General features: G+C 36.3%; 11 protein-coding genes and 1 pseudogene across 22 annotated transcripts in view; 5 read left to right on the forward strand and 7 right to left on the reverse strand.

The window, feature by feature from the left end:
• Positions 1-22354: 22354 nt before the first annotated feature.
• Positions 22355-28553, forward strand: LOC113066019 (polycomb complex protein BMI-1-A-like). The gene is made up of 10 exons (XM_026237582.1): positions 22355-22754; positions 25365-25497; positions 25598-25694; positions 25931-25986; positions 26072-26122; positions 26246-26351; positions 26574-26616; positions 26751-26849; positions 27068-27148; positions 27366-28553. Exons 2-10 carry the CDS (start codon positions 25380-25382, stop codon positions 27684-27686), a joined length of 972 nt encoding a protein of 323 aa, XP_026093367.1. The 5' UTR covers positions 22355-22754; positions 25365-25379; the 3' UTR covers positions 27687-28553.
• A 1428-nt stretch (positions 28554-29981) lies between these two features.
• LOC113066018 (sperm-associated antigen 6) lies at positions 29982-36532 on the forward strand. 2 transcript variants are annotated; one of them, XM_026237579.1, is made up of 11 exons: positions 29982-30435; positions 30637-30732; positions 31315-31481; positions 32589-32778; positions 32865-33070; positions 33136-33309; positions 33634-33786; positions 35599-35790; positions 35924-36040; positions 36147-36292; positions 36406-36532. In XM_026237579.1, the coding sequence occupies exons 1-11, from the start codon at positions 30411-30413 to the stop codon at positions 36467-36469; spliced, it is 1530 nt and encodes a 509-aa protein (XP_026093364.1). In that variant the 5' UTR covers positions 29982-30410; the 3' UTR covers positions 36470-36532. The 2 variants fall into 2 exon arrangements, with proteins under 2 accessions (XP_026093364.1, XP_026093365.1); XM_026237580.1 differs by having other exon boundaries at positions 29988-30435; positions 32595-32778.
• A 13379-nt stretch (positions 36533-49911) lies between these two features.
• LOC113066020 (protein disulfide-isomerase A4-like) lies at positions 49912-54550 on the forward strand. The gene is made up of 10 exons (XM_026237583.1): positions 49912-50242; positions 50449-50599; positions 50683-50888; positions 51025-51163; positions 51282-51487; positions 51582-51740; positions 51827-51978; positions 53187-53343; positions 53471-53704; positions 53921-54550. The coding sequence occupies exons 1-10, from the start codon at positions 50152-50154 to the stop codon at positions 54334-54336; spliced, it is 1911 nt and encodes a 636-aa protein (XP_026093368.1). The 5' UTR covers positions 49912-50151; the 3' UTR covers positions 54337-54550.
• Positions 54551-57322: 2772 nt separating this feature from the next.
• Positions 57323-72619, forward strand: LOC113066022 (histone-lysine N-methyltransferase EZH2-like). 2 transcript variants are annotated; one of them, XM_026237585.1, is made up of 20 exons: positions 57323-57689; positions 63509-63632; positions 63851-63979; positions 64139-64258; positions 64334-64454; positions 64689-64871; positions 65191-65293; positions 65430-65593; positions 65689-65786; positions 66010-66247; positions 67371-67540; positions 67719-67813; positions 70394-70434; positions 70546-70671; positions 71013-71191; positions 71339-71434; positions 71525-71606; positions 71687-71767; positions 71849-71933; positions 72062-72619. In XM_026237585.1, the coding sequence occupies exons 2-20, from the start codon at positions 63516-63518 to the stop codon at positions 72120-72122; spliced, it is 2289 nt and encodes a 762-aa protein (XP_026093370.1). In that variant the 5' UTR covers positions 57323-57689; positions 63509-63515; the 3' UTR covers positions 72123-72619. The 2 variants fall into 2 exon arrangements, with proteins under 2 accessions (XP_026093370.1, XP_026093371.1); XM_026237586.1 differs by having other exon boundaries at positions 63509-63626.
• Positions 72620-73344: 725 nt separating this feature from the next.
• Positions 73345-88641, reverse strand: LOC113066021 (cullin-1-like). The gene is made up of 22 exons (XM_026237584.1): positions 88542-88641; positions 84117-84427; positions 81908-82085; positions 81325-81492; positions 80637-80687; positions 80431-80521; positions 80144-80307; positions 79886-80048; positions 79659-79789; positions 79107-79214; positions 78917-79023; positions 78494-78542; positions 76204-76335; positions 75999-76116; positions 75832-75908; positions 75576-75707; positions 75177-75269; positions 74688-74735; positions 74461-74543; positions 74195-74300; positions 73997-74110; positions 73345-73912 (listed from the first exon to the last, which is right to left on the reverse strand). The coding sequence occupies exons 2-22, from the start codon at positions 84254-84256 to the stop codon at positions 73832-73834; spliced, it is 2334 nt and encodes a 777-aa protein (XP_026093369.1). The 5' UTR covers positions 84257-84427; positions 88542-88641; the 3' UTR covers positions 73345-73831.
• An 8712-nt stretch (positions 88642-97353) lies between these two features.
• On the reverse strand, positions 97354-412275 carry LOC113066023 (contactin-associated protein-like 2). The gene is made up of 24 exons (XM_026237587.1): positions 411866-412275; positions 286833-286943; positions 279902-280095; positions 264993-265140; positions 259029-259232; positions 257050-257234; positions 255207-255350; positions 253553-253811; positions 236985-237134; positions 229758-229920; positions 219253-219359; positions 216982-217101; positions 216183-216383; positions 168320-168476; positions 165332-165459; positions 146934-147104; positions 131542-131760; positions 128032-128268; positions 125951-126184; positions 122553-122686; positions 114575-114668; positions 99727-99957; positions 99010-99081; positions 97354-98175 (listed from the first exon to the last, which is right to left on the reverse strand). The coding sequence occupies exons 1-24, from the start codon at positions 411951-411953 to the stop codon at positions 97976-97978; spliced, it is 3951 nt and encodes a 1316-aa protein (XP_026093372.1). The 5' UTR covers positions 411954-412275; the 3' UTR covers positions 97354-97975.
• A 33200-nt stretch (positions 412276-445475) lies between these two features.
• On the forward strand, positions 445476-506175 carry LOC113066024 (thiamin pyrophosphokinase 1). 4 transcript variants are annotated; one of them, XM_026237589.1, is made up of 9 exons: positions 445476-445555; positions 455953-456023; positions 459426-459500; positions 466122-466191; positions 474751-474823; positions 477922-478017; positions 482079-482225; positions 483403-483514; positions 506005-506175. In XM_026237589.1, exons 2-9 carry the CDS (start codon positions 455984-455986, stop codon positions 506142-506144), a joined length of 753 nt encoding a protein of 250 aa, XP_026093374.1. In that variant the 5' UTR covers positions 445476-445555; positions 455953-455983; the 3' UTR covers positions 506145-506175. The 4 variants fall into 4 exon arrangements, with proteins under 4 accessions (XP_026093374.1, XP_026093376.1, XP_026093377.1 ...); XM_026237588.1 differs by lacking the exon at positions 445476-445555 and adding an exon at positions 455574-455706; XM_026237591.1 differs by lacking the exon at positions 459426-459500.
• Positions 506176-506223: 48 nt separating this feature from the next.
• LOC113066025 (protein transport protein Sec61 subunit gamma) lies at positions 506224-508042 on the reverse strand. The gene is made up of 4 exons (XM_026237593.1): positions 507886-508042; positions 507184-507289; positions 506582-506684; positions 506224-506380 (listed from the first exon to the last, which is right to left on the reverse strand). Exons 2-4 carry the CDS (start codon positions 507275-507277, stop codon positions 506371-506373), a joined length of 207 nt encoding a protein of 68 aa, XP_026093378.1. The 5' UTR covers positions 507278-507289; positions 507886-508042; the 3' UTR covers positions 506224-506370.
• Positions 508043-508889: 847 nt separating this feature from the next.
• LOC113066026 (retinol dehydrogenase 12) lies at positions 508890-514720 on the reverse strand. Its single transcript, XM_026237594.1, has 7 exons — positions 514476-514720; positions 512866-512981; positions 512021-512176; positions 511779-511883; positions 510586-510795; positions 509422-509614; positions 508890-509231 (listed from the first exon to the last, which is right to left on the reverse strand). Exons 1-7 carry the CDS (start codon positions 514487-514489, stop codon positions 509129-509131), a joined length of 897 nt encoding a protein of 298 aa, XP_026093379.1. The 5' UTR covers positions 514490-514720; the 3' UTR covers positions 508890-509128.
• A 136-nt stretch (positions 514721-514856) lies between these two features.
• LOC113065895 (retinol dehydrogenase 12-like) lies at positions 514857-519297 on the reverse strand (annotated as a pseudogene).
• A 643-nt stretch (positions 519298-519940) lies between these two features.
• LOC113066028 (tumor necrosis factor receptor superfamily member 11A) lies at positions 519941-532798 on the reverse strand. The gene is made up of 10 exons (XM_026237595.1): positions 532519-532798; positions 529441-529513; positions 528978-529103; positions 528745-528891; positions 526842-526926; positions 526364-526440; positions 526078-526182; positions 525953-526002; positions 524401-525121; positions 519941-521435 (listed from the first exon to the last, which is right to left on the reverse strand). Exons 1-10 carry the CDS (start codon positions 532591-532593, stop codon positions 521149-521151), a joined length of 1746 nt encoding a protein of 581 aa, XP_026093380.1. The 5' UTR covers positions 532594-532798; the 3' UTR covers positions 519941-521148.
• A 4902-nt stretch (positions 532799-537700) lies between these two features.
• LOC113066029 (lisH domain and HEAT repeat-containing protein KIAA1468 homolog) overlaps positions 537701-576716 on the reverse strand; it is a 40272-nt gene continuing 1256 nt past the window's right edge. The window contains exons 2-30 of one of the 7 annotated variants that reach the window (XM_026237597.1): positions 569507-569596; positions 566217-566288; positions 565978-566033; positions 565736-565849; positions 565445-565636; positions 564967-565058; positions 563003-563308; positions 562208-562283; positions 560681-560776; positions 560403-560426; positions 556180-556292; positions 555990-556080; positions 554514-554585; positions 552728-552868; positions 552488-552652; positions 551094-551241; positions 550657-550813; positions 549966-550089; positions 549713-549761; positions 549255-549334; positions 549065-549171; positions 547820-547919; positions 544660-544742; positions 544284-544347; positions 542639-542777; positions 542315-542431; positions 539944-540032; positions 539603-539673; positions 538125-538330 (exon numbers count right to left, since the gene is read on the reverse strand). In XM_026237597.1, coding sequence (XP_026093382.1) covers positions 538210-538330; positions 539603-539673; positions 539944-540032; positions 542315-542431; positions 542639-542777; positions 544284-544347; positions 544660-544742; positions 547820-547919; positions 549065-549171; positions 549255-549334; positions 549713-549761; positions 549966-550089; positions 550657-550813; positions 551094-551241; positions 552488-552652; positions 552728-552868; positions 554514-554585; positions 555990-556080; positions 556180-556292; positions 560403-560426; positions 560681-560776; positions 562208-562283; positions 563003-563308; positions 564967-565058; positions 565445-565636; positions 565736-565849; positions 565978-566033; positions 566217-566288; positions 569507-569596 — 3149 coding nt within the window. In that variant the 3' untranslated portion in view covers positions 538125-538209. Of the gene's footprint in view, positions 538331-539602; positions 539674-539943; positions 540033-542314; positions 542432-542638; positions 542778-544283; positions 544348-544659; positions 544743-547029; positions 547113-547819; positions 547920-549064; positions 549172-549254; positions 549335-549712; positions 549762-549965; positions 550090-550656; positions 550814-551093; positions 551242-552487; positions 552653-552727; positions 552869-554513; positions 554586-555989; positions 556081-556179; positions 556293-560402; positions 560427-560680; positions 560777-562207; positions 562284-563002; positions 563309-564966; positions 565059-565444; positions 565637-565735; positions 565850-565977; positions 566034-566216; positions 566289-569506; positions 569597-576716 lie in introns of all 7 variants that reach the window. The other 6 variants (XM_026237598.1, XM_026237596.1, XR_003279112.1 and 3 more) reach the window with 6 other exon arrangements.

Raw genomic sequence — 576716 nt, forward strand, 5'->3', positions numbered from 1 at the left:
CTCTCCCCTCAGCTTCATCAAGCTGTCCACACTACTGACCGGCCTCTGACCCCTGACCCCTCCACCCCAGCCTGATACGCTCGCAGCGGCACGCACACAATGGGGCCGGTGACAGCATTCACACATCTGAAAAATCTTCGCTTTATTTTAATAAGCCTTCTTGGAAATTAGTAAAACGTCACATTCTGTGGGGCGCCGTCGCGTTATTCCCATGATTAAATAAGGAACTCTTTTATGACCTAAATCTGAGTTCTTCAATAAGCCTCTAATAATATTTTTATTCCAGACAGTGATAAATCAAATATTTCGTTATTTAGTCCTTCCCCACACAGTTAGTGATGGCTTTGTGTTAATGCCCGCTCAGAGAGCAGATGGGGTGATAGGAGCCACAGAAGCCCGTGCGTCCCTCGCTCGCTCTCTACCAGGTGCACTGGAGGGGGTGAGCCAGGTTTAAAAAAAAAAAAAACCCACTCAAGATCCTTAGGGACGATTCATTTTCCCCTCTGCTGCCTGTAAGGAATGGATTCAGCTTACAGGTAACTAAAGCTGCTAACTGAGAACTGGAAAGGGAGGTGACTGATTTATAGTCCTTTTCTTTCTCATTCTCTCCAGAACTGTAACCCCCGAATGACCACGTCAAATTGAAATTTAGGAATATTATTAGACCACAATGTGAATGTGTGTTTTGGGCTCCAGCCTGCTAATTAATTATGTCATTAAAGACACCATGTCTTTAAAAATGTGGGGGAGGCGGAGACAAGTTTTATGATGTTAAGGTTTAATTGACTGATAATTGCTCAGAGGATGAGACGAATGTTTGAGGTGAATAACTGGAGCACACTTTTGTAAACAGAAATATTACACTATTTCTCTTTATTTTTTTTCCTATTCTTTCTGTTCCTGTACTCATCTGTATCTAGATGTTAATGTTATTTAAAGTTATTATATGTTGTTGTAACTAATTTAATAATGTATGATATGTGTGTGTGTATAGTGTGTATTTTTGTATTATTACTCAAAATGTGTAATTATAAGTGATAAATGACAACTATGTGACTACATACTGTGGAAAAATAGAGTTTAGTGTTTAAAAAATACATAAATAATTTTGTGGGTTTATTAGCAGGACTTGTGGGCTTATTCATTTTTTGTTTGTTTGTTGTTGTTGTTATTGTTGTTGTTGTTTTTTGCATGATTTTCTAGCTTGTAGTTTATTTGATTTAGAGGGTAGATCTCAAACAGCAGATGACAAAAAAGCAATCATTAGGAAAAGACTGAAAACAGAGAGTAAAAGCATACAATTGTAAATACAATTGCAGTTTATAAAATATATCTATATATGATAATAGCAATAACAATTTCTATGTCGCATTCTTGTTTTTGGTTCTTCATCAAAATCCAGTTGTCATTTAATCTGTTTTTATGCTGACAATCTGAACAGGATTAAAAGCCAATCAAACATCCTTCCAGATGATTGTTATATTACTACTATTAAATCAAACCCAAATATCCCACTCTCTGCTTTTACAATCTGCATCTAATGCATCCCACTATTAATTTTTCTTTCTTTCTTTTTCTTTATCTCTTTATTTCTTTCTTTTCTTTCTTTCTTTCTTTCTTTCTTTCTTTCTTTCTTTCTTTCTTTCTTTCTTTCCCTCTTCTCCCCACCCACTTTTATTTCTCCTCTTGTTTGGTTCATGCTGATGATTTCCAGCTGTTCAGGCACCATTCTGTTACATCTGCTTCTGCTCTAGTAATTAATGGCTCACTTTCCTCTCTCCCAGTCAGATTGGGAGACCCCCCCCCCCCCACACACACACCTCTCACATACACCCTCCTATGTCCTGCCCTATCAGACATGTCAATCACATCCAGGCTGTTTAAACATGCCGCTGTCCCCTTTGCTTTCTTTCTCACTCGCTCTCTTTTTTTCTCCACCGCTTGCTTTCTCTCTACCTTACTTTCTCTCTCTCTTGAATTTTATAGGCTCTATCTTTCTCAGCTGCACCCAAGAGACTGGGTTAATTCATTCACATCTTGGGAGTTTGGACACACCCCCTCTTCAGTCCCATCCCCCTTGTTTTCCAGCTGAACTCCTGTCCAACATCAGTCCGCCAGAGGCCTGACGGGACACCAGCTCCGGCTCTCCTCGGTAGCCAATCAAAATATTTGTTTGTTTGTTTATATTTAAATAATCGTTTAGAGTCTTCCCATATTTAATATTTAAAAAAATACGATAAATATTACGTGCTGTGTGTTCAGTGTTTAAAATAAAACATCCATTAATAATTTGGGGGGATTATTAGCAGATTTGTTTGCTTGATTAATTGTTCACATGTTTATTAATTTTCTAATTTGGTTAACTGTTTGTTTGATTTACAGGGTTGATCTCAAACAATAAACAACAAAAGCACTTATCATAGGATTAGAAAAATTATTATTATTTTAATAGTGTGTTACTAAAAACGTTGTTACAAAAATAAACAACATTTTACTTCTACTACTGATAATAATAATATGGACAAAAAGTTTAAATTTAATTGTGATCTATTAAATCACAAAGCTTGAAGGAGAGAAATCTTGATCAAATATTTGATTCATAGATTATTAAAAAAAAGTGAGTTACTAAAACATTTTATACAGCTTTCAGAGTCTGTAAAAACTATAAATATTTTTTTAATAGAAAAAAAATATGAGCACAACTGTGATTTATTAAATCACAAAGTTTAGAGGAGAAAAAAAAACTTGATCATGTCTTTGATTCATAAATTATTTTCAAATACTTTTTTCAGTGTTACAACATTTTTTATACATGTTTCAGTGTTTGTAAAAAGTACAAATAATAATATTATAGATTTAAAAACAAAGAATACAACTTAGATTTTTTTTAATCACAAAGCTTAAAGGAGAACATTTTTCATCATATATTTGATTCGTAAATTATTTTCAATTAATTTATTATTATTACCAGTAAGGCTTTGGAGTTGCTCAGGGCCTGAACTGTGTTTGACCGTGTCTCAGGCTCTTCGGCCGGCTCGAGGGGCCCCATCTGACACTCTCCACCTCCTCTCCATCTTTACAGTATGTGTCCTCCCCCGCCATTGAGAGAGATTAGCAGGGACTACAGTCCTGAGCCTCCCCCAAACTCATCACTGCCTCCCTCCCACGGATCCTGCCATGGACCCCCACAGGTTTCACTCCTGTTGGATAATGGTCCCAGTGTGGCCCAGTGGGTCTCAGACACATCTTTTTTCGTACACAGACAAGCTTATTCTTCTTCCGAAATAACACCACCCCCACCACTAAACCCCAAAACCGACGGGTCCAAGAAAAACACACTGAAGTTTAGAGCAAAATATAAGAATCAATACTGAAGAAGACATGCCAACTTATTTGCTGTCATACAGGCATACAATAATTTCAGACAAAATAAAGGGGACATTTGTCCAGCTGTTACACATTTTGTTGAGTGTTTGTAACAAAGGCAGTTTGTTGTGTAGCACAAAAGAAATGCTGCTGTTACATACTTGACTATGAGTGGTCTGTAACTTTATTAGAAAACAGATATTTGTATTTTTGGCAAAGATTTAGCCTATTGTGGTAAAGAAATTGTTCAAATTAATTATGCTTTTTCATAAACAACCCCACTACCACCACATTTGAATTATTTTTATCCATAAATGCAAACAATCAGGAAACATTTCCATGAAAAATTTAAATAAAGCAAAACATGAAATATAACAACATTTAAAAGAGAATGTAGAATAGGCTATGTGTTGATTTCAAAAATGTAAATTGTCATAAATAGGCCTATACACTGCTATTTTGTACACTGGACAGTTTTACAACCCTCGCAGTCTGGTCAGACATTATTTAACATGTAATCAGATACATAAAACAAAAAACTAACCCTCTATGAAACTGATTTTACCTCTGTAGCTAATTTACAATTGGTAGCCTATGGCGTCTCACGAAAAAAAATTATCTGTTCGTTTAAATAATACATAAACAACAGCAGTAGGCCTATTTCTTATAAAAAAAATACAAGATCAATGCGAATAGAGTAAAACAATTATTAAATAAATAAATAAATAAAATTAGAATACAAATATAATTTTCTCCGTAGTGTAGCCTAGTGATCGTGTGAATCTTCGCGGTTGGAGGCAGCTTGAGTGCGGAGGGAAGTGACCTCTTCATGGGGCAGGGGGGGGGGTGGGGGACTGAGCCCCTGCGTGACATTAATCTGCCCTGTCACCCTGTCTCTGGGATCTGCACAGGAGCATACGGCACAGGAAGCATCGCTATAATCAATAATGTCACGTAACTACTGCTTTTTCATTTTGTGGAGGCTGCACATAAACAGATTTCCATCATATCCATAAATAACGCGTAGCCTATATAAACGCAAACGTGTATTTTCAGTAACAATTCGCCTATTTCTCTCGATTTTCATTCTGTCGGGGTCTGCACGCTCGCGTCGCGGCACACACACTCTCTCTGTGTACTCCTGCGGTCGAGCTCGGTAACAGCAGGCCTCTCAGCGGTGTGTGCTGGTTTTCCCTGCCGCCTCTGACCGTCGCCGCCGCCGGAGCCGAACAGCAGCGAGGAACATGAGCTCCGTGAGCGCGCTATACACTCCTCGCGCACGCTCATACACTGATAATTATCCATAAATGTAGACAATAATGAATATTAAATATTAAATTAATCGGTAAGGTCTTATTAAAAAATACACGTGCATTTTGTTATGTAAGTAGGCTATTACAACAGACAAATAAATATAGGCTGTAGTAGAAATGTTTGTGTTATTTTTGCTAAACATTAAAGCTCTTAAGAAAACTCTAGAATTGTTAAAAATTTTAACTGGAAAGGCACGCAAAAATTTTACAGTAAAACATGTTAATTTATGGTAAAATGAATGAATGCTATTTTAACAGACGTGTGCTTTTAGCTACTGTAAAAATGTGTAAATACGTACTATGTTTGAATTGGGCTATTAACATTTATGGGGAAGTTGGAGGTTGATTTGTTTTCCTTTTCTATCATTATTTAGTGTGTTGCTGATGGTGATTTGTGTTTATGGGGGTCTTTGCTTTGCATTCGTGTTGTTATTAGGTAACAATGTGCAGTTCCATTGTGCACATGAGATATTTCCACCACATTTTATGCAGATTTTAATAAGCTGCAATATGACAACACGATTGAACGATGTCAGGCCTACAGTAGGAACACGCAGTCAACAAAAATGCCTTGCTACAATGTTTGTTACATTGTAACACTATTATTTTACAGTAACGTCAAGAACCACAGTTGACCGTTTTTATATCAAATGTAACAACAATAACATTAAAATGAAAGTAGGTTTGCTCTTCAAACAAACAAATCAAATACTGTAGACATACGAGGTGATGAATACAAAATATTCTTGTTTTGTTGTATTCTAATTTTATTTAAATAAAGTGTGTAATATATGTTGGCCTTATAGAAAAACTAATTTTAAAAACAACCAACCACTTTAGCACAGATAAATTATCAATTTATGTTTAAATTATCTAATTAACTTAATTAATGTGACAGACTGTAGTGGTGAAATGTCATGTATTTATCGGGTTAAAAATAGATATCAGTTCATTATCTGAGCAGCCCCCATCATAATTAATAAAATAGTCAGAAGGGGGTGTGGTGCAGGCTACTTTAAATCTTATTCCCCATAATGTCCCAGAGAAGGAGTCAATTGCATATAATTTTTTGATACAAGAAAAGCTATTCATTTTGTGATCAGGAGAGGCATGCAGTCATAGGCGCACATGCTGCAAGCTTGTTAATTATGGAAATGTGAGTTAAAATCAGCTGTCACCATTATATGGTGAAGCCACTGTCTTGAGGGAGAGGTGTTTTTTTGTTCTGGCGTTTTATGAGAAGCATAAATAGACCACAGATGGTTGCATTAACAAACAGTTCAACTACTATAAACTCAGAACTTTCCTATGTTACATAATCAGACGTGACAACAGAGGAATCTGTTTCAAGTTAAATATCTATCTTTTCTATCCTGCCTCTTACAGTTTGGATCAGTTGGTACTACATATTTGCAACATAACTTTAAAGTGTTGAAAAAATATTTTTTAGTCAGATATCAGAAAATGTATCTTGTATGACACATACTCTGTTATTGAAAACCTGTGTAAATTCCTCAGCATTTTCCATTTAAAACATGGTCAACCTAAGGCTGACATGTGAAAAGGATGAGGTCATCGAATGCCAAGTGTGTGTTTATCAATGAGTGCAGAGACCTCCCACAAACTCACTGGCAAATAACAGCACATCGAGGAAGCAAGGAAATCCATTTTTCTTTTAGAAAAGTATGACATAAATAAATATGAAAATATGCACACAAATCAGAATCTAAACCATGAAGCCTCCAGAGTCCACATCTTTTCTCAATCATATGATAAAAAAGGAGTGTGGTTGCCTTTTAGTTCTTAGACATTCTTAGAGTGGAGGACACTTGTTTTGAAGGATTAGCTGACTAAGACATTCTGTATGTCTTCCCTGGCTTCCCATGTTTTATTGTTACTCGTTTTGTGCATGATATCAAAGTTTGTAATACAGGTGTTGGACACATGAGAGACAGGGACCAAATCAAGTCCGAGACCAAAGATAACAAAATGTGAATGTGAATGTGATTTATCAAGCTGCAGCATCAAGCTGGTTCAGGCCGGGGAGAGGGATCGAGAGAAAGAACTGCTGCTTTTCAGTTCAGAAACAATGAGGCCCAGGCTGGAATAGCCTTTCCCCACAATATGAGAAAGGCCCGTCTAAGATTTGATTGCATAACTTGTAATAGAAAATGACCAAATTATTACTTAAGTGACAATGACATGACATTCAGCCAAGTATGGTGACCCATACTCAGAATTCATGCTCTGCATTTAACCCATCCGAAGTGCACACACACAGAGCAGTGAACACACACACACACTGTGAACACACACCCGGAGCAGTGGGCAGCTGTTTATGCTACAGCACCCAGGGAGGGGTTCAGTGCCTCACTCAGGGGCACCTAAGTCGTAGTATTGCCACCCTGAGACTCAAACCCATAACCCTTGGATAAAGAGTCAAACTCTCTAACCACTAGGCTACAACTTCCCCAATTTAATTTAATTTACTTTACTTTAATGAACTAGGTTCAGTGTGTCTGTTTAGAAACTATTGCGATTGCCTAGTTACAGTCATGGTGGGACAATTTTTACATGGATTAGCACTGAGGTTAATTTGAAATAACTGCTTTACAATGACAGTCTTCTTGGAGAGTGGTAATGGGTCCTTTGAAAATGGATGTTTTGATTGGATAAATTCCAAAGCTCAAACAAAATAAATGATACTACTCAGGTTTCTTAAATAATTCAAACATTCTCTAAAATTAAATTATGTGCACACCTAAAAACTGCTTTCCCCCGTTTTTTTTATACATAATTTTAATTAAATCTGTAAATAATCATAAGACATTAATATGAATACATGAATACCTAAACCACTGGACAGAAGGTTCAAATCTCTTTAAAGTCATAAAAACAATTTAATAAAAACTTATAAAGCAGAAATGCGAATCTTATAGACACCTTCAATCAAGTCACCTTTATTTATATAGCGCTTTTAACAACACAGAAGCAACTGTACAGTGATAATTTGGAAAATAGTGTGTGAAAAATGCTAAATGACAATAGTAAACACTCATTTTTCAGTTAAAGGCAGTTCATGATTGAATTCAGTGATGTCATCATCCAGCTCAGTTCAGTTTAAATAGTATCTGTGCAATCAAGTCAACAAAATCAGTAAAATTTTATAAAAGCACTTTCATTAACTATTAAATCATTAATTTTACAGTTGCTTTATGGTTATTATTGTTACATTGTTATGGTAACTAACTAAGTGGCTCTACATATTTTAATATTTGGATTAACCCATTCAGTTCCATTTAAGTGCTTTACTGTAACTGATTGTTGCTTTTGTTTAGGAAAAGGAGAGATAAATGGAAATGACCTTTTGCAGTTATTAACATTATACCACAACTGCTGCCGATCTTGTTCAATCAGAACCCTCCTTTAATTTCTCTACTTGCCTTTAAAATTGTTTGATAATTTTCCCCAAACTAACAGCACCTAACGGGACATTTGGAATGAGGAGTTAGTGCACTGTGGACTATGGCTGCCTTTGTGGTCACTGGAGAGAGAGGGCCCTCTTTGTTATGTCAAGGACTTATCACAATCGGAATGTACAGTGTGTCAGACACACACCGGCATATATCAACTTCAATCTCTTTTTAATGAGAAATTCTGCCCTCTTTAATATGTGCAAATTAACCTTCCCCCCTCCGCTCCTGAAACCTCTGTAGATGCACACCCTTCTCTCTATATCTGTCCCTCTCTTTTTCCCTCTCCACCTCCCTCGCTGCTTTCCCCCCGGGGCAGAACCCTACGATGGACATAGTGCTAGATTAACCATCAGGCTGAGCAGAGAATGAGAAGCTTTAGCTATGAAGCCAACTCTTCAGACCCTGCATGGCCCTTATATGATTACCATCATTACTCTTACTATTATCAATTTTATATTCAAGCCATGTTGATTATAATTTTTGAACTACAGCTAACAAGGATTTTTTAAAGCAGAGAGTGGTTCCAAGCCTGGCACGGTGGTGTCATAATTTAATAGATTTAAGGGATTTATTTCCCTAAAGTGTACCCAGTGTGAGGTCCAGGCAGCTGCCAGCATCCTACTATTTTTTTTTTTTTCCATAAGCAAATTTATTGACTGTCTCTGTAAAATAGTCAGTAGCAAAAATATACAGCAATAAACAAATAAATAATATAATAAATAAAAAAAACTGGCAAAATACTTGATTTGGTGGTATATATCACCAATTAAGTGAACACTTTAGTATTTAGAATAATGACTCTCTGCATCTCAAAATAAACTCACTGGTTTCATCAAACATGGACAAGAATATTTTGCTGTACCTATGCTGTTCTTATTATCTCACTTTAATTGCCAGTGCAGGACATAGACCCTTTCCTCTCTTCAGAGAATCTCTATATTTCTTTCATGCTTGTAAAAAATGTAGATGTATATTGAAGCCATCAACAGTCAGAGACGAAGTGAGAGTACATATTGAAAACAGTGTGTGCCGTTGCTATGGTATCCATTTTCACTACAGAATTGGGGAGGGAGCGAGTGTGCGGCGGGGAGACTATCCATGCGTCGCCATGGTGATCAAGATGCCACGCAATCCTGCTATTCTCCACAGCAACTTCTGTGTGTTCGTGTCACACTGACAGAGAAACTTTATATAGGGAATGTGCAAATATAAAGACATTAGAAATAATAAATCTGAAAAATTACGTATTAGAGTGATTTTTTATAAATTTTATAGTAAATACTGATTTCTACAAACGTTTTTCCTTCAAATCCAATGTCTGTAATAAGATTGAACTGCATTACAGAATATATTCCACCAATTAATTGAAATGGTCAGTTGACCCAGTAGCGTAAGCACAGAACTGCATGTTCAGGGAACAGGCAATTAGGAGAAAAATGTAAACTTCACCAGATCATCATTAGGCCATTCAGTCTCAGAGGAAATTGATATTTTTTTTTCTTATTCGACCTTTCCTCCTTTCAAATTCCATTTAAAGCCTCTCTCCATCTCAATCCATAGGGTTTCTGCACAAGTTGCCGCCAGGTCCGAATTTACTGTGCCAGAAAGAGTGTAAAGTTTCTCTCTTTTTCTTTCTCTAGTGTTTTAAAACGAGATTCACCTTCAACTATTTTCCTGATAACTCATTCACCACCTCTTTTTAATTGTTTTTCTTTACTTCCATTCTTTCTTTTACTTCCACTTCCATAACTCTCTGAACACTAGGCTGGGAATCAATGCCACATTGATTTTCCTATCAGTGGACATTATCATAGATCAGGCATCTGCTAGCACTGGCCTCAATCCACGTGCTGCCTGCATTGCCACGGGGACAGAGAGATTTCATCACACCTCGCTCTCTGACAGACAGACAGAGAGAGATGGCTTACAAACAAGGGATGGCAGGGAAATGCATGCACACGTGCAGGGTACAGGATCAATACCTGAAGTGCAAAGGATATTGAGTCAGAGGGGATGTTGGATTTGACTACCGGAGAAATAAAAAGGGCAGCTTTTGTCACAGAGCAAGCAGGTTTCAGAGATCTCCTGGAGTTCGCACCTAAACTGCACCGAAATAAAAAAACAGACATCCCTGATTGTGTGACAGCTCCATGACAAAAAATACAAATCTGGCAAAAGAATATGATTAGCCAAAAAACAAACTGACTCTAAGAGCTTTTGCACATTTAAATTCATAAACATACATAAACGTCGAATACCAACGTCTGAGAGATTTAAGCTGTAGATCAATACCTTGTTGGAGACCGCTGACAATAAACTCATGTGACAATGACAAAATACGAAAATCAGCTCATATTTGCAAAACATGGAATGCTTCCCAGCAAATCTTCATATAATGGTTAGAGAACATCATTTGCCTCATATGTGTGTTTCTGAATGTTTGATTTCCTCTATCCCGGGTGGAAGCTGTGAAGCCTAAGGCATAATGACCATTTCAGAGCTCTCTCCCTTAAACATGACATCCACTTTCCTCTGCCTCACACCCACCTGTGCTTGAATTTGTGTGGTATGGCTCATGGACATACAAGTGACACCTTGTGGATTGTGTGGACTACTGTAAGTCCAAGCACACAGACAGAAGCTCTGAACATCTGAGGCGTGCAGGTGACCCACAGAGGGCACGGGAGAGGATCAGTCCAGTGGAGGAGGAGGGGAACCACTGCTGCACCATTGCACAAAATTATGTAGTGCATGCACAAACATTTGCTTCATTTGTTTTAAATAGAGTGCTGCAGTGATGATGTATTTTTGAAGGCCATATTAGTAGTTAGCATCATCCTGATTGCCTTAACAGAAATCAAATAGAGTTTTTCCATGGACATTTGAGTATTGCAGAAAATAAGCTGTATGATCAACAAGTTACATTATATTATTTTGTTAATCACGCTAATCTTCACAAATGAACACTTAAACACATTCACCAAAAGTAAAAAGCTAATAGCTATAAATACATGACACCATGTCACCACTATGTTTCTGACAACCCTTTCAGTCTTGCAAGAGTGGGATTTTAAACACAACGAGGCTGTAGATGCAAACTAGTGCGTAGATTAGTTTCAGGGTGATGGTGTTTAACTGTTGTCCCATTTAGCCACTTGTTATTGACTGCATTAAGTAAAAGATATTAAAAAAGGGGCTATTACAGATGCATTTTAATGTTGTTGAGTAAAACATATAAATATGAGCTTGTGTTAGCCACAAACGGTATTTATTACAGAAAAATCTTATCAGTCAATCAATGAAAATTCCAATGGCTGATAGAACTCAAGGTGCTAAAATGCTTGTTTCTGGGCTAGGAACTGCAGCACTAGCCTGACCTGTATTAGTTGTATATATGAGAAAAATCATTTCTTGATATTTGCCTATACATTATCTAATTATCCATCTTATTCATTTGTAATTTTCTAGTACTTTTTAAAGGTTGATATTAAAATCACAACATCCATACAGTGTTTTATAGGTGATATTTAGCATTTTCTTGTATGTTAAAGTTATGTTAGAACTATTCAAATATTAAGAGTCAAGTCTAGTTGTGGTCTGGCAATAACTACATTTTTGACATTTTCAAAAGAATCAACAATTCAAAAAGAATTTAATAACATAGAGCTTGAAAAGAATGCTTTTTAATCTATTTTGGCTAAAACAAAATAAAAGAATAAAAGACAAACCAAACATGCAGCATTATGTGTTATGGGTAGCTTGCTCATTCTTGTTTTGTTTAACAGGAGGTTGTCAGGTCAGGGGCATGCATGCAGTGGGCCATCCGTCTGTTTGCAGCAGAGTACTTCTAAAGACTGATAGAAACACAAAGCATGGCCTGTCAATCAGAGCACCCTGGTCCCCTGGCTTAGCATTGGAGAGGCCTACTGAGAGAAAAGAAAGGAGGGCAGCCACTCCACTTTATCTTTGGTAATGGGTGTTGTAAGATGGGGATTGAAATAATTGTAGAGAGAGATCACATCATCATCTTTGTGGTGTAATTCAGTTGTAATTTTGTTGTCAATTTGTTTTCATGTTAAACAAATCTGTTAGGTACAAATTGACAACAAAATTAAAACTAACAAAACCTACAAAATCTAAAATCTAACATTTTTCGAAGAGAAGCTCGTGCACATATATTTGTTTTAAGCAGGAGTAGGGGAACAAAGAGAACGTTTTGCGTTAAAGCGCGCATATGAAAGCCGATCCCTCACTCACCGCAGAGCTGCTCGGACCTCCGGCACTGGGAACTTGAGAGCTCGTGGTCCGCGTGAGCCTGATTGTAAAATGCTTTCATTTGTGCCGCATTAGTGGGGATTGCACAGAACTCCCCCTCAGAGCTTCAATAGAGAAGGAAACTTTGTCATTTTAGTTTAATTTGACTTGTTGAGAACATGATAAAACCCACTGATTGATGTGAATGTGTGTGTGTGTGCGCGCGCGTGTGATGAGTGCTGTAAAGAGAGGGTGAAAAACAAAGAAAACCCACATTAACATCTGACCAGACGAAGTTTCTATCATTTGTATCAGCACCTCTGAATACCGTGTTTCAGTGGTCTTTTATATGCATTGTTGTTTTCAGAGCCTAAAATTTTAATTATTTAAACCCAAGCTGACAATCTTTCACGACCACCTATAAACACAGGCAAAAACTCAGTGAACTATAGGCATAAATAAATATAAGAAGGTCGAAGAAAACACGCAAAATGTTTTTTTTAAAGCAATAAGAAAAAGGCTAGGCCTACTTCAAATTTGGGTTAGCTATATTCGTAAATTCAAATTCATTAACGTAGTCAATTTAATAATGCTTAATTAATTAACTTTTATTATTTACATCGTCTTAAGTTTTTTCGTTTTGGTTTGCCTAGCCTACCAAATCAATTATTCAACTGACATAATACAAAGTAGCATTCTAAATAAAGTATTGAGGCAGCGTAGGCGACTAAGCAAATATGTCGGTAATAAACGGTAGTACTGGTGTCAAAAAAATTAACAATACAGTAGCAAAGCAGGACTGTCTGAAGTTTAGATTGTGCAACACCATTCTTCGCTGGTTGTGAATTCCAACCATATTTCAGTTCTCCACTGTCCAGCCGTTTGGTCATTGTCCCTCATCACTGGCTTAGTATATGGCCATTACGGTCAAAAACACGACGTCTTTTCTGACTCAACGCCCACACTTATATCCCAGCACTGCCATCAAGCGGCCACTGCTGCTTATTCTATCACGAGTATGTTAGTCTGCGCGCGGGTCTGCGGCCTACGTGTGATATCCGCGCGAAAAATGGAATTTAATGATTTTTGGAAAGTGGTTTCGTGATGCAACGAGGAAACATAATTTTAATCCCTTACATAGAATGAGGTTAAAATTAAGGGAAACAATGGACAGTTATTTTAAAAACGTTTCAGAATAACCCACTCTTTGACAAAATAGCCCTAAATGAGCGATAATTCAAAATATATAGGCTATATATATGATTTTTTTTTTTGCCTGGTCAAATTTCACAACTCATTTTATCTTTACAAACTGTTGTTTTGATTGATAGAGGGCAAAACATTTTATAATTAAATATTTATGATCGATAACATACTAGGCTCACTCACTCTCTGAAAACGAAACCACGTCCAGACACAAACACAGTTAGGCTGTTTAAACCACACCGTACCATGTTGTTGTTGTTTTTTTTCTGCATCCAGAATGTTGCTATCTCTACCAATCAAAAGTCAACAGCTTGAAGGTCAGCTACATTTCCGGAATCACAAGAGGCCTCCCCTCCTTAAGGTTAAAACTGACAGCTAGCCTAATTGAGTAGTGTATACTGTGTATTATAAGTTGTGCATTCGGCCCATTGTTACCCAACCGTTTTAATACGGAGATAGAAAGCAACCTGCTCGAGAACTGTTGACTGGAGGGGAAGGGCTCGCGACACTAACTTTTGGCACTGTGCCCACACTGAAGGAGCTAGAGCAAGGGGTTGGCACGAAGAGCAATAGGATTTCCCAAAACTCACTAATAAACTGCCACAATTCACAGGATGAAGCAACACAACTGCTTGTCAAACGGAGGGGGCAAACTCATTATAGTACCAGTGGGAGAAGAGCAAACGTGTATTTTATTATACGTTCAGTCTTGGAAGTGGTAAGTGAACAAATAACCCTCACGAGCCGGAGTTAAACGCTCTGCCAAAGCAAACAGGATTATTGTGGGTTAAGCCTATAGGCATCATTCTTCGAAGATTCACATAGGTCTTCACAAAATCTAGCTTCTTAGATCGTGAAAATTGCGTTTTCGACGACGGGATCACATACTTATTTAAATAAGCCTGTGGTTTGAAAGCAAAGTTCTTATCTCGAAAAAATTACTCGAGGAAATGAAAATGTGTAGGCTACATACCGACAGAGGCAACAATTAACGTTTCTTCATATCCATTTTCAGTTTTAAGCCTATAGGCCTACTTTTATTTCCAAAACAATTGGAATTAGCGAGGTAGCCTACATTGAAGATTCAGAGAACATTGTGAAGAACAAGACGTCTCCTCATTTCATCCTTATATTTAATATAACATGATGCTCATGTTTAGTGGTCGCTTATGAACTGACATAATTTCCATGAAACCAATAACTAAACTTCCCTCTCGTGTCTTAAAGGAGACGTAACGAACGATTCTACCTCACAATGCAGCCAACTCTCTGTCTTTACACCGAAGATCCAGATTGTTCGACGCTTTTGTTCTCACGAGACATGTCCTGACAGATATTCTGACATAACTGAAAAGTATAAATAAAATAAAAATCATAAAAAAAAGTTTTGCAGTTTGTTTTATTTATACAGAATTCATTAATTTATTGTACAACATTGACAAACTGTAAAACTTCCTTTAAACTTTTTTAGTATTCTTATATCTCACTGAAAATTGTTTCTGATATGTATTTTCTTCTTCTTCCTGGATTATTTTTTTTTAGCCTATCTTATAACTATTATCTATTTTCTTATTTATCATTATCTTAAACAATTAACATTTATTCTATAGGTTAAATATTGTCTTCCCCGAATGCTAAGATTCTCTTAATAAGAGTCACTTCAAGATTAGTTAAATTGTCAAGGTTGTTATAAAAAAGTGTATTTTATCAGAAGCCCAGCAAGTTCAAAAAGGAAAGAAAAACGTTTAAAAGTTAATCTGGACTGTGAATACGTGGCCTAACACACGATTTCTTTATTATAAAACATGTGTCACGCGAAAATCATGTTAGAAAAGCAAAATAAATCAATCATTTATTTATTTGATTTAATAAAAAAAAATGCAAAAATGGCTTTTACATTTTTTGTTTAGCATATTTTTGTTTATTTATATGGGATCTCGTATATTGTTGAATATTATTGTTTTTCTCTTTAAATGAGAGACTTAAGAGCAGCGTTGTCAAAACATAAATTTCATTCAGGGATTTAACGATTTTTATATTAAACTAAATATTTGTTGACTTCAAATTGTGGTTTAAGACTTTAATTTTCATTTACGAAATTTCTCAAATAAAAAGGAGCAGTACATAAATATGTAACCTCAATAAACAATGTCTTTTCATTTCAAAGAAACCCTGCAGTACCAAGCGAAATAAAATTGCTTGGACTAGGATATTTGATCTTTCGTTTTAACATTTTTACACTTACCTTGTTCACTGCCAATTTTCTCTCAACTTTATAGAGTATATATTACAGTTACATCATAGTAATTTTAAAGCATTGCTATGTTTAATAATTTGCTATAGGCTCTTCTATTGACACTAGAGCTTTTGCTGTATGCTGTGAAAATCAATACAATTGTTATTTTTAAAACAGTCCATAGGCTAATAGCTAGGCTATTAAATATCTCCTCCCCCTAATAAAAAGCACCAGTGGCGCAAATGGTTAATTTAAACATACCCCAATTAGCATGAACTTTCTCTTAAACATTTGCTGCTAAAGAACCTATAACAGCTGGTTGTTTGGTATCTGATTTTATTTCTATGAAACATTTAATAAGTGCACGTCACATCCATTTTGTTGCACAATCTCTGGTCTGGGCTTTATCCAAGATGGCCGCTGTTCTGTTTGAGGGTTCGAAATATATATATATATATATATATATATATATATATATATATATATATATATATATATATATATATATATATATATAATCTACAGTTAGCTGAATTGCATATTGAAATTCTTTTAGAACCACTTTACTGGTACTTTCCCTGTTGTATTCTTCTATGAGAAGTGACTGGAAGCGTTTGACATGCTGTCTTGAAGTGACTGTGAGCAGCTTCCTCTGAAATCACAAGGTCGATAGACAGATAGACAGATGATGTTTTATTTTTCTTCTACAGTTAGGTTGCTTCTTTTACTAAAACAAACTGGTTAATATGGGCCATTATGCATATTCTATAACCTAAGCCATTTGACCTCGGGGTGATAAAGCAAATAGCCTGCACCTATACTCTTCTACGTATTATAAAATCTTTATTTTTTTCCTTTTTCTAAGGCTTTTATCAAATATCATAAAGTTGCAAAGGTTTCCCGATTAATTAAAATGTTTTTATCCGAGTACATGCATGGTCCGATGTTAAAAAATATTAATTTATATATATATATATATATATATATATATATATATATATATATATATATATATATATATATATATATATATATAAAATAACACAATGTATTGATATCGCATGATCAGTTTAAGAAAATGGTTGACCAGACATATATCAATAAAAATACATTAAAATGTAATATTATTAAACTATAAATTGTGAATTAAATAATAAGTAATAAATATTTTGTAGGCTATATAATAAATATATTCATAAATAATTATTACAAATAAATATAATATAATATAATATAATAAATAAATATATATATCATTAAGGGTTACATAAAGGAATATTTTATGTAAATTAATAAAAAAAAAATTAACGAAATAAATACAAATAAACCTTTAGGACGTCGTCATTCATTCAGTATTTTCTTTTTAAAAGATTAAACATAATCTTTAAACAACTACTAATCTGATGAACATATATTCTCTCCACATTATGGAGAGAAGATCATCTGCAAACTTTTGTCTAACCTTGTCTTTTTTCTTTTCTTTTTTTTAATTGTAAGGCTTCGAAAATCTTGAACGAGACAAAAGAATCGTATTTATATACACAGTAAAATAGTTAGCACTTGTCTATTATATCTAAAAATCTAAGGTTATTCTTAAATAAGGAATAATAATTTAGTGCAACATTTATATTAATTAATATTTTAAAGCTGATTTTTAATTAACCACTACACAAATTATAAGTTCGATTTAGAGCCAAAATATAATAACAACGGGATGTCGCACGAGAAATTTGAGTTTTTAGAGTTTCTTGTGTTTTAAAGAACGTATAAACCTCTAATCTGAACAACAATCTGAAATTTCTTTTATCTTTTTAAAGGATATAAATGGTAAAGAGAGTGACAGCTGTTAAACAATTGAAGAAGTTTGCGCTTTGCAAAATTTCAGTTCTTCCATTATTGCTTTTGGAAACTACCAGCTAGAGTAAAAGTAGATTTTTCTATATGTTGTAAAACAATATATATATATATATATATATATATATATATATATATATATATATATATATATATATAAATAATTTGTAGTAAAATAAAAAGGTAGTGTTTAAGAGGAACTTAAGGTTTATCTTCCAAAGGAGACTTGGGCAGCTGCCAGAGATCGTCAGAATTGAGCATGTCAAGTGTTTTAACATGTTTTAACACTTAATTCGTTGAATCAGAAATCAGTAAGGAAGCTGCTCAAGAAGCTTTCTAATATAATGTCGAATTTAAACACGGATGCGCCGCGTCTGCCGCCAGACAAACGTCTACCAGCGGGCAGTAGGCTACTGGAAGCGCGGAATCTCGCTAGAGTCGCGTTGACAAGCATTTATATGCAAGAGCTTCTATCCTGGTTATAGCTATGTAAATAATATAACGCAAAACCGCCAGTATAGGCTTTTGCCCCGTGAATCAGTGTCTCCGTTCTCCGACAGTTCCAGTCCTCCTGAGATCAGCTGACGCGCTCATGTGACCGAGGCTCGCGAGACTGCTCAAAATGGAGTTTTCAGTGAATCAGTGATGAAAGGGCTTCAAACCCTGGTCGATCCAACTGTGTTCGACCTGACATCATTTACGGTATTCAAGGAGGTCGCATTCGACAGTCTGGTCTCCCCTCGAGGCAAAAGCGTTCTAGGTGAAATGGTTGAGGTTTTTTTTTCTTTGTGCTGCATTGCTTCCGGTGCTTTGCAGACAAGAAGGAAGTCGCACTGCGCGGAGTCCGTTGCTGATGCTATTTTCCAAGGCTTCACATCTTCTATGTCACGTAACCACAAAGCTGTGCAAAGGCTGACAGACTGTGCTCGACATACTTGCCTGTGGCTTGCATACTGCGTTTACAGTGTAAAGATTCCTCCGCTTAGCTGAATTAGCTATGGTGTGATAACCCGCATTCTTTTTTAAGAACTGAAATTTTATAAGGTTTCGTTCATATTTACTTGGTTATGGTCAAACCCTTTCATGTGGTAGCCTGCATGTCTTTCATCAACAGTATTTACTCATCTGCTCTAGTAATCCGCTAATTTTTTGTCTCTTATTTTTTCGCTTATACTTTTTTTCTTCTCCTTTTGTATATAGGCCTACGCTTACTACGTTTGTATTGTCAAAGCACTGTTAGATTAATTTGGTCAGATCAAAACAACGCTGTCTCTTGTAAGCCTTCTCTCTCTCTCTCTATCTCTCCCATGTTAAAACTGCCTCTCTCTCTCTCTCTCTCGTCTCACTAACCTACAAAAGCTTCTATTGAGAGCAATTTTTAATCTTTTTCAGGTCACCCAGAATTGAAGCACATTGATCAGACTATACCTTGAAACACTGTCATGTTAAGAAGAATCCAGATAAATCAACAATTGGGTTACATGATCAATGGTATTTTTAAGATCATATAAAACTGTTAAGCACTTTATTTTACTCTTTTATTCTAAAATATCGTGTGCTGTTTTAGCTCGTTTCTTGAGGAAGTCAGGTTCTTGTATGAGAGAGTCGACACATTTTATATTTTATTCCAGGTTGATCAATGTTTTGTATGCCACTGTTCCGTTTCCTCTGAATAAAATTACAGTTGCATAAGCTATATTAAATATTTATTTTCTTTTAGAAAAGCAAAAGACCATTTGAAATCTTTCTCATCAAGGTGAGAAATTGTATTTATATATATATTTTGTAAAATACGTCTGTTACATAAGTAGCCTGTTTATTTGCTGGAATTTTAGCCTACTAGTTTGTTTACCACAACCAATTCAGTAGTGACCTTTTCCTGTTTGCAGAGTGTAAAATCTAAATGTGTGTAACTTTAAGTAGCCTATGTCTGCAGCGATAGGCTTTGTTTATATAACATTTATTTATTTATTTATTATTTTTTTTACTATAATCCTTTATGGTCCTTAGCATTGATACATGTCCTCCCCATATAACTGATGCTGAATGGCGTCTTAAGTGTTGTATAAAGGTACGAGGTTTCTAGCCTATTAATTAGTTAGTGTTTCTAATACTTCATTATCTCATAACCGTTGTTTTCTCGGCAGAATAGTCAATCAGCCGTCCTACCTGATTTCCTTAAATACCGAGGAATGTAATTATACATAGGCCTAGGCTAATATATGTCCAGTAATTGTTGTTGTTTTCTTCACTTTGAATAAATGTTGGTTACTTCTGCAGACGGCTGGCGCTTCTTCTGTAATTGATTTTAGTTGCACCATGGAGCAACTTCAGGTATTTACTGAAAACAACAAAGTTGCATTATCATTAGTTTGCATTATCCTCAAGTAATTATTAAGGAAAATTTAACAGGACATGGTTTATGCTACTTCGTTGATTAAGTTTTTTTTTTTTTTTAAGCCTGGGTAATCTAGGCCTTACACGGTTTTATTGTTTGAGTAATGTTATTTTATAAGCAGCAGAGCCTCCATATAGAGGCTATTTTATCTTCCTACAGTTACATTTTGTAGGCCATCTTCATTTTACAAGAAGTCCTGTCAAAAGAAACATAGGCTACAGACAGATGCAATTGAAATAAATAATTAAACAGTTAACCATTTTTTTTATTATTAGGGTACTGCCCATTAATTGATATAACCCATTAATTTTATTTTAAGATAGCTGAAACTGAAATGTCAGCTTTGGCTTTCTGCCTCTGGAAAAGGCTGCTTAGCAATTTTATTATCTTAGTCATTACACAGATGCTTGTGTTTGTCGTAGGGGTGACACAAAGGTGAATTGTTCGAAAGATAGTCATAAAATTCTCATGCACTCAATCATGGTCACATCACATATGCCAATAGCTTACTTTTTTAATCGTCCCAAAAGTTTTAACAGACTTGAAACCGGAAGGATGTCACTGCGTAAAAATAAAATGATGACCGAAATTTTAATTTTTACAATTTTCATTTTATGATCAAGGTTGACTGATTGACTGTTAAATGCAATAATAATAATAATAAACGGCCTATTAAAAAATAAATAAAATAAAAGAGCTGTTTTCTCATGTGAGGGTGTTAATCCATAATGTTATTAACTTGTTTGCATAAAACTTAAAGCTTGTGAGGGGTAGCCTACGATGAAAACCAACTGAGCATCTTTAAAAGAAATAATTATTTTTTGTGTGCTTTATTTCCAATTGGCATGAGACAACCGCATAAACTACATATACGACTATATTACATTAACAGTGTTGCAGTATAATTGTAATTGTATGTGTCCCCTTGACTTTGTGAAATACTAAAGGTGGGAATTAACATGTACACGTGTTTACTGGTGGATAATCTGGAATGTTTCAACTGTGTAAGGATTTGATTGGAAAAATGAAGGACGCAGCAAAAAGTCTCGAGAGGGCAACCCAGCCTTGATTCCTGGATCAATACATTTCGAATATCGAAAATGAACACGTCAAGCGTGGCTTTTTTCCTTCAGGACGCAGTGCCACATAAAAAAAAAGAAAAAAGAAAAAGGATTCTTCTTGCAGACATACTATTCTGTAGCTTCTTTTCATAAATTTTACAATAAAAAATCAGTTTGATATAGGCTACGCAAACCTGTTTTGGGGTAATTATGTTTTAAAGCTCAGTCTGTCTTTGTTGATAAACGCATGTTTCCGAAGAAATCGACATTTGCCACAACTATGCGACAATATATAGTGTCTGACACCTGGATCCCCTGAAAACAATGCATTGTGTCTATATATGCTATAGAAAGAAGAAATTCTTTAAGTTGAGAGCCAGGACAGGCTTTTATATCATTTGTTGAAGTTGATGAGAATATGCGGAATGTTCCGCACGTCCTGATTTTGCTGAGTTACTCCAAAAATGTATTCTTGAACATATCCCTACACCTAAACCTAACCTTAACCATGAGTAATCCCTAAAATCAGAGGAAATTATAGATTAATGACACTGGTGTACAAGCACCAAACAGTTATTTTAAGCATAAACTTCACAAAATCTATAAATTGGTTCTTCAAATCTGATTGGTTAATCAAAACATGTCTCACTTGGTAAAATCAGGTTCTGCGTTATGTTCCCCTGCGAAACTATTGAGTCATATTTGTAGAAGCAAAATAGCACTTATTTTCTTTAGGGAACTCCCGGCCATAAGTGGAACGTGCGCAGACTTCTTATTGTACTGCCCTGTGCGTTACATTCACCACCATGAATCAATTTAGAGCAGACTATATGGTAGTAAATAGCTTAGCCTACTATGTCTGAACATGTGATTGGCTAATCTACGAACTGCTTACTCAACGCATTCGCGCTATTTAGTTTAACCTATTGTCTGAATAGATGTGACTCGGGTATTATGGTAAGTTGATAATGTCTCAGTTATGAGTTACATTCTTCAAAGCTATTGAGGGATATTTTTGCAGAGAAACGTTGCAAACGGTTCAAAACTGACCTATAAGAACCTGTCCAGTTGTGTAACCCTTACAAGCTGGGCTGCGGTCAAAAAGACTTTGACACACATTTCTTTGTTATTTGCTGAACGCGATCAGCGCTGAATACACCGACACATATTCCCAGGCCACCCTTAAGGAATGAGATCACGTGACGCACTGGGCGGTCGAACTACAAGCCATTTTGGGGACGGTGTCAGTTTCCACTGAACCATCAGCGCAGCGTTTTTCGAAGAGAAGACTGAAGGCGCTAGCCTAGAGAAAACGCACATCAGCCTGGCCGTTTTATTGGCGGGAGGTCTACATTCAAGAGCGCTTACAAATCTGCAACTGAGCACAGCACACACATCGACAAGCGGACCATTTCGATTTTTTTGTATTACTGAAATGCGCCCTGCTCCGCTGTTCTCTTATTGCAATTGACAGCGTCTGCAGCACTTTTCAAGATGGCCGCTTGGCTCGTATTCATTTTCTACTGATCGACTCCTAACTTTCATTGTCTAACCACCTCCAGGCTCGACTCTTCGGTCCAGCTCAGTAAGGTATGTGTCGTTCGATATCTTCCCTTACAAATGTCTAATTTCACACCCTGTGCTCTACATGAATCTGTGTTTTTGTGAGAGTAAAATGGAGACGTGTGTTAAAGTGGATGCGGGAACTGACAGGCTCGCGGACACAGCACTGGCTCCGTCTCTCCGCGTGCTTTTAGATTTGAGTTATTTTATATAGTAATATCGTATCCTGTCTGTGAGAATGATTCCTGGTTTGTTGTATGATATTCAGTTATTGGCATCATTATGTTTACTTGGGGTTTCTGGCTGTATGAAACGGTTTAGTTTGTAATGAATCCTGATGTTCACGCGAAAACGGGTAGAAACGGGTCGACTGTTCATGTAAGGCGGGTTTCTAAAGGATTTTTTGTTTATTGTCCCACTGAGCAGTTATCCGATTTTATAGATATGGAATGTGTATGATGTTTACGACCGGGTAAACTCATTGTTTTGTTGAATTGTACCTATTTGTGCGTTTTCTTAACTTAAATTTACACTGTAACCTAAACGTGTCCTGTTGTCGGACAGGACAAAGGTTTCAGCTGTTGACTGCAAACATTCACGACACCGATGATGTGTGGTTGACAAAACAACACGTATTTATGATCTCAGGTACTTATTTAACGTATTGAATATGGTTTTTAGTAGCTTCTTTCATTTGTCCGACTGACCTGAAGAATGCTTCTCTAGACAGTGGCTCACACGAGCTTTGAATGGTTCTTATAGGCTATCAGTTCTTTAGACTTCGACAAACACATTTGTCGAAGTACTGTACTTTACCATTCAGATAAAAATAATAATCTCAAAAAATAAGGCTAATCGCGTATTTAGCTATTTATCTAATGTAATGTAAGGTAAGCTAAGCCTTCCTGTGGTTTGTCATGTCAAGAAGAAAATAAAAATTAGTATTAAACTTGGTCGGCGTCTTGTTTTAGAATCCTTTATAAGACTATTTTTAAGAATAACAAGGTTTTTTATTTGCGCATATGTGTCTTAATTTAGAAACCGCAATGTGTATAGCCTACCTGAGACTTGGGTGAATAATTTTGTTTAAAATAGAATGTCTCTGACTCCCTGTGGTTGTAATGTCACAGCTAAATACAAAGTGACGTGTTATTTCTAATACTGATGGCTTTAGCACGGTCTGTCAACATTTCGAGTCTTCTGTCATCTGCTTAATCAGGTGGATTTTTCGTTGTGGTAACGTAACCTGTATTAATCGAAATAGGCCAGACGGTGCTTTGTAAACTCGCCCTTTCTCACGTGGCACAATTCATATATAAGGGCAATTTCCTCCTTTTAACTGTTATTTATTATAACCTATAGCCTACAGCACCACAATCACCAGAATGCTTGTCTAGTTCAAAAAGTTTGTGGTTTTGTTTTCATAACCAACCGAAAGGCTTTTGGCAGTGGTGAGAACAAACAGCACTGTCAGTTCTATTTGGCTGGTGGATGTTTTACTTAATAAATGTTAAATCATGAACGTCTTATTTAATAAGCAATGGCCCAGGCTGACTTAGCCTAGCCTATTTTTCATCTGTATGGTGGTTAGAAAGTTGTCTTGAAGGCTTTATATTCATCATGTTTGTTTTCCACTCACGTGAAGAAATCAGAATTAGTGTCGGTTTTCTGGTGTGTTCTTAAAATCGTTTTGTGTATGGCTTTATTTCCAATTGCCATACCTAGATGACATCACCATTTAATACATGATTATCTCACAACAATAATCATCAAAACGCATAAAATGCGATAACCATCTGTTGGTATGCTTCATCCAGTTTCAGAAGTCTACACGTAGTCGCTAGCCTCCTTGAAAGTTAGCTTAGGCTAATCGTTTTCACATTGTAGTGAGCTCCTTCAGTGCTTCATAACACTTGTCTTCGGCTCTCAGCGAATGCCCCGACGTAATAAGGTGCTTCAAAAACAGGATTTGTGACAAACGGAAATTAACCTCATACATAGCAACGTATGACGATAGTCATGATGTCAAATGGGTAGCCTATCAGTTTAATGCAAGGTGCATTCATGGGCAATGAACGACTGCGACAACATTAGTGATCCAGGAGGGAGAGACTGCCAAAGAAAAGCGGAGATCAGCATCATCAATAACATTGTCTTTTATTTCAGATCTTTATGCGAGGTTTTAAGATCCTCTGTAATTTTAAAAGAACGCTTTAACATAGAATGGGCGAGATTTTTGTCTTAACTAGAAATTTGCGCGTTCACGCTATTCTACGTGGAACGTTCAATTACAGCTGCTTGGTACGTTGCCATGTTACGCTGCTTTAGTTGCTATAGAAACCGTCAGAAGTGTTCGTCACATAGTTCATGTACGTAGACTGTCCTCAGGACCGATACGTTGTGCAGTGTTACGTCTGTTTTGTCGTGTTGTGTCTGTTAACTGGCTTTGCTGCGATATGAAGATCGTTTCACAGCACAGAAGCCCCGTGTGTAAGAGATGACTTAAAAATTGCGCCAGTTCACGCAACAGCCCATAAATACTAACTTAAGTCTTAATTATTATTTTCACTATGGCCGTTGTTTGTAGTTGCAAAACGTATTTTGATAAATTGTCATCATATTTCGATGCACCTGCAGGGTCGTTTCCATCCCATGACGATGCATCGTACAACAAGGATCAAGATCACGGAGCTCAATCCCCATTTGATGTGTGTCTTGTGTGGTGGATATTTCATAGATGCAACAACAATCATAGAATGCTTGCACTCATGTGAGTATATGAGATGTGCTGCTCTATTTTCTGTAGGTTTATTTGAATATGTGCAACACATCCTGACAATTTGTCTGATCCACATTTCTCTGATCTTCAGTTTGTAAAATGTGCATTGTCCGGTACCTGGAAACCAGTAAATACTGTCCAATATGTGATGTGCAGGTCCACAAGACAAAGCCACTTCTCAATATTCGGTAACCTTTTAAAATCACTGTCTGTTCCATCTTTCCAAAGAGTTATTTATAGTAGCGATCATCTAAAAATCAAGACATCTTGTTTGTTCCTATCTCAAATTCTGTATATTGTGTTTTCTGTTAGTGCCCTTTAATATAAGAATTAGGAAATAACATGAATTTGAGTGGGTTGCAGCAGCATTGTTTGAAATGATTAGATTAAAAAAAAGGTTTGACCCCCCCCCCTCCCCCCACAGGTCTGACAAAACTCTACAGGACATTGTATACAAGTTAGTTCCTGGTCTTTTCAAAAGTAAGTCAGTCACTGTAAAAGATTGGATTTATTATTTGTAATTAATTACACATGCTTTGAACTGGAAATGTATTTTTCTTTGCAGATGAAATGAAACGTAGGAGAGATTTTTATGCTGAACACCCGTCTGTTGATGGTAAGTAAATGAATGCACTCAAGTAAATAAGTTAGGCTAACTGTTTGAACAGGCTCTTATGTAACCGTTTTATTCTAATTTTAAGCTGTGATTTCATCATTTGATTTTTTTTTTTTTTCAAAGTTGCAAATGGATCAAATGAGGATCGAGGAGAAGTTGCTGATGAAGACAAGCGAATCATCACAGATGATGAAATTATCAGTCTGTCAATTGAGTTTTTTGTTCAAAGGTACGTGATTGCCTATGTTTGTACAAGTGATTATTATTTTTTTCTGCCAGTTTATCTGTCTGGGCTGCTACAAGAGTTTTAAAAATGTGTAAATAAATACACTACATACATTTGAAGTGGCCATTCTTTAGTGTAATCTTAATGTTAAGGCATTTTTATTTGAATCCTGAAAAGTTATCATTTAGTGTTTCAATTACATCAATTATACTATTTATTGTTCAGGGCCCAACAGCAAGGCAGTGCAGATGATAAGCAAAAAGAAGAGGTAATTAAGTAGTGCTTGCTGTTGCTGAAAGCCTTTTTTTCCTCTTGTTATGATGGTGATACAAATTATACCAATAGTAAAGCTTATCGGCAAAATGTATTTGTGTATAATTTATTTTATTATTAACCACATAGGTTCATAATAAAAGATACTTACAGTGCCCTGCTGCCATGACTGTGATGCATTTGAGGAAATTTCTGAGAAGCAAAATGGATATACCTCCTACTTTTCAGGTAATTTGATCTATTGTAGATTTAGTTTCCATTTCTGGCCTTTTTTAAATCCCTTTGTTTCAGTCGAAGTTTAGTATGTTCAGTGTTTCATCAAATAATACTTTTATAGGAGGAGGGTGCTGTTATTTATTTGCTGATCCGCATAATCCATTATGGTGTGATATTGATTGATTGGTGCTTGGTTTTATTATTTATGTTATTGTTCTTTGCACTAATAGATTGAAGTTATGTATGAGGATGAGCCTTTGAAGGATTACTACACATTAATGGACATTGCCTACATCTACACTTGGAGAAGAGTAAGTTCTCAAATGTTTTTCTGACTCTCAAATCTGACTGCTGAATCTTTACTTTACACACTTGGTCTTAAATCTCAAGGTAAGTGTTTTATTCAAGCAGGTAATTTATTTATCTCTTTTTTTTTTTTTTGGTTCATTTGTGGAATGAGGATTTTCGTTGCTCAGCATCCACCGTTCAATAACAAGGTGCCTTCTGTTATTTTCGCACATTACATAGAATGGACCGCTGCCTCTGAAGTACCGCGTGCGGCCCAGCTGTAAAAAAATGAAGATTTCCCATCCACAAGATGGCGTGAACAATACAAACCGCTCTGAAAGCGACTCAGCCAGCGAGAAAGCTAGCAGTCCCGCTGGAGTTCCATCCACCTCCTCACCACTACCGAGTCCAAGCACACTGGTTCAGCCTTCACAACCTCATTTCACCCATATCTCCAATCCTATTAACGGCACGACGATGACGAGCCCAAATCGTCAGTTCAGCTTTGGTAACAAAGTGCGAAAGACAGCGCTCAACGGATCTTCCACATCGTCAGGATGATGAGGGACTACACGATGAAGCCAACGCCAGATATAATCCAGCTAATTCCATGCCAACGTAGTGTCATGTAGTTCCATTTCTTTCCGCATTATTATCGTTATATTCTACATGTAACTTTAACGTAGTGAAAATGCCGCGCTTCATTCAACACATTGCTGGAATATCGGTTTGCCTGAGAACGTTAGAGGCCCATTTGATTGCAAAGTGGAGCGCAGAGCGACGGTTGAGGCATGTTAAGAATGCAGAAATTACTGAATTATACCTACCTTTTTATATGTTTTTACTTTCGCTCTACAGTTTTCCTAAACGAGTTACGTTATCTGTTGCTTGTATTTTACATGTGTATTATAATTTTCTAAAAATCATGATTAAAAAAAGCATTTACTTTTCTGGGGTAGTAAACGTTCCTGGTATATTCTGGCCTTTGATAATGTATCAAAAAATGCATATATATAATAGTTCAAAATTAAAGGACAAAATACTATATTAGGACAGTGTGTTAAAAGGGATGAAGAGATGCAACGCTAAGTTGTAGTCTGCGTATTAATTTTTATTACTCAAAGTTCTTGGAAATTCAAGTGATTTGCTCCTCTTTGCCGGTTCAGGTTCCTCAGTTTGGTCTCGAGGTCATGCTCCAGTCCTGTATAGCATGCACATAGCCTATATTTCTCAGACTGCTTGCAAGCTACATAAACGAATTTGTCAGAAGACAAACAGCACTGTTATACCCCCAACCTCTCATTCTGGACAATATTTTGATGTCTTCAGTGTTCATTGTCTTATTGGTCGATTGTAGACTATTGACATCTATTGTATTGTGACTGTTGCACAGTAAAACATCTAAATAAAACATTTTACACTTTCAAATCGCCTTCTTGCGTTTCAATGCTGCTTCGAATCATAGCCTACAAAGAGAGAGAAATCTATATAAACCAAAAAATCTTCATGGATTTGCACAATATCCGAATATATTTATTTTATAGCTACAATGGCTATTATGGTGCAAAAGGTTGACGTTTTAGTATTCAATGGTACCTTTTTCCTTTCCAGTATTTGCTCATCTCTCAGCAGAATAAACCTAAAGAAATAATCATGAAAGTGTGGTGCATTACAGAATAGCAGTTTTTTTTATATTGACAAATAAAGACAGCCTACATACGTTATCGCGGATGGCAGTGTATTAAATGCTTGCGCGATAAACTGATAAGTCGCCTAGTTGATCTGGTTTGTTCACGGTCTAATACATTTAACCTGTTGTCATTTGTTGTGAAGAAGGTATTGTGAGGCAGGTGCTACAGACTTGACGAATTGTATCTCAAACAGATGACAAGTTTATAACCTATAGCCTGTGCAAAGTACCCAGTCAGACCTTTTTTTGTGCAAAGTACCCAGTCAGTCGTTAGAAACGGAGAATTTGCCGGTGATTTTCTCATTGAGGCGAGGAAAGTTTGACTTAATATGTAGCCACACTGATGCAATGACAACTTTATTTTTACGGGGTATGTAGTTTATCTGTTACAGATTTACTATAGGTTAGTAGACAGTTTCAGCATTAAACTGTTACGACGAGATGGTCTTTAGAAGACATTAGAAATGTTGTAGAAAAAGGCATAGGCAATATCTCAGTGGGCACATTTAGCCGGTGTCGGGACTTCCATGAGTATAGTCCGAATGAATTTTTAGCAAGGTTTTTTTTTTTTTGCCCACTCAGAGTTACAGATAATAATAATAATAAAAATAATAGCTAATAGCTAAAAATATGTTGGACCTTTAATAATATTATAAATTCCATAAATTATTCTAGAATAAACATAAATCAAGAAAATCCATAACAGTGATGTTGACTGAATTTAGGATTGAATTTAGAGGTGGAAACTGGGAATGTTTCTTTTTCAAAATGTGTAATAATCTCACCTCACGTCACCCTGTCCTGGTGATGTCATGATGAAACTTTGTAGCCCCACAGGTTCTTAATTTAAATTCAACAGTGTTCAAACACTAATTAGTTGAAAAGACTTGCTCATTATGTCTTTGGCAGACGTGGCATTAAAGTTAATGAAAAACCGGTTTGTTTGATATGTCAGTTTACCGTCAGAAAACTATGAATTTATAACTATTTGGCACCAAGCAAAAATGGGGATTAAACAATAATAAACTAGAGCGACAACTTTCAAATGGTAAATCACGCAACGGAAAGTTTGTATTCTGTTCAACGAAAAACTAATTTTTACCTATATGATACAAGCTAGTTTCTCTGCTGTTATGAAACTTATTTAAAAAAGATTTCCGAAAGAAAAAGACTAGTAATTAGTTAATATCTGTGTCTGCAGTTGTCTCTGCGGTAAGAACTAATGCGAGGGCAGCTGTTCGCCCTCGCAGCTTCTCTGTCCCAGTATCCCACATTCATCGACCGTTTTTGAATCTTGTTTAATAATCCAATCCCCGCTATTACATCTGGGCATAAACTGCATGCGATACTGGTCCTGATTTGAACATATATGTGTTTCAGCACGAAACATTAGATAAGCATTGACAACAAACGCACCGACCGAACGCAGTGCCTATCACTTCCGGTTTGTTGCCAAGACAACAGTTGCACGCCTCCTCTAAACTCAAAGTCACAACAAACGCTGTTTCTTAATGGAAGCTTAAACGTACTTTTTTTTTTGCCGCATTCACGCTGCTTTTGTCGTTTTTGCTCCAATTTGGGTTACTCCTATTACTATGAGTCAACGACAGATTTTGCAAGGTGAGAAAGTAAGATCCGTTAAGGTAGCCTGTTACGTTAAAAATTAAAAACGAATTAAAACTGCTTGTGGTGACTTACTTTTCTTACTTTTGCAGTTTTTTGACATAATTGATTTAAATTGAATTTATTTCTATTACTAATAACGTTACAATTATTATTATTATTATTATTATTATTATTATTATTATTATTATTATGCAGTGTTTGAGCAATACCAGAAGGCAAGAACACAGTTTGTGCAAACTGTAGCAGATCTTGCAGCAAGACCACAAAATACTGAAACACTTCAAAATGCTGGTGAGTTTATAAAATTTGATTAATGGAGGTTTCTGCATGTTTGTTATGGCATTTGCTTGTATCTATATACTTATACTATTTCGAATTTAATCATTTAAATGTATAATTTTTCATTATTTACAACTCCAATCTTAACAAAATTAATCTAAATTCAAAATGGATTGATTGATTGCTTTATCCTTGCCCCCTATGTAGAGTAGAAGCATATTTATTTAAACCCTTTGAAAACTCAGGACCAATGTGGGGAAAAGAAGTCATAGCAAATTATTCTTTGTGCAAGGATCATCAATCAAAATCTTTCATTTTCTCCCGAACACAGTACAATGAATGTTCCCAGACAACATTTCTTTCAAAATAAGTTAACAAGTTAACATTTGTAATTAGTATTCATAAATCAGGAATAGCCTACACATGCTCATGCTTAACCTGATCTCTTTTGGAGATTAAAAGAACATTTTATTGAGATATATCTTATTATATGATTTGAACCTTTGAAAGTATATCCTCCCCTCATCTGCTCTCAAGTGTCTTTCCACTCCTGTTTTCTTCCCGGCACAAATGTGCTCACTCTCTTTGGCTTAGGTGTAATGTCCCTTTTGAGGCCTCTCCTTTTGGATGCAGTCCCAACTATTCAGCAGACAGCAGCTCTGGCTCTCGGAAGGCTTGCCAACTACAACGATGACCTGGCTGAGGCTGTAGTAAAGGGAGACATTCTTCCTCAGCTTGTGTTCTCCCTGGCTGAGCAAAACGTGAGTTTCTTTAGCTGAGCCTCTATAATTTGAATGAATAGGTTTGTGTTAAGGTGTCGAACCTTCATGCTTAAATGAGCTTTTTCACAATACAAATATTCCTACTACTGACTACTGACACTGTCAGCCAAGCAATCCGTGCTTATATAATTTCCATATTTTTGAGCTGTTTGTCATTATACTTCTCACAAAACATTTAAAGAATAAGAAAAAACTGTTGTTGTTTTTTTGGTTTTAATTCTATGACTTTAAACAGGAACTGTACTTATTACTATTAACAGGTACTGAAAATTTACATTTTGTGTCATCAGGAAGGTTTTACGTTCATGGTAGTACAACTTGTCCAGATATCAGACCACATCTTTCTTTTGCCATCAATTTATTTTTATAGCACTTTAATACAAAAGAGATTGTTTCAAGGTCGCTTCACAGTATTAAACAGGAAAATAACAGAATGGATGCAAATAAGGCAAATCTAAGTTCTGCTATAAAGCAGTTGTAGCAAGACAAAAGTGTTGGTTCCGTGTTTAGTTAACTGGAATAAGTTCATTCGTTATGAAACAAGTACAATTCAGCGATAAGAAGACAATAATGTGGTTATTCAGTTTCATTTCAGTTCAATAACAGAATAATTCATGAATTATGAACACTTTGATAGTGTCATTATTCAACAAAGTTCAGTTCAAGTTATTTTTGTGCTTATAGGACAGTGTCAGTGCTGTCAAACGGATGTCTTTTAGACCCCAGATAATCAAGCCAAAGGCAACAGTGGCAAGACAAAACACTAACTCCATCAGGTGGCAGAAATGGAAAGAATTAAAAAAAAAAAAAAAAAAAAAAAACTTTGGAAAAACCAGGCTCCTTCAGGGTCCAGTTCTCCTCTGTCCTAAAACTCATTGTTAGAATGCTATTCACTGTCAGAGAAGCCTCATCATATGTATAAAACACTTTCCATAGAAGGTCCTTTGATGTAATTGAAGGATATAGAATGTGATATATTAATAATTGTTTATTAAAGGCAGATTTGCTGGTGATTCATGAACATTCAAGTGTATTTATTGGTCAATTGCTTTGTCCTTTTCCCTCTGGATTGCTGGGATATGAAAGACACAGCGTTTCTATAAGAAAGCTGCCGCATTCGTGCTTCGGGCTGTTGCTAAGCACTCCCCTGAACTGGCCCAGGCCGTGGTGGACTGTGGAGCACTGGACGCTCTCGTCATCTCCCTGGAGGAGTTTGATCCTGGGGTCAAAGAGGCTGCTGCATGGGCAATATGCTACATTGCCAGACATAATGCACGTAAGTTTGCATAAATCTGTCATTTTATAATGCTTTCTCTAAATTCGTTAATGTTCCTTTCGTTCATTTCCTCTCCTGCTGTGCAGAGCTGTCTCAGGCAGTGGTTGATGCTGGAGTTGTGCCTCTGCTCGTGTTATGCATGCAGGAGCCTGAAATTGCCCTGAAGAGGGTTGCTGCTTCCGCTCTAAGCGACATAGCCAAACACTCCCCAGAGCTGGCTCAAACCGTGGTGGACACAGGGGCGATCGCCCACCTAGCACAGATGATACTTAACCCAGATGCCAAATTGAAGGTGACGCAGCCTACAGATATTGTAATCAATGACATGCAGACTTAATCTGATTCTCCTCTTTACAGAGGCAGGTTTTTTCAGCTCTAAGCCAAATCGCCAAGCACTCCGTAGACGTAGCTGAGATGGTGGTGGAGGCTGAAATATTCCCTGCCGCACTGGTTTGCCTGAAGGACCCGGATGAATATGTTCGGAAGAATGTCGCCACTCTTATTCGGGAAATCACAAAACACACCCCCGAGGTACCTACCACATACATAACATAGCCACTAAATGATTTCAAGATGCTTGGGTAAGTCTGGAATCTCCACTTTGTCAGCTCTTTGACACCCCCTGTTTAAATAACATGGTGTGAGGCAGCTAGTCTGTAAAACATGGAGAATGTGGGTCTGTTATTTATCACCAGTGCAACACAGGAAACAGACAATTGGAAATGACAATACATCACCCATTTTTTTCACCTGCCCAAAACTGTTTTGCTTTTCTGGTCTGCATCACTTATTGTTTATCATAATGTCACACTGGCTCGTGTATTTGCTTGTGCGCATTGTGTGTTTCCTACTCAGCTGTCCCAGATGATAGTGAATGTGGGGGGCATAGCAGCTGTGATTGACTACCTCGGGGACTCCAGAGGGAATGTACGCCTGCCGGGGATCATGATGCTGGGCTATGTGGCTACACACTCCGAGAACCTAGCCATGGCTGTGATCGTATCTAAAGTCTGTTATAGCATCTTTTCTTAAACCTTGACTTCATGTAGATTTTGACTACATATGTACAGTACCATTTAAAGGTTTGGGGTCAGGATGATTTTTTAAGCAGAAATGTATACCTTTACATTCATCTGATACATTCAGTTGATTCAAAGTGACAGTAATGATGTTAAAAATATATTTTTCAAATAAATTCTGTTTTCTAATCATCAAATAATCCTGAAAAAGTGTCATGGTTTTCATATAAATATTAAGCAGCACAATCATTTTAGCTGTAATAATAATTGAAGAAATGTTTCTTGAGCCTCACATCAGCATAGAATGATTTCTAATCATGTGACACTGAAGACTGGAGTAATGATGCTGAAAATGTTACTTTGGCATCACAGGAATACATTTCATTTTTGTAAATATAAAAAAAGACCATTTTTTATTATTTACAAACAGTGTTGTGGGTAACGCGTTACAAAGTAACGCGTTAGAGTACTCTAATTACTTTTTTCCTGAAATGTGTAACTTAACGCGTTAGTTTCGTGCGTAAGTAATCAGTAACTTCGTTATTTTTTTAAAAAAAGTAGTCCGTTATTTTAAGGAAAGGAAAATCCCGACTGCAGCCTGCTTTTTGTCAGACAGTAGTCCTAGGTCTACTGTGCCACCTGCGGATGTACAGTATCAGCGGAGCCGAAGCTCTGTGATCGTGAAGTCAATGGCTGTGATGCGTCTGTGCCCTGCGCCTGACCCTGTGTGTGTGTGGGGTTTTTTTTCGAACTCCCGGCAAGATAGCAGAGAGGACAGCGTTTGGTTTATGCAAGTACGCACATTATTTTCAATTTGTCAACGAAAAAGAAATCGACTGTCGGACAAACGTTTCGAAAATCTGCTTCTGCTACGTTTTAATCACTACTTCGAAGAGTAAATGTAAGAGGACTGTGTTACAGCGAATTTAGGCTTGTGACTGTGAGTGACACTTTAATAATAATTAGTTCGGCTATTAAGCGATTTGTCATGTGCCTGTGTGGCAGTGAAGGATTTAATTCGGTCGGTTTGTTATCATTTTTGTTTGACAGGCAGCTGTTAATTTCTGTTAGATCATTGGCTGGCTGGTTGTTCATCATTTCTAAATGGATTTAAATCTGCAAGCCTGTTTAAGGTTGTGTTTACAAGTAAGCATACTTGTACTTTGATAACTGCATTATTTAAAGTTAAAGAAAAATCAGGAGTTATCTTGTGGTGCTCATAATATACAGTAGCCTAGGCTACCCGACTGGGTAACGTTAGGTGCGAATTTTGATTAATAATATGTTCTGTGATAATAAATAAATAAAACGCCATGTGGAATAGCCGATTGCTGACTGTCTTTACTGTTATTGTTATCCTGCAGTGTTAATTTAGTCGGATGACTGACGTTATTCATTGTCGGGAGTCACGACTTCTAGGTGCATTTAAAGGGGCCGGGGGCTGTGTCTGTCATGTGTGAGCCGCTGCAAACTGCTTTTAATTTTTGGTAACGCATGAGTACTCTAACGCGTTACTTTTATGAATAGGTAACGCTGTATCATAACTGATTACTTTTAATTGATGGTAACGTTGTAACTTAACTAACTACTTTCCAAAGTAACTATACCCAACACTGTTTACAAATATATGCACCCTTGGCGAGCATAAGAAACGTAATAAAATAAAATAAAATAAATAATAAATATATTTACCAAACCCAGACTTTTGAACAGTAGTGTACTTCTCTCATAATACTGATTTGAATCATATTTGATTCTTGTATTTTATTACCATATTCCATATTTGTTTCCACTCCTGTAGGGAGTTCCGCAGTTGGCTATCTGTCTGGAGGAAGAGCAAGAAGATCACATCAAAGCAGCCACAGCTTGGGCATTTGGCCAGATTGGCAGACACACACCTGAGCATGCAAAAGCTATAGCTGTGGCCAACGTGTTCCCTAAACTCCTAAGTCTCTATTTGGACTCTGAAAGTTCTGAAGACCTGCAGGTCAAGGTAAGCAACAGCCCATATGTAAAATGTCTGAAGCAGGTACTGTTTCTCATTGTGGTGAAAATGATTTTTGCTAATGTCAAATGTTTAGTTACTGTAACAGTTTTCTCTCACTTGTTTTAATGTACTCAAAAAGGCCAAGAAGGCATTGAAGAGCATCCTTCAGAAGTGCACTTATCTCCCAGCACTGGAGCCTCTTCTCTATGAAGCTCCCAGCAACGTTCTTAAACATGTCATCTGCCAGTTCAGTAAGGTAGCGGGAACTTATTGTTTTCATCAGCACATTTTATGAGATCAGCATTTGTTAATCATTATAAGAACTATTCAGGAAACTTTTCTATTTCCTACCAATCTTACAGGTTCTTCCTCATGACAGTAAGGCACGCCGATTGTTTGTCACCAGTGGTGGTCTGAAGAAAGTACAGGAGATCAAAGCAGAACCTGGCTCTGCAATTCAGGAATATATCAATGCAATCAACAGCTGCTACCCCGAAGAGATTGTCAGGTTCATACACATTTATATGAATAATAAACAGTACCAACCAAAGTGCATTCATAATGCTATGAACTTTATCTGTATGGTTTTTGTTGTTCCACTGACCGGCCCTTCTTTCACAGGTATTATTCACCTGGTTACTCTGAGATCTTGCTGGAAAGGATTGATAACTATCAGCCAGTGTGATTTCCTTTACTGAAACACTATGAATGCTTTTTAAAAAGTTGTGAAAAATAAAATTACCATACCAATAATCTCATCTGAAATATCTTATTTTGTTACATTTATTTGTGGTACAGGATTCTGGATTCAGAGCTTTGCTGTTTTTGACAACCAAACCTTTATATTTTAAACATCTGTCTAGTTGCATAAAATCCTTGGTATATTTGGTAGTAGTTGTTTAACAACAACAACAACAACAAAAATAAAAATAATATTAATTGATTATGAACCTGCTACCTCCTTGAGGTATACTTCTATGTAAACTTTTGTCAGTTGTACACAACCATTTGAGTCTGACTGATTACTCAGACACTTGCTCAGTTCTGGTGTTGAGTGTAGGAATTACCATACTATCAGGCATTTTAAATAAGGTCGAAGGTCTACCCAAGAGCCTATCTCTTACAGCGCAAGGCCGAGTTTCCCAGAAACAAACAAGACAATTCCTAGGCTACTAAAACTATGGAGAAGGATCTGTCTTCTATTAGAATTATGGGCTCTTTCCAAAAACCAACTTAACTTCAGCAGACCTCAATAATCACTGTGGATCTACGAGTGCTTTAAGGTAATCTAGTAGTACTAAACGCATCGCTAGCAGACAGACTCACCTGCACCTAAACTACACGTCAGCTTAATACAGTAATTATTATTATGGAACTAATTATTCATACCCAACAACGCTTCACAGGGTCGTGCATATTGCTGTCATCTTTATCGCTTCATGGAGCTAAAAAGCAGACCGTTCAGTTTCAAACTGCTGTAGGCCACTGGCAACATGAAGAACCTCGACTCAAGCCAAGGGACTTAATACCATTCTCATTGGCAGGATTATTCAGCACAGAGCTTCACTAGGTGTGAACGCTGCCTACGTCTATGTCTCCACTTGTGTAGAATTTTACCCCATGAAAATGCAAAAATAAAAGATTGGTATAGGGAATACTTATCGTCGTTACTGAGAAACTGGGACTAGAAAATTTTATTTTCATCGGTAATTACACATTCACATATTAACGGCCCCTGGTGTCTGATTTGTGCATATAATGTGCACATTAAAGAACAGCTGTTACACATATGGCAGCTCATTCTTTGTTCTGGTTTCAGTCAGATTACCTTTCAATTGAGGCAGTTTGGTTATGCATGGTCTCCATCCCACAGCTTTGTCCAATTCACTATTACTAAATCAGAATGCCAGATCACTTCGGGCCTATTTGAATGTGTAGGCTACTAATTCAGAAGCTGCTTGCAGGACATTCATTTTTCAACTTAAATATAATTTAATTATTTTTAATATTCTCTAATGTAGGGAATGGTTTGTCATAGTTATTTTCTTCAAACTAAGTATAGGCTAGGCTATCATCTACGACTTGCCTCTTTTACCCCAAAATCAGAACAAACTAATATCAGTTTTGCATCGCGCTTTCAGCCACCGCCAAAAGGATGAAACCTTGAAATAATATATGCTTGCGGCTTTAAATGAGAAGGCTGTACCCACAAACCTTCATGTGCGCCAGATTGCAAGCTGCTATAGCCTATGTAGATTCAGTGGAAACTGACAACAGAAGTTTTCCTTCTGCCTCTTCTTCTCTTCTATATCTGCCTCTTCTGGGGTGGTGTTGGCGCAGTGGATGAGACACATGCCTTTGGTGTGAGAGACCCGGGTTCGAATTCATTGTGAGACACCAATGTGTCCCTGAGCAAGACAATGCCTAGTTGCTCCAGAGGCATGCGACCTCTGACATATATATAGCAATTGTAAGTTGCTTTGGATAAAAGTGTCAGCTAAATGAATAAATGTAAATTTAAGACAGTCTGTCCGTGATATGAATGTCCTCTGATTATTTTTTACTCTCTTGTCTAAGAGGTAGGCATATTTAACAGAAAATCATTCAAAGATGAGCAGCGCTTTTGTCCTGTATGCCATATTGGGCCTCTAGAAACGTTGATGGGATCGGGTTAAAAAATACATCTTGCAGATGTAAATGCAGATGTCAAATAGACGTCTACGAGATTGTGCTATCAGGGTAGATATTGTTCCATTACGTCTCTGCTTAGTTATGCAAATTTAATTTTTATAAAGTCTAAAGGAAGTTCTCAGTTTGTAAACAGAAGATAAAACTTAAAGGACAGCTCTCAGTTTATATTATATTTGGGTTATTTTTAATTGTTTCATTTTTATTTGTTTATTTTTTAACTAATAGACTATACAATTTTATTAACACACACACATATATATATATATATATATATATATATATATATATATATATAATGTGTTACATCTTTTATTTTTTGTGTTGTTTGATTTTAAGCTTTTTAAATTAACTTATAATATTCAAAATACATTTAAAATATCAATTTGCCTTATTAACATATGTGAGTGGCTTCTGTAAGATGAATAGATTTGCTGCACAAAAAAATAAGCAGATATGTTTAATTGGAAATAGTAAAATTAATTGGAACAACAAAAGATGAGTTCATAAAAAATGTGCTTATCTTTGTCGATTTGATAATTTGCCATGTCCCCATGTAAACACTGCCCGTGTTGGCCCCACACAGCCCCAAACCACATCTTATTTAGTGTGTTATAGCACAAGAGAAAGCTGGTTTTATTCAACCCCGTCATCCATTGAGCCCTTGGGCGTCAATGAATCTAGCCGTCAATGGCCCGCTTCAGCTCTCATTCATCACTGTGGAACATGGATACGAATCCCCCATAGCTGATGTTTGAAGTGGCAGCTCCTGTTTTCTCAGGGGGATGTAGCCATTGGCTTGGTCAGCACTGTTGTGGGTCACTAACAATGTGTTCATACCTCACCTATAAACGTCTGTGTCTCACTTAATACTGACATTGTCCATCTCAGAAAAGTCTTAGAAGCTAAAAAGAGTGATCAGCAGGCTCTACACATGCATTCACCTGAGATAGGCTATTTTCACATCCTCTGTCTCAACTACAAGAAAGCATGTGTAAACAAAGGGGCATTTCCCTATAAAACAGACACAGTGTATGAATACAAAATGTAATCTCATGATGCATAACACCATCCAAGTATTTTACCAAGTGCTAAGATGGACTGAGAGAAGCATATGCGGCATTTACTTGTTTAGGCTATATTCTGTGTAGCTGTGTTTAATCGCTCATCCATCCGTTTTCTGGTGAATATGATTATTAGACGAACATAGTTTTTGGAGTATTTCGGATTATTTAGAGAGAATTTGTTTCGTTCTGTCTTCTTTCACTCTCTTCGGTTTCCTGTTGAATACAGTGACGGCATGTGATACAGAAGTTGTTTATCCTGTGTGAAACTTGCAGTCGTTGTTGTTTGCATTAAGTTAAAGTCGCAGAATTTGCAGTTTGAAGGTGTCAACCTTCTTACAGCGATTCAAAGGTAGAAATACGGACCTTCCGCAAGCTGAGGATTTTACAAAAGCTATGCAACTGATTAACGATGAAGTTCCAGCAATCAACATATTTGTAGACCAGAAAAAAAGGAGAAGGAAAAAAAGTTGTGGTTGGGATGAACGCAATACAATCGATAATTTGGAAGCGCTGTCAATCAAGCCACGCCTCCTATTCACCTGCTCACTGCGACTTCAGACAAAGAAATCATTCGCACTAATGACGAGAGACATTCAGATTTTCACGATTTTTCAGTGGTAAATATATTTCAGCATTATGGGATTCGACGCAGTGTCAACAAACAGAACCTCCACTTTTTTCCCTTTCTTTCTTTCTTTTTCTTTTTTTTTAACTTTTTAATCTACACTTCAAATTAAATTACAATGTTTTGTGAGGTAACCTAAAACAATGAATAATAGAATCATGACATAATAATAATAATGCATATGATATTCACTTGAGCTACAATATCAGCCCCATTGTTTCTGAACATGCAAAAATGAATTTTAATTTTATTCTCTAAACGATTGTATTCCCTAGTTGTGAGGAAATGTTTTTTTTTTTTTTTGTCATGTGTGTAAAGATAAGAATACTCTTATCTTTTATTGTCTAACAACAGCAAAACAATATGTGGGCATAAACAATAAGGCAAAACTATAATCAGAAGTGAGCAGTCTTTGTGGTGTGGTATTTCTTCACTGTATTCTATTTCACTAGTTTAACACAAACATATTCCTGTTTCAGTTTCATTTTTACAATCTAGTTTAGACCATCCAAGAAAATTAGAATAATTTATTCAATGCATGTCAGCATCTGAGTTTATCATATAGATTTAAGCATAAATCATTTTGATTGAGTTTGCTCACTCACTGATTCAAGACCTGTCGAGAAGCATGTCTAGTTTAGTTTTATTATTATTATTATTATTTGCTTTCAGATGCTTCTCCTCTGGTTGGCATGCAGTGCACAGCAGCAGAAGGCCTTCTGTTCATGATGACACTTTTGCTGCTTTGACTGACAGGGTCCAGATTGGGAAGCCCCTCCTCCTGGAAGTCTCATGTTATTGTCAGCCTTACCATAGCAACCCTTGTGTAATCTAACTTACTTGTAATTCAGTTGGGTTTTTAATTACATTTATTTAAACCGAATTGGACACATCTTAAATAAAGACCCTTATGGCAAGAAAAAAACATAATATACAATATATAAATATATGTTGGAAAATATAATGCATAATGCATATTATGAAGTGTATTATTGAATATAAAATTACATAGATTATAGTAAGTAAATTCTCACATTTTTCATTATATGAAAAGATGTATTGTATTTTGTTCCAGGCATACCGAATCTGAGCAAAGAAAACTTTTCTATGGTTTTCATTACATTTAGCAGGAACTCTGGTCCTCAGGGTCTATATATAATATCTGTTATGGCCAAGGGATACCTCACCTGCTACATAGATGCAATGTTATCTGCTGCTGGATTGCTTACTAACTGCAAAGGAACAAATAGTAAAGGAATAAAATAGCCCACCATATGCCTTTGTATTTTTTAATGTGACCGTGACGAACAGAATCTACTCTCATTCTGCCAGCTGGAAGATTAGAGCGTGTCCCTCTGGGACTGAGTATTTAAATCTCATGTTGTCCAAGACAGATCAGGATATCCCATCTTGTGCCCCTCTGCCCACAGAGACAGAGGACAAGCAGCGGGGTAAAGCCTCAACAACATCTACAGACAGTCACAAGCGAGGTGGGAGGTCCATGCATTTGCAAAGGAAAGCTACTCAGTTATACAAACTTATCATTGCTTTTTATACTTTTCTGCTCCGAATGTGTGCTGTGTATTACAGCTGTTTGGATTTTTTCTGATAAACATGGCATATGCAGCAGAGACATCAAATTGTTGCAGTAACAGAAGGGCCTGATCCTCTATAAATTCATTGGCAATTTGGGAAAGGACCTGAAATTAAAATAACATCCAGAATCTACAAAAAGAGATATCTCCCACCAGACAAATGCTTTTTGTTTTTGTTTCATCAAAACCATCCACTAACTAAAGAGCTTTCAATTATAACATATTTCATGCAGACTGAGTCAATACTTTACATGTGTCTATTTACTGAATCTGTAATATTTATTTACTTTTTACATTTATTATTGTTTTATAAATATAATCTAATTTTGATTATCACTCATTGATTCACGTTTCTGTTTAACTGCTTTGTATTGAGAAAAATGGCACTTTATTTTACTGAACATCATGTCTATAACAGGTAAAAAATGTATCCTCCTGGCTTGTATTTATATATATATAAATAAGGTTTTGTATTTTTATTATATCTTGTTTTTTGTTATTTTTAACAAAATCTTGCCCCCAGTTGTAATTGTTGGTCACTTATGGCATTGAATGTTTTATTATTTATTTATTTTATTTTTTTCATTTATTGTACATGTATTTTTTACAAATTTCTATAGAACTGCATAGTACATAGAAGAGGTTATTATGCCCAACCTGGCGAGTTCAGCATCTTTAACAAAGCGCATCTTTGTTGTTGAACAATCATGTCAGCCGCCTCCTAAGAAAATACAGGTACAGGTTATCTATATGCCATTAGACATCTAAACTCCAACAATTACACTAGAAGATGTGACTAACAAAAACTAGCTCTCTATAAATGTACCATAGTTTTTGCTTGCATAGGCTACTTTCAGGTGTGGCAGTATCAAACTGTCCATCTCATTTCCAGAGGTTTGCTGTGTAGACTAGATTTGACAACAACTGCTCCTCCCACACATAGACATGGGACGGCTGTATACTGATCTTCCAAAATACCTCCTTCATTTTGGAACATAAGCTATAGCAAAGGTAATATCTTTTTGTCACTTCACAGTTTTGCTTAATTGTTCTGTCAGATAAGCTATAAAAGTACTTGATGGTAACATTTAAATTACTGACATAATCTCAATATATTCAAATATTTATACTTCTACATTATTGTTCAAAAGTTTGATGTAGGTAAGATTTTGTAATGTTTTTGAAAGAGTCAAGTCTGCATTTACTTGAATAAAAACTTTGTTTAGTTTAAAATAACAGCTTTCTGTTTTTAATATATTTTAAAATATTATTTAATCTTGTGCTGATTTCAGTCTTCAGTGTCACATGATCCCTGATGATATTGACCTTACAGCCCCAGTTACACAAGATACTCTTACTTCAATAATACACAAGAAAACACCATAATATTAGTGTACACACTAATCAAAAGTCCTAGGCTAGCACAAACACGTGTCACCACGCAGCAGTTCCAACTTTCACATCTTCGCACCCTTCCTTCCATCTTTCCACGGGGAAACAGTGTCGTCCGGGGATCAGTGGGAGTATCAGGGGTCTTAACCAGCCCTAGATAGGGTGTCATTGACTGATACGAAGTCAGGTAAGATACTGTGGTGAGAGTAACAGTGTCTTAAAGTCAGAACCATGTGAATGAATGAATTATGTAAAAGATTTAAAGCTTGAATAAGATTATCTATTATAATAAAATATTGTCATTATTATAATTATTATTTTACAAAATTAGCTCTGTACAGCATTGATATTTGATGATTTCGAGTATAGTAAAATGAGATTAGACACCCCCTGGTGTTCATTGTTTTTAGATCATCAACATTTATTGTGTTTTTTTAGATAATCACAATAATTATTGGGGAAAACATCGCTGAAGGCAAAAGCAATAAATATATATATATATTATATTATATTATATTATATTTCATTTTATATTAGATATTTTTATATTTTTTATATATATTTTAGGTAATATATTAGTTATCTAACTTAATGAGAGCCTTATGGCAATCTAATAATGATAATAAAATAGAAAATATTTCTTTGGTTATTTTTAATCTTACAGCACCAGGATTGCCACTGGTAAAAAAAATAAATAAAATAAAAATAAAAAAATGAAGTATGATAATATGTACTGATGATTATTATTATTATTATGAAATGCAATATTCTAAAGTACTTGTAACCGGTGTTATTTTAGTATCACACATACATTACCACAATAATTTTTGTTTATATTTTGAATTAAACTTTATTTTTATATTTTCTGATTTCACTTTCATTTCAGTTGCATTATTTGTAATTTTTTTTATTGTGTTATTATTATTATAATTATTATTATTATTATTATTACTATTATTATTCTTCTGTTTTAGATTATTAGTTTCAGTTTATTTAGTTTTAGTTATTTTAGTGCTTTGTATTTTTACTAAACAATATTGTAGTTAAACTAAACAAAAATTTGAGAACTGCTGCCTTGGCAACTTAAAGCAATAAAATAGAATCTAATAATACAAATGAATATATAAAATACTAACCTTGTGAACTACATTTGCAGATGTTCATGACTACATCCTGAAATGACACCTTTTATAATAATGAACAGTAGGCTATGATTAGCATGACACTCATATTAGATTTTTGGTGCTGTTTATAGAGTATGATTACTGATCCTGGTGTCCCAGTCGGCAGATCTACAGGTAGACATTTTTATATTCTGCATAAAAAGCAATAATGATCTAATTGCTAGTATTTTAATGTTGTAGTGTATTTAACTGTGTCTTAACTTTCCTGATCACACTTTTTACATACGACTATAAAAATAACCTTTGGTTGTCTTTTTTTCCCTTCAGAATTATCCTCTTTCGTTGTTACATTTAAATGACTTCATGCTTAAACTGAAGAGTCTTTAATAGCTTGAAGTGTCTGCAAGTGAGTTTTCCATCTTGATTTGGTAATTCAGAATCAAAATTCCTTTTACAATGGAAATAACAAACAGATAATAATGCTTTAAGTGTTAAATGAGCTACTTGCATTTTTACTTTTTTTTTATTTCATTACTAAATTTGTCATGTTCCTTGTCAGTTTCTGAGGAGCGGCTGGAAAGGAAAAGCCAGCTGTTCTTCCAAACTCAAGCTGTTCCTGAAGGAATCAGCTGCCAAGTGCAGGATCGGGAATCCACACTCATTTCAGCAAATCGTATTTTTTATTAGATTTTTAAGTATGGTGTAATTGATCTTGATGTAATTGTGTTCCTGTGTTCAGGATCTCTTGTATGAATATAGTTTTAGTGTGGGCAAGAGTTTGTTGAATACAAACAGTATTCTTGTCGCTTTAAACGTTATGTTTGAACCACTGATGGCAGATGGACTATTCTGGCGACGTCTTTCATACTTTTCTGGACTTTGACAGTTTAACTTACTTGGCAGTCTATGGGACAGTCAATCTGATTTAGGTGACATTTCATAGTGCCAAACAGGTAATCCAGCGTGTTCACGACATCTTATTCTTCTTACATGAGTCCAAGCCTCCAGAAGGCCATATTCTGGACACTGCGATGGTGAAAGCTCTGGTATCTCTCCTGTCTGCTGTTTTAAAGGCTCCAGAGCTCTCTTCCAGACCAGGACACCAACTCATAAACAAAGTGCTTTACACCATCACTGATTTACAAAATGAAATTAACATGCCCTGCTGATCTCTTTCCTGTTTGAGAAGTTGAAAAGCAGGACATTTTTATGAATTAAGCCCTTTAAAAAGTTCACTTTAAAATATATCTCTGAACTATCATGTGATCAGTTCATTTATGCATTATATTTTCATTTTCATTTATTTTCGACAACCAATTATAAGGCGAAGAATTCCTATATCATTCCGTATTAATCACCAGACAACCTGCCACAAAGACATGATTCATATCTTCCTCTGAGCCTGAAGTGACTGAAGGGGTTTTCTGCTACATCTGTGGGTGTTCTGCTAAAAGAAAAATTACATATTTAGTGAAATAATCGTATTTATTAACATGTTTACATAAAGTTATTTTATTAAATTGAGTATTTGAACATATTTTCCACCTCTTTGCAGATTGTAAGTTCAATGATACATTTTGTTATAGTATTATTTTGTGTATGCTGCAGCAGTGTCTTGCATGGAAGTGTTAGTCTATGGAAGTGTTAGTCTTGAAGGATGACAGGTCTCATTTTGTGGTGAAAACACGTGGCCTCACTGCGTTCCACCTGACTGGTTTTCTGGAGATGCAATTTCAGCAATGGAGCAGCAACAGCCAGCACAAGCCCTGCATCATTACCTGGCTCAGGGCCCACACCGATGGTCCAGACATGTGCAGGTACACTATAAATGCATGACTGAATTAGAAAAACAAAACAAAAAACATGTGCTTTTCCCTTTTATTTGTTTACCCTCATTTGTGTTTATCTTTGTTCCAGCAGAGTCTACATACACGGTTCACTATTCTGCACGGTCTGGTGAACACTCATCAGTTAAACATCATGTCACAGACCCTTCAGAGAGCCCTACACATCACTGTGCAATTTAACAGGCCAGCTGCATTTCAGTGATAGTCTTTAGTGTTTTAGTCAGCCTGAATATGAACTATAATATTTGTTTGCAGGATGTATGAGCACCTTATCCATACAACAAACAGAAAATATATCACTGGACAGGACAGACAGCTCACATCTTCCTCCCTCAATCCTATTTACATGGTATGGTGAAATATTTTTATGTCCATGGATTGTGTGCATACATTCAAACATTTAGTCCATATTTGTGTCCATACATGCAAACTGTTTTCACATGTTAAAATAAAACATTAAAAAGTATATATATATATATATATATATATATATATATATATATATATATATATATATATATATATATATATATATATATATACTTAATAAAATAATATAATTTTTATGATCCTCACAATTACATAAAAATTAGAAATAATTTTACATACCAAAAAAAAAAAAAAAAAGTAGGGTTAAGCCATAGCTTAATTTATCTAACCTGTTTTTTCTTTTTCTTTTTATAAATGTGTGTTACTGGCATGACAAAATTTAATCCATATAAAATATATCAAGCCAAAACAGTAACTTAAGACAACATTTCTTGATATCTTTATGTACAACTGAAAATACTCATTTTATAAATTAATACAGATTATACAATAAATGCTCCACCTAGTGGTAAAAAAAACAACAACAACAACCTAAAGTTTAATGTATTTTAATCTTGTATATTTATTTACTTCAAGTGTTTTAGTAATTGCTTCAGAGGGTCTTACATATAGATAAAATTAATCCTTAATAATGTTGCTTAATATCTATTACTGTGTCAATCATTTGTTCTGTGGGCCCATATTGTCTGGCACCATGCAATAATAAAAACACTAAAAATCTGTTTAATGGGTTTTGTCCTTTTTTTTCAGTTGTAACCACCTGGCATCATTTGCAGTATCACATGAGAACATCATAAGCAGCTAGAAATCTGCAGATGTTTCACAGTTTATCCAGTACACCTGCAGTGCCTTTCTCCACATTTATCAGATCTGTGTATGGCTGTTTTTCAACTTACTTCCTGTCTTGCAGCTCCAAGACCAACTACACACTAATCATTTTGACAGTAATATTCCTGGCTCTTTATGTGGCGGTGCTGATCATCTGTAAAAAGCCTGATATTTCCATACAGAAAACAGACCGATTCCTCTATATGCTGTCACACAAGAATGAGATCTAGAACCAGAATGACAGCAAAGGTATTAATCATTGTCATGAGTAATGAGAATGAAAGTGTAATCCTTATCAGAGCCATTGCTGCATATATTGCATGATTCTGTGAATAATATTAGCAGGTCAATACTGTTCTGTATAGAGATAATAGTGTCTCCTTGCTCAGCACACAATGCTCTTAAGGTGCTACAGTATATAAATAAACTTGACATTGACCTTGAAATGAATAAGTTCTCCAGAGAGTCTGGGTCGAGTACAGAAGGTGCATCTTTGGCATGATAATTGAGGTTCATCTCCCAGCTGGTTCCTGTGCCGTGTGCAGGGGTCCTGCTGGTTCTTCCCGGGCCAGTGTTGGCTGGTGTATGAGGGAGATGGAGGGTGGAGAGGAGTTAAGTTGCTTCTGAATGCAGCCTGACATGTTGTTAGTGACATGCAACTAGTTAAATATGGCTATATAGATTTTCCTGAGTCTGTACAGTGTCTTTAAAGGAAGCAATTGCCCAATTGTATTTCAGCACCCTGGGTTGCCATTTGGCGGAAAACACAGCTTATTTAATTTCATTCATCGTGAAGTGAGCTCCTTTCTGTTGGTGTCATCAATCTGGCAACCTGCATCAAATCTGAGGATGGACGAGGGGCCTGGTGAAAAAGAAAAACCCTTTCCGATATTTGGAATTTGGACTGCAATATACGTAGTTCAACCACTCGGTGTCAATCCTACATACAGCACCTTTAAATACATTTTTACACAGGTGACAGTTTTCATCTGCAATTTTTTTTGTGGTTTATCTGCTTTTGTATACCTTTATGTTAAAAACAGAGATGATTGATTTCCTGCAGAAGGAAGAATTTAAATGAACATCTTCTTTGAGCAGCTAGGACGATGCAGTTTAGTTCTTTATGACATTAACTGTATTGTATTCCTATTATAATGTGAATCAATTGCAGATGCACATTTCAGGAGCAATACAATGGCACTGCATGCAATTACATGGCTTAATTTAACAAATTTGTTGAGACTTCCTGTCAGCTTTTTTAATTTAAAAACATGTTTATTGGCAAACAGATACATTTTTTTTACATGGACATATTCACAGCTTTCTCAATCACTCCTTGGTGTTGTTGTGAATTTGCTTTTCCTGAAATGTGTCCTTACGGCTAAACAAAGCAGTGGCAGCAGCTGTTTCTACTTGGAAGCTGATCTTGATTGATTTGCATTGATGTGATTCTTTTTTTTTATTTTTTCAGGTAATATACCTTTTTCTGTGAAAGTAACAAAGAAAACTAAAAAAAGAAAACATTTGCTGACTGTCATTGAACTGATATCTAATGTCAAAGACATGGCTTTAATCATTATTGGCAAAGCCGGTCAACAAGTCAACTGACCATCATTACCACATTAATGTAAGCAGTCTGTAATCACAAAGTCAGATTGAATATAGAAATACTCTTGACTTCATCATTTTTACTCATTTAAGGAAAAATCTTATTTTCTATTCACAGAGGTTTTACTTTGCAGAGTTTGAGGATCTCATAAATTGTTTCATCCTGCCAACAAAAGAAAATCTATTTAAAACAGAGTAATTTCTCTTTCTGGACATGTTTATGTGGACATGTTCAAATTATTCAAGCCGTATTGTACAAGCAAATATTTATACAACCTATGTATGTATTTTGTTATATTTATATAGTATTAATAGATGTGCTAATAAATGAATACTCAATACTCAAATCAGTACACAAATGAAAAGGCACACTCTTCTAACCTCATCAATTTTCAAAGTAAACATATAGTCATACAGTGCATGTCAAGGGAGCTAGACAGTCATATGTGTTTAAGGCAATTATTATATTTTTTGAAACTTCAGCGTTTTGTTCATTAATTACACAGTCTGATTACATACCTCAAACTTGATATTTGATTTGAAATTAAACGTGTAAAGTTGCTAAAATACCACTATCACAAAGACATGCTATAGCAGTTTTATAATTCACGTTTGGGGTATTATTTGTATTGTGACATTTATGAGGATGACACCTTCTTTAATTTTGCAGTTAAAAATTAAACTTTCTTTTGCCAAAACAACACTTTTAGTAAAGAAAAGTTTTATATAGCTACCCCTTTTTCTCTTTTACTATATTTCAACACCTATGCTGTCGTAATTCAGGTACGTGTGAATTTCGTAACTTCAACAACGTCCTATTAACAACAACTTGTATCGTTTTAACTTCAATAGTGAAAGCAAAGCAATAACTTTCTCCTAGTTAGATACACTTCCTAGACGTCTTATCTCTTTCACTAACCATCCAATCAGCTTGTAGCCCACGGCAGCCCACCCAATCGCGGTTTTGAACGTGCATGAACTGCGGACTTGAGTGGCGATCGATGATTGGCCGAGTCCTTACTCTACCAGCCAACCAGAACGTGGCAAGTCAGTCAAGTTCAAGTAAAGGAGTGTAGAAGCGAAGTAAGAAAAAAAACATTTAGAGAATAATGCGTGACTTGTGATGAGCTGTGCAAATCATTTAATGCAAACGTTTCTATAACGAGCACAGTATTTATTCATTTGAATACCGGTAGCAGTGTATGAATCTCGGTTTAACCAATCAAGCTATCTAAAGGAGGCTTAAGTATTAGATAAGATATCATGAAGAAGATAACCCTTCTGTTGATTGTGCTGCTTGGATTGACACATTTCATATTGCCAAGCCGATGCGAAGAAGAAGATGCCAAAGATGGTAAGATATCTGCTGCTGGTTGTTGATATTTGACATGCTGGTGTGTTGGACTTGCTAGCTAGCTAGCTGGATGCATTATTCTAGTTTAGGACAGCACTGCATGTTAGACTGTTGTGGAGACCACAGAGATATTTATATAAAACAATTATCAAAAAAACATGAAATATAAGTTTAGATTTATGCATTTCATATTTGTTAACATTTAGATTCAGCAGATGATCTTGGAGAGGATGATGATGATGATGCAGATGACACAGAAGTAAAGGAGGAGAATGGAGTGCTGGTTCTGACAGATGAAAACTTTGACACCTTCATAGAGGGCAAAGACACCGTACTGGTGGAGTTCTATGCACCATGGTATGTTTCCTTTGCTCTTCAACTGTAGGAGACGCGTCATCAACTGTCAAAGATCTCGGTCATGCAAATATTACTCTTTTCAGGTGTGGCCACTGCAAACAGTTCGCTCCCGAATATGAGAAGATTGCTCGGACACTAAAGGAGAACGACCCACCGATTCCTGTGGCAAAGGTTGATGCCACTAAGGCTAGTGCACTGAGCAGTAAATATGAAGTGTCTGGATATCCCACATTCAAAATACTCAAAAAGGGGGAACCGGTGGACTATGATGGGGACCGAAGTGAGCATGGTGAGTGCACTTAAAATAGATTTCAATGCCATTATGAATTATTTCCATCAGTTTGCTGTGAATTTGTAACAAGTACTCATTAGTTGACTTCCTGGTGCATTGTTAATCAAGCATGGTTTTAACTTTCACTTTTCAGCCATTGTGGAACGAGTTAAAGAAGTTGCCCAGCCAGACTGGAAACCTCCTCCAGAGGCCACCCTAGTCTTGACAAAGGATAATTTTGATGATGTGGTGAACAATGCAGATATCATTCTAGTGGAGTTCTATGCGCCCTGGTTTGTATATTTAGATTTCTGTGCTGCTATTTTTATCAACCCCATGATGTAACCTCTTTGCATTCTTTCTGAAGCATCAGTGTGTCTTTTTGAGAGTCCTGTGTTTAAATTCAAACAGGTGTGGCCACTGTAAGAGACTTGCACCTGAGTATGAGAAGGCTGCTAAAGAGCTCATCAATCGCACTCCTCCTATTCCACTGGCTAAAGTTGATGCCACCGCAGAAAGTGATTTAGCGACACGGTTTGGTGTTTCTGGCTACCCAACTCTTAAAATATTCAGAAAGGGCAAGGCTTTTGACTACAATGGACCACGGGAGAAGTTCGGTAGGTCTATCAACTATTGTCATGACAAATCGGTTTGGAGGTGTTGGAAATTGAGAATTACAATCTCTTAATTTTTTTCCCCCTCTACTTGTAGGTATTGTTGACTACATGTCAGACCAGGCTGGTCCTCCGTCAAAGCAGGTGCAGACTCTAAAACAGGTTCAGGAGCTTATCAGAGATGGCGATGATGCTGTGATTGTAGGCGTTTTCTCCAGTGAAGAAGATGCAGCATATGAGATCTATCAAGAAGCATGTGTGTATTAAGTTGTCTGGAAGTCTAGATATAAATATATGCTGTACCTTCATTTTTTTCTAACAGTTTATTCTCTCTTCCTGCAGGTAATTCTCTAAGAGATGACTACAAATTTATGCATACGTTCAATAATGAAGTCAAACAATTCCTCAAAGCTTCACCTGGACAAGTAGTCATGCTCCAGCCAGAGAAGTTTAGGTCTAAATATGAGCCAGCATCTCATTCCCTAACAATTAAAGTAAGTTCTTAATTTTTATTGTTTGTGTGAGATCTTTGCAAACCAAGCATGAAAACTATTGTTAAAGTGTGGTAAAATCAGAGGAATTTAAAGGGGGGGGGGGTGAAATGCTTGTTTTCACTCAATATCCTGTTAATCTTGAGTACCTATAGAGTAGTACTGCATCCTTCATAACTCCAAAAAGTCTTTAGTTTTATTATATTTATAAGAGAAAGATAGTCTGTACTGATTTTTCCCGGAAAAACACGAGCGCCTGGAGGTGTGACGTGTGGGCGGAGCTAAAGAATCACGAGCGCCAGTAGGCTTTTGCGTTGAGAGCGTCTGTGACATTACCGTGAGGAAAAAAACATCCAAAACAAACCATGGCTAACACCATGTTTACTTGATGTGCTTACGCGCTGATAGCTAAGTTAACAACACCGAGATATTTGAAGCAGTTTTACTCCCCGCCTGCGGTTCCAAAACACGATCGTGACCCTTTTTCGTTGGGACTGCATTATCCTTAAGAAATAAACGATGTGAAAATCCGTTGTCAAAATGGGCCTTGTTTGTAAAACAAGCATCTTCGAAATGCAGGGAACAAACAAAAACACTTGCACAACTCGGTTGATGCTCTGTAAAAATAAACTCCATCCACTGGTCCCTTAATGCTGTTTTTTTTTGGTAATCTGTGCAGGGTTGTCTTGCCCTGGCAACCAAAAACACACTTCTTTTGTGACAATTCGGTCTCTTGCTCTGTTCAGTGAATGTCTCGTCTCTGCTATACGGGAGCGCGCGCTCTTCCGGCAGAAGTGCCCTTAGGACCCATATAAGGAAATTCCGCTCCATCTAACGTCACACAGACCCATACTCGAAAAAAACTTTCCGAAACTTGTGACAAACCAGAAGAGGTATTTTTGGAACAAAAATACTCCTTCAAACGTACAACTTAATTTTTGAAACTTTGTCCATGTTTAGCATGGGAATCCAACTCTTTAACAGTGTGCATGAAATAGCATTTTAAGCAAACCTTTTCTGGCAAAAATGGTCCAATGTCTGTAGAGAAGTGGTGTATGAAGCACTGCTCACATAGTTGTTTAATGTAACAAAATCTTGTGACCAATTTGAACCTACTGTGAAATCTGAATGGGAATTTATTTTTAACTATAATTTTTGTGAACAAACCTTAAGTCAGTTTTCCTGAAAGATTTGCCTTATTCTTCCTAAAGGACTCCACACTTGCTTCAGAAGTTCAAGAATTCTTCAAGAAACACATACTACCTTTGGTTGGACACCGAAAACAGAGCAACGATGCAAAGAGATACACCACACGACCTCTTGTGGTTGTTTATTACGGAGTAGACTTCAGTTTTGATTACAGAGTTGGTATGTGTTTAAGACTTGGCTGTTGCAGTGCTTTGAAACTCTTAAGCGGAATTAAGATGATGCATGTCGCTCACAATGCAAATGCTTTTGTTCACTACTGACACAATTTGTTATCATTTCCACCCAGCCACACAGTATTGGAGGAGCAAAGTGCTTGAAGTAGCAAAGGACTTTCCAGAGTACACATTTGCTATCGCGGATGAGGAAGACTATGCTGATGAATTGAAGAGCCTTGGACTCAGTGAAAGCGGCGAGGAGGTGAATGTTGGCATTCTCGGTGAGGGAGGGAAGAAATATGCTATGGATCCAGAGGAATTTGACACTGATGTGCTCCAAAGCTTTGTCATGGCCTTTAAAAAAGGTAAAGTATTGGTGTGTTACGTATGTTATGAGCCTGATTTCTCCCGCTTCATCAACCTTAATAAGAATTGATTGTTACAATGAGTTTAAGCCAGTATGATAAGAAATGTTCTTCTAAGAATGCAAATGTAAGACTGACAGCTTTGTATTGGTGAAGAGAGAGCACTACTTTTGTCACTGTTAAAACCAGTGACCGTATCCTTTTCCTCTCTGACAGGTAAGCTGAAACCTATTGTAAAGTCTCAGCCTATTCCCAAGAGCAACAAAGGACCTGTGAAGGTTGTGGTGGGCAAGACTTTTGATGACATTGTAATGGATACAAAGAAAGACGTCCTTATCGAGTTCTATGCACCATGGTGTGGCCACTGTAAAAAGCTGGAGCCAGATTACACCGCTCTCGGAAAGAAATACAAGAATGAGAAGAATATTGTCATTGCCAAAATGGATGCCACTGCTAATGATGTGCCTCATGATAGTTATAAAGTAGAAGGTTTCCCTACAATCTACTTTGCTCCCAGCAACAAGAAGCAGAACCCAGTCAAATTTGAAGGCGGCAAAAGGGACGTGGAGGAATTGAGCACATTTGTGGAAAAACATGCCACAAAGTTAACACACAAAAAAGATGAGCTCTAAGAGATTTAGAGAAACCATGAACTTTGTACAAATGCAGTTCCACGAGAATGGAAGCCTCCTGGAGGGCTTGGTGACATTCAGAAAAGAGATTGTTTTGATTTTTGTACTTCCTTTTGCTTCTGGGATCAAAACATTCAGTATTTTCATTCCAAACCAAGCACTGTTTATTAGGTTTATTTCTCCCAAATATTTTAAATAAAATAATGTAAAAACACAAATGGAGTGGTTGCTTCATCTCAGCAGGTTTAGTCTGATGTTATACATCGCAGTTTCCAGGTCCAAACGCTGTCAAGTCACTTTATTTGTGTATAATATATCATATAATATCTAAAATGCTTTATACATTACTGGTTGTGTCAAAGCATCTTTACAGTATCAAACAGGAAAACCGTTTGACAATAAGAGTCATTTTTCCAGCTAAACTCAGTTCATTGATGATTCAGTGATGTCAGCTATCTTCCAATAGTGTTTGTGCAATCAGTCAAGCATCCCCAACCAAGCATGCCAAAGGCGACAGTGACAAGGAACTAAAACTACTGGTAATTAGAAATGAAGAAAAAACCAGGGTCAGTCGGGTCCAGTTAATTTCTGGCCAAATGAAACCAGCATGGCATAGTTTAATTACAGGCTGCAACACAGGTGCAGAGGACTTGTCTGGTTCCTGTGGTCTTGTGTTCTTCAGAAGAACCCCAAAACAAACAAAAACACAGTGCTTATTTGAATTCACTGTGTGCTGTAGTACTACTGAAAAATCATAATCTTGCCCTTTATCTCATCTTAGTTGGCCAAATAGTGATTCATATTTTAAGAATTTGGTGTAATAAAATGTTTATGTGGTTTAAGGTTAAAAAAACCACGTTCTTTTTCCACATACTGTACATTATTGTTTTTCCTCTATGCCCTTCCTTCTGAAACTCGTCGAGTTTTACAGGGCTTATCTGTCTGAAAAGCAAGCTGTGCTCTGATTGGCCAGCTATCCAGTGTGTTGTGATTGGCCGAATACCCCAAGTTTGTTACACCCCTTTACATCTTGTGATTCCCTGGGGTCTGAGAAATGAGACACAAACCTTTAACCCCATTATAAACATGATTTCTAGTTCTGTCTGCTTTTGGAAGGCCAAACAAAGTAGTTTCACTTTCACAACCAAACACACAGGCGTCTATACGACATGGCGGTGGTTGCAACAATAATAATACAACGAGAATAAAAGGTACGCCTTCTTTCTTGCAAGATGCAGATCTTCCAGTGGGGGCAGAGTTTCATATTTTTTTGAGGCACCCCTGGGCTCCGTCATTGGCTAGCGGACCCCCAACTGCTGTTAGCATTCCATTGACTCCCATTCATTTTGGCGTCACTTTGACAGCGAATAACTTTACATCTGAGGTGTTTAAAGACTTAATTTGTCCATTAATTATTTCTAAAGAAACACAAAAATGTATAAAATGCTCCATTACCTTGTATCTTGCGTTATGTTCCCGTAGAAGCAGTTTTTGTAAAAAAAATAGGCTAACGATTGCGTCATAACCTATGACTCTCTGTCGCACAGTAGAGAAATTACCGTATGGACAGGAGGAGAAGCTCGCAGGGAAACTTTTACTGTCTATGAGGCTATCGGGGGGACGTGGAGGCATAAAGTAAAAAAGCCTCTACACTTGCCTTCTCTGCAAGATTCAGTGGGTGATTCAAAATTATCTTGGCACAGCTATTAGAAGACTTACATGTTGCTCAAGTGACATCTACGTCATCAAGCTCAGTTTGAGTCTGCGCAGTACGCTCGACCCCCAGGAAGTGCGTGCTTCTAATTGACTTCACTTGTCTTCATTGAATCTAATGGGGTCGCTGTGTCCATTTCTTTTGCTGTCTATGAGATCTTCCCACATAGTGACGTAGAGATGTGGAGGCGTGTTAGAAGAGCTAGGGACACCGTGAGCCTGGAGACCGTACATAAACAGCTGTTAAAGATTGGATTTGGACCCTGAATATGTCAGGAATTAACAGGCAGATTGATTTTAAATCACATTTACAAACTTCTGTTACAAATTCTTACAATATTGTGCAATAATTTTCCAAAGAAAACTTAACTGAGAAATCAAATGGCGTTCAGACTTTTTACCAAATCGGTTTCATCGAATCTCATCGAACCGAAAACTAATTATTAGTCTAAACTTGAATAGTGTACATTTAAAAATAAAACGTGTCGGAAATATATGAGGCAGTTTTACTAATATATATACACGTGAAAAAAATATTTATGGCGTTTTATTTCAATGGTATTTTTTTTTAAATGGCAGTAAGTGACCAAATATGGCTTTTTTGGGACGTTTTAAAATAGACCATACAAATGAAAAGATGTGATAGTGAGGTCGGGGACCATATGATGACGTAGTCTCTCTGAATAATTTTTCGAACTCTTCAAAAGAACTGACTCCAGGAAATGATTCGGATTGGCCACCAATTGAATGGAGAGTATGCAGATGGCATTGACCCATAGCATTGACCCCGTAAAGAGATTCTCACTGTGAGTGGGTAGGGTGACCAAGCCAAACCAGTGCACAGGAAGTCCTTCGGTTCAGTGCAAAAATAGAATGCCATGTTGACTGTATTGACTTTTTTTCTCCCAGTATTAGCCACTACAGTAGCACTGTTTCCTTCTAACGTTATCTGTACAAAAAAAAAAACTAGACCTTAAATCTTTGCATTATACTGTATCGTTCATTGTTGGTATAATTCACGACAATGATTAAAAACCCAAAGACGAACATTGGCATAATGCGCGCCGGTTTTACAATTTTTACAATAATGTATTCGTTTAAAATCAAGAACAAAGAGAACTTCTTCATATGTTCCCCACTGCAGACACGCATCCGATTCGCCCAATCCCCGATGGGAAATATCCAATCGAAAATCGTTACATTGAACAGCTCGAACATGGCTTGTTCTGATTGGCTGATCTGTTTGGCGCTCGTTGATTCTGCATTGCGCGAGGTGGGCGGGGAATTCTGAGTATAAACGACAGACTGAGCGGGTTTGAATACTTGGAGAAACGGAAATATTACAAATTAGCTTATATTTCAAATTTATTTCAGTTCGCTTACAGTCTGCCGCGGTTAAGAGAGAGAAATACGTCTGGCCAAACAGATACTTGTAGAGCTAAAGACGAATTAAGCGCCTGTCTTTTGTTTATCGAGGCTCGCCGGTATTGGTAACGCGGACGCGCGGAGGTGAAAGGACCCTCTGCCGCGAGCTAGCTGGGTTAGCTAGCTCAGTCAACCGATCCTTTTCACTTAGGGACGGCGCTGACAGACTGACAGAAAAGTCGTTTGTTTGGATGTGGACAGGTCTCTTCTTTAAGGTATGCACTAGAATAAGACACTAAAGAGACAGTTGTTTGAGTGTTAGTAAAACCACGTTTACTTTTTTGTTCAAACAGCCCTGCTAACCAGTTAGCGACTAACTTTACATTGGAAAATGTTTACTAGTCATATCATGTTATACCCTACTGTCGAGCTTTAACGAAGTTTAAGGGATAATTCAACTGAAAAGCGAAAGATCTATCATCATTTACACACCCTCATGTTTCAAACCTCTTAACGTTACTTTCCTTCCGTGTAAGGAAACAAAGGGGATGAAAGAAATGACAGTCTCCGTCACCATTCGCTTTCATTGTATTGTGAAAGATTCATTAAAAGTAAATGGTGACTGACATTCTTCTTAACATCTCCTTATGTGTCAAAAGGGAAAAAAAGTGAGGTTTCGAGAACCGTGAGGTTGAGTAACGTTAAATGATTATAGTTTTCATTTTTGGTTGAATTTTTTTAGAATCTCAGTTGTCAGCCTTTTATAAGTTGTTCAGTGTTTATTTCTTAATTGTCATTACAAGAATTGCTGATTTTGTGAAGTAGTGTGAGTAAACACTAGTAAACGTGTTATAAGGTTTTGTTTCAGTTTTCAGTCAGGCGTCGTTTCAGTGTGTGTCTTAGACCAGCAGGGGCGTCAATCAGCTCATACACCTGCCACAGCTACACAAGGGATAATACAAATCCCAGATTTGGGAATAAAAGTGTACGTAATGCAATCTCAGAATTTCATATTATGGGTCATAAAAAGTTAATTTGTGGTTCAAAAGAGCCATTCATTTCCCTTTACCTCTTATTTGTCCACGTTACTACATTTAGATTACGTGATTATTGCAGTGTGTGATGTGCTGCGACATTCAAATCTTGTAGTGTGTGCATGTTTAATATTTGAGGGAAGATAATCTGTAAAGATTCTCCTTACGTGTGTGCTGCATTCAGATTTCAAAATCATTTATGATTGTAAAACTCCTTTAGTGTGAGCTCGGCTTAAACAGATAAACATAAAATGTTCATTTTTGGGTGAACTATCCCTTTTAGTTTACCTTCATAAACCTGCAGAAACGGTATATATAGATCTCATATGTAATCACTTTGTTCATATACTGTTATTCATATACTACAACTTTGTTTTAAATGTGGAAAAAACCATAACCACTTAACCTACCATGTTAAGGGCTGAATGCTAAGGATTTTTTTCTACTGGTCCGGTTAGGCCAGTGATTCAAATTACTTTCACTGCGCTGCTGCCAGTTAGTGAAATTAGTTATCAAAGGTGTCTTTCCAAAGTGTTTTTAAAAGAACATTGACATTTATGTTAGATTTACCAATAGAACAAAATAAAATGAAAATGTTTTGAAACCGTTACAAGCTGTTAAGCTTTCATACAAAAATAAAATAAATATAAAAAATCCTGCGAACAAAAAATAGATTGGCAAGTGTATGGAAAACAAATGTTATTGGACTGAGCTAATGCTGCTTTTCACATGTTAAAAAACCCAACAGAGCCCTGTGTAAGCTCATGCAAAATGGTTATAACGACTAGCTCAAATAGTTATACTGTCTAGCTCAAAATAGTTAGTGTGAGCCCTGGGGCCGGATTCACAAAGCTATTCAGACCGGTCTATAGTGTTAGACAAGTCTAAAATTTGCTCATAGACTAGTCTAATGCAAGTTAGACTGTTTCACAAAGATAAAGACTGACTTAATTTAGACCAAAAAAATTAGACCCCTTATCCCCAGGCTAACTTAGGTCTAAGACTTTGCGGCGGGGTGCTGCTGTCAGTGGCTGAGGGAACTACGCCGGTTACGTCAGTGTTGACGGCTCCACACACTCCACTTTCCCGTCCTCCGCTTATCCTCCAGAACATCGGCGACTGTCCACCATATATATTCATCACCATTTCAGTGGTGTCTTTAAGTTTCTCTTGGGGTCCTCCTCCCGTTTTTGGGTATTTCCTCTTAAATATTTCCTTTTTGGCATCTTGCACCATGTTTTTGTATCTTTTCTGTACGTGTTTAACGCTGCGCTCAACTGTCGGATTAATGCTGTTTACTGTCGCGGCAATCTTTTTCCAAATTAAACATTTCTTCTTGTTACTACATTCTCCTCCGCTAAATTTCCCTAGTAAAATGTCCTTGTAACTATTATACTCCTCCAACAAACACATATTTTCTGCTGGGGTAAACTGAACTGACCGGTTAAATGCGCTTACTCGATCCACCATGTTTTTTGTTTTGAAAAGTGTCTTATTTTACCCAGAATGCACTGCAGTGTAGTCCTACTTGAGATAGTCAGAGTCTTAAGTGCTTTGTGCAATGGTCTGAATTAGATGTCTATCTGAAGTCTGACTATCAACTATATCTAAGTCATAGTCAAAGTCTATCTTTGTGAAACCGGCCCCTGGTCCTGTTTTCCTATCTTGAGCTCCGATATCTTTGGAGTGTAGTGCGTCACAAAATTTGGTATGATAAAACTGAAGCGATTGCGAGAAGGGCAGTGAACATTGTTCATGGGCGAGAATATTTACTAGCAGAGGTATGTCAACCTAAAGTCTGGGTTCATTATAAAAGGTTTAAAGACCTAAAAACTAGTGCCGGGACTTTAACGCGTTAATTGAGATTAATTAATTACACAAAAAATAACGTGTTAATTAAGATTAATTAGTTACAGAAAAAAAATTCCCGCATTTTTAATAACTTATTTTTGCACCGCGGAACGTTTCTCACTGGATGAGTTTCGGCGGACCGATTATACTGAAGCACCAACTAGCGTTCGCATATCACCATCACCGCAGCACATGATCGAACCTCAAGTATCACCTCAACGCAAAACATATAGCAGCTAGCGTGGACTTTACATTTTATGTTGAACTATGTATTATTTTGTTGGTGCAACTGGCTGTTTATGTTGAACTCTTTATTGTTTTGGCCAAGGTTATTGAGAGTTGGACTTAGTATGTTATGGCCTCTGAAGCAACAGAGAGATGTTTTCTAAGAGTCAGGGTTTCCAATATTCTGAATGTAATTGACAGTATTGTGTATTACTTAAAAAAAACACTTTACAGAAGGTTCCAGCACCTATAAGCTACCTGAATTTCTGAAATGTACTATTTCTAAATTGTTTCTAAATATGCTATTGCTACACTTAATGGCAAAAATTGCACTGGTCTGCTAGACTTGGTTCAACAAAAATAAACTATTTTTTTTTGCTTAAGCTTATGTATTCAGTCATTATTCAATGGTATACTATAAATCCATGTGAAAAAAAATTACTTCTCACTGTTCTCAGGTCAAATATTTATATGCGATTAATTCCGATTAATTAATTACAAAGCCTCTAATTAATTAGATTAAGATTTTTTAATCGAATCCCGGCCCTACTAAAAACTCTTTGCACACTTCTGCAAATTTGGTCATCCACAGTGCTGAATTATTGAACTCGCCCGTGTTCATTCTGCTCTGCGTGGACAGCTCCAGTATATGTTTGAAATATTGGAATGTGGAGGTAGTAATATCTTGTGACAAGACTGCTAACATGTCAACAAATGCAGTCCATGTTTCAAACATGTTTAAAGCATTTTGTTTTAGTCTGAGGTTTAGCTCATTGAAGTGCCCTATGATTAGTGGTCAACCGATATGTGTTTTCCGATTTTTACAAAAATGATTAATATTTAAGAAATTTGAAATCATTTTACAATGGATTAAAAAGTAAATGTGTAAGAGACATGCTTCTACTTTAGATGACAGTATTTTTCACAAATAAATGTTTAATACAATTATTATTAAAAAGAAAGTAAAAACTGTACATAACAGCGCACTCTGTATTCTGGGAATTTTGTGTGCACTGGGAATCATATTTTTCAAATAAGTCCAGGGTAACCCTCATTTTACATACAGCACACAGTGAAAATGGCATGAATATGACCGTGGGCAAATGCATAAAGTGCAGCATAATTTGAAATCACAAGTTTAAAGTTTAAAGCATTCAATTCACACAGACCGACCGTCACCGAGAACACACGATCATGCTGGATACACATACACACTTCACAAGATCTCACAGCTGGATTTGACTAAGTTTGCAAGGTTTGTGAAACTAAATGTTCATTAGTCATTCAAAGATTTGTTTAAATTATATAAATGCATATTTGCTTAATGTTGGTTGCAAACAAGAAAGTATTATAATGTTTGCCTTTCTATTACTAATAGGCCTAAAATAAAAGCAATCATTATAATACTTTCTGTATACATTAATTTGTTTGTTTAACTGTTCTATCTGATCATTACAGACATCTTTCCATATTAGACAGAACTGTTAACGATGACGACCAAGAGTGAGAGTGTGAGCACTTGGGTGCACTCAGGCGCTGCCATTCTTAGCACCATCAAAATTAAATCTAGGGATGCACCGGTTGACCGGCCATTAATCGGAATCAGAGAAATCGGCCGAAAAATGAACCAAAAACGGCGGATTGCCGAACGCGTATTTTAAGCAAAAAAAACGGTATCGGAATCAGCCATGAAAAATCATGATCGTGCATCCCTAATAAAATCCCACCTCAAACACATTGGCCAAGCAGAAAAACGTATCTGCCGATATTTGAAAAATGCCCAATATCAGTCAATATATCGGTTGACCACTACCTGTGATTTCATGAGAAACATTAGTTTCAAATCCCACGTCTCATCTTTGAGTTCAGCGTAGACTTGGCTTTTTTCAGCCGGAAAGGCTTTAATACTGTCAAAGCAGCCAACATACCTCTCAAACTTTACCACAGCTTGGCCACCTTACCAAGTGGAGAGGAATATCTTTGTATGTGCAATCCATTTCCTCGAGAAGGGAGTGGAACTGTTGGTATGACATTTGTCCACGTTCTCATCAGGAGACACCAAATAACATTGCATCTTTCAAGCCAGCTGTTCACTGCTCGCTGACATTTTCAGCCATTTTTTTTTTATTCCGTGTTTGGCAAAGCAATGAGCAGTTTATAGCTTACTTCAGTATAATTTTTTTTTAGATTGAATTGGATTTCTTGCGTTTTGTTTCAAAGTGGCATTTAACACTAGATGTGCTGCACACAATTTCTAATCGTAAAAAAAAAAAAAAACCAAAAAATCGTAGCTTTTATAAAATTATGCTACATAAAACACTGGCATGAAACCAAAACAGCAGACGGGCTGAATGACACACTTTCACTCTCTGCCAGCAGGTGGCACTCATGGAACAGGATCGTTTACTTGGTTACGGCTGTAGACAAAGCAGCGCATTAGCGCGACTTTAAAGGCGTTATGCCAAGCCAAGATGAAAAGAAAAAACCATGCAAACTTTTCCGAAAACAGTCCGTTCCCATCAGAAACACATCCATATAAAATTCCATATTTAGGATTTTCTAACTATGTTCCATGCATCGTGAACGGTGATCTTGCTCTGCCTGCTGCAGTAACCTATTTTCTCTTTCATCAGTCTTCAGCGTTAATGGCTGCTTATAGACTAATATTAACAATATTTCCACAGAAATTGTTTTGAAAAATGTATTGCGATGCAGATTGTGTGCAAGCACAAAACGGAGATCTCTCAAATAAAACCAAAAATATCCAGTCGATAGTTGCATTTCTACTCCACTGTATAATTTAAATATAGATTAATCATTGTTAAAGCTACAAAGTTCGCCGATATAGAATCCATCAACTGTCATGAGCGTCTTTCATGCTTGGTAGTCCTTATTGTTGAGCCCTGATGTTGTATGTTTCTATTTTATTTCTGTATTAGTCTATAATGAAATCTAAAGCCATATACTTTACTGTATGTGTATAGGGAAGCCATGGGATTGACTGGGAAGAAATCGGAGAGGGGCCCTGTTTGCTGGAGACGGAGAGTGAAGTCTGAGTACATGCGACTGCGGCAGCTCAAACGTTTCAGGAGGGCAGACGAGGTCAAGGTGATCCATGAGCAGACATTAAGCTGCTCGTATAGAGTTTTGTGTTGGTCAAGCTTTTAGGTGTCATGAGATATGGACAATGCAAATGCACTGTCATTATGTACAACACTTTTTTTTTTTTTTTTTTTTCACAAATGATAAAAATAGTCATGAGAACAACGGTTACCTGTCTGTCTATTGGATGATCTAACATTGAAATGTGTTTTCTTACTGGACAGAGCATGTTCAACTCCAACAGACAGAAGATATTGGAGCGTACAGACATATTGAACCAGGAATGGAAACTGACACGGATACAACCTGTTCATATTATGACCCCTGTGAGCTCCTTGCGAGGGACTAGAGAGGTTTGAACAAATCCTCTAATTCAGACTCCTAAACTGCATGTGCATCTCAAAATCTATTAGTGTTTTAATTATTAAATTCATTTAAAGTAAATGCTTTATTATCCTAAAATTATATTAGTATATAGACTTTTAATCTAACATGACTGAAATATTTTGCAGTGCACTGTTGACAGTGGCTTCTCTGAGTTCTCCAGACAAGTCATTCCTCTCAAAACACTGAACGCTGTGGCCTCTGTGCCAGTCATGTACTCATGGTCTCCACTCCAGCAAAATTTTATGGTAAAACCAAATTTCTAATGTTTGCAATGTATTAAAAAAAAACACACTTGCTCTTAATCTTCTATTTTGTTTTAGGTTGAGGATGAGACTGTATTGCATAACATCCCTTACATGGGTGATGAAATCCTTGATCAAGATGGCACTTTCATTGAAGAGCTTATTAAAAATTACGATGGAAAAGTTCATGGAGATAGAGGTCAGGGATCTTTTTTTTTTCTGGTTTATAAGATTTGAGCTGGTTAGTGTTTTAAATAAATATGTCCCCCAAAAATGAAAATATTAAAAGTGGGGAAACCGTTCAACATTTTATTTTAATGCTCAACTGAACTGATCATTTAAATAATGACAGTTTTTAGAATTGATTCACAATTATCTACTTAAGCAGAACTAACATTTCAGCAGTATTGACTTCTTTCTGTTTTGTGTCTAGAGTGTGGCTTCATAAATGATGAGATCTTTGTGGAGCTAGTGAGTGCACTCAATCAGTACAGTGATAATGAGGAGGAGGATGATGAAGAGGAGGATCAGCATGATTGCAAGTTTGAGAAGATGGACCTCTGTGATGGAAAATATGATGCTGAAGACACTCACAAGGACCATCTGAATTCTGAGAGTAAGAAAAATTAAATGTTTTTTTTTAGTGACTTTTTAACACTTTGATACAATTAAAATATATTAAGCTCCACCCATTTATTTATTAACAAACTCCAGAGATTTACAGCAGTGTGCATCAAACATGTTACATATGTTAGTACTTTAGAATTGTATGTGTTTTGGGATTTAAGTTAATTCAGGTATTGTTTTTCATACAAATCTCATGCCCTTTAGTGCTGACAATGAGCAGGCATTTTATTACATGGTGCACATTACATTTTATTATACAGTTCAATTTTCAATAACAAAATCTGTCTTTTTCTTTTTGTATGCAACAGGTCTCAACAATGATGGATCAAAAAAGTTTCCCTCTGATAAAATCTTTGAAGCCATTTCTTCCATGTTTCCTGATAAAGGTTCAACTGAAGAACTCAAAGAAAAGTATGTTAGTAAACAACTCTGAATAAGAACTTCCAATGGTTATGATTAACTTAAATGGAAAATAATGTGAAGCTTGTATTTGCATTGCAATTTTATGGGTAGTGATCATGTTTTGAGATGTATGTTCTTTTTGCAGATATAAAGAACTCACTGAGCAGCAGCTCCCAGGGGCTCTTCCTCCTGAATGCACCCCCAACATCGATGGTCCAAATGCTAAATCGGTGCAAAGAGAGCAGAGTCTGCACTCCTTCCATACACTCTTCTGCAGGCGTTGCTTCAAATACGACTGTTTCCTTCACCGTAAGCAGTGATTCGACAAATTGCTGTTCTTTATCAATAAAAATCAACTATTTTAGATTGCATTTCTATAAACTGATTCCTCTTTTGATTTACAGCATTTCATGCAACTCCAAACACGTACAAGCGTAAGAACATGGAGAATCTGGTGGATGGCAAACCATGTGGCATTTATTGCTACATGTATATGGTTCAGGCAAGTGCATTTCTCCACTCCTTCCAAAATAAAAGCTATTGTTAAGCCTGAAGGCTTGATTTGTTTGTGTGGTTTGATATGGCACAAAACGGCAAGTGCAGTCATGATTTCTGACTGAAAGGGTTTGCACACAGCTTTTACAAAAAATTGCTAATCTTTTCAAGTGCTGCTTAATTCTGGCTTTCACTCTATGTGAATAACCCTGCCATACATATCTCTTTAGGATGGCATGGTCAGGGAATACCCAGCAGGTGTGATTGCTGAACGTGCCAAGACCCCTTCTAAGCGCACAGTGGGCAGACGCAGAGGAAGACTCCCAAACAGCAACAGCAGACCCAGCACACCAACAGTTAATAATGAGACTAAAGACACAGATAGCGACCGAGAGGGAGGGGCGGATGGAAACGACTGTAACGATAAAGATGATGATGATAAAAAGGATGAGACCACCAGCTCCTCAGGTAGAGATTGAGTGTCTATGAAAATATATCCGTGTAATATTCAGGAATGCAAACTCATCATGGGTGTGAGGCACGCACCCCTCATATCCCCCAGAAATAAAACCCTACATTAATGTTTATTTTAAAGCGTTTTTTTTTTTTTAATCTACTAACAATTCACTTTAAAGGTTTACTTTCATTCATGAAGACATGGAAAAAATTGTCTCCTGGTGGAAAACCAAGAAAATGCCATGAAATGACCATTATATCCAGTAGATGGCAGCAGAGAATCACTCATTAGCTCTGTTAGCTCATTAGCCATTTTCACTTTTTTTTTTTTCCATGTCTTGCCTTTGGATTTATTATAAAGTGTAACTTCCTGCACTTGCTTTACTTCAGTCAAAGTCTCATGTCATTTTAAAATAAATAAATGAATATGCCCAGACTCCAACAGCCTAGTAGGGTTAATTAACTACAATTAAGTTAATTATTAATGGTATAATTAAATAATGCATTAAATATTTTGACATATAGATTTAATTTGTAGAGAAACCAAGCAAAGGGCTCTTCCCTTAAAAGGAGCTTAATCGTGTGAATACTCCAGATATAATCAATAGTTAACTACACCAGTGAATATCTTGTTTACACAGTGTATGCTTTCTTTTTCTTTTATTGTAATAGGAAGATCTGTGAGTGATAACTGTGATAACTTTGGAAAACCGATTAGATCAGGTTGGATTTTGACTAACCTACAATAAACACTGCTTTCAACAGACATGCCTGCGACTGGCTACAACCGTTAACGCTGTTAAACGCATGTAAATAGAAACGTGTGGTTTTGTAACCCGAAATCAGAACATGAATACAAAAACACAAAGGGGAGTTTGAAAACCACTGACTTCGAGTGGATCCAGAATTGGTGTATGGGTATTGTTAAAAAAAAAAAAAAAGGCCAATTTCATTGAAAGGTGACAAGATTTGCATCCCTATATATTTTATTGGGTGCTGTCAAACATGAAAATCATAAATAAAGTCACCATTGATTTTATATTCTTGTTTTTGAGCAATGATAATGTTTCCTTAAGGTTTCCTGTTATTTTAAATTTTATTTCCATCGACTAATTTATTTATTTATTTTGTACAGAGGCGAACTCCCGCTGTCAGACTCCAGTGAAGCTGAAGTTGAGCTCAGAGCCTCCTGAGAATGTGGACTGGAGTGGTGCTGAGGCCTCTCTCTTCAGAGTGCTCATTGGCACTTACTATGACAACTTCTGTGCTATTGCCAGACTCATCGGCACAAAGACCTGCAGACAGGTACACACACCTGAAGCTTTATGCAATTACATTACATATTTCAGTGTTTATAATACCGTTAAATGCTAAACAACTGTGCATAATATCTGTGGAATTATTTTTGAGTACCTGGTAATTACAAGTTACCACAAACCATGATGTATGTTTTAGTAGTTTTTCTCATTTTGGGCTTTGTCAGGTTTATGAATTCAGGGTAAAAGAATCTAGCATCATTGCACGAGCACCTACGGTGGATGAAAACACTCCTCAAAGGAAGAAGAAAAGGAAACACAGGTGTGTGTTCAAAGTGATATTTTTAAGATTCTGACTACGATTTTATACAGTGAATTATAAAAAATTATTAATATTTTTTTCAAAATGCATTTTAAGAATAATTTTCCTATCAACTGGTCACAATGCACTGATGAAAAGCGCATGACGCGCTGAATGAAAGCGCACATTCACTCTCTGACAGCAGCTGACTCTGAACAACAGAAAGAAGCTGATACCCCGGACACAAAGAAGCACTTCTTTCTGAAACCTTTTTAAATGTATACATGTGATTTAAACAGCCATTCAAATTTGTGGATTTGATATGGTGTTCATCACATCACCAAATACTTAAGCCTTTTTTACATTTTAATCTGGACTACAACATGCCCTAGATGTTTTTTTTTTTTCCAGTAACACTTTACACTACACTAAGGCCCCATTAGTTAACTTTAGTTAATTCATTAGTTAAACACAAACAGCCAATAATTTTTTTTTCTAAACGTTCATTTCAATATTAATAACACTTTAAAATCAAAAGTTGCTAATGTTATTTAATCAACTCTTTTTTTCATTAAAAGAAAATTTTTTTTTTTTTTTTTTTTTAACAAGGATTAATAACTGTAGCTTTTGCTAATTGTTAACGTTAGTGCATTAGTTAAGTTAATGAGATCTTATTGTAAAGTGTTACCTATTGGTTTTTAGAATTTCTTTTGCACTTCAATCTGTGTGAATTTTTTTTAATTATACATTATACATATACAGTATTGTTCAAAATAATAGCAGTACAATGTGACTAACCAGAATAATCAAGGTTTTTCGTATATTTTTTTATTGCTACGTGGCAAACAAGTTACCAGTAGGTTCAGTAGATTCTCAGAAAACAAATGAGACCCAGCATTCATGATATGCACGCTCTTAAGGCTGTGCAATTGGGCAATTAGTTGAATTAGTTGAAAGGGATGTGTTCAAAAAAATAGCAGTGTGGCATTCAATCACTGAGGTCATCAATTTTGTGAAGAAACCGGTGTGAATCAGGTGGCCCCTATTTAAGGATGAAGCCAACACTTGTTGAACATGCATTTGAAAGCTGAGGAAAATGGGTCGTTCAAGACATTGTTCAGAAGAACAGCGTACTTTGATTAAAAAGTTGATTAGAGAGGGGAAAACCTATAAAGAGGTGCAAAAAATGATAGGCTGTTCAGCTAAAATGATCTCCAATGCCTTAAAATGGAGAGCAAAACCAGAGAGACGTGGAAGAAAACGGAAGACAACCATCAAAATGGATAGAAGAATAACCAGAATGGCAAAGGCTCAGCCAATGATCACCTCCAGGATGATCAAAGACAGTCTGGAGTTACCTGTAAGTACTGTGACAGTTAGAAGACGTCTGTGTGAAGCTAATCTATTTTCAAGAATCCCCCGCAAAGTCCCTCTGTTAAAAAAAAGGCATGTGCAGAAGAGGTTACAATTTGCCAAAGAACACATCAACTGGCCTAAAGAGAAATGGAGGAACATTTTGTGGACTGATGAGAGTAAAATTGTTCCTTTTGGGTCCAAGGGCCACAGGCAGTTTGTGAGACGACCCCCAAACTCTGAATTCAAGCCACAGTACACAGTGAAGACAGTGAAGCATGGAGGTGCAAGCATCATGATATGGGCATGTTTCTCCTACTATGGTGTTGGGCCTATTTATCGCATACCAGGGATCATGGATCAGTTTGCATATGTTAAAATACTTGAAGAGGTCATGTTGCCCTATGCTGAAGAGGACATGCCCTTGAAATGGTTGTTTCAACAAGACAATGACCCAAAACACACTAGTAAACGGGCAAAGTATTGGTTCCAAACTAACAAAATTAATGTTATGGAGTGGCCAGCCCAATCTCCAGACCTTAATCCAATTGAGAACTTGTGGGGTGATATCAAAAATGCTGTTTCTGAAGCAAAACCAAGAAATGTGAATGAATTGTGGAATGTTGTTAAAGAATCATGGAGTGGAATAACAGCTGAGAGGTGCCACAAGTTGGTTGACTCCATGCCACACAGATGTCAAGCAGTTTTAAAAAACTGTGGTCATACAACTAAATATTAGTTTAGTGATTCACAGGATTGCTAAATCCCAGAAAAAAAAAATGTTTGTACAAAATAGTTTTGAGTTTGTACAGTCAAAGGTAGACACTGCTATTTTTTTGAACACACCCCTTTCAACTAATTGCCCAATTGCACAGCCTTAAGAGCGTGCATATCATGAATGCTGGGTCTTGTTTGTTTTCTGACAATCTACTGAACCTACTGGTAACTTGTTTGCCACGTAGCAATAAAAAATATACTAAAAACCTTGATTATTCTGGTTGGTTACATTGTACTGCTATTATTTTGAACAATACTGTATTATGGTTTATTGTATTTAAATGTTCAGTTTCTTTGTTATAAGAAAGTTATTAAACATGTTATACTTTGATGACACTTGTTTTTGCAAATACATTTCAATATCATAATGTATTGTGTGGTAAAAGCGTTAGAAATGAATTGCGACCATGAAAATTTCATTATGATATCATCATATGTAATAACCTGTTGTGCTTTCCTTGGTTCTTCTAGACTGTGGGCCACTCATTGTCGGAAAATTCAACTAAAGAAAGGTTTGTGTCTTTGAGTTAGAGGCTAGCTCATACGTTTAGATAGAAAGATTTAATTGTGAAAGTAAATTGCAAAAGCATAAATGTTTTTATATGTGAAATTTCTTCTTGCAGATGGCTCTTCCAATCATGTGTACAACTACCAGCCATGTGACCACCCACGCCAGCCGTGTGACAGTTCTTGCCCTTGTGTCACTGCCCAAAACTTCTGTGAGAAGTTTTGCCAGTGTAGCTCAGAATGTGAGTGTATAGACACACAGATCATCACCAGTCAGGCAGCTCATGTATGCAACATCAATGTCACACCCAGTTTACACTAAAACACTGGAAAATTATCTGGAGGTTTGGTCTTAGAAAGTTAAAACCATTTCATTTTAAATCAGTTGTTTTGTAGAAGAGAGCGTTTCAGTAGAACTATTGCATTAAAATTATTGGCACTGAATGTAGGGAAATCAAGGTACTGGAGGTGAAGTTATTGCATTCATATGAAGTGTTTTCTTTTATAACAGTCATGATTGATTTGAAAAAGTCAGGTCTAGAACCAGGAGTAATTTCTTAACTACATATTTCAATCTGTACAGGTCAGAACCGGTTTCCAGGCTGCCGCTGTAAGGCGCAGTGTAACACCAAGCAGTGCCCCTGTTACCTGGCTGTACGAGAGTGTGACCCTGACCTGTGTCTCACCTGTGGGGCGGCTGAACACTGGGACAGTAAAAATGTCTCCTGCAAGAACTGTAGCATCCAGAGAGGAGCAAAGAAGGTATTTATTAATTTGTCACACATCAGCATGAAGATGCATGTCATTTTTTCACAAATCTAAACAAGACACAAATTTTAAATATAAAATGAATAGACTGTTGTGATAAACCCTCTTTTCTTGGTTAATAATGCCATTTCTTCTTTTAAGCACTTGCTGCTGGCTCCATCTGATGTGGCCGGATGGGGAATCTTCATCAAAGAGCCAGTTCAGAAAAATGAGTTCATCTCCGAGTACTGTGGGGAGGTGAGATGTAAAAAAAAAATCAACATCAAGTCTACATAACGTCCAGTGAAGTTTCCTTTTTACGTGACGTGTTTCTGTTTTTCCTTCTAGATCATCTCCCAGGATGAGGCAGACCGCAGAGGCAAGGTGTATGACAAATACATGTGCAGCTTCCTGTTCAACCTTAACAATGGTAACTAACCTCTATCTTGCAAATGTTCACTGTTCACACTCCCCTTCTCTGACTGGCAAACTCCCCCCTTTCACCCACAGATTTTGTTGTTGATGCAACTAGGAAAGGAAACAAGATCAGGTTTGCCAACCATTCTGTAAACCCCAACTGCTATGCAAAGGGTAAGTCACTCAGAAGCTTGTTCTAAAAGGATCTTGTGTGTAAAATGTGATGTCATGATCTGTTCCTGTCCATCTCCACAGTGATGATGGTTAACGGGGATCACAGGATTGGCATATTTGCTAAGAGAGCCATACAGACTGGAGAGGAACTGTTCTTTGACTACAGGTAAAAAAGAAAAAAAAAAGAAAAAAATATATTTATGGTGCAGAGGTGTGTTCTTGGAATTAATGCAATTTATTTATTTTCTTTGAGGTGATTTTGAACCATCTAACCTGTTTCCGGTTCTCTTTTAGATACAGTCAAGCTGATGCTCTGAAATACGTAGGCATTGAACGTGAAATGGAAATTCCATAAAGCCATCTACCTCCTTCAACAAATGCCTTACACTCTTCAGGAATTCTCTCTCCACATGCATTTCAAATACAGTTTTATAAGACAAGGGCAAAGCTTTTAACAGTGGCATTTTTGAAGACTTCCTTTAAAAAAAAAAAAAAAAAAGCTCAACCAACAGGCTGACTCTGGGATACACTTTCTGATAGTAACTTGAACATTCTGTCATGTTTACAGGTGAGGTTTTAGTAGGGAGTCATTTTATAATGGGCCATTGTTTTGTATCTGGATTGTAGGTGTTTTTTAAGTTATTCTGACAGTTTCTTCTACACCTTTGGACCAAATTTCACATTTAAAACTGGCTGTACGTTTGTAATGCAACAACATCTATCCATACAGTCACCACCGTTTTAAGGTTTGTTCATGGAAACCAAAGCCACGGTCACTGCTTTGCATGTTAATCTCTCCAGAACCATGTTGCAGACGTATTAAGTGCATCCTGTGGTGCCAATGCAGTTACTGTAAAAAAAAAAAAAACAACTTGATTCATGTAAGGAGGGGTAGACTCAGTATCATATTATTGCGGTGCCTTGTAAAGAACACTGAATGGATTGTTGAATTAGATTTCTTAAACTGTTGGTGTACTCAAATTGTTGTATGCATGAACAAAGGTTTCAAATGGAGTTGAATCAGGTAACACTTTATTCCCTACTGTACATTCATGTTTATTCAGACAGTTGCAGCTATGAACTTTAGGCGTCACTAAATGTAAAGAGATTGGATTAAGGTGCTCTTCTCATCCCTGGTTAGGTGAAAACAATCACTTTTTTTTCCCTGAACATGGGATATTGTAAAATCAAAGCAATAATACCAGTCCCTATTTATTGTAAGCATATAAACAAGATTCATAATTTATTGATGGCTATCGTTTGCTGTGATTTGTCTAGTGAATATTTGGGGTTGTCACTTAAGAGGTTGATCGTTTTGTTTTGCTCATTTGAATCCATATTTCTCCTCCTGAACCTGTTACTTCCCTCTTGTTTCTACTCTTTCTTTGAGATGTTTTTGACCACTCCATCTCCATGTGTTCAAGGTGCTGTTGAATTGTTTACAGGGACTTGTTAAATGTGATTCAATAAACATTAAAAATAATTGTCTGCTGTACTGTTTAAGTAATATAAGCTAGAAATTCAGCTCAGCCACTCGATCAAGAATATAAACGAGAAAACCTAGCACTGAGAACGCATAAAGAAAAATTATGTTTATTCATGACAATTATAAAATGAACTGCACTATACAAACATTCTCGTGGCTGGGAACAATGCAACTCTAAACAGCCGGTCTGAAATGAGCATACTCTTACCTCTTAGTTATAGGTATTTCTGTCTGCAACCAACAGCCTTTGTTTTTTTATCTGTCAGTTTTCCAAAAGTAATTATAATTACAAATTAAATTAATCAGCATTATGTATTTTCATAATGATAGTCATTAGCATGCAACCCTGACTCTGGGTCCCACTATGAGCATAGTTTAATGTTCAATATTTACACATTAAAAAGTAAATGGCAATCCTGAGCATCTTAAGGGCATAAAGACAAAGATCGGCCGCTTTAGCAGTCTGGGTTTAAAGGGAAAAGTCCAGCGTCACATTGTCCTACTCGGCAATAATGACTCGAGATCTTTAAGAGAGAATCCTCTGTTTGTCTGGGTTTTTATTCCTCAAAAGGACACTGTTAGGCCAAGTAACTATACGTGTCTTTTTCCCCATCCACACGTTCCAGGTATTCCTTCTCTATCAAAATGTCAATGCATTTCTGAAAAACAAATAAGTCGCATTTTAATATTTCAAATGAAGGCTTCTTAAGTAGTCAAATAGCAGCGCGCTACAGTCCTGTTACCTTAATGACAGGAACACGAGGTTTGAATCGTGAGGAAAGTTGGTTCAGCACTTCGGCCAAAAGCTGCTGGTGCTTTAAAACTTTCCTCATCTTCATGATTCTCACGATAGCCGCCTGTACACAACATCATTAGACAGATAGACTCAAAAGAATATTTTATTTCAGCTTCAAGGGATTGTTATAGTTTATTTTTATTACCTGTATGAGGAGCTTTCGGTCTTCTTCAATATTCTTGTGTGTCGTCTCCTGCTCTTGTTTCTGCTCTGTCTTCATTGGCACATTGATATTCACCCGTAACTTCTTACTGCGCACAAACAGGAGAGTGTAGATAGGCAGATGACAAATGTACAATCCTAACAATATTTAGAAATACTAGTATGTACTATTTTTTAAATGTTGCTCAAAGTCAATTATTAGTGTATACTGTGCAGATCGATCATGAAACAGTAAGAAAATGCATTTACTTCTTATAGCCCAAGAAAAGTTTGATTAGTGTTTCAGGCTTGAAGTCCATTTCATCTATATTTGCGTTCTCATTTTCCAAGACCTAAAAAAAAAAAAAAAAGTCATCTAAATCATTTTTTTCGTTTTTAGAATTTATGATAAATATAATAGTACTCTCAAAAAAACTCAAAAAAACTGCAAATATACATTTATAGGATCCTATAAGCAACTAGGTTTCAACACTTACCAGCAACTTTGATTTCAACAGGATTTGCAAGACCTGAATCAAAATATCCTGTAAAACGCAAAAAAAAAAAAACATTAAATGAGGAAAACATAAAAACAAAACGCACACACAAAAACTAAAATGCATTGCTAAAATTACGAATTTTCACAATGTTTTAAATAAACGTGGTTTAAAATATCTTAGAAAAAAAATAGTTTCTGTAATGAGATATTTCAGGTGGAATAAAAATAATTGATAGTTAATTAGATTAATCTTTTTAGTTTTTTCCCCCAACCTTGTTACACGTGTTCCCGGTCAAAAATGACAGGCTTTAAAAAAAAAAAGCTTATCAAATTAAATACTTGTGATTTTTAACAGACGAACCCGCTGTTTCTGCTGTGGTTTCCTTTTGTCCCAAGTATGAATTTAATATGAGCTGGAGATCATAGTGTACTGATTGACTGACGTGAATGCTGTTAAGGGGATATAAAGCAATGGCACTGCACTCACTATTTTGATCCGTGTACTGTCGGCCAGTTGCTGGACGGTGTAGCTGTTCTCCGTGTTGAACTGGAGCAGGATGGCCATCTGGAAGGTGGAGGCCTGCGGAGACACGACACAAACTCATGCTGACACTTGTGCCATCCGAGTCCTACAACCTTCTTAAAGCGCAGGTCATATGGCATTTTAAAGTATCCTAATATTGTGTTGGAGTCCCCTCGGTTATGCAAATGTCTAAGCTTGTGACGTACATAGGTAACAGTTGGAAGATTCGAAAATATGGCGACTCATTAAGACAACTCTTCATAACAAACTGCAAAAAAACGCCTATGAAACCCCATATGACCTGCTCTTTAACGAGTCCCAGAACATGCTATGAACTACCACTAGCATGAAGAAGACACAAACCTGCAGAGTGTATCTGTTCTTGAAGCAGCTGGTGACCAGTTCCCCTTTGGAAAGCTGGTAAAGCCATGTCAACTTCCGCCCGCTGTGTCTACTTCCATAAAAAGCTGTGAATCTTTGGTAACTGCGCTCCAACTGTGAAAAACAAAGGCGTTGAAAAACTATCATCAACTGGAAGTGTAATCACACATTATTCCCAGCTCGTGGAAGGGTGTGAAGGCTTTGGAAAATTACAGGGTTAAGCATCCGAGCATCTCACCTCAGATGGTAAAGCGAATGTGCAAGACTGTTGGAACGGCCACGAGCCAGAGCTCAGAACCTGGATACTGAAATCCACTGCGAGACAGACAGAGCCGGATTATGTTCATCAGTAATGACCGCATGCATGTTAAATGATAAACACTGTCAGATGTATGAAACACTTACAGTCCAAAGGCTCCGAGTTTGAAAGGTGCTTTTTGAATTGCTCATTCAAGTCTTTGCTGACGCCGATGTCCTGAAACATGCGCTGTAGTTTGGAGGTGTACTCGAAACCGCACGCTTGCTGAGGTTGGACAGAAGAAAAGAAAGGTGTAAAGCATCTACTAGAGATAAATGAGAAGCAGTGAAGTGAGCCATCTAGTGCACAGACCTTGAGTTTGGAGATCATGCTGGCCTCGGCGTCGTCGCTGGCACTGTTCTGGTGCACCAGTCTCTTGGCCAGCATCTTGGCATAGAACTTCTGGAACACGTCTTTATCCTCAATATACTTGAAAACCACCATCTGATGATGAAGGATGTTGGAGAATGCAATCAGTCACACATTCACATTAAATTAATTAAATATGTGTACTGTATGTATAAAGTGCACAATGAGCCGATCACATCAATAGGAGAATGAAAGCAATAATCTTTCTTGACAAGTTCTTTGACCAGGCAGACAAAAGTCAATTATGTGTGTGCATTAATTAGAATTATGCAAAATAATTTTTGATATAAGAAACGTCAAATAACCAAAATAATATATATATATATATATATATATATATATATATATATATATATATATATATATATATATATATATATATATATATATATATATATATATATATATATAATGTACACACACACAATCCGTACAAAAAAATATTCTGTGAAGAAAAAAAAAATAAAAAACACCTTACTAAATAATTTTTGATATAAGAAACGTCAAATAACCAAAATAATATATATATATATATATATATATATATATATATATATATATATATATATATATATATATATATATATATATAATGTACACACACAACAATCCGTACAAAAAAATATTCTGTGAAGAAAATAAAAATAAAAAACACCTTACTAAATAATTTTTGATATAAGAAACGTCAAATAACCAAAATAATATATATATATATATATATATATATATATATATATATATATATATATATATATATATATATATATATATATATATATATATATATATATATATATATATATATTAGGGGTGTAACGATACGCGTATTCGTATTGAACCGTTCGGTACGACGCTTTCGGTTCGGTACGCGGTACGCATTATGTATACCGAACGGTTCGTTGGAGTAATTAATTATATTTGAAAAAAAAAAAAAGAGAGAGAGAAATATAATGATATGCGTTCATCAAGGTAGCCCAATAACCCAAACAACGTAACAGGCAACGCCCCTGACACTCCCGAAGAAGAAAAAAACACCATCTTATATGTTTATGTTAGGCTACTCAGCAGGCGCTCGCTCACTCAGTACGCGCTGAAGGCTCGTTGCAAAATAGCCAATGCGTTTAACAGACTAGAAATAGAAGATCCTCCAATAACCAACAGGTCTGGTGTTTGGGTGCACTTTGGATTCCCTTTAAGCTATAATGGTGATGGCAAGAGAGTGGTGGATAAAAAAACAACGGTATGTCGCATCTGCAACATGACAGGGTACACCAGCGGGAATACAAAAAAAACAAAAAACAAAAAAAACACCAGCGGAAATATCTGGGATATATGCGTCAGTACTATCTGGGAAAAGACGAAAAAAAGGAGAAACATGCACGCAGCAAACTATCCCTGCAGCATTTAGAAACTATAGCTTACAGGGAATCCAACCCAAACACCAGACCTGTTGGTTATTTTAGGATCTTATATTTCTGGTCTGTTAAATGCATTAGACATTTTGCAACGAGTCTTCAGCGCGTGCTGAGTGAGCGAGCGCCTTAGGGGCCGTTCACATATCGTGCCTAAAAACGCGTGGAAAACGCTAGTCGCGCCGCTTTCTCCTCCGCTCATGAGGCGTCTGTCTTTGCTAAGCAACAATGACGTGCTCTCTCCATGAGACGCGGAAATTTCAGCGAAGGATAAATGGATTTGCAGCTCTAAAAATCGCTTGCAGTAGCTCTGCTACTAAATTTATTTCAAAATTGCAATCCATATACAACTATGATCAGCTGATCCTTCATCTTGGCTGAGCTCTCAACGTTGTTACGGGAAAGGATGAAGCTGATTGGTTGGTTCTTGTCACATGACCCGCGGTGCGCTTGCGGCATTCTAAAAAGTTGAGATGTTTTTACATTTTGCTGTATCTAAAACGTATCGAACCGAACCGAACCGAACCGTGACATCAGTGTATCGTATCGAACCGAACCGTGAATTTTGTGAACCGTTACACCCCTAATATATATATATATATAATGTACACACACAACAATCCGTACAAAAAAATATTCTGTGAAGAGAAAAAAAAAAAAAAAAAAACACCTTACTCGATATGGTTGCATTTAACAACACATTAATAAATGGAGCAAATATGAATAGCTCAAGTGTTATGAATTCAAGTAAGAGCTCCCTGACACACTAAAGGACTTTTCAAATCTGATCTGTAATCTCAGTGGAGGACAGTGAAACTCACCACTTGGTTGAGAGTATCTTCTAGCTCAGCCTCCTCTGGATTCTTTGAACTAAACGAAACACACTCGGTATAATCATCTGTGTTACGTGGATTCCTGGAACTGCTGAACACTAAAAGCATACAAGCTTTCCTAGACAGTTATATCATCAAATTTCATCTTACAGCTTGTGCACTGGAATATTTGTTGATAAAATTTCACATATAAAATCTTTCTCATGACGTTTTCCTAAAAGAAGCAGCTTCTTTTTCATTTTTCGGTCAGAATACTGTATTCAAATATTCAAGCCTCAAATCCATCCTAGAACATAAACCGATGTGTTTGCAATAACGTACCAGACGTTCACTGGATTTCATTGTCATTTCTGGCTGACGAATTAGAGATTCACATGTTAACAGATCGGGAAAATGAATAAGACGATTCACCTCTTCTTCAGTAAGGAGTCACAGTATCTGGCCAGAAGCTCAGGAGATTTGCTAGAGGACTGCGCCATCTTTGTTACCGCATTATTATTAATGAATCTCCCACAGGCCTGGAGAGCAGCACAGATCACAGTGGGAAAGTTACATCATAAACACTATAGCTCGAAACGGACTTTTAACAGAGATCACAAACCTTATCGAGTGCTGCCACAAACCCAGCATCGTTATTGAATGCCGACATGACGAGAGCATTGTATTTCTTGTGAACATCCAAGATCGTCTGCACGTACGTTTTGGGATCCTGAAAACAAGTAGTGGCAGTTCAAGCTCTGATCAAATTAAGAGATGACAGGAACGGCATGGAACAGATATACCAGAAAACACATATCCAAAGATATCCACTATTCACAGAGTTAAATATTTCTGGGTCTGGCGTCAACAAAGTGGCACTTGATTTCCTCTGAATGGGTTACATAAAACAAAGTTGAGTCATATCTTTGAAACACAATTGTGTATAGCCAGAAGACAGAACATTTTGCCAGGAGCCTAGTTAGACAAATAACTATTGTCATGGTAAGAATAGACCTGTTATACAATGAAGTGAGGGTCCAAGTTCAGGAAATTCAGGTTTAGCACAGGTTTGACACAGTTTCAGAAAAGTTATATCAATGTCATTTTTAATTCCTCTCCAAAGCAGCTGCTAAAGGCCAAAAATACTGTGGCATTATGCTGTAACATGACTCACATTGAGTGCCGAGTCTCCACACTTCTCGATGGCAGCCAGCCCTTGATTATGAATGTGGGACTCCAAGAGTTTCTTGAGCTCGCCCAATCCGTCCGTAATCCGGGAAACAAGGTTATACATCCGACCGAGATCTGTAATCACACACAACATGTACTGACAGTCAAACGTTGAGGTTTGAGGTCTCAGAGAATATACTGCTTGATTGAAGGGGACACTGCAGCACTGACCTTCATTCTTATCAGCGTCTAGAAGGTTCTGGAACTCAGTGTGGAAGATCTCCAGGTGTTTCTCGATGAGGACCTGCTCACACTTGCGAGCCAGCTCGTCTTGTGTGCTCTCGTGGAGATACACCTGCACCCGCCGCTGCTCCTCCAGCAACCGAGCCTCTGCCTGCACACATAAGAAACGGAACAAAACCAAATTTCCCATAAAATCCACAGCAATTTACATTATAATATCCGACTTGAATTTGAACTCTGGTTGACCTTTTTCATGTATTCAGTAACAGGGTTTTGCTGGAGGAACTCTGTGCTTTCCCGTGTGTAGAAGCGCTCTGTGTCAGCCAAAAACTGGGTCTCAAAGTACTCCTTGTAAACTGCTAACGTCGGCCCCTTCAAAAACGCATCATCCTCATTCAAGCCCAACTCAACTGGAAAAGACAAATCAAATCACAACATGAGGCTTCAAAGGTCCAGACACCCAAACAACTCAGGAAACACACTTAAGGGACAACAGCATAGGACAGATGTGAATGTAAGGTGGTCACACTCACCGTAGGACTGCACCACTCCACTGATGAGTCTGGTGTTTATAGTCTCGCCATTTCTCTCCCTCTCAATGAGTTTTAACACAGCATTTGTCACCTATTCAAAAGAAGAGACAGGGGAATTTAAATTCTGATGAATACGTCTGATGAAAATATAAGAAACAAATATCGTACAAATGGAATATAATGAATTGCATAGAAACATAACTCACCTGCTTGTTCAGAGGTCTGAACAAACACTCTCTCCAAGTGACCAAAGCAAGCTGGGAAGGAGACAAATTATTAGATTACTGTTTCTTACAGCAATGAGACACTAGCCTACTGCTTTATTATGATAAAAAAAAAAACGATTTAATAAGTAATAAGATTAGTTGTATGATAATAACAACAATTATTACCAATATTATACAGTTAACTACAAAAATCTAAATTATAACACTAACAACAACGATTTATAATTATATTATATTATTAAACAATTTTTATGCCAAACTTGATTGATTTAGTAATGCTCAATGCCAATGCATCAAAATATTAAATTGATCATGCTGATATCTGCAGAAAAACTGTATTTTGTGTGATATAGATTAAGTCAACTATTAAATTCTATACATTTAAAAAGCAAACAGAAGCATTTTGCCGTCTACTATTTAGAATGTCTTGAATTTTCAATAGACCAATAAATCACGTGCGTGCACTTTCTCTGTGTGTCATTTGGTGATACACAGATCGCACACGTATTAAAACTTCATTACATTACACCACTGGCTATAAATATAGCTAAATATATGTGGAGCTAATACATAATGACAGTATAGCCATTAATCCACGTTTTATCAACACAATGTGTGGAAAGGTAAAAGGAATCTACGAATCAAGGGCATGTGCCGTTTCTCTTACCGAGTAGATTTCATAAATTCCTTTCCGGCCCTCATCACACTCTCGGCGCACCCAGTGTCTGTTGAGGTAAGCACAGATCCCATTTAACACTTTACTGGAGAAGCGATAGTCCTCCCACTGCTGCGTGTAGAACTTCAGAACGTTCTCATCCATCAGGTCCTCTCCAGCCTGCCAGACACAAAGATGGAGGAGAGACACAGGAGAAGAAGTGAGGACTGGAGAAGTGACAACAACTCACACTCTTATCTATTATAGCAAGGCAAAATATAAATAAATAAATAAAACACCTTCCTAAAATGTGTATTACTCAGTACAACAAACCATATCCATAGCTAAAGCTAAATGCAAAAATACCGTGTCTGTAAATTAAAAAAAAACAAATCCAAAAGAAATAAATACAATTCCAATATTCAACATTATAATATAGAGTTTAATAGTTTCATATTTTTGTTGCAATGCACAGTAGCAGCATATGATGTCCAAATAGATAATCGTTCAAGTTCTTTCAGCTTCTTTAAATACTTATTAAAAATTGCCTTAACATGACACCAATGTATCACGCCATCACACTGTAGGCTATTACCTTGAGAAGATTCATCAGGTAGCTCCTCAGAAACTCTTTCAGTCTTTTGTAGAGTTCAAGTCCAACAAACTGTGCCCCGCCAGGTGTGGCCGGTTTTTTGGAGGGTTTGGAGGGGGGGATGCCAGCACCCCTGGCCTGGTTAGACTGGTGCACGCTGGTACAGTAGTTATACACATGTCTGAACGGTAGGTTAAAGTCTTAAGATTGTAAATGAGTAAAAGATGACAGACAGCTTACAAAACAGATATATTAGCACATTTCTACACTGACAGGACACTAGTCCATAATGCTGATGCTTTCGATTTCAGATGCCAAGTAACTTTACCTTTGTAGCTGAATTAGTGTACAAAAATTAATAAAAATACATGAATTAGCCTAATAATCTAATAAATCTGTGTTCTCGAACATGTCAGGAACTTCCAAGAAACTTAAAACATCTAATATCAAAGCAATAGGTCAGCTCCTCAATATTAAACAAGAATGAGCTAACAGTGTCAGTGCTCAAACCCTTGAGAAAAATTCTGTTTTAATAAGACTGATCTACTCAAGAGAAACTCTTAGGTTTCTCAAGACGGAAATAAGTTAACAATATTCCATGTCCACTACATGGGTGTGTAGTTATTGCAGCGGTTATGTCTCATTGCAGTTGGTTAAAGGTCATGACCACATAAACTGTGATTACCAGACCTATTTAAATAGCTTTTCTGAGAGTCAAGTATCACACCTTTAACACTAACCATGAGCTCCTCTGTGCTGCAGTGAGAAGCACTCTGACACTATAAACTACATGCTGAGACTCAGTTTCTGATCAGAGCAGAAACCTGCACTAACAGCAGAAAGTTCTCTTCTTTACACACAGGGCCACACACAGACAAATAAACCGCATTTCTGGAGATGCAGAGGAGAATGACAGCTGTGGGCGGCAGATGAAACTGAGTAATTACATCCCGGTGTTTGATGTGGCACTAGTGGGTGAAATGCAAAAATGCTAATTTGAAAATGGACAGATGTCCTTGTCAAAGTTAAAATTTCCCAGACACAAACTGCTTTGAAGAGCTCTAAAGTGCAACACACATGAGCTGGGAGACGCCTGGGATTATAAAAGGGCCAAATCCAATTCATAACACCATGCACTTTCATTTTGCATTGTTTTGCAATTCATTAAGAAACATGCCTCATCATTTCATGGTGATATAAAAAAATGTAATGACTTCTAAAGCCACATTGTTATGTCTTTTTAATGAAACATTAATATAATGTAATATAATTCTCGGCAAGTACAGGTTTAAGCCATTCTCTGGTTTAATTAATATAGACCAATCAATAAATAGTTTGTCTAGTATTATTTAAAAGCATTCACATTTTTTAAAGTAACTTTCAGAAATGAAAAAGGCCATGTGCATCTTAGCAATTAGACAAAACATGAAAATAAATGAAACTTAAAAATTGAACAATTGATTACAAAGTAATTTTGCATACCATGCAATTAATTAGTTTTAAGTCAATTGAGACCTAATTTTTGAACTGATTTTTTTTTTTTTTATATATATATATAAAGCAAACAGGCCAGCTAAAACTATAATATGCATTCAATCAAAAAAAAAGAAGAAGAAAAAAAAGAAGTAAATTTCTATGAAGCTAACTGAATGTTGTGTAATATTAAAGAACGATTAATCAGCACCCCACATAATGCAAAAAAAGATTCATTGCCTTTAGTGTAGTGGTGTTTAAAGCACAGCAAATACAGAAGTCACTTTCAAACCAAGCAGTTTTCTGAAGGTCAACCAGGCGAATACACTCGATTAAGCAAATTTTCACCCACACAAAACACCCGACTGCACAGCTTCCCACTAATATGACTGGATTTCCTCTGTGAAATTTCACCAAACAACCTTTTGGGCCTGAATTCAACTTATAAATCCCAGCTTCAGAAAAAAAAGTTGAAGTACTTTTGCACTGCACAGTATTACCACTCATTCACAGCAATATCAAACACTGCCTAGTGCATTCCAATACAACCCTGCATACCCTCCATCCAATCGCTTGCACATTAATGAAACAAGCAATGGAATGTCTACTTCAGCAACCCAAACCATTTTGTGGATTTGACTCATTAGCCGAGGTCTTATCCTCATTACAAGCGCAAAATTCAAGACAAAGCCTTTCAGTGTGCTGGCCACTGTAATCTCCATTCATCGTTTCAAGATACGTATAGAGTTCCATGTAGCGTGCCTTAGCCATGCTCTGGCGTGTATAGACCTGCTGTATTCCTGCTCTCAGGTCATCCCAGATCTGGTCCAGCCCAATCTGTTTGAGCCCGTGGGTGTTCTGGCCCCTGTTGGATGACATTGTCTCTGTGCCGGTCTGCTCGCGTCAGATAAATCCTCTCTTCTCCCCGTTCTGCTCCAGGACACTGATGCTTCACATGTAGTCCACCATGCTGGAGAGCATTTAGAGAGGATTTGGGGACGAGTTCTGCTCCACCTCACAGATGGTGCTGCAGGCCGATCACAAATACTTCTGTGAGAGCAAACAAAAAAGCACTGAAATTAAATAACCACACATTCTGCTTTTTCCAAAGAGTGCAATATAAAAGTAACCACAAACAGGGAATATTGTTTTCATTATGATGGTTATAATGACAACGACAGGTTATGCATGGAGTTATGTGTGACATCCAGTAATAGCATTTACAGACGTTAAACAGGGCAGAACTAACAATTATCGTGTATGAAAATACAAAAGCAAGAGTCAGAGTTGTTTAAAGAGATAATTCATTACTGACAAGATGATCTGTTAACAAAAGTTGACTGTATAAGCAGTAGATTTAATTTTTTTAATTGGTGCAACATAACTAGATAAAACAAGAGTAAACATCCATAATATAAAGAGTTCGATCAGAATATCCGTGAGCAAGGATACGAAAGTGCAGAAGTACAATCTGTAGCTTTCGCAAAAGCCCTGGAGCTGTTAAAAGTCCATCGGCTGACATTAGCTGACAAACAAATGAGGATATCTTAGGGAAGGTAACATGGAAATATAATATGCATTGTTCATTTACTACCGATGCTGAGAAACTGTAACAATACAAAGCTGGTTGAAAATTCATTAATTTATGCTTTAACCCTCTGGGTATTTTTGGGGGCTGGAGAAGTTTTGTCATGCCCTGACATTTGTGCTTTTTTTCAGTTTCTTATAAATATCTAAATGAATAAAGTCTAATCTCACTGTAATCAGCACAAACTGGGCTATAATAATATGTGAGCAGCATGTATGTACATGATTGTGTTTTTGAGAAAAAAAAATGTTATGTGTGGTTAGTGAAAAATAGGGGTGCTCCGATCACGATCGGCCGATCGTTATGCGCATCTCGTCAGTAAAGCCGGTTCTCTAATCAGCGGTTAATTCCATCAGATGCGTGATTTCACATAGAGCAGCTGTTACTACACAGAACCGTTGTTAATAGAGAAGATGCGCAAATCCACTTCATTTTCAGCGTTTATTGGCGCATATTCTCAGTTAACAACGGCTCTGTGTAGTAACAGCTGCTCTATGTGAAATCATGCATCTGATGGAATTAACCGCTGATTAGAGAACCAGCTTTACTGACGAGATGCGCATTAACGATCGGCCGATCGTGATCGGAGCACCCCTAGTGAAAAACTAAAAATGTTAAATCACTTGAATAAGGCAATAAAACACATACAGAACATTGGTACATTGGTACTCACTTACAGAAAACAATATATTGATTTAAATTTTCGAAGACACTTTTTGTTGGTAAAAGTCATATGCGAGTAGGCGTCAACTATCATGAATATCATTGAGATTTACACCTGAGAAGGCCTGCATAATGAGCTGCATAATGAGCCTCTCAGAATTTTTTGCATCATTACTCCAGTCACACAATCCTTCAGAAATCCTTTTAACAATCAGATTTTCTAAATAATAAAAAAAAAAAACATTTATTGTAATTATTATCATCAATTATTATTATTGTTGTTTTTTTAGCTTTTGAATGGTATAGTATTGTATATTGTTATTGAAACTTCATAATGTTTCACTTAATTATACATTTATTCAGGAATTATAGTTTGGAAAAAGTCTAACTAGAAAATTTTTACACGTTATGTGTAAACTAGTACAAGTATATATATATATATATATATATATATATATATATATATATATATATATATATATATATATAAAAGAGACGTACTCATGTTTATGATCTCTGCTGAATAAAGCGCTTCATTCTTTTTGTCTGAGGAAATCAGAAAGATTAAAAGTAGACATGTCAAGCTTTCTATAGATATCTCTCTCATGTCTCTTCGTTGAGTTACAGTTCATTTTAATGACGCTTGTCTAAAAGAAGACAGACAAAGGCTGCAGACAGCACACCTTGTTTGTTATCTTTATTTTATAAGTGCACAAAATTTTGTTGTTATTATGTCTGTATACACAAAAAAAAAGTAGACCCTTTACAGATTCGATTGATGTATTGCTCTTAAAAGTGTAATTTAAGTTCTCCAGAGGGAGTCGATTAAAACAGCAAACCTAACAGGAGACTCATGGGAAACTAAGCATCATTCCAGCAGAGCTTATGTGAAGTGACAAGCGTTGGGTCAGTGTTATATTTAGCAGCGTGTCTGACTGCTGCGTGTTGAGGAGCAGAGGATATGAATCTTGCCGGTTATTGTTTACATGTTGTGACGTTCGAGATGCCACATGTCAGAGAGGCAAGAGCAACCAAGGACCGATGCATCAAAACATGTGACCAGCAGGATTGGGGTTAGCTGGGTTTTTAATAGCATTTGCCACATTGTTCTTTCTAATGCTTCTTGTTTCTATAGCCAGCAGAACCAACTCTAGCAATTAATATATGTGTAAGACCAATATATGTCATAAAGTTGTTTAAAAACATCTGTGTGATAAAATGTAGCTGTGAGGATTCAGATAGACAAAGTCATGTTTAGATGTAGCTGCTAAATTAAAAGTTTTTTTTTTCCCTGTATAAATCAAGAAAAGAAATATCCCAACACTGACCCAGAGGGTGAGAGGTTTTACATCGGGGGATAAATAAACAAGATGGTCACACCGTCGCCGTTTTCTATGCCCACTGTATGAGAGATGTCACAGTTGAAGAGGACAATGACTTTTAATGCTTCTTCGCTCCACTACACACATATACAAACACAACTTTACAATATAGGTTGTGTGTAATCTTATCTTTTAGCCTCTGTAAGTAGGACAGCTCATAACAGCAGTAATAGTCATTCATTACCCATAATATTTCGGTACTTTTAAGGCAGTGCTTTAAACTCAAGAGCGTTGCCTGATCACTGTGGGGCTAACTGTGTGTAACTGCTTGAGCTTGGCTACATTTAATCTTATTATTTCAGCCAGAGCAAGGCTAGACTCCCTGACCCACATTCATCAGTGGGATATTTCCATGAAATCAAACATGTGTTCTGTAGGTTGTCAAAAGTTCAACAATTACAGTCGGAGTACAGCCCACAAGTACTGGTAAAATCACTTTCTTTCTTCACTGGAAAAATTCTGAAAATGTTGGTAATTAAATAGTTTTGATTACTATTAGCTTCCATTACATGGGGAAAAAGTCATACAGGTTTGAAAAGATGAACTATCCCTTTAAACGCTCCACTGAATCAAGCATTTACCATGACTGAATAAACTTAAAGCCAGCTGCCTAAGAAGGACATTAGAAACTGAATACTTTTCTTTATCTGTCAGCTTATTCATCATAAGATTGAACATAATAACATTGTTTTATAAGTGACAAAAAAACATAATAATTAGGCTACTTCTTGTTGAGTACTATATGCAAACTGACTACAAAAAACAATCTACATGACTATGATGACAGTTTTGGCTGTAAATCAATTCATGTAACGTTAAGTTACTACATCTACTGATCTTTTTTTTACATCTTTGCCAATAAAGCAAGCCAATATTAGCATGACTCATTAACCATCCTCTTGAAAATCTTTCTAATTTCAGAAGGAAACATACCATATGAGGGTTAGGAATCTTTCAAAGAAAACCAAACATCAGAGTTTCCTACCTAGTTGAAAGCATTGTGGCCAAACAATGTTGTCTAGGTCGGTATCTGAGACAGCAGAATTCATGTGAATCTGTGTAAATGACTGTTCACTCTTCAGTCGGGCTCAGCTTTAGGTCGTAATCATAGAATTGACCAAGAAGAGCATGCTAACATTTTATATACACAATGCGTGTTAATTCCATGACTATTTTAGGGTAACGTTAGTGTTTTTCTAAACCGTATCAATACATTAGCAATGCTAGGTAGCAGCTCGCTAGCTTCAGGTAAGTTATACTGGTAAACTGAGAACTGTTAAGACATATTAAGGCCAAATAAACAACTGACATAAAAACATGACCTGAAAATGAGGCAAACAATATTTGCTATCAACGTACTGCTATAACACGACGAAGCTTTTGAGATATTGATGTAACATGGCTAACGTTACCTATTAATTAAGTCGTTTGTAAACAGCACAAAAACGATAAATGGACTAATATCGCCGTCTCGGTATATGTCCAGCCAAACCAGGGTTGCTGACAGGTATGGAATGATATTCAATCTTACCCGTGTCTGTTTCTAACGTCGAGCTGTGTGAGGTTGAGGCCCAATGCTGTCTGTGTGTGACTGGAGATGATGATTGGGAATTCCGTGTAGAGCGAGAGAAGCGTCATACGCCACAGCTCAGAGAAATATAGCGACCTCTAGTGTTCACAAACTAGAGTGTCCAGGTGACCATAATACCAAACTGTGCCAACCAAAAATGATCTATTATCACATTTCCCGAATTATTTATGTATTTTAACTTATTTCTTGTTATTTTTTTAATTTTTTTAATAAAATTCAATTAAATTTATGCATTTAGCAGATGCTTTTATCCAAAGCAACTTACAGTGCATTCAGGCTAACGTCTTTTACCTAACGTGCTCCTTTTTTATTTGTCTTGTATCACTTGGCTCTTTTGTGAAACTCATTTTCTACAATGAATTCACTATAAAGTGCACTTTGATAACACAGAGCCTTCTCAAGCTCCTAGAACACCCAATGGTTTAATTTCCATATTGTGATATAATTATTGAATCCATATTGTTAAAATACAATGTCCTCTTCTTCACATTACACAGAATTCTACTGTTACAAAAAGAAACAAACAGGTCTACAGTATATGATAATGTTGAGTACTATTAAGTGTCTAAAATGTTTTATGTTGCTCATATCTAATAATTATAAAATATCTATGACATTTATTTATTAATTTATTGAAAATGCATCAATATAAAAACATTTGAAAGGAAACAGATGGATGTCATTGCACAGATCCCAACCAATCATAACTCAAATTAAAATAAATAGCAGATTTTATATTTAATTTTATTTCCGCAGGAATAACAATATTGATTAATATTTTTAGGCCTGTTCATTTTACTTTTGAAAACTCCATGATTATTTTACGTTCAGCCTCTGTAGAGATATTCGATGGCTGACCACTTCTGGGAAGATTCAGAACTGTTCCAAGTGTTTTCTATTTGCAGATTATTGATCTGAATGTGGATTGGTGGAGTCCTGTAATCTTTGAAATGGACTTGTAACCCTTACCAGACTTATGATCTTTTCTTTGATATCTTTCTATCTTTGAAATTTCACCTGATTGTGCCATATTTTCAGACTCTGTGTGCTGGTAGCTTCATGTCTATTTAATGGCTAAGGAGTAGTGCTTGCTGTCTTCAGATGGAGCGTCCAACCAACCACTTCAGCAAGGTATTTGTGAAAAAGCAAACATTTCGCTTTAATTTCAAAAAATAAAATATTTAACACTGTTGACTGTATAATTGCTGGTCTTGGTGAAGCAAGACAAGTTCAGAAATATAGCACATTTCATTCACAATCATAATTCAAAGTTCTCAAGTCAAACAAGCTTGAGCATTCGGCAACATTACATGACCACAACTGAAATAAAATATTTTCAGTGCATGTAAACTTTCATTATTTTCTACAAGATAAACTGGTGCCATTTTTACATTGATTTTCTTGCCTACGATTCATTCGGGGAAGTATTTAAATATCTTAATTAAAAAGAAAATGACTCCCTGGCCCTGTCAACCCAAAGATTCATAACCCAATGTATGACCATTTCAAGATAATCACTAATTTTACCACAATATTTGTAAACAGTATCAATACATTAGCAATGAAAGCTAAATATATTTAATCTATACCTGTGATCTTAATTGGAACTTATAGGGCAGAATACATTGTTTTGTTTAATGATATGATGTATTAAGTAGTTTAATTAGATAAATACAATGGAATATAAGCAACCTGCCAACATTTCTCTGAAACACTACGGCTTCCCATATGTTGTTGCAACTATTCACCACAAAGTGCCAATATTTAGTAGTAAATGACAGTAGAAAAGACAACATTTTACACTGTTCCTATCATCAGTGCAGCGATTTTAAAACATTTCATAAGGAACAATAGCAGTATTGCATGGCTTCACTGACATTAAAGCTGCGGTAGGGAACTTTTGACGCTTATAAACAGAACTGCTTGCGTCTTGCGGAAGAACATCGTAGCCGGAACTACTTCTCTCTGTTTATGTCTATGAAGAATCACAAAGGTACTGGGTTACTCCACCGAGGTACCCCTGAAGCAATCTAAAATAGTCTGAATATAAACACTTATTATAGGTGCACCCTAGTGATTGAGGACAAGCCAAAAACACGGTTTGGAAAATGGATTCATGGTGTACTTGCTTATTATATAAATTTTTCTACATTTTGAACACAAACAAAGTTACGGACCGCAGCTCTGATTGGTTGTTTCTTAACGGGAGCGATGGTATTTCTGCAAATGGCAATAGGAGCACTGGGAGGAGCCAGAGCTTGATTTTTTTTCCACAGATTATCGGTCTCATATTCTACTGTCAGGAAATAATGACAGGTTTAACAAATATGTAAAAAATATATATTTACAAAAGTTACCTACTGCAGCTTTAATGCAGCCTGTATTGTAAAATCAATCTTGAGAGAGATCAAAATATGAATTGGACTATATGGAACTGGTTGAGAACATTGTTTTTTGATGCATGAAGAAAAACATTAAATTGAACACTAGAAAGACCATTTCTTAACGCAGGGATACATTTCCTCATGTAATAACTGGTAGCACAAGCCAAAATATGCATTTTTGTGGCAGTGTGCTGCTTTGGGGATGCTTTGCTGCTTCAGCCAGATGGGCAACTTGCAATAACTGAGGAAAACATGATTTCTGCTCTCTACCAGAAAATCCTAAAGGAGAGTGTCCACACAAGTTGAAGCCCAAGCACCACTGGACTATTCAGCAAAAGTAAGTAAACCCCTGAATGGGTCAAAGAAAGCAAAATTAAAGTTCTGGTAAGGCCTTAGTCAAAGTCCTCCTGGCTTTAACCCAATTGAGATGTTATGGCAGGACCTTAAACCGGCAGTTTTTTTTATTAATTAGGTTATTTAATTAATTTTTTGCTTATTTTATTATTTGAGGAAGCAAATAATAAAGCAGATTTTAAAACACCAGATTCTACTCAACAATAAAGGACAAAGCTACTCTGGTTTTATAGCAGGAGAAATAAACTAGAAGGAGTGGTGTCACACTTTTAGGATCAGCCCAGCTTATGGTGACATAATAGATGCAGATGGCTGAAGAGGACACTGATTTTTTTAACTTAATTATGGTTATTATACTGTAAACAGATTGTGAACGCCTGGTCACCTTGAACCTTCTTAGTTGAAGGCTAGACTTCCTGACCTAATAGCCCACATTCATTAATGTGGGATTACTCTGGCATTTTCACAGCAAACCAAAATACAATTCTGTCTGCTCACCATTTTATCTACTAAAGTGAAATAATTTACACTAGGCTTTCATTATGTTTCCAGAGGGGTCAAAACAAAGAATAGTTAAGGTGAAAGTGAGTCACATTTCTCTACTTTTGCATTAAATCCCTATGGGCTAGATCAAAAAGTTTTAATGACTGCTTTTAAGACAACTGCAATGCTGGTTAGCTACAGGTACATCGTAAAGTGACACGTAGGGCATATTAATTCAAAGTAAACTTCATACAACAAACAACTATAGCGTGACCGTCTGCAATGTTGAGGTCTTTGCTCTCTGCTGCTGGAGATTATTGGGATATGAATTCAGTAGAGCGAGTGAAGCGTCATACACTACAGCGAAGAGAAATACAGCGACCTCTAGTGTTCACTGACAGATACAGCGACACCCGGTGTTCACTGACGCAAGCTTTTTCAGTCCAGGGTTCCCCCCACAGACTTTCCAACTAATTTATTGGATAAAGATTTAGTTTCAAGAAGATATTTTGATATGCTTGTAACCAAACAGTTGACGGTAGCCATTACAAATTCTCTCTCTCTCTCTCTTTTTTTATTATCATACTATAAGAGTCAATGCTAACATTCATCAGAACATCTTCTGTGCTCAACAGAAAATAAATGAATGAATGAATGAATGAATGAATGAATGAATGAATGAATGAATAAATAAATAAAGAAAGAAAGAAAGAAAGAAAGAAAAAAAGAAAGAAAAAGGTTTGGAACAAATTTAGGGTGAAGTAAATTTCTGAATTTTCATTTTTGAGTGACTATCCCTTTAACCAAAGTAATAGCTCTGTTTCTGCTAGACACTAGAACCTCGCAAATGGCTCACTAAGGCTAAACAAAAGTCCAGTTCCCACCAATAATAATCCAGTTGAAGTCATAACACAAATGTAGCTGAATTTCAAATAAAATGCATGACAGTTAATTGACAGGCATGCTTTTTTTTATTTCCTTTGCAAAGGGATAGTACTATAGATGAGTCATTTTATTATTTTTCAGTCCTTATACAGTGAGTTCAAGAACTGTATTTATACCTGACACAGCAAAAAAAAAAAAATAAAAAAATAAAATAATAATAATAATATAAAAAAATAGTCACCATGAGGTGAATACAGGTAGAAAATAGATTTTCTTTTTTTAATCAATATACTTTGGCTTACAGTATGCCTGTTTGTTTTACACTGGACTCTTATCAAATAAAAACGTCCACTTCTGCCACTTCTGTTTTTATAGGACTTTCTTCATAAACTTGGGAATCATCCTGGAGATTATTTTCAAACAAGACACAAGCATTTCTATTCTTTTCCTGCAGTGTTTTTTGCTTTGATACCATCTTGAGTTTTCTCATTTGGCCCAGTTTCCGTCGGATTGTAGAGTCATGAACTTTGACTTTGGCTAAAGCAAGAGAAGCCTGCAGTTCTTTTGACGTTATTCCAGGTTTCTTTGCGACCTCTTGGATGATTTTACGTTGTGTCCGTGGTGAAATTTTTGTGGGTCGACCACTCCTGGGACGATTCATCACTGTTCCATGTGTTTTCCATTTGGAGATTATAGTTCTTACAGTGGATCGATGCAGTCCCATAATTTTAGAAACAGCTTTGTAACCCTTGCCAGACTTATGGTAAAAAATGATCTTTTCTTTCACATCTTCTGGAATTTCCTTTGATCGTGGCATTTTGCACTTGCTGAATCTTTGTGCTGATCGTAATGGATATGGAGATTAAAATCAGGTTGATTTTGAGCAGTGCTGCAGATTTACTGTAGTTACAAACAGCTTCAGGGAGGCATCTGCAAGAGTAAAAAAAAGGCTCTTTCAAGTCGATCTCTCTACTAAATCTGATTTAAACACCCATTAAGAGACATATTTTTTTTTAGCGTGAACTATTTAGACAAACAGATGGAATCAGAATATAATCTTAATTTAAGAACAAAAAATATTTGAACAAATATTTAAGTTATACATTTTGTATGTTATTAAAGCTGCGGTAGGGAACTTTTGACGCTCTAGCGGTTTATAAACAGAACTTGCTTGCGTCTTGCGGAAGAACATCGTAGCCGGAACTACTTCTCTCTGTTTATGTCTATGAAGAATCACAAAGGTACTGGGTTACTCCGCCGCGGTTTCCCCGAAGCAATCTAAAATAGTCAGAATATAAACACTTATTATAGGTGCACCCTAGTGATTCAGGACAAGCTAAAAACACGGTTTGGGAAATGGATTCATGGTGTACTCGCTTATTATATAAATTTGTCTACATTTTGAAGACAAACAAAGTTACGGACTGCAGCTCTGATTGGTTGTTTCTTACCGGGAGCGATGGTATTCCTGCAAATGGCAATAGGACCACTGGGAGGAGCCAGAGGAGCTTTTTTTTCACAGATTTTCTGTCTCATATTCTACTGTCAGGACATAATGACAGGTTTAACAAATATGTAAAAAATATTTTTTTTTACAAAAGTTACCTACTGCAGCTTTAATTATACCGATAATTAAATTTATAAGTTACATAAATATACATTTATATATAAATATATATAATTATAGTATTTAAATATATATTTAAATTATTATTAATTAAATAATGGATAATTAAATATTTACACTACCAGAAAAAGTTCGAGGTCAGTCAGATTTATTTATGTTTTTGAAAGACGTTTATTCTTAAATGTTCATGTACATTTATTTGATTGGAGGGGGTGGGGGGGCGGGCAGCACTTCTGTCATCAGTGGAATATTCATTCAGAAATCATTCTAATATGATGATTTGTTGCTCAACAAATATTTCTTATTATTATCAGAAATGCTCCTTACTATTTTTGTGCAAACCATGATTTTTTTTCAGGATACTTTGATGAATAGAAAGAATAAATGACATATATTTGCAATACTTTAAATGCATTAACAACTTTTAAACTGAACCTACTGAACCCAAACAAAAGAGGTTCCAAAATATATGAAATATGAAAACACGTCTACATTATCGTGAAGGGAACTAGTGTGACCTAATAAAACAAAACGAGCGAAAGACAGACGACAAGAAAAGACGATACAAACAGTAACTGACATCATCTTAGTCAAAGCAGTTTGATGTAAAACGATCATCTATTCAAATAAACCGTCTCTTCTTTATGTGACTACGTGTTCTAATCGACATGTCCCCCCCAAAAACTTCCCAAAAACATTTATTCTAATCTTACCAGGCAGGGCTGTGTCCTAGAAATGGACAACATCTTGACACAGGTCTTCTGCTAACGCCAAGAGTAAACGCAGCCTGTGATGCTCGAGCAGCTGACTGAATTCCGTTATATAAGAGTCATCACAACATGTCAATATAAGAGACCCCTAGTTTACACTTTATTATGGACTTGAGCTTGATATGCATGCATACCATGCAGTATCCACATCCAACATCCGTCTTTATCTATTCTTGTGTTACGCAGAATTCATTTTATAAAATAGTTTTAGTTGTCTCAAGTAGGCTACATACAATAAATGTCTAATAATGTAGGTTTATATGGGGACTATCAACTCGAAGTAACAGTAACATCTGAAGTCCCATTTGAATAGCTGACATAAAAAAAAAAAAAAAAAAAATACCTACACGCCAAACATTTGTTAGGTACTTCTTTTTATTCCCTTCCCATAAGAATAGCCACATGAATGAGGGATTCTCTTCTTTTGCACTCAGTCCTCACAAAGTAATGAGATGGATGAAAAGAGGTCAGTACAAATATCTTACGTTAAACAGCCAGTCGAGAACTGAGTTGCTCTAAATATAAAAAGTTTCGTACTATTCATTCCTGACTTGTCAACATCTTAACAAAAGGTAAAAAATATGCCCCCAGGAGTAAATACAATTGTGATATTGCACAATAGTTTAAAGTACAGTATGTACAATTTCACATATAGTGGTCATGCTGCCATTAAAACAAGTTGAATACATGAGCAGAATGCAATCATAACATGAGATACAGATGAGTAAATATATCATATTGTTTAAACATGTTTACTTGTATATTTACCCTTAAACAATACAATGTCAAAGGCTTCTTCAACTGATGTGATCAAAAAAATTAACAAAATAAAAAGAGGCCTATCCACGTGTCATATGAGAGGCAGAAGAACTGAGCTGTGTTCAATAAATAATAAAAACGGTTTTCCTTATTACAAGAAACACAAAAAGAAACAAAGCACCTTCACAAAACATAAATTCAACATGTCTAAAGAATAATAGTGTTAAAGGTGAATGAAAAGGGACAGTTAAACTGATTAAAGTACTTCTTTCTTCACAGATCCTGAGAACAAAATCCAGGCTTCCTCTAATACACATGTAGATGAGACACAATGAAATGCTAGGTCATCTACAAAATATCCTCACAAAAATATATTCATATATTTCATTGATTGTGAATCTGAACTAACCTTACAATAAACAATGTTTACATTTTCAATGTAAAAGAGGGCTGAAGAACTTGATATTAGAATATGAAAGTGTGACTCATCAAGATACTTTCACATTCGAATGACTGCCTTATTATCCTCTTCAAAAGGTACATTTGTTAAAATTAAAATTAATAATTATATAAAAAATAATAATAATTAACATGGTTATAGTCTGTGATGTGATTGTGAAAACAGACCCTTCCAATCCTTTTAACGTTACCAAAACCATCCAAAAAATGATATTAATCAAATTTATAAGATGATGCATGTCCACTGGATTCTTTTTTTTTTTTTGCAAAACCACATTAACAAGAGAACTGATTTGACAATGATCAAAATAAATTGACATCTCTATGAGATAATTATAATGAGCTTTCAGATCAGAGACTCAGAATTATTCCAATACATGATACATGTGTCATAAAGCTAAACCTTGATATTTATAACCAAAAAAAAAAAAAAAAAAAAAAAAATGCATCACATATAAATCTGAGGTTGAGCAATTTCAGTTTTTTTTTAAAAATCCTTCTGTGAACCAGCCTCTGAGAGAATGGATAATTTGTATGTAAATGGTGTTTTATTCAACATTTTATTCAAAAAGTCACTAATACTTAATAAAGTTTTTAACATGTCGAAAGTAATTTCACAAAATGCACAGTGCAATAAATTCTGAAAATGCTGCAGCATACATATAAAATAAATTTTTCCATTCTAAACATTTATTTAACATTGCTGTTCGGAACACTTCTAAACTCATATATATATATATATATGTTGTCTACTTTCTTCTCAGACAGATATATCATATAAATTCAAACAGCCATTTGATTGGTTGGGATTCTTCTATTACCTATTTTCCCAAAGTAAATTCTCCACAGACGGCTGGCTGAATCCTAAAGGCACCTTGAATTACGTCATTAAATTGGTTGTCAGTAGTCCCACCTTCTTCATCTGAAATGACCAACACTGATGATACATATTTGCATTTTCATCTGCCAAATAGATGCCACTATGCCAATGCTTTACCACAGCCTGCATAAATGAATCACAGACAAAATGATCTCTCAAAATAACATCTTTATGCCATGATACGCACATGCCTTCAGCAAAACAAATACTTAAGACTGAGAGGTGTTTGGCAAGGGACAGTAATCTGAAGGCTTCCAAAAGAAATAAATGAGCATAGCTGTGCAGAAGGCTACAAACAGAGTCGATTTGACATAATTCTTGGCGCATGCCTTGTTTTTTTCCCTCCCTCGCTGATCTGATGTCATCTTTAAATATCTCTGTCATTGGTGTAATAAATGAAATAAAAAATATTCATACAGAGCGTTTAACAACTACAGTCTGTCTAAACATTTTCCACACAAGGACTTTTCGTAAGATTGAGAAAATGAACACGTGAAGAAAATGATTAAACTTACATTACAATTTTCCATAAAAGAGGATTTTGTCAAATAATTATGTTTCTGTAAAAAAAAAAAAAAGCACACACACATAGTGAAATGATTTATTAACATGTGATCCAGAGATTACATACTTAAAAGACTTTTGCCAAAACACAATAGAAAGAGACAAGCCAGTCACTATTTACAGTCAGTTTCTCAAACTGGCGATGAGCTTGATCCCAAAACATTAGTTCTGATACTCAAAAAAAGATTCTGAAAGAGTCTATATGCCCATTATATGAACCATTCTTTCTTGCTTTCATCTATGGTCTCTGTGAAATTGGGCTCGGTGCCCATAATGGCCGCGTCGGCTGACTCTGACGACTCTCCCCCTTTGGCCTCGTTGGTGTGGTAGGTGCCTTTATGGCGGAACATGTACCGAATCAGAAACACCAGCGTGCACAGAATAGAGAAGATCACCACTGCAATGATACCTGCAAGGAAAAAAAAATCACCACTGTTGAAAAGAAAGCGTGCTGAAAATGCACTGATCCTATAGCCATCCAAAGATGTAGGTGAGTTTGAGTTTCTTCATCAGAACAGATTTGGTCAAATTTAAGATTGCATCACATGCCCAACAATGGATCCTCTGCAGTGACTGGGTGCCGTCAGAATGAGACTCCAAACAGCTGATAAAAACATCACAATAATTTACAAGTAATCCACATGACAGTCCATCAGTTAACATCAGGTGAAGAGAAAAGTTGCATGTTTGAAATAAAGAAATCCATCAAGACATTTTTAATTTTAAAACCTTTTCCAAAATAACATTTCCTCATATAATAACAAGTCCATTCCCTTGTTGTCCCCTCAAATACAAAATCCATCCACATACATATTTTGTTTACACCTGTTTTGGACTGTATTTGCTTGTAAACAGTGTATCTGTGCATATTTCTCTCCTAATTCAGATGACCTTTTCACTTAAGAAATCAATATGGAAAGAAGACTGGAAGCAATGGTCTAAAGTTAAAAAGGATTCAGTGATGGATTTGTTTTATTGCAAACACAGCTTTCATTCCATAAGATGTTCACTGATGGACTGGAGTCATGCAGACTCTCATTCTGATGGCACCCATTCACTGCACAGGATACATTTCTGAGCAAGTGTTGTATTTACCCGAATCTGTTCTGATGAAGAAACTCGGATGGCCTGAGGACGAGTTAATTTTCAGCGAATTTTTGAAATACTCCTTTTATGCATAAAAGGATAGATAACTTGAAGTAATTGTTCATCTGAATTAGATATGAACATGTTTCCATCTCACCTCCTATTATAGCTGAATTCCTGTTTACTCCATCCGGTATCACTCTTTCCTCATTGAAGGGGAAATCAGCACCTGTAGGAGATCACAATAATTATAATAATTACATGTCTATATAGTTTTACTCAACTATAATAACCTTGATAGCATGAAATTGAATACATGTGAAAACAGTCTGATGTGTCTGAGAAGAGAATGAATCATTTTCTCTATGCCAAATGATTTACATCTACAAGTGGATTTTTCAAAGAAACAAATGTGATGAAACATAATTCTTTAGAACATGTTTGTCAGATACCCAATGCACTTATATCTGACCAAAGCATACTGGTCTTTACAGAAGCCATTTTGCCCATTAACTGGCCATTGACCTTTTTAGAATGAGAGGACGTAGTAAAGAAAGGCCTAATTATGTTGTAATGTTTAGTCGAATAGTGCTACTGCTGTATTGAATTTAGAGTTTTTCATGTTTAAATCAGACTGAACACAATACAATGAAAAGATGCACATTTAGGAGGGTTTCTATAAAGAGGTTAACTGTGGGCAGATCTCATTGGTCAGGTCAATGCAATGCAATGCTGCAATCAATAAACTAGCACTTAGAATTAAATGTCTTTTACACCACTCATAGGAAACGATGCAGGACTGAGAGATTTCAGTGCATTTTGGGGATTGCAATACCTCTTTTTATTAATATTTGGCTTGTTTAATTATGCTAACCTGCGTCTAGGTGCCACGGGTCGGTTGCAGCAGACATGGGTGGGATCGTGAGGGGTGATGCACCGCAGTTGGATTCCACCAGTTTCCCCTGGTGCGAGACGGGCGCCGAACCGCGGGACCTGAGAGCGGCTTTCAGAGGAGCAATGCTGTTGAACTGCACTCTGGACAAGCAACCCACGAACCCAGGTGTGTTGTATTTTTCTATGAGCACCGGATCGATGTAACCGGTTTCTGCAAGAAGAGGAGATACAGATAGGCATCTAAATTTAGACTAAGAACAAGGGAATAATCACCATCTAAATGTTTGAAATGTCAGAAAGCCTGAAATACAAGATAACTGCAGAAAACTGATCCAAGCCTTGTTCCGGTAATTGTATTCCATTTCACTGCAATAAAAGGATAAGATCAATGCGTGTTCATGTATAATGTACATACATCAGATCTTCATTACGATGGCATACTAAAATAAAACCTTGAGGGAATAACTTTATCTGAAAAAAGAATGAATCATTTCCACTTGAATTACAAACATATTGATAATAATTACTGTCGTCATGTTCCCATTCAATGGTTTTTCACAATTCAACAATTCATTTGTTGCTGCTACACTGAATATTTAAATGCATAGCTCACTTAAAAATACTCACTGTCATTTGTTCCAAACCTGAATGACTATTTCAGCTCATTTAAATGTTGAATTTGATTTAGTTCACAGAATGATTTATTCATGAGTTAGATGGAAATCATAAATTCACTGATAATAAACTCACAGAAATTTACAGCTCACTGGATTATCAGTGATTAATGACTTACATTTTGGTTTGATCCTAAAATAAAACAAAATATAAATATTAGATGTAAAACTTGACAAGAAATAAAACAATGACAAAAATTTATATGAAAACGAAAATATAAAATAAAATTTTATAAAAAAATAAATAAATATATATATATATATAATAGCATATAAATAATACTAACACTGACTTGTTCCCCACATTAGGCTCTTATATGACTTCAGAAGGCTTATAAGTCTTATGTGCCTCTTTTTGAAAACAGTGACAAGAACATTCTTAAAAAAATCTTCTTTTATGTTCTACTCAAGAGTATAAAGATCAGTTTGGACTATCCAAAAATCAAATTTAAATCCAAAAAGTATTTAAATCCAAACAGCAGAGTGATCCTGACATAAGATTAAAACCCAGTCCTCAGGCATTTTCATAAAACACTTTATATTACACTTCTACTCTTTTCTCTCCCCCCTCTTTCTTGTCTTCAGGCACACTGACATATCCTGGTACCTTCAAAGTGCAGCTTAGATTTTCCTACTGAACACCCTCCACCAAACACAGACAAAAGAGTCAGTCTAACTGCTGCACATTACAGACAAAGCCTCTTCAAACCTGTGTTTGTGAAGCCTCTTCAATGCTGCAGTGCGCAGCTAAAATCAGTGTTCTCTCACCACAGCCAGGGGTAAAATACACCATGAGAAAAAAAACACACAATGAGAACAATGGATAACAAAAACAAAGCAAGCTGTCTTTGTTGTGCATCAAGAACACCTCATAGGGACAATGATTTTTGAGTCACAGAATCACAGTAAAACAGTTTTGTGGGGGTCCACGAGAGATGACAGTATAGCTGATATATTCAAGATTGTGAAGCATTCAAATTGAAAATGCCCAATTTAACTCCTGAAACTTATTTGCACCAATAAACAAGATGCACAATGATGCATAATTTTTTTAATGATTTTATATATGTATGTGCAGTGTATAGTATAGCAAATATTATTGTACAGTTTTGAGTTGGTAATTTTTAAAAATTTATTTATTTGATTTCTGCTGAATAAAGAAAACCCCCAATATTATTACAATTTAAAATGATTAATTAACTGACAACTAAGGAAAATCCCAAATTCAGTATCTCAGAAAATTAGAATATTGTGAAAAGGTTCAATATTGAAGACACCCTGTGCCACACTTTAATAAACTAATTAACTCAAAACACCTGCAAAGGCCTTTAAATAGTCTCTCAGTCTAGTTCTGTAGGGTACACAATCATGGGGAAGAGTGGTGACTTGACAGTTGTCCAAAAGACGATCATTGACACCTTGCGCAAGGAGAACAAGACACAAAAGGTCATTGCAAATCAATAGGGATAATCGCACACTGGAGAGGATTGTGAAACAAAACCCATTCAAAAATGTGGGGGAGATTCACAAAGAGTGGACTGCAGCTGGAGTCAGTGCTTCAAGAACCACTACGGACAGACGTATGCAAGACATGGGTTTCAGCTGTCGAATTCCTTGTGACAAGCCACTCTTGAACAACAGACAGTGTCAGAAGCGTCTCGCTTCAAAAAGGACTGGAATGCAGCTGAGTGGTCCAAAGTTATGTGCTCTAATGAAAGTAAACGTTGCATTTCCTTTGGATATCAGGGTCCCAGAGTCTGGAGGAAGAGAGGAGAAGCACACAATCCACGTTGCTTGAGGTCCAGTGTAAAGTTTTCACAGTCAGTGATGGTTTGGGGTGCTATGTCATCTGCTGGTGTTGGTCCACTGTGTTTTCTGAGGTCCAAGGTCAACACAGTCGTATACCATGAAGTTTTAGAGCACTTCATGCTTCCTGCTGCTGACCAACTTTATGGAGATGCAGATTGAGTTTTCCAACAGGACTTGGCACCTGCACACAGTGCCAAAGCTACCAGTATCTGGTTTAAAAACCATGGTATTCCTGTTCTTAATTGGCCAGCAAACTCGCCTGTCCTTAACCCCTTTGAAAATCTATGGGGTATTGTGAAGAGGAAGATGCGATATGCCAGACCCAACAATACAGAAGAGCTGAAGGCCACTATCAGAGTAACCTGGGCTCTCATAACACCTGAGCAGTGCCACAGACTGATCGACTCCATGCCACGCTGCATTGCTGCAGTAATTCAGGCAAAAGGAGCCCCAACTAAGTATTGAGTGCTGTACATGCTCATACTTTTCATTTTTATACTTTTTAGTTGGCCAAGATTTCTAAAAATCCTTTCTTTGTATTGGTCTTAAGTTATATTCTAATTTTCTGAGATACTGAATTTGGGATTTTCCTTAGTTTTCAGTTATAATCATTAAAATTAAAAGAAAAAACTTTTGAAATATATCAGTCTGTGTGTAATGAATGAATATAATATACAAGTTTCACTTTCTGATTGGAATTAAATCAACTTTTTGATGATATTCTAATTATATGACCAGCACCTGTATATGTATATTTGCAGGTTACAAGAAATCTAAGAACTTCTACTCTCATGTGTTACACTAATGAAAGTAAACAAACATTTGCTAAATTCAGAAATAATGGGCCAAAAAACACACAACTCCCCACACAACTAAAGTCAACCTTGCAGTTTAATGCTCAGCAGAAAGCGAATAAATGTGAGAACATGAATACTAGTCTTCAGATTCTCAGATTCTTGCAGGCACAGGGCAGACAGAACACTTGTTCACTTTCAATAGGACAACTATCAATACACAAAATCTGATCTGCTTGAATTTCGGTATCAGAAATCTGTTTTTCAATGTGAAGTGACTGGGGGTAATAAGTGACATTACATCTCTGATCTAAATGATCTCATTAAATTATGTTATTGCCTTTGCCTTAAATCACTAGAATATGAAGTTAGAGAGCGTAATCTGAGTGTCTCTCACCACTCGTATGAAAAATGACATCAAAGCATAGCAAATTAAATGATTATAATTCTTGTCAGATTCAGATCCATAATTTACTTTCTAGTACAAATATTTTCTGTGATTTAAAAGAACATCGCTACTGCAGAGCACCTGACTGGAAAACACAAGAAACCTTTGACATTCAGGTTCATGTTTGTTGTATGAAATGTTGCACGCCTCAGAGGCGTGAAACGTGGCTGGAATATTAATGAGAATTGACTTATTGTTGCTGCTGCAAATTCAGATGGAAAGCTCGGGAGATTTCCCTCTCGCTTTTCATGATGCTCTGATTATTAGAGACATGCTGCAGTATACGCACTTCCATTAACCCTTGTTTTGTGCAAACTGGACATTCATTCTATGGTTTTTACTCCCTTGATGTTTATACTGCAAGCAGATGGCTTAAATCAGCCACAGTTCTGCTTTACTCCAGCCGATGTTAACAGGGAGGAGGGAGCACTACAGTTTCTTTGTTCCTCGATGCTGCAAACTCATAGAGTCATAGTTACAGACACAAACAAACATTGCTTTTCACAACTAAGACTAAATGTTCATCTTAGCATGCTGGCTAAGTATATAAATATTTTGAAATATATTTTAGTAAATATATATTTTTTGCACATTTTGAAATATATTTAAAAATATATTTGGATTTTTTTATTTTTGCTGTATGGGTATATGCAACGCTATCTCACAACCAATTCGTACGTATTTTACGAGGTGGCTTGTCCGTACGAATTTGTACGACCTCACACTACGATTTTATACGATTTGTCTAAACCCCATTGACGGTTAGGTTTAGGGGCGGGGTTAGTTGAAGGTCATTCGTACAAATTCATATGAATTGTGCAACTCGTAAAATACGTACGATTTGGCAACAATAATATAAATTTGTGCGAGTGTGGTCATACGAATTCATACGAATAAGCCACCTTGTGAAAAATGTACGAATTGCTGTCAGATCGGGTTGGTATATGCAATCAAGACAAACACAAAAAAGATGCACAATTGAGTAAACATTTTTAGAAATATCTATAGATATATATTTATACATATAAAAAATTACGGAAAAAAAAAAAAAAAACTGGCATGCATTTATATGCATAAAACTTGCTAAATGATAAAAACATTCCTTAAGAGCACCAACTGGTACTGCAGTGCTCCCACACCTGTAGCCACCTGCTGTAAACACTTCTTCCTGTTTTAAAATAAAGTTTGGTGTAGAAAATATATGCACTTGATCATATTGTAAAGCTCAACAGAAGCAACTGATACTGTATTCTCCAAACGATGTTCCTTATTGCAGTAAACACAACACAGTATATCTCTTTAAAACATTTCACGTTGAGAAGAGATATGTAGAATTATGCAGTGCAAGTAAAACTGCTATCTGAACACCCATCCAATTATTTGATCAGCTCTTTTGTCTATGAGCTGATGATAAATGCTATGAATTATTCAGAGACATTAAAGTAAACACTGCTATCCTGGTAGGGGCTATTATTGCGGGGGAGATACAGGGAAAGAGGGAGCAAATGAGGGATTGAAGACCATCTTTTGATGGATGGGTTGGGAGATGGAGAGAAGGTGGTGGGATGAAAGGGTTGTCATGGTAACAAACGGAAGCTGGTGTGGCGAGAATGTGAGAGAAAGGGAAATGCTGGACCTAAAGAAAAAGTGACCATGTGAATTACAATGACACACTGTAAACACATATCATGATGGCTGAACATTTCACTTCACCTGTTTTTATCTCTCGCACACTCAAAAATGTCATTTGCTCTAGTCTTGCTGTACTGTTCAGATTGGGAGAGGCCAATCTTCAGATCTTGCTGCATGATGCACCACGTGCTAACAGACTGAGACAGAACAACACCTGTCCGACGTCACGTCACAACAGGATCAGAGAACAACCTCTCAAATACCCTCAGAAAAGGCATGATTTTAAGGAAACACACAGCTGTATTCACTAAACCAGTTATGCAAATCAAGAAGTAACGCAAACATGCTCACAACATTAATACTGAACACGGTTTTCAGAAAGAAATTCCCTGTAGTATGCTGCAGACTATTACAATCTGCTGTACTTTTACAACATCGTTCCACCCACTGCAGGCCAGGTACCTGAAATTGCTCTTAAAAATGTAAAACTGTCACTTTTATAAGCCAATAATTATAATAATAATAATACATAATGTTATTTGCATCAGGTATACAAGGTGCAATACATAACAGAAATATAAAAGGTGGCCTTTATATTTTAAAAGGAAATGTATCCCTGTAATTGAACAGCTGAATATATGTGTGTGTGTGTGTGTGTATGTATATATATATATATATATATATACACACACACACACACACACACTATTATTCCATCAGCCACCCTTGGAGGGGGCAAACACCACCGTATACTACCTGCACCACACACACACATTCTAGCAATGCAGACAATCTGCCCAGCAAATAACTAAACAAAACATTCTGTTTCTAATTTAATATTAGGAACAGGAATACCTAAAATACTACTGTGGGTGATCACTGCAATATCCAAACACACAAAACACATGTAAGGCGTCCTTCACCCAGAAAACACAGTCTCACATCCTTATTCAAAACCTTCAATGCTGCGGCACAGAAAGCAAACATTACCTGCCAGACAGGCGTTTGTTATCAGGTATACTTCACTTTCTTCTTCCAAAATGCCAGCCTTCTTGTGTGTCAGTGTATGTTCCTCTCCACGCTGCGGATGGCTGTGTGTGTATCCGTCTGCAGCTGGGGCTGGGTGATCACAGACTGCAGCCCGTCTCCTGCTCCGCACCTTCACAACACCTGGAAACTGGATTCCACTGTCGTCTGGATCTGGAGCCCCCTCCGCGCTGGACGATGACTGTGCCCAGAGCCGTGTAATGATCACAGAATAGCCAATGACATCATCCATCTGTTCAACAAGGCTTTGATGGAGAGCAGGCGGACGACAAGATGACATTCAGAGAAGCTAAGCAAGTCTGTTCAGTGTAATGGAATATAATTTAGTTTTCATTAGCATGAGATGACATTATGCGTTCTGGTCCAAATGACTATTCTGCTATAGTGTTTTGTGTGGGAAACCCAGTGGAAGTAAAAACTTGCTCTGTCGCCTCCGCCTTTCAGATGTACTTAGATAGATTATTTATGTATTTTTTTTTTTTTATATAAAAAATCTTTAAATAAGATATTCAACATTGTATTAATTTTGTGATTAATTAGTTTTTTTTTAACTGAGAAACAAGTCTAAACTATTGTCTTTGGCAACTGACTGTATATGCAACAGATGTGCTCCATTATTAACCGGGCTGGTGAATTTCCATGGTAAGTGTCTTTTTAATCTAAAGAACAACATTGCCTTTTGTAATCGACAGTTTGCGACAGATGTGCTCCATAGAGTAAAAATAAAAAAACAAAATATTGCTCACCCTCAGCTGTATGTGATTCATGTAAACACAAGAGTGAATGGTGTTTAGTCTTCAGGGAACATAATGAGACTATCACTCATCTAAATGAAATCCTTTGTGTGCCTTTCTAATGTAAATCGGCCCCTCGAGGGCATAGCCGGCTGTAAATCTGTAAATTATTCTTATCTTAAATCATCAGGGTTTGAATGGGCTTCTCAAAATTGTTACTTAATGACCGTTTCAGAACAGACTCAAGGGAATCATTTGTTCATTGCGGTAATATTAGATTTAAAATCTGGTTCACACTTTACAAGCAGAAATGTGAAGCTTTTGTTTTTGTTAATGCAGCCACATAGTTAAAATGTAATTTGAGGTGCATTTATGTTATTTATGGTAACCTACATTTTTATCCTGAGGTGGGAGTGCTTGAATTCTAAAGCCACCCAAAGCACATATGTGCAGGGTGATGGATCATCTCCCTATGGGTGATGAGGGCATTCAGCCTGATGCAAGGATGGCATAAATCCCTTCACACACACCTGGACTGGTGAATAGGACATCCGTTGAAGTAATTTAATTAGGAATTAAATCTCCTGACTGAGCCTATTTAATGCTAACAAGGCTTTAGGGCAGATCACTGCAGAGGTAATTCTGCTTTTGGTGATTTTAATCAACTGAAAGACAGAAAAAGATGAGAAGAGCAAAAAATGAACTGGAAATGAAGCAAAAGCTCTATTTGGATGGAAGTAGGTCTCTATAAACAATCTCTGAGTCACACTTGTTTAATAAAGGGCATTTGACTATGTACCAGTACTATGAAAGCCTGTTTCTGCCATGGGATAATAAAATAATAAAGGGACATCTTTCATGAAATTCTGAGATTAATTCTCACAATTCTGACTTCAAATACAAATACAAATGCAAAATTGTGAGATATGAACATGCAATTTTGAGAAGTTTAAATTGTGAGATGTAAACTCACAAATTGTAAGGTGACAAAAAGTTGCAACAATTATTTTTTTCATGAGGGAAAAGTCAGAATTGTGAGATGAATTTAGAATTTCGAGATATAAACTCAGAATTGATAAATTGTGTGTGTGTGTGTGTTTATGTGTTTGGAAGAAATTAATTAATGTGAGGATCATATAAAATGCTGCTGAATTTTCTTTTTAAATCGATTTGAATGGGAGGAACAAATCTAAATCTATAATGAAGGTGTATGATTGATCAGCTTTAATTTTTTTCATCATTATATTAATAAAAAGAATGGAGATGCACTGTAAAAAAAATGCCACAATGAGAGGCATTCTTAAAAAGAAAAGAAAAGAAAAACGTTGAATTTGGACATTAAAATCACAAAGTATGTCTGAAAAGCACTTAACCCTCCTCAGGAAAAGCTAGTCTCATCTGAAGAGGCCTTAAGAAATTCAGTGTGTTTATGTTGTTCGGAGTTGCAACAATAAAAATCATCAGCACGAACAATGCTCTAAAACAATAAATAAACAGCTAGAGATAAAATCTTCTGAAACATTTGCATGCCTTTGAGCTGCCTGCAGATTGACACAGAAAGCACTGAAAAACTGCCAGGAGAAAAACAACATAAAAACGAGAGCATCTAATTCTGTTGCATTAAGGAGACAGCCAGCCATAAAAAGTACATAACCTTCAGTGATGGTTGACATATGTTTGGTTTCTTTGAGAAAGATAAGCAGACATCTACCTCCCACCTCCAATACTCGCTTTCAAAACAACCTGCACAAACCTGCTGAATCACTGCAAACTCATTCAACACAAGGCGACTGCTTCAGACGTAATTAAATTTCATTGAACCTATAGGTTTCAATCATCTATGTACAACAGCTAACTATAGTGAATAGGTAATTTATCTCCTTCATGGGGAATAAGATAGGATGAGATGCAAAACATGCAAATGTGTCAAATTGAATGCATCATACTTGAGTCATTTTCTCCCTGTAGAGTTCTCCCTTTCTCCTTCAACCATTTTTCCTTCATTTTCCTGCAGTGGGAGCCTGTCAAAACTGTGGAATAGACTTCAAAGGCGTCCTACTTCCCTCTAAAAATGTCCTCTTTCTTTTCCTCTAAATCATTCTTTGTTGAACCTCACTTTGGTGAGCCATATCTGTATATATAAGAGGAATAAAAACATTTTGACACATCAAGACTCATCTCAAATTTCATATCAGTTTGGAGAATGTCTGCATCTAAAACACCTGAGGAACGTTCAATTAGTAATCCTCCAGGGTAGTGGTTCTTCCGGTAAAAATGATCGAGTTTAGCAAAATTACACACACACACACACAATCTGTAATTTGTGAAGTCTGCAATGGAATGCTGAATACTAGTGTCTGATGTGGCCTCCAGGGGCCATAAAGCACATGGTCATTTAATTAGCTTTGTCTCAATGCCAATTAACACAAATTCACATAGTTTCGTGTGTCTTGAGTGGGTGAAGATGTGATGGCTGTCGGTAACAGTGTGTGATACTCTGGGATACAAAGTGATGCTCAACTCTCTGACGGACAGAATAAATGAAATTACATATAGATAACAGACCAAGCAACTTTTAATGTAAATCGATGGGATTTCTTTGGCAGTTTTGGAAAAGTTGTAAGTCTAACTGTTTAGAAAAGTAATAGTATATCTTCTCAAGAAGCAGCATGATTTAAAGGAATAGTTCACCCCCCAAAAATACAATTTGCTGAAAATGTACTCACTATCCAATATGAAGATGAGTTTGTTACATTTCACAAGACATTAATTGCTGGACTGGAGTGGTGTGGATTATTTATGGATTATTGTGATGTTTTTATCAGCTGTTTTTACTCTCATTCTGACGGCACCCATTCACTGCAGAGGATCCATCGGTGAGCAAGTGATGCAATGCTACATTTTTCCAAATCTGTTCAGGTATCATTCACAGCTTTGAGTTCAAACACTTGTTTTAAGCAGATAATGTTGGTTGGTTTAGTCTTTTATGCAAATCTATATTTCCTTATCATCTGAAATGTGCTGCGACTTATATTCCGAAGCTAATCATATATTATGCGTCAAGCAAAATAAGCAAACATGCCAAATGATGCATGTGCTAAGTGAGCGACAGCAATAAACATCATGCAACAGAAGTCAAACATTCTTAATCTCTAATAACTCCATTCTGCTCTCTGTTGTTCTGTGTAGTTTTTAATGAGTACGAGTATGAGTGTCGGCCCGATATGCATCCCTAACGTTCAGAATAAACCACTTAACATCCATGGGCAATAATAGAAATGAAGTTTGCTTCAGTGAGACTCACTATAAATATAAAAAATAACATTTAGTATAAAATGCACACTGCTCAAACTCATCCTCTTACAAAAGATCTTGATATAGCAAGATTCAGTATTGATCGCATCAGTCTCCTTGTGGCATCGATAGGACTAAAGGCCTGGCCCCAGAGGAGAGATGGAGAGGAGAAAAGAAAAAGACGGAGACAGCATGTAGTTTCTCGAAAGCTCAAACTGCTGTAGCATCAGCATCTGTGCCAACAGCATATCAAATGATCAAAGTACTGCATACTACACAACAATGTCTGACCTTACTACATTGGGTTCCTCAAAATGAATGCATTATGCATATGATATTATGTATTATAAGGTATTGACAGCCCAAATTATTACAAATTTGAATGATTAAAAACAATACTCAGCACAACAGTACTGTCACCCTGGCACATATACAGTACCTAAAGACAACAACACAATCACAAACGCTGTATGCTTTCAGTCAGATTTTAAACTATATTTTCTTCTCCTTCAGTCTTAATGATGCCCTGATTCCCTAAAACCCAATTAGGTTTCGGAGACACAGATAGTACACTCAGCTCAATGTCCAATTAGCTTGATTCATGAATACTGTACAGGCTCTGCAGAGAGAACCTACAGTGGGTGCGGAAAATATTCAGACCCCCTTACATTTTTCACTCTTTGTGACATTTGCTAAAATCATTTAAGTTCATTTCTTTCCTCATTAATGTACACACAGCACCCCATATTGACAGAAGAACACAGAATTGTTGACATTTTTGCAGATTTATTAAAAAAGAAATTCTGTAATATCTCATGGTCCTAAGTATTCACACCCTTCGCTGTGACACTCATATATTTAACTCAGTTGCTGTAAATTTCTTCTGATCATCCTTGAGATGGTTCTACACCTTCATTTAAGTCCAGCTGTGTTTGAATATACTGATTTGACTTGATTATGAAAGCCACCTGTTTATATAAGACCTTACAGCTCACAGTGCATGTCAGAGCAAATGAGAATCATGAGGAACTGCCTGAAGAGCTCAGAGACAGAACGGTGGCAAGGCACAGATCTGGCCAAGGTTACAAAAAAATCCATGCACTTACGGTTCCTAAGAGCACAGTGGCCTCCATAATCCTTAAATGGAAGATGTTTGGGATGACCAGAACCCTTCCTAGAGCTGGCCGTCCGGCCAAACTGAGCTATTGGGGGAGAAGAGTCTTGGTGAGAGAGGTAAAGAAGAACCCAAAGATCACTGTGGCTGAGCTCCAGAGACGCAGTCGGGAGATGGGAGAGTGGCCTCTCCTCAGTGCAAGACACATGAAAGCCTCCATGGAGTTTGCTAAAAAAAACTCCCGAAGGACTCTGGTCTGATGAGACCAACATAGAACTTTTTGGCCTTAATTCTAAGCACTATGTGTGGAGAAAAACCAGGTACTACTCATCACCTGTCCAGTACAATCCCAACAGTGAATGGTGCATGGTGGTGGCAGCATCATACTGTGGGGGAGTTTTTCAGCTGCAGGGACAGGACGACTGGTTGCAATCGAGAGAAAGATGAATGCGGCCAAATAAAGGGATATCCTGGATGAAAACCTTCTCCAGAGTGCTCAGGACCTCAAACTAGGCCGAAGGCTCACCTTCCAACAAGACAATGACCCTAAGTACACAGCTTAAATAATCAAGGAGTGGCTTCACAACAACTCCGTGACTGTTCTTGAATGGCCCAGCCAGAGCCCTGACTTAAACCCAATTGAGCATCTCTGGAGAGACTTGAAAACGGCTGTTCACCAACGTTTACCATCCAACCTGACAGAACTGGAGAGGATCTGCAAGGAGGAATGGCAGAGGATCCCCAAATCCAGGTGTGAAAAACTTGTTGCATCTTTCCCAAAAAGTCTCCTGGCTGTATTAGATCAAAAGGGTACTTCTCCTAAATACTGAGCAAAGGGTCTGAATCCTTAGGACCATGTGATATTTCAATTCTGTGTTTTTCTTTCAGTATGGGGTGCTGTGTGTACATTAATGAGGGAAAAAAATTAACTTAAATGATTTTAGGAAATGGCTGCAATATAACAAACAGTGAAAAATGTAAGGGGGTCTGAATACTTTCCGTACCCACTGTATATCTGGATGGATAAATGAACCTCTACATCACTCACGAATCCCAGCAGCACTGCCCTGCATCAGTCTACAAAGAAGACAATCATCTGAACAACATGAGGATGTCAGCAGTCAATGTTTCCTGTCAGAGAGCTCATGGAGTTCACAGACTAACTTTCACTTTTTTCAGGTCTCCATGTCAAGAGCTCTTGTTTTGTATCACAAGTTGTCTTGATTCATTCAGAGCATGTAGGCATTACAGTTAGAGGTTGCCAGATCATCACTGTACTCATTGCCCAGAAACACCCACTGTTTAGAATGAACACTTAATTCAAAGTGTTCAAATATAAATTCAAATTAAAATATGAAAGTATAGATTGATGATCCAAATGATAAGCTATAAATTATGTTATTTCTTTTTTTTTCTTCTAAAGATAGCTTTATTTGAATTGAATTCGCATATATTTGTCTGTATCACATATACAGAAACACATATTTTGATGATTTAACCCAGAATTATTGACTTATGAGAGTCTAGAAAGCATTAGCTAGAATGTGTTGTAAAAAAGACAAATCAATCTGCAAGGTTTTGCACCCTTTGCCTTTGTTGTCCAGCAAAAACATTTATGAATTTATGAAGTTACATAATATCTTTATAATTTTCAGATTGTTTTATTTTTTTTTATTTTTTGTAAAAAACAATTAATAAATAAAATGAAAGTGTAAATAAAAAAATAAATAGGTTTCCTTTACAAAAATATAGACATAAAATTGAAGGAAAACCTTTTTATAAGAAAACACTTATATTAGAACCAAAACTAGCAAAATAAATTAATAAATTAATAATAATAATTAAAAAGAATTTATATTTATGTATATAAATCTATATTTTGCACTACAAAATTATCATAGCACAGCATTTTGTAACTACAAACCCTTTAATCACATTTAAAATGAATTCACTTAAAATTCACCAAAAGTCAAAACAGCACTTTCACAAACTCTTCCTTTCCATTGCACAAAGTGGATAAATGAATGTTTAAAAAAAAATTACCCCTAGAAACACCAGCCTAGCCTAGCATTATTTAGTATTAATTCTGGTAGGATGGCTACACGTCAATGGCATGATGGCACCATGGCTGTTCCTCCAAAATAAGGTAAGGTAAATATTTCATGACAAACAGCTTGCAGGTCAACCATGGACATTGCCTTAAGCAGGACATGCTGAAAGAGTGTGGTTTACTGATGTGAAAGGGGTCTCCAGCTATAAATCATTGATGAGGCAGGTAGGGCAGTGAACAGACACAACTCACAGTTTCAGCAGGAATTGATGCAGAGGCTCCAGAGACATGTGCAAACATGAAGACCGCACGCTCTGCTACACACGACTGAGATTATCAGCTTGCAGACAGGAAGAAGATCAGAAGAACCAGTCCTCCAGATTCAGATAAGGGATGAAACACTTTTTCTTTTCCACTGTCCTATTATGATGTATTGTTTAAGCTAAAAATGTAAATGCAGGTGGATATAATGCTGCCAGGCTTTGGGTGTTTGTCTGAAGCACCTCCTGCTATATTGGTAACAACAGCGGGTCACTTTACAGTTTTTGGTGTGTCAGCAGGAAGCCCTGAATTGAGCATAATGGGCTCTAGTTGGTGCCTCATCGGTATTCATTGAAGAAAGTGCATGTCTGTTAGATGCCTCCGGGTGAGAGACTGTCTTAAAGCCTCTGACTTCTTTAGAGGGCATGCAAGGACACTGTGGACTGGCAGATGGAAATGATATTCCTGACTTTCTGTGTCCCCAGAGTACACAAAACCATGTATATAATTCCCTTTCACATCCTGCCTATATGAATTGCTACACAGTATTTTACTGGAATTAGAAGGAATCGAATAATTCTTCTAGTTCTGTGAAATAATCATATGTATCTGCAGTAATTTGTTTCAATAAGTAGCTTATGATAAAAATGTACTGCATTTTCTACACAAAATGTGAAAAAGAGGACAGCACAACAAAGCATATAAAGATTTAATACTGAATCATAAATTATTAATACATGCCATTCAGTATACACGGCAAAATCAAATTCCCAGGGAATTGTCTAACAGCAACACCTAGTGGTTGAACTGAGGCAATACAGGTTTTAAAAAAAAAAACTAATTTCTGTGTGCACCAACTCACATTAGCACATTTTTTTTGTTGACTTTTTAAGGGTTCGAGTTATTCAACTCTTAAAGGGTAAAAGATCAGAGAAAGGATTTGAGGTCAGTTTGCAACAGAGAGCACTTACCAAAGACTTTACCCAGGAAGAGTGTCTTGACCAGGGTGAACTGCGTGTCTGAAGCTTCAGGTAGGGTGTAGCTGACGGGAGGATAATGGTCCAGCTAAAAGAAAGACAGGAAATAAGGATTGAATACAGAAAGACACAGACACTAAATTACATACAGATGTCTGTTGCTTGTGGTCAAGTACAAAATGCCCATGCAATTTAATATTTCCCTGTAGTGGTCATTGGTGCCATCTACTGGCTAAATATTGAATCACTGACCTTACAGTACAGTCAAAGCATCACACCATTTACAATATCCATGCATGTTGAGTTTAAAAACTGTTTGAACCTGCATTTGATTCGTATTTGTGTATTTTTATAGATTCATAAACAGTCACTTTCATTTATACATTTACACTTGTCAAACAAAGTAGCTTAATTCTGTCATTTTATTATTGTTTAAATACCATTATAGTTTTTATTAATATTTTGAATGAGCATTTATTAATAATATTTATATTATGCCTTTGGTGTGAGAGACCCGGGTTCGAATCCACTGTGAGACACCAATGTGTCCTTGAGCAAGAAACTTAACCCCTAGTTGCTCGAGAGCCGTGCAACCTCTGACATATAGCAAGTGTAAGTCGCTTTGGATAAAAGCGTCAGCTAAATAAATAAATGTAAATGTAATATCATGTAAATATTATTTATCATTTCAGTTTTCATTTTAATTATTAGTTTTTTAGGTCATTTAGTTATTTTTTTTTTTTAGTTCAGATTTATTTATTTATTTTCAGTTTTCAGTGCTTTATCTAATTTTTATACTTTATTTTGATTCAGCTTTATGTCAATTAAAAAAACAAAAAACAAAGAGCTACAGATTTCGTGAACAATAACCCTGGCTTGATATTAATTTTTAATATTATTATTTTTTTTTTTCATGCTGAAATTCGGTAAATTTTTTTGGAAACTGCTGAATGCAACACACACACGCAAGCACGCACGCACATGCATGCATGCAAACACACACTTATGGTGACAGCTTTAATTACCCCGTTACTGCTGATTCACTGGCACTCCTAATTAGCATGAGGCATCTCGGCCTCGGTTTTAAAAAGAATTATTTCCGCTAAATTACTTTTTTGTGCTTGAAGATACGGCTGCTCTCTCAGTCTCCTCTGTGTTGTGAAAGTGGAGCTCTCATCACTGCGCACTGCCGTGAATACAAAATAGCTTAACAGAAAGAGATGGAGACTCCAACACAATAGTGTTTGTCTGACATATTTTAACTCTAATTTGTTCCACTGATGTGAACTGATAAATGCAAGCGTGTTTATTCAGATGCCTCCCAAGTGTGCTTATGCTGAGTAAATCAAGCAGGGGAAGCCCTCCCTCACCGCTACCAGCATTCTCCAGACCTTATCAAATTACACTGCCGCATGTCAGAAGACCTCGTGTGCTTGTGTTTCTGCTGCTACTAATGGAGGAGGGTTTGTTGCCATTCGTCGATGGGATAATGTGACCAAAATTAAATTGCTTTCAACCTGTTTATCTCTGAAACTAACGTGCAGCAGGGATGGAGGGATGACACGGCGAGAGAGGAGCTGTCCCTTGTGGTGCTGTAGCCCCATTCTGACGCAGCTAGCACTAATGAGCCCTGCTGTGGGCCTATAATTAATCTCCATCCAATGAGACAGGGGCCGTCCTGCACTGCGGCCACACAGAGAGGAGACACTAGGCCTGGGAGGTGACAGTCAGACCCCCCTGGGGCATCCGCTGCTCTGACAGCACAAGCTAAATTTTAGCCGCAACCCCACTGAGAGAACACCTTAGAAAGGTACAGCGAATAAGTACGGGAGATAGAAGGAAAACTAATAAAAAGATGGAAAAGAGAGTGGGAGTTAATAGACATGAGTCGTTCTAAGAAATGAGTTTTGGAAAGGTGCATTTTTAGGTGCATTTGAAACATTTCAAACCAAAATGGCTGCTGCCATAATTATGATATAACTATATTACAATCAACCAAATGAACAACAACAACAAAAAAAGATAAAAAAAAAACCATTTTCTTCTTCTCCCTGAAATCAAATGAAATAAACAAAACGTATGAATGAATGAGAGAATGAAATCAATAAATGATGAATTAAACTGAACTGCAAATAATCCAAATAGTAATTAAAATGGTGAAAGACTAAATAAATATATAAAATGTACACCTTCCTGTATATAAATTAAACAAATATAATTTTAACCTAAAACCACAGTACGTGACTCTTTTGGCTCAGTAAAAACTGCTACCAAAATATACTCCTTTAAAACATTCATAAATACATAATATATTTTTTATGTTTGTACATACATTTTAATTATTCTAATAAAAATAGCAAAACATTTCTCTGACATTTGCATATGTTGATCACATTTCAGTCCTATACATGTTTTCACACAGAACTTTCAATTTGGTTATGAAGCAGCCATTACCTTCCGGTTATTCACCATGGTAAAATGAATAAATAATGAATGTACGGATATAGCCACACAAAACAAATGGTTATTAATATGTCTCAAAAACATAGCAGGCCTTCTAGGGCTAATCAACAAAAATTATTACATAATTATATCTGACATAATTATTCATAACTGCCAGTTTTACAGAAAAGGTATTTACAGAATAATGTTTTAGTGGAAAAATACTGGTAATTCTCGCTTACTTTTCTCATATTTTTGGTTAGAATACGTCAGGTTAAATGGGGTCTTTGGGTCATCAGATCTGAGGTATTTTAACACATTCAAAGCTCAAATGGGATACAAAAATTCCACATATTAAGACTAATAATTAATACTCTCCAGTGGAAATGAAAGATTTCTGGTCTGTTGCTTGTCTGAGATGGTGAAAAGTGGCTTAATGCAATGATAAAAACATAGTGCAAGGTCCACCACATTACTTTGATAGACAGTTGACCTGATAGTAACACCAAAAGCATTCATTAATCTAAATGAATAATAGATTCCTAAATGAAAGAGCATTCTGCTGTTTGCCTTTGGGTTTTAAAAAAAAATCCTCTTACAAGTACATCTGTTTGCTTTTCCCACAGGGTTGTTCTCTCAGTTATGTTTTGACCTTTCACTGTCTGATTCAAAAAGGGTGCGATGTTTCATTCAAAAGACATATCACAGGCGTGGGTGTCTGGAAAGGTCAGCTGGACTGATGTTACTGTCTTTCATCTCATATTCCTTTTGAAGCAAGCTCTTTTCTCTTCTGGAAAATGCCCAGGTGGGCAAAACCCGCATCATGGAGATCTAAAATGCAAAATCAGAATCTGATTCCCCAATAATTCACAAATAACTCAATCTTTGACTGGTTTGATGGATAAATACTCTTTGTGATCAGGGCTGTAATAGAAAATTTATTTGTGTTATCTTTAAAATAATTAAAAACCATAATGTAAACAATATAATTACAATTAGAACTGTAAGTAAACATATTTAATATAATACTTAATAATAATATACATTTATTTTAAGCATATTTCACTGTCCATACCAGAATTATGACAGTGGATAAATGCAAGGATGAGTTAAAAGCCTAATGTTGCCGATCAACCTGTGACACATCATGTAAAGTATGAGGCTGAGAGGTTCCGGGTTCTAATCTCTGATATCATTTTTGATTTCAATAAACCAAAACTGCATCTGTTGTGCATCTGCATAAGCAGATCAGGAGTGGGGAAGCCAATTGGATTTTGTTTTGTAATTTGAATGATAAAAACCACAATGACCATTCAGCATAAAGAATCTGAATCAGATCATCATTCATTATGAAACATGTTAATGAGATGAAAACTGTTGTTTGACAATTGGAGAGGTTTCTTCTGTATTAAATACAACCTTCCACAAGCTATTTCATGAAGTGGAAGGGACAAAATTGGCTCCACTGTACCTGATATTAAATTATGTATAGGGTATAGTATCCTGCAGTGTATTTTAGTGTCATTGAGATACTATTTAGAATTTGTATCAATATTTTGAATCAGTATTTATTTTCTATATTTTCTATATTCAAAGTTTTTTTAATATTTGGGGTGAGTGATGTTTTTAAAAAATAATTAAACATTCTTATGCAGCATTTATGCATTAACATTGACCAAAAAGACTATTAATAATGTTGCAAAAGATTTCTCTTTCAATAAATAAATAAATGCTGTTCTTTGTCGTTCTTACTATCTCTCAAAGAATGCTAAAAATAGTCTCCACAGAAATATTTAAACTATTTCAACTCTTTTCAACACTGATAATAATAAGAAATATGATATTTATAATATTTTACAAAATGACTCTTTTTTTTTTAAATCAAATAAATGCAGCCTTAGAGAGCATAAGCAACTTTTTAAAACAAATAACAAAACACAAAATCTACAACCCCCAAATTCTTGAAAATTATATACAGTACATAATATCTAATCTTATATTCTATAAAAAAATGTAATGTTTTTTTATTGTTATTGTTATTATTGTCATAAAAGCATAGCAGGCAAGGTATTTAATGTCATGAAAGTTAAAGTTATTTGTCATTTCCAACAAACTAAGCAGATCTGTAATAAAGAAGCTAATTTAACGGACGCAATAAACCTGCTGGGCTAATTAAACAGAACTTATCAGGCTTGGACAACTATAACAGAAATCTGTAGGCAACCTGCCTTTAATTTACACATCAATGTGATGTACGTTAGGAGTACCTGCTTGATTGCCATGCAGTGTGTGTGTATGTCTCTGTATTTTTCACCCCATGCCAGATTTCCAGCTCTGTCCTATACGATCTTGGGCTTGACAGAGGCGTGTTGCAAGAAAAGAAATAAGGCAGAATTAAAGGCTTACAGGCTTATCTTTGCCTCATCTGTCCAGTCAGCAGGAATTTGATTATTTGATTTAGGAGCCCGGAATGGAGCAGGAGCCAAAGACCAATATTGCGTTACTTCATTATAAAAAGTTATATTTTTGGCAAATTTAAAACCTCTTTCACACCAAAAGCCTCAGGCAAAAGGAAATGTAAATTCATGTCTGTATAGTAGAATGCAGAAGATGAAAGTTCAACAATCTTCAGCAATAAAATAAGAAGAAATGTTAATTTATCTTGTGTATTTTTTGTTTATTAGAACGGTTGAATTGGATCATCGAAGGTAAGCAGCATAATAAAATGGGATTAAATAAATGACATTTGTATTGTTTAACATATCTAATTATTGCAGTTGCTTTTAACTGTTTTTTTTTTTGAGGATTCTTTGTTTTGTTTTGTTTTTTTTGAGTGAAATGAATAAATGCATGTTCACATTTATTCAAGAACTTAAGTAAAATCTTATTAATTACTTGAAAAAAGAAATCTCATCACGTAACTTCTCAACACTGTCCATGGGTGGTAGAGCTCATGCTTCTGTGTTCTTGATCACTGCTTTATCTTTTCATATTGCTGAATGTCCTGCTTATCGACCACACGAGATGCCGTGTGTCTGGCCATTTAGGACATAAGAAAATCTACAGTTCAGAGATCAATATGTGCTTTCAATTATCCTGCTTCTGTACTGCAGCTGGGCTTGTGAGACCAGTGCAGTGTATCCTGGGTAACAGACACGGCACACATCCACTCACACACTCACACATTAGACACATTCTGTACATTCCATTACGAAACAAAGAAAGCTGCCTATTTGTAGGCAACAATTTAAGGCATCATTACCCAATCTTGAAAAATATTTGAATTTGACTAAAATTAAGGACAGCATCACATGTAACTTTCATACATCAAAATGCAGTGATGGCAGTGTTTATTTATTTCTTATTTATTTATTTTATAATATTTTATTAAATATATACAGTACATTATTGTTAATGTATTATTTTTATTTTTATTATAAATAATTTAATTTAATTTAATATAATTTCATGACATAGTTCCTAATACAAAATGGGCACTTTTACATAATATATGTATATATCTTTACACATCCTTTTCATTTAATTATAATGAAAATAATTATGATTTTGTTTTGCGTTTTTTGGAAAATTATCAATAAAATACTGTTCCATACTCTAGTTTCTAATTTAAAATGGGCACTTTTATTCAATAAATACTATTCTAGTACTAAGTATGTCCTCCAGAACTTAAAGCATACTGCTCTGACCCCTCTTGGCACTGTACTCCCTCTTGGAGTGTACAAGTTCAGGATAAATTTTCACATCTGTCCACATCTGTCCTGCGGGGGAAGTCGTGGCCTAATGGTTTGAGCGTTGGACTCTCAATCGAAGGGTTGTGGGTTCTAGTCTTGGGCCAGACGGAATTGTAGGTGGGGGGAGTGCATGAACAGCTCTCTCTCCACCTTCAATACCACGACTTAGGTGCCCTTGAGCAAGGCATCAAACCCCCAACTGCTCCCCGGGCGCCGCAGCATAAATGGCTGCCCACTGCTCCGGGTGTGTGCTCACAGTGTGTGTGTGTGTGTTCACTGCTCTGTGTGTGTGCATTTCGGATGGGTTAAATGCAGAGCACAAATTCTGAGTATGGGTCACCATACTTGGCTGAATGTCACTTCACTTTAACTCCTGGATGACCTCCTTAAATGCTCTGGTCTTTAATGGGGAGTTTTGCTCAGAATCCCCCACAGCTGCTAAAGAGCGCTAAGATTGAGTGAAATACATGTCCAATGAAGGATTTTCACATTGGGAGAATGGATATATACACTGTCATGCTGAAAAAGGGAGGGGAGGGTAGCATCTTCTGTTTCAAGTTTTTGTATTACATCACACAGTACTGTGTGAATTCATGCCAGCGTTGATAAAGCACAACTCCCTCACACCTTCAGCACACATTCATCCCTACATAAAAGCTTTACTACCACTGAACCTCACTGTGTGTACCAAGCACTTCTCTCTGTACTCCTCCTCTAGCAACACCAGAACATGTTGGATGCTTTAGGACCCGAAATGACTGACTTGGTCTCCTGAGACCAGAGTATGGATTACCAAAAGTCTCTATTTTGTACGTTATGGGCCTTGGAAGAGGTCAAATGAGTTTTTTTTGCTTTGCTACAGTAGGTAATTCTAGTGGTGACAACAACCATGCATATCACTTCTGCAGGCTGCGTCATACTCTGCGAGATGCAGTGTCACTTTTTTCATTGCTTTTGCCGGCACTGAGACACTTGCATGCTATCTCTCCTGCTCTTTTTCTAGCAAAAATTCACTCATCACTAAACGAAGACCTGATTATTTCAGGAGCCTTATCACAAGTCCATTGTTTTTTAATGTCTGTGCTGCTTCTGCTATATTTGCACACTTAAAACAATTATTTGGTGTTCCTCTTGTACCATTGTCCTCTTTTATGCTAAGAAATATGTCACCTGGCAGTTCTCTCCTAAGTGGTTCCACTGCTGCCAGCATTAAGCCTGAGTATGATTCTATATAACACTCTAACACAACCATAAAAAACTGCCGGAAATTTCTTGTCTTTAAAAATTTTGGTTCCATATACTTACCTGCTGATCAAAAACTTTTGATTATTATTATTATTTATATTATAGTATCTTTCAGGAGGGTGTACTAATTTTTGCAACACAAAATTGTCTCACTTTGATAAGAAAATCTTATATTCTTTCATTCTTCTTTTGGGTAGTTGATCAAGAATGCTTGTTGGAACATTGCATCTCCAAAGAACCCTAACATGTCTTCTGAGTAAAGAGTAATTGCTGAATTTGTTAAGTTTGAGAGGGGGTGGACTCATTTATGCTGTGCACTGTATACAAATTGATTTGTACGGCACCGATAACGGCCTGCTAACAAAGTAGTTGCCCATAGTTCAAATCAATTGCTTATTAGGTTTTATTTTAGTTAAAATACTGCCTTAGAAGTGAGAAAGCTAACTACTATATTGTTGGATGAGTATTTTAAAACATTCGACCAACGTTTCTGATTGTAATACTGAGAGTGGTCCGTTTCATTTGTTTCCCACCTGCACTTCTATGTGTCTCTCCACCCGCGAGATGTTGACGGTGTGGGGCTGCCCATTGGCCAAGTTCCTCTGGTCAATATCGATACTGAAGGGTTCTCTGAGACCACCCAAGTTGTACCGCAGCTGCAGGGAACCTGAGTGAAACAGGGTGAGAGATAAAGTCCACAGTTATCCAGAATTCAACCCTACTGCAGTCTTCCTGTATGCAGAATGTCTGAGCGAGTGAGATCTCTGCATCAGTTCTGCACACTCCTGTACAATGGGCCTACAAGCTGGAGGGAAGAACACTACCTCATTTAGGTAACAGCTCAGGCCAGCAAGATAAATTTGCTCAGAGACTATACAGTGTAAAATACGATGTGGGCTTAGGCAGCTTAACTCAAAGAATAAGCATCACCAGTCTTGTGTGGCCACTTTGGGTATTATCGAATGGTGTTCCACGAAAACGCCACTCTACAAATTAAACAACGGTACATCTGAGTCACTGTGTTAAATGTGAAATCCTGTCCCTGAAGGGAATAAGGGTCGTTTCCTTTAAACACCAGATGCGTTTTACTATTAAACTCTACAAAAAAGGATCACAGTATTGTGCTTATGCCAAACAAACAGGAATGTAATTGCCTGCGCTCTGCCATTTGTCATATAATTAGCTTTTACTGTTGCAGTTCCACTTCAAAAAGCAATTCAGCCTTCCGCAATAAATTTTCCTTTATTATAAGAGTGTAGTTTCAAAACTGCTGCAGAACAATCATACAGACACACACAGATGTGTGTATTGCAGCAGCATCCGGACTTAATGATGAACAAAGACTAACCAGGTGCGATGCGATAGGTTTGCAATATGTCTGTTCATACTGAAAGCAACAATGCTGTGCGAGGGGGAACAATTAAAGCTAATCAGAACATATTTGATGTTAAACACACAGTTTGGACAAATTAGTTTTTAACTGTTCATCTCAGACCATGGTCCCCCCAAATTTTTTTTACTGATCCAACTTTTTCATTTTACTGACTTTACAAGTACATTCCATTATTCTGCTAACTCCAACCACAGATATACTGAATACACACATACCTTATTAGCGGCTGTTTCTATAGACCAATTTTGGTGTTTGCAAATAGTGAGGACGTTTTTTTTGGGGTGGAGCCTATGGTGGCAGAAAATGTTTTAAAGTTGTGGTCTATGGAAGCCATGGAATAAAATAATAATAATAAAAAAGATAATTTTGAGTTTATATTTCACATTTCTGACTTCTTTCCCTAGCAATTCTGAGATTCATATATAAAATATAAGGAAAATCAACTTGTCATTCTCTCTTTTCACTTTAGCTCAGAATCATTAGTTATAATCCCACACTTCTGGCTTTTTTTCTCCTCAATTCAATTCAATTCAATTAAACTCAATTCAAGTTTATTTGTATAGCACTTTTTTTTACAATACAAATCATTACAAAGCAACTTTACAGAAAATTACGTTTCTACAATATTTAGTAGTAGCTTATAAGTAGTGACTGTAAGTTTATGTGCATATGACAGGAATTTTCAGAAAAATTAACACAAGATGTAGTCAACCAGATGATGAACATTATTAACAACATTTATTATATGATGCATTCACAATATTTGTTAGTTCTATTTGTTGATTCAGAGTTAGCATCATCTGAGGTCCTCTGAGGGGTCAGCATCATCTCTTCTCAGGTGTTCAGGTCCAGACTGTAGCTTGTGTAAATTCTAGTTACCACAGGATGAACTCAGAATTGACCAACTCGCAACAGCTGAATTAAATTGAGTTATTAAATCCGAACTAGGAGACATACACTTGCATTTGAGAGAAAAAAGTCAGAATTGTGAGATAAAATATCTAGTGAAATATCTAGAGAGTATGACCCCTAAACCTAGGGTTGTGGGTTCGAATCTCGGGCCGGCAATACCATGACTTAGGTGCCTTTGAGCAAGGCACTGAACCCCCAACTGCTCCCCAGGTGCCGCAGCATAAATGGCTGTTCACAGTGTGTGTGTGTTCACTGCTGTGTGTGTGCACTTTGGATGGTTTAAATGCAGAGCACAAATTCTGAGTATGGGTCCAGGGCACTGTCACCATCCTTGGCTGAATGTCATGTCACTATTTATTTTCACTATTTATTTTATAGGTTTAAATAATAGTAGGCTATTTCATGCTGTAACTTTAGGGCTAAAACAATATGTTCTCTATGAACTGAATATGTGAATATTAGGGGTGTAACGGTACACAAAAATCACGGTTCGGTATGTACCTCGGTTTTAAAGTCACAGTTTGGTTAATTTTCGGTACAGTAAGATAATGAAATGCAAACATTAAACTGCAGGTTGTTTATTACTATAAATTCTACATATAGTATATAATTTTTCCAAAGTGTAAAGTGCAGCATTAACAGTTTCAGTTTTTAGACCTGCTCAGATTTCGTTATTGCGTTGGCCCGATCGGAATTAAGAGCAAAGGTCTGTTTAAATACCGACGGGAGCTGCATTTGAATTACGGATGTTTTTTTCCTAGTTATAATGATGTTCACACTCGAGTGATGCCTTTTGAAAACTTTAGAATCAGCTGCAGGGCGGGATTTGCGCTGAGCGTGGAGACTTCAGCCACTTAATATGTTCGTGTGGAAATACGAATATGTACCTATGTTCCCCATACAAAATATTGCATTTGGTCATTCGGTGCACATGTGCACTGTACCGAAAGCCCTGTACCGAAATGGTCCGGTACGAATACACGTACCATTACACCCCTAGTGAATATTATGTAGACCCACTGTTTAAATAAAATTTAAGCTTTAAAAGTAAGATAATCATATAGCAGGTTTCAACTATAGTCTGTCAGTTTAAACTTCTGTGTTTAGCTTCAAATAGCGACAGTATTCTATAAAAATACTTTATCGACAGAATTCTGAAATGATTTGCATTACGATTCTAACATACAAAGGGACAACAATAAAAATTTTTTTTGTCTTATTCATGCAGTTTACACATTTCCCTCCACTTGTTACCAGTGTTTTTCTGCCACCACAATGCACACAGAGCTGCAAACAACGGAAATGTGATGTCTACTCCAAACTGGTCCATGGGCCTCTATACATAAGTCATATTTGAAACTTGATTTGACACTTGAGAGAAAGTTGACTATATGTCTGCAACCACAAAGTTATACGCATGTAGGAATCTCTATATCCGCAATAGAATTCAGGAGATGATTTTACTAACATTGAAAAGTCACCATAGTTAAAAAATCTGTAATATTGACTTTAGTTTAAATCTTAACAGTTTTTACAAACAGAGGCCACACAATGTTGTGGGCACCTTGGAAAACTAATTTTTAATGTGAGAGTAAAAACACTTTTTTTGAGTGAACAAGATGTTACCATTTTGACGGAGGACCACGGCCATGTAATCCTGGGTTTTTGAGCTGACATAAACCAGAAGGCTGGGAGAAGTGGAGGTGCTGAAGCTGAAGGTCAGATCTTCACGTGTCAGGTTGGTCTCAACGGGAAGGTTGTGGATTATGCTCTTCTCATCCAGGCTAGAAGCTGCAGCGACCACTTCAGGCACCAGATTATACTTGACCAGTGTTCCCGCCTCAAAGAAACCACCAACATCTGGAAAAGAATGAGGTTTTTCTTCAAACAATACTGATAATAAGGTAACATTCTTGTTGGTCCTAGAACAACAATTTTAACAATCTATCTGATTTGAGGGTTAGGTATAGTTAGGAACATGCTAAAGAAAACAATCATATATTATACTGATACTTTTATTTATATACAATACTGTAATACACACACACAAACACACACACACACACACACACACACACACACACACACACGCATATACAGGTGCTGGTCATATAATTAGAATATTATCAAAAAATTTATATATTTCACTAATTCTATTCAAAAAGTGAAACCTCTATATTATATTCATTCATTACACACAGACTTATATATTTAAAATGTTTATTTATTTTAATATTGATGATTATAACAACTAAGGAAAATCGCAAATTCAGTATCTCAGAAAATTTGAATATTGTGAAAAGGTTCAATATTGAAGACACCTTGTGCCACACTCCAATCAGCTAATTAACTCAAGATGTAGAGTGGGCAGGGAGGAACACACAGCCTGAGATGCTGAGCGCTCTTGACTTATGTTTGTCTTTCACTCGCAAATGAATAAAACAACACCAAATAAGACTGACACACACAGAGAGTTTGTTGAATGACAAAAAGCTGCAGCTGTATCCACCGCACATGCTTTTAAGCGTCCTGGTCACTACGTTACCCTGACCGTGACTTCTCATCGATCCTTTAGACTGATGACACACATGATTCAGAGCATGGTCACGCTGAAGGCATTCCCGAAGAAGTGTTTCGACGCAGCTTGAGATCCTGAAGGGGAACTGACATCACCGAAATATTTTGTATTCATGAGAGGCTTCTTCAACAGCTATAAACCAAGAGGACACTTTCCTATTACCTTTTTACTTGAGGGGGAGAACAAAGGTCCTTACACGGATCGTTTAACCCGACTGCTAGGACGTGTACAAGTGTGTGTGGATTTGTCTTACACAGACGCAGTATAAACAACGCAGGATTTCTTGCATATGGTTTGGAAGCGGAAGAACCATGGGAAATCAACACGGGGTAATGAAGTAAATAGAGGTTATAGAAAGAGAGTGAACGAACATGACAATGTGCACCCGCACTGAATATTTCATGTACACAAAGGATGAAGCGGGTTTATCTGTTATTCATGGCATTCTCTCATTCAGCTGTTTTACCCCCTGGAACAGAGCGCTAAGTACAAATGAACTAACCCTGTTAATCTAGAAAAATAACACCTAATTGCATATAGACATGAGAAGAAACAAATAACATCCATAGCTCCGAATCCAAATAAAGCAGCAAAGAGATTCCTCTTCCTGGAGTGAAGGTAATGTGTAGTATTGAGCCACAGATGTAAGGCGGCCTGTGGGAGCAATTGCACTGACCCAGAGGCAAAGAATCTGAGAGAATTCGATATTGACTGCAACACCCTTGAAGGCAGAAGTAAATATGTGTCAAATGGAAATGTGAGTTAAAACCTTGCAATTACGAGGTTGTTCATGCATATTTCAAGCAGAAGGAGATGTTGAAAGCTATGGACAACCATCAGACGCCCAGACACACAGCGAGTCGCCATCTTTAAACGGAGAACATGTGATGCTTGATGGAGGTCTCGAAATAGAGTACAAATGACAGAAAGGGCCTGCTCATGTCAGTGATGCTATTACTTTATTCAAATAAGGGAGGCGGGGCTTAAATGTAAAGAGTGGCCCTTTAGAGATTGCCGCTCCATTACAAGTTTAGAGACCAATTCAGTGTCATATCTCTGGATAAAGTGTGTAGACTTCACAGAAAACTTTTTAAAAGTATGAATTTCTAAACTGCGTATTCATACTGACCTTTTGAACAGAAAGGCCCATCATAAGCAGTGGTGGAGCAGTCACAGGAATAGCCGTTGTATTTCTCCACACACTTGCCGCCATTACGGCAATACATCCCAAAACTGGTGCAGTGACCCGAACAACCAGGTTTTACACCCGGAGTGACATTTGCCCTCTCTTCTAAATCAAGGGTCATCCCGTTCATCTTCAGAGAGCGGATACATCCAAGAAATCCTCTCTGACCTCCCGCTGCACCTAGATGAGAAATAGAGACAAAGACTAGTCAATATTACGCTTGACAGTGGTCTTAATAAAAGCATAAGTGGCACAAAAACTTACTCAACCATTCATTTTCATTGCAGGCTTAACAACAAGCTTGAATACAGAAGGTTAAAATAGAAACATTAAGTTTCAGCCAGTAGTTCTGGTCCTTCTGGGCACTTTCATTCATTATGGCATGTACCATTCAATACAATAGGCCTTAGAGAAATTAGACATCATTAGAGTTCCACTACCAGGAGAAAATAAACATTTGTCACTTGCTCGATTTCTTGTCTGGACATCTTTTCATTATACAAAACTGCCCATTAAACAGAAATCGTACAATCATTTGCTAGATTAATACTAGATTAATAGTATATGTCCTGGCAGGATGCATCAATTATTACAAACTGTGAATAATAAAAACACAGCCACAAGTACAAGCCTATCACAATTTATATTACTGCCAAATGAGGAAAGCTTGATCAATTCCTCCAAAGAAATCACATAGATTGGAGTACATAGAGATTCAATTAATTGCAGTTTGGCTACAAAAAGAACAGATAACACATTTTCAAAGTTTTAACTGAGCTGGTGACCTGGTTGGCTATTTAATACAAAACAAACTCACTGAATCTTTTGCTAATAATCCTGGGAGTAAAGCTCTTATCATCAAATTTACAGTAAACATGGTGTGCTATTTATAATACTTGAAATTCACAATGTCTCATGCTTCAAGGAAGAATATGAGATATAGCACAAACACACATTTTAATGAACACCCTGTTTATTCTGCAACATTGTTCTAATTTGATTAATGTACCACAGCAGCTGTTTTTATGGCATCATTTGTTGCTGAAGAATCTATTTCACAAAACTTTTTAACCAGCACCGTTTTCATAAACACAGGATGTGTTTGAACTTTTGAAAGAGAAACAGCATGAATAAGCTTGAGTGAGGAAAGAGGATGTTATGGTGAGCTGTGAAAACTATTTTGAAGTTCACTGCCTCCATCTCTGATGAGCCTTGAATCGGAAATTATTCTTTAATGAAACTATAATGAATTAGCATATTACATCTATTAGACCGTCCTGCCCAGTGGAATATATATATATATATATAAATTTAATTGTATATATATATATATATATATATATATATATATATATATATATATATATATATATATATATATATATATATATATATATATATATATAGTAGTTTTGGGTTACACTAGACTGATGGTTGGTGAAGATTTTACAAAAAAGTTACCTACTGTCCTGACAGGCCCATGATGCTGGCTTCCCTTTGAGAATCAATATCACCCAGATGTGCAAGCGATGAAAGAAATAAAAACAACAGACAAAAATAATAATAAAATAAAATAAATAATAATGCAGTGATGAGAAAACTTAATGCATAATCAAGGCTAGGTTTAAAAGAGAACAAAAAAGAGAAAAGAAAATCACAAGAAGCAACTTGATGGTTGATGGTAAAGATGCATTAAAGATACATGCAAACAGTAAATACAGACATATGCACGCCGTAAACAAATGTAAACATGTTAGTGGTTGCTAAATCAAAGGTTTGCTTGTTATTTGACATGAAATGAATGACAATAAAGAACGAGCGAGCATTTAATCCTCCATTAAATATAACGAGACCATTATATATGCAAAACAAATTCAAATATACAAAAGCATCCATGGGTTAAAGGAAGTAAAGGGCAATCTGCTTTATCAATAAATGATGCCATGGGACTGAATGGTTTGAAAAACTGAGCACGCAGAAAAGCAGCAATTCATAAGCAGAAAAGAGGAGGCCAGACAGAGGCCTGACAGGTCTGGACAGGTCCACTCAGTGGATATAAACCAGCTAGTTTTCCCCACTGAGGGTCAGGGTCTAAAGACTGAGAGTTGCTCTCCATGAAGAGTCATGCCAACATTTTACATTTCTACTGAAACAACAGACAAGGATTAGACAACCTTTAACATTCATTTGGACTGCAAAGCTCATTCAGCTCTGTTGAGAATAAGAGTGAAAATGTCATCTGCTTCATGGACAAACATTCAAATGAGACATGGAGAGTATATGGCTTGGGCGGTTCAATAAATAGAATATTAATCCATGATTTTGCTGGTTGCAGTATCCAACATACTGTCCCTTTAAAGAAATAGTTCAGCACAAAATGAAAACTTGCTTAAAAACACAAAGCTTTTCACTTCCAAAGACTGATGGAGTCATGTGGATTATTGTGATGTTTTTATCATATGTTTATTTAATTTAAAGAACAATTAAATGCATAGTATTTTTTATTATTTTGATTAATAAATGACATAGCATAGTATATTTTATTATGTCATATAATCCAACTATCAAACATTAATAATAATAATAATAGCCCGTTGCTGTAGAATTCTGCTTTACAAACCCAATCACTTCGATATCAATAAATACTTCTTGGAAATCTGGATTTTTTTCCTGACGTCAAGCTTTAAAAACACAAGATAGACAAGCTTTCCAAAAGCTCTCTCAAGAGAGCCACAGGGGTGCATTATCTTCCCCTGTCTTAATGAGCGTCAAAGTCATTTGTTAAAAGCAATCAAAGCACAAAATAGCACAATGAAAGCCCAAAGCCATTCTGTTCAAGAGATAATTGCCTCATGAGTGACACTGCTTTTTCACACTTTTAAAGCATAACATTATTCCTTGCTAACGTTAGCATAGCACACGACACCACAAAGACATTTTTCAGCCATATTCAGTCAAACCAATTTTCAACTTCCTTTTCTTTACAGTGGAATTTTTCATACTTTGGAGGCGGACAGGTTCCACAGGTTTCCATGTCATTAAGTGCAAGTTGTAATAGCTACACCTGCATTTAGACTATAAATACATTTCCACTTTCAGACACACAAGAACATAGAGCGTTGTGCGTGAGAACTGCTGATGCAAAAGAACAGCCGAGAGATTGGAGAGGTTCAGGGGGAATTGTGTATTTTTGGAACATGATAACGAAGAAATATCCTTTTTGTTTATCCTAATCAGCAACAGATCTCATTTGAGATCAGATTTTCAAGGGTTGTGCAGCCCACAAATAATATTATTATGAATGCCTACCAGAGAACAACAGTCATTCAACCTCAAACAATATAACTAAGTATTAACAGGCTTCAGTACTATAGGGGTGGGGGTATGGAAAAATGTGTTTGTCTGTAGTCCTAACCCACATACATTCTATGTGGATGTACATGTGGTCCTTACCCACATAAAGCTGGCTGTAGAGCTCCAGGCGTGTGTGTCCCTGTGTAGGTGCAGGTCTGACCTCCCTGTATTTCTGGTCTAGTTGCAGAATGGCCTCTTTCGTGTTCCTCTCCGCACTGACCCGGTGCCACTGGTCATCGTTTAGCAGGGTAGGAGAGTACACGTTCAGTTCCACCGGCCCGTTTCCTACATCGAACGAAAACGACACCACCGTGGGGGCTATGAAGAGAAACAAACAGACAGAGAGACCACTCAAACTATTATAATGCCCAGCAGACCCCTGAAACTTTCACCACTGGTTCTTCTGTGCAAGATCATGTATAACAAAAAACAAATAAAGAATAAAAAAAAGAATAATTGTACAAAAAATTTGAACCCTTTACAAAAAATATAATAGTAGAAGATCAAACTGATTGATCAGGGTATATTTCAAAAAACAATTCAACCAAAAAAAGAAGATTTGCTAAAAATGTACACAGGCCATCAAAGATGTAGATGAGTTTGTTTCTTCAGTAGATTTGGAGAAATTTAGTATTACATCACTAATAAGTCCACTGCAGTGAATGGGTGCCGTCGGAATGAGTCTGAAAAGCTGATAAAAGCATCACAAAAACCACAAGTAATCCACACCAATCCAGTCCATCAGCTGTGTGTGTTTGTAACAAACAAACCCATCATTATTGCATCTTTAACCTCAAAATCTTGTTTCCGGCTAAAATGCCCCATAATATTGCTTTCACCAGTGAAAAAAAGTCATCTCGTCTGAATCAGAAAGAGAAACATGCACAGATCAAGCACTGTTTACAAGCAAAAAACAATTCTAAACAAATATGTTGGTGGATTTTGATGTCAGGGGACAAGAGGGGATTAACTTTTTCACTGGAGGAAGCATTATTATGGATCACGGTTTTAGTATGAATTATGGCGATAAGCAATAGTTAAAAGTTTAAATGCCTTTGTGATGGATTTACTTCTTACGAACACGCAGCCTCACAAAAAAAAAAAAATTATCTGATGGACTGGAGTCATGTGATGTTTTTATCAGCTGTTTGAACTCTCATTCTGACGGCACCCATTCACTGCAGATGATCCACTGGTGAGCAAGTGAGGTAATGCTAAATTTCTCTAAATCTGTTCCAGTGTGGAAAAAAAAACCCACTCATTTATTTCCTGGATGGTTTGAGGGTGATTCATTCTTATTATTGATTTATTTTAGCAAATTTTAAATTTTGAGTGATCTATTCCTTTAATATGCATCATATTGAAACATATTGAAGCATTTTATGCACTTTATAACAGTTATTTTTAACTTACATTTTAATTTGTAAGTAAAAAATTCCCTATTTTTCTATGTGTTAGATTACTTGACTACACAATTACTTGAAATGTCAACCACAGGTTGTTCTGCATGTTTTAATTAAATGGCTCATTTAATGTTCATGTACAATTGTTTTGTTTAATAATTGTTTTGCAGAACAACAATCCAGTGTTGTGACTTAAAATGCAGAATTACCAAACTCGCTCAAGCACGTCATTAAAATTCCTCTTAACAGCCCTAAACTGAGTTGGAGAGTGTTTATTCACCATGCTGAATTCATTTGAAGCCACAACAGCTTTTAATGAGTCAGTGTTGCATATTCTCCTACATAAACAGTGAAGATTGACAGCTATACTCCTGTAGGAGGATATGGTATTTACGGCAGGAGAAAGGAGAAGAGGCGAGAGGTGTGTTTGAGCCCTGACTGCTGCTGTGGCATGTCATGTTTAGCCCAAGAGGACCAGGCCTCTTGGGGTTTAACCCTTGATAAATCCTGATTTAGAAACATCCTCCTGACAACAGAAGTGTATCAGAGCAACAATGCCCTCATCCAGCCTTAAGATTTTTTTTTAGACTTAACACTTTTATTCAGCAAAATTTTAATTTAAAATTTGTACTCATCATTTCACAATATTACTGTATTTTACTTGGTAAAAATAAGAGATTATATACTTCTCACTGATCCAAAACTTCGAAATTACAGCGTACATAAATGACTTTCATGTGTGTATTTGCAGACTTAACAGTGTGAGACCCTTAAGACATTCTAATTGGTCTCTTTCAAAACAGGTACTCAACTGTTTCCTTTTTCTCATTGTTTCTGTTCATTTTCACAAGCCAGTATTTCAAAACAGACCAAAATTTGTTAACACAAGTCCTATGCAAACTGCCCCCATGTGCTCAGAATGTGATGTTCTGAGGTTTAGCTCAGCTGACTGACATTTCCAGAATTCAAAGCGGAAATGAGGGCTTTCATGTTTATTATAGCACCGGGGGGTAAATATTAATTTAAAATGAGCAATATGACACACACATACTAATATATGTACTGTACAAAGCCAAGAAAAAAACGAATGCCTGCCATTTCAACACTAAAATGAAATGTTATTATTTGGCAGGGGTTACTATGGCTGCACAGATGCTGAAGGCAAGAACTAAATATGCAATTAGCTTAGTGTCAGCAGCACAATAAGCCTGCAGTGATAGTCAGCCACTGCTATTGTCACCATCATATATGAAAAGCTATGAAAATTATGAAAAGTGCTGTGATATGATACTACTGTACCTGGCAGCTGCGGGGAGACACACACAGTGACTGGACTGTCCAAACACAACTGATTTGTGCCATTATGATCAGCTTTTCCCGTAACATCTGCTTTTGTGAGCTGCCTAAAGTCAATTTTATTTGTTATTTATGCCAAAAACATAAAGTAGCTCCTTTCTGGTTTATTTTTGGCTGGGGTTCCTGCTGCTCTCAGAAGGGGGTGCTATTTTACTGTACTACATTCTGATGCAGATGTTGCCGGAATTAGGGATAAGTGTTCGACTGGCATCCACAGAACAACCTGTACATCTCAAATTCTGAACAGGAGTAGGAGAACTAAGACATGGTCAGCCAGAACTCTGTGAGAAATGGCCCAGTGCCAACAGAACAAAGCAATTTAAGTCAATTTTAGCTCATTTGTAGGCACACAGGCTAACACAAGTTTGACAAAATTACTACTAACTTTATTAGATGTTTAAATTATGCCACAGCAGAGGGAAAACATTTAGACTATCTTAGTTTTAACATTTAATAATTCATCCTTTTATGATGGACTTAGTCATAGTCATAAGTCACAGTCATAGTCTAATACTGAAATTCTAGGAGAATTTCTGGAAGAGGGGTAAAAATGTACATGTCAAATAAAAAAGTAACAAAAAATGATGATGCCATAGTAAAAGATTAAATTTGACCTCCGTAAAACAGTGAGCAAAAGACAAAAATTATAGAACAAAAAAGAAAAAAAGAAAACAAAAGTAAGAACAAAGCTCTCAGAAAACGCTCCACTGTAACAACATGCTTCCACGGAACTGTTAACTAAAAGAACTGGACAGCCATAATTGGGTTATTCCTTATTTGAGAATGCTGCAGACCATACGTGAGAGAGAGACAGCAAAAGACAGAGAGAGAGAGAGAGACAGCAAAAGACAGAGAGAGAGAGAGAGAGAGAGAGAGAGAGAGAGGGGAAGAGGGCAGGTTTGGAAGGTGTGTGGTTTGGACTAGTGCTGCTCCACCATTCCCGGCCCTGTGATCCCTGTAATTGGATTTCCTGCACTTGGCCAGCCAGCAGCATCAAAAGTCCGTCACTGTTCTCGCGGAGTGTTTTCACTTCTGTGTGTGTTTGTTTATCTATGTGGATCACTCCGTTGAACACAACTGAGGGCATTCAGTGGATCGCTGCTATAGCATTCACTAGGAAAACTCAACAAGCCAAACAGCATGGCAGTGAAAAAGTGGGTTTGTGTTTATATGGATATATTAGATCGCCTGCCAAACTGGCTGAGAGTAGATCTACCAAATCAACAGCAGTCGAGGCCCAGTGCATTTCATGAATGACTCTTATACAGATGGTGAATGTTCATTTGCATTGTACTCTGCAAGTCAGAATTAAATTCTAATGCAATAAACCAGACTTTTCTTTAAATGGATCTTGAAATGGAGAATCAAAATATTCTTGATATTTACACATAATTAGAGGTTATTCTAAACATACTGTAATTTTCAGAAATTATATTTGAAATTTGAAATTATAATTGAAATCGGGGAATCATGATGCCACTATTTCCCAAAGAATATTTTAAATCTTAATTAATCCCCCAAAATTCATTTTTGTCCATAAAATATACAATTATTTTTTTGAAAGACATATGAGTGAGTGTATTTATGTTTTGGGTGATCTCTTTTATCCATGTGAGGCAGTCTTATATCCTTCACTTTTCCTTCTCTTGCTAATTTTTAATGTAATATTTAGGGGTATGGACCCCATCAAAGGCTGATGGTTTTCTGATGTGTTTATTACTGCTCTTGACTCTCATGCAAGTGGTCATATGTTCTGCAGAGTCACATTGCCATTTCTCCCTCAGGCCCTTAGAGAGCCTCCACTTCATTAAAGATGCATCAAAGAGAGACTAAGGTTCTTCCCACCATCTTAACCCACAGATGATCCAAGCTATATCCACATTCAGCCAACAAAGAGTATTGCTGTGCATAAAAAAAAAAAAAAAGTAATGCTGCTTTTGGGAAGATCTAACAAGCCTGACAGCTATTTCCATGTCCAAAAACTATGATGTGTAGAAATGCAGAAATTTAGAAATAACTTATTACCAACAATAGAGAAAAGGAGAATTGTTTTTACATTTTTATGAAGTGAAGCATAAAAAAATAAAAAAATAAAATCATAATTTTGGCTCAACTGAGATTTTACCATTCTAGTGTGTTAATCCCAAAATATATTCCCTTAAAAGAAAGAATGTAAGAACAGTCTAATTTTGTATTTAAAGACCAGTTAGCTTTGAATAAAACTCCAATCACAAAGAGGAGACATTAGACCGCATGCATACTGTATGAGTGAATCAAGTGAAAAGCTTGAAAGGGAGAGTTACAAGCTCAGTTATGCCTTTAAATTAGGCATGAATATTCAATGGTGGTTGATGTCAAAATTTCTTCAGCTGATATATGAGGGGAGTGGCAGAGAGTGTTTGAGATGAAACTGAGCTGAAGCAGCAGATGTGGGCGTCCACCCATCATTCAATCATCCATCGAGAGGCTCTTTGCCCTTGGGCTAATGCTAGAGTTACAATAGGGAGATTGTACTAGATAATGCTAGATAATTCCAACAGAGGGCACCAGAAGAAAGACAAGATAGTGTGTGTGTGTGTGTGTGAGTGTGAGAGAGAGAGAGAGTGCAAGCAGAGATTTGATCAACTGTGAATCGAAGGATTTGGCTCAGAGCTCATTGACAGTTCGAGCTATAAAGGTGACATTTTGATACACTTTTTGAGGGTGTATAGGCAATAAAGTATTAGAAAATCATAATATTATATTTTTCTATTTAGAGTTGAGTGTGTAGTCAGTGCTGTTATAGTAATTTTAAATGCTGTTATTTTGAACTTCCTATCCATCAAAGAATAAAAAAAAAAAAAAAAAAAAAAAAAGGATCATGCGGTTGCTACAAAAACATTACTATAAGATTAGGGTTGAAAACACAACAATTATCAACAATAAAAATAAGAAATAAAATATTATGTCTACTGTATTTTTCGGACTATAAGTCACATCTGAGTATAAGTCCCATCAGTCCAAAAATACGTCATGATGAGGAAAAAAACATATATAAGTCGCATTTATTTAGAACCAAGAAACAAGAGAAAACATTACCGTCTACAGCCGCGAGAGGGCGCTCTATGTCTTCAGTGTAGGCTACAGAAGCACTGAGCAGTATAGAGCGCCCTATTGCGGCTGTAGACGGTAATGTTTTCTATTGGTTAATTTCTCTTGGTTAATTTGTCTCGGTTCATGTCAAATTCATTTTGATAAATAAGTTGCACCTGACTATAAGTCGCAGGACCAGCCAAACTATGAAAAAAAGTGCGACTTATAGTCCGGAAAATACGGTACCTTCTTTATCAATCAATCAATCAATCACCTTTATTTATAGAGCGTTTTAAACAAAATACATTGCGTCAAAGCACTGAACAACATTCATTTGGAAAACAGTGTCTCAATAATGCAAAAAATGCATTTAAACAAATATGCATTTACATTAAATAATGTTTTGGTTTTTAAGTACCATTAAAACAATAATTAAAATGAGATTAAAAATAAAGACAGTAACTGTGACTTTTTATCTCACAATTATGACATTCTCCTGGCAATTCTGTGATTTTTGTTTCTTAGATTTGCAAGACATAAACTTAGAATTGATTTTAACTCTACTTCTGAGAAGAAAACTTCTGGTGGCGGGAACAACAACAACATCAACAAAAACAGATAAAAAGTTGTGAACTCAAAATTGCAAGAAAAAAACATTTGTGAGATAAAAAGTCACTGGTCATATAATTAGAATATCACCAAAAAGTTGATTTATTTCACTAATTCCATTCAAAAAGTGAAACTTGTATATTATATTCATACATTACACACAGACTGATATATTTCTAATGTTTATTTCTTTTAATTTAGATGATTATAACTGACAACTAAAAAAAAATTTGCCAACTGAAAAGTATGAACATGTACAGCACTCAAAACTTAGTTGGAGCTCCTTTTGCCTGAATTACTGCAGCAATGCAGCGTGGAATGGAGTTGATCAGTCTGTGGCACTGCTCAGGTGTTTTGAGAGCCCACGTTGCTCTGACAGTGGCCTTCAGCTCTTCTGCATTATTGGGTCTGGCATATCACATCTTCCTCTTCACAATACCCAATAGATTTTCTAAGGGGTTAAGGTCAGGTGAGTTTGCTGGCCAATTAAGAACAGGGATACCATGGTTTTTAAACCAGGTACTGGTAGCTTTGGCACTGTGTGCAGGTGCCAAGTCCTGTTGGAAAATGAAATCTGCATCTCCATAAAGTTGGTCAGCAGCAGGAAGCATGAAGTGCTCTAAAACTTCATGGTATACGGTTGCATTGACCTTGGACCTCAGAAAACACAGTGGACCAACACCAGCAGATGACATAGCACCCCAAACCATCACTGACTGTGAAAACTTTACACTGGACCTCAAGCAACATGTGCTTCTCCTCTCTTCCTCCAGAATCTGGGACCATGATTTTTCCAAAGCAAATGCAAAATTTACTTTCATCAGAGAACATAACTTTGGACCACTCAGCAATAGTCCAGTCCTTTTTCTCTTTAGCCCATGCGAGACACTTATGACACTGTCTGTTGTTCAAGAGTGGCTTGACACAAGGAATGCGACAGCTGAAACCCATGTCTTGCATACGTCTTTGTGTAGTGGTTCTTGAAGCACTGACTCCAGCTGCAGTCCACTCTTTGTGAATCTCCCCCACATTTTTGAATGGGTTTTGTTTCACAATCCTCTCCACTGTGCGGTTATTCCTATTGCTTGTACATTTTTTTTCTACCACATCTTTTCCTTCCCTTCGCCTCTCTAATGTGCTTGGACACAGAGCTCTGTGAACAACCAGCCTCTTTTGCAATGACCTTTTGTGTCATGTCCTACTTGTGCAAGGTGTCAATGATCGTCTTTTGGACAACTGTCAAGTCAGCAGTCTTCGCCATGATTGTGTAGCCTACAGCACTAGACTTAGAGAACATTTAAAGGCCTTTGCAGGTGTTTTGTGTTAATTAGCTGATTAGAGAGTTGCACCAAGTGTCTTCAATATTGAACCTTTTCACAATATTCAAATTTTCTGAGATACTGAATTTGGGATTTTCCTTAGTTGTCACTTATAATAAAATAAATAAACATATAAAATATATCAGTCTGTGTGTAATGAATTAATATAATATACAAGTTTAACGTTTTGAACAAAATTAGTAAAATCAACTTTTTGATGATATTCTAATTATATCACAAGCACCTGTGTGGTGGAAACAGGGTTCCATAATCAAATGTGTTTAATTTATTTAACAAACTTACTGTACTTTATTTAACATTAACTGCTTTATTCTGTTCTCATTCAGGTTAAGACCATCAGAACAGAGCAATTTAAGGGCATCAGCTAAGCTACATTCACACAACATGAAAAGTTTTGTTAAATAATTCAAGATAAACATAATAACATGACATTTTAGAGCATTCACTAAAATATTAAAGCTAAAATTCTAAAAAAAAATATTCAACTTAAAACTCTAAATGATGCATAAAACTGATTTTTAAAAAGACTTTTGATTTATCAAGCTGCGCCAAGTCAGAATGCAGAGGGCAGTTGATCTAGATTTACAATTGAAATCAAACTCCCACTCGACTGTAACCCGACGTGGTGCCCTCCACTCATTTCATGCCCTGAGTGGATTTCACTGTGTCTCAGTTTTGAGCCGTAACTGAAGAAAACCAGGCAGGCCAAAATAAGGAAGTAGGATTAAGGATTCAGGCATAAATCGATAAGACATAATGGAAGGCAAAAAAAAAAGGTGCAGAGCTTCAATTTCACAATCTGCTTCTCTGCTTACACACACACACACACACACACAACTGGCCCAAACACACTCTTAATCTCACACACAGGCCTGCAGCCAGGCCTGATTACTCTTCTTTTCAGGAAGGATTCATGCAGAAGGTGAATATCCAGCTTTAGAGAAAAGCTCTGGAGTGTTTACGGTGGGTGCCGCTGTAGATGACCTACCAGTGCGGTCGACAAGCTTAGACACAGAAGCTTAGACTCAGACACTGATACACACACAACAGTACACATGCACTCTTGAACTGTGTTTTTGCTCTCTTTACATCACTGTCTGCTCTCAGGGATGTAGGAATCATTGTAACTTTCTAAGTTTGACCGCTCTCAACTTTTTGGGAGATAATCATTGTATTCTAACAGCTTTGTTTTGCTTGGCTTCGGTGCAAAGAAGGAAAACAGTAGTCCACATATGGAAAACAATGGCTTTACAAACTGAATGGCAGGAGCCTGAATGAACACGCAAATGGTAAGTGGTAAATCCGTCTGTGATCTTTTTAATTGTTTTGAAAAGTAAACAGGCAAGATTGATGTCTTTGATCATTGCACTTCGCATAGTTGTTTTTAAAATAGCTCGAACCCACTCGGCTTCAATTATTTAAAACTACTGGGTGAATGTTACATCACCTAATTAATATTCATGAGACAGGCCGATGAGGTTTTTAATGTGTCTTCCTCAACTCTTTAGCTCAATTCTGCTCTCTCTATTCTCTATAAAACATCAGAAAAATGGTAAAGTGAGTAATTTCTGTGCCACTACTAGGACCAAAGAGTATTGCAATTTCTTTCTTTTGGTCTTTCTTTTTTTTCCAATGGCCTGGGATAACAATATTGACTTTGGGGTGGACTACTTCTTTGGTCAGTAAGATCTTTTTATTTATTTATTTATTTTTAAGAAATTAATACCTTTGTTCACCAAAGATGCATTAAATTTGTCAAAAGTGACAGAAAATAAAATTATAATGTTACAGAAACTATTTTATATTACAAATCTGTAATACTGAAAAAAAGTATGAAGCAGCACAACTTTTTCAATGTTAATAATAAGAAATACTTTTTGAGCATCAAATAGCATATTAAAATGATTTCTAAAGGATCATGTGACACTAATGACTAGAGCAATGGCTGCTCAGCTTTATCATCACAGCGATAAATACATTTTAAAATAGATTAAAATAGAAAACGTAAAACTTACTTTGAAGAAATAAAAGTAAACATGCAATAAAGAAACATTTTAACATTTATCAATCTATAAAACTAATACCTCGCCTAGCTCAGATAATTTGGTATCAGAGGAATTTGTAGAGAAATGTTTGAGTTCATTTTCTGGCTTTTGATAGCAAACTGCCCAGGTTGTGAATCTGAGAATCTGGAGATTGAGCAAAAGTCTCCACTGAATCTCACTGCTTTCTAGGAGAAATAATGAAATATTTATGTGATCTTATTTGTAATTTTTCTTTCCTACACACCAGCCAGTTCCTCCTGAGTTGAGTAAAGCCCCTGGATGAGAGCTGAATATGAAAAGGCAGCACATCTGTCATGTCGAGACCCTCAGTGATCTCTGATGCCAATAACCTTCTGCTCTCTGGAGGGCCGCGGCACTGCTGGGGCAAAGCAAGCAGCAATAAACGCTCATTCAGGGCCACTTTGTATGCATCCATGCCCTGCTTGCAGCACATACTCTCAGTGCAATCTTTTCCATGGACAGGCCTGGACAGACTTTTACATGTGCTATATGCATAATGCCTGGTTGGCCGTCTCTGTCCCTGCACTCCTCCATCAAGTGATTGATGTTTTGCTGTCACCAGCCTCTGAGAAAGCACTAAGCGAGTCGCTGTTCTCTCTGGACGGTCACACCTGAAGCTTTTTTATTCTATTTTTATTTAAAATGGAGGAAAGAGAACAAGATTTGCTTCTACTCGCAGTCCAATGGAAGGGTAAAGCAGTAGGGTGTAAAAATAATGGGTTATGTATGGATTCTGGAATGTGTGTAAATGAGAGAGCAGGGAATGTGACATCCTCTGCCTCACCGTAACCCTGACGTTCCCTCGTGCCCCTGAGATGAGGACAGAGAGGCTGCAGGACGTGTGAATTTGACAAATGGAGCCACTAAGCAGCTTTCCTTCCCTCCGTGTGTGTCTTCAGAGCCCTTGAGAGATACACCAATGACTGGGGAGACAGCTGGGGAACACACTCCTGGCTCAGGATTGTGTGTGTGTGTGTCTGTGTGTGAGGGTGTAAAAACTGAAAAAATTATTTCCTGCTACCCAGAACACAGTATTCCGAAATGCTCATCACATAAAGACAATCTTGATAAACGTATTAATCAGAGAGGCGCATAGAACACAACTATGAGGCACTCCACTATCTTTATGTTAACTTTCTATTTATGAATACCACATTATATGTATATATATATATATATATATATATATATATATATATATATATATATATATATATATATATATATTAGAATATAATAGAATATTTCAAAATCTTTCAAGTATACAATATAATAATAGTTTAAAGAATTATAAGTTTAGAATTATACAGTATTATAAGTTTATAATTGTCACACACCTGGACTCATTTAGTGTGTTTTTGCCCGTGACCCAGTTTGTGTCTTCGGTGTTTAGTTTGATTAGTTCCCAGGTGTGTCTATTATCTTCCTCATGTGTTCCATGTCCCTGTTAATTTAGTTATTCCATCCACCTGTGTTTCCCCATTATCCTTTGTACTTAAGCCTTGTCCTTTCAGTTCTGTTTTGTCGGGTCTTCACTTGCTACTTACGTGTGTCTACCTCTGTGCTCCATGTTGGATATCCCCTGTGTTGGATCTATTAAAAGCCTTATTCTGTTTATCCTCGACTCCGTATTCCTTCAGGCAGCGTAAAACCGTGACAGAAGACCCGACCAGAAAAAGAAAATAGAAAACTGCGTGTTTTTTTCCTCCGTTTTGTTTTTGTGTTTTCAAAGTCTTTTTGTTTCGTAGTGTTCTATGGATCCCCTCTATCGTCCCGAATTCCTCATCCTCCTGCTGAAGCAGGAAGGACGTTCTCTCGAGGACCATACCAGACAGTTTCTCCTATTAGCTAATGCCACCAGCTACCCGGACGACGCGCTCTGCACCTTCTACAACACCAGCCTGAATTCCAAATGCAGAGCGTTGTCGTCCGAAGATGGTCCTCGAGAGGATTTCGCCGCATTCGTGGAGTGGACTCTGGCGAGAAATGGCTCATCTTTCACCATCTGCCCCATAGAGGATCTCGCCAGTCCCACTCCCGACCCAGAGACCAGCCAGCCACCATCACGCCGCACGGAGCCAGAGCCCACCGCAGCCGCAGAGCCCGAGCCATCCACTGACAGGGAGCCGGATCTCGAGAGCGCGACTGACCAGGTGTGTGAGCCGGCAACACCGTGCATCGTGGGAGTCCTCGTGGAGATCGAGGGCGTGGAGGAAAGCCCTGCCCACACTCCTGCGACTGAGGGTGAGCTATATGCAGTCTCTGAAAGTCATATGGAGCAAGTTCTGGATCAGATGGACTGGATTATGGAGGTAATCCCTAATTTTCCTGTTTCCCTGCTGGTTCCGTCCAGCCCTGATTCCCCTGTATACCCTCTCAGTCTCCCACTCCTACCTCCTCCAGTCATTTCCTCTGCTCCATTTCCGCTGGTTCCGCCCAGCCCTGAGTTTTCTGTTTCTCCGCTGGTTCCGCCCAGCCCTGAGTTTTCTGTTTCTCCGCTGGTTCCGCCCAGCCCTGAGTTTTCTGTTTCTCCGCTGGTTCCGCCCAGCCCTGAGTTTCCTGTGTCTCCGCTGGTTCCGCCCAGCCCTGAGTTTTCTGTTTCTCCGCTGGTTCCGCCCAGCCCTGAGTTTCCTGTGTCTCCGCTGGTTCCGCCCAGCCCTGAGTTTTCTGTTTCTCCGCTGGTTCCGCCCAGCTCTGAATCTTCTGTGTCTCCGCTGGTTCCGCCCAGCCGTGAATCTTCTGTGTCTCCGCTGGTTCCGCCCAGCCCTGAACCTTCTGTGTCTCCTGTATTCCCTCCCAGCCTCCCTCTCCCGCCTCCTCCCAAACCTGCTGGTCCCTCTACTCCTTCGTTGGTTCCATCCAGTCCTGATCCTCCTGTCCTTCCTCCCATCCTTCTCCTCTCTCCTCCTCCTAGACCAGCCAGTTCCTCGCCATCCCTGCTGGTGCCAGTCAGTCCCGCAGCTCACCCTCAGTGGTTCGCCGCTGGACTGCCAGTCTCCAGCTCCGCCTTGGCGTGTTAAGGCCCTGTCTCCGCCTCCAGCCTCCGAGCCCTGGACTCCTCCTCGGTCCTTCGACCCAGCGGCTCCGCCTTGGCTCTTAGCTCCCTCGTCTCCACCGTGGCCTGTCATCCCACCTGCTCCACCGGGCTCCCTTGTCCCTCCGGCTCCACCTTGGTCAGTCGTCGACCATCCGCCGCCTCGGGACTCCACTCCTCTGGTTCCACCTCGTCACTCCATCCCTCCGGCTCTGTCAGGCTCCTCCTTCCCTCCGGTTCCACCTCCATCCTCGGTCACTCCGGCTCCACAGCGGTCTGCCGGGACCTCGCCTCCACCTTGGTCGCCTGAGCCTTCAGCTCCACCTAGGCCCTCCGGATCCTCGTCGTCACCCTGGCTCTGCGGCTGTGCTGCTCCATCTTGGGCTCCTCACCCACCGGTGCAGTCTCCGCCTGTCGGCCCCCTGGTGTCGTCGACCCTTCCTTCACCATGGCTCCTCCCGCCGTCGACTCCACCTTGGATCTCCGTCCTGGCTGGTCTCTGGTGGACCATCTGGCTCCTCCTGCTCCTGTCTCCTCCCTGGCTCCTTCCTCCGTCTCCTCCCTGGCTCCTCCTTCTGTGGTCCCTGTCTGCTGGCCCCCTCCTGGGAGTCCGTCCTCCACCGGAACCTCCTCCCAAGTTCCCACCCACGCGTCCCCCTGTTGTTTCTACGGTGCGAGGACGCACCTACCGGGAGGGGGGAGTACTGTCACACACCTGGACTCATTTAGTGTGTTTTTGCCCGTGACCCAGTTTGTGTCTTCGGTGTTTAGTTTGATTAGTTCCCAGGTGTGTCTATCTTCCTCATGTGTTCCATGTCCCTGTTAATTTAGTTATTCCATCCACCTGTGTTTCCCCATTATCCTTTGTACTTAAGCCTTGTCCTTTCAGTTCTGTTTTGTCGGGTCTTCACTTGCTACTTACGTGTGTCTACCTCTGTGCTCCATGTTGGATATCCCCTGTGTTGGATCTATTAAAAGCCTTATTCTGTTTATCCTCGACTCCGTATTCCTTCAGGCAGCGTAAAACCGTGACAATAATACAATATATTACAACATATAATATAAATTAAACTAATACCAGTATAAAGTCTACAGTTATGTATATAAAGATAGTTTAAATAATCAAATCTAATTTTTTTTAGTAAAATATATTAAAAACATTTATGTGAAGTCAAAACAAGAACAAAACACTAAATATGACAGGACAATACTAGAATATTTCAAAGTCAATTAATTTTATATTATAATGGAATATAAAAAAGTAAAATAAACAAGTACATAGAATAGATTATTGTTATTATTCTAAATAATCTACATAATAAAGGTCTTATTTGTCAGTACTAACCATTGTTTTAGCTCATATCTTTAATAGTTACCAAATTTGTGATTACTGATTATTAATTATAATATAATTTCACTTGATTTGGATGAGACAATAGATGTGTGTAATGACACTGACAGAGCAATCAGCCAATCAGAGCGACACATTAATTTTTTATCTGATGAACACCTCCGAGAAGAAATACGAGCGAAAGTATTAAGGTGTTAAAGAAATGATTAAAGAGATTGTTTATCATTTAGATCCAAAATAAGTTTGAAATTTATTGTATGTTAGTGTATGCATAAAAACCATGAGCTATTGTAAATGCTGAATCTGGTCTTTTCTCCTCTGGCCTTCAGTCTCTTTAACAATCGGCTGGTACAGAAATGGGAGACAAAGCACATAAAAACAACATTCAAAGATTTACACAGACAATACATTACAGAGTCAATAATCGTTCTGCAACAATGAGCCACTTCAGGAAACATGAAACACTGCATTCAACACAAGATTTATCCGCAATGGTGTATTTTTGCGCTCTGTATTGCCTATTGTGCAGTAAACAGTGTGAAGGAGCAGCCAGCTCGGATTATAGGGTGAAAACGCAATCTGCATGATAGAGATTTGCCTCTTTTGCTTCTTTTTTTTACACAGCGAAAAAAATTAAATCCTCAGTTATGCTGCGTCAACTATAATCTAGGCATTTTTGCGGGAAATAGGCTGTAAAATGTCAGCAAACAGACATTTATAAGCAATTATGCAGAATGTTTTAATTCGCCTGTGTTTTGTTTTTCTTAAGCCTCCATTTGTATTCAGCAGAGAACAATCAGCAGAACATATGAGGCGAATGTATTGCAATCAGTGCTGCAAACAGACTTTTCTTTGTCATTTCATTACTTCTTATTCGGATATTCTGCGGTTTAAAGTTAAAATGCTTTAATTATTTTTTAATGATTTGTTTATGACAAACACACAACGTTTCACTTCACAAAAGATATTAATTGATGGACTGGAGTTGTGTGGATTATTTGTGGATTATTGTGATGCTTTTATCAGATGTTTGGACTATCATTCTGACGGCACCCATTCACTGAAGAGGATTCATCGGTGAGCAAGTGATGTACTGATAGATTTCTAAAGTGCATGCTCAGCACTTCCTTCTTTCCAATTTCACACTACACAGCATTGCACAACCATGGGATTCAGAGAGAAGCAGGACAGACAGACAGACACAGAGAAAAGGATTAAAAAAAGAGGAAGAAACAAAGACAACATGAGCCAGGCTCTTACATTTCAACTCCAGACGGATGAAATCGGTGTTTCCAAGGTTTTCCAGGAACACGCCATAGGGAGCGGAGGTCTTGAAGTAAAAGGAGATATCAGCACTCGTTTCTCCTTGAAAAGTGGAGAAGTGCAGGTACGAGGATGGCGTGTTAAATGATGCCGCGTTCCAGTAGCTTCCTGTAAAACAGATTAGAGAACAGGCCGAAAGTAAGTTTCAACAGTTCTGCTTCTGAAGTCTGCAGTCAAGGTCCTTTTTATCCAATATCTGAACCTGAACAGCATTAAACCACCATGAAATTCACAAAAGCAAAGCTTTCGCTGACACAAAATGACTTATTGCATTGCAATTCTGCACTGTGTCCAGTCTTCAGCCGTCTCATATACTCAAAGAAATATCTGAGAAGTGACCTGTATCATCAAAAAACACTTTGGAGGAAACCACCGAACAAGAGGAAAACAACAATTCAATCATACAAGCCAACTCTTTTCAAAAATCTGAGTGGAGTGCACCATTCAGGGCTTTCGCTAGCTCTTGCCATTACGTTGGTGAGTGCTCTGTATGTAGCAGCAGTTGTCTGTAGGGGAACGGAGAGCATGTGGTGCCTTAGAATTATTTCAAAGCCAACTTGCCAACATCTTCCCTTTCCAGCAGTTCTCATGGTTTGACCCCCACCCATCGTGTAACAGAGGCACACTGAATCCCCACTTATCTGAGTGGAAGAGACAAAAATAAAGTGTCATTTCTCTCTAAGATGAGAGTAGTGCATTTTTCAGGTAAGGGGGATATTTTGGGTGATAGCTGAGCTGAGGGATAAAGTGAGAGATCACTCAAAATCAAACACAAGTTTGAGGTAAGCTTATGTTTAGCTCCAATATATCCAGAGCTTGGCTGTGGACCGTTATTAGACAATCTGTGGCAGGTTTTAATGTGTGGGTGATAACATGCCAGCTCCCGTTTCGTCATTCTGATGAAAAATCTCCATGTACAATTAAAAATAACATTTGCTACACTGCATTCTTGCATATAATCCCCAAAGACAAGTATGCAGTTTTTTGGATGCTAGCTATTGTGTCATCTGTGATTCTACAGAAAAAAATCTCAAATTCATTTGGTCTACTACCTAAAGCAGCTTTAAATTAGCTTGGGAGTTCAGCAGGGCTTCTTCATATGCACTTTCTTCCCATACTGACATTGTCATAATAAATAAACAGCAGGATGTCTGACTGAAATATTTTTTTGCTCAGCTACTGGCTAAATGCTGAACCACAAACACAGAGTGACAGACACAAACACATTGCCATTAATAATGACTGAGACCAGATTTATCCCTAGACATTTACTGTGACTCATGTGGTTTAAATCAGAAAGCTAAACAATGTCAGCGCTCTCAGCTCTGATATCGTGCATAACACACAACTGTATGCAAAGAAGAAGCAGAGCAGAATAAAAGATCTAAGGAAGGAAAAAAACAGAATGTGATGGAGAGGAACAATGTGACAAAGGACTGGAAAGATATTAGAAGATGAAGTCATCTCAAGACAGATGGAAACAAAGAAACGGAGAAAGAGAGAGAGACTACACTGTAAAAAAGATTTTTCGGATCACCAGGAACAGTAAGCATCACACATTCTGCATGTTTTTCCATTTATAGCCATTCAAAAAGCAGCCATGCATTCATATATATTAGACGTGTTTAATTATATTAGTGAATGAATCCTTAAATACACACTTTTAACAATGAAAAAAAAAAAAAAAAGAGATTTATTCCCCTTTTGTTGTTTCAAACCTGTATGCCTGGCTTTCTTCTGTGGAGCATAAAATACTTTTTGGTGAACTACCCTTTTTTAATAAATCATAAGTTATTATTACTATTATTGCATCCTTAAATACACAAATTTTTAACAATGATAAAAGTTTAAGCACTGTTGGGAACGTTACTTTAAAAAAGTAATTAGTTATAGTTACTCACTACTTGTTCCAAAAATAAGTTAATAACTGAATTACTCTATAATAAAAGTAACTTGTTACCAGGGAAAGTAACTATTTGTGTTACTGTAAAAAAAAAAAAAGTTTCTATATGTCAAAGAATTTGTTTTTTTTTTCTTCAGTTTTCACAAGTCAGTTGAAATGAGTAGAACAGACAGGTATTCGTACATAACCTTCGATATTTATTGCACATCAACAGACAGCAAGAGTTTTATCCTGCACTTCAAGTATTATCTTTGTAAGAAAAGTGTTTTTGGCCACTAGCTTTGTAGATGAGTGTGTCACACATTACATGTACACATTACACGCACGTTCTTGCCTATGACCACAATGAATTTGAAGTAGTGCTTATATCTCCACCTTGTAAATGGCAACTTTTTGTGTGTGTGTGTGTGTGTTGGGCGCCGTGTGCCGGCATGTGTGTAAAAAACACTGGCTCATAATCGCTTATCTCGTTATTAACCCACCTGCTCACTCGCTGTGTGAGCCAGGGGTGCGTTCGGATTGCATAGTTTATTACATCAATGCATAGTAATGCTCAGTTCATTTAACGTTCAGTGATGTTAACGGCATTGTAATGACGGGAAAAGTAATAAGTTAGATTACCCCGTTACTGAAAGATTACCTAACGCCGTTCTTTTAAATGCCATTATTCCAAACACTGAATTTAAGCATGCATCCAGAAGATAGAAGATTACCTTTGCATCAATATCACACAAAAAATCAGACTGCTAGTAGTTACATTTCTGCAGAATCAGCAGCTGCAAAAGCATCACTGCTGTATAAAGCAACTGGTGTGTACCTGCAAAAAATGTTCACTCCATCAGCACTGAATGCCAGAGAAGTCAAGGTCCCATTCCTTTTTCTTTCTCACAGACACCTATATCCCGTAAATCTCTTTCTATACAAATAATAACAATAAAAAACATACTAAACTTCGATCAGAGCTTATTTGTCCCTGAATAATTCATTAATGTGTTTCTGTGGCCGACTGGAGTAGGAGGAAAAGCGGAGACGTTCATGTGCCCATTAGGGAGGTCTGAGCTTATCACAGCAGCACAGGAACAACTCTTTTATTTGAGCTTGCTGAATGTTATAGACTCTCAGTAACACCCAATGTTCCAGCACATACTCATTTAATTATTCGCCGATTTGCTGAATTTTCAATGGGAGCCAGTGTGGGCCAACGTGGGCCGCTTTTTAATTCAGGCTAATAAGGTGGTACATGTGGCTGATTAAATATGGTTCCTGTCAGGCAACAAAAGGCAGTGAAGCAATTCATAGTTCACCCTGTGGATGAGCCTCGCTGTCCTTCCTCAGTGAAGGATTACAATCTTGTGTTCGAAATGGAATGTTACACTGATTGTTTCAAAGCATTTCAATTTCACACGTGTCACTTCTGGTTAGGATTTTTTTTTCTTTTCGGATACGAGCTTTGAGATGTCCAGATGTGATTTTATTTTATTTCGTTTTATTTTTTTACTTATTCAATAAGATTTGGTGTGTTCTTGAGCTGTGACAAAAGTGAATGGATGTTTGGATGTTCGCTGAGAATTTCGCTTTCACAGAGTCAAGGACAACGACGGTAGAAATGTTCGGCTGTGAAGCAACTTCAAACAGATTTACATTGATGTTGAAAAAAATGAGCACTGGATTGAAAGGAAGTTTAGATGACAAATGCTTGCTGATTATCAATTGGCTGACTGAGCATTTCTCTTTGCCAAATGTTTCATTCAGCTGCAGTAGCATGTTCCCTATGCCAAATAGTGCAACTTGTAAAGCTGGACGTAACAGCAGTTCATTTGGACAGCAAAGTGGAAACCTGTTCCTCTGAGCAACCAACATGACTCATCGAGTAAGAGATTTGCCTTTAAATGGGGATGTAATAGTAGATGTGGATATAAAACTAGAGGCGATTCCAAATCCCCAAGATGATGCCGGACAAAGAAAACAAACTAACAAAAAAAATTCTAAATAATAAACTGAAAGAAAACAAAAATGGCTTTGGTTTTGCTCTTTTGAATACAACTGCAGTTGGCTGCTGACTACAATATCTTTCGACCAATGAATTTAAATGATTTTTTTCCATATCTTTTTCATTCACATGTTTATTAATGCCCGACATGTATACTGATATAAAAATAATGACAAATATTTTTTGTAAGAATACACTCCCAAAGAGCAATTTCGAACCAGAACTTTACTTACTATATTCATAATACTAAAATAACAAAATAAATAAATAAAATAATTAACAGTTAACAAAGTTAAATGTTTAGGCCTGAAAATCAATCAGAAAATTCCATCATATTTTACAGGTTTTTCATAACAATTTAATAGTTTTACTTTGGAACGATACATTTAATTGATCAAAAGTGATAAATTTTTTATGTAATAAAAGATTTATATTTCAAATAAATTATATTATTTCAGTTAATCAAAAAGAAAAGGAAATAAAAGGTTTCCACAGAAATATTAAGGACCACAATGGTTTTCAACATGGATAATAAGAAATATTTCTTGAGCACCAAATCAGCATATTAAAATCATTTCTAATGGATCAAGTGACACTGAAGATAATGAAAATTCAGCTTTGCATCACAGAAATAAATAACATTTTAAAATTTATTAAAACAGAAATAGTTAATACTTTAGTTAATAGTTAAATTGTAATATTTCAAAATATTATTTTATATATATATATATATTTTTTTACGTATTTTTTTATCTAATAAATTCAGTCTGGGTGAGCATAAGAAGACAAAAACATCTTATTAACCCCAAACTTTTAAGCGGTAGTGTACAATTCTGTGACATGCAAAAAATAGCTGCTTCTTGAGGATTTCACAGCTTGGAAGTGTGTTTTGAAGCAAACTATCTGGCACAACTGTACAGATGCACAACTTAAATAATAATGAAAGAATAAATCACTTCAAATGCTTTCAAGTGGTGTATCATAGTGCAGCATTATCAGGAGACCTACAAACAGACTGATTGCAGTTCTGAAGCAGCAGCACCCATTTATAGTAAAGCACAGGTCTGCATGCAATTGCTACATCACAACAGTGTCTTTTTTTTTTAGTACCACATCAAGTGTTATTTATGCTGTGCTAAAGAACTTTAAAACTTTGCAACTGGATTGTTTTGCAAAAGTGTACATCAGACGAAGGCCCAAAATATCTTGCATTCCAAAAGCACCATTTCTACAGTGAAGTGTAGTGATAACAGCATCTTGTTTTTCTCTGCAGCAGGAACGGCGAGTGTTTGGCAGGACAGAGGGGAAGATGGATGATACAAAATACAGTAAACAACCTGCAGCCTTCAGCCAGGAAGTTGGAAGTTGCAAAATTGTTCACCCTGCAATATGACCGTGACCCATGAGCAGCTGAAGGACCACAGGAGGGTGAATGGCCATCACAGAGCTAGAAATAAAGTCTTAACCACTTTGATTCAAGTTTTCTTAAAACAATTCATATCCAAAGCACCTATGGTGATGAGACTTATAAACTGTGTTGTAAAAATTATGTTTTCTAAGATCATTTAAGTATTTTTATTGTAAAATTTCACATTTAATTAAATGTATAACTTACTGTTTCTTTGTTTCTAAGCTATCATTTCTGGCTGAAATACCAGTCCATAATTCATTATAACATTTAATTCCAGTGAAAAAGTCCATCCCCTATTCTCACATCAAATGAAAAACAGATTTGTTTAGAACTGTTTGTGCTTGTATCTTTATATATTTCTCTCCTGATTCAGAAAAGATGAATTTTTCCACTGGAAAAAGCAATATGGATAGAGGACTTAAAAACACATGAATATTGTTTTTTTTTTCCATCATACAAACAAACAGACCTTCACTTAATGTTGATTGATGGACTGGAGTCATGTGTTTTAATTGTGAATTATTGTGATGTTTTCATCAGCAGTTTGAACTCTCATTCTGCCGGCACCCATTCACTGCAGGGTCCACAGACAATATATTGAGTGATGTAATGCTAAATTTCTCCAAAATATCTAAATTTATGATGTAATGCTAAAATTAAATGCGAAAAAAACTTGTCTACATATTCTATGGCCTGAGGGTGAGTACACTTTCAGCAAATTTTCATTTTTGTGTGAACTACTCCTTTAAACAGCTTAAAGCTGCAGTAGGTAACTTTTGACGCTCTAGCGGTTAATAAACAGAACTGCTTGCGTCTTGCAGGAAAAACATCGTAGCCGGAACTACTTCTCTCTGTTTATGTCTATGAAGAATCACAAAGGTACTGGGTTACTCCGCCGCGGTACCCCCGAAGCAATCTAAAATAGTCCACATATAAACACTTCTTATAGGTGTACACTATTCAAGACGAGCTAAAAACACGGTTTGGAAAATGGATTCATGGTGTACTCGCTTATTATATACATTTTTCTACATTTTGAACACAAACAAAGTTACGGACCACAGCTCTGATTGGTTGTTTCTTAACGGGAGCGGTGTATTTTCTGCAAATGGCAATAGGACCACTGGGAGGAGCCACAGGAGCTCGATTTTTTCACAGATTATCTGTCTCATATTCTACTGTCAGGACATAATGACAGGTTTAACAAATATGTAAAAATTATATTTTTACAAAAGTTACCTACTGCAGCTTTAATGGTTAAAAAGAAAAGTATATATATTAAGAAGTGGACTTCTGGGGAAGTCGTGGCCTAATGGTTAGAGAGTCAGACTCCCAATCCAAAGGTTGTGAGTTCGAGTCCCTGTGTGTGTGTGTGTGCTCACAGTGTGTGTGTTCACTGCTCTGTGTGTGTGCACTTCGGATGGGTTAAATGCAGAGCACAAATTCACCATACTTGGCTGAAAGTCACTTCACTTTCACTTTCAAGTGTATCTCCCACTGAAAGTATATACATTTGTTTTCCAAAGGATTTTCATCATTCTTCTGGGGTTTCACTCTAAGAAACGAAGGCATGAAGCAAGTGGTCTCTGAAGACCTCAATGCTGTTCAGGTGGGGTGATAAAAGCAAACATGTGACAGAAAGCCCATTTATCAGCAGCACAGATGCTGTTTACCTTATACAGACCCCAGGAGTGTGACGGCTCTGAAATGTGTTAACAGTCAACAAATGAGGGAAATGAGGTGGTCCAAATATATAAACCCCAGAAAAAGTCACAGAAAAGTCAAATGGGATGATCCTCTGTTCAAGAATGGCTCAGAGAATTCAGAGATATTCAAACAATAGATTTTTTTTAATATTTTCATTAACAAACAAACAAAACAAAACAAACAAAAAAACTATATATATATAGGTAAGTACAATGCAAGTCAATGGGGCCTAAGCACTGGACATCATTTACTTAACTGCATGGACATCAAAAAATATTCCTTTGCATTTCGCAGAAGAAATAAATCACCTTTTTAAATTAGACTCTGAATCTGATATTTTCAGTGTGGTCTGAATGTCTCATCTCTGTGTTAAGGTTATTGCACCACATCATCATCAGTGGCATTCACGCATCTGCAACACAATTACATTTCCAACTTAATGAACAAGACATTTGAACTGCAGCTGTGATGAGCGATCACTTGACTCAGTGATTCCATTTTTACTTCTACATCTGAGCATGAGCACTCACGACAGTAAAGACACACTCAGCACGGGGTAAAGCTAAACACACACCAGTGTTTGATTCAACCCTCTTTCATAATTGCAGCCGTGTTGATGCCACAGTGGTGAGTGGGCACACATTAGATCACTCCTGTGCCGGCTGGATGGTCACAACCTCTCTCAGGCCTCTATTAAACAGTAGGCTCCATTGAGACCAAACACACAGGCCAGTCTTCGTCACGCATGCTTTATATTTGACATTTACTAAGCACTTGCTCTTTCTTTAAAGCTGACTTCCTCACTTTCTGTCTCCCTTTCTTAACTGGCAACTGGACTAGACAGCTCTACTATAGCACATCGACCACATGAGCCACACTTGTAAACAAGGGCAGAGCAGTGATGCGTCCAGACTTTTTTTTTTATATATATAATATTTTTCCATGTTTTTGAATTCAATTTGAACCCTGTTATTAGAAAGTGTGACATAATAAAATTTAAAAGGTACAAATGTCTAATGTCACACTGATCAAATCAAATCAAACGAGATTTAGATAAAGATATGTTTTTACAGATGTTAATACCTTGATACATTGATAATAAAAATAAATGCTTGTTGAGCAGCAAATCAGTATATTAGAATGATTCCTGAAGTGACACTGATTATTATCATCATTATTATTCTTATTGTTATTATTAGGGAATTTCTATAACTGAATATCTTTTAAATTAACAATGAATATTATCATTTATTACTATTTAATTATTAAGGACACAAATCACACACGAAAGACACTATATAATAAAAATATTGTATTTCATATTTTGTATATTTAAGAAATGTGAGCATTGGTATTTTCTTTGGTAAATACATTTTCACTTTACAATATTTCACTGTTTTATACTCAGGGTTGTTAATTTGCATTTAATTACCTTTCATTTCTTCTACTTCTTTAATAATACATTTAATAAATGTAATGATATAAATACACAGTATTTAATGTATATATATATATATATATATATATATATATATATATATATATATATATATTCCAACAAAATGCTAAATCAGGCTTTACTAAAGTTCCACCTCTGACTTGGGAGTCGACCAATCAGAGTTGATAAGTTTTGGAATTCTGGACACATCCCTGTAGCCGAGAAAGAAAAACTCAGTATATCAAGTCATGAACAATACCATGGCACCTGTGCTGAACTCCACACCTGAATCCATCAACACAACACTGCATTTAGAGGAACTGAACATTATACTCACAAAGGGACAAAGATTGGATTTCCGAGTAGAATAAATGCTCAGACCTAACAGATGTTGCAGTCTCAGGTTAAATCCTGGCAGTCAGGAGTCATTAGAATCAGTTGTACTGAATTACATGGTGCTGGTGCTCTGACATTTGACTGACAGATCAGTAAGCAGGCCTGTTATTGACTCTGGGTGCTGTTACTCACTGTCAATCTCCATGATATTCCTATATGAATGCCATAGAAAATACAGTTTTCCTCTTTTTTTTTTTTTCCACAATGTCAAATGCTGAGGACTTTCATTCAGAAAGAGACTTTAATTCTAAGCTGCTGACTATGGCCTGGACTTGCATCAATGGTGTGATAATTGATTTCACACCAGTAAAGGTTTAAGATACACACACTTCCAGGGTCCAAAATTAACACTTACAGTAGGACCAAGTGCCAAAAGTGAGTAAAATCTGGCACTGTGCAATTGGCCCTGAATTTGTTGCAAGGTACTTACAGTAGATCTTTTGACCAATTACTTTTTTCAGTCATATGCTTATTGATATTTGACATATATCTTGATATTATTAATATAATAATTATATATATATAAAAAAGAAACTTACTGAGGATGCACTCACAAAGAGCAATTTCTAACCAATTAAATATTTTATTTAACTACAATGTATCTACATTTTATCTGTAAGAACAGCTATACATATTATTTTACAACAGAAAATTCATTTTAAAATAACAATATCATAATAGTTAATAATCAAATGTAATACTTTTACACAACAAAGATGCATCAAATTAATCAAAAGTGGTAGTAAAGAATTAATTTCTTTTACTTCTATTCATGAGAAAAAAACACATGGTTTCCACAGAAATATTAAGCAGCACACCTGTTTTCAGTGTTTATAATAATAAGAAATGAGCAGTAGTTTTATGGCCAGAAAGTAATATTTAGAACTTAGAAGTAAAAATGTGTGTATGGCTAGAAGTTTATTTTGGAGAAATTTAGCATGGGAAAGAAAAGATCTTTAACAGATATCAAAATATGATCAAACAGCCAGAGGCTATCTAGTGTCTGGTGTATAATGCCACCAACAAGACAGGCAGGGACAAAAAGCTTTGGTCTGTCAGCTGGTACAGATGCACTCTAAATGCAGCAAAATCTGTGCTTTCCCATCAAAGCAAGCTCTCTATGGTGAGCCCAAATCGCAGTTTCACCCTGTGGACTGACCCAATAGTGAAGTCAGACAAGGAAAAATTTTGTTTTTCCGGTTGTTAATGGTACCATGTGTTTCAGTAAAGAGGTTTTCAACAGCATCCACTGATGCCCTTTGGACAGGATCCTGGGACGTGTGAGGCTACTTAAGTATAGAAAAATTCTACTCCCTTTATTTCCAACCCAGATGGTGAGGTGGAAAAGAAAGTTCTCAGACAGAAAGTTAGAATGTCAAGATTTGTGCAAACTAAAACATGTACTGTATATTCTTGATATTTTCAATGTGTTCTTACACACTAACTTGACATAAAACCGACCCCAGAACATCAGAAATGTCATATTTTGATTATAAATGAATCATGTCAGACTAAGCAGCATGGAAATCAAGATTTGGAACAATTTAAAGCCCTTATAAAACACAGTGAGGCATAATCTCAGTAGCAGGATGTACAATGCTTAAATTCAGCTAACCCTCAGAATTCATTTTGATGCTCATCTATTGTTTGACAAAATATGTGGTGCTGCCAGTCCCCCAGATGGCATCTTTACAATAGACAGCTGGATCAGAGGTCATTAAAAAGTGTTTACTTGTGGCACAGTGATGAATTGAGCAGAACAGTGTCAGATTTTTCCACTCGTCTCATTAACTACGATAGTTAACCTTTGTCTGGGTCTAGGGCAGATGGACAGCAAACAGTTGTAATCTAAATTACCCCATGAGCTCATTAATGTGAATAAAAAACACAACTGCCAAAAACTCTATAAACTTTGTGGCTTGATTGACAAACTTTGGCAGTGCTAGAGAAACCAGCCTTCTTGGTTTACACCAAAGAATAAAAGTATATATATATATATATATATATATATATATATATATATATATATATATATATATATATATATATATATATATATATATATATATATATATATATATATATATATATATTTTTTATTATTATTTTTTTCTATTTTCTAAAGAGGAGATGAATCCCTGCTTGAATACACCCTATGAATGAGACAGACTTTTTCTCATAAATAGCAAAGCTGTCATTTGTTATCATAAAAGTGGAAGCCAAATGTCAGGTCTACTTCTGAATTTTTAGCAAGCACCTATTGAAACTTTTCTGTATCAACAGCTCTGAAGAGATGCTTTAAAATTGTGCGGCACATATGAGTGCATTTCAGCTAGCAGGGAACATTCACGGTCTACAAACAGGTCTTATAATGGAAATCGTTTGTCATTCTAAATGCACAATAATTAGTAATATAAATTTTTTTTAGGAAAGTAAATATAACATTAATTTAAAAAGCAGCTGACTGCTAGTTTGAGTCATAATTAGTCTAATAGTAACAAAATAAATAGAGGAGACAGGACCGGTTGTCAGAAGCAATAGATCTCAGTAATTCAATATTTTACAGATATACATTATGTCAAATATGTAGTGAAGAGAGAGACATTCTTAGGGTCTGGGTCACACTTTAAGATCACATTTTCTTCCTTCCTATCTAATTTAATACGGTTTACTACTATTTCTTTCATGTTACTATGTACAAGTTTACTTTGTGTTTCATAATAGTTGTAATCTTTAAATTTTGGCTATAACGTTTTTGAAAAGTTTCATTTGCTATATTAATATATACAAAAATAATAAGTTGTATTAATGTTTCACAATAAATAGTAAAATGTTAATAACATTTAAAATAACTTTTCTATTTTAATATACTTTTAAAATGCTATCCCTGTGATGGAAATCTGAATTTTTAGCAGCCCTTTTCAGTAGAATTTTTACCCAGTTTTCAGTGTCACATTCTCCTTCAGAAATCATTCTAATATGCTGATTTGGTGCATTTCTTATTTCTTAATTATTATCAGTGAAAACAGCTGTGCTGCTTAATATTTTTTTTGTGCAAACCATGATACATTCTGGATTATTTGATGAATACAAAGTTCAAAAGAACCGCATTTATTTGAAAAAGTAACAATGTAAAAATCTTTACTATCACTTTTAATCAGTTTAATGCCTCTTTGCTGAAAAGTATTATGTCTGAAATGAAAAGAAATAAAATAAACTGTACCTCTCTACCCCCCCGACATTAGTGGTAGAAAGAATATATATATATATATATATGTATATTTTTTTTTTTACACAAGAATTTAAGGTAAAAGTCTATATATATAGATAAACCTTCTTGAGAAATATTAACTGGAGTAAAATGTGACGACTAACCCCTGTCTCCCACAGTTAGGACCTGCTCACCTGCTATGAGCAGATTTCATTTGTGCATACTTCTCAATAATGACACAAACGGCAGGCTTCCTTCCAGCTGGAGACAAAAGAACCTTTTATTATACATGTAATTCACTTTCAGTGTCCAGTAGACCCGAGGCTCAGGGTGATATTAATAGATTTCACAAGCATTATAAAAGTGACATCACTCCAGAAAAGACTAAATGCATAGTGAATCACTTCTTCCCGAATTCAACTGATCTAATGCAGTCGGGTCAGGATACTTTCTGGGAATTTGGGCACATCACATCCTAACACACGTCAGATCCCGAATTAGTCCCTTATTAGTCTCCAGGTGCAAACCAATCACGAATGCATGAGAAATGGCACAGAGAGCATGCCCAGTGATTCAGTAACTAAGCAACACTGAACATCCTCATCGCTAATGATAATTTACTGGTCGATTTAGTAGAAATCATTGCTATTTTTGATGAAATATGTTTTTTCTCCTACCTGCAGCTCTCCTGTTTGCATCATGTCTGGTTAAATACTAAGCTAGCCAAGAGAGAATTTGTGACTTCAGCTCATTCTTTTGGCATTTTTACAAAATGTCAGGGTTCTTAATCATATGCTTCCAAGATATTATGGGACAGGGCTATTCAGTTAGTTTCATTCGAGGGCCAGATTATCTAATTGAAAATTTTAAGGGGGTCGGGTGGGGGCGGTCATCCCAATGTCTTTTTTGGGGGAGGCTTTAAAATAAAAAATTTAATTGAAAAGCATATTCAGCTGTAAAATAAACAAATATTATTCCATCAATAACACCTTTGAAAGGTTAACATTAGTGCTATCACTCGATTAAAAAAAGAACTAATCAATCACACTTTTTTTTGCAATTTATTGCAATTAAATGCATATTAATACATTTATGTTATCAGTATTTCACATTGAACCTCCAATTTAATAAAGAAACAACATAAAGATTGTATATTTTAAATACGGTTTAATGGCATCTTTTTTACTAAGTAGCCTTCTGTTAATGAAGGCCAGTATTATTGATACCAATAATGTTACTGATATCTCTATTAAATTCACTTTCCCTCAATTTTAGCAAATAATTATAGCCTTTCAACAGTATAATTGAAAGCCATTATTTTTTTAACACTTAATAGGCTCTGAAAAAATATGACAACTTTTAATTTAAGTGAACTTAAAACAGTCTTCACAAACTATAAATTGTATAAGTATAAACTATAAAATTTATATAAATTAATCTTTAGCCTATTTAAACTACAAAAGTTAATCAGCGACTATAGCAGTGGAGTGATTTTTCTTTTTTCTTTTGTTCTTTGATTTACATCCATGGCAGGCTTCATCAGATTTCACTTTAAAAACAGTGCTATCTCTTTAAAACCTGATGCACATGACGCATGGAAAGCCAAACACGCAACTTTGTCCAGTCTCTGTGCTATTTCTTGCTAGAAGATATGACCGATAGCACAGTCATTATACTCGTTTAAGTCAAGTGCGCCAAAAGTGAAGCCATCGCATTTTGATTGCCCACAGGTGGCTGGTCCCAGTATAGTTCATAAACCCTGCCCTCTCCATGTAATCTAATGGGACGTGGGTCAAACTTAATAATTACATTTCAATTTAAATATTTTGTTTTCAAACATGGTTTATGTCATTTGATGCAGATGTTATCTTGCTGATGTAAAATAGGGTGTTCATTTTTAAAATAAGTTTGGTTTTAGTTAGTTATGGGATGCTATTAAAACGGGATTGTGACATCACGATTGACAGTTTAGACTGACAGCTTCTCTGAGCCAACTGAGGTGCCAACTGACTTTTTCAGGATCTTCAGGAAGAGATTGGAGCTGTATTTACTTAATTTCAGCACAGGCTTCTTATACAAAAAATCAGCAGACAAAAATTGGACCAGTCAGGCTAATTTAAAAAAGGCACGGGGTATGTGTTTGTGATTGACTCTGTGGGAATGTGGGCAGGACGCGGATCCACTTTGCTTTCTACTACACAGACTCTGGTCCCGAGTTCGCTACTGCACAGACTCTGGTCTCAAATCAGAGCAATATAGTGGTACAATGGCGGCTTCACTTTTCTTTAATGGAAGTGAGTGAAAGTGTGTCGTCCATCTTTTTTACAGTCTATGTTTTAAACTACAGTTGCGGATATCTCACAATTCCCTCACATGAGCATTTGTCGGTGAGTGTCTTCCTTTTTATTTTTCGGCTGTGAAACAACGGCCCGGGCCAGTGTTGCCACCTTGTGGACAAACTAATTAGAGCAAAAAAGATTTCAGGCATGTGCTTAACTCTTCCCCCAGGCTGGATGAAGATGATGGGTGGGCCGGATTAGGCCTGCGGGCCGCCAATTGAATAGCCCTGTTATAGGACATTTCAGAATGATAAATTGTGTCAAACTCATGTTATTCACATCATCAATTCATATTTGTGATAATTTTTAAATTGAATGACTTAATCATTTAAACCACTCATAGAGTATGGCCCCAGATACAAGGTGTTAAACTCAAATTCTACAGTTGGAGCTTGATCAAAGTAGGACTCCAGTCTGACCCCAAATTTAGGTTTTAACTGCAGCTAATACCATTTTTTTTTTGCAATGAAGATGGAACTTCCTATCAGCGATGTCACTCACTCAGCTGTAGTTATTCGTGAGTCACATAATTATATACTGAACATAAGTCTTAACAATCAAACAGGAAAACTACTCAGATGTAAAATGTCTAATGCATTGTAATGAGACATCTTCAATATTTTACATATATCATGGAACTGCCATCACATTGCACACGGCACACTAATTTATAATTTCTAGAAACTGCTTCGTTAGGCGGGGGTACCTTATTCCTTTAACACTGACAGGTTATCTATCTTAATTAATTTGCAAAGCAGCCAGTGGTCTTAAGTCACAGCACATCATAGCCAGGCAAGATGCATCATTAAATCATCATTTTGTTTATTATCTTTATTCCTTCTCTTGGTTATTAATGAGTATTAATTATGCAACCTGCCTGAAGATGATGGCGCATGTCCTATGCCGTGGCACTGCAACGGAGATTAATTGATTTGAGTAAATGAGAAACCCACTTTTTTGTTTTGTTTTTGAGAGCACAAGCTAAGCTACTAATCCAAGGTTTTTCCAGAGAAAACAGCATCTAAGAGATTACAGAAGCAAGTAGACAAATTATTGGACACACTTCTAATTACCACGGAACCTTTGGATTAATCTTGATTAGATTCACTTTAAAAAGGATGATATTACGATTTCTTCTTCAAAATATAACATATTCCGACTAAAATGATATGTTTTGTTTGAACAGCCCTAGATGCCAATTTATAGCTTAGTTCAATGGTGTCAGTTTGTGGCAAATTCAGTTTGGTGTCACTAGTTGTACAGAAATGAAACAATTTGCCTTCAAATGCCAGCTGCTTAGACTGAAGTGCATCTGTCTGCAAGACTACAAATTACTCCCACTACAAATTAACCATCTATGCCAACAACCATTGCAAAGAATGATATAATATACAGTGTATGCACAACTAAAAGGACCTGCCAGATATTGCAAATACATCTAAAGACTAGCCACTAATCATTCTGATTATTAACCTCTTCACTGTCAAAGAAAATGTGCAAAAATGTTATCTTTAGGGGTATAACAGCTTTTTTATCAATAAAGGGTGCAATTACCCTTGTAGTAATATGTACATTTAAGGTTGTAATATGCAGTATATATCACCGCTGTATTTATTTAGTAAAAAAATGCACTAAAAACAGTATTATTATGAAATATTATTACAATTTAAGTAATTGCTTTCTATTTTAATATTTTTCAAAATTTATTCCTGTGATGGCAAAGCTGAATTATCAGCAGCCATTACTCGAGTTTTTAGATTTCATGTGATTCTTATGAAATCCTTCTAATATGCCGAGTTGCTGCTCAAGAAACATTTTTAATAATTAACAATGATGAAAGCAGTTGTGCTGATTCATATTTTTGTAGAAACTGTGATGCATCAAGTTAAAATGCTTAAACAGAATTACAAAAAATATACTTCTAACCACGCTCACTAAAGAATGCTCACTTAAAATAACTCTTCTGTAGTGGATGTGTTTTGTATTCTTACAGGGCTCTTCAAATATTCAACAAAATAAAGACATAAACAGGGGTCCCTTAGAAGCAAGGAAATATTTTCAGTGAAAAAGTATCTGAAATGCTCTCACGTTTGATTTCTGAACCTAATCAGACCGGACTCTGGTTTCTCATATTATTTTCACATTAAGGCTCCTAACCACATTGACATTCAGCCTGTGCATCCAATTACCTAATTTTGAGTCTTTGCGGTAAATAAATAATGAGTGCAAAAATACACAGGTCTTTAGGGGATTGCTGGACCCATGCTAGAAGGCATTTGAGCAGAAACCCAGCAGCGGTGAGATGCACACTGTCCAAAGACCTATAACTTTCTTCTTGTGCACACGCAGGTGGCTAAGAACAATATTTATATGCAGAATTACCATAGTGAGGCTGGCATTGTGCATTAATGTACTACTACTCTGCTCCCTTCCTACCAAGGCCTTGTATATTTGAATAAATTAATAAATAATAGCAGAGCCAGCCCTGTGTGGTGGGCACTCGCCATGATTTGCGGGAACCCCCTGACGAGCAATGATTATGTTTCCAGACCAGGAGGTGCAGTATTTTCTAAGAGGAACCATGCACTTTGTGGCTATTAAATCCACAGATAGCTGTGCAACTGACATAAAACATCATGGAAAAAAAGTTAATTAGCAGAGAATTTAATCTGATTATTTGCAGTATCCTTATTATGGGCATTGCTCTCCTGGTGTCATTTGGGCATAAATGCTTTGGTCAAGGGCACAAAAGTGATCTCGATATTTCTTAGCTAAGGCTAAGCAAACAAAATTGTGATGTACTGACAATCTCTGATCATGTACTGTATCAGCTTATATAATCTAATTTATATATGTATATATATTTGTCCATACTGTATATGTATATATATATTTGTCCATACTGTATGTTCTTAAAGCATATGTCCAGAAGTTGGAAGAACCTGATGAAAACATAGTATTACATGACCTCATTTACAAGAGAACTGAATAATAGGACAAATATCTTCCAATCACAGGTGTGTGGTAAACAGCAGATGACGTTCTTGCCTTACAGGTGAGTGTAATGGAATGCACCTGATCTAAGTAATAAGCCAGATGCAATTAACAGGAATAATGAAGCATAAAAATGCATCATTTCACATGGTGATGATGGTGGGGGATGTCTCTGTATTTTACCCTTGGGTTCTCAGTCTCGCTCTGCTGAAACTTGGGCATTCATAATTGCACCTGAAAAATAATTGCACCTGAAAAAAAAAAAAAAAAAAACATGCACGGTCTAATTCGCCTACCTCACAATTGATCAGAGAGAAGAAAAAATATTATCATCATTTTTATGAAGATGTGGCAAGCTGGCTGTTGACACCAATTTTTAAAAATGAGTGGCATTAAAAATGAGTGGCATGGGCCCTCTGTGGGATGTAATGATGATTGAAAAGCTCTGATTGCCGATCACAACTTCAGATCGGTTAAGCTGGAGACATCTGTGACCCTTTCCTCGTCCTCTTTCATAGTGCTGCAGACAATGGGCTTACCTTTAAAAATGCTAAACATCTATTTAAAGAAGATGCCATTAAAACAAATCCTTCGGCAATTCAGATTATTACAACATATTTCAACAGCGGAAGGATTTTAATTGCAAGGCCACCATGTGAAGACATAAAAGATTCATATCCTGGTACACAGTAACTACCAGGCGAAGAAATCTGCTTTCATAAATTGCAAAGGACAAAAAAAAACAAAACAAAATTATAATAAAAAAATAAACAGCAGTGCATGCTCAGAATAATATGCAAACAACATTTAGCTGTTTACTTAATTTAATAAAGCATTAAAACCACATAATTAGTTGTCCATGTTCAGCTGTTTGTTTATTAAATCCACAAGCTGTATTCGTGTGAGCCGAAGCCAGTATTATTTAAGGAGAAAGAAATAGACTCACGGTCTCCATAGCAACGGAGAGGTCCCACGGTCAGCTTGGCCTCGGAGCCGGGTCGATTTGTGTCCCCAACAGCCACTTGGCTGACCGGTAAGTGGTCTTTATAAACCAGAAGCCCGGAATCGTCCCTCCTACCAAACAATATAATTCATAATAAACTATGATGTAAAAAAAATTAACATTTCCTTTTTTCTGCATCCTAGTACTTAACCTTAAGAATCTTACCCCTCCTTGTTGACAAGATCTAATAAACTCATTAAAGCTTTAATACGCAAAATATTTGCTTTCTTTCAAAAGCAGCCATCTGACATTGACGACTGGCTGTTTAATTACAGCAATACAATTTGTTTAATCAGTGGAAAAACTCACTCCACATATTTTGCTAAATTAGTAAACATTAGTGAACACACACATACATAAATCTGACAGGTACATGCACTATACATCTATCACGGTGCCAATGCATCTGCAAATGTCATTTAAAAAACAATTATGTATCGCAAACCAGTGGAGAAAAAACAAAACACCATCAACAATGTGGTTGGGAATGAAACATGCTGCTTTGAAATCCAGTTTCCAAATTTGTATCCATTATGCATGGTGGTTCAGTTTGCTTGGGGTTTATGACAAGAGGCGAGGGCATCACAATAACCCGCTGTCCATCTGTGCATGGGCCATTAACACATATTACTGTGTGTTCAGCTAAACCAGCAACGGAAGCAGCAAAATTCTCTCTTTCCAACAGTCTAGCTATATAACTATTTACAAAATGTATCAAAAATATGATGATGATTAAGAAATCCATCAGGAAAACCCAAATTCTAATATGCTAATAAGATACAGCTCACTGACTGAGGCTATGTTTACCTTAAGAATATAGTATTAAAAGATAATTTCCAAGCTCTTAGCATAATGGAACCTGTGCAAACAAACACAATGTACATTATACACCCACAAGCACGCAGTTACCCAGGGGCACATAAAGTCTGTTTGGTTATTACTTTCTACCAATCCATCCAATACACTTCCTGTGGAGTGCCAATGCTTTCAAATGCCTGATGGTCTATAGCTGTTCCAAAGCCAAGTAAGCTGCCTTCTAAGGGGCCATTCACACAGAATGTGTTAAAGAATGAATTTAAAAATGCAAGACGCAGGAGTGTCGAACCATAGTTTTAGATTGCAGTGTCATATGAGAGATGCACACATTTCACCAAACAATAGAAAAACAGTAGAAAAGAAGTCCAGTGGAATGAAAAAACACATTCTGTGTAAACGGCCCTTAAGACTGCAACCTGTCATGGATCCTTTGATTTGAAATGCTCTACATACTGCAGGTATCACCAACTCCACATGCCACATAAATAGTGTTTGGCAGAAGAGAACACATTCAGAAGAGAACATTTCAATACAGTCTGACATTAACATGTTGCTAAGTTAATGGTGCAATACTCTGATATGCATTAAAATGTACAGGACAAGCAAACTCTGTGACAATTTTTAATTACACTGAACTATTTTGTTCAAGGCTTTTCCACATGAATGATTCAGTACTACATGTGAGCACTAATTGAATAACTGGTCTAGTTAATTCCTGCCCTAATGTACAGTTAATGTATAGTTAATATAGATAGATTATATGCGGTTTTGTCATTTTCTGTATTGCTTTAATCCATTTTTATCTCAGTTTTTGTTTTAGTAATTTTAGTACTTCAGTGTAAGCTTATTTCAGTTAGCTGCCAAGTTTTAATATTAGTATTTTAGTTATTTTCAACTTTAAATTATTGAAAAAGTTTCAGGTAAGGGGGATGTCTAATGCCAATGCCAATGCGGACTTATTTACACTGCTAAAGAGATGGATTCTCATGCTAAACATGACCAAAGTCAAAAAAAAAAAAAAAAAAAGTTATGGAAATACTTTTTCTTTTCTTTTTTTTGGACTTTGGTCCTGTTTGACTTCACTAAAGTTTTTGTTCCTGTTTTATTTATGTCGATGTCACAGTTTGCAGACTCTTTAGCTCCGCCCACGGCACGCCTCCAGGAGCTCGACTCTTTTCGAAGAGAAGCGGTAAAGTTGTTTCTGACTTTTATAAATCTGATCAAACTAAAGATTCTTCTGAGATATGAAGGATGCAGTACTACTCTATGGGCACTCAAGATTAACAAGAGATTGGCAGAATCTGTGTGTGTTAGGTTCACTTTAACAACAAACAATGGTTACATCTGTAGAGCTTGGGACTTTGCACATTCTTGGGATGCCATCAGCCAATCAGTTGTCGATATGTTATTATGCTGCAGATGCACAGTATTTAGTTATATATGACATATATTTTACTGCAGGTGATTGGCTCAAAATATAATTGTGCTCTGATCCAAGGAACAATGGTAATGGTAATATTAACAGACTTTCTCTCTTCTTCTCTTGGCAAATGTAAGATTGAGATTGGTGACTAACGGTGGATTGTTTATCTCTCTGTTCTTTAACAGCTGACTGGCATTAACAGCTACTGTGTAAAGAGCCATTAGAACGGATGTAAATTAATGTGTCTCAAAGCAATACATACACACATGGATTACAGACAATTCTATCAGGGTGTCTGATGAATGACCTTGTTCCCCTCCTCTGCAATCTCCCCCACAGCTCTCTTTAGTAATAATGCCACCAAACACACTAGCCAGAGCTTTTGTTGATGGGAATATCAGGGTTCGGCTCTACTTAAACTTCTTTATCAGTACAATCTGTTTGCCATTTGCACAAGTGCTGAGGTCGAGACAACTGCGTCACGAAGCAGACATGTTATTTAATGAATAGTCAGAGACAATAAGGCAGATGCGAACATGATATGCTTGTCTCTCTTTAAGTTTGATAGGCGGACTGAGAAGGTCAGTAACTCAGAAATAGAAACTGAGTCCAAAGCTCATAGTCTCTTAGCTACTGGCTTTGCTGATCACCATGGAAACAGCATATTGCTACTCAAATAATGTGTGGCTTACCACTGCTTCTGGTCGGCGTCACAGTTGCAGTAGTATTTGGAGTCAGTGCAGTTGCGCTCAATGCCACATGCGCATTTCTGAATGCCCGGCACAGAGCCGCCCCAGTAAAAGTGCTTCTCGTTACCGCGGCCGACCCACCATGTGTAAGGCGTCCCATCTGCAGACACATAAGAAAGGCAAAGCACACCATTTATAGTGATTATTCATTTTAACATATGTGAAATATAATGTGTTAATGTTCTATCTATCTATCCATCCATCCATCCATCCAACCAACCAACATTCCATCCATTTATCATTCATTTTAACATATCAACTATTAAATATTACAGTAAGTGAAACATAATGTTAATGAGATATATATCTATCTATCCATCCATCCATTTGTCATTTCATTGTTCCCCGTCCAACATTGCATCCATCCATTCCAAATGAATTCCAAGAAAAGTCTGTCCATGGGTGACTCTTATTATTAAACTATAACTGCATGTAAGAGGGACTGCAGATTTTTCAAATGCTAACATGACTAAACAAACAAACACTTTTAGATCCAGCACAACCAGCACAGAATTAAATCAGTTTAAATACAAAAGGATGAACTGTAAACATGGTCAAACAAGCCTTTTGAGTCAAGGATATTCTTGTTTAAATAGATCTATTTTGTGCTTAAAAGGCTGCTATATGCATAAATAGCACACACCAAAAATGCAACCATCCTTTTTCCAAATCTACCACATTTACATACATTATACATATACACGTATGCATTCAGCAGATGCTTGTATCCAAAATGAATTTTAAATTTTTTAGAACTTTTAGCATTCTATAGATATATTTCTCATGTCTGTGAAGCCATAGAGTTTTAGTTCATTTATGACACACAGGTAAATTAAACAGGTACCAAGCCTGCAGAAATACTATCCTGTTTGGTTTCATTCTTTTACAGCGCACAACGTTTTGTTGTTATTGTGGATGTACACAAACAAATGCATACCCTTATCAGATTCAACCAATGTGATTATTTTTGTCTGTATGACCAATAATGAGTATTTTAAATGCAAGTGATCACACAGGTGCCTCCAAGTTAACTGTCATGCAGTATATGCATGCTGCTATTCAGCTTCTACACTCTGTTTCTGCACTCCACACAAACACTTGAAAATAGGCACATTTAGTATAGACATTATAGGCTATACATGTAACATTTTAAGATGGCCCCCCAAAATTTAAAATCTGAATACGCCACTGCTGCAAAATGAACCCATGACCTTGTCATTGTTATCGCCATGCTCTACTGTATGAACACCACCACAGCTACAGAATCTATCACAGGACTGGATCTCTGAACAGCTGTTTGACGGCTGCTTATAACACGCAGAAAACAGTAATTACAGTGCTTAAGATCTGAACAGTACTTTACGGTCTGTGTGTAAAGACACAACACGCTCAAAAGGATTAACACTTGGCTCTTTGGGAGCATGCATATAGCTCTAGGGGCTGCTGGACTGCCATTCTCAAGCACTGATGTGCATGCAAATGCCCACATCTGCATACACAGAAGGAAGCAAGACAATCCAAACATAGTGTAGAGAGCTGGCAAGTGCACTAGATGCATACACACACACAAGCTTGTGACTACAGCACACACACACACACACACATACCGTATGCATGCGCACACGCACAGGCTGAAACCAAACCTCACAAGCATCCACTGTCTCTCAAAGTTTCCCCAATTTACTTCATAAACCTGCAGAGAGATGAATTGCAGATGGATGCCGCAACTATTTGAAAATCATTAAAACTTCACAATTATTGAGTTCAGCAGATGACACACTGTTGGCTACTGTACTCATATACAGGATGCAAGAGCCTAATTACTTAAAACAAGCTTGATTCCACCAGGTAGCTCCAGGGGAAATACAGTTAAAATGTTCTCTGTGATAGAACTCTGTGCAAATGTTTGGTGTGTGACTACAGTAAATCTTAAAGGGTTAGTTCACCCAGATAGCTAAATTATGTCATTAATAACTTACCCTCATGTTGTTTCAAACCCATAAGACCCCCGTTTATCTTCGGAACACAGTTTAAGATATTTTAGATTTAGTCCGAGAGCTCTCAGTTCCTCCATTGAAGCTGTGTGTACGGTATACTGTCCATGTCCAGAAAGGTAAGAAAAACATCATCAAAAAATGATGTCAACAAATTCTAACTGACCCTCTGATGTCACATGGACTACTTTGATGATGTTTTTCTTACCTTTCTGGACATGGACAGTATACCGTACACACAGTTTCAATGGAGGGACTGAGAGCTCTCGGACTAAATCTAAAATATCTTAAACTGTGTTCCAAAGATAAACGGAGGTCTTATGGGTTTGGAACAACATGAGGGTAAGTTATTTATTAGATAATTTTGCTATCTGGGTGAACTAACCCTTTAGGCTTTACATTAAAGTAAAAAAAAAAATGCGTTGCTGTTGCAGCGTAAATCATGTCAACAAAATTATTAATGAAAATTTTTTGTTGAAAAAGGGTTCTGGTTCTGGATATTTAAAATAGTATTTATTCCAACTAAAACACACTGTTGATAAAATATATGAGGAGGAAAGGATATTAAGAAACAATACAAGTACAATACAATACAATACAGTCTTCTATAAAATAAAAAAAGAGTATTAAACAAGCTCTAAAACAAAGTTAATAACATTCTTTAAAGCTGCAACTTCTGAAAAGTTTAATAAAATGTATATCAACATATACTAAATAATATATGCTATTACAGACTCATGTTGAATCCTGTTTATGCTATTACATTTTTAATACTATGTTCAGAACATCTCAAAATGAAAATCTGGTCAAAGTTTTGTCTTTTTTAACAATTTGACATCTTTTCATTGACTGAGATAAATTTTTGCACAAATAATATGCCATTTCATTACAAATTAATTTATATGACAAATATGATTAAAAAAAAATGTAATATTGTAATATGGATATTAAAATAAATTGTAAATTGTAATTATTTAAAAAAAGAAGTGTTTAAAAAAGCTCTTAAAAACATTTCAACTTATTTTTGTTGACAAAAAATGCCACTTCATTCTAAATTAATATCTATTGCATGAAGAAACACTTAAAAAAAACTTTTAATAACTAAACATTTTTGTACAAACAAAAACAAAAATAGGTGCAAAATAAATAAATAAATACTGTGGGATAAATTTATGATACTGATTTACCCCTTGTCTCCACAGATTTTAACGAAACTATGCCAAAAAGAGCAAACAATAAAATGTATGCACAGTTTGAGCAGACAGTCCCATCAGCTCAAAGACGTTTATCTCCACCACACTTAATTAGTAGCAAAGACTCCTGCTATTCCACTTTGAAGCCGGGAATAAAGACCTACGCATTTTAGTCTCAGCAGACAGAGCTGACAGATACAGGAGGGACCCACACATGATGACTGCAGGCAGGAAGCCAAGCTCCCAGAGTGGCTGAAGAGATGCCAAGCAGCAGCCAGACAGAGAGAACAAGTATGAATGACAAGAAAAATGAACAAACACCAGAAGAAAAAAATAACATCATTGCGATGATGGACAGACATTATGACAGATGGTGATTGGTCTCTGACACACACCATAAAGCTGGTGCTCATGAAATGCTGTTGAACCAGGAATGCTGGGCTGGATGCAGGTGCATAAAAAAAACATGGCCAAAAGATACACTTATGCATGTCTCACCTGGCCTTCTGGGGGTCTGTGGTGATTTTCAGTATGAAGTCTACGCTCATTGAACTCTAGGGCCAATAAGCTCCACTAGTATTATTTGCATGGACTGCTTCCTGTTTCCCTCACCTCAGCTCACACCAGGCTCCATCAATCACTCCATTCTAAACACTGGCTAATCTAAGGAGCTCTTTTTGTGCTCCAGCTGGGTTCTGAAACTGAGTTGATCATCCATTTGTAACCCAATTCCAATGATCGTTAAACAGGTGAAAACAAGAGTGACAACTCCAGATTCTCTGGAAAATCGACAGGCTCAGTAACTATAAAGATATCACCCTTTTATAAAGGTTAATCTCCAATTACATTATTGTAACAAAATACACACACACACACACAATTTATTTGGTGAAATTATAAAAAATGACTGTCACTTTTGGTCAAATTAATGTGTCCTTGCTAAATAAAGGTATTAGTTTATTTTAAAAGGCATTCTATTATTTATTTAAGAAAAAAAATCTTACTGATCCCAAATTTTTGAACATTTGTTTTGCAAGTTCAGTTGTGAAAACTCCACATAGAGTTTGTCATCATACCTTGTCAAACATCACTATTTTCCTGGGCAGCAACAATTAAAATATATGATAGTTTCTTTTTGTAGCCAAGACTTTATGCTATCTGTTTATGCTGAAAATGACTTTCAAAAGCCAACTGACCCTGTGAAAATAATTATTGGATTAAAAAGTGTGAAAACTATTCCCTATGTAGCACCTCCTACAGTCTATGTTTGATATTCATCTGGATCAAACCCAGTTTGAATATTCCCTTTCACTTTCTCCATAACAATAAACTGAAGGTTAATTAGATTTTTGTAACAAATGAAACAAAGAAAAAGAAACTAACCACCAACAACAACAGCCGTTTAGGGAAAACACTAAAAGAATTGGATTCGTTTGCTAGATTCATACTGTATTTGCATGCGTATGGCTCCCCAATGAGCCCGATGTGCCTTGAGAGCCATGTTATAAATGAAACGTCAACATTTCCAACACCCCCCCCCCCCCAAACAACAGAATTCTGGCACCAATATTTCAATCCCTCTCCTAAAAATCGATCAGCAAGACACAAATCTAATTTTATATTGTTTCCAGTTCTTCTTGCCTGGGACCCACATTACACCATCCCTTTCGAATTTGCAGCTCTCTGTCACTTCAAAGGACACATCCCTCCATCTCTATCAGTCCTGTCTCCTCTAAGGTCCCCTTTTGCCTCGTCCCATTTTATCTAAGTGATGTAAAAAAGAGTGACGTCTTTCTTCCACTCTTTCATGTGAGAAGGAAAGCCCTGCCACCACATGTAAATGCTGGGAACTTGGCTCAACACATCAGGATCTTGAATGACATTTTAATTTTCCTGTCTGGGAGATCACAGTGGCGAGAGCCAGCTCTTTTGAGCCAGAATGGCTGTTCATGTTGCTGTCCATCATGGAACGCCTGTCTGCCTTTTTTCCCGCAGCCTTCCCGGGGGAAAGTCTGATACGATAGCCAGGAAGAAGAGCTCATCAGACCAACCTAAATTGGGAGAGCACTGCCTTCCTCCTGGAAAAAAAAGAGGCAGCCCCCAGATTGAAACCTGGCACTGATCGAAAATTCATCTCATCATCAGTCTGGCTGAGGAGCTACTCTCTGGAGGACATGGAAGGCTCTTTTCACAAGTTGGGCAGATTACTGTTGCATAATGATTCGCTGACAGTACAACCCACTGTGTAGAATGAACACCCGTGGGAGCCTGGTATTGATCGACACTCTCTCTTTCCTTAAACAGAGAACGGTTTGATAAATGGGCCTTATCGAGCTCATCTGTTACAGTAGGTACGAGGAGACACACACTGATGGATGCTTTTCAAAGAAATGTATGGGAATTAGTTGAGAACAGACTGAAATGCTTGTGTCTCTGGAGACTAAATTTGCACAAAACATCATCATAATGTGTGCAGGGTGATACTGACAAAAACCATCTTGAGATGGAGAGAGACGTGGCCTAGTGAGTTATACAGTTCCAGTGGGAAACATCTGTCCCAAGTTTCATCTAGATCCAAACCCCAACTCTATTAAATGTAGATTGTTCTGTCTTTAGTATGAGGGGAAGAAGCAATAAACATGACAAAGTCAACAGGTAAACTCTAACTAAAAATCCATTATGACAGGGAGAGTTCACCCAAAAATGAAAATTCTGTCATTATTTATTTACTCCTCATGTCATTCCAAATTTGTATGACTTACTTTCTTCTGTGAAAAGTCAATGGACATTTTCATATTTCTGGGGTTCTCAGAAGTGAACATTGCCAAAGTTAGTTAATTTTCTATAGTGCTGAACAGAAACTACATCAAATATAATTACATTCTCATTTGTGCTAACTTCCAGTAGCATAACAAAAAATCCACAATGGATTTTTTATGACTTTCAAAAAGAGAAAAATAGAAAATGATAAGATTGATTGTGTTGGGGGAAAAAGAGAAGGATTGAAGAGTAGGAGTGTTAACTGCAATAAAAAAAGAATTAAAAAACTTTTACAAGATTTATGATGCTAATTACTGTGGAAATGCATTATCACAGTCCATGGGCTCCATTTGGGCTGTTTTGGACCCCAATGACTTTCATTGTATGGACTCAAAATATATATTTTTTCCACAGAAAACAGAAAGTTATTCATGTTTGGAACAACACAATTTGGGGTATGAATAACAGTTACCATCCATACTCAGAAAGTCATTAAGGTATCAGTTAGCATGTGATTTGCTATCATTTGCAAGCACATTTCTGCCAAATATTCCTCAGTCTCCCTGTTTGTTCCCAGTCTACCCTGAGGTCTTTCTCTTCCTTCTCACTTTTATCACAGGAGTGAGATGCTGTTCTGTCAGACAAAACTCCCTTAACAATATCTTTATTGATCGACCTGGCAATCTGGCGCCGTTTCTATTTGACTTTGTATGGCTTTAAAGCGAGACCAGAGAGTGATTTACACTCTAGCAGTTTGCACTAGCCAAGCCTCTCTCCCTTCTCAGTCTAAAGCAGGTAATTGGACATCCGGAGACAGGTAATGCAGAAGATATGGCATCATTAGCTTCCTTGTTTCCCTCTAGATAAAACAAAATATCCAGCCATCTCCAGTAGTCATTAAAAGAATCCTCCAGGCTGATGGCAGGCAGGAGATAACAGGCCAAAACATGTTTCACGACTGCCAAGCAGAGGTGGGAAGGGTCACTGGTCCAAACTCTACAATCATGTGCTGTGTAAATTTAGAGAGGTGAAGATACAGTGATTTTTGCATGTTTCTTCATCTATGGGAACTTTTTTGTTTATCTGTCTGCTGACATTGTCCAATTTCTAAAATTACATTTTGTTTTGGCAAAATGACATTAAAACTTTTTTTTTTTATGGCAAACCATTCTTTTTTGTCTTGCTAATCCTATTTACAGTGAAGTAAATATTTACACACTTTTTGCATAATTTGACAGCGTTACAGCTAAATTGAAAATTGCTGTCTAATTGGTAAAAAAGTACACTAACCTTTGAAAAGAGTGCATTGGGGCAAAATAGCTTAGCAAGATGAAAATGCTACCATAATTGAGTAATATTTGAAAATATAAATACTGTTCAAAAGATTTGGGTAAAATAGGTATTTTATGCTCACAAAGGCTTCATTCATAATACATATATAATATTTGTAAATTAGAATACAGTGAAGCTCATCTTGTTCAAAATGAATAGTATTTTTCTCAAAGATATCATAAAATGTATAATTTTCCCCTGAATTATTGAAGTTTCAGAGGATTTAAGGTGAAAGTTCCTTTGCAGGCAGATTTTTTTTCTATAATGGAGATATAAATATCTCCAGCACTGCATTTAATGGTTTTGGAATTCCATTAGCACTTTGCGCCCTTTAGCCAAGAGAAAAAGTTTCTGTCTGACTCTCCACTGCTAAAAAAAATTGCCCTAACATGTGCAATGTATTATATGGCTGAATTACATTTCACTGAAGAGGAGCATGATCACAGGAAATCAAAGGTCACAAAAAATAATAACAGAAGAATACAAAATATTATTTTCTAAAATGCCACATTTAAATAAGTGTATGGTTTTCGTTACATCTTTTGGTGTTTGTGCAATCAAAAGTTCTGGCATTTACTTTGAAGCCTATCATATTGTTTTATTTTTTTATCGTTGAATAACTTCTTCTTTTTACACATAATTTTTTTTTTACTTAATGAAATACCATAGAAATTCATCTTGCAGTCTTACTGGCCTTTCACACCAATTTATATTCCCTTATAAGTATTCAAAGTCCAGTGATCCAGTTCTGTTTCAGTTCAATAGCCAAGGCCTCATGCACATCTGAATAATTACATAGTCCCTTCAGTTGGCTGGTGAAATAAAACAGTGAGCTGAAATGTTGTCGTAAATGAAAACAAAATGAAAAAAATAAATGAACATTTATAAAATTTCAATTAATTGTGCCTTGGTAATTGCCCTTTTCACCTGAAAAGGACACAACAAATTTTCACTCAGGTTTCAGTATAATTTGCAGCTGAGTGTGAGTACGTCATGGCAGAATCATCATCCATTGGACAGGCTGACTCTCTTGACGCTAAGTGCATCAAAATCACTGATTGGACAGATTGTTGTCGTAGGTCATATTAATCAGCTCTGTTGTGTTGAATGCTAATGACTGGGTAACATGAAGAATGAGATTACATGGTGACGTGGCCCCCAGTTTGAATGAGTCTAGTGGTATTAAAACTTTAAAGGGATCGTTCACTCAAAAATAAAAATTGGCAGTAAGTTGCTGTCTTTGAATCATTAGTTAAGTTTCCATCACCCTGTCATTTAACAGATAGAGAGTCTTGAGGTTTGTTGTGCATTGATAAGGTGGAATATGGCCTGGGGGGGAAACCCGTTCTTGTGTCTGGATGTTTAAGTGCTTAGTAGCGCTGACCAGAGGACAATAGTATAAAAGGGCATGGGTCCAGAGTGGTTTTTACCAACCCTTTTGGAGGTTAGGCAGGGGGGCGCCAATAACCCTTTCAGCAGTCCTGACTATCCGTTGTAGTCTCCTTTCTCCTGATGATTTGGTAGCTATGCCAAACCAAACAGTTATAGATGAACACAGAACAGATTCAATGACAGACAAGTAGAACTGTGTGAACAACTCCTGCACCAGGTTGAACTTCCTCAGCTGGATAAGAAAATACAACCTGCTCCACCAAGAGGATCTAACAAGGGTCTAGCGATGTCCTTCAGGTAGGCCAAGACTCTCAAATGTATTTGTGACCACAAACTTGAGAGCGACAGGTCTCATTTAAAATTTTTACAGGTCTGTAATCTGTAATCATAAAGTCCAGTGATTTGGGGTTCTTTAGGGACCGGAAGGATAGTGGTGCATTTAAACCAGATATCTGTTGAAGATTTCTTTGAAATGGTGGCAACTTGGTCAGCACAGGCTTTTAGACAGGCAGGAAACCCCATCTGGGCCTGAAGCTTTCCTAGTCGGCTGTTTTCTGCAGTAATCAACAGTAAAATACATTCAGATTGTCAGCCAGTTTTTGATTCTCCACAGACTGCAGGGCTGGTGTCTTGTACTTGTTAATGCCCCTCAGGCCTGTCCAAACTGTCACAGGGTCGTTGGCTGAAAACTGTTTTTCCAGCATTTTTTTAGCCACTCTGATCTCTTTTTTAAGCCTGGTCAGGTTATACAACATTTTATCCCCACTTCTGTAAGAATCCTTGTTGGCATGAATATGATTTTGAGCTCTGGTTCATTAGTCCTTCTTTTTACAGTCCTTATTAAAGGTTTACCTGATTTCAGTTTCTGCGTGTAGGTCGGTATAATGTACCCAAACAATGATCAGAGAGCCCCAATCCTGCCCATTGACAGAGTGATATGCATCCTTTATTGTGGTGTATCAGTGGTCCAATATATTACTGTCTCTGGTGTAACATGTAACAGGCTGTCTGTATTTTGGCAGTGCACAGGAGAGATTTGCTTTATTAAAATCCCCAAGAATGAAGAATGACTGCGACCCTAAACAGCAGGCATCCACTTCCGAAAACAAGACCAGATTTATTGTGTTTCGTCTGCTGGCTCTGAGACAAAAGAACTTTATAATATATAAAATATTTTTATATTCAGTGGCTTCTATTACTTTTCTCAGTGAAATTTACTGTTTATCAGGAAGTGATGATTTTGTTTTCTTTGACTCGTTGGATGGAAACTTGGCTTATTCGCAAACCGTTTATGTGATATTCCAATTTTGCGCACAAGTTAAATTTACAACTTTGTATGGTAACCCAGCTAGTGACTCATTTTTTCAACTGATTAGTTCAAAAACACATATTAATTCAGAAACGAAGCAGGTGACTGTCTTTCACAAACAAAATAAGTAATTGTCTTTATGAGCTAGTCAGTTCATCATTCATTTAATATAATTGTTCAAAATCATTGACTGATTCAGGAATGAAGCAAGTTGACTGTCTTTATGAGCTAGTCATTGAATCAATCACTCGACTGAACTGATGGATTTATTCAGGAAAGACAAAAATACTACTTTAAAGGGAATATGAAATAGATAATTCTGCTGTACTATGTTTGGAACTATTTTCACGGGTTTTTTAAAAAAAAACACAAAGTAACAGGCAACTTTCATTCTCGTAAAAGAAAATTAAAAAGCACCCAGTAGTATACAACTATACAACTTCCAACTTAATTTCCAAAGAATGTTTTGGTTTCCTGTTCTATAAACATTTAGTGCAAGGATTCAGACGTACTTAAACATTCACATATACCGCTTTTAAATATGATTATATGGTGTGTGTGTGTTTGTCCTTTTTGTACCTCAACAGCCTCTGTTCAGAGCTTTTATTGGATGGATAACAAGACCATGCATCTTTTATGTTTCACAAAAACAACAACAACAACAACAACAACAACAATGAAAATAAACAACAACAAAAATCATACAGATTCGGAAAGACATGAGGGTGAGAAAATGACAACAGGATTTTAATTTCTGGGTGAACCTTGGTGAATCTTTTTAAATAGAACTGGCAGTGGGGAAGGAAAGAACACCAGACACAGGCCAAGTCAGTAAAAACGACAATAAATGATTCACAATAAATTTATGATAAAGGTAAACAGGGAGACCTCAGATTCAGTACTTTTGCCATAATACCTGTCAGGCCACAAATCACAGAAAAGCCCAGGAACATAACAGTACGAGGAACATTCTTTATTTGTTGAACAAATACAAAAGCCCCAGAGCAATATCTAGGCTTGAACATAAGGTCAGACCTTCTTTCACAAGTATTTATTTTGTGTTGAAAGTACAATTATGGATAGTTCAATGAAGGACCTTTAACACCAATGGAAGCTTTCTATGTAACAAAAGGTTCTTTATAATGAGAAAAGGTCCTTCATATTATTAAAATATTTTTCACACTAAGAAAAAATTGATCTTTTAAGAACTAAAAATAGAAAGGATCTTTGGGGAACCCAAAACTTTTATTTACAGTATAAGAACATGCAGTGCAGCTCAAACAACAGTAGATCTTCTCATAATTACACAATGCTCAGACCATCCTCTCTCATGAACCTGAGTTTTTTTTCTTTTAGGATGATAGATTCCTTAAAGCTTTAAGATATCGTCAAGCGTTTTCATATGGATGAAGGGTGCAACATCACTGGGAAGCAGCCAGATTGGATGCAGCATCCATAAATTTCTCCCTGGCAATCAAATACTCCAGTCAGATGACAACCCTGCAAGGAACTCACCATCTCTGAGCCATCAGAAATTTAAAAGTGCCTTCTGCAGGTCAAACTTGTCTATGCAAGCAAACCAATCAACAGAAAGCAGATTCCCTGAAGATAAAGGATGACTAAACCAATCGAAAACTGTCAGCACATCGTCCTCTACTGACCAAAACTCTTCGCCGTCTTGGACTCTGAAATGTAGTTTGCCCTTGGCCAAAAAGAAAACTATCTGAAGAAGAAAACAGAATGATGGTAGACTATGGTTTGGGATTGGCGTAGACTGCAGTAAACTTTGGTAGCTTTCTCTACAAATCAATATCTGAGGCAGAATCATCCAGAAAACAAGAGTGAGTGATGTGGGAAAAAAAGATAAAAGATCAAAATTCTGCTCCTTTTTTTCATGAACTCAACTGAAACAAATAAACGCATAGGAAGAGGCAGGACAGATAGTGCCTTCTAAAAACATCACTTGGAAGCTCTTCATACCAGTTCTGCATGTCACAACCCTCTACATAGGTCCTAAAAAACAGGACATCACAGCCACAGCAGTTTCCAGAAACATTTCTTTGGATTTAAACTCATTTAAAACATGACTGAAAAGCAGCGTTGTTATAAACAACTAAAACTTAAACTATGAAAAAAGTTAATAAAAAATTAACTAATTTGTTTTTATTTAAAAAAGAAATAATAAATACATTAAATATTATTAATAAGAAAAACTATGAAAAGTACAAATGTTGCTAAATGAAATAATTTTAAGTACTAAAATTACTGAAACTAATGCCAAAAATAAATAAATAAATAAGCAAATAAATTAGTGGTGGGCCGTTATCGCCGTTAACATGCTGCGTTAACATGAGACTCTTATCGGGCGATAAAAAAAAATATCGCTGTTAATCTATTCTCAAAGTTGGGTTGGGAGCTGGGTCTATACTAGGCGAGAAAATAAATACATACATACATAAAAAAGCACATAAAACATTGCATAAAAAATATTAATAAAATAAATAAAAAGGATAACAGAAATAAAAGCTAATTCAATATATTAATAAATACTAATATAATAGTATCTAAATGAAACAAAATGTAACAGTACAGAAAGCTCAGGTGAACAATCAGTTGACTTATTTTACTGTATTCACTGCCTTGGTCATTCGGCATCACTTACATAAATAAATACGAACATGAAGTAAATAAAATGAGAATAAGAATTATATATATATATAGATAATATTTTGCTGCATATCATTTAGAGAACAGAAGAGCCTTCCTGTTCCTAGTGCACAAATTAATCATTTAATGACTTCACAATAATGCAACAAGGAAATGTAAGGGGGCAGCACCCCTTCCAAAATGAGCCAAGCGTTACTATCTCCATCATTGGTTTTAATAAGTAGAAAGTAACAAGCTGTCCTCATTAGTGGTTTTTCCCTTATGTTGTTGTCTCATACTTCATTATTATTAAAAATTATGCATGCTTTATCTCAGTGTTTTTTAACTGTGTACAGAAGCACTGAACAGCACACTAGATTCCACTACTGAATAGTCTTTGTTGTGCTGGATTCACTCAAAGTCTAGAAAGTAATTGTTTTTAATACAGCAAGTAAATGTAAAATACTGGAAGTAAAAATCAGATATTTTTCAAGAATTCCAAAGAACAACATTTATTTGATATATATATATATATATATATATATATATATATATATATATATATATATATTGTAACATACAGTAAATGTCTTTACTTTACTGTCTTTTTATCAAAATAATTTCTTTAAAAAATATTTATTGCAAACCTTTTTATATTCTTTAGTGTTTTATATGCACAATCATCTAGGTAGTGAGAGTGATTTTGAGAGACTGAAAAAATTATATCAACAACTCCACCAAAGAAACCTCAGGTAAAGCTTCTTGTGATATCAAGTACCTAGAGCTTTTTGAGAGACTCCTTTAATGAAGCCACAGGGTCAAAGAACACTTGTATAATCTAAAGTCATTCTCAACAGGCACTAACACCGCAATGAATCATGCATAGCTTGTTCGTTACTAGTCTCACAGGGGTGCTGAAGTAACCCTTTATGAAGATTTCAACCTACTCCACCCCCGCCCCCAATAGAGTGAAATCTAGAGATCACATGACAACACTTTAACACTCTACATAAAACTATTTATTTAAAAAAATAATAAATTAATTTGTTGAGGAAACCATTTTTATTTGTTAAAATTCATTACTTCCAGCAATGATTAAAGGGATACTTTAACCAAAAATTTATGATCATGTCAACGCTTCCTCACCCTCATGTTGTTCCAAACCTGTAAGACTTACATTCTTTTGTAAAACACAAAAAAATATGAATTTAGTTGTTGTTTCTCTATTACAATGAACAACAATGTGCTTTCAAACATAAAAAAGAAAAAAAAAAAAAAAAAAAAAAAAACGCAATAAGCTATGATAAAAAAATGAACCTACCATTTTGATAACATTCTTCAGTTCCAATATTTCGAAGTAAACTTTCATTTGATTGACTTTGATCAAGAAATTTACCTGTTCCCACATGCAAACCTTTATTTAGATGCAGAAGTCTTGTCACTGCAACTTTCAAACTCTTACATTAAATTATAAAAGCCTGTTACTTATATATAAACCAGAGAATTAGATCCAACAAAATCCAAACAAGCATGCAGCAAAAACAAGCGGACAGATTGTCACAATACACATGTTGCTTGTGTCTATCAGAAAGAGAATAATATGAAATTTAACAATCTGAATGTCTCTCTTCTTCAAGATAAGAAATTGCTCACAGACACGTTTGCAGTGAAAACTGCATGCTTCAAGGTGATATACTGTAGGATGGAACCGACTCCTGGAATGGTGTCTAAAACACAATAACTCAGTGACCGAGATGTCGTCCTTACAGATCATATGCTCTTACTGCAAGGGTGCGGCATTTCCATACTTCTAAAGATTACGAATCATATTCCAGTATTCCTGGATGCTTAAAGCCACTCTTTGGAACTTGTTACTGGGAATAACCTTGTCAAACGAGCACTGAGTGACTTAGTGCGCATATATTCAGTCATCCTGAGCAGGAGACAAAGAACCGCCTAGCACAAGGTCATGCATAAACATTAGCTATATTTCTGGATAATAAGAAACAGGCCTTGGACTGGTGGACTTTTTATCCCTAAGGAAAATATTCCCTGATGAGAATACCCTTTATGTTCACGTCAGTAAATAGAAATCTCCTTGAGTTGCCATTGAAGGTGACATTGGAGTGAAAGGAGAGAAAATGTGAGGATTATTGCCTTATGACATAAAAGAACAACTACTGTATGACCGAATCAGAGTTGAATGAAACGCCAGTGGATTTCTAAGAGAAAATGGTCATGATTGGGTAATGTGCCAAGAACTACTGACAACATGAAGCATGACCTTCTCTCTGCACTGACATCACATCTTCTCAGTTATATCCCCCCGCTCCCGAGAAGAAGGAAATGAAGAGACCAAGCTTATTGTGATGAAGTATAGGGCCTTGTGGGTGACAGCATTGGGAAGATTGTCTCTGCCAGCTTGCAGCCAGCAAATACATTTTATCCGACCTCTCGACTGCAACTGTACTTTGAATATCAGTCTTACGCTCATCAAAAAGAGTTCCTTTTCTTTTCGGTCTCCCATGACTGGATTTTAATTTTTCAAAGGGACATTAAAAGTATGAATGAGAGCTTCTGAATCTCTGAATATAATAGATGTTCTCTTCATCTGTCTAGTGAATTCACCATTGGCTCCACTGAATTTCTCGGTTCATGCAGAGTTCAAATCTGTAGTTTTTGTATTAGCACAAGGAGTTCAGTTGTCTTTTCGAGTGACAGGGTTTGATTAAATCTTGGTCTTGGTTACGTATGGTAAGCCTTGTTGAATGAGGATGTCACGCCGGTGACTGATGAATTGGGATATAGTTTCTACAGACCAATCTACTTTAAGTGTAAACTAAATGTTCCCTTTCAGTCGGTCATTCTCAACATCATGTTGGTGACCAATGAATTGGGATCCCTACAGCCCCATCCAGTGCCCTGTGCGAGCTGCCTCTGAGGTTATTGTAACCCTCTTGGAAGGCAGAGGCCTTCCGGGGAAACACAGGCTCTTAGGCTATACCATGGACTATACACATATGAGTACTGCTTAGGTACTTAGGTACAGATTCATCGTGAAGGCCTGGTACTGGATATTCCACCACATCCAGCTGCTGAAGGTGAATGAGGATCTCAACAGGTCTACAGTACGGACACTCTGGAACAGTTTTAGCAAGCCAGCACTAACCGGTGCCTCTCGGTACCACTACCTGTTTGAGGTGAGAACACAGGATACTGGATCTACACGAAGGCTATAAAATTTAGCGAAGGTGTTGGGGGTTGCCCAGCCCAGACAATACAAATATCAGTGCCTTGCCTTGCGTTAGAGATGGCATTCCCCATCTGCCGGCCTCCATAACAGACAAAGAGCTGGTCTGAGGTCCCGAAGCTTATTTTCTGGTCTACGTAGCATCTTAAGGGACTCAACGGGAAGTTGTGGCCTAATGGTTAGAGATTCAGAATCATAATCCAAAAGTTGAGGGTTCGAGTATTGGGGCAGCAGGAATTGTAGGTGGGGGGAGTGAATGTACAGTGCTCTCTCCACCTTCAATACCACAACTGAGGTTACCTCTGGATTACCTGGGAATCAGCCGGCCTAAACTCTCGGCACAAATCGTAGACCGAAAATGTTTGGAGTTCCCCTACCCTCTGGATGGAGGCCAGTGTAAGCAGGAGCAGAGTTAACAATGAAAGAAACTTTAGCTCAACTGAATGCAAAGGCATGAATGTAGAGTAAAATGTAGAATCCTTCCTCACTTCTCAGGTAACCATGGTTTTTTCTCAGTACTGAAATGTAAAGAAAATGATTTACAATCACTTAAAATCACAATACAGGATGGTGGATGAAACAATGATATATATAAAATTTAGCATGGATGCATTAAATTGGTCAAAAGTTACTGTAAAGAAAATAATTGCTGTTCTTTTGAACTTTTTATTCATCAAAGAATCCTGAATAATGTTTCATGTCTCTTGTAACATAATATTAAGCAACACAACTATTTTTACATTTTATAATATAAATGGTTCTTGAGCAGCAAATCAACATATTATTCATATCAGCAAATTAATGATGCTGTGACAATGAAAATTCAGATTTACCATTACAGGAATAAATGATATCTTAAAATACATTAAAATAGGAAACAGTTATCCCCCCATCCCCCTTTTTTATCAAATAAATTTACATTTATTCAGTAGCTGATGCTTTTATCCAAAGCGACTTACAATTGCTACATATGTCAGAGGTCGCCCGCCTCTGGAGCAACTAGGCATTAAGTGTCTTGCTCAGGGACACATTGGTGTCTCACAGTGGATTCGAACCCGGGTCTCTCACACCAAAGGCATGTGTCTCATCCACTGTGCCAACACCAACAAAAAATAAATCCAGCCTTGGTCAGCATAAAAGCCCCATACATGTAAAAAAAAAAAAAAAAAAAAAAAAAAAAAAAGTAACATAAAATACATGTAACATAAACATACTCGTAAAAAATAATAATTAAAAAAATTCTGTGGTCAATAAAATAGTTTAGAATTATTTCATTATTAAATATGGTATATTTCAACCCATTCTCACTCCAAAGGCGTCAAAAACCGAAGCATGGTCAAGCGCCCCTAGCGTCACTTTTATGACGCCAAATGTGCCTCTCGGCGTCGACTATCGAAGCACTACGACCTTCATTGCTTTCAGTGGGAAACTTTTGGCGTCAGAATTCGACACGAGGACATGAGATGTTTATCGCTATGAAATCACGTTCAAGAAGTCTCATTCAGCATACATCGCGCGATACTTGCTATCAGTTCCACAGTTTGGGTGAGTAGTCGTATATACGCTCTTTTAATGCCTTTTATCAAATGTATTCTGTCTTCTTTATTAATCAGATTAGTGCCATATGTTTAATCGCTGTATTATATCGGTCATCCGCGGCTGTCTTTGAGTTTCATTGCGTTTAAATAAATGAACACAGCTGCTAATTAGTGTGATTAAACTCTATCTGTCACGTGACGTGCCATAGACCTTCGATCCGTTTTATATTATTATTAATTTCAGGATCAATGATGTAAGTTGTATTTGTAGTAAAATCATGGTAATCACGACACAATAGTAATAAATGAAATGTGAAGTTAAAACACAGTAAATGGGACATTAGTAACTGTAACTGTAGTTTTACTATGATATATTAATAATCAATACAACAATACAATAATTACCAAACCAGCTATGTTTGTATCACTGTAATGTTAGTGTTTTTATGTGCTTTTATATGACAGATATCACAGTAATCATGTGTTCTGTACCATGCTTTTAATAACTTTTAATGTGAATCCAAAAAAAAAAAAAAAATCAAATTAAAAATAAATAATAAAACATGTATTTTTCCATCTTGCAGTTCATTCATATCAGTTTATATATATATATATATATATATATATATATATATATATATATATATATATAAATATTTTGCTCACAGATCATTATTAACATTCTGTATATAATTCAATTTTATTTTCTCTCCCCTTTTTTATTATTTTTATTTTTAGCTGAAAAGACGTAAAGGAAGCCCAGTGGTGTTTCTGGAGAGGGATTCCTTCAGAAATGGAGAAGACAGAAAGCTGCGGAGGCAGATATTTGCAGCAGTAAGTCTGTGATAGTTTGTCTCTTTTATCAAAAATTCCTGCTGTTATAATTTGTACAGCATTTGTTGTTTCTTAAACTGTTGCACTGTCCAAATACCCACACTTGCCATCTTTTCACTTGACCACTTGATTACTTATTTGAAGTCTTTCCTGTATTTGGCCTAGTGTTCGAGTGAGCATGATGACCACGAGTGTGTGTCGAACTTTTCATGACCTGATGACTGTGTTTCCCAATCCTGATCCTGGAGAACCCCAGCACTGCACGGTTTTGGCGTCTCTCTTATCTGCCTTGGAGTCTTCACTGATGAGCTGATGAGTTGAATCAGGTGTGTTTGATCAGGGAGACATCTCAAATGTGCAGTGTTGGGGTTCTCCAGGACCAGGATTGGGAGCCACTGCCTTATGGGACACTTATGTGTTTAAAGAGATTTTTAATATCTAATTATCAATATTTCACATACTGTACTAAACACATCACAGTCTTAATAATCCAGTTTAACACTTGTATGATATTGTACAAGCCCCAGGACGGTCTCATCTGACACTATCAAAAGAATTCATATGACTATAGCTTGTTATTAATTACTTGCTTTCAATAATGGATTCATTTAACATTTAATTTTACAGCATCTTTACAGAGGCTGCTTTTATGGTCTAAACAAAACACAGTGTAATGTATAAGTTGAATGTAATGTAATATTTCTGTTTTACAGGATTGTTTGAGGATAACACTGCAGTTCTCCATCATGCACAAGGACTCACCTCGTTAACTCTTTATCCCCCACACACACAGATATGGTCCCTGGATCAGTGATTAGACTTTGCAGTGGTTTGATTTTTGCAGAAGATGTAACTTTGTTTTATTTATAAGCTCATAATGAATACATTACAGAACCAGTGATGAAAACAATAGTTAAAAATAGTATTTTTCGTATTGATAAAGCATTTTGTTCTCTTTTTCAAGCTTCATACAGTAAACATTTTAGACTTTAATTAAGAGTTTTAGTAAAGGAGATATTCATACACAGTCATCCCCTAGCTCCAGTCATGAAGTGAATTCATGATGTTATTGTCAAAGCTAGCAGGTGTTTGTTTTCCTGAACAATTTCTCTGTCTTCCATTGTTCAGACAATCAGTGTTTATTTGATGCTGTGCTGATTGAGTTTTATAGATGATATTGCACACTTGACATGCATGTCTTCATGGTGTTTTTTTGTGAGTTTGAAACATTTACATTGTGTTGTATAACATTTTGGTCAATTAAATTTTTTTAATAAAATTGATCTTTTTCCAGTGTTCTCTGAAAGACATACTGTATTTACTGTTTTGTTTTTTAATAAAAGCATTTTCATTTGCATACTGAAAATAGTTAATGTTTACAACATAACTGCCTTTTTATTCTTTATGGTGGCAAAAACGAGCTTGGTGACAGAGGATGCAGTGTAGTAATTTGGGCATGTTGTCTTTAAATGAGTTTGACATATCAATAAATAATGGAAGATCCTTACAAAAATATGCATGTTTATTATGCTTTATGTATTTATTTGTTCATTCATTCATTCATTAATTTATAATTTCTGTTTTTATTCCTAGGGTTCAAATGGTAGAGAATGGTAAATCACAGAAACACAAATGTGAACAATTTTAACTTTAAAACACAATGTAATATACAATGTAAATTTTAGAAGCACGTCATTTGATTAGTAAATATATTTGTCTTTGGTCAAAAAAAAAAATACAAATCTTAAAAATGTGTCTTATATTTAATGAGAGGAATCTATCTGTTGGATACAACTGCGACTGCTGGGCATGTGCACATCAATATTGCCCAATTTTTGTCAAGCTGAACAACGGAGGAAGGTGAAGACGTTAATAAAACAGAATCTAATAAGTAGCAAGCTTAATCTATTGTTAACCGAATCTATCCCTTCAGCCGAAAAACGAAAGACATCTGTCATAAATGGATGAGGAAGTGTGACACCGCTGCTCAGCTTTGATGTCATTGGCTATGAATTTTCAGGACAGTCTGTGGTTGGACTATCTTTTAACCCATATTAAACAGCGCATCATGTTAAAAAGTATGTTTTGCTGCTATCATCACATTAGTAATATATTAAGTCAACAATGAAGTGTTGCTATCTTGACAAAAATGACATCTTTAGCGAGATCCTAATCCTAACCCTAAGCATAACTTCAATGAACTACAAAAACAGCCCCCTAGTGTTGCCTTTCTATAGATAGAACGACGGAGGCTTGTGGGTAATGTAGTTTAAAACTTTTTATTAACGAAACTAAATAAATTATTTATTTTAAGGTAAACTGGATATCTAAATATGTTTATTGTGCAAACCTCTATGATATATTTGAGAGGCAGGCTGAAATGTGGTATTTTACAGTGAGCAATATTAAAAATGCTTTTATGCCAGCTTTCCACTTATTTCTGAAAACTGAGCTCAACATTATTTTATCAGCATAGCATAAGTAATAATCCTGCCCATTTTCTCTTTGATATGTTAATTGGACTCTGATTTACAGCCATTTGAAATGTACAGTTTTGGGCTCTTCCGGGGGGTGCTACTGGGCCCCTGGGGGTAGCAGGGCAGTAAAACCTACATATATGTATTCTCCTCATCATGAACAACAAACTGAGCTGAGTCACATTTATATCTGACAGTTTTCACAGTCCTCTGTTTTCTATTCTATTCATCATGGCTATTATACCTTTTGACAGGACATTGTGAGGCCATCTGATGAAACATGGAAAAATTATAAAGAAATGATTTAATAATGAAAATAATAGATTATTTCTTTGATTTTTGAAGTAAATGGCAAGAAATATAATGGATGAACCTGCAACAACTTGCCTTTATCTATTCCCCACTGTAAAGCAGTAATCAAGGACAATGTATACACATTGTGATACTTCACTATTACACAAGGACAAATTCATGCAGTGCTAAGAATATTAATTTATATATATATATATATATATATATATATATATATATATATATATATTAGCATTATATATAACTAATTAGCCGAAATCAGTGTAAAAATGTCCTCCTCACCCCCGTATCTTGCTCCTCATGTGCTGGACATCAGTAATGTGCGTGCTCTTGGTTTTAATGCAGTACAAGATCCACGTTGATCATTCCTGCTACATTCTCAGTTATCCCTCAAGTGTTTGTAACAATAAAGCCCATGGCACCATCTTGTAATGCAGAATAATTAATCTTGTAACTCCCTGTATTTCACAAAAAATGTGCATATTTGTTACTAAAATATAAAAAAATTACTTTCTGGTGTACTGATGTCCCAGATGTTATTAATCCGATCAAAAATGTTCATGTCTTAAATAAAAAAATAATCCATAATTAATATGTCGTTTTTCCAAGTCTAAAATAAACACATATGAGCCTACCTAGTAAAATGATGTATTTACCAAGAATCTTCAGAACACAATATTCACCATTTTCATTTTATTGAAGCATAGACTATAAAGTTGATAAAGTAGCATCAAGACAAATAAGATTCAATGAAAATAATTATCATCAAAGATACATTAACCTCATATATAAATCAGTTCACACAGATGAGTGATGAAATGTCCTTAAAAGTCACACAGTCCCATCCAGTCAACTGTGATACAGATCATGTGATACATATAAGACATGTGATACTGTTTCAGAAAATAATGATTCCCATCATCACATCTAAACTGGTTTCATCTCCCCATCGTGATCTTCTTCTCTCGTGTCTGGAAACAGTTTGTGGTTGATGTCCAGCACTGATGAGGTGTAGCTTGTTCTCAGCCAGATGATCTCTCAGTCCTAAGATCCCAGACCTGGTCAAAGTGAAACAAACAATGCAGAAGAAGTTGTTTAATGGACAGAGAGCGCAGCTTATGTTCTGTGTGGTTTTAGCAGTGTGAGCAACTATGACCCTTGTAGTACTGTACACTTACCATTCTTCAAGCTGTTTTAAGATCTTTTGAGAAGCTTTTCTCTGAAGAGAATTTAGCACATCTTCTTCTTTCACTCCTTTCAAGAGCATCACTTGGTCAAAACCCCTCATTTGGCTGATGAGATCATCTGTACAAATAAAAATACTGCAATAAATATGTCATTCTGCAAGAATTAAGAAAAAGTTACAGAAGCAAAGGTCTTGCTCATGAGACATTAGCATGTGTAGTTCTCAGAGACTCTAGAATTCATCTGTTGTTGCAGTAAATGTGTTTTTTTCCTCTAGAATCTTTCTCCAAAGTTCCTGACTTCTCTCACAAATGTGTTTTAGTCTGTGCAGTGTAATGCCTGGCTTCAAACCAATCAACTATCAATTCACAATTAATAACATAACATTTACAAAACAATGAAATAATGTCAATTGGTGTTTATATCAACTAAACCAATTTCATGACACTTGTCTGCTAATAAAACAGGTGGTGTGTTTTTAAAAACATAATATTAAAAATGTCCAGTCACACTTTGCTAACATGCTGTAATTGTAATAGTATAAAACGAAATCAAGGCTGACATGACCAGTTCTGTGAGAGATCATCATAAAATGTTGTATAACATTGCTTCAACACACACATACCAGAGGACTTCTGTTTGTTTGAGCTCAAGATGGCCATCTTCATTCCTCATCCTGAGCAAATCATATCCTTGGTCTTCCTTCTCTTCTGTGAAACAAGATAATCTCTACTTACTCTCTGTGCAATTAATATTGCTCATTAAACATAATTAAGTTAATTTAAAGTAAGATTCAGACCAGAGCATTTTTGGAGTAAACAAATGTACCTGGGAAGAGCTGATCATGGCAAGATTCGCTGAGACTCAGTAATAGCTCTTTTAGGTTTTAGGAAGGTTTGTGAGGGTTGGCTCTTAAAATAGCTGTTGAGCTCGATATTTTAGATCTGAAAAAGAAGAACAGCATTATCTGGAAAAAATCCTGTAAGACAGAAGGAAGGACATATTATTAATTACGTGCAGCTTGTATATTACACCTCTGTAAAGATGCTGTATAATTAAATGTTAAATGAATCCATTATTGAAAGCAAGTAATTAATAACAAGCTATAGTCATATGAATTCTTTGATAGTGTCAGATGAGACAGTCCTGGGGCTTGTACAATATCATACAAGTGTTAAACTGGATTATTAAGACTGTGATGTGTTTAGGGATCATTTTTAAGACTTTGACCCTGTCCAGATACCCACACTTGCAGTCTTGGCCACTTGAGAGTGTGTGTACGTGACAGTGTGTGCACAAGACTGTCCCCGGTCTTAATAATGCCAAAGCACAGCGTCCTTAACACACACTAAACCTCTCCAATACTGCTCTGGAGCGCTATACAAAGCTTAGTGTATCCCATCATGCATCATGTTTTGGAATAAATCGTCAGACTTTTTGCCGAGATCTCACAAGAGGTCATGGGAAGCTGTCCAATGTACAGTATGTGAAATATTGATAATTAGATATTAAAAATCTCTTTAAACACATAAGTGTCCCATAAGGCAGTGGCTCCCAATCCTGGTCCTGGAGAACCCCAACACTGCACATTTGAGATGTCTCCCTGATCAAACACACCTGATTCAACTCATCAGCTCATCAGTGAAGACTCCAAGGCAGATAAGAGAGACACCAAAACCGTGCAGTGCTGGGGTTCTCCAGGATCAGGATTGGGAAACACAGTCATCAGGTCATGAAAAGTTCGACACACACTCGTGGTCATCATGCTCACTCGAACACTAGGCAAAATACAGGAAAGACGTCAAATAAGTAATCAAGTGGTCAAGTGCAAAGATGGCAAGTGTGGGTATTTGGACAGTGCAACAGTTTAAGAAACAACAAATGCTGTACAAATTATAACAGCAGGAATTTTTGATAAAAGAGACAAACTATCACAGACTTACTGCTGCAAATATCTGCCTCCGCAGCTTTCTGTCTTCTCCATTTCTGAAGGAATCCCTCTCCAGAAACACCACTGGGCTGACTGCCTTTACGTCTTTTCAGCTAAAAATAAAAATAATAAAAAAGGGGAGAGAAAATAAAATTGAATTATATACAGAATGTTAATAATGATCTGTGAGCAAAATATTTATATATATATATATATATATATATATATATATATATATATATATATATATATATATATATATATATATATAAATAAATATATATATATATATATATATATATATATATATATATATATATATATATATATATATATATATATATATATATAAACTGATATGAATGAACTGCAAGATGGAAAAATACATGTTTTATTATTTATTTTTAATTTGATTTTTTTTTTTTTTTTTGGATTCACATTAAAAGGTATTAAAAGCATGGTACAGAACACATGATTACTGTGATATCTGTCATATAAAAGCACATAAAAACACTAACATTACAGTGATACAAACATAGCTGGTTTGGTGATTATTGTATTGTTGTATTGATTATTAATATATCATAGTAAAACTACAGTTACAGTTACTAATGTCCCATTTACTGTGTTTAAACTTCACATTTCATTTATTACTATTGTGTCGTGATTACCATGATTTTACTACAAATACAACTTACATCATTGATCCTGAAATTAATAATAATATAAAACGGATCGAAGGTCTATGGCACGTCACGTGACAGATAGAGTTTAATCACACTAATTAGCAGCTGTGTTCATTTATTTAAACGCAATGAAACTCAAAGACAGCCGCGGATGACCGATATAATACAGCGATTAAACATATGGCACTAATCTGATTAATAAAGAAGACAGAATACATTTGATAAAAGGCATTAAAAGAGCGTATATACTACTACTCACCCAAACTGTGGAACTGATAGCAAGTATCGCGCGATGTATGCTGAATGAGACTTCTTGAACGTGATTTCATAGCGATAAACATCTCATGTCCTCGTGTCGAATTCTGACGCCAAAAGTTTCCCACTGAAAGCAATGAAGGTCGTAGTGCTTCGATAGTCGACGCCGAGAGGCACATTTGGCGTCATAAAAGTGACGCTAGGGGCGCTTGACCATGCTTCGGTTTTTGACGCCTTTGGAGTGAGAATGGGTTGTATATTTAGATTTCTATATAATCATGTATATGTTCATTAGTATGAAATTAATTGTGAGTCTCCCATGTTTCCTTTCACCACTCCATACTCATTCCAGCATGTTACAACCCATCAACTACTCTGACAGCATACAGTACACAACATTGCTACAAAGCGCACGTGGTGTTTTCACAGAGCCACTTGAGAAGCGGATGAAATGTTGTTTAGAGTCAAAGTTAACTGAATCACACTGTACTGAATGCATTCTGCATCTTGACAGCTGTTGTTGCCATGAGGTGATATATACATGTGTAATTTTCTCCCAAAATGTACTTTGGCAGCAGGGTTGTCATAATACACAGGCATCATGCTGTTCCCAAACACCAAAATTTGAATTGGTTCTCTTTAATTATGTTTTTCCCCAAGATGTGTAACAGTTCTTTTTATGCAACAGTAATATGGCTAATGAAGTTGTAGTTTCAGCCATCTTAAATATACACTAGTGATCCTGATCTGTTTCCACAGTAAATAAACTCTGCAGGAGATGAGGGGAGCACCCTGTGGCATTCTGTCAAATTATAATAATACAGCTCTCAAACAGAACCACAAAGACAAACAAAACAATCATACACCATGAATGCATGTATAGAGAAGGTTTTATCAAAGATGAGCAGGGGGAAAACATTTTAAATATTCTCATGTCTTCAATCTCAACTGCTTTTGCCTGTTGAGATCGGTAAAAAAAAAATGCTCATAGAATTTCAAATGAGAGCATTTTTTCCCTCACATTCGACAGCCGCTTTACCCAAAGCACTCATTTATTTTAAAGTATACATTTATTTGCATGTGTATTCCTTGGGTATCACACCTACTATAAATACGGCAGGTAAAAACAGTTTACATTTATACTTTTACTTATAAAAAAGTATAACTAAAAAATAACACATAACATATAAATAGCATCATTTTGATGACTATATACAGTAGATATACGTATAAATATTTTACATTAATTAAAATATTTGAAAACATAATATACATTATACAAAACAGATATTATTATTATTATTATTATTATTATTATTATTATTATTAATAATAATAAACTATATTATTGTTTAAAAATCTAAAAATCTAAATTTTATTACTAATTTTGTGTGCCATGCATATTTATAGAAACACTGATTTTTTTTTTATGTAAAAAGACAAAAATTCAATGAAAATTGTGTAATGGAAAATAAAATAATAAAAAACATACATCTATGACTGTAAATGTCATGATGATATTTTATTATCAAATATATATTTTTTAAATTGTAATGTACAATATACATAATTATATTATGGAAATAATTTAAAATACCATAAAAATCATCAATTCTAACAGTAGTAAATCTACTGCCATGTACATCTTAAGGAATATCTCACTTAATATTTGATGCTCATTTAATGTGGACCAAAAATGTGGAGACAAAAGCTCAAACAAAGTATCAAACATAATTCAAACAAATTCAGAACGCAAATCCTTTCCCTTAAGTGATGTACCTCTGTGTAAAGCTTTTAAGCATGATCTGAAGTCCTGCATAAATTTAAACTGTGGTATGACTTCAAGACATGTCTCAGGAAGCACTTTAGTGATCACCGCACACAAGACACTGCACTCTCCAGATCCTCTGAGGACCACACAAAGGAGCAAAGATTCTACCATCACATTTTCCATCAGCCATGCCTGGGGCCAGCTCTGTGAGACTGCTTTTACACTCATCTCTTGGGCCAACAACACTGCAGTGTTTCTGTTGTATGAAGCACATAGTGATTCGGGGACCTAAGCAGCAAATCGCATTTGATCCAGATACAGTATATCAAGGTGACCTAAATGTTAAAATGGGATATTTGGGCTCAATCTATCTCTGCAGCTGCATTACAAGTACTGTAGACTTTGACATGGATACACCAATGTAACTGGCAATAATTCCAAAAATTCAATACAGTGGGGTCCAAAAGTCAGAGACTACAATGAAACAGTTTCAGGATTTTAACAGTTACGAATTATTATTTTTCTTTTTAAGGACATGTTTAATTAACCTGTTATGTGAATAATATAATTTTATAATCAAATAAATAAATAAACAAGACAGAAAAAAAAGACATTTAAAAATAAATAAAACAAAACAAGACTGACTGATTAAAGTAGACTACCTTTACACAAAAAATGCAAAACACTATGTAGAGGTACAGATGGGCCCTTCAGCAAATGTGATCATTACTTCAAAGTAGACTGTGCGGTTGGGGAGATGCATTAGAAGGAATTTTATACTTGCATTTGTTTCCCTGCACTGGAGATAGACAATAGTCTGTGAACAATAACGTGAACACTCAGCAGAGACAGACCTACAGGAGAGAACAAAGCAATGCCATTCATTTTAAATTCCAGATCAGCACATCCCATCTGCGGAACATGGAATAACCTTGTGATGGGTCATTGATCTTCGGAGCTGAAAACAGAACGAGAGGCATTTCAAACCTACAGGTTTTTCTTTTACAGGAATTATTTTCTGAATGAATGAAATCAACAGCAGAACTGCAACCATCAATCAAACGGGGACCGCAATCTGCTTTGAATGGCAGCCTTTTTGCGTAATTAGGAGACCGAGAGCTCTTGAGAAAAGGCTTTTTTTCTTTTCTTCTCCTCAGTCACTCACATACACACACTTGAACACCCCAGTATGCTCATAGAACTGTGACTCCCCTCACTTCCAAGTGCATCTGCATGAATGCATGAAATGCCTCACCCATCTGCATCAGCGATATATTCAAGAAACATATTTCACAGGACTCATCAAATTCTCTGACGACTGAGCCCAGGGACATAACAATGCAAATCTACTTGAGTGAAGGCTTAGGCATGCTGGAATGCTCAGAGGCTGATGGAGCAAGTGGTTCTGTTCAAACAGCTTAAGAATACATGGATTTTGTGCTTTATTAGTTTCACATAATATTATGCAGAAACAGGACTAAAAGATGCAGATATTGAGTATGAAATGTAATAGGTAACAAAAATCACTTGGCATCTCTTTTAATATCTCAATTGTTTCTCCTGACAGCAATTATATAATTTTTTCTCCCAAGTAGAAACTAAAAAATCTGGATAGCTGTGTCACCTGGATATTTCTACCTTATGCCAAAAATGAATCGAAAAAGTATTTTACTTCAGAAATGAAAAAGATGCTCATTACAGAAGTTCAGCGTCATATCACATCTAAACCTAATAGTGTTAATCAAAGGCTCACTTCATGACGGTGTGTACGTCTGTTAAGGTCTTTATAGAAAAATGGCAGTGGGCCATTCTGACAGGCTGAACAGGTTAGAGAGCCTCAGTGTCTGCTCAGTGACACGGGGAGACCCGAGCTGCTTGGCCAACAACCCTGACCAGCAAACACCATCTGCCTCTTATTCCATCACCCATTCACCATCACGGCTCACTCCTCTCTCTTTTTCGGTCTCTCACCGTCCCTCTCAAGGGAGAGATATGAACTGTCCAGTGATTTCCACCTCATGCGTCTGGCCGAGCCAGAAGTGTGCTGGAGATGATCACACTAGGACAACGACGGGCCGGCCCAATGTTTATAAATCTATGATGTGCATCAGCAGTTTCAGTGAAGATCAGTCAGCTAAAAGAGAAGGGTAAATGGATCCAGAACACAGGTGACGGTCTTATCCAGCTTCTCCCTGCTATCCTTGCTTGTCATTTAGTGAGCTAAAGAGACTAAAAGTACAGTTACATTTACAGCTGATCAGTGATTTCAATATAAATCCTTGCAATTGCATGTTTAATGTGAGGGCAAAAGATTTTTACATATTTTTACACACACACATATCTATCTATCTATATATATATATATATATATATATATATATATAATATATATATATATATATATATATATATCTCATGTGTGTATATATATATATATATATATATATATATATATATATCTCATGTATATATATATATATATATATATATATATATATATATATATATATATATATATATATATATATATATATATATATATATATGTATGTATGTGTAAAAAATCTTTTGCCCTCACATTAAACATGCAATTGCAAGGATTTATATATATATATATATATATATATATATATATATATATATATATATATATATTTAAAGGAAATGTTTGCCCAAAAATTTTTATTTTCTGAAAATGTGATCACCCGCAAGATGCAAAATGCACAAGATGCAGATGAGTTTGTGTCTCCATCAAAACAGATTTGGAGAAATGTAGCATTATATCACCTTCTCACCAAATGATTCTCTACAGTGAATGGGTGACGTCAGACTGAAAGTCCAAACAGCTGATAAAAACATCACAATAATCCAGTGGTAATTCACATGACTCCAGCCCATCAACTAACATCCTGTTAAGTAAAAAGCTGTGTGTTTGAAAGAAACAAATCTATTATCATGGATGATAATAATGACTTTTAATAGTAACTTCAGTGAAATAGTCCATCCCCTGTTGTCATCTCAATATATAACCAATATTTGTTTCGAACTGTTTTAGATGGTTTTCACTTGATGTCACTTTTTCACTTTTTACAGAGATTACTTTTTACTGGAGGAAGCAATATTATGGATAGAGGACTCAATGGTTTGAAGTTAAAAACATACTTACTTCTGAATTACTGATGATGATTATAGACAAATTGTGATGTTTATATAAGCTGTTTGGACTCTCATTCTGACGGCACCCATTCATTGCAAAGGATCCATTGTTGAGTAAGTGATGTACTGCTAGATTTCTGTAAATCTATTCTGATGAACAAAACTATTCTACCTCTACATGTTATATGTCCAAATGTCCTAATTTGTCTATATTTGCTTATAAAATGTTATGTCATTTTATGAACATAGTCTTAAATTCTATCATATTTTCTTACAGACATTATGACTGACAAGCTTTTAACAAGGCAACATCACACAAACTAAGTAAATGAGGTACCATTATCAGAAACCAACTGTACTTAGATCACACAGGCCATGTCATTTTATTTTCACCAGCAGCTCCATATAGTTGCATTGTGGGATTTAGATTAGATTTTGTTGTCACCATGGGTGCCAGCTGAGAGGTGTTTGGCAAGAACACTTTTGCCTTCCAGTTGCTATGTGCATTACAGGTGGCAGATGGATATGACAAATGAGCTCCTTGGCAAGAGAGTGTGTGTGAATTTGCACGTGTCTGAGTGAAAGTGTGTGTGTTCAAGTGAAATAAAAACATGTTGTTGTGAACATAGTCTGAGAAAGTGAGTTTACTTTCCAAACCCATTGTTATGTACAGTATATATTGTACACATGTATAAAAATCACAGCATGCAGCTTACACAATATATAAGTGAATCTCACGAAACCTGTCAAGTCATGGACCATATTTTACCCCAAGTCAAACACAATTTTTTTTATTATTATATATCGCAACCCTGTTTGATTTTAAAAACATATTTTGTGTGTGAAATTATATTCATTAAACACAACTCACACCTTTAATCTAAATAAATAAATAATGTTGATTGAAATAAATATTAGTAAAATATTTTGTTACAATATAGCATTATATTACAGTAAAACATGGGCGTAGGTTTGGTCTCAGCTTTGGTGGGGACACCCCGGGAAATACCCCCCACCCCCCACCCCCTCCGAATATCACAATACAGAAGTGAATCTACTTCATCTCATTATATTGTATCCTGACCCCGGTGTACCATCTTGTATACTGTCCCTAAAGAGCTAGTACAACTGTATAATCTCAAAAATGCAATCTCAAAAAATAAAAATAAAAACCTGAGACTGTGTAATGCTGAACAACCAAAAGTTTCATTAAAATAAATTATGTACATTTAGACTAACAAAAAATGGAAACAAGGAAACAAATTCTAAATAAATAAATATAATAACCCTTTTCTATTATAAACACTATTTACCCTCCAGTACACTCACGTTTATGTTGACTGCAAGATTCCAAGTAAAGGTACAGGATCATTGACATTCAGTTACTTGCTAACGTAGCATTCTATCATCCTGGGTAACACATACTATCACCAGTTAGTACTATTTTCCACAGTAGAATAAAACTGAATATTAAAATGTTTTTACTGGCCTTTGTATGTGGCACAGAGACAGCCCTGGTAACTTACCGTCGGCAGTCGACAACATACACACACACCACCGCTGCTAGTGCAAGCACAAAAGTAATCCCGGCCCGCGCATGTAGCCTGTCAGATACCCCGGCGCCAATCAAATTACAGGGTTTCTTGTACTGTCGTCGTGGCCGTTAGAATCGATCCAAATAGCAGTGCAAAGATACAAATAGCAGTTCAAAGGAGCTTGCTAAATATTGGTGGGGACAAATTTGTCATCTCAAAATATTGATAGGGACTAGTACCTAGCGTCCCCCCCAAACCTACGCCCATGCAGTAAAACATTAGTGGATAAAAATAACAGGAATCTCAACTACCTTTGAGAATATTGTGAATTACACAAAAAAGAAATCATTATAATAATCATTACATATGGAAAATTAGCATATTTGATGTATTTATAAAAAAAAAAAACTATTATTAAAAAAAATATATTATGAGACAATCTTCAGACTACAATATCTACAATATCAATCTACAATAAAATGGTTGATGGACAGACTGACGTTTCATGCTGGCTTCTGGTTTTACTAGTACCATAAAAATAGGAAAAGCTAGATTCATCATAGAAATTCCCATGAGCTTTTACATTTCAATGGCTTTTCCTGGCCTAAAAAAAAAAAAAAATCACAATTTGAAAATTTTTCATGACTGTGGGATCCCTGTGAAAACATTATGGATGCATGATGGGATGAATTCACACTTAAAGCAGACTGATAGCCAAGCTCTCTGCTGTGATTTAGCATGTACACCATTCAAAACTTCAGTGCAAGCAGAATTGCTAAGAGAGTTATATTTTCAGACCAAATCAAACATTAGTCTTCTCTCAGAACTGATTACTGTAGTGGCTTATGGATCTGTCTGGAAGAGCAGAGTTAGGCTAGTCATTTGTTACCTGTAGAGATTATGGGTGGTCAGACTCTTTTGCACTTTCATTGCACGTTTTGAATGTTCACAGGACATTAAAGCGGCAGTTCATCTGTAACGAATGCATCAGGCTCACAGGGCTGCTGTTATCACATCATCATTAGCCCTGCTTACTGTTTCCAACAGATTAGCATCAGCTGTAATGCTACGAGAAGGGCATTCGGTTTGTATCTTCCCCTTTCATAGCCATTTTATAAATAATGTTTCAAGCTTCACAGACCCAGAAACACCACCATCCAGACTCTCAGTGAACTCAGGAACACCAAGTGTAAAACAAAAAAAATGTAATAAGTAATTTATATGTAAATTGATTATTACTTATTAATTATACTAATTTACATTTATATCAATAATATAATTACATCTCTAATGGTTACAATGCAGAATTATGAAACACTGTGTCATGACACAGTATGCATTCTAAACATTTTTTTAACAGTTTTAAACGCTGAACTAAAAATTTCACAGTTTAATAGATTTATTCATTTATAATAAAATGTAATACAAATATTTATTAATAAATGTTTATATTTTAACAATTCAAATATGCATTAATTAATATTTATATTAGAATATTTATAATATATTTTTAATAATTTATTCAATAATAATTACAATTTATTTGGATAATAAAGTAAATACAATGGTTATATATCCAAACGCTATGCAAGAACTATTGTACACACACACACACAAAACCTAAAAATAACAACTTTGCAACACATAATATATCATCACATTTTCTGTGCAGTGGAATTAAGGAAAACCATCATCTCACTCTAGAGACTCTAAAAGACTCTAGTCTGTCTATTAACCCCGCACAAAGAGATCTAAATCCACTCTGACATTGCCTTCAGTGGGATCGAGAAATGTGCAATACATAAATGAATGAGTTTTCAAATCTGCAAATGAATTTTACTGAGTCAAAGGCTAAGTGTTTACCAAACGTGCAAAAGTAGCAGGTCGCATTCTCACATTTGCCTGTGATTTTCCTTAATTGTTCAGATCAACTTTCAGAGTTACATTTAACTTGCCAGCAAATTACGAATCATTCAGTCATGTCAGAAAAACTTTTGATGAACTTGAAGGTCACAAACTAAAAAGAGACCAGGCAGTTCATTAGGAAACATTACATGTTCACTGCCTCCCAGTTGTTAAATCTCCCATTGTAATGTTTTAATCTTTTCATCCATTTAAATCTCCTCATTATAACTTTCATCATTCATCTTATCAAATCTGATACTGCAGAGCACCCTAATAAGACCTTTAAGGCATCACTGAAGAATCTGTCGCACAAGGGAACAGTCTATCGCAATATCTAAATGTTTTCCTAAGAAAAAAAAAAAGACAAAATCTTATTTTCAAAGAATAAGTCAAAACTAGATTTACTGCTCTGTCTAAAATAATGTAAATGCATTACTTTGTATTAAATATTTCATGGACTCTCCGATGTTCTGCCTAGAACCAGATGTGGTTTTCTCAGATCACACATTTGTACAGCAGTTTGTATCTCTCAGGAAGTCAGGTTCAGGATGTGATATCAGCAGGGTGTGAAGAGTGTCTACACGCACACAAATATGCAACCATGTCAACCTGCATTTTCCGAAACTGTGAAAATCACTGAGAAAAGTTCTGTTTTCATCTCCTCACTGTGCAGAATGGAAATGTACTTTTAAGCAGAGAATGCCAAGTCTTTCTAAGGCGCCTCTGAGTTCTGTAAAGACAGACGAGGAGAAACCATAGAGCTGTTTGTGCATCAGTGCCAGGATGTAAATACAACTACATGGGAAAGGAGGGCTATGAACTCAGAAATGTTTCCATGTACTCAAAAGATTTTTTTCTGCTTTTCATGATCACTGGATCCTTGGGTTGCACATAGAATATCTTGCTGATGAAATATTGTGATATTTCTCTAACACAGTGGGAATCTTGTACTATGCTACACTACCATTTCAATGTTTAGGAGTAAGATTTTTAAAAATATAATAATATTTTACAATATTGCTGTTTTACTTTATTCTGCATGAAATTAATGCAGCCTTGGTGAGCAGAAGAGACTTAAAGGGATAGTTCACACAAAAATGAAAATTCTGTCATGAATTCTGTCACCCTCATGTCATTCTAAACCTTGAGGACCTTCATTCATCTTTGGAACTCAATTTCAGATATTTTTGATGAAATCCGAGTGTTTTCTGACCCTGCATAGAGAGCAATGCAATGTCCCGGAAACGTAGCATGGACATTGTCAAAATAGTCCATGTGACATCAACTCTGGTTCAACTGTAATTTTTTTAAGCTACAAGAATACTTTTTGTGCACAAAGAAAAATAAAAATAACAAATTTATTCAACAATTATTTTCTTCCATGTCGATGAGTGTTCACAAGATTGCCACAATGCATGCATGTGGTGCTGCTGATGCTGGAGCCGGCGTTCTGACGTAGAATCTGGATGCACTGCACCTTGTCTACAAGCAGAGGAATGCACATGCATGTGTCTTGGTACTGTCGTGAACGCGCAGCAAAGACTGACACAGAAGAGAAGAAATTGTTGAATAAAGTCGTTACTTTTGTTTTCTTTGCTCACAAACAGTAGCTTCATAAAATTAAGGTTGAACCACGGATGTCATGTGAGCCTCATTCAGACTGTCAGCCCAAATCGATTTTAGTGCAAATCTGATTGAATTACATGAAAGCTAATTTTTGCAAATCCAATTCGAGCTTACATTCATATGTGGTTTGCGATCCTATTTAAATCGAATTTCTGGAAATGAGTTTCAGCCTGACTGCTCAGATCAGATTTTGTGTAGTTATTTCACATTCTCTCACCACGTAAAAAGTAAACACGTCAGACATTGTTTGTAGAAAGCATGCTGAACGTCCTTACAGAACAAGGTTGTTGCGAATAGCAATTGTAGTGGAAAATTGACAATATACTGCTAGTTTATCCACCTCTTTGAGTTATGAGACCAGCAGAGACGACTGAATAAAGTTGCGCATGCATCTTCCTCCCTTTCTGCCGATGCCTCAAAAGATGTTATAATGTTATCCTGAGAGTTGGGTGTAATGCATTAAAAGTAATGCGAGTTATGTAATCAAATTACTTTTTTCAAGTAACTAGTAAAGTAATGCATTACTAATGCCAGTTACTTTGTTTTCCCATTTACTGACTGACAAGTCCTGTCCCCATATTAGGAGAACCAGAATTACAGAGGCGTTGTGTGCGCTGTGTGTATGTGAAGTTTACTATAGTTCTAGACTAAATGTGAATGTGCATTAATTCATCTCACTCGCAAAAAAAACGAATTTAGTATTCATCAAAATGAATTAAAACGGTGAAAGCAAACTCAGAATATGACACAAACCTGCAATAATTATATATGTTAAATAACTCATATGTATCTAATTTCATTTTATTAAGCAGTGTCTTTGTGGCTGACCTTTGATGATCCAGTTCAACCATATTAATAAGTGTTTAACCTTCTTCTCCTGTGTTCTACTTAACAGATGTGAATTTACTTTTTCTTCAGCCTGACGTTGATTCATTTCTCATTTTGGTGTGAAAGGGCTTTTACATTTGCTATAAATAGAACGTCTTATATTAAAAACAATCAAGCCCTGCTCATATTTAAAAAGTACCCTAACACAAAATGTAAAATGTAAAACCCATTTCTTTCCAGAAAAAGTAACTAATTAATAAGTTACTTTTTTAGGGAGTAACACAATATAGTAATGCATTACTTTTAAAAGTAACTTTACCCAACACTGATTATCCCTTATTATAATCCACTGAGACAGCAGCATGTCGACATGTTGTAAGACAACATCTGTATTGCAAACTGTATCACTCTTATTGTTGTTTTTAGACATATCAAAACAATGTAATTGTCATAGAAACCAATGCAGATATTGAGTAAAGCGAGAGAGACATGGACACACAAATCGGAATTGAGCAGTTGTGATACACAGTGTGGACAGTCAATCATTTAGATCAGATTCCAATCGGGTATGAACAAAAATTGTATTTGGACTGACAGTCTGAACATGGCTATGGACTATTTAACGATGTCCTTAATACCTTTGCAGTAGGTCCATTGCAGTCTATGGAGGGTCAGAAAGCTCTTGAATCTCATCAAAAATATCTTAATTTGTGTTCTGAAGATGAATGAAGGATATGAAGGGTGAGAAATTAATGACATTAATGACAACCAATGTCATTTAATAATGTTTATTTAAATCTATGTTAAATGTTAATTTGTGGATATACTATTGTTTGTGGATATACTATATTGTTCAGTTATTTCAAAAGTCCTTACAGCCTGCAAAAGCAAAATAACTAAAAACCACAAAGACACTGACCAAGCAAATAAATATAGTAAACGACAACATAAAAATTACAAATTATTTCTATGTTTTTGCCACAAAATTACGTTTCAGTTATGTGCTGCTCTTACGATTTTAGCAAGGTAAAATCAATATTGCCATATCTCACTAGTGAGGTAATAACGGCACTGTTTTTAAATAGATGTACTTCATGAACAGTTTCAATATTAGAGAACCTGCTGCTGAACACTATCGAGAGACGAACATACTCAAGGTTTTTCACACATGCTTAATCTCTCGCTCTCTCTCGCTCTCATATAACTGCATTAGTCTGCTATCAATGGCTCAAGCCTCCGTTATCAGGTTTAAAGTGATGCTTGGCAATTAGCAAAAGAGATGTTTGATGAGATGCGTAAGAAATTAATCCTACAAACAAGAGTGTTTTAAGGACTAAAACCTGACAAAAGTCTTGAAATACATCTGAACGATGTCTTAAGGTGTGGTAGCCGCAATATAATTTGAATCATTTATTACTTAATTCATGTTTGTTTATAAGCTTCAAATGTTACATAAATTAACACTTATAAATTAACTTAAACTAAATGCATTATTGCATTAAACTAATCTTAATATAAAGTGTTTTTTGGTAAAGTGTTACTCGTTTTATGTGTTTATGTGAAAATAAATGACTACAAAGAAATTATACAGCAGTTACAGAAATAGGAAAGTTAGAGGACAGGCCATTTTCCTGGAATAGACTTTTAATTTAAACCATAAGCAATCCATGAACCCCTGGTGCCAGCAGGCACAAACAGGGCTGACCATGTTGATAATGAAGCAGCTTGTGTTGTCCTGAACCATCTGGAGCACATGAGGCAAACTGTGGTGTTGCTTCCCAGCACAATTAACTGCGCCTTCCTCTTGGACACTATTTTCCTGCTATTGCTGCCATGGGAGACTGCATCCTGGGTAAAGTCCATCCCATTGTCACGACTAAATTTTAATTTCTGCTCACAGACATAACGCCGCAGACGGCTATTACATAACCATGGGCAGTGCACTAGACTCAGGATCTTTCTTTGCTGTAACTGTGGCATTGATAAATGGATTTCTTGTCCCAAAAGCATACTTTCTGACATCTCACTGCAAATGTAGCTTGTATGTTTTGGAATGGGAAGAAAAAAGATAACTCGGCTTAACTAATTTTCCATTAACATCAAACTGAAAAACTAGGCATGAAGATTTGAGGTGTTCCTTTCATGCACTGAAGCAGGCCGAGAAATTACATTTGACGGTGTCATAAAACATATGACAACATTATTGAATTTAATGATGCATTAATATATGCAAATGGTAATAGGCCATACATCAAGGTGTGAGTGATTGGCTGTACAAGAAGTGCACTTGGTTTGTTGCCTGATCATTAACTCTGAGTAAGACACACAGATCTCTATTCAAAGATCCACAGAAAGCTCCGGGCTTCTAACAAGCTCATATCAGCCAGCAATTCAATCAATTTCTATTATATTTGATATATACAGCACACATGCTAATAAGGCATCAAACATTATGTCCTCAATTATAACATCAAGGCAGCTCCTATCATGGGATGTTCTTTGCACGGTTTAACATCACATAGAATATGCCCATGGACCCTGTCAACCGTTTAGATGATAAAGCATTAACATAATTCAATCTATTTCCACTGAAAAATTAATTCCAGAAAGTTTCAGAAATGAACTAACACTTTAACCTGATAAATGTCACCCCGTCCCGTATACGGGACGCCTACGTTGACTATACTATATTACAATCAAATCTAATCTAATCTTGACAAACTATATATTGTTGGAAAGGTCTAAGACTCCCAAATATATATTTTACCAATATTTTTTGTTAATCTTTATGTAGGAAAAGTAATAGATCAATTTAGATCTGCACCCTCAGAAATCTACATTACAAAAGGAGCTTTGACCTTTGTTTAAAAAAAAGACTTCCTCGTTGCCTTTTTCTCTATCACATTTTAGAAATCATCAGAAGTTATATATCACTTGAAAACATAAAATCTCAAAATTCAACCCATTTTAAAATCAGACATTGCATTACCATGTAAATGGTACATCAATATCATGTTACAAAATGTTTTCAGTCATGAATTATTCAAATTTAGGTTTGTATCATGCACAGTCATGTCTATCTTCAAAAACGTGAGTGACAGTTAACAGGTTAAAGACAATATAATCTATTAAACAGTCCGTATCAGTGTTATTTTAGCATTACTTATACACTAAGAATATTTATTGATACTTTTATTTAGGTTTTATAAGTTTTCTTTAAAAAACTTCTTAAAGTTTTTATTTTTATTAAATGCTTTTTTTTTCAATATATATTTCTATATGGCTTTAATTAATTGTTTTGTATTTTAATAATTCACATACTTTTTGCAGTTATTTGCCAACATATATAATGTTCTAGTTTATGTTTTCCATAAACTACTATATAAAATGTATTAATTTATATAATAAGTAAAATTAACTATTTATGGTTTTAAATTTGTAACGGGAGGAGCAAACGACAGACACAGTGGGAATAGCGTCAGGCCTCGGAGAGGCTTTTATTAGCAGAAAATTAAAAAAAAGGAGGAAATAAAAGTGGCCAAAGGAGAAGAGGGTCCAAAACAAACAGGGGATCTGGTGTCCTCGTCGTGCTGCAGGGTTCGTGTGGGTCGGGCAGTGTTCATGGAGGAAGGGTCAATAAAATGTAATTTATTTAATATCAGTAAACACTTTCATTTGAATCTTTTGTTTAAATTTTACCCAGACTAAAGTTTATATTTGTACTAGACTTGTTCATTTGATTCAAGCTGAGTTCATTAGATTTAGGTCTGAAAATTCATCCATCTTAAAAAGTCCTTTTTGACCTAAAAATAGGCTTTGACCCAACCCAGAGGATCCATCCCCTAATTAAACTTCCTCTGCAGTCACCAGGTCCTATGTGGGACTAGGGCTCTTTAGAAATGCTAAATGTATTTACATGGTACTGAAGAAAGGTGCAGCCCATAGCACACATACTGTTGACTCTGCTCTAAATAGGATCGCTGCATGACAAAACAAACATCGCTCAGATCTAGTTAACATTTGCTAAAGGTTGCACAAGAACAATGCAATTTGGAGAGGAATATTTGAGTCTGTTTTGGGAAATGAAGTCAAATCATGCTCTTTCTGTCACGGTAAATGCTAATATCAGATGCTAATATCAGATTATTGGTGTCATATGCAAATTGGGATTTACAGAACGTCTGTTCTTCAGAATTGCAAGAAGAAATTCATGTGTGAAACAGGGATACTGGTCCCCAAATGTGTTTGGACAGTTTAAAATATCTGAATGTCACTTTTTTTTAGCTGTATGACCTTTGTTCTTTCATGTTGATAGTGATAAACAAAATTATTTCACAGACACTTTAATGGACTACAAAGAACAACCAAGAAAGAAATACTACAAAATTACCCATTTTTTCCTCTGAGATTAACAGGTGAGTGCACTTAAATACAGTATTCTCTTTGACATACAAAAATATTATTTCTTTTTAGCATTTCACCTCTCACTGTGATTAAAACTAGAATTACACCCATAACCAAAAACATTACTGACCAACATTTTGGACTCGACGACACATTAGGTTCATTTTCAGCTAAAGAGCTTTGTTTCGCACTGACAGAGCACACGCATACTTTGCATCTCATTATGCATTTGAGCCTTTTTTCTGCATATTTTTCTCAATATTAATAGTCTGGTGGTCAGAGGGCAAACGGTTGGGATCATGTGGAGTAAACCAAATGACGTCAATTTCAGTTAAAGAGTGTCAAGGCAATGAGCCGTCTGAGCACCTCTAATAATTTCCGGAGCACAAAAGACTGTCTGCATTTTAATTTGGTTTTAAATTGTGTGGTGTGGACATCCTCTGGTTACTCTACATTTATGCAACATAATTTATCTTCATATCCTTTGTACAGACCAGGACAAACATAAAAACACAATTTAAGGCTAAAGCGTTTTCCTTAATAGACCACCAAGCAAACCTTTAAGGTCAACATGGAAAATAAATATGATAAATGAACTAATATCAGAAGGTGTTTATTCTGATAGCAGCAACAAAGGCAATTATTATTAATGAATGATGTAGTTCTGCTTTTAACTTCTCTGTAAACAAGAATATAGTTTTGAAAGGCAGGACTTACACTTTTCTTAGAGGTTGTTAAAAGCATTTTTAATCAGAAATTGTACCACTGTAAGCACTAATAGGAAAAGTAGTAAATCCATCATCATTCACCCCGAAAAAAACACCCAAAAAGAATCATAAAATAATGCATTTTATCTATATAGTATATTACAAGTGTTTTACTCAAGTACTGCTTCAAATAGACCACTGAATAAGTGAGGTGAACTTTTATTTGTGAAAAATCAGTCTAAGAAATTCAGTTTAAAAAAAAGTGCAACATACTTTACACTGGGTTTCTGGCAGATTTGTGGATGGGAAGATTGCAAGATTGATTTGAATTTGAGAAAAGATAGAAAAAGAGAGCAGGACTCCTTAGGCAATAACACTAGTTGACCTATCTCTCTCAGTCTCCCCCTCTGTTCCATGTCTTTTCAATCATTCTCAGGGCTGCCTTTTGCGGTTTCCTACATTACATATTGCTATAAAATCTTTATGTCTCGAGAGGATCTACAACTCTCTTACCAATAGGATCAGAACACACAAAGAACATCACATCAGAGAATTTATACAGTACTCTAGAGATCCACAGAGCAGCTGTGTTCACTTATGCCCTATAAGTGTTGTAAATGCAGAATAAAATAGTAATTTGTGTGTTTTAGCAATATTATACATTTTGCAAAAAAGAAAAAGAAAAAAAAAGATAGAAAATACTTTTTTTTTAAGAAAGGACAAATAAATTGATTTAATTAATCAGAAGTGACCAACATTTATAAATTATTTATATTTTAAAAGTATGTTGCTCTTTTTTATCAGCATAATAGAATGATTTCTGACTTAACAAAATCAGCTTTCTCATCAATGCAATAACTTACATTTGTAAAAATATTAAAATAAAAAAAACAGCTATTTAAATAATAATGAACTTTTCTGTGATTTTAATCAAATATTTTCTTTTTTCAAAAACATTATATGATCATTTAGCAAAGAATGTCTAAATGCCAAAAGCCTCTTTTGATCTCTGCTGAATAAAGTGCTTCATTCTTTTTTTTTTCTGAGTAAATCCATTTCTCAAATCCTCAACCACATCACATCTTTTTGGGGGGAATTATGTCTTATTCCTCTCATCGTGAAGCAAACAGTAAAATAAAAGAACTTGAAGAACAGTCTCGCTGCTTTTTCTTCTGTGTGGGTGTATTCAAGCCGCGCGCTTCAGTTTGAATCTGAATAACGCGTTCAGCGCGGGGGCGTGGTCACATTAGATATAACAAAAGGAGACATGAAAAACAGACATCGCGTTGTTTTCATATGGATTACTTTACCACAGAATATCTGTTTTCGGCGGCACTTGTTTAGTTTAAAAGTAAACATGTCAAGCTTTCTATAGATATGTCTCTCATGTCTCTTCGTTGAGTATTCACGGAGTTACAGTTCATTTTAATGACGTGTTTGTGAATGAAGATCAGTGCAGACAAAGGCTGCAGACAGCGCACCTTGTTTGTTATCTTTATTTTATAAGTGCACAAAGTTTTGTTGTTACTATGTCTGTATCCAAAAAAACTAGACCCTTTACAGATTCGATTGATGTATTGCTCTTATCTGTACGATTAAAACTGAAAGTGTAATTTAAGTTCTTTTCGGGGTTATCAGGAGAAAATGACTCATAATGCGTATCCGCGTTAATCGACTCCAGAGGGTTAACTATTGGAAGAAAATAAGAAAAGTATTTTCAAATACAGAACACTGACACAACATTTATTTCACTACTGTGACAGCACAGACGAAGACTCGGCTGAATGAATAATGCCTGTTTTTGAAGTTAAGCACTCAGCTCATGTCTTTCAGATTTGCACGCTAATCAAGAATAGGGACAGTTATAATTGTGTGGACATCAGAGACACAAAGCATCCTGATAGTCCACGGCTCACTGTCTGCTCTTATTTATATGCTCTGCTCATGCAATCAGCTGCAGCATCCAGCTGACATTATACTGCCTGTATATCATGACTGGACAAAAAATAGGAGACGACAAAACAAAAACACTTTTCTCAATTCATCATCATCACATTCAGTTTCTTTTGTGTGACAGTCGAAGGCCTAATCACAGTGGAAGGTGGTTAATTTAGCTGTAAGGAGAGCAATTTAAATACAAATGGACTCCTGGTCCCTCTATAGGGGATGAGGAATAAACAAAACGTCACTGCTGATCATGCCTTAATGGGAAGGAACAACAAACGGACATGTACAGCAGATATCTCTCAACTCCGTCTCCAATTTTGAGCTAATGGAGGTCAAGAGGCTTGAGGACACTGGGGATGGCGCAGACAATGAGAGGATGGAATATAACAACTTGACGGCTCATCCATGAGTGGGTTGAAGGCATCAAGGAATTACGACAATTACAGTTTAACTTCCCAATTACAAAACTCAATGCACCCTGAATGCAATTTTGATTTAACACTTCATTTGGTTGCAGAATGCCAGCACTCCACAATTTGATGAAACCTGACAGTCAATTTAGAAAGCATATTTTGGGAAATAGTTTTCTCTTCCACTGTCTCTTCAAATGCGTCTGAGCACAAACTCTCTAAAGAGACAACTCTGAATCTCTGACATGCAGGGTGAACATGTACCTATTGCTTTTCAGGGGCACAAGGGGATATCCTGGTTCACATTGTGCCTTAGGCAAAATATAACTACAGAAAAAGAATCTCTTTACTGGACTGATGAATCACTTAAATGTGCATATCTAACAATTTAACTCCTTTTTATTAACAAATAAAAATTAAATATTAATATTTAACAATTGCAAATCATTCAGCTGATTTCCAAAAATGGCTAATATTTCACACCAATTAATTACACTAATTTGACAATGAGTTAAAACTATCATTAAAAACTTTCTATCACATGTTTATTCCATCACAAAATGGAGTGAAGATTCTTTATTGCATTTTTCAGAATATCAAAAGCACAAAAGCAGACAAATGTCAAAATCTCTTTAGTAACATTCAGTATTTAAAAAGTAGTTTTTAACTTGGCTCAGAGAAAAAAAATAATTATTAATAATACCAATCTTTAATATATTTTAATTGATCTTTAATATTAATCTATTTTTAATTCCATTTAAAATTCAACATTGGCCATGCTGCTTCTGGTGACGTGGACACTAGACAAATCTGCACTAATGTTCATCATCTGAGCATACGCTTTGTCAATATGCTGACTGCCTGAATATTTTCTCTTTGATTACAACACTGATCCCCAAAATGTAATCTTGTCTGCCTATTATAAAATACACAAAGCTATCCGGAAATATTAAACAGGTCAATAAAACAGATAAATCATGCAAAAAATTGAAAAACACTGTCCATCCTACCCATATTGTTTGACAACACAGAGCATAACTACATACTACAGCACTGATTGTCCTTCAGTAAAGATGACTGAAGGCCAGAGAGCAGAGCTATGATGAACAAGGCAATGGTCCAGTGCACATCACCAGCTATCCCTTCACTACACAACAAGGTGAAACAAACTACTCTGTAAATCTCATCATGTAATGTTTCATACACTCGCCTCCCACACAATCTCAATACATATATGCCATTACCAAGCAGAGTGATTCAGAAATGGGTGTTTAGACAAGACTCTGGTGAGTAGTCTTGCGTTATATTTATGTGATCATAGCGGTAAACAAACAATGCTATAAAAAGTTTGAAAATGTAAGAAGTAGAAAGCACAGACATTTGTGTAAAAATGTAAGGAGTGAAAATAAAAAGCTGTCAAAAAATGAATAGTGAAGTAATGTGCTGATACCTAAAACAAACAAACAAACAAAACATAAGTACAGTAAAAAAGTATTTGTATTTTGTTACTTCCCATCCCTGCTGCCATTCTACTGGGTTCCCCTGGGTGCTCAAACTGGAACCCATGGGATCAGTGCCTGTGTGTAACGGTAGAGTGGACTGAGAGTGACATTCTATTCATGCCTAATTGAACATAGATGGTACAGAAATTATGTAAATAGTCAGATTAGCAGTAAGAAAATGCACAGCATCCTTCACTGTGCTGCATATTCATTAATATATTAGCATCAGCACCACAATCATGTTTCAAATTGTTATTGCTGACTGTAATCAGAAAATGGGTCGCAGGAGTGCCAGGGGATAGTGGCAAAGAGCATGGAAGAGCAAATGAATGAGAGAGAAGGTGAATGATTGAAAGCTGTGGGGGTGAAGAAGAAGAGGGTTGAAGTGCTATGTGAGAAAGACAGAGTAGGAAATCCTTTTCAGCATTATTCTGCATATGACATTATATACAATACTGTTCAAAGGTTTGAGGTCGGTAAGATTTAAAAAAAAAAAAAGTCTCATTTGCTCACCTAGACTGCATTTATTCAATTACAAACAATATAAAATATTAATAGTGCGAAACATTATTACAATTTAAATTAAGTGTATTAATGACAATTATATTTAAATATAACGTATTCAAGTGATGGTAAAGTTGAATTTTCAGCAGTCATTACTCTAGTTTTCAGTGTCACATGAATGATCCTTCAAAAATCATTCTAATATGCTGATTTGGCACTCAAGAAATGTCTTATTATGAATGTTAATTAATAAAAAAAAAATGGAGACATTCTAAACATCTTTAATGTCACTTCTGGTCAACTGAAAGTGTTGTTGCTGAAGAAAAGCATTGCTTTAATAATAATAATATTGATGATAATAATAATGACCCCAATCTTTTTAACAATAGCATACATGTTTCCTATTATATACTCTATAACCATATATACTAAAATATGTTCATCTTAAACTAAACAATATACACAAAAATATAATTAACCAATTCAAAGTTTTTTAACTTGAGAACAGATTTGAAAACCCTTCTTTTTTCATTACATATACTTTACTAGTTACATTTTAACCTTTAACCAGTTCTTTTGCAGACTCCATAAACAGCTTGTCAATTTAAATCTCATAAACCACTAATTAGAAGAGCGCACATGGAACTATCAGTGAGTGAATCTTGCCCTGCCCACCCTGTTAACCAGGAAAAAAAATTCATAACTGTGTTCATACTTAGTTAACTTGTTTCTCTAAGAATTGCGATTCAACTATATTCTTTCTATGGAAACACATCTGCATTGCTATGATTTCATTTAGCACTAATTTGTTATTACAGGGTTCGTACAGAAACTGCAAAATGAATTTCCAGGACTTTCAAGGACTTTTCAAGCATGACTTTTTTGGTTTTTGGTTTAGGGTGAAAATCAGAGATCTTATCTTTATTAACTATTTTGTTATTATCTTTTAAATTCTATTAAACGAATAAAACTAAAGGCTTTAGAAAATCCAGTGTTTAGTTGATCATGATAAGCACTCGATGTCACAGTTGTAAACACTAAGCTTTCTTCTTTCTTTAGGGGGTTTGGCACCATGGTATCTTCATTTCAATTTCAAAGAACATTAAAGAACTCGACACACACGTCTCGCAGAAATCCTGTAGAATTCAACCAATCCAATGACGACTTCGACACTCCTGAAGTGTTTCCACTTTTGTGTGCCATATGCATCAGATGTTCAGCCAATGGTCCGTGGGCGTGATGTCTGAGGCTGAGACTATAACTGTCACAACTTTAACATTTGAAATGATATTATGGCAAAGTTATCGCTTTGCTTATTCAAAATGTTTTTTTGTTTTTGTTTTATGAATATGATTGACCTGATGAATGAAAGCTGTATCATAGACTTGGGAAATTATGAACTATATCACCACTTATCAACACTAGGGTGTATGATAATACACTTAGCTGATGAGATACTGGGTTCACTAGAATGAGACAATATTTTAAAACTAGTTTTAAGATTTTTTTTCTAAATAACAAAATATTTGTCTTTTAATTACACAAATCAAAACAATGCAGTTGAATTTTGAAATATTTAAACTATTCTAGGGTTGTAAATAATTTTTTGGTAATCAAGTAATCCACTGATTTTTTTGATAACTGAGTAATCTGATATTTTTTAGCAATACAAATAGACATAAAGTGAAAAACAGGCTTTAGTATAACTATTTATATAAAAACTAATGATGAGGCAGTAATAATTGATTCAAATACAGTATCAAAATATCATGCACTGCTAAAAGCCAGGCATAACGGATCTGTATTTATATCAGTCTCTCTGCATTGTTAATTTTGCTTCATATGCACTGCCCTTTAAAAATTCAAGTACTTTTCAAGTACCTTCTCAAAAATAAAGCTGTTTTCAAGGGTTTTCCAGGACTTCAATTTCAAAAAGTCAAATTCAAGTACTTCAAGCACTTTAAGCACCTTGTGCGAACCCTGTTATTAAGTCCAGCTGTAAGCCCACACATAAGCATAGAAAGTGAGCAAATGTAACTCCAATTCTCTTGAAACCAAGCCATTATAACATAAACCACGTTCTGGGGTGGTATTGCAGTTGAGCAACTGGGCAAACTGCCAAAAATAAGCAGGTTCAAACAAAGAGCAGTGGAGAGTGGGAGCGGATCAGCCACGGAGGGGCTATTAAGGTCAAAATCCTATTTTACCCATCAGTTTACCCCGTTATCAAGACACTTGACCCTCATTTGTTCCGGAAAGAAGTATCAGTACAGTCGGATGAAATTTTTTATTTTTATTCGAGGTTTTAGATAACCTTATATCACCCCACAAGTTCCTATAAGCATCTATACTCTGCAACACAAGCGCGTATACACGCACACACACACACACACACTCTCTCAGACGATCTCTCTGTACCTGGTGTGTTGAGTAGGCGTGACATTCGGCAGGCGTAGGCTACGTGCTGCTCGCAGTGTTCAGCACTGTTGGTTATAGCTGTGACCTGCTCCATAGAAGCACTGTAGTTCAGCTGCAGTACTGTCCGTCTCTCCCGGCTGGAGCCGGTCACTGCTGTCTGTGCCGCTAGGTTATTCACCACAGTTGTCCAGACCTTGTCCTCTGAAACACAGATACAATAATGGTCATAAAAGGGATGCTGAAGCTTACTGGCACTGCAAGAAAAGTTGATAAATTCATCAAAACATATGTTAATACTGTACCATAAGCACACGCTGATCCTTCTGAAATGCCACTTTGATCAATTTTAATGCATCCTTGCTGAATAAAAGTATTTTTTTTTTTTTTTAAGTACTAACCCCTAACATTTGTGTGGGTATACCTAATATTTAATTAATAATTAAAAATAAGAATCTCAGAATATGTCCTGATATTCCTACATACTTGAATGTCCCTACATGTAAGACTACTATTTAATTTTAGGTGTTTATTTTTGGATCAGTGGGATGGTGTTGACAGGCTGATGAGATAATGCTCAGTAGGCTGGAAAACAAATGGGTTGAGATGCTGAAATTAAAGACTGTCTCTGGAGGTGATGGGAGGGTTTTTAAAAACTTGACTCAAAAGCTTGGGATACAGTGGTTCTTGGAAGCATGTAATACTCAGTAAAAGGCTTGATTTATTAATCAGGTGCAAGTGGGGGGCTTTTTGGATTCAGTGCTGTGGTTCACCACAAATCAATAAAAAATGCAAATTTTACCTGTCATGTTGCAGATGACTTTAAAAGGACCTAATGGTCCGCTTCCATCTGGGTCAATCCAGTAGGAATCAGATGATCTCCCCAAATGCTTGTAGGCCTCACAGGACTGCTCATAGACAGCTGTAGGTAAGAAATAAAAGCTTTAAAGGTCTCCCGAAGTGCCTTGAAACAGGCTGCATTATTCTTTGTGGTGATATAATTTCAACTAAAATAGGAAGAGAGGGCGGAACATATCGAGCAGTCCCACCCTCTTTTTAAAATACCTAATAGCGTATATGTGCTAGGGCCAGAGCAGTTCAGCTCGGTAAAGCTGCATTTGGCAGCCACAGTCTAATAGATTACACTCTAGATTCAATATGAAACTCTTGGTAAAACAAAAAAGTGGTCATAATCATACAGAGGCTGTGTATTTGTAAAAGTTTTAAATATATGCTGACTCGCGCATATGATCTCCTCAGTGCGATCGCGTCTCTGGACCGGAGCCAAAGTCTGGATCAGACAGTGTGCACTGCCACAATTCGTGTGAAACATCATGAAAACCAGACCTCATTTGCAACATTCGAAAGCCTATTTACATCCTGTTATTATTTATATTATGTCTAAATCGTTCCCTGTTACCTACACTGTGCACTAGGGGCCATTCACTGTACAGGAAATACTACACTGTGCACAAATGACTGATCTCAGCTGGCACTTCAGTGTTCTGTTTCTAGAGAGCTCTAGAGAGCATCTGATTGGTCAGAAGATTGGATGAGAAGGTTAAGTATGACGTGACATAAAAAAAAAATAGTTGAGCTGTTTTGGCGGAAGTGATGAACTGCAAGCATTGAATGCTTATGTCTTCTAAATGCAAATTTTGTCTTTGTTTTGGAGCACAATGCCTAATAGATAACCTTAAGACTAACATATTGATTAATTAATTTTGATTTCATGGGGACTTGAAATACCATTCATATGAACTCTTTCCTTGCCAGCATTTTCTTTTTAAAGTTGCCAGCCATCGCCAGCGATTTTGATGATTTTCACTCAAATTTGATGGACTCCAGTATATTTTGCTGTATGAATATTTGAATATGCAATAGAGCAAAGTAACAATCAGAGCCTCTACTTTTAAACAAAAAAAAAATGTTTTATTCTAGCTTAAAGCATTCTTTTTTTTATCAACACTTCAATAAAGGTAGGTTTCATAAAAAATGCATAATTTTGAGCAAAAAGCTGAGAAAATCAAACTTTGGATAATATTCGGTACGATTATGAAAGCATAAATCCATTAAATCACTTCCATCAGTACCTCCAAAGCTTGCACAGACATTTACTAATTCCTGGATCAACATTTTACTCTGTAACAAAATGCAGTTTTCATTTATATACATTTATCAGTTTACATAAGAGATAGCTCGTTTCTCCGTCCTGTTCATGTGTGTTTTTTTCGGGAGGTTTTGTACCTGTTCAGAAGATGTGTAATAGCACCCTAGAGTGTATAACAGTGTAAACACTAAAAGCCGTAAAAACTTGTCAATGGCAGGTAAGCGTTGTCTTCTAAATGACAAGATAACACATCAATGGCGAGGAAACAGTTATTATTCATAAAACTATCCCAGCAATCATACTTTAAGTCACTTGGAAAGAACAGCCTGAGCTTAATAGAAAGTATTTAGTCAATAAATGTTAAATGATAGAAAAAACATCTTTGCTAATGCAATATATAGAGTATAATATATTTACTGTATCTGTCAAAATACTAAAACCAGGTTGTAAAGGGTCAATATTATATACACACACTGCTTTTTTCTAGGTTGACTATTGACCAGTACAACTTTTTTGTGTGTGTATGGAGAGGTCTGAGGCAAGTAACTCAACGGAGTTCATCATCTTTTCTATTAACTTATGTGAAACTGGTGTCACTGTGTAACTTCCAGGCTCTTCTCCTCTCCATCTAACCCCTGGGGTCTTAAAAAGGTTTCACTCAGCAGTGATTCTGAACTATTTCTCTCAGAGCTGATCCCAAAAAGACTTCACATACTGTACAGTACAACAGGCGTTCCCATATCAATCAATAGCTCTGTTTCAAAACCCAATGATTGTTTGAAGGAGTCGTAAGTGCCACTCCAGAATTGTAAGGTCATTGGGAAAAGGTAGTAAACTTAAAATTTCTGCCTTGTACAATATCTCACGCACACACACACACACACACATATATAAAAGTATATTAAATGTATATTAATTCTTACATGTGATATACAAGTATATTTAACATATATTAATTATTACATGTGTGACAGGTGGCTCCTGTGTATCCTGTCCCATCACAGGTGCATGTGAAGCCATCCCAGGTCTGACTGCATCGGCCTCCATGTTCACATTGGTTTGGCATACATCTAAAAAAAAAAAAAAGAAGAAGAAGAAAAAAAAAGAAGCAGATCAGAGCAGATTTACACATATAAATGCATCTGTGGTCAAAAAATAAACCTGATCACTGCAATACTTTTTGCTGTATTTAGTTAAAAAATTTAAATGTGTCACGAGACTCATAAGTTCCCTTGTGATTTACTTACTTAAAATATATAAAAAAATGTTACTGCTTCCAGTTTTCTGCACTTTTTACTGAGTGGCAGCAACTTTTATAACATTTTATAACCAATTGAAACACATAACTAAGTGTCTGCTCAGTTAAAAACACAGTGACTGTATTGAAGAGGATGACTATGAGTCATTTACTTTATGAAGGTCTTACTTTCATAATGGTAGAAAAATGTTTAACCTGTTAACCCGCACCTGGATGCCGGCGCACTGAACGCTCTTTGTTTAGCATGTAACACAACTTTTAACAGTTGAAAAACTTTAATGTTCTGCTTTTATGTAATACTTAAATATTTATCGTGATTTTACATACACAGATGTATTTTGAAAAAATAGAATGTAAAAATGTGAGAAAGAAAAACAATAAAATGAACACTCTAGGGGTGAAAGAAATACAGGTGCATCTCAATAAATTGGAACGTTGTGGAAAAGTTAATTTATTTCAGTAATTCAGCTCGATTGGGAAATTGTGAAACGCGTGTATTTAATTCAATGCACACAGACTGAAGTAGTTTAAGTCTTTGGTTCTTTTAATTGTGATGATTTAGGCTCACATTTATCAAAAAACTACCAGTCTCAACAACAATATGGTGACATGCGTAGGTGGAGGGTGAACCAACTCCAGGGTAAGGTTAAAAGCAGCCAAATGTATTAAACCTCATAAACCTGCCTTTTAAGCCAACAACCAGACATGGGTGTACAGTAATGTAGGCTAATAAAGTATGTGACCCTGGAGCACAAAACCAGTCTTAAGTCGCTGGGGTATATTTGTAGCAATAGCCAAAAAACAAACAAACATTTTTTTTATGCCAATAATCATTAGGATTTTAAGTAAGATCATGTCCCATGAAGATATTTTGTAAATGTCCTACCATCAATATATAAGAACTTAATTTATGATTAGTAATATGTATTGCTAAGAATTATTTTGGATAACTTTAAAGGTGTTTTCCAAATATTGTCCGATCCTAATAGACCATAGCCAACATCAATGATAAGATTATTTATTCAGCTTTCAGATGATGAATAAATCTAAATTTAGAAAAACTGACACTTAAAACTTGTGGTTCAGGGTCATGTATGTTTAATGGGGCTGAATTTGTATTTAACATGATTACAATTTAATAAAAACATTAGACATTGATAATTAAGGTATATAGCGTTTCCTTTCCACTTTAGAAAGTGACACTATCAAGAATATTATTGATCTATTGCAAGTTTAAGCAAAAAAAAAAAAAATTCAGTTTGGTTCACTAGGCTACATAATCATGGGCAAGACTGCTGATCTGACAGTTGTCCAGGAGACAATTCCTGACACACTTTACAAGGAGGGTAACCCACAAACATTCATTGCCAAAGAAGCTGGCTGTACACAGAGTGCTGTATCCAAGCATGTTAACAGAAAGTTGAGTGGAAGGAAAAAGTGTGGAAGAATAAGATGCACAACCAACTGAGAGAACTGCAGCCTTATGAGGATTGTCAAGCAAAATTAATTCAAGAATTTGAGTGAACTTCACAAGGAATGGACTGAGGCTGGGGTTAAGGCATACAGACGTGTCAAGGAATTTGGCTACAATCGGTGTGCATTTAATTATTTTCTGTTAATAAAAGCCTCTCCGAGGCCTGATGCCATGCCCACTGTGTCTGTCGTTTGCTCCTCCCTCCACAGTATGTAACCCTCACAGTATGCCCACCCTGCCATGAATACGAATCCCTGCCTAGTGTGGAAGAGCAAAGCTATTCCATACCACTGGTAGAATAAGCCTTGACCTCCATTGGAAAGGGAGATTAGAAGACTCAAAAGCAATGGAAATAGCATCCACTTTCCACCTGCTTATTTTCTGCTTGGTCGCAGGGAGACCTTTCTTAGGAGGACCATAGCAGACAAACAACTGTTCTGATTTTCTCCACAGGGCAGCTCTGTGGACAAAGGGCAGTTCAGTGGGTAGTGAAAGGGAGGAGGACAGAAGGCTTGCAGCATGACTGGCCATGGAACCAAGGAGGGTACCTTGGGAACATACCCAGGCCTAAGGTATAGGAAAGCTCTGGCCATGCCTGGTGCAAACTCAAGACAAGAAGAGGCCACAGAAGGTCGCCCACTCTCTTAAGAGAAGAGATGGCTAACAATATTACATTCTTGACTGTAAGGTACCTGTCCGAAACCTCATCAAAAGGTTCAAAAGGAGGTCTACAAAGAGCCTCCAGAACCACAGCCAAATCCCATGGCGGGACTCTAGAGCATGCCAGAAGCCTCAACCTCAGGGTACCATGGAGGAAACGCGTAACTAGCAGGTATTTCCCAAATGGCTGGCCACCAGGTGTGTCATGTTTAGGAGCTAAGATGACCATGTATACCATCAAGGTGGAGGGGGATAACCTATGCAGAGAAATGTTCCGGCAGGAAATCTATCACTGAACCAAATGGCCAGTTAACCGGGTCCAACTGATGGTTGCTGCACCAAGAAGTGAAAAGACACCACTTTGTGTTGTGCAATTTCCTTGTGGAGGGAGCTCTGGACTGGAGGATGGTCAAGAGAACAGAAGCTTTGAGTTGTCATCACACCCACAGTTAGAGAGAAGGGTCCCTCCTTATTGGAATCTCCCAAGGACAGCCGTCGAGAAGGGACACCAAGTCTGAGAACCATACTCGGGCCAGCCAGAACGGGGGTACTAGCAGAAGACTGAGCCTGTCCCGGCCTACTCTCTCCAGAACTCACGGGAGCAGGGCGATCAGGGAAAACGCATACAGATGAAGCCTTGGCTATGTCTGCAACATGGCATCCAGTCCAAGAGGAGCAGGATAAGTCAGAGAGAACCAGAGGTTCAGTGTGAGGTCTCCTGAGTTACAAACAGATCCAACTGAGCCTGGCCAAACATACTCCAAATTTGATTCACCACATCAGGGAGGAGTCTCCATCCCCCTGGCCTCGGCCCCTGCCTCGACAGGATGTCTGCTCCCTGATTGAGATGCCCAGGGATGTGTTCTGCTCTTAGGGGTGAAGAGTTTCCCTTGGGACAACAGGAGGATTTGGTGTACCAGCCTGAAAAGGGGTTGCGAACGCAGACCTCCTGGGGGTTGATGTAAAAGAACACCGCTGTTTTGTTGGTGTGCACCAACAAGCCTCTCAGGTTCAGGTAAAAGTGATTCAGTGCTTGAAACATGGCCAGGATCTCCAGGCAGTTGATGTGACACGCAAAATGGCGGCCACTCGACAGACCGCAGTCTGAGCGACCACTCATGGCTGCTCCTTAGATGGCAAGGGAAACATCCATAATTAGTTAGTTAGTTAGTTGCATGACGACAAAAGCCAAGGTTGCCTTCACATGTCTAAGGTGCATAAGCATGGGCACGTAGCTCTCCGTAACGCTTCGCTAAATATAGGTGCCTAGTCTATTTCTGATGCACCCCGTGTCCAAACCGCACAGCAAAAACAAAACAGAAGTAAAAAAAATCATATGCATTTCAAAATAAACAAACTGTGCAGACTCCCAATCGTATTTCACATTATTATATTCATGCTAGGAGGCTCATCCTTAAAGTTGAAAAACCTCACAATATTATATGACACCACAGATCCTTTTTACAAGGACAGTTAAATTAAAAATACATTGTTCGCAGTAAAAATGAACATGGATTGACACTGAAATGCAGTCATTTCACAATACATTTATACAATTAAAGCCTACTGTGTTTCACAGACAACATATGGCTTTTTTGATATGTTTAAAACAAGAAAAAGAGCACATTTAGGGAAACAAGGAAACACAATATATGCACTTTTATGAAGGCAGAATAACAAAGCTCAAGACCCGTGGGATTGCTTGTAATAAAGATTTAAATGCACAAGGCATGAGAGCCGACTGTTTTTGTCAGTGGTGAGTTTTAATTTTAAATGTTTGTGATTGCCTAACAAGAAAATTAGTCTAAATGTTGTGTTTAAATGTGTTGCCACTTGTTTGAGCATACAAACCTAGAAGTCAAGTGCATGAATAAAACGTTGTTTATATTTGAGTTTATACTAATGTCTATGAAAGATTATCACATTCATGGAAAAGCTTTTATTTATTTATTCTTTTTTTTTTTTTTACATGATTTTAAAAATAAAATAAAATAAAATAAAATAAAATCTGTGGACTAAAACAGCCGTGGATCAGTGAAAGCACAATGAGTCTGTGCTGCTTCTGCACCACATACGTAAAGTGACGTGACAGTTCCCATACTCAGAATTCGTGCTTTGCATTTAACCCATCCGAAGTGTGCACACACACAGAGCAGTGAACACACACACACACTGTGAACACACACCTGGAGCAGTGGGCAGCCTGGGTATGACACCGGTATTACAAGAAGAGGGTGACTTATGAGGACATAACCCATGTCCCCATTTTTCAAAACGCTTATAAATCATACAAAATGATGTCCCCACTTTTCACAGAAACAAACATGTGTGTGTACATGTGTGTGTGTGTGTTTAAAAAAGTCTGGCAAGTAAACAAATTTACTAAGGTGAATATATTGCAAAGGTGTGCATGGAAGGCTGTAAATGTTAAATGACTTAGCAACTCATCAGGAGTAAAAAGTATGTCAATGTCATTTCCACAAGGCAATCACATGAACACAAAGATGTGTTTTCAAGCCATGCAGATTTGCCAGCATCTTTTATCTGAAGTCTCGACTGAAATAGTAATTCAACTTGCAAAGTTAATTTGACAAGTGACAGCTTCACCGACTTTCACCTGAACTTAATTAAGAAACAGTCATCATCAAAGGTGCTTTCAACTGACCAAGGATCAAAACTTAAACCTGATGACTTGGCACCTGTTCAAAAACTGCGCTGAACATGAGCTATCCATTTCCGTAGCTCCTCATACAGTCCTGCAAACTGCAAGTCAAATCCATTAACATGGCAAAATGCAGTATGAAATGAAATTAGCAAACAATCCCCTTGGAGCTAATACTCATTAGGCTGATGTCTCATAGGAGGAGCTGTGACAGTCTCATTGACAATGAACCTTAAGTCTTTAAAGTTCTTCGTTAATGCTACTGTCGTACTTTTTGAGAGCTTCAGTGCTCTCAAACTGTAGTTTTTGTATAGAATGACATGTCTCGATTAACTGGGTTACCTCATTGGCCATCTGGACCTGGAGGAGAAAGGTACAGATAGAGTTTACAGTGTTCATTAATCAAACTCCAGCAACAGAAACGTCCCTGGAAATCTGTGGCCACTGATGACTCAGTCTAATAATAAAAACGAAGTCAGAGTCAATAGTATCATGTCACTGGGAGATAAGACCATGGTAATAGCTTCTCAGCAATAGATTCGAGACAGCTCAGCTCTCGCGAGCCAGAAAGTTACAAACATTTCACTACTGTTCCTGGCCATGCTGGAGATTGCAGAGCAGTGAGCCTGAACAAGCATTTCCTGTTGCATGGTCACTTAGCTTCCCAGAAATTTCCATCTCAATTTTTCAAGGAAAAATAAAGAGCACAAAAGTAAATGTCTGCATCTTTGTTTCTTATTGAAAGTTCTACTGAATCAGGTTACCCTAAACAGATCTTTTAAATGTGATGTTGGAAAAGTTGATGTGTTCTAGTGATCTGGTTCATCTTAAAAATAACTCTTACATAGCATTGGAGAATTTGATTAATTTGAGTGAATTGTTTCATAAATATTCTCTCAGTGAAAAGTCTGATTCATTCTAATAAAGTGATTCTTTTGATGCGGTTCTTTCAAAACTGCTCTGATTAAAATACAAATATTACCTTTTTTTTTTTTTTTTTTTTTTTAAAGGTGAACCCTTAAGTTACTTAAATTTAGCTGCTTTTTCAAAATATTTTTTATTTTTCATTATTATTATTTAATTAATTAATTAATTAATTGTATTATTTTTTTTTTTGCAAAAGACCATCTTGACTACAGTTACCTACCTTAACAAATGACAGTTTCAAAGCAGCTTTCCAAACCCTGGAGACCGGAGCATTTTTCTCTGATCTGGCTGTTCACATCCCTAGCTTTGCTTTTGTAATCAAAAGTGACAGTTTTCTAATTCAACCATTAAGAACAGCGAAAGCACGTGGCTTAAAATGCCTCTGTCACATTAGACTTGTTGGGGTGAGACACCAATATGCTCAGAGATGGGCACAGATTAGCTGGTATCCCCACTCTTCCGGTCTCACCCCCAACTCGACACGCCATTACGTAAAATGTTTTGCACAGCTATTTAGGATGAGTCACATTCTAAGAAGGCCTCTAGAAGTTCGGCAGAACAGCTTATGCGTGAAATAGCTTGATGTGAGGGAAATTGATGTGTGTGAAATACTGTAAGGGTGAGAAAACTAGAAATAAATATCTCCCATAGAAGGAATTTATGAGATTTCAGCTGTAGCTAACTGCAAGGTCATGTGTTTTAGTGTCTTCCTGTTGGGAGGACATGGAATATTCTTTTACATGTCAAACACAGGGACACATTTGGTAAAGGAGATTGATAGTGCATCACCTGGCCCGATGAAAGCGAACATAAAATCAATGGCCTGGTGAGTGGTAGACCCCCTTCCGATCCCACATAATGAGTTTGCTCCTCACTGCCGAGCTTTGCCAGAGAAGCATCATTACACTGACAGAAAAACACATAGGGAGAGTGTTCAACAGTCTCTTGCCTCCTTTATTATTACAGTTCATTCCATTCGGAGCGAAGGAAGGGAGGGAGAACGAGCGAGCTGGTATCTAGCCTGATCTAATAAAGGAAAAGATTTTCCTCTGGAGACTTACAACTAACTGAATTGCAGTATAAACCATAATCTCAAAAACATAAATACACAGTGCAGTAAGGAAGTTCTTTTGAAACATTTTTGCAGTATTGTCAGTGAGAGGGATGTGAATTTATAATGGCAGAAAGACATGCAGAATGAACTGAGCTTGTCTTTAAATCATGTTGAGAATGTACTCTGCCCTGAGCTGTAAGGCTAATGAGACGCATTAAAGAACAATGCATCTTTACACACAATTAAAGGGGAGCTTAAGCTTCTAACTGAGCTGTAAGGAATCTAATGCAATATAAATAATGCCTCCACATGTGGGTCTTTATCAACGAGGAGCGACTTAAATGAGCTGCAAACGTAAATGTACAAATGAGCAAATGAACAAAGAAAGCAAATAGCTATTTATTAATAAGCTATTCTTTGCACTTAATGTAGGAGGCCGTTAACGTCAAGTCAAGTGCTGTTTAACCTGAGATCTTCGAAGCACAATAGGCAATTTAAAACTCATTAGAAAATGCTGATATTTTAACAGGTAGCATATTGTATGAGTTTGTATGATGAGATTTATACATAATGTAATTTGTACAATGTTATCCAATCAGTGACGTGACATTCAGCCAAGTATGGTGACCCATACTCAGAATTTGTGCTCTGCATTTAACCCATCCAAAGTGCACACACACAGAGCAGTGAACACACACACACACACACACTGTGAACACACACCCGGAGCAGTGTCTTCAATGTCTTGCTCAAGGGCACAAAACCAACAAAACTAGGGCTAGGAGTCAAACTCTCTAACCACTAGGCCAGATAAATACACAACAGAATATGCGTATTTATGTATTAATATACACAGCGTTTGAAGCCCAATTCATGCGTCCCGCAAATTGAGACTGTGTCACGCATAATCAATGCTTGCTCAAAAAAAGTCGATGGCTCTATATCCACGAGCCCCAGGCAGCCAAACGAACATTACTTGACAGTTCAGCACGAGCGAGTTTGAATGAGAGATGAAGTTTACATCTTTATTATTTCTGTTTTAACGTTTTTCCTACATAATTTATATTAAAATATGTTATGTAGGCAATAACCCAGTTTACTTACTGAGGTGGCATCGTTGTTAACTTACAAAAATGATGATAATTTGGTGGATAATTTACATTTTTACGTTAATAACAGGTAGTGTATTCCGATGTAAAATGAACAGTCGCCTGTGGACGCTCAACAACCATCTTATCTGAGCTCAAAACGCTGCTTGAGCAAGTGTCAAGATACTAAAAGTAATAAATACATAATTATGAACGTTTATGTGTTTATTTTTGTTCCCAGTATGTTATTTTAATAGCATTTAATGATTATGAACATAAAAGCATTACAAAAAAATATATATATTATTATTATTATTACTATATACCATCGATGAAACCACAAAGCTGACGCGGGAGGTATGTATAACTGCAATATAAAGTAATTTTGAGTATTATTGCTATGAGTATTATTTTCTAAAATTAGGTACATGTAATAAGTACACATGGCAGTGTTTTTGCAACAGCTCCAAGTCTCACGCGCAGTGTAGGCTATACGTCACTGTCCGAATCCGTTCACTTATTTATTTGTTAACTCCTTCCTGTGAACTCAACTGCCATACACTATATAAGGATTAGTGAATGAGTGAATTCCCTTCCCTTGAGTTGTGATGTTAGACTTTTTTTTTTCAACTGTTCCTGTGGTGTTGAGCAACTACAATTCATTTTAATCCTATAATTTTCTATTATAATTTATTTAAAGTGAATAAATTGTAATGACAAATAAATAAAATAGCTAAAGTAAATCGTAAGTGGAAGTGCATCTGTCAATTCTGTCATGAGCATACATCAGCAATTACACATGTTTAGGGGAATAGGGCATTATTAATATACCATGTAAGGTGGTATGTGCTAGAAAGGGTTAAACCACTATCAGTGAGTCTGCCCATGGGGTGTCCCACATTGTCCCTCCGAAACATACCCCTTGTCCCCCCTTGGGCTAATTAGCAGGTGGTCACCCTATTCGCAGCACATTGTCCAATTTAAAAGTTCAACTTTTATAAAATATGACTCCAGACTCCATGACACCAGTCTTTTTTTTTTATTCACTTCCTGCTTTTCGCAGATTGATGTGCTAATGGTGGCAAAAGTCATAGCCTACTGTGTAATGACACCAATTTACATGGAAATTAGTTAATTCTGTTAAAAAGAATACACCGAGAGAGACAGAGAACCTGGTTAAAGCCGATTAGTGAATAAAACACATTATTATATTAAAAGTTCACATGTAAAAGTAGTGAAACTGTGTAGTCAATGCATCTTACTATGGGACACTGCAGTAATAGACCTTTTTCCTAGGGAAGTCTCTGGATACACTTTCGTCATCTCAATAGAACTGAATTACCATCAAACAAGATGCATTAAAAACTACCAAGCCAAAATCAGATCTGTTCCCAGCTGTGCAATGATGCTAATGAAATAACAATAACAGGATTATATCATCCATGAACAGATGATTCAGTTTAACTGTTTGAAGGGTCAGGTTGATGTTAAATTACTATAAAGAAAAATCTGAGAAGTCGTGATTAAAAACAAGCTGCTTGAACCTTAATTGTCTGTAATTTGAAGGCAAATTACTGTTTTCTTGCACAATGCATGAATACATTAGCCCTCACATCTGCTTGGGAATCCTTCTGCCTGGGCGATGAGACATTATTTCATTAAAACATTAAAGATAAAAATGAGGCAGGCAATATGTCTATCTTGAACTGCATTTTTTTTTCAAAAACATTGCTTTTTTAAGATTCATTTACTTTGCTCATTTGGTTATGTAGTGCACATCGTAATGGGTTCTGGTTGGTTTTATGTTCATATGTATTACATTTTGATGTCTTTATACAGATTTTGTTTTAAAGTTCTGTTCAAGTTTTTTGTTATTACTCCAATACCTGAATATGCCAAGTTCCCTACTATATAGTATGTCAAAAGCAGTGCAAATGAGATGCAAAAATGCCTGGATGACCACCTATGATGGTTTGTTTTGTTTCATATCATCAATAACCTCAATGAATGGGATTTGGCTCTGTTGTATCCACAACAATGTGGCAACAAACAAAACATGCTTGGAGAGTGAAAGTATGTAAAATCAATCTAAAGATAACAACCAAGGGCCTGGATCATGCTCTTGCACAGCATCTGCTCTCTGATTAAACTTCTCATTTGCCACTGAAATCGAGGAATGAAGAAGGTCAACTCCAGGGAGAGCAGGCAGAGCGTGACGGATCCTGCCCCCAGGGCAGATGCCGTTGGTGGGGATAAAGCCACAGTCTCAGTCTGCTGCACCTGATAATCACTGTCTCACAGTGTTGGTTGAAAGGCAGGGCATGGGAAGAAGGTTTGGTTCTGACCTGTCAATGATGGCACACATGTCCAGGCTGACGTTCTCGAAGGCTCCCATCCTTCCCTGCTCCACTGCAGTTAGGTCGGCCAGCTGATCGTCCACCTGAATGAGCTGCATGCAGCCCTGGAATGAGCGCTGGACAGGAGATGCTCTGGTTCTTAAAAAATAACCTAACCAAACAAAACACACAGCAAAGATGTTATATGCCAAAAGCCAAAAGAGATGTCATGACCATAATAACACTGATATATGTTTATTAAGATGTAAGATAAATCAAATGACTAAAATGTTCAATCGAAAACACAGTAAATATTATACTGTGAACTTACAATTTTAAAATGGTTTTCTATTTTAACATATTTTCAAATGTAATTTATTTCTGTGATGGCAAAAGTGATTTTTTAGCAGCCATTACTCCAGTTTTCAGTGTCACATGATCCTTAAGAAATAATTTCAATATGCTTGAATGGGTGCTTAAGAAACATTTATTATTATTATCAATGTTAAAACTGTTTTTATTTGTTTGGAAACTTGTTTGGTTTATGTCTTTAATGTCATTTTTGATCAACTTAATATATGCTAATCATAGGAATTAATACTTTAATTTATTCCACATGAATCTCTTCCAATTTTGATTAAAAAACTATTTTTTAATTATGTTATAATTATTTAACTAAAAATACATGGTCGTATTGTTCTCTCAGTGCACTGAATTCACTAAATAAATAAATAATAAAACACTAAAATAAATAAATAAAAATTATACATACATATAAAAAATCTACCTAAAGCTAAAATGAAAATATATTAATGTGAGCTTAACATTTGGGCAAAGGTATTCTAAAAGTAAAATTAGTAAAAAGTAAAATTGTGATCCCAATCTTGTCTAAATAAGTATGCGATGTAATGACCTCTGTTATTAACCGTAATTCAAAGTCGTTTCTAAAATTAATCCTGTCCAAATAATGCTTTAATTATAGCTGGCCTGAGCTGGAGAGCTCCTGAAATAACCATTATGCCCTCGAGGAGGACACTTAACCTCATACTGTATTGAGATCTGTGTACCGCATTGCTGTGGATAAAAAAAAAAAAAAAACTAAATTAAACACAAAAATAAAGTCACTGAGTGTGATCTAATGTCATATGTGTGAAAGGTAATCTAATGTCACATCTGTAAAAGCTGAACACAAGGACCATTAACTGGAGAAAAACCTATCAACCTAACCTCATTAACCAAGTGATAGTTCTGACACCAAAAAGGTCATGCACATAGCAAACAAACAGCTAACTTTGATGCTACTAATGAGATAAAAATACCTAAAAATACAGAACAAAGTCAGATTAGACAGATGTCTCCACATGGGCCTCTGACATTCCTGGGAGAACACACAGAACTTAGACCCCAAAGATCTGACGAATCTTCAGGGTTGGTTAGGTTTGCATTAAAGATGAACAAAGCTTTATATGATGCCGATAACAGGATGGTCTATTGAGATTCACCTTGCAGCCCCCTGACATTTATCTACAAATGAGAGCACCTGGAAGCATCAGTGTTTGCAAGGAACTCATTAAAAAAAAAAAAAGAAGAGAAAAAAAAAAAAAAAAAGTTCCTCAAGTTTGAAGGGCCATCTGTCTTGTCTGGTTCCTGCACCTGTCCAGGAGTCTATATGCCTGAGCAGTCGACAGAGGAAGATGAGGAAGGTGGGCTATTGGAAGACATGCTGAGGGAAATCCATATCACTACAGAGGAAAACATAGAAAAAAAACAAGCATCTGCTGAAAAATTAAGGGAGGGCTGCAGTGGCATCTCAATGATCGCCAGGATTTGTGGGGTTCTGGAAAGCCGCCAGGATCCATAATCAACAAGGGACGCGGAAAAAGGCAGGTTTTCATCACCCACACTTGGATACGACTTTCCAGTGACTGCTTTTGTCTGATTCTGCTGTCGTAATTAATTGAGTAGAGTCCGTTTTCTGACAAGATTACACCCTAAATTACGACTGAGGCCCACAACCCACACTCCTGTAGCTTCTGCATGAATGTGTTTATGTGTGGCTGATGATTTTGCAGGGATTGGAGAATAACTACTGTAAGATTAATGAGTGTCTATGGGCTCCATGTATAATTCATGAATGGCAAATGGAATATGGAAGATTCCTGTGGGGAACCCTTGTTGTAAACTTTTATCCTCATCAATAAGCCTGGTGCAGATGTTAACTGTTTTTGTTTATCCTGCAGTGTAAAGTTCATAATGGTGTAAAAGTCTATCTAACAATAACTGACAAGGGATATTATAAAACATGAAATCAACTTGTGACTAAAGCATACATTTTCCCTAAAGTGACACAGATGAAGTCTCAGAAGGCACTTTCGAGCTCATTGTGTTCCCCATGAGGTCCTAAAACAACGTGAAAGTGAGGTGGAGCACAGTATTTCTGACGAAAAGTAGCTCTTTGGCTGTGAATGAATGATTTCTCAGTCTATCAGTATGAAATATTCACATCAAGTCCACAAACTGGCCGAATGGATCGAACTGGTGGAATCAAATGGGCTAATTACAGAGCAAACAACTCGCCCACTCGGCCTACACCTCTTTTGACTCACATTTCACTGCTGGTTATATATGCTATATATAATTTTGTATGTGACGAATAAAAATCTTGAATCTTGAATCTCTTTTGGTTAAGTTCAAAATGAAATAAACATGGAATGACTTAAAATGAGCAGTGTTTAGTTGCATGCTACCTCTGCAACCATCATGACATGTGCCTTTATTAAAGATTTTTGGTGTAAAAGAAGGTGACATTATAAAAAAAGGGCAAACAAATAGTTAAAATTATAGCACTGCATGAAATTAGCTCAGTTCATGCTGTTTTTCCAAAAAAAAAAAAAAAAAAAACTGTGTTTGTGTGTGTTTCAAAAATAATCGTCAAGCACGGCAGCAGTAGCAGATAAAAGCCATATACTGTTTCAGAGAAACATTTGAGAGTCCCTTTTCTTTAGTCCACTCTATTAGAAAGTCATCAAAACAAAAGCTGACCTACAGGTTGATGGGTAAAGTCTTAATCTGCTGTAGAAGAACTCTTTGGCCTTTCTATGTTTACAGCTGTCTTCTGTATTACAAAATCCAATATACTGACATCTCCCATCAGAAAATCATTAATTTGGTGAGGTCTTCCACTAATGTACAGAACCGTCCTGTGTAAAATGAGTTTGGGAGACTACATCTAACCAGAGAGACATGTTGGGAGACAAGCAGTCCCTTTCTTTAAAAAAACAAAGAGCTGTCCTTGCTGTTCAGTTTAATACACGTGAGAGGACTTTTGGAGACATTGCTAATGGGTTTTTATTTAATTTTTTTCCATCAGGGTTTATATTTGGGCCTTATAATGTTCTGAGCACAGATATCAAAGTTCTCCCAATAATTTTCTAAAAAAAAAAACCTTTTTTTTATTTTTTCAATGGCATGTCCGACCTCAAGGAAATTCCAGGATTTATGGAAACCCAATGTGTATTAGCTTAGTCTGTCTATCCCTGCAATGAGGACCTGAATCAGGTGTAGAACTGTTGCTCGAGGCTTATCTTGCACAAACACACATGACAGTCTTTGCTCTTAAGAGTCATTATCTCAAGGCTGATAACAATAATAACCCACCGGTAGAGGGACGGAGGGTTCACTTTCCAATCTGCCCATTGCAAAATACTGACTTTTCATTGTATTTATCTATTTATTTCAAGGTAAAGTAGTACTCTTTTAGAGAAAGTGGTGATAAAATATTACCTACATCAGGTGGGATACCAAACAATAGCATAAATGGCATTACCCGCTGCATGAAGAATATCCGACAACCACTTTTAAAGCCAGTTCCCAGATTTAATGTATACATTTACAAGATTTTAAGCTGAGAAGCCATCATAGTCGTTGTACTAAGCTGACATCTGAGAAGCCAATGCACAGACATAAAATCAACCAGATAAAAAGCCTCATTCCATGCATAGAAATAAGAGAGACTGTTATGCTCTTGCAGTCTGCAACATGTGCATGTGTGTTCACACTGATGCAATGCGCTACAGCTGCCAGAGTCAGGTGACTAGGAACATACATGTATGAGCTGCGCCTAGTAACTAAATCTGGACCTGCATATTTTTTTTGTAGCTGACCTTGCCAGTGCTAGTACAGTCAGAGCCGAGTAAAGCCTTAATTTTCCCATTTCCATGCTCCACAATAAGCTTCAATACATAAACAGCCTCAATTACTAGTGGTCATACTGGTGGTTTCACTAGATAAACAAGAATCTGTTGGAGAGTTGTGTTTAAAGGAATAGTTCACCCCAAGAAATGTACATATGCTGAAAATGTTCTAACCCCCAGGCCATCCAAGATCATCAGAGCAGATCTGGAGAAATGCAGTATTACATCACTTGTTCCCCAATGGATCCTTTACAGTGAATGGGAACGAGAGTCCAAACTAATGATAAAAGCGTCACGATAATCCACACGACACCAGTCCATCAAATTTACATCTTGCTAAGTTAAAAGCTGTATGTTTGTAAGAAACAAATCCATCCAGATGTTTTTAACTTTAAATTGTTGCTTCTTGCCAAATTCAGTCCATGATCCATAATCATACTTTTTTCCACTGAAAAAGTCCATCCGCTGTTGTCTTCTCGTATCAAAACCAACAACATATTTGTTTAGAACTGTTTTGGACTGTTGTCACTTATAAATGAGGCTTGATTTGTACATATTTCTTTCATGATTCAGACAGGATGGCTTTTTATAGAGGACTCATATTTTGAGGTTTCATGTTATAAAATTGTCTATTACAAACAACAGCTTTTTACTTCACAAGATGTTAATTGATGCACTGGAGTCATGTGGATTACTTGTGGATTACTGTGATGTATTTATCAGATGTTTGGACAATCATTCTGAACTATTCCTTTACAGATCTATATATTGTGTTGTTTTCTCACCACTGTCATTTTTATTGTGTGTTAACTTCATTATTGAAAGGAATTTTTGCAAGACATGTTTAGAGATTTATATAAAAGCTGCTCCCAGCAGCAGGGGTGTTATATAAGAGTGTACTGCTGCTCAGGCATTTCAAACTTTGTTTTACCCCAATCCAAGAAAGAAAAAGACCTTTGCTATGGGTATATCGGGCTTTTAAACTAACACCATTGTGCTCAAGAACAACATTAACTGTTTCAGTCACTGCAGTAAAACTGTACTGTAATTTGCCCATTTAATGCTTAGGCATGAAAGTGTCTTCTTATTGAAAAATGACCTTATTTTATAATAATCAACTAAAAAGGAAACAACTTTATAATAACCATCCATGAATTGGCTCACTGTTACTGTAAAGAATGAGATTATATCTATCTATCTATCTATCTATCTATCTATCTATCTATCTATCTATCTATCTATCTATCTATCTATCTATCTATCTATCTATCTATCTATCTATCTATCTATATATATATCATCAAGGGACTTGAGGGACTTTTTTTATATAAAACTTATAAAACCTTTTTTTTTTCCTTTTTTTTCCCCCTAAGACTATGATTTAACAGTTCAGAGAAAATGGTTTATCCCAAGAATAAGGAATTAAGTGTTCTGTTTGTTTTATTGATTCCTCTTATATGTTTCAATCTGTGTTTTTCAGTCATTCCCAATGTTAACCATCTATGGCATATTCATTTTGGCCATATGGAAGTCTTTCTTTACTCATAAAAAGCAGTAAATGAAAAATCCAAGAAGTAAACAAATTAGACAGTCCAGACACATCTCTTTAGAAAATAACAGTGATGGATGGAGAAGCATGATTGATAATTATAGTTAGTGTGCAGGTGAACCAACAGCAGCGCAGTGAAGAGGAGTGAAGCTTTTTGATCTCATTTTAGAGGCTGTCAAGTGTAAATGTGCTGCCTGACCGTGCCAAACCCAGAGCGCATGGACTGCAGTTCCTACCACATTAAGCTGTTTTTGAAGATGTGTGAGTCTGATAAAGCTATCAACCATACTATCCCTCAGCCTCAATAGACAGACAGGTTTGATAGTGCCAGACACTGCTGTCTATCTCAGCTGCCGGTCTTCCTTGGCATATTTGCCTCTCTGAGCCGCTGAACATGCTCTTATCTCTGACTTCCTGCCAATGGTCTGATCGGACAGATGGCTGGCTGAAGAGGGCACCAGGGTGGGTCTGTTTCCATCCAAGGGGGGGAAATAAATGTGTGTGTGGTGGCACGTGCGACTTTGAATCGAAAATGAAGACGGGGACAGAAGGTCACAGCACCCTCCCACTCTATCAGAAGGTGACGACAGCAACTTAAACAAGTTCTGTTTGTCTCTTCAGACAATTTGATGCAGGCAAAATTACCCCTGACATAATTTTGGCACTTTTCAGATCCCCTGATCCAAAAATATAAATCTGATATCTTTGGACTGAGGAAATTCATGACAACTCTTGGATTTGTTGGTAAAATTAAATAACGGCTGCTGAAAAATCAGCTTAGTCATCAAAGGAAAAAATATATTGAAATAGAAAACAGATATTTTAAATTGTAATAATACTACATATATAACATCTTGATTTTCTCACTATCTTCTTCTGACTTCCAACTCAAGACAATATTGATAAGCCCAGCCAACTTTGTGAAGGCTTTGCCATCATGGTTAGACGCTCTAGCTCACATTTTTTTTTTTTTTATCTCTTTCACATTATGAGGCCCAATTATTTTCCAAGAAGACGTTGTTATGGTTTTAAGTGAATTTCAAATAAGTCATATCTGGGATAAATGTTTTATTCATTTTTACATCAAAACTGTACTGACACTTCGCCATGACACTCTGGTGCTCATGAGAGTTAGAAGACAATGGAGGACGCTCACACTAATCTGGGCAGCCAATTATTTCTTTTTTTTTTTTTTTTTTAAATAGACCATCCCTTTGTTAATTTTCTTTCGTTTTCCAATTAAACAAGATAAAACATAAAAGGATATCAGCATAAATGCCTATCCTTATTTCTTTAAAGGGGTGTCTTTATGCATATTGTATAGTGAAAAAAGTTCTCAAATCCTTTCTAGTGCTAGTTTCTCAGCAGAAACCAATTCAAAGGCCTTTGTAAGTCAGGGGCCAATACACCAGGGAGAGTGTGAAGATCTGAGGATCTATTCTCATGGTACTTTTTCGGTTCTCAGTTTGATGCTCTTTAAATTTCTAAACTTACCTCCAAAGTGGTACGTGCTTCCTGTTGTGATCTGGACAGGTGAGTTGGTTCTCACAGCTGATGCTTCATCCCCATCAATGGTCAGCATTGCAAAATTCTCTTTGGCCAGGAAACGAACATCATGCCATTCTCCATCATTCAGACCAGAACCTATTAAAAAAAGATGGAAAAATATTGATTAACATTCAGAAATGTTGCAACCCTTTAACCAGAGGTGTTTAAGCAAAGTGTTTTGCTGTTTCTGACATAAGTAAATTAAAAATATATATTTTCCAAAGACCAGATCAATCATGATTAGTTGTTTTGCATAAGCGACAAGAGCGAATCAAATAATAGGATACAAACGGACTGATAAGGTCAGAGCTGCGATGGCCAGCTTGTCCCTAGACACGGTTCCAATAACTTTTACCTGAGAACATCAGTAGTGTTTCAATGGACTAAAACACACACAATTATCTAAATACACGGTTTTGGCGAGTTACCTTGTAAACGTGGTCTTAAATGAGTTATAAAGTCTTAAATGACCGTAAAGAGTTGGGAGACAATCAGATATGTGTCAGATCCGCGTCATGTGCATCAGGTTTTAAAGTGACAGCACTGATTTTAAAGTGAAACCTGCTGAAGTCTGTCATTGATGTAAATCAAAGAACAAAAGAAATAGAGAAATCCTTGGACTGTTCTAGTCGCTGATTGACTTTTATAGCGTGAATTAAGATTAATCTGTATAGTTTATACTATAGTTTATGTGAAGATTGCATTAAAATCACTTATATTATAAGTTGTTATATATTTCAGAGCGTATTAAATATTTAAAATATGGAGGACAAAACTTACAGAAATTAAAAATAAACAAATGAACATATAGATAAATAAATATAAATAAATAAATGTAATAAAATGAAAATTTATAAATAAATGATGTGTTAAAAACAAAAGTTCATTTGTAATAAAGTTTTATTCTGAATTTATATTTTCAATGTCTTTTTTCCTTTATGTATTTTTTGTATTTATTTTACATTTATTTGTATTCTTTTTAACTTTTATTTACTTATACTTCGATTATTTTTATATTTATTTATTTTTAAATGTATTTATTCATGCATTAATATTTTTTATATATGTATTTATTTATTCCAACATGTATTTATTTTCAGATTTATTTATTTATTAATTAATTTATTTTTATTTTTCCATGTTCAATGAGGGAGGCAGTCCTTGTGGATGGCCGGTGACTCATTGGTTGAAGCTGCAGAAGCATCAGATTGAAATAATAATAGAGATCGATAATAGAGTTTGAGAGTGGGATGTGCCAGATCAACTGGAGAGATCCAATATATTTTCACAGATTCAAATTACTATTTAAATTTTTTTTTATAGCGACTGAATTCAGTAACTTATCCTCATTGTTACATCATTAAGCCCGGAATCATCAACATCGCCGGTGTGTTTATAGGCTGATGATGCTCCTAGACACACTTGGTGGAGGTTTCTAAAGCTTGTCTTCATTTTGTAAACACAGAGAAAAGACTCCCAGAAGCATTGTGAGCATAAGTTTATCATGAAACCAGTTGCACTAAATGTCTCTACAGTCTACTCAGGCTCCCAATGCTTTTTGGAAACTAAACCCACTGGCATAAAGTTGTCTTGGCGCTAGACGCTTGATATTCACAAGTTTAGGGACCATCTCTAAGGTTACATATGACAATGGTATATGCGTTAGACTTTTTATATTTATAAAATAAACTCTAATCATATGTAAATATTACTAAATATACCTAACCTGACTAGTAGATGAACACTTTACAGTTGGTTTTGTGACTGTAAGCTATTCTCATAAAATGCTATTGGAATTAGAAACATGTATACTAATGTCGTATAAAATGATAAACTTATGCTCACAATGCTTTTGAGAGTGAAGGTCTTCTCGGTGATTACAAAATGAACACATGCTGTAGAAACCTCCAGCGAGCATAGACTGTATAAAAACATGGACGTAGTGTCTGTGACGTCACCCATAGGTTTCTGCAGAGTGTTTTTGAAGCCAAAAATGGGTGGAGGCGGCCGTCGCCATCTTGGCAGCGTGTCACCGAGCGTCATTCCCGCATAATCGAAAATGGGCAGAGAGGCAGTAGCTGGTTGCTGAAACCACACCCACCTAGCTTGACGGAGGTGACAGCAGTGGCAAACCACATTTCACTCAAGTGGCAGTTCCCTTAATTATGCAGAACTTTAAGGCTTAAATTGGGCATTTTAACATGGGGAGTCTATGGGATTGACTGCATTTTGAAGCCAGCCTCTAGCGGCCAGTCGATGCATTACAGTTTGTCACTTCCATATATACCGATCTAAAATTATTTCATAAAGATTTGCATACACAGGGTAGGAGTTGTGGAAGTGTAAATAAAACTGTACATATCGGTTTATTTCAGGAACTTTTTGCCCCACGTGCACAACACGTCATTTAGACATTTGCAACAGTAAGTTTTTTAACACACACAGACTGGTTCAATGCAGTTGATCTGTTTTGCAGTTCTTTAAAGTGTTGTCTTCACTTGCAAATCACTGTTCATGCTTGCAAATCACTGTTCACATGCTTGCAGTACTTTTGACTGTATTTTAGCGAAAACAACGTGACAAAAGTGTAAGCGCCGAAAAAATGACTTTACAAAGCTTATCTTGCGCATGCAAATTTAATTTACGCTTACAGTTTTATGTACACTTCCACAATGCCTACCCTGCATATGCAAATCTTTATTATGTTATTTTAACTCCATACATAAAGGCTTCGCGAGAGAAAGCGGGAGGTTGCTGCTTGGTCTAGAGGCGTCATCAACTTAGACCATTGACGAAGGGCGGATTCAGGATGACAGGGGTTCAGGTTAACAAACCCACAGCTGCTGCTTGATTTGACAGCTCTGATTGATAAATCAGAGAGTTGTCATTTACTCTGATGCCATCATGAAGGGCAAAAGTCATCAGAACATAATAAACAGGTTGATGTTAGCTTAGAGCAATGAATTTCTTCCTACCATTAATCACAGACTGGAGGAATGACATTAACTCATTGGAGGTCCCCAGTGGCTAGTTTACCTCTATCTGTCACACACCACAAAATACTGAACAACTGTTCTCTCCTTCCTGACCGCTTTCACTCTCAGACACAGTCCACTTGGCACGAACAAGGCCAAAATACCTAACACGCCATTACTGTTGATAAATCTGTCTCTCAGAAGTTGCTGGTGAAATGAAGAGAGAGCGCTTTCTGCCATGTACTAGTATGCCATCCATCATTTTCTCTCAAACTCTATACATTTTGTGCTTGTGTAGGTGTAGACGCAAATGGTTTAGCAAAAATGCCTGTCACGAGCTGCTCTGTGGGACAGTTGGGCAAACAGATGGCTTTTGTTATCTTGTGTAAAAGATGAATTATGTTAAGTGCTCTAATATGACAACACCACATCAAACGAATGTCAGAGACATCTGAGAGTTGGGTGTACAAAGCTGACGAGATTAAAGTTTGAGTTGCGTCTGATTATATCAGGAATAAAGAAATTACATCCTTTTTAAGCTGGTTTAATTTTCATATAACTAGTAAAAGAGGCTGTTTACCAGTAAAAGTATTTTCAGCAAACACATCTCTCTGCAGCAATAACCAACTTGTGTCAGTAGTATTGGCCAACTGCAGCGGAAAAAATTCACCCCCCTTTAAAATAATCACATTTTGTTGCTTTGCTGCCTAAAATCGTTTTTTGTATTATACAGCTGTATTTTCTCAGAGAAACGGAGTACACCAACCAATAACACCAACATGTCAGGAAAAAATATATAATAATTCTAATAAAAAACAACAACAACAACAGAATCACTAAGCTGGCAAAATGATCTTTCCAAAAATGGCTTGTAAACTCAATCAGGTGTAACTAATCACCTTCTCAATGGCACACAAGTGAGCCACTTGACTTTCAGCTGTGGTCATTTTGATTCGCTCATGAAAAGAGCTTTCCTGGATCATTTTAGTCCATGGTAGTGCAACAGAAGCAAACAATAAACTATGAATGACAAGACACTGTCAAAAGATCTCTGGGATAAAGTTGTGGACAGGGGCAAGTCATGAGAGGAATACCAAAAATATGCAAAGGCTTTATCAATAGCTAGAAGCACAGTTTAGTGTCTTATTAAGAAGTGGAAGGTATTTGGTAAAACACAGATCCTCCCATGATCAGGGTGTTGTTCCAAACTGGATGAAAGAGCCAGGAGGAAACTGGTCATAGAGGCGACCAAGAGACCTACAGCAACTCTGAAGCAGCTGTAGAAATTTCTGAAAAATAGTGGTCATTTTGTGCATCTAACAACATCACAAATTCTCCACAACTGTGGCTTGTATGGGAGGGTTGCAAGAAAAAAGACCACTTGGAGTTGCGACCTTGAAAATTCAGAGGCAGATGAGATTAAAATTTAATTACTTGGCCTCAACACCAAACAATATGTCTGGTGGAAATCCAATACAGCTCACTATTAAAATAACAACATTCTAACAGTAAAGCATGGGAGGTGGTAATATCCTGTTATGGGCTGTTTCTCTGCACCAGGGAACACCTGGAACACCTGTCAGGGTGTAGGAAATATGGATGGCACAAAATAAAAAGGTGAAAGAAGTTTTATCTCCCAACAAGACAATGATCCTAAGCTCACAGTGGCTGAGCAGTTCTGCAAAGAAGAGCGGGCAAATATTGCAAAGTCTAGATGTGCAAAGATGGTAGAGAGTGATCCCAACAGACTAAAGGCTGTGATTAAAGCTAAATGTGGTTCAACAAAATACTCAATATGATCTCTAAATTGAAATCATTTGTATTAGCAACAATTTTATCAGAAAACAAAAATAATGTTCAGTTTGCATCTCAAGTAAATGTATCTTGCTTAAGTAAATGTATCTTGAAAACAAAACTAAAATACTGTAATACAGATTATCCTTTTTTATGTATTTATTTATTTGGCACTTGCAACATTTAATGCAATGACTTTATGCATTTAAGATTTTATGTTTTATTTAAGACCTTTTCAGGTCTTAATTTGGGAGTGGATTAAGACTTTTTAAACCCCACAGAAACCCTGTACATTTTGTACATGATGTACATCTCCACAGCATCACGCGGTATGTTCAGCCTTTTTGCAGCTTACTAATTACAACATCAGTGTGAAAGGGCAGCACCCCTGCATGTCCTCTTGATTAATTAACACAATGTGGGTCCCTTGAACTCTGACAGATCAACCCATAGTCTTTACTTTTCCACCTACTTAATCAACTTTCCCATGATGACCTTCAGCTCCTCAGGATCACACATACACTTGGTTTCTCTTTTACAACATGATTGAACTCCACTCAAAGAAAAACAGACACTCGTATAACATTGCCCAAACAGATTTTAATAAATGTCTGGAGGATTCCAGCCGCACAACACCATTTAAGTGTGAATGACATTTGAAGGACTTGGTGTCCTTTAAAAAGCAGGAGCATCCTCATATGGGGTTCAAAGGTAGAGATGCAGTTACAGGGATGCACAGTCTCCAGCTCTATTTGTCATCATGGTAAGTCTGATATTTGACTATGGGCTGCGAAAGGCTCTCTGCAACTCAAGCCAAGAAGCCCCAGATGCAATAATGTCATCAAAAAGGATTGCTGGAAAAGTTTCTGCTTCCTCACTACTCAGAAGTTCACAGACACCAAGCCATGATTAATGTTAGGCTTTGCCAGGAAAGAGTGCTCCTGGGAGAACAGGAACTTCAAGGTTCTGCTTTTCCATGAATACGTTTTTGATAGCAGAGTGTCTGAAATTGTCTTAGAAGCCCCTTTTTTAAACATAAAGAGAGAGGTGCTGAAATATGTATCATGCCTCCTCTGTCCAGCCCTCAGAAGAATATTAATGACTTATCCGAGGGAGGTCCAACTCTGATTTTCTACAAATGTCACAGGTAAAATCTTTGGAGGAAATTCAGTAAGAGTGAGTGATACACCAATTTTGCATGAGCTTTAGTGTCTAATTCACTGATGGACTTTTTCAAATGAGGTACTGGCAAAATTGCAATAGAAAATACACACAAACTGTGCTTTCAAATTAAAATTCAATAGCGCAATGAGTCTTGTGAATAAAGTGCAATGTACTGAGCGTTTCAATACAAGCATACTTGATGAATAAAAGTATTAGTCTCTTTCAAACAAATTTACAAACATCTTTTGAACACTAGTCTAAGCAACAGCACTTAAAAGTATAATAGAATAGAATAATTGCCCATGTTCCATGATTGGACTGTTATTACTATGACTCCAGAAAAGGAGTAAAAATTAATGCAAAAAAATAACTGGTGAAACCTTACCACTAAGTGGGCATACAAATTCTGTTTTGACAATGCATTGGCTATTTTTAATGGGAAACCCACTGATATTTGTCTAAGCAGTTTAAGACCACATCCTGTTTAATTCATACCTCTAGGTTGACCTGGCACAAGCTACTGTTTGCTTTGTTTCTTGACTTTGGCCTTTTCTTGAGGCACAGCCTGTGGGCTCCAGGGCACGGAGCTCAGACTTGCCATGATTGTTTACAGAGGCTTTTGTGAGTGATGTAAAATACACACGACCACCCGATTGCCTTGACACATTCATCCTTGAGGAAACAGAAATATTTCCAGCCATCCATTGCTGTTAAAGTCTTTCGACTGCTGCAAATGGACTGAGGGAAAGATTGGATAAATCATATTTATTTAAGAAATACTAAATACTAATACTAAATCAAACTATATGACAATGCACCATACTGACTTTTTCCTACTAATATGAGCAGTTTTTTCCCCACATAAAAATATCAATAAAAAAGTTGCTGTTAAGCAACTGAAGAAGAGACATAAAATGGATGATAAAGGAACATCTAGATGTCAAAGGTTATGTGCTATGTCAAGATCATTGGAGAATTTCAGCAGAAGCCTGCGGGATAAACCTGATATGCTCTGCTCCCAGTCACCTTCACAGATCAGATTGATTTTTTAGGCCATCACCTCCCTGAAGGGGACAGAAAAACTAGAGAGAGAGGAACTCTGCTTATTTCTGACTGATAAAATGTGACCATGGCACTGGCTCTGAAATAGACAAACCTCCTGATTTTCCTCTGGAAAATGGACACGGTTAAGGCAGGATCACAGGTCAAGGCTTTGAGCTTTTCATAGCTGTTTTTTTTTCATCTTGGTAAAAGGACGGCCTGCAGTGTTTAACTAGACACGGAGCTATAAGACAGAAGTCAGTGTAACAGACACTATCAGAGTGAGAAGCGCTAAGATAACAGAGATCTCACACAGACTTATTGAAAACTGGCAAAGTCATGAACAAAAGATATCCTGTGTCAGATCTTCTGTAAATTATGAATGAGCTAAAGACATAATAGCTCTGTTCCAATACCAATGCCTTGCTGCCTACTGTCTACACAGGCATCCTAACCATCACTGAACCCTTTAAATGACTGATTAGTATTTTTTTTTAAATAAAATAATACTTTTATTCTGTGTGGATGAATCAAAAGTGACTGTAAAGATTTTTGTTGTTGTTACAAACTATATGTCTATTTTAAATAAATGCTGGACATTTAAACTTTCTATTCATGAAAGAATGCTGAAAAATATGTTTCCACAAAAATATCAGGCGGCATAACTGTTTTAACATCTGTAATAAGAAGAAGTATTGCTTGAGCACCACATTGTATGATTTCTAAAATTCAGGAATAAATGAAATTTTTAAATATATTAAAATGGAAAACAGTTATGTTCATTTGTAATAATATTTCACATTATTACTGATTGTACTGTATTTATTTAACTAAATAAATTGAGCCTTGATGAGCCTAATAAACAAAACATTAAAAAAAATATATAACTGACCCAAAGTTTTAAATTGTAGTATACATATTTAAAGGCTAATCATATCGTGCCAAAAAGTGTAATTATAATAATAAAGTGTGATTATTATAATTACAAAAATATATTTGAATGCAGTACTTAACAATGACAAAAGTTATAGTATTTGTGATATTATTGTACTAAATTGAAAATAAAATATTAAAACATTATCTGGTGGAAAATATTATAAATTAAAATAATGAATCATTTTCATTGAGCTTACTTTCTCCCTCTGTCTACATGTGTTTCTGCCCGGAAAAGCCTTCACTCCGGAAGTGTGCCGATGATGCATTAAAATGCTGCCTCTGCAGGCAGCTCACTGAGATTTTGGAACAGAAAAAATGACTCTCCCTGTTGAAAAAGGCTGTGTGAGACATCTGTTCATTTTGGCTGAAGAGGAGGAAGGAAGGCAAACAGGAAGAAGTAGTCTGAAAGCAAAGAAGCTGGTAAAGAACGATTCAGGGCAGCTTTTGAGACCCACTGTGAACAAACATCCCTGAAAGATCAATGGATTATTGCAGAACATCCATCAAGATCGTTCACTAAATTGGAATTCAGAGCATGAGAGTATACAGGAAATTAACAATGTAAGAATGGCAGCCTCACATCTATTCTGCTGTCTATGGACAAACTCCTCCATCATTTGGAAATGGAGACACTGTAGACACAATACAAGCCTTTCAAACCAATCTGCTATAAAGCAGGCATTAAATACTCTGTGTGATCACATCTCCTACACTGTGAGCACACAGGGATAATACACAAGGTTTTCTATAGATAATTCCACATTTCTTTTTTTTGTTTTTTTAATTCACTGTTTTTTTTTAATGAATGTTAACTTTCATGAAAACTCACTGATAAACAAAAGCCTCTATATATGCAATGAAACTTACAGTTCAGTAAATAAAAAATGAAAATCATTAGATGAATTGATAGAATTGAAAAGCAGACCATCTGAACAAAATGTTAAAAGTGATAATAGCATTAAAAAACAACACAATAAAAATCATCTCTCATAAAAGGTGGCATAAAAGAAAAACAACAACAACAAAAAACATTTAATTTACATTTCATATTCTTATTTCAATTTTGGTAAACAATTTTCAGTTGAAATATATATAATGTCAACAACTGATATTTTAGTCTTTCCTTCCAAAAATAAATCACATAAAAAAATCTGATTAAAGTACAATACAGTTCAAAAGTTCATTGTAAGACCAGTACCAGTAAGATTTTTCATGTTTTTGAAATAGTTTGTTAGGTTGTGTTGATTTAATCAAAAATAAATCAAAACAGTAATATTGTATTACAATTTAAAATAACTGTTTTCTATTTTGATAGATATTAAAATGTAAGTTATTTGTGTAATGTAGAGCTGAAATTTCAGTATCATTACTCCAGACTTCAGTGCAACATGATCCTTCAGAAATAATTCAAATTTACTGATTTGGTGCTCAAGAAACATTTCCTCTTATCATCATTATAAATTGCTGAAAACAGTTGCTCTGAATAATATTATATATATATATATATATATATATATATATATATATATATATATATATATATATATTTGCTGAATTAAAGTATTGATTAAAAAACACCAGATTCCAAACTTTTGAAAATACAATTGATAATATTTACAAAGCAGAAATCATAAAGCTGCATTTCTGTGCTGATCACTTGAATTCTTTGGAATAGATCTAATTTGATAAAAAAATTAGCTGACAGTAATATATTCTTACTAAAAGATGAAAGCATGGTCAAAATAGCCTCAATGTTCAATAAAGAACATATGAGATTCAGGGGATGTATGCTACAAGTCTGTAGAAATCTGCACAACTCGCCATCATTCCAGTGTGGTAATAAATAGCAAGTAATAAACCCAAATGTCCATTCACCATAACTTTCTTTGTGAGGCTGAAAGTTCAATATTGAATAGGAATATACTGCAATAATGGAGATCCCCCAAGGGAATCATAGGGCAAACACTATACCTCACTATGATTATAATGTTATATTGTCCCAGTTTATGAGCTTGCTAAATTGCCTTCCGCCTGGATTGAAAAGCTTCTCAAATTACTTCGGTGGGGCGAATATTTGAGACCGAAGCACAGATACAACTCAAATTCATAAGTGCTCAAGGGCTTCATAAATTTCAAAGAAAACAGATTCACTTAAACAAGCGGAATCAATATATGATATAGTACTAGAGAGAGATGGGAGGAGAGAGGCAATTGGCAGTTCTTTCAGTCTTCCAAGTTCACATTCCTTAAAGGTATCAGACTTTGGCTGAAGCCACGGGAAGAGCCACAGCTGAATGCATATAAGGAGCAAAACAAATGCCACCAAGCATGACGATTTGAAGCTTTTTTCCAACTTATCCCATTAACACAATGGGACATGTCTGTGATCGGTGCGATTCATCAAACTGTCAGCAACATGACTTGTCAGTGTTGTTCTCACAGGCTTACATTTCATGAGTGGAAAATCACTGGCAATTTTAATTTGCCCTGTCCATTTTGGTTGTAATTGAACGTGCAGTAATGCTCTGAATACCTATTAGTTTTTTCTTATAAGATATAATGGCACTAACGATTAAAAGGAAAACAAATGTGTAAAGGAACCATATTTTAAACCATTGACATGTTGGAGCATTAACATCTTAATGCTAAGATTTAACATACGCTCCCAGAGAGTATCATTATCATGATTAACAATTTTACTGTAAACTGCAGCGTTTGACTAACTCTAACTGGGTCCATTAGTAAATAAGCAGAAAACAAAGAAAAGCAAACATATCTTCACCCGATTCCTCATGTTTAATTCGAAAACATTTAAAAAACATTGAGGAACTTGCCAGCACTAGATGTCAATACGATCGTGATAATTCTCAATTTAAACAAAAAGTGGGATTTTCATATTATTTGGCTATTAATGAGAGATTAAATTCTAAGGAAACACTCTGTCAGATATGTTTTGTATGAATCATCTTGAATCATTTCGGGAAGAAGTTCTAATCCCTAACATGGTACCATTCCCACCCATTACAAATGGTTTCGCCACACTGAATCATTCATGACATGCCAATTAACTTAAAGTAACGGCCGTTAATCTTCAGTGCTTGAAGAAAAAGATGATGAAAACTTGTTTCAATGCATTTAAATCAGTAGGCCGAAAATTCACTGAATTGCTGAAATAGTAAGCAAAAGTAAGAAGATGGCAATTACTCAAGTGTCCCCTCTGGAATTTGACTTAACTACAGCCTATTAGCAAGACTACGCTAATTTACGGAACTATCAGACTCCTCATCTACATTACCAAAGCCAATTTGCAGCTCAAGAGAAGCAGAATGGACCTTTAACCTGAACAAGAACAACAAGCTGAGCAGGAAAAAAAAAAAAATCACACAGTATAGATGAAAGTTTACTGTATGACCCTACTGACCTGTACAATGTCTGGATCCGTCTCCTATCCAACATCATTACGAAAAGGATAGATTAATGTTCAGGGATAGAATAGAATACTAAAATATGTTCTTGCAATACTTACTCAGTTGTGCCGCAACACAAGTGCAATATGCAGTATGTTTTCCACACAAATGATTCTGATATACAGTTCTTTTTCAGTAAATCAAAAACATACAACCAGTGTAGTCTGATCCCCGAATTGACTCTTATGAGTTTGTTCTTTTTAGAAAATCATACACATAGGATGCAACCAGTGTAGTCTGATTCCTAAACGAATGGCTCTTATAAACGTTTCTCTTCATTAAATCAAAAACATACAGTGTAATCAGATTCCTGAACTAATGACACTTATGATCAGTTCTTCTAAGCGAATCAGAAAAATACAGTACAAACACTGTTAAGTGTCTACAGACCTGTGCTGACCAGCTGGCCCACATCTTTTCATAGATCTTCAACAGATCACTGGAGCTGTGCCTCCCTGCCTGCTTCAAATGCTCCTCCATCACCCATTCCAAAGAAACCCAAAATCACAGGACTGAATAAGTGTAGACCTGTTGCCTTAACATCTTAGGTCATGAAGTCATTTGAGAGACTGGTGTTGGCTTATCTGAAGGGCTTTAATGGACCTTTACTGGACCCCCTGCAGTTTGCTTATCGAGCACACAGGTACATCTGGGCAAACCGTGGACTTCTGTGAGGATCCTGTTTGTGTACTTCAGTTTGGCCTTCAACACCATCATCCCAGCACTCCTTCAGACCAAAGTTACCCAGCTCTCAGTCCCTAGTTCTATCTGTCCGTTGATCACCAGCTTTCTGACAGATAAGCAACAGCTAGTGAGACTAGGGAAGTTCATGTCAAACAGCCACATCATCAGGACTTGGGCCCCTCAGGGTTGGGTCTTCTGTCAAGCTTCTGAAGTTTGCAGATGACACTACATCATTAGCCTTATCCAGGACAGTGACAAGCCTGCTTACAGTCAAGAGGTTGAGCAGCTGGCTGTCTGGTGCAGCCTTAACAACCTAGAGTTTAACAAGCTCAAAACTGTGTAGATGATTGTGGACTTTAGGAGAAACCCCATTCACTATAATGAACAGCACAGTGGCAGAAGTTGAGTCATACCTTTCACAAGAATTATGAAATTATTTGTTATGAAAGAGGAATAGGAATAGCTGCCTAGTTAATGTGGCCACAACCTGCAGTTTGCAATTACTGAATGGCAAGTGCCTAATTAGATTCAGGTTAGCTATTGGTGTTTGTGTGTGTATGTGTGTGTGTTTGTATAAGGAATGCTTCCTACATTGTTGGTGAGCGTGTTGAATGGTGGCTGTTGCTGCAATCTTGAATACTGGCTTTTTGATTTTCCCAGCGTTATGGAACTTTGAGTTGAGCCCTACAGGGCAAGCATTGGCCAATCACTGCGTTGTTGCATCTGGATATGTTGCCATGGAGAAACAATTATTAAAGTTGGGTTGAGCTGTTGGCTGTATGCACTTTGATTGTTTTAATATGCTGCCTGGGCTGTGCTTATCAATCGTAGTCTGATGTCGGAAGGGTTAATTTGCTAACAATCAGATGGGTAAACTATTGATTTATCATGTGAACATTCATAAAAGACTTGCTGTTTATATCATGTTCCCTTCTGTTTTAGCTGAAGAGTCCACTTGTAACATGTCCGTGTGATCATTGATAGCCGACTGGGATAGTGATCTGGCTTCCCCTTCCTTTTCTTTTTTCTTCTTTTTTTCTTATTTTTGTTTGTTTTCTTTTTTCTCTTTTTTGAACCCTTGTCTTGTCAAGTGAACTCGGAGGACCGTGAGATCAGAGTTTTAATCGATGTAGTTGTTTGGTCACCCCACACTGTTTCAACTGGATGATTGTGTACTTGTGAGGTTTGTATGGTTTATATTGTTGTGTGAATTAATCTATAAATTGATGTGAATTGGTTGAGTGTGATTTGGCTATGTTTGTGCTTGTACATTATGGTTATGGTCTCATATCTGGGGAATGTTTAATGTGTTAATGTGATTTTAATTTGTTACTCTATATTTTGTTTAAGATCATGATGTAATTTGTAAAATTCTATATATATAATATATATATATATTAGTACAGACCAAAAGTTTGGACACACCTCATTCAAAGAGTTTTCTCTATTTTCATGACTATGAAAATTGTAGATTCACATATATATATATATATATATATATATATATATATATATATATATATATATATATATATATATATATATATATATATATATATATATATATATATATATATATGTGAATCTACAATTTTGAATCTGAATCTGTGTGTGTGTGAGTATGTATCATTTTTATTTATTTATTTTGAGGTGCTACCCCCTCTGAGCTAATGGGTACCCTTGATCACTTAGTGATCTGATTCTAGTTTTCTATTTTGCTGACTGTGTGTGTGTGTGTGTGTGTGTGTGTGTGTGTGTGTGTGTGTTTGTGTGTGTGGTGGACTGAGTATAATAGTGCATGGCGTGTAGTGAAGTGGAATTTGGGGCGGGTTTGTTATTTCTCCCTGTCAGCTGATATGCATTTTTGACTGTCTTACTGGTTTGTCATTTGTGTCTTTAGTTTGGTTTTGCTTTGAAACCAGACTAATTAATTTTTTTGTGGAACTATGTGTGGAATTGTTTTTTTTATAATTAATTTTTTTTTTCATAAATAAAGTATTGTTATTTCTTTATTCACATCTCAGCTGTATCATTGTGGGAGCAAATCTGTGCATTCTTATTAGACCATTATCTCCATGGGTGAAATTCCCAGGATGATGTAGTCAGTGTTACAAGAAGTTAGATGTCCAGTTGGTTCTAGGAATCCACCACCTTTTTGTCTTTACAGTCCAGTTTAATAAAACACAAAACCAATCCTTTGGGCGACACAAAAGCATCTTATAAATTGCCAAAAGAACTACACTTCCAAATATTTATTCATTAAATGTTCTAAAACAATTGTTAATAGAATAATTAAGGAACCAGAATCACTGTCTGCCGTATTGGTTTAACAAACAACTAGCAGTAGATTGTTGAATTTGAAGCTATAAGGATTAGCGATTCATTGCAGCATTCCCATAAACCTTATCAGCTATTTATGAAGGTAGATTGATCATGAATGCTCTCAATTCAGCATCTATACCACAGAATTAAAGAATTCAAGAAGCATGACTAAGGCAATCATTTATTAATTTGTCAAGGTAACGATTCTCTGCAGATGGCGAAAAAAAAAAAGTAAAAGCACTTAAAACTAGACTCAATTTGCATTCTAATACCAGATGTCAGATTAACAAGAAAACCCCTGCCATGCAGCCACACGTATAAACCTGCCTAATGTATAAGTTTTTAACAATGACGTTTTAAGAGGCATTCTAAAACATGTGCATGGGTTACATTTATATCTGATGAATTATCTAATAATTCCAAGAGGGAAGGGGGAAAATTATATGATCTATTAGACAACAAATGGATGATGTCCAGTCAACCTGATTCATTGTAGAGCTATGGTTACTCTTGTATTGTGCTCTGTTGTACAGAAGAACAAGTGACAGCCCATATCAATACACTGATAAAGTCTACGATTGATCCAGTAAATCCAATAACATGCTCAAGTCTGAAATGGGATCGAACTTTCAGATCCTGAAGACCTATTAGCCTGGGTCAGACAACAACATTAATCTCATAGCCATCACTGAGCACTTACTATGCATAGAACTCCATCAAGTTATTACCTGACTCTTCCATGCTAGAGTTCAATGATGAGACAATTGGCTTTTCTTAAAAGAGATAAAGAATTCCATAGAGGTGGAGCCCAATTAGCCTTGAGGTTAACACTGTAAGAGTAGCTACCCTTTCTCTTAATGGCCTATTAGCACAGGAGTTTGGCAAGTGTCTACTTCAGACTGACAAAGACACCTCTAAAGACAATAAAGGACAATTTCAATTAAACAAAAAAGGACAATTTCATTAAGATGAAGACTAGCTTTTAAATATAAACTAATTTCTCATCCAGTTCTTCCAGAATATATTATCCACATTCATTCTAAGATACTTCAGAGAAATGCAGAGAAAAAATGTATACCCAACTAAAATATACTCTATTTACAATACTTTATTAATTGACAGCAAAACTTGGTATTTTTATTTTTTGCATGGATTAAAGATGCACTATGTAATTTTTGCAGCTTCTAGCGGTGAGGTTGTGAATTGCAACCAATGGCACAGTCCCTTTGGTTGCCCCCCGCTCACCCCTCCCTTTAGAGAAGCTACGGTGGCCGGCAAAGGTAAAGATGTCTTCGGTAAAGACAGCAGAGAGCAATGAGATTTCTTTACAAAGGTAAATCAAGGAATTATATTTACTTATTTATTCAATAAATCAATGTTATTGCAAATGTTCATTTACTTGAGTATCATTGTGTCAGTGTTTTATTCGCAAAAACAACAAAGTGACAAACCGCGCTCTGTAGAGCAGTTTGTCTGTTTAGGGATACTGTACAAACATGGTGGCGACTTCCATGTAAGGGGACCCACTGTGTATTTAGATATAAATTACTCAATCTAAGGTAATAAAAACTTAACGGTTCATTAAGAAAGGTCTTTATACATCTCTGAAAACATAGTTACTGTATATGTGTGTGTGTGTGTGTGTGTGTATATATATATATATATATATATATATATATATATATATATATATATATATATATATATATATATATATATATATATATTGCATTTCTGTAAATAGATAATTGTAAATATTACACATTGCACCTTTAAAGTCTTTACAAGTGATTTACATCTCAATTGCTGCTCTTTTGAATGTTTTATTCCTCAAAGAATCCTAAAAAAACATTTATCAAAGTATCAAAAAAAATATTAAACAGCATGTCTGATTTAAGCTGTAAAAGAGAAACCTGAGCATCAGAGTTTAACTTTGGGACATGATGCAACTTTACCATATTGCTAAAACTAGTGCTGATTGATCATACAGCATCTAAATGTATGACATTGAAACATTAAGTAAATTATCAAGTAGGCGCTGCTTTGCCAGAAAAAAAGGGGGCTGATGAAACCTTATGAGATCTTCATGTAACTGGCATTGAGTCTCTGTGTGGGAAGAATGTCAGCTCACCTGATGCAATGTCCACACGCAAGTTTTTCTGCTGAGTGACGTTAATGTGTGCCGTGACTTTTCCATCGTTTAGAGACAATTCTAGCATTCCATCTGCCAAGGAGCTGAACAGGAGCAGGCCGCTGGGGTTCCAGGTACGGAACTGGAATCTCACAGACACCATATTGTGGTCCCTCCTCCCTGGCAGCTGCAGAAAGCTGGTGCTATTGAAGAAGACGGGGAACGTGTGCGTGTCCACGCAGGAGAACGTCAGGTTGCGCTGAAAATGAGCCAGCAAAGAACTTTTAGATGTTTTTCTCAGAAAAGAGATGTCTCTGTACAACATCAAATTTGATGTAACACACTGCATATTGTATTTCTCGTATGCAACATCTTTAATAAATGTACGAAGCTGCAAAATAAAGTGACTCGAAAATAAATCTGTGTCTGAAATGGTTGAGGACCTTTCATGTGGAACATAGGCTTAAAGAAATATCCCTTAAAATGCTGCTACAGCATGTTCCCAACCACGCTGTCGATTTCTGAACTTTAAGCTGGAAAAGGGGCCGCATGGAAGCAATGACAAAGACTGTTATTCATAACTCTTTAGCTCTACGTCCTTCTAAATGGTCATTTTAAACCACCGAATGCACTTCAGACTTATTTCAAATATAGAGAACTTAATCAGTCTCATCACAATGAAAGAGAAAAGTGCACTCAGCCTTCCTCAGTGCTTCATAACAGAACCTCCGCTCATGTGATGTGTTTTATTAACCTTGAACATAATCCTTCAGACATGAATTACAATTCAGAGCCTGTCTATGGTGGAGCAATGTCAAACTATAGTGAAAAAGAGGATATTTTCAATGTGTCTCTGTGGTTTTTGTACAATGAGTGTCAAAGGAGTCCAGTGTTGTTTTGGACCTAACTGACATTCACTGACTTTAAAATATCTTCTTTTGTGCAGAAGAAATAAAGTCATGCAGACTTGGAATGACATGAGGGTGAGTAAATAATGATAGAGTTTTCATTTTAGATTTCATTTAGTGCAGTACAAACTTGATTTGCTTTATTTGTCAAAAAAATAAATCTCTGGAACAAAATCATGAATCTAATTCAGACATATTTCTATTTAACATAATGCTTGTCTGATGTTCTGTGACATGATGTGCTAGTGTAACTGTATGGCAAAGATACGACTGCAATTTTCATCAGAAAAAAACATTGTGTCTCTTCATGTTTGTGGTTCCATTAATGCACCACAGAACACTGATATGCTTATCAGATATAATCTGCAATTATTGCATTCTTTGTATAATCACAGGCAGTGGAAATTTGATTATTATCAGTGCTGACAACAGTCATCAAATCTGTGTAGAGGATTAACATTCCTATCAGCACGTTGAAACAAACGAAATGGATAAATACAGCATAGATATGAGGTTTAAAATGCAAGCTCCATCAATATCACGTTGGAACCGCTCTACATTCTGAAGTGTCAACCTTGCACAGTTCTTCATGGTCATACACCTCCACAAAATCCTCCAGACGAAAACAACCCACCTAAATGTGTTACATTTGCACCGAACTGTCATGAACGGCAAAGTATACACTAAAACTCTTATCAGCCAGATGTGGTTTGTGGAGATGATTGAAAAGGGAACACAAAACTTACTAAACTAGAAGAGTCCAGTTTTTTTCTTCTGGCCAGGTCAGTGATGTTCTCTCCATTGTAGTTGATGCTTTCCATGCAGCCTTTGAAGTTTCTTCTACCCCCTGAGACTGGCTTCCCAGAATAAGGCATTCCTCCGAAAGTCAGCTACATGAAAAAAAATAAAAATAAAATAAAAGAAATCAGACATAAGTCGGAAAAACAGTATCAAAACATTGCAACCCTCCAAGACCAACACAGCAATATAAACAAGAGAGTGGAGTAAAATGGCTGGTAAACTGAGTCACCTCCTTCATCTAGTAAATTGTGCACAACATTTTTTTCACATTAGAAATGCATATGAGTAACGCCATTTTTATGCTAAAAACATGTTTTTGCATATACAGGGTTAATTTGGTAACACTTTACATTAAGGTTCTCTTTGTAAAGGGATTATAAAGGTGTTCATAATTAACTAATAACTCATTTTAAAATCATTATAAATCATTATGCAATTATAAATACATGAATAAAAAGCGTGATTTTAATGCAATACCTGCCAGAGACATTTTAACTCACTTTATAAATGCTTCATAAATATATTTATTCGTAGGAAGTTCACTCAAAACCAGATTCCTGATGTATTTCATAGTGCAGCAAAAATAGACTATTATAGCAAGACAAACACATCCTGCTGTATCAGGCACAGCCCAAAAAAAATTAAGCTTGCAACAATGGATTAAAATCATACATAATTGTAAAATCAGATAATATCTAGCTATTAAAAGATGCTTAGTAAGTACTATTATTCAAGAAATTTCAAACAAAGCCCCAGAAAAGAAACACTAACACTTTAACAAAATAATCGGTAACACTTTAGAATAAGGTTCCATTAGTTCATGTTAGTTAATGTATTAATTAACATGAACAAACAATGAATAATACATTTATGAATGTATTTATTCATCTTCGTTAATGTTAGTTAATGAAAATAAAGTTATTCATTTTTAGTTCATGGTAATTCACAGTGCATTAACTAATGTTAACAAGCACAACTTTTGATTTAAATAATGCATTAGTAAATGTTGAAATTAACATGAACTAAGACTTATAAATGCTGTAGAAGGATTGTTCTTGCTTAGTTCATGTTAACGAAAGTAGTTAACTAACATTAACTAATGGAACCTTATTCTAAAGTGTTACCAAATAATCAATAAATGCAATTGTTTGTAAATGCTGTCTGCGCTCCAGCAGAAAACGACTCACTGGTTTGGATCCATTCTCAGCTCAATTAATCAGACACTTTCGCTTTAATTGGGGTCAATTTGTCTTAGACCGACTGAGCTGTAACCAGCTCTGTAGCATCCAACAGTGCCAGGAGCGTCTGAATAGATAAGTATTGGCCCTCAGACCATATTCTTTACACTAAAAATCAATTACATTCCAATATACATTCCTCGACAGCTCTTGTTAATACGCATCATTTCTGTTTGATAACATTAATATCCTGTTACACATTATCAGCGTGGATTAATCCTGTGCGAAGAAGCGGATTTTAAACCTTCTGTGCTGTAAAGAATGACAAGGGATAAAAATCCCTCTGCAAACAAGGTTTAGCACAGTGCAAACCTCCCTGGGACAAAATGTCTTGGTGTGACATCACACTACAAATCAGCTTGGACAAGAATTAAATTCATGCTTATTTAAATTGAGAATTCTCACAGCATTTCCTCCTCATTGTCATCCTTGTGAGATGAATTAAAAAAAAAAAAAATTTAACTACCTGTTATTGGATGAAATATTCTGGGCTTTAGCATCCTGTTAAATGAAGTTCAGAGCAATAAATCATTCACTTTCTCAGTCCTACCTCATAGTCCAGGTCAAGGTGGTCAAACTCCCCATTGGTGCGGAAGTGCTGCGTATGCTGATCAAGGGTGAAATTGACATTTCTCCTGTAGCGCTCAATTACTATAGAATGCCAATGATGATCGTCCAGCAGGCTGCCACTAGTCACAGATGTATGGCCCAGGATGGAGCCGTACTGATTACTTCCTATAGTTTATTAGACATGGGAGGCCATCGTTAATATCAAAAACACAATATCTTCACCTTCGCTGCACTCATCACACTGCATATGAGATGTTTATGCCCTCATGATAAGAAAGATAATGGGTTTTGTGTTTAACAGTCTTTAAGTATTTCTTTTCCCCCCTGCTAGATTTTTTCAGCGAGTCCATGAGATATTAAAGGGATAGTTCACGCAAATGAAAATTCACCCTCATTTTGTACCAAACTTCTTATTCTGGGGAAAATTCAGTTAAAGTCAATGGAAGCCTGTGTGGTTTTGGACTCCACTGACTTATATGGACAAAAACATTTAAAATATTCTTCAAACGATCTTCTTTTTGTGTTCTACAGTTTGGAGTCAGCAAGATTTTTATATTTTAGAAATAAGTGGAAAAACAAAAAAAGTGAAAGTGACATACAGCCAAATATGGTGACCCACACTCAGAATTTGTGCTCTGCATTTAACCCATCCAAATTGCACACACACCCAGCAGTGAACACACACCCGGAGCAGTGGGCAGCCATTTAGGCTGCGGCCCCCGGGAAGCAGTTGGGGGTTCGGTGCCTTGCTCAAGGGTGGTATTGCCAGCCCAAGACTCGAACCTACAACCTTAGGAGTCATACTCTCTAACCACTAGGCCACGACTTCCCAATAAGTATTTTATGCTCATTCATTTGATGAAACATACAGTAAAATAGAAGTATTGTGAAATATTATTACATTTGACCAATTTTTTGCTTTAATATTTTTTTAAATGCATATTTTCTGTGAAAGCAAAGGTGAATTTTCATTGATGTGTCATTACTCCAGTCTTCAGCGTCACATGATTCAGAAATCAATCTAATAGGCTGATTTGCTGCACAAGAAACATTTCTTAATATTATCAATGTTGTGAACCATTGTTCTGCTTAATATTTTTGTGGAAACTTTGATACATATTTTTTTAAGGATTTTCTGATGAATAAAGCATTTAAAACAACGGCTTTTAGTTGATATAAAACTATTTTGTAACAAACATTAACATAAATGTCTTATGATTTTGACCAAATTATTGCATCCTTGCTGAGTAAACTATTATTTTTTTTTTATTTGAATAAATAAAACAAATAGGGACCCACTTTATATTAAGTGACCTTAACTACTATGTATTTAAATTTTAATTATTAATTTGGTACAATGCACTTATTGTGTACATACATGTTTTTACATTGTACTTATTTTTGAAAAATATCTGCACATAATTACATCTGTAATTAATTTCTGTAATAATTACACGTATAATTACACGTTGACCCATCCCTTACACCTTAACAGAACCTTAAACTTACTCATACCACCAAATCTGTCCCTAACCTTACCTGTTTCCCACCTCAATAGCAGCAAAAAAAAAAAAAAAAAGGTTGCAATACAATATGAACACAATAAGTACATTGTATTTATTTTTTGATGTAAGTACATGGTAGTTAAGGCCACTTGATATAAAGTGGGACCACAAATAGTCCTACTAACCCCAAACTTTTTTTGTTTTGTTTTGTTTTGTTTGTGTTTTTTTGATTGCATGATGGAAAGAACCATGACATAATTAATTAATTAATTTATTTGAGTGAACTATCCTTACCAAAGAAACAATGAGGATCAAACAATCAATTAAATAACAGAAGACAGCAGGTATATACATAACATGAAGAAATACTTAGAGCAGCACATTAATAAAAAATAAACACCAAGGTACACTCAAGCGCACCATAAACAGAGGAGATATTAGGCCTAAGATTTACCGAGGTTTATCTGCAGCAGTAGCCGGCCTCTTCTCAACTCCAAGGTAATGTAGTCACCCTGTTGCCCCTCTCCGTGAAGAATCACCCCTTCGCTCTCTGATGTTTTAAACTTTAGGGCTATCACATCCTTCAAAATCTTCATCTTCTTCATTTTGAAGCGGTAAGAGATCACCCCCTGCCCATCAAAATTAATCACATCTGCCCCTGTTGATGGGAGGAAGAAAGACAGGAGGAGGAAAAGAGATTAGCACCTCTGAGGTGACTAGGTGTCATGCCCATTTTTGGCTAAATGATCGGTTGAGTGACTGTTCTATAGATTGCTTGAACGAAAGCATGGTGAAGTTCACAGAAAAACTGCGTCTGGGATCAGGTGATAAACTACAGTGAGGAAGCAGAAAATTGCAGTGGGCTATAACCTGCTGACAAAGCCTTTCTGCTTATTGCACAGTGGAGGAGGATTTTTGATCCCTGTCAAGGCTCAGAATGATGCATACCGGAAGTTATGAATGTAAATTTCTTTCACGGCATCTCTGACTCGCACTCTTGGTTTCATCTCCTGCAATGACACCGCATAACCTTTGGATATATTACACAAGCTCATGGTGCCTGATGGCACTTGATTGCTTTCCAGACTGTTTTTATATCATTCAGAAGGCATGTAAAATCTGTGATCAGCATGAGAAGGTAATTATAAAGACGTCTACAGCAACCAGAAAATAGAAAAATACAGATGTCATCATGTTCCCTTCCACCAATAAGATTGAAGTGGCGTGTTTATTCACTTGCTTTACTGAGAGATTGATTAGGTTTGATTTGAGCTTAATTAAAATGTAAATGATGGTGCTGATTTGCAGTAGGCTTGTGACTGCAATAACTTTGGACTGATAAGGTTTAATATGGTGGCTATAAAAGGGTAAATATTAGTATATATATGTCTCATTGAAAGAAATGTAATATTCAGCAATATATACAGAGTTATAAAAATATATAATAAATATAATATATATGGCTGCTAAAAATTCAGCTTTGCCATCACATATATAAATTACATTTTAAAATAAAATAGAAATACAGACTTTTTTCACTATATTAATGTACTTTTACTCTGTTATTATGTTCCTCTATTATGATCAAATGAATACAGACCCCCCCCCCCAAAAAAAAAAAAAAAAACTAAAACAAATTAAAACTCTATTGTTTTATTTTTTATGGCATTATGTAAATCATAATTTATGATTGATTAGCATTATGCATAATATATGGCAACCCTCACCTCAAATAATTTTTACTTACAGTATCTGGGGTTTGTAAGAATTATTATTTTTTTTTTATTAACACTTTTTTCAGCATGGACAATTTAATCAAAAAGGATAAAGTACTTTTACATAGATTTTGATTGTCACAATTTTTAATGTTTGTTTTTTTTGGGGGGGGGGGGGCAGTTAAAATGTAATTATGACAAGGGACGAATCATTCTAACAAAAAACATAATATGATGAATATGTAAATTAGATACAATTAAATAATTAATTGTGGGTATTCAATAAAACAATATACCAAAATAATAAATAGGTAGTGAATTTCAGGTCTACACTAAGTGATATTTTAAGTTAGCCATCGAGTAAGTTATTTCCATTATTTGAATGGATTTTTCATGCATTGTATGGATTTTTGAGGCATGTAAAATCAATTTGCATTTATCAGCTTCCATTAACAGTGTACATTGCAAAATGATGCAACAACTGTATTTGTTGTACATGGACAAAGCAGATGAGAATATGCGTTCAGTATTATCTGTCATGTACATAATCACCAGGGGATGCCTGTAGTATGTAGCATCTACTACAATCATGTGTGTGCGTCTGTGTCTAAAGTACAGTCTGCATGTGGAATTAATTCAATTCTCTCAATGCACCCTGCTGGGGACTGATTACTACACTAATGCATGAGTATGTGTGCTATGTTTGGCCAGTTGCTCTTCCACTCCTCCTGTCTCTCTCTCTCTCTCCACTGCCAATCCCCTTCACCTCCATCACGAATGCATTCATCCTCGCCCGATCAACAAGGTCAGAGCACTGCATTCATTCTCATTCTGTGCTTCATCTCCACTGCAGGTTAGCTTATCTAACTCCCATTCTTTCCCTCTATGCACCCTGAGAAGGGCTATCTCTATTCCTTTTCTCCACATCTTATTTATTTTCACTCAACAGTCAGTGCATTCCTGTGTCTGAAGGGAAACCGAGTGGCGAAAAAGGTCCCCCCAAAAAAGCATTTTTGTATTTTTGTTCATATTTTCCTATTAGAAAAATTTGCCTAGGAACATGGTAACTGGTTATTAGCTGGTTCTGGCTGGTTTAAGATGTCATTAATAGGTTCAAGCAACGGCCCACTAGGTCACTAGGTCATTACCTAGTGTAAACTGGTTTAAGACAGCAGTTTATACCGGTCATAAAATGGTGTAAACTGGGTTAAGGTGGTCATTAGCTGGTTTAAAATGGTCTTTAGTTGGATTAAACTGGTTTAAGATGATCATAGCCTAGATTAAGCTGATGGCCATCAACTGGTTTAAGATGGTCATTTGTCGGTTTAGGAAGGTCATTAGCTTGTTTAAGATTGTCATCAGTTGGTGTAAGCTTAGCTGGTGCAAGCTGTTTATTAGTTGCTTAAATATGGTCATTAATTGGTTTAAGGTGGTCATTAGCTGGTGCAAGCTGGTTATTAGTTGCTTTAATATGGTCACTAGTTGGTTTAAGGTGGTCATTAGCTGGTGCAAGTTGGTTATTAGTTGCTTTAATATGGTCACTAGTTGGTTTAAGGTGGTCATTAGCTGATGCAAGCTGGTTATTAGTTGCTTTAATATGGTCACTAGTTGGTTGAAGGTGGTCATTAGCTGGTGCAAGCTGGTTATTAGTTGCTTTAATATGGTCACTAGTTGGTTTAAGGTGGTCATTAGCTGGTGCAAGCTGGTTATTATTTGCTTTAATATGGTCACTAGTTGGTTTAAGGTGGTCATTAGCTGGTGCAAGCTGGTTATTAGTTGCTTTAATATGTTCACTAGCTGGTTTAAGGTGGTCATTAGCTGGTTATTAGTTGCTTTAATATGGTCACTAGTTGGTTTAAGGTGGTCATTAGCTGGTGCAAGCTGGTTATTAGTTGCTTTAATATGGTCACTAGTTGGTTTAAGGTGGTCATTAGCTGGTGCAAGCTGGTTATTAGTTGCTTTAATATGGTCACTAGTTGGTTTAAGGTGGTCATTAGCTGGTGCAAGCTGGTTATTAGTTGCTTTAATAAGGTCACTAGTTGGTTTAAGGTGGTCATTAGCTGGTGCAAGCTGGTTATTAGTTGCTTTAATATGGTCACTAGTTGGTTTAAGGTGGTCATTAGCTGGTGCAAGCTGGTTATTAGTTGCTTTAATATGGTCACTAGTTGGTTTAAGGTGGTCATTAGCTGGCGCAAGCTGGTTATTAGTTGCTTTAATATGGTCACTAGTTGGTTTAAGGTGGTCATTAGCTGGTGCAAGCTGGTTATTAGTTGCTTTAATATGGTCATTAATGAGTATAAGCAACTCATTAGCAACTGTTGATCAGCAGTTGGTGTAGGCTACAATAGCAGGTAGCTAGTTTGTTACAGGTAAGGCTGTCAAATTAAAAAGTTAATTTAGGATGATGATGAATATTACTATTAGTAGAAGCATTAGTATTTTAATATTGAATATTAAATAATAAGAAACAAAACATGTACATGATTAGACTTGCCCATCTTGAATTTCTTAACAAGAGATTTCAAAAGTTTTTATAGTCCAGGTCCAGGTCCAGCACGTCAGTTTAATCTCGCTAATGAGCAGTAAAAAAAAAAAAAAAAATATTATTTTCCAAAACACAACAACAATTTTAATCTGGATTTTAATAGGGTGGGAATACTGGGTTTATTTATTCCACCCTATGCCCTCATAAACAAGCGTTTGGAGATGGCGGCATGTCTTTATCGGCATCTGTGATCACCAGCACGAAATGATGAAGGAATATGAGCGGTTTAACCAGCAAGGAGCAAATGTGGATGAAACACTTTCTGACAGGAAAATCACTGCAGCCAAACCCCTCTCTGCTCCTCACGAGTAGGAAAACAGCTTGAGGAATGATACGTATCTAAAGCTACCAGGCTTCATTCATACTTGTCATAAACAGAAACATTCAGAAGAGCTAGATGTCAGGTTTATTTACGCTAGCATTATTTCAATGGAAGTATTAAAAACAGAAAAAAAGTCTACTATGCTTAAGATTTATCCATCTCAAGGATTACATTTTTTTATGAAAGGTTCAAAGAAGGTTATGGTTTTAAAAATAATCAATGGTAAAGATGGTTCTTCTAGTCTGGGTTTATATGACAGATGATTACATCACTGCAATGAGATAACTGAGTGTAATACTTCTCAAACCAATTTATGGGGACGTTAATTGAAATTTGTTATCAACATCAATTTGGCAACACTTAATATAACGAAAGTAATGAATTTGTCAAGGCTACATTCCATTTCAGAAAACAGAGGATGTCGATAGTTCATAGATTTTTTTTCCCTTGCTAGTCAAATTACAATATAATAAAAGGCTAGATTGAAATAAAAATGTAAAAGGAATACTAATGATCTGAAGCGAGTGGAATAACAACAATGCAATTAATTTACAGACATGACCTATACTGCTGACGCTCACCCTGTGAGCCACATTCAGATTTCAGGACGTTTTGACCACGCTGGAGACATCTGCTCCAAATACACATCCACTCATCTGGAAAGCTTTTCTGTTTAAATCCATAATTTGCAATGACTGATATCTTTCAAATAAATGAAAATCCAGCAAAGCTGTCTCTGTAAACTGATTAAATAAAATAACTCATCTTTTAACCACAACACCACTACTAAGAAAGTTAACCACATTAAATGTATGTTTGGTATTCAGTAAATACTGTTGGTTTTGTGAAGTAGCACCAGGACAACTCCAAAATACCAAGTAAATGTAACCAGGATCCAAAATTAATTAAATTAATTTTGATTAAATTCAGTTTAATTCAACTTAACTAACAACTGCCAAGCAAGTTACTTTAAATAAGTAATTAATTAATTAAATAATCAATATTGTATTTAAATTACTTTTGTAATTACTCAGTCTGAAAAGTAATTTAATTTAGAATAAGTAACTTATTCTAATCTTTAATTACTTCTTAAACTTCTTATAAACCTTGATACATAGAAAATAGAAATGACACTCTTAATTATTTCAGTTTACCATGGAATGGTTAAGACTTTAGCTTTAAAACAACTGTAATACTTAAGCAGATAAAAAAATTAACCTTTGGATAACAAATAGAAATACTCTGCAAAATATCTGAAAAACAAAAAACTTAAAAGAAAATTAAACAAGTTCTAAGTAGCTTTTACAAACGTGCCTTAGAAGAAAACCTTTACTGGTGTGGATCTTGAGATAATACTTGAGATAATATTTTAAGGTGTGTGATTTATCACAAGGTTCTTCTCAGGTAAATTATGGCTTACAGCATTCTTCTTCCAAAATCGATGAAAAGTAGATGAATTTAGATTTTACCACAATGTTTTGCTTCTACTGTCAGTAAACACAAATAAAAGCAGACCCTTTACAGATTCTATTGACATCTTAGTCTTATCTGTCATCAGGAAAAACTGCAAATGAAAAAAAGATACTGCATTGTATTTTACCTTTAGACGATAAATGTATATTTCAAATTATAAAACTAATCATAGTATGCAAGTACTTTATAAGTAACTGTAATTCAATTACTTTCGAATGACCTTAATTACTTTACTTTGGATAAGTTACTTACAGTAGAAATGCGTTACACTCAGAACTGTTGGACAAAAAAGTTAATTCAATTTTTTATTGATATTTACTAGATTATACTGATGTGAAATGTGACAGTGCAGGCTCAACTTACAGTACGGGCACCCAAAGATCTCGAACCTGAGGCCGATCCGTCCCTCTTCGCTCCAGTCTAAAGGAATGATGCGCAAATAACGGGCCACAATCAGGTTTTGCAGGTCATGCCGAACCACACTCTCTGTATTGGAGTTACCTGCAAACGCCTGCAAGACAGATGAGAGATAAGTTACTTGACTTGTTTTAACTTCAAACTATGGAAGCCAGTTTCCGTCACTGAATAAAGAAATTAAACCAGTTAATAGTGTCTTTTTATCTCATAAGTCGGACTTTTTTTTCCCTCACAATTTCGAGTTCATATATATTTCCGATTTCGGAAAGAATGTCATAATTGCAAGATAAAAACTCGCAATTCAGACTTTTTTTCTTGTTATTGCAAATTCACATCTCGCAATTCTGACCTTATAACATACAACTGTGAACTTTGCAAGCACTTCAATATCTAAAACCATAAACACTTTCAATAAATATGTATTATTACAATAATAATAAGCAGTTAGTGTCTACAGTCTACTACTGTAAAGCAGTTTTGTCTCATATCTGGTCTACTGTGGTTTTGAGAGGTCTTCATAAAACTCTCTACTGTCCTGTGTCAGAAGCTGTAATCACCAGAAAAAAAAAGAAAAAGAAAAAAAAAAAATGAAGCGGCATGTAAGTGGAATCAAGTTGCATGGCTCTGTGGTTCACGTTGACTCTACGCAGCTTCTTTTTTCACGCAGAGCAAGAAATTGATGCAGGCGCCCATTGAGTGGTGGGAACTTCAGTCGAAAGACAGACCATGTGGAATTGGTGATAAGGAGCTCAAGGCCACCAAACTAGAGCGATGCGGATTACAAAACTTGCACTTCCCCTCCAAGTAAACCACCATTATATGAACTTTATTGTACAAGCGGGGATTTCTTGTCCGGAACATGCTGAACATGTCAATACTGGAGGCTCCATAGGGTGGTCTGACTTTAATGTTTGAAGTGCTGATTACTGTGCTCTGTAGTGGCCAACTGGGGAGTGTTCACTTCGTTTTCCATTGCAAAGAGAGGAAGCCGAGTTGTTGTGAGGTTTCAGGCGACAGTGTTTTATTGGTGGACCTCTTGGGAACAATGAGTAGGCTATTACGCAGAACAGTGGTTTTCATACTCGGCTCCACTAGGGGGCGGCCCAAAGAGAATATTTTTACAATACTGTTTTGGTAATTTTTAACCATTTTTAACTACTTTATATAATTTGAATAAAAAACAGAAATATTGACATTATTATATAAATAAAAGAAAACAACAATAAAACGTTTCTAAACATTTCTTAGAATTAAATCTGAAGGATCATGTGACACTGAAGATAACATAATATTAAGCTTTTTTTTTTTTTTTTTTTTTTTTTTATTTATTTATCAATCTTATAAATTTGGCCTTGGTGAACAGAACTTTCAAAAGCGTTAAAACATCTAAATTATTTCAAACTTTAGACTGGCAGCAGGACTCATGAAAAAAAAAAAAAAAAACACCTCTTAAATGTCCGTTGACCTATTTTTACTTCAATTGTGTTTAGAAAAGCTGATTATGCCACATAAATCTGCATTACTTCACCAGACAAAATCCAGGCTAAAAGTTCTGCCTTCATGACCTGAACGACTCAATTCTGTCACAGTTAATTCCAAATCCAGACCCTAAACAGTCGGCGAGTGAGTAATTAGTTAGCCAAATGTGAAGTCACCCTCAGAGCTTTGCTGCATGGCATGTTGTTTAATCAAGCTCCTTCACAAAGGCCTGACGGAGATAGAGTCTGTCTTTCATTAGTGGAGAGTCCGGGTTTAGGCAGGAAGCCAGCTGTAACTATCATAAGTGGCACATTCACTGGTTTTCCATGGTATAATTAAAGTTGCTTTTACTTATTTTGTGTCAAAGCTCCAGGGTCTCTTCTTTCTTTAACAGCTTTGAGCAGCCATCCTCTATTCGTACATTTCTTACTCTGAGAATACCAGAAAGATGCTCTTCTGAACTTTTCTGTAGTAGAAATAAAAGCCACCAGTCTAGAAGACAAACAGTCTGGAATCATTACAACTGCAAATGAAGTGAGCATACAAGAATAAAACAGGTTGATCTAAAAACAATTCATCAGACATGCAAGCGCTCTAACCATCAAAACAAAATTAAAACATGCTGATTGTTGTTCAAGATTGATGATTTTCTTGTTGTATGTGAAAAATTGTTAGATGTGTGAGTCAGATTTGGGTGGGAGTTTTTATATACCAGTTAAAACCCTATTTCTTCACACAGATTAATATATAGATGTGGAATAATGGAAAATTTGTGGACGGCTGCCAAATAAAACATTAAGGTTCTGCTGATGTTGTCACTGTTGTTTTATGAAGCCGTTCTTTTTTTATATCAAGAAATCTATTGATTTTGTAATATTCTACCCTTATATGAGGGACCACAAAATCTTTCCTGGTAACCTTTCATACTGAAAATCATCAGAACAATCCATTAAAGCTAAGTACATGACCAAAGCAATCTGAGAAGGTCCTAAATCAAAATAACAGTGAATCACGCAGCTGTCACGCATTGTGATCTAATGCATTAATCTGTTTGGAGTTCATATCACATTTGAATGGCTAATTATTAAAGCTGCACACCTTGTTGTGTTCTCAGCTGATAAATTAAGTTCTGTCAAATTCCACATTGTACTTACATTTATTACACTGCTGTTCTCACCTTGCAGCCACATATGAAAATAATAAATAATCAATAAAATATTTAATATATAAAAATAATTCTAATCATCAGACTGATTTATGAAAAAAATAAAAAAAATAAAAAAGATTTTACTTCAATGTCAAGGCACCTAAGTGATGAGCATTCATGATTCATTGCAGAGACATGCATTTAAAACCTACTACATAATTGCAGCCTTGCTTTATGATTTATGGACATTTGAATGCTTTTATGTGAAATTGCAACCACATTTTACAGTGTAATCAGCGGGACACTCGCCGATGTATCTTGCTGCCAGCAGAGTGAAAGCAAAATGTGATCCAGTATTTAAAGAACCATTATCCTCCAACTGAGGGCATTTGACACTCTCATACTTTTCTTGCCACTTGGGGTTGTCTTGACAGATGAGGTGAAGACAACTTTTCTCTCAGAGACCAAAAGCACAGCCGTATGCATAAGTGTGAAGGGCTGACAGGGGCGGCCAGCTCAGTGACACTCTGAATCTGGGTGGTTTAACGTCGAGAGACTCACTCAGGAGTAGAGTCAGAGGAAGAAACTGACATGTGGAAATACGTAAGCCTCCTCAATTCACAGCTGAAGCAGAGTAAAAGTGGGAATGAGCTAATGCTGGACATGGTAGAAAAATGATACTGAAAGTCCAACAATGGTTACTTTCTGCTAAACCCTTCTACATTGTGCTATTATTAAAAAGAAACTGGAAGGATTAAAGATCAAAGCTAGGAAGTCTTGGCTTATTTTGTAAGATTTTTACAGAAGCAGACCAGAGGAAAAAAAGATCTCAATTGTGTGTGTGTGTGTGTGTGTGTGTGTTATTTATAATAATAAAAATAAAAATAAATAACCGAAATTAAACAATAAACGGAATATATACATATATACACTCATCTGCCACTTTATTAGGAACACCTGTTCAATTGCTTGGTAACACAGATTGCTAATCATCCAATCACATAGCAAGAAATGCATTTAGGCATCTAGATGTGGTGAAGATAACTTGCTGAAGTTCAGACCGAGCATCAGAATGGGGAAGAAAGGGGATTTAAGTAACTTTGAACGTGGAATGGTTGTTAGTGCCAGACGGGCTGGTCTGAATTTTTCAAAAACTGATAATCTACTGGGATTTTCACACACAACCATCTCTAGGGTTTACAGAGGATGGTCCCAAAAAGAGAAAATATCCAGTGAGCGGCAGTTGTGTGGATGAAAAAATGCCTTGTTGATGTCAGAGGTCAGAGGAGAATGGGCAGACTGGTTAGAGATGATAGAAAGGCAACACTAACTCAAATAACCAATCATTACAACCAAGGTATGCAGAGTACCATCTCTGAGCACACAACATGAAGAACCCTGAAGCAGATGATGAGTGAAGCAATGAAGCAATGAGTGCCTCTCCTGTCAGAACAAGAAACGGAGGCTACAATTCGGACAGTCTCACCAAAATTGGACAATAGAAGATTGGAAAAATGTTGCCTAGTCTGATGATTTCTCGATTTCTGCTGCGACATTCAGAAGGCAGGGTCAGGAATTGGCATAAAGTACATGAAAACATGGATCCATGCTGCCTCGTCTCAACGGTTCAGGCTGCTGGTGGTAGTGTAATGGTGTGGCGGATATTTTCTTGGCACACTTTGGGCCCCTTAGTACCAACTGAACATTATTTAAATGCTACAGCCCACCTGAGTATTGTTGCTGACCTTGGCCATCCCTTTATGACTACAGTGTACCCATCTTCACCATGTCACAAAGACCAAATCATCTCATACTGGTTTCATATATATATATATATATATATATATATATATATATATATATATATTTAATTTATTTTCTTCACTTAGGTTGCTACACAAAGTTATTAGTAGCATTAGTACTGCTACTGCTGCTGTTATTTTAACTTTTAGTTAGAATCTGCTCGATATGCTCAGCCTATGCTCAGATTTAGAGCAATGTCCTGTTAAACCTTATTCCACTCCACTTATTAAGATCAAAAGTACCACATTGTATGAGTTTTTTGAATTCCACTCAGATCTTGAAAGGATATAATGGTGAATTGTGCTGCACAGTATGCCATTATTGGGAAGACCTTGAAGATCTCAGCATGGCAAGAAAATGAATTAAGGGGAAATGGGCCTTATCAGAAGTTGAATGAATGTGCTACACACAAATGAAACAAAAGTTTGTGAAGTTGAAAAATATCCGAGTCTTACAAAGAGTGTCCGGTATAAACAATACAAATAAAATAAAATGTAGAATTATAATAAAAAAAATCAAATTAAATACAAATGAGTTAAAAGTGTAGGCTTTGGACAAATTAAAAAATATTTTAATGTAAAGAATAGATTTTGGTGGAAAATTCCACCACAGTACTTTAACAGGGGATCCACAATCCAGTTTTAACATTTATTTAAGTTTTAAGAAATTAAAGCTTGCATCAAACAAAGTACTGATTTAAACTGATTTAAAGTGACAGGTGACAGTAATAATACATATATTAATAATGTTCCAAAACATTTTTAAAAAAATTGCACATAAATGCTGTTCTTTTCAAATTTTATTCAGCTCTTTTAGCTGTTCTTTAGAATTGTAATAATATTTAACAATATTATGGCGCTATTTTACTAACAAATGTTGAGATTGCATTATTGTAGCACAAAAGCACATTAATACAATGCACAAGCACGAATCTCTCCGCTCGCACACTGATTTCCCTTGCTCTTGCACAGAGAGAGTGCGTGCATTTAAAACATATCTCTCCTCTCACTCAAACTGTGTATTGTGCAATCTCAAATCTCTCTGTAGTATAGATATTAATTCTTTTCGCAACATATATATATATATATATATATATATATATATATATATATATATATATATATATATATATATATATATATATATATATATATATATATATAAGTGGATTTTCATGAAAATAAATATATAAATAAATAAATCAGAACTGAAAACAAACACTGTATTAAAAAAAAGGCTCCAAAATAAATGTCCAAACAGCAATGATATTGGAGCATTTATTTACATCTTGCATCATTTACATCTATTTTTACGTTTGATGTTGATTTGAGGAGTTGTTACTTATTATTACCATCATACCAACTGAAAATGTATTGCAATGATCTTTGGAGATCTGATTGGATAAAGCTTTATTTATAGTACCTTTTCAAACAGTGTATACAAAGTAGCCTATTTTACAGAGAGATGCATATGTATGTTTGCAGAAAAGATCAAAATATAAACGTAAAAGAGATATAGTAAAACAAAGTAGCTACAATAACTAGTTTATGTTTAAAAAAAAATAAAAAATAAAAAAGATCAAGAAAATGCCCTGCACAAATCTGTTTTGAGATAACATTTTAAAAGTGCATAATGATAACCTATCATTACTATGCTTATCTATAGTGCATGAGCACAGAGAGATTTGAGAGTGCACAGGACACAGTTTGAGTGAGAGGAGAGATACGTTTAAAGTGTGCGCACTCTCTCTGGGCGAGAGCAGGGTGTATCTGAGCGCGCAAGTCCAGCTTTTTGCAAGTGCAAAGGGAATCAGTGCGCTAGAGATTCGCGCTCGCGCATTATATTTTATATATATTATATGCTTTCACGCTACAATAATGCAATCTCGACATTTGTCAGTAAAAAAAATGCCATACAATATTACTGATTTTACTGTCTCTTTGATCAAATAAATATTGCCTTGATGAGCACAAGAGACTTCCAAAATTAAAATACTGTAAACATATGAATATACTACATACATGCTATTTTAGATCAGAAATATAGTGTGAAAACTCTTGGAACGTCAAAGGAGAAAAAAATCCAGCAGCCAGAATGAGATGTGCGTAACTGGCATAAACTCACAGCGAATAAAACAACTAAAGGTCTTTTCACACAACAGCGAGGGGCTTGCTTCATTTTATAGGCTTTCTAAATGCATGTTTCAGCAAATTAATTGATGGAGAGGTTTTGCCGCCATTATGCAACATACAGGGCTGTCGGACCACATGGGAGGAAGAATATAAGAATTCAGCGTGTGTTTATTCAGTACAAGCGACGGTGCTTTGGAGCTCATTCAGCACTGACTGCAGGGGGCTGAGAAACGGTATCAGTAATGTATGAGCCTCCAAAAGGATCCATCAAAAATCAATTCACAGAAAGATACTTGTGGGGGTGGGGGGTAGGAATCTGAACAGGTCTCACTCCAAGTTGCTGACCAGGAGATTGTAGGGTGAAAAGAAAAGTAAAATGTCCAGAGGTGCGACAAGGAAATGTCTTTATTATTTATTTATTTTATCTACAACATCATCAGATCAAAAAAAAAAAAAAAAAATCACATACTTGCATGGGTTCCTGCTCCAGTTGAGAAGCTACCATTGAGATCAGGAATGCTAACTGATAGCTTTCTCCTGCTATTATGGGTAACCTTCTTGGGTAACATTTAAGAAGTGTGAGAGACGGCACAATCTGGTTGTGACACAATGGGTTACCTGCTAGAGGCTAAAACACAGAGAAATGTCAAAATATGTCAAGCCTCTGAGGAGGTAAACTTGTAGCTTTTACAGAGAATACTTTGCATGACCCCTTAATCATTATGCTTTACTGGAGAAATGTATTTAGTGCCATGATATCTCTACTCGTCTTTTGTTGTTTGATTATCATTAATACCAAAACTTAACTCAAGACACAAGATGAGACCGGGATAAAAAAATAAAAAAATAAATAAAATAAAATTAATACTCACTGACCAAATACATGACTGGAAAAATGTATTTAATTATAAGATTACTCATCTTTTACTGAAGGTCATTTCAGTTCTACTTTCTAAATATGAATTATCATATCCAGTTAAACAACAATATTCAAGCACTGTAAAGTTTTTTTTTTTTTTTTTTTTTTTTTTTACTGACTGGCTCTTAAGACCGTAGAACTGTACGTGAATTGTGAGCTTCCAGAACGTTTAACCTCCAAACCGAAATCCAGTGCTCTCTCTATATTCAAAGTGCAAATAGAAACCATTTTTTCCCAAACATTATCCAGAGCTAAAGAAAATTACAAAAACCTATTATAGTCTAACATCTGTCTAGATATGTTGTGTAGCCTAATTTGCGCGCATCCGGGAGTCACTCGCTTTTGAATGGATGTGCGCACTTTACTTTCGGTTTTGATTTAATGAAACTCTCGGTAGTGCCGAGTGTGCATTCTACAATACAAGACATTAATTTTGTCAGACACTCTGCAACAAATCCTCCTTTGATGTCCCAATGGGCAAATCAGGGTCTTTTTTGTCTGCACTGAAGGAAATTTAAAATAAATAAAAAATAGTCCGGCAAATCCGAGGCCCATGCACACCTGGCTGCAGCCTTGGCAAGCCTGTGCATGAATCTTAGCCTGATGTCACCTGAGTGTTCCAGCTCACAGCCGAACGGGAAACTGATCCACTGCTTTCACATTATAGTCAATCAACAGGAATAAATCATATGGTGTTTCGGTAAAAATTGCATGCTGAGCTCCTCCCACAAAACTGTGGGGTTCTGTCACCTCTTCAATGAACCAAGCAACTGTTCTCAGATACAAATCATTTTCCTTTCTCCTTTGACAGTGTACAATAGCATTTTGTGATCTTAAAATAGTGTAGTGTCTGCAGATTCACATTTCCACAGTTCTGGGTTATTAGTAGTTATTTTGAATTATAATAATATGTCATAGTATTATTGTTTTTACTGTATTTTTAATCAAATAAATGCAGCTTTGTTGAGTTTATTATTAGTATATTTCAAATAAATTACATTAAATCTCACCAGCCCGAAACTTTTGAACAGTGGTATACATTTATGAAATTTGTAGGAGTCATAATCAAATGTTTGCCAAGATTACGTCATGTAACAACACAGTCAGTTATGGTCATCGTTATTCAGCACTCAGTGAACTATGAGAAAAGAACCAGGACCATTTAACGGAAAAACGGGTATACTTTAAGGGATACACAATATATGCACAACCTTGGTTTTCAGCTGATAATTTCGTTTTTTTTATTTTATTTTATTTTTATTTATAGGTATCATTATATAAAACATTTACTACAAAAATGATCACTACTATCACAAATAAATTATTTTTAGTGATACAATTATTATAAATTTGTATATAAAATGATTGCTGTGATTAGTTATTAGAATGAGCAATAATGAATAGTTTCAGATAAAAGTGTTCGTGCTTAACTAAACTAAAGTTAACTAAACTTAAAATTTTGTAATCTCAACAAATTTTACAACAGCATTTTTTTTAAATGCATTAACAAATAAAAATTTAACTTTCATTTACACTTATAAACAATTTTTAGCAAATCTCAAAATGCTGTGATGCCAAAATTTACTTGTAACATTTGACATAAATGTAAATTATTCAATTTAGGCAAAAGTAAACTGTCATACACAGAGCATGCAAATACTCTCCACATAAATCCATAAATCACATTATTTTCTAAAGGTAAGCAAGACAGCATTAAGTCAGAACAGTAAATTCCAGCTGGACAACATTGGAGATTAATAGAATATGTACAGAACTGAACCCCGGGCTATGGAGTTAAAAAGAATAAGCTGAGGCATGCTTATGAAGTAAAGAGGCCACGGTGAAGTAAGGTGATCTGTGGCATTAAGGTTCCAAGATTACTTTAGTCTGCTCACAAGTAATCATGAAGTAATTGAAGTCATTTAAAAAATAAACCAGGACAGGTGCAGTTAAATAGAGTGTCTAATTGTCTTCAGGTAGTGAGCTGTGAGATCAGATGGAATTAGCTCAAGGTTTCATGCACAAATACATTTCAATGGCAGACACACTTTCATTAAAGATCCAGCACACAATACAAAAGTCATAGCTGGGATTGTATCGCTTTCTGTTAGTCAATCAGCTATGAAATAGAATACATAATCTTTTATGGATCCATTCCAAAGTCGTTTGGATAAAAAAGGATTTCAGCAGCATTTGTTTTCACACTTATTTGATTGGCATAAAGTTTAGATGTCTTTGGTTGTCTTTGAAGCAGAAGTCTGCTTTGTTCAGTAAGCTTACTTGATACTAAATGCCTCTTTCCATATTTGAAAAGCCCACAATAATTATTTCAGTCTGTCAATCTTAGTCAAGAATAAATTCATACTTAGGAAAGAGACTGAAAGGCTGTGAGATGATTGGTGTGGAGGTGTTTAGATAAATCTGATCAATTAGACTTCAGTCTTGAACACAAGTCTAGGCATCATAGATAAAAATAAATCTGTTTTTGCATAAACAATCCTAATAAATGGCAACAGAATGAAAGGCAATATAACAGTCTCAAACACTTCACTTTAGTCATTCCACATAACTTTGTTATGTTCAGTAGACTAATTAGTCTAATTACTGACTTGTTGTTCATATGAAAACATGCAAGTGTTGACAAATATTGAACGCTTGTTAAAAAAAGAACACATACAAACATAAGAATACATTGGGGGTATATGGTTGGTTATTGTCTATATATTGTGGCCCAACTGTGTGGACAAATATTTGACTGAAAAATGTAAATACGCTACTGTTCAAAAGTTTTGGATCTGTGAGATTTTCAATGTTTTCAAAAGATGTATCTTATGCTCACCAAGGCTGCATTTATTTGATTAAAAATACAATAAAAATAATAATATTGTGAAATATTATTACAATTTAAAATAACATTTCTATTTGAATATATTTATCATGTAATTTATTCCTGTGACAGCAAAGCTGAATTTGCAGCAGCCATTACTCCAGTAATGTGTCACATGATCTTTCAGGAATCATTCTAATATGCTGAGTTGCTGCTCTTATCAATGTTGAAAACAGCTGTGCTATTAAATGTTTTTGCGGAAATGGTAATTCAGGACTCCTTGATGAGTAGAAAGATCAAAAGAACAGCATTTATTTGAAATCGAAATCTTCTGTATCACTGGCTGTCACTTTTGATTAATTAAATGCATTCTCGCTGAATAAAAGCATTAATTACTTCCCAAAAAACAAAATAAAAAAATCAAGCTTAATTTAAAGACAGAACTTCCCCAACAGGATTTTTATCATCAAACAGACTTAAAGACTAATTAGATGGATGCTAATAAGAGCACTGACAATAAAAATATCACAGCTAAATATATACATATATAGTCTTTAGTAGTAAACAAATAAATAAATAACTTGCTAATTAACAAGCGAGTTGCTGGATGACAAGTTGAATAGCTGACTGGTATGACTCTTCACCCATCTCTATTTAGAAGCCAGTCATTTGTCAAAAGTCTATAGCGCTACATAGTAAATCGAACACCAGGCAATCATTAAGTCATTGTCTGATACAGGCAGAGATGTGCTAGACCAGCTCAAACAAATTTCAAAACACAACTGAAACAAAGACAAATTACCATTCCATGTCATTCTTGACATAATGGGTTTTCATAAAGAAATGCATTTGCTCATGTTTTGTTCAATCTGAGGTTCATTATTATTCCCTAACTAAGTCTGACCTAGAAAAGCAACCAGGTCAGGAATGTCTTCTCACTTCTGTGATGAAAACAACAATGTGGCAGTACAAATGAATTACATGGCCAAAAAAGCAAACATTTTATTCTGAGAAATAACTGCAAATCTGACATGTCATAAATCCTAAACTTGCTCCACTGCCAACTACACATTTAAGAATCGGAGGTAAATGGAAATCAGTCGTCTTATTCATCTTACATCAGGGATAAAGTAAAGTCACAATATTAGATTAGATTGCATGGACAAAGAGCACCTTTACTTATGATGTGAACATAGCTTAGCTTTAAAGGCTATGGACATCATACATGACCACAATATATAGTGGTTTGTCATTTTTTCTGATAAATGGTATATGATCTTATATGGTATATATCTTTAGTGGTATTCACTCTTCCTATTTCTTCTCATAGTCATATCCTTAATCCGAACTGCAATTTAACCTGAACTGAACTTATTTGGAGGAACAATAGTGACAGTATGATTGAACAAAATGGCAGAAAAAAGTCCACAAACCAAAACAGAGTGTTAAAGATGCTGCACATGGCATATAAAAACACAGCAACTAACCATTATTCATTAGCAACACAAAAGGTCTTAATGCATATTCAAGCATATAAAGAGAAATAATTAATGGCAGAGCACAAAAGTGATGAAAATTATTCAGGAATAAAAAAAAAAAATTAAAAATAAAAACTGATCCAGTCCAAAAAAACAAACAAACAAAAAACCCTGAACTGCACTGCATATAAATCAATTGGATGCAATGGGAAAGTCTACTTTTGATTGCTGCTGTAATATTGAAACCATGATTGGTTGACGGGTTATCCTTGAGTGGTGAATTTTGTCAAGAGGAGACATGTAATCAGATTGCAAACTGAATGTAAAAACATATGCCACTCAATCAAGCTAATTTAGCAGGGCTGTTTGTTTGCCTTTACTTGGCATTACTTTTGTCAGTCTTGCAGGCACCAGTTCACTGATGCTACAGTAAATGGCCTATTATACTGCTTTAGCAACTGGAATGATCAATAATTCCTACTTCCGTTTTCTTAGTGTTCAAATACTATCGATCTAGCCTGCATTAAACTGTAATGCATGGTGCCTGTAAATGTTCTAGAGATGCACTGGAATCTAATAAGGGTACCTCACTTCAGAAAGCAGAAAGGAACTGTTGATATTACTGTGGATAATTATTCATTAAACAGTGTTTCCAAACTAGCGTTTTGGGACATATGAGGTACTGACACACACACACACACACACACACACACAAATGCACAAATGTTAAAAGAAGGGTAAAAACTCAACATTAAAGTTTTCAAATGGATTCTAAAAATTGCAAGCAATGAACTGTTAAAATACAGAGCATATTTTTAAGGCCACTTAAAAAAACCACTAAAAGTGACAGTGTATTGCTGATGAAAAACAATTTTTGTGCAATTTAAATAATTACTGACAATCTGTTTGTGAAAGTTACACAGAGAAAACAAAATAGTGATTAATAATCCACATGTCCATAAATTAATTAAACATTTTGATGCACCGTAGTCCCCCCCCCATTTTTTTATTAGATAAAAAAAAAAAAAAAAAACCCTGTGCCTCATTCACCACTCATATAAAAGCTTCTCACTGAAAGACAAAAGCAGTCAGAAGAACACTCATCAAATCACTAAAAGTGATGTAAAGTGGCAAATCAGGGTTTGTTGGGAATGTAGTAAGTGGATCCAACATGCTCTTATAAGGAAACGTCGCTCTAGAGACTTTTATCATGCACCACTGAAATGTCACTCTTAAATCGCATAACTTTCCCAAAATGTCATTCAAACATCAACTTATTCAAGAGGATCAAATCACCCAAGGCTAAAATTTTGGGTGAAAATGAAAAATCTGTCATCATGTCTTCCATGGGACAAAAAGAGCTGTTCTTTTCCATATACTTTTTTTCTTTTTTCTTTTTTTTTACTGTCAGTTTTGAAGAATGACTCAAGCACATTGATATATACAGTTTTCAGAAGCCACAGCTTTTTGTGAGGAACAAACTTTATACCAGATTTATGCCATTACCTGAAAACTTCAGCATAAGCTTGTAAATACCAGTGCTGCAACTATCAATTATTTTAAGTATGTGATCAATTAACAAAATGTAAAAAAGTATTTTTTAAATAAATATCACACTCTAACACTTGCCCACAATAAAAAATAATAATAAAATACATAATTATATATATAGAAAGATAATTTTGTATTATTATTGATTAGTAATAATAATAATAATTAGTTTACTAATTAGCTGTTATACATATGCAGTCATTAAAAATAATATAACATAAATATATTGTTCTTTATTTTAGAAATAACAATTGAAAGTAACATTAATACATAAATTGTCCATTCCACTGTAACCGATTTTCTAACCATCAAAGAAATGGAAGTGAGACCTTAGGACTTGATTTTATAAGTTTAGAGCTGTTCCCTTGGACTAGAGCTTAACTCGGACAGATCAAATGATTCATCTTCTAAAGAGAGCTGAGAATGTCCAGGAGCAACATTTTGGTAGTGCAGGATAAAAGACAATGACGTTTCTCCTCTGAGACCACCCTGTGTGGATTGCTGGTGGGTCCGGCAATAATTCCACTCCTCTCTGCTGTGAGTACTGAGCACAGTGGTACATCAGTCTGAAATCAGTCTGTAAGTCTTTCTCTGGACCTAAGCGCTTCCTTGATTGCTTACTGTTGATTAAAGCACCCAGGAAGAAATCAAGGCATCCTCTTGACTCATTGATCTTCAGCTGTCCTTGTTGAGTTCAAATTTAAAAGAGGTATGCTAACATCCTGCTACCACAACCACCATGCCTTAAGAATATGTAAAGGACCAATCTTGAATTTTAATTTCATTTTCTAACTTGTCATAACATTACAAATATTAAAGATGCAGTTTTCTAATTAAAAAAGCTTAATGTGTAAACAAACTGAACAGCCAATCTCATGCATCCACACCACTAGGTGTCAGTATAATGTGAGAAAACACTAGAATGAAGAAGAGCCAGTGAAATATAGATAAACCCTTTAATCAACAATTAAATTTTATATTTTCCACATACACAACCATTCAAACATTATGCTCAACTGTTCTATTCATTAAAGGATCACATTATCACTGCTTCCACAAGAAAATCAAGAAGCAACTATTTTTTGAGCAGCAAATCAGCATATTAGAATGATTTCTGAAGGATCATGTGACACTGAAGACTGGAGTAAAGATGCTGAAATTTCAGCTGTCATCACAGTAATACACAATTCAAATACAAATGTTTTTTTAAAAAAAAAACTGTAATAACATTTCACAATATAACTATTTTTATACATACTGGTAAAAAATAAGAAATAAAAAATGTATATTCTGAATGCACCGTTAATCAGTTTGAATAAACGCATCTGATAAATATGTAATGTAAAATGTTTTATTAAATAAAACAGCATTGGTATGGTAAGAGATTAAAATAAATAAATAAATAAATAAAGCATCTTACTATCCCAAACTTTTCAATGATAGTGTACGTATATTGTTGAAAGGAGAAAAAAACGTAAGAAAAAATAAAGTCCTACAGTAAATATTAGAGCTTACTCACCCAGATGTTGCCGTCTTGATGGTATGGTTTCCAGTTCCTGCCTGTATCACTGTAGAGCAGCCGGTAGCGTGTTGTCCAATCAGAGCTGCTATATCGACCCTGCGTGGCGATGGCTGAGACCTGTTTTCTGCTTCCCAGGTCGACCTGCAGCCACTGATAATGATCACTGTCCAGCGGAGACCAGCCCCCAGCACCTAGAGAAAGTGCCCAAAAATTACTATATTTTTATATTGAACAAAAGTCTTTGTGGTTGTTTCACAGAGGTGCTAGAGAAAAACAGAACAGCAACAAATGTTTTAATGTTTTTTTAAAAGTACAAATTGCACGTCATACTCTACAGGATAGAGTTTATAACTTAATGAAGATCAGCTTTAATGGTGTTGTTCAAAAGGAACATCTGTATATATATTTTTTTCGTTTCTCTTGGAAGTCTAAGAACAGATTTTCTTGCAGATGTTTTATCTGTGCTTTTAGCTGGAGGCTTTTGGACATTTGTTAAAGGCATATTTGAAGGATCATTAAATGTCATAAAATCCAACCATTAATATTAAAGAAACGATCCCTTTTCAGCCTCTCCCTCTCAACCACAAGGCTCCGTTCTGGCACGTAATGCCTACATCTCACAACCCAGTCAAATCCAATTCAAACATTTTACTCTTTGAATATCCTGTTTCTCTCAAAATACCTAAAATCATGTTGCAAATGTTTCATCTTCTGCCACTTTTATGTCCCAATGGTTGATTTCTATCAATACTAACAGATGTTGACTTATTTTCAGTTTCAGATGGCAAAAATATTTTCAGTATCATCTTTATATATATGTTTTGCATCATTTCCAACCAGCCGTAATTGTTAAATTACAAACTGTGGAAATATTATTTAACCATGACATTTTTAGATTTTTTTTATTTTTTTAAGTCAATTAAGTCAATTTAGTTCCTTAAAAATCTTCATTGCAAACATAAAAAGAATGGTGTTGGCTAGCGATACAATGCAGCAGGCAAAGGGAGAGTCAGAGCAAGGACATAAAGTTAGGGTCAGCAGTTTAGGGTGTCCGGGGATCAGTACAAGACAGAAGCTTAAGAGAGTGTAAAAAGTCAGGGGACATCCACTCCACTGCCACCTGCTACCTGCCACCTGCTGCCGAGGCAGATGTTCTGAAGAGATAAAGAGAGCAGAAGAAGGGCACTTAAAGGGAACACCGGAAGCCCAGAAAGAGAGGAATAAGACGGGTAGCAGAAGACAACAGTTCCTGGAGTTGTTACGGGCCAGATTAAATACATTAAATAAAGAAACACTTGACCACTCCGATAAAACAGCAAAAAACAAAACTGAAGAGATGAAAAATAAATTGCATTATGTTGGTCTAAATCCTGCCTGATGGGACATCTGCACAGCCTAATAGCTGTAGCATGTAGGATTTTGTGATGATAATGCAACTAGGCGATGATAAATCAAATGGCATAATATTTGAATAGTTTACCATCTGCTAACACGCTGACACTGAAAGAGAGAGACTCGCACTCATGTGACTCGTGATTTGTTTTTGTATTGTGTTCCTATGATTTCAGTCACTTGACAAAGTTAATCTGTTTGATTGTTTCTGGATTCAAATATAGATGTTCAAATGCAGACATTATGTCTGCAATACTGGATTCTAATAAAAGATGAAGGAGATACAGACAGCTGTGGGCAAAGCTATATGAATGCTACAGGCAGGGCAGTATCAATGGGAGTTTGCCGCACATTTATTACAGAGTGATCTGTTTGACCTCATAATTAAAATTCTATCAGTACTGTTTTATAATTTTCATGCTTGAAGTTCAGCCTCAGTAATACTTTTTCATTCAGGGAAAGTATCTACTTTCAAAGACCTCCAGAACATCAGTTCTGAACCTATTAAATATTTCTTCTTATGCTCATCAAGGCAATGTTGATTTGATCAAAAATAAAAAATTTAAATAGTGAAATAAATGTTTTCTTGTTTCCACCACAGGATAAAAATGGTATCAGTTCAGACCTTTTTTTTTAAGATTGCAAGACATAAACACACAATTCTGAGAAGAAACATCTGAATTGTGAGATATACTGTAAACTCCTAATTGCAGGAAATGAAGTCATACTTCTGAGATAAAAAGTCACAATTTCTTTTTTTTTTATTCCATGGTGAAGAAAAATAAAAAAACTGAATTGTGAGATTAAAAACTAAGAATTCAAATATCTATAGAAAATGTAATCTTAGAATTGTAAGAATTCTGTTTATTCTTGATTCTTGATTCTTGCAAATCAAGATATAAACTTGATTTGCCAATTCCGAGTTCAAATCTTAAGGTTCTGAGAAAAAGGTCAGAATTGCAAAATATGGTCTGTGTAATGCCTCACAATTCAGTTTTCAAAACCTAAAAAATGAATGCTAAAAAAAATAAAATAAACGCGTATCAGTCTAAAACACCATTTATCTATAGATAGTCTTGCTATATTGTGATTTTAGAATCATTGGAATAAACAAAATCTATCTCTAGCAAAAATAAATAAATAATGAATTAAGCAACATTTCTTTAATTTTGTTAAGTTTTAGCTCTCATAGTACACCATTTATACAGTAATCACATCAGTGCAGATTCACAAACTAGCGGGTATTGTTTGTTACCACAATAATTTTCAAAGTTCATCGCTTCCTCATTTAACACCACTTTTTGGTGCCTTAAAATGCCCTTAGCAGTTATTAACTGTTCATTACAGTAAAGGCAGTTCACTGAAGATGAGGCTATTGTGCAGGATGTATACTATAGCTACAGTGCAGCAATTCAGAAGTACTATGACTAATTTCATTTCATCATCAAATGGCAAATGCCCAAAACATTTGGATGCATCAAACATAAGATAAAATTAAGCAATAATGAATAAAATAAATAGATACAAACAATCAGCTGGACACCAGGATTTCTCTTTTCCAGGATGCTGTTGATGTCATATATATATTATAAAACACCCCAATGTTGGATGTTACGATATGTATATATGTTACTGTAGATTACATGATTCAACTTTTATTTTTTATTTTTTACAGTGTATCCATAATGTATAAAATATATAATAAAGAGAAAGATTGAATTCACTCGGGAAACTGATCTGAACTTTGTGAGAATGCAAAAGGAGAAAGAAATATAAAGTAAGAGAAAGGGAAATAAAGGACATGCATCACTGCTTATATTCCTAATATTGCTCCCTCAATCTTATGCATGGACACATTGGTATTCAGCTGAGCTTGGGGTACATGACTGAAGGCTGGGGGACTGAACCTTCCTTCCCCTCTGTCATTCGCCTCAGTTTTCCCACCTCTCCCTCTCATTAGTTTCCAACAGGCTATTTTGCTTCCCACATACCAGCCAGAACAGCCGCCTGTCCCTTCCCATCTCCAGCTGTGTGGGCCAAACAGGTTTCTGATGAAGCGAGGTTTGACCTTTCCCTCAGATTCATCTCACAGATGAACTGCTGCTAAATAGATGCCCCTCCTGCCAGATGAGAGCGGAGGAAGCCTCAACAAGTCTCAGATCTGATGTCTGGATTTGAGGTGATGCCGAGGGCAGTAAAATGGCTGTGTGCATCTCACATGCCAGGGTGCCATGATTACAGCTGACCTTTAACAGGCCATTTTCTGATGTAAATCCATATGAAAAATGTGAAGTGATAGATGTGTTTCATATAGTGTCAAGGTCTTTAGGAGACTGAGTGAAAGTTTTAAGAATTGCAGATACTGTACTCCTTTGCAGTGAAGAAGAACTACAAAGGATTAAGGACGATTTGAGAAATTAAGGATGGTTAAGGATGATTAAAGACATTAAGGATGATTTGAGAAATGCACCAAAGCGACTGAGGAAAACTGTAATTACTTAGTTATTCTTATTGTAAACTTCTGAGGAGTTAAGTTTCTCCATACAGTCTCTGTTCAAATTATTTAATGTTACTTTTTTATTCTTTTATTACAACAAGATCTTATTAACATCGTATTGTTTGCTATGATTTCCCATTTTGGAGACAGAAATATAGAATTATAGATGAAACAATTAATGCACAGATGGAAAGCCAGACAGACAGACAATAGAATAGGATATAATGAGATAGAATGAGAGACAAACAGATGGACAAACAGACAGATGGACAGATAGATAGACAAACAGAAAAATAAACAGATCTAACAATAGAATGATAGAAAGATACATAGAGCATTAGACATACGGATGGATGGATGGATGACAAAATATAAGAATAGGGTGATAGAACAATATATAGAATGACAGAAGGACAGACAGAAAGATGACAGATAGACAGACAGAGCAGTAGAATGATAGAACTACATAAATTGTACCCTGTTATGATACAATGCCTGCATAAGAAATACAGGATGATATCAATATAACTAACACGCATCAAAGCAGATAAATACCAATCCTGCTTTCTATTGATTTTTATGCTCATTCTATCTCTCTTTTCTCTTCTATTTTCAGCCTTACATTAGTAAGGCTAAATAATGCATCAATGGTGGAGAAAGAATATCGGATGCTGGGATATGGACATTACCTACAATAGTCCTTCATGATGCTGCTCATCTAACTAGAAATAATGAGCCTTCCTCTGTGACATCATCAACCAGGGTACCGCAGCAAAGCTGCACCCTGATGCAAACTTCTAATGCCAACATACTGTCAAATTTATCTTTTCTCAGCCTTCTGGCCCAGTGATATTGGACATTGTCTCAGGGATTGTCCTTAAGGTAATTATATTTAGAAAATAAAAATAATAATAATACAAAATAAATGTAAAAAATGACTGAATGTGATTTCAGTGGAACATGTGCTGTATGGATGTGGATTTCATTAAAGGGTCCCCAGTGTCATTGCTATTCATAATATTGAGTAAAAAAAGGGAAAGAATTGCCATCTATCATGTATAAAAATGTCATACTCCATCGACAGGATAAGGTCCAGACTTCACCCTATTATTATCAGTCATAATGACTACATAAAACTATGCAAGATCGATGGTAACTGCCTATCTGGATGCAAATTCTGGGCAAGAATGACATAAGTGACAGGAATAACCTATTTTCAACTCTGATAAGGCGTCATTAACATGCATCATGGATTTCCTGCAGTAATAAGAATCCAATTGCTGATGAAGCTGAGGGGAAAAAGACACATACTGTACCACTAGACTCAAGCCTGAGAGTTTTTTCAAACATCACTCCCCTAGGCATCTCTAAAGTACACAAGGGTTAAAAGAGAAGAACCTCCGTGGTGCACAAAGCTGTCATTTCATTGATATGAAGCCTCATGTATGCAGACTGGCAGGGTGGAGAACGCTCACTGGACATAACTCTGTGGCTTCAGAGTGACAGGGAGCCCTGTGTCGCTGATGGAGGCAGTGCCAGAGGGCATATCCCACTGCTTATACTCACAAACCCCACCGGCCTTCAATGAGAAAGGTGGCTGAATGGAAATGCCGGCCTTATACACACATGCAACCTGCTGTTATTACAGTTGCTGCCAATCTTATGTCCCTTTGTGCTGTCTGAACTTTTAAGTCCCTCACTAAAGTAATCAATCTGGTTATATTACACAAAACCAAGCAAACTATAACTATTTTCTAGTTGTTGAACATACAGTACCATGCTACTAAATACTGTATGTTCTATGGGAAGAGGACATTAAAGGAATGGTTCACAGAAAAATAATTATTCTGTCACCATTTATTTACCAATATTTCAATATCCACAATAACCACATTGATATCAATCAACAAATAAATCACTAATATTGTCCGCAATAGACAACATTCAATATGGTAGTAATGCATTGTGCACACTTACAAAAAAATATGCAAAAAGTTTTCATAGAATAATGACCCGAGCCAAGCTATGACAGAATGGTCATTTTTCTGTGAACTGTTCCTTTGAGGTAAACTGCAATATATGTACATGAGCATAAACAACTGAAAAATGCATATGCATATAGACATGCCATCAACACCAACTTATTCATGCAAAGGCAATACTGAATCTCCTCAAGGAAGAAAGATTTGTAAAGAGCTTACACTGTGCCTCTCAGAAGGATTTGTAATAGGAAGCATAGTTACAGTAGCGATTAATATTACAGTATTTTGTGTACATAATAGAGCCCAGTGACTCATTGAGCTTAGAAATAACATGCAATTTAAAGCCCATCAAACCCATGGCCTTTACAGACTCCCACAGTGAGGTTCATATATAAAACATCCATTTGCATCCGAATTTGTTCTCCCCTGAGAGCCTACATAGCAAAAAAAATAAAAATAAATAAAAAATAAAAAAAACACCTCTATGCACATTTAGCAGTGGTTTATTTCTTTCTGCTTTCTCCCTAGTAAAATAAATAAATGAAAACATGATCTCGTTCCATCAAATATACCAAACTAAACTAAACGTGTCCTACGAGAACTTCCATTTTAATTAAATAACATTTTTAATGAGTGATGAGGAACAAACTGAAAATAATAAATATGTGAACTGTGCACAATCTCACCGAGATAAATCACAGCGATGGCACATCTGTTGTAGATTTTCGCTCAATTAGTCTTAAGCACATAGTGTTTTACAAAGCACAGTTTGGCATAATGGGATGAGCCTTTGTAGCCCAGTAATTCACGCAATAATTCCAGGCTGGAGTTAGTGAAGTAATGACTCTGCGGTGCCATATAGTGTATGGATGTTTATTGGAATTACACAAACAACATCAAGTCTGAGCACCTGTGAAATTGAAGTTTGTAATATACTGTTCACACAAAAAAAACCACATCCGAAGAAAGTTCACAACTTTAGAGGTAATGTGACTTCATTCTGCAAGTCACATTGGTGAGCGTGAATATGTGTTTGGGCAAGTATTATTAAATTTACCTCCTCTTTTGTTTAGCTTGGCGTATCCAGGTGCATAGCCACTGGTGAACACAGAGGAGCTGGTGAAGGCATTGTGGGGGAGTGGTGTGACCAGAGCTTCATCACATTTTTCTATAGAAGAAAAAGAGAAAAGACATAACAATCACTTGGAAATAAAAACAATATAAAGCAATGAAGCAATTTCAAATCTATCCGTTTAAGGAGAGTAAGATGTGGGAAGAAATTAGAGGAGATAGTGTTTACTGAGCGGAGATGCCCATCACGGCAGACCTTTTCTGACTGCAGGCTCCATTAACAGCAGCATATTTAAGAGTCAAAGCTTTTGGAGGATGGATGCTGTGCTCCCGCTGGTCATTACTCAGGTCTGAGGGCTTCATGGTTACAAGGCTAAAATGCCAAGGCAAGAAATCTTTTCCGGAAGATATGAAGAAAATTTTCAATGAACTGAATTTAGTTATTACTTTCGAGATGTGTGGACGTTTGTGTGTATTTCTGTATACATAGTTCATATATACAGTATACGCACATATCTTATGTAATCAAAACTTTTATTTTGGATGTATTTAATCACGATTTTATATATATATATATATATAATGTAACAAATATAATGCATATAAAATAAATAAATCTGTAACATTTTACAATAAGGTTCCATTTTTTTACTCTATTTAATGCGTTAACTAACATTAACAATGAGCAGTACATTTGTTACAGTATACTTAAATTTATCTAATTGAACCTTATTGTAAAGTCATTATTTTATTTAAAATGTAATAAGAGAACAAATCTACAATAGGCTATATATATACATGCACATAAAAACAAGTTGCATATGGTATTTGGTACATGTTTAGCAATTTATCAACCGATCGATCAATATTTTAATAAAAAAAACAAAAACAAAAAAAAGCAATCAACCAAGACAGTTCTTCAAATTTTATCTTGTAGCACATAAGCGACTGAAAATCATAATGAGGTAATGAGTGACAGTTCACATATGGCAATGCAAAGTTTAACTGTATGCAAATGAGCAGTGAAACAATTCAAGAAGTTACTGCAAGTTCCAAATCGCACACAAAAGTCTGATTTTATGCTATTGTTCTGTCTCAGACAACTGGAGACAACAGGGTATGCCAAACTGGACAGATATCTCAATGATGAATGGCAAAAAAATGATACGGCATATGCAAAGACAGCTTCCAGACACTAACTGTCCAAGAAGAGCCCCAGCAGACGTGACCAATGGCTGCATTTTGGTACATTTAATATGAACACATTCAATATATTTATTTTCAGCCATTCACTCAATCATTAACCCTGAATGGAGGGAGGACATGTTCACATGTGAGCAGGGAAGAGACTTATAATGTCTGATTCTAATCAGCATCTGCCATGTTCAAACAATATTTAGTGGGCTGTCTCCAAATCCCCAGTCAAATCAGTCTTTTGACCAGGAGTATTCAACAGAAATGCATCTCACACAGATGGCTGTCCAAACAGAGATCTATGTCTTCTATGTTTCTCATTCTCACCAGACAATTCCCATTACCCAGAAGACATGTGGAAACAGTACACTCTGTCATGTGTTTCTTATCAACCTGTTGGTGGATACCAGAGGTACCCAATTACAGTTGACAGTACAGTGTTGAAATGGCATAATTACTGTCATCTACATGGCTTTATGGTGACAGATAGAAAACAAACAATTAATAATTTAAGAAAATAAAGCATTATAGTTTCTCTTGAGAACTAAGTGCTAAAACATGTAAACTTGGTTCAGGGAGTGAAGATGAACATCCAATCATCTATGTCAGTTGAGTTTAAGACATGAAAATGGAGATAGTAGTACTTTAAACAATGCATTCTTTCCAAGCAGCTTCAGAGTAATAAGGAAAATGACCATCAATAATACAAACCTCATCAAAGATAAGGCAAATTGAAATTCTGCTGTAAAGACATTATATGTACGATATATTTTAGCTCAAGTCAGTTCAGTTTGGATCCGGTTCCATTCAATGACTGCAAAGTTCAACAATAATGATCACTAACATTTAAAAGTTTGAAGTAAATAAATAAATAAATATCTTCTGCGGCAATCCAGGCAGTTTTTTGAGCCCGTAAGTCACGACTTCAAACCACGACTCATGACTTTGTAGCATTCCAGGCAAGTCATGTCAAACTTCCTGAACGCAATAAATTTTAGCTAGATTATTAATTGTATTGCAACGTTATACTAACATCTATTTTTCAATGTGAATAAACACTGCATCTGTAGGCAATATTATTATTATTATTACATCGATCTAGTACGATTTCACGGGTTTGACTGCCATTCCAATGCACTTTCATGGGTAGAAGGTTGGAAAAACATGGGTTACGGGTTGCCTGGAACACGGCATTACTGACCATTGTGAACGGTTCCTGGAAACTCAAATAGGGCTATAATAACATATTATACTTAAGGTCTGGGTTGTTTTCCCTTAATACAGTTCAGAAAGAGAAAAATAAAGTGAAGTTAGAAAAGCCTGAACTCAAGAGATGTGTAGCTTAGTGGTTAAAGTCTTGACTAGCAACCAAAGGTTGTAGGTTCAGAACCCTGCCAAGAGCTATCATCATTATGTCCATGAGCAAAGCTATTAACCTCAGGACATCAGGGGGATTGACCGTCTAATAAATGTACTGGATGTTTGGATAAAAGTGTCAGCTAAATGACGAGGTGGGCAATGCAAAGCAAAATATGCCAAGGCTCTAAGATGTGGTCTGTACTAGCCGATAACACAGTTTAAAATGAACTGATCAAGTCTTTAATTTACTGAAAGTGAAAAGTCAGAGAAGGACTCGCTGATGTGTCATTGTAGCTACACTTTCAGGGTAAATCATTGAGGAATAAGTCAAAGAGCTGAAGATTTTCCAAAGCAATTTCGATCATTTATGAGTATGCCTTTTTGAGTGTCTCTATCCATTACTTGTCGAGCGTCGCTGCTGTCACAGCACTATAATTCTCTTTGTAGAAGCTTGTGTTGGAAATTGATGTGCCGTTATTAGTTTTGAAACTATGATGGTCATTATTTTGACACAGAAAGTGTAAAGGACTGTTTGACTTTTTTGTAATCACCACAAAGGAGCATCCAGGATTGGCTTAGATGAAGGAAAACAGGCTTTCATTCTCTGTGGTATCTGGGGAGCTGAAACAGCAGAAATCAGATGGATCGTATATCAGGATCATGGCAAAGACACATTACTGAGAGGCCTGCAAATCGGTGTTCAATCCTAAAACAAATTTCACCGTATTCCAGAGAGGAAGACGAAAGAGAAGCATGTCACAAAATAGATTTATTGTCCATGTGACATTTTTCTCCGTGCGAATACCTCTGCCCTGAGCAAATAGCACAACTGTCTCTGACGCTCAACCACAGAATGACAAAAATCATGAGATATCAATTCTATCATTCTATCTAACTGAACAAGGATTTTAAGTTGATTTTAAGTCTATACTATGTGTGTTATCTTTGTTTATTAGATGTTGTACCGGCCAGTGTGTAGGAGTGTTCAAGATATGCTATTTTAAACCATTTTCCTTATCCATCATTCTTTAACAAAACTCTACATATTGTACATGAATATTAAGAACAGACCTTACGCGGAAAACACTGCCGGTTGTTATTGGTGGGTTATGAGGCTGATTCACCTTGCCTGAGGAAGGCACATCACTTTAATAGCCAGCATGGTCATTATCTCATGGTTCTCTCATTCACACCGCTCTTCCGTCCTGCCAAGACTGTCTATTTCCCAAAGCAGTTAGAGCCTGTTTTATGTCAAATTTGTTTTCTCACAGTATGTGTGCTGCGATAACAGTGAAAGGCACCTGTGCAATGTTCTAGTGATTAGATAAAATCCAGAAAATGCAGTAATATACAGGGATCTTCACACATCTCCCTAATCAATTTACAAGCTGAAAAGATTCTACATGAACATCTAAAGACTAGCTCACATCAGCACATCATTAATTCAGCCCAAACTTTTGTCTTTATTTGTTGTTGAATGCCCTTAAAAGTGTCATATGACGTTGCTAAAAATAAGATTATTTATGTATTTTGTTAAGGGTCAAAAAACACATTATTTTCCACATAATATACATTATTGTTTCTCTTCTATGCCCTGCCTTTCTAAAACGTGGTTCTTACAAAGCTCATCATTCTGAAAAGTGAGGTGTGCTATGATCGGCCAGGTATCCAGTACGTTGTGATTGGCCGTTAACATAAACCCATGTCTGCATTTTTGATGAGAGAAACAACACTCAACAAGCGCTACTCTACACTGCTCAAAACTCACGTTTGAATCATCAGTGGCAATTTCTTTAAATATGAAAACATACTTACAAACTATGAGTCAAAAGTGCCAGACTTTACTTGCAAAGTTGGAATTACCCTACTGTATGAAAACAGATGTTGGCATTGTAAGCTACTCTCCAAGAAAACTGTCCTTGTCCTCTGTAAAATACGCTGTACACATTTGAATATTCCAACGTTGTGATGTAGACATGTGGGGGCATGTTAGCATTAGCCGTTTTAGGAGGGTGTGGTTGACTCCTAACGTTGATAAAGAATATCTCTTTGGATTCGAAACTTTAGTTTTTGCAACTTTACAGATCTTCTTTATGCACCAAGAGCTTGTAAAACTCCAAAAAGAACGGGAAAATTTAAATCGCATCATATGACCACTTTAAAGAAGTCATCTAAAAACAAGAAACACATATACTTAAACTGATCAGCCACAAAATTAAAGCCACCATGTAGTTCTGACTTGTGCTGCCAAAACAGCTCTGATGAACATGAAGCAAGGACTCCACAATACTTTTGATTATGTCCTTTGGTATCTACTTTCAACACATGAAATTCAAGAACTGACTGGTCATTTGCTGCCTAATATATCCTACCCCTTGATAGGTGTCACTGTATACTGTATAACCAATGTTATTCATTTATATTTTTATTATTTGTGAGGAGAACATGATAGAAGTCACTTCTTGCCAAATAATTCCAATGTACTTTTTAATCTTTTCAATGTCTCTGGAGTGTGAACTCATGTAGTGCTTTGACTCATTGTCTGCGCTCTATGTGCTCTGCCCTGTGATGTTCTTCCATTGGTTCCCCTTTTTGTGAGGCCAGTGAATCTTCTGAGGAATATCTTTTGTACAAAACAACCATTGAGAAGTTATAATTTAATTTACTAAGTTTTAGTACAAGATACAGTATATTGTATATGTTTAATGTTTTTATTCTTCCAAATGCATTAAAGTGTTCAGTTCTCTCTATAAAGTTCTGTATCTGCTCACAGTATGAAGGCAAACAATCAAACAATTGGTGTCTCCAGGACTGTTAGACAGATTCAACATCAGCAACGCAAAAAAAAAAAGAAAGAAAAAAAAAGATATACATCTATATATATGTGTGTATGTGTGTGTGTATATGGACACCTGCACCTCCTTTGTCTTCTATCTTAATGTGCACCTTGCTTGATGATCAAATCTTGTACCGCTGGCTATTAGCTGTCAACTGGGTGTTTCCTGAAAGCTGAAGGGGGCATTTTAATCATAGTCAGGTCTCGACTGACTGCTCTGCTCAAGTAAAACTGAGTGATCAGTCTCTATGCAAGATCAAATTCATTTTCCCCACTCCATTCAGTGAGCATCTGACGACTGATTTGCCACAGCCTCCAGGTACATTTGATCATGGATGTGTGCGTGTTATCTCAGTATCTCAGGTGAAAATGATGGATACACTCTTGGAGAATTAAAAATATTTTGAAAAATGTTGCTGTCAAGAGAAGTCACACGGTGCGGTAGAATCAGCTTAATTAGAAAAAATTACAACAATTTTACCTAGTTAAGGCTCCTTTTCGGTTCAACAATAGATTATCACCTTATCAATTCAGAATTTATATCACTATAATAATGGAAGGTTACATTCCACTTGAGGATTTATAGCAGAGAAATATGATAATATGAAAAGAGCATGACAAGATGAAAAGATGAAAACTTCTTAAACCTTATTGTGGAAGATTCAAAGACATTTCACAGTGGAATATAAATCACATTTGGCATTCAAAATCTAATTTGGATTTGGGAATAAAAAGAAAGAATACATTTTATGGTGTAAAAGGAATTAAGAAATATTTACGATTTCAAGGAGGGACACACCAACTACTAAGAAATTTGGATTCAGATAATATAATTTGTAATGAAAAACATACTGTATGTAGAAATATATGAGGAAGAAAAGAAAATATATAGAAATAAAAAGAAAATATAATGACTATATTATTTTGAAATATTATGGAAACAAGGGATATCAAATAATAATAATAAAAATAATAAACAATATTTTATATAACTCATTATGATTTTAAATTCTGTAATGTTTTGTTTTAACAAATTAAAAATATGCATAAAAATATTTTTTTATTAAATCTATTCATCTACAAATTAATGTATAATTTACTGTATAAAATATATATAATTTTAAGATTTTCTAAAGATTACAGTATACTTTACATAAGTTATTTTTGTTTTTGCGATCATTAAATGATGACAAAGTTCATCTAAATGTGTAAATAGAGTAAATGAGCATGTGCAATTAAATAGGCAATATCGATACTGATTAAATAAAGGGCCAGGTTTATTAAACAGGGCAAATTAGAGTGAGAGCGCAATTCCAAAAAAGCACTAATGGGAGTGAAAAGTTCTGCTGGTGATTTGCTGTCAATGCAGCAAATTAAAGAGCACAGACGCAGCCAGATCATTTCCATAATGACCAAAAACAATCTACCAAGAGCAGCACAAATTAGCGCCTGCTTTAAGACATGCTTTTGTTGAGTGTTAAATAATGATGTAAATACCAGTAATGATGCAAACTTTAGTAAATCACATTGCGTGATTCATTTTAATCCTCTCCTCCCATAAATTTTGCATCTGAAAGGGAAACTCATACAAATGCATATTCAATAAGGTCATCTGCAAAGATAACTGTGTCCATGCATAACAGAACTGCCAGAATCTGGCTCAAAATCTCTAAAATTGCTTATTTAGATTTTTTTGCATTGAACAAGCTTCCATTGTGCCTTCACAATTGATCTTTTTTTCTCCCAAAGTGATAGAGAAAAATATTGTATCTGTCAAGCAGATCCATTTTTTTTTTTTGCGTCAGACAGTTCAATTTCAGTGGGTTTAATAAACGAATTTGGCTGCACCCTTGTGTTTAATATCTCATTTGAATAACCATGCTATATTTCGCAAATCAGAATCTCTCAGAGCTTAAATCTTCCAATGAATATTAAATTGTGTCCTATTTTGTTCATCCCCAATTCTTCTTTCCCCATCTAGCAAACATGCAGCGTTTCCACGCAGTTTGGCATGAGATCCCATGTGTGAAATTGTTCTGTGGTCACTGTGAAAACATTCTGAGGAGATGGAATTAAAAGCATCAGAGAGGCAGCGGAAGGGTGGAGGAGGAGTGATGCAGACCTATGTCTGTTTCTCGCTAAAGGGATGCATGCCGTTCACTATTACTGTCTCTATTCAATCAAGAGATACAGAGAGGGAGAGACTGGCTTATCATCAAATGACAGCTACACATGCAAGCCACAACCATAGTCACAGTTTTCCGGCAGCCGTACTAGAGATGACAAGCATGCCAGATGATCTCATTGGTCGTCTTGATGCTGTGGGCAATGATGATGCTTCCACTAAACTCTGGGTGACGAATCTCTGTCCTTTACCATCAGTGGATAAAATAACTAAATAAATAGAGGAACAGAAGCAGGCATGCAGACTGACACTCTCTTGGTCTCTCTCTCTTTACTTCAAGCTCTCTATTACTCACACACACACACACACGCACACACACACACACACACACACACACACACACACACACACACACACACACGCACACACACACACACACACACACACACACAAACAGACAGACGCACAATGCTGACAATAATGTGAAGCCATGAGCCATATCTGTAATGTGTGTGAAGCTGTAAGAGGAGATACTGGTGAAATAAAGTAACTGACTGTAAGGCAAGGATTTAGAAAACACTTATATCAATATCAATTGCTGGGATTTACTTTTTCATTTATAAAATTTTATGTATAAATTATATATATATATATATATATATATATATATATATATATATATATATATATATATATATATATATATATATATTAGTTACATAGTTATATCTAGTATATTACGTACACAATATTTTTTATATTAACAATGTAATCTATGTTAATATATATATATATATATATATATATATATATATATATATATATATATATAGGCAGAATTGGCAAAAAATATAGAGTATTATTTAAAAGAAGTCATGCACAGAACTACTATCCAAAACATCATCAGATGAACAATAGACTCAGAGTCAGAGATAATTTTGCCCTCTGGAAAATTTAAGGTTCAACAAAAGCAATAAACAGGTGGTTGGACAATAATATTGGCACCTCCGAACACAGCTGCACCACATCACCACAGTAATTAAGGCCAAACTCTATTTTCCAGCAAACCTCTTAATTCTGACCTAGGCTTGAGATGGTATATTATAGGATGGCGTTCCCAAGGAGCAGGGCTCACTCGGGTTAATGGGAGCGCTAAAAGGTTGCACCTTTGTTCGAGTGTCAACCAGCGGACTTTAATTAAAGCAACAACATGAAACAAACACCGGCATGAATGTTCACCAGCCACGTGCACATTCACACACCTAATGTTTCATTAGGGCAGGAGCACAACGCCACTGGCTGGGGTGTTGCTAATGCGTTTGCAGTGTATTGGCTCTTTCTTACTCATTCTGAAGGCTATTAGCAATGGATTTATTGAGCCGGAGCCCCATTTTCCTGTTCAAAATTCCCATCTTCAGAATTTCATGAAATTAATGCTGTGTACATAATAGCCCTAATTACATTTCAAGGAAAGAGAAAATGTGAAATATGATGTGTAGCCGACTAATAATAAAACCAAATTCTAATTAAAATCTTTGCTTGAGTATCAGGCGACAAAGAAACAATGAATTTCACTACAAAATTAATGTTTCCCCAACATTACTCAAAGCGTCCTCTCAGATATGAATTTCTGTATCCTACATCAAATGCTCATGCTGTAATTTCACATGATCAAGAGAATAACAGAATAACTTAAGTTTGATCCCATTCATTCATCATATATCCACCTTTCCATGTCATGAGTATAATCATTTTATTGTTGAAAATTGTATCTGTTAAATAAATAAATTGCAATAGCAAACTGTGTTGTTAATTTAAAAAATTAATAATAAGTGTGTTATAATATATTAAAATAAAGTAAATTTCTCTCATGTAATTTACCACATCTGCTGCAAGAGATTTTTTCTTATGTTAATAAAAACTAAAACAAGCCAAACCAATCTTGAAGTGAATCAAATGAACCTGAAATCATATTAGAAATTAATTGAATCTTGAAATCTGTATTGATCCCTAGTGCTAATACAGATGCTCTGTATCACCATCTAGGACAGGGATTAGCTTCCTAACATATATATATATATATATATATATATATATATATATATATATATATATATATATATATATATATATATATATATATATATATATATATATATATATATATATATATATATTTATATATATGTTATATGTGAAAAAAATGTAATGTCAAAATTAACTTGCTGTGGCCTAGCAGCTTCCGGTATTAGTTATTAGTTTTTTGTTCCTTTTTGATTGTTCTTCTTTTTTTTCTTTTTTTTTTCACAGAAAAGCTCAAATCCCAAAAGGAATAATGGGATAAAAATTAGGTACACATATGAAAATAATTAAATCCCCATTGTTTTCCAGGTTGTTCAGTCTAGGGTCTTTGAGCTGTGTGTTTTTAATAAGGGAAGAATTTTATGTAATGAGGACTACTGGAGTTACAAGAAACTACATGATCTATACAAACATGAAAAATAATAATGGTTGCGTTCAGATCTAAAGTTTATAACTTTGACCTTCAAAACTGCTAATAAAGGACAGCACAAACTGAATGAACTGCTCAGTTAGACATTATACTTTACCATAGACAACACACACACAGGATATAACAGTCGTTTTGAACCACTTTAGATTCAACGATTAATGCATTGTAATTCAGTGCATATATTTTACATATGTGTCTTTACACAACAGTTTTCATGTAAACTGGGTTGGTGTCTGTATATAAGTGTCTGTCAGAGGAGATTGACAGTGAGGCAGCTCTCCTGGAAATCTGAACTCTCCAGAGGTTTCCACTGGAGTCATCCCATTAACTCTCTGATCTGATTGGCTGGCCTTTTCATCTCCCTCAGCAGCTGTCCAGTGATCGATCAACTGATCAGCAATGCAGATCAACAATGCAGCAGTCTGTCCACCAAGACTGGACAACATCCTGCTCACAGCAGACAAGAGTCTTGCATAAAAAACCTCAGGGCTTATGATTAATTTTTATTTCAGGGCTTATAAAATAGCGTCCATATGCTCCACTGTAAAAATTATTTCATATTAATAACATCTTGGATTACAGCCATTCACAATTTCTACCATTTTTACTTGAGTTTTCAGAACTCATTTATAATAAAAAAGGTTTAAAGGAAAATTTAAAAAGCAATATAATTAACTTCAATCTCGAAAAATGTTATTTAATAGTTTGAGGAAAATTTCAAAAGCGATATAATTAACTTAAATCTCAAACATTGTTATTTAATAGTTTGAGTCAGAACTCAAAGAACTCAAGAAAATGCTTGAAAATGACTTCAAATATACTTTAATTCATACTAAAGAACTTACATTAAAACATATTTATATTAATATTTAACTTGTCACAATCATTTATAATTGTTTATATATATATATAATACTTGATTTTAAAGTTTTTGAAAGAAAATGCTTTTTTTAATTTGTATAAAATGCAAGTCTCAATTTAACTCAATATAGTTATATTTTGGATTATCTGCTCTTGTTTTTAATTATACCAGTATTACATGTATTATTGCACTTTGTTGTTGCAAAGAAAGTGTTTTTTTCCAAGGCAGACATCATTCCACATTACATTCCTACCATCTGTTGATCACAATGGTCTCATATGCAATGCTAAAAACACTTTTGTCACTGTGGATAGTATCATCTGCTAAATGTTGTGGAATTAAATTGTCTAAAGCAGAATATCTGCAAATGTTAAACCCACACACACACACACACTCATTTGACACTGTTTGATTTGAACTGTGAGGTTTTAGAATGACACATTAAATAGATGCTGGCAGTTTCAAATCATCCACAAGCCGCATGGAGCTGATAAACTCAGAGGTTTTTACTCATTTATTTGTCGTTTATGCCTCTTAAAGAAGGAGCTTGATCAAACTCTCTAAATAAAATTTGCCCGGTTCACAAAACTCTGACTCAAATTGTTTTAACCTTTAGAGAGAGTGAACTATCTGGATACTTAAGAAAAATGTTAAAAATGCATGAATGTCTTTGCACTATATAGAAAATTATTTAATCAATTATCTGATTATATAGCAGATTTTGAATCCATAAAATCCCCTTGGCACCATTTAATTCGAGTTAAGTTAACCTAGAAAAACAAGCTCTTGTGTTTGCAGATGACACATATTAGTTTGATGTTATGTTATTCGATACAATGACATTTAGTTTCCACATGATTTAGTTTCCAGATACCTTTTGAGGTCTATGAAGAGTAAAATGTACTTCAGAAAAAAAATAATAAAAGTTTAATTTTAAAAAGCCATTTCATAGACATCAAAGACTCGAAGGCAACAAGAATTCTTCAAATGGCTAAATTTGCACAATTCACTTCACCAAACTTGAATGGAGTTCAAAAGAGTTCCCATTTTCCCCTGCAAATCACATTTCAAGTGGCCTGGTGGAATGTAAGTCAAAGAATAAGAAGGAGATTGACATGTTAATGATTTGGAGAAAAGCTACACAGAAGTTGTCAAGACTGTAATAACTGTTAAACATTACACTGGTCTTGTAGGTCAAACGTTAAATGTCATTTATCTTGACTCAGCCGAATGAGTAAACCCTTATGAAACAAAAATATATTGCAGTATATTGGTATATCATGTAATATATTAGGCGTATATTCTTATATATATTTACTTTTTCCAATATATTACAATATATTGAAAGCGGCAATCATTTGTATATTTTGCAATATATTATATAATATATGTATCATCAATATATTATCAAATGTATTCAAATATATAATATATTAGAAAATAAAAAGGGAAAATAATATATTACAATATATCACAATATATTTAAGGAAATATATTGGTAAATATATTTTCCTTTCGTAAGGGAATAAACCTGTGATTAAAAAAATCTACAGTATCTGCTTCAAGTGGCCCAATGTGCACTGTCTGTGATTGAGATTAAATACACTTGACTAAAAATGCATGAAATAGCATTTTAGTGACAAAAGAGCAGTGGTAGTAGCCTATGATTCACTCAAAACAACAACAAGTGTGTAAATGGCATCCATGATAGCTGTGTGAACGGGATCATATTGAAAACATTTTGTCTTCTGTATGCAAAACTTTTTAAAAAGTGTTGTGTAAACGTACCCTTATAATGAATTAGAATCAGCTATAGAAGTATAACACTGATCCATCACACATTCAAGTGTAAGCCCAAGCATTTATATGGAAACCCACTTCAGACACCCACACGCACAGACCCCCGTGCTGGCATACAGATCATGACTATTAGTCCCTAGACATTCATAATTACATAATCATCAACTTGGCTGTCAATGACTACTGTGGCCTGACATGACAGCATTTTAAGCCTATAAAAATGTAGCTTCTGTTCTAGCAGATGTGGTGCATTCATTAAAAAGGGAGAGGTCAGCTCAGTCAGAGGCACATACTTCACAAGTTCATTCCTCTGGACACGGACAAATGCTCACCAGTGGCCTTTCTGTAACTCACAAAACGGTCATGAATGAAATAAGTGGCCATTTGGTTCACTTAAAAAAAAAGAAAGAAAAGATTTGGTCAACAGGCTTGATGGAAAACATTAAAGAAAAAAAGAGAGAAACAACGCCTACTTATCAATTAAAATATCAGTTTATCTGTCCAGCTCTGAAGTCTAAGATGACTCAATGTGGGAAGATGGATTCGTATATACGTACTGTAGGCTGAAGTGGGGGCGAAAATAATGTGCAAACATCATACAGAAAAAAAGAAAAGAAAAGAAAAGAAAATAGAGGAATCCATGGGATATACATCAGAGGAGATCTAAATACAGAAGAGATGGTGAAAGTGGTGAAGAACCTAAAAAGCCCTTTAGGGCTCTCATTTTCTATTAGAATACTGAAATGAATCTTTCTGTACCAATCAATATATGTCATTAGAATGTAGATTAGAAGCTGTAGAATCCATTCATTGCATATTATTGTATTATTGTAGATACTAATGGTGAAGAACCACCAGATATGATAATGGTTTCTTTATTAGCCTAAATTCAATGTTGCAAGCCAATGGTGACATCAAATTAGAAACCCATGTTAGAAACTATTTATGATGCGTGGTGTGGTTACATTATATCGGATGAGTCGTTCCATGAGAATCCTTTACAGTGAAGATCATCACACTATGAAATATATCCGTTGTTAGGTTGTTGTGATCAGTTAATCATTTAATGCACCTGGTCATTAGCAGTCAATTAGGCTTAAATGGACTAATGTGAGAAAATAGATTGAATATAATTATGTTCAAATGTAGAGTGACACATCACCATCAGATTGCTGGATTTTAGCAGAAAATCAAACCAAATAAATCAGTGACAGTGGCCAATTACTGCACAAACATGGGATTCAGAGACCGACCCTAAATGAATCATTAATCATCAAATAAGTTACGAATCGTACTGACAGCTAGGCGTAGACACCAACTACGGCAAAAGAAAAGACCCATTCTAAGGTAATGTCTGCAGAAAACAGAGCTCATGCAGTATTTATTTGTATTTGTTTATAAATTTCTCCACACTATTATCTATAGCACAAAAGCTGCAGGATAACAGTGTAATGTGTTGTTTGCCCACAACTGCACTATTTAAAACACCCTAAATGGTTTCCTTTGCCAAGGCTAGATTGATAGACTGTCTTGCCTTCTTAAGCTTCAGGCTATTTCGCCAAACAAACACTAGCTTGAAAGATAATTATTTCTCCCAGTTCTGCATTGTTTCTCTTGTAAAATTTGAGGAAAGCGAGTATTTGTTTTCCCCATTGTTTTTGCAGCGCGTCACGAGTTATTTAACATAACTGAATAATGAAAGCACTTTCCACAGATGGTGAAAGAAAGATTGGGCTATCTTCTACAAAACACAGGGTCCTGCTCGGTGGTTTTTCCATTTGGATCAATATTGAGGGCTTCCGGGAAACTTGCATTTCTGCCACTATTAAACATCGCCAAGAATGGGCCAGATAAATGCACAATAAAGCGCAAACCACAGGGGTAAAATGTTTATATCGAACAGCAGCAAGTCTGAAATATTCTCTAAAGTTGTGCTCATTTCAGCTTGTACTCCCTTGCTATCAACGTGATATTTGTCGTGGAATTGTATGTTTGGAAAAGCTGTTACCTTGAGATCTTTACAGCCCATTCTCTGCATTTACAAAGAACCCACACATGTTTTCTGAAACGTTTTGGTATTGCCTGGCCAAATTTGAAACAATTGTATGCAAATTCTCCTCAAAAATCTCTGCTGGAGTGACACATTCCCGCTTTCTGATGAAGGAGAGCTATTATGGCAGAAATCTTGAGTGTATTTTCAGGAATCTCCAGACAGCAGGCATGCATGAGGTTAATCAAAAGAGTAATAGATCAGGCCCGCATGTTTTAATTGTCTTACCAGGCTCGCCGCACCATCATCTCGCACAGTCTGGAAGCTAGCTATTATTGAGTTTTGGTTTCCCACATAAAAAAAAAAAAGAAATCATCTAATGGTACATTGAAAGAGTCGTTAATTGTGACTCAAGTAAGCGGCTAATTAAGTGTTCTGAATGTTTGAAAAGCTGGCAGCTGACACTTTAATAACTGTTTATTTACATCACTTTTGCACATTGCATCTGGTGATTAACTATTGAATCTGAAAAGTACAGGCTTTAATGAGAAGCATGCAGTCATTATATTTAATGCAAACTCTCAGCTACTGAAGCTTGTGGCAAAATGCTAATTATTTCTCTATAAGCGAAAAGCCACAGGCACATTAAAACTCTTATAACTGCTTGTTTGTTTAACAACAAAATGATTCTTGGTAGAAAGAACAGATCATCATATTCTGTGGGAAAAGTTGGTTTGATTTAAAGTGTAGGCAAAAAATACACCATGCATTAATGCAGAGGCTTAACAGCAAGTAAGTTGCAGCTGCACGACTAAGGAAAGTACACTTTTTGTATGAGTGAGCATGTGGCAAGCTACTTAAACGTATTTGTTCACTCTGCATTCTCTGATTATACTCAGAATTGGCGAGTTATCGTGAGACCTGTGCCAGCCACGTGAGGTTCTAAGCAATACTGGGTACCTAATGAACAAATGTTTGAAACTATAGCATAATCAGATATCTAAATTAATACATGTGTGATCAGTTTGTAATTAGAAATACAGGCAAAATTTAATGATCACCTAAAATTGGAGCCAGTTTAAACACAGAGCTAAAATCAAATTGAAAAAAAAAGGTCCAATCCCAATTCTATTTTATATCCCATCCCCTTGGAACAGAGTGTCAAGGGGTAGGGCTGAAAATATTGCCCCTAAGAAATAGGACGCCATTACTACACCATTACACGTCATCATACATTGTTGCTAGCTCCTTCGTCGAAGAAATTGTGCCGATGTTTATAACAAACTCAGACGTGCTGTAAAAGATACCTACTACCGGACTAGTATTTATGTTGCCAAATCAGCGTATATCAGTAGAAAAATGTTTGTGCAGTCAATAACATTAGCAAAAAAAAAATTTGCAGACGTTTCTTCGGAGAACATAACCGTACATATGGACACCCCTACCCCATTACATGAATGTGCGAAACAAAGGGGAATGGGAAAGTGAATGGGTAAGGAGTAGAATTGGGATTGGGCCTAAATCCTGATAAGTGAAATGAACTTTGCAGAAGCGCAAGTAAAAAAAAAAAAAACCCTACATGCATTATAGCATCATTCACACTGTTGGATTCTGTCATTGGGCTGATGGGTTGATCTTACAAACAGGACCTATTAAGGTCAAGGTAGAAGTTATAAGTGTTAAAGTACAAATCTGAGAAATTAAGCAAACCCCACACCCTCTTTCTCTTCCTTAATCCTAATAGCTCATGAAACCTGAGAAATTACAGCTAAAAAGTTAATTATTTTATTTAGCAAGGATGCATTAAATTTATCAAAAGTGACAGTAAACATATTAATAATGTTACAAAGCTTTCTATTTCAAATAAATGCTGTTTTTTTTTTACTTTCTGTTGATCAAACAATCCTAAAAGAAATTGTATGCAACTGTTTTCAGCACTGATAATAATTATATATGTTTCAAGCAGCAAATCAGCATATTAGAATGATTTCTGAAGGATCATGTGACACTGAAGACTGGATTAATGACTGCTGCAAGTTAAGCTTTGCCATCACAGGAATAAATTACATTTGAAAATTGTAAAATATTTCACAATATTACGGTTTTGCTGTATTTTTTAATCATATTAATGATTGATGAGCAGAAGAGACTTCTTTTAAAAAAAATTAACAACTCTTACCAATCTAGTCTGATAACTAATATTGTTAAGATATACAGTATTGAACAAATAAATTAAAGAATGAAATAAAAAAAAATAAAGAAAAATTACAATGCATGAAGAAGATCCGTCATAAAGTTCTTCTAAATGAATCCAGACAATGTAAAAACAATAATAGGTCTATGAAAGCATCCTCTTTGAATGTAGTTTTATGCATATATGCATATTTGTAGGCTTATGCATTTTGTATGTACAGTACACAAAGAGAGAAGAACTTCCTTGCATTTGAATCTGAACACAATCAGTAGATATTTCTGCCTGGATAAATCACTCCCAGCACAAGGCCTGCATCAGCCAGCTGTCGCAGAACCATCCATGAGAGCTGATGATATATCAGTGCCAGAAGACAAATTTTTTGCCGCTGGATATTGTAGATCACCCAGCACGAAGAGCTCCGGCTGTCACTTTGCATGTGTGCCGATGCCAACGTCGAAGTCAGGCGGCATTTCTGCTGGTCTCACAGTCTCAAGAAAACAGATGTTGTATGTTGGTCTCAAAGCTACGCCAAGAGGAATGGCCCAAATCTTTGCCACATTAAAGCAGCTGTTTTACTGCCTCATCTAGATGCCGTCTGCATAAAACACTCCTTTACTGTTGCAGGTTCCTACAGTATGTGATTTTTTTTACTGTATTAAACCAAAATCTTAGTTTCATTAGCTGCTAAATTAAATATTGATAGGCCAATATGAGAATACAAGAGAACTGCATAAATCAATGAATGTTTTAGCTTCATGTAACCCTGTAGTCTTGATTACACAAAGACTGTTGATATTGGGATTAACACTCCAGTTCAAATAAGCACTAAATCCACTCCTGCGATTGTCATGGAATTCGGGTTGGAATCACTATACGGTGTTAAGCACAACCTCTGCCATGTGAGTTATTTTCGGTGAGAAAGGGCACCATGAAAATGAGTTCAAAATGGGTTCTATGAGAATATACACCATTTTTAGGATTTTTAGTTCCAATCCCAGAAGTTCCTGACCACACTGGTTCATCTGCCTGGTTGTGTGAAGCCTTGTGTTTTTTTCACATCATCTCAAATTTCTCTAATCACCCAGTGTGCCCTAGGCCTGACAGCAGTGTGTCAATTGTTTTCTCACAGCTGCATGGAGTCTAGAAAGCATCTCTCTCTCTCTCTTTTATTCTGGCAGCCGAAAGGGAGATAAAAAAAAAAGTGAAACCAGACAACTGAGGCTGTCAAAGAGAAAAGACAGATGAGGAAGCTACATCCAGGATTCTTTAGCTCGAACACAGCTTTGGAAAAAAATGATAATAAATAAATAAAGAGTCAAAGTTGAAAAGGCATCATCTTTTTCAATTTCAGAGTTTGATGAATGAAGAAAGAATGAAGTTTGTTACACCTGAGTGACAGGTCATGAAAGAACGTCTCAGTTACGTATGGTAACCCTCGTTCCCTGAAGGAGGGAACGGAGACGCCACATCACCCTGGGTCGCCCAGCACGCAGCTCTACAAATATCGGTCAGCGAGGCACCACGAGCCAGCGCCCAGGAGGATGCAACACTTCTAGTTGAGTGAGCTCGCAAACCTGAACGGGCAGGGCACACCCTGAGCCTGATAAGCCAGGGCTATGGCATTCACAATCCAGTGGGCCATCTCTGCTTAGAGGCGGCACTCCCCTTCTGTCGGTCTCTGTAACAGACAAAGAGCTGGTCTGAGGTCCTGAAGCTTTGTGTCCAGTCTACGTAGCACCTCAATGATCGGGCGGGACAGGGCAAAGCCATGGCTGGGTCTGTCTTCCCCAGGGGCAGTGCTTGCAGGTTCACCACTTGGTCTTTGAAGGGTGTAGTGGGAACCTTAGGCACGTAGCCAGCCGGGGGCTCAGAATTACCTGGGAGTCAGCCGGCCCAAACTCTAGGCACGAATCGTCGACCGAAAATGCATGCAGGTCCCCTACCCTCTTGATGGAGGCCAGTGCAAGCAGGAGCAGAGTTTTCAATGAAAGAAACGTGAGCTCAGCTGAATGCAAAGGCTCGAATGGGCCCTGCTGTAGTGATTTAAGCACTAGAGTCAGGTCCCAAGAGGGTATAGAAGGGGGCTAGGAAGGATTTAATGGTTGTTCCACTGGATCGGAGGTGCTGCTGAAATGCCGTCTCACCAACACAGGAAGCTTCCCAGAGCGTGCTGAACTCGCAGTTCACCATAGACACAGTTGAGGTAAGCAGGACGATACTGTTGCTGGGCTTCGAAGCGAAAAGCTGGTATGCATTGCACCTGCTGCCTTTTTATACTCACGTTGTGATCAGCGGCAGCTGGATGCAATAATTGCATGCCAATGTGCATTGGCTCGTTTAGTTTACACTCAAAGTAGATTGGTCTATTGAAGTGATATCCCATTTTGTGTCGGTCACCGACGTGGCGTCGAGAGTGACCGACTGAAAGGGAACAGGAAGTGTCTGAGAAAACTGCTGTAGAAGAACTTTGCACTTGAACCTGATCATAGAGATCTCACACATCATCTAGAGCAGGCAACAGCAATGTAAAAAAGTAATCTTAATTTGCTATTGAAATTGTCCTTGTACAATTACTGAAACACTTCAATATTAATATAGCTATCTAAATTGTGAGCTAAAAATGAACTATACTCTTACAGCATTTTTTTAATAGGTTACTGTTAATTTCTACATATTTTGAAATGCATTTAAAACTTCAAGTTGTATAAACTAGCATCGGACAATGTATTATGAATGAACATGAATGAACAAGGAACTATATTAAATTACCAAACACATTTTATTTTGTCTCTCAAACTCACCATGACTGCAGGTAAAATATAAATATTTTGGTAATATTTTATTACCAATTTATACACAAAAACACATCAAGTAGTACATCTAAGTTTAACAGTAGCCTATGCTGGCTCAACAGACCACAATTGTGCACAGCTATATTTGACTGAAAGTGAACACGGCATTAATGTTTCTATTGTTCCACTATAATGCACAATGTCAGGCTTTCCCCATATCAAACAAATGCATACACATAAATGTTGAAAAGCATCCAGACAGCTCTGTGTCTGCTAGAGGGCATGTGGAGTTGAAAGCACATATAACGAAAGTGTTGCTTAGCCAGACTCAGACTGACTTGTATATATAAGTTATGTGAGTATTATAAATTGTAAATATACACAATACATTTGCTGTGTATGTAATATAACGTCACAGCCAACATGTGAGCTCTTTAAATGGAGGCCACAATATGACTGTAGTTTTAAATTAGTGGGCAGAAGGCATTAGAAATTGAAATGCATAAATGATATAAAGAGAAGGAGTGAGCAAGAGGTCAACTCGGTCAGGATGAGACATGACCTCTGTCAGGAAGGAGGTAGGTCACCCTCACTCTGACGTTTTTTCTTTCATGACTAACAGCTGTCTTCAGAGGACAAGGGAAGAGATTTCTGCCTTTCTTGTTCACACAAAGTGTGTATTAGCCATCTTAAAAGTGGCTTATTGCCAGCACTAGAGCTATTAAACACACATTTCTCTAAAAAAACAACAACATGAAAACATGAAGAGGTAATTCATTATACGCTTAAAAGCACTTAAAACATCGGGATAATTGAACCACATTTAAAAATGTATATGATGTAATATAATGTCCAGTATATCTATATTAAACACATAAACATGTTCTAGTGTCATTCAACCTGTGTGGACTAAAATTTAAAAAATGGTTCAGAAAAATGAGAAGTAGTCCTGAGAAAATATCTATCATCATTTTATTGTCATTTGGTTTGATAATTTGCGTATAATTATATGATGTGCACATTATAAGCCTGACATGAGTTTTCAGAAGTATCCAAATAATTTCTGGGGAAATACATATTCATACTATGCATTTTAGTAAATTTTAATTTTACTGAACTTATCATTGTAATATATATATATATATATATATATATATATATATATATATATATATATATATATATATATATATATATTATTTTTAGTAGTACATTTGCCTATGATGTTTTTTCTACTCTATGAATTGAGGAAATTTGGACAGTTGAAATCAAACTGAGAGATATTTAACTGATGAAACAGAATCTAATGATAAACTGTACAATGAACTACATGAAAAGGTTACACAGGCTATCCAATGCAATGAAAATAGAAATTTAACTTCCCCACAGCAAAATAATAATACTAAAAAATAAAAAATCCTTCTGTCACACAAAATAGAGGTGCTGATATAATTATATGTTCCCAGAAACAAATTAATTGAATTCCCTCCATTCATAATGTATACGCTTATCTCCTGGCATTTTAGAAGAATAGCACTCATCAGTCTATTTGAAACAGTACTGACCCTCATTTAATTATTGTGTCACTTTAATATACTTTGGTCACCTGCGTAAATGTAATAATGGAGCTGAAGTGTCAGAACCTATTTATCAATCCACAAAGTATTTCATACAATAGTGATAATTGACAAAACTACAAGAGATGGACACATGAAAACCAATATTATTCTTGCTAAAGAGAATAAACAAACGCAATGTACCAATTTAATAGCTGTAACGATATGAAACTCCACATACATCGGGAAGAAGGAGGCGGGAACCGGCGCACAATCAAAAACATTTTAATAATCAAAAATAAACACAAAACAGCGCGTCAGCCCCTCACGGCGACTGACGCGCACAAATAAAAAGCAAACATAAAATAATATCCCAGGCCTGGTCCTCTCTCGTCCTTCACGGTCGTCGCTCCAGTTTTATATCCTTCCATCTCCTACGTGGGACTCGATACTGGCGGTGGGGCGCAGGTGTAGTTCATCTTCAATCACTACACCTGGCCTCACTCCTCGTTCCCACGCCTCTCGGCCCCGCCCCACTCACCACAATAGCATTGTTTGTGCACATTCTCAGCATTTATATTTTAGTAATTTCATCGACAGGCAATGCAGATAAAAAGACTAGGTATAAAAGATGGGGAATGAGAATACAATGCAGGATGGGCTCAAACCAATATCTCTCATATGAGCACCAAAGCTCAATGTGGCTGCAACACATGCTATGCCATGGATCTCACATTGTTTTGTTTTTTTATTTTTTTAATTGAAATATTTCAATTGACCTTGCGCATCTAGAAAGTATACTCTAATAATCATGTTTGGATTTAAGCGGCCCCACTGATTCGGGTTGGCCGTCAAAACCAATGGATAATACATGAAGGACATTATGATTTTTAGCCAAAGTCACCCCAGTCATGGAAATGAAATGATTTTTAATCTGAGGATAAACCAGCATACTAATTGCTCACTACTCTGAGTGCCAAGCTATATATCACAGACTTCCTTATTGTAACCACAGGGATAAGATAGAGCTTAGCTTTTCTCTGCTGATAGTGACAAGAATGTGTCAGCAAGGGGAATGTGATTTATAGATTGTGGATTGGGTTAAAGCTTCCGGTGAAGAAGTGCTGTGTAAGATTTACTAAAAGACAATTTCTAGACTTTCAGCTGTACTTTTAAGCTGAAAGACAATTTATAGACTTTCAACTGTACTTTTAAGCTAAAAGACAATTTGTAGACTTTCAGCTGTACTTTTAAGCTAAATTAAAGTATTTCCCACATGTTGAAGGACAACACAAAGACTGGGATTTTACCTCCACAACCCATGTACTTCTATGTTCAGTAGACTTAGTTTTAAAGAGATCGGTTTCAAACAATTAAAATTTGGTCATCATTTACTGACCCTCATGTCGTTCCAAACCTGTATGGCTTATTTTTTTCTGTGGGATATTAAATAAGATGTTAGACCTAAAATACTGAACCAAAGATTTTCCTGTTCCAAAAAAAAAAAAAAAAAAAAAAAAAATTGCCATTAAATCAGAGGGTAAAACCATTAGTGCGTTACTGTAAGTCCTGCTACTTTAATACACTTGAGTGCAATTCACAGACACAAATGACACACTTAAAGAGACATGATCAGCTCTATGCAGAATCTAAAGCTGAAAGCCACAAAGAAAGAATACTACAAATGATACTACAATTCTACAAGAAACGTATCGTTTATTTACAAAACCAGAGCTGTGGTTCTATAAGAAAAGGAAAAATTAAATTATTTTGTATAGTCTTAAACCATTCATGCATAAAATTGTGCCTGTAACTTAAATGTCTTGCTCAGTAAAATGCGCACTACGAAGAAACATCTAGCTTATCCTGATATTTGTGCACAATATTACTACCATTTAAATATCATTACACAGAATTATTACTTTGCTTTTAATTCATCGGACCAAATGTCTGTGATATTACCTTTCACACACATAAATATATACCATAAATTACTACTGTTTTTGAAAGAAATTAATAATTTTACTCAGATTTCTATTTCAATAAATTATGTTCTTTTCCTAAACAATTATTGAAAATAATAAAACATTCTTCCTAAGCACCAGATCAGCATATTTTGACCCCTGAAGACTGGAGTTATGGTGGCTGAAAATTCACCTGTGCCATCACAAAAATAAATAGCATTTTAAACTATACATTAAATTTAATTAAATGCAGTCTTGGTGTTGAGTGAAACTACTTTTAAATATTTCCTAAGGGACATTTTTTCCCTTTGTGTTCTTATCTTAGCCAATGGAACCCTTAAAAATAAATAAATGTGTATCATGTACCTGTATATGGCCACAAACCAACCACATCCATCATAGTGTATCACTTATTCAAGTGCATACTCATCTGTGATGCACTGAGAAATGAAGGACATGTTCCCAGGCGGTGAAGTGAGAGCTGGGTGAGTAACAGCGGCTAATGAATGAATCTATTGAGTCTCCTCATAGCAGCAGAGCAGAATAATGCCACAAACAACAATGACAGCACTTGCTATTGATTTAGAAGTCTTGTCCTTTTCCTCCCTCGCTCACAATCGCTCTCTTCTCGTCTCTCTTTCTCTTGAGAGTATTAAAGAGGGATTAGTACCCTGCAGATGTAAGTGTCCAGTCCAGAGCCTTTTTGCTTTTCTTCAAAAGTCATTATGAATGTGATGATACAATACAAAGCTGTTAATTTTTTGTACTTTTAAAAGAGAGATCACGATCTCAACAGGCTCTCAGAAACCAACACCTGCAAACAAGAAAATCTTCAGAAGCTTTTTATAGGTTTAAAAACACTCATAACATGCATAGCATGGCTTCCTGATACATTTGCAGCTTGCAGCATTAATGATACAGCTGTGCCTCTTTCCCAAACCAGCATGTTAACTACGTATTGCCTTACATTTTTCATAAATCAAACCAAAGAGGAGGTCACACTGTCATCGACTTGTAGAGATAAATTGACTGTCGCCTTCTTTTTCAAGAGAGTCAAAAGATTTCAGGTCAACCCTCTACAAATACAATACTTGCATATAAGACTAAATTTTCATTGTAGGCAACCAAATAATGCCAAATGACCAAATAACGTTATTAACCATTGGCTAACATATAGTTAAATTTCACTCGCCAGAGTCAGTGTTAAGTATAAGTGTAACACAGATTTTCACACAGATTTTCAATGCCGCTTGAGAATTTCGCTCTCTGTCTTTAGAGCTCACTAGTTGTCTCCAGGCAGCATTGCCTATTTTAGTTTTATTTATTTATTTATTTATTTTATTTTTTTTATAGAATGAGACACCCATATAGTTGATAAAAGCTATCTCAGAGTAGGAGAATTTAAATACTAATTAATGAAAATGCCAAAAGGTTTTCATATGATCCACAGGGTTCCATTTTGTGTCCACTTTCAGGACAAATCTTGTCACCTTCACTGGTGAGTAAATAAAATCAAAAACTCTACATAATATATGAACAAATGTATCATAGGAAATAACAAAAACTGCATGTTGCCTTGATGCAGCATTGCACTATGGTGCAATTTAAAGGCCATGCAGGCATACTAGGTTAGAATAAAAGTATATGATATGATTTAAAGTGGGGGTGAAATGCTATTTCACGCATACTGAGTTTTTTACACTGTTAAAGAATTGGATTCCCATGCTAAACATGGCCAAGTTTAAAAAATTAAGTTGTACATTTAAAAGAGTATTTCTGTTCCAAAAATACTCCTTCCGGTTTGTCACAAGTTTCGGAAAGTTTTTTTCGAGTATGGCTCTGTGTGACGTTAGATGGAGCGGAATTTCCTTATATGGGTCCTGAGAGCACTTCTCCCGGAAGAGCGCACGCTCCCATATAGCACAGCACTGAGAGCACAACAGACTTCACTGATCAGAGCGAGAGCGTCTCGAAATGTCACAAAAGGAGTTTGTTTTTGGTTGCCAGGGCAAGACAACCCTGCACAGATTACCTAAAGAGAAACAGCATTAAGGGACCAGTGGATGGAGTTTATTTTTACAGAGCATCAACGGAGTTGTGCAAGTGTTTGTGTTTGTTCCCCTGCATTTCGAAGATGCTTGTTTTACAAACAAGGCCCAGTTTGACGACGGATTTGCACATCGTTTATTTCTTAAGGATAATGCAGTCCCAAAGAAAAAGGGTCACGATCGTGTGTTGGAACCGCAGGCGGTGAGTAAAACTGCTTCAAATATCTCTGTGTTGTTAACTTAGCTATCGGCGCGTAAGCACATCAAGTAAACAACATGCGATGTTGTCATCAAACTGCACTTTCCACATGTACAGCTTAAAAAAAAAAAAAAAGACGACAAAGTGGAACTTAGTCATTTTCCAAAACCGCTAAGCAAATATATATACAGTTTCAGTACATAACACATAGAGACGCTGTTGCTGATGCTGTTCTTGTTAAATTTCAGCCTCTGGATCTGATTCTGGATCATAAATATAATGAAATGAATCGGACTGTTAGCCATGGTTTGTTTTGGTTGGTTTTGTCCTCACGTAATGTCACAGCTTCCAAACGCTATGAACGCAAAAGCCTACTGGCGCTCGTGATTCTTTAGCTCCGCCCACACGTCATGCCTACAGACGCCCGTGTTTTTCCGGGAAAAATCGGTACAGACTATCGTTCTCTTATGAATATAATAAAACTAAAGACTTTTTGGAGTTATGAAGGATGCAGTACTACTCTATAGGTACTCAAGATTAACAGGATATTGAGTGAAAACGAGCATTTCACCCCCCCTTTAAGAAAAGAGCTATTATTCAAATCTATTTGCGTTTTTGCTTGATTTTGTAATTAATTTATAAGAATAGTAATTTACACACCACAGCTGTGTACAAAAGTTTTGTCAGTGACATAAATGTTGTGTTGTGCAAAGTTAGCTGTTTCAGTATTTGTAGATTATTGTTCCGCGTTTTAATGCTGAAAAACAATGATAAGCATATCATAAGTTTTAAAGGCTTTTATTGTCTATATATTTAGTATAGGTTTAGTATAGGTTTATATATAGGTTTATATATATATATATATATATATATGACTGATGGCAATCCATCCTTGCCTTATTAGTTCTCGGAGTTGATCACTCTTTGTGGGCTTCTGCTTGTCCACTCGCCTTTTGAGGACTGACCACAGGTTCTCAATGGGATTGTGATGCATGGATCATCACCAAATTGCTCATGGATCATTGGGAGAAGTCACTCTTGAAGGATGGTTTGTACAGTGCATGTAAGTTGACTTGTTCGGTTTATTTAGCTTTGTCGTTGTTACGACATAATTACTCGTGGAAACGTGATAATATGTCGTGGCCATGAGATATTAATTCGTGGGAACGTCATATTAACTCATGGGAACGTGATATCATATCGTGGCCATGGGATCATTTTGTTGAGGTAACAACATCCTTACGTTGTGGCCTCGAGATGCTATGTTGAGTGAACAACATGTTTTTATCATGGCAACGAGTTTAATGTGTAAACAAACCTGCGTGACCATAGCAACCCGGGATTATCGGAGATGGATTCATTCATATTTTATTTTGAATTATGAAATTATTATATTATTTATTATATAAAATATTTTATTATTAAATTATTATATTTACCATATGCCTTGACTACTGGATTTAATTACGCATGATAGTCAGCATATAAATTAAGTTTTTCATGAATTTTTTTTAACATAAAGTGCATAATAAAATATAAAAAAATTGTTTATCCATCCTATAGTCTTGTAATTCCATTAACTGATAGTTTTTTTGCCCCGTAATATTTGTACATTATTATTGTATTATTATTAGCCTATTATTATTGGTTATATTTTTAATTTGTTTATATTATTATTTTTTTGCTTCAATTTCGATCTCTTTACTTAACGTTCTGAATACTTTTGTAAATAACAGTGTACTGTAAATGCTCAACATTTACATACAATTTCATAAATGCATAACATTTCTATGTATAAATAATACAATAATTTCTTAATTCAAAATAAAAAATTTATGAATCCATCTCTGATAATCCCGAGTGGCTATGTTCACGCAGGTTTGTTTATGTATTAAACTCGTGGCCACGAGAAAAACATGTCGTTCCCTCAACATAAGAAGTTGTAGTTGGCCACGACATGATATGATGTTTCCACAAATTAATATCTTGTGGCCATGACATATTATCATGTTCCCACGATTTATTATTTTGTGGCCACGGCAAAACTAAGTGAACCGACCATGTCCTCTCAAAGGCACCGTAGTTTTGATACCATTCTTTATACATGGCATTGTTTTCGGGCAGAATTATGAGAGAGCCCACCCTTTGGTCGAAAAGCTTCACTGTTGGCACAGCACAAGACTCATGGTAGCATTCACCTATCACAATCTGTCCCATGTTTTGTGTGTGATTTTTGCTCCCCATTTGCCTTCCTTGCCCTTATTTGGTTATCTTCCTGTTCCTGCTCCCTGATAGTTTCTAATTTGAGTGCAGGTGTTCCCCGTCTAGTTCATGTTGTTACCAGGTGTGATTCATTAGTTTATGCATTTAAGCCCTGTGTGTCCCAGTGTTTGGTGTCAGCTGTTAAATGGCATTATCCCCTGCACTCTGTGTTATTCAGTGTTTGATTTCTGTGAAATGATTAAGGATTGTTCCATGGTATTACTCCTGCAACTCCTCGATCATTGTGCCGGTGTGTGAAATGTGACAGAACAGCTGACCTAAAAACGAGCTGACCCTTTCTCCCCGTTTCTTTTCCTTTATTTTTTACACGTTTGTGAGTGCGTTCCTGTCGTTCACCCTTATCAGTTTGAGAGGGAAACCCTCATGATGCTGTTCCAGATCAGGATGACAAACCATCATCCCGTGGAGCTCACAGACACAACTGACCAAGAATGGAAGGAGACAGTCATCCGGTGTCTGGAGAGTCTCTGATCCCGATTTGGAACACCGATTTGGAACACGTTCCCGGGTCAAGTCAGCCAGCCATTCTCGAGTCAAGTTAGTTGGCCGTTAATGAGGCAAGCCCATAAGACATTCATGTGAAAAGTCCATCAGTGGTTCATGTGGCAAGCCTGCCAGACGTTCATGTGGCACTCGCTCCAGTATCGGCTCAAGCCCCAGAGCTTGCTCCAGTGTCCGCCCCAGTCCCAGATCTTGCTCCATGGTCGGCCCCAGGCCCAGAGCTCGCTCCAGTGTTGGCTCCAGCCCCAACGCTCACTCCAGTGCCAGGTCCTCAAAAATCGTATGCTTTGGTTGCTCCTCCAGAGCACCCTCCAGGGCAAGCACCCTTTAAGCACTATCCTGATCCCCAGCTCAGCCCAGGGAAGGGCTCCTGATTCCCCGTTAAGCCCCTGTTTAAACCATTCCATGGTATTACTCCTGCAACTCCTCATGTCTCCTGCTGTCAAATCCTTGAAGTTCTTGCAGAAATGCCCTTTATGACCACAGGCTGTTGTCCAAAAATCTTGGATTACTGAGAGTGCAGATGTTCTCAACCTGCTGCCATTCCTGAGCAAGCTCTGCACTGGTGGTTACATGATTCCGAAAGTCCTGAAGACCTCTTCACTGAACCTCTTGCCTTGAAGTTCTTGATGTTCCAGTAAATGGTTCTTTCAGGTGCAATATTCTTTGTAGCAATTTCCTCACATGTGAGGCCATTTTGATGTGAAGCGATGATGGCTGAGCGTGTTTATTTTAAAGTAAACATTGCTAACATGAACACAATGATTGGGTGTGCTTCTTCCCTCCTTTTATAGCAATCAGTCTGCTCTTACAATTGAATTAGAATGATAGTGATTTTACCTCCTGACTAGTACTTATTCACACTTTCATATGTGCTGATGATATGATTAGTCAATTAATGTTAGCTGGTCATTTTGTGTAATGTTTGGCCATAACTGTAATTGTGTAACTGTGAATTTCTTCCTCAACTTGATGTATGATGTGCTTGTGAACACACAGGTCATTGTGTGTATGTGCATGCTTGAAAGGATAAGGTGCATATTAGGATTTTTTATGTTTTACCTTGAAACAACTCTCATTGTTTGTTTTGATATAATAACTATGATGGTTTGGTAATATTTGTGATTCACGATGGTCCAATGTCGCAATAGAGCAACAGTTGGATATGAAATGTTACTTTTTATTAAATATGAGATTTGTTAATTTAAACTAGATAAATATGGGTGTTCTATATATATTTATTTATTTATTTTTTAATCAGGACCACTTCCGTCAAGTATATTTATGATGATTATAATTGCATACGGTTAGTGTTGGCGGTATGGTTATATTCTTGACAACACTCCACACGCCTGTCCATGCAGCCATGCTTGGACAGAGCGGGGAGAGCAGCAAGACAACCCCCCCGGGGTACAGAACAGAACCATTAAAAGCATACATAATTACAATTCACCATTACGTGAGTTATAAACAAAATGTGATAGAGACTGCTTCCAATGAAGAGACTGTAAAGAAAGAACAAAGTTAGATCGGATTACAGTTCAGTTGGTGGAGTTGGGGTTGGAGGAGGTAGTAAATTGCAAGCAGTGATGCGATGGAAGAGACACTGAAGGATGACAATTTAAATAGACTGCAGGTGATAGGTGTCAAGACTGGATTGGCACACGTCAAGAACAGCTGACTGTCAGCTGATGCAAGTGTGACTAACGGGGCCTGACTGAACTAACGCTATGCTCGATATATTCTGCATGGAAATGTCAAATTGTTTTCATTTGTCCATTGTGGTACAATGTTGCCTAGAGGCAACAAACTTTTAATAAATACTGTGATGAGTCGACTGCCTCCCCCCTCTAATTATCATCATCACCCCCTTCCTCAATCGCCACCCTTTCCCAGGCTCCCAACATGATTGCATGAGACCTGGAACAAAAGGGCAGCATAAAAAGGAAACCAGATCCCCTGTTTTTTTAACACTTTATTTCCTTTTTTGTGTACACTTTTCTGTTCATAAAAGCCTCTCCGAGGCCTGATGTGGGAAAGGCGGAGCCCAGACAGCACAGTTGGGGAACACCTGATGATGTCATTCCCTCTTTCTTACAAAAGGTTGTGAAAACGTTGAACGTTAGCTAATCCTTATTTGGATTAGCTAGTTCCATTGAATCACAACCTTTGAGTATGATAAATGGCAGATGTTTAATATTATTTGTAGAGCGTTCAAAATACTGAACTATGGCAATGGGTGTATCGATTCCAACATGCGCAGTACACGGTAGACTAATCACAACAGACTGGGCCATCTGACCAATCAGAGCTGAGTAGGCTCATGTAAATGAGGGTTTAGAAAGACTGAAACTTAGAACTGCTGTAAACGAATGATTTGATAGTCATTGCAAAATTAAAACAAAAGGGTTTTTTTTGACCTTGCATGAGATTCCTAAAACATTAGGCATCTTAAAAATGGCACAATAGATACACTTTAATTCATCTAAATGAATGGGAAGCATATTAGAGACACCATAAACTCTAGTGTGAAGGCGTCCAACTTTCTGTCACATAGCTGAGAGAGCTATGTGTTTCTCTCAGACATGCAAAGAGAGGGAGGGCAAGTATTTTCCTGTCAAAATAATGAGGTTCAATTGTAATTAGTCAGCTTTTAAGAAGAAGCAGAAGCAACTTCTGATTTCTTTGGTAGTAGGCCAAACTCATGTGCAAAAGACAATTTCATAAGCTCTCTAAAAATCACTTTTGACTTTCACGACAGCAAAACAAAGCAATACAAATAATTTATGGTGCTCTTCACTGACACTTTCCTCAGGGAGAGAAGAAAAAAAAAAAACCATCCCAGGCTCTGAAATAGAGACCAGCCCATGATGAGGTTTGTAATTCGCTCATTTACTAATGATTACAGGATGCTGTCAGCTCACATTCTTTTCAGTGTCATTGCTAATGAGTTTGCATCTGTGATGTCGTTGTAGCGTGGAAAAGTCACACCACCTTAACCCCTCCAAAACCCTTTAGTGTGCCATTTGCAAAAGGTCACATGTCCGGCATAAGAAAGCATGCTTAGCAAGTATAAGAGGTGTGTGGGCCAACTTGGTTGGGCAGAGGGTGTTGGAAACCTGTAATGTGCAAAAGTCAACCTAACTATGGCTTCCATATTTGCAAGTGCTCATGACATGGATGTGCATGTGTGCTTCACACTTCCGGAAACTTTTCTTAGATTTAACAAACCCCCACTGGCTCAGCGTCATATACACTTTTGTATTGACATTTGTACATACATTTGTACCAACATCAATCATGGACACCTCTTTTCTCTCAGGCTTCACTGAACATCGCTATAAACAACTAAAGTCTTTGATCGCTAGTCCTACCGTGTAACCAAACCAGGATCAACCTGAAATTACCAGCCCTGATCTTTCCAGAGGATATGATCAATATCACTCTGATATGGAAAGCAACCACATAATCAAAATTCTCCATTGCGTTTGGCATGACCTTAAGAAAAAAAAAAAAAGAAACAAAATTGTTTCATCTCATTTTTGAGCTGAGCAGAGAATTATATCAAAGGGTTGCTCCGAATGAGGTTATAACATTTCATGTGGTGACTTCTTGTTGTGAAACAGAGACTTCAGTGCTTAATAAATGACATCACACCATTCTATTGTTCCTAACTTCTATGAATAATTTTGAAGAATGTGGTGCAACAAAACGAGACTGGAGCTTTCAAGCTTCAAAGAGATTGCAAAATAAATGTATTATAAATATATCATTAAAGTTTAGAGAATAACCACTGAAATTGTATCAATTCAGTGAGATGACTTCTAGAACCATATCAATCTCACTCGTAAATGAATCATTCACACAGTGAACTGATTCTAACAATTCACTGAATAGATCCTATTCAAAAGAATAATCCTCTCACTTCTTGATTCAATCACAATGTTTCATTACTGATGGCACTTGGTATTTTTCTGAAACCTTTGTGTCCTTCCTGAAGTTTATAACTTCAATCACCTTTTGAGTTATACAGAACAGTTGTACAAAAGTAGGCTAAATAAACAAATTGTAATATATTCCATATTGGCACAAATCAAGACTGAAGAGTACATGTGTGAACAGCAACACCCATTAACACGCTGTAAACCTTCTCACTGCAAGTATGAGAAAAAGCTGAAGCCATCCAATATATTCATCAAGCACAGCAGAGCAGAGGATTATGGGGCTCTGAATGCTGTGGCCTTGGATTTATCCACTGTGAGAACGATAAGAAATACTGAGCTGGTTACAGAGCCTAGCCTAAGAGAAGCAAATAACATTATCATTAAATTCCTTCCCTGTTGTGTGTGTTGATTAAAAGCTAAACTAATATTTTAGGGAGATGCTTCAAGGAGTAGAGAAATAAGAAATATTTAATATTAATAAAAAAAATTATGATTGCAGTTGGATACTGTTAATAATGTAAATTAAGCTAAATTAAAAAAAATGAACAGGAGAGAAAGAGAGATCATGCGAGATGCGAGAAAACTTAATGAAATATGTTATGTAATAACCCTTTGGCAAGGGGACAAATTATTCATTTTCCCCAACATAAGACACAAGGAAAATACAAGAACAAAGACACAAATCCACTGCACAAGCACTGCTCATGCATAACAAAGGCAGACTGCATGATACAATATTTGCAAACACTTAATAAAAAGTAAAAAGGGGCTTACCTTTGTTTGTTTTCAAGATAGACACAGTAGGCAGGCAAAAACAGACGAGAAAGAAAATAATATAAATTAACGGTAAAATGCAAGTGTTGACTCAGTAAAAAGTACATTTTATTTTTACACTCTAAAAGTTTGCATTAATATTATACTGTACGTCTGGACTGTGCTGTTGACTCTAGAGTATGTATATTGTGTTGATTGTTATATTGTTTTTTTTTGGTACTATGTTTATTTCTTGTAAATCAAAGTTGAAAGCAATAAAGTGAACATATTATCAGTACTATTAGTAGAGGTAATACCTCGGCCAATTGCAACACAATGCAAGTCGTGATCTCAAAATGGTGCTGGTCACACATACAGTAAGTGTGCCAGCTTTTGTTTAGTTTTTTCTTCATGCAAGAAAAAACTTAAAACTTTAGCACATAAAATTATGCATACATTTTTTTTAATTTTTAATTAATTTTTAATTTTTAATTTTTTAATTTTGCCCAATTAAATTAAAAAACTTGACTTTAGTTTTCTTCTCATTGATGATGTATTTTCTATTCATACGGGAACTATGAAAAAATATGGACATTACAGACATTACAACAGTACGGACTTGTCTCTTATGAATTCAACTTTACAATTACACTTACATGAGTCATGATTTGCTAGTCAGTTGCAAGTGGTTAATTATTATTATTATTTTTGATAATGATTTATATTATTGAAACTTGATTTGCAGCTTGATAGTGAGTAGCAATTGGTATGAAATAAAGAAAAAATAAAAACTTTTTTTGAGAAGATTTGAACTATGATTTGCATGAGTCAGGTTCAGGTGGTATGAAATAAATACATATTTTTTTTATTTTTTGAGAAAATGCAATTCAAAATTTATATGAACCATGGTTTGCAGCTTCATAGTTGGTTGCAGTTATTATTTAAATATTATAAATTAATTAAAACTGATTTGAACCATGATCTACTGATGGTGTATGGTATGGTATGGTATGCTCATCTTTGCAATACACCAAGCAACATCTTTTTTTCATTAGGTTCTTGATACCTGCATGAAAAAGCCAAGAAGGAGGAAGAAGGAGCTGTTACATTCAGACAGAGGCGATAACATAGCACAGCCTCAAAGAGCAGACCTCAAATCTGTCAAATAGATGCATGAAAGCAAGTTTGCGTCTAGTCAATCTTTCTACAGAACCATATCCTGATTCCCTCCCTTTATCTCAGGGAACTATAGATAATAAAAGAGCTCTGGATGGGCAATTTTATGTAAGAGAGAGAAGAAAAAATAAATAAATAAAAAACTTGTCTTGTGTCATGACACAAGTCTATTAATGAAAATTTTCACTTTGATTATCAGCTTCTTATTCTGGATTATATTTCTTTATTATGAAATGTTAAAAAAAAAAAAATTCTGTGTTAACTTAGATAATCTGATAGTCAAGGGCTGCTTCAAGAGTCTAACTCTAATCAATGCATGTCCCAGTATCAGAGAAAACGACGGGCTAAATAATGTCTTCATGAACATTCTTCTCATTAATGCCTGTTCTGCTTCATTAGGCTCTGGGCTGCTACCAATGAGATCGTCCATCATGCACACACATGCACACATACGCACAGCCTCAACAAATCCTGAAGAGACTCCACACGTCACAGCAGGTTCACTTAATTCCACACATCATTTGCAACTGACATATTACTTCATTTTGTCTAAATTATGTATCTATCTTTTTATCTGTCCATCCATCCACCTAGATTTATTTCTTATAGTACAAATACGTCAGGCGATCAATTACAGAACTTTTCAGTTGGAGGGCTTAATTACTTCACATGTTCCTACAGCCATCTGGCAGGTCCTCTGGGACCTTTTCTCATCTGGCGCGAACTGATTGATACCCAGTGTGATGTAAACACTGTAAACCTCAAAGAAACTACAATAACAATCACATTTTGTAATTAGTTTATTAATTAGAGTGCAGGATAAGGCACAACAAGGTGAAAATGGAAATTAATTACAATTTAATAAATAATTTTATGTTAGCATTTATTTTCTTTGGAAAACACACACAAACACACACACACACACACACACACACACACACACACACACACACACACACACACACACACACACACAACCATTTAAGGTTGGATGAATTTAGATTTTTTTTAAATACTTTAGAAATAAGTATTTTATGCTGGCCAAGAATTCATTCATTTAATAAAAAAACACAGTAAAATGATTGAAAAAAAAAAACAGTGAAATATTATTGCAATTTAAAACAACTAGTTTAAATACATACTGAAATAAATTATAGATATTTCCAATTCTTACTCATCCCAAACTTTTGAATGATAGTGTATTACTAGTTCCACAAAAATGTTAAGTAGCAAAAACTAAAATTGATAACAACAACAATAATAATAATAATAATAATAATTATTATTATTATTATTATTATTATTATTATTATTATTATTATTATTATTATTATTATTATTATTATTACTATTTTATATTCTACTTCTGTTATGTAGCATCGCCCACCCTGAAAACTCATTGGACCAATACTTTGCTCTTAATTGCTCTTATTGGCTGTGCTACTATCAAGAGACAGTAGTAGACTGTCTGTCTATCAAGTAGACAAGCAAATTGCTTGTGGCTGCAAATGTATCATGCCACATCCGGTTAGGACAGAGTGTCAAAGAGTTCATGTGTGCTGTTTGGGTCTAATTCAAGAAGGCTGTGGTGAAAGAAATAAAATACAATTAAGTTACAGAGAGTTGATAAAGGTGACTGTCATTGGGTAGTTTAAGTCCTTTTCTTCAAAAGGTTTTGAAAGAAGTTTACAGAATGTGTGCTGTAATGCTATCAAGGGACCAAAAAGTTTATTTGCAGGACATCCACGAGTGTGTCAATAAACACAATTCAGTTTCCTTACTGTAAGCTGTCTAACTAGGGTTTTCATCTAACCATGTGCCAAACCTCAGCCTACTGCAGACCCACGGGTCTTTTCCTTTGCCGTTTTTGAGCTGATGCAGAGAACGAGTGAGTGTGAGAGAGAGCAAGAGACTGCACTATCTGTCAGCTGTAGCTGTGTCAGCAGCCTGAGCAGACCGATCACATGCTTCAAACCGCCACAAAGGTCAATTAGATCGTCTGACACTGTCACAAGCCTCCACTTTTACCCCTGTGGCCACTTTGTAACTAAAAGTGGACCAGCATCTAAGAAAAAATATACATGGCCAGATGTCATCAGCAAGCACAATTTGATGTCCTTGTATTTTTGGTATGGGTGTTTCTGCAGTTACAGGAACTTCTGCCCCTGTGGACTTGCAGTATAGAAAATAAACTCTTTTAAAATATGCTTTTCTCACTCTCACTGGTTCATTTGTCTACCAACAATAACTAAAAAAAATATACATGAAAACATTAGAATTATGTAATTAGTTTATTACATAAAATTTCCAGCACGTCAAATAATGTATTGTTTAACAGCAAATTACAATTTTCATTTAAAAATAAACTGCTGAGTTGTTGCTGTTTTTTCTTTATAAAATGAACATTGTTTTGCTAACACTAACTTCACAGACTGACATTTTTTTTTCCTATTAATTAAAGTGTTGTTTCTGCCACATCTGAAGTGACATTATGATTAACTGCAATAGTACATTTTCATTTTCAATACTACATACATGTTCATTTCACTATTAGTTAGACTCTCATAAGTTTAAACAAGTAAAAAGATGAATTTTTGTGACATATTTTCACGGTTTCAGATTGATGGGGAATTTTTTTTTTTTTAAATCTTAGAATAAAACTTTTTGTTAGAAATAAGTGAAAACATGATCTGTTTTTAAGATCTTCATATGAAAAAGTTTTAATCTTCTATACATCAAGGCCTTGGACATAAAAGTGCCAATTAGAAGAAGCACTGTGCATCAAAAGGTTGAACTGAGAAATGCCTCTTATTCTGCTGAATAATGCTGTGGATCTTTATAAGGAAAAGAAAAAGCAAATTTCTCTTCTCCATGAAAAAAGAAGCTTTGACTTTCACTTTCTCAAAAGAAATCATTAAGATGTCAACTAGCACAGAGAGTTTCCAATCCGCAGTGCTCCGGCTCTAGCTAAGCTCAGACTCTTCTTTCTAGAGTGGGGTCATGTAAAGCTCTATTTTAGGCCTCTCATGTGGAAGCTATCATTGTGTTTTACACAGAAAAGCCAGCATGACTGCAACCAACCAACCCGCACAGGATAACACCATGCTCTGTCCCATGTGGCTCTGCTCTTGGCTTTATCTTATCAAATCTTTTAATATGGATCCAGCAACTCTCCGGAGACGGATAACATGACCTATTTCATTTGTGCATTCTGCCTGACATTTACACAGCTGGAATTCAGATGACAGATTTGGTTTGAACTGGTAGCCAGGTGATTCAAGGGAGTAACAGAGAACAAAAGAGAAAGACAAAAAATAGACAGTCAAGTCAAGCACTCCATAGGGGTGGGCTAAAAATGAACAAAACCCAAGTGGCCACAGATTTTTTATTTATTTATTTTTTTTGGCTCTACTGTTTAAAAAAAAAAAAAAAAATCCCATCCATCCCATCCATGAGAGTTCAAGTAGAAATGATTGCTGTCCAATTGAAAAACAATTTATTCTCTCAATCAGTTCACAAAACAGGTCCCAATGATTCATTTACTAATTGGACTGACCCATCTCTTGGTTTACAGTGTTTTTTTAGTTAATTTGAGTTCAATTGAAGATTATCAATGACTTAAATTTCATTCTGTTTATCTCACAAAGCCCACTTGAATGGTACAAATTCAGAAGACTTGGAATATATTCATATTAACTTATTTTATAATACTTTATAGTGCTTTATTATTCTATTTGAAGCTTGAAAGCTATGGCATCCATTCATTTCATTCACAATTGTTCAAAATGACTCTTTTTGAGTTCTAAGGAATTGTACAGGTTTGTAGCCACAAAGTAAAATTATTTAAAAGAGTAAAATTTTCAAAAATTAAATAACCTTTCTTGCTGCCCATTTTCATTAAACTACATTTTGCAGTATAATGGTGCTCACAGTGATCTTTGTACTGTAAATGACACTTTCTCATGACCATGACAATTTTAAGCTTTTTAGAACATTGAAAGGTTTTTATAAAATGTTGAAAATCTTTGAAATACTTTCATCTGGAACAACTAACAAACTTTTAAAATATGTAGTACCTAATAAGAACATATTTAGATGGAAAGTTTGCAATGTTTTTATTGCAATGACATAACTTTTAATTCCACATAGAAATTATTAGGAAAATAAATACTAAGAAAATAAATCAGGGAGGTGAAGAAGCTTATTCATTACTTGCAAACTGTCAAGGTTTGCTACTTTGCGGGAACAAGGAGCGCAGAGAATATCACTGTGAACAGTATTTATCAATTCACATGGAAGGAACACACACAGATTGCACATGGAATGATGTTTAGACAGCATGAATGACTCAGGAAAACACAGGGCTTCAATGGGGAACAAAATGAGGAAATTAACAAGTGACACCTGGAATCAATTTCACAATCAGCCATGAGGGAAGAACGTGGGCTGTTTCTCAATACCAAGTATACAAAGTTCGACTTGCGTCATTGGTAGTTTGGACTTCACAAGTTCAATTTGGAAGTGCGAACTCCCGAGAACGGGAGTAGACAGATTACAATAAAACAAAAATGATATCAAGCGCCACTGCCTTGTAGTTTTCTTCAAAATATAAAACATAACCCATTTTTTTGGGCTTGCAACATCGGGCCACAACTCATCAGTGCTCCTATGGTTGCTCCAACCATCTGTGCCACCATGGAGTTTCTGACTATCTGCCTGCCCATTCTCTGGAGTCGTAGGGGGAGGAGCCCACCAAAGTCGTCGGGGTGGAGAGACCGATCACAGCAGAGGGCTCGTAAGTCCGTGGCACAGGCAGAGGGACGACTGACCAAGGTGGAGCTGGAGGGACAACGGAACCCAGTGAAGTCGTAAGGCTGAGAGTCTCTGGTGGAACCGAGGGAGGGAGGAGCCATGGTGGAACCAAAAGGTTGATGGGCCGAGGTGGAGGGAAGGGATCAGAGGCCAGAGGCAGAGCCAAAAGATCCACTGACTCAACTGAGGCTGGTGACTGAATGACCTGAGGCTTTACATCCCTGGAAGGCATCACTAGGGAATACAAAGGGCTGCAGGCATCCAGCTGAAGAAGGGCTGGAGGACTGCCTGGGATTGGTAGTGCCGGTAGGAGAGTGAGGTTGGCTGGGATCCCAGATAATAATTCACAGTTCATACCAGGTGAAGAATCGGTCTTCGTGCTGGCTAAAACCAGCGACGATGAAGAAAGCGTAGCAATATCAGGGTGGGAAGCAGTGCCTCCATGTTCCAGTCAATTAGCCAATCCTCCCCAGTATCAATGTCCACCAAAAAATGCGGGGCTCTGGCATTGTAGTCTCCTTTGTGAGGGGTGTTGGTGGGTTGTGCTCTGGGTCTGACTGTGCGATGTGATTGGACAAGGCTATTATCATCCTCCACTTCGCAGACTGTGAACGTGGATCCATATGTCCACAGCGCAAAGTTAATATAAGACTCTAAGGTCCAGCTGCGAGCAACGCGGGGCATGACAAAGTGGAGATCTTCATCCAGTCCACACCTAAATCCCTCCATTAGACAGACGTCATCACAGGGGGCAAGATGGCAGATGTCGAGGAACTCCTCCACAAAGTTCCAAGTCTCTACTTTGCTGGAACACAAACACTGTTCCTCCCTTCAGCAAATTATTACCTCCCGTCGGGGCGACATTAATATAAGCAATGTCCATTGTTCTTCTCATTTTCTTTTTGGGTCTGGTATTCTGTCACGAATATTCCAAGGATGACGACAATGATGAAAATGAAACAAGGTTTATTAAATAAATCCACAGAATGCCAAACTGCGAGAAAGCTGTGTATTACACAGACAATACCAGACAAATGAAAGATCACACAGCAGCAACTTAGATGAAAGACAAATAAGGGTCATAACGATGAACACCTGAGTAAATTAAATTAATTGCCATGACAACTAAAGAGTGGCGGGACAACTGAACAAAAAGACATGTGACTGAAGAAATCCAATGACAAGTCCATGAAAACACAACTAAGTTCATTATGAAACGAAACAAAACCGTGACACCCATTGAGTGAAAGTAAAATATTTTGTTTACACATTTGTTTACATGCTGACATTTATTAGTAACCCAACAATGGTATTGGGCTGGAAGGTTACCTTTGTGAAGAAACCATCTGAAAAACAACAGTAACAAAAACATTAAATTCAAAGGTAACTCCAATGCAAAATGCTAAAACCAATGCAAAATCAGTGTAACTTTGGGTTTTAAGCTAAATAAAAATGCATTATGTTGTACACCTCAAACTAAATGAGCTTATCCCCTTCAGATTCAGCACTGACGTTTTCAGGCTACCACATTGATGAGTGACAGCTTACACAGCGCCTCCTGTCAAACCAATCACCATATCCCACTGCAATTATTCCTTCAAAATGAACAAAATAAATGTTTCCCAACTCTAATTCACCCAGATTCACCAACCAACTCTTAAATTCATGCCAGGCAACTTCTTAATAAAATAAAATAAATATTTTAAGAATTATAATACATTTTACTGTATGAATAATGATAATAACTACAGCAAATACATTTGATTAAACTTTTTCAATATAAAAGGGCACTTTTAGTTATCCATTCAGTCTCAAATTCTAAAGGTACTTTAAAAATGTTTTTAAACCTCTTGAGTGTTTCACTCAATGTTGGTAGGAATTGAAAAACAGGAAGTAAAAGCCCAACAGAGTAACTAAATGAAACTTTCAGTGATCCAGAGGGAATCATGTTTGCTGAAGACCACCTCTGAAAACAATATCATGTATTATTCATGAGAAATACTCCTGTGTTCACTGACTTAACAATATGAAACAGGGCTGAAGAGAGCTCTTGTCTACACGGAAGGATTATAGAACAATATACAGATAGTATCAAGTTTTAATCTAATACAAATGCTCTAGATATTAGGTGTGATTGTTATTTGGACAAGAGAAATCATAAAAGTGGTTCACATCTCCATTATTACACACATATATTACACATATTCTGAAGTCATATAACACATTTAAATTGTTTTACACTCAAAGCTATTATTCTCTTGACATCCACCCACTTTGGTGTGTTCATGAGGAAAATGTTTGACTCGTGAACATATTGGCTCTTTTAAATGAATTAGTTGATTCAATCCACTTCTAATTCACAAATAAAGATTGACTGAATCGATTCTCGAGTGCAACTCACTGATCTGGTCACCATGGCAATTATTGTTAAAGGGGTTTTATGATACGTTTTCATGTTTTCCTTTTTCTTTAAAGTGTTTTGTAGCTGTTTGTGCTTGTATAATATCTGCAAATTTACAAAGTCTGTGTCACGCTGTCATTCTCTGTTTTCCTGGGTGTTCCCTATAGTGAGCTCACTTCTCCTTAGGCACTTCACCATAGGCACTTTAATTCCTCTAGTCTGGTCCTGTCTTCACAGTAATTGCACTCCAATTAATCGCACAGGTGCAGACTATCCTTTGTCGTTAGTCTCCTTATAAATAGCTGTCCTTCTCTGTTGTTTTTATGGAGTATTTACTCTTTGTGTACTATGTTCTCGTCTCTCGAGACTTACCCTTGCCTTCTCGTTCTTCCGAGTTCCCATTCCGTTTAATCCAGTTCCCTTTTGTTTTGTTTGTCACCTTGGACTGTTTGTTTTTGATTTACCCTTTTTGTTAATAAACATACCAGCATTTGGATCTACCCTCTCCTTGTGTTTTCCTAACACACACCGTCACAGTCTGCCACAAAAGCATTTTTTCTATCTAAAAGAGAAGGCTGATCCAGACCTGCCAAATTCACTGTAATGCCACCCAAAAGTATATGCAAAAAAGGGGGGCATAGTTTCATAGAAGGAATAGTAGGTGTATTTCAATGTGAAAGCAAAAGCATTTTTTTTGTCCTTCCAAAAGCAGATTTTTATTTATAAATTATAGGTTAAGATTTATTTACAACACTGTTCCAGTACAGTACAACCCAAATATTCAACTTTGTGAACTGTTTATAAAAAATGGGACAGTTCCAACTTTGCTAGGACAACCTGGGGTTTCTGAATTGGAGCCTGTAAATGTTGATAGTATACAGTGATGCATATTGTGTGTCATTCTTATGCTCACAAGTGCAGATACAGTATGTTTACAAACATAGTATGCTCTGTTCTCTAATTATAACTGGCAGCGAAAATACAACATGGATGCACTACGTGTTCTGTTTCACACTGGCCACTCAAACAGAGCTGAAGCAGCACGTGCCCTTTGTGCTTTCACACTGGTGGTATATCACATGCAGCTTAACTGTGGCTCTTGTACTTTGACACCATTTTCAGAATCTGACTCAGGCTTTAACTGATATGGTAAATCTGACAACTTTATTAGCTGTCTTTATAATTGCTTTGGAAGCTGAAGCTCATAATTATGGTAAGGGGGTATTACATTTCCGACACATGCCTGAGATGTTCAGCCAATCACAACACACTGGGTCAGCTGGCCAATCAGAGCATGCTGTGCTTTTTGGAAGGAGGGGCTTTGTAGAAATTAGCGGATTTTAGAAACACAGAGGAGCTACAATAATATGCAGTACTGTAGGTGAATAATTAAGCTTAAAATGAAAAAATCTGAAATGTTTTTTTGGCAACTATCAGAAATAAGTTAAAACTAAGACTGTTGGTAAAAATGTTAAATTGGTGCGATGAATTTTTTTGAAGAATTAACATATAATTTCTTTAACATTTGAAATAAGGTAATTAAATGCACCAAATTAATCCACTTTTTTTTTATAAATTGAGTGACCCGATGATCCCATTCACAAATACTTTCTTTGTTTCTGAACTAATAAGCCATTTAAACTGAAAAAACCCTATTATTAACACCACCTACAGTACTGGTGGTTAGAGAGTTAGCATAATTTCAATATATAAAAAAAAAGACTTTAAGCAGTGCTAAATCTAAATATTTCTTTCTAAAGCTATTTATGTACTCTTTTCTTATTTAACTAACTAATGAATTTATCTTTTAAATAAAACAAAATATCTAAACATATTCATTAAAAATGAACAATTAAAATATAAAAACAAAATCTAATTCTTAATAAAAAAAAAAAAGAAAAAGATAATAAAAGAAACCGATACTAAATTGACACGGGTTGCAGCATATTATCATTGGATAACATTATTTTTTTTGAGTGAACTATCCCTTTAAACATTATCTATATCCTTTCTTAAAATTGATAAATTCTGATTTGCAGATCGAGCGGTAGGGAAGCCTTTACCCACGCTGCAATCATCCTCTTCACCCCTCCTGATTCAGGCCTGATAGTAACTGCATTGGTATTACAAAAATATTATATTCAGGCAGTCATGTGTTTCTGTAGATTACTTAAATGAGCCTATTTGTTTGAGTGGTGGACCACCTGGAACAACCACTGTGTGCACTTTCCACACAAGCTGATAAAAGGCTTTCACACTGCGTTCAAAGCGAGGATGTTTGTAACAAAATGCAACCGATTTTCCCCATGTACAAGGGCAGGGGCTGACGGTAATCACAGACTCACCAGTAAACCAGTAGCAGTGGCGGTCAGGGCACGTGTAACCGTGACAAGCAGCAATCAGCATGGACTGGGAAAATGTCACAATAACAAGGCCTCTAAAGGGCTCTGGGCTCTTTCTCTTTTTTTTTCTAGCTTTCTGCAGTTACACAAGTGTTGGGGTACATATACTGAAAAACAGCTGATCCAGTTTAGCAGTCAGGAAAAACAGAGTACGTTCCATATGACCTTCATAAGTCCTTTGACATTTCAGATATGCCCTCGCTCACCTTTGTCAAGACACCTGTCAAACACGGCTCTGAAGAAAAGAGGGTGGGGATGGAAAGTATTGGGATGATAACCTCGGGGGCAAATAATGGCATCAGAGAGAGTATGATGGCAACCAGTCAGGTGTGACAAAGTGCTGATCTGGACTTTATCCAGGCAAGATCGAAATGTCACGCCTGGTTTAATATGCCAGCTGATACCTGTTGCACATTCATTAGAGTCGCTACTTCAAATTGATTCAAATAGTCGAGAAGTTCTGTGCTAAAGACAACAACTGATGTGGCGTAAAAAGGAAGTTCATTAATATTTAGCAACCACTTACAAACTGCATAATGTATATCTTTACAAAGATAGTTAACCCAGTTGTTGAAGAGTTTCCTTTTATAATGCTCAAAACCTCTGAATTAATAATCCTTTAGTAATTCAGTTAATTTCTGTAGACCATGATACTGACATTAAAATTATGCAAAATCCACCAGTGGAAAATGTTTAGCGGCTGTTTGTGCTTGTTTGGCACTTACTTGCTTGACACTGCGATAAAGTGCTCAAACTGACAATTTACTCAGTTTCTGAAGTACAATGAAATCCTTATTTTTAATACAATGTCAATGTGGTGCACTGGTTTTGTTAACACCCCAGGCTTTCTGAGTTTCAGCATGCAAACCTTGACCCAATCTTGCATTTTGCAGCCTTCAAATACCATCAAAAGACACCAAACATGGCATAATGAGTATTTGACATTCCTTACAAGAAGCAAATTCCCCTGCAACTCAAATTGTTTTTAATAAAAAACTCGACTGGAGAGACTAGTGAAGGAAAGTGGAAAAAGGCACTGAATAATGCAAACGAATTCCATCAGGGACACCTGGCTGTAAGAGCAGTAGCATATCAAGACTATCTGATCAAAGACAGCACTTTAAATATGTTCAAACTAAGCTTATTTTCTAAAGTCCATTAAATGAAGAATCAAAAAGCAGGAGGCTTCATTATCTCTTGCATCCCTCACATAGGAAACAAGAGATTAATTAGGGCTGCGTTGTGTCTTGCGGTGAGGGGAGTTCCGAGATGACACATCTGCTCTGAAGTAATCTGCACAGACAAACTAATTACACTAAATTATGTAAAGTTCCTCACACACGGGATGATTCATTCAAGTCTCTTACTGTGGTATTAGAATGTCAGGGTGAGTAGTTCTCAGCCTCGAGGAGCCTTTTGAAGCCTACAATACAACTTTATAATTAGAGCACAAGAAAGTTTTGATCCTATAGTCTGCTGGCAAACATTACAATAGATCCAACTTCTAATATACTTTCAGACTTATAGAAATCACTTTGATCCCTCTTTAATTAACTAGACTAGATATCTTGTTTGAAATACCATTAATGCATCTTACAAATTATAACAGAAAAAGAAACTTCAAATTGGAAGCCACTGAAGTCATGGTATGGGTTAAATATTTAATTGGTCTTCTACAAATACTACCAGTGGGGTGGGTATTTGGATATATGACATGGGCAACTAAAGTCAATATTAGGGTGTACAAAAATTAAAATTCGGTCAAATACTGTGAAGATGTTCATTATTTTGCTGCCATTGCTGATAACTGGCCACTATTAGAATATTTAATATTAAATGATAAACTACAGTTAATATTTGAAATGTTTATTTTTAAAAAAAAGTATGCCTCACATGATAATGTGCAGCATTAAATATTGATATTTGAGATTTCTTAAAGATCGCATGTAACTTTATAATCAACAAAATAAGTATGTCAAATGTTTTTTTTTTTTTTACTTTCTAAAAACTTTTTAATAACAAATAACAATTACAGAAGCAAAAAAAGGAAAAGGTTTATCTAAGCTAAAACATTAATTATTAATTATTTCTGACAGTCCTTTTGAAAACATTCAGTGTTACAAATCTTCTCAAATCAGGAGTGTGCATTTCGGAATAGAATAGAATAAACAACGCAATGCAAAGCCATTTTGTAAAAGGTTGTTATTGTGTAGTCAGTATTGGCAGGGAGTGATCACCACATACTGTAGCACAATTAGATGTGTTGTGCTCTCAGGTTCAGACAGTCAGAGCCGTAATCTGGGGCTGGAGAATAAATCAAATGTGAATGCTTCATCCTCTGGGTCCCTCCTTTTTCTATGTAGTCTGAATTGTAATGTATAATAAATGAAGGAAACACATTTGAGGCTTTGATCTCACAATAAGCCAGACTAAACGTGTGTTTTGGATGATGCCTTACAGATATTCCCCCGATAATACGCGTCGTAATATATAAAAATGCTTCTTTCAGTGAAAAAGTCCATCCCATGTTTGTCTTCTTACATCAAAATCCAGCAAGCAATATATTTAAGACTGTTTTCGCTTATAAACAGTGTTTCATCTGTGCATATTTCTCTCCTGATTCAGACAAGATGACTTTTTCACTAAAGTAAGCGACAGTTTGAAGTTTACATCTTAATGATGGATTTGTATAACACAAATACACAGCTTTTCTCTTCACAAGATGATAACTGATGGACTGGAGTGGTATGGATTACTTGTGGTTTATTGTGACTTTTTTTATCAGTTGTTTGGTCTCTCAATCTGATGGCACGCATTCACTGCAACGGTAAGCAAGTGATGTAAATGCTAAATTTCTCCAAATCTGTTCTGATGAAAAAACAAACTCATTTACTTTTTAGATGGCCTTAGGGCGAGTACATTTAGCAAATGCTTATTTCTGGAACTATTCTTTTAAAGGTTCTGGAAGTCAATTAAGAACTTTTATTTTTAAGAGTGTAAACACATTGTGTAAATGAAAAAAGCATCAAAGAAATGCAAATCTTAAGCCATCAACTACATCAAAATCACTGAAGCAGCACGTTATTATAAGCACAATTCATACCAAATGCTTTTCAAAAGGATGGGGCAATAGCAAAGAACAACAAAACAATAATGCAAACACACTCCAGTCTGTGTTATGCTTGGCATTCTTCCTAGACGGTGACTAAAATATGCCCTTTTATCTCACATGTAGGTTTGAAATGAAATTTACCACTGTGAGGGTGAGCAAAGCATTTGTTGGAGAACTGCTCTGGCAGAAACTGACATAAGGCTAATGTTTTCAGTTGCACAGATTGGGGGGGAAGTCAGTGAGGATATGTCCATTAAACTGCCACACTGCAGACTATGCTATTAAATGTAATGGCTTCTACCACTGTTGTATATTCTAGTGAGTTTCTGCTGACTTCAATAGAAATCAATCACAACCTCTCTCGCAGGTTAAGATGTTAAAAGCTCACTCACATGATGACGTGGTGAAAATGTGTTTGAATTCTTACCATATGTCATGGTTTTTTTTCGAACAGTCAATCAATTCTGTGAATAAATGAATCTATACACTCTCAAGTGTGGATGAAAAATTACCTATTGGCATAATTCTAAAGCAATGGTCTCAATTGGCAATGTAAAGCATGAAGAAAACTGTTTGATTGCCTGATATGCACATTTTGACTTCATATGCAATGACTTCACATACAGCTGTTATTAAAAATCAATTAAATTGTCTTGTGTGATGGAAAAACAACATGAAATCAAACAGAAATTCCTTTGGACCAACAACAGCAGCTTTTATAAATCATGTTTTTAATTAAATTAATTGGTCCCACGCTGAAATAATTGTGTGAAGTCTCTGCTGGAAGGTTTTTTGAAAAAATAATTATTATTGTTATTATTTTTTTTGACCTACTGAAGTGTCACAAGCTTTTGACAGAAATGGATTCACTAAATGCAAAAATAGCGCCTTGATGCTTTTAAGAATATGGCATATATCTGGTACAGTAAACCCATACACTAATTCAACTGTCTTCTACTGACATCTCACTTCATGGCTCAAAGCATCTTTCCCGCACTGCTATATAATATCTTTTTTTCTCTACTATCCATTTTTCAGCCTGTTCCTGTGTTGTCCTCCTGGCTGTTGGTTCACTTTCAATCAGACCTTTGCTTGTGATAAGAATAGAATCAGACAGGATAATCATATTCAGGTGAGAGAGACTGATCCTGAAAGGTACTTTAAATTCCAGTATGTGCACTCCTTACTATACCTTACTAGGGAATAATCACAGAGAATTAAAAAATAAATAAATAAAAAATTACAGTAATAGTTTTTAGAAGGATTAAGCTTATGAATGTCTATTTTTGGAAGTTAGTATTTTTTTTTATTTCAAAGTAAGTAAATACAATAATATAATGTAAATGACAAAATAAATAAATTGAACAAAGAAAATAAAAATAAAACAATTTATTTTTAAATAAAATACCTTTTTACAGTCTGATCCAATTGAGAAGAAAACTAAATATACAAATACAAATACAAATAAATAAATAAATAAATAAAATAAAATAATAACATTTATACAAATAAATAACTAATTTAATAAAATATAACACAGATAAATAAAATAAAAATAAAATACAACATTAGGAAATTGGCCCATGCCAAATCATTTTCCTGGCTTTGCGTCACACATGAAGACATTTTCTCTGTGCAAGACTAAAAAAACCTTTGTGCACTTGACTGTATCATCTCGGTTACGTATGGTAACCCTCGTTCCCTGAAGGAAGGAACGGAGACGCGACGTCGGTGAGCGACGAATATGGGATATCGCTTCGATAGACCAATCTACTTCGAGTGTAAACGAAACGAGCCAATGCACATTAGCATGCAATTATTGCATCCAGCTGCCGCTGATCACTGCGAGAGCAGCTCAACGGCGGTACAGCAACCATGGCGACGGGATGTGGCGTCTCCGTTCCCTCCTTCAGGGAACGAGGGTTACCATACGTAACTGAGACGTTCCATTTCAGTCGTTCACTCTCGACGCCATGTCAGTGACTGACGAATATGGGATCCCTATCAAAGCGCCATGGGTTCTGCCCCTCCCAGTGCCCTGTGCGAGCCGCCTGTGCCCCTATTAGGTGTAGGCCAGGGCTCAGAACAAGTAGCTCCACTAACCGTTGTCAAAGCACTACCTCACTGGGTGAGATTGGATAACACTGGGAAAACGTACCCAGTCCGCTTGGAACCGGGACGTTGTGGAAGCCCCATCCTTCCGGAAGGAGGTCTCGGAGGCAAATACACATATAGCATCCATTTAGGAGTATACAGAGAAATTTGAGGTGATTAAAAAACCTCTTGGGAAGGCAGAAGTCTGCCGGGGGAAACATGGACTCTAAGGCTATACCGTGGACTATACACATACGAGTACCGCTTAGGTACCGCTCCATCTTTTAGATGGAGGATCTCAACAGGGTCTACAGTATGAACATTCTGGAGCAGTTTAAGCAAGCTGACACTAACCGGGGCCTCTCAGTGCCACTACCCGTTTGAGGTGAGAAAACAGGAGGATACCGGCTCTACACGAAGGCTAGAGAACCTAGTGAACGTGTTAGGGGTCGCCCATCCTGCAGCTCTACAAATGTCTGTCAGCGAGGCACCAAGAGCCAGCGCCAAGGAGGATGCAACACTTCTAGTTGAGTGAGCTTGCAACTTGAATGGGCAGGGCACATCCTGAGCCTGATAAGCCAGGGTTATGGCATCCACAATCCAGTGGGCCATCTTCTGCTTAGAGACGGCACTCCCCTTCTGCCGGCCTCTGTAACAGACAAAGAGCTGGTCTGAGGTCCTGAAGCTTTGTGTCCGTGTCTACGTAGCACCTTAATGTTCGGACGGGACAAAGCAAAGCCAGGGCTGGGTCTGCCTCCTCCAGGGGCAGTGCTTGCAGGTTCATCACTTGGTCTTTGAAGGGTGTAGTGGGAACCTTGGGCACATAGCCAGGCCGGGGCCTCAGGATTACCTGGGAGTCAGCCTGCCCGAACTCTAGGCACAAATCCTCGAGCAAAAATGCATGCAGGTCCCACACCCTCTTGATGGAGGCCAGTGCAAGCAGGAGCAGAATGTCAATGAAAGAAACTTTAGCTCAACTGAATGCAAAGGCTCGAATGGGCCCTGCTGTAGTGATTTAAGCACTAGAGACAGGTCCCAAGAGGGTATACAGGGGGGTCGGGATGGATTCAACCTCCTGGCCCCTCTAAGCAACCTGACGATGAGGTCATGCTTACCCAAAGACTTCCCACACACGGGGTCATGGTACGCAGCTATAGCAGCAACCTGGACTTTGAGGGTGGAGGGAGACAGCCTTCGCTCCAGCCCTTGCTGCAGAAAGCACAAGAACGACTGCAATCGGACATCTTCGAGAGTCTTCTCGGCAAGAAGAACACCACTCGATGAACAGGTTCCACTTCAAGGCGTAAGCGTGTCTCGTAGACTGTGCTCTTGCCGAAGTGATGGTGTTCGCAACCTCTTGGGGTAGGTCACCTAGAACCTCCGTGTCCCATCCAGGGACCAGACATGGAGTTTCCATAGGTCTGGACGCGGGTGCCAAATGGTGCCCCATCTCTGGGTCAGTAGATCCTTTGTCAGAGGAGTTGGCAAAGGAGGGGCTGTCACAAGGAGCACTAGTTCAGGGAACCAGGTCTGCATGGGCCAATATGGCGCTACTAGCAAGACTTGCTCCTCGTCCTCCCGGATTTCGCACAGTGTTTGTGCGGGAAGGCCCACTGGTGGAAACGCATACTAGCTTACCCGTGGCCAGCTGTGTGCCAGTACATCCGTGCCAAGAGTTCCTTCGGTCAGGGAGTAGAACAACTGGCAGTGAGAGGTCTCTGGAGAAGCAAACAGGTCTACCTAAGCAGCTCTGAACCGCCTACAAATCAGCTGGACCATCAGGGGATGGAGTCGCCATTCTCCCAGGGGCATTGCTCGAGACAGCTTGTCGGCTGTACGACTGAGCAGGCCTGGATTGTGAACGGCACAAAGTGACCTCAGAACCTTCTGACTCCAAAGGAGGAATGCCATATGAAGGAGCCTGGTTCGCAGCTCCGAGATAGTCATATTCCTGCAGTTCAAACATGATTCATCCACGAAAGCCACCTCAGCGTGCTCAACGCCCAGACACGTGAGGCAGCGGTCGTAACCATCACCCGTTGCCAGGTAACGACCACACCCAGAAACGCACGGGTGAAACGGCATCCTTATAAGGATGGTCTGTCGTCTTTCTTTTAGATAAATTTGCTCTTTAGGGAATGCTCTTTTAGTGCTGAGGTGCACAGGGGAATTGGCCGCTTGCAACATGACAGGGGTAGTGCTGCCTGAAGTGTGCAATCCACTCGACACAGGAACGACCGCCGCTGAAGTGCCGTCTCGCCAAAACACGAAGCTTCCTGCTGAACTCGTAGTTCACAGCAGACACAGTTGAGCAGAGCAATACTAACGCTCGGTTCCGAAGCGAAAAACTGGAAATGCATTGCACCTGCTGCCTTCTTATACTCACACAGTGATCAGCGGCACCTGGATGCAATAATTGCAAGCCAATGTGCATTGGCTCATTTAGTTTACACTCAAAGTAGATTGGTCTATCGAAGTGATATCCCATATTCATCGGTCACCAACGTGGTGTCGAGAGTGACCGACTGAAAGGGAACTCCCATATTAATGGTAATCAGAATGCTTAAGAAAAAGTAATAATGGTCTACCATTGCCCCTCATGCTTGCTAAAAGGGAAGAGCATGATGTTCAGTACTACTTCATATGACTGACTGCATTTAATGTCATAAATTAAAGTTCATTTTAATGGTCAAATGGGGTAAAAACATTAAATTAAATAAATAAATAAATAAAAAGAGTTCCTTAAGTAAATGACTGCACATTTTCACTTTTTGAGGAGTTTTTTTTTTTTCGCTCTCTCTCTCTCTCTTTTCCTGGATGAGCAAAACATTCATTTATATTTATACAGTTACAGCAGAATGATACCGTTAGCTGAAATGAAGAAATGGCAACAGTCTCCAATACACAAGACAGAATCTCTTGTGAATGAGTCCCTGATGTTGGCAATCCCTCATAAAAATTCCCACCTGTAATAAAGCTCAAATTTACATAAATTTACTGTAGGCAAGATTGTAATAAGATCACACCAGCTGCTTCACACTTGCAGCACATTGTTATCGTAAACAGGGCTCTTTACACAGCTAAAAAATTCATGAACTTGCATTAAGAATGAATAAGTAGGGCAGAATATACTATTAATTATCATAAAAACACATGGCAAGTTTTTCTAAGGTGAACAATAAAGCACTAAAAAAATATATAACCCCCCAAACTAAACTACATGTTTTCCAAATTTTGAGTCTAATACAGTTTAACAAGTTAAGTCAAAGAGGAACATCAAAATACATCTGGAGAAATGAACCTCTAAAGTTTCTACCAAAATGTACCAGAGACAAGTGGGTGCAATGACTTCAATAAGATTATCTGGCTTTTGCCCTCAAACTCATAATAAACTCAGCCTCTGGATGCTGTATGGTATTCTGTCCTGCTCACATAACGAAAAGATAAGAGCCTCGAGAAGTAGAAGCAGCCTGGAGAGACATACCAATATTGCACAGAAGTCACAGGTTGATTTGAATATGGATGTAATGAGATTATTCATAATGCAGGGTGTGTTCATGCCTCTGATACACAAAGTCATCCTTGTTGGTAATGAAATGCTTCTACACTACTTCACATACTTACATAAATACCATACATACTGTGCATAAATACATAATTTTAAATTGTAATAAATTGTGATGTTCAGAAAGAAAGAAAGAAAGAACTTGGGCCCGGTTCCCCAAAACCTTCTTATCGCTAAATAGTTCTTAACCTATTCCTTAACCTCTCTCTTAACCTTATTGCACGATTCCCGACACGTTCGTACGCTTAGTATATCTCCTGTAAGTCACACTTTACTAAGGTTGGTCTAGACCATAGTAAGCTCTCTCTTAGCATTTAGCATAATAGTTTGAGCTCAAGACGATAGTCACCGCCACTGTGCAGCAGTCTTTAGAAATCAGCACAGTGCAGTACAAGTCAAAAACTATAGTATGTTGACAATGTTGTGGCTCAACAATGATTTTATGTTATGAACGTTTTAAGACTCAAAATAAAATATGTTCGCAATGGATACAGGCCTATTTATGAAATTGACTTTATGTGGCCAAATGCGAAGCCGTTTAGTCCATGTCAATTTTTTTATTTGGCATAACTTAAGCCCTTTTGACATTTTGCCTGACGTACTATATTAAAAAAACTCACCTCCCAAGACAGCTCATTATGGAGCTGCTGGGCCTTCTTAGACCAGCGCTTGCCAGGCTAACGCGGCGGAATTTTGCTTTAAGCCCTGAAGTCCAACTGCTGGCAGCACTACGTTTTTTTTTTTCAGTGATTGATTAGGCCCAGGCTACTTATTGCGAAAGGGATATGCGGCCATAAACGTGCAGGTTATAGTGGACCATAGGGGTGTGATCTCTGATCTGGTGGCAAGGTCCAGCAAAACTTCAAGTTTCTCTGACAAGAAGCTTGGTGCCCTTTTTTACGTTGCTTCCCCAGCATATTCTGTATCTAACTCTCTCTCTCTCTGTTCATTGTAGATAGGTTGCTTTTTATTGAAAACATTAACCAATGGCAATCAATACCGCATTAAACATAAGTAACTACAGCTGCTTGCCAATGAAATCTGATTGTAAAGTACCTTACCATTAATATAAAGTGTATTATATATTTTTTAAAAGTCGTTAAACCCATGTCAAGAACCAGCACAAGTGGCAAAATTGGATAAGGAGGGTGGATGATTAACAAGGGATACCCAGTTCGTCTAACCGTCACAACATATCGTGTGAACATATTACTGACCATTTAATAATTTAATTCATAGTCTATATTCTACTGATAACTTGAAATATGTTAAAATAAATGTTACTGTAATAATTTGAGGAATGTTTCATTTGCATAGAACGTGTTGTCTTTCTTAACGCTGTATTGCACCTTCGCGTGAAGAGGAAAATCGATTCATGAGTAATCGATGCCAACTAATTCAGCACCCTCACTCGGAACAGCGCCATTGTAACGTCAGACATAAGAGGCAGCGTGTTAAGAAGCTTTCTAAGGAATTTTTTGGGAACACACTTAGGATCATAAACAACTTTGGTAAGATATATCCTTCGAGGTCTTCTTAGCACGCTAAGAGTGAGCGTTATCGGGGAACCAGGCCCTGAGCAATATCACACTCATAGACATGAGATATAGCTGTATATCGGCACACCGTGATTACTTATGTAGGTAATCACAGCTTGCTGATATACAGCAATATCTCATGTCTACGAGTGTGACATTGCATTTATACAACAGTTCGGCAGCAGGAGTGTGTAAATATACTGTAGAAGAAAAACATCAACGGAGTGTCTTTAAAAACCCTTTTGTGCAGAAATACTTCCTTCCGTCACAGATTCAAATCTCATTTTGACAGTATGACAGCTGAGCTCAAGATCCATTACTAATTTGAAAACTTAACGAAATAATGAAGTAACGTTGAGCTGCTTCGTTGAAAGCTTATTGTATCACTGTATTAAAAGCTTTCTGTACTATATGTAGATTATTATGAGAGAGACTGACTAAGCGAGTGTGATTACCTGCATCTGACTAAGTTAATACTAAGTACTACTATGAATATAAAATATAATTTTTCCAATAATAAACAACAAAAACAGCCATCATAAAAGTTGCTAGACAATACAGTCAAAAGTACAAAAGCAGCGCTCTGATATACAGCATTAACTTTACATAAAACTTAACGTCATGATCTTTTGCCCTCAGCCAAAACAATTTGCTCTGGAAAAAAAATAGATTATTGAGACCAAAGACTGGCCGTTAAAGTTACCCAAACAAATTATATCTCATGTTTAACCACTATAGAGACATCAGAGCCAGTGGCCAATTCCAGAACATTTGACCAAGGTGAGACTGCTATATGTGGGTTTATGAGCGCTGAATGGCCTGGAGCTTGATTCAATGAATTTATTGCATATTGGAAAAAAACTACACAAAAATGATGGATTTATCATATTATTATATTATTATTTTTTTTTGGGGGGGGGGGGGTAAATACAATTGTTAAATAAATCTTTGATAAACAAAATCTGGATTTGAATTGTTAATGTTATTATCTAAAGATGCTATGTGAAAGTTTGAAACAGAAAACTGAGGTGAGGGTTTGTGCTCTGGTATCTGAGCAAAAGTCTTGAGAAGAGCATGAGCTAGTCCAGATCTTCAGTCATTTCAGTTGTTCATTTGAATCTATATACATATTAAACCCCACAGCATGAGATTATGCTTAACCACTGGCCAAACTAGATGTTATCCCTACTTTAGCTGTTAGTTCATGAATGCAATGATCCTTATTGCTAACTAGACTACAGTGAAGGTCTTCTTCCACTCTCATAAGCGACCAGAGTGCCATAGTCTTTTAATCCAAACTATCAAGAAGATTTTAACCCAGAGCACACAAATAACTGACATGAAAGTAAGAGTAAAATAAGAGAGTCACTCTAACTGATTCATAAACTTTCTTTCTCTTTGAGGTGGCTTTTCAAAGCGCTTCACTGAAACCCAGCGACGCCTCCGTCAAAAGCATTTCAGTATTCATGTATTCTTGGCTGTGGGGAAGTAACTAGTGAAGAAACTGTTAATAAATGGAACATGCATAATGGAGAATCCATTTGTTGACTTCTCTGCCTGGGTCAGTGCGACATGGTCAGTGAATGTATTATGGCGAGATGGCAAGGGTACAGATACAGGCCTTATGATGGATTATAAAAACCTGATAGCAAATGCCAACAAAAGGCCACGTCTTGAGCTTCCAGCCTTGGCGCAAACAGCAAAGGATTTATTTTGATGCACATGTTTGCCTGGAGAGAGGAACAGGATAAAACAATGAGATCAACGCCTTTTCTTGCACTGCTTTCCTGTATTTTTGTTGGAGGTGAACAATAGCCCAATTCTAAGCTTTGTGTGTAAGCAGCTTTGCTTATCTTACACTTCCTTTGTGAACCAAAATAAGTTTGACTATTTAATTCCTTTCAAACACAGTAAAACTTCAGTCAGGACTTCCTTAAAGGAACACTCCACCGTTTTTTGAAATAGGGCTTATTCACATTATTTCCTACATTTAGATAGGTGGGCAAATGCATTTTTGTGTCAGTGCATGCATTGTTTTAGTTTGACTGGGTCGGCGTTAGCTTAGCTTAGCACAATGAATGGAATCCTTTGTTGCCAGCTAGCATGGCCGGATTAAAAGTGATCGAAAAAAAAAAAAAAACACCTAATTACTTCTTGTGGCCTGCGTATTCACAACGAGTACAAATAGCGATCCAGATTAACACTAGGCGATTTCCTAGGCAGATATTGACTTGGGACTATATTATGGGGAAGCACAGGCGAAGCACTGCTACTTCGGCGCAGAGAATCACGCAACACATGAAAACATCAACTTTATGTGAATACAGGTATAATATGGGTCGATCTATACATGCGTCATGATTAAAATAATCACTTACTCTGTGGACAGCTGTCCATTTGGTCCATTCGGCGTGGGGCGTTTTTTCCAGTTCACTTTGTCACACCGGAAAAAAAAATCTGCACTGTACTGCAGAATGGATCAGCACCGTGAAATCCTCTGTAGATGTGACACACACAACTTCGGGCACGCTCATCTTGATCTGACGTGTTGAGCCTGGTCATCAATGGCAAAAACATGTCCCACTCTCTTCAGCACAGACACTCTATTTCCGTCGGCATAGATTGGCATATTCCCCCACATTCACACCACCAGTTCATGTTGGCTCTCATCCTCACGTCCTCAGGCTGTTGAGCGAACGCAACCTCCTCCTCCTGTCGTTCTATTTCCAAAGCACGCAGCTCGGCTTCTGTAAACTCTGGTTCAAATAGGTATGGTTCTGGTTCTTGACTGTCTGAGAAGTCACCCTCTTCGTCTCTCTCAAAATCAGCCATGTTCATCGCCATTCGTGTACTGTAAGGAAAACAGCCAGGCAGCTACCATTCACGCCAGTGTGTTGACGGAAGTCGTGGGATTTCATGTGTTGCGTGATTCTCTGCGCCGAAGTAGCAGTGCTTCGCCTAAGCAGCAGTGCTTCGCCTGTGCTTCCCCATAATATAGTCCCAAGTCAATATCTGCCTAGGAAATCGCCTAGTGTTAATCTGGATCGCTATTTGTACTCGTTGTGAATACGCAGGCCACAAGAAGTAATTAGGTGGGTTTCTTTTATTTTTTTGATCACTTTTACTCAGGCCATGCTAGCTGGCAACAAAGGATTCCATTCATTGTGCTAAGCTAAGCTAACGCCGACCCAGTCAAACTAAAACAATGCATGCACTGACACAAAAATGCATTTGCCCACCTATCTAAATGTAGGAAATAATGTGTATAAGCCCTATTTCAAAAAACGGTGGAGTTTTCCTTTAAAGGTCCCGTTTTAGTGCTTTTTTTAAGCTTTGATTGTGTTTACAGTGTGCAATATAACATGTGTTCATGTTTCGCTTGTAATAAAACACAGTATTTTTCACACAGTTCACCTATCTGTATACCGCTGTTTTCACTGTCATAAAAACAAGCTGATGACTTCCTTGTTCTATGAAGTCCCTCCTTCAGAAATACGTAACAAATTCTGATTGGGCCAGCGGTTCCTGTGTTGTGATTCGAAGGCAGCTGAGTGCAGGCTACCCTCCTGGAAACGCGATTGGACTAGTTTTGAGAAACAAGTTGGTAGGAGCATGTGCTGGAGATGTACTTATAATCACAGCGTTTTTACTGACGAGATGCGCATGAAAATCGCATTAGATTTTTTTGCACAGCCCTAACATTTAGTTTACAAAGGTAAACAGCATTGCCCTTTGTGTAATGAGTTACAGAAACTGTTAAACGCACCAACTTAAATTATAAAATACACATACCGTTTGTTTTGTTCATAAACAACACCTTCTCCAGACAAAGAGGGAACTGCTCCATCTTTCAAGAATAATCTTTGTGCGAATCTGGCATCAAACTGATTGAAATTGAGAAAGCTGTCCTCAGCAAAATGTGCTGCACATAGTTTTACATGTGGATTATAATTTTCAGGAACCAAGTTAAACATAAATTGTAACCATTAACCTCCAAGTACAGCATCCCTGGGAAGGCCAAACACAGATGATTGGACTCCGAGATGAAAATAACAGCGTTTCGTCGACATGGTGACAAACACAAACGCAAATCTTCCTCTTGTCTGTTGGAGTGCAAGAAGACCACGCCCCCCTGTTTGTGTATTGATGTGGGTGGAGGTTAGTTTTAGTGAGGTCATTACTGCAGGAACTAGAGGAATGTAGTTCAAACGAGTCGTTTTTTTTAGGCGAATTCTGTTAAATAAAATGTCTCGTTTGGTATTGAACTTTGAGCTTTAGAATTTTACAGATATTATTTATACTCTAACAACAACATTACACACTAACTAAAGTTTAAAATATGGGATAACGAAGAACGGGACCTTTAAAATTTAATTGCAGAACATTCCATCTTAAGAGAGAAGAACCAGAGAGAATGTAAAAATCACTTAATTCTCCTGTTCTGATGTATGGAGTGAATCAGCCTCAGTTACACTAAGAACTGCATTCAAAAAAGCAAATAAGATTACAGCTTTCTGTAATGCCTGAAGGAACAGTTCTCTCAAAAATATGTCATCCGAGATGTACTGTAGATTACTTTGTTTCTCTGGAGAAAGCGTCATTATGGATTATAAAACTTTTATCAGCTGTTTGGACTCTCATTCTGACGGCACCTATTCCCTACATAGGATCCATTGGTGAAGTGATGTAATGCTAAATTTCTCTAAAACTGTTCTGATAAAGAAACAAACTCATCTACATCCTGGATAGCCTGAGGGTGAGAAAATGTTCTGCAATTTTTTTGGGGAGCTATACCACTAATACTGGAGCAAGAGCAACCTGTAGATCGTAGATTAAAAATAAAATTCATAAATTCACGCTGTATTCATGTATTCACCATTTACTCCCTCAAGTTGCTCCAAACCAATAAGACTTTGACTAATCTTCAAATACAAATGAAGATAATTTAATGGATCCTGAGAGATTTATGTCTCTCCAATGAACATCCATGTGACCAAAACGTTTCAAAAAGGTCTCAAATGTTTTATTTAGTTTCAGCTGACTTCACACAGAAAGTTCATCAATGGCATTAAAAAGCCAGTGGCTGGATAAAGTTCTGCAGTAGATTTGCATGAAAAATGACATTAGCGTGTTGTTCTGAGAACATTACTGAGATGCAAAAGCTCATTTTCTATGACTTTGCTGAAGAATTTGGCTCAGTCACAAACATCTATTGTACAATACTGACCAAAGAAAAAATCAGTTCAATTAAACTGGTAAAACATCTCAGATTCTGGAATAGATGGAATTATTGTGGCATTGTGTCACTACGGAAAACTCATGCACTTCGCTATATATAGTCCTAATATGTATTATATGTAGCAAGTGTTGATGTAATGCTTAAATATAACAATTAATTAAAAAAAAGAAGCCAATTAATGAATTACATTGTTTTTACCATTCTGAGTGTCATGATTCTGCCCTCGTGTCCTTGATTTTTCCCTAGTCTTGAGGCAGGATCATGACAGACCCATGACCCTTGTCTTTGGGCCATGTGCTTGTGTTGTCTCGTCCCCTTGCCCCGTCCCCTTGTTATTCTAGTTTTGTCGTGATTGCCTTACCTGTGCCACCTGTTGTGTCTTAATTAGTTTTCCTATTTATATCCCCTAGTGTGCTCTGTCTTTTGTCGGTTCATGTGTTTCTACATATGTGTTCCTTCATGTTAGCTTGTGAGAGATTGTATCATTGTCACCCCTTGAAGAAGTCGTTGTATAACCATGAGTGTTTGTTTGTAGTTAGTGTTTAGAGTCTTTGTTTATCTTGTCAACCCAGTCTTGTTTAGTTATTTAGTCTCTGCCCTTGTCATTGTTTTCCCCCTCGTGGGTTTTGTTTTCCCCTTTTTTGTCTGTAATAAACCCTCTGTGTTGTACTTCCTGTCTGCGATTTGAGTTCCTCCTTACCCTCCACATGACAGAATCAGGAGGACAGGAGGTCCTCCAATCTTCAGCGTCAACTGGAGTTCCGCCAGCAATGCTGGTTGTTGTCCCCGACTGACAAGACAGGGTGAGTGGGAGGCTGCCTCGGAATCATCAGCATCAGAATCTGCCCTGCCGGAGACCGAACTCCCCCAACCAGTCTCAGATCCAGCTGTGACCTCTGCACCACGGCCAAGGAGGAGGAGGAGGAAGGGGTCTTCCGGTCCTGTGTCTCTGACTCCTCCTGAGTCTGCGAAGCCTCCCGAGCCAGCAGCAGTGAGCGCTGGCGTCCCCGAGCCAGCAACAATGAGCGCTGGCCTCCCCGAGCCAGCAGCTGTGAGTGCTGGTGTCCCCGAGCCAGCAGCAGTGAACCTTGACCCCGAACTGGCGACTGAGAGAACTGTGTCCAAGTCAGCAGTCGAGAGGGCTGAGGAAAGAGCCGCGGCCGACTCTGCAGCAGAAGCGGTGTTGCAATCTGTCTCGGCTCGTAAAGAGATGCCTGTTGTCCTTGCTGCCAAGACTCTGTCTGATTATTTGTCTCGTCTAGTTCAGATTTTAGAAGTCCCTGTCTTGTCCGCAGACCCTGTCCCCAGAGATCCCGAGCCAGCCACAGTGAGCGCTGATCCCGAGCCAGCCACAGTGAGCGCGGTTCCTGAGCCAGTTTCTGTCTCCACTGATGTTGTCATGTGTCCAGTAGATGTTGTCCAGTGTCCAGTAGATGTTGTCCAGTGTCCTGTGATTTTTCTCCTGTCATGTCCTCTGATGTTGTCCAGAGACCACTCCCCACCCAACACCACCCAGACCTGCCCGGATCCCTCGTCGTCAGCCTTCGTCCCGTCCTCCTAAGACTCCTGCTGCCCCCACCCACCCTGGACTTCCCCCCATGAACGTTCTTGTCCCGCCTCCTCCCCTTCCTTGTGTGTGGTGTTTTTTTATTTTTTTATTTGTCACCCTAACCCTTTCATAGTGTTTTCATGTTTACCTTTATTGTTATTTGTCATGTTTTGTTGGTTTGTGTCTGTTTCCCAGTCTGTCATGTCCCATCTGGAAGCCGTTCCTTAAGGGAGGGGTTCTGTCATGATTATGCCCTCGTGTCCTTGATTTTTCCCTAGTCTTGAGGCAGGATCATGACAGACCCGTGTTGTCTTTGGGCCATGTGCTTGTGTTGTCTCATCCCCTTGCCCCGCCCCCTTGTTATCCTAGTTTTGTCGTGATTGCCTTACCAGTGCCACCTGTTGTGTCTTAATTAGTTTTCCTATTTATATCCCCTAGTGTGCTCTGTCTTTTGTCGGTTCATGTGTGTTTCTACATATGTGTTCCTTCATGTTAGCTTGTGATATATTGTATCATTGTCACCCCTTGAAGTCGTTGTATAACTGTGAGTGTTTGTTTATAGTTAGTGTTTAGTAGGGCTGTAGTACTCGAGTCCGGTCTTGGACTCGAGTCCGGACTCGAGACATTTTTCTGTCGTCTCGGACTTGTCTCGGACTCGTTGAATTTGCACTCGGACTTGTCTCGGACTTGGCCATTGGACTCGCCAAGTCTTCTAGTTGGTCTCGACCGAGTCCAGAAAAAAAATAAAATAAAAAATTTCTCCTTCAAAACAAAACCACATATGCATGATGTCGCGACTGAAAACGTGTGGAAAACGCTAGGCGCGCCGCTCTCCTTAATCCAAAGCACTCTGTAATCTGCGCTCGCGCTACAGTGGCGTCTGCTGTTGCTGGGCAACCATTACCCGCTCTCCATGATGACGCAGAAGTTTCAGCAAAGAATAAATGGAATTCCAGCACTTAAAATCACTTGCAGTAGCTCTGCTAATAGATTCATTTAAAAAATGGCTATCCTTGTACAACTATGATCATCTGTTTCTCCATCTTGCCTTAGCCTTCAGTATTGTTCCGGGAAAGGATGTGCATGACCAGTGGTGCACTTACTGCGACCTGAAAAGTTTAGATGTTTCTAATTTAATTTTCTACCTGTTAGATTGTGTTTTATTTACGTCTACACCTAGATAGCCTTTTTTTTTTATCAATAAACGCGTATTAATGTATAGCCTTATGCAACAATTACATGTAATTTTAAAAACTTTATATATGACATTACATATTTACATTTTCATGTAACAGCCAGTGACATTACATATTTACATTTTCATGTAACAGCCAGTATTTGTATCTGTAACAATCACAAAATTTTTCCTGTCTGCATTCGGATACAACATCGTACAGTTACTTGATAAGACTGTTAAGACTTTTTATATATTTTTTCGTAGTTATCACTGAACAAGTATGTCATGTTAAACTGAAATAATTATTAATTTCTAAAATAATATTTATCATGCAAGCAGAGAGATGTCATGACAAACGTTTAGTGATCATTTGAACACGACTGAATCCATTCAATGCACACATTCTCATTACGCAGAACACTTTGAGCGAGTCTTAATGTTAATGAACTTCACTAAACAGATGTGTGTGTGCCGCGCAAACCAGCAAAAGGTAAAGATGCAAACATGTAGGACAAGTAGACAATGTATCCGTATCTAAGCTGATCATTAGCCTACTCTTGAGAGAGAACTGATTTGGTTTTTGAGAGACTAAGACGCGCAGCGCGGCTGTTTGATTGGTGAGCGCGCTGTGCTTATTCCATTCATTCGTATCATGGTAGCCTAAGCTTTCAATATTTGCCTTTTAAATATATGCAAATAATATAACGTGTAGCTATGATGTATTATTATAGGTAAAATTACTCTTGCAACGCTCTGATTTCTGAGAGATAAACAGAGAGGCGACAACAATGCGGTGTTTGATTTGCACTCTTTTCACTCATAAAGTTTACATTCATTCACTTCTGGCGCTGATGCCCTGGCTCACCTGTTGTCTAGCAAACACCAGACTGTGTCAGCTTCAGCCGAGTATTCAAGCAGAATTATTCCTTGAGCGTTATTCGTTTTTTAAGCCATTATCCGTGCCATTCCGAATAAGGTATTCGGCTTCAGGCACAACCCTAATTATTACATTACATATTTTATTTTTACATGCAACATAGATTAGGTCATATAGTAACAGCTCCACGCAATATTGTAATTCTAAAATTCACGTCGTACTTGCAAACACTTTGTATTCATTATGGTTAATGCATGCTGGAGTAGTCGATTGTTTCCGACAGAGCTCGACTAGTCTATGCAAGCCCTAACACAGTAGGACAAAAAATTTGCTGTATTTATGTGCGCATGTCCAGTAGAGCCAAACATATCCATTCTAGCCTTGCTGCGCGCATTTGTCATATCCCGAGCTTTGCGTGTGTCTGTGCACTGTGCCAATTAGGCATAGTCATATACATTTTTGACCACAGATATAATGTCAACAAAAAATAAAGTACATAAAAATGATTTGACCTTACAGTTCCAAACTTTGTTTGTTTATCCAAGTTTAGCTCCCAGGGTCGGACTGGGAGTAAAACCAGTACTCATTAGCAAGGCCCCAAAGGAAGAGAGGGCCCTTGAAAAGTATGAATCTGAAATATATATTTTTTACCTGGATATTTTCATGGGTGGGGGCCATGGGGGCCCATCAGGACTGCCTATGCATAGGGCCCAGGATCTTGTTTAACGCCCCTGTTAGCTTTAACCCTAATTATACACACTTGAACCTAATCAAGCTCTTACTAGACACACTAATCTTCCAGGTGTTTTAAGGCCAGTTGGAGCCAAACTTTTCAGGACATTGGCCATCCAGGATGTAGTTTGGAGACCCCTGTCCTACAGAGTTGTTACTTTGCACATGCTTTTTGATCATTACAAATAATAATGTAAAATGATTTTCTTAGAATAGGAGATATGCTTTCTCTCGCATCACAAACATTATCAGTAGTTTAGTATGTGGTCTTGAAGAAGACCCTTTTTTCTTTCATTTGGACTCGGTCTTGGACTTGGACTCGAAACTTTTGGACTTGGACTTGACTTGGACTCTAACCTCTTTGGACTCGGTCTTGACTCGGTCTCGACTAGTCCTGGACTTGGACTTGACTTGGACTCGACAAAGCCGGACTTGACTACAGCTCTAGTGTTTAGAGTCTTTGTTTATCTTGTCAAACTATTCTTGTTTAGTTATTTAGTCTCTGTCCTTGTCATTGTTTTCCCCCTCGTGGGTTTTGCCCCCCCCCCCCTTTTTTTGTCCGTAATAAACCCTCTGTGTTGTACTTCCTGTCTGCGATTTGAGTTCCTCCCAGGGGGCAAGGAACTCGACCGGAAGTTGAAGTCGGGTGGGGGCTGCCCTCTTTTAGCAGAACTTCACTTGCGTTAGCATTCCCATTGACTCCCATTCATTTTGGCGTCACTTTGACAGCGAATAACTTTACATCTGAGGCATTTAAAGACTCCGTTTGTCCATTATTTATTTCTAAAGATACACGACAATGTATAAAGGGCTCCATTACCTTCTATGTTACATTATGGCCCGTATAAACAGTTTTTGTAAAAAATAGGCTAACGATTGCGTCATAACCACTCGTCTCTCTGTCACATTACCGTACAGACAGGAGGAGAAGCTCGCAGGCAATTAACTTAATATGGCGTACTGGCGTTACATTTTAAAATACTATACAAAATAATTAATCAGAATACTTACTCCTGTTCACTCACGACAAATAACTCCCCGCTCAAGCTCACCATCTCTGCAAGATTAACGGTGGCAGTTTGCACGCACAGCTACTAGCAGATTTACATCTGTCAGACAGGTTGCTGACGTCGTCAAGCTTCGTTTGAGTCTGCGCGTCAGAAACGGAAGTGCTAAAAAACGCAAAAAATGGGCTTCACTTTTTCAATTGAGTTCCAATGGGGTTGCTGTGTCCATTTCTTTTACTGTCTATAGTTCCTCCTTACCCTCCACATGACACTGAGGTTAGCCTATAAGTTATTAACCATATTTATCATTTTAAGAAGATTATTTTTAAGAATTTTAATTATTCAGAAGTTTTGTTTTAAGAATAATCTTAACAAAAAATAATATTCTTAAGAAGACTTTCTGGGAAAACAAAATATTAATTTATTTTCTTTAATTAGAAAATAAGAAGAAAATAAGAATTATATTTCTTAAGGATGTTTCATGAATCCAGCTGCAGAATCTTGACTCTTCACAAGATAAATTTTTAATTAGTTTAATATATCAGCACCAGTTTCTATTAATAATAATAATAAAGAATAATAACTACAGCAGAAATACCAGAGGAAATACTTTTTTGCCAATATTGTGGGGTTGGCCTTTAAATACTGTATTGTATTGGAAAAAAAGGTTGCAAAACACTACTGTCACACCCCTGGACTCATGTTCTGTTTTCCCTCCACATGTGTTCCGTGTCCCTGTTAATTAGTTATTCCATGCATTTTTGTTTCCCCAACTATCTAGTCTTGATAAGCCCTAGTTCTTTCAGTTTGTGTTTGTTGGTTCTTGAACATCTTCCATGTGCTCTATGTCCCCTATTTGGATTATTAAAGACTCTCATTTCATGAATTCCTTGTCTCCTCCCTCCTGGCTTCCTTGTGTATTGTGACAGAAGAACTGACCAAAACAGTTACTTCTGTTTGTACCCAGGCGTGCAGATGGCACTAGGGACGGGGTGGGGGGACATGACCCCCCCAGATTCATAGTAACCAGATACGTCCCCCTCACTTTCTCAATGAAAGGTTCTATTGGTAAACAGAGGATTAAAGGGGGGGTGAAATGCTATTTCATGCATACTGAGTTTTTTACACTGTTAAAGAGTTGGATTCCCATGCTAAACATGGACAAAGTTTCAAAAATTAAGTTGCACATTTGAAGGAGTATTTTTGTTCCCAAAATACTCCTCCCTGTTTGTCACAAGTTTCGGAAAGTTTTTTTTGAGTATGGCTCTGTGTGACGTTAGATGGAGCGGAATTTCCTTATATGGGTCCTGACGCACTTCTGCCGGAAGAGCGCCCGCTCCCGTATAGCAGAGCACTGAGAGCACAACAGACTTCACTGATCAGAGCGAGGGCGTCGCGAAAAGTCACAAAAGAAGTGTGTTCTTGGTTGCCAGGGCAAGACAACAATGCACAGATTACCAAAAAAAAAAAAACATGCCAGAGTCCCCTCCCATGCCAGAGACCCGGGTTCGAGCCCCGCTCTGAGCGAGTCGTTACTGCTGCTGCATTCGTTCAGTTTCAGCCTCTGGATCTGATTCTGGATCATAAATAAACAGCTGAATCTGACTGTAAGCCATGGTTTGTTTTGGATGATGGGTTTTCCCTCACGGTGATGTCACAGCTTCCACATGCTCTCAATGCAAAAGCCTATTCGCGCTCGTGATTCTTTAGCTCCGCCCACACGTCACGCCTCCAGTCGGTCGTGTTTTTCCAGGAAAAATCGGTACAGACTATCTTTCTCTTATGAATATAATAAAACTAAAGACTTTTTGGATTTATGAAGGATGCAGTACTACTCTATATGTACTCAAGATTAACAGGATATTGAGTGAAAACAGGACGCATATTACTTTACATTTACATTTAGTCATTTAGCTGACGCTTTTATTGAGAGAGATGGGAGATAAAAAAGAGGGTTTACAATCAAGGTAGGACCCGCGTAAATATCGGAGGAGGTTTCCAGCCGTGGAGAGAACTCAAGGATTTGCTCGAATCGGACGCCGAGGTTTATTTGTTTCTTTTTGATAGGTGAGTAAAGATTTTGCATTGTCGCACACAACTTATCCATGTTGGCTTTTGTTTGAATATGCTTGTGTGTAATCTTAGCGATTGTTGTTGCCATGGTTGCATATGTACGTGTGGGGTTAAGATTTAAAAATAGAGAGAGCTCAACTTCACAAAACACATTCAAATAGAAAAAGCACCGGCAAATTAAGAAAACTTCTTCATCAGTTTGACAGCACATGTACTGCAAATACTCAACACAATGAAATACAAAAACAAGCTACAAATGCTCACAACACAAACAAATACAGAAACGCTCTGAAAATATTACCCCAACAAAAAGAAAATTTAAACAAGGTTTTTTTTTTTTTTTTTTGAGTATTGATTACCATTTGTATGACCACATTTGTACAAATACCGTGGTTAAACTATGGTTATAGTAGTATAAATCCATGGTTAATTTGTTAATTATTACAGTAACCATTTTTGTTAGCTTTTTTATATAATAAATGTATTTATTAATTAATTCATTTCAATAGTAAAACCACAGGCTATGGTTAGTTTTTGTAAGGTAAGCTGTAAAAGTAAATTAGCCAGCTTACATAACCTTTCACAGTTACAGAAATTGTGTATTTAGTCAGCTTATTTAGGCTAATAATATCCATAAAATAAGCTAAGGAATCGTATGACCAGGATTGTTAAAATGAACAAAATATATTTTTTTCAGAGCAAACATTTATAAATTATGTCCCAGCCACATTTGTCACTTTACGGTTTCCTTAAATATTTCCGATGTTGTCTGTGTTTTTGCAGGACATTTCTTTATTTGTATGTATTTGTATACAGCACGTGTTGTCAAACTGTTTTCATAATTTACAAGTATTTTTGTCATTTGCAGCATGTTTAGCTCTCTCGGCTACCGTAGCAGGTCCTGTTGGGGTATGGGTGTGTTTGTTTTGATGCTAACGAATCAGGTCAGGACAGATGCAGGCTGAAGCACAATAATAGTCTAACCATTACTTTACCCACATTCTCACATCACTACACACTGTTCTGTTGTCAATAAACACACATGACAATGGTGCTTCCACTGACGTTTACGTTATCTGTGTGTGTATTGCTATGACTCCTGACCCCGGGGTCCTACGAGGAGCTGGTAGTTGCCTCAATTGTGCCTGTAGCGGTAACCATTGTGATCATATACAGGTGCATCTCAAAAAATTTGAATGTCATGGAAAAGTTCTTTATTTTTTGTAATTGAATTCAAATAAGCTGAAACTTTCTTATATTCTAGATTCACAGACTGAAAATATTTCTGACTGAAATATTTCAATAGTTTTTTTGTTTTAATTGTGATGCTGACTTACAGTTTAAAAAAATTAAAAGTAGGAAACTTTTAAAGAAAAAGAAAAAAAATTAAATCCAAAGCAGGTTTAATTATGCACTCAATACTTGGTTAGGGCTTCAGTGTGGCATGGCATGAAGGTGATCAGCCTGTGGCACTGCTGAGGTGTTACTGAAGACCAGGTTGCTTTGATAGAGGCCTTCAGCTCCTCTGTATTGTTTGCCAGATGTTACTTCTCTTCCTCTTCACAATACCCCATAGATTCTCTGTGAGGTTCAGGTCAGGTGAGTTGGCTGGCCAATCAAGCACAGTAATATCATGGTCAGCAAACCACTTGGAAGTGTTTTTTTCACTGTGAAATGCTAAATTTACTTTCATCTGAAAAGAGGACCGTGGACCGCTGAGCAACAGTCCAGTTCTTTTACTCCTTACCCCATGTGAGATGCTTCAGAGATTATTCTCTGGTTCAGGAGTGGCTTGGTTCTAGGAATGTGACAGCTGTAGCTTTTTTCCTGAAGATGTCTGAGTGTGGTGACTCTTGATGCGCTGACTCCAGCTTCAGTCGACTCCTTGTGACACTCCCAAGTTCTTTAATCAGCTTTTCATGATTATCTTCCCAAGGCTGTGCTCATTCCTGTTGCTTGTGCACCTTTTCCTACCACAGCACTTTTGATACAGCACTCTGTGAACAGCAGACCTTTCAGCAATGACCTTCTGAGGTGGACCCTCCTGGTGGAGGGTGTTGATGAACGTCTTCTGGACAACTGTCAAGTCAGTAGTCTTTCCCATAATTGTGGTTGCATATTCTAAACTAGCCCAGGAGGTACACTGTATTTATACTCAACATTTACCAAACTAATCAACCTCAAAATAGAATATAAATTTTTTTGAGATACTGATTTTTTTTATTTTCTTAAGATGTAAATCGTAACCATGAGAATTAAAACAAAATATTTTTGAAATATTTCAGATTGTATGCAATTAATCTAGAATATAAGAAAGTTTGCTTTTTTGAATTGTTACAAAAAAATAAAGACCTCGTCTATGACTGAGCTGATGATTTTTCTGGACTGAAAGAATTTGACTGCTGGACAGCTTGGTCCCCCCCAGTTAAAAAATCCCATCTGCGCCCCTGTTTGTACCCTCCATTTTGTTTCCGTTTTTCCCAAGTGTTTATCTTTCCATTGTGTCCCATGGTCGGAGTCTCCATCACCTCTGCCCCTGCACTACGAGGCCTGGATTCTACCTCCACCCATAGACCCAGCAGCACCACTGGGCTCCCTCATCCCTCCGGCTCCACCTTGATTAGGCATCGACTCGCCACCGCCTCTGGACTCCTCTCCTCTGGCTGCATCTCGTCGCTCCATGCTTTGGGCTCCTTCCTCCAGCCAACACCACCTTGCTTCTCAGTCTCTCCGGCTCCACCACGGATATCCACATCCACCTCGGTTGCCAGAGCGTCCTCCCTATGTCCCACCCACTCCCCTCCCCATGTTGCTCCTACAGTGCGAAGATGCACCTTCCGGGAGGGATACTCATTATGTTGTGTGTTCCCTCCACATGTTCTGTGTCCCTGTTAATTAGTTATTCCATGCACCTGTGTTTCCCCAATTATCTTGTCTTTATAAACCCTAGTCCTTTCAGTTTGTGTTTTTCAGTTCTTGAACGTCTTTCATGTGCTTTATGTTTCCAATTTTTCTTGATCCACCAATCCTGATAGAAATAAAATACCTAAAAAACCTTTAACATATTCTTTTGGAAATATGGCATTCCAACCCACTACATCACTTTAGGCCAATTTTAGCTAATTTTACTGAGTGAAAACCTTTTTGTCAGGTTCTTAAAGAACCTGAGAGTGTCACTGCTGATCGCTTATTTTCAAACACTAATTTTATTATGAAAATAACCCCATGATGACACACATCCACACTGACCAGTAAACTGCCACGAAGGATGTAACAACAGATTTCAATTACGATTCTGCAAAGTATGCTAAATTGGACCGTCTATCAGCAGACTATGCATGCATGAAACCTAATTTCATGAGTGACATTTCCACAGAAAGCCATCGATGACATTTCTCACAAGTGGATGACAAGACCTCACACAACACCAACCGCCACTGGAGGATTTCGAAGAGGAGACAAAAAAGCCATTACTACAGTAAGTAGCCAAGAGAGTTGAAAGAGTCTCCAGTCACACACACAGACACAGAAACAAACAGGAAAGGGGTCCACCGCCACAGTTAATAAGCCCTGTCCTTCGGGAAATTGTTGAAGTAGTCTTCAGCTTCAAGGCAGAGTGTGTGAGTGTGTCAGTGAGACAAGGAAGAACTCAGCTGCTGTTCTTTAATCATTGGAAAAGTTTAGTGGTGTAGCTCAGCACTGGTCCTTCACAGTAAGTGAGATATTTCAGGGACTGACCACATTTCCAGCGGGTGTGAGTGTCTGCTCCTGTCTGCTCCTAACTTATTGCCTCAGAGCTACAGCTGTACGATATTGCAAATATATAAATAAACTGACATTGCTGACATCTGAGATAATTATTACAAGATCCAGGAATTTTCACCAGAAGACTTGAATAGCTTAAAAGTCATTTGAAAAGAATGAATCATTCTTGAGTACTTGGTGTGATTTCTAGGAAAGTGTATATCAAGAGTTAGGGTTAGGGTTTACCCAGATCCAAAAGTCTATAAGTACAACTGATGTTTTTCTTTAAAATTAGCATTTCTTCTGGCTACTATGCATTGATTTCTATGTAAGTACTGATACTTGTGAATGGGTTAAGACTGGGATTTAGCGCATTGGGGTAGTCGTGGCCTAATGGTTAGAGAGTCGGCCTCGCAAGTTGAAGAGTCTTGGGCTGACAGGAATTGTAGGTGGGGGGAGTGCATGTACAGTGCTCTCTCTACTCTCAATACCATGACTTAGGTGCCCTTGAGCAAGGCACTGAACCCCCAACTGCTCCCCGGGCACGGCAGCATAAATTGCTGCCCACTGCTCCGGGTGTGCGTCCATGGTGTGTGTGTGTGTTCACTGCTGTGTGTGTGCACTCTGGATGGGTTAAAAGCAGAGCACAAATTCCGAGTATGGGTCACCATACTTGGCTGAATGTCACGTCACTTTCATTTGAAGTGTAAGTACTTGATGAACATATACTATGTATGGAGAGCATTCTCTCAGTATTGTTATCATTTTTGACTAAGATGGCTTTAAGAGGCTTTTGAATTGGAACTCTTCATATGCACAATAAAATCCAAATACTTTCCTGACAGTAAAATACTTTTAGGGCTGAACAATTTGGGAAAAACCTGAAAAATGTAGGTGTTCATACAAGGGGTTACTTTTTTACAAAAACCAACTCAAAAATCTTTCAGTAATCATAAGGAGAGTTTTTATTAAATTATTTTATTAATATTATTATTGTGATTATTAAATAAATATATTAAACAAAATAAATTGTAAAATTATTGTACAGTGATAAATTGAGAAATATATATATTTTTTATATAAAATGATCCAATATTAACTCATATTTAAGTGTTAATTTTTCATTTTGAGCATTTTATTTTATTTTTATCATGGCAATTGAAAACAGTTACATCACTGAATGAATCAAACACAGACCTGAACATTTTTTATGTCTTTACTAACAGAGATGGACAGTAATTTGTCTCCATGCCTCTGGTCGTTTTTTTGTTACAGTACATTGAAGGGTCACTGCAGCCTACACTGTGCAGTATTGTTCGCTGTTACAAACTATAACCACCATCCTTACTCATTTATCAACTCGTAAGCATTTATCACCATCCATCAACTCAGCTGGAATGGAGTACGACTGCAGCATCTCATCACACATCACTCTCATGCCCTGTTCCTCTGACAGGGACACAACGTCCTGTTTCAACACATTAAAAATCCCCCTAGCATGGTAGCATGTGTGGGCATTTCAAGAGACACAAGAACACGGCCCGGCACATTTGAAGACTAGGTGCATCTATTGTAAATCTTTATCCTCTCTGATTGTAGTTATGATTTCGGAATTCAGTTCTAAGGATTTTTTACATGTAGCAAAGCAATTTTGTATTTTATTATTAATACTTTTATTCTGCAAGGATGCATTCAATTGATCAGAAGTGACAGTGAATATTTTGACGTTTTTACAAATAACATATTTTAAATGAATGCTGTTCTTTTGAATTTTCTATTCATCAAAGAATTTTAAGGGGTTTCGACAAAAATATCAAGCAGCACAACCGTTTCCATCACTGATAATATTTTGGAAGCTGCATTTAAAAATAACAGGATGCAAATCAGCCAATACAGAAATATTAATAAATAAAAAAAATGGTGAATATGCAGAGCAAGACAAATAAGAGCAAACCTAATAGCTAACAAAAATGATAAAGTAACCGGAGGATGCATCCAAAAAATTCAGCATTTTCTGCCTTTGACTTTAATCATTTCTCTTTACTATTCATTAGTAATGATATTCCTAAAATCAATAAATATAAAGTAAAAAAAAAAAAAGTACAGTAAGTTGAGGGTCATATTTAAGAAATATATTTTGAAAAATATAAAGCAAAACATATGTGCATCATGAACAGACAAACGTGACCTGGGTGGGACTATTTATTGTTGACTGTGTTTTTTGGTGTCCAGTCCATGAGGTCTATAAATAAACCTCCAAACACACACTGAATAATATAGTGAACTCCGATGTTCACTTAAGATATTCAGATATTCATCTAAAGAATCCACTGATGTCAGAACGTGTCTCAGTAACAGTCACGATTACAATGTCCCATTTGCTGAAGTAGGGAAGGTCAGCTCATTCTCATATATTAGAATTACACTGACTTCAGAAGACCAGATTCAATTTTTCAGAGTTTTGCCTAAATTATTCTCCTGTGAAAAGCAAGTGGTATTCAAATGAAAGAAGAGAGAGTGTCATTTCAGAGTTATGAGAGGACAAGTGAGGACATCGCCCATCTCACCTGTGCCCTCTTAAGGGTCACACTCTGGACGATGAAGTGTCATATCAACTGGACTGTGATGCTTAACTGCAGAAACTGTGTAGACAGCAGTGCCACCAGCCTGTTACCCCACAAATCCTCAAATCATCTCTCCTGCTTCCCAGTTGTCTTACTGCCAGATATGGAGAAAAAAAGTAGTTTTCGCAGCAGATTCATCTCTCAGAAGACCCTTTATGGTGTCTTTTTCTCAAATATTGAACCTCATGTGAGAAATACCGGAGCATTTCCCCATCCCTGTCTCTCTTGGGAACTGAGAATAGAAGCTGTTAATGGCCATTACATCTTTAGCTCAGCCCATCCATCAGCACATTACTTTGAATGGAACTCCCTGTACTGTATCTAGAACTAACGCTGATGCTAGAGTTTATCAATCATGGTACTAGTCTATAATGATAGCCAAAGGACTACTAAAAACAAATTAGGACTGTACAAGCAGAATCATACATTGATATGACAATTTTTTTGAGTTAAGAGTTGAGATCTTTGAGCAGATATTTTGATCTATTAATGTGTACATTCATAGACTTACAGAAGTGGTTTATAGATAAAACAAAATAATTTCCCACCTCATACAATATGAACACAATAAGTACATTGTACTTATGTTTTATGTAAGTACACAGTAGTTAAGGCCACCTAATATAAAGTGGGACCACTTTATTTTATTTTAGACTAGTAATTGAGATTAAATACAGTATGATGTGTATATGATACTTTGTGATATATCAGAAAATATGGCTCTGTATCATATCATGATGAATATATTAGATATGTATCATAACATAGAAAATGCATGTTAAAAATGCATGCTTACCAGCCATAAAATCAACCTTAAATCCAAAACCATGAAGACAATCCTAACTTTGCAAGGTCTGGGCTGTTCTAGAGAGAAATGAGAGTGGCCATCTGTGAATCATTATAACATTTAATGCAATCAGTTCCCCGACAAAAACTGATAAGATGCGTTTGAGTCTAGGAATTCTAATTCGGCTCAGACAAGTCCCTCAGCACTGGAAACCCATTTTGCTGCCCTGAAGAAGCACAGTGGTGATCTCTAAAATGAAAATTGTGTGCCACAGATCAAATTTGTTATTCCAGCTTCCCTATATTTAATTTCAGAAATTCATAAAGGTACATACCCATATTCTCTCCTGGCAATCCAATAGATGGGGGATTCATTGAAGTATAATTAGACAGAGCTAAAATTGATTGATTAGGAAGAAGTTGATGTCAAGTAAAGGTAGAGGTGAAGAATTTTAAACTTATACTAAATTGTAGTAGCAAATTACGGCTGTCCTTAACATCAGCCTCATAAAACCATTAAGATCTTTATTTCTCACACTCACATTTCTGAGTCCATTGTTTTTTCTTTGCCCCTTCTTAAGACTTCTCTCTGACTTTTGGTTTCAGAAATTGACTCTGGAAGTCTATAAAAACTTTTTAACTCTGCAAATTCAAAATAAACCCCAAAAATCTTCTCATTAAAGGAATAACTCACCAAAAAATTAAATGTTACTAAAAATTTACTTAGCCTCAGGCCATCCAAGATGTAGATGAGTTTCTTCATCGGAACAGATTTCGAGAAACTTAGCATTAGATCATTTGTTCAATAATGGATCCTCTGTAGAAAATGGGTAAAATTGATTTTTACAACTTATATCTATAATATTGATTTTTTTCAGGGAAAAAAGTTGAGTCAGTAGAGTAAATTTTGCACAGATCAAGCACTGTTTACAGTACAAATATTCTAAACATTTTCTTAACAAATATGTTGGTGGATTATGATATGAGAGTAAAACAGAGAATGGGCTTTTTCATTAGAGGAAGCATTATTAAGGATTATGAGCTGGTAATTTGGCTGAAAAAAAAAAACAGTTAAAGTCAAACATGACTTGATTGATTAGCTATAAACACAGGTTTTTGCTTCACACGATTGTCAATCGATGGACTAAAGTCATGTTTTGAATTATGTCATGTTTTTGTCAGCTTTTTGGACTCTCATTCTGACGAGCAAGTGAGCAAGTGATGTAATGCTAAATTTCTCCAAATCTGTTTGGATGAACAAACACACTATTCAATGTCTTGGATGGCCTGAGGGTAAATATATTCTCATTTTTGGGTGAACTACTTCTTTAAATAGCTTTGTTTATCCTTTGCAAGCAATTAAAACTTGATCTACAATACTGTATTTGCACAACAGACAAGATTTATTCAGCCAATATAATGCAACATGTCACAACACAAACAATTTTTGTTTAAACTAGAATTTGGCATGGCCTTCGGGCAATCCTGTGCTCCTTCTGAGTGATAAGAATGATGTAATAACTGTGCAAATGTTTATCTGTATGGCCTGATCCAACTCCATAAGCCCCCACCCCTTGACAGCATGCCCGCTAATAAACAGCCAAGCTCTTTAAAGAGATTCTGCATTATTAAGTCCTCCCCACAGTGAGTTCTGCTCTCGCGGATCGTCTAGATGTACATGCGCTGAATGAGAATGCAAGAAAACAAATGCCGGATTTCATGTTAGTTCTGGAGTTACATAGGAAGAACTGTATGCTCATTATTTTCAGGATACTGTATGTCGACAGGGATGGTGGTATTTTAATCAGGTGTATACACAGACCCATATGTGTCCATGAAAGAGCCTGAGAGTACTTGGCTGAAATGCCCTGCCATCCTCCTGCCAGAAGCAGTTTGCAGCCGAATTCAAGTATTTCCTTCACCTGCTACGCCACAGATGTCAAGCCAAATCAGAGCCTTGTCACCAGGCTCACAAACGGATGAGCTGCCAAGCAGGTGACCTCACCTCCTCCTGCCCTGCTCCAAAAACACGATCCCAGAGCACTCAACAGCCCTGGGCACAAAGAGCTCAGGGAACTGGCCTCTGTCTAAATCCACTCAGAAATAATGTACAAAAGGACATGAACTCAGTATGCCTGCCTCGCTAGTGGTGCTAAACATGACCTACATGAAATTGCAGAGCTGATTGACACTAGAGGAACCAACTATACATCGGAATGACTGAGGGTGGAGATCATTTAGATATTCATAAGGCGTATGTTCATATTCAGACCTCAATTTCACATGATTTACTGAATTATGAGAACACTGCCCTTGCGGTTAAATGATTAAACTCCATCAAATATCTACCTTCGGTTTAATTACCTTCAGCAATTAAACATTAATCAAAATAAACCTAGTTTGCATGCATTTCTCTTGATATTTTTGGTTTGGGTACCGTGTAAGGGCGTCTGTGCCGCTTTCATGTCAAGCTCAATTTTATGCAACACTCTTTAACATGAAGGGGGTAGGAATTTCTCCACCCTACATGGTAATGGCTTCCTATGATCTGTCAGAATAAAGCTCACAGTGGATTTTCGTGGAAAAATTATAATATACAGCTCGAAGAAGATGGAACACAAAAATGTGTGAAATAGAGGGAAATATTGTGATCTACAACATCAGATGCATAAAAAAAGCAAAGAAATAAAGATTAAACACAGCATAATAGTACATTAAGAATGATACATTACCCACATGTTAAAAGTTACTGATAGTCATGTAGTGTTGAAGAGGCAACATTAGTATATGTAGGAGGACCTGTCCATGGTGCTGAAATGAGACCTTTTCAGTCGAGTGGTCGAGCAGCATGAAAACTGCATTATTTGAAGTTAGTGAATCCTTCTCTGTTACAAGGATAAGGAAGCAACATTTAAGACAAAATCTATTTCTCTGCAAAAAGCTTCGATATGGCTTCATAAAACATGATAATTGTATAGTGCATAGTGTATAGTTTTGTCATATTTGGACTTTTCACAGCTCTTATCCACAAAATCCTATTCATGTTCATTGTATGGAGAAAAAGCAGCTTGGACAATTTAAAAAACATCTCAATTTGTGTTCCAAATTGTTTGTTGTTTGTATTGTGGATTATTCAAGGAATTATTTCTATAGGAACCTTTAATTTAAGCCACCCTAATGAATAAATAAATGGGAAAACTATATATATATATATATATATATATATAATTTTACCATTTATTTATTAATTTGGGTGGCATAAATTAAAGGGTCCTATAGAAATAATTCCTTGAAAGTTTAAAGGGGGGCAGTCAACCATCAAATTAAATCTGCGCTCTTCACTTCCAGCTGTCTATCATGACGGATGGATTTATGAAACCTCTGCAGTTCATAAACACATTCTCAACAGTGCTTGTTTTTTTCTTTTCTTTTTTTAAAGGGATATGCTTACCTACAGGGGGTGGAAAAAATTATGGAAACAGCAAGCTGTATATTTAAATCAAGGAGTAGGACAAACCCTTCATCTTAAGAATATCTTTCTTGTGTTTCCATGACAGCTCCACTGATGGTGAAAAGCACAAAGCATTTAACTTCATCTGGGAATTCATTCAGCTACTCTTTAATTTGTTTAGCATTGTGTAGGTGGGAATTATCTTTCGGAATAACGAGGGAACATTAGATGACAGAAATTGCAGCTCTTTACCGATGCAGTTTGTCAACATTCAAGTCTAAAGCTTTGATTTTCATACATGTATATAAAGGCAGGGATTTTTGTTTCAACCAGCCTCCCAGATGGCTGTGCAATGGTTTATTACAAAATGTAAATATATTTAAGCAATGCCTTTGGGATAAAAATACAACCAAATTTGAATTGCAAAACATAAATGAAACAGCGCGAAAGCAAGTTAAGAAATTTTAAACAAACACTTGCAGTTAGCCAAATAAAACAATACACATTTTAATGCTATACAAGTGTGCACATCGAGAGAAATAAACAGCAGATGTTCATGTTAACAACTTCTTTAACTTGAGCAAACACTGCTAATACACATACATCTGTTAATAAAAGTAAATAAAATGAAAACATGAATGTTTTAATGCTATTAAATAAAAAGAAACGATCCACTCGAAAGACTGCTCATCATGACAGGAACTGGATCAGTGAGCTGCGTCTCGGGCCGATGAAGTCACTTCCAGGAAGGCATGTTGTACACGCCCCCGTCCATTGACTCCGCCCTCACGTCAAAACAGTGCCACAAAGAGAGACATGCAGAAAAGTGAAGCGCAAATGAAAAATGGTATCGCAGGCTCAAACTAGACTGACACACAAAATAAAAGCAGATTTGCAAATAAATTAATAGATATGACCATGGAAAATATGCACTGCAAAATCATTGCTTTCATGCTGTTTCTTTTATGTTTGGCAGTTCTTAATTTTTATTTGCTAAAAGCAAATTTATTTTCCTCAATACTTTAATTTTAGTTTGCAAAACTTTATTTTCTTTTGCAAAGCGTGATTTTTTTGCTTATACTGTGTATACGGCGTTAAACTGACTCCATATAAATCTCTTAATATGAACAAACTAAGGCTTTGTCTGTGCTCTTTCCATTTAAAATTAGAGGCAACACTGAATTTTAATAATGATCCAAATAAAGATGCAGCATACATGGAGCGTGAGTAGTTTTTAATCTAAATTAGACTGTATAATTTGAGATCTGAAGCAAAATCAGAATGGTCTGACTTTAGTTTTGTGAAACTATACTTCATAAAATGTATCTGAACGGAAAAGTAGACAAGCTGAATGAGGTGTAGATTCACTGTCCAACAGCAGCTGGAGCTTATAAACAGCAATATTACAGTGTTTCCTAGGTTACCGCTGTAAACAAAGCAAAGCTGTGCTTATGAACACTACCGTAATATGCATTGTTCAGAGGTGAGATGTAAAGAAAATACCACATACACTAAAGATAGTTCCCTTCAGAGATACATTCATATTAACTCCTAATCCAATTGTATCGCAATTTGCTCGGCATCTCAACCGATTTGAATAGTCACATATTTAAACAGATTTTTAACTAGATCGTGGTTAATTGTTACATCCTTCCTTTTTAGTGAATCAAAAATATAAAAGTTTGATTCATGAACAAACAACTCTTCTGGGTCGGATCTCTTGGATACATAAATAAAGGACCAAAATCAATCAAATGAATCAAACCAAAATCAGAATTGAATCAAAACCAGTGACTGGAAATCTGTATCTTCATATTCCACGAAAGAAAGAAATCCATACAAGTCTGGAATGCCATTCCAAAATAACTCTTTAACAAGATTGTATTTCTGCTAAACAGTCTCTTTAAGCTTTCTGATAGCCTGAGGAAGGAAATTTGGCCCGTTCTCCTCGACACATAAAACAAATTTGCAGTTTTATGATTGATGCATCTCTAATTCAACAACTAACAATATGCACTTTGGAATTTAACAAATGATCAAATTCTACCTAACAAATGATGCATAATCTCTCCATCTGTATAAAGAAACCTGCTTGCCATTTCTTGACTGATTCATCAGACCTAAAATTTAGGAAGACATCGGATCTAGGGCACACTAATCATTCCGACAACAACTCCATGGGGTCAGTGATCACCCGGTCGCATTCAATTCTGGGTGAACAACAAAAGTAAAGAGGAGAGACTGAAAAAGAGAAGAAGAGTTCCTTTAATCAAGAGTTGACTCAGCCAATTAGCTGCACAACACAAAGTGACAAATTGTGCGTTTGCAGGGGAGGTGAATTAATTTGCCCGCCAAAAGTGGGCATTGTGACCAAGTGAACTTATCTGTACTTCCTGAGTTGATTGAAAAAGGAAGATAAATCGCTCGTATTTGACAGTTTAAACATGCAATCAATTTGCTTTTTCCCCAAGCCTTGACAGAAATTGAGCATCTGGCATTGATCACACTAATCCAAACTGCTTGGGGTTGTAGTGAATCAGCATGCAAAAATAGGTGGTTTTTACTGTATAGACACACAAATGCACGAGAGAACGTATGCTACCATTTATGTCATTGACCAGGTGAGATTTCAGAGCGTGGAGAGGCAGAGAGTTGATCAGAGGGAGGTGTGGCGAGAGATGATGCACTGATAATACTCAGACAGCCCGCAGAGACTGATTTATAGCTCATTAGCCTGGAGGAATTAAACTCACTTCCCTTTGGTAAGTCGCATAAATTACATTCCCTTTCCAAAACAATTCCCGCTCTGCCTAATTTCACCTCTAATGACAATAGGTGCCGATGTGCTGCTTTTATTAAAGACATAAAACTTCCGACTTAGAAATCAGACACACGGTGTGGGCCGCGTGCCTGCATGATAAATAATTTGTATATCAACGGGGGTCATTAGGACGTTGTATGTTAGCACTCATCCTAAGTGAACTTTTAAAGTTTAACTTTCCTGGCAAACTTTTCTTAAGTTTGTTAGGATTTAGTATGTGAAAGCACACTGTTAGTGTGTGCAGGAGTCATTCCCAATAGTTTTTTAATCTCTCCACTGGGTCATTCGTCATCCCCTTTTCTAACCCCTACTTTCCTGCCCACCTGCCACTTTTCCATGAAGTAAAAGAAAACCCTGAAGAAAAAGCATATGTTGAAACATTAAATCTATTAGGAGCTGTTTTAATAAATTGATTTTTCAATTCAAAGTCTATAAATCAAATAAATAAAGTAAGAAACAACAAGAAAAATAACTTTAATAATAATAAGGTTGGGGGTTCGATTCCCCGGGAACACATGATAGGTAAAAAATGTATAGCCTGAATGCACTGTAAGTCGCTTCGGATAAAAGCGTCTGCTAAATGCATAAAAATGCATAAAACTCTCAGAATCTATTTTCTGCTCTATTACAAGTCGACAAGATGTTAAGACACAAGCCAGAGGATTACTTGGGCTGTATACACTGATCAGAGAGTTCGTATCGCATCACATGACTGAACTTCTGCTGAACTTGGCACAGTGCTTTCAAATCACCGTCCTTGTAGAGTCTCAATGAATATTCTCATTAAGTTAATCGTCAAACCACTTCGTAAAATTAAAAGAGGCCGAGGCAATATAATACAGCTATTTGCATAATGTGCCAATTTCTCTTTGTAAACAGTGAGAGCTGATTTGCAATCTCCCATGAGCATCTGTCACAGCCCCTGCATCTCAGGTCAAGTATTCACTCGGGCGGCCAGGAGACACAATTATTTGTCTTTTTTTTTTCCGGCGGATTTATTTGCTGTTCTTTCATCTGCTGTCCATTTAGATTTCCTTTTGTTCACTGCATTGATTTTTTGAACATAGAGTCACTGCAACACAATTTGGTCAACGCCAATGTGCGAATGTCTCCGACAGGCCATACGAGATCCATTAATGTGCCCATAAATGGACCATTTGGAACTCTTATTATGCCATTAATAATAAGTGAGAGATGGAGAATTCAAGTCGTGGAACTTTGTAATGCAACAGCGCACGGGTAATAAAACAGAAATTCCCAGCACTAAGGGTAAAACAATAGCTACCTTATCAGCTCCTGCTGTGTAAAACACAGAAGTATGAGAATTAATCAAAGATGTATTTCACAAGTGCCTTTAACGGATGACGCACCATCTCTCAGCTCAACTGCCTACTGGAACAAAACACCACATCGCTCTACACAAAGAGATAGAATCCATTAAAGAAGAAAAAAGGAATGAGAACATGGAAGAAGGGAAAGGACAGCCAATTCCACTGAGATGGAAAATCCAGTCTGAAGCAACAACAGCTTGGTTTGTTATATGACAATTAAAGAGAGTCACAGCAGCATGAGTCATTACAACAGATCATCTTACAGCGTTTAAAAGTTACAGGTGTTTTAATTAATAGTTTAACCCATTTCTGCAGTTTTATGGAGGTTTAATTGTTCTGTTTATTTTGGAGTTTAAATGCAAGACATAAGAGTAAGACATTAATTACAGCAAATACAAATTGTGTTCAAATTACCCTTCAGAATCTGTTAAGAATATTTTAAACACAAAACCATGTACATGAGCAATAAGGAGACTTACTATTACAGTCAAAGGAAAAATCATGTTAACCCTTTAGTTACCCATTTAGATGGATTTCTGCATAAAATGTGGCAAAAGAAAGGATTTTCAAACTGAGGTTAAGGGATATAAAAATATCATATATATATATATATGTATATATATATATATATATATATATATATATATATATATATATATATATACATATACATATATATATATATATATATATGTGTGTGTGTGTGTGTGTGTGTGTGTGTGTGTGTGTGTGTGTGTGTGTGTGTGTGTGTGTGTGTGTGCTCTTGTTTTTGTGACATATCAGGACACAACTCTGTATAATGACATTGGTATGACACAGGTATTACAAGGAGATGGTGACTTATGAGAACATAACCCATGTCCCCATTTTTCAAAACACATATAAATCATACAGAATTTGTTTTTTTGAGAAAGTAAAAATGCACAATGCTTCCTGTGAGGGTTAGGGTTAGGTGTAGGGTTGGTGTAGGGTGTAGGTGTAGGTTTACAGTTTGTACAGTATAAAAACCATTACGCCTATGGGATGTAAACACGTGTGTGTGTGTGTGTGTGTGTGTGTGGTCAATTCTCTGAACTTAATAAATGATCAGTTGTGGAACTATATTCTGTCATAAATCGCAGACCATTCATTCCTGAAGTTTCTACCGTCTGTTAAAAGTGAAAAGTGACTGAAATTGATGTAACATACAGCCAAGTATGGTGACCCATACTCAGAATTCACGCTCTGCTTTTAACCCATCCGAAGTGCACACACACAGAGCAGTGAACACACACACACACACTGTGAGCACACACCCGGAGCAGTGGGCAGCCATTTATGCTGCGGCGCCCGGGGAGCAGTTGGGGGTTCGATGCCTTGCTCAAGGGCACCTCAGTCATGGTATTGAAGGTGGAGAGAGAACTGTACATGCAGTACATTACTCCCGGCCCGAGACTTGAACTCACAACCTTTCGATTGCGAGTCCAACTCTCTAACCATTAGGCCATGTCTTCCCTTAAACTGTAACTGTTAATGAAGTTACTGGGTGAAATGTCCTGATCACAATAAAGCTTACAAATGCTTTTGGTCAATGAACTAGATCTCGCTCAGGCCGTGCACTGTCTTTGGAAGTTTGGCGAGGAGCGGTTCCAGAATGAAATCAATGAGGGTACTCTCACATACATATTTTTTGTCCTGTCCATTGCTTTGGTTATCACTGTGTTAATAACTGCTATTTGTGAGTTCTGACAAACTAAAAGATTTCTGATTGGCCATTTTGCTCAAGAAATCAACAGGTATGCCTGTATTGGCTACATTGCTCAACGCTGCAAAAATACATTGTTAAAAGTAGCTTTAGACACAGTACAGAGCACAAACGCAAATACACACTGCATAGTTTGCCAGATCTTTAATTGCTTTTTCTTTCAATTTAGGGTATTTAGCACCCTCTATTACCCCCATAGAACAATGCCCAGCAACAACTGTTCCAATTGCAGTGGGGCTGACACCGGGATTCCAATGTGTGGGGGAACAATGTGGGGGGAAACTACTGTGTGTGTACCATTAATTATAATAAAATAAAATTAATAAAACTATATTAATATTTTAAATAATTTGTATAAACGTTCATGTAGATAAAAATACAATAATAACATTTATTTATTCATTCATTCATTTACTTACTTACTTATTATAGGGGGTCCTACAACTGAAACATCACATTTATATATATTAGGATTGAACAATACAGAAATCCATATAAATGCACATGTTTCATCCTGGAACTGTATGTGTTATATCACACATTTTATATCTGTCATGGATGAGATCAACTCAGTTTAGCTGCTTATTACTTCTTCTGATTTGACTTAGAGCTGAGGAAAGCTTAGCCTTTCTTGCTGTCTGTTGTCCAGGAAACAGCAAGTGACATGCAATCATTGCAGAGTTATTCAAGACACTCATGATAAATGAATCAGATGGCACTGCCAGATCCAGTTCAATACGTTAACTGCGTTATACTTGAAAACTGTAAAACTATGGCTGAAAATCTGATTAGTTTGGAATGAAATCTTCCATAAACCGGGGGATTCACAGAATTAGCATGTCAACTGTGCATTACAGATATTAAATATGCAATAGTGAATGTTTATGATGACAAACGATTAAGCATAGTTAGTACTTTGGCTTTAGATGGATTCCTAAAGATTAAGGCCGCAGAGAAACAGATGTACTGTCACGATATGTATATTAACTGTGCCGGAATCATATGCATGCTAAGCTAAGTTAGTCTCCTCTCTGGCCATGTAGATTATAATGGGACTGGACCATGGCCAAAGCTGCCCGGTGACCGCTGACCACACATTGACATAGTGAGAGAATATAAAAGCGAGTTTATTACACTGCCTTATTTCGATTCTCTGCAACCATCTGTGAGACTGGAGTCTAGGTGGCCCATTGCCCCCCTTTCCAAAAACTCATTTACCCAAATGCTCCTAAATCCAGCATGGATATGCCCACTGGTCCCTGCGCATACATCGCATGTCATTCACAGCTGTGCTGCAGCAGGAAGTAAATTCAATAACAGGGGGCCCTTTCAACGTATTGATTAGCCTTTTCATCTGATTCCATTATGAATAATTAGTTTGATTCAATACTCGGCCCGAGGTTTATTTAAAGAGCCGTTTAGTCAGACATTTTTCAAATCGTGTTTATGGGTAAGATGGGTTTTGGGGGTGTGAATAGTGCTCCCTCCGTAAAGATTTAATCGAATTATACGTGATATTTTCATTTACATGTAAGAATGGCAGTGTGTACGTGCAATTGAAAGTGTAGGAATGGGTTTTCCACCCGTTTTGCTATTGATTTGTATTTTAAGCCATATTGAAAGAAATGACTAAGCCTGAGAGGAGGCTTTTGGCATCTCTAGAAATTTTATTAGGGCTGTTTGTTGGGAGGCTGTGTGGTTGGGAATCATTTGTGTATGAGGTGTGTGAGTTTATACGTGTGTGTGTGTGTGTGTGTGTGTAATAGTATTAGAGCTTTAATGGCAGCACCGCCAGGCTCCAGCAAGTGACTGAGAGAAATGGCACAGGAAATAAAAGCTCTCCGTGACGAAAAAGTGCAACACTGACCTTTCTGCCCTATACAGGAAAACTAGCAACAACTTCTGCTGTGTGTACATGCTGAAAAAAAATACAACTTTTACCAGAAGCATCATTTTTACTTTCGAACTGAAAGTGTAATTTAAGTTATTTTTGGGGTCATCAGAAGAAAATGCTTCATCACGCGTATACATGTAAATCGACTACAGAGGGTTAAAGACCTGTATCTTTAAAAAGATGAAAATACTGTAGGTGAAAAAAAGTAGTATTTGAATCATGCTAAATAAAAAAATGCACTATTAAAAATACTTCTGTATTAGGACCATCACTTGTCCCCCCTAAAACAAGAGCATGATGCTCCTGTCTCCTCCTATTTATGTGTAAATACATGTGTATCATTTAAATTGGTATATTGTCTGTGTGCTTTCTTTCCCCTAAAACAGAAAAAAGATAACACACCTTGAAGGCAAATAATCACCCATAATGAAATGGCTGCAAGAGGTAACAGTTCTCTATGCATGACAAAAATGTCTCTTTGTAGTCTATCTCTTGTACGTTTATGCATGGATACACACGTTCAGCTCAGAGTTATGTTCAGCAATGCTTGAAGCACAAAGACATCTCTCTTCTATACAAGCTGGAAATTACATCACCAGCAATCTTTTTGAAAGCACTGCACATTAAAAATAGACAAGCATCCCTCTGAAATTACCTGCTTTTCATATCTGAATTGGTGGAAGTGCACAAGACAAATTATAGAGTGACTTTGGGAAACGGAGTTGTTATTACAAGATACCTGGTTAATCTAATGAGCACTTCTGAAGACGTGCTAATCATTGGATTTGACAAAGTTGGTCATGTTCCTGTCATTGATGTGAAACCAGTTTCTCACTTCCTCTATTGATCACTGTGCGAGCACAAAAATAAAAGGTACAAAAGTGGGAGTGGAAGTAGGAGAAAAGTCTCCATCTGTGATCAATATTCCTTTTTTTTTTTTTTTTTTTTTTTACACAGAAAATTTATATTTAGTTCACTTGTTGGGTTATTTTTGTATATTCTACAGACATATATTTATCCCCAAACACATATTTTAGTTTTTACACTAATAAAATGCTTTAAATAGATGAACACAACAGTAGCACAACTGCGGGATAAATACTTTAATTTCTATTGTCCCACCTTTCCTTCATGTAAAACTTTTCCATACCATATTTATAAGCGTGTCAAGCTCCAAGGCACTTTCTCGCTGGCAAAATGGAAAAATAAAGAAAGTGAGGAATACCAATGACATGGTGAATTATTTCATGATTGAAATGTCATACTACTGTACTCACAAGAAAGTGAAAATTGTCAGTGTTCTTCTTGAATAGCATTCGCTTCTATTTCTCTTGAAGACAGCAAGAGGAGTAAACCGATTACCAAATCACTGAACTCATTCAGACGTGCATCTTCTCCATTTCCATCAGAGGCAGACAATGACAGATCTATGTGAACACCATCCAGTGGAAATTTCAATTACAATATGTTATGCAAAGAATATTGAAATGAAGGGATTTACAATATATTGGTAATATATAGATGAATACTATTTTTTACATATAACTGATTTTACATTTCCATCATATAACGCTCATAAAATGTTAAACTTAAAGTTTATTTTTAAAATCGTTTTCAATTAGTATATATTTTTTTTTAAAATATAATTTAATAACATTGCTAAATGTAATATTTAAACCACCAATCATCCATTATCATGCAATACATCATACTGTTGTGAAGCCTAAATTCACTTAATTTAAAATGATTCATTTTAGTTTAAAATGTATTTTAGACAAAATATCGTTGAATGTTAATACATGTCACATTAAGGAACTACAACTGGTTGTGAAAATAATTTCCCACTGATTTTAAAAACGCACTCACATTTTGTCAAAACATTTTATGATAAAACCTCAAAGTAAGAAGGAAAACTAAGGAACCTGAAACACCACAAAATGATACATCTCTTAAAGTGTTTCTTATGATCTCATGTTTCAAAAGGGCCAGATATTTCAAAAAGATTTAAGTGCCCAATTTCTGAAGAGAACCAAATGTTATCTTGAACATGAGCCATTGAGCTCATTACAAAAGCTAATGTAATCTACTGACATAGCTGGACTCATTGTACTGTCAAAACCGTTGCTCTCAAAACCCTTTCAACAAAAACAAAAAAATGTAACAATAAAAGCATCCAAACTAGAACAAAACCTCAGGCACTGTTATGATTTATCAAGAGATTAGGAAAAGAGGTGAAACTTAATAACACAATTAATTGTGTGGTGTTCAGCATCCAAATAATTGGTCTTTAATTCAATGACTAGGAGGCAACAAGAACAAACTTAGTCTTCAGTCACCTTGAACACATCAAAATTGCATCTCAAGAGGTTTCCGTAACAGGAACACTTGCCCCATTCTATCATAATGTCACTATAGGACAGATACAACTACCCATAACTGTCTCTGACTCTCTGTCAGCCAGTGGATGAATGGAGCATGCTGTAAGCAGGCTGTTAAGAAGTTATGCAGATATGGCATCCAGTAAAACAGTACATGTCACTGTGGTGTCTGCATGAGAAAGGGAAGAATCAGTGTGGACTTATTATCCTGGGCAATGGGCGCTGAGATTCAGACACTGACAGACAGAGGAGAGGCTATACATCAGCGTGTGATCATAATTCAAAACACATGAAACCAAACAAACAACTCACCTCAGTTCAGCGAGAGGACAGTAGCAGCAGCAGCAGGAATAGGTCAGGAGTCCAGGAATAATAGTGATAGTGCCAGACTATCTTGTGTGTTGTGCAGGATTTCACTTTCAACCTGAACGCTTAATTAAAACACAAAAGCAAACACTCAATTCGGCCTTCTGTCAGTGAACTCAAGCCTAGAGATGAAAGACGGATCTGATCTGTCATGCCCCGAGGGCTGGGTTTACAGGCTCATTAGTCTGAAACCACACTGCCATCAAGCACTACACCACTGGAAAAAAGAAAGGAAGTGTGTTTTCTGTAGCAAGGGACAATGTTTTAATGCAATTATTGTTTAACCAAATTGGGGGAAAAATAAGTTATTTAGTTATACAGTACCCAGAAGCAAATAAAAAATATCCTTTTTGGCACTGTCAAACATGGCAAGCAGTTAGGGGCATTAGTCGAGGAGATTGCAACACCAACCTGAGGCAATTAACCTGGCCTTTGAACGCTGAAAATTATGTTCAGTATGAAAGACCATTAAAATGAGAAACACAAAAAATGAATAAATGTAACTCAGTGTGATGGCAAATATATATATAAAAATTTTTGCTTATGTACACCCACACACAAAACTCTTCAAAGTAAACTTTAAATGTTACAGCAAGGAGTGATTTTTCACTATTACTAGAGCTAAAACTAGAGATTTTTCACTATTACTAGAGCTATATAATATATATATATATATATATATATATAGAATAAAAAGAAAAAAAAAATTATCCCCTTCAAAGAGCCTCTTTGTGTGGCACACAAATGCAAATGCATACAAATCCCTTTGTGCATGCTATAAAGTAGACATTATTTGTTAGATATATGTAATAAGCTCTGGCTTTAAACAGATAGTCCAGTACTATTAAACATTCTGTCATGATTTGCTCACTCTCAAGTCATCCCAAACCTGTTTGACTTTCTTTCTTCTGTGGAACACAAAAAAGAAGAAAATGGGAAAAAACTATTGTGCCCATTCAATGGAAGTCGATGGGTGCCAAAAGGGTTTGGTTACCAACAGTCTTCGAAAGAATCGTCTTTTGTGTTTACTGAAAACAAGCCACACAGGTTTAGATTAACATGAAGGTGAGAAAATGATGACAGAATTGTCATTTTTGGGTGAACTATCCTTTTAAGACCACAGGTGTTTTGACTGCTGGCAAGTGAATCCAAAATAAATTCAAATCTCTTCTGGAGAAAGTGAAATTGGTTCGACTTGGGAGCGTTTACCAAATCTAATGCTTAAAGGAGCTCAACATCAGAGGAGGTCCATGACTTTAAAACTGCAGAGGAAAACATCCAACGTAACAAAGATGGCCATGCTAAAGTGTTTATGTGAAAGTGTATGAATGTATGCAAAAAATAAAGAAAGAAACACTAGTTTACATGGTTTTACATTAACAGATGGCTATGAAAGTGATGCATCCAATCACAAACAATTCTTCACATAATAAGATCTGAACATAATCTACCCAAGCATATTAAAATATGTCTGGAATGTGAAACAGCACTGTATATATCTCCACACCACATCTCTTATAGTCTAATCACATAAGCATTGTATTTAATGAAGAGTGCATTTGCATTGAGCCTTACAAATGACAGAATGACAGAGAAAATCAAATTTACTTTGTGTATCTTAACAGGAATGGATGGATATGGATTGTGTGTGTTGATTCTAATGTGACTTTCTACTTTCCCATTTAAATGATCAGAAGATCTAAACAAATCCCAAAATAATACAAGATGACAAATGCCTGTAACCTTCACTGAAAATAAAATAAAGAGTGCATCATCCAGGATGTGAGTCATGGAAACAAAATAGGATGGCATAAAAGCACACAAGCCTTAGCTGCTCCATTTGGTTTCAGAGAACACTTTTTTTTTTTTTTACAAAAAGCTCAATGGTGCTGTTTATAAACACATTTATACTTACAAGCCAGGGAACAGTAATGGAACGGTGAAGCCTTTCAGACCTTTTAGATCACAAGATAAAATTGCCGTCTGCAGTCCAGTTTCGCCCTATTTTGTTTGTGCATTATGATTGTTGGGTTTTGCTGCAAGCGCACAAATGGACATTCAATCATTTTCATTCATAAAATGCTAGAGTTCAGCAGTCAAACACAGTTGGACTGTTGTAATTTACATGCACCCTCTTGAGACCCTTTTTAGCATGGCCTACAGACTCTGAAAATGATCTTAAATACTCTTTAAATATCAAATAACACAAATACATTTTTAGTCTGTGTCCAAACTCACATTTAATGAAAATATCAGAGGTTAAGACTAAAAAACAGGACAAATGTTTGCTCTAATTAGCATTTGGCTGTGCTTCTGTGCAACATAGCCTGGCCTTTAACTTCACTGGAGCAACAGCTAAATTCAAGCACAGGAAGAGAGTATATCGTTGACCCACTTTTTGTTCTGAACCCAAGTACACTACTTATTTATTCGACATTGCTTCACAGATTTTAAAGGACAGTTCATAAAAATAAAAAATAAAATAATAATAATCTGTTATTATTTACTAACCCTCTGCTCGTTTTGAATCCTACTTTTTTCTGCTGAATACAACTTAATAAAACTCTCAACTAACTTACAACTTATCAAACCACTTCACTAAATGAACTAGGTATCAGTTACTTAAAAGTCAAAAGAGATGAAGCAACTTGGTTTGGTATTTTGTTATATTCACTTCATGGGGGCAATGTATGACAAATACTGGGCCAAAAAATGTGCAGCGCTGGAGGGCTGTGAGGAGAATGAATCCTGCAGGGAGGCTTTGGAGGGGCCAGCAGGAGCCCTGCAGGAGGAAAACGCTAGCAGTGCTAAACCTTGCTAACGGCTCATTACTTATTTCACACATGCAAGGCAAGTCTAAGAAACAAAGCCAGGTGCTCCTGAAGGAAATTAAAGCGGTCACGCTTGGTGTTTACACTTGAATTAATTATTAATTAAAACTATTAATTAACTGCTTCCAATTACAATGAAAAAACACATGCCAGAAATGATAGTGGAGATAAACTGAAATGTGTTATCCTACAAATTTACCAATAAAAATAATGGACTGAGAAAAGCAGGATTCATCTAAACAGCCTTTGGCTGTGACTATCAACATTTCAACACAGTCCACAAATACACCCCCCCAACAGGCCGTAACCCCAAACATTAAAATCAATTTGTAATTATGGTCTCACTTCATTTAACTAGCATCTCTATCAGGCTTCATTAGAATCCTAAACGTGCTTGTTCCAGTTTAATCAGACATATTGCCAAGCCAAAATACCCAAGGAAGACTACAACACCTTAAGAAAGCAAATGCATTAGCATTCATCTAAATGTTCCCCTGAAGCATTAGCTTATAGAATCTTTGATTGTGGAACCACAGAATTACTGAATCACTTAGGAGCCACAGGAAGTGACATCATGCACTGGCATACACATCTTTAGTTCTAATACACTGGTCTGTGTTGTTCCAAAGTAAACATTATTAACTTGAGTTGTTAACTCCAGAAGAGATGAGTTTGATTTGGTTGGAAGTAGATGAGAACCTCCAAGTGTCTTTGCTGGAGAAATAAATCTCTCGAGGATGTGGAAGTGAGGTCAGAGGTTCAGTGACACCCACCAACAGTCTGAGCCGTGCGACCTCAAAGAACAGCGGAAGGGCTCACTCATCACCATAATCATGAATCATTCATCTTTCCTCTCTTTCACTCACATACATCTCTCTCTCTTTCTCTTTCTCATACCCCCAGACTTTTTAACACTTTTGAATCTCATCCAGGTAAGCCTTGGCCAGGCTCACAAAAAATTTTAATTCCCTTGTAACCTTTCGGACAGGCACTATTCAGATTTTGGTGGCCACAGATGAATTTAACTAGCACAAATAAAAAAGACCACTTTTTTATAAAGAAAACTGGATAGGAGTCGAAACATCACACAAAAACACTTTCAAAACACAAATATCAGAAAATATCAAGGAATGATTTTTATTTAAGTATTTAAAGGGTATCTGCAGGATTATAATTATTATTATAAATCATATTTTAGGCTTTTTTATGAGTTTCTTAAGACCTTTTAATTATTAAATTCATGCATTTAGCAGAAGCTTTTATCCAAAGCGAACTTGACAGTGCATTCAGGCTATCAATTTTTACTTATCATGTGTTCCCGGGAATCGAACCCCCAACCTTGCTTGATAACGCAATCCTCTACCACTTGAGCTACAGGAACACCTTTTTTTTTTACCAATTATGATAAAAGTTTTTAGAAAACAAGAATTTTTATAACATGATAAAAATCACATTTTAACCTTTAAAACCTTTTTTAGCAAAGGGATTAGTCAAATGTATGAATTATTATTATATTAATTTAAAACATAAATATTTTTCTTACTGTCTTAATTGTTTAGATTTTTAGAACACAGTTTAGCTTCTTGTTGATGCACTGGTTCATATTAATTTACAACTCTATGTGTTTGCTGCACATAGCAATTCTGTGAGCCCTGCTGGGATTAAAAAGTAGATTAAAAAGATACAAAGACAGAAACCTTGAGCCTATCACAGACGGAGACATTTTTAAACAAACCAGACAGAGTTCAGGATTTAGAACAGCATTGGTTTAACAAGTTTCAAAGCTGTATGGGTTGTGAGCAGACAGTGGTGTCAAAAAGACTTGAGACCACATTGAAATCATGAGAATTTTGACACTTTGAAACAAAGAAAAAACATCATATATATTTTAAAGAGCTGTGAGATAATTTAGTAAATTTTGCAATTCTATAAATAATCAAACAGCTGAGATTTGCTGAACATTGTATACTGTATGAGTGCACTGCATTATGATATTTTAAAACTGTAAAGTTTTGATGTAGTGGAAAAGCCTACTTACTATTTGGTGATATGTATTACTGCCACAATGGGCAATGAAAGATGTGCAGAGGAACAGTTTCACACTCGTCATTTCTTATATGTAACACAAAAAGCAAACATTTTGAAGAAAAATTACGGCCTCTCTTTCCCATATATAATGAAAGTGAGAGGGAACAGACTTTCAAGCATAAAAAAGTAGGAGATGTAAGAAAAACCAACCTGGTCTCAGAAAAATGTTCCACTGTGTACTTTTTGTGCAACATCGTTTTTACGTACCTTACTGCACACTTCGCCGCAGTTTCAAAGAAAAATGTCCACCGAGTGGCACTAAAATACGCTTTCAATACATGTATTATGGCACGTTTTAACTATGTTGATATAGGTATATTGCAGTGTTTTTATGTTGCTTCTGGTGTGTAGGCCTATTGCGGCATTTTCCGAATTCAAATATCCGTGGACTGTCACCAAAAAAATTCATCCTCTATCGTGCTGGAAACATGCCCTACACCAAACCCAACCCTAAACCTACCTGATAGTGTTAACAAATGCAAAACTTTGTTGATGCAACCATGCCATTTTAACTTCCTTATATGCAGATTTGAACTGTTTTGTCGAACAGTGGTTAAACGGCATTTGAACCAGAGCTCCTGGCACTCTAGTACATCTCAGCAATCCAAGAGCTACCAAACAAACCTACCGTCCATGAAAACCCATAGATATGAAGCAGGATATGTGGGATGCTAACGTTCAAAAGTATCAGTGTTCAAATCTCCCAGCATACCGCTACTGTTTTGAAGTCATAACATGATATTCTTCAAGTAATTGTGTGAAAATTATGCTATATTAATCGAAACTCTGTAAGTTTGTGTGAAAAGGAATAAAAGGTGCCAGAGTTTTACTGCCTCTAGTGTTCATTTATTTTGGAAACTGCAGTGATACGTACTTATTCGTACGTATTTCTCGTCTCACTTAAAAGTGCCCCCAGGTACATTTATGAGACCAAGTAGGAAAAAAATACAATAAACATATCATAAAAAAGTCCATATGATGTTCACTATATTCAGAAACAATAAATTGATGAAACACACACATAGCAACCCACGTACATCTCATTATGATAAACACATGACAATTCTGACAGAAAAAATACCTCCAGGGTCTGCAGTAAGTCACATCCCTTACTCTGAACTGATCGATGATGCATTGGATTCCTGTTCTTTTTGATAGCAACATTCCTACTCCATATGGCACATAAATGCAGTACAAACCCCCCAAAAAGTGAAAATGTTTGAACACATTATTAGTGGCACAATGTGCTTATATTACTTTCATTACCCCGTGTTTGGCCCCAGCACTCCCTGCAGTAAAGCAGAGAGTGGTCTCGTCCCTCAGATCCCATCATTCACATCAACTATTACTGTCACGCTTTAGCTGTTGCAACAGCTGTCCACTACACTTAAGCTCAACTTCTGCACATCACTTTCCTCTGCAAGGAATACGTTTATATGGAGACCAAGATCAGAGCCTTCAGAACCTTTATCATGCTGGATGTAAATGCAGCAGTTCAACCAGTATCACAGCCAGAGGGGACCTTTAGCATCAGGTATCACTGTTACTAAGCCAGACTTAATAATTGGGCTGGATGTTAACCCGGTTACCATGTAGGCTGAATTCTTGGCTGGAACCTGGATGTTATTAGCCAAAACCAGCTAATAACTTCATTTCCATCCCCTCACAGTGGATCTCAGTGCACACGCAAAGCTGTAATATTTATCCCTGCTGACAGGAAAAGTCCCTGACTTAAGACTAAAAGACTTTAGAACTAGACTACTGTCAACACAAGTCAACATTTAAAGATGGTGCTCTGAAAATATCAGCCCTGTTCCAAAGTTTAGTGAGCTGCAACGCTGCCTGCTAGCTATACAGGCAGCTGCCTTTTAATGCAACATCCATGGAACTTCAAAAAAAAAAACTATATTTGGATTGTTCAAATAAATAGTTTTGACAAAAACTTTTTTTTTTTGACAATCTAAGTTATTCAGTCATTTTACTTAGGTGCATTCTGGAATTGCTTTCTCTGTGAAGGATAGATACTGTACAATTCTGTCAACAAATTTGGCTAAAATTATGCATCTAAGTAGTGATGGGCATGTTTGCAGTACTGCATTGTGAAGCTTCAAAACAATAATTTTGTGAAGCAATTGGTTGCAACTTTTAAGAAGGTTAATTTCTCCCACCACTATAAGAGTAAGAGCACCTACAGAACCTTACAAACAGCCTTTGCTCCAAGATTTGTAACATTTGCGCCTGCAAACTCCTTTCACGCTACCAGAAGTCAACACCTGATTTCTTGGACGGTGACTTTTTTTTTTTACATGAACACCTATTTGACTGTTGTTCCTTTTTTAATGTTAACATATTGTGTTTCTTATACTTTCCAATCTGGGGTTCCTGAAGGAGGTTTTGATGAAAAGCTATTTAAAATGTTAAAGTGTACAAATAACAACTATTTTAAAATAAAAACACAACTAAATAACACATCACATATTTATATGAATATATTTATACTGAACAAAATTATAAACGCAACAATTTAGTTTTTGCCCCCATTTTCCATGAGCTGAACTCAAAGATCTAAGAATTTTTCTATGTGCACGAAAGACCTATTTCTCTCAAATATTGTTCACAAATCTGTCTAAATCTGTGTTAGTGAGCACTTCTCCTTTGCCGAGATAATCCATCAACCTCACAGGTGTTTATAATTTTGTTCAGTGTATATTAGGGGTGTAACGGTACATGTATTCGTACCGGACCGTTTCGGTACAGGGCTTCCGGTACGGTGCACGTTTGTACCGAATGACTGAATGCAATATTTTGTATGGGGAACGTAGGTTCATTGTCGTGATCATATTAAGTGGCGGAAGTCTCCGTGTTCCACGCAAAAAAGCTCACCCTAACTCTAAGAGAGCGCCCTGCCACCCTATGGAGAAAGCTCATTTTGGCTGCCTGTTTCTAGGATCTTGTCCTATCGGTCATGACCCACAGCTCATGACCATAGGTTTACTTTATATCATCTAAAAATATTTAGTTTACATAATAAATACTATAACCTTATTATAAATATTTGTATTGGTTTTCTGAATATCATATGAAATGTTGGTAAATTACTGTAATATGAACTTAAATCTCATAGGGTTCTTTATGAAAATATTTTAAGTTTGGGTGACAAAAAAAAATCACTACCTGCTCTACGTTTAAGACATTCCGCTGTAATAAATAAATCTTAAAATCGTAAAATATTTTCATAAAGTACCCTAAGTTTATCTAGAAGACATATAAAAAACAAAAAAACAAATAAAAGGAATACGATTAATTTTTTTTTTTTTTAAACCAACAGGCTCCAAGGTCTGTCAGATTCATTATGTTTGGAGTTTCCTCTAATCTGTATAGCAGGGAAGGCGAAATTGGTGACATTTTGTATAAAGTGAAAAGTGAGTGAAGTGACCTTCAGCCAAGTATGGTGACCCATACTCAGAATTTGTGCTCTGCATTTAACCCATCCGAAATGCACACACACACAGAGCAGTGAACACAAACACACTGTGAGCACACACCCGGAGCAGTGGGCAGCCATTTATGCTGCGGCGCCCGGGGAGCAGTTGGGGGTTCGATGCCTTGCTCAAGGGCACCTAAGTCGTGGTATTGAAGGTGGAGAGAGAACTGTTCATGCACTAACCCCACCCACAATTCCGTCCGGCCCGAGACTAGAACTCACAACCCTTCGATTGGGAGTCCAACCCTCTAACCATTAGGCCACGACTTCCCCACGACTTCTTTAGATGTAAAACTACATCCCGCCCTGATGCTCCCTCAGCATAACAATAGAAAATTGATGTCCTGCACTCCAGGAACCCAGATTTATTCTAGGACTATATTTTAGGTAGTTCAAAAGACAGGCTTAGTTTGCAATCACTTTCATCATGCCCCTTCTCACTCTTCAGTGTACGTTTTTTTTTTTTTTTTTTTTTTTTTTGTAATGGCAGCATTTTCACTTTGTGGTACATGAATGGCCTGTCCCACTTGATGCATGAACAGGCATCACACTGATTATTCTAGGATAGTTTGGGTTAAGGCCTCGGGGCCAACCTGGGGGCACCCAGCAATCCAATTAGACTGTCTGCATGTGACATGATTCTTTCATGTGGTGAGTTAAAGCGAGTCCAAAAGAGCTAAAGCTTGGTTTCTGCTTAACCTCAGAGAGTGCTGCCATAGTGTTAATGACTAGCACCTATACCTGAGAGAGATGAGAAAGTAGCAGGCTGCGATAGTGTTTTGATAAGGCAAAATGGCAGAGGTCCCTGTGTAGGAATAAAACATTCCTTTGCATTTGTTTTGTAGTCTTGACAAAAGGTGTGGGAGGAAATGTTTCTGAAGGAGCGTAATAAAACCATAACCTAACAGAAAAACCTGTTAACACAGACTCTGGCAGAGTGTGGAAGATGAAGAAAATGACCTGACATGTCTGTGATCTAAACATAGGCTTGCCAGAAGGTGTAGAAACATGCTTTTTTTTCTCACTCGCTGCTAACATATCTCTCAAGTAAAGAAAAAACACAGTTATTTGTAACTTGAGTACTTATAGTTGCTGACTTTCTAACAACTGATTGGGACTAGTAACAGTATTGTGGCCAATGCTGGAGGGAAACCAATTTAGTTGGGCAAAAATGTATTAAAAATAATTAATGATACCAAACTTTTGAATGGTAGTGTGCATTTAAAAATAATTTACATAAAATATATAAATATACATTAAGTTTCCCAGATAATTAATTAATTAGCATAGTTATAATTATTGTAGTGTTCTAAGTCCACAAATCTTTTTCAACACTGCACATAAAAATCAAAATTAAAGTCCAAATACAATGCTTTTTTCTTTCAATGGCTTAGAACAGATACTGTACTTAACATTAAGAAACGTGTCAAAGCTCAACAAATCAGAAGGCTAAGCATTAGTACAGTCAAATTAGATGTGTCCAGGTGTCAGATCAGAGGGTTCATGACATACCCACAACATAGCTTCCAGCAGCTCAGCAGCACCTCATGTGATTGGACTGCTAATTTAGTACCTCAACCCGTGTGCTCCCATCCCACCTCGAGATATTTTAATTGGCGCTCAGGTGCGGGGATGTTGTCTGCATACTAAGACTTCTTCGGCTCGATGTGTCATGCATTTGCCGTGATCTCTAGCCTGGGCATGATATGTGGTCAATTTTTAATTACACAAATCCATCCTTCAGTTAGTTCACTTCCAGAATAAAAACTTAAAACACTTAAATGGTGGCCAATGGGTTGGTCCAGCCCGTTGGGTCGCATTGATGTCATGAACATCTTGGATGACATGGGGGTGAGTAAATTATCAGGACATGTTTAGTCTGGAAGTGCACTAATTATTTATATATCAGGAAGTTATGTAAGCAAACACAAAGCAATGATTCATGGCTGAGTTGCACAAAAACAGTAAGACTAACCAAAGTGATTTCCTGCACTCTTATGGTTGCATACAGTAACTCAGAAAGTGCATCTAATAGTAATGGACACAAACAGTAAAATATGAGTTAAGAGATTAATAGATGTGAATGAAAGGCATGCTGAGTCAGTTCCTTTTCCTGCTGTAAAAGGGAAAATGCCCCCAGAGTCACATAGGCTCAATAAAGGATCCATATACTTCTTGTGCAATTTGCAAACAGGCCATTTGTGAAAGCAATCATCAAGGTCCAATCTTCTCATGCTGCACAATGTTCCTTATTCCAGGAGTAAATACTTAATTATCTTGTCCGATAAGGTTTTTTAACAAAGCATTAGATTTTAACAGCTGCGATGATTAATGACTAAACATGGACAACCAACTGACAACTAAAGTTTGCTTCAAAACTATATGAAATGTGGCTTGAAGTTACAATGCAATTTAAAAGTCACAGTAGTTTATTACAAACAAACCCTGGGAATAACAGCTATTTCCAGTCATGTACAATTCTACATTGCTGTATGTAACATAATCAGTAGCTTTATGCAAGGGGAGAAAAACATGCTCTCATCTAAGATTAATTGGCCAGTCGGAAATACTTACACACACAGGGTCCATAATTAACATTCTCTGGCCGTAAAATGCAAGTAAATTCTGGCATGTTCTCCTACCTCAGTATTTATGGATGTGAAGCTTCTATTCAAATAGAGTTTGTGAAAAAGAGAATTATTTTCTTTAAAACTGAATGGAAAATCAGAAGTTTGTCTAGAACACCTTAAGTTTTTATATTTCAAGAACTTTGACACATCTGAACTATTGCTCATATTTAGACACTAAGATAACTCAATGTTTTTTAGAAACTGCATTTTATACAGAGACTAATATTCGGTTAAATGTGATAAGTAATAATAGTAATAATAAAAATTAATAAGAGAAATAACGAATAATAGATAATATCATAATAGAATAATATTTAATAAATGATTTTGAAAATGAATATAACAATACATTTATGTACATTTATGTATTGTAACAAATAATACCAGTTTCAGAGGAACAAAATATACATTTTAATAAAATATTATGCAAAACATTATAATAGCATTATAATAAACAATCCAAAAGCTATTTTCACGGTAGAAAATACAAATTTGAAGTTATTATAACCAATAAAGTTTGGTGCTCAAGAATCTGCTGCAGACAAATTAACGTTTTATAATTTTATAATTCCTTTTTATAACAATACTGCTTCTGTCAAATATCCGCACGCACCCATTTTTTGCCCCCAAACCAAACAAATGCAATCCCGCCTTTGATTGGTTTCCTATCCAAGGCAAACTGCAGAATGCTGTATGAACAATCCCCAAGGAGAAACCTAGGGTTAAGTGTCTGGTTCAAGGGCACAATGGTTATTTGTGGATCCCAGTTACTGACCAGTTTATGAATCATCCTTTCTGGGGCTTGATCTTGCAAACTTCAGATCACTAGCCCAAATCTGCAACCGCTATGCTACAACCACGCCGACCACCATCAACATGATGCATTGTGTAGGGAAGATTTATGGCACCGGGCTCGGCAGGTGAAAGTTAAACCACCCTGCGTTTCAACTGCCGAGAGCTTGAGTTGCAGGAGGATTACAAAACTACCATAAAACTGTACTACAGCTGCCTGTTTGCCAATATAACCTCAGGAGTCGAGGGTAATTCCCCTGAGGGATCCTTAATTTTAGAGAAGAAGCTGGCCTTCGTTCTGCCCTCTGCAGTTTCATTCCAGCTCCTGCCACCAGTGTTCCAGTTTCATCTGATCACAACAACAAGCCTTACCACAGACACTGGATCAGAAAGATTTGTCATGCTAAAAAATGGCCTATTCCCTTCTTCTGCTCACCCTGGATTATACATTTTTCTCCATCTCTGGGGGGGAACCCAGGCGAAGTGAAGCTACATTTTTACTGGGTTTGTGTGTTTCTGTGTCAGAAGTTTCTAAGCTGCAATGAAAGAAGTAAAGGAGAGAGGGGGATATAAAAGACAGAGGATCCAGACTCTTTTATGTGACCCAGTAAGTAGAGGGATTATAGTTATTTCGATTAGACAGAGCTTAATCTTCCACTGCATGTATACCATTCATCAGAAAAGATGAGAGTAAAACCAAGAGCACAGCAGGGGTGAGGGGGCTCAGCCAGGGTCTGCCATCTGGCTGGAGTAACAGAAAAAATAATCTGAGGACATATATTCTCCATGAGTGTGTGCAAATTGGGGGATAAAAAGGTGCAATGGAGAGATGTTGATGGAGCTTATGCTATAATCAAGCAAGTGCAAATGCATGATTTTATTCTCAAATATCTGCAAGTAACTAAATAAAAGAAAAAATAAAGAATGAAAAAAATTTTTAAGCTAATTTATGTAAAATAAAAACCAAAATTTGCTCACATTAATTGGACATGGCAACTTCCTTTGCAGTGTTATTACAAGAAACTACTCAAAAGATATTGTTAGCTTTAGTTTATTTTAATTTTGTTGTTGTAGTAGAGTTACTGACGTAAATTATTCTTATAAATTCTCTTGCAACATTTAAATTTCTCATTATCATCAAGAAGAGGTCTGGAATTGAAACAACAAAACCGGATTGGCATGTCCATTAAAATGATGGCCAGGGTGGGGTGGGGGGTTGTTGGGTTGCGGACGAATGAAAGCCAGATCACTTTTTACAGTTCTCAGAAATCAATGGAAATAACTACAAACAATAAATAAATAGAGCGAAATGAGAGAATGGATGAATGGATGAATTAATCAGTCATTCAGTCATCAAGTCTGGGAGTGCAGAATAAAGGAGGATGTTTCCTGTCTTCCTGATCATTTGGACTACAACAAGCGAGAATTGCCATTAAACATTAGTACTTCTTCTTTCCTGCATGTTGACTTGAGCTTGTGGGAATCAGTGGGGTACCTCTGGGTAGACTTGAGGTAAAAGGCAAAGCTGTAGCATTGCACACAGATGTTTAGGTGAATGATTATCCGTCTGCGGCTGGTGGTACATGATTATCTTTTTTTTTTGTCATTCTACTCAAGTGAGTTCAGGATTAATGGGGCTGATTGCTTTCTCTAGCCCCCCTCATCTCTCTTCACTGCTGGTACTTTCTAGCAGCCCATGGCACAGATTCATCCTCTAAGCCCCCCACTCACACGAATGCACCAGGGGCAACAACCTCTTTCTATAATGTGTAAACTAATACCTCCAGATCTAAACATATAAAATATACACTGCTAAACTGGAGTTCCAGAGACATGTGCCTGATTGTGAATGCTTCAATACCAACATAGTTTTGTTTAAAGACCTCCATGACATTCCTGCCATAGACCAGTGCTGTCCTTTTCTGTTACCCATGACCTCGGCCTGATCTTGTCCCAAAGAGTTAACACACTGAACTGAATGTGTTTACGAGTCAATTTGGCCATGTATATATCAACAATGGACCGTACCCTGGTGTAGCTCGTCAGACCAGCTGTACTGGGCCAATCATCTCCCTACAACTTTTTACCAGCCTAAATTTACAAACTTGTGATATATTAAGAGAACACTAGATTATAGAAGGACTCTTAAATGCTTGTACACTCTGGTGGCAATCAGGAGGTGAATGAGCAACAACTACACACAAGCAATTCTGCAAAGACACTGTGGCCTTTTGACCTCATTTCAAGCTAAAGGAATCATTGCCTAGAAATGTTTATCTTATCAATATTGTCTTTATCAAGACTTATACAATTCACATATATTGTGAAATTTAAATGCGTAAACCTATACATTAATGCCACATAATGTGTGTTTTAATACATGTTTTATCATTAAATTAAAGCAATTCCAAACAATTACATTTAGCTATATGGTACTATCAATAAAAATCTCACTGTAGTTGTTCAAGTTACTTGAGGATGGGGTCGCATCTTTCAACCATGTGATATCATTCAAATATACCAGAGGCTTACCGAATCATCTTAAATGAGGTTAAATCAAGCCAGATGTTTAAGCTGTGCATGGATAAATGTGGCCAGTGGCGTGTACGGGGTGGGGGGTGTGGGTTGGATGGGGCACGAGCCAATGCCCATTTGAGGTCCAACGCTAAAGTGCCCTTGCGGTACGATGGAACTACCCACTTTTTGGCATTTTAGCACCGCCGAAACTGGACCGGACTGCCTTTTTCGAGAACAAATTAGCTCCTACTCTGGAGCAGGGTCTAACCAGCATGTACTACCATGACATAAGTAGACATTGATTAACCAAAAGCATTAAAAAAAAATGCCCCCACCCATCATGATTAAAAAAAGCAGTGTAAACAACATTCTGTAAACATTGTGTCAACTTATTTTGCAAGTATGGAGAACAGCGATAGATGGAAGGACGCTGACGACCGCCTTATGTCACTTCCTAGTACACATTGTCAGGGCGAATGCAACCCTTTAAATTGCACTGGAAAATAGTTCACGCAAAATTGACCCAGTAATTTAGTACTGTACAATTAGTTCTGGAACTAAAGCGGTGTGAAAGGCCCTATGGTCTCCTAATAATCCCCATCCACTGAATTGGCTCTATCTCTCTCTCCTCTCTACCTGTAGCTGGTGTGTGGTGAATACACTGGCACCGTTGCACTGTGGCTGCCATTGCATCATCCAGGTGGATGCTGCACACTGGTGGTGATTAAGAAGAGAGATCCCCTTATATATTTGTAAATATATTTGCAAAACAAAAGTGCTTTATAATTGCCTCCTTCATTCATTCATTCATTCATTGTTTCCATGGTGTTTACTGATTTTCAGTTTTTTTATATTTAAAGGGGTCATATGATGCAAATTCAAGTTTTCCCTTCTCTTTGGAGTGTTACAAGCTGTTCGTGAATAGATAGAATAGACTAAAGTCTCAAACCCAAAGAGATATTCTTAATAAAAGTTTAGACTCATCCACGCCCTCCTAAAACGCCTCGTTTAAACAAACTCTCATATGTCCACGTCACAACGTGGAAAGATTTGCATAATGGTGCCCAAATGTTCCCAGAAAGAAAGAAGGCATACATTTCTTCGATCACAAAAGCAAACATGGTTTTATGTTTATGCAGTGCGATGTAACGCAACATGTTAAAAGATAGTATAAGGCATTATAATCCTTATTTATGTCCCCACTGGATGCAACAAATGACTTGTTTGTAATGGGCTTTTTTTCTTGTTGTGCCGGTGTTCTGACCAAGACACTTAATATGGTAGGGGGCTTAACATTTCCATCACATGCTTGAGGACTTCGGCCAATCACAATGCACTGGATAGCTGGCCAATCAGAGCACACCTTGCTTTTCAGACAAATGAGCTTTGTAAAAAACTACACATTTCAGAAAGGCAGTGCATAGAGGAGAAACAATAACGTGTAGTATGAGGAAAATAATGATTTTTTTTTTTTTTTTTTTTACCTTAAGTAGCACTTGAAAAACATCGTAGATCTATGGGTGCTCTGGAGTGGAGTAAAGCCCTAAGTGCATCGTAAGAAGACAGATTTATGCAGTCCCCTGCAGGACAATCGGCAGATTACACCTTTAACTTGATTCAAGTGCAATGTGATTATAATATAAGGATTTGATTGAGCTTTATTGTACACTTTATGACTCGTTTTCTTTATATTTTTTTTATTAGTTCATAACTGAAAGTGAAAGCCTCCTGAAAGGCAAACCACACAGTAATAACATATTGGCCTGTAACACTCTGTTTAAAGAATGCTACCATTTACCACCTCACCAAGCTAGACAATTATCCATAAACACAGAACTGAAATGCAAGAAATAAGATATTTAACAAGTGTGACATTAAAAAAGCAATCTATCAAACAGTATTTGCAAAACTGTTTAGTGATATTTCAGTGAATTAGAGGAAGCATTGAAAATAATGCCACTTGCCACCACAGTGGCAGCCTTAATAAGCCTCATTAACATAAAAAACGTCTGGAGCTCTACAGCTCCACCGAACGATAGATGGCTTTATTATTTGGGCTGTATGAAAAAGCAGAGCGTGTAGAATGACTGGTGAATATAGCACATGGCTGCTAAGCAACAAATACGGGCTGGGTACCTTCGGACCCTGTTATCCATCAAAGTAAGCCTGCCGAATCCTGGCTTCACCTGACTGCTGTACCTTGCAGCGATCTGGTTTCAAGTTGCTTTCCCTCACAGAAGCTTAATGCTTTCTTTCCGTCGAGAACACACGTGTGAAGCTGCTGCTGTCTTAGCTCTCACAGACAGGTTGTCACAAAATCTCAGGAACTTTGAGGTTCTGATTCAAAAGTCCACTTACACAGAGAAACACTCAATTTAAAATGATCCTAAATTGTCATTTTTGCGAATTGTGTCCTCCAAATTAAATCACATTTTTTGCACATTTCAGAAACTCAGGCAAGAATTCAACTATATAATCAAGTTGAGAAGGTTAACCTTTTTTCACAAGACGAGCAGTAATGAATGCCTAAAAATATACATCCATAAATATCTTCTCAGGTGTTATAACTGTGTCAATTTCTTAGCAATTTGAATATCAATATTTTAAATATTTTTTGTTATATTAGTTTCAATGTTTGTTTGGCAAAATAATGGTTTGATACTTAGGTTGTGTTTTGGTGTAAAAGTTACATTTGTATTATTTTTTCATTAAAAAGGGTACATTTACAATGTTAAAAACTGGGGAAACAAGTCATCACAGTCTATAAGATCTATAAGATCAATAGCATCCATTTAGAAAATACATAGGCAGAATTTTGTAAACATACAGAACCTGAATCTCACATACAGTATATACCTAACCTACCTTTAAATGTGTGACAGTCAGCACCAGCTTCCCCTATTATATGCGCTATTTCATTGATGTGGTCTGTTCTGTAACCATCCTAACCCTTGAGGTTGTTTTCACGACTTACGTGTCTGTTTGCTCAGAAGGAAAGGTGAGGGTTTTTTATGTCTTGCAGCTCTTCAATACATCATAGCTGAAAATATTTGTGCTCAGGTCTTGTGCGAACGACTGCCATAGCAACTTCTCACAAAGGTGCTCCGCGGGACTGTGAGTGATGCACCCGAGAACATCACAGTGAGCCGTTTGCCTTTGAAGAGCTGGAGAAGGAGAGTCAGGACATTGGCAGCACTTTAGTGATTCACACACACCTCAAGTGTTTACAAGGAGCCACAAGGTTATTTACTGCCTAGTAATCCTCAGAAGCGAAGCACCTGCTATGGTAATGATATCATAACAACAGGACTTCCCATCATAGCAGAGATCTCTATAACTTACAGATACTGAACTTCTGACTTTTCATGTAACTGGTAACTGGTCCTTTAACTGAAAATCTTGCTCTCTGCTATAGGTATAATTCAATTTTGTTTAGTGACAAGCTGAAACGATTGTTTTTAGAAGTCTGACGGTCCAGAAAACCAAGCCAAATATCCACATACTTCTTGAGTAAACAAGCAATGGCCAAAATATCACGTTAGACTCTCTCACTGAATTCCAACGACTTTAGTAAACACCTTGCCAGACATACACCCACTCCATAATACGAGAAATACAATGCAAAATTGCTGTTGGCCTGCACCTCAAGAGAGAAACAGAAATTGAAGAAATACCATCATCTGTAAATATTCATAGTTTTATGTTTGCTCTGAGCAAGTGGAAGGCAGTCATAATAAGCTGACAAGTTGAAGTTAAAATTTTATACTTGCTGATTTGTCTGAGGTACAGTACACAAGGGTACTTCTTCGTGGGAAAAGAAAAACAAAGAAACGCTTATGAAAAATGTCAGTCTTTGGGGATTGTGTTGATTCACACACACAAACACGTAGAATATAATCATACTGCAGTCATCTTTCATAACATAAAGAATACCCAAATGGGAGTTTGGAAATTTCATTCTCATAGCTGATTCTAGATCCATTACATTACACAGCTATGTACAAGGCATCACCTTAAATAATATTATCCACGTACATTAAAGGGGGGGGGGGGTGAAATGCTCGTTTTCACTCAATATCCTGTTAATCTTGAGTACCTATAGAGTAGTACTGAATCCTTCATAACTCCAAAAAGTATTTAGTTTTATTATATTCATAAGAGAAAGATAGTCTGTTCCGATTTTTCCCGGAAAGACACGAGCGCCTGGAGGCGTGACGTGTGGGCGGAGCTAAAGAATCACGAGCGCCAGTTGCGTTGAGAGCGTCTCACCAAGCTAGACAATTATCCATAAACACAGAACTGAAATGCAAGAAATAAGATATTTATTAGAGCAAGGACTCGCTCCGAGCGGGTCTCGAACCCGGGTCTCCGATGGGAGGCGGACACACTAACAAGGAGGCAGAGATATTTTAAGCAGTTTTACTCACCGCCTGTGGTTCCAACACACAATCGTGACCCTTTTTCGTTGGGATTGCATCATCCTTAAGAAATAAACGATACGCAAATCCGTCGTCAAACTGGGCTTTGTTTGTAAAACAGGCATTTTAGAAATGCAGGGAACAAACACAAACACTTGCACAACTCCGTTGATGCTCTGTAAAAATAAACTCCATCCACTGGTCCCTTAATGCTGTTTTTTCTTTGGTAATAGGTGCAGGGTTGTCTTGCCCCGGCAACCAAAAACACACTCCTTTTGTGACATTTCGCGACGCTCTTGCTCTGATCAGTGATTGTCTGTGCTCAGACTCTCTCTGCTCTGCTGTACGGGAGCGCGCGCTCTTCCGGCAAACGTGCCCTCAGAACCCATGTAAGGAAATTCCGTTCCATCTAACGTCACACAGAGCCATACTCGAAAAAAACGTTCCGAAACTTGTGACAAACCGGAAGGAGTATTTTTGGAACAGAAATACTCCTTCAAACGTACAACTTAATTTTTTTAACTTTGTCCATGTTTAGCATGGGAATCCAACTCTTTAACAGTGTAAAAAACTCAGTATGCATGAAATAGCATTTCACCCCCCCTTTAAAATCAAATAAAATCTCAGGTAGGATATGCAAAATGACTTTTTTTTGCCAGGAAGACTAGTCTAATTATTGGTCCTCTTATAGGTTCACCTAACCCAGATCTTATATACAGAATGAGGGGGCATTTACATAAAATATGTTCTTGCTTTCAATATATATAACCATCAAAATGGAGTGAAAAGGAGAGGAAAGGAATCCAGGGGTCTTAAAAGCTGAACTATTTTTAACGTAATACGAAAGGCAGAAAAAAAGAAAAGAAAGAAAGACACAATTTAAAGCATTTTTCAATGCAAACTGTAAAATATTATATAATACATACATGTGTTAATGCTTCAATTAGCATGATTAGACAGATTTTTTTTTATTTATTTTTTTATTTGTGGAATTTACAAGCAATTTCTGATGGAAATTTGTTTCTACATTTTTTCAGTGTTGTCAAAACTAAAGCATTGAAACATGGCTGTCTATTCTCTTGAATAAAGCAACAGAATCGTACATGCTTGTCCCCCTGGATGTCAACATTTCACAGAGTTTCATATGCAAGTCTCATGCATCAAATGGAAAGCAGCATCTGTTGAGACTTCCTGATGAATAATGGATAGGACTGAAGAGAAGCTTTAGGCCTGATCCACACAAGAGTCCCTCACAGATAGGATAGAGGTGGGTTATTGCTGGCCAATACCTGATTCACACATTTCACCCTCCCTTCATGAACCAGCACTGATCAGGGCCACAACAGAGATCATGCAAACTGGTCATAGTTGCCTGAGACATTTCTCTTGACAACTTATACAAAAACTGCATGACGTTAGCGTAAAAACACAAACAAATTGGCCTAACAAACAACAATTAGGCTACATAGTTTACACCAAACAAACTCAACAAAGAGGTAACAATTGACGTCTTCCGAAGATCTTGTTAAGTACAATAAGTTAAACTTAACAGGCGTTTCTAACAGTCATTGCGGAAAATAATATATTTTCCTTAAGGACAATCTTGCATGGTATTATCTTCTAAAATAATATGTAAAATAAAGGCATAAAAGAGATTGAAACGACAGAACATGATTCATTTCCTTTTAAAATAATTAATTACTATCTTGCATTGTTTTATACTATGTTGGAAAATGTTAGTTCACATGCTGCAAGTGCAGGTGTCCTGGTGTAGGATTTCATGTACATCATACTCACTGGCAAACAACAGAATACAGGCTTTGATGGTAAGTAAATATTGCTTTTTCCCCACAATCAATCCATTTGTGCTCTTTTGGCTTTCTATTATAAAGTACATTCCATTACCGTTCAGAGAGAAATTGCCTCAAACGACTGAATCCGTGAGTGAGCTGTCCAAATGAATTGTGAACCGATTCAGAAATTTTATTAACCTGTAAGACCGAATCAAGTGATTCATTCAAAAATCGGACATTGCTTGTTTGATTCCCAAAGAGACGAAAGAAATATGCACAAAATGTTTCACTTGGTATACACTAATATCTTGTGTCAGACAACTATATATTATTTAAAATTTAGTGGGGCCGTAACTCTGGTTTTCTTATTAAAAGCGGAGATTGGCGTCTGAATATTTGAAGAATGCCTAACTGTCACATGTCATGTGAGCCAATCATATAATGACTATGACATCACTGAATCAGTCTGTCGGTCAGTCATGTTTGGCGATCCGGCTGAAATGAACAGGGTAGTGCAGTAAAATAAAATGAATCACAGCTGTCATGCTTGAAAATATTTTGTTCGTTACAATTTTTATACAAGTCGTTTCATTACTTTTCTTAATAATTAGGCTAATCACAGACTACATTGAAAGCAGCAGTAATTAGCAATCTGTATTAGTGCTTTTTTGAGTAAGCAACACTGTTATGTTACAGCAATTAAATTGCAAAGTGGCATGTTAAAATAACAGAATATCATCCAGAAGTACTCAGTTTAAGACCAACAGTTTCCATCTCCTCAGAAATAACTGCATTTGCTCCTTTATTCACAATGTGACACTAACGTTGAAATGTTAAGACAGGAAAAGACTGAAGAACAAAGCAAAGATGACTAAACATATTAAACTATGTATCCAGTTGTGGAATGATGTGATTTTTTTTAAATCCCTTTTTAATCCAAAGGTCTGATAATTAAGCATATTCATTTTGGATGAATTTAAAATTTGTATTTCTTCTCTGAACATCTTAGCAGTCCTCCAAGTTGGAGATGACAACCTTCAACTGTATGTGCACATCTGGCAGCTCAGATTAATTCTTTTAAGATTTACCTGTAGGCAGTATAACCTAACATAATTAAGGGGGATGCCCAAAGGCATAAAATAGATTGAAATGACAGAGCTTGGTATATAATTGGATAAGGGGCTTGATTAATTTCCTTCTACAAAAATTCATTAATACTTACCAAATCCATATTTCAAAGTGGGCATTTTAATTGTACTACCTTCCATTTCAAGTTATTGATTTATTACAGAGTTGACTTCACTGTTTAAACTAAAGCTTCTATATTATCAGTCCAGTGCAAACAAGCATCTCTCTTTAGACACGAGCTTCAACTGACATTAGTAAATTTACCTTTCTGTAATCCCTGAAGTACAATCACGGGCCATTAAGGGTGCTTTCACATCTCTAGTTCGGTTCATTTGGTCTGAAACAAGGGCAAACAATTATACATTGTAGCATTTTTCAGCTTTTTTGGTTCCTTTTCACACCACACTGATTGCTTTGGTCCGAAGCAGTTGAACGAACCAAAATGCAGTCACATGACAACATCCACATCAATCATTGGACATGATGTATTTCCTAAACTGCTTTTCGATTGGTCAGAATTTACGTGCGGGAAAATTCCAACATAAGAGGAAAAGCCAGCAAACAACACGGAGACAACACAACTATGGAGAGACGACTGCGCAGGCTGGTTTTCTCCCTGGCCATAATCTAGTACGTTGTCTGTATACACCACAATATGCAAAAAATAAATTTCTATAATGAAGCGCGGATGTGGCTTGAAAACAACGTTCTAATGCACTGCAAACAGTGAGCGGGTCAACAAACACTATATGTTGCACTATATGTCCATAATGCACACCGCAGCTGACTATGGCAGCTGTTTTAGTCCAAAAATGATCAGTACTTTTTGTATTTGGGTCTGTTCGAGGTCGGATCACGTTCTCACCACCTCTTCAAGGAGGTCTCGGTACGCTTGTTTGGTCTGCCTTTGGTGCGCACCCGAGTGCGATTGCTGCTTTCACATCTGCCCAAACGAACCGCACCAAAGGAGGAAACTAACTCTAAATGAGGCAGGTGTGAAAGCACCCTAAGACTGTACAACTAGTCCATTAAGATAATACAACTGCAAGGACTAAACAAAAATGTGTCACCTTGAGTTTCAGGCAACTTTTAATCTGTGCATAATATTGTCACAAAACCATAGTGTAAATTAATTGAGTCACATTTTGACAGCTTTTTTAAAACATTTCAGAAACCGCAAAAGTTAGATTTAGAAGTTAGTTAACACACTTAAATGTTGCCATAATAGTTATTAAAGCAACAGATGGCATGTGAGTGCTTTTTGATGTCGAATAAAGACATAACCATTGCTGTGGTTTTTCACTTTATCATAGGTTTGCAAATCACAAATTGTATATAAAAAGTTGGTTAAGTTATGATCACATTCTGAATTAGAAACCACACTATGCAGAATTAGATATATGAGAAACATTTTATCTTTTCACTTTGAAATAAAAAAAAAACAATTTTAATGTTCCCTTATTATCCCTTATTATCAAATAGAGGAAAACAATATATAATATTTCACATAATACAATGTTGCAGATCACAATTTTCACAAAACTAAAAAAACTAGATAAAATTAGATAATTAACCTTAAAATTGTTTCAACTGACCAAATCTCACAAATGTTAATATAGATTTAATATAGATTAAATGACAAAATTAAGAATATATTGGCAATTCACCAAATATATTGAGATTGTTTGCCATTTGTGCTCACAGAAAATATTAAAGGGATTGTTCACCAAAAGTATGGAAGAAAGTCAATTGGTACCATCAACTTTATTCAAAATATAATCTTTTGTGCTCAATAGAAGAAATAAAAGCATAAATGTTAGGAACAAATTTTTGGTTGAACTATCCTTTTAAAGTTGGGGGGTCGTCTTGCCTCAGGGGGCATCTTACCCCATCTTACCCCCATGTGGAGTTATATTTTTGCTTGTAATTACAGCTATATATAGTTATATGTAGCTATATATAGGTCTACTTCGGCAGCCACACCCAGCAGACACACATTTTCAATTAATGTGACTGGATACCAATATTTTTTTTCTTCTTCCTCCCTGCAGGCAGAAAGTAGCAAAATACTCCCCTTTTAATAGTATAAAATAGTACCACAATCTCAGAATCATACTGAAATGTATGAATGTATGTCACATATATATCAAGGTCTTGAATAGTTGTACATATATCTTGAAATTAATAAATCAAAAGTGATTACATATTCAGAGGAGGCTTGTTGCTCCACTGCGAAAAGAAGCAGCAATATATAACTCCTAACAAGCCACATGTGAGACAGATCCACGGAGGGGGTCCACATATGTACCTTAGTTAAGTGTGTTAATTTATGGCTGTTTGCTAGAGAGGGCAAAGAGATTCCCTTGAGATTCATGCTAGAGCAAGTAGTGATGTATTTGAATAATAATGCATAACTACTTATACTTGTCCCATGTGTGGTTTAACCTGCATGTGCGATGAGCTTAGAGACTTGGCTCGAGGTTTGAGGAGGACCTAAAAAAGATGAATTAGTGCTGTAGGACACCTCAACCTTTCGAAAAAAAGAAAAAAAAGTGTAACCCAGACTCATTGGAAAAATTGGCCTGTGGCAACACTTCTGCAAAATGTTGCTTCGTGCATGCTTTGCAACACTTTGAAAGTGAAATGTCCAGTGAGTGGTGCTTAAAAGCGCATACAGTTTAATCTGAATTTTTTCTCAATAAAAATTTTCAATTCTGTGAGTTATAAAAACGTATTTGGTTTTATCTGACACAGATGAACAGGAACTTGGAAACTTGTACGTATTACAGCAGTTTGTAATTTAAATGTTCAATATGTGTAGCGCTAAAAGCAAGTTCAGTTTTATCTGAAACAGATGAACATAAATCTAGCACTGTTTTAGTTCCTTCTTAGTTGTGTGGATCACAGCATTTCATAATTTAACATTTTTGTTGAATGGCCCTAAAAGCGTTTTAATTTTTATCTGACACAGTCATCTGAGTTGGTTGTTGTACATATTATGGCAGCTACAGGAAAATGCATTTACAGTGGGTGGTGTTAAAAGTTTGTTTTATCCAAAATATATGAATTTTGGCAATGTTTTTATTTTATTATTATTATTATTTTTTTTCTTATATGTATCATGACATTTTTCTAAATGAAATGTCCGGTGAGCATCACTAATGGGACATTTAGTTTCATATGTATCAGATCCATGTTTATAGTGGCAGTTCAACAATTGCGAGAAGCCGTGCAAAAATAAGCCTTTATTAATCAATAATCGGTTCCTGTAATCATAATTTGTGTGAAAAGAAATTAAAAGTTATTGGTGTTTTACTGCCTCTAGTTTTCGCTTCAGCTGGAAACTGCAATGAATTAAATGTAAATGTAAAGGAATGTTTTGTAGTTTTGAAAAAAAAAAAATGTAGGTAGAGGTTTTTTTTTTTTTTTACAGTGAGCCTGTGTTGTTTTATATAAAAAAGAGATAAATTATAATTCTGCATTGCTCCCAAACACCAAGCCGTGAGGCCAGCACTCACAACACTTAAGTTTAATATGCTAATAATCATCAAAGCTCTCTATGGACACTAAATGCGCTTGCTGAATGCAAATGATGCATATTTATTCTAATCTTAAGTTTTGGGGTTAATTATCTAGGTCAGACAGGACCTGAACTTGTTGTAAACAGTATGCTTGTGTGCCTTCATCAACTGCTCACTAAGAGCTACTGGTCATCTGGGCAGGTTAGTAGGTGCTGCTGTCAGTTATTCCAAGAGATAGAGGTCCACAGTTGATTACAGTACATCCTACACAAACATGCACGCTCTCTCTGTGAGGCTGCATGTATCACATAGCACTTCAGCAGTGTACTAAGAACCTCTCCATATCCCATTATGACTCTGGCTGGCACACGTTCTTTGCCAACTCACGCCTCTCTAAAAATACCCCACACTGATTAAGAAGGGCACTCACAAGGGATACATCAACAAGTATAAACAAGTCAAAAAAGCCTTTCTTAAATGCTGTCCCCAATGAGAGAGACAAGAAAGCGAACACTGTTTACTTAGCAAATTAGTTTGCAAGCTAATGGGTGGCTACCCCACTGGCCACCCTTGTAAATGATATAAAACCGTAAGTGGCTCTCAGAGCTTTCGAGTGAGAAATAGTAGAGCCCTTAGAAATCCTCCACATGTTCATCTGTTAATATAGCCGAGAAAAAGGTACATGATGACCGGGAGAGCTAATGGAAAAGGCTTGGTGATTCATGATTCGGATAAGTAGTTTGAAAGCTAGTTTGTTTACCAAAGTTCATACGGTTGTTTAATTGCATGCAGAAGTACAGTATGATGATGCTCACAGCTATAGTAGCAGGGAAATAATAATGCTAAACACAAGAAATAAAATGTTTAACTAACAAAAATGCATAATTTGGATAGCTAAATAAAAGAGAAGAGGAAAAGTATATCTTTGATGTTCAAGGCTGTACATTTACAAAACCCTGTATTTTGGTGCAAATTCATCTGTCACTCAGTAGAAGCAGAAAAAATTACAAATATGAGAACATGGTCAGGTTGTGTGATGTGGACATCCTGAAAACATGAACAAAAACTGCAAAATGTAAAAGAATTCATGACCCAGACAAGCCACCATAAAGTAAGATTTGTGTTGTTTTGAAGTCATTCAATAAACTTCATCTCTCTCTCTCTCTCTCTGCTCGGCAATGTCTTTATTTTCTGCATAAATGGGAAATATGTTGAAAACATGAATTTTGTGATTCTCTCCATGTAATAACCCCATTTAATGGCTCGATGAGCCATGAGACAAACTCCTCTCAGCTCAAAAGGAAATGAACTGAGCAAGAGATTTCATATACAGTAGAAACACACAGTTATCCTGCTTATTATAAGCTAACATGAGATTAAACCAATAAAAAGAACTTGAAATAAATCACAAAGATTGCACACAAAATGACAACATACCTGCATAAATGGAAAATATGTTGAAAACATTCATTCTTAGATTTTCTCCATTTCATAACAAATGTTGACACATGGAGAGTAAAGCAATCTAATATGCGCTAATCTCACTCACAATCGCAAAAAGTCCCAATCACAATCATTCTTATTTATTATATCATACAATCATTCAATCAATTATCAACTCCTTTTCATAATCCCACATCACAATGTTTATCAAAGCAAAAAAAAACAGCTTCTATTCAAAATATATAATCAAATGCCAGTAATTTTACCATCTAATGACTCGATGATGACCGATGAGACAAACACAAAAGGAAGTGAACTGAGAGAGAAAAGTGTGCACTTGAACAAGTATATACTCTTAGAGGAAATGCACTTCTTTAACAAATCCTGAAAATAATATGCATCTTAACTCAAAACAAGAAAATAATAGATTCAGTAATGTCAAAGAAACTGAATTAGGTAACACTTTATTATAACTTTCATTAATAAAAACATTATATATTGCTTAATGGCTCCTTAGTTAAATCAAAGAGTTTGAAACGTGAGCTAATGTGCTTGTCAATGTTTGCTACTAAACTTATTTAAATTCAGGTTTTTCGGGACACTTTTTCTCATCGAGATGACTGCTCATAAAGATATTAATAATTAGTAAACATTTATAAACAGTTGCAAATTATTAATAGTTTCCACTTTAGATTGGGTACTACAAAAACATGAACAAATAATTCATAGATTATTTGTTAAGATGTGTAAATAGAGGGCTACACAACAAACAAAGCCAACAAATACTGTAAAAACCATATGAACTGAAAGTTTACTGATGTGTGTAAGCATGTCAATTTAAATTAAATAATCATATTTTAATCATTATGTAATGTTTAGTAAGTTTAGTAAACATGAACAAGAACAAAGATGTGAATAAAATGTCATCGTTAAATAGATTAATGAAATCAAATTTAAAACATTTCAATGTCTGGTTTTATGTTCAAGGACATTTTTCTTTATAAACAGCAAAGAATGGTACAGTATTTATTGGATATGTGTTTATTTATTTTTGTAACATTGTAGATGTCTTTACTTTCACTTTTGGTCCATTGAATGCATCCTTGCTAAATAAAATAATTAATTTTGTAGAAAAAAAAATGTCTTACTGACCCCAAACTTTTGAACAGTTGAGTATAATAAGCAATTTGGGTATTTTATTGGGTCGCCGCATGATTTCCAAAAGAAAATCTGTTGCCTGAAGCAAAACCAGTTGAGAACCACAGTTTCAGACAGACTACAATACGGTTTTTCAGAACATACACACACAAAAACTCCCCCCAACAATTTTAGCATAAAAACCAAGAAAAATTGCAGTGGTCTTTGCTACATGTAACCTGTTGTTTCTCTTCCAGCAAAGACCATTTGCAGCAGACATCTATAGGAGGGAGATAATTTCCTGCTTTACCTCCGAGGCGGCTGCAGCTCAGGCCCATTGACATTCAGCGTGCAGGAGTGCAGAGACTGACATTAGAGACAAGAGAGAAAAGACAAATAGGAGCACTCTTAAGCAAGAACCTTCGCCTCTACGTGGAGATGCAATCTGCAGCAGCATATGGGGCGATTTCTCTGCACTTCAGGTTATTATAGCGACTACAATAGAGTGAATGGGGGAGGGCTACTGTCATAGCCAATCACGAGAAGTGACAGCACTGCGTCGAAACATACAGGCAGCACTTTTGTTTTATTATGCACTGCTCACTTTGATTTGTGGAGGGCGAGTACTTGGAAGAGCCATTCTATATCCCAGCGCTGACATTACACCAAAGGATTGCAGGGGTCGCAGCACTCAGCATGGCATAGTGCATTAGTAATTGCCCCATAGATTAATTCATGAGCCTGAGGATAAATCACAAAGTAGTAGACTGTGAGATGAACTTCAGTGCCATTCGTCAGATGTTTGACATGTATTACTGAGTGAAATGAAGAGCAGATGCAAAGCATGAAAGGGTACGTGAAGATCAGAGAGGAAAAACAGAGGGAATCAGATTTACAGGATTACAAGCACTTCTGCAGGGCAATCAATAAAAAAAAATATTCAGATAAAATATTTAGAAGAGCAAAAATGACAAAATATGTGCTGTTAATTGCATCCTGTCATTTGGCTGGGTATTCGATACATCCAGGAGAATGACTACCCTTTGATGAAAATGTAATTACAAATAATATGTGATAAGAAGAAATTTGATTTAGTTTCTGATCCAAGATCTCTCGTCTTGCTCTCTAAGATTATTCTATAAAACTACACATGTAAAAGTTTGAAAGTTGTCACCCACGCATTAGTGTGTTAGATACAGAACCGCACATCTTTTTAAGAGATGCCTAGCATACAAGCTTCACTAAGCATTGCAGCTTTTCTAATATCCCCCCTTTCTCTGACTGAGTTATTCAGGGGATTAGCAGACCATTATTTTGATTTTTTTTATATTTTTTTAATAGTGCACAATGTCACAGCTTAGTGGAGGCATTTCTCTAGCTGCGATTAGCGGTGCCTTTAGAATATGCAAATGTAAAAGTGGGTAAAATTGGTCCATGTGAGATAAGAAGTGAAGTCTTGCTCAATATTTTTCTCATTTAGTGTTTAATTTCCCGTAAAGTCAACATGAAATCTATGTATACCCTTAAAAAGTTTGGAGTTGGTAAGATTTTTTTAAATGTTTTTGTCTCATTTGCTCACCAAGGCTGCAATTGATCAAAAATATTCAGTAAAAACAGTAATACTGTGAAAAATTATTGCAATTTTAAATATATATTATTATAATTTATATATGTGACACAAATCAGAATGTTCAGAAGCCAAAACTGTAGCCAATAGTGTTCACTGTAACATGATCCTTCAGAAATCATTCTAATATGCTGATTTGGTGCTTAATAATCATTTAATAAACATGATCAGTGTTGAAAAACTTTGTGCTGCTTAATATTTTTTGTATTTTTTTCATTAAAGTCCAAACATTATTTATTTGAAATATAAATATTTTGTAACATTTTTAATGTCTTTTCTGACACTTTTGATCAATTGAATGTGTCCCTGATGAATAAATCGTTTTTATCTTACTGACCCAAACCTTTGGACACTAATGTGTACATGAAATCAAACGATATACCTTCTTACTGTGAACAAATCATTAGAGCGATTGCAAACAGCACTCCACTTCTTCGCTCTGACTTTATTGCTTGAATATTAACCACCATGGCTATAATCATAAAAGACTCAAACTGCAAATAATGTGTAATCATAAGCTTATGATGAGAACAACCACAGTATGATGGTTTAATTTAGGCTTTAGGTGTCTTTATCTTGACACGATTTTAAATATTGCGGATTTCGATGCTATACAGGTCTTGGCTGCATACTTTGGCACAATGATATGGATAATCTCCCCCTGAACACTCCAATTATGATTGCAGAAATGAGGCTGAATATTTCCCAGAGGTATAGGAGTGTGTTTGTTTAGTGAATGCAGCTACAGCATGACAAATTCCCTTCTATGGAGGCTACAGTTTCGAAGTCTTTGAGCTTGCTTACTTTTCCTACACATACCATTCCTCTTACACCCTGAGATTTGCTCTAATTTACATTATCAATATTTCTGACCACAGTAATCCGAGCTCATTATTAGAGAGCAGACTGTTAAACCCGGGCTTAAATGTGTCATGGATGTTATGACAGTTATTTTAAATATGGATGTGTGCGGGATTTGACCTGCATCCAATGGCGCAATAAATCCCGCAGAAATTTCAAGCCTGTGCCCTGCCTGGTTCTGTGTTAGTAAAGTTCGGTATAGAAATGTGGGTGTAATTTTTTTTTTTATCCAGTCACAGCTGTGATATACAGTTTAATTATAAATGATAAATACTTCTTTGATGTCTTTAGAGCCCTAAATATTTGGCCATATTTGTCTTACAGCATAAGATAATAAGCTGGAGAAATCTCAGAGCAGCCACAAAACATTCCAAACTGCTTGTTTGTTTGTGGCCTCAGAGCTCCCAAATACTATCTCTAATAGGTCTCTAAAGGGGCTTTGGCACTAGAGGAACATTTTCATATTTCCTATAACTATTTGGTGTGTCCGCGCCACACAGTCTTGAAATTGTTTCAGCTAGGAACACCTGTTGGGCGGACTAAACTAGCTTCTACTTCAGCGTAGGGTCTGACCCAGCACAATAAGAACTACTAGTGACGTATGCTTACGTCGATTGACCTAAACATACACTATACGAAACGGTGCATCTGCCATTTTTAATAAAGCTGTGTAAACACACAGTTAACATATACCGTATTTTCCAGACTATAAGTCACACTTTTTTTCATAGTTTGGCTAGTCCTGCGACTTATAGTCAGGTGCAACTTATTTCTAAAAAATAATTTGACATGAACCGAGAGAAATGAAGTAAGAAACTTGAACCAAGAGAAAACATTACCGTCTCCAGCTGCGAGAGGGCGCTCTATAATGCTCAGTGCTCCGCCCTCTCGCAGCTGTAGACGGTAATGTTTTCTCTTGGTTCTTGGTTCTAAATAAATGCAATTTATAGTCCAGTGCGACTTATATATGTTTTTTTTTCCTCATCATGACGTATTTTTGGATTGATGTGACTTATACTCAGGTGCGACTTATAGTCCGAAAAATACGGTATTTACTCCACAAACTAACTCCACAAACACTGAAAACAGAGATAGATGGACGGATGCCCAAGCCCATACTTCTCCATCCTCCAGTCATTTGACGTTGTTGGATGCTTAAATGACGTCAATGTCTGTGGTAATTAAAGTGGGTGAGTTGTTTGATTATTTCTTAATTAGTCTTCCCATTAACACCATTATTCATATATTCAGACCGACTGGGGTATGCAGAACTAAAGGTGGGATCTGTCATGTTAACAGTCTAAAATATATAGGCTAGTCTGATCAGTGTTTGTGTATTGAAATAGAAGAGAGTATTTTGATATTTAAAGCAGGACACATTTCAGAGTCTGAATGTTTTTGCAAGGCACCATAACAAGGTAACATCAGATTATTAACAAATCATCCAAAAGCATCTTTTTAAACATCCAGTGCTCAACTACTAAATATTGTTGGGTGAGGCCACCAATGTCTAAATAATGTGTTTCATCAGACTACATGAATAAATGGATATCAATTGAGAAAAATTAAATTCTTTTGCTTCCCAGAATGGTGCAGTTACCTTGTTTACCAGCAGGGGGCAACTGACTACACTAACCAGCCAAACCTTGACCCCTGAGGTGAGACTTCATTAGGGTTTAATTAATTGGGTAAAATGAATCCAATCAATACTGCTGGGTGTGTTTAAAACAAGTCCGAGGGAAATTAGTGTAGGATAAGTTGTTGCACTTAAAATAACAGCAAATAATACGCTGAATTATCCAACACAAACATTGTCGCAGGATTAAATTTTTTTGCATCAAATAGATGTTAACTACATTGGATTGTTTTTCATTTTCATACTGAATATACAGTGTTACTCACAGCAGTATGCCCATGAGTTGAAAGTGCTTAGGCTTTATTACTAGTCTGCTTTAAGAGACAAGAGCAAGTGCACTCAGAGTACAGCAACCACTGTGCTATTAGATGAAAAGCTCACTCCTGTGTCTAGAGCCTATAGTCATAACAGAATCTCCACTGCCTGGGGGAAAAAAGAGAGAAATTGTGCGTGTGCGATTGAATACTTGTATATATGTGCATTATAGAAGTGTGTGGGAGAGATAGAGATGAAAATAGAATAGGAGACAGACAGCCAGCAATAGGGAAAGAGAGAATAACAAGATTTGGGTCTGTGTTTGTCTGTGCCATTCGAGGTTACATAGGCTGGAGGAGAAGTCGCTTCTGTCTTCACTTTAAGTCGATCAGACACAGCTTTTGTCTGGCAAAGGAAATAGTTTTCATGTGTCAAATGCTTATCAAAAATGTTTGGAGGTCTATATAGAACGAGAGAATTCCATTGAGGCGAAGGAAAGCACTTTTTAACCCTTAGATATTCTATGATTAAAGCTGCTATAAAAGCTTGTATCCACCTCAGAGTAAATAATAATAATATTTCAACTTCATACCTTATAGTTACAATTTTATTTCTCGTAATTGTCATGTTACTGTTTATCTTTGCATTTGCGACTCATATTCCCAGTCACAATCATAAGAAAAATATTTGCAGTTCGGACATAGAAAATTTCAGGGCTGTGAATATTTTTCTCATTATTTTCTCATAATAATCATAACTTTACAGCTCACATTATTTATGACTATGTATCTCACAACTTCAGTTTATAGCCTACAGTACCTTACAACTGCAACAATTTTTTCTCATAATTTCAACTTCATATCTCATATCTTTTCTCATAATTGTGGCTATAATTTCTGACTGTATATCTCACATTCGCAACTTTATTTCTTTTAACTGTGACTTTGTTGCTTACAACTGTAATTTATACCTCACAAATTCAACTTTATTTCTCACAGTTGCACTTTGATGTCTCACAGTGTGACTATTTCTCATTGCAAACAAAATCAAGTTCTTCTTACAATAACCTGATTTATGCTTTACTCTGAATTAGAACAGACATCCATGAGATGCTGTCTGGAAACACAGGCAGTCAAAATACAATGAGCGAGATCCAATTCCTAATCATAATTTCATTCATCACCAAGAAAACAGCATTTGCTCAATGTCAAAAGAAAACAGTTTCTTACAAGGAATTTTAGAAGGTCAGTTTGACTTTCTGGCCTTGTCTACAAACATATCTTGATTAATACAAGACCTTTGCTAGAAAACATTTCCCTTCAAATCAATTTCAAATCAGTCATAAAAATAACAGCTCATTAGGAAGATTGTAGAATCTGCGCACCTCCACCTAAAGACAAATGTTGTTATTTCCGCTTGGCTCTGCGTTCAAGGTGTTGTTTAGAGTCCCTTAATACCCAATTTACTTACAGAAATTAAGTGAATTAATCTTTCAGGGACTGCCGGCACAGATGCTTGCCGTTTACTTTTAAGTGGGAAAAGTGTTGGTATAGAAATGACAGGCTATACTGTACCAAATATAGTGACAAACAAAGAAGCACATTACAAAGCAGCTTATTCAATTTACCTTACCATGTAGCCTCGCTGCATCTACGTCTTTTGTAAGGACAAGCAAATTGACTTGAACTCAGGTGACCAAGCGTTACATCCTGAGGCAGCAGTCTTGTTTTCCCATAGGGTGTGCAACATAAGAACTGAACTAGACGAGTGGGTTTAATTTCAGTGTTTTCCTAGCAACGCTATTGCTCAGTAATGGTCTAATTCTTAATTGCTATGCTTTTTGCAAGTCCTTTGTTTCTATCTTTCAAGTAAAAAAAAAAGCCATTTTGTTGATTATGGGTAACAACTTTTTGTTTTACTTAATTGCTGCCTCTAGAACAGACAAAAGTGCTCCATTAAAATACATTGGGAATGACATCTATATTTAGATCTATAATAACATTTCTCAAACATCTAATGAAATCTCGGTTTCTAAGAGAAGTCTCCACTGCACAACATGAACAGTGACATGCACACATTGCACTGAAAATTTTATTCCTCAAAATTGCAACACTTTTTCTCACAATTTCAACTTCTCAGCTCACACTTCTGACTTTATTTCTTATCGCTCTGAAATTGGGATTGCAACATTAAATCATTGCGACTTCCTCACACAACTGTGTCTTTGTGTCTCACAAATGTGACAATTTTTCTCATAATTATTACTGTTTCTTGTAACTGTGACTTTATGTCTCACATTTGTGACTTTATTTCTTATAGTCATATCTTTATTTGTCCAAATTTGAGCTTTATATTTCACATTTGCAACTTAATTTCTCATATTTACAACTTTATTTCTAACAATTGCAAATTTAGAACTAACAATAATGGATATTCTTATAATTGTGATATTGATTGCAACTATTTCTCACAATTGTGACTTTATTTGTCACAATTCCAGCTTTATTTCTCAGAGTTGTTACTTTGCCTTTTGAATGGTGACCCTTTTTCTCATAATTGAATAAATCTTCTGAAAAAGGAATACCAGCATCGTTTTAACTGCCATGTTGAGAACAATTTCTGATAAAATCTTTGTCTCTAAGAGAAGTTTCCATTGAGCAAAATCCACAGTGACATGTTCACATTCCACTAAAATAACTTTGTTTCTGATCAGGTCATTGAGCTGCCACTTTGACTATATTTTGCTGCTATACAGAGAGCAAAAACCCTGTCAGCAAGTCGCATTGATTGCATACATGACGTGATTAAGGAAATTACACTAATTCTGTCCATTGTCCGGAGTAATTACAAATGATTCTGCTTCTGTGCTGTGGTGAAACTAAAGTGAATAAGAAAACTCCATCCAAATTTCATTCTCAGCAGCAGCCGCCATATAGGCCAAATCAGTCCAGTTACCTTTTCTTCTTAATCAGACCCACGAGAGCTCGTGGGGAGATGGATGTTTATATCAAATGCTCCAGTAGCCTTGGCTAACAAAGAGAGAAAGAGATTTCAAAACCTCTGCAGCTCAATTAACATTTTCAAACTTTATCTCAAACCTCCATCCATCTGTCAGAGGAAGAATCAGCTATCTCAGCAACTCAGTTTCTCTCCCACATGTAGAGCTGGAAAGATTGATTAAAACATTTCTGTAGGTGAATGAACTTGTTGATTAATCATTGTTTTGGCAAGCTTTTTTAAGTGAGTCTTGGCTGCATCTAAATTTTGGCCATGAGGTGACTGACTATTCCAGCCTGTTAATCTTATTATTCCTGGCTATCTGTAGTCTGTCCGGCAATAAAGATTTCTGCTTACTTGCAGGCTTGCAGCGAGTGTGTTCAACAAATCAGTATTGGTGAAATCAGTCATTCATAATTCTCACGGTGAAAAAAATTGTTGACTATGAGCTGCATTAGGTGTTGATGTGGAACAAACGTGGATTTTATTTTATAAGACCTACCGTCCAATTATTTCTAAAAAACAATTTATTTTTGACCCTATTGATTTTGCCGTGCTAACTCTCTGCAAGGCAATTAGTCAAGTAATTAAACAATGTAGTAATATTAAAGTGGTGGGTGCTTCAGACTAAATTAAAATACATTCCTAATTCCACAACATTGTGTGTTTGCAACAACTATTTTTGCTTTATTTTAGAAAAGTGTGTTCCTAATTTTTTTTTTTAGAAAAGTGTGTTCCTAATATTCCTAATCGTTAACAGCCTCATGTCATAATTTGGCAAAAACAATATATATATATATATATATATGTATGTATTTCTTCACCAAGCTTAATAATAAAGTAGAAAAGGTTATACTTTCACTGCTGCATAAAAAACAACTTTGCTGTTACAGAACACTGTTGAAATAGCATGCAACTTTTGTTCCTCCAATAGCTACTGTACCTGTTTAAGAGTTGAACCGATGCTGGGTTGACAGTCAAGGTAAATCGCTATTGTTAAGGTTAGATCAGGAGGGAACCCAGCAGCTCATTTTCAGCTCTTAACACATGATTCATAGAACTACATTAATATGTGGCATGTGAAGCATTTGAACATCAGAGTTCTTTAACTTATTTGTTAAGGGACAGTAGGACGTGTTGTAACATTGAGTGAGTTGTAAACATTGTCAGTTTTAATGAGCACAAACAATGAGCTAAGACAGTAAAAAATACACATCTCTTTTATGATTGGTGATCATGTTATTGGTGATCATGGGTGGTATATAGCAGAACTGATATCATCTGAATCAGCAGGTTGTCATGTTTAATTTGATATATAACATCTATAGCAAGCTTTTCATCTACATCTCTAGCAATAGTATGACTGTCAGACAGGCAAGGTTTAAACACTCTCCAATGTATTGGCTTAAGATACACAGAATGGTACATTTGACACTAATTTACTAAACACAAAAATAATTGTGATTAACACACTATCTTTTCTATTTTTGAATTACTTGCCTATTATGTATCTTTTTTTATGGATTTATTTATTTTAATGTAATTTAAATTAGTCCAATATGTGTAGCATTAAAAGAGCCACTTTAAAGTAAAATCGAATGATTTGGGAAGGCAATAATTTATTTATTTATTTTAATAAACATATATTTTTTATATCTTAAAAAAGTGACTTAAGTTTAAACACAATAAATCTATTCATATAAAATTGAAACGCTGTCATAGTATTTTTGCATACAGTGCTGCCGTGATTCTTTAGGTTAATGTTTTTAGGTTAAATATCATCTGCACCACCTAGGCTAATTATGTGTTCCACCTTTCCACCAAGTCTCGAAAGATTGTTGGTGTTTGCCGACCGCAATAAACGGCAATATAATTGCAATGACCAGACCAACATGCAACTGCAAATAATGCAAGTTTCTTCAGAAGAATTCATGACTACACCAGTTACGTCTGTAGAGGGAATGCCATCAGACTTATTGACTAAAGAACCCCAGCGTGTCAGATGCATCCCGGTCCCCACCACCGCAAAAGAGCCACGGAATCAACTGCAACTTACGAGGTGATGGAGAAGCTGCCTGAGAGATGCTGATGTGGCTTAAAATCCACAGCAAGAGCTTCAGTCCGGTCCCGGCGGGTGTCTCCATCTTCGACTACAGTGAGATCAGCGGAGACGCAGTTACTTTTCTCCACAGAGCGAAGCCTCTAGATGAGCGAGACCCGCAATAACCGAAGCTTCTCTGGTACTCGGTGTCAGTAAAATTCTGAGCAACAGTTCGGTTTTTCAGAAGCAAAAGACTACAGTTGAGCACTTTAATGCGGTATTTCAAGCCATGTCGGAGCGCGTGCGCCTGACTCGCTGAGGTCGCTGTCCAGGTGCTGAAGTTACTACACGCAGAGAGCTGACAGCGCGCTCTCGTTCATATAAACACAGAACCCCTCTCTCGTCCTAGTTGGTACGTTCCATAAAACAGTGGAGCAGCCCTCGCGGGACAGGGCCCATTGCTTTGAGCGCCTTCTCTTGGGCAGCAAAGAATAGATAACATTTGAATGAGAGATGCTTTTATGTTTTTAACTTAAGCTGTTTCTGGAGGACTAATGATAATGGGCAAGATTTTGGCCGTGAAGTTCACACAAATTACAAGCGCGGTCGTACGAGATGTTTAAGTAATTAAAACTAATTATTACTACTGAAGAAAGATATACTTATTGTACAAACGTGTCCGCTAGAGGGGTCTGTGGAAAATCGAAAAGGGCAAGAAAAAGAAAATGTTTTTAGGCCTGTCAAAGTTAAGACGTTACCTTGAGATACTGATTATGTTGGCTCAGTAAGACTTTACAATGAAGTCCCATAGTAATGCATTAACTAACAACGCGTAGTACATTATAGTTTTTATTAATCTATGTTCAAATTTCTATTTATTGCAACCATTTATTGTTAGTTTCATGTTTGTCAAAGTCGATGAAATAATATCTTTGCCTACAACGTTGGCTTTTAATAGTTTTAAAATTTTAATTTAGTGGCCTAGTGTTGAAATCGACATAAATAAAAAATTATGAATACTTTAGAATATTTCCCTGATATTTCATGTTAACTAATTTTATTCTATTGACAGTTCTAGTTTTTAACAATAAAAGTAAAAAACAGACCTTCATATTTTTATGAGAAAAATATTTGTAATTCTAAGTAGTTCTCTCCTTTCTCCTGTGTGGCTCTGAATCAATATTTATTGTGAAAAGTGTGTGTGTGTGTGTGGGGGGGGGGGGTATTAATTTTATATCAGAATTATATTAAAGGGATACTCCACCCCAAAATAAAATTTTTGTCAATGATCACTTACCCCATGTCGTTCCAAAACCTCTTCGGAACACTATTTAAGATATTTTGGATCTAAACTGGGAGGCTTGTGACTGTCCCATAGACTGCCAAGTAAGTTACACTGTCAAGGTTCAGAAAAGTATGAAGGACGTCGTCAGAATAGTTCATCTGCCATCAATGTTCAACCATAATGTTATGAAATGAAAAGAATTCTTTTTGTAAGCAAATAAAACAAAAATGTCGACTTTGTCAACAGTCTCCTTTGTGTCTCTCCACATCACTCAAACTGCCTATGCTCTTCTGTATCACCGCGGTTTTGGAACGGCATGGGGTTAAGTGATTAATGACAACATCTTCATTTTGGGATGGAGAATCCCTTTAGGGAGGAAATTCTTTCAGATCCAAGCCTTAAAATTACTTTTTCCAAATAAACGCTCACCTTTTTTCTCACATTTTGTAAACGGTTTTCTTTAATAAGTGCTGCAGTTTATAAATCTAGTTGCAGAGCAATTCATTTAATTAAAAAAAAAACCTTTTTCTTTATTATTTGTTTTTATTAAAGAAAGTGCATGAGAGACTCATTTTAATCTAAATATAGTGCTGATATTCACAGATTTTTTTTCCTCTTAATATTAAATAATAGTTTAACATGAATAAAAACTTAATTTAGATGCTATCACATGAGCATGTTTTTAAGTTATTAAATAAAACACTTTTTTAAAAAGCTGCATCATGTTAAACTTTCTTTCAACAACAAATGAATTGGATTCGCAGCCCCCTGAGAATATTATTCCTTCACTGGCTTTTTCTTCCTTTCTGGAACAAAAGTGCCCAGCAATCCTCACCTGCATATGCTTGGATTTTTGTGTGATATTTACAAACCTGTTTGAAAAGCAAACTCTCAGCAGAGTGTGAAAGAAACACCATCTGTGCAAAGGCAGAGAAAGACAGCAGATACTTTCCCTTTTCTCCAGGTTCTCGTCTATCAAAAGCAGTGCTGCTGAAAATGCAACACGTCTTATCCTGTGATTTTTCCTCTATGGCTGAGCAGGTGTTTGGAGTAATCACTTCAGGATGGAGATAAACATTTGCTTTGCACCGCATCAGCAAGCACAGTAGGTAAAGAAAAACAAACTTAAAAGAACAATTCACCCAAAAATGAGAATACTGTCATCATTTACTCAACCCCAAGTCATTCCAAACCCAGAACTTTCTTTCTTGTGTGAAACACAAAATGTGATGTTCAGCAGAATGTCTGAGCCACTCTCTTCCCATCATAATAGTCCATATAACATGTTCTCGATATTCCAAGTTATTTGGAATCAAATGATATGTTTGCATGAAGTACGGACTCAAATTTAAGTAGTTATATACAAAAAATCTTTGTCAGCACCCACTTTCATTGCATGATAAGGAATGAGGACATGAACCTTAAAATAAAAGTTCACCCAAAAAAACAAACAAACAAAAAAATTGTTTTACTTCCAAGGCCATCCAAGTTTTAAATTAGTTTGTTTCTTAATGGGAGCAGATTTGTAGGATTGTAGCACTGTATAATTTTCTCACCAATGGATCCTCTGCAGTGAATGGGTGCCATCAGAATGAGAGTCCAAACAGCTGTTAAAAACATCACAATAATACACAAGAAATCCACACCACTCCAGTCCATCAATTAACATCTTGTGAAGTGAAAAGAAACATTTTTTTGTAAGAAACAAATGAGTCATTTAGACATTTTTCTGGCCAAAATACAACACCATAATCCATATTAACGCTTTATTCAGTGAAAAAGTCCATCACTTGATGTCCTTTCACAACAAACTCCATTGACATATTGGTTTAAAACTCTGTTGGACTGTTTTCAGATGATAAACTATTTGAAGAAACAAACATATCTACATCTTGGATGACCCGGGGGTAAGTAAATACTCAGCAAATGTCAATTTTTAGTGAAAACATATATGCACTACATTTTAGACCATCACATGTTGCAAAACAAGTAATTTTAGTTACATGTCAGACTATAATTAATCCTGCAAACAAAAAACATAATACACCCATCTTGAAAATATATTCCTGTATGTTAAAGTTATGTTTATGAAAATCAATAAAACATCTGTTGGGTGAGACTAGGAAACACATCAAAGAGCATAACAAAGCATCTCAGTTAATACATGTTAGATCAAGAAACACAATATGAACTCTTTGAAACATCAGACTCATGCTATATTTATAGTAATATCATTAAGAACTCATCTTCAAAGCCTTATTAATTCTCATATGAAATTATTTTTAATTAGCACCTTTAGTTCACAAATATTTAAGTTTAGATTCCTTTTGATCCTCATTTATCATTTTCTTATATCCCACTAGACAAAGTACCAACATCTGTCATCCTTTCTTCCTAATAATCAAATTCTAGCATTATTTCTATCGTATTCATAATGGACTACTCCATTTTTAGGGGTTAACAGTTCATTATATTCAAATGAGAGGCCTCTCATATAAATCAGTGGATCTAAGAATGAAATTATTTTGAGGGTAAAAAAGCTAATCTCATGGAATTATAAATCCTGAAAAGCCTGACTCTTTGTGACCTACCTGTACGAGCTGTGCAGATGTCCCCCAAAAATGGAATTACCCGAATTGCTGTGGTGAGCATGTTCATTTAGCTGTTTGAGATAATAAGTGGTTCCTTAAATATTGCATAGAAATAATTAACCAAGGAGTCCAGGGGAAGTAACACCTGAAATTTTTTTTTAGATGATAGGCATCCTAATATCTCATCTCAGAGCTCAATAGTCTCTTAATAAATGAAATGCAAATTGCAGACTGCAGAACAGACTTTACATTATGAAATCAACATTGATCCCAGTTAATGGTGTACAGCTCTTATGATCCCATGATTCATAACTATTGTTTACAGCTTTTCCTCTATAATTAAAAATACAGTAACAGTCAAGATGGTAAAATAGACTTTCATGACTTGGTGTTCAACATCATGGCAAATATACTGTGGGTTATATTATATATGCATAACCTCTTTACAAATACATGTTGGTTCTCACTTTGCCCACTACAGAGTGATATGTGTGAATTATTTCTCGCAATTCCAAGTACGCATTCCCTCCCCACAAAATAGAAAGTAACTTTTAACTTTATTTTGATGGTGCTTTTAACATATTCTGTTGACTATAAGTGTGTTGCACCTACATGTCTACTAAATCTCATTAACGTGTTAGTAGAGTATTGGTAGACTGGTAGGGTTAGGGTAAGAATAAGTTGACATGTTCCTGCAAAGATACTTATGGTAACTTATGGTCTGTTGAAAGACGATGACAATAAAGAGTTGGCAGATATTAAGAAAACAGTCTACTTATACTCTGATGAGAGTCGGCAGACATGTACAGTGGGTGCAACACTATTTATTGTAAACAGAATGTTCAAAAGGGACCATCAAAATAAAGTGTTACCAAAAAAGTAATCTAAAACTTTTCTCTATATCTCACATAGCTCTAATTTAAATTTAGAGTGTCAAACACTTAAATATTGCTGCAATGTCATGACATGAAATGCAAAACTGCAAAGTGTACCACTTTTTTGCACTTAATATCAAAAAACATTGAGGACTACTGCTCAACAATGGTCATTACCTATCACAACCCCGACATCCTTCTATGTTCCAGTGAACTTCAGGCAATATACTGTTCGTTCTTCTTTCAGGCTTCAAAAGGCTTGAATGACATTGGGATCTTGTGAGGTTTTGGACATCCCTCCCTTTGATATCAGGTCAAGATTTTCCCTTCTGCTGTTCATCTAGTGTCAGAAACATGGGAAGTCCAACAGGGCTGACATTAAAGATCTTCTTTTTTCAAGTTTTGACTTCTTAAACTTTTTTTCTCATTCAGAGACTGTAGTAGTCAAGTCAGCCTAAAACTTTGCAAAGTTCCCTCTGAACTGCATATATTTTCCACACCCGAAAAACTTCAGTTGATACGTTATTCTTGCCAGATGACAGAAGCCGTATGTTGGTTAACTGTAAATATAGATTATTTCCTGCTATTTTTCAAGTGTTTTGCACAGAGAGCAGGTGGTTTGAATTACTGTGCTTCATTCAAAATCTCTCATGTCACATGAGCAAGAGCGCCATTATTCCAGGTAATCACGGCCATATTTTGGCTATTTTGGTAATTAGTTGAGTGAGTGATTCAATAACTCAAGGCAGTCCCTTGTATAGTTACTGAATCAAACAGTGTTTTTGAACAAATTGGTTTAATGAATATATAGACTACTTAGCACAAATTTTAGAGCACCGTTTTACATTGCACTACATCATATCTATTTTTTCCTCTTACTTATGACTAACTGTATATGAATCATAACAGAATGCCAGAAGTCGAATGAAATTATCCGGTTCTGTTTTACTATTGTTGTGAAATCCTCATAATTCTCTTAAGGAATTTTGTGCTTGCCAGGATAAGGTGTCAGTTTACATCTCCGGTAGTCTCGCCCAGAATAGCCATGTTTTATCTTCTGAGCTGTTCTGCTCTTGTTTCTGTTGTTTACATCTTATTACACTGGGTTCAGATGAGAGGGCAGGCATATTTGTCTTTGAAATGAGAGGTTTCAAAAGGCATTTGAGTGGAACGGCATTTCTCAAAAAAGCAGCGGCCTGATTGGAGCATTGTGTGTGCGAGCTTCATTCCTGGCCTTTAAATACCACGCTGGCGAGCGCCACCGCTTGTTATTTCCACGCTTCTGATGCTACCAAGCTTTTCACGGCTGTTTTCCCGGTGCCTTGATACACAAGACAAAACACACAGATCCAGCTCATTAGAACACCCTCTTAGTTTGCCCGTTCTTTTATTGGAAGCCTTTTCAGGGTCAATGAGAGATACACTGTCTCCATTTATTCCCATTAATTCATCTCAGTTCATTTTGTGCCATTGTTTGTCATCATACTAATCATTTGCATGCTTAAAGTACTGGAAATAATGTTATATCCGTTAAGATATATAATTTTTGGAGTTGTTTTCACTTCACAAGACATTAACTGATGGACTGGAGTTGTGCGGATTGCTTGTGGATTATTGTGGTTTTTTTTATCAGATGGTTGAACTTTAATTCTGATGGCACCCATTCACTGCTGAGGATCCATTCTGAAATTCACTTGTTTACATCCTGAATGAATCAGATAAGTAAATTAATGACTTACTGACAAAGGCATGCATTTGTTGCCATCTACTGGTGTATCATCATAACATGTTAAAAAATATACAGTATGGTCTGTTATCACTTTGAAAATGTTAAATGTGTTTACCTATGTAATTAGTTTATTAAAGAAGCATTTAGCTGTTCCTTAATTTCCTTATTAATGTTTGGGTGCTCAAAGACTTAAAAGGGAAAGAAATGCTTTAGTATTTCAAAATTTTAAAGCTGCTGATTTTCATCATCTTCTGCTGCCCAAAGCAACATGGTTAAAGTCATGTAACAGTGAATTGCCATTCAGAGCACATGAATGTGGGCCAAAAACATGTTCTCTATGGAGCAAAGCTTAACTGTTGCCTATTGTCCTCCAAGCTTTATGGTCCTTTTTGCTGTCAGAGCACTTTCACTATTTCCTGAAAGCTTTTTTTCATTAATCTGGATTTATATGGAGAAATGTGCTCGCATTCAATAATTCTGTGTTTGTGTGCGTGAGGGTTTATCTGTGTGTAAGCCATAGTATTTACTGGAATTTATCTCTCACTTGAAGCTGGCAATTCATCTCGAGCCAAAAGGGCTGATTCTTGGTCTGTGTTCAATCATTTAAAACCCTTCTCAAGCATTTGGTTTGGTCCATTTAATGCTAAAAGCTATACTTACACTTGATCTCACACCTTTAAGAAAACACCTTATAGCCCATATCCATTTTTAGAAAACAAACGAGCTAAAGAGAAATTAATGTATCGATCTAAATATGCCGTTCGAAACTGCTGTAGGAAGACAAAAGTGTGTCACTGATAATCTTAGTTAAAGAGGTGAGTGAACGTGCCTCATCCATCTTTTTCTACTGTGACACAATTAGGAAAGATCCAGAGATTCAGTGGTGCATCTTCACTTCCTTCACTGTCAGCTAAACAGCCAGACAACCTCAAATATATTCATCCCTCTTGCAATTAAAGGAACAAATTTGATTTGCTGTACATTCAAGACCAATAAGAGGCTATGTGTGACTGTTGTTGTGCTCATTTATAGCCATATATTGATTTCTTGGTATATTGTTTTTGAAAAGAGAGTTAAATTGGTGATGTCTCCTATAGTATCTCACATTGCTTTAATATTGATCGTATATCAAACATTGCATTGTTCACAAATAAATTCCACCTCAGCTACTCTTGAAAATGGCACCAACTTAAAACATAATTTTAGGAGTTTCAGTCGACTGAGAACCGTAATGCACTCTATTTCAGCACTCCACTATAAACAAAAACAGAGGTATGTAATAAAAGACAAATATTGGAAAAAAAGAACTTTGAGTAGAGAATGAAAACTATGAGCATCTTATAGCCTGTTTTCTCTTGTCCTCCAAAACTAAGCAAAAATTCTGTTTTATCTGATTCGTAAACATGAACTTCTGATCATGGTTTCTCCAATCCTTTGGTCATAAATATAGTAATAATTAAGAGACTGATGCTACACACACATATTGTTCAACAGTGGACAGATGGCCAGCAACAGATGTTTCTAATTTTAATGGCAACTCTGAGCAAAATACCTTAGGATAGAGGCCATATTTAATATTTCGTGAACTAAACAAGGCTATGAGGGATAGATTCAGTCTGCACAATGAGTTTTGCTATCTGAAGGTGCTATGCTATTCATAAATTTTCCAAAAAAAGTTCCAAAAGGGGGTTTTCACAATGAAGCCATAGAATAACTTTTTTATTATTATTTATTTATTGATTGGTTCCCCAAAGAACAGTTCTTAAAATAAATAAAACATTCTTAGTGTGAGGAACACCTTGCACTACAAATAATCTTTTTGTTTGATAGAAAGGTTCCATGGAACTATTGATGCCAATAAAGAACCTTTATTTTTAAGAGTTGTCAGTGTTGCCTCGATTTGTTTTGAGTGGGAATATTTCACTAGGAAATCCAACACCGTGAGGAGCTCTGACATAGCAGACTACACACGACTCTGTGATGTAACAGCTCCCTGTTTTGTGGAGCTTGATGTATATTTTCACACTTTTTCAGATAAGGGGTGTACACATACATCACATCAAAATGATACCAGTCCATAATTCACAGTATCCCAAATGGGGCATAAAAAGGATTATATATACATGCAACAGATTCAGATAAGACAACATCAAGTTCTTTAATAGAACAGCATACAAGACATAATGCCCTGCACTGAGAATTTGAATAGTTACCATGATGCTCTAAAATATCCTTTATCCATATAGCTTTTTAGACTATTGTGAGGATTTTTCATGGACTTTTTTTTGCAGGTTGCAGTGATATGTCAATAAGACGAGTAAATGAGTGAATCATTCATTCAACTGATTCATTCAGAAATAAAACTGTGTTGGAAATCACATGCTCTCTGCATATTTTAACCACCATTAAAATATTATGTTATATATAGTATGAATGTGTGTAGTATGAATATTTTCACTTTAATCATGTTGCAGTGTAATTGTAACTACAGGATTGTGTTGTTTTGTGAAATAGCGATAGCAGGTAGTGCAAATGAAATGGAAAAAAAAACAGGGAAATCATGTAGTTTATGTTGCATTATAGAGTGTAGTTTCATATTTTTGCTTACAACACATACTATAAAAAAATGGATTTAGCATTTTTGTATATATAAGCTTGGGATTTTGTCTCACAGATCAATAACCATATTCCAGGTCTACTATACGAAAATAGTTTCTAATTTCAATTAGAATTCAATAGTGGCTGGATTTTGTGAACGCCTGCTGTGAAAATGAGGAACATTTAAAATCTTGACCAAACAATTGTATCGCCATTAAGATCTGATCCAGACCCTAATAAGGAGAGCCGGAGACAGCATTATCCAGCACTTAAACATTAACTGAGCTTGTGGGACCAATTAAGTCCTATTAAATATACTTCAATGAGTATTGAGCCCAGCAAGCTCCAATCACCCTTCACCACAAGAGAGATTTCTTTAAGCAGTGGAGATGACACCGCTGCCCCATGTGGCGTGTGCTGGTACATAGACTGCCCACATGCACACAGCAGTTCCCCAGCTTACCTCCTGTTGTGAGGTTTCAGTCAGTTATTTAAGAGCATTGACTTTTAAAAGTTTTACTTTGATGAACAATATCAATAAGTTTACTCTGATATTGGTTGCAATGCCTTGAGATGTGATAGGTGGTGAATAGGAAAGTATGTTCAGGTTTGGAACTTTAAATTAATACTTTTATTATGCCTTTCGTCGTTTCGTCTAGATATGGACACTATGGCACAATTAAAAATAAAAGTTCCAGTGATGGCAGAGGAACTACTGTATTATGGGTTCACCAAATAACCGAATGGTTCTGAAAAGAACTATTTATTTTTGAAGAAAATGTTTTCATCTAAACCAATCGTACATTGGATTTTAAAGGAATAGTTCACTTAAATTGAAATTTTGCTGAAAATTTTATTAATTGATTAGTTGTGTGCATTATATATATTGTTATGTTTTTATATGATGTTTGAACTCTTATTCTGATGGCACCCATGCATCCATTGATGAGCAACTGACAGTAAAATACTACATTTCTCCCAATTTGTTCCAATGAAGAAACAAACTCATCTATGTCTCAGATGTACACAGTGAGTACATTTTCAACAAGTTTTCTTTTTTTTTTTTTTTTTTTTTTTTTGTGAACTATTCCTTTAAAGGTTCTTCATTGAACCATAGATTCCAATAAGAACTTTTATTTTTAAAGAGTGTGGTATGGAAGAGAGCCCCTGGACTATTCTTCAAAATATCTCCTTTTGTGTTCCATGGACAAAAGAAGGTCATGTGAGTTTGTAATGGCATGAGGATGAATTTTTGGGTGAACTATCCCTTTAGTGACAATGTTAGGTTTTATATTAGTTGATTAAAGACGGGGGATGAGAGAGAGAGAGAGAGAGAGGCAGAGGACTGGAGGCAGGTAAAACAAGAGGGATGAGGAATCCATTTTTAATCACTCCATGGTAACAATGTGAGCTGGCCATCACCCAGAGGTCCTCATTAAAGGCATCAGTGAGTTAGGTATTTAATAACTGTCTACTTTGACAGAGCTTCACAATCGCATTGAAATTGGCAGACTATAAGACTACTTAGCATATCTGTCAGAGCAACTCTAAAAATTTTTCTGTTGTTGTTTCTTTATTTCTGTCACTGCTAAAACAATCACTATAATATCCTAATTAGAGAATTCTGTAATTCTGCAGCTTGGGTTTAAGAGACCTTAGTATTTGGAATCATCTGTGTAATGGAGATCTTGGCTGCTAACGAGGTTTTGGCTTTTTTTTTTTTGGGCATTTAACATTTGGCCTGTGTACATTCCAAAAGTGTGTTGCAAATAAGACTTCATAGAGATTTTGCTGTCGTAGGTGAAATACCAAAGTGACAACTGAGGGACCCACACGCAACTATTACCAAGGCTTCAAGCATTCATTGAGACTCCTTTTTTGTCTTCTGGGAAACGTTAGTATCTACAGTACATTCTGAAGGGCAGTACTAAATTGCAGAAATGTGAGTGTGATCTCAAAATCATACACTCTGCTGGTAAAAGATCAAATATGCAAAGTATGCTGATAAAAACCGAAGAATTTGTGAAACCTGGAGGATTCTTTTGGAAGAACAGCAGACAGTTTAACTGTTTAGGAAAAACAAGAGACTCATGAACAACCATCACAAAACATAAAAAAGCCACGGATCATCTCAATATTAAGAATCAAGCACATGTAAGCTTTTGTACAGGGCTATTTTTACAAATAGTTTGTCTTGTGGACTATGTAAAAGATCTTATTTAGGACAGTACTAAATAAAAAAAATAACATGCAGTTTTGACCCCTCTAATTTTGGTAAAATAATTCACATTTGGAGATTCTGCAAGATGCATGTAATCTTTTGACCATAACAGTAAAGCATATGCATATGTATCTATTTATAGACAATATAGTTAATTAAATACATAATATTTTTCAATTAAAAATAGTTTATTTGTTTCATTTATATAAATAAATAAATGCATACGTACACAAATACTATAAAAATGTATATTTGATTGTATGTCATCATTCGTGAAACTCTGCATATTCATGAATTGTTTTCTGTGTTTGATCATGTTGCGGGGCATTCCAGTTAAACAAATTCTGTCAAACAAACTTCTACAGATATCCACTGCAGATATAAAGTGCGTTTGGACCCTGTAAATCAGAGTGAAGTTGCTGAATGTCGAGGTTAGGTCTACGGTGGCCATTTTAGTCCAAAACTGTACTTGCGATTACCCTTCTAAAGCTTCTGAGAGAGTGGAGGGAAGGAGATCAGCGGTGCAGAAACTCTGACACTGAGGAATTACATTGGACTGAACTTATACTATAGGGTCTAAAAGGGCACAACACCACAAATCTGATAACAGAAGCCATATGGGAGGCTCTTTTACCCTTGGTGCTGATTGTACATAGCTCTGTAGGGATGGGTAGACAGTTAAATCTGCTGAACTAACACAGTTCAAAGGCCACATCCAGTAATCTCCACATGACAGGCCCTGCAGCACTCTCGCTCAGTCCTGGTTCTCAGGGAAGAGCAGCTGGCGTGGGAATGGTGCAGAATCACATTACACTGGCATTTTTCCAGTCTGTTCAGAAAAGCTGCAGAGTTGATAAACACGCAGTATAAAGTTTGTCATAAAAAATGTAATGCAGGAGACAACAATTGACAGAAATAACCGTGAGCCAGTTCTTCTGTGCTGTAAACCAGGTGTGATCTTGGTAAAATCAATAAAAGCACTGCATTAAGACTTCAGCAGGTAAATTATTCAGCGGAATGCATTACATTAAACATAAAATAGTGACAAAATAAAAAGTTCAGTTTGAATGCTAAGAGCTGCACGCCATGCATAAACTTTTAAAAGCTTTATAAGAAAAGTAAAGCACTTTGTAAGCTTTTTGCTTAAGCACAATAACCTGAAAATTGGATACATTTGTCTGAATCCAAAGAAGGGTGGCATTTCATTTGCTTTCAAATTTAAATAACTTTCATAAGCCAGCTTCATTTATTATTTTATTTTTTTTTTCATTCTTTTGCCATTTCATCGATTCCTTACTTCACCGTCAGCTCACAGAACACGGCTCTTGTGATGCCTTAAAACAGTCAAATAACTGGGCAAGAAAGAAAAAGAAAAAAGAATATTTATCTTTCTCCTCTAACCTCGAATAGTGTGATAATTGGATTACGAGATTCTATAAAACACCTAAAAGTAGAAGCTAAAACAAAGCCTAATAATGCAATTTTGATAAATATGTAGGCAGAGCATCTTAATCAGTAGATAGCGGGCCTTTGAGCCTGTTTAATTTAAGCGTGAGTGCCGGCCTGCTGCAGGATGCTGCACACCGCTGGAGCGATAAGTGTTGAGCCGGATCAAAAAGAGGACTCTGTTTACACAGAAAAGATGAGGAATGTATCTGTCCCAAGGTGCTGAGTGACAGTATACCTCTACTGAACTGATCTGAGAACAGTCCATTAGAATTTCTTTATTGCTTTATTGCTTGATTTTTGTGGTACAATTGTGTATATAGAAAATTATACATGTGATTTATACCGCATTAAATCAGTTATATAGCACTACATTGCAATAAATAAATAAATGTATAAAAAATTTGGCAACGATGCAATGCATATTATCAATTAGACATTGTGCTTCACTGATGTTTGTGTCCCCAAAGACAGCACTGTAACCATAGATACCAGATTCTAAAATTTGTTTCGCTCCATATGAAAAAAAAGATGTATGCATTCACATAGAGGAATAGTACATTCATGACCACGTCAAGCTCTAGGCTATACTGGATGAGCCAAGAATGTCGCATGTTCAAAGACTGAACATTTGAAAGAGCATAACACAAGCGTTTCTTCACATCCAGATACATTTGTAAATCTCTGGGTGAAGCAACCCCAAGCTAAACACATAAAAAATTACATAAATATGTTTTACACAAATGTTTTATTATCACAAATATTACATAATCAGCATTCTTTGAAATAACATGTTTGTCTGTAATGAACTGAATGAAATATAATGAATAAAAAAATGAGTCTTCAAATGAATTACAGATTTTGTGGAAAGGCTTACTTTAACCTTTAGTTATACCTTTATCTTCCCCCCGGAAGCGGAAATTATTTTCAAGATGCAAGGCTGTGTAATTATTATTTAATCTGGCTGGATGTATAATTAATGTACAATATTAAATTAAGTTGCTTAGTACAAATTCATATTAGATTTTGATCAAGTTGGCTACCTCAACTCAAAATTCTGGAACTGAACTGCAGTTTAAAAGGCATCTCGATTCAATCAAAATCTTGTAGATAATATTTTCTATCTGCTGCTGTGGGCCAAAAAGTTGTAGCAGGATCTCTTTAATATTTTAAATGAGATATGATTTGTGCCCATAGACGATCAAAGTAGAAATCAGTTCTATGATCTGCTCATCATGAGCACTTGTAAGATTTCCACAGAAAGTGCCTTGCTTTTACATTTAAAGAAGCGGCTGCTCAAATAAATGCTTTTAGTCAGCAAAAACTAAAATCCTGAATTCATATTTTGGAGAAGCAATGGTTATTGCTTTACTCATAGTATATTGCCATTTCACATGTGCGTTACAGCACAAATAAAGTGCAAACATGACGAGAAACACCTCAAATGGGCCACTGTCAAAGGACTTTCCTTACTATTTACATTTTTTTTTAATATGACCTATTGCTAATGTCTGTCTACTACTGGACTTATGAGCCTATTAAATATTAATCACACAATGTGAAATATATTCATGAGCCAGGCTGATAAGTTTTACAATCATGTCATCCTTTCACACCTCAGATCTCTCCTACACAATTATTTTAGATGTTTAATTTTACGGCAAGGTTATTTTTTCCCACTTGACAGGTTAAGTGTGCTAAAACCTTTCAGCAGCGCCACCTCCTTGACAATGTACATTTTGTTAAGTGAATGAGGTGAATGAGGGTGTTTGTATTTACAGCACTCAAGGGCACTGAGTGCTCCGTTCTACACAGGGCGCAGCACTCAGTGCCCTTGAGGATGAGCCAAGACAGAGGTACAGTACATGATAAACTCTAGACTGTGTGCTGTTTTTATGAGTAATGTTTCAGAGGTCTGCCAAGAATAGTGCAATTTTATAGCCAGCATCCAATGGGCAAATGTGTGAAATTTAACTAGAAAATGCCATTAGTCAAGTGTGTTAAAAACACACTTCAAGAGTACAAAAGGAAAATGATGAGAAATCAAAGCAGCAGCTACAATTTAAAAGATGAGGAGCTCATGCTTATGAGTGCTTGTGAACGTTAACAGCATTTCAATATAATGATATGATAAATAGACTACTATATTCATTGAATTCATTCATTAATTCATTCATACAGTCATATTCTTGTCATTTTTGTAATAATTCTGTCTAAATGGTTTGTTTTTTTGCCATTGATATTTCCTATTATGTTTAATATGCTTAAATGGAGTGAATAGGAAGGATTTTTATGTGACGGTGTACAGGTTTCCCCTTTAGTTTTTCCTCAGTGGTGTCTCGTGTTTTGATTTATGTTCAGAACTATCCAGGGTCGATATTATTTTAAAATTCAATCTAAATCTTGTAGATAATATTTTCTATCTGCTGCTATGGGCCAAAAAGTGGGAGCAGGAACTCTTTAATATTTTAAATGAGATATGATTTGTGACCATAGACGATCAAAGTAGAAATCGGTTCAATGATCTGCTCATCATGAGCACTTGTAAGATACTGCTCAAATACATGCTTTTAGTCAGCAAAAACTAAAATCCTGGATTCATAGTTTGGAGAAGGAATGGTTATTGCTTTACTCATAGTATATTGCCATTTCACATGTGAGTTACAGCACAAATTAAGTGCAAAAATGACAAGAAACACCTCAAATGGGCCACTGTCAAAGGACTTTTTGAAAAGTGGAAAACAGTGGTTTTAAAGAATGAAAATGACAGTTAATTTGGTTTTGAGGTCTGCACTGTGATCCTTAAAGAGAGTAAATTATGGTAAAAATGTATGCAAGTCGTTGGTTTTGCTCATAAAAAAGGGGGAAAAAATGTTATGGGACATGTTTTAATGTACGGGCGTAAAAATGTTTGTAGAACAGTGGTAGAATAGTGGAAGCTGGTTAATTTTAGGCCAAAGTCTGCACATAACATCTGTTCAGATGATTGTGAAGTTTGCTGCCTCAGTGACAGGTGTTATTGATTATGCATTTCCTATCCTTCAAAACAGCTCAAATGAAAAGCTCAATATCTGAGATGAAACATAACACTTGCATAAGTCTGTAGATTTTCTTAGAGTTCCTTCTTGACGTCAGTCAATTCCACTGCATTATTGAAAATGGTTTATTTATAAACTATCGCTTAGCACGGTCAAGGGCTCTGATAACCTTAGATAATCCCACAGATGGTCTTTTGTTCCATGACACGATTTGCCCTAAAATGAAAAGCATTATTCTTCAGTCAATATCTAATTTTCTTGTTTCACCAGGTAGAACAGAAGATACTATTCAGCTTCCTGCACACAATGTTTATGAGGCTTGCTGGCACCATTTGTCCTTTGCAAATGTGTGTTTTATTTGTAAGCTTTAACAGTGTATTGCCATGACAGTGAGCCATCATGTATTCTGGATTAAAATTGACAGCAGTTCATTAATTTTGATGCACCTCCGCATGTGTGGGAGCTTCTCTCTTATTCTGTTACTGCATTAGTCATCGTGTACTGTACATTAAAATCTAAAATGTAAGCATATCACAAGGGCAACCCAAGGAGCCAAAGAAGAATATGACAGAACATCCGTTTCAGAAATAAGTGTGATTAATATCACTGACCTTCACATATAGTTCTATTTATTAATGTATGAGGTTGGGGGGGGGGGGGGGGGTTTAAAGGGACAGATTACCCAGAGATGCAAATTCTGCTTTCATTGAACAATATATATTGTAAGGGAAACAGGTCAATTTAGCTCAAAGGGAATTATTTAAGATTTTAAAGGTATGATTAATAAGATTTTATTAGATAAATCTAAGACATATAAACTAATCTAACACATAAGCACATGCACTCTCACATTCACACAAGTTACAGAAAGATAGAACGTTAGGAAAGAATTAGTTTAAGATGATGAAAATGTGAAATCCCAAGTTTACAGCAATAAGTGAAATTGCATAGACATGAACAGCCATCAATCACTTAATTAACCCTCGCATTGAGTTCCTCAATGAAGTAAAAATTATATTAGATGCACCGGTGCTGATATGAACACGAAACTCTCAAACGGAAAAGAAAAGAAACTAAAGTAAAAGAACAGAAGTAAAGTTTGAGGAGACTAGGTGGTGTTTCTTTTCATCGTGGCTAAGTAGCAGCAGGCGTGCAGACTGAAGCACGCTGGAACCGCGCTCAAAGAACGCTAACATTGATGACTAAAAGCAGCAGCTGAAAAGCAAACGTTAAAAGCAGAATTTGATGGTGACCTGAGTATTTAAGATGGCCTTTTGGCCACACCTCAAATGTTGTTTTGACCAATTAGATATTGTCTTTGCTTGGGGAATCATAAATCATATGTTGCACATGGTCCGAATTTTCCCGCTCTTGCAGGGTATAATTTTGGACATGATTCCTATAACAAGAATATGATATTTTTGACAAAGAACTGATGGTCAGAAACCTTTCAAGCAAGCAGATTGAAACACATAATGTGTAATGTTGTTGTTAGAGTATAAATACTAAAAATTATTATGAATCCTTAAAGGGTTAGTTCACCGAAAAAATTAAAATTATGTCATTAATAACTCACCCTTATGCTGTTCCAAACCCGTAAGACCTCCTTTTATCTTCGGAACACAGTTTAAGATATTTTAGATATCCACAAAGGTAAGAAAAACATGATCAAAGTAGTCCATGTGACATCAGAGGGTCCGTTGGAATTTTTTGAAGCATCGGAAATACATTTTGGTCCAAAAATGGCAAAAACGACGACTTTATTCAGCATTGTCTTCTCTTCCGTGTCTGTTGTGAGAGAGAGTTCAAATCAAAGCAGTCTGGATATCCGGTTCGCGAACAAATCATTCAGTTCACCAAATCGAACTGAATCGTTTTAAACGATTCGCATCTCTAATACGCATTAATCCACAAATGACTTAAGATGTTAACTTTTTTAATGTGGCTGACACTCCCTCTGAGTCCAAACAAAACAATATCCCGAAGTAATTCATGCACTCAAACAGTACACTGACTGAACTGCTGTGAAGATTCCATTCAAAGTACCCTCACAAAATGATTAATCACAAAATTATAGACTTTTTACCTTCAGTAGTTCGGATTGAGCTGATCTATGTCATCACGTTAAAAGGTCACGCCAGCGCCGGCAATACTATTTAAACTACTATTCATCAGAATGTTATTCATATTCACTGAATACTATTACTATATGTGTGTGTGTGTGTGTGTGTGTGTGTGTGTGTGTGTGTGTATATATATATATATATATATATATATATATATATATATATATATATATATAATAGCAAACAATAATATTTGAACTATCACTCTGCGCACGGTCGCATTGTAAACTTCTGCCGGCACCGGCGTGACTGTTCATCGTGATGTAGTTCCCTGTCCGTTTGTTGATCAGCTCAATCCAAACTATTGAAGGTAAAAAGTATCAATAATAAAAAAAAAAAAATTAATTGCCTATCGAACAACCTCTTCTTCAGCTGTGATCATGTACAGCCCATTTAAACACTTCAAAGACTTTTGAAACTGCATCGATTTGGATTTTAAAACGATGACAACCAATGAAGTCCATTGTTAGAAGAAAAATCCAGAAAAGTTTTCATCAAAAAACATAATTTCTCTCCCACTGAGGAAAGAAAAACACTGATATCTTGGATGGCATTGGGTGAGTAAATTATTAGGAAATTTTCATTTTGGGGTGAAATAATCCTTTAAGCATACAATACTCACAGTAGCTTTTAGTCAATATAAAGCATTATGTTATGTTATGTTCTTGCACTGCAGTAAGTAATGCATTCATAAAGTGGTTCTCTATTAAAGTTGTTTAAATGTGAAAAACTTTGTTCATTAAAGTTTATTGCAAACGACGATTTTGGTGTGTTGTCGTTATTTTCTTTCCAGTATTTTAATTTTTACAGTTTAACTTCTTTTAAATCATTGACTGTGGGAAAACAAAACTTTGCTTTATTTTGCTCTCATTCTTTTCTTTTTAAATAAGGACATTTTTGGCACTTTATAGGTACAATGGCATCGTCGCTGGGGTGGTACCCCTAACGAGAACAAATTGGTACCATCTAATGGGGTACATTTTTGTACCAGTGGATTAAGGTACAAATGTATGGCTAAGGTACCAAATTGTCTCTCAAAAGGTACAGTATAAAAGGGTACAACTCTGTACCTATGGCAAGGGTACCATTGCTGTACCTCGGGGGTACCACCCCAGCGATGAGCTATATGTACCCTCAAAGGTACATATTTGTACCTTAAAGGCACAAATTGTAGGGGTACTTCTTTGTACCCATTAATATGGTACAAGTTTGTTCCCCTTGGCGGTACTGCCCCAGCGACGAGCATTTGCACCTTTTTTTCGTCTTTTCTGTACCTTTATTTCTGAGAGTGTAGTTCTGCTAGGTGGGGGGAAGTCAATCCAACTATTTTGTTTACTCTCATTGGTTTACATGTGAGGGTCAGATTTTCCATCTCTTTGATTACCTGACCTTAATTTGACAATCTCTTCTCCGAATTGAAATTGTCAATAATTGTTTTAGTGGTGATAATGTTGAAAGCTGTTCTGTGAAAGAGAGAGAGAGCGAGAGAGTGTGTGTGTGTGTGTGTGTGTGTGTGTTAAAAGCACTAGTGGTAAAGACAAAACCACATGATAAAATGCATTACAAGTAGCTTTTCCCCAAGCTGAGATAAATACTATATAAAAGGTACACAGTGGCATATACACACATACAAAATTTTAAAAACAAAAAATATAACATTAAAATATAACATTAAAAACTAATGTACATAACTGATAAGAAAAAAATAGGAATAAACTGTTATTTCAGTGAATAACAAATGTGCCAAACAGAGAACTCACAGAAAATGTCAATTCATAGTCTTTCACTGTAATTATACACTGAATGGGTTGCATAAGGATTGCTTATGAAACAATTTTTACTCCAAACTTGCTAGTAAATTTTACAAATAATTTCATAGAAACTGCAAGGAACACTGAATTAAAAATTAAAAATATTGAAGTAGAAAGACTTAAAGTGTTTTAATGTAAAACATGCTTTGTTTTATTTACTTTTATTTAATTTAGAAATATATTTTTTTACAGCGTAGGAAGACTTTTTCACTTCCAAAAATGGTACATTAAACATTATTTTACTGTAAAATTACATGAAATGTCATTAGATCTATAACCGCTTTTCACTGTACTGTACACAATAGGGGATCATACTGTCAGACATTTAAAAGGTTTTTACTGTAGCATTTTCACGGTCTTTTAACAATATTTTAAAATGTGTATGGGGCAATTATTACAGAATAAGGGAATAAGTTCAATATTGAATGCTTCCAGCACTCCCAGATGGGCAGCAGAGAGATCCAGTAAGGATCAAGACATGTGCCAGCCCCATTCATAAAAGCAGTGTCTGTTTATACAGGAATCTGACAACCACCCAGCACCCTCACTCTCCCTGAGGACGTAAGAGAGGCCATGCCCAGGACTCGAGCTTTTAGGGCAAAAAGAGAGTACGTAGATAGCTTTCCTCTGATGCTTGCTCAGTACATCTTATGAATTATTGAGAAAGAAAAGTATGTTTTGGGTGGATGGAATGGGAGATGTGTAGCATTAGTAGTTTGCCCTATTTTCCCTCTAGCTTGTTAAAAGCAATTGTCCAACCAATTTGTCATTCTGCCCAAAACGTCTCCTCCAGCAAATACTGACGAGAAATAGAGGGAGGTGGCATGAAGATGAATGCTCTCCCCAACTACCTGTCCAATCCTCATATTTCGTGGAACAAATAATATACAAAGCAAAACAAACTTGACTCCATATTGAGCTCCAGGTGTTTGTATCACATGCATGAGACAAACCCATTCCCACTTTCAGGACATTTCGATTAGCAGCTTGTTAGTATATTCTGACACTTGCACCTTAAATTTGAATTTCATGATGAGGTGTTGTTAACATCATTCGGGCACTGTTAAAAAAAGTCACCATTTTCATTTAAAAAAAAAGATTTATTGACAGTTTTGGGTCAAATATGGACTAACCCAACTTTTGGGTTAAAAAAGTAACCCAACAGCTGGGTTAGTACATATTTGACCAAAAGTTTGCTGACAAAGATTGCTGTTATCTCTACAAGTTCAACTGTTGTCCCAACTGCTTGAGATATTGTCTCAAATATTTGAACCCAATAACCATGTAAACTTGGTTATTGGAACATCACAACATGTGTTTCAGAGTTACAGATACACTTACAGATAAGATCAACATCCGAGTATCATACAGCAACTTCTATCAGCAGATGCAGCTGGCAGATGTGTGTGGTCTACAGATGCTGGGTCACATGTTTCGACCAGATAACTTTGAACAAACATATTATTAATGTTACAAAAAAAAAGTCATGTTTGTTCTTAACTTTGAGATAACCTTGATGAACGTTCTGACAATATTCCCTGTCTAAAGGAAGGCAAAAAATTCATTTTTGTCTGTACTTTCCCTTTAAAGCAGATGTGTTTTGTCTGTTTGCCCTGGTGAGATATCCACAATCATTTCTGTTCCTAAAGGAAATATTTTTATAAAGTCAGAGCATGATTTTATCTGGAATGCATTAAGTTCAACTTTCCTCACATTGTTGGAGATACCCTCCCCACCAGGGTTCTGTAAATAACACAGTCATATACATAAATAACATATTGTGGCCATTCATCTCCATTTCTCTTCCTACTCTTTATATAATAGAAGGTCGTAAAAAAGACACGATTACAACCCAGGCTGCTTCTCTGCTGCTTTACAGAGATTTATAATGCTTGTGTGATCAAATTCGCTGCAAATCAAAGGAAATTATAGTAATGCATCAGCTTTTGCTCATTGCCACTGTTCAACCAATAGCTCGTGGCCTGAGGCTAAAAAATAAAATAAAATAAACCTTATGAAGCTCTTTTTAAACAATTTTTTTTTAAATGAACAACGTCTCCAGTGGAAGAACAAGGAAGATTGTCCAGTGAAGGTATAAATGCATTGCTGCTTTTTGTCAAACTTTCAGTGGAAAATATGTTTACATCGATTATTTTATAATGAGGGGACGCGTGCCAGCAGCAAACAATCTGCATAAAATGCAGATAAACCATAAACATAAATGCTTTCTGTACAACAGCACAATCACATCTCTCTCCTACTATCATTTTATTTAATTTCAGTTAACATTTTAAGCAACGAAAATGTTATATGTTTCCATTTTATACTATAATAAATCTGCTGCAACCAGCTCTTGTTTGATGTGCAAGATTAAATGGGATATTTGTTTCCCAACAGTAATTATGAAGTCTTTTATATGGTTTACTCCTAAGAAACTGTACAGTACAATGCAAACAGTTCCTCTAAAACAACTTATGTCAAGGTTAAGTGCTTTACTCGAGGGTACAATATAAAGATAGTTCATGGATCATCCTTACCTGAAAATATATTTAACCACAAGGGTATAATAATACCTAGAGAGCGCTAACTGTTAGCATCCCCATCTATCTTTATGGCAGTTTATGGCTGTCGCAGCAGGACCTCCCGAAGTAAAAGTGCTCATGGGTGCTCAGTTTTACCGCCAGGTGTTTTTAAGCTAGTGACCTCAGGTAGTTACCTCAGCCATGTGACTAACATGTGAAAATGATGTCATGACAATGCTGATTGGCTGATGTTGTGCTATAATATAATGAAATATATGTGTTGAATGTTGCTTGCAAACATGTTTATTTCAATAGAATACACAGCTAATTTATTCATTCCATGGGAATAAAAATGATTGCAAGGCCGTCAAATGGCCATCAATTAAGAAAATAAATAAATAAATGCATACATTGGCAGCCAAATGGTGTAGTTATGACATATATCAGCAGGGGCTAACCTTTATGCTAGCCAGCCGAACCTCAATCCCTTTGTTTACATCATATCAAATTAGTCTGTTTTTTAAACGTCCCTACTTAAATGAAACAGTGTCCATTTTGTTCGCAAAAATAGCATTACCTTAATATCTCCTTTAAAAGTCCTGTTCTTCGTGATCCCATGTTTTAAACTTAAGTTAGTGTGTAATGTTGTTGTTAGAGTATAAATAATATCTGTAAAATTCTAAAGCCCAAAGTTCAATACCAAACGAGAACGGCAACGAACGACAAGTTTGGACTACATCCCTCTAGTTCCTATAGTAATGACGTCACTAAAACTGTTTTTTGACTAACCTCCGCCCACAGGAATACACAAAAAAGGGGGCGTGGTCTTGTTGCGCTCACACGGAGAAGAGGAAGAGTTGCGTTTGTGTTTGTCGCCATGTTGTCGAAACGCTGTTATTTTCATCTCTGAGTCCAAACACCTTTTTTTTGGCCTTCCCAGGAACGCTGTACTTAGAGATCAGTGGTTCTTAGCTTCCTCAATCTCAATCAGTTTAATGCCAGATTCGTACAAAGATTATTCTTGAAAGATGGAGCAGTTCCCTCTTTGTCTGGAGAAAGCGTGGTTTATGGACCACAACCGGTAAGTGTATTTTATTATTTAAGTTGGTGAGTTTAACAGTTTCTGTAACTTATTATACAAAGGGCAACGCTGTTTAGCTTTGTTAACTAGATGTTAGGGCTGTGCACATCTCTTCAGCAAAGGCGTTCTGTGATTAGAAGTAGATCTCCAGCACGTGCGTTCAGATCAGGATTGCCAGGTTTTCAAAACAAATCCTGCCCACTTGCTTCTCAAAACTAGTCCAAAACTAGCCCAATCGCGTTAACATGAGCACATGTTATATTGCACACTGTAAACACAATCAAAGCTTAAAAAAAAAACACAAAGAATGTGACCTTTAATGTTCACATAACCAAGAAATTGTAAAATCAATTAATCGCACCCACGAAGAGCAGTGGGTTACATTCAATACTGGATCTGCGACACCTGAACCGTTCCACAGATCCTTGAGGAAGCATGACTTGATTATCAAGTTCCTAAGACGTGTGAGGAGATTGAATCCGTCTCGATCGCACCTCATGCCCTCTTGGGATCTCTCTATGGTTTCAGATTTCCCATTCTTCCATGAATGTGTCTCCTCACCCCAACGGTTGCTGATTTAATATTGTGAAAAGTACTTTCGGCTTCCTTAGTAAGTCCTTACATCTGATATGCTATTTTTGATAGGTTATGGATTGAGGTTCATCTGTCCTGGCATGCTTGCTTGCCAACACTTGCACCATCAATTCTCACAACACAGTTCTGGTTGTGGCACTTTCCATAGGGACCCCTAATTCCAGCGTTGATGTAATCTCAGAGTTGAAGTAAGGTCAGTATCGTACATCACGCCACAACTTTGAACTGTGCTGAATGCCGGGATGCTTTTTGGCTCCTCAGAACAGAGTGGTCAAGTACAATAACCCCAAGTGTGGGTTTTTGGACAGGCCCTAACACAGGCAAAACAAGGAAGTACAAACTCCAATTAACAAAAAAACTACACTTTTCAAGATTTTGAAATATTCATATAAAAACAAGTAGAGTAAAGTTGTGAAAGTGTATCTTTTGTCATAATAATTAAAAAACATCTTAAAACTTGAATCAGTTCCACTAATATAACTGAAGGTGAGATGCTTTGGGAACATTTTATGACTTTCTCAGTGTTACTGCGGTTTAATCAAATGCTGCTGTTCTCAGTAGCACCTTGTGTACCATCTATTTCTGATGAGCTTTCAAAGAACTCTAATAATGAGTTCTAATAATGCACTGAAAGTTACTCGTGAAAAAGAGAGACTTAAACATTAAGAGTAGTTTAAATGCAAGTTTTACACGCAATCGCATTGTTTTGGGTAATTGCCTGTATGTCTGCAGCTCACTGTGGGAACACTATGGACAGCCTGGTATTGTACGGCTCAACTGATGTATGGGTAATTATAAGATAGCTCAGTCTGCATTGTGACAGACCCATAATGATTGAGTCGGACAACTCTTAGTGGAACTGCAGGCACACTGATTGCCTTTTTTCCTCTTCGTCAGAAACCAGTTAGGAAAAGACCTGCCAAATAGCCAGTTGCAGTTGTCTCAAAATGAACTTGGAGGCAGGATGTTATCTTTATCTAAGATTTAACACATACAGTGGGGCTAAAGTCTCAAACCGATCGTGAAAATTATGCTTTTTTTTGTTTTTTGTTTTCTTGCATTACAAATTAAATTTATCAGGAAAACAATTTGACATAGTTCAATTAAAAAAGTCAAAGTCTTCAAGAGGCTTATTTGATCAAAAATATAGTAAATACTGTGAAATATTACAACAGAAATAATCTATTTTAATTCATTATAACGAAATTTATCCCTGTTATGGCAAAGCTGAATTTTTCAGCTGCCATTAAACCAGTCTTCAGTGTAACATGATCCTTCAGAAAACATTCTAACATGCTGATTTGCTGCTCAATTCTTATTATTTTAAAAGAGTTTCTTTTTTTTATGGATACTGATATTTAAAAAATTAAGATTCTTTGATTAATTGAAAGTTTAAAAATAGCATTTATTTGAAACAAATATTTTGTAACATTATAAATGTCTTTACTGTATTTCTTTTTTAATCAGTTTAGTGAACCCTTTCAAAAATAATACATATTTAATTTAAAATTTAATTTATGCATTTAGCAGATGCTTTTATCCAAAGTGACTTACAGTGCATTCAGGCTATACATTTTTACCTATCATGTGTTCCCGGGAATCGAACCCCCAACCTTAAGCTTGATAGCGCGATGCTCTACCAATTGAAAGCCAATATATACATAATCTAAAATATATACATAAAAAAAAAATCTTACAACCCCAAACATTTTTACACTAACTTTTTTAGTATTTGGTTTGTCGCCCTGTAGCTTTCATTTGCTTATTATTTCTGACCTTGATTTAAAAAAAAAAAAACTTATTTTATACCATAATATTTCCTTATTACTTTCAGATTACTTGTATAATTTGATCACCCAAGGGTCTGGATAAGCAATTTTTGACATGAAAGGAGTGCAAAAATATATGGCTAATGTGCTAGTTTTTACCTTGCTTTTGTTAAGCATAAGCCAAACATTCAGCTGTATTCATACTTATTCATGACTCAAAATGAGAAAAATTCTAATGGGCTATTGAAGACATTTTATGCGGTAATTCATCATGTTGTGCAAATACAATATGAAAAATGCATTCCGAGAGTCACTGAGGTTCTGAAGATGAAAAAGTCATTTCAGTTTACACTTTCCCTGTGTGTTGGATACAGCCAAATATTAAACATGCTGAAAAAAATAGGGTTATATAAAACACATTCTGTTTGCAAATGCATAGGGGTTTATTTTTTCATATTTTATCTTGAATTCTCCATGAGCATCCCATCGTAATGTTTACTTTGCTCTAAGTTGTGCACCCTAGAACTATGTTTCTGTGGTTAAATTCTATAAAGAAGAAAAAGATCCCTAGAAACAAAAAGTGACAAAATATAAAGGAGAAATAACTTCAGTTGCTTTTTAAATATATATAATATCACAGTCTGACACAATGACATGAGAGAATGTTGCTGTTCTTTGCCCCAGTATCCTCCAATAACACACTCTTTAAAAACATGGATTTTTTTTAGCATATTGAACTCAGCCAATTGCCCTGTTTAGCATTCTGTTCTCAAACTGAGCTGAGCATATGTAGCTTAACTATCCCTGCCAACACAGATCCAGGAGCACAGGACCTGCTACTAGTCAAAATTATTTGTAGGCTCCTCTCTGCATTCTGTTACAGAAGATGTAGACAAGCCGTAGAATTTTTAGATATGAAATGTATTGAAATAGGACTCTGTTTGGCCTCATCATAATACTTCATATTTGAGAAAGAATGCCAAGGGAATTAAATGTGAAATATAGTCCCTGATTTTCCAATACATTTAAATTCATGTCTTTGCTAATGCTGTCAGTTGTATTAGTCTCATAAATGCTGCATAAGCCTTATTTGACAGCAGACTGGCCTTCATATCATCTGAGTTAATGTTGTCCAGTGACCCTTCATTGCTCATTGTCACAATGAAAATATTTTCCTAAAAAGTAATGGAGCTTCATGTGTTATGTATAAATGTCTTAACTACCCTTCCTACCATTTCTTTTTCATTTATATGTACCTATTGTTCCTTTCAAATGGCAAATCTTATGAATGGACTCAAGCCATAAAGCATGACTCCTCAGGTATTTGTTCAACAGCCAAATGCTAATTTCATGTCTTTAATGCATGAACGAATCAGAAATGTGAATGAATAGTCTTTGAGCTAGTCAAACTGTATATCATTTAAAAAACTACATGAAATCATGTATTTATGTGTTTATTTTCTTAACCAATCAAAGCAGTTGATCTGTGTCTGACTTGTTATTGCATATTATTCTTGTATAGTGTAGATGAGTTTATTTGCTCATCAGAACATATTTTGATAAATTTAGCATCACATTTTATGATTGAACACATCACAATATTCCACAATCTGCTAATCTACTGTCTTGTGAAGAAATGTGTGACTGTATAAATGCATCACTTCATCATTAAAACATTTTATCTTCAAACCATTAATTAATTTAAGAAATATAAAATTTGTCTCTCATAATCATCAAAATGTTATAACTTTATCTGCTTCTGCAACAAATTCTGAAGTAACCGAAACTGTGAAGGCAAGGAAAAATGAACTAATAATATCACGAAAGTAACCAAATTTACCAAACAGATCAGGCCATTATTTTTTATTAGTTTTCTGTGTATTTTAATATACTCTCACCTTTAAATGTAAAATGTTGTTTTTAACTTTTGTGTTCTGTTTGGAATTTTAGAGGTCTTTTTAATAGCTTTAAAAAACATTAAAGGCTTTGAAACTTCATGACTTTTCTCAGTCTTATAGAAGTGATTATAAACAAAATGTCAACTTAATAACATGCTTCAACTGTCCTCCGTAAAATGTTGAATTGTTTATGTTTAGGGTCTCAGTGACCCAGATATAATGCATGAATCAACAAAGATGGATTCGAAACATAAAAACCGTAATGAATGTCAAGGTTCAAAAGCCATAGGTGGAGATATTGTGCACTATTACTAATACAATTGCTGATAGTGATGATGGTGATTTTTTTAAGGCATAAGTTAATGGTTATGTTCCCATTTTGTTGCATATCTGCCCTGTAGCACAATGCACCGAATGGAAAAAAAAAAAAAAAGCACTTAGTAGTCTTCATAGAAGATGTTTGAAGTATTTCCATTACTGTATGAGACAATAGTTCTTGATACAAAAATAGAGAGAATTGAAATGACTGTGAAGATTATCACAGTTATACCATACAATATCAACTCTACTTATTGCAGTAGCAAACAATCGGAGAGTTCAGTGTTTCATCCACACATTCTTTCAGTCTCAGATACTTCAATCTGTGTATGTTCCGATTCAGTAAGATCAGTAACTCGCAGGCGGGTTCTATTAAAACATGTCTGATGCAGAATCATGTGGCAGCCTAAGAGGCAGCGTAAGCATTATTGACCTGCTGGGAGCTCACGATTATGAAAATAGAACTGTGGGGTTCTCAGGCTTCCTCACATTTATATTAATGTTAATAAATTTGTATTTTAAGGATTTGCTAAATATAAATAAAAATTATAATTCTTAAAGATGATTTAAGATTTGGGGTTTTCTCTGCAAAGTTCTGAAACAATTCATCCTCCAGCGCGCAATGGGTTGTGGGCAATATGAACCATTATTACGTGCGCGGATCCATACTTTTGAAAATATACCAGAAATAGCACACCATCCAGGGACTTTTTGCATAACCTTTTCAACATAGCTACTATGCTTTAAATGAATAGTATGTACACTGGGATGCACAATCACTTGTTTTTTTGTTTTTTTTATTCCTGAATGAATGTTTTTTATCAAATCGATAAATGATTTAGTTATTCATGAAGATGTTTTGTTCCTGAATGGATCAGTGGCTGTGGCTGAAATTGCATAATCCCGATGTAGGTACATCTTTGCAACAACAAAAAAATATGCTCTCTCTCTCTCTCACTCTCTCTCTCTCTCTCTCTCTCTCTCTCTCTCTCTCTCTCTCTCTCTCTCTCTTTCTCTCTCTCTCTCTCTCTCTCTCTCTCTCTCTCTCTCTCTCTCTCTCTATATATATATATATATATATATATATATATATATATATACAGTATGCATGTGTATAGTTTGAATGTACTACATCCGTGTTGTTGTCATTGTCATTGTGTTGTCATAGATCATCTCCTGTGGCTCTTGGGATAGTAAAGTGTCCATCGGATGCACTCTTCAGAATCTCACCAGAAGTAGGCCTAGTCAGTCATGCTTTTCGCCAACTGTATAAAAAAATGGACATATGGTGAAATCACCCGTAGACGCCTGAAGAGCATTTTTGAAGCTTAAAGTGTGCAGAGCGGGTTGTCGCCATCTTGGCAGCACGTCACCGCGTGACTCTCCTGGACAATCGAAAATGGGCAAAAATGCGGGAGTTAGTTGCTGAAGCCATGCCCACTTAGCGCAACGGCACTGTCAGCAGCGGCAATCCACCTGTCACTCAAGTGGCCACGCCCTTAATTATGCAGAACTTAAGTCTTTTAAGTAATTTAAACGGATGAGTTATAAAAAAATTCACAGTTGTCATGAAGGGCAAAATTAGCAATATAGAGCAAAATCATTTTTTGCACCAGGCCGTAAACATGTTTTAATTCTACTGTAAAGTTGGGTATTTTAACATGGGGAGTCTTTGGGACTGACTCCCTTTTGCAGCCAGCCTCAAGTGGCCAGTCAATAAATTACAGTTTTGGTCACTTCCTTTTTGGCTTCACAAGAGAGACCTGGAGGTTGCCGCTTGCAACTGATTTATGAATACATGTGAATTAGCACATAGTACTTTTTTCATATACTTTTGGCCTATAGGGAAGTATTCGGTTTCAGATACAGCAAGTATTTTGAATAAATCAGTTTAAATAATTTTTCATTTAACAGACGCATTTATCCAAAGCGACTTACAGTGCATTCAGGCTATACATGTTTTTACTGGTGTGTGTTCCCTGGGAAATGATTCAGTTAATTAATATTTTTGACAAATTGGCTGAATGTGCCTATGCTTCCTTACTATGTGGTAGCCGGGAAAACAGTATGTGAAAACAGTATGAATTCACTGTAAATATATAAATAATTACTATTCAAAGAAGTGCACACTCAAAGAATGAATTTTCAGCAGAGATTCACTTGATTCATTCCTGATTGAAACAATGATTTTCATGAATCTGTTGACTAAATGGTTCAGTGATTCGCTCATAAAGACTGTCATTTCATTCCTGAATGAATCAGTGTTTTGAATGAATTGGTTGATTCAATAATTCACTTATAAAGATGGTCACTTGCTGGCTTAATGACGTGGTCGATGCTGCATGTCCTTTAATATTAATTGTAACTAGAATACATTATAAGATCAAAAAGTTAAAACAACAAAAAAATCATTTCTGAGGTCTGCCCTGTTTTAAAGCACGAGAGAGAGAGGAGATACTCTATTGAACGTGAGCAAAAGTGACAGAAAGTGAAAGATACACTTTCTTTTTAAACAATATCATTATTACAATTGTTATTTACACCTAAAAATCTAAAAATTTCACATCTCTCTCTCTCTCTCTCTCTCTCTCTCTCTCTGCACTTTGCCACAGAGTTGTTTATCTTGATACAATTGTCTCCATGCATATTCTTTCTCATTTTCTATTGCTGTAAAAGTTTAATATTGGTTGTCTGGCAAACCTTTTAGCTCAAAACCGTTTCTGAAGGCAGATGTTAACATTGGCTAACATAGCATTATATTAAGTGCTTATGAATGCATTAATCAAACGTATAAGAGCTTGGTTTTACTTCTTTTTCTGGTCATATATGGTTGATATGCAAAATCATTCATTATTAACTTTTGAATAAATTAAGATCGTAATGCTAATCAAACAGTTCATCCTAAACCTAGAAGAACTTGAGCATATCCTTGTATCATTATACTTTTACAGGATGGTATGTGATACACCATTGCAACATATAGACCTTGCATGCACACATCTAAGAGACAGAAAAAAAATCTTTTTTGAATCAGCTCAAGGATAAATACTCTGAGAAAAATAAAAGACATGAAATATCAAGTGACAACTGAGAGCTTTTAATGAATCATTAAGTGGGGAACACTGAGATGAAATATTGTTTATGTCTGAGAGTTGTGGCCAGTCTACAAATGTGCTAACAAGACTTTATGGCTGATGCTTTTCAGCATATGTGAGGTGCAATTGGTTGCCTTGTCCTTGCTGTGTGTTTTGTTCTCATGCATTGTGCTTAGTGACAAGCTCAGAACATTCCTTTGAACGTTCTGTTTCTATCGTAGACTTACATAAGTTCTTTTCTGAGTCCCATAACAAACAAAAAGCTTTGGATTGTCTCAGACTGTCTACAGTGAATGTTCAGAGGGGTGTGAGTGTGTGTGTGTGTGTGTGTAGGTATTCACAACATTTTGGAGATCAAATGTTCCCACAAGTAATACCAGTAAATTTTAACTTTGTGAGGACATTTTTTAGGTCCCCATGAGGAAACAAGCTCATAAATCACACAGAAATATTATTATTATTTTATTTTATTTATTTTTTTATGTAAAAATCCAGAAAGTTTCTTGTGAGAGGGGTAGGTTTCGGGTAAGGGGAAAATAGTTTTGTACAGTACATCCTGATTTCTTCTCTTTTTGTGTATATTTCTTACTAAATTGCAGGGCCGGTTCAAGACATTTGAGGCCCCAGGCAAAATGAATGTCGCAGGCCCTCCACCCCGAATAAAAAGCACTTGAATATGATTATTCTATTTATAAAACATTTCATTTTAAGTTTTGAAGTCTCTTATGCTCATCAAGATTGCATTTCTTTGATCAAATTTTTTTATTATTATTATTAGCATCATTAGTAGTAGTAGTATTTTGCAGTATTTTGTTCAGTCATTTATTCACAGTTCCTGCACCCCTTCAGTAAATTAACATCAGTGCTTTTATCATTAAGGGCAAGATTTCCCCTCCCATTTAATCAATATTGAATACAGATATTGTCATATTTTTAATATTAATAATATGATATTATGTATTGCATTGTTACTTTAAATGTGCACTATACACATCAAGAAGAAGTGAAAGAAAATGAATGGCATGGGCAGAGTACAGATAAGTAAACAGTCAAAACAGTCACATTGCATCTCCCAATGACTAGTGCAGTTGACTGAATATTGTCATATAAGTCTCCATAAGCTATTGCCAGAAAAGTTAGAAGGGCATGTCAGTGAGCACTTTTATAATTGTTCCAAAAGTGAGAAATTAACTTGAATGTTATGGTTTCTTAATTATGCATTAGAAACATACATGCAAAAAAAAAAAAAAAAAAAAAACTTCTCCTGTTGGACTTCTGTCACTCTAATAATCTGGTTATGTTTGTCTGTTTCTTGCCAGGAAGGATGTAGCAATGTGTACGAAATGGCAGCCGACTCCTCGGATATAAGCTTGCTTTTCTTACAGTCTTGTCTCAGAAAATCGGCCTCATCAGTCTTGCCCAAGCTGCTATACAGCAGTATAATCTTACAGTTGGCTGAGAAAGCTTTGGCGACCCTGGATTGTTTGCTGTGCAGGCAAAATTTCACCTTAGTGTCCCTTATCAAATTATAACTGCCTTTTGTTTACCACCAGCTGACAGAAAGCTATATTTGTGATGGGCCTTTTTCTCTGGGTGAGGCCAAGTGCAGCATAGACGCTGATGGATCATATATGATTTATGTATATGTGGTCACTATTTGTACAGCGCTGACATGAAACCAGGCTCTAGAGACCATGAGCATATGTTTGATAAATAAAGTATGTTGTATTAAAGGTATGAGCACTGTGTGGAGGACCTGTTATAAATTTAAAATGTAACTATTATGCTGGTGTTTTTTTAACCACTGACAGATCAACAGATCATTCTGATAGTGTACAGACATATACTGTTTCAGTCTTATATTAGTTGCCTTGGAGGTTATATTAGTATTCAGATATTAATATTCTGAAATATTCGAATGCTGTGATTGACTAAGCTGAAATGAGTATTGACTGTTAAGTATTATATATCAAACAACTCTGATTCTTTTTTTAAAGTTTTGCATGTTGTTATCAGATTAATCAATGAAACTATCAATATAGTAATAAGAAATACACTCTTAAAAAAAAAAGTTGCTTCATAATGCCCTAGAAGAACCTTTTTGTCTAAATGGTTATATAAAGAACCTTTTAACACCTGAAGAACCTTTCTGTTCCACAGAAGGTTCTTTGTGGTGAAAGAAGGTTCTTCAGATTATAAAAAGGTAAGAAAGAGATGGTTCTTTAAAGAAACTTTGACTGACTGGTTCTTTGTGGAACCAAAAATGGTTCTTCTTTGGCATTGCTTCAAGAACCTTTTGAAGCACCTTTATTTTTAAGAGTGTGAAAGAAACAACAGAAAAAAATTAAGTGAGAATCTTCAAAAGCATTTTTTTTTTTCATTTTTTATTTATCATTTTATGTATGTACAACTTTTTTTATATGTTTATTACTTCAAAATATTTAAATATATTTATGGTTCTTCTTGTTTATCTACTTATTTATGTATGTATTGAATAATTTATGTAGGCTACTTATTTATATGTGTACTGATTTACTTCTCACTCAGTCTCGCGCTCATCGCCTGTGCAGGTGAACCGTCCACCTCTAGATGTCGCTGTGACAAACGTCACATAATTTTCTGGCACCCTAGCGTTTGTCTTCGGCACTCGTTGATTGTACACAAATGTGGACTGGACAGACACATGCTGCTGGAGACCCATTCACAGAGTGAGTAGACTAGAAACACGGGCTGTGGCTGTTAACCTAGCGAGCTGACTACCTAGGCAGCGGTTTTGGGATTATATGCTCATTCGATGCCCAAAACATTTCTACATGGACGTTGAACGCGCGTACTAAATGTTGCCTAAAAATGCTGTCTAGGAAGTCGCTTACTATGTTTTGTGACTAAGCCAACTGTCAAGCGTTCAGTGGGTTCTCTGTACAGTAACTTCGCTGTATTTCGACGGCAAGTTTTAGTTAAAACGTGTATGAACATTTCTCTTTGCCCATCAATGGAGTCTTTGTTATGGAATTATTTGTTTATAATGTCTCTAGAAGTTTACTTTGAGAGACTAGAGTGTGAAAGATTCTGAAGCTGCTAAAGATTTGAGTGAGATCGTGCCAGAGCGGAAAGCTGTAGATAATGATGTTTGACTTTAATTAAAAACACATTCTATCTCTGCAGAAGCACTTGCTGTGTGATTTTCTTGTGCACATAATGAGGGAGTTATTAAAGTCTGTAAACTGTAATTTGGGCACTCAACCTGAGAATGAACTCTGGCTCTTCTTTTAAAGTACGACAAGAACTGATGTCAAGCAAGTTGAGAATTTTCCCAAAGTCGGGGTGCCTTGAAATGTCAGTCAATAGAACTAATTACAAAAACACCCGGAGGGAAAGAACTACACAACAAGGGCCAAAATTAATTAAAGACACAATGTAGGAAAGAAAGAACTTCTGTTAACCATTGACAAGGCTGTTTTTTTTTACTTTACTTTACTGATAGTCTCACAGTTCTTTTAAAGTTCAGAACCCATTCCTCAAACCCATTAATTTACCGACTTGTGATTGAAGGCAATTGTGAAGTCTTTACGCTCAGAATTACCTTTTAAATTGTGCTTAATTCATCTACAACTTAAATTATAGTAATTAAAGCAATTGCATCTTTTTCATACATAACATTTTTGTACATAACTGCACAATCGCAAAAAAAATAAAAATAACTTGAACAACAAGAACGCATGTATGACTTTCTTCCATGGAACACAGTGGCTAAATAAAGAAATGCGCTGGTCTAAATAACTACTAATGGCAACTTGCAAAGTTTTCTGCACCATTAAAGTAGTCAATATGAATTATACATCATATTCTAAGCATTCTGAAGTCATAAATAGCATTGTGTAAGGAATAGACTGAAATCTCATTTTCTCAAAAGATAATTTTCCCCTGGCGCAATTCCTTAGTCAGTGAGTTGAAGTCAAGATTTGGATTTATCTGATTCATAAATGAATCATTCAAACTTCGTGAACTCGATCAGCTGATTTGTTCACTAGTTTTCGTCAATCAAAATGTATCCAATCTGATTTCAGATTTTTAAAATTATGTTTATATGAACCCTGAATGATGCAATGTGGTTGGTATATTCATTGACATTAGGGCTGTGAATCTTTGGCTAGGCAGCGATTCGATTCGATTACGATTCATAGGTTTTCGATTCAATTCAAGAACGATTTTTGCAAATTTAGAACGATTCGATTCGATTATAACTATTAGATTCTGCATTCTTTAAGTGCATTCACGGGATTATTTAAATGCTTCTACTAAATTCTTTAAATGCTTAGTCAGGGGGCAATTTACAGTAGCATTTATGGTTAGAGATCCATAGGTTAGAAAAAAAAAAAACTTTTGTCCATTGTTAAATGCTAGTTTAATGATGCGATATGGCATCCGTAAAAAATGTATGTAAGCCAAGTTTTTAAAAAAGAGCTTAGAGTATTATGTATAAACTAACATTTTGTCACACCAGGGGCATAGCCATAATTTCAGAAGTGACAGAAATGTCAAATACAATCATTTTATGTATGTAGCCTATATAATTATAATAATAATTATAATTATTATTTTTGTATTTTTTTTTACAAGGAAAAATTATTTTAATTAGCTGTAATAAATCAAATACACTGCTGGACAATAATCAATCATTTGTAAGCGATATTTTTTTCCTAATGGCAATTTTATGATTGTTTTATATAGGCTACATTTAATTAGCAATTATTTAAGTTTTTGCTAAATTTCTGCACAGAATAAGGTAGAAAATATACTTTATAGTTTCTGTACTGTAATAAATGTCAATTAGCACTGCATTATTCATAAATTGTTTGTGGGTTTTGTTTAGTTTCATCAGTTCATTCTGCTTTTATTCAGTTTAGCTGCAGATATAGCCTGGCACGTCTATGAGAGCGAGATCACTTCTCTTTCAGTGTGAAAACGTCTTCATCTCTATTGAACTTTTCCTCTCCATCAGCGAATGATTCTGAGAGAAAACGCGCCAGATGTCTGTTTGCTAATGAAACAAACGCTACTTTCATGCATCTGATTAGCAGATAAATCTCGCGCTCTTATTTCAAGGTCGTTGTTAATGATGTGGTTAATTTTAAAAGTTTCCTTCATACATTCGGTTCATCCGCATTGTTTAAAAACATTTATCATTCAATGGATCTGCGTATTATTTAGACACTTACATTTCTGCTCCATCTATGCAATAAATACAGCTGTCGACGGCTTCCGGTAACTCCGTCTGTAAGATGCAGAGAGCCATTGACAAACTACAGAAAAATAAAACTACTTCACGTTAGCATTAGGGCCATTTCATAGTCAACGCATCTGTACGCATACACGTCCCCGAGGCTACGCATCGTTACGCTTCGGCCGCCATTATGCGTCGGTGCGTAGCCAATTGTGTCGTCCTAGTTTTTGATCATAGACAGTAAAAGATATGGACACAGCAACCCCATTGGAACTCAATTGAGACAAGTGAAGCCCATTTTTAGCGTTTTTTAGCACTTCCGTTTCTGACGCGCAGACTCAAACGAAGCTTGACGACGTCAGCTACCTGTCTGACAGATGTAAATCTTCTAAGTGGCTGTGCGTGCAATCTGCCATCCTTAATCTTGCAGAGACGGCGAGCTTGAGTGGGGAGTTCTTTAAAATGTAACGTCAGTACGCCATATTAAGTTAATTGCCTGCGAGCTTCTCCTCCTGTCTGTATGGTAATGCAACAGAGAGTCGAGTGGTTGTGAAGCAATCATTAGCCTATTTTTTTACAAAAACTGTTTATACGGGGCCATAATGTAACATAGATGGTAATGGAGCTCTTTATACATTGTCGTGTATCTTTAGAAATAAATAATGGACAAACGGAGTCTTTAAACGCCTCAGATGTAAAGTTATTCGCTGTCAAAGTGACGCCAAAATGAATGGGAGTCAATGGGAATGCTGACGCAAGTGAAGTTCTGCTACAAGATGGCAGCCCCCACCCAACTTCAACTTCCGGTCGACTTCCTTGCCGCCTGTTTTTGACACACAACGCGCCGATTCACGCAATACTATGCGTTGTCGGTGGGGGGCGAAATTGCAAGTATTGTAAATTAATTCAAGTATATTGTGTTTACAGAAGAAGAAAGTTTGAATACAATGGCGGGCCCTTACTGGCCACGAGTTCTATAGATCACACGTCAGCTGCGTCAGAGACGAACGGAGCGCGAGCGCAATCCTGTGACAGTCTTAAGGCGGTAAACAGTGGAGCGCATGAAGGACAGATAAGAGGCACGATTCACGAACACTCTTCAAGGTCTTCATTAATTCGTGCGTGTAGTAATTTAATGTGTATACATTTTGAAAGCATTGAATTGCTATAGAAATAGCGATTCATTCGATTATTTTTTGAATCGATTACTGTCCAAGATCGGCGATTCACGATTCAAAAATCATGTTTCAAGATCGATGCATATGAACCTACAGGGTTTGTAATCGAAGCTTCGAGAAAACAAATGAATCGTTACACCCCTAATTTACATGTATTCTTCAGTGAAACTGTGATAAAAAAATAAAATAAATTAAAATTGTGTTGGTTGGACCATTTCAGATCTACACCACCCTTTTCAGTCCAATAGGAATTTTATTTGGAATGAGGTAAATCAAACTGAGGTGGTTATATGATGGCTTTTCAAACCATAAATCCAGCTGATTATTTAAGTCCATGTAAACATTGCTATTATTTATTAAACTTAAATTCTTCCCACAAAAAATATAAAATGGCTTCAGAATTAAACACACAAAAGAAGAAAGAAAGTGACGTGACATTCAGCCAAGTGGTGACCCATACTCAGAACTTGTGCTCTGCATTTAACCCATCCGAAGTGCACACACACAGAGCAGTGAACACACACTGTGAACACACACCCGGAGCAGTGGGCAGCCATTCATGCTGCGGCGCCCAGGAAGCAGTTGGGGGTTCAATGCCTTGCTCAAGGGCACCTAAGTCGTGGTATTGTAGGTGGAGAGAGAACTTTACATGCACTCCCCCCACCCACAATTCCTGCCTGCCCGGGACCCGAAACTCACAACCTTTCGATTGGGAGTCCGAGTCTCTAACCATTAGGCCACGATTTCCCGCACGAGTCATATAGACCAATTCTATGGTGTATTCATGAAACTTTTACGTCTGATTTTGAGGTGTTTTCAATTGAATTGTAATTGCATGAAAAAAAGATTACCAGAATAATTCTTCAAATCGCCTCTTTTTGTGTTCCACTGATGAAATAAAGGCATAATGGTGTAATACAGCATGAGGGTAAATAAATAATGACAAAATAATAAAATAATAATTTTTAGGTGCACTGCTCCTTTAAAGGAATAGTTCACCTCAAAATAATTTTTTTTTGAAAAAGGACCCACTCGCCCCTCAGGCCATCCAAGATGTAGATTAATTAGTTTTTCAAATGTATCAATACATCACATACAAATCTGTTTCTGATGTGGAAACACATTTTTGGATGGCTTGGTGGTGAGAACCTTTTTTTTTGGGGGGGGGGGGGGGGGGGGCTGTTCCTTTAAAGGCCGTGTGGCAGGGTTTTTTAACCAATGAATTTGTGCAATTTTCTTGTTGTTAATAAACATTTAAACTGTTATCCATTGTATTTTATGTTGTTGGGTATCACAAAACGGAATATAATACGAAAAAGTAGGTACTATCTTACAGCTGTTTGCAACGATTCTCTTTTCCCCCACAATGCACTGCATTATGTCACGTTGGGGAGAGAATTTACCAAAGCCTGCCTTTAGAGCATTGAGCGTAACTAAAGAGACGAGTAGTAGACAAGACTATTCAGATAGCGCAGATTATAGATAAATAGTTAAATACATAGATATATATATATATATATATATATATATAGATAGACTAAATATATATAGATAGATAGATAGATAGATAGACAGAGAGATATTGATATTGACTATCAGCGACCAAAACCCACTCACTTCCCTACAGCACAAGCTTTCCAACGCAGTTTCCATGGGACAACACTGCCCATACAAGCACCTGCCAAACATAGCAACAGACACGCGGCTACGTTTGCAACTACATTTTCACCGGAGGAATGAATATAGCTACATATAGCTTTTATTTCTAGTTGACAAAAACCAAGTTTGCCAGTACTACGACACTGTGACAAAGGTTACCAGTACTTATCTGAACTAACATCATGATCGCTGCCACTAAATAGAAAGAAAACGTTGCTTTTTCACTCGGTGCTATCCAATGACAGTAAAAAAAAAAAAATATATATATATATATATATATATATATTGGGTGTAACGGTACGCAAAAATCACGGTTCGGTACATACCTCGGTTTTAAAGTCACGGTTCGGTTCATTTTCGGTACAGGGAAAGAAATGGAAAAATTAAACTGCTGGTTGTTCATTGCTATAAACTTTTTTTTAACTATTTGTTTTAAAATACTTTTTAATAAAATATATATAAAATTAAAAAAGAATAAGAAATAAAATACTGCTGCAAAGTTCTCCACTAAATAAAATGCTCTCAGTCTCAAACCAATATCATATAATAAAATATAATGAAAAATATAAATAAATAACTATGATTACAGTGCAGCATTACCAATCCCAGCTTGTAGGCCTGCTCATATTTAAAAAAAAATATATGTAACTATTCCAAACTGTAAAGTTGCAGCATCAACAGTTTCAGTTTTTATACCTGCTCAGATTTCGTTATTGCGTTGGACCGATCGGAATTAAGAGCAAAGGCCTGTTTAAATGCGGACGAGAGCTGCGTTTGAATTACAATCGTTTTTTTTCCTAGTTGTAGAGATGTTCACACTCGCCTCTTGAAAACCTTAGGCCGGTGACACACTGGCATGTTGCACCTGTCAAACATAGTCTATTTTGCCATCAATATTGTTGACGGTGTCCTTTATCAGTAGGCTTTATATTTAAGCTCAACATGAAGTATAGATATTGTTGTCGTGAAGACAAGATCCTGGTCTGTCGGCGGCCTCCCTCTATGCCACTTACAGTAGCAGCAGCGCACCAGCGCCGCATCAGGCACGATTCTGGTGTAAAGGCACAGAAAACGCGAAGCAGCCACCACATAACTAATCGCCAGAATAAACGCCACGCTCACACCATGCAGCCAGTGTGTCACCGGCCTTAGAATCAGCTGCGGGATTTGCGCTGAACGTGAAGACTTCCACCACTTAATATGTTCATTTGGAAACACGAAAATGTACCTGTTCCGCGCACAAAATATTGCATTCAATTATTCGGCACACCCGTACACCGTACCGAAAGCCCTGTACCCAAACGGTCCGGTACGAATACACGTACCGTTACACCCCTAATATATATATATATATATATATATATGTGTGTGTGTGTGTGTGTGTGCGTGTGTGTGTGAACGCGGAGACTTCCGCCACTTAATATGTTCGTTTGGAAACACGAAAATTTACCTATGTCACGCGCACAAAATATTGCATTCGGTCATTCGGTACACACGAGCACCATACCGAAAGCCCTGTACCCAAACGGTCCGGTACGAATATACGTACCGTTACACCCCTAATATATATATATATATATATATATATATATATATATATATATATATATATATGTGTGTGTGTGTGTGTGTGTGTGTCGTTGTTGTGCACTGCTGCTCGTAGACTAGCTCCAGTGCTCATTGTTGCGTTGCTAAAAGATAGCAACTCACCAGGACACTTCACCAACTCTCCACTCATTATTCTCGGACCATGCATTTAATAGGTTTTGATGGCCATCAGTTCTTGGCAATTCCTCATTTGCCCTCTCACGTTTGGCAGGTTCGAAATTATATGGCTGCGAGCCATCATACATGGCCCTAATTGTCCCGAAAGTTATACTAAAGCAAAAAAAAACTTGAGTATTTATTGTCTGATAAACATTAAAAACTGTCTGCAGAGGTTGAGTCGTCCTGCAACCAGCCCCCGCCGGCTGCTCATGAAAGTGAAAAGTGAAAGTGACGTCACATACAACGTGACATTCAGCCAAGTATGGTAACCCATACTCAGAATTCGTGCTCTGCTTTTAACCCATCCAAAGTGCCAGACACAGCAGTGAACACACACACACACCGTGAACACACACCCGGAACAGTCGGCAGCCATTTATGCTGCGGCGCCCGGGGAGCAGTTGGGGGTTCAGTGCCTTGCTCAAGGGCACCTAAGTCATGGTATTGAAGGTGGAGAGAGCACTGTACATGCACTCCCCCCGCCTACAATTCCTGCCGGCCCGAGAATCGAACTCAAAAAAACCCTTCGATTATGAGTCCGACTCTCTAAGCATTAGGCCACGACTTCCCCCTCATTGGCTGCAGCACCTTTTTCGAAGTTCGAAGAACCAGACCGTAGGCGTCTAGGCATGAATTTAGATATTAATTTATCTAATTAATCTATATGCACAAAGACAATACAAACTTTTTGTCCCCTTTTTGTTTTAAAGCTTGATGAAGTTTGATGGTTTTTAAGACCATTTTTGAGACATTTTAAAAATGATATACATATCTTGAGTGATTTATGTACCCATTAATCGACACAGTGGTGGTTAACCTGCAACATGGCCTTTAAGTCCCACATGCTTGAGTTTGTGAGTTTCTTGTGCAATCTTTTTTTGACAGCACTCTACTTTCATCAATAGTGTTGTGGGTGTTAGGCTGGATTAGACCCTTTTAGTTAATATGTTGAACCAGTTTAGCAGAGTGTTCGGGATACACCTCTCTACCTGCATTGATCTGTTGCTCTCTGCAAGATTGATCCAGGTAACGACATTTTGCACTGTCTGTTGAGTAAATAATTATATATTTATCTAGCATAAAGCTCAAAGTGCTGTCCTTTCAACCATTGCTGTCATACATAGCAAGGATAAGATATCTGCTTCAGAACAAGATAGTACAGTCAATTAAATTATTTTTTTCTGGTCTTAAAGCTTGAAGCTTTAGTTGGTGATTTAAATGTCTGTCAAAACCTTAGTGGAAAAAGAAGTGTACTTTGGTATATGAAAATGAATATAAATGAAAAAAAGATGTAAATGAAAATGTATTATAGTTAAAATTTGTATTCAGTGCAGTAAGCTGAATTTGAGAGTACTTAAATTCCACTTTATTGTTGTCTGAAATATGGTAAAACAGTCTTATATTTAAAGTCATATATTTAAATATATTTCTAATTACACATATGTAATGATTAAGTTGTAATTTAGTAAATTTCCAATATATTAACTTTAATATCGAACTGCATATTACAGTTAAAATTTTTATCATGTGCTTTAAAGGAAAAGTTTTAATTTAAAGCAAAAGTTTTAATTTGACATTATTACAAAGTGCACTTTTTAAAAGTGTACTTAAGTGTGTTTAAACAGTTCTGAAAATGTACTCTCTTAACTGGCCTTTTATTTCATTAATATTATATTGTATTATGATCTGCAGGTACACTGAAAAAAATGGTGTAGAAACAGTTTTCATTTAGAAATTGATAGGAAATTTGAGTAATAATTATAAAGAATCTATTTTGAAGTAGAAGGACTGAAATAGCATTTTCTAGACTAGCGGATATTATCATTATCATTACATAAATTACTCAAGATTAATTCAAAAACAGTGAATTTATTCAATAACAAAACACAGCTACTTTTGTGTGTTGCTTGGAGACGTGAATTTGTTAGACTATTTTGGTTGACATAGCAAAAATAAAAAAAAGTAATTGCCAATATTTTGTCTAAAATTTGGATTACCCAGTATTAACTTTTGTTTACTGAACTGTTGTTTAAAAGCAGCATCACACTCATAAACATGTTGTCGCGATCAATGGCTGGAGTACCTTGGTTGTCCACTAGAGGACTCCATCCCAGAACTTTGCCACTCTATCAAGAACTTAATTCCCCATAATCCTGTGCCCGGCCTCATCAGCACTCATTGTTTGCACCTGTGTCTCATTAGCATGTTTAACTCACCCTATATATGCCCGGTGTCCTGACAGTTTATCCTACTCATCAGTTTTTCTTACCAGTGTTTACTATGCATGCAAACATTAATAAATGCATCCTTTTTCTCATGCTGAGCAACAATATTTAATGTATCTGCATTACTGTAAGGGTAGCCTTTAATAAAACACAATATAATATGTAGAAATTTTTTGTTGTTGTCTGTTTCTGTATCCCTTCTAGCCACAGCTATGAATATAACACATAATTATTGTATTTGCATTACTGTAAGAGTAGGTTTAGGGTTGTGGTAGGTGTAGACGTAAATAAACCATAACTTTACAGATAGCATTTTTTGTTGCCGAATTGTACTTCCCACTGTTTTAATGGGAGGAAGCCAAATTTGTCAGGGTAGAATAAAATCGACAGAACACAGGTTCTAAGTCTTATGTGTTATTGCTGCAATTCTAAGTCTTGTATTTTGGTTCTCCCGTATCTTGGTTCCTGGTCTTGTTATTCTGCCTGTTTTCAAGATCTTTTTGTTTGCCTCAGCTCCTTACTTTCCTTGTTTTGGATCGCCTATTTGTGTATGACCTTTGACTGCCTTTGAATTACGTTTGCGAAATACCCCTCATTAAACTACTAATTTTGGATCCTCTACCTTCATCAGGCAGTTCATGACAATGGTTATTGATTTTTTTATTTTTTTATTTACACTGGATCCTGGGAGGTTTTTGGGATGAATAAGCTGTGTGTAAGCTAGTCATCTATTACAGGGGCAGAGCAACAATAAGTTCAATAGGAAGAGTTAGTGGTCACAGGACAAAGAGGTCTAGACAAAGACGGTGAGTGAGTGATCTGATCTGATCCTCTAGCTGAATATTCCTTCCATTTGTATGATTTTTATCATGTATTTTAAACACTTTACATGGTCTGTAGTGTTTGTTTTCATTGCGTTTCTTTATCTGTCATAAAAGAAAGCTATTGTTTTGATTAGAACTTCTAATTTGAAAAGATATTCACTCACTCAAAGCTTTTTTTGTTGTTGTTGTTGTCTCTTAAAATAGTATGTTTTTCTTTTTCTCCTACAGTTGATGAATCCAGCTTGTTATAAACACGAACATGGATGAATTCGCTCCATTAGATTGCCTTTTGCCTTCAGGTATTTATTCATTTTAAAACTCATGTAAAAGTCTATGTATTTATTCTTGCCCATGCATGTGTTTACACTTTGACCCTTAGAACATAAACATAGTTAATAAATATATAATAGTTACAGTTGCAATTACAGTTACAATTCAAATGCTTTAAATTGGCCATTTTGCCTGTTCATAGTTGTGACACGTGCTATGTCTTATGCATTCTAACTGAATTGGAATGTAAATCTTTTTTATTTTCAGTGAGCTTTTTTTATTCACAATGGCTAAGAATAAGATTTACCTCCATCATTTGTATTTCTTATGCATCTCCACAGTGCTTATTCAGGTGTAATTATTAATTTTTAATCATTTACTCTATTTGCACAGATGAGACTGCACAAACATGGGCATATTGATGATGCCTAATATTTTATCACACAATGTGGGTTTCTATGTGCATTTTTATTAGATCTCTACATATATTATTTGTTCTATTAATATATTAACTTAAAACATCACTGTTTACTTAAGAAATAGTGTGTGTGGGGGTGTTAGGGGGATGAGAGCTGTTAAAACCAGTCAGATTAATACACCACTTTGTTTCAAAGGTCAGGAAATGCTGGCTGTAGTTGTTGTTGTATTTTTTATTTTTTTTTACCAGGATGGTAGAAGCAATTTGACAATTAGCTAATGACCCCAGTCAAGTTAATTTTTCTGCAGAGATGGATAACAGTCGTCACCCCCATTATAGTAACGAATGCATTCTCAATGACTAACATCAACCTTTGTCCTGGTCTTAACTTCCCTGCAAATGTTCACTGGTAAGTTGGTAAAGGTTCATGGGTATACCACTAAATGGCTGTACGTCTTTTGCACTGTATTTCAATGCAAAATCTGTGTCTTAATCACAAACCGCAAATCATGCTGTTTATCCAGACATTAAAATATATATTAATTCTTTAAAAATTCTTAAAATGCCTTCTTTCGAACCCATCCTCACTCGAATACAATTTTGGAAATATAAAGACTGCAGTGCAGTATTATTTATGTACTATTATAGTATTTATTTTGTTTATTATTAAAATATATAAAAAGCTGCTTCTGTCAATGAGATGATTTCCTTGTGCGTGTAAACATTTGGCAGTAAATCTCATTCTGGTAAATATTTTGAATCGGCGTTCATTTTTCTATATTCAGTTTAATTAGTTTAAGTTTTAGGGTATTTTTTTTGTGATCTAAACAGTGACACGGGGCAGTGCAGTCGCCTGTCAATGACATTAGTTACCCTTTGTTACCGCCTTTACTGACGTAGAAACCACATGACAACAGTGTCATGGACAAAACGCGTCTGATCCATCATCTGATCGCGTCTTTGCATTGACTTTGTATGTAATTTACTCACGCAAATCGTTGAACTCGCGTTAAATCCATGATTTATCTTTCCGTCTGATTGATGGCCGTCAGCGGTTGGGTAGAAGACAACAAATCTCATCATTCCACGCTCCTCCTTAGTGTCATCAAACCACACGATTGTTATTGTTTTGATAGTGCGCCCTCTCTTGGCAGGTCCTACAACCTGTACCTTTAATCCTTTTTTTTATGGTGTACACTAAAAAACATGCATTAATGATGCTGTATGTTCTTAATGCTGCCAGCATTTAGCCATGAGGAGATTTTGGGATGTTGTCCAAATGTGTGAGCAGCTTGGCTCTGAAATGTGTTGCAATTAAATGTGTGAACCCATGCATTTGGGACTGTTTGGAGTGCTGAGATGCCTTACAGAACATTATCTTGAAATAATAAAAACACAAAATTAGTGAATGCATTTCATTTTCTCCCACAGAGTGTTTCAGACCATGTAGCTGGATCAGTATGTAACAAAGTAGCCTACGGTTAAGCACACATGCTTACATTGAGCTTTGGTGCACTAGTGGGAGATACTACTTTTTCTTACTATATAAAAAAAAATGTAAATGATAACATTAAGGTTAGTCGTAGGGATGTAACGATTACCGGTCTGACCATAAATTATTATAAAATTTGTCATGGTTTAGTATTACTGTTTCATCTTTTAATTATCTTTAAAACTGTGATATATTACCGCGATTTGAACAACTTGCGATACATAAATACTGTCCAGCATAAAGCACATTTTTAAGTAACAGTCTCTCGTGCGCACAGCATGCAGAGTAGATTTTTGTCCAAGGAGGTTATGGAAAACCGCTCTAATTCAGATTTACAGATACTTATATTTATATTCCTGTCTGGCTAAAAACAAACCGAATTTACATGTCATTCTGTAAATTTTGACCAGTTGATGGAAAAGCAAGTTTATGTGGATTCTACACATTAAAACAATTCAGATAAGTTATCTAAAATTATTTATGGAGCAGATAAAATACATATAATAATTTTTTTTATCAGATTTCTACTTAAATATTTTTCTTTATTTAAAGGCTGAAATGTATAGAGGTTTACCTTTTCATTAAACTTTTTCAAAGCTTTATTTGAACATTTATATTAGATATTTCAACATGCTATTAAACTGTCAAGCTGTCATTTAAAATCCGAACATCATTGGTAATGTTATTGTTTTAGTGATTATGCAAACAAAAAGTTTTTTTTTTTTTTTTTGTTGATATTTAAAAATAAAACTTGGTAAAGTGATTTGTGTCTGTACTTTTTTAACATCTACAGCACATTTTAACAATACCGTGATAATACTGATAACCGTGATCATTTTGGTCACTATAATAGTGACAAGAAATTTTCATACCATTACATCCCTTAGTCTCCAACAATATTCTATTTTGCTCAAAAATAAAAGCTTTCATAACATTTAAGAACCATACTGTATGTCTCATTACTGGTATTTTTTCTCTCATTCATTTATTTGAGTAAATATGTTTTTTTAACAAAATTAATTGTTTATATATTATTGTAGCTTATGCATAGTATTTGCTGAATTAAATTTTTTTATGTTCTTTACTGAGTATAATTTATTTAGAATTGGTTACAAAGAAAGAAAGTGATCTTTTACATTTAATGTTAATGTGTATAGCTGAAATTGTTTCATTATTACACTTTGCTTTACATTGCTGCACATAAAATACATCTATCAGTTGTTCTTTATGTCATCTTTAAACCATCAGAATTGGTTTACAATGGGCATTAGGCTCTATTTTTACATGTATTACTCTTGCTGTTTTATTAGCTGCTTCTACTTAGAACTGTATCTCACCAGATTAAACCAAATATTACAGGTTTTTTTTTTGTTGTTGTTGTTGTTGTTGTTGTTGTTGTTGTTTTCAGTTTCACACTGTAAATGAAAGGACTGAGAGTTCATTGTAACCACAGGACGCTGTTGAAATCTAGCTGCCCTTTTAATGTTTACTTTCTGTGTGTTTCTTCTGTTCTTACACCAGGAAAACAAAGGATTTGCTTGATTATCCTAAATCAGCTGGTAGATGAGCAGTACTTCCATGTGCTGTGGAGTAAAGGTATTGATTTTGTGATGAATATCACATTGGTCAATGATTTGATCCTTGTCTGTATTTGTATATAGTATATGCTGTATATGATGACATACCTTGTACACAACATACTTTTGTTTTTTTGTTTGTGTTCATAGCTTAAGTTATTATTATTATTATTATTTTTTAATAAGTATTAATAAAATTCGAAATATATATCAAAAAAATACTAAGATACACAATGCATGTATGACAATTGGGATGCACCGACTTGCCAGGTTATGAAAATAGACACTTTAAGGATTTAAAAAAATCAGTTTGCATAAAAAAAGCCGGGGGGTGCGCATGGACCCCTATTTCCATCTAGACTATTATCTTTAGTTGAGAATTTCACAGACCAAAATTATATTATTATAATTCCTTACATTGGTGAAGCAGATTAGTAATTTTTTTTTTCTTCTTCAAAAGGTTTGGGGGCATGATCAATTGCATTAACTTTACCATTTCACTATGTTTTCATAATTAATTGGACTACATTTGTGCATTAATTTGATTGCCCAATAGTTTATTTCGTTTTTAGGGCTATTGAAGCCTTTTCAGCAGTGCAATAAGTTAAGAAAATGCCTTTTTGTTTCTTTTATACATCTTTCCTGTTGTTTAATGTAGACTCTCTTCTGATGGTTGCCACTTAGTTTTTATGCATGCGAGAGTTTTTGTCAATTATATTGCACTAGCTTTTGTTGGTTTCCTGAGTTGATCTCATTTAAAAACTCTTGTTAGTTTAACTCCTCTGCCCTTGCATCAGAGATGCTGTGTAATTTTCATGTGGTTTTGCTCTGGAGGCAGAGCAGGTGGGCGATGAATGTGTTGCTGGGAGCAGGGTGAACATATCCAGATGGTCTTCCTTGAGGGACCGGGGCAGGGCGCTCCACCCCTCCTCCAGTGAGCCTCAGAAGTACAGTCCTATGGGCCGGTGGCACCACCAGTGCTCTGTAGGACTGGATGATCAAAGATAACACTTTGTAGATACCAACACGTTTTTGGATGCTTTTCAAAACTAACTTAAAGTTTGCTGCTTTCTGATTTCAGTTGTGTGATTAGTAGTGAAAACTGCAAACACTTAATTTTAAGTTTCAACTGCAAACACTTAATTTTTTAAACAAACTAAATACTGTGAAACAGTTATAAAAATTGTAACTGAGTATAAAATGTGTCCAACCCAATTCTTATTATATATATTTTTTAAGTGTGAACAGTTAAAAAGTTTACAAGCCAGTCGAAAACCACATCAATCTTATTTAGATCAAATTTTTGCATAGCATCTTAGTCTGATTTTATTTTAAAAATTTTTACTTTTTATGGGAACTGTATACCCTCTAGATCACATCATTTTACAGTAAGTCTTTCCTCATATAACAAACTGTGGCATTCACTTTGTAGTGAATGAGTTTACGAGTCAGCGGTTTAGGATATGACTTGGTGTGTAAAATGTCACTTACGTTGTCTCGTGCACCTCATTAGTATAGCACTGTGGCAATAAGACATGAGCAGAGGCAAAACGTCCATGCTTACACAGTGTTGTATAAGAAAGTCTCTTGGCATTCTGCTGGCATCATCAGTGATATTCATCACATCTGACAATGACTACACTGTCAAAAATTGAATTCTTTACCTGCAATATGACCGTGGACAATCAGTCTTCAAGATTGAATTTGAAAACCAAATCAGATTTATGGAAGCCTCCTGTAAGCTGTATGTAACCTTCTCTAATGATGTTAATTGAAGGAAATGCTTCAAATGTCTTGCTGTGATAAAAGCTTGATGTATTGTAGAATTAACATTGCCACAGAAATCCGATACACTATAGTATACCATTTCTTTCTTTATACCATTTCTTTCTTCTGAATATTGTGGTATGTGGAGTAATTATCCCTCCCTCTGTATTGAAAAGTGTGAACCCTAACCCTTCCCTTAAACATTGTTATTTAGTGGAAAATGGACCAAAGTAATTTATATATATATATATATATATATATAATATATATATATATATATATATATATATATATATATATATAAATATATATATATATATATATATATATATATATATATATATATATATATATACAATTTTTTTTTTTTTTTTACTTTTCATTAGAGAATCTTGAAAAAATGTCTCACAGTTTCCACAAAAATATTATGCAACACTTTAACTGTTTACAAAATTGATAATTATAATAAGAAATAATTATTCAGCTCCAAATCAGCATATAATTATGATTTCTGAAAGATCATCTAACAATGAAAACCGGAGTATTGGCTGCTGAAAATTCAGCTTTACTATTACAGGAATACATAACATTTAAAAAAAATATTGAAATAGAAAACAGTTTGTAATATTTCACAATATTCCTGTTTTTACTGTGTTTTGATCAGATAAATGCGGCCTTGATGAACAGAGATTTCTTTGTAAGCAACCCCAAACTTTTAAACGGTAGTGTATGCGTTGTTTTTAAAATGCCAGTTTTGCTCTTCCAGTAAAATGGACAAAAAAATATTGATTATTTAAACATAGATTTTTTTCCAATCAGATCCTCTCTAAAATGAGAAATATTACAACCGGCGGTTAACTGCAAGTAGCAAACTTATGGCCATGAAAAATGCTTACTGGCTGTTTTTTAAAAAATGTATTCTGCCCAAACTTCCTCCTCTAAAGGAAATAAGAAAAGTTGTAGACCTAAAGTAGATTTGCACCCATTCTCTCTCTCTCTCTCTCTCTCTCTCTCTCTCTCTCTCTCTCTCTCTCTTGTGGATAAAGAAACCATCTTAAAAGGTGAACTAACCTTCCATTTTGCTCATTGACCACTCGTCCCTCTTTGATTTACAGAGGCCACAGGCTTCACTTCACTTCCACTGCCAAAAGACATTAAATCAGCGACAGCAAAGTCTGCCTCATCAATATTTGTCCTCCATAAAACACCAGCCGAGTAGCAAAAGTTCATGACAGGAAGAGGAAGCACTGCTGGTGGATTATGAAGTGTTTATTTACAAGGTTATCTGTCCCGCACCAGGGCTTCAGTGAAAGAGCATTCACCAATGATTTACCCCTCCAGCATCTCCGGCCGTTGTAATGCTGCCTCACCACAAGTGAGAATGGTGGATTGTTTACCGCAAACTCTTTTGTAAAGCCTTTCAGTATAGTTCAATTAATTTTTATTGTCATGACTCACTGAATTGTTATTCATTAACAGCCAGCTAATGAAGGTGGTGATTCATAAGTCTTTGGAAAAAATAAACACATGATCTTGCAGCTGGGAATATCCTAACAGCTTTAGCAGCATGCTATCAGTATGTTAAGACATGTTAGTTTCATTATAAAACATGCTAGTGATGTGCTAAAACAAAACATGTTAGCAACTTAATAAAACAAGATGATAACTGGCGCACCCAAAATTACTAGCCTGCTATATAGTAGGGAAGTATTTGATTTCAGACGCAGTGAATATCTTGGTCAAAGCAAAGCACATGATCTTGCAGCTATAATTAAACATACAGTGTGCCAAAATGTGTTAGCAACATGTTAAATTATTAATGTGCTAAAACATTATAAAACAAGCTAACAACATTATGAAACATGCTAGCAATTGCACAGTGACAAACATCTTCAACTTTACCAAACTATTTCAAACTTTCACTAAATTGTTGTTCATTAACAGCGAGAAGAAAGCCAAAGGCGATGCTTCTTCACTTCAAGATCACATGATCTTGCAGCTGTATTTGAACCTACTTTTTAGATATTCTCAGCACATTTAGAACTGAAAGCAGTTTAAGTGCCGTCGATTCTCAAGATTCATGAATAGTATACTATTGCCTATTTTGCACAGCATGTGGTTAAGTCTCCATTTTATTGAAGACTTCATATTAATATATTTGCCTGGTGTCAAAATAATGAGTCATTTGCATTCAGCCCAGTGCTTTTAAGTGTTGCTCCTAGCTGGAGTCCTCGGCTGCACTCAATTACGCCCTGTTTTCCAGTTAGAGATGTAGCATGCTGTTTACTTTGATGGGATCTTTACAGAAAAGCTTCTTTGATTCACCTCCCGAGACTGCATTGAAAACGCCAGTGTAATCACCCTATGAACAAATGATGATGTCTTTGCCAGACCAATTGAGTTGTCTGGGAACTAATGAATTACTGGCCTGGATGCATCATCATGAGACGTTATTTCATCAGAACTAAAGAGCAAATGATTGTACGGTTTACTCGTGTCTTTGAAAGTATCTCATATCTCAGTCAATACTGAAAGACGTGTACCGCACCATTGAAAATAAAATAAAATAAAGTGTTTTATTGCTTTTTGAATAAATATTTGTAAAAAGCTGATAATTTTACACTAACAAACACTCTTCTAAATAGTCTAAGCATATGAGGAGCAGATTTAACACGGTAATTTGGAATGATTATTTTAATAAATAAACCAATATGTACAATATGTACAAAATACTGGCCAGTTTTTTCTTAAAATATTTGCAATGTATATTAGATTTAGTATTTTATAATACATATATTATACTACAAACAAATACATTTGTGTAGGGAATTTGTCTTTTCTCATGGATGGATGGTAAATATTAGATTTTTTTTCTTTGGCTTTCAACTTTCAGTTTAAAGTATTAATTTGCTATGATGAATTATAAAAAAAAATCATACTTTTAACTGCAAAAAAGTACTTTCAATGTCTTGTTACAATAGTATGTTGTTCATTTGGGTGTGCTTCTTGTGATTGATTGATCTTTCTTTGATTGATTATCAGCCCTTTTTTTTTCTTTACAATGTGTTGTTAATGTCCTGCTGATTTTGTTTAGACTCTCAGTAGCTTATATCAATCAGTCATTGACCACAGAATAGCCTGTACTCTGATAAATAACACCCAATAGGTCGACTCTAAGTTAGTCTAGAATCTTGTCTAAAGCATTGTTTAGAAGTCTTAAAACAAACAACAAGAGCAACAAAACTGTCTTTTTTTTTCTTTTTTTTTGTATACGTCATCCAGAGTCATAAAGTGTATTATCATGTTTTCAAGAGTGCAGAAACTTTTTCATTTCTTGAGGGTGCTGTGTAAGTTGAAAGTGAATGTTTCCACCCCCTCCTGTGTCACCCTTCAGAGAAAAGGGGGTGACAATTATTCTGTACAGGTGTTTAACTGTTTAAGATGTTTTCCTTGATCCTCCTCGTACTTTCATCTGAAATAAGTTCTTTTTAACAGTAAGCCCAAAGCCATCGGGTCCATTAGGATCGCAGCAGTGTCTTCCAAACGCATTCCATTATTCATGAGGCATATGATGCAATGCTATTCCCTTGACGCTTGTCCATAAACCAACTGTGCTGACAAGATTACATTCATCTTGACGTCATCTTTGTGACGATTCCTCACTCTCATAGGCATAACATCTTTGAAAATTCCAGAAAATCATCTTTGTTTCATGTGGCCGTGAAAATATTCCCTCTCTTTTGTCATGGAATGTGTTTGAACAAACAAAGTCACCTCTGTTTGTTTATAAATGCAGTACCGTTGGGTTTTTGTGGTTTTAAATAATGGGATTGCAGTCTTCTAACCAAGCTACTTGATAAATGGAGGAAGGAAAGTCTTCAAAGGAAGAAAAAAGATGTCACTCTCAAAGCACCTGGTTTAAAATAACTAATGTATTCGGTGAAAATGCTCAGTGTTTTAAATTCCTGTTTGTTACATCTGTGTATTGTCTAGAGAGTGAATCCCACATCTGTGTGCGTTAGTTGAGCTGCAAAAAGTCAAGAGCACTTCCTCTGAACTTCTTCTCATGTCAAGACTTCAAAGTCGGCAGGATTATCATTTTAATGTCACTTTTAGATGTTATTTTTTTGTACTCTTCCAACTGAGCATATGCTGTGACATCTTTACCATATTTGTCAGCCTTCACTTAATTAAAAAACTTACACCGAATCTCAGGTAACATTTTACTTGAAGCCTGTTGTTTACATAGCATTCATAAAGGTTACCATAATGCCTCATGCAAATTTTCATGCATTATAATTAATGCATGCATGTTATTCATCTACATCTCTCTCTTTCTCTCTCTCTCTCTCTCTCTCTCTCTCTCTCTCTCTTTCTCTGTCTTATGTATATATGAACATTTCTTTTAGATTTTTTTATATAGTACATGTAGTATTACACACAGTGTCGATCAAGATTTCTTATGTAGATTTGACTGGCATATCCCTCGTCAAAACCAGTGGCCTGTTAAACTGGATTTAGCTTAACATCGGCCTTACCTTGGAAATGACAAGGCTCACTATGCTCATCAGAATCGATGATGATCCTGACAGGACACACTGACCTTCATCCTGAAATGATTAGTGTTTTCTCGAAAGGCACAGGGGAGCCATTACTGTCAGCCTGGCCATGATCTAGAATAATCTATTTGTTTTCATTTCGGCATGTCAGCAGTTACCGAGATGGGCTCCGAAATGGCTTCAAACGTATAGCCGTATAATGTGATTTCAATGATATTTATCTCTTCCCTCATTTTTATATCCAGATCTGAGTTGTAATGAAGCCGATCAAGGATTCATCTAAGCACCTGCCTGTTTCTTTTCTGCCATTTCAGCCAAGATCCGAGCATGTGCAGACGGAGGTGCCAATCATCTGTACCGGCTCACGGAGGGTCGTCGTGACAGGTGAGAACCCTATTTTGGCTCCCATCACGATTGACTCGGAGGACAGAGATGGAGATGGATCTGGTGATGTCAAGGTTCTGGTGTCATTGCACATGTTCTTTCTCAGAACTGCTGGACTTGAAGCAGGCCTCAGGAGTCCCGCTTGCCAAAGTGCTTACAGAGGACTTAACTCCTAATCCATCACCTTTTGTCAGTGTCTGACAGGCCAGATTCATCTATAGGCCTCTAAATTGGATACTTCTCTCCCCTCCAGAGTGGTTTACAATTGTTTTCTGTTGTTTGGGTCCCTTTTTGTTCTACGACCTAAAAATAACACTGAGTCTCAGACTCTCCAAGCGCCAAACTAAGTAACGGGACTTAACACATACTGGTGCATTTGTTTATTTAAAAATGAAAATTCTGCCGTTATTTACTCACTCTAATGGCATTCCAAACACTTCTATTTGGTTAATTTGATACGTAAAAATTATTTCTAGTTGTTAAGCTCCAAAGAGAAAGCACAAAAAAATAGTTTATGTGACTTTGGGCCCTATCTTGCACCCAGCGCAATTGACTTTGTGCACCGACGCATGTGTCATTCCTATTTTGCACCCGCGCAAAGCGCGCTTTTCCCTCCACAGAAGCACGTCGCTAAACTAGTGAATGAACTTGCGCTCCCTGGGCGGTTCAGCGCAAAAAAGGAGACGTGTTCCGGCGCAAACAATCCCTGGTGCTATTTTGCTGTTCCATTAAACAATTGCGCCACTGACCAGAAAAAACCTAGTCTAAAATCAGTGGTGCGTTGCGTGTTGTTCATTATGCTATTTTAAGGGCGCATGCTTGACCATAGTGTATAGCGTGCACAACGCGCATACACTTTGCTCATGTAATCTACACAGATGCAACAGTTATTTTTGCAAATCATAAATTGTTATACTAAAAAAATATTAACACTTGAGATGACGGAAATCATTGTGGTGTGCCACGAAGATGTGAAAAAATAGGCATAAATCTAGCTTACAAATTATTGAGGCTAATTGTAGTAATTAAGGATCAGACATGTTTGAGGTCATATATGTATATAAGGACATCTGACAAATTGGTTTGTCCGTCAAGAACCAGGAAAAAAAATCGATGAAACAATTGTGGCTATTTCCTCCCACGCCTGTTTAACCGACGCTATTTTGGGTGGGTTTCTCCCATCCCCATACAACACAACTTCTCTGTCTTTCACTGCTCTTACAAGAACATCAGTCTCCTCGGCTGTGAACCGCTCCTGGCGTGCGCCTGGTAAATACGCCATAATAATAGCAATCCATAATGGAACTTGCGCACCTGCTTTTAAAGGGAATGTTGGATGAAGTTCTGATTGGTTTATTTCACGTTACGCCCAAACCACACCTATGAATAATGAAGCTACTTCAGACCAACCCATTTTAGATTTGCGCCGGGCGCAAGAGCCATTTATCCCGCCGGGAAAATAGCAACAGCGCCGAGACCCGCCCACAAAGTTACTTGCGCTTCGCGCTTTGACACTTGCGTTTCAGATCGTTAAAATAGTGCCCTTTGTGTGCTATATCCAGAGAAGATTTTTGAAGCTATATGATAGCTTTGCGTGGTAAACACTGAAATTAGACCAGGATTATAGTGTATGACTATTCTGATACCTTTGGTGCCTTTACATTTGGAAAAATCTGTAATTTTGAGACCGTGTTTGTCTTTTGTTAAAGGAATATTCCAGTTTTAATTCAAATGAAACACTATTAGTAGCATTTGTGGTGTAGATTACTGCTAATAATAATAATAATTATTATTATATATATATATATATATATATATATATATATATATATATATATATATATATATATATATATATATATATATATATATATATATATATATATATATATATATATATATATATTTATTTATTTTATTTTATTTTTTTTTATTTTTTTTTTGTCATCCCATGTTATTTTGCAAAAAGCAAAAATGTAGGTTAATATATTGCATTTACGTTATGGAAGTTGGGATACACTGGAAGTTAATGGCTACCTGCAACTGATTTGATACCAGCCTTCTCTAAAATATTGTATTTTTTGTGAACTGTCCATTTAATTAAGTAATATTAGCAACTTTAAACAAAAGAAAATGGTATTTTAATAATCTTCATCTAGATTGATTTGTATTAACGCATATTTTTATATTTAATATTTTTATGATTATTACCGGTGATATCTTTTAATTACTGAAAACATGCCACACATTTCTTGTGCACTTCTTTCGATCTGAAATGAATAAGCATTATATTGTTGTAAGAAGCTTGAGCCAGTATAATAACATATTGTGGAATAAAATAGGAAAACACAGCAAATGAGAAGATAAAATAGATATTAAGCCACATACAATAGACTGAGCTGCTGCTTCAAAACAGCTGGTTTATTGTGACGGCAGGCATATTTAAGAGAGTGAGAATGTCTTCATAGGGTGCTAATGATCCATTCAGCGCAAAGCCAGTAAAGTATGTTTCGACTGCGATCGTCAGAAGCTTGTTGTTTTGAGCTTATCAGCTTGCAGCAGCATTGCCGAAGACACCTCAAAGACATTCCAAAAAATAAACAATATCTTTTGAATGCACATATACAGCATGCCCTGTTCCATGTCACATCCATCAATTCTCTTGTACCTGTCATCGCTTTACTCTCTATGCTTTTGTTGTCATCTGTATATGTATATATACCATATGCGGTGTCAATAGGGAATATCTACTCACTGGAAATTAATTGTGTCTGAGCAACAACAAAATATTTCATATTTGAAGATGAATATCATCAGCAGATGCAGTGCTTTTTTAGTTCTGCTTAGATTAAATGAAGGAATTCACCGTTTTGAAGAAATTAAAGGGGATTGGTCAGGCCAAAATAACATTTAACTGTGTAATAATTCTGATCTTTGTAATGAATCGGTTGGTCAAGTTCACAAAACTAATCTTAATAATTCTAATTTGTTGAATGATTTTGTCATTTTCATTTGGAATAATGTTCTGAAGGATTCGGATCTTTTCAGTTAAATTGCTTTATGTTCTCAAAAACAATCTGAATGATTCAGATTTTTAAGGGAATCAGTTGATCTAATTCATACACTGGTTTGCAATTAATTGTAATTTATCAGGTTATCCAGTTCTCAAAACTGGTCTTTAATAATTTTGAATATTTTAGCTTTATTCAGTCCTCAAAACTTAATGATTCAGATCTTTTAAGTAAATCAGTTGATCTAGTTCATACATTGGTTTGCATGATTCAGATATTTGTAATGAATAGTCACTTGTTGTAGTTCTCAAAGCTAATCTTAATAATTAGAATATTTTGAAAAAGTTGATTCAGTTTTTTTTTTTTTTATGTATTAAAGCTGCAGTTGGTAACTTTTGTAAAAGTGGTCAGTGGTCCTATTGCCATTTGCAGAAATTCATCCGCGGTAAGAAACAACCAATCAGAGCTGCGGTCCGTAAATTAGTTTGTGTTCAAAATGTAGAAAAATTTATATAATAAGCGAGTACACCATGAATCCATTTTCCAAACCATGTTTTTAGCTTGTCCTGAATCACTAGGGTGCACCTATAATAAGTGTTTATATTCAGACTATTTTAGATTGCTTCGTGGGTACCGCAGCGGAGTAACCCAGTACCTTTGTGATTCTTCATAGACATAAACAGAGAGAAGTAGTTCCGGCTACGATGTTCTTCCGCAAGACGCAAGCAGTTCTGTTTATTAATCGCTAGAGCGTCAAAAGTTACCTACCGCAGCTTTAATAGCTTGATTTTAATTCACAAAACTAAATGATTAAAATCTTTAAACACATCAATCCAGTTCACGGAGGAAAACAAATTGAATGCTTTAGATCTCTTTAGTGAATTCAAATCATTCACAAAAATGATCAATGATTTGTTCATTAATAGAACTGATTTAGTTGTTCAACTCACTGACTCGGTGATCATTTGCTGTTGTTACCAACTCACTGGAAGAAATGGTTATCCATGAGTTACAACTTAAAATGTGATCTTTTTCTCGTAGAAGAGAAATGAGAATGACCAGAAAACTTTAAATGTAGCACATAAGTCATTTGAAACACTATTGTGATACTTTTATGATTCTACTTTGACATCTTGGAGCTTGACAATTCCAGTCCTCATTTGCTTTCATTATCTTGTGCATTGTGGCATCTGGTTGGGGTTTGATACTCATTTGTGAGCAATGTCTGATTGGTTTAGACCAGTGACTGCACATTCCCTGGAACGCATGTGTGGCAGACCTCTGGCCTTGCCTAATTACATGCATCCACATTGATTATTCATTTTTAATCTTCCTGTGCAAACAGGAGCTGACAGGGAGAGAAATCTTCAGAGGAGCTGGTGCCCAGATCAAGACATATCCTGTTATTATCTCACAGTGCCTTAAATGTAATCACTGCATTGACCTTTCCCAGCACTTTGATTAGTTTAGAAAGCTCAGCTTTATTTGAACTGAAGCAGTTAACACGCTATTGCTTGGAGCTCATACAATGCTTTATACTGCCATTTGCAGATGGTATCGGCCATTATTATGGAACAGATTTCTAGTCACAAACTACCTGGATTATCAACAGTGATGGCTGTCTGGATAATCTTTCAGTGCTCAGACTCTTATTAACTGTTAGATTGGTATACATACATTTCTCTTAAAATGGCTAGTACTGTTGAAGTCAGAGAAAGAGAGACAGCTGTGAGCTTTTAATTGCTTTGGCTTTGACAACTTTCAAATTTATATTATATTATTGATAGAAAATTACACTGGATTAATGTATGCTGAAATACAGTTTAGCCATCACAGTATTGATTTATTTATATTTTAAACTATTAAATCATTTTAAAACAAATAAGTGCAGCCTAGTTGAACATGAGACTTATTTAGAGACTTGTATATTATTATATTGACAGTGAACCTTAATGAAAGCACAGTAGCCAGTTTTGAATGATGCGACTGCATCATAAAATATGAATTTATGCAATGAATGTTGAAGCTTTAAAGTCTTTCCAGACAGTATTTTATCATTATCTAAACGCAGCCATACTTTGCACTTTTGTAACATTTTATTATCCTCTTATAGTTCACTTGTAATGTTAGTAATTTAGGCTTTTTGCAGCTGAAATTTACTACTACAGAATTTTTTTTTATTAAATGGCTTGTTTTTTTGACATTTCTTTAAAGACCTCTATATGTAAATGACTTCTGTTATGATTGGCTAGTCTGTCCACATGTGAAATAAGTAATAATGCTTATTAGGGAAGTCGTGGCCTAATGGTTAGAGAGTCGGACTCCCAATCGAAAGGCTGTGAGTTCGAGTCCCGGGCCGGCAGGGTGGGGGGGAGTGCATGTACAGTTCTCTCTCCACCTTCAATACCACGACTTAGGTGCCCTTGAGCAAGCCATCAATCCCCCAACTGCTCCCCGGGCGCCGCAGCATAAATGGCTGCCCACTGCTCTGGGTGTGTGCTCACAGTGTGTGTGTGTGTGTGTGTGTGTGTGTTCACTGCTCTGTGTGTGTGCACTTCGGATGGGTTAAATGCAGAGCACAAATTCTGAGTATGGGTCACCATGCTTGGCTGAATGTCACGTCACTCACTTACTCATCTTAAAAAATTATGTTTCAAAAAAGAACCAAATGTGCATTTGTTAAGATTGTATAAACATGGAAATGTGACATCATTGCCATGACTATGCATATGTGGCACGGAAGTTAAATATGCATATTCGGACACAGGGTACATCATGGTTGCTCAGTAATGTACAGTACTCCATCTCGGTACGCATTGTGCAGGTGTAGTTATTCTGAAGTACTTGTGTGACCTTTGCTGATTATGAAGGAGTCAAAAATGAACTCTGAGGCATAATCAAAAGCTAGTCGTCTGTTCAGATGATCCACTCAGGAGGGGCGCTTTATGATTTCACCAGACTGTCTGTAATGAAGCAACAGCTGAAGAGGTCTCTTGATATTCTGAGGGGTGTGTGAAACTGCCAGGCATAAAGCAGGCGATCTGTTATTTAAGTCCTGAGTGGGCATATTGACGTAAAAAATGGAGCGAAATTTGTGCTGCGCGAAATGAAGCCAATATGAAGCTCCCCTGTTGATGAACAGTCACATCATTTATTAAGAAAAGAGAAGCTGCATCAAATACAAAACGTTTAAGGATATGCATGTAGTTTTGTTCTTGAATGTCACTTGGGAGCCCCATTTTCACCTCTCCACATTCTCATTGATGTTATTTTAGAGCGTGTAACAAGGAAAAAACAAGAAAGCCAGAGCGATTACTGTGATCTCATCTGTCTGTCTTGTCTCTTTGGGCTGTGGCAAAATGAATGAAGCATCTGATGCGACAGGGTGTCTGGTCTGAGGCTCTCCCATTGGCTTTGGTCCTGACCTTCTGGAATTGCTTCAATTCTTAATTCAAATTTTCTCCGTGCCGGTCCAAATCAAGTTCTTTTTCATTGAGGTATAGTCCCTGCATTACGATTAACTTTAAGTGACACTTTAATTTGAATGTAAAAGAGGTGTATTTTGCCACCAATTTGAGCTCTGCGGTGGGAAGGAGCTGTTTTGCTGATAAAATGTCAAAAAGGAAAAGTTTCTTTTAGCTTCACCTTAATGTGGCTGCAGAACTGTCATTGCTGAGGGTTATTTATGGCTTCCTGTTTAACTGGGAGTCTGTTGGAGAGGACACAATGGGAAACTTTTAATCCGTTTGTTGCTTTGAATGGCTTTTTCTCACACATTGAACCTTGAATCAAAACCAGAAGCATTCTAGATGATCCAATGTTTTTTGGCAGAAAGATTGAAAGGGGTGCATAATACAATTAAATGGGCAAAAATTGTGTAGCCATGTTTAACATTATATTATCTACTTGATCACTTGTGGATTTACATTTTACTGTTCTGTTAATGGTTTTTGCATATTCGTTTATCCACTGATAGAGAATATAGTACCAAAATACATTGACAGAGTTTTATGAGCTACTTACTGTTTAGTGACAGCACAACAGTGCATTCTTTTTAAATGTATACAAAACTTACATTGCAACCAATGTACTCTGATTCCCAAACAAATGACTCTTGTGAGTCAGTTCTTTTCATGAATCAAACAGATGTAGTCAGTGCACCAGTGTAGACCGATTTCCAAATGAATGACTCTCCAAAGGGACTCTTCTTTTTAATGAATCAGACGTGTACAGCACGACCAGTGTAGATTGATTTCTGAATGAATGGCTGTTATGAGCCTGTTCTTTTAAATGAATAAAAAACATACAGTGCAACCAATGTACTCTGATTCCTGAAAAAAAAGACAGTAATTCAAATCAGTACTTTTTAGTGAATCAAACCAAATGCAGTGTGACCAGTGTAGTCTGATTTCCGAACGAATGACTCATGTGAGTCAGTGCTTTTTAGTGAACCACACAGATACAGTATGTCCAGTGTAGTTAAATTCCTAAACAAATTACTCTTGTGAGTCAACACTTTTTGGTGAATCAAACAGGATGACTAGTTTAGTCTGATTCCTGAACAAATGACTCTTGTGAGTCAACACTTTTTGGTGAATCAAACAGGATGACTAGTTTAGTCTGATTCCTGAACAAATGACTCTTTTGAGTCAGTTCTTCGTAGTGAATCAAATAGATTTAAACCAATGCAAAAATGTTTACTCTGTATTCTTGTTTACAATATAATTTAGTGCAAGAATTGGATTCCATTTATGCTGAATCTTAAAAGTCTGTCATTTTAAAACTCTTTTAAAGAATTGTTAAAAATAATTGTTTGAAAGTTGTTATTGAAATGATTTCATCATTTGGCAGTGGAATTGCATTTCTTTCTTCCAACCTTAGTGTAAGTTTAGTGTCATTGAATTGTCTTTTATTCCCCACACAACCTGTTTTTAACACCGCTATATTCGCACGCTGATGTTCTCGATAGTGCTTCTGTAATCCACTGCAGTGTTACTCTTAAACCAGCTCAGCAGCACATCTCTGCTCATTCAGCGGCTACATGCACCACCTAGCAGAGCGTGAAATCGTAACATCAAGTCTTTATGCTTTAATGCCTACCGATACCCACACTGCCTTTCTGCTATAAGGGAATAAAATGAAAGAAGCCACGACATGATCTGCCTTTATCAAAATGAATACTCTGCCCACCTGAGCGAAGAAAATCTTGTCATTGCCACCATATGTATCGTAAATCTATGTTGCCGAAGTTTGGTGTGAAATATACAGCGACGGCGCAGTTTTCATCAATTCTCTCAACCCCTCACTGTCAAGTGGCTGTCTGTGCCGCTTTTGTCATGACTGGGGACAGATAGTGCTGTGACTGGCAGGCGTTGAATGGCTCTGGTGGGGTCCTGTCACTGAAGCTTTCCATGGCCCATGTCAGAAACACACCTTCATTTCACATGAATAAAGGATCTGATGGCTGCACAAATTGCGCTTTTTTTTTACCCATCACACTTGCCTCCTGCTCCCTCTCACATCAGTTTCTCTCTCTCTTCCCATGAAGTTTTCTCCCAGACTACATAAATGGAGACTTTGATTCAATCCTGCCAGAGGTCAAGGCATTTTACACCGAAAAGGTAAGCTTACTCCCTCTGGGTCTTTCTTGTGATGTCTCTTTTACTGTTTTATATCCATATGTATGCACATTCATAATTTTTCAATTAGTTTTTGCTGTATCTGTATTAATAACATATTCAGTTGTTTTGAGGTTTATTCCTGTACCAAAACAATTTTAATTGTTGCGGGAAATCCTAAAAGTGCTTTGCAGGTACATTTCAATACATTATGATTGCTAAAATGCTCAAAGCAATAAAAAAATCTACCACGTAACCCTAACCATGTGATTGACCGTTGTTAGAATATATTCTAGATTAGGGTTCATAAACGTATACATTCATAAACACAAGCATGCTTTGTATGTAGGCCTATACAATACATATTGTTATAAACATATATGGATATACTCATGAACAGAGAATAGCCTATCACAGTAAAGTTTATCTAATCATTCTTACTGACATTAAGCTAGCAACATTATAACTCCTATTACTTTTATATCGTATTGCTGTCTTTGTTATAGAACATAGAAATAAAAAAATCCTGGCATCGTGAAACATTTAGATCATGTGAATGAAACTTCATAATGTTTCACTTGATTATACATTTAGTCAGGAATTATAGTTTGGGAAATGTCTAACTAGGAAAAAAAGAGAAAACGCCAATGAAAATTTGCTAGTGGATTTTGCATGCTGAGCCACTCCCCATGCCTACGGCTATATAAGGCGACAGCGCGCATCCACTCAATCAGTTTTTACGCTGAAGAGCCGAGAACGTGTCTCGGCACCAGCGAATGGTTCAAGGTTGTGGAATGGTTCCCTACATCAGGGAATTAGGGTTACGTATGTAACTGAAACATTCCCTATCTGTCGGTCACTACAAATTATGTCGAACAACATATGGGGTCCATGAAAACAAGCCACAACCTGAAAACCTGTGGTGTTCTGTACACAAACAAGTTTTTGGAAGGGATTTCAACCTTCAACAAAAGATTGCTTCAAATCTTTCCTATTTGTTATTTCAGCGGACTCCGGGCATGCTAACTTCAGTACTGGGCCTGGCGTCAGACTATTCCATTCACAATAGATGTATGACTCCTTCACAAGCACCACTTCAGCATGCAGGAGCGGCTCAGCATGCAAAATCCATTAGACAATTTTCATTGCCATTTTCTCTTAAACTCAGAGATGATTGGCCTCCCAAGTGTGACCCCATTTGTCGTTCGACATAACTCATAGTGACTGACAGATAGGGATCTGGGGTTTTAAAATGTATATCTGCTTTTATAATTTAGGATCATAGCACCATATTTGGGGGTTATATTTTAACATCGTATTTGGGGGTCCCTGATATTAAAAAAGTCTAAAAAAAAAAAAAAAACACATTTAGACATTTAGATTCCAGAATTGTTTTTTGTTTGTTTTTGTTTTAGCCTATTTTATGCTAATATCTTTGCATAATAGTTGGCCTATGAAGTTGATTGTAATTTTAATGAATTTCAAATTTTTATTTTAAACACTTTTTGAACTTTGGTATGACAAACAATTGTGGTCTTGGTTTTGGTCCTGATATTAATGTATGTTAAATATTAATGCAAGATTATGTACCTGGTTACCAAACTTGGGCTGACATACTTTCTGATTGAGATTCATATTTTGTCCTTGCCAGTCATGCCCCCCAGCAACTCGCAACTCTCTTCCTTAAGTCATGTAGGTTTCACAGATTCACACCACTGAATTTCTGTCATTCTGGAAAGGTGCAGTGTGGTATGGTATCAGTCTAGAGGCTAAAGCTCTTAACAAAGCTGGTGAACCTGTGAAGTGTTACAAGAGAGGCCTCCACCGTGCCCTTGAACTTAGCACATAACTGCATTATTCTCCTGTGGGACCGTCTCAGAAATTAGTGTACTGTATGTCAGTTTGAATGAAAACCATCTGCTAAGTAATGAGTACCAGAGGTTATTTGCATTGTTATAATCCTGCATACATGCATTTTTATGTCATTCCTAAGCTGGTGTATGCAGCTTTCAGGGGAACCAAAGTTTGACAGACCATGACGCCTGAATTTAAATGGATTCGAAAAGGAATAAAAACCAGAGTGATGCTCTGTGGAGGATAAAGGAAAGATCAAGCCGCAACAGAAACAAGCTTCTCAGCTGACGTCTGGGTGTGGGATTTTGGGGCACCTGCTGCGATTGAGAAGTCACCTGTGACGCCGTATATGCAGCCGTCAGAGGGAACTGAGACTGGAAACGAGCAACGTTCACCTCTGCCCTGTTCTAACACTCAAAGAATTCACACAACAAGAGATCCCATTTACAAAACCCAAAGTGTGATCATACATAAAGCAACAGGGGGGGCTTGTTTGAAGAAGGCAGTCTTTGCTAGTGTATCAACTTTAAAGTTTCTTTAAAAAACAGTTAAAAAGGCTCCTGTTTTAACCCCATTTTTATCCAAATACTTGATCTGCTTTTGTCAGTTGCATCAAATTCTGAAATATTTAAATACTTGGGGTGGTCATCAATGAGATGTTTATTTTTTTATGGATTTAATGCTCACCAACACTGCATTTATGTTATTAAAAATGATTACAATTTAAAAACTGTATATATTGAAATATAAATGTATAATTTGGAACTTATTCCTGTGATGGCAAAGCTTTTAGAAACCAATATTTATGTTTTATCATCAATGGTAATAGTTCTTAATATTTGTATTTTAATAAGGATGAATTCAGGTAAATTGGGATGCTTTTCGCCATTGAGATGGCTGGGAAAAATGTTCCGCTTAACCTGAATTTACCCTGTATACACAATTCTTAATATTTTTGTGGAATCCATGATTCTTTGATGATTAAAAAGTGAAAAAAATGCATTTATTTGACGTATAAATCTTTTGTAACTTGATTATAAATGTCTTTACGGTTCCCTTTGATCAGTTTAATTTGTCCTTGCTGAATAAAAGTATTAATTTATTTTTTTTAAATCAACCCAAACTTTTGAACAATAGTATACATCCCTAAAAACTTGAACCCAAATTTTTGATATTGAATTAAAAAAAATCCATCTATTTATTAACTGCTGACATATTGTCTTAAAATTTGACTTATTTTTCTCCAGAACTGCAAGATGATGAAAACGCCAGACCAGGATCTGACAGACTTCACTAAGTGCTTGGCCATTATGCTGGAGGAGATCAAAGCACAGAAATTGCAGGTTGGACTCCATCTCTCCTCAGAAGCAAATCTGTAAATCTATCGGTTTCTTTTCTTACACTTCAGACCCGTTTCCATTACTTTTTGACCTCATTTGCAACCAGTATTAATATCAGGTGATCAGACCACAGGTGGTCAGTGTTAGGTGACTGGATTATTAAAACCACATTCGGTGGCAGACAGGAACATATGTGACCACTTCGCATTTGTAGCATATTGCCACTCACCTGGAAGTCAACCATTGTGCTAAAACAATAAAGTGACATGCAAAAGTTTGGGAAACCCTTCAAGAATCTGTGGAAATTTGAATAATTTTAACAAAATAAGAGAGATCATACTAAATGCATGTTATTTTTTTTTTTTTACTGTCCTAAGTATGATATTTTACATAAAAGATGTTTGCATATAGTCCACAACACCAAAAAAGTTTGGGAACCCTTGGTTCTTAATACTGTGTTCTGTTCTATGATCCACGACTGTCTTTCTGTTTCGTGATGGTTGTGCTTGAGTCCATTGTTTGTTCTGAACAGTCAAACTGAGCAGCGTTCTTCAGAAAAATCCTTCAGGTCATGCAGATTCTTCAGTTTTCCAGCTTCTTTCACATATTTGAACCCTTTCCAGCAGTGACTGTATGATTTTGAGATGCATCTTTTCACACTGAGGACAATTGAGGCACTCAAACACAACTATTAAAAAAGGTTCAAATGTTCACTGATGCTCCAGAAGGAAACAAGATGCATTAAGAGCTGGGGGATGAAAACTTGAAGACGATGAAGATGTCCAAATGTTATTTTGTTGAAATATAATTATTTTCCATTTAGTTCTGCCCTTCGAAAGCAACAGAAGATACTTGTATGTTTCCCGGAACCCAAATAAAGTACAATTTACCTTGATCTTCAAATTCCAAAAGTTTTCACCCCCCAGCTCTTAATGCACCTTGTTTCCTTCTGGAGCATCAATGAACGTTTGACCTTTTTTTAATAGTTGTGTTTGAGTGCCTCAGTTGTCCTCTGTGTAAAAAATTGATCTCAAAATCATACGGTCACTGCTGGAAAGGGTTCAAATATTCAAATATGCTGGAAAACTGAAGAATCTGCAGGACCTGAAGGATTTTTCTGTTTAACTGTTCAAAACAAACAATGGACTCAAGCACAACCATCACAAAACAGAAAGACAGTCGTGGGTTATCAGGTAACAGAACACAGTACTAAGAACCAAGGGTTCCCAAACTTTTGAATGGGGTTATTTTAATAATTTCTGCAATTTTTTTTTTTGGTTTTGTGGACTATATGCAAACATCTTTTATGTAAAATATCTTACTCAGGACAGTACTAAATAAAAAAATAACATGCATTTAGTATGATCTCGCTCTCTTTTTTTTTTTTTTTCACAGATTCTGCAAGGGTTTCTTAAACTTCCACATGCCTCTGTAGCTATAAAAGAAAATAACATATAAAATAAAATATAGATGTACTTTAATAGAATTTGCTTAAGAGTGACCTGAATGTAGTTGTCTCACACATTTAAATTGTAGTTGAATGAAAATGCATTATAGTTTCTATTAAATGCAGTTAGTTGAACTTTACAGTGATTTTTTTGACCCACCTTAATTATAACTTAAGTTCATCTTTATTTGTAATTTCATATACATTATATGAAACTAATTCATTAACTTGTAATATCAATCAGCACACAGTTAGAATTAGAATTTAGCACTTTACATGTGCTTTAGTATGTTATTCAACACATCAGCGAACTTCTACTCTCAAAAGAGTATTATAACAATTATTTATAATGTGTTTTAAAAGTTTTAATTTGACAAAATGCATTTTTTTCTAAGTTTGCTAAGAAACAGCCACAAAACGGTGTTATCTTTCAGTTAAGGAACCCTTTATTTCATTCCTTTTATATGAAAAGCAAGGACAAATTTTTAAAAATCTACTTTCAAGATCTGAAGTACTCTACAAGTGCGTGTTCAGTACAGTTAAGCGCACTTCTGTTTCAAAAGGGTTGTGCAGAAGAAAAAAAATTCAATATGCTTTTCAAAAGTAATTTTGTTTGCTAAGTTATTTTACTTTTGTGCTTTATCAACATGTTGTAAGAAACTAAAGTAGTAAATTATGTATGTAGTCAAAATAATAGTCCAATCTCAAGTGGTCACTGAAAACTTATATGAAATGCATGTTATTTGCAGGTTTAAACAGGGCCTTTGTCTCTCCATATCAAAGTGTGTTACTCTGTGGCACTGGAATGCAGGAATATGTGTACTAAAATACAAAACCTGAGATACATAACAATAGTAAAAAAGTGGAACTCAAGTTCACTGTGTAAACTGAGTCGGAAGGATACTGATTTTCACTCCTTTTTTTTATATACCTGTCAAACATAAAAGGTGAGCTCACACCTCAGCTTCAGTGTGAATTCACATTCTACAGGAGCTGTCAGAGAGGTTTTGTATGGATATTGTATGTGTGTGCCTGTCTGCTCCTTTTCTGAACCTCAGCCAGAGCTCCAGGCTTGTCAGACAGTCTGTTGGTCCTCACAGAGATGCCCATCACCGTCACAGACACTCCAGAGTTTTACCAATATACAAGCCTCAAGCTCATTCTATATGCATACTACGGCCTTCTTGATTCTTCCTATTGTGTATTTATATTCACCTCTGTATCTCAGCGGTACCTTTTGTGTCTTCAAGCACTCACAAAAGACAAGTAACGCTTCTAAAAGCGAAAAAGCTTTGTGCAGAAGGTCACTGAGGTAACAAGTGAGGTAATTTGACTCTCTGTCAGTCGTTGGATGTTTAAAACATGAATACAACTATTAAAATATTGATTCATCTGCTTGTTTTAAAGCGTCGACTCCAGTTTGTTGGTTTCAGCCTGCAGGTTTTTGCTGAAAATGTAAACTGATTTATTAGACTTTGCTGGTAAAGTGAAGACTTTCTTTGACCTCAGGCTCCAAGAACAAGTTGCGAACGTATCATCACTTCTGTTGCGCTTTTAAAAAAGTTTTGCAATCAGTTTGCATAATTACAGAAGCACTGTAACATGAACAATTTATGTGTCAGATGTCTCATAAGTCCCGCTATTTAAACGAGCCAGTGGAGGCTGGCAGTGAAGTGTTGATTACCCTCTGTGCATTTTAAAGAGTTTTTTTGTCACGTAGAGTTGTTGGATCTCAGAGGGTGATGGGTACATTGCAGTATTCAGACAAATGGTCCCCGGAACAAATATCAAAGACATTCTGCCAAGTCAACGTTTTCCGGTCCGCACTGTTCCCTCAGAATACTTTCCATAATGTATGACTCTGTTGTTTAGTGAAGACGGACATAATTTTTGGCTGCAGTGGGAAGGAAAAAGCTATGCTGCAACTTTGCAAAAGCACTTTCAGATCATTTATCATCAGCTTGCAGATCCTACATCCCACAGTCGGTTTTTTGTTTGTCTGTTCGTTCATTCTTTTGTTTATTTGTGTACTTGTTTGTTGAAGCAACGGCGCTTTTAAAATATTTATTCTGGAGTTGCATAAATAAACTCGATCCTCTACTTTGCACCCACAATTTTTTGTTTATTTATTCATTCGTTTGTTCGTTCATGTGTTTGTTTATTAAATTGTTTGTCAATTCCAGAACATTTATCCTGGAGTTGTATAAAATCATCTGTCTACTTTTTTTGCTCTCACAATCGTGCATTCTTTTGGTTGATTACTAAATTTAAACATTTACCCCTGAGTTGCATAAAAAAATTGTTTTCAGCTGATTTTCTCCCACAATTGCTGATTAGTTTGTTTGTTCATTCGTTCATTTATTAGTTTGTTCGTTTGTTCGTTCATTCGTTTGTTTGTTCATTCATTTGTTGGTATTGTAGTTGTTAGTATTGGTATTGTAGAACATTGCTCACATAATCAATAATTTGTTCGCTAATTTATTTGTTCATTTATTAATTTGAATTCTTGCTTGCACATTCATTTGTTTTTGCAACATCACTCACAATCATGTTATTAATTATGTTTATTCGTTGGTTAACCTATTTATTTGTTTACTCATCTACCGTCTTTTTGCAGATAGACACCATCGTAACCCTGGGTGGACTTGGAGGCCGGTTTGACCAGATCATGGCCACCGTGGAGACCTTGTTTCATGCCCAGAAGATGACGGATCTGCCTGTGGTGGTTATACAAGACCGTTCTCTGGCTGTCCTCCTCCAAGAAGTAAACACTTCTCTAGTTCTCATTAGCATATACTAATCAGTGTTTGCACTTGTGTGCTTTTGACATCCTGATTGCGGCACTTAATGATCAATGGTGATATTAAGCAATTAACAACTGCAGAGACACTTTACTTCCTCTTCTGTGTTGTTTTTCTATTTGTGCACTTTTGAAAGGTCACAGCACTTAATGCAAAAATGTGAAAATATTGCTGTTAACATTTTCATTCAACACTGCTAAATAAAGCAAATAGAGTCATGTGAGAGATGCATGTGTATATTTCATGATGTTTTAAAGATCAGGCCAGCTCATATTTGCACAATAACACCATATAGTACATGAAACGCAGACATGTTTGCAGACGTGTACAGATAATAGTAAGACGTTGTCATCTTGCCAACAACAAATAAGAAAACCTTACAAAAGGACTCTGGCTGCATTACTTTGAATTCTGTGTGAGAATACTTAAACAACCTCTAAGGCTCAATGAGAATAGGACATCGAGATGATTGTGAGAATCTCGTGTAATGGGCCAGAAATTTAAATGAATGCATCTCAGTCTATATAAAGATATCCTTGACTGATTCAGCCCCTCATAAACCAGACTTATAAAACATGAATTAAAGTTTTCTGTCTGTGCAGCACTTACTTACTGCTATTACTGACTTTTCAGAGACGGATCAGAATTAGTTTTGAATAGTCAAACTTTGAAGTTTGGACAATACACATTTAGATTAAAATAAAACAGTTATAAATATAATCTAACTTTCTCAATGTAATAGGTGGTAATTATCACCTAAATAATAGTTCTTGGAACATCCAGCTTCATCGTTCATCATAAATTTAAGTAAATGTGTGTCTATGTTGACAACAATATACTGCTTTAGAAATGTGATGATTATAATTATCACAATATTGAACTGGATTGTTGATTGTGATGAGAAATGAGAACAGCATTACAACAGCATTGCCAGTGCCTCTTTGGATGAGAGTTTTCAAATTAATTTTGAGTCTCTCTCAGAATGTTTATCAGATAATATTACATAAAAAGGTAACACTTTATAATAACTTTCATTTATAAATCATTCAACTGTTATTATTTTCTCATCAGTGCTAGATTTTCAAACAGAGTTTCATTCCATTCTGTGACCTTCTCCTGCTCTTTTGCTCACACTTACAGGGCAGACAGCACCATCTGAACGTGAACACTGGCTTGGAAGGGAAATGGTGTAGTCTGGTTCCTGTGGGCAGCCCTTGTCTAACCACCACTTCTGGGCTCAAATGGAACTTGGGTGAGTTGCGCGCCTGTAGGCCATAAGTCTATCCACCCACTCAAACACCAAACACGCATACACACACACAAACGGACATCCCAAAGGAATGTTTCCCAGTCTGCACCATCCTCTGTGCTCTATTTACATGGCCTGTCCTAGATAGGAGACATTCATTACCCCTGACAGCTCAAATCTCTAGCAAACTCCCACTGATGCTACAGTTGATGCAGTTTGTCAGGCCTGGATTTAAAAAGGGCTCGCAATGACATCATTGTATTTTAGCTTTTTAGTAGCATTTGCTTTTAAATTGTTCATTTTGTCTCATAAAATAAACACAGTATTTCCTTCACGAATGGCCCGTTGAGAGGATCACTCTCAGATTAAACAAAAGAAAAGAAACAAACAAGAAAAACAGTTTCGAGGTCCGTGTACTAGATATACTGCACTGTGCAATCCATCTTCACTTCAATGCATTTGAAGTTTGAAGTTTTTGCTTCCTTTTTAAATTAGTCAAATGAACACGGATTGCTTTTCTGATATTAAATGTGAAGTGTCTAATTGCTGCATGACCAAGATCACCAAAATCTTGCAGAAATGATTAATTACAATCAGGTTTCAAGCATTGTCCGCCATTGTTCAGCCAAACAAATGGGTTGAAGAAACTACACACTTCACCTTTAAGGATGAACTTTCCCTTTTTATTTGAAACTGATTCAAACTTTGGTCATCTAAAAGCTTGTCTTTAGTGGTTATGAAGGGATGTAGCTCAAGAGTGGGTGAAAGTGGGCCACCTCCTACGTGCATTAAATGTTAAAGGTGTGCCAAACAACTGCTCTGACTGAAGACATTAGGAGGAATAGAAATGTAGCCCAACTGTTTGCCTTTGATCTGCTAATGCGAGCTGTCAACGAGAATAATCTCCAGCAAGCTTTCTGTGGAGGCCGGGGCTCGTGGTGAAAATGGCCACGGGGTTGTTGTTGCGGTGGGACTGAAGTGACAGATACACGATTGAAAAGTTTGGCTTTGTCAGCGGCCTGCTGTTTCAGTGAATGGAGGATTTTAAATATAATGGTGATGACTCTGGACTATGACCTTTGACCTTGATTATAAAACAAACAGCTTTATTAAGCTAAGTGGTTGTAGGGGTTTTGAAGAAGTTGGCATAATGTGAATGAAACATTTATGTGTAAAAAGCCTTTAATTGGTTTGTAGAAATGATGGGCCTGTATGATTCAAAATGCTTTTAATTGGCTTACTTATATAAAAAATGTCGGTAGCACTTTATTTTACAGTCCTGTTCCTTATGTACATACAATGTACTTAGTAATTACAATAACTATGTAATAACTAGGCACTAACCCTGAACCTACCCCTAAACCTAACCCTACCCCATGTCGTTACCTTGTATTACCAGAACTTTCTTAGATAAATACACTGTAAGAACACTATAAGAACATGTAAGTACACGTACTTATAATAAAGTGCAACCAAAATGTCTATATATATATACATTTTTGCAATACTAAGCAAATGTACCTTTATGATTCACTGCAGTTAAACTCTGTTTTCCTACTAATTATGATTACAGGGTCTGCTTATCGGTTAATCAAGACTCATTTTTGCATATTCATTGCAAAATACTTTATGAACTCAAAACGTTTTTACTGTAGTACATTAGTAAATAATACATTTTGATATTTGCATGACATAACCTGCTCCATGTGTATTGCTTTTCTGACATAGTAAACTTGCTCAGTGGCTCACCTGGTGTTGCCCTGTGAAACTGAATATCTTATAAAACAGCTAAAATACTTTCAAATACATTTTAGTGGAAGGAAACTAAAATGGCACAGTTGCTCCAGCAAATGCATTTTTATCTATTATGTTTGTTTGCTTTTTTAACACTATCGATTAGGTTTATGGTAGGGTTCTGTTTAGGTGGAACAGTATTTTCATATGCAATATGGTATTAACCTTTTAACGACACTCACAGGACATGTAATTTTTTCTAAACTGGCCTAATAAATACAGCAACTAATGTACTAAAACTTTGCCAGATTCATATACATTTGTTTCAGATAAAATGGAATGTGCTTTCAGCACCACTCACTCTGGGAATGACAAGCAACTTGATATCATTTTGCAGAAATGTTGTCACAGACATGTTTTTCGATTATAATGGTTTGAGGTTACAGGGCATTTTCAAAGTGAAATTTCTAGAAGCTGCATGACAGCCCCATATGGATTATGAAAAAGAACAAGTAATGAACACAAAAATGATATAGCATGCATATTTGTCGCATCTCTTGATGCTGTGTTTATTAGTCCCGTTTTGTCTCATTACACTCAGCTCTTGCCCAGACTCCCTTGAGTTTTGAGTGTGATAACAAGAGAAACATATTCTGAGAGATGACATACTAGTAATCACTTTTGTAATTTCCTGTATGAGTTTGAATAATTCTGCCTTTGGGGTTTTAGAAATATCGAGTGCAATGGAGGCCAGTTTGTGGGTACAGATTTTTGATCTGCAATAGCAAATATAATAGAAATCTTTTAATTTTAGCAGATTATTAGTTTTTGAAAATCCAGTATTAGGCACTTATTTAACAGCTTTATCATTAACATTCATAACTAGTTAATACAGTTTATTATTTGTAAGAAATATTCAGATGATGATGATGATGATGCAAACACATGTCTATTACATATGGAAACATTTTAAAATATTATTAATTTCTGTGATGACAAGAAACATCATTTATAATAATTTCTTATTATTATCAGTGTCAGAAAACAGTACTGCTTGCTTTTTCAGGACTATTAGATGAATAGAAAGTTTAAAAGAACCACATTTGAAATAGAAATCTTTGGAACAATGTAAAAGGTTTGAGTGTCACTTCAATCAATCAATTTAATGTATCCATACATGTAAAAAAAAATAAAAAAAATGAAGATAATATATATCTATTTGCATTCCTACTTCCTAAATTCTTACTATAAAAATTGGACTCAGTCTTAATTATTCCCAGGATTTTGTGGATTCTTCATAACCACAGAAGTATTTACTTACATATTAGTGAATGTTTCCAGATAACAAGTGGAGAAGAGTGACTTTAACTTCTCACAATGGCCTGAGGCTGACGTACAGTTAAGTTCAGCGTAAGAGAATTCCACATGTTAAGCTGGAGTTACTCCATCCAGTGCTTCCTCCTGGGAAAAAGACCTGCAAGACACTTAACCTTAAGCAACTTACCACCAGCAGCTGGAGGACACTCTCATAAACAGATCTCATACACACACACAAAAAGACATGGCAGATGTGTGTATGTTGAGAAGAGTTCCAGAGAATGTGTTTATAAAACCTTTGGGAATATTTTAATGAATGCATAACGGGAAAAATGGCAGGGTGAAGTAATCATGATGAGCTGCCAAGGAGGGGATCACAACTCATGGCTTGTGTTCTTGTATTACAGTTATTTGAGATAACAAGATACAGAATGTTCAGCCACACTAAGGGCATGACTGCTGTTTTCTCTGAAAATGTTGACCTGCTCCTACTCAAAGTGACAACTGAGAGCATACTGTGTTATATTTGGTTTTGAATGTAGAATTTAAAGGCTGTTGACCTCAATGCTCAGTCCTAAAAAAGACAGATTCATTAATTTAGCTATTGACCATACCATCACAGCAAGTCATGACTTAATATTTTTTATTTAATATGTAATGCATGTATGATGTGTAAATATTGAGTTGGAATATTTACCTCAGTGTGTTTTAACTATTTTGCTCTAATTGTGGACATCTGTGACAATTATTTTACACTAATTGCGTTTTTGTTCTTGCAAAAGAACTGCATAAGATTCTCCATTAAGACATTAAAGTAAAGACATTGTAAACTTACTGTTTGGAAAGTTTGGGTTTGCTGTCTATTAAGAGTACTAAATTTCATTTTGTTACATCATCTATGAGTTTCATGGCTAGGGAAATACACAAGCCCTTGTGATTTGATTCATTTAATTAGTGTTTTAGCTTATGGGGACGTGTAAATAATAGCTAATTAGAATTCATAACTGCTTTAGTTCTATTTACGGCTTTTAATGAAGTCTTTTCTAAGTTGTTGTGTTTAGTGATTAACATTGACTTGTGTTCTAATGTAGCTTTTGGTTGGCATACCACTACCTGATTGAAAAAGTAGCTTGTTGTTGGAAAGAAAGTGCACTGAAGAAATGAAGTCATGAGTTTTAATCAGTCCCCAACACCTTACTGTTACTGTATGCTAATCAGGCTAATGTTAGCCTTTGCTGCTAATGTTCTTTGGCATTGCTTTTTTGTGCTTGTTGCTGAGAGGTTTTTCTCAACCCTTTAAAGCTATTGAAAGTTTTGTTGATTTGTGCAATTTGGGGGACTTTGGGAGAATAGGAAAGTCCACACCATAACTTTGAGGAACACTATATCATTGGATTCCCTTTCAGAATAATTTTTTTCCAGCTGAACATTCACAGCCAATCAGAATCCATCTTTTTTTAAGTATTTAAATCTGCAAATGACAAAACTTCAGTGTGCGTGTGTAATAAACTGAATGCTATGGTTTATTGGTTTGGGTAGTTGTAATTATCTTTCTTGATGTAAATGGTCCTTTATAATTTAATTAACAACTAGATGCTAAAAATAATTTAATGATATTCTTAACTACTTGCAAGATTTTAAAAGAAAATAGAGATTTAATTCAAGTAAATGTTTCTTAAGAGAACCAAAGCGTTTTTCCTTATGCAATGGAAGTGATTCTGCCGTGGCTGAGTCATTCATTTAGAGCTTTTAGCTTTAGTGTCGTTGTCTAGTGGACTTTGGGGTTAGAACCTCATAACGGTGCTAATTCAAACCTTTCGATTCCGCTTTTCTAGCGCAAGCCAGTACATTGTTCCCTCCTCTTCAGCTGCACCTCTACAGATGATGGCACTCGCAACAGAAGCCCTGCTAACCCCAGATTACGACACAGCCAGCACAAAGCCATGCCGTAGAGACCCTTCTGCTCAGATGGTCAAGGCTCCTGCTGCTTTACTGGATACGATTTTTGTGTCCATTGAAAAGCACGCTTTGTGTGAGAGAGGTCATTGACGGCAGCGTCTTCCCAGAGGTTATTGGTAATTCATTGAAGGCTGTTTAATGGACGCCCGCTGTGGCCCTGAGTGATTTAGAACCTCAGACTCTCATTCTTGGTAATAGCGGCAGAATGGGATGACTTTACGGCCCATTACTATTCTGCTCCCTTGATATTTCTGTAGGGGTAGATATCAAGGCCAAATATTAAAGTTAGTCATCAGGCCAGGGAAGGAGCTGCATTTCGAGAGGGTAATCATGACGGCAATTTGATTTTTGACAAGAACTTCAGAGAACACTTAAAGGGAGTCTCGCTGACACCTGAAGAGACCTGTAAAAATGTATATAGCTCAGTCATGTAATGCTGCATGTACTATTACAGTACATCTCACTGTATTGAAAGGAATGCTAATGCTACACTGTTAGCCTGCTAACTTTTCCCCTCGACAATGTTCGTTGTATTTGTATTTGTGTTTCTTCATTGAGAGAGGACTAAATCTGCCGATAGGGGAAGTAGCAAATTTCCTTCTGTCCGTGTGAATCTTTTAAGGACGTCGTACTGTTCTTCTCAGAAGGCCTCAGTGTGAGTTTGTGTAACTGAGAGCTTTTATAGGCAAAGCTTGACATTTTTTGACCATTTGAAAGTTAATGCCACTCACTTTTTCAAGTGAAAATAATATTACTTTCTATTCCTTTATCCAGTCCTTCAAGTGAACAATTCGGGAGCTATTGTGGATAATGTCTTTGGCTTCCCGACAGGAAATGATACAACATTATATAGCTCTCAGAATTGTTGTTCACATGCTGTCCTCTGCACAATAGTAGTGATTGTCTCTGTTAGTTATGAAGCCTTGAAGGTGGGTCACCGTTTTATAACATACTGTAATACGGCGTTTTGCTTTGTGTTTACCATGTGATAGATCTAGACTGTCTTCCAGACTGAAATGGTGTTGCATAAGATAAATGACCAAGAACCTCTCAGTGGGGTGATGCTGAATAGTTGTCGGTGGGGTGTTTTTACAGAATGGTCAATGTGAATATTTATTGTGATTACTGTGGTTAAAGTGGGTATTTATAGCTTTGCTGTCGGATTTCAGTTATTATCATAAAGACCTCTGAAGGACAGAATCTATTTAGTGTGTGTGTTTTTTTTTTCAATGCAGGTAAATGCTTTTATTCACTATCTCTCTCTTACTCGCTCTCCCTCTCGTCACCTACTCTCTCTCTCTCTCTCTCTCTCTCTCATGTTTTGTTTTCTTTTTTAGCTTTTCCCTCAGCCTCCTAGTGTCTCAAAGGAGAGAATAAAGATTGTCTGAGGGGAAGTCAAGTGAGTCTTCAACAGGAAGCATGGTTTGGGGTCAGTGAGAGACACTTTTGAGCCAGTGCGTTATTCTACCTTTAACATTGTTATTTACAATAAATAAAGAAATACCAATATAAATCATTATAAAATTATCTTTATATTTCAAACTTTTTTTTTTATTGTGGTATTATGTATTATTTATATAACTGATTGTTTTATGCATTGTAGTGGCCTATTTTTCTTCACTGTAGAGAATAATCAACTAATAATATATTTTTTAATCAGTTATTCATTTATTTTAAATGAATAGAAATATAAATATTTACAAATCAAAATAATATTTATTTATAAAGTTGCTGTCTAATAAGATAATATGCAATCAGCTGGACTGTATTCCCTTTAGGCAACATTAGCAGTATAAAGTAATAAACAAATAATAATTATAATCCGTTATTTTACATAATAATATTTTATACACAAATCAATCAAGAATGTATTAATTTATTTTTAATTTAATCAACTATCATGTAAAATCAGCTGGTTTGTTTTCCCATCTTGTAACAGCATAAAATATTGAACAAATAATAAAATAATCTATTATTCAAAGTGAATAAACAAATATTGATTTTTACTGAAAAAAAAATAAATAAATTTTGAAAGCAAATAAGTACATAACCATGTAAAAAGGCATAATGTATAGTCAGCTCTTTAATAATCACTTCAGGCAATACAAAACCTTTTTCTTATCATGTGGTCAATGAAACAACATTTAATTATATGTATTTTCCTACCAACCCAAATATATATTTTTTGTATTAAGCAGGTAAAAATTTGGATCCAGGCCAGTAAAAAACAAAACAAACAAAAAACTTATTGTTGAGGCCTGCCTCACACACATACATTTACTCAAATACTGTATTTGTGTACATGACAGGAAGCCCGTTCTCTCACATCTCGAGTTGCTAGGTACAGCAGTTCATCTGTCATCTGTTCTAGAGCCGAAAACATGGAGATTGTAGGTTGGAAGTCGTGAAGCTCATTCTTGTGGAATAATGGGTCTCAGATACCTCTACTCCAGCTCCGGCAGATCGACCAGCATCAGGGACTGACCGCAGAGAGGAAAACCATGCAAACATTAGCCATTCCTCTGTAGATAGGGGGTGCACGGCTGAAAACATTAGTATAGATGTAAAAGGGAAATTGAGACACATGGGAGCCGTCACTGTATGTGTGCAAGTCGCACGCATGAAATTAGAGAGTGTTGGGGAGGAAATAGAAACGAAGGCCATTTACGAAAGAGGATTTATATTCCCCGCACTGATGGACACAGGAACAGCTATTCTTACAGCATGCTGCTGTGATATTTAACTAAGATGTAAAATCTGCTTTTGTAGATGGCACTAAAGATTTGCAGTATCTCTATGGTGACAGTGTGAGATGTGTTATAGTCTGACAAACATACTGATAAATTATGCATCATGTAGACTAATCGGACTCAATCAGCCAATTTGAGCAAATTTAAGGTTATAAATTTGATCATGTCTTATCCAGTCAGATTTATTTGTGCAAAATCACTTGAATGTAGGCAAATTTAGTTTTTTTTATGCATAAAAAGATGAGCCACAGCAGATGACTACTCAGACTTTACTAACTTTTATGAATCTTTAAAGAATGCACAAAAAATGCTTGTATTCTTCCTGCTTGAATAGTTGTCCTTCATTCTACTCTGTTCCGAGCTTAAAGGTTTATGCACAAAAAACCCTGTATGCAAGCAAAATCTGTTTAGTTCAAAATGCAGCATTCTCAAAAATTCCTTCTGCTTTCACCAATGTTAATATGAGTAAATTGCTCCGTGATTTGCTTGTGAATTGCACTGGCTCTACTTGTGCCAAGTTCACTATATTTTGAGGAAAGGGAAAGGCAAATTTTTATCTTACTGGGAGTTTTAAAGGGAAAGATGAAGATTTTTCTTTTATTTAGTGTTATTGGTATAATTTGTGTAAAATGACTATATTTAAATTGAATTTTTTGTTGTTCAGTGTCATACTGAAGAAAACAAATTGCAGAAGCAACTTTGAATAAAAATTTACGTTATGGCAGAAACTTTTACATACTGTACTTTTGATAACTGTATATTTAAAATATTCAAGGGGATGATCTATTTTTTTAAATATGGACTATAACGTTCAAATTACACAATTTATATAATTAAATAAAATGCTTTTTTTTTACATAAACAGTTAAGCTCTTTGAACAAATGAAAAATCTCAGTAAAGCCTAGGATAGGAAACTGAACGTATACTAAACTAAAAAACTGAATATATTCTACTGTTTTGAAAACGCTACTGAACAAATATTGTAAAGTTGGTTGCTTTAAAGGGGTCATATGACATTGCTAAAAAAAGAACATTATTGTGTATATTTGGTGTAATGAAATGCGGTTTAAGGTTAAAAAAACGGACACGTGTTAATTGTTACAAAGCTCATCAGTCTAAAAAGCGAGGTGAATGCTAATTGGCCATCTATCCAGTGCATTGTGATTGGCCGAATACCTCATGAGTGTGATGGAAATGTTACGCCCCTTTGTTTTGTATTGCTGTGTCCTGATGCGATGAGACAAAACCAATTAAAGCCATTACAAACGAGGCATTTGTTGCATCCAGTGGGAACACTATTACTGATTAATGACTAATGACTTACAGTATACTGTCTTTTTATGCATTGTATTGCATTGTATCATGCCGTGTAAACATAAAACCATTTCTACATTTGTGATCTGAGAAATTACAAACAACAAGCGCTACTCTACACTGCTCAAAACCCACGTTCGAATCATAAGGGGAAAATCCTTTAAATATGTAAACGTACTTACAGACTGTGAGTCAGGATTATTTGTCAGAACACCAGCATTGTAGGCTACTCACAATCTTCTTCCTCCATTAAATTTATTGAACACATCTGAATATTTGGGTTGAATTGTTCTGCAACAGTGTTGTAAATACAACCTAACCACAGATTTCTAGTTGTGTCCTCTTTTGGAAGACCAAAGTAGTTTCGCTTTCACAACGAAACACACAGTGTCTCAACAACAGGGGCAACAATACTACAACAAGAATAAAAGTTACACCCCTTTCTTTGCATGAACATTTGGGTGTTATGCTAATCTTCCCACATCGTAAAGTAGAAGTGGGGGGGGGGGGGGTGTTTAAATGAGGCGTTTTGAGAGGGAGTAACTTTTATAAAGAATATATCTTTGGGTTTGAGACTTTTTAACTTTTGTGATATTACCTATTCACGAACAGCTTATAATGGTCTAAAGAGAAAGAAAAACTTGAAATCGCAACACATTACCCCTTTAATACTTTACAATGACACACTGTATTGAAATGTACGCTAATCATACAGATAACATTTACTGCTAACTCTCCCTTTCACATTGTTAGGTTGTATTTGCGTTTGTGTTTCTTTGTTGAGGGAGGATTAAAGTGGAAGCAGAAAATGAAGAGTCATTGATAAACTTCCTACTGTTCGTGTGAATCTTTAAAGGACGTCACACTGTTCTTCTCAGAACGCCTCAGCGTGAGCTTGTATAGGATGGGCAGAACATGACATTTCGACCCATTTGAAAGCTAATCCCACTGACTGTTTATAATAAAAATGGGAGTTTTAAAGGGAAAGAGGGAGAAAATGTTCTCATATTAAGTGTTACATGTATCATTTAAGTATTTTTCAAACCCAACATCATGGAATCATTTGTATGAAAAAGTACAGATATTTCTTTTTACATTTGTTACAATAGTTAGGTTGCGAATTCGTGTTTGCTTTCCAGTTATACTTTTGAAAACAAGAATCCACGTTAAATAATCATATTCATTTGAACAAACATACATTGTAGGTGTTTTGACCTGATTTTTGACCCAGCCTGAGCTGCTTTATGTTGACTGTAACTCATTCAGACAGAAAAATGTCCAGCCAACAGACTAGTCTCACCAAACTCCAACTAAACTATAGGCTGTTAAATCAACAAAGTCCAAATAAACTACCTTAGGCTGTTAAAAGCATTTTTTTTTTTTAGCTAGGTTAACATTTTAGACTTTCAAAGAAAGTGTTACAGAAATCCTATCTCCAATTGCGTGGCTTTTTGATTTACTTAAGACTTTGGCCATGAAGTAACTATCTTTCGCATGGCAAGTTCCTCTCATAATTTATTTGGAAAATCAAAAGACTAGTTAATAAGGTAATCATTAGAATTTAGACACTATTGCTCTTGCGATGGACAAGAAAACACAGCGTTACGCTTTCAGGCTTTCATTCTTTGATGTGTCCTCTAAAAATAGCCCTTTTTTGTCAATACAGGCCAAAACAACCCAACTTCATTGATTTTAGTGTTTTGTCTGCTGAGAAAAGCTGAGCGAGGAGATAACGAAAGGTGGCCTTTGATACATTATAGTGCAATCTGACCAAAAGGTCCCGTTGAGACCGAGAGAACGTGTGCATGCTGTGGAGTGTTTTTAAAAGGGTCATTTGAAGGTTTTCTTTTAGTGTCGTGGTTATAATAGGCTGGTGGTAATCTCTGTTTCTGCCGTGATGGCGGTGACCCTCTTTCTGTGTCTGACTCTTTTCAGTATTATTTGTGCTCCAAAAAACATGGTCCATACTTTGGGAATTGTGAAGCCGATTAAAGACGTTTTCATGGATCAAATTATGTTGATAGGTTTATAGGATTTTGGAAGTAAAGCAGGTTTGCCGTAATCGCCCTAAAGCTGGTTGACTTTCCAGTTCATCTGTTAAAAAGTGAGAATGAAATTCAGTATTTTCTAATAAATAATCAAACTGCTGCATATAATTCACTCTAGGCTGCTCATATAGATGCTAATATAACTGTCATAATATATGTGAAAATTTATGGAGTGCTGATCAAAGTCAAACTCAGTAAAGGGGGTTGTTTTTGTAATTAGTCTCCTTCCTTTTCATTTTAATTAAAAACAGCTCAATGCCAATCTCTTTGGAAAATCACAATCATCTGCATAATGCATTTGAAAATGCATACTTACACAAATGTATTTCTGGGATGTTATTTTTGTTTTGAATGTGGTTTCATTTATTTTTCATGCCATTTCAATGTAATTTTCACTGTATTTTTGAATAACTTGAAATAAAATAAATATTAACTGAAATAAAATAAAATAAAAAAGCTATCAAAACGTTCAACATAAAAATAAGTAAACGTAAAAAGTGACTTTTAAACTTTTTTTTAGTTTAGTTAAGTTGGATATTTAAGTTATCTCAAGATATCTCAACAAAAAATGCTAATTTTAAGTTGTTATAACTAATTGCAGCAACATTTTTTACACTATAGTTTCCCCGAGTTAAGTTTTTATTTCAGTTTTCTACATATAAAAATAATTTAACAGTTTTCATTTTACTTTTCATGAACCATAAAACAACACTGTGGTATTCATGTTAAAATCTTTATTTGAATCTGAATCAGGAAGGAAATGGTGAACAGTACCTGTTCAGTCAAGGGGAAAAACATTTCAAAAATTTTATCTGAAATCATAACCTCTCCAGCTATAGGGCGACAATAAAAACAAACGAGCTGACCGCTCGGGTTCCAGGATCACGTGGAAAAACGATCAAAGATTACTAAGTGCACTTGTGTTGATGAATCAATACGCTGTCATTGGTGAGGCCAAATAGCTCAAAGATTTAGCTTGCAAGGGAGTAGGTCAAAACGGGACAAATACGAGTTATAACTGACAAAATAAACTAACCCAAATTGCATGTCGTTATTTTGTGGCACATCAATTTCGGGAAGGTGTCATAGATGCAATTACTTCCCCACGAATGGTCTTCACACTGCACAAAAAGCTTCTTTTGAGGTCTTGAAAGATGTCAGGTCTCTTAATGGAACAATGGCTGACGAAGCGTCCTGCTCTGCATTCTCATTTGCATATGAGAATGACTGTGAGTGGTGAAAGAGCTTCAGTTCCATCATAAATCGGCTGACAGGTTTTGTTCAGATCAGGAAAGAGCAGACTCTCTCTCTCTCTCCCTCTCTCATGCTCATAGTGCGATGACAGTAATTTAAACTGTGCTAAATGCAATCCCACATTATGCTCACTGTTAAGGTAAAGTGAGCATGACTCAGCAGGTTTTAAAGCACACCATAACTCTGATTGTTTGAGTGTCTGGGAAGCGGGCAGAGCTTTTTAATATTAAGCTGTCAAATGGATAGCAGGGCGAATCCCCAGCAAGAATGACTTCAGAAAGTGCTTGTGCTTGTAGGAGTCCCAGAAGTGTCTTTTCCCATTCCGCTAATGTGCTCCTTAGCCCTGTGAGACACAACTTCGTTGCTGTGAATTTTAATGATGCTTTTAGGAGTTGGGAAATGTTTAAAGAGGAAAAAGAATGCAGCGTCTCAGATGCTATGAGACGGGATCAAAAAAAACAATGGATGTCAAAAGTCAGTAGAGAAATCTGAGCCTGGGGCGGAAGAAAATCCTTTGAAATTACAAATACAGGCCGGTTTGTGCTTCTGTGTGCGTAAGCTTCGGAAGTGTTAGCGGTTTTGTGAGTTTAAAGGGACGGAACAGAGCCCCTTTTATCCAGTTCAAGACATTTAAAACAATGACTGGAGTCCTGTCTTCATAAAAGCACTTTGAATGGCATTGGCAGCATTTTCCAGAGTAAATACTCAACTCTGGGAGCTGCTTTCCAGTGCTTAAGATCTTTTTATCATGTCGTCTTTTCATTTCAATGTGACTTCGTCACTTGGAAGAACTGAGGTGGTTTAGCCAAAACACATGCTTCTCATGCCTTAGTGACTGTTAAAATACAGCCATATTAAAATGACTCCTCGCACATCACTTCCTGTCCTGATTCTAGTGTTGCTTTGGTCAAATGGTAGTTGATCTTAGTTTTTTTTTGTACCGGTCTTCCTCTTCCTAAGATTTCTAAACCCATGGAGCTAAATGATTTTTGTCCTACTGAATAAGTGTTCAAGTGTTTTGAGAAATTTGAAAATAGAAATATTATTTCAGTCACACCAAGACCTATTGAATCCATACCAGTTTGCCTTTTCAGTCCAACTAAGGAGATGACAATGCTATATTAACTTCTGCATTCGGAGTCTCAAAAAATCATATTAAAATGATTGGTTGATATTTCTGCAGCTTTAATAATCATATCAAACCATACTTGTTGGTGTAAAAAATTGGTAAAATAATCATCTTTAGATGGAGGCCTGATTTTGTGGTTGATTGGATTGTTTTTTTAAGTTGTAGAGTCCAGCAGATTCAGGTATGTTGCTCTATTATGTCTAATGAGAATAATCATGGACCTGTTTTGGATTTGTTTATATTTTGGTGTGAATAATCAAATCTTGCTCTTAATACTTTAAAATCCAGGATAGATTTCAGGGAAGAGTCCATGCCGTGTAGTATGATTAAAGGTAGAGCCAGTTTAGAGGGTTACAGAATATACATATCAAGGGGTTGTCTTAGATTACTGAATGCAGTAGGATAAATAGAATGAAGTTGTTAGCAAAAGGCTACATCAAAGTATGTAGATGCTTCTGTATTGGAAGTGTTTAGTGCTTTTATTGAGAGTGTCGTAACATTTTGTATCATTTGATGGTTTGGAAATGCTACTGAGTCACAAGAACAAATTTACTAAACAAGAGGTATAGGAAGCCAGTTCTGTGTAAGAATTGGACAAAAATGTAAAATCATTTCTGCCACAAGTTAATGAATGAAACATGATTACATGAAAATGTTTTAAAGACTCAGTTTTTTTTTTTTTTATGTTTTTAGTTTTTTTTCTGAAATGTGTCAGCATTGCCATTGTTAATAAGATTTTTTTAAAAAAAAAAAACTTAATACAGTCCTTTAATCTCTTTGGGGTTCAAAATGGTTTGTTTTTTTGTTTTGTTTTGCTATTAATTTATTTTATTCTTGTTTTTCTTTTTTTTTTTTTTTTTTCATTAAAAACTTCAAATACTTAAAAAAAAAAAAAACTTTTGAATGGCAAACACCATAACATTGTATGGATGGACAAGTACATTCACAGTTATATCTCATTCAAAGCAAGCCTGTTCCATTTTTTAATGTGCAGAATTTTTGTTTTATATTCTCAAAAGGTCTTGCATCCTCCACCAAAATCCAAAAGACAAACTTCTTGTTTTGTTGTTTTCTTTTTGTCATATTTATTTAATTTGTTTTTTACTTATTTGGAAGGACAGCTGCATGCAACATAATAGCCTTTTATCAATTTCAAATATCAAGAATCTGTATCTTCTAATGGATGACTTAGTCTCTAGTTCATTCTGTCTTTTCTGCAAAGTCCAATAAGGTGTTTTCACTTTGAAACTGCATGAACGTATAACCTTGGCTCAGCCTGCACTCTTTAGACAGCGGTTTACGTCAAAAGTATAGATTGAAACATTTTAATTTCTATTAATGCAGTCTGTCTGCGTTGCAGCTTCTAGCTTGTATTACTTTAAATTGGGGTTCTTTATGATGGGTGTTGCTGAGATTCCACTTCAGCACCTCTGTTTTGGAGGAAATGATGTAACTGCAGGGGACCAAACTGTCATATTCCTATGGGAAAGGCAGAAAGCAGAGCTGCTCTCATCTGAAGGTCGAATTAGCATTGTGTCTTCACTTCAGCCTTGTAACCTTCCTCCAATGAAGCCATAAACATTTAATAGAAGCGCTATCAATGCCCACCAGATGGCTAGTACAGCAGCACACCTCACCTCACATGATAAGCACAGAGCAAGACGAGTTTTTGGGGCATAAAAGTAAAATTCTTGCTTCAAAATTATCGACTGTGACTCAGCCCCATGGCTATAGCGTGTTTTCAGCTCTGTTCCTCTGTGGCTCCGTGTAATTTGCTCTGTAAATATTGGGTACTAAAGCGAAGTACATTGGTGTTGTAAATGCAATTACTGCATGCAAACATCTTCATTATTATCAATAACAGCAATACATTCATTTCTGCTCTTGCTGCAGTGTCAGATATCGTTCGGAATCGGGCTGAGGAGATTGTTAATGAAGTTTCCTGGATGCTCTGAGAAGCAGCTTTGTGTTAAAGTCAGATTTGTTATTCATGCTTTACTGTCCAAACCTTCATATCTATCATGCTAATATTAACGCAGCATGGAAAAAATCCAGTTGGATGCAAAATATGTTCTCCCTGTTGGTTGCTTTGACAACCTTACAAATAGCAAACTAACTTTTAAAGGAAGAGTTCACCCAAAAATTTGCATTATATCACTTCCTCACCAGTGGAACATCTGCAGTGAATGGGTGACATAAGAATGAGAGTTAAAACAGCAGATAAAAACATCACAATAAACCACAAATAATCCACGCAACTATAATCCATCAATTAATGTCTCATGAAGCAAAAAGGTTTGTTTGTAAGAAACAAATCCATCAAGACATTTTTAAAGCATTTGTTACTTCAAACTGTTCCTTCTGGCTAAAATCCATCACCTGTTGTCCTCTCATTTCAAACAAACATGTTTAGAACTCTTTTGGACTGTTTTCACTTATAAAAGGGGCTTGATCTGTGCATATTTCACTACTGATTCAGACAAGACCAATTTTTTCACTAGAGAAACTATATTATGGATAGAGGACTGGTATTTTAGCTGGAAGGAACAGACAAGTTTTTTAATTAAAAACATCTTACTGATTAATTTAATTTTTACATTAGACTTTAATTGATGGATTGGAGGTGTATTGATCACTTGTGGATTATTGTGAAGTTTGGACTCTCATGTTGATGGCACCCATTCACTGCAAAGGATCCATTGTTGAGCAAGTTTTGCAATGCAAAATTAATTCTTAAAATCTGTTCTGCTGAAGGAACAAACTAACAAACAAATTTCCATTTTTGGTTGAATCCTTTAAAAATGTATTAGCGGTATTAGCTAATGTTATTAACACTAATATTGCAAATTTTTGTGTTTATGTGAGAGATATCAATGATACTTCATATTCTGGCTTATTGAGCTGTGAGATTACTTTTCTAGCCAATCAAATTTCTACTTTTTAATTGAAGGTAACTGAGCTAAATCTGAGGACAATAATATCATAGAGACATAGAGCTACCAGCCAAAAGTTTGGGGTCAATATTTTTTTTTTCATTTTGTAAGAAATTTCTTTTTTAAAAAAAATACTTTTTTGCTTAGCAATGAAACATTTTCTGTGTATTAACTGATCAAAGTGACCGCAAGAAATGTATCATGTTTTTTTTTTTTTCTATTCTTCAAACAATCCTGAAAAAAAACTGTATATAATAATAATAATAGTTTCCCCCAAAGAATTAAGTAAAACAGATGTTCTAGCAACCTCCCTCTTTGAATAACCACAGAATACTGTAACAACTGCTATTTTGGATAGATCATGTATATTGGAGCATACATTTCAACAAAATATATATAGATTTTACGGAAAATCTGTAGGAGTCATTTAAGGTTCAGAGCAGGAAAGCCAATCAATATTAATTTACACATCTTCCTCTACACCACTGCATGCATATCTGTGTTTGTATTCCTGTATGTGTCTGCTTGAAGAGGTTTCCTTGAAACTGCTGTAATGTGTTTGAGTGGAGGCTGGGAGTTTCTACGTGTGTGTGTGTGTGTGTGTGTGTGTGTGTGTGTGTGTGTGTGTGTGTGTGTGTGTGTGTGTGTGTGCGCACTTCCTCAAGGCCCATCTGTCCACACATCTGCTCTCACACATTCCTCCACAGCACACTGTTCATCTTGAGTGTCCACTATCAGAGTCATCGGCTACACTGTGGCTTGTCAGTATACTTTTGATGAAGAAGACATTTGAGAGGTCAGGGATCATTTAACCACTCCTTTTATAAAGAATACTGATCTGACCATGTCCCTCTTGCTGTTCAATTTCACATTTAATTTCAGATATCTTGTAGGCTACTACAATATTCTCACTAAGAATGAGTATATCATATACAGTAAAATATTATAGATCTATGGGCCTACCACATTGCAGATAGATAGATTATTATTAATGTTTTAATTAATGGGTTAGTTCACCCCAAAATAAAAATTAGCCCATAAATTACTCCTTGAAGTAATTACCTTGAAGTCATCCTGGGTGTTTCTGAATTTCTTCTTTCATACAAATCCAGTCAGAGTTATTTTGAAAATTCTCTTTGATCTTTCAAGCAGTTTCGATGCAACTCAGCGGGTGTTGCACTCAATCGGTTCATGAGAAGTTTAATAAAAAGCTCATACGTTAAAATAAAGTGTCTCACGCGGCACCGGGGGGTGAACAAAGGCCTACTATAGTGAATTAATATCCATATTAAAAACGTAATAATCACTTTAATCTAGCTTGCACTCACTGGTGTAAAAAGGAAGCAGTTCCGGGGAATGACTGATGGCTAAAGGTCTGGAATCTTTGGCCAAGGCACGTCAAACAACCAATCACAGTTCGTTTCGTTCAGCGTCACATTTCGGGGCGTGCAAATGTCGGCACAATAGCAGACTGGTGTGTAAAACTCTGATGTATTTTATAGATTCTACGCCGCAAACTTTAAATATTTTACATACTTTTGAAAACCCAGCGTTTAGTTGATCCTAAACACTATAGCTGTGTCTGAAATCGCTCACTCATTCACTAATCCCTATATAGTGTATGGCAGTTGAGTTCACTAAATCAGGAAGGAGTGAACAAATAAATAAGTGAACAGATTCGGACAGTCACGTATAGCCTACACTGCGCCTGGAGTCGACTTGGAGCTGTTGCAAAAACATTTCCATATGTACTTTTATATTACTTGTACATAATTTTAGAAAATAATACTAATAGCAATAATACTCAAAATTACTTTTTATTGCAGTTACACATACCTCTGTTTCAGCTTTGTGTTTTCATCGATGGTAACGTTATATATATATATATTTTTTGTAATGCTTATATGTTCATAATCATTAAATGCTATATAACGTACTGAGAACAAAAATTAACACACATAAACTAGTTCATAATTATGTATTTATTATTTTTAGTATCTTGAAACTCGCTCAAGCAGCGTTTTGAGCTCAGATGAGCGTCCTCAGGCGACCGTTAATTTTACAACAGAATACACTACCTTTTATTAACGAAAAAATGTAAATTATCCACCAAATTATCATCAGTTTTGTAAGTAAACAACGATGCCACCTCAGTAAATTAGTCAAATATTAAACTGGGTTATTGCCTACATAACATATTTTAATATAAATAATGTAGGAAAAACGTTAAAACAGAAATAATAAAGATGTAAACTTCATCTCTCATTCAAACCCGCTTGCTCCGGCTCTCGCGTTCCAGCTCGACGGTACTCCGCATTGGATTGTGGGAAATAGTGCTTCAGCGAGTGTACATCGGTTGTACACTCGAAATCAGAATGAATTGTGGGTAAAAAGCAGTGGACAAATGTAGGGAATGAAGTCGTTCACTCGGAATTCGGACAGCACTACAAAATGGCTGACACCCCATATAGTGCACTATATAGTGGATAGGGAGCGGTTTCAGACACAGCATATGTCTTTTTTCTTTTGTGAGGGGGTTTGGCGGCACATCATTTTTGTTTCCAGGTGGAACGTTGAAGAATGTTACAAACACGTCTCCTGGAAATCCTGTATAATTCAACCAATCCAGTGACGACTTCAACACTCCTTAAGTGTTTCCATTTTTGTGTCCCATATACATCAGACATTTAGCCAATGGTCCCTGGGCGTGAAGTCTGACGCTGAGACTAGCATTGCGCATGAGCAAGAACTGCTTCGTTTACAACAGTGAGCGCAAGATAGATTAAAGTGATTAAGTTTTGGATATGGATATATTTCTTACAAAAACATATTGATTCGCCATAGGAGGCCTTTGTTCACCCCCCGGAGCCATGTGAATCACTTTTTTTTTAAATGGATGAGCTTTTTATTAAACTTCTCATGAACCGATGCAGTGCAACACCCGTTGAGTTACATCAAACCTCTTGAAAGATCAAAGACAATTTTTTTTATAACTCTTGACTGGATCCATCTGAAAGAAGAAAGTCATAAACACCTAGGATGACTTCAGGGTGAGTAATTTATGCCTTAACTTTCATTTTTGGATGAACTGACCCATTAAGGCAAATTGATTTGGAAGGTAAACATATTGCACTTAAAATAGGCTTTAGATATAAATATTATATAAATATATAAATAATATTATGATTATATTACTTATAATTAGATATTAATTTCTGTAAAATAACATACATATATAAAATAAATATATATATATATATATATATATATATATATATATATATATATATATATATATATATATATATATATATATATATATATGAATAGATAAATAGATAAATCAAAAAATGTAGAAATAAATAATGTAGAAACAATAATGCATCTCATAGTAATTTTTTAGATACTGCTGTTTAAAATGCTGAAATGTTTGGTGACACATAAGAAAAAGTGGATAACACCTTATCTTCACCGTCTAGAGGCCAAAATGATGATGAAAATGAGAACCTCAGAGGGGACACGCACCGCATCTCACAGTGCTTTGTCGCCACCACTGGTCAAATTGTGAGCTGCAAGATTTGACCAGAAACTTTAGGTCTTACTGTTTGATGAAACAGATTTCTGCTTTACTCACTAAATGTGTGTCTGTTAGAGCGGCAGCCGGGGGATGGTTAGTTAATTGCAAAGTTTAGTCAAGGTTATCAATGTTTAGATCACTGTAGCTATTGTTTGCTTGAAATTGACTTAATTAGCAGCGTGATTAACTGGAGGAGACCACTGTGAGCGGTTGATCTCTAGTGACAGGCTAAAGTCAGTCGTCTCCGCTTGTTTTTTCTCTCGTCATGCTGCCTTTGAAGCACGGTGATATTTCTTGACTTTGAAGTTTGTTCAGTAGCCTCAGAGTAAAACTGCTCATCCTTGTTTACTTGGTTTTCTCTAGCTTCGACTGTGTGTATAATTTTTATGCGTTTGTACTGTTCAGTGAAATTAAGTCTTCCTCAGCATAGGCAATTAAAGGATTCTGGGTATGAATTCTTAATATGGAGAGTTTGTTTGCATTCATTTGTGTTTAGGATTGTGAACGGCAACTTAGACTTCTGAAATATTTTTCAGTCAGTTTTTGCTTAGTGTAGTATTCCATATATATATATATATATATGTATGTATGTATGTATGTGTGTGTGTGTGTGTGTGTGTGTGTGTGTGTGTGTGTGTGTGATAAAATATAATAAAAAGTGTGTGTGTGTGTGTGTGTAAGAATAATAATATATAATAAATCCTATATATATATATATATATATATATATATATATATATATATATATATATATATATATAGCAGCAGGTTGCTTTACAGTCTTTGTATCAGAATTACTTTAGTGTGAAAATGTATTTTGAATGCACTACTTTGATAAAAATAAACAATATAACATTATATTTTAATAACTGAACTTGCTTTTTTTTTGGCTACATTGCATGCTCAGTAAAAGTCTGGCAACAGGTTTCAAAACTTTTTAGATTTCTGTCTACAGCTGATTGATGTCAAGTGTAGTAAACAACAATGCAGCTTTGCCACTGGGGGTGAGTATAGGCTCAGAAGAGACAGCTCTTACTAAATCTAGAAAAAAAAAACAACGGTTTTAATATTAAAGTTTTGAGTCTGTGGTTTTGTACTCTTCTGCAAAAGTTTTCATGAGAAAATATTTAGTGTGAACCAGCCTGGTGCTCCAAATAATAAAAACTCTTCTCTGCTTCAGTGGCCTCACATAATTGACTTTGGTCAAGTGTGCCTGATGTTTTAAGGGACCACCGAGAATTCTTAATTCAGTCACATTCCGGCAAGCAGATATAACTCATTTCTGAGTGGCACCTGGGACTCTCTGAAGGGAATACCATGCTCATTGATTGAGAAATGTACGCTTTTGTTGCTGGATGGCTGGGACCATTGAAGTGAGAGCCATTGAACTCTGTCTGGCACCCAGATTACAGCACCGCTGCTGCTCAGGCTTTCCAGTGAGCAGCTAAACTGAATGAGAGAGTCAGAGACAGAGAAAACAGTGGCGTTCCCACCAGGTTACGCGAGGGCATGTTCTGTCCCTCTTCACTCATTAAAACATTTCCACATGCACCCATGGCGGGTTTGGTGAGAAGCCTCGGGCGGCCAATTTAATTAAAACCACAGCAGGCAGATTTGGTGTATTCACAGCTTTTGGTGTTTACTTGGATACTCCAGTGGAATTTCTTTTTATCTTTTTTTCCTCACTTCCCCACCCTTCTGTGCACCCTAAATGCATGAAAATCCTCATTCATCAAGTATCTTAAAAGAAGAGTTCACCCAAAAATGAAAAATTGTTAAATGTTAACCTTTCAGGCCAAGATGTAGATTAAGTTATTTCTTCATCAGAACAGATTTGGATAAATTAAGCATTACAGCAGTTGCTCACCAATAGATCCTCTGCAGCGAATGGGTGCCGTTAGAATGAGAGTCCAAACAGCTGATATAAGCATCACAACAAACCAGAAGTAATCCACACACCTTTATTTCTTGTGAAATAAAAAGTATTTATAAGAAACCAATCCATCAAAGTGTTTGAACTTTGAACTGGACAAAATACCAATACAAGCTTCCTCCAGTGAAAAGTCCATCCCCGTTGTTATTCCACATCAAAATCCACTAAATGGCCCACTCGTACAAGGTGTTTGAGCGGTGCATATTTCTCTCTGGATTCAGACAACACAGCATGCTTGCTGGAGGAAGCGGTATTATTGGTAAAGGACTCATATTTTAGTTGGAAGCAATTGTTTGAAATAATAATAATGGATTTCTTACAGATATGCAGCTATTCACTTAAATGCATTACTTAATGAATTGAAGTGCAACCTATTTGTGGATTGTGATGTTTTTATCTGCTGTTAGAACACTCATTCTGACGGTACCCATTCACTGCAGAGGATCCGTTGGTGAGCAAGTGATGTAATGCGAAACAATTTATTTTTAACAGTTTGGAATGTACATAAAATCTCTACTTCTTACCTTTTGTCCCCTCTTCATAGACAATCAAGTATTAGCTTTTGGACAGCTTGTAAGCACATCCAACACTTATGAGGACCACGACCCCAAAGAAGGCAGAAAACCTGTGAAGGTCACCACCGACAAGCCACTTTTATGGAGCATGGGAATTAAACCACAGTGAACAAATCACTGGAGCAGTAAGCCTTCAAAACGTGCCTTTTCTTCAGCAATAACTGCATTTTATTAATGAAGACAATGAGTAGTGTAGCCTTTGATTTATTAACACAGCCAAATAGAAATGTTAACACAAAAAAAAAAACTTTTTTTTAAACAAATGTTCGCATTCAGTCCATTATCCAACACTTTCAGGCAGCCGAAGGTCCGTTTGGCCTCACAATGCAGCTGATTCAACCACCACTGTTAACAAAAAGACAAACAATCCTGCTTTAATCTCAGACTAAATTCATCAAAAACTGAATGAAACTATGTCTGTTTAAAAGGCACTGTATTTGATTGTATCATGTTTTAGTAATCAATGTTTTTTCCACATTACTTGCAATAAAAAAAAGAATAAAAAAAAAAGACTGAATTACATTGTGTTTTTTGTGGATTACTTACACAATGATGTTGTTGATGGGGATGTGGATGAGTTTGACAAAGAATCCAATGAAGCCCATAATGGCAAATCCAATTGCTGTGGCCATGGCTATCTTTTGGAATTCTAGAGACCAGGAAATATATATTATAAAAGCTATTTTATCATAATCATTAAACAGACTTAATAATACAAATAACGCTATACAGTCTGCAGATGAAGTAGAAATAAATGGTTTTTAATTTTCCTGAAAATAAACAGTCAAACAAGAGAGATCAATTAAATTGCATTAAATTTAATGGATTTAGCAGACACTTTTATCCAAAGCAACTTGCAGTGCATTCAGGCTAACATTTTTTACCTAACGTGTTCCCTGGGAATCGAACCCACAACCTTGCTCTACCATTTGAGCCACAGGAACACTAAATTCAGTTTCCCCCTTAAATTGCTATTTGTTAGACTTTTCTCTTTTATCTTTTTTTATAATCAATAGATTTAGAACAATCTGCATTCAGTTTAAGAGAACTTAATCAAATTAAGACGAATGCATTATAGCATCCATATTCCTTAAATAACTTTATGCTTACCGAATTTTTGAATCAGAAAGACAACAGACTGGACATACCTTTTCTATCTGGCTTTGTGCATCTTTTGACGAGTCTGATGGAGTCCTTGACGAACTGCCTGCTGGGCTCCACGAACTGCATAACCTGATCCATCCTGATGTGAGGCTGGAGACAGAACAGAGCATTTCAACTCACACAAATGTGAACTACAAAACACTAAACACCAACATCAGTGAACAGAACTCGAACCACAACCAGACTTCTGCGTTACTACACAAACAGATGCTTTATACAGGGTTCAATACGTGTGAATGCATTTAAAGCCCCAGATAACAGTTACCCTCCACCCCGAAACCTAATCACAAGAATCCCGTCTACGTTACTGAAAAGATTCTCAAAAGGTCACGAATGATAAACACTGAACATAGTTAACTACTAGTTAACTAACTACAAATCACTGATAATAATCTACAGATTGTCTAACTAGCACTCTGTTAGCCTGCATGCTACGCACTGTACACTAGATAAAAACATTATCCAAACGACTTTGATAATCATTTCTACATTTATCTATAACCCAATAGAACATAGGCATTAGTTTAAGAAAGTGGTCATATCTGATCAATCGGAAACTGTTTACTCTGAAACTCAAATCACGGCAGAAACGTCCTCAGTAAGACAACCGTATAACCTCATTTTAAAACGGCGTTCTTTTCTTTTCAAGACTGCTAAAGACACAAATTCGACGAAAATAAGCTTACCTGTGTTGACAAATCAAAGGACGACGCAAATGTTCAGCTGCAAGTAACAAACTGACTCCGTTGTGTGTGAAGCCACGTAGATTTATCAACGGAAAGACTGACGCAGCGCTAAAAGTGGCTCATGCGCAGTGACGTGCACACTGCCCCCTAGCGACTGGAGTTCACGGCGCAAAACGACCTGTCCACATCATCATTACTGAGCTAGATACAACATTGTTGTCTATCGGGATATGCATTTTTTCAAACAGTTTATCTAAACACAGTTTTCCTAAAAAATGATTGGAGAAAATATGAGATGGAAAATATATTTCATAGCTTTTGAATTCGCTCGCCAAGTTTCTCGGGGAACACAAGTTTTGCGAGTGAACGCGAAGTTTCTGGGTGAACTCGGAAGTTTTGAATGCAAAGGTTTTAAACGCATTTTTTTCCCAGGTTAAAGTAAACGTTTTGCGAGCCAATGCAAAATTATTAAAAAAATTTGATTCCCCTTATATTTTATCTATCGTCCATTTAGTACTGATCCCTTAAAAAGTTCGCCTTCATTCCCCAAATGTAAAAAATAATACAATGGGCGTTTTTTTATATATGGCTTTCCCTCGAAAAACTTTGTATTCGTTCGCAAAAAAAAAAAAATTCCACCTAACTTAACCTACAATTATTCCCACCACAAGGTATCCGTCATTTTCAAAACAAATGTGTTGATTAAAATAATTTAAAAGCATTTCAAGAAAGTTTGTCATAGCCCTCATTATTCTTAATTTGACATTAATAAAACACATATCTGAAAAACCCCTTTTCATCCCGTGTCATTTTAACCATGACACATTATATTGAAATATAATTTTCCTTCCATCTCATATTTGTTTCTTCCATCACCATGTCTATATCTGATAGCAGGAAGGCGAAATCCTGAGAACTCATGCTTCAGATAAGCAGTTCTGCTAAGTTCATTAACTGTAGTTATAAAAGCAGCTCATCTGCAAAAGGAAACAAATGCAAAATGATAAGATAAAATGATTTAATAAACCAACATACATTTGAATTCATAACAGTTCACTATGTCTATTGATATAATAACAGCATAGCAAGGGTATTAAAAAAAGAGTATTCAATGTACAATATAAAACATATAGTTTTGATTCAGTCATGCACTGTATGAATACTACAGTTTCCATTATCTACGGCATTAGTCCAAAAGCTTTCATTCCGTTGTTATAAGAGTGTCACTGAGAGGAGCGCTCCATCAGTCCCATGTAATGCCAAGCATCTGACAGCTGAGTTCCCAGAGTTTCTGAGCCATTTCATCATCTAAAGCGTCTCTTGAACACAGTGCTGGAGCACAGTCGCTAGAAACAAAGCAGAATCTCAGGTTAATGAATGACACTGTCTTAATGAGCATTAATATGACCAATCATTTCTATATTTCATGTTTAACACACTTTATTATCATAAAAACCTAATGCAAATGGTGGATGTCTTTTGCGCATATCGTCACATAACTGGACTAAGAATTCTATTGAAATGTTTCTTCTGTACCTGTAATATCCTCCACTCTCGTTGTCCAGCTTGGGCTCCACAGCACAGTAGATGGTGGTCTGGGCCCCCTGGATGGTGGTCTTGGTGAAGGGGCTAAAGACCTTGACTGCTATCTGCACAGGCTTGCTGAGGTTCCTAAACAGCTCTGACTGCACCACACCGGGATGGAGGGAGTACACAGTCACACCACTGCCTACAAACACAACCATCACCATATATCACTAACAGAGTTAGCAGATGACATACAGATGACAATTTTTTTACTTTTTTTGTACTGCCTTGATTAGGAACAGAAATGTTTTAATGGAAATAAGTCTGTTATTTTGGATTCCATCCGTCATTAATTTACATTGGGTTAGAAAGACATGGTAGCTTTAAAATAATAATAATAATCATGGGCATACCATGCATTTTTGGATTTTAAAAAAACTTAACACTAACAACAGCTTCACTTATTCAAGAACTGAACTACAGTGTGCATGTGTTTTATACATATCCATCTTCCATATCAATCATATTTGGTGCATCAGGTTTTTATGACTCATATTGTATGATGTAGGGAAATATGGAGCTCATACTCTGAGAAAAAAGGTATAAAGTCATTCAGATGACACAGGGCATGTAGACTATTTTGTAGAGATGTTGATAATGTTGATAATCCAAAGGATTTAGAAATTTGTGTATTAAAACAGGGTTATAGAATCATAGTTTTTGATTCAAACAGGTTCAAATAGTATTATATTAGTTAAATTCCTTTACTCCCCCTTCCATCTCTGTCAAAGTTAAACCTTTGGCACCACAAACAAGTCATTAAGAATCTGTATAAATCTGCAACGATTCCGCCTTCTTTTTTTTTTTACCAGAATTACTGGCATGATTGTAAACCATGCAGAATGTGATTGATCTGTGGCCCTTCTGAACAGATCACGGTGTCAGAAAAAGGACATTCTACACATTCTTAGGACAGTCCTGCATCCTAAAGGTTTTGGTTGTGTTTATGTAGTCTGACAGGGAAAAAGATTGCATTTGATGTCACGTTGTAATCTAATGAATACCAAATCAAGCAGCGATCAGGAGAGAGAAGACAAACAAGACATTATAGTGTGAGTTCTTAAGGATCATATTTAGTCTGACACGGATAGCCTTGCTCTGACGGTCACATACCCTGCAGTCTTTTAGCTAAGGAGCGTGTGCAGAGGATGTTAGCTAGTTTGCTCTGGCCATAAGCCCTCCGTGGAGAGTAACCCTTCTCGCTGTTTATGTCATCCAGATGGATGCTGCCCCATGTATGGGCCACAGAAGCCACGTTGATGATCCTGGAGGGGGCTGATTTCTTTAGGAGGTCAAGCAGAAGGTAGGTGAGCAGAAAATGACCTATTGGTGGATTGGAGAAGATAAAAATAGTCAGGGGTTGTCTGCCCTTTCATTGTCTCTCGTGTCCTGTTGATCCCCCGGTGCTTTATTTGTCTATTACTCAATAAATGCATGGAAGTGGATGTATATGGAAAGGATGTAAACTGTATGTCAGTGCTTAGGTTCCAACAGGAAGCTAACCTCGGCTGATAAACGATTAAACAGCATGCGCTGTCAATTTAGAGGCTGGCTACTCTACACTGATAGGAAGTCTGAGACTTATATATAGGATTAGTCTATTATCAAATGTAATTTGTGGTTAATTTAATGGAGGTCACTTTTGGACCAATTTACTTGACTTACTGGTCAGATCAAGTATTGATTAGATACAGGAAATGTAATTTTACAGAGAGTATTAATTATTCCTGGGGCATAATAAGTGTTTACAACAAAATGCTGATGAACTATAATAACTTTAAATTGCCTCAGATATTTATAAAATTGCATTGAACTTTTATTGTTGAAATAAATATAGACATTTGGATAGTCAGTAATTTTTTAAATCAAAGAAATTCATACTTTTCTTCAGCATGGATTCATTAAATTGATCAAAAGTGCCAGGAAAGTCATTTAAAGAATTGCACAAAAAAAATATTAAGCAGCAGTTGCGCAATATTATAACTATAAACTATATAAAAAATATTTTACAACTATAATTCGATATTGAGTATAATAAGAAATGTCTCAGCAAAAAAACTCAGCTTTGTCATTGCAGGAAAAAATTACAATTACTTCTTCCAAAACCTATAAAAAATCTTACTAACCCAGAATTTTGAACAATAGTGTATCAAATGTCCTTTATTAAATGTCAACAATTTTTAGATGCAATTATGGTTCATGGCTTTGGTCAAACTCCCTGAAATACACTTATCATATTCATCATGATAATGTAAATAATGCATGTAAACATATTCTTTCATACTGTAAAACGTACATAATATTACCTAAATGGTTTACACCAAACTGCATCTCAAAGCCATCAGCAGTTTTCGAATATGGACACATCATAATTCCAGCATTGTTGATCAGGATGTTGACTTGCTTTTCCTCTAAAACACACACACACACACACACAAAAGTACAAAGACCCATTAACAAATTAATATTATATTAATACTAGTATTTCAAACGTGTATATGTATGGTAGATTATATTTTTCTTAATATCACACTTGTCTCACACACACCCTTGTTTATGAGTTCTGCAAATTCTCTGATGGATTTGGTATCTGATAAATCAAGTCTGTTTGCCACAATGTTTTGGTTTCCAGAATCCTCCATTAATTCTTTTCTGGCTTCCTCTGCCTTTTCCAGGTCTCGACAGGCCATGATGACCCGAGCCCCTGAGGACAACACATAGAGAAGCTGATATTAATGTGCAAACAGTCATGGAAGACTGCACAGATATCCTTCACGGATCTGAAAGAACTGTGTTTACATACTCCAGCAAATGTCCTTGCTGTGAAATGTCCTTGCATAAGAATTCATTTGGTGCTAAACTAGCATGTAAGGCTGATGAGCTAACACAATAGCTGTTTGCCTGGTAATTACTGTGCAGAACGTCTATTATACTATTCAGAGCAATTTGGCTGGCGAGCGTCAGAGTTTCTTTGTTGGAATTCAGCGGGTCCATGTGGGAAAGTGTACAGTTTTACATCTCTTTGGCAGAAAGTATTGTAATCCTGTCGTTTATTAATCAGCATGCATTCAAAGCTTCCAAGAGCCTGTCGGTTTTATAAGATGAATTATTTGTTGTTTCGATCGTATCACATTTGACATTAGGACAATGATTCATCCTTGCATTTGTTATTTTCATCCCAGGTTATGGTGATTTGTATGCAATACTAAAAAGAATAGACTACAATGAATATGCATCCATAAATAAAGCTATCAACTGCAACAGTAGTGCGAATACGATGTGATGGATTGCAGTGATTCCAAGTTAACCTCTCTATACCCTCTTCTAATTAGAGTGGCATCACGCATGGCTTGTTAGCTTCCTGAAAGCTTGTGAGGTTTGTTAGTTCCTTACCTCTTTTTGCAAGGTCTCTCACTGTCTCTTTGCCAATGCCTGTGTTAGCTCCTGTGATTATGACTGTTTTGTCATCAAGACGTACAGAAGAGCTCCACTGGCCACAGAAGAAATTTCTGGAATTGATTACAGAGCTAATGTTTATACAATGTAACGAGTACATTTTTTGGTGGATTGTGAATTGGTACAGGGAGAGCGGGGCTAGTTGTCACGTATGGAAGCAAAAAAGGTCATTAGGACATATTTTTCTCGCATTCTTTCTTTGTCTCAGAACTGCGATAAAAACAAAAAACATTATTTTATTGCACAAGGAGAGAAAAATATACAATAATTATAAACCAAAACAACAAGAGCAACAACAAAAGGAGATATAAAGAGTAACAGCGTTGGATGGGACCCTTTACACAAAGACCAGAGCAGTTTATTCGAAGTCAAATGTACAGGATATGTTCAAAAGCACTGCCCCAACAATTCACCTCGTCCCTTTATTAAAAGTTTCCATATCTCAGTAAACTTACTCTATAGGAGTCTTCAACTGTGTATTATATTTTCCGTCACGTAAATCTCCCTCACTGTCCGTGACCATTCATCAAGCTTTAAAGCAACATTATGTGCATTTTTTAACCTTGAAATATCAGTTTCAAAAGCATTCTGTTGGTACCCTGACTTCTAATAAGGTGAATGGCTTCTCTTTCCCACGCTCCTCCTAAATATGTGTTCTGAATATGTTAGTTTGGTGAGGGGGGAAAGGGCATATTGGTTTACTGCAGTTATAATGCACATGTACTGTACAACTTTACTTAAAACAGTGAATTTCACTCACTTAACTATAGGGGGCTGAAAGGTCACAATACACAGAACTATATACAGCTGCTTTACGTGCAGTCTACAAAAATACTCTATATTTTAATTCTAATGAAGATGCAGTTAACTAAACCCTTCTTTGAGGCATGTTCACATTATTTTATTGTAAGTTTCTCAAAAGAACCTGCCACTAAACTGCCTATTAAAAGCTTTTATTATAGTAAAATAATTATGAAACTCAGCAATTCGTATAACAGCATAAACATAAAAAGTAACTTTCAAAAATGCCATTGTTTTGACCATCAAACATGGTACGTAATACATTTTTGTACATCTACAATTGAATTCAGTTTAAGGGGTTTGGGATGTTGTTGGAAAGCAAAAATACAGTACAAACTTACTGTCAAAACTTGTATGTAATTGGATTTGTGACTCAAACCCTCATAGCTGCTGACTGAGATAACAGTTCTCATGACTACTTCCCCATGTGACAATTAGCCCCTTTCTCCCATATTTAAATCAGATCAGCTTGTAATCCAAAATTCGATATATGGCAAATTGTTAAAAACAATTTTATATTAATTGCCATTTGAGATTCATATTTTTGCGCATTTTTCTTTCTTTCTTTTTTTTTTTTTTTTTTACATGTTAGATCAAAAATACTGAAGAGAAGAGAAGAGAAGAGAAGAGAAGAGAAGAGAAGAGAAGAGAAGAGAAGAGAAGAGAAGAGAAGAGAAGAGAAGAGAAGAGAAGAGAAGAGAAGAGAAGAGAAGAGAAGAGAAGAGAGAAGTTGACACCAGCATTACCTTATTGAGTGCATTGTTCCAATACTGGCCGGTTTCCCTCAGGAGACAGCAGTGCTCTACTCTATCTTCCTATGTAATTTATGAATGAGATATTACTATGCGGTCCAGATCCGAGCCCCTCCCGTCCAGAGCTCTGTCCTCCGACCAATGAAACGCGTCTGACTTCAGTGTAAACAACGTGATGCGCTCATGCACACACCGCTCGCACATATGGGCTCGCGCGCGATGATGGCCTCGAACTCCGAGGAAGCCTTGTTCTATTGAATCTCTTTTGCAAAGTTGGACATCCCGGTTACACGTCACCAGAACACACAATACAATCACGTCACCCCACTTAAAAACGTTACAATTTGTTTTTTGTTGCAAAAGCAGTGACCGCGTGCGCCCACTAGATGTCCTCGGTGCGTCAGTCTGATGCTTCATCGCTGGCGGCCCTGGAGTATAGAGCCATGGCACAGTTACTGTGAGAAATCAAGAGTGAAAATATTTAGTAAACATCAGAGTAGTTATTTTGCTTGCTGCCAACTTTAGCATCACTAGTGCAAAATAAAAAGCATGTGAACAAGCTTCTTGTGGGAAAGATGGGCATTGAGGTTGTTATTTTATGAGCATGAGTAGCATCAGCAAGTTGTAACAAACCTGTTGGTTCCAGTGGGCAGGACAGGGGTGAGGGCAGAGTATAGGGTGATATATGCACCCTCTGCAAACCACGTATTCACAAAGAACTGCAGAGACTTCTTCAAATGCCTGATGATTCCTGTCTTTACTAGGCCTGGATCAACAGCATAAACATTCACTTCCATCTCTGCCACAGAAACAGAACTGAATGTCACATTACATGACCTACAGTAAGAGATGAAAAACACTTGCCACAACACTTGCCACAATTTCCACAAAACGCAAGAATTGCCTTAATGAAGAATGTTTGTGGATAAAACATGTAGTCACCATTTATTCACACTTGTGTGGTTTTTCATACACTGAAAAGGATGAGAGCCATTGACAGCGTGGACACTCTGGTTGTTTTTCACAGACAAAAAAAACAATTTCATGCATGACGACATACTTGCTCTTACCTTCCACTCTTGGGGCGAGCTCTCGCGTGAAAAGTATGTTGGCAAGTTTGCTCTGTCCGTAGGCCTTCAGGGGATGATAGCTTTTCTCACTGCTCAGGTCTTCAAAGTGGATCTTTCCCATGGAATGAGCCAATGAGGAGACATTAATCACTCTGGAAGGAGCTGAATGCTTCAACAGATCCATAAGGAGGAACGTAAGAAAGAAATGTCCTTAAGAAGAAAAGGAGTCATTCATCACACGTCAAGTGTGTACAATCTCCATTGCTTCTCAACAACAAACAGGGACTCTTTGATATTCTTTGAAAGAATGAGTACGACTAGAGCACTTCATCAAATGTAAATGATTGACTTCGAACTGTGTTTCAAAATCGTCTGCTGTTGTTGAATATGGGCAGATTGCCACACTAGCGTTGTTTATCAGCAAATGAAGAGACTTTTCAGCCGAAATAAAATAAAAGGAAACATAATTTGATCAGAATTAAATGTATGATGTATATAAACAAAAGTTCTTCAACCATAACTCACTGTTGTAAATTAATTCAGCAAAATCACAGATGGATTTGGTGTGCGCCAGGTCTCTGCTGATGTCACTTCAGCAGGTCTCTGCAGGCCAGGATCAACCGTGCACCTTGGGATAAAGCACAGCTTTTGTTCCATTACTTGAAAACCTGGTACATTCTTTTGAGCAATTTCAGGAAAAACATATTCTAATCTGGATAGGCCTATGTATCAGATCAAATGGCTATGCAGTCAGATCTTATATACTTCATCCGTGGCTCTATGAAAAGGCTCGATATGTTATTTCCACAGTAAGTATTTGGCCGCAGTACCCACCTCGCTTTGCCAGACCCTTGGCTGTCAATCCCAGTGTTTGCTCCAGTCACTATAGCAGTTTTTCCATCTAACTGAATATCAGATGACCAGCTTTTGGTGAAAAGCTCTCTGAAAAGTTTATTTATTAAACATTTTTAGTAGCATAATATGTCACAAAAACTGTTAAAATAATAATGTATAAAAACTATATATATATATATATATATATATATATATTTATAAATTATACATAATTTCCGACAAAGAATTGACTCATACAGTATTGTTCAAAATAATAGCAGTACAATGTGACTAACCAGAATAATCAAGGTTTTTCGTATATTTTTTTATTGCTACGTGGCAAACAAGTTACCAGTAGGTTCAGTAGATTCTCAGAAAACAAATGAGACCCAGCATTCATGATATGCACGCTCTTAAGGCTGTGCAATTGGGCAATTAGTTGAATTAGTTGAAAGGGGTGTGTTCAAAAAAATAGCAGTGTGGCATTCAATCACTTAGGTCATCAATTTTGTGAAGAAACAGGTGTGAATCAGGTGGCCCCTTTTTAAGGATGAAGCCAACACTTGTTGAACATGTATTTGAAAGCTGAGGAAAATGGGTCGTTCAAGACATTGTTCAGAAGAACAGCGTACTTTGATTAAAAAGTTGATTAGAGAGGGGAAAACCTATAAAGAGGTGCAAAAAATGATAGGCTGTTCAGCTAAAATGATCTCCAATGCCTTAAAATGGAGAGCAAAACCAGAGAGACGTGGAAGAAAACGGAAGACAACCATCAAAATGGATAGAAGAATAACCAGAATGGCAAAGGCTCAGCCAATGATCACCTCCAGGATGATCAAAGACAGTCTGGAGTTACCTGTAAGTACTGTGACAGTTAGAAGACGTCTGTGTGAAGCTAATCTATTTTCAAGAATCCCCCGCAAAGTCCCTCTGTTAAAAAAAAGGCATGTGCAGAAGAGGTTACAATTTGCCAAAGAACACATCAACTGGCCTAAAGAGAAATGGAGGAACATTTTGTGGACTGATGAGAGTAAAATTGTTCTTTTTGGGTCCAAGGGCCACAGGCAGTTTGTGAGACGACCCCCAAACTCTGAATTCAAGCCACAGTACACCGTGAAGACAGTGAAGCATGGAGGTGCAAGCATCATGATATGGGCATGTTTCTCCTACTATGGTGTTGGGCCTATTTATCGCATACCAGGGATCATGGATCAGTTTGCATATGTTAAAATACTTGAAGAGGTCATGTTGCCCTATGCTGAAGAGGACATGCCCTTGAAATGGTTGTTTCAACAAGACAATGACCCAAAACACACTAGTAAACGGGCAAAGTCTTGGTTCCAAACCAACAAAATTAATGTTATGGAGTGGCCAGCCCAATCTCCAGACCTTAATCCAATTGAGAACTTGAGGGGTGATATCAAAAATGCTGTTTCTGAAGCAAAACCAAGAAATGTGAATGAATTGTGGAATGTTGTTAAAGAATCATGGAGTGGAATAACAGCTGAGAGGTGTCACAAGTTGGTTGACTCCATGCCACACAGATGTCAAGCAGTTTTAAAAAACTGTGGTCATACAACTAAATATTAGTTTAGTGATTCACAGGATTGCTAAATCCCAGAAAAAAAAAATGTTTGTACAAAATAGTTTTGAGTTTGTACAGTCAAAGGTAGACACTGCTATTTTTTTGAACACACCCCTTTCAACTAATTGCCCAATTGCACAGCCTTAAGAGCGTGCATATCATGAATGCTGGGTCTTGTTTGTTTTCTGACAATCTACTGAACCTACTGGTAACTTGTTTGCCACGTAGCAATAAAAAATATACTAAAAACCTTGATTATTCTGGTTAGTCACATTGTACTGCTATTATTTTGAACAATACTGTATATACTATACATATTAAACAGAAAATGTAAAATCATGTTGATTATAATGTTATGTGTATGGTTTTAATAATGTAAATGACAGAAAGGGTTTATTTCTTTATTAAAATTCAAACAGTGCTGAAATAATACTTTTGAAAGACAGGTCTTAGATTATAATCATATACAATGTGCATATTGAGATGTTAATACATGTTAATTGTAATGTATTTTTTTTTAATTTCTTAACTACTTCTAGTACTACCAATAATACCAATAATAAATGTCAATATCTCTTAATCAAGTTACAGATGAAATAAAAAGCACCTTACCGAAAGACATTCATTTTCCAGCAGTCTTATCACGTGTGAACCAACAAGAAGGCTTTTTTTCAAAGCTACTCATGATACTGAGTGCGTGTCATAATAAATGCTCAAGTGTCTTTTGTACTTGAATGTATTCCTGAGGTCAGAAGAAACTGAACAGTTTTTGCATGCAAAATACATTTATTTGCTTTATATTTATATTTCTGAAAGGTCATGCTGCTAAATAAAGCTGTGTGTGTTTGTGTGTGTGACCTACTGTTACACTCACTGAAGATATTCTAGGAAACTCTTGCACTAAATGATCCCCACCGGTAAGATGTTTCACTTGATTCTGAATTTCTTTCCTTTCTATAACACTAAATCAATAGGCAAGTTTTGTCAAAGACGCTGCTGTTTTATTTCACATGAACATCTGGACCTTAAAATGGCTAAAAACCACACACTAATGCCAGTGTGTGGTGTTCGATCTTAAGTGGTGGGAAACTCAGTTCAATTATTCATCTTCAAAAATCAGGTAATTTCCAGCCAAGCCAGAGGAGCACCTGTGTCCAAACCTGGGGTTCTCCCGTCACCCGATAGTACACGATCTGTTCGGACACGACTGTAACATATTAGGATCACTGACACCTCTACTTCGACCAAGAGAATATGGAATGATCCATCGCTCTTTTCCAGCGGTCTTCCCCCAGATTCCCAGTTCTCGACAGATAGGAACAATCATATTCTATGTGGAATCAGTGGATGACTAATAATAAAAATATATATTGCTGTTTAAATGTTTGGGCTCAATAAGAGTTTGTTGTCATTGGTACTTTTTTTCAAATATAAATTTATATTTAAATTCAGCAAGCATCAAAAGTGACAGTAAAGACACTAAGAATGTTACAATAGCTTTCATATATTCAAATATTATTAAATAAATGCTGCTCATTTCATTTGAACTTTGTATTCTTTAAAGAAACCACAATAGTTCCCATCATTGAAAATAGTAGACATTTCTTGAACACTAAATCAGTGTATGTATATCTGCCCAACCCCAAATGTTTAAATGGTTATATAGGAATAATAATACAAAAATAACTGAAATATCTCAATAAACAAATACATATTAAAAACATATACTGTTGTCTAATTATTTAATGTACATGCATATTTCATCTACATGTATATTTACATGCATGTGCATTTATTATGAACAACACAAATTACAAATTAAAAAAAAACATTTACATTTTACACAAAAAAAACGAATTGGAATTGAACACGTTTTACTCCAATATTGAGATTTTTTTTTTTTCAAATAATATTTATAATTTATACATCAATTTCAAAAGCATACAAATGAATTTCGAAAACAACATTTTGTCTTTGTCATGTTTATTATTTTTTTGTAAATGGATTTGCCTTCAGGATTCAGTAGCATTCCACTAGATGGCAGGACAACTCAACAGCCATCGCTAGTCACGCGTCACCAAGCGTGCCTGAAGCCGGCTCTCTGAGCAGAACCACACATTAAAAACAGACAGAACTCGGTGTTTGTTTCTGTTGCCATCGCAGACTCGTGATTATTCCAATCACGGCTAAACATCCAGCAGCCTTTGGTGGAATTCTCACCTCAAGTGGCTAAACATTGCGCTCCTGAGTACATGTTTGCATTGAGCTCGCGACAGCTGGTAGCCATTCACCGCTATTTATGAAGGCTTTATGTCAACATTGGTTTTACTCGAATACAGAGGTTTTACCACACATGTGGTTAGTGATGCACAAGCAATAAACACTGCTTATCACTAACCCAAATTCCTTTCTCATACCATCACACTCTCATTTAAGGGAAAGAAATGTTTTCATACAAACAAGCTTTATTTACAGTAATGGGTGGAGAAAATCACTACTCATGTCTCCGAAAGTTGATTTACATTGAATGCTTGTGAATAATGTTTGTGATATTCTGCTCCAGTCAGACTGACTTGCCAGGCACAAAATCAGCACGATAAATAACCCAAAAAATGATTAACATTTACAAATTACGCTATTTAGAAAATACAGACACCACAAATCAGCATCCCCATTTCTCATTTCCACTTTACTAACTTTTAACCATCATCCTAAAATGGTTCTTGCAATCAGGTACGGTATGATTGCTTAATTTCAGAAGGCCACGAGAAAGGGACGGTGAAAAACACGGTGGTTGTGTTGTGGTGGATGTGTTTGTGCTTTATCTGGCTGGGTTTTCATCGTCTTTGGCCCGAGTTCGGCTTCTTGTCGCACCAAGCCGCTCTTTATTTGGCTCCTCAACATAGAGTTTGTCTGAAAATGAGACATTCTGGGGTCAATGTTCTTGACTTTTACTGTCATCCGATCATTATAGCATCGGCGAGATCCTCTCAAAGCTGAAACCGCAAAACCGAAAAGAAGTAGCTCATTTATACGATATAAACAAATGCACAGCATTTTTCATGAAATAGCACTCTAGTTGCTATACGGGCTGTCGAATGCCCGTCATTAACCAATGAGAATCATTTGAAAAAGAGACAAAGTCAATTCCAGTCTAGTAGGAAATGTTTGCTGCTTTTTATTTCTGCCAGGAGCAGTCGTTGGTCATTTCCTGCACGGGCAGGTGTTTTTCCAGCTGTCCGTTCCGGCTCTTGGCCTGCGGTGTTGTGGTTTTGTTAGATTTGGGCTCACTTTGAAAACTGTCATCGTTGGATTGTTCCTGAACCGGGCAGCTGAAGGGTTCGTCTGCTCCTTCGCTGCTCCCCAGGGACGTTTGACTGACGTACACCACGATGACCTCACCGCTGAAGTTCATCACCTGCCCGCTGGAGATAAAAGTAGTGTTGTTGTTTCCTGTCACCTGACCTGCCAAAAATAGACAACAAGTTAGAACCAGTGTTAGTGGATGGTGGCAGAAATATCTACTATATTTACATTAACTAAGTATCATAATATTCCTTTCCTGGAGACGAATTAACGCCAGTGTTATTTTAGCAACACTGATGTACTATTGCAGTTTGTGTTAACTTCTGTTTTTATTTTTATTTTAGTTAAAGGTTTTAGTAATTTTGTTGTTTTGTCATTTTTATTAGTTTTTTAATGTCTATATTATTAAGTTTTAGGTTTTAGTTAATTTATATATTAAAAATTTTCATTTAGTTAAATTTTTTGTAATTTTTTTTGTTTTTGTTATTTTCATTTTTTGTTTACATTTTTAGTTTTAGTAATTTTGTTACTTTTTATTAGTTTTTTTATGTATAAACTATACATATATATGTTTTATAAGTTTTCATTAGGTTTTATTTATTTTCAGAGTTTTTTTATATTTTCAGTTTTCATTTTCATTTAGTTATAGTAATTTTGTTTTGTGTTTTCAACATTTTTATTAGTTTTAATGCATCTATATAGTTTTTTTTAGGTTTTACTGTTATTTTGCCATTTTTATATTTTGTTTTGTGTTTTTGTCATTTTTTTCTTCTGTCTTCTTTTAATGTCTATACAGTCTTAGCTTTTAGTTATTTCTACATTCTCCGTTTTCATTTGAATTTTTGTTGTTTTTCATTTATTTAGTATGAGTTATTTGTGTATATATATATATGTACACACCTTCTCATTCAAAGAGTTTTCTTTATTTTCATGACTATGAAAAATGTATTTTAAATACATTTAAATTTAAATTTAAAATAATGTGATGGCCAAGCTGAATTTTCATGAATTGTCTTCAGTGTCACGTGAACCTTAAAGAAATAATTCTGATATGCTGATCTGCTGCTGAAGAAACATTTCTTATCATTATCAATATTGAATACAATTGTGCTGCTTACTGGTTTTGTGGATACAGGATTCTTTGATGAATTGGAAGCTCAAAAGTTTCAAACTTTAACTTAAAATTGTTTTTTATTGTATCATTTACTGTCACTTTTAAGAGTTTTAATGAATCCTTGCATCGTATCCCCCATATTAATACATTTATATTTATAATTTATAAATATATAGCGTTCAAATATTTTATATAGGTTATATTAGATTATATATATATATTTAATATTTTTATTAGGGGTGTAACGGTTCACAAAATTCACGGTTCGGTTCGATACGATACACTGATGTCACGGTTCGGTTCGGTTCGGTTCGATACGTTTTAGATACAGCAAAATGTAAAAACATCTCAACTTTTCAGAATGCCGCAAGCGCACCGCGGGTCATGTGACAAGAACCAACCAATCAGCTTCATCCTTTCCCGTAACAAGGTTGAGAGCTCAGCCAAGATGAAGGAACAGCTGATCATAGTTGTATATGGATTGCAATTTTGAAATAAATTTAGTAGCAGAGCTACTGCAAGCGATTTTTAGAGCTGCAAATCCATTTATCCTTCGCTGAAATTTCCGCGTCTCATGGAGAGAGCACGTCATTGTTGCTTATCAAAGACAGACGCCTCATGAGCGCTTCTGCCCGAGCGCTTTGGAAAGGAGGAGAAAGACGTGCTTAGCGTTTTCCATGCGTTTTTAGGCGCGATATGTGAACGGCCCCTAAGGCGCTCGCTCACTCAGCACGCGCTGAAGGCTCGTTGCAAAATGTCTAATGCATTTAACAGACCAGAAATATAAGATCCTAAAATAACCAACAGGTCTGGTGTTTGGGTTGGATTCCCTGTAAGCTATAGTGTCTAAATGCTGCAGGGATAGTTTGCTGCGTGCATGTTTCTCCTTTTTTTCGTCTTTTCCCAGATAGTACTGACGCATATATCCCAGTGTTTTTTTTTTTTTTTTTTTTTTTTTTTATTCCCGCTGGTGTACCCTGTCATGTTGCAGATGCGACATACCGTTGTTTTTTTATCCACCACTCTCTTGCCATCACCATTATAGCTTAAAGGGAATCCAAAGTGCACCCAAACACCAGACCTGTTGGTTATTGGAGGATCTTCTCATTTCTAGTCTGTTAAACGCATTGGCTATTTTGCAACGAGCCTTCAGCGCGTACTGAGTGAGCGAGCGCCTGCTGAGTAGCCTAACATAAACATATAAGATGGTGTTTTTTTCTTCTTCGGGAGTGTCAGGGGCGTTGCCTGTTACGTTGTTTGGGTTATTGGGCTACCTTGTTGAACGCATATCATTATATTTCTATCTCTCTCTTTTTTTTTTTTTTTTCCAAATATAATTAATTACGACAACGAACCGTTCGGTATACATAATGCGTACCGCGTACCGAACCGAAAGCGTCGTACCGAACGGTTCAATACGAATACGCGTATCGTTACACCCCTAATTTTTATATATTAGTTATTTATACAAACAAGTGTATATACACACACACACACAAAATTATAACAAATTGTATTATTTATATAATCTTTAATTAATAGTTACTCTATTGATTAGTTGCTACTCCTATTGGTAAATAAAGATTAATATTTAATAATGTCTGTTTTCTAGCACTTTTAAAAGTTTACATAAGGGATCCATCAGTGTAGAAACGTGATATTTGGCCAGAAAACCAGTGCAACACATCAGCTGATACAATGGCGTGCTGCTAGTTTGTTGGCTTGGCCAGCTGTTTCACGATCAAAGCACTGAGATGGAAATGATTTCCACCTGCTATTCTGACGTCATGACTTTGATCGTCTCCAATGTTTCACATCATATCATACCATATTTGTCCAATTAAAACAGAATCGCATGGTCAGTGCTTGTAAATCTGGAACAAACACGTGCTAAATGAGTTTAACAGATTCGCGTGCACTTCACTATGAAGCAACAGCTTCAAATGCCTCAGACGCACAGACAGCTTTTCGTATGTTTTGTCACTATTTTTGCATGTGATAATGTCTTACCAGATGTGAGAGTGGATTCTGAGCACTGGTTCTGGAAGTCTGCATCGGGGTCCGACAGTTTGTGGTCACCGCTGTGGATCAGTGAAAGGCCCTGTTCATTAGAGCTGACCGATGACAGAGGTGGGACGGTGGTGGAGTCTATGCTGCAGCAACAAGGTTCGTTCTGTCTATACAGCTCTTCAACCGGACCTCTCTCTCCATAGATGCCTCTCATCTCTGACATGGCTTCTTTGCCGGCAGGGCTGCTATAGTCCAGACAGAGTTCCTGGGAGCGCTGCAGACCCACGTGATCGCAGGCTGGCAGGACGTCTGACGAGCAGCTCTCACACAGCAGAGGTTCTTTCAGGTCGACGGTCTGCCTGTTTTCTCCAATGGCGTCTCCTGTCCTGCAGGAGCAGCATGTCGCCAAACCCGTGGCCACCAGCTGACTGCAGTCCTCGTTCTCTCCGACCTCCATGGGCTCCTTCAAGGGAAGCGCACAGCTGCAGGAGCTGCCTGACAGAGGAGACACAGATCCAACTCCGGAGTCCTCGCTGGAGCTGCCCGATGAGGTTTCGGCTCGGTCCTGGTCCTGCTCGCGGTCCGTGGAAGTCGAGGTTTCATCAAGAATGGTTAATTGGGCGCTGGGATGTGTGATCAGGGGCTCTGGGGGAGTTAGTTCTTGGCAAATCAGAGGGAGGGTTTGTGGACCGTTGCCACAGTGGTATGAAGTCCCAGTCTCCTAAAAGAAGGAAAGCTGGTTACAATAAGTATGTTAACTATATCAATAACTATAATGTTTTAGCACTCATCATGCAATTGGGTTCATTCTGACCCAGAAGAGATGCATAAACCCTTCTAAAAAAAAAAGCTGGTTTTGAGCAATGATGAGTTATGAAGTCAAAGGAATTTAATTAAATTCTATGAATTCAAATTAGGTTAAAACTGGTAAAACAGATTATATACATATAAATTTCATACACTGATAAATTCAAATAAAGTACTATAAATTTTGAAAAAGTCAATATACTTTGAATCATTGTTTTTTTTTTCTAAAATAATTTCAGATTTTTTTCATCATTTTTTTTTTCTCAGTTTTTTTATTTATTTAAAAAAGCTGGGTAAATAAAGTAAAAACAATGTAATAGCAAGGTAACATTCGAAACTTTATTTATTTTAACATTCACTCATTAATGAGAAGTTGCTGATCAGATACAGTATGGTTTTAGTAAAAAAAAAATCTGCATTCAAATTCATAAAATGTATAAAATAACTATTTTAATAAACATCAATTTAAAATAATGATAAAATAAAAAATAAAATATAAATATAAATATAAATATAAAATATAAAAATACAATACAGATTTTTAATGCATTATGAGGGTTAATAATCATTATAATTCTATGATAACAGGGCAGTCTACACCTCAACTATAACAATAACCGAAGAATTATATTGTTGAAATCGCTTTCAGAATATTTTTTTTTCCAGCTGATGAATGATAAAAACATTGACAGCCAATCAGAATCCATTGTTTTAAAAAGCTTACAGTTTTCAGATTCTTACTTACCTGTTGGTTCCTACTTCCTTTCAGGTTTTGGACGCAAGTGCGTAGATTTACTGTGGTGTCAGAAAATAAGCTTTAATCAACAACATAGACAAGAACCTACCACAAAAATGTCAAACTAATTTTACCTGAGAGGAAGTTCAGCTTATCCTTGCAGCAAAACAAGAAGAGAACAACCAGGGACACCACAATGATGACCGCGAGGATGGCCACCAGCACCCAGGGTGTCATGCCTGAGGAGGATGAGGAGGTTTATTCATCACACCGCTTTGTGAAGCTTCTCAGTTATTCAGATCATTATAGAGGGTATTACAGAGGATATTTTTATCATTTCAATCACTGTATTGAGCTTCACTAGTTCTGCAGTACCCATGCATATTTTGAGGCCGAACATAAACATTTTAAATAACCTACCAGGAGAATGGACTCCACACACCACATCTGTCTTAGAGCTTCCTGGCTGTTTCTCGGTCTTGCCGATAGCTTTACAACTGGAAAGAATTAGATATATCAAGAATAGAATTAGACGTATCAAAAGAGGGCAGCCAAACAGTCTGATTTTCTCTTCTACGAGGAAGCACAAACACAAAGAGCAAAAAGAAAAGGGGCTCTTTCTAGAGGAAGTGGTGGAGAAATTAATCATAATGCCACAGTGCGGTAAGACTGCGGGGGCTTTAAAAAATGACCGAGCATGCCTGAGACCTTCCCTAGACAAACAACGCCTGTGAGAATGAGAGCTGTGACTTTGCAAATGAGTCCTTTTAAAGAACAATTGTGTGTGTGTGTGACTCAGAGGACAGGCATGTTTGTGGCACACACTCGCAGCTGTTGTCAAACCTGTGGAGTTGTTATTGTATTGAGTTTTTAAGCTTAGATTAAAGGGCATACTCACTCTGTCCATTTCTTGCAGGCTTCTATTGATATGGAATCTGAGAAATATCCATATTGACAAGGTACACAGGAAGCTCTGCCCGTCTCTAAAATGAAGAGAGCGATAAAGAATTATAGACAGAGAGAGATTTCTGAACTAAACACATTCAAATAATATATCCTTATTTAACATTCTATAAATCTATAATCCATCGTTCTATCTACCATTCTATATACCATTATCTATCTATCTATCTATCTATCACTCAGTCTGACTATACATCTATCCATCCATCCATCCGGCCACTATCTATCTATCTATCTATGACGGATAGCTAGAGCATATACGCAGAGATGGTCTACAGAAAGCCTTGTGATGTCTTTTAATTTTAATTACAGTGTGAATGTCAAGATGCTAAAGTTAAAAAGTAAACGACAGTGTGTCCAGATCCATTTCTGTAAACTGTATTATAGTGTTCCTTTCCATCTGGCTCTAAACCTTGTGCTCCAAACCACAGAGCTGGAACGGCCACTGATTTACTGCACTCTCAATTACGGGTACACTTCATCAATCTATAAGACATATGATTAATGATCCAACTTCAAACTTCTAAATAAGCTTATGACAGGGATAGTTCACCCTTAAATTAAAATTCTATCATTCTATGGGGAGTCGATGGGGAGTCTAAGCGGAGTCGATTGGGAGTCTAGGGGGAGTAGATGGGGAGTCTGGGGGGGGGGGCGGTCGATGGGGAGTCTAGGCGGAATCGATGGGGAGTCTGGGGGGGGGTAGTCGATGGGGAGTCTAGGGGGAGTAGATGGGGAGTCTAGGGGGAGTAGGTGGGGAGTCTAGGGGGAGTAGGTGGGGAGTCTGGGGGGGGGGGTCGATGGGGAGTCTAGGCAGAATCGATAGGGAGTCTAGGGGGAGTAGGTGGGGAGTCTAGGGGGAGTAGATGGGGAGTCTGGGGGGGGGGGGTCGATGGGGAGTCTAGGCGGAATCGATGGGGAGTCTAGGGGGAGTAGGTGGGGAGTCTAGGGGGAGTAGGTGGGGAGTCTAGGGGGAGTAGATGGGGAGTCTAGGGGGGGTAGTCGATGGGGAGTCTAGGGGGAGTGTGGGGGGGGTTGATGGGGAGTCTAGGGGGAGTCGATTGGGAGTCTAGGGGGAGTAGATGGGGAGTCTAGGGGGGAGTCGATTGGGAGTCTAGGGGGGAGTCGATTGGGAGTCTAGGGGGAGTCGATGGGGAGTCTAAGCGGAGTAGATGGGGAGTCTAGGGGGAGTAGATGGGGAGTCTAGGGGGGGTAGTCGATGGGGAGTCTAGGGGGGGTAGTCGATGGGGAGTCTAGGGGGAGTCGATGGGGAGTCTAGAGGAGAGTCGATTGGGAGTCTAGGGGGAGTCGATGGGGAGTCTAGGGGAGAGTCGATTGGGAGTCTAGGGGGAGTAGATGGGGAGTCTAGGGGGGGGGGTAGTCGATGGGGAGTCTAGGGGGAGTCGATTGGGAGTCTAGGGGGGAGTTGATGGGGAGTCTATGGGGAGTCGATGGGGAGTCTAGGGGGAGTCGATTGGGAGTCTAGTTGGAGTCGATTGGGAGTCTAGTGGTTAGAGTTTGTCTCCTAACCCTAGGGTTGTGGGTTCGAATCTCGGGCCGGCAATACCACGACTTGCCCTTGAGCAAGGCACTGAACCCCCAACTGCTCCCTGGGTACCGCAGCATAAATGGCTGCCCACTGCTCCGGGTGTATGTTCACAGTGTGTGTGTTCACTGCTCTGTGTGTGTGTGTGCACTTTGGATAGGTTAAATGCAGAGCACGAATTCTGAGTATGGGTCACCATACTTGGCTGAATGTCATGTCACTTTTTTCGTCACTATGCTCACCTTCATGTCATGAACAACCATATCAATGTGGAGTCACCACAAGCTCTTACCCCCCATTACGATTCCTTCTCCTGCAGGACATTTTTGAATGGCCTCACAGTATTCGCAGTTGATCAGAGAGCAGTGGAAACCCTGCTTGCACTGACAAGGTTCATCCGCTGTAGGGTTGTGTAAACGAGTGCGGTTAAATCCTTTACCTGTAGAGAAGGATTGGTGCATGGTGTCAAAATATAATGCAAAATGAAACAACATTCTTTCTTTACACACATTATGTGACACTGACCCTCGTCGCAGAACTTCTGAGGAATACATTTAGTGTCACTGTTCCAGTGCGGCTGGTATTCTTCAAGGCCACAAACGCGGCACTTTGTGCTCGAGCTGCCGTCGCAATGGGCAAAAACGTATTTCCCTACATGCAAAGAAAAATCATGCAATAAGTTGCCCATCTAAAGATGTAAATGTGTTTGCTCTTTAAGTCATCAAAAAAGGTCAGTGAAGGCATAATGAGAAAGAGGATATTCTTGTGACTTTTATAGTGGAAGTTAAGTTATAGTTCGTTTGGGTGTGTGTAGGCCTCTTCCTCTTTTTCTTATCCTTCTGCTTTTTAAATGGGAAAAAATGAGCTGATTTAGACCTGATCTTATTTTTCCCAGACAGGCTTCACTCCCACAGCATAAAATGAATGTATGGTTTGTTTTATAGTGTCTCCTACATACTATAATTAACTAGTCTGTATTTCTGCTCACCTGGTTCACATTTTCCGCAGCATCCCCCGTTGTGCTCATATTCATTTTGTTGGCAGATCATGGCCAGTCCTGCCTAAAATTAAGAGTTACAACAAAGGTTAAACAAATGCATTAGCTCTTGTTTGTGATGTTCCTCATTTAAAAGTCATTTTTGATAAAAGTATCTGCTAAATGACAAAACGTAAGGCCAGACTACAGCAACAAGTCACATCAACAGCAACACATGTTTATGACGGACAGATAGATAAGGATCATTTGAGTGGTAAAAGCATCAGGGATTGAAAGAGTAGAGGAGTAAGTGTATGGTGAGGGGCTACTGCCCAACTTAGAGGAATAAAAAGGCAAGAAGAAAAGCAAAGAACACCACCCACAACCCTCCAGATACCACAGAAGCATTCCACGGTTTAACAGCAGGGCAGAAATAAATGCAATCCTTTAATTCAGTGCAAATCTGAGAAAATCTAGCTGTCACTCATGTAAAAGACAATAAAAAAGAAAAATAGTGCCAAGCTCAGCATACTGGGCTGTCATGGAGGTGAATAGGACTTGGATGAAGTACCAGATGTTTATTTGTAGATTGTTAAAATAGGTAAAAAAATAATGCTTAAATTCATCTTTTTAATGTCCATTGAAAAATAAATTGCTTTCAAGCCTAAGTTTTCTGTATTCTAGCCAACATATATTTTCAAATGATATAAATTGAAGAGAAATATTGTTTGTATAGGGACTACAGAAGAAAATTTATGAAATACAAAAGCTTTCTTTATCCCTCTAAAGAAAAAAAAAAGCAGAAGTAAACATTTTCCTATTCAGGTTTCCTGGATTGATCATGGATCAATGGATTTATCCATCATTCCAGTTGGAAAAATCCGTGGGTATCTTGGAAATTCACGAGGAAATAAGATTTCCTTATCAGATTTGTTGATGACAACAAGTTTTGTCTAAACACGGGACTAGTTTACTTCACTAAAACAGATATTCATCAGGAAGAAAACCCAATTTATTCAAATGATGAAACAAATTGTGTCCTGTCTTCCTTGATGTACATGAAACTCTGTACTATATACACATTATATATATATATATATATATATATATATATATATATATATATATATATATGATTTCAATAAAAAAAGACATTTATACACTGCAGTAGGAATATATATATATATATATATATATATATATATATATATATATATATATATATATATACTCCTACTGCAGTGTATGTCTTTTTTTTAATTGAAATCACCTTTAAATTTAAAACACAATACATTACAATAAACTTTCAATAAATTGAGTACTTGAAAATATTCTCCTCTTTGGTTCTATTAAGATTTTATATAATAGTTAAAGATGAAATTCTGAGGGTTTTTGTAGCACTGCTGAAGGACCTTAAGACCTTTTGATGACACGTGTGAAAAAACACAGGAAACCCAAAGGAATGTCCAGAGGTCATTTCTGATCCTCTACATTTGAATGTAAGGCTATACTCGGGCAACAAAACATATTTTCATTGACTAAATATATAAGATCATGGTCAGTGACGCCCTGAAAAATTATATGTTAGAAAATATGCACTGGACAGAGAGAAATCTGTTCTCACAGGATCTCACTGAATATAACAGAAGCACTTAGATAACTCAGTTCTAATGACTCAGTTCAGTCAACTCATGTGATCTGCTTTGCATTTAGATAACAATGTTGTGTTACTGTATTCTGACTGTGAATATATAAATTAAAGTCATTTATAAATAATTTAGCTTTTAATTAGTTCAACAAAACACAACCTGGCAACTACATCTTCGGAGCTGCATGTGATGCAGAAGAGAACATGAGAAAACCTTTGGCCTGATTTAACATTAGATAACTCAGAAAAACAACTGAATGAGTGAAAATATGAATGAAAATTGGCTGACAAAGAAAAATAAAAACTGTAAAATTTGCTAATTCCACAAAACCTGAATATAATAGATGTTGTCAAACTCCAATATAAGGGGTTTTCCCAGAAATGTTTGCATGGAACAAAAGTTTTTGAGAGTTTGGGAGTTTTGAGTTGGAGTTTTACTCCATTCCTGGGAATGTAATGATAATTTACATTTGATGAGTATCAAGTTTACATTAGGCAGGAAGATTTATTGATCTCTTATTTATAAAAAAAAAAAAAAAAACTGCACACCATCATGAAAAAGCACAATGCCAAAAACACACATATCCATGGAGTTACCCTCAAAGTGTACAAAAAATCTGACAGGGATGAACAGAGTGGGGATGTGTCTCAAAACCTAGTTAGCGGTCAGCCTAGAGAACACTTTTGTCCAGGTATGTCTTCTCAATTTTAAGCAACAGACTAAATTTGTGACAGGATGTCTATTTCCGCGAGGCGGTTCTTTTGAACAGTTCATATCAATGAGCCGTTTAAAAATATTCATAAATTCATAATTCGTCATCATTCGCACTGTAATTAATGTGTTTAGTTTGTTGCGGCCATAATTAATCTTAGATTTAATAATGTTAAAATGTTAATAAATTAATTCACATCAGTAAAATAAACCAATTCGTTTAGTGCGCGTGCTGACAAAACAGTCAAAGTCACAAACATTTATTTGCATTATTAGTTAACGTTATATTTTAAACATTTCCGCTTACTTTTCGCCCCTTTAGTCAATTCAGTTCACTACTATATTACCGAATCTTGATCATTACGAACTGGACTTGTCCGAAAGAGTTGAAAGTACGCTAACTTGTTGACACGAGAACAGTTTGGGGCGATTCAGTCAGATCGAACGAAGCGATCAGGTTTTTGAGATTCATTGCAAAGGTCCGACTCAAAAGACTCGAAGAACGGGTCATTCACAAATCGTAACTCAAGCGCTAAATGTACACAACACGGTTCCGCAAAACAAAGCGCTGAAATAAATAGAAGGGAATAATGCAGCTTAGCTCTGAGGTGACCAATAAGTTTCCAGTAAACAGAGTGCAAAAATATAGCTGAAGTTTATATTAATCCCATACAATTCAAAAACAAAGTTGTTTTTTAATAATAATTTGCAAACACTTAAGCAAACCTACCTGCATGCACAGAGCAAGAACCAAGTGTGTGATCCATCCTTGAAATATCCAACTAGCAGAAAAATCCACTCTCATTATTCTAAACTTTAAATCAGGATCGTGTAGTCTCAGTTTCAGTGCTGTTGTATCGTCCAGTGATGTTCAGCAGCAGACGTCTGCGCGCTCTGGGATGAAGCTCCAGACTGCTGTAGTTCATTCGCTGAGGGCATATCCCATGATATTCACTCACCCACGCCTCGACTGCTGCTGTCCCTGTGTTTCCACTGCACTACAGTCAAGTAGAAGCTGCTCAGTTTTTTTTTCAAACGCTCCTCCTATTTCTCGTAATCAAAGTCGTCCACATATAAACCGGGTGACGTTCATTTAACAAGACAATCACTGTCAGTCACTAGTGTTCAACTCTGTAGCATTTTAGTTTACTGCGCCACGTCAAGCACACGTATCGCGTTAGTTTACACTTATAGCCAAAGTGCATTGAAGATACATTGTACTTAAGTTGGGAGGTACAGTTAAAACCCCATATATCTAAAGTTAAGTCTAATGTACATGCAGCACGAGCATAATGTAGTGCACTTGACTTGCCCCTCCACTTTCTAAATAACATCTCCCTTGGTTCATAATTTAATTGGACTGCCAAGCTTAAAACTTTTTTTATGGACTTTTATGGACAACTTAAACTGTAGTATTCTACTGTTTAAAATGTTTAGCATAGCCAACCATTTGAACATAGCCTCACTTATGGAAGCTTGTTCCCGCCATGGGATAAAAAAATAAAATAATAATAATAATAATTGCGACTTTTGAAAATATATAACGTTACATTCTGAGAAGAAATGTCAGATATAAACTCCCAACTGTGAGTAAAGAAGTGATAGGTCGCAGTTCTATGGCGAAAAGAAAAACAGTAGTTTACTGTTTCCTGTGTTTACTATGACAAACTCCTTATTTTGTGCATTAAATATTTTGCAGGCCTATAGTTAATACCACCTCTTTTTCCATTAGTTTCAGCAGATACACCTTAATTTCTCCTGTAAAATGCACATTTACCTCAAATGATGGACACTGTGCTCTTATTCAAATTGGTATTCTGGTCCAGGAGCTTACACAGTTTAGTCAACATATAGTTAAATGACAAATAATGTTTCTTTTAAAGATTAAAGTAATGGTCCACTAGTCCGTGGCCTCTCTGAAAAGAAGGTCACACTACTGTGAGTTGTTTGCCTGTAATTCTTATCTTGCTTAACTGTCAGCTCATAATTGCTCACTTGGCAGCTGTCTAAGTGGGTGAATGGGGCAGATAGTGATGCTCTCCGGAGCTTTGAAACATAGCCAGAACTTTACACTAATTTACCATCCTCTTGCTTTCAAGCCTAGCGCTGCCATGCCTTTCCTTTAAGCCACCGCTGCCTGCTTTGAATAACAGTCATCGGGAAAGCTGAAGGGCAAGTTTTGGCATCCATGCGCTTTCCTTCATGCAGCTATCGCACCACCCCACATGCAAATCAGGTGCACACACTGTCCTCAATTCCTGGAGGCCTTTCTAAGCAGATGCATGTCATGTCAGGCAGATGAAGAGATGTCACAACAGACTGATTGTTCAAGCATGGAAAACAACAACACTGAACCAACCCAAAATGAAAACGATGATATAAAAAGTCATAATTCTTGCATAAAAAGTAAAATTATGACATACTAAATAATAATTAAGATTTAATAATAATTAACTAAGCTTAAAGGGTTAGTTCACCCAAATATTAAAAGTATGTCATTAATGACTCCAAACCAAACCCATAAGACCTCCGTTCATCTTCGGAACACAGTTTAAGATATTTTAGATTTAGTCTGAGACCTTTCTGTCCTTCCATTGAAAATTTATTTACGGTATATTGTCCATGTCCAGAAAGGTAATTAAAACATCTTCAAAGTAGTCCATGTGACATCAAAGGGTCAGATAGGATTTTGCTGAAGCATCGAAAATAAATTTTGGTACAAATTTGCAAAAACTACGACTTTATTCAGCATTGTCTTCTCTTCCGTGTCTGTTGTGAGCATGTTTACTGCAGTGTAGTGATGTCCGGTTCGCGAACGAATCACTCGGTGTAACCGGATCTTCATGAACCAGTTCACCAAATCGAACTGAATCGTTGGAAACGGTTCACATTTCCAATGAGCATTAATCGACAAATGAGTTAAGCTGTTAACTTTTTTAACATGGCGGACACTCCTTCTGAGTTAAAACAAACCAATATCCCGGAGTAATTAATTTACTCAAACAGTACACTGACTGAACTGCTGTGAAGAGAGAACTGAAGATGAATACCGAGCCAAGCCAGATAACGAACAAAAGATTGACTTGGGAGTGTCAGCCACAGTGTTTTGAACGCACTCACAACAGACACAGGAAGAGAAAACAATGCTGAATAAAGTCGTAGTTTTTGCTATTTTTGGACCACAATATATTTTCAATGCTTCAAAAAATTCTAACTGACCCTCTGATGTCACATGGACAACTTTGAAGATGTTTTTATTACCTTTCTGGACATGGACAATATACCGTACATACATTTTCAATGGAAGGACAGAAAGCTCTCGGACTAAATTTTAAAATATCTTAAACTGTGCTCTGAAGATGAACTGAGGTCTTACGGGTTTGACACATGAGAGTCATTAATGACATACTTTTAATATTTGGGTGAACTAACCCTTTAACTAAATATTTGAGATAAAAAGTCAAAATATGACATAATAGGCCAAAATCATGAAACAAGTAGTCATGAAATCATGACATAAAATGGTAATAATTATGAGATAAAAAGATTCTGAAAAATTATTTAGCTAAACTTGAGTAAAGATAAGACATATTAACCCAGAATCATTAAATCAAATGTAGAAATTACAAGATTAAAATCACAATAATTATTAATAGTATTACCTAATTATTAGTTAACTATGAAAAGTATAATTATCATAATTATGTGAGGGATAATGTACATCCAGCCGGTTGCTCTCACAGAATAAACCCAGACAGGGTGATCAGGACCCCGACGCGAAGCAGCAAATTCAAACTAAACGCACATTTAAGGGAAACGGTGCAGGCAAACCACATATTACACAACATTTCACCACAAAATAATTAAGTAAATAAAAGAATTAAGACGGAAAAGTTTTAAAACCTTACCAGTTTGTTAGTTCTCTTATAATCCATTACAGCGTACAAAACAATCGTAGTAAAATGGCAGCAGCTGTGTTTGTATGAAACAGGAGCAAGTCCGTGATACCAGGATGACATAATTAAACAATTATACACCATTTTGAATCAAGTTGTAATATTTTATTAGCTAAACAAACGCAAAGCTTCCACCAAGATAACAATTGTTCAAGCAAGAAAACTGCGTGACCACTGTTACCCGGATGAGTCTGTGTTATCAGCTTTTACAGGTTGCTATCCAGGGATAACATACCTCGCAATGTTGCGACTGTACAATCAGAATCAAGTATTCCACAGAGCCATGTAATAACGAGGGATAACATATCTTGGAATGTCGCGACTTACCAATCAGAATCAAGTATTCCACTGAGCCGTGTAATAACGAGGGATAACATACCTCGGAATGTTGCGTCTGACCAATCAGAATCAAGTATTCCACAGAGTCGTGAAATAACGAGGGATAACATACCTCGGAATGTTGCGTCTGACCAATCAGAATCAAGGATTCCACAGAGTCGTGTAATAACGAGGGATAACATACCTCGGAATGTTGCGTCTGACCAATCAGAATCAAGTATTCCACAGAGCCGTGTAATAACGAGGGATAACATATCTCGGAATGTCGCGTCTGACCAATCAGAATCAAGTATTCCACAGAGCCGCGTAATAACGAGGGATAACATACCTCGGAATGTCGCGACTGACCAATCAGAATCAAGTATTCCACAGAGCCGTGTAATAAGACATTTTGTCTCACAATTTCAAATTCAAACTAACTTTTGCTTTTAATTTTAGCGTTCATAATTTTGACTATTTATGTCATAATTATAATTTCTCATAATTTCACAATTTCATAATTTTGAAATTTTATCGCATAATATAAACATTTTGTCACTCTTTATCTAATGATTATGGCTTAGTGTGTCATATTTAGCACCATAGTTTGGGTTTTCATGTAAGGATGATTATGGCTATTGTATTTTGACTTTTTATCTCTTTAGTATCTCCTAGTTTTGAGTTGTCTCATAATCATGATTATTGTGTCCTAAATTCATAAAATGTTTTTGCTAACTTTAGGAGAGAGGATCCCTGGCACTCTCCAAAACCCTTCAGAATTTGCAATCAAAATAGTCACATGTTTGCCGGAACTCAAAGATTTTTAGTTCCTGTTTGCCATCTTGTTTTGCTCTCAGTCAACAACGCAACAGGAATAAAAAAACACGGAGAGGCAGAATGTTCCCTTGGTTTTATGCAGGCGCTCTCTCCAGGTTTGGAAATGTTCCTGGCATCTGACTCACAGGCCTCTTCAACTCTTGCCCCGCGTTCATGAGTAACTTATCCCTGCTGATGAAATTTCCACGTACTACCATAGATCAGCTCCAAATCATGCGCAGGTCACCTCGAGCTTAAGAAAATATTTTATGCAAATATGAGTGCTCTTGTTTTTTTAACCATGGATTACATGAAAGAAAAAATGTTACACTAGCGATGAAGGTAAACAAAAAAGTTAAAGATTAAAATTAATATGCAAATTTCGTTCTTGTTCTGTCAATAAATGATCCAAAACAAAGGCTTCTGTAGGACTGTGCCAGGATTTCCTCCCGCCAACTGTGACCATGTGATTAAGGGGCCCTTGAACTTTGAAACCTTTTCTACAACTGCCCGGTCTTTGATGTTCTCATGTATTTTCATTGGTTTTCAAGGCCAAGCGTTTATTGTAGTAACACCTGTCTCAGTGTTAAATATGCGGCACAATGGAGTTGCATTAAAGAGCGTATATTAACTGATATGAACCTCGGAGCCAGATAGCATGAGGAACAAACAATGAGCTACTGATTTGCTGTATCAGAAGTCCTTAAACGCAGATTTATTATGACTAAGCCAGATGTCTAAGAAACCAACAAAAAAAAAAAAAAAAACATCTGACAGGCAATCTTGATAAAAAGTTAAAAAGACAACACAACGAATCAGAAGTACATAAGTACACAAGTGGTCTTCGCTTTTTATTATCTTATGACACGAATCAAATATACATGATAATGGGTACTGTTCTCTCGATTCACTGTATTTTACAGTTATTTATTGTTGGAGCATATCAGAATTAAGAGAAACAAAACCCTTGGACAATTTTACACACTTATAGAAAATATTCTCCAGAAACACAGTAACACATAAAAGACAACAAGACGATTGTTTCGATTTCATAAAGTTCACATAGTCCAAAAAAACAAAAACAAAACAAAAAGCAAAAAAAAATAAAAAAATAAAAAAGATGCAAATAAGCCTCTTATAATAATAATAATAATAAAAAAGAAAACATTGACACGAGTGCAAATTTCTTTGGAGGCTGGAAAAAAAAAAAACATAAATATGTTAAAAAATACAGTGTCAAATGAAAGGCGAACAAAAGAAAGGCAGACGATTGACTTCAAGTAGGAGATCCCAGAAAGTGGAGGGCCGTGGCAAACACCCACGAGCAGCTTTCATTTCTTTCTCTGGAAAACATTGGCCAGCATGGCACCTGAGGTGGTCAGCTGGCCCATCTTACTTAGAAACTTGGTCTTTGCATCCTCACCCACCAAACTCGCTGCAATAGAGATGGACCTGAAAAGAGACAGAACAGCATTCATGGGTCAGAACATCCACACGTCACTCAAGGGTCGTGAAAAGCACAGAGGACAGACCCAATTTCCTTATTATCAAAGCTGAACTCAGTTGCGCAGTTGTGCTGCGTAACATCTATATATATATATTTTGGTATATTTACATTATATATACAATAAATCTGTTGTTAGTTTCACTTTTTTTGCCAGATCACCACCATTTCTGTTTAATGGTTAAAAACACCAGAAATCCAACAAATCACTTTATCTATTGTCTCTTATTTAAATTTTGCAATCTCAAACGGTTTCCCACAAAACATTCATGCCTAAAAATGTCACCCGGCCATCTAATTAAATATAAAAAAGATCCCGGATAACCCATGGCAGAACAACCCACACCACTTGTGAGAGGCAGTCTCAACTGATGGATCATGACTTGTAGTGACAGTCACAATGATAGACTTCACTGCCGTTATTAAGGTCGGACAGTTATAAATATCTCAACAAAACCACTGGATGCGTTGCTACGATACCAACTGTGAAATTTCAAAGACAAGTGTTGTTTATAATCCAGCCACATCTTATAGATTCAAGATTTTAAAGAGTGCCACAAGTGGTCGCAAGCTGGGAATGTTTCGTTTTGGAAACCCTCAGCTAGAGAGAGTCCTTAGCAAGCGAAAAACTGACTGTACATACCCTCTCACTTCTTCACAAAGTCATTCAACTCTTAAAAATCGCAAACCTCAGCAAATAAAAACCCATTTGGTGCATATTATACTACCTTTTATTTAAGAAAAAAAAAAACACTGCACCAAATTTGGAGTCAAACTATTACATAAATAACAGTGTATGATTCCATGCAGCTTTACAAGTGTAATATGAGCACTGGCCTGCAGGCACAGCCCAAATGGAGTGGGTTTGCAATTATCATGTGGCTAAACCGGTGGCCTGCAATGCCTGATGGGAACAATCCTAGCAGTGGAGAGACTGAGTCAAACCCAAGCTGAACTCAAACAGATCAGTTAGTAAATATGCATGCAAAAAGCCTTCCGGAGTACGTGTGCTTGAGAAGAACTCCTGTGAAACTATTTATTTGAACTCTTCTACTGAATGAGCGCTTGTTCACTTATTTTTCTCGTGGCCAGTACAGAAGCAGACACTGTATTCGTTGGATTTTCCTCTTGCATGTAGGGATTCAAGGCTCTATTCGCAGTAAATAAGAACACAAATCCTGGTGGCTGTATGAATGAAATGAAAGAGTGTGTCTTCTCACCCTTGTGCCTCTCCGATGCCTTTGTTCTCCACTTTTATTTCACACTCCTTTATCATGGAACTGAGAATAACCTAAAGGACAAACGAGGAGTATTCTTAGAGCACTGCTGGGAAGTCTGACATACTCGCAGACACACGCACATCAGCTGGACATTACTAGGCAAAGGAAATTAAATAAATAGAAACTGGGTTATATGACATGCAGTGTGATAAAACGTTAAGACGACAAGACTGGGCTAGTTTAGGATATAATGTTATGGGTCTGTATTTAATTAAAGGTTATGGGTGGTTGTTGTAATTATGTCATACAGACATAAAAAAAAAGAAATGTTGATTTAATACCTCATGCTCCGGAGAGAGCTGCTCCATATCGGTCCTCAAACATCTCAGTCCAGGAAGGAAATGATTTACCATAAGTTCTTCAGAAATAACTGAAGCCCCGGAGTTAAGAAAAGACTATGTAAAACATATCTGTGAAATACACATATACTGTGTGTGTGTGTATAAATTATATATATATTATATATAGCATGTGAAAAAAATGATATATCTGCATATCTATTAAAACTCAGATAAAATGTAATACATTGTAACTATATAACACAGAAAAAGTCAAAAAAAAAAAAGAAAAAAAAATGTAAAGCTATAATCAACCTATAATTAGTGTTGTTAATCTGTGACAGTTTCAGTAAATTAAATTAAAAAACACTGGAAAACAAACAAACAAAACAAAAACAACAACTTCAAAGTATATTAAACCTAGAGTTATGGCTGTTAATCTTCAATTAAATTAATTTCATGATGTACCAATTAATTACATGATACAGCAATTAATTAATACCATTAGCAAATACCAATTAATTAATTATTTTAAACAAATGATAATTAAACCACATATACCTATATTTGCTGAAAATACATGACATTCATAATAGAGCAAAATATTACATTTTTATTAAAAGAACACATGTAATTGACAACTCTGCTAACCATGCATCTGAAAATATAAATGATTCAAAATATGTATGAATTTTGATTTGCAAGAATAGCTTAATCTACCAAAACCAGCAACTGATTAACAAGTTATTTGTATCTGCTAAAAGCTTGATGCTCGTGCACCCCTAAAAGCGACCAAACCGAAACCGTGACCACCGCAAATCTCGATATAAACCGTGAGAAATTTGCACAGTTAAACCCCTATCGCCTTCCCATAATGACTTGCACTTTTTCAGTAAATACACAACAGTCCACCGATCCAGACTCAACCTCATTTCGATCGTGTTGCAAAACCTCAAAACACAAGACAGGACGAGGTTTCGCAAAACTGCCTGGGGGGCAAGCCACTGCTACAGGGGGGTCTCAACTGTGACACAGCGGACAAAAATCACATCAAACGGAGGAAGATGGGGGAGAACAAGACAAAAGCGCATCTGCAAAGGCATGTGTGCTGGGAATCCTGACCAAAGGGCTGGGCTAAGCTCTCTTCACTCAAACGAACATCATCACAAGAGCTTTTAACGACAAATTCTACCATCCACCCTGCAATTTAGTGTACAAAAATGGCTGAGGTTTATTTTCTTTCTTTCCCTGCCAGCGGGATATGCAAACATTTTTGCAACAATGAAGCTCTCAGAAAAAAAAGGTGAAAAAAAAAAAGAGTGAGAATGCAAATCCAGCTATGGAGACTCGTGCAGCTAAATAATTGACCATCGCTCAAAAAGCACAGAAAGAATGTGGCCACACAGACTGTGTTCAGTATCTGTTTTTAAGTTGAATCAGGAGGTAAAACTGTGTTTATACTGTGCAAGCTGCCCTACGCCACAAAATCAGTGGAGAAACCAGTGAAAGATGGCTTCTGCTCCCAAACATCAGCAGCCGAGGTGTACAGTCCAACTCGGTTTTCAATTTGTAATCAAAATGTTCCCTCTTAGAGAAAAATCTACTTCTGGAAATTTTGGAAATGCAAACCGCTAGGCATTACCGAGGCTTACAAAAACAATAAAAACACTTGATTATTTGTTGAAAAAAGCCTCAACGGTCAGCCTAACGATTGCCCAAAGGCTGTTTACGGACTGCCTCACGTACACTCATCCCCAAAATAGCAAAAGTTGGGTTACAATCTGATTGGTTTACGCAAATTTCAGGTTTCCAGAGGCCCACCGAGCAACATATTTACGCAAACAGGTTTTCAATGAATTGAACTGTATAAAATTATATTAATAAACAATAATAATAACAATTTAAAAAACTATGTATAGAGGACTAGTATTTTCACTAGAAGTGATGGATTTAAGTTAAAAACATCTTAACGATGGATTTGTTTCTAACAAACATGCAGCTTTTCTCTTCACAAGACGTTAGTTGATGGAATGAAGTTGTGTGGATTACTTGTGAATTCTTTTAATGTTTTTATCAGCTGTTTGGACTCTCGTTCTGATGGCACCCATTCACCAGAGGATCCATTAGAGAGAGCAAGTGACGTAATGTTATATTTCTTTAAATCTGTTCCCCTGAATAAGCAAACATAGTCTATATATCTACACCTTGGATGGTCTGAGGGCGAATATTTTTTGGCATTCCTATCATAATAGTCAAAACCATGCTATGTGAGGCAAGATCAAAGCTGATTGACAGTAAAAAAAAAGTGGTTCTAAACAGGCAAAATTGTAAGTCAAACTTAGAAACGACTCTCTTATTTGACTATAAAAGATACAACAGCAGGATAAGGCGCTGTATGCCTCAAACAGTTGAGTGGCAATGTCAATTCTTTTACTCTCCACCGTCTGCTGGTTGTTGCACAGAGCCAGTTTGTGCAAATGAGGAAGAACAACTGTGAAAAAAAAACAGAGAAAGAAAAGGACATGAAAGAAACAGAAAATACTTCTGCCGCACTAATGTACGTGCACTAAAGGGCAAACAGAGTCACAGAAGCATGACAGTACTGTTATCGACACATTACAACACGCAATGTTTGTTTTTTTGTCTGTGGAAATAGCGAGAAACTTTGCATAAGCAAACATATGGTGATGACACTCACATTCATCTCTGAAACGGGGCTCTGCATTGGGTCCTACTCTTCCAAATGTTTTGATGATTTCCATGTGCAAAGAATGTTGGTCTTGATACTGGGGGTCTTCCAGAAAAGAGGCCAGCTGCATTTTCACTCTCTCTAGCAGCTAATATACACATATCAGAAAAACAAATAAGAGCTTCTCTATACAGTTCTCCATGCATTTTGAAATACACATATACAACCTTAGTCCCAATATATATATATATATATATATATATATATATATATATATATATATATATATATATATATATATATATATATATATATATATATATATATATATATATATATATATTAGGGGTGTAGCGATACGCGTATTCGTATTGAACCGTTCGGTACGAGGCTTTCGGTACGCAGTACGCATTATGTATACTGAACGGTTCGTTGAACTAATTAATTATAAAAAAATAAATAAAAAAAGGGAAATATAATGATATGCGTTCAACAAGGTAGCCCAATAACCCAAACGACGTAACAGGCAACGCCCCTGACACCCCCGAAGAAGAAAAAAAAACACCATCTTATATGTTTATGTTAGGCTACTCAGTCAGGCGCTCGCTCACTCAGTACACGCTGAGTGAGCGAACAGTTCATGCACGGTACGCGGTGGCCAATGCGCTTAACAGACCAGAAATAGAAGATCCTCCAATAACCAACAGGTCTGGTGTTTGGGTGCACTTTGGATTCCCTGTAAGCTATAATGGTGATGGCAAGAGAGTGGTGGATAAAAAAACAACGGACCTGTTGGTTATTGGAGGATCTTCTATTTCTGGTCTGTTAAATGCATTAGACATTTTGCAACGAGTCTTCAGCGCGTACTAAGTAAGCGAGCGCCTTAGGGGCCGTTCACATATCGCGCCTAAAAACGCGTGGAAAACGCTAAGCGCGTCTTTCTCCTCCTTTCCAAAGCGCTCGGGCAGAAGCACCCCTGAGGCGTCTGCCTTTGATAAGCAACAATGACGTGCTGCTCTCTCCATGAAGACACGGAAATTTCAGCAAAGGATAAATGGATTTGCAGCTCTAAAAATCGCTTGCAGTAGGCTAGCTCTGCTACTAAATTTATTTTAAAATTGCAATCCATATACAACTATGATCAGCTGTTCCTTCATTTTGGCTGAGCTTTCAACGTTGTTACGGGAAAGGATGAAGCTGTTTGGTTAGTTCTTGTCACATGACCCGCGGTGCCATTGCGGCATACCGAAAAGTTGAGATGTTTTTACATTTCGCCATATCTAAAATGTACCGAACCGAACCGTGATATCAGTGTATCGTATCCAACCGTGAATTTTGTGAACCGTTACACCCCTGATTATATATATATATATATATATATATATATATATATATATATATATATATATATATATATATATATATTATATATATAATTGACACGATGTTGTCGATGTTTAAATAATTTAAAAAGAGAATATAAGTGTGCTCTCCCCATTTTTGTTTGTAAGAAAAAACTTGATTAGATTTCATATCGCAATATATATCGCAGAAAAATAAAATATCGCAATGTCTTTGTTCCCAATATCGTGCAGCCCTAGTGTGTATATATATATAGGTTGTGTGAGGTATTTGTAATACGGAAGACATGTACCTCTTTTTGTGTTACGGTTTCCATAATTGTTCCGAAGGCAGGTATTGTTGATATCCTCACTGAGCTGAAAACAGAAAATCTGTCACTACACATCCAAAAGAAACCATTCCTTTCCCCAATAAAATGATAAAACATGCATGAATGGAACAGAACCATGAGATGCCAATCACTTGATGGAATATGTGGAGAGCAAGATGATTAATGTCACATGATCATTCCCATGTCAGTATGAAAAGCAAAACAGAAACAGTCAACAAATATCCAAACACCCCCCTCTTAAGAAAATAAAACAAATACAAAATATCCAACCAAGAGAATGTGGAGAGGAGACAGGATATTTGGTTTTTAAAATGTCTCACAGCTGCGGTTAACTCACAATTCAGGACCACTGCACAAGGTTATAAGGGCTGGAGCTACTCGCTTGTCAATTAAGGCTTCGCTCATGCCTCGAAGAATCAGCTGCAAACCAGTCAGATGCAAAAGAGAGACGGGGGGGGGTCAAACACAAATGGCCAAGAATCTAGCAGGGAAGGAGGATGGTAGAGGAGGCTGAAGTGCTAGGGGGCTTTGGGAAAGAGTGACTGGCAGCCAAACATGCCATGGGCCACATGAATGGACAGATGAGTTGACTGAGGGGACGAATGGACTTGTGGAAAGCAGGTAGCTTTTCCAAGCATGCAGCGATTAGTGTAGCCTGAACGAAGGATGTTAGTACATCGAGCACATGAGACAAAAAAAAAAAAGCACGGTCTCTCAAGCCTTGGTTTCATCAGGAGAGCCAGATATACACTTTTCACACTGCCATAACATCAGCATGAATTTCAGATGATTCATAATTATATCAACTGGAATGATGGTTTACAATGATATCTTCCAATATTAAATTTGTATATATGGGGCATATTTCAACCAAAAAAAAAATATATATATATTAATAATTTTAAAAAAAATTTATAATAATAATTAAAAAAAGAAGATTATTTTAGATTTATTTACAGTATATGATGACATTATTTTTGCAGCAATTAAGCACATTTAACTCTCTGTCGGTTACTAGCTTATTATAATGCATATAAATTGAGAAAAATACATACAAAATGATATATAAATAATGCCTGGGCCATATTCCAGACTCAAAATAAAATAAATGGAGCAATTTTCATAGCAATTAAGCACAGTTAACCCTCTGGATGTCAGAAGCCTGTTATAATGCAATACATAAATAAATATTATAAATTAAATTAATTTGTAAATAAATTTTTTTCATCTACAATTTTAAGTATACAACATGGTAGTATTTGTTATGTATAGTATTTTTGTTGTAAAAAATAAATAAAACTGTTTCGCTTTCATTACTATATTAGAGTAATTAGAGATTTTTTCTCCTTCTTCACATTATGGTAATAAGAACTTGGTTTAATGTGATGAAAATTCTAAAATCATAATGCAATATTCCTGAACAGGAGTGTAAAGGTACGCAAAAATCACGGTTCGGTACATACCTCGGTTTTAAAGTCACGGTTCGGTTCATTTTCGGTATAGTAAGGGAAAGAAATGCAAACATTAAACTGCAGGTTGTTTATTCCTATAAACTTTTTTTTAACAATTTGTTTACACGTTTTTTAAATACTTTTTAAGAAAATATATATAAAATATAAAAAAAATAAAATACTGCTGCAAAGTTCTCCACTAAATAAAATACTCTCAGTCTCAAACCAATATCATATAATAAAATATAATGAAAAATTTTAATAAATAACTATAATTACAGTGCAGCATTACCAATCCCAGCTTGTAGGCCTGCTCATATTTAAAAATATATATATAACTTTTCCAAAGTGTAAAATGTAGCATCAACAGTTTTTAGACCTGCTCAGATTTCGTTATTGCGTTGGACCGATCGGAATTAAGAGCAAAGGTCTGTTTAAATGCCGACGGGAGCTGCGTTTGAATTGCAATCGTTTTTTCCTAGTTGTAGAGATGTTCACACTCGCCTCTTGAAAACCTTAGGCCGGTGACACACTAGCATATTGCACCTGTCAAACATAGTCTATTTTGCCGTCAATATTGTTGACGGTGTCCTTTATCAGTAGGCTTTATATTTACGCTCAACATGAAGTATAGATATTCTTGTCGTGAAGACAAGAGCCTGTCTCCCTCTATGTCACCTACAGCAGCAGCAGCGCGCCAGCGCCGCGTCAGGCACGATTCTGGTGTGTAAAGACACGAAGCAGCCATCACGCAACTGACGCGCAGCAGAAACGCCACGCTCACGCCACGCAGCCAGTGTGTCACCGGCCTTAGAATCAGCTGCAGGGCGGGATTTGCGCTGAACGCGGAGACTTCCACCACTTAATGTGTTCATTTGGAAACACGAAAATGTACCTATGTTCCGCAAACAAAATATTGCATTTGGTCATTCGGTACACACGTGCACCATACCGAAAGCCCTGTACCGAAACGGTCCGTTGCGAATACATGTACCATTACACTCCTATTCCTGAATCTCAATTTTTTTTTTAAGGTGAAATGTGACCTAGACATTTCATTGTTTTGATTGTTTAAATAAAACGGCAATATTTTTTTATATGAAATTCATTTCTTTCAACATAAATAAAGTGAAACCCTTACATCTTAGCTCAGGTAGGCGCTCCTCGCTTGATAAAGGGGCTAATAAAGTTATGGCCTCCGGAGAGAACCAAGGCGGAGGGAGGTGCATGGATGAAGGAGGCAGGAGGAGACTTACATTTCAGGATCACTGGAGAGAGTGATAAGTGCTGGAACAACTCTCTGAGCTACTAGAGTTTCATTCACCCCCTTCACCAACAGCTGATTGGTCAGAGCAGGGGTGATGTCACACAGGATGCATGAAAAGAGCAAGCACAGTGTCATGGAACACCGCAGAGAGAAATAGAGAGAGAGAAACAAAAGAACACAAAAAGAAACACCGGTAACAAACTAAAAAAGACATACAATGAAAAACCAGACAGGAGGCCAAGGAGGCGCTTAAGAACTAAAGAGGGCAGGCATATTTAACTATAAAGCTACGACCACAGATGAGAAGAAGGGGTTTCTCACATAGAGTTTCTTAAGTTCACTTCTTGAACCTTCGTTACAGATTTAAACAGTGTGGGGAGGATGAAATGTGGGGGTTTGTTACATAATTTCTGAATGGCAATAGCAAGCGTGCTGTGGTGCAAAAGACATACGGATGCTTTAAAGCTGCATTGACTTCAAATACAAGTAAACATTCAGCGTTTTGACAGGTAACAGGGATGACAAGGGGGCCCTACAGGGAGTGTGGATGGGTCTGAAAATACATATTTACCACCTCATACCAACCATTAACATTTTTAAAACATCATATTACAGCTAATTTGCAATGCATTAGGTAATAAAACGAATCATTCGACTGGCCTGGAGGATGCTAAATGTCTTTAAACATCAATTTAAGGACATTGGAAGTATTTATTAACTTTATGGCTAAATGAACGATGCATGTTAATTTTGAAGCGTGAATTGGAGGAAGGGCTTACCTCGAACATGCGTGCAGCGGTGCAGCGTACCAGTGCAGATGTATGGACCACTCCATACCAAAGCACCGTCAGTAGAAGCTCATGATACACTGGGTTTGCCCTGGAGACAGGAAATAACGGATTTAGCGGGTAATCACAAAATAACAGGGGGTGATCCTACTAAACCTGATCTTCTAGTCAGTTAGACTGCCATTAGCATGAAATGTCTGGCGCATTAGATCATCAGGATATGGGAGTCGAACAAATTGGGACATGTTATGCTTGTCCTAAACTGCTTAAACCATTATTGTCGGTTTATGCAGGGTTCAACTTGAAGTGTTCCGGGATGTAAGCGTTTATGACTTGCAAATGTAGACATTTGGTGTTATGCGATTTTCGGTTTAGAATTCTGATTGTCAACATTTTAAACTTCAAAATTACATTATAGCCTTTAATATTAAATTTTAATGAATTTAAATATGTAATATTAGGCAGAATTATATGAATGTGTCGAATTTGAAAAGATTACTTGCGATCAATAAGAAAAATAAATAAATCGCGAACCTATTTGTAACGTTTTGAAGTAAAACGGTTTCATTTATTGCACTTAAACGACCATACAATTTCCAGCTATTAGTGAAAATATTATTCGTGATCATGTTAAATTAGTAAAATCATAAAATAAAAAAAAACTACAATTTAAAATAATTTGAAAATCTGTGTAAATATTGTGTAATAATATAAAAAAAGTAAACAACGAAATAAAAAAATACAATTAAAAATGTCAAATTAATATAAAATGCTTAAAAAAGTGTGTTATTATTATATATTTAAAATAATTTTTAAACTATGAAACTATAAATAAAAAATTATAATTTTATATTTAAAAATGTTAAAAACTGTGAAATATGAAATTAAAATATTACATGTAATGTTATTTTTTTATTATAAATATAAATACATTTACATTAATAAACAAATCTGGCCCTGCAAAGTATCGCTGAGATCTCATTTTTCAAATGCACTTTTTAGACAACCCCTGGTTACAGTGTTCCAATAAAATCAAATCATCTGGGTTTGAAATAGCATGAGGGTGAGTAAACAACAATTTTAACTACTCCTATCAAATAGATGAATTAATACAGCTTTTACGCACAGAAACTGACATGAACTCAACGACTCGTGAGCAAGTCATTTAACATCAGCTTAAAGGAACGGCAGCCTCAGATGAGCTCATGCAGATTTAACAAAGCTGACGACACTCACCCCAGCTCTACAAATGAAGCCTTTAGACTGTCAAGGGGAGCATGGGAGAGAGACAGCGTGGTCATGACATCCTCAAGAAAGCCAACCAAGAGTTTACGGTCCTCATCCTGAAACCAACATCATCACTTCATCAGAGAGAGGCTTTCCTGGTTTAAGACATCACACACCAGGAGTGCAACCATGCTCTTACCTGATTATAGCACGTCAAGACTCCCGTTGCATAGATCGGCACTGTAGCTTTTGTAAGGATGCCGTTCCCCGCCGAGGCGTCTGCAGGACACAATCCTTGTTACAATCTCTAAACTTATATAACCCAACACTCAGACATAAAATAATTAGTTGAACTCATCTGGTACTAATAAAATCAAACCATTCAAATGCTACAACATGCAAGTTTTCTTGGCAAATACTTTAACCATAGACTTTTTTTTATTTTTATTCAACAAACATTCAAAGAATGAAAGAAAAAGCTCCATTTCCAAATCCCATGAAGAGTGAAAACACATATTTGACACACAAGTCTCCGGCATGGGAAAGAGATATAGAGACGAATAGTGTGTGTGTGTGTGTGTGTGTGTGTGCTCTCTTCCCAGCCCCCCCCCTCTGACAGCGGGAGTATCATTCTTGGTTAAGTGAACAGTTACTCACCCACATTCTCCTCAGATAGCCGCAGGATTTCTTGGAATTGAGGTTTTACCTTCAAAATGAGGGGGAAAAAACACTTAAATTAAACTGAAACTGCAGAAGGGAGTATCTGAGCCAGACTATTTGCAGCACAAGCTGTATTTAGCTACTTCACTTGGCCAAATAAAAAAGAAAAAAAAAGATACGGAGAAAAAAAAGGTGCTACAGAGAGAGAGAGAGCGATTACAGTATGGCAAATGTCTTTGACCTGTCCTACCTTAGTGTTGGTAAAGATTTTCCCAAATGTTCGACAAAATCTCCAGAAGAACCTGCAGAACTCGTGCACACAGGTGGATGAGGCGACGTTGAAGCGTCCTATAATATCTATAAGCTGGGGTAAACTGTGGAAAAAAAAAATCAAGTTCAATGCAAATGTAACATGCAACATGTGACATGTAGAAAGAATACAGTCACTAAAAGAATTTCAGAAACATTGTTCTTTAAATTGTATCCAACTGCACCATTGCACCGTTAGTGTAACAACCAAAAATACTCATAATTTTAAATAAAAAAAGTTTTTAAATGACCTTCTGATTTAAACGTGCTGCTCATACTTTATTTTTTTATTTTGCTATTAATTTATTCTTCTATTTAAGAATAAGAATTAACCATCTCTTACATAAGATCTGTCATTTTTAATGAGTTTATCTGGAGTGACATATTATTCCAAATGTTAATTTGCTCTTTGTTATGATGTCATCTGACTTTTTCTGACCCTTAGTTTGCCCTTTTTATAAAAAATCTTGGTGGGATGAAGAGATAAATTTTTATGAACACATATGCATGCCATTTAACGCTCTAGGTGTGGCCTGGTGCTCCAACATGAGAGGGTGACCCAAGTTCCTGTCTCCACCTTCAAGAAAGATGGCAAAAGAGGCCAAAAACCAGAGAGTGAGTCATCAACTTACAACTGGTTGACCACCCAGAGCAAACTGTCCCATCCTGTAGTTCCTTCATGCTGGAGCTGATGATCATGTAACTGCAGCAGAACTGCCAATTGCTCTCTGCTGCCCACAATGGTGGCCACGTCCTGCAACGGGGAGGCTGGCCGCGGGAATCGGGTCACTGCCAGGTCACATGTACACACACACACACACACAAACACAGATTTTAAAACCATGAATGCACCAAAAAAGCATAATGTGCAAATCATCTGACGCGGCCGCAGCACGTAAATGAAAGAGCACTTTGATAGTGAGCCCAAAACCAGAAAGCAACCTCAACATGGCAGAAACCCTACAGTTACACCGAGTCAGGCGCCAGGTCTGCGTCGCTAAACGTGGTCTGACTCAGAATATTAGCCAAAAACGCATGCGTGCGCATGTTGACGTTGGCCGACCCTCACCCTCGATTGGAGGCACGTCGCCCTGTAGTTTGGCTCGGCTGGTGAAGGGGGCGTTCTGGAGCAGCACCGCAAACAGAGACGGGATGAGGGACTGAAGCGCTGACAGATACATATGCAGCTTGTGTTCATCTAGACCATATTCACCCTGCTGGAGAGAGAGAGAATGAGAGAGAGAGAGGGGGGGGGGGATTTAGGAATTAAATAACTGAATGGAACTAAAAGAGCCTGCTTATAGAGTTACATATGTTTTTCTAAGTTACTTTGTGGGAACAAAATCAAAACAAGAAAATTGGATTCTAACATTCTGTAGATTCAAGTTTCCGTTTTATAGATTCAAATGTACAGCATTTAAAAGATTAATTATGTTTTTGAAGCAAGTCTCAATGTTCACAGACGCTGCATTTATTAGGTCAAAAACACAGTAAAAGTAATAATATTGTGACATATTATTTACATTTAAAATAACTGCTTTCTATTAGAATATATTTTTAACATGTAATCTATTCCTGTGATGCTGCAAAGCAGAATTTTCAGCAGCCATTACTGTAGTCTTCAGTGTCACATGATCCTTCAGAAATCATTCTATTTGAAGAAAATTGAAGAAATATTTCTTCTTATTGTCAAAATGTGAAAACAGTTGTGCTGCTCTGTGATAATATAAAGTAATACATAGAAAAAAAAAAAACTTTTATTAGGAATAGTAACTATTTTTCATTACTTTCACCTTTTGATTAATTTAATGTCCTTGCAGAACAAAAGTTTTCATTTCTTAAAAATGAAATTATAATAATTATAAAAATAAAAAAAAATCACAAACCCCATAGTTTTGAACTGTACTATGAATTGTTTTATTCTAAATAAACATGCTATTCAGAAAAGATTGAAGACTTAATTCTCAAGATACAAATATATCAGATTTGAAAATTAGATTCCAAATATTCAGTAGGTTTCATATATTCAAAATGTTGACATAATTCTATTCTACAGTTAAACAAATTGAACGCTTCCATTTTAATTATTAAATACTGAAAACAAAACTCAAAAGATCCTATTTGAAAGATAAAGGATTTGATAGAGTCTTAATATTTACATATAAAAAATATTTATTGTAAAGATTAAATTCAAAAAGCTTTCAAGCTAAAAATTCACTTCTAAAATGATTCTAGTATTTATTCCAAATATTAAAGTTCCATTCTAAATATTCAATCTTTTATATCTATACACACACACACACACACATACATATACATATATATATATATATATAATATATATATATATATATATATATATATATATATATATATATATATATATATATATATATATATATATATATATATATATAAAAAAATGTGGAGCAAGCGTTTGTGTGTGTAGGTGCTGGTTTTCACCTTGAGCAGCTTCTCGATGCGTGTGAGGAGGGAGGGGATGAGCTGGGACTGTAAGTTGCCCAGTTCTGTGCACCAGGCAGCGAAGGCTGGAATGAACACTTGGTGGGTGGCACTGACCACCCTCTCTGACGGGTCACCCAGAGACAACAGCATCAGCTCAAAGCCCTGTTACATAACCATATCCAAAATAAGTATAAAAAATGTAAAAACACTGGACTGTGCTTGAAACTATCCACACACCTGGGAGTATTTGTCTGGGTCGTCAATGTAGCCCATTATAATGCCTAAACTTTTCACCACTGCCTCTCGAACCATGTCAGCTTTATCTTCTGCCAACATTTGCTGGAGCATGGACAGAACCAGAGAGCTTCGGATCTCCTTCTGCACACACACACACACACATACTTGGATTTCCATGCCAGCTCAGAATTGCATAGAAAACATCTTATTTTGTATTCTGCTGTGTTTGGCTAAAGGATTAAGTGTTCATTCTCATCAGGGAGCAAACATCATACACTCCATTACAGACTACAGCATACACAGGCAAAAAAGTCACATCACTATCAATCAGAGCGCTGTTTGAGCCAAATCAGTTCACCTTTAAACTCCAAATACTCCAGTGTCACATGATCCTTCAGAGATATTCCTAATATGCTGAATTGTTGCTCAATAAACACTTCTTATTATTACCAATGTTGCAAAACAGTATTTTTGTAGAAACTGTGATTTTTTTTTTTTTTTTAAGAATTCTTTGATGAATAGAAAGCTCAAAATAACAGTATTTATTTGAAATTGAAACTATTTGACTTCACGGTCATATTTTTTTTTTTTTGAAATTTTATGTGACTTTGCTAATTAGTATTAATTTATTAAAGTAAAAATGCTGGCATCAAATTGTTGAAGAGTTGTTTAAAAACTGGACAATTTTATTCTTAATAAACATGCCATTCAGAAAAGACTGAAAGACTTCATTATCAAGATTAATATAAAAAAAGATTTGAAAATTAGGCTCCAAATATTAAATTACAAAATGATCAAAAGATTCTATTCTAAATGGGTTTAAAAATTTCATTCTAAATATGAAATTCTAAAAGCCTGAACATGAAAATGAAGATTTGATCATTTGAGTCTAAATATAAATTTTAGGATTCTATTGTAAAAATTGAATGCAAAAAGGATTCTAAGATTGTAGTCTAAAGATCCAGTTCTAAATAATTTCTACGGCTGATTTAAAAGATAAACTGCATGTGAACGTTTAGAATGAAAAAAAAAATCCATTCTAAAAAGATTTATATATTTCATTATAAAGATTCCATTCTAAATAAATCCAAAGATTCCATTCTAAAACAAAATTAAAAGTCTCTTTTTGATCAATTTAACATATCCTTGCTTAATAAAAGCATCAATTTCTAAAAAAAAAATCGTACTGACCCCAAAACCGTAATGTCAAAATTTTATTCTGAATAAATATTAAACTCGGAGAAGACTGAAAGAATCCATTCTCAAGATTCAAAAATAACACTTAAATTAATTCTAAATATTACATTACTAAATGCTCCATTGTTTCCATTCTATTTTGATAAAAGATTCCATTACAAATATTAAATCCTAAAAAATGATTCAAATGATTGCATTTGAAAGAGTAAAATATAAAAGTTCGGATCATTTCAGTCTAGATAAATGCAAAAAGGTTTTAAAGATTCCAATCTAAAGATTCAGTTCTAAAATGATTCTTAGGCTGTTTCATAGCACTAGATGAGTGCCGACCGTAACTCTATGATGTGCAGCCACTGTAAACAAACAGCATTCCTCCATAGCAACACATACAGACATGATCAAAGTGGACACAAATGCCAACAGATTTTGCATATGCTGATATTTGTTGGTATGATTATTTGATTATAATTATTTGATTATTTCAACATGCTTTTGCTTGACGTCTAGTGTTTTAGCGATCACTAACTGTGACGCTGTTGAAAGGTGAACATGATTAATGCGTCCAGTTTTATATTTAGAGGACTCTTACGGGTAAATAAGGGGCCAGGGCTCCACATGCTTCCGCCACCAGAAGTCTTCTCTCTGGATACTTGTGGTTGATCTGAGCAGAGAAACACAGACGTACACAGACAGCACAAGACACAACACGGCATCATCAGTCCCAGCTCTGACCACAGGACTGCATACCCATCCGTACCCTCTGTAAACCACATTAGCTCATATTTTTCAGTGTTAAACGCTGAAATTGTTTAGGTTATTTCCTCAGCGGAAATTGGTTTCCATGTGGGAAGTTGCGAACGTACTGTACTTTTTTGAGAATTTCCTTAAAACTAACGGTAAACATGGGGATGTGTAACAAGCCATGGACATGATCTACAGTGGCTTCAGTGGTTTCGGACAATTTAATTCAAACTTTAAACTTGAAAGCCATTGTAGAAATGATAGAATATTCATAAATGTATAATGGATAAAACCTTTCTAAGCCATTTTGTAACTACTTTACATTTTTAAATAAATTTGCTTTCAGCAACTTTTAGGGTACTTTTTAATTATTAAGTTTAATTATAAAAACATTAATAAATAAATAAATAAATATTCAATTACTGTGTTTTTTCTGCATTTACCTAATAAAAAAGTCTTAAGACTAAAACGATTCCATTCATTATTTTCCACCTAAGTTTAAGTTTTAAAATCTAAAAAGTTGAAAATTCAGTTTTCAATGATTGTTTACTATGTTCACAGAAATCTAATTACTAAAATCTTTAATTGCATTTCGAAATATTCAAAGAGAAAGATTTGTTTTAATTAAACAAATATTTAAAAGTTTCAATTCCTTTCGAAAAATGTTCAAATATTCTATTGTCAAGATTACTTTCGAAGTAGATTCAAATATGCTAATTCCAAAAACATTCAAAGATTCCATTGAAAAAAATGATCAAATACTCCATTATAAAGATTCCACTTTAAAAAGGTTCAAATATTCCTTTATAAAGACTCCATTCTAAATTAATTCAAATATCAAATTCTATAAATATTCAAATAACCCGTTCTAAAAAGAATACAAAATTTGAAAATGATCAAAATAAAAACTAAAATGCTAAAAAATATTTAAGTTTGACTTAAATGTCCAAATACGTTTGAGACCACTTTATGCACGATATTCTACAAGTTCATTGTTCTTTTTTCCCCGAGTCCACTTATAAATGTAAGTAAAGGGTCTTTTTGGCCCCCCAAAGTTATAATTATAAATGCAGTTTTCCATGACATTTTTCACTTCTTCGAACCCTGATAAACAGTAGCTTATTTTTTTGTCACTGCATCTTCTATACGTAAATCAGCCATGCTTACCTTCTTACACTTAAAAACTATAACAGATGTATTGATAAAAAAGTTCACAGAAAGAATTGTTGTTTTGCCCATTTGGCTTGTGTGAATGACCGAGTAGGCCTACACAGTTCAAAAGCAATTATATGGTTAAGTTTTCAAATATGAGTGCAGAACTAACCTGTTCCCAGCACTGTGGCAGAAGTTCGGCTTCCACCCGAGTGGGACCCACATGCTGGGCGAATGCCACACACCCGGTCAAAATCATCTGCCTAGAGAGGAAGATCACAGCAGAGTGTTATCAAACTCAAAACAAAACCGATTTTTATTTGGTCGATTACACATGAGCAGATGCCCAAATGCGCACACACCTCTGCTCATCGTCAGGTCTCTTGATAAGATTAAAGAGGATGTGCAGTAGCTGGTCTCTTTCTTTGGGCTCGGGATGTAGGCAGGCCGTACACAGAATGAGAGGAATCAACTCCTGTGGACACACACAGAAACGCAGGTTAAACAATATGCATTGCAAAAGGACATTAACACACACATGCATCGGCTGAGACCATCCCAATAGGCTTGGACAAGGAACTTCTGCAAGCAGGTATTTGAGGATATAGGAAAAGCTACTATATTGAAGAAACACCTTCACCACAGAGGAGAGAGTCTACAAGCCACTAAATCACAGCACCAAGAAAGGGCTCGGCGATATAACGGATATTCACGGCATGTTTGGAACTAAACTGTTGGTGATGTAAATATTTAAAAACACTGTGTATACTGAATGATTTTGATTTGGTCATAAAGTTTCCTAAAAACGCTACATTTTCACAATCTAACAATTCTGGAGTTTTTAAGAGCATTCCGATTTTAACTATAAAATAATGATAGAGTTAAATTAATAAATGAAAAAAAAATAATTCAATGTCATTTTGTATTTTTATTTTTTTTAAGTTACACTGCATTTTTAAGTAAAAAATATATTTATGACATTATACAAATACAATATTAACACAAATTAATTTTCCATTTTCTGTCTGGAAAATAATTTTTATTAATTTGGTGATATACATTTGCATGACTATCCCATGATCTTTTTTTTTTTTACTGGAAATCACAAATTTGAATTTCTCTGATATTTCCAGGTCAATGGAAACACTGTATGTATGTATGTATATATATATATATATATATATATATATATATATATATATATATATATATATATATATATATATATATATATATATATATATATAAATAATTTAATTTAACACTTTCAATTTAAATTCCTTTCCTTTTAAATTGAATTTATGGCTGTATAATGAATGTTTGGTTTAAATAATAATAATAATTAAAAAAAAAACATAAATATATAAATAAACAGAATATTATCAAAAGGTTTAAAAATATTGATATATATTGCCTAGTACTAGCACAAAGAAATTTCGAAGTGCATGTCCATATCATCATGTGTGTGCTGATATATACAAATTCTATAAACTATGTAGAAAGCCATTTAGCCATGTAAATCTGTGGATGTTTACCGTAACGGTGAGAAGCAGTAACAAAAAACCTTGTCAGCACGACAGATATCACATTACAGAAAAGGCAGTGTGCCCTTGGTCCACGTCTCATGGCCAAACAGTGGTTACTTGCCCTGTTTTCCACGAAAGACCCAGAATAGAAATAAGAGATCAGGATTCACATGAAGATTCGAAAGAAGTGTTTATTTTCTCTAGATTTATCTCATCTTGAGACGTGACTGTGGGTAGAGCTCAGCCTCAAACAGACACTTTAAAGTGAAAGATAATTAAGCAAATATGAGGCAAGACTGCAGGCTGTTTGACGCTGAGCTTGTTTCTTTGGACGGCTCTTTCAATACACCCTGTTACATGCCAAGAGTTAAAAGCATAATTTCATTCAGACTTCAGAGATGCGTTTCATCACTTGTGTGAGAGTGTGGCACTATGAGGCAGCAGCATTGCCTGTACCTGGACGACAGCTTTCAACAGAGCCACATTTATGAAATATTGTATTTGGCTCTGGCCCAAAAGTGAAAGTGAGAAAATGTATGAGTGGAAATGGAAGTAGTTAACTAATGAACCTTTTTGTAAAGTGTTACCATAATGGCTTTCTGTGATGCATTTTGCAAAAAAAAAAAAAAAAAACCCTACTTATAGTAATTATATTTAGGCCCCGTTTTAAACTAATTTAACCACACTAAAACACACATACACACACACACAAAACCCCTCTAATTTCATTAGATAACAAAACAGAGGATTCTACAGGGTTCTTACACTTTGACCAATGCTTTTCTAAGAATTTACCCTAATTTTACCCAATATTTAGAAAAATATTTTTATATCTTGTTGTTATAACAATGGATATTGTTTTATTATTAACAAATAAAAATGTTTTTGGTTTTAAAATGGCTTTGCGATGCATTTTTGCCTGACAAACATTTTGCTTATTTACACTCAATGCCAATTTTTTTGATATTTCTTAATCAAATGCAACGACATTTGTTTGTGGCTGAAGAGTCCAAACAGTTTTGGGCCAATGTTGCTACAAAAACGCAAACAATAAAATCTGTTCTAAACTCTCACAAAAAGAAAAAACAAACAAGAACTTGCACGTTTGGATTCCTTGTCACTCCAGACTGTTTCCCATGAAAACTTGTGTCTTTATGCAAATTAAGTCCTGCCATCAGCCTGCATGGACTCATTTCTTAAACACAAAGGAAATCAACTGCTCCATATCAAGATAATTACCAGCAGAAAGCAAAGAGGCCCAATTAGAAATACACCCACATATGCAAACACACCAGACCTAATTCTGCTAGAAGAAGGGGGTTTTTGGACTGTTGCAAACACACAGTGTAATTGCTGGCGAACCTGATGTCTTATCAGTTTTCTATGGTAATCAATAACTTGAATGGCCTTTAATTCAAAAGACTTTATCTTTACAATAAAGTTATTGTAGGTGTGCAGATGACAGGAATTATATTGCAAGGCAGGTGTTCCAGCAGCGTCTGATTAGTAATTGTTCTGCAGCAGATGAGGGGAAAACTGAGGGTGTGTCGAAGTGTGAAAGTGTCTGAAGTCAAGGAAGAAGGTTACGAAGCCAACAGAATTAACAGGCAAAGCTCAAAGTCCAGTTTAGCAAGGAGATCTCTACTCCTCGTGCAGTGTTTGTTTTCACCCGACTTCAGCCTGGAACGCATCCAATCCATCTTAAACCGTCACCTGGCTCTCGTATAACAGAACGGCCCTATGCAAATCAGAGGGGCCCGATGAGGGAAATGCTGTGGAACTTGCTTGGAACGGTACACACCTTTGGAGCTGCTCTCAACAGATGTGAAATGTGTGCATGTGCCTTGTGTGTGTTTTTTTTTTTCCTTTTCGAAATTCATTTAAACCAAATCAGCTCTGTAATAGGGTTGCAAAGAAAACAATTTAAACTATGATAAGGTTTCACTGTCAGCTGAAAGGCAGGCACTGAATTAATGGAGCCTGAAGCACAGAAAAAAAAAAAAAAAAACACAGCATAGAAATGTTCCATTGGCTTGGCTGTCAAAGTTTAACTTGGAATCATTAGTCTGAAATTGCTATTTACTTTTACGTTGCTTTTTAAATTGCTACTCTCTATTAACAAAAAAAAAAAACTGAAAGTTTAGAACACGCTATTTATACAAGCAGTAGTTGAAGCTGTTGCAAAATATACATATTTACACACGTGTGACTGCTACTGTAAACGGCTAACAGTTGGACTAATTCACTAGATTTATTTGCAGAAAAATATGAATATTTTGAATTATTATTTCCAATTTTCTTAAGCTAACAAACCATTTTAATTAACAAAAAATTAAGCTAAATATTCATTGAACTACTGTATGCTGCAATTCATGCTGCTGTTGTTATCATTTTATGAAAGCAACAAAGAAAAAACTATTTCTTAGTATTTTTGTATTTCAAGATATACTAACTTGAAGAGCATAACAACATAAGATATTAAGTTTGGCTTTCTGAAAAATGTATCAAAAAAAAAAAAAAAAAAAAAATGATATATATATATGCAAATGGGGCAAGAAAAATAATCTTGTTTTTACTTTGATTTAAGATTTTTTTTTAGCCCATTTTTCTTGTTTTAAGCAAAAACAAAATTGTTGCATATGTATTGCTTGTTTTGCTGTTTTTACTTTATCATAAATATGTCAACAAGAGTTCAAATGATTCAAAATTTACATGTATATAAGCTTTGAAAACGAATTACAAAAAAATGTATTGTTTATATATCACTATTAACCATGAATAATCTACTAATATTGTTAATTATAAAATTGTTTCATTACAGATTATTGTATTATTATCAATCTAAAAAAAAAAGCAGTTTAGATGTTCAGTACAAAGCAAAAGTTTCCATTTTAAAGCTGAAAATAATCATTGAATAAATATGTATAAATGGAAATGCATTGAGTCACTGAAAACTAAGGAAGCTGATGAAAAGCCAATCCAACTGAAAAGGTCAAAGGTCACACGCATGATGAAGAAAGGAGGGCTGATGTGAGAACATGCCGATGTGTTCCACTCACCTGACAGAGGTGCACAACCATTCTCTATCGGTGCAGTGAGATGCATGCACAAAAGCAAGAGAAGAAATGAGTGAATAGAACAAAAGAGAGAGAGGTGGATTGGGTTGGGGGCATAGAGAGAGAGAGAGAGAGAGAGAGAGACACACACACACACAACTGCAATGGAAAAAAAATAAGTTGAGTCAATGTGGAATTAAGAATAGAATGAGAGGAGAAGCCAGCTGCAGTGGACGATGGAAGATGAGCTGGGGCTGCTGGGTCAAAAGGTGATTGGTTACCTCTCGCTTGGCCAGCAGGACGTTGGGTACGATGTGTGGCAGACAGCGGCCCAGCATGAGCATGACACTCTGCTCGCTGTCAGCGATTCGAGACACCTGAGAAACCAGCGCACTTGAATTAGGCACAAAAATGTCGACACATACAGACCAGCAGAGGCAAACATGTAAGACATTTCATGATGAATAGACTGAAATTTAAATCATTTTCTGTTGAGAATCTTCCTCTCCACTGAGCTGATCACTACTGTAACTGGATCACAGAGAACCAAATCAGTATCATTTATATAACATCATACTACTTATTCATGTTTTGATCTCAATATCGTTTATGCTTTAGTAATTTTTATATTTTTAAAAAATATTTCTATTTAATATCCTTTCAGTTTGACAAATGTACAACTTAAGGTCTTTGCACGCTGAGTCCGAAATTTGCGTCAAAATTTTTCGAATGTTAAAAAATAAATACGACCTTGTGTTATGTTGATTACGTTTACACACTGCCTCCGAAACTTTAGTCCGTCATAAAAACAAATCGGATCAGGTTCGATTTTGTGCGTTTTCAATTTGATTTTAAAGCATTTTGATATGAAAAGATGGTGAGTTCTAATTTCTTTTTTTTAATGCATGCGAAAATTTCAGACTCTGTGTAACTTATTCACTTCAGCTAGTTGCCAAGGCAACATTTTTTTGTTCAAAATTTACGTTGTTGTTCCATCATTGAAATTTTCAGTTTTATTTCAATTACCGAAAATTATTTCTAGTAGCTTTAGTTTTATTTAACACTCACTAAACAACACTAAACTGAATCAGTTTGCTTAATGACTAAATCATTGAGACTGAGTTCTGTGAGCTGGATCTATTGAAATGATTTGACTTATGGAAGTTAAGAGAATGATGACTTAAAAATAAAAAAAGAAAGATTCATTCATGAATGAGGTCTGTTCGTCACACAGTGCTATTGTATGGCTTCAGAAGATTTACAGGAATACAGTGGATGAGTCATTAGGAGCTTTTTATTGAAACATTTGTGTTTAAAAAATATGTATATATATATATATATATATATATGTATATATATATGTATATATATATATATATATATATATATATATATATGTGTATATATATATATATATATATATATATATATATATGTGTATATATATATATATATATATATATATATATGTGTATATATATATATATATATATGTGTATATATATATATATATATATATATATATATATATATATATATATATATATATATATATATATATATATATATATACACACACACACACACACACTTTTAACATTAAAAGCCGTATGCTATTCACTGTAATTGCACTGACAATTCAACAGTGTAAAATATATAATTTGTGCTCCACATTAAAAAAAAAATCATTCATACTGATTTGTAACAACATGAAGGTGAGTGAATGACCTTTCATTTTAAGCATCACAACAGGTAGATCCCACGTGTGCTCGTGCATTTGTTCCTGTATGCTACCCGAACCCACTCACCTCTGAGCCCAGACGACTGTCAGCAGACATTCGACAGAAGGACAAAAGCGCTTGGTGGAAGGCCGGAGACAGCTTTCTGCACAAGCAAACAAAACATGATTTAACAAGCCACCAGTTACCAATAACTCTACGTATTAGCCCAGCTTTCCACAGCACAGAGCAAAACGCTGATAAAGAAACAGCCAAAACAAGGAGAGGGTTATTTGTCTGAATCAACCACGAGGGGTAAGTGTCCATCCAGAGCAGATGTGCAGAATGATGATGAATGGAAAAGATGATGCCAGTCAGCACTGCAGAACGATTTGGATGAGGACCACAATAGTGCATAATGCAGTGCTGCCATCTAGTGGCCATAACAGCTATGTCTGAACCTTATTTCATGTACTTTGTTGCCATTCAGACTATCTAAATATGATTGGATTTCAATCGGATTTGCAAAATATCGGATCTGGGCTGACAGCCTGAACCAGGCTTAACCAGAATATCATAGAGACATAGAGGTTGACTCCTTAGTGTTGGAATGGTAGCTATGCAACCACCAGCCAATAGCCTAGAAACCAACTGAAACATATCAGAAACCATAAAGCAATCATCAAAATCAGCAAAGCTCTATGGTGGCAGCCTAATGTTTGGAAAGCCTTTACATTAGGAGTACGACTATGATGCTGAAAACATGGCCTAGATAGAAAGCTTGGTTTGTTGCTTGAGCGCTTTATTCGTATCTCTGCATCTCCGTGCAACTCCTTTTTTACAGTCACAATAGTGTCCACTGGAATAAGGAAGTGCAGGTCTCACCTGTTGGGCTGGTCAAACTGCACAGAGGTTTTACCCTGCGGACTCTGAGTACTGTTTAGTTTGCTGTAAGGTTGTGTAGCAGTAGTGGTGCTTTCAGTGCAGTCAGTAGTAGCAGTAGTAGTAGTGGTTGAGGTCTCTGTAGTGTTGGCATCTGAGGAGCTGTCCATTTCTGTGACCCCTCGTATGTCCAAATACTGTCCATTGTCTAGGGGGGGGTTTCCACATGGAGTGTCTTCTTTAGACTGAATCAACTTCACTGTAGATGTGGGTTCTGATGAAACCTTCCTCTGAAGTGCCTGTATATCACTGGATTCACACACACACACACACACATACAGTTGATTACATTTAATGGTGTACAAAATGTATAAAATGCAAGCACAGAAGTTAAAAAAACAGTAGTTTTGTGGCAAACAGGAAAGCATGAAGTGGAGTCAAAACTAATTTAAAAAGAGAAAGCGTAGAGCTCTTCACTTGCTAGGAGACGTAAATGCCACGCTAAAAAAATTTATATAGCAAAAGGTCATAATGATGAGATTCTACTGAGCCGGAGGGGGACAGTTTCTAGAGTGCTTGAAAGTAGTGGTCGACCGATATGCGTTTTTTGACAGACAATGCCAATGGCCGATATAAAGCCGATATGATTTTTCTAATTATTGTTATTAATATTTAAGAAATTTGAAATAATTTAACAATGGATTAAAAAGTAAATGTGTAAAAGAAACATGCTTATACTTTAGTTTTTTTTAACAAATAAATAAATAGTTCATACAAATACAATTAAAAAAAGTAAACACTGTAAACAACAGGGCACTCAGTATTCTGGGAAGTTTGTGTGCATTGAGAATCATGTTTTTCAAATAAAGCCAAGCTAACACTGATTTAACATACAGAACACAGTGGAAATGACATGAATATGACATTGGGCAAATGAATAAAGTGCAACGTAATTTGAAATCATGAGTTTAAAGTTTAAAGCATTCAATTCACATGGACTGACCATCACCGAGAACACACGATCATGCTGGATACACACTTCACAAGATCTCACAGCTGGATTCGTAGTTGGCAAGGTTTGTGAAATTAAATGTTCATTAGTCATTCAAAGATTTGCTTAAACTATATAAATGCATATTTGCTTAATACTGACGGCAAACGAGAAAATATTATAATGTTTGGCTTTCTGTTTCTAATAGGCCTAATATAATACTTTCTGTATATATTCATTACCTTGTTTAACCGTTCTATCTGATTATTAGACAGACTTCTATCTGTATTGGACAGAACTTAAGGATGATGTCGAACAAGAGAGAAAGTGTGAGCACTGTTTGCACTCAGGCGCTGCCGCTCTCAGCACCGTCAAAATAAAAGTCCCACCTCGAACACATCGGCCAAGCAGAAAAATACAGATGCCGATATTTGAATAATCTGAAAATATCGGCCTTGCCGATATATCGGTCAACAACTACTTGAAAGCACAACATTGCTAATAATAGGTACTAAATAAATAAAGAAATATTTAAACAACAAAAATATATAAACAACAAACTAATCCTATAAATTTTAATAACAACATATGTACATGCTTTGAACATTTAAAAAAATCATTATTAGTTTTAAATATCTAAATATGGTGTTATTATTATATGGTATAATATCCAGCGCATGTTACTTACATCCATTTAATTATACCAACATATGGTTTAGTGAAACTTTAGTTTAGCAGGTTAACTGATCAGCATCAAAACCATAGGGAATCGTGAATAATAAACTATAGCTAAATATTTTTTCACAGAGAAATGTGGTTTTTATAAACATCAGCTGACGAGAACGGACCCTTCAGATATTAATAATGACAGCAATAACAGGTCGCTGCTCTGAGCTCTAAATATTCAGAATCACGCGGCAGGTTTCTAATGTTTCTGATTGAATTAGGCCCACCGGCAACAAGCGATGACTCTTACCTTTGGAGTTTTTTAATCTGTTCAGCCAGACTCTGTTTCTCACTGTTCAGAATGCTGATCTGATATTCCAGCTCCTGAACCACTTCCTGCTGCTGCGGATAACATCCAAATTACATAAAAAGGTGGAATATTTTAGACCAGAGAAACCCAAGACCACCCCAAAATCATTATTTAGATCCTTGAGCAGAATTTCAAATCAAAAATCCCTTTTGAATATATATTTTACATGGGGTGACTATGATTTGGCAATATTCTGATTATGTAAATGTTTCGCACATGCATTAATTTATTTGGCCTTAAGATGATTAAGCCAATATTCCAGTTTCTAGGAAAGTGACTAAAATAGCTATCCTACACCATTAATCAGAACTTTTTTTGATTTCAGAATAAAGGTTAAACCAGAATATGGATCTTAATCGGAAAACTATTTTCATGCAAACATGTTCCCTACAATACCGATCTTCCTATTTGTAAATACCTGTACAGCCTCAGTTTGCAGCACAGGTTCCTGGGTGAAATAGTCTCCTGGCAAGTCATTTGGGTCCACATTGACCGCCACATCCACGGTCTCCCGATGCAATGACAGGCTGTTCCCGCAGTTCCTGTAGAGCTGCAGCAGGTCTGGAGGTTTGGGAATGTTTAGACCCACATCGTCCCACAGCTCAAAATCCTGCAGAAATAAAATATCATGACTAAAAGGAAGAAATAAAATACTAATCAAATAATTCTATTAAATTGAATGTATTAAAGCAATGCAATAAAATATTACCTGATCATCATTTTCATCTGAGAATGTGATGGACGTTAACTTATATTCATTTTTCAATAAATACTCATTGACTAAAAAATTTAAGGCTCTCTTTTCAAGAGGGCGGATAGGCTCCTGGAAAAACAATAGGGAAAAATTTATATAGTTTCGATTCAAGCTAATTATTGATAACAAGCTTATTAGAGAAACCTTATATATTTAAGCTTATAATACCATAATAAAAAAACTGAAAATGGGGTAACCTGAATTTCAGGACTGGATTTGTAGTTTTTTCTCTCTTGAGAAGGAATCTCACATTCTACAGAGAAAGAAAGAAAGAAAAAGAGAGAGAGAGAGAGAGAGAGAGAGAAAGAAAGAAAGAAAAAGAAAAATGAGTGAGCTGGAATTTGATTTACGGTGGACATTAAAAACTGCCTTTAGGAATGAGAGCAGCTCCTCTAGCAGAAAGGACTGAACTATGTAAAAGTTGAAAGTACGCCACCTGCAGCCCGAGTCAAGTTGGCACGAAGAGCCTGAATGGTCTCCTTGGCTTTCCGCAGTTCAAACTCCAGAACTGGACCGGGGGAAGTGGGTCACACACAAACAGGCATCCAACCAAGAGAAGGGAACAAAGAAACAAAACAAAAGGGGGGAAAAAAGAACAAAAGGATGGGCATGAAAAAACGAAATAAAGAAAATAAAACAAAGAAAAGAAAAAGAAAATGACAACTTTTGTAAGAAGCCGAGGCGAAACCAAAACAGGGACACACACGCTATGGATCTAATGAACACATGCAGCAGAGGTTGCTGGAGGAGCTGCCGGATCATGGAAATATTTACACTTCGGGAGATTTTGTTTGTGCACATAATTCTCTAGCTGCTGTCTGACCAGGGATTTAGAGCAAAGCAAATCTGGTTGTTTGATTTAGATGAAAGGTAAAACAAAATAAAACAAATTCCTTTAGATCTTCTAATTCCGTTTGACTAGCTTCATCAGACAGTTGCAAAATATGTGGTCCTGTCCTAAATTAATAGTTCACTTTGAGTTTATTTGCCATCTAGCAGCATATATATCCATAAAGTTCTATTTGTCATTTTAGGTTGCAGAATAGTGCGCTAACTTCAAGTCTTCAAGTTCAACCGTGCCATTTGGGACAGGCCTAATTATGAAACAGGTATTCTCACCCCAAACTAACATCATTGGCTAGACCGGTAATGTCATGTCAGATTGTTCGTGATGCATTGAAATGTTTTGACAGCACCATAGAGACTTTTCATGGGATTCGATCATTGAATGGCATATTTAAAATGGTCTCTGAATATTACGCTGGAATATGAGAAAGTAATTTAAACACAGACAAATGAAAATTACTCAGTTTAGTTTATAGATCGACTGTTATTTGAACAGGTTGACAATGCCAAATATATATACAGAAGCAAATCCTAAATACACAAAAATCTAATTCCACCTGTTATTTGCATTTGATCTTTGTTGTAAAACGCTTGTTCAATTTGTAAGGGGTTTACTAGTGTAAGCAAAACCCAGCAGCAATCCTGCTACCGTGGACCTGTTCTAACACGGGCTGGGTCTCATTCTGCTCCCTAGTTTCCTAAAACAGTAATCAAAGGAAATTTGGGATTAGCAAGGACCCTGATCTATAACAATTGGGACACTGATGACTAAATTACCTGTGACGAGATTACAAGATGTAAAAAAACCATCAACACTGCTGTATAACATGTAATGACCAATATTCAGTCTGGAATCAACTGATTCTCACTGATTTTTATGAAGCATTCTGGGAATTTTGAGTGTACTTGAAGGATTGTGATCATGGGAAACCCTTAGAAACCTTTTGGCAGTGTATGAACTAGCGAACGGATTGAGACACACCAGGAAACAGAAGCGTGATGAGCACAGGACACTTTGCATGACTGTGCACTGATGATCAGCAGGTGGGACTCCCACAAGCTCTGCTTCCTAATATGTGTTCTGGAACACCATCTACCTGAACAGTGCCAGACAAAGAAGGGAGGGGGGAAAAGAAAGAAAGACGAATTCAAATGGAAGAGGAAGAAACAAAGAAATCAGAAGAAGGAAAAAAGGGAAAAAGCTAAGATAAAGCAGAGCTCAAATGGGACAAAGGCACCTATGCTGCTGATCAACACAGCACATGATGCAAGTTTAACAAATGGAAAAATGAAAGAACAAAAAAAAATAAAAAGAAGTGCTTGCCTGGATGGTTTGTGGTCCAGTATTGGAAAGAGAAATACTAGAATAGAGACCCATCAGACAGCCAATAAACCCCAGGTCAGACAGCCAGGGCTGTGCTCATAGCTGAAGGGGTCAAGATTTAGGGGTGCAAAAGTGACCTTTTGTACAAAGCAATCTTAATCTGCTGCACGGTTCTACTTACCTATTGTTAGCTTTTTCAACAAAATCACACTCAAGCACGTAAAATTGGCCATTACGTAAATACAATATAGCTATAATTTATATTCACATAATGTTTTTTTGTTTGTTTAGTAGAGATGCACAAATTGTAAAAAAAAATTAAAATAAAAGAAGCTCATATAGTAACGTTATTCTGTTTCATTCAATGCTAAAAATGCAGCCTTGGTGTAAATAGACCCTACTTATACTATCAGAAAATGTTAACATTTTAAAAAGACCACAAGCAAAATGTATTACTAGATCGTAAAAACGCTAATACTTCGTAAACAATTAAGTGACTTTAATGTTTGACAGGCGCCAACAAATATTTGTGTGCAGCTCAGCTCCAAAGAGTTTTTTTTTTTGTCATATTGGGAGAGGGTAGGGTATGTGAATTTTCACAGGAATTATTATTAACAAAACATTTTGATCCGAAAAATCGATATCTGCTAGGATAATGTAAAAATCTGAAGCTTGGGAGGGACTCAAGCTAATGCAGGAAAAAGCTAAAGGAACAGTATGGCAACCTAGCCAAGCAAGTTTCAAAACTGGGAAATGACAAGAGAGGAAACTTGAGAGCCAGAACACCTTTTGCTTGGAAAAAAAATGGGAAAGCAAGATAGTTATTATCAGTCCAGCCCAGTTAGAAAGAGAAGTTTAGCGTGCAGGCTATTAGTTAACCCTCCTACTCATCAACAGAGAGCACTCATCTAAAAGACCGCTGAAGAAAGCAGTGAACCATAATGTTTGACCCATGTGTATTCACATCAATCATGAATGCCAAGAATCTTGTGTCATATACGGTAACACTGACCAAATCGCCTCTCATAAAAGAGTTCTACACAAGCCGCTGAACCACTAATAGTTTCCAGAAAAACGTCCAGTAAAGCCAATTCCTTCTCATTTTGCCTAAAAAATGGCCACATACTGTAACTGCTGAATTGTGTTCTTGGAAATTCCAGGCATTGGTAAATAGAAAATCTGGCTACTGTCAATTGTGGTCTAATATGATGTTAAGTCCATGCAAAATGTTTAAAACTCAATGGACTTAAGATTTCCAGTATTAAACGTACTACATGACACATAGTTGGAATTCAAGAACACTTGCACTTTTAAAACCAACCACATTACCAGTCACTGTAGCTGAGGGAAATGCATTTAACTAGTAGCCAACCGTCCCACCGTGGCATGTGAGGCACACTGCAAACAAATCCGATGTGATTTTCAAATATGATCTAGGACTGGGTGTTCATGCACAATTTATTCAAGTGATAAAATCCAATCTTAACATCCAGACGCATTTAATAGATATTTATATATGGATAGATAAATAGATTTGCCAGCAGGGTTCTCCTTACCTGCCACTCTTTCGTCTGACTCCCTGTTGCCATCATCTGAATACCGTGCGAAATCCAAAGAGTCCAATGTACTAATGCTGCCAGCTCGATCTGGAAACAAACATACACACAGAAAAAAAAAAAAAAAGGATGTTAAACTCAGCGGTTCCCACCAAATTGAAGGGTTTCATAACAAAATGCACCCTTATGAGATAGAACACTAAACTATCATTTACAGAAAGTAAAGTGGTAACATTTTGAATTGTTTCAGCAAACAAAAGCAGTCAGCAGTTATAGAGAATAGACTTTACGTAGGCCAAAACTTTCCAGACGAGCACGTCTCTCTCCATCTGTCTGCACTGCTGGAGGGAAGATAGAAAAGTATTGCCAACGTCAAGCCCCCACATGGACTCCCCTATTTCTGCATGCCAACGATTGTAGTACACTGTGTACACTGGCATGGTAACACATTAATCAGCAACAAACCACATTTACTTATTGTAATTTCAGATGAATAATGAGGACATAATAATGGTGTTTAGGTACTCATCTATGCATAAGATTCCACTTTATTTGCATTTTTTTCAAAGGTCTAGTCCAGGTCATAAGAAATCAAATTTTCCTTGACCTTTTGCAAGGACACAACTCGAACTTGATACTGAAGTTCATGAAAACATACTTTAACTTTTAGAACTCAAAACTTCCCCCCACAACAAAAAGATACCCTAGTTACGCATCATTTATTAATTTATGGATTTTTTTAACATGACTCTGTGTCTATGTCTCTATGTCTTAGAGCAACCCTCTACATTGCGAGTAAATCACTCGCATATGCGACTAAATCTTCATTCTGGCGACGAAATGATGTCTAATATTAGCCAAAGGCTAATAAATTCTCAGATTTTACTAACCAGTGTGCGAGTTCGAGGCTAAGTATAAGTTTAGCACAGATATATTTTCACTCGCGAACACTCTCTGACTGAAGGTTTCATTGTTAGTTCATGATCTATTGCCAGAGTTCAGACGATCTGTGCTTTTTTTCAGTTCATCTCAATGGATGCGCAGCGCACCTGTATTTAATGTACCATAAACTCTAGTGTTAAGCCGTACAAATCACCGTTGTGTTCTCTCAAACACATGCAGAGAGAGAGAGAGAGAGAGAGAGAGAGAGAGAATTGACGCGTTACATTTAAACAATATTCTTTGTTGTATTTTCCTGTCAAAATAACGGCATTCCTGTGGAAGTCTTCAGCTTTTAAGAACAGCCGGGTTTTTTGGTAGTGGGTGGAGTTAATGCGCAAACGGCAGTCTCATTGGCTGATGCTGATCTATTATAGTCCCTGTTTTGATTTCAGCAAATCAGTTCGAGCAAACACACAAAACCTGATTAATATTCATGAATCCAGCAGCTCATTAATCTTAGTAATCCTTAGTGTGTTTTATAGTTCTGATTATTAGAATTCATATCATTATTATCTTATCAGTATTGTTGTTAGGACTTTCCCAATATTAAGTAAACTAAAATATTTACTAGCCAATGGCGATTCAATTGCCAAGGTGTCCGTAGAGGGTTGTAGAGCCAAGTTTACAAACTACAGCAAATCAAGTATCTGCACGCCGTTGTTATCGTCTCGTCTCCCCTCAGACGTGGCAATAGCGATCCTGCACAGAATTCTCAAAACACCCACAAGATAGCGGTGTTTATCGGTCAATCCGATATTACAAAATCGATATCCGATTATAAAAAAATGATTAAATATTGGGGAAAATATTGGTAAATCGATATATCGGTTGATTTCTAATTAAGACGGACTTAAAAAGTTTGTTTGGCACAAAAAAAGAAATCATTATAAAATAAAATAAATGAAATGACTCATTAAATTTCTAATTTCTAGTTCACGGCTATGGCAACAAACTTACCTTTTGGAAAATGGTCATAAACATCGAATTAGCTAAATGATTGTTGGCACAAAACTAGACAAACATGACAAGTAAAATCAAATAACATCAAATAAAATATAACAAGTGATATGGCCTTTTGAAATGTCTGTGCTCTCATGGCTAAGGCCTCCTCATTTCTTTCAATCAAGCTAAATATCACAGTGACTTGAGCATGTCACATGACGGCATTAAAGCTCATGTACTTCATACAGTCCTGTTACTGTAAAGCTGTCCATGCAGAGAAGCGACAACATCACATCCACCATTAAAATGAGAAATACTATTCTTGTATTCTCTCAAAATGCAGCAGGCTAGATGTCAACTGACACCCTGTTGGTTTAATGAGTGGTCCTGCCCATCACAGCCTGGGACAGAGAAGTACTGATGAAGGAACGGTTTTGTGACTATCTCTGGGCGTGACTTGAATGACAATGCTGAGATCCGACACGTGAGAGGGCCACGGAGCTGTGCTGAATAAACGTCTTGTCAAACTGGTTGACAGGGAGAGGCTGGAGGTAAAGCAAAGGCAGTATGCAAGCCTGACTTATGTTTAGATGCTTCCTGCAAGGAATGATATTGAAGGGCTCTTGTTCAATATGTCAGGCGAGTCATGTGACTCGTGAGTAAGCAATAAATGTGCAAACATGCACTGTTCACATAATCAACACAATTATAGAAATCATTCAAACACTATCCCATATTCCAGTTTAATATGAAGAAACTATAAGTAAACCATTCATTAGTTGATTTCCATGAAAAGTATAACATCAAAACATTGCTGTACTAGTTAATGTTATATTTATATGACGTATGTGACAATCAAAGAGAGTTTTTGTGTTCGGTCAGGAGCTTATTATCAGTGAGCACAAGTGTTTTGTATTAGCAATAATTGGTTATTTTAGGAGCTCAGGAATCTGAGGGAGTAACAAACACTAACTCTACACCAGGAAGACCTGGTCTATATAAAAAGGAGTCATTTCTTCTTAGAAACAGGTTATCAAAATCAATAAATAAAGCAATGACTACAAAGGTCGTTTCCACAATAATTAAAAAGCAAAGCCACACCTTCAGGCCCACATGAATGCGAAGGTTTAGGACTATAGTCTTAAGAAGGAATACCGGGGAGGTCTGGAGACAAGTTACTTAGCCTGTTTTCTTTTGTTTTTATTCATGAGATTGCATGCATTCTTCGTTCCTCGCATTATATTACTTTACCTTATACTTTTACTCCAACTTCAGCTTCAGCTACTATATGTATGTTCCACAGAAGTGCTTGGATCATAATAGCATAGCACAGGTCACATTAAAATAATAAATAAATTCACAAAACCTGTGGCTACCATTCAAAATTTTGGAGCTCGCCAAGGATACATTGATTGGATCAAACAAACCTTAATATTGTGAAATATTACAATAAAAAAAAAAAATTATATATATATATATATATATATATATATATATATATATATATATATATATATATATTGATAATGTTGTTTAACATTATCAAGGCCTCCACACAAAAAAAAGATATATATATATATATCTTCTTTTTTTGTGTGGAGGCCTTGATAAATTCTTTTTAGGATTCTTTAATGAACATAACACAATTTATTTGAAATGGTAATCTTTAGTAACATTATAAAATCCTGTACTGTGAATTTCTTTATAAAAAAAAATCTTCTTGATGCCAACATTTTGATCAGTAGTGTATACTGACTGAAATATGGTTTAATTTTACTTTTATTTACCACATCCAGTAAGCTTTACCACTTACAATGACAAGAACAACCCTGATCTGAATCTTGACATTGTCGATAATTTTAGATCTTTATAATTTAATCTTAATTTTAGTGTGCATTAAGCAGCAAGTCAAAAAAAGGGTCTGCAGAATGTTGTATTGTAAGAATGAGTAGAAAAGGTTAATACATTTATAAGGCTTTATAAGGCCTAATGGAGTATTCTGGTCTATTTGTTGTGTCACGGAGATCAATGAATAGGCTCGGGGGAGGTGGTGGGGGGGACAAACTACACTTTGATGACAACCCGACAGCTGCTAGCATCATACGGTTTACAATATTCATTCAGCGTTGCTTCAAATCCTCTCACATCCTAAACACACAGAAGCCTTTCATCCCAGAAACGCTTCTCAAGCCAGTGGTGCATCTCTCTAGCAAAGGGGAAAATATTGGTGAGAATGAGTGAGGTGTTGATTAAGTCTCTTCTTGCAATGACATGACAGAAGTGTGGTTAAGAGCCATCTGCTCCCTCTCTGCTGGTTGCCAGATCCTCTTCTTGGGGAGGGGATTTGCTCCTTAAATGCTAATAAAACCCTGTGGTTCCTAAAACCTCTGTGTTCTTAGAGCCAGGTCAATACACGGGCGTCAGCGGCAATTAGGCATGTATTTAAAAGCCATTTATGCACATGCTTACGTAGTAAAAAAAATACCGTTTGAAAAAATGTGGATTGGCTGAAACTTATTGGCAGCTCAGGTCTACTCCTCTAATTTCTACAGCATCCCCCTCTCCCTGGAGAACGGTGTCATTTAAGATGATGAGGTGGGGTCACATCCTGTCTTTCAGTCCGACACCCTAAAAAATAAAGGTTCTTTACTGGCATTGATTGCGCCATGAAGAACCTTTAACGTCCATGGAACCTTTCCATTTCCTTTATAGTGGAAAAGGATTCTTTAAATGATTCAAATGGTCTTCACACGAAGAAAAAAATGAAAAAATCAATTATTATCGATAATGAAAATCATCGACGACGGTTCTCATTATCGATTAGTCGGGTCTGTCCACAGTGCACGTACAACTTCAGCCAGTCGCATTAAATTACAGCACTGAATAATGCATTTCAATGGACGTAATGCATCTACAAATATTGGAGGAAACAGAATGAGCTCCTGCAGGAAAAGTGCGTGGTCCAAGCTGCCAAAACATGATAAATCTTTATTTTAAGCTTCAAGCTGATGCATTAGTGTAATGGGAATATTATTATTATGCTGAAATATCTGTTGTTTAACATTTATATTTAGGACATTTATACATGCAGAGAGAGTAATTTACGAGAGTAGGAATTGTGAAGGGACAGCGGTGTGTAATTGTCTGAATATAAATATCAGACGCTTTTACAGGATAAAGAAATGAAGCTGATTGTGATCAAAGTGCACGTGACGCGTGTTCCTGCAGAGCATTAATGTGATTTTATTTGTCTTTATTATATTTGCTGTTTTAATTTTTGATCAAGAGATTTAAACTATATTTCCTGTATAGCCTACAGTAATTAACAAATTTATAAAACTAAATTAATGTAAGGTTTTAAACCAATTTTTTAAGGTTTGTGCCACTTCTGCTCTTAACTAACAATATTGGTAATTACCAAAATAATGTTCTAGCTTTCTGTATTGGTTACACCTCCAATATGCGTAAGCTTTTTTATTAACAGTAGTAGGCTATTTTTAATGCTATAATATAATATAATTATTGCTGGTATCTGTGAAAGAAAGGCAGAAAAAATTGCCAAGTGCTTTATAGTGTTTTTTTATTCAGATACCCAATAAGTCAAAAAGTACATAAACAATGCCAGCAAGCATGTGAGCTGTTAACAAAGGGAAACGAGGCAATTTTTCTTATTATGTGAATAAATACTATTTAGTGGTTTCAGTTTGTTATTTGTCCAAAAACGAAAATAACATTTTTAGAATTGTTTTTCTTTTTTTTTCTGACAGGTTCCTAAAATGTTTGTGTTTTGTCTTATGGCAGGTGGTCTAACAAATTAAGCACTGTACGTTTTCATAGCATTCAGTTGGCACGTTTGTTTTAAGGACATCGGGCAGAATGTGGAATAGTGCGTTTTTGTCAGTAAAATGAAAGAAAATAGGGGTTTTAATCCGATTAATTGGGGGAAAAAAATAATCGTCCAACTAATCGATTATCAAAATAATCATTAGTTGCAGCCCTAATAATCCTCTTTGCAATAGGCAGCTGATCCATATGAGACACTGATTTAAGGCCTCTGCACACCAAGAGTGATAGCTATAAATAGAACTATAGCCATAACTATATTAGCATTTTACACACCAGTTTTTTTTATTATTACAACGAGTATTATTTTAAACATTAATATTTAATTATTAAAATTTGTACTATTTAGCAATTATTTATATTATTCATGTTAATTTGTGAATGAAGGTTACATAAGTTTAATCCACAACAGTTTTTTTTTTTTTAATATATAAGTTTGAAAGAATCACAGTCTTAGTCTAAGTCTTTGTGTCACTGGTTAACATTTCCCCCCATAATTTATGCAATATTCTACAACTGTCCAAACACATCAGAACAAAAGCTTGCCTAATTATATGGTGAATGGCAACAGCTGCTAAGGTAGAATTGGTCAATACATTTTTTTTTTAAAGGGACAGCTACCCGAAAAAAGATCATTCTTTCATCATTTACTCACTCTGATGTTGCAGAACTGTAAGAGAATCTGTAAAACATAAAATAAGCTATTTTATTTTCTGTCCAAATTATAGAAGTCAACAGTAACCAAAATGTTTTGGTTGCCAGGATTCTTCAAAATATCTTATTTTGTGTTCCAGCTTTGAAACACCATGGGGGTAAGTAGCCTAAATGATGACAGACTTGTATTTTTTTGCATGCACTTTCCCTTTAGATTATAGATTTTTGTAACCGATTTCAAAGAAGAAACAGCTCCTTTTAACAAAAGGTTGATTGTTTTGCAAAAAATAAATTATTCATCAATTAAATTATTTTATAAAGATCAACACTAGAATTGGATCTAGCAATTGTCAATCCACACTGCAACTACATGCAAGAAAAACATATTCAAAAGTCATGCTTTGAAAGGCAAATAGTAAGAGGCAGATGAGTGCAGCCTATGAGACAAGAAACTTCATTTAGGAGCAAAGGTATAAGTAGGCCTGTCGCGATAGTCGATAAAACAATTAATCGCACGATAAAAAAAAAATGAATCTGCCATAAAATAAAATAAAAGTTTATTGATCTTTGAAAAGGTGTACCTGCGTTATTATGCCATTATCAACATGTTAGTTGAAACTGGTCTTAGAACGACAATATTATCGTTTATCGTGATAATTTATTGGACAATTTATCGTCCAGCAAAATTTGTTATCGTGACAGCCCTAGGTATAAGAAAGACAGCCCATGAAAAGAATTCCAGATTACACCAAACAAAGTACATCAATTCCACATATCACTGCACACAGTCGGGTTTTACATACCCCTCATATGAGCATCTTTTTTTCTC

This window comes from Carassius auratus, chromosome 49, assembly GCF_003368295.1.
Source record: "Carassius auratus strain Wakin chromosome 49, ASM336829v1, whole genome shotgun sequence".
In the NCBI taxonomy this organism is placed as follows: domain Eukaryota; kingdom Metazoa; phylum Chordata; class Actinopteri; order Cypriniformes; family Cyprinidae; genus Carassius; species Carassius auratus.

What these genes read in the sequence shown, in the direction of transcription:
- LOC113066018 (XM_026237579.1), top strand. Translation starts at nt 30,411, where the DNA reads ATGAGTCAACGACAGATTTTGCAAG. An exon ending in TCAACGACAGATTTTGCAAG is followed by an intron (nt 30,436 to 30,636) that starts GTGAGAAAGTAA and finishes ATTATTATGCAG; the next exon opens with TGTTTGAGCAATACCAGAAG. An exon ending in CATTGCCAGACATAATGCAC is followed by an intron (nt 32,779 to 32,864) that starts GTAAGTTTGCAT and finishes CCTGCTGTGCAG; the next exon opens with AGCTGTCTCAGGCAGTGGTT.
- LOC113066020 (XM_026237583.1), top strand. Translation starts at nt 50,152, where the DNA reads ATGAAGAAGATAACCCTTCTGTTGATTGTGCTGCTTGGATTGACACAT. An exon ending in AGAAGAAGATGCCAAAGATG is followed by an intron (nt 50,243 to 50,448) that starts GTAAGATATCTG and finishes GTTAACATTTAG; the next exon opens with ATTCAGCAGATGATCTTGGA. An exon ending in CAGTTTTGATTACAGAGTTG is followed by an intron (nt 53,344 to 53,470) that starts GTATGTGTTTAA and finishes ATTTCCACCCAG; the next exon opens with CCACACAGTATTGGAGGAGC.
- LOC113066025 (XM_026237593.1), bottom strand. Translation starts at nt 507,277, where the DNA reads ATGGATCAGGTTATGCAGTTCGTGGAGCCCAGCAGGCAGTTCGTCAAG. An exon ending in CACAAAGCCAGATAGAAAAG is followed by an intron (nt 506,685 to 507,183) that starts GTATGTCCAGTC and finishes CCTGGTCTCTAG; the next exon opens with AATTCCAAAAGATAGCCATG.
- LOC113066023 (XM_026237587.1), bottom strand. Translation starts at nt 411,953, where the DNA reads ATGGAGACACCCGCCGGGACCGGACTGAAGCTCTTGCTGTGGATTTTA. An exon ending in GGCAGCTTCTCCATCACCTC is followed by an intron (nt 286,944 to 411,865) that starts GTAAGTTGCAGT and finishes TTTCTTCTATAG; the next exon opens with AAAAATGTGATGAAGCTCTG. An exon ending in ACTGCTGCAGATAAACCTCG is followed by an intron (nt 257,235 to 259,028) that starts GTAAATCTTAGG and finishes AATAAACTATAG; the next exon opens with GAAGTAATCAGTACGGCTCC.
- LOC113066026 (XM_026237594.1), bottom strand. An exon ending in TGCAGAACTCATAAACAAGG is followed by an intron (nt 511,884 to 512,020) that starts GTGTGTGTGAGA and finishes TGTGTGTTTTAG; the next exon opens with AGGAAAAGCAAGTCAACATC. An exon ending in CTTAGCTAAAAGACTGCAGG is followed by an intron (nt 509,615 to 510,585) that starts GTATGTGACCGT and finishes TTGTGTTTGTAG; the next exon opens with GCAGTGGTGTGACTGTGTAC.
- LOC113066024 (XM_026237589.1), top strand. Translation starts at nt 455,984, where the DNA reads ATGGATGAATTCGCTCCATTAGATTGCCTTTTGCCTTCAG. An exon ending in AGATTGCCTTTTGCCTTCAG is followed by an intron (nt 456,024 to 459,425) that starts GTATTTATTCAT and finishes TTCTTACACCAG; the next exon opens with GAAAACAAAGGATTTGCTTG. An exon ending in CCATGTGCTGTGGAGTAAAG is followed by an intron (nt 459,501 to 466,121) that starts GTATTGATTTTG and finishes CTGCCATTTCAG; the next exon opens with CCAAGATCCGAGCATGTGCA.
- LOC113066019 (XM_026237582.1), top strand. Translation starts at nt 25,380, where the DNA reads ATGACGATGCATCGTACAACAAGGATCAAGATCACGGAGCTCAATCCC. An exon ending in AAGCCACTTCTCAATATTCG is followed by an intron (nt 25,695 to 25,930) that starts GTAACCTTTTAA and finishes CTCCCCCCACAG; the next exon opens with GTCTGACAAAACTCTACAGG. An exon ending in ATTGAGTTTTTTGTTCAAAG is followed by an intron (nt 26,352 to 26,573) that starts GTACGTGATTGC and finishes TTTATTGTTCAG; the next exon opens with GGCCCAACAGCAAGGCAGTG.
- LOC113066022 (XM_026237585.1), top strand. Translation starts at nt 63,516, where the DNA reads ATGGGATTGACTGGGAAGAAATCGGAGAGGGGCCCTGTTTGCTGGAGA. An exon ending in ACTGAAGAACTCAAAGAAAA is followed by an intron (nt 65,294 to 65,429) that starts GTATGTTAGTAA and finishes TTCTTTTTGCAG; the next exon opens with ATATAAAGAACTCACTGAGC. An exon ending in GAAAATTCAACTAAAGAAAG is followed by an intron (nt 70,435 to 70,545) that starts GTTTGTGTCTTT and finishes TTCTTCTTGCAG; the next exon opens with ATGGCTCTTCCAATCATGTG.
- LOC113066028 (XM_026237595.1), bottom strand. Translation starts at nt 532,593, where the DNA reads ATGAGAGTGGATTTTTCTGCTAGTTGGATATTTCAAGGATGGATCACA. An exon ending in AGAAGGAATCGTAATGGGGG is followed by an intron (nt 526,927 to 528,744) that starts GTAAGAGCTTGT and finishes TCTTCATTTTAG; the next exon opens with AGACGGGCAGAGCTTCCTGT. An exon ending in GTGTGGAGTCCATTCTCCTG is followed by an intron (nt 526,183 to 526,363) that starts GTAGGTTATTTA and finishes CATCCTCCTCAG; the next exon opens with GCATGACACCCTGGGTGCTG.
- LOC113066021 (XM_026237584.1), bottom strand. Translation starts at nt 84,256, where the DNA reads ATGTCATCCAACAGGGGCCAGAACACCCACGGGCTCAAACAGATTGGG. An exon ending in GAATTTATGAAATCTACTCG is followed by an intron (nt 80,688 to 81,324) that starts GTAAGAGAAACG and finishes TCTCCTTCCCAG; the next exon opens with CTTGCTTTGGTCACTTGGAG. An exon ending in AGACGCTGATAAGAATGAAG is followed by an intron (nt 79,790 to 79,885) that starts GTCAGTGCTGCA and finishes GTGTGATTACAG; the next exon opens with ATCTCGGTCGGATGTATAAC.